This window comes from Apteryx mantelli, chromosome 22, assembly GCF_036417845.1.
Source record: "Apteryx mantelli isolate bAptMan1 chromosome 22, bAptMan1.hap1, whole genome shotgun sequence".
In the NCBI taxonomy this organism is placed as follows: Eukaryota; Metazoa; Chordata; class Aves; order Apterygiformes; family Apterygidae; genus Apteryx; species Apteryx mantelli.
The window spans coordinates 8,598,179-9,064,248 of record NC_089999.1 but is presented as its reverse complement, the minus strand read 5'-3'; the positions used below and the strand labels follow the sequence as shown (position 1 = coordinate 9,064,248).

The window sequence follows — 466,070 nt, the reverse complement described above, 5'->3', positions numbered from 1 at the left end:
TGGGGCGGCGGGACCCGCGGTGGGACCCCGGCTCCCCGGCGGAGCGGCCGGCGGAGCGGAGCGGAGGGGCCCCGGGGGGGCGGCGCGCGGCACCGGAGCAGCGGCACTTTCACGAAGTGTCCACGGGAGGCGGGAGAGGCGGCGGCGGCGGCGGCGGAGGAGGGGGGGGCCCGGCCGGGCTCGCCCAGCCCAGCCCAGCCCAGCCCAGCCCGCCCCGTCGCTGCCCCGCCCCGCCCTGCCCAGCCCTGCCCGCCGCTGCAGGCTCCGCCGCACCGGCACCGGGCGCCCCTTTCTTTATAGGCTCGGCCCGAGGGGGTGGGGGGCGGCGGCGGCCCCAGCCCCGAGGGGGCGGCTCCCCCCCTAAAAGCCGGCGGCGGGACGCGCGGCGGGCAGAGGCGCGGCCGCCGCTCCCGGTGCTCCGGGGCCGGCGCTCCCGGTGCCGCTGCGGCTCGGCCCGCCATGCCCCCGCGGGGGCCGCTCGCCCGGGCCCCGGCTCCGCGCTCCCGGTGCAGCCGCCGCCGCCGCCACCGCTCGCTGCCGCCGCCGCCGCCGCCGCCGCCGCGCCCGCGGCTCTGAGCGCCGCCGCCGCCGCCGCGCCGGGAGACCGCGCCCCGCACCGGCTCCAAGATGCTCCGCCAAGGTGAGCGCCGCACCGGGAGGGCACCGGGCACCGGGGGCGCCGGCGCCGGCCCCGAAGTTTGCCTCGCCGCCCAAGTTGGGGCCGCGCCGCCGGGCGCCCCCCGCCGCCGCGCTACCGGGCGCCGCCGAGGCGCGGCCGCCGCCGGGCGGTCCCCGGGGACGGCGGCAGCGGGGCGCACGGCGGCAGCGCAGCGCGCCCGGAGGCGCCGGGGGGGCCCGAGGCGCCGGGGGACGGGGGGGCTGGGGGGGGGGACACAGCAGGCGCCGGGAGCGCGGTGCGTCCCGGCGGCACCGGCACTACGGCGGGCACCGGCGGGCACGGCGGGGCCGCGGCACGGCGAGTACGGGAGCGCGGCGGGTCCCGGCGGCGCCGGCGCTACGGCGGGCACCGGGGGGGGCACCGGGGCGCGGCGGGGCCGGGGATGCCCGGTGCAGCCCCGCCGGCCGCGGCGGTGCCCGGTGTCCCCTTAACGGGGGTCCCCCCGGAGCAAGGCGGGGACACGGGGAAGTTGGGGCGAGCTGTCCTGGCCCCCACCCCCCCACGCCGAGGAGAACCGCTCCGGTGTGACATCACGCTATTTCCATGGCAACCGCCTGGGACATCATAGGGGAGCTTTTTGACAGCACTGCAAGGGGAGAAGCTGGTCCTCCCCGGCACCCGGGGGGGGGGGGGGCTGGCAGGGCCCCCCCGGCACCGCTGCGCCCAGGGCCGGGCCCCTGGCAGGCTGCGAGGGGAGATGCCGGGGGGCTCGGCTGCCCCGGGGGGTCCCCGTCCCGGCCTGGACCAGCCCCCCGCTCCGCCCTGAGCCACCGTCCCAGGCCCCGGCAGCGCCAACTTCTCCCGGTGGCTTCCCCAGAGCGGCTGGGGGCTGCACCGGCAGCTGGGCTCGGTGGCCCCGCGGTGAGTCCGGGGCAGGGGGCCGCTGCACAGTGCCCCGGCTGCGGTGGCCAGGCCGCAGTGCCCACCGCGTGCCGCTCTCCGGTGGCTGAGCAGAGCCGCCTGCGAGGCTCCGGCGTGAGAAGCCGAGGAGGGAAGGATGCCAGCGCCGTGCCCGCGGCTCCCCACAGCCTGCCGGACCGGGGTGAGGATTGCCGGGATGGGGAGCGCTTGTGCTCCCAGCCTGGGGAGGTGGCTTTCGGCTGGGGGGGTAATGTCAGCTTGCGGCTGCGGGGTCCGGGGCTCGGAGGCCCGTCTCCCTGCTCCCATTGCGCTGGGGGCTCGGGGTCTTGCAAGCACTGGCGCTGCAAAAAGCTGCCTGGAAAAAAGCAGCTCCGACTGCCGGGCGCTCCCACTGGGAGCCGAGCACCGCAGCGCTGCCCCGCTTCCCAGCCCCGGCTGGAGGAAAAGCAGCGCCCAGGCTGGGGAAGAGGCGAGGGAGCGGAGGCGGAGGCGAGGTGGAGCTGATGCCGGCATGCCGGGAGGCGGCAGGGCTGGCGCGAGGGTCTCATCCCGCCAGGGGTAGCCTGTTAAGGTCAAGATCTACAGCCTTCATTTCTGGAGCTAGAAAAACAAAATGCAAATGAACAGCCTCTGGGCTAACACAAACCTATTCTTAAAGTTTTTGTCTTGTTAAGCAAGGAAATAGAGTGCCAAATAGGCTTTGTTAAGTGGCAGTCTAATTAATAATTTAAAATCTTGTAGCTGTCTTTCATTAGAATTTATCTGTACATCAACCACAAAATCAGTCAAACACACTCATTTATAAGTTAATGCCATTCCTGAATAATTCAACAGGCAGTTAGATTAAGGCCTGCATTCCTGCGAGAGCCTCTCCCTTCCCTGCGTTTCAGGCGCCCGACGGGCCTGGCGCGGCCGGCTCCGGGGTCTGGTTGCTGGCGGAGCTGCGGGACGCTGCCGGCCGGAGCGCGGCGCCTCCCCGGCGATCCCTCGCGGGAGGGATGCCAACTGGAGACCCTCTCGGGGGGAAAGCAGTGCCGCTGGGGCTCGGAAGGAGGGGAGCGCAGGCGTGCCAGGGGGAGCCGGGAGCTCTCCGCGCTGTGCCAGATCCAAGCCACTTATCCCGGGGCTTAGAGGCAGCTGTGATTTTGTTGTGCTCCACTTCAGAGGGACGTGGTGGCTTGAAGCTTAGGGATGTTTTCTGGTTTGATCCAGCCCAGGCTGTGGCAGCAGCGCTGCCACCGCCCTCCCCATCCCGCTTGCCGGGTTGTCCCTGGGGGGGCGCTTGTGCCGGGGACAGGGATGTGTCTCGGGGAGCAGGAGGTGGCTGCGACGAGCCCCCCGGGCGGTGGGAGCCCCTCTGGCGAGACGACGTCCCCAGGCGGCGCGGGGACCTCGTGTCTGCCTTCCCGGGTGACAAAAAAAAGCGCTTTCCGCTCTCATCCTTCCGGGGAGGTGACGATGCCTCTGGGAAGGGGTCCCCCCCGGCGCGGCCCGGAAGGATGCTTTGGTGCCCGAGCTGGTGAGCGAAACCGGCCCCGGCTGGAGGGGACGCACTTTCCCCCACCAGCTTCGCCCTAGGGCGGAGAGCGGCTGAAGCCGGGGGGCTTTTCGCGGGGGCGGGCGGGATGCGGGCTGCCGTGGGGAGGGGGGCATGGGGACGCCGGGAAAGGGCTGCGCTCACCCAGGGGCGTTTTCGGCCGGTCCCCGGCTGCGCCGCGCCAGCCTGCCGCGGGGCCACTCACTTTCCGGGCGCGGGGAGCGCGGCGGCGCAGGTCGGCGGGTGCGAGCGCTGGGCACGGCTTCGGCAGCGAGCCGTCGTACGGCGGCAGCGCGAGGCTGAGCGAGGCTGGTGGCAGCGACGAAGCTGCACCCGTGCGTCCTGCCAGAGGTGGCAACAGACAGAAGTGCAGTCTCGGAGACGCAGGGGAAGGAGATTTCCAGGTCAAGGATGACACCAAGGTCACGGGCAGCCCAATCGGCGGCTTGGTTCAGCCCGTCGACGGGGCTTTTGAGCTCCCGTCCTGCTCGGCTGCAAAGCTCTTGTGCCGGAGGAGCAGCGAAGGGAAAAACACCTCCCTCCTGCCGCGCGGCTCCCGGGAGGCACCGGCCGCCAGCGCAGGGCAGCGCCGGCTCCCCCCTTCTGCAGAGGGCTCGGAGATTGCTGAAAGCGCCCCGGGCGCTCGCCGGGCTGCGGAGGGAAGCGCCGAGGCCGGGAGGGGGAGGAAAACGCCCCCCCCCCCCCGCCGGCCCCGTTCCCCCCGGGGAGGGTGCACGCCGCCTGTGACAGCTGCGGGAGCAATAGCGTTTGGCATGGGAGCAGCATCCGCAGGCGCTGCCGGGGGGGGCACGGCACAGCCGCCGCCGCCCCGGCGGTTCCCGCGCCGAGGAGCCGACAGCCTGGAACCCTTTGTGCTTATAAAAGTTTAATTTCCTAAAGAGCCGAGAGGAAGCGATGGTTCTCTCCGCCCCACGGCGGGCGGGTGGGTGGGCGGGTGGCCCGCGGCAGGCGTTGGGGACGAAGTGCTGCCCGGCCCCGTGCTCACGTGGCCGGCGTTTGGGGCGAGTGGGGCGAGGGGGGCTCCGGGTTCGGCTAAAGGCCGTTCGCGTGATCAGCTGGGGCTGGGGCGGGCACCACTGGGTGCTTCCCATCCGGCAGGTGCCGGGGCCCTCGCGCCCGCTCTGCCGCTGGCACGGTGGAGGCCGCGTATCGCGCTCCAGGTGGCTTCGGAAGAGCTGCCCTAAAAACACCAGCCAAACCTGCCGGGGAAGCAGAGAAGTGCGGTTTCCATCCCGCGTGATTTGGCACCCGCCTTTCCCCGGCAGCGTGGGGCGGACCCCGTGGTGCCGCACGCAAGCTGGAGGGCAGCACCGAGCCCCAAAACACCTCCCTTCCCGGGAAATTAAATAAGGAGGCGCCTGCTTTCACGCCGTGTTGGGAAGAGCTGCAGCCGGTCCTTGGCGCGGGTGCCGGCCGCGCGTCCCGCTCCGTCCCCACTCCAGGGCACCCTGGGGCGCTCCGGCATCCCGCCGCACCGCCGCTCCGTGTTTGCAGAGTGCAAGCCGAGGGCTCAGCGCCGTGAGCTAGACACCGGCGCCGTGAACTGCGGATTAGGTCCCTAAAATCGCTGCGGCGCGCTGGGCGCCCCATGCCTGCCGCCACCGAGCAGCCGGGGCAGCCCTGCCGCTCTGCCCTCTCCCAAAGCGCGGGAACCGAGCCGTCCCTGCGCCCCAGCATCGCCATGGAAACACGCAGCCCTGCGATCGGAGGGGATACTTCCAGGAATAGGATTTTTCCCGCTGGTTGCGGCGCTGACGGAGCGGCCGGCACTGCTCGTGGCGGCACGGCACGGCGCGTGGGCGGCAGATGCAGGACAGGCAGATCCGGGGGCGAATCTTCTTTGCGCAGATTAGGATCGCGGGGTTATTAAGAGGAAAAGACTCCATTTGGTGCGGAAAGCTCCTTTTTCCCGGGGTTTTAACAGGGTGTGCACCCGCGGACTGGCTGCGCCCCCGTCGTGCCGAGCGGGCGGGAGGCGCCGGGGCGGCCTTCGGCGTTGCCTTCGCCCTTCCCGCGGCCGGCAGCGGCCCCGCTGCCCATACGGCCGCCGAGCGGGGCGCGGAGCCGGCCGGGCACCCCGGAGAGGCTATTCCCATCCGCCTTGCCGGGACCTCGTGCGAACGATGCTGCAAGGGGCCGTGGGAAGAGCAGGTCCCTGGTGCAAGGAGCCCCGGAGAGGAGCCGTTCCTGCGCTCCGGCCGCAGGAAAAGTCCCGGCGCTTCGTGCCCCGGTGCCGTGTGCCGTCCGTGTGATGCATGAGCCGTCACCGGGCGGGCGGGAAGGAGCCGTGAAAAGCGAGACCTTCCCCCAGCCGGCTGTGAATCCGCGTTTCCAGGCGGGCAGAGCCTGCCGCGCTCCCTCGGGGTGAATCCAGAGAAAAGCGAAGGCCGCCGCCGGCTGCAAACGCCCGCCGGTCCCTGAGGCCGTCGCTGCCTTTTCCCTGCCGGCTCCTGTCCCTGTTTCCCGGCCCGCGGGGGGTTATCCCACTCCTCGGCCTTGCCGCACGGAGGGGTCCGGGCTAACGCGCCGCCTCCTGCCGCGGTGCCTCCTTCGGCGGGGCCGCGCCGGGGTGGTTTTGCTAACAAGCCCGACGTATTACAATTTCAATGGAACTCAAAAAAACCAAAATCGTCCTCGCACAAATGGCTCCACGGTGCCTCTGCCAGGGCCTAAGATCTGCTGCTATCTATTTTTTAATAATTGAGGGTAATAAATATGTATTTCTTTCTCCTTTTTCCTCCCTGCTCCGCAGCTTGTCAGCTCCCCGTGTCTCTCCTCTGATCAGACCGCATCTTTGCCGAGCGGGAAGGAGAGAGAGGGAAAAAAAAAAAGGGGAAAGGAAAAAAGAAAAAAAAAATCCTTTAAGCAAAAAAGGATTAAAGCCTTGAAAGTAGGTCTGCCCAAGCCTGCTCCGCTCTCCCTGCTTCCAGGGAGCCTCCGCCAGGGCGAAGGAGGGCTCCTGGGGACCCGCGCCAGGATGGGCCGGGACGGGACAGGGGGAGGCGAGGGCTGCCCGGCCATGCTGCTGGCTCCTCCAGGGAAACTTGGGCAAACGCTTGGTTTAGAGCCGACTCCGCTTCAGCAGCAGATCTTCCCATGCGCGTGCGTCCGGGGGCATCCGCCTGGATCCGCCTCGCTCCCGGGAGCATCCCCCCCCCCCGCCGGCTCCTGCGGCCTCAGCCCGGGGCGAGCGGTGGCGGCGGCGGCGGTGCGCACGGGGCCACGGAGGCGAGCTGGTGTGAAGGAGGCGGCTATTTATAGCCTCCGCGAGCTTTTGTTCCTTTTCCAGCCGAGCTCCTCTGGAAATAGAAACGGGGCCGGCGGCACGGCGCGGCGCGGTGCAGCGCGGCGCCCACCCCGGGCCCGGCGGCCGCGGGGGGTCCCAGCCTCGCCGCCGCGAGCCTCGCGCGGGGACCCCGGCGGCGCCCGCGCCCGCCCTGCCGCTCTGCCCTCGGCGCGTCCGCCCCCTCCCGCCGATCGATACAGCTGGGGAAAACAAAACACAACACGGTAAATATTTAATACGAGCCGGGGAGCCGCGGAGAACGCTCCCTCCCCCCCCAGCCCCGGTCTGGCTCCTGCGCCGGCCCCGCGCCGCAGCGCCCCGGCCGTAAGGAGCCCCGGCGCGGTGGGGATCGATAGCCGGGGCGACCCAGCCCCCTCCCTGCCCGCAGCACCCACCGGCCCCGGTTCCCCTCGCCAGCTCCCGCGCGCGTCCCAGCAGGGACCAGGGCGCGTCGGCTCGAGCGGCACCATCCCCGGTCCCTCCGGCGCTGTATACGGGACCGGGAGCTTTTGCGGGTGCGGGTGCTGCGTGCATGCCGGCTGCGGAAAGCGGGTGCAGTTTCCCCCCGGATGAGGGTCCCAGAGCCTGGCACCACTCTGGCATGTGCCACGGACACCCCGGGAGCCGGCGGCGGATTCCCCAGCAGGAGGGTGCCCAAACGCTGCCCCGCTTGCAGTGTAAAGAAACCTGCCTCCTCCTCCTCCTCCTCCTCCTCGCCGAGGAAGGCACCCGTTTTGCACTGCGGCTTGGCGCCGGCGGACGAGGCCCACAGAGGTGCGATGGACCCGTCATCAGCCCACGGCCTCCGGGACGTGTGTGCAGCGCCGGCCCGTGCGCAGCCGGAAAGTGGGTCAGAGACAATTGCTAAAAAACAGCTAAAACAGCTACAAGTGACGGTGCAGCACAGCGCTGTGGCTGAGTGCGTTGCGGTCAGCACGCTTCTTTGCAGCAGGCTATGCCGGGAAAACCCCTGCCTGCGGCGGCCCTCGGGAGCAGATTCCCGGGCTCGGCGAGTGAAACGGGTCCCGGTGCCCGGAGGGGGCTAATCCGGGGCCCCAGAGGTGCCGAGTCGTCGGCTTCGTGCTGCCACCCGTTCCCCAAGCTCTGCGCGGCATGCTCTAAATAGCCGCGAAAATCGCCCCCCCGGAGAGGCACCAAACGCCGCTGCCGCGGCTGCTCGGATGCGGGATCTGCCTCGTCCTGCCGGGCCGCATGCGCCCTTCGGCTCTGTTTCCACTTATGTTTTCCGAGCCGAAGTAGCAGCGTGCTTCATGCTGGCGACGAAGCCCGAACGGCGCGCCGCTCGCGCACGCCACGACGCCGAGCCCGGATCACGTCGCCTCGCTCCCCTGCTGAATCCTTAAGCGGTTTTGAATTCCGGCTGTGAGCGCGGCTGAGCGTGGACCTGCTTGGATTGCTAACACCGGGCAGTTCGCAGGGATTTCTGCATGCCCGGTGTGGGCTCCGTGCGCACCGGGATGGCGCAGCCACACCGGGAAGATCCGGGTGGTCTGGGAGCCGCGATGGGCCGAGCGTTGCCCTGAGCATGGTGATACCGCAGCGCAGGCGCGATGGACCCCGCGGCACCGGCAGCCTCATCCCGGCCAGGCTCTTCTGTCGTGGGATCGCAGCTCTTTTCCTGGAGGGATCCAACCATGAGGCGCTGGAGGAGAAACTCTCAAGAGGAGCATTTATCTGTGTGCGTTAGCAAACGCTTTGCACATCGCTTTCCCCCTGGAAAAGTCAATCATCCGTCGCGGAGTCGGCGATGAACCCAGGGCCAAATGCAATCACGAGACGGGCGGGAGAGGGACGGCGCTCCCGCTCGAAGCCCGTCGGTCAGGGCAGCCCTACCTCGAACGCCGCGAGGAGCCCGGCGCAGCCGCGGTGCAGAGCAGAGCGTGCAAGGACGGGAGCGAGCGGAGACGCTGCAAAACGCCTCGTTTGGGGGGAATTATTGAACAGAAAAGATGGCCAAGCTTGGAACGCAGCCTGGCGCACGGCTTGGAGAAGGTCCTTCCCGGTGGCTTGGCGACTGCTTCAGGTCTCCAAGGTGTTTTTTGGCATCAGCTCACACCTGGGGAGCTCCGCGCGCAGCCGGAGAGGAGCAGAGGGCTCCAGGGGCAGCATTTCCCGGTGGGAATCAGGCCCGGCGCCGGCTGGGGGGTGGCGCGAGGACGGCGCTCGGGGCCCCGCGTCACAGATGCAGGCTGGTGGCAAGGTGCCGAGGAAGTTTTGCAGCAGCATTAGAAAATGTTGACATGTTTTTTGAAACAATTTCAGATCTGATATCTGCGCCAGATTGAGTTTGTAACCAGCTTTATTGTTTAAGCCTGCTGGGATTTCATCAAAGGCGTCTGCTGTTTACCCAGAACCATTTCATTGGAGAAAACAGCAAACAGACCTGCATTTCTATCTGATTTCACTTTTTCCTTTTCCTCCTGAATTTAAGTGCTTGTGAAAAGCATGGCTGATAAGGCCGAGCAATGTGGATAAATCCCGAGGACGGGCTCGGCAGAGGCTCCGCCAGCTGCTCCGGGTTTATTAATAGCCTGAAGGCAGTTGGGGGAACGGCTGTCGGGCTCCGGGCGCGGGGCCTCGGCGGGACCCCGGCGTCCCCGGCGGGTTGGGCTGCAGGTCCCTGCTTTCCCACGATCCCGAAGGCCAGGCAGAGAAGCCGCCTGGCCCTTTTTTTCTTTTTTTTTAACCAGTTTCGATGCAACTTTAGATTTAAGCGACGAAATGCTCAACATCCGTCCCCGCGCCAGGAACAGCAGCGCCTGGGTCTGCAGATGTGCTCGGCGATACAGGGACGAGGCTCACCAAAGCCGGCGCGGCCAAGGGAAGTGGATAAAGATGATGGAGGAAAGCAACTGAAAAGGGTGCAAATCGCATTAATCCTCCTCACGCCTTAGCCCCGGGGGCTGCCCTGCTCCGCACCGCGCTGCCGCCCCGGCACGACTCCACCGTTTCACTGATCTCCGAAAAGACGAGTGAGAGCTGAGCTGGGGATGCTGAAAGAGCCCGGAAATAGGTTTTTATGAGGAGCTGCCCCTGCCGGCTGCGGGGTCCTGTCCACCCCCCCCCTCGCAGCAGCTCTGGACCCCGGCGAGAGGTTTGGGGTCTTTTTCCCGCGCCCGTTCCTGGGATCTCCTTGCAGCCGTCGCTCCCTGGGCACCGTTTTTCCCAGGGGTTTGGCAGCGCTGCGGCTCAGGGGCACAAAGCGGAGCTGGCTGCGCTTCCCGGCTGGCAGCGCCCCGGGGCGACCCGGCTCCCTTCGCACCGCCCGGCGCATCGAGGGCTTGGCTCTGGCATCCATCACACCTGCACAGTGACAATGTAATTTTTATCTCCGGCTGTTTATTTCTCCGACAGAACTACTTGTAAATTCCAGGAAGAAAATACATCCCGGCGGGTGACAGAACCAGCACAAGGCGATTAATCTGGCCGCTTCCGCCTAGAATGCAAAAACGCCCAAAGCCACCGCGGCGGCGGGCGCCGCTCCCGGGAACGGCGCTGCTCCGGCTTCGCGAGCGGCCTCGTGCTTTTGGGAGCCGGCGCCGCCTCCGCGTGGGAGAGCCGGACCGCTGGGGCAGGGGGACGCTGGTGCCGCCGGAGCTGCGGGTGGTGCTGGGCACCGCGCACGGCGGGGATGGATGCCGCTCACCGCCTGCCCTGGGAGAAACGGGGTATTTTATGTAGGAATGGGACAACATGCAGAAATTACAGGCCGGGGGTCACGAGCTGGGTAGCAGTTGGTGCCCATCCGCTAGTCCGAGTCGGGGCCGGAGCCAGGGGCTGCGCGGGAGACCCAGGGCTGCGGCTCCTGCCGGGGGCCGGCGCCGCTTTCGCCGGGTTTATGCAAATCCGGATTTTTTTCCTTCCGCTTCCTCGCCGCTCCGGCTCTGGCGTGCCCCAGATACCAAAAGCGCTGAAGAGTGGCGTTTGCGTCGGGGCTCGCAGTGCTTGAGCAAGGCGCCCGCGCGGTCCCGACGGCACCGGGAGGGCGAGCGGGGGCCTCGAGCAGCCCGCGGGGGCCGAGAGCGGCGAAGGCGCAACCGTCCGACGCAACCGCTGCCTTTACCCCCGTGGCGCGAGGCGGTGGCGGATGCCGGGGCGCCGGTGCCGGGCAGTGGCAGGGCTCTGCCCGCGGTGGGACGAGCGCCGCGGTCGCGGGGCAGCGCGGCAGGACGGGCAGCGCGCAGCGACCTGCGGCCCCCCCGTGCCGTGCCGCACCATGCTGCACCGCGCCGCCGCTTATTTACGACCTGCGCCGCCGGAGCAGCTGGGAAGCGAAGCGCGCCGCTCTCCAGCGAGAGCAGAAACGCTGCATATTTCAGCGTCTCCTGAATTTTTTAGGTTTCCCTGAACTGTGCTAATGGGTTGGCGGTGGAAGGGGGGGCGGCGAGGGCCCGGCCCCGGCTCCCGGCCTGCTTTGCTGCTCGCGGCAGCCGCCCCGGCGCGCAGCCGCCACTGCATTGCTGCTCTTAAAATATTCAGCGCGGCTGGCCGCAATTTCACAGTGGGTCAACGCGCGCCGGGGCAGCGCGAGGAGGGAAAGCGCGGCTGTGGGATTAACCCCGGGTGGCTGAGCGGGAGGCGGGAGGGCGTTTTAAAGGGTTTTTTTTTGGGGGGGGTTAAAGTTCTTTTCCTTGCTCGCCCGCCCTGCGCGCGCCCGGAGCTCGCGGCCGAGCGGTTCCCGCGCTCCGGGGCGGCTCCGGCACGCCACGCTGGCGCCCGCCCCGGTATGGGAGGGCTCTTATCCCTAATTCTGCTTTATCCCAGCTAATGTAACGGCAGATGTTCTCATTATCCATTTAAACATATAATCCTCCGCCGAATCCCGCTAAGCCCCTGGCCGCGCTGCTACCTAGCAGCGGTGCGTTCCACAGGTTAATTAGGCGGTTTTAATTAAGCGCCGAACGACCCACGGATAAGGGACGCGGCGCCGCTGCGGCTGGGAATAGCAGTGCCCCGGCAGAGCCGCCTCGGCACGAGCCTCTCCCCGAATTACAATTTTACACCCGTAAAAGCCTGTTCGTGGATAATTCCCAGCCGGCAGCCGGGTCCGTGTTAGCCGGGGCAGCTCTTTGCCGCGAGCCCTTCCCGCGGGCCCCCTGCTCCAGCGTCGCTGGTCCTTCCCCGGGAAGCGCCGTCCGTCGTCTCCTGCCGAAACGCGGGAAAACGTTTTTCCCTCGTGCTGGAGCTGCCTCGCTCTCACCTGGAAGAGCGGGAGCGAGCAAAGGCGGGGGGAGGAGGAGCGAGGGAAGATCACATGTTGTTTTTAAAAGGCATTTTGGAGTGAACGCCGCATAGGGTTCGGGGAAATTGCCTTAAAGGCCTGCTCTCTGCGGGGACGGCGCTTTTCATGGCGCACGAGTATTTTGAAACTTAATTGCACATTTGCACGGGCTAGTGTTCTTATTTCTCTCGGGTCTCCGAGGTGGTCTTTGAAGATTGCTGTCGCTCTGTAATGGTTTTCTTTATCTCGAATAAATTCCGCACACCTGCGAGGTGGAGCTGCTTGCAAGAAATGATGTCGAAATTGGCTCCCAAGTTAATAAAGCTGCAAATGGAGCTGGAACGCAGGGAGAGACGATGTGATGGCCGGGGCTGGCTGCTCGTCCGCTCCGCTCCCCGCCTTTCCTGCCCCTTTCCCTCTTCCCTCAGTTTGATCCTCCCAGGGGGCGAGTGGATCCGCTGGGAGCAAGGCTTTGGGTCCGGCTATGGGAACAACCGGCTCGGGCCGTTCCTTGAGGTCCCGAGCTAGAAAAGCAGCCCGAGCAGCTCAGGTTGGACCAGCCCCGGCCACTGCACTCCCCCTTTTCCCCGGGTTTCAGCTGCCCAGTATTATCTTTTTCCCTGCTTTTAGTGGTTTTTCCGGGAAAGACGCCCCGCGAGCCGAGACGCCCGGGCCGGCGGCAGGGCGGACTTTGCTGCGGTGGCTTGTGGAGCAGCTCGCAGCCCGTGGCACCGCACCGCTCTCCGGCAGCGGCGGTTTATCCTGCTCGGCCGAGCCGCACCGCGGCGAGCCAGGTCACCGGGGGGTGCTTTTAGGGAGCTCTCCGGTTTGGAAGCAGGGCGAAGCGTCAGCGAAACGCCTGCAGCGCGCCCGCCGCTGCGGCCAGGCTGCGCTCCGGGCAGCGCCGGCCGTCGGGGCGGGGGAGCGGGCAGCCGCCGCCGGACACGGGCAGGTTAACGGCAGCCGCGGATGCGCGCGGTTGGATTTCGCCGCCGCGTTTCTTAAGGGATGTTAAGGGCCAGGGCGTTTCGAGGCCGGGCTCATCACGCGGAGCAAGACCTGCCTCCTGCGAGAGGTTTCGGCTGGCATCCCCCGCGGAGGGCCAGGAGAGCCTGGGAAAGCGGCAGCCAGCGAGCCCGGCCAAGGCGGCTCGTCCGCCGGGGCCGCTTGCCGAAACGGGGGGCAAAGGCCTCCCTTTCCCGCGCTCCTCGTCCCCCGGGAGCCTCGTGCGACCTTTTAGCCAAGGGCGATGCTTTAAAGATCGGCATCTCCCAGTGTGTGGCTCCTCCGAGGGGCTGTGCCGTGTCCTGCGGAAACCCCGGACATTTTGACTCTTTCCGCTTCCCGTCCAGAAGGTGCCCGACATTTTTATTGCGTTGCGGGGTTTTGTTCCACCGTTGTTTGCAGCCCCCCAGTCGCTGAGGCATGAACCAGCCCGGCCAGAGCTTCTCCAGCCCCGGCTGTCGGCATCACGGTGTCTTCGTACCTAATTTTGTCCCCGGCTGGGGAGCCCAGCGCCGGCTCCGGGAGGCTTCGCTGACTCCCTTCTCCCGCTGGGAGCCTGTAGCCATCCGCTTCCGCGCTGCCTTGTGTTTCCCCGCCGCCGCCTTAGCCAAAGCCTCTCAGAACGGCGCTTTTAATCGTTGACCTTGTAAACGCTTTCAGATAGAGCGGCCGCCTTCCCCGGTTTCTTCTGCCTCCTTCTGATTTGATTGTATCCGTCCCCGCTCATCTCCCTAAGTACCTGTCAAAGTTTCCACGCCGCGCTCATCACCATGGCACCTGGGCTCTGCGGCAGAGCGGGGGCGAGTCCCCGTCACAGCGACCCTCCCCGCTTTTAGCCGCGTTCCTGGTCCGCGACGTCCCTTCGGGAATGGCGCTTCCTCCCTTCTGCGCCCTTCTTGGACTTGGGGAAAACCACCTTGGCCTGCGCTTTCCCGGCCCGCGCTCCTCCTCGCGAGCGCGCCGGGCTGCGCTAAAGCAGGGGCTCGCTCCGGCCCCGAGCTCCCTTAAATCGTCCCTGGTTCTCGCCGGCGCGAGCGGCCAGGAGGGCGGCGGGGATTGGGATGGCTGCCGTCGGCCCCGCACGTCGCCCGCCGCGCCGCCCGCGTCCCTTGATCGAATTACGGGGCGGCAACCGGCCGGGGGACTCGAGCGCCGTAATTCGATAAGGCTTGGGCAGCCGGCGCGCTCAGGCGGCCGCGGGGCTCGCTGCCGCCCGGCCTCCGAGCAACGTGCGGCTTTGTGCTCGGATAACCGGGATCCCGCCGGCGCTTTGCCTGCAGCGTTTCCCTACAGCGAAAATTCGGTGTTTTAACCTAAAGCGCCGAGGCCACGAGCCGCGGGGTCTGTAACGGCCTGCGAGAGCTTTTGCTAGCCCGGCTCTCCGTTTCGGCGAGGCAGAGGAGCGGAGCGCAGGGACCCGTGTCCTTGTGCAGCTCGCGCTGCTGCCGCCGCCACCAGGACATGCGAAATGGCCGCGGCGGCGTTTGATCTTGCGCCTCCTCGGCAGAACGAGTTAAAAGTTGCAATTAGTAAAGGGCTCACGGTGAGGCCGTTTGGCGCTAAATGAAACCTGAAAGGTTATTGCAATAAGAGGCAGCGCGCCTGCAGCTGAGGTCGCGTTCCCGGGAGCGGGGCGGACGAGGGTGCGGAGCACGCGGTCTGGCGCCTGAGAAAAGGGAAGGAATCAAAGGGAAAACGAGAGATAGCGGGCAAGACAAGGGGGGGTTAAAGGCACCTCGGATGGCAGCAGCACACCCGGCCCGGCGGCTCTGTGAGCCAAAATGCATTTGCTCCATGGCTGCCGGTGCCGGGAGCAGCCCTGTGCCGCAGGCTGCCGACCCGATGCTCCGGTGCCGGCAGAAAGCAGGGGCGGAAGGGGTCTGCACGCGGCCGCACGCAGCAAACGCAGCCGTGTTTTCGTAGCATTGCTCTGGAATACAAAATCCGGCGCCCAACTGGTGCCGCCCTCGGTGGGAAGGGGGAGGGTGCCGTCCCTCGCGTCCCCCGGCGCCGGCTGGAGAACCGCGCCGGCGCCCTGCTCCCGGCCTCTCCCCGAGTCCGCATTACGAGCAGCCGCGTTTAAATGCCTTTTATGTTGTGACTCAAATGATGAAAGGCCCGAAAATGGGTCCAACAAAGACGACTCGTGCTTCAGAATAAAACCCCACGGAAGCAGCGGATGCCGTCATGAGAATAAATTGTATCAACAGTGATCAGATGGAAAGCGAAAAGTCAGATTGGAGTTGCTCCCTCTTTCCTGTTTCCAGCAAAAATGTTTGGGGCCACGAATTTGGCCAGAAACAGGTAGGATGAAAGGCTGCTCTGACGGGGCATTTCAAAGCTGCTGGGAGCCTCCGGAGCGGACGTGACCGCTTGGACAGGGAAACAGAGCCCCTCCATTTTAACGAGCATTTCGGGTGCGTTTCTTTTTCCTTATGCCAAGGTCCTGCCTTTCTTAGAAAAAAAACAAACAAAAAACGAAACAAACAACTTCTGCTGTTTGCGATGGCGTTTTAACTTTGTAAAATGTGCACTTAAGCAACACGGCGCGAGGAGCTTGAGGGTAAAACGTCCCTGTCACTGGGCAGAGCCGGGCACGTTGCTCGTTGCCATAAATACAGCGCGGCTGCGGTGGGTGCGAGGACGGGACGGCCGGGCCGTTGGGGCCGCCACGCACTTGGCACCGCAAGCCTGTAGCCAGCCGCAGGCCGGCCGGGACCGCGGCACCGGCGTGGTGGAGCCTTTCCGTCAGCCTCGCCCCGGCCGTTTCGGCGGCTCCGGGGGGCTGAGCTGTCCGGCGCGTTGCTCCAGCCCGGGGAGGACGGTGTGTTTTAGGAGCAGAGCTGCTGGGTGTGAGTGAGAAGCACTGATTTCCTTAGGGAGCAGCACTGACTTCCCGAGGCCGAGCCGCTCCGCGCACCCAGTTTGCCTGGCCGCCCCGTCCCGGGAGGATGCCGGCGGGGGGAGCCGACAGCGTTTGCTCATTGCGCTGGGCACCAGAGTGCTTTCGCAGCTGGAGAGTCAGCGGCGCCCCAAGCAAACCCGGTGGGTGTTGCGTTCTCGCCCAAGAAATGGTGTCGCGGCCCCTGCGGCAGGTGCCCACCCGTGGGAAAGCTCCTTCCCCCCGCGGACCCACGTGCAGGGCGGCTGTAGCCCCTCGGCTCTAGACAGCGGTATTTCCACCGCGCAATATCACTAGTGCAAAGCGTTCGGCCGCGTGCTGCAGCCCGACCGGCTCCAGCGGGGACGTCAGTCCCCGGAGCGGGACCTGTTACCCCTGGGTGGGGGACACGCCATCCCCGTGTCTTTCTTCTCCGGGTGCAGCCACACATTTTTTCATTGCATTTCAAATGTCAGCCCCGTATTTGGACAGTCTCGGGCAAATTGATTGGAGAGGGTCTGATGTCTGCCTGCTGCAGCGCGCTGCGATCACGGGCGAGCGCCGGCGTGCGCGGATTTGCACCAATCCAAGTCGCCGTATGTCTCGCACTAACTGTTATTACCTAGCAAAGAAGGGATCGTAACAGGGTTTATAACGGCTTACTGAGAAACAGGCGCTGATTAGCTTGAAGGAAAGTGATTGGAGTCACGTGCGCCGCGCTTGCAGCCCGGGAAGCGCTGCGGCAGCCGCCCCGAGCATCCGCAGACGGCAGGGCAGGAGTCCAAGGAACGGAGGGCAAAAGAGCGCAGCAGCGCTGCGGTCCCCAGCCACCGCTGCCAGGCCATTAAGCTGCTCAGATGCATTAAATGGGAGCCTGGCCAGTTACAGGAAAGGCTAGAACATTGTTTTGGGTTTTTTTAATAATTATTATTTTTAAATCTGATCCTAACGCAGGATGAAATTGCCGAGCCCGGCGGCAGGACGGGGCGGGGAGGGACAGCGCTGTCTCCTCCTCGCCTCCCTCCACCCCGGTGCTACGGGCTCTCGGGTGCATCACTGCTTTCCCTAACCTCCCGCTCCTGGTTCACAGCGAGCATCTCTGTGCCGGCCGGTGCATGCTTTCCCCCGCGAACCGCCCGAGTAATCCCCCCACTTTGCACCCGGGGCCGGGTCCCCCTCGCCGCAGCACCATCCCGCAGCCTCGTGCACGGGGCGGCATCACCGCTTCTCCCCGGCTTTCGGCCGAGCCGCGGCTCCCTTTCCCTTCCCGCGCCCTGAAATGCTCCCTGATTGCAGCCAGTCTCCCTTTCCTGGGGTGACCGTATCCTGCATGGGCTGTAATTAATGGAAATTATCCCCGGGAGACCTCGCAGACCCCGTGCCGTAATTGCTTGGCCTTCCCGCGGCGGCGGCGCAGGGAGCGGCAGCAGACGGCTCCCCGCCGCCGGCGATGGCGCTGCATCCTGGAGCCTGCGAGCAGCGGTTTTTATTGAGCTGCTAAAACGCCCCGTACCGCAGCGCCGGCGGGCGGGAGGGCAGGCGGGTGCTCGCGGGGGGCCGCGCGCTCGCCCGAGGAGTCCTCTCGCGGGGGAGCGGCGCGGCGGGACTCGCGCCGGGGAGCCGGCGAGGACGAGCCCGGAGCAGCGGGCAGACCTCCAAGGAGCGCGGCTGAGCCGAGGAGGCAGTTCTGTTTTGACAAGCGCCGTCTCGCACCCGCTCGAGAGCCTCTTTGCGCCGCCGGCGCCGCGGGAAAAGCCCGCGGGCTGCTCCGAAGGGTTTTTTTTTCTCCCGCTGCTGCCCAGTTCCCGCCCGGCTCCTGCGGCGTCGACGCAGCGAGGCGAGGCGGGACGTCCCCAAAGCGCCTCGTCCCGAGCGTGTCGGCCATCTTCGCTCCCCGTTTCGGGCCCGGCCGAGGGCGTCGAGGCTCGAGGCCGGGCTGCAGCCTGCCGGGCACCGGATGATGCAATTGCTTTTTTCGTGGGAAGAAAATGTGCCGGGGCTGGCGGCTTTGATGCCCGCCCGTCGCTCTCTTTCCCCCCTGCTGCAGGCAGAATTATACGCTGCGGAACGGCAAAGGCGGCACATTGCAGGCTCCAATTTGCCCTCTCATCCACAAAACACAAGGACATCCAGCAAATCTGAAACGCGGAAAGGCTGCAAAGGGATGAAAGGGAGCGTACGCGACACGGCGCGTCGTTAGCTCGCGGGCCACGGGACGCCGCCGAGGTCAGGGCCGCCGCGGGCTCCCGCCTTTGTCGCGGCAACGCTCTCCCAACGAGACACGTGGGCCAAAAAGCCTTGCACAAGGGCTGGACACCCCCCAGCCTGTCCCATCCCGGGCCACCGGCCGCTCCCGGCCACGTCGGGGGGAGATGCACCAGGGAGATGCTCCGAGGCATCACCGCCGCTGCGGATGCGGCCCGGATGCCGGGCAGGCGCCGGGAGCGCCGGCGGCTGTCGCTTCGCTCCGAGATCTCACGCTTGCGCCGTTCTGGCTCTGTTTCTAATCGCAAAGAAACCTTTTGTAGGTGCTAGCCAGCAGCTGGCGAGGGAAATGAGCTGGTGAATCTGCTTTCTCTACACATTAGCTTGCTCAGCATGTGACACGGACCTGGCTCGCGCTAATCTTGGGTGTTTTTTGTCATTTCGCCGGCAATTGTCTTACTGGAAGGCAGCTCCGAGATTTCGGTAGCCGTCTGCTTCCGTGAAGAACGCCGTCCTGAACGAGCTGCTTCGCATTTCTGTGAATGGGAGGCCAAACCCGTCCCCTCAGGGCGGGAGGGGAGCGGAAGTACCCGCTGCTCCCCTGGGACGCAGCCACCACGCTTCGGTCGTCCTCCGGTATTTCTCTCTCCTTGGGGGCACTGAAATCATTAGCACCTTCCCAAGGACCTCAAGAGCTCCCTGGCCTCTGCCAATTCCCTCCTTCCCAATTCCCAGCTCGGCTGCCGGCGCTTTTCCCGCGGGACCCGTGCCCTGTGCTGCCCGCCATGCCCTTGCCTCCAATGCGCTTTTGCTTCGGGAAGGTCCGAGCGGCTTTTGGAAAGTAGGGGCCGATTCGCGGGACCGCAATGAGCTCTCCTGCAGCAGGGAGAGGAAGATTCGGGAGAGGAAGATTTGCCCCCGACCCCATGCACGTGCAAGCAGCAGTTCGGCCTCCGATTTAGATGGTTTTCTCCGAAACGCTGGCTTTTCGCCTGCCCGCGAGGTGCTCGGGTGTTTGCCCCGTGCCCAGAGGCAGCGGTGGGACGGTCAGGATCGGCTCTGAGCAGGAGCCGAAGCCGTTTCCCCCCGTGCTCCAAGGGTATCGTTACAGCAAGAGGTTTATTCCAAACTGGGGTTAAGTAGAGCGGATTACATGGGGGAAACGCACTCCGTATTCCCTCTGTTTCCTGCATATATTAGGCCTGAAACAAGCATTTAAATTAAACGAGTTTCCGTATCTGAGTTTCCAATCCCACAGCCACTTCCACCATTGGCCTTATTCTTTTCTTTTCTATTTACTTTAGCACGAACAGGGAGCGGAGGAGATGCAGGCGCCGGGAGAGCCGAGTGCTAATTAAACAGGGACTTCCACATTAGGGTACAAATCCTTTGGACCGGTACCTGCCCCGCCAATTTCTCTCTTTATTTATTATTTTTCGGTACAATTGTAATTTCCAGTGGTGCCTGCAGCAGGGGGAGCGAGTTCAGGGGCTGCTCGCGGAGAGGATTAGCGTGCTGGAAGCATTATTGCTTTCCTTCGCTGTGAATTCAGGAGCGATTCCCTGATGGCTGCGCTCTATATAGAAGTGAATCGGTGCTAATTTGTTTTTGAGGATCACACATCCACCAACACGCGCAAGACAACCCTGCCTCTCAACGTATACTTGGAGCCGGTGCTATAGCAAACCACGGAAAACCAGCAGGCGAGCAGAGCCAGACCTCCCGTGCCCGCAAAGCCAGGCCTGGAAAAGAGCGGACTTGCCCTTTTTTTTCCCCCCGCGGGTCATCCCTCGCCGTTAAAAGCCTTTCTGCCGGCACGGAAAGCCTAAGGGACCCTGCGCCGGACGGGATGTGGAAGAGACGGAGCGTAAAAGGCTCCCTTCTCGGCATCCTTTCTTATTCTATTTTTTAAATCATCCTCAGGTTGAACTGCAGGAGAGGAATAAATTAGCTAATTCGAGCCGGGGGGACGGAGGGGCAGCGGTCCCGCCGCCCCTCGCTCCGCTCCGCTGGGGTGGCGCGGGGGGACGCGGCCCGTGGGGAGACATCGGACCTGGCTGAAATGGAAGACAAAGCTATTGTTTCAAGCAGAGCTATTGATTTTTGCGTTATTACACTAAGAAATTTATGGTCTGGTTTCCGACTGCAATCGGAGTTAATGACCGAGCTCCAGAAACTTCCAGGTGACCTTGGCCGTGACTTTGGGGGGAAGGTGAACAGCTCCAGCTATGGGGTCAGCAAACGGAAAATGAACCCGCAGCTTGCTGCAGGACTTGATTTTGGGGTGGACTGGGGATTTTGCAGACCCTGGGTCTCCGTCCTGAGCTTTATCTCACAGCAAAATCCAGGCAACGATTTGGCTGGAGAAAGCTGGACCTTCTCAGCTCCGGCCAAAAGCCACTGCTGCTGCTGGTGGGCAACGCTGTTCTCCCCTGGAAGTCGCCTGTCGGAATAATTAATAAATGCACAATCGTCACTAATCATTAGCCAGCTGACACAGGGGGAAACGCGAACACGGGGCTCGGAGAGCGCCCGGGACGGAGGCAGCGCGGCTCCGAGCGTGAGAAACCCCGCGAGAGGGAGCGCGGCACCGGCGGCTCCGACTGGCGGACGTCGCCTGCAAGGGGCACGGCCGAGTCCCGGCACCGGCGTCTCCCCTCGCGAGCAGGATTTGCCTTTTAGCCGTTCTCAGGGCTGGGGCGAGGAGGAGGAGGAGGAGGAGGAGGAGGAGGAGGAAGGTTCTGCCAGCTATGGGTGTTGCACGAGGGCTCGGGAAGCTCGCAGGGGCTGCAGCACGTCCCCACCTCAAGCCTTTTCCTGGCTTCTCTCTGGGAGGTGTTTCCCCAGGCATCTTTTGGCACCAGCCTCTTCCCCAAGTCTGTCTTCGCTAGCAACACGCTGAATTTCCTTGTATCCTCCTTGCTCTGGGAAGAGGCTTTCCGCCTGCCGGCGAAGGGCCGCGATTTCCAGCTGCAGGTGGAGGGTTTGTTTCTCGCCGTTCCTTCTCCCCGGAAGCTCCCCGGCATCGCGCCCCCAGCCAAAGGCGGGCGAAGCCCCGAGCCGCCGCGCTCAGCTTCTGCCTCGGAGGTCATAATTGCCATTAAATCACAGCTTGCCTAACCAAATTATGCAAAACCGAAATTATCTCCAATGATTTTTATGTCGCTGAAATGTTCCAGAACTGCCGGGGTGATGACTGGGGGATTGGGAGCAGCTGTCACTCCATCGGAAACCGTAACTCCCAACAGCTGGGAGCTGTCAGTTATTTATGATGCTGCTTGCAAAAAAAAAAATATATATATATATATATGTATATGTATATATGTATATGATGAAGGTGGATGGGGGGTTGCCGGGCTCGGGCTGCAAGGCAGCTCACAGGGCAAGCGAAGCCAGGCCTGATGCCGGGAGGCTGCCGGCACCGGCTCCGGCTCCGGCGCCGCGAGCGGGCGCGGGAAGGGCTCTGCGCAGAGTGAGAGCAAGCTGCCGCTCGCTGGGGACTCAGTCTTTACGACAGTCAGGGCAGGCTTGTTTATTTTATCCTCTGTGTTGCAAAAATATATATATATATACACACACACACACACATATATATATATATATGGAGCTACTAACCACAGGTCTGACACTGCTTTGTCAAAACGTCCCAGATCTGAAGTTTTTGCTCTTGGCTTGCGCCCAGTTGGTGTCTCCGCTCCGGCCCCTTTTCAACCTTCCGCGGGCGTATGAAATCGTGACCGTCTGAGGCCGCTGCTTCTCCCGGAGCCGCGGTTCCTCTGGCGCCCGGGGCGAACAGCCCGTCCTGAGTTCGCTCCCGAGTTTCAACGGGAATTTTCCCCTTGGGGTCGCAGCCGCGTCTCGGTGCCCCAGTTCGCTCGGGGTTGATTTAGGAGGCGTCGCTTGGTAGACGCAGGGTGCGAAGGGGGCAGGAAAATCTCCCTGCGCGGCTCGCTGACAGCTACGGTGGTGCCACGCCAGGTGCGAACGTGGCCTCGGAAGAGTGTGAGTGATGAGTAAGCTGCTGCCTCTCGGAAAATACCGACTGCGAGCACAAGCCAGATGCTTCATCCCCACTTGTAGCCTGCTCCGGTTAAGTATTATTATTTATATTATGTAGTGGCTATACATAGTGTTTTATGGCAGCAAAAATACATAAATCAGCAACCAGAAGATGAGGGCTTTGCTCTAAAGAGCTTATAAATCTAGCAGCCCGAGCAGGACTGGCGCGGGGCCTGGCAAGCAGGCAGGCGAGCTGCACGGGGCCGCGAGCCCGGCTCTCCCCAAGCAGACGGCGTTTTCGGAGAGACGTGGAAGAGCAGCAACCCGCTCGGTCCCGGCGACGACATGCGGCTGCAGCGTTGCACGGGCCGTGACCCACGCAGCTCCTCTGGGTGGAGAGGAGAAGATGTCAGTCCAAGGAGAGGCACGCGGTGCGGTCCCAGCCGTCCCAACCCGCCCCGTGATCCTGGGTGGAAAAAACAGCTTTTTCTCTGCCTTCCTGTGCTGGCACCGGCGCGGGGAGGAACATGGTCTGGAAGAGGCAGAATGGGCAGATTTGCTGTGTCTGGACAAGGATGCTGTCTCCGGGTGTCTGCATTCTCCCGGCCGTTTCAGCTCTTGCACAAATTGAGGCTTAACGCTAAATGCATTACATCGTATAACAATTAATCCCGTGCTACATATAGAAAGTCCTTACTCATCAATAATGCATTCAGGAGGAGTGATTTTCACTCTCAATAATAGGGCTAATACAATGGAAACAAGCAGGTAATGAAGAACATTTATAATGATGTTAATCTAATAATGAGGATAATGCTGTTAAAAGTAAGACTGCAAACTGGACACATCCAAAGATAAATTATTTCAAGCTTTCATTAACTAATGCCTAATTAATGCCCAATTAGAGAGATGCTGCATGGGAAATGGTTTGGACAGTCCAACGAATTCATCCCAATCACCGAGACCTCGGTCGCAAGCAAGGGGATGCAGAAGGACACCGTGAGCAGGGCCGGGCTGACGCGGTGCCGTAGCCGTGCGGCAGCGGGAGAAAGCCAGGAGATAAACAGCTCCTTGCTGGTTTTATCGGTGTCAGCAGTGCTTTGGTTTTATTCACTTTGCTGGCGGGTTCCTGTAGTATTTTCCCGTCCGGCTTTTGAAGCTCTCCCTCCCCGGTGAGCCCTGACACGCGTGCCGGTGACCCTCCATCTGCCTCGCAACCTCTACAAGAGGAAGTCAAAAGGTTTGCATCAGGAATAACGCGGCCGACGAGCCGGGCAGGAGCCGCGTCTCGCGGGAGCAAACCCGGCTGGGCACGTCGCCCCGGGCCGGCACCTCTCGGGGCACCGGGGCAGCTCCCACCGGTGCTTTTCCGGCTGGTGGAGCTGGGCGGAGGAGGCTCAAGCGCCGTCTCTTCCCGGCGGAGCTCAGCTGCGGCCAGCGCGACGCTGGGGTTAACGCAGGAGTTTCAGAGGCGCCGCGAGCGGGACCTGGTTGTTTCTAGAGGGGGTCTCGTATCCGGATCTAAAAATCCCACCTGTCCCAGCTTCTCACCGCGTTAGGCAACCAGCAGATTTTATGGGCTTGGAGGGAAAGCATCCTTGATAAGACCGCGTGCCCTGAGCACATCTACGGGTTTCCTCTTCTCAACCCGTTTCCTCTTTTCAAGTCCTGCCCACATATATTTTTTTTTCCTAAGCACTCAACTGTGCTCTTTTTCCAAATTCTCCTTATCCCTGAGCTGCAGGACGTGGGTGGACAGACAGTCCTGGCTTTTCTTCCTGCCCTCTTACTCCTGGAGAGATGTGAGCCAGTACCGCACCCAAAACAACCATCGCAACCGCCATCGGCTACGGCAAGAGCTGCTTCTTTTCCATAGGAACTTTGGGCACGAGCTCATGAATATCCGTTAATTAACGGACTAACAGGACTCGGTTCCCTCTGAACTGCACTGCTGGAGCGGTGCCCACACTCACGGAGACGTTAAACACCGCCGCTCCGTTTCGGGAGTGTTTTATACCCTGGTTTCGTGCCAGGGAGACCCTGGCCACCTTCATCCATCCCCGCGCGTCTCTAAGAGCAGCCTGTCGTCGCCGCGCCATACGTGAAATTCGGTAATCCCGTTAGCTCGGCAGCTCTCGTGTTGGGGAACAACGCATAAAACCATCGTCTGGAAGCAAGATGTAATCTGCCGACCTGCTGCTCATAGCCGGGAGATGGTTTATTGATTCAGGCCCTCGTGATTTGGTATTTGCAATAACAGGCTCTGCATGTGGCAGATCATCTCCGTGCTTGTGCCTGGCAGGATTTTACTAATAAACATAAGACCTGCACAAGTCTTCGCGCTTTGGCGGCAGCCAGGTAAAACGAGGAGCACGCAGCCGTCCCGCTCGGCAAAGCAAATCAGCGGGCGAAAAGCAGAATCCGTGCTTGCAAACGTAGCTTTGTCCCCCTCACGTGGGAACCGCTCCCGACTGCGGCCAGTGTTTCATCTCGGAAGGGCAGAGCCTGGAAAACATTCCCATCCTCCTCGCACAGGAGGCTGGAGCAAACGCTTTGGCGGCTTTATCACTAGCCGTACTATTTTTTAATGCTAGTACAGTCAGAGATGACTGCCCCTTACTGGTAATCTATGAGGAGCCTGAGAAAGGCAGTTTCTCCTAACAACTTTGCATCCAAATGGAGACGGGCAGGTCGCCTGCTATTAACTATACGGTAATAGATCTCCATACAATGCGCAAGGCAGCGCTAACCAGAGAGTTATATTTTAAACAGAATGAATAAGAAACCAGCGGATTTTTTGCCTCCCACTTGTATTCAGCTCTAGGCGCTTAGAAGGGGGATTATGAAAGCCCCAGGGGTCCCGCGTCAGAGCATCTCGTGATAACGGCCCAGGATAATTAGAGGTGAACTCCCCTTCCACTCCTGTTTTTCGCATTCCCGCAAGTAAACCGCAATGCAAGGGCTCCCAGGTAGGATGGTCCCGGCGGCTGTACGCTGCTCGGATTTTACTCCCTTCCGCTCTCAGCTCCGGAGGCAGAATTTGTAAGACGCGCAAATTTTTTTGTGCAAGAGGGAAAGCAAATCTAAGCGGGAATGGGAATGGGAAATGACAGCCCGGCACAACGCGTCGGCGAAGCCGCTTGGCGCGGCCGGCGCAGCCTGCAAGCGAGCCCGGCGCGAGGGGCGGGAGCAAGAGGCGGCCGGTGCCGGAGCTGCGCGTGGTGTGTCCAGGGTTGCTGCCGCCCTTGGTTCCCATCCTCCGCAGTTTACAAATATGCACCTGAGCGCTTCCTAACCGAGTTTTTGGCTCGGCCTTTTCTGCCAACCGCTGGCGAGGTTTCCTGTAGCCCGCTTGTCTAGCAGGCGTCGAGGGTCGCAGCGGTAGCGAAAGGGGGGCAGAGACAGGAGCCCGCTGCTGCGAGAGCGCCAGGGCGCTGCGCAGCTGCACGGAGCAAGCGCGCTCCGGATGGATCCCTGGGAAGTGCAAAATTGCTCTGTACCTCGACCCGTCCCATAGGCGAGCAAGGGCTATTAAAGAAACACATTGCCGGAGGTGCTGAGGCTTTGCGTCTCCTGGGCATCTCTGGTTTTGCTCCTTGGCACTTTGCGCGGCTGCGTTTCTGCTGACTGCTCTAGCTACCTGCAAACGGAGGCATTTGTTGTTTGCGTCGCCGGTGCCAATTCCTGGGAAAAGTTTCCTTTACCCAGCTAGGGCTCGGAGCACGAGCGTGCGACCAGCGGGCGCAGCGTGAGCAGGTTGGAAGTGCTCCGTGGACCACGTCCGAACCTATTGCGTGCGATGGACCCGCTCGTCACGGTCGCGGCCGTTTCTGCGGATGATTCGGGAGCCCCAAAGAGGGCCGAGTTAATCGGGGGCGTTTTTCACTGGGAATAATCCTCGCCGCCGCAGTCGCCAGGCGGGTGGGTTGGAGCAAGCCGCGCGGCATCCTATCCCGGCCTGACCCCGCTCTCGCCTTTCTCCGAACAGGGGGTTTCGTGGAGCTGCTCCTGGTGCTGCTGGGGCTGAAGGTCCAGGTGGCCGGGGGCTGCCCCAGCGACTGCGTGTGCTACCCGTCCCCGATGACCGTCAGCTGCCAAGCCCACAACTTCGTCACCATTCCCGAGGGGATCCCCGAGGACAGCGAGAGGATCTTCCTCCAGAACAACCAGATCACCTTGCTGCTGCGGGGGCACTTCAGCCCCTCCATGGTCACCCTCTGGATCTACTCCAACAACATCACCTTCATCGACCCCAACACCTTCGAGGGGTTCGTAAACCTGGAAGAGCTGGATTTGGGGGACAACCGCTACTTAAGGGCTTTGGCGGCGGACACCTTCCAAGGGCTGGTGAAACTCCACGCCTTGTACCTGTACAAGTGCGGGCTGAGCTCCCTGCCCAGCGGGATTTTCGGTGGCCTCCACAACCTGCAATACCTTTACCTGCAAGACAACCACATCGAGTTCCTCCAGGACGATATTTTTGTTGACTTGGTTAACCTCAGCCATCTTTTCCTCCACGGAAACAAGCTCTGGAGCCTCCATCAGAACACGTTCAGGGGACTAATAAACCTGGACCGGCTGCTCATGCACCAGAACCAGCTGCAGTGGGTTCACAGGCGGGCTTTCCACGACCTCCGGCGACTGACCACCCTCTTCCTGTTCAACAACAGCCTCGCGGAGCTGCAGGGGGACTGCCTGGCCCCGCTGGGAGCCCTGGAGTTCCTGCGGCTCAACGGCAACCCCTGGGGCTGCGACTGCAAAGCCCGCTCGCTCTGGGAGTGGCTGCGCAGGTTCAGGGGCTCCAGCTCCAGCGTCCTCTGCGAGGCGCCCGAGCGGATGCGCGGCAAGGACCTCAAGGAGCTAAGAGCAGAAGACTTTAGGAACTGTTCGGGCGCCGAGTCCCTCCACCAGATTAAGACCCACACGTTCTCCACCGCGGACCGAGGAGCCTCCAAGAGCCACCGCCACCCGCACCACCCCTCCAAGGAGAAGGGCAAGGAGAACGGGGCCGAGAACGGCTTGCACAGCAGCCAGCCCGCGGCCTCCCCGGGCTCCCGCAAGTCCGGCAAGAACTGCACCAGCCCCAAGAGCCGCCACCGAGCCGCCAAGCCGGGCTCGCCGGGGCCGCGCAAGAGCGTGCACGAGCTCCAGGACTACGTGCCCGACTATCAGCACAAGTTCAGCTTCGGCACGATGCCGACGGCGCCGCCGAGGCGCAAGGGTAAGTGCACCCGGCGGCCACCCGTGCGGCCGCCCAGCGGCGTCCAGCAGGCAGCCGGCTGCGCGGGGGCCAGGGCATCATCGCTGCTCGCCTTCGTCGTGGCCTTGGCGGCCATCATCCGCTGAGCCCCGCCGCGGCCGCCCCGTCTCCACTGCCGCCCAGCCACGACGGACCAGAGTTTCTTTTCTTCTTCCTTTTTTGCGCGCGCGGAGGATTTGGCCCGGGGAGAGGGCAGAGCGCTGCCGCGGCTCTCGAAGGTCCGGGCGGCTCACGAGGAAGGCGAGCTGCGCTGCGGGAGCCCGCGCCGGCCGGACCCGGCGCCCGCGGGAAAGCCAGGCGGCAGGGACGGCGGCCGGCTCTTCGGCGACAGCGGCCGGACGAACGGACTGGGGCCGCGCTCTTGCGAAACCCTGCTAATTTGAGAGCGCTCTGAACGACCCCTCCAGTGACCGAAAGGGACACGATTGCTGTAAAAACGATCACCGATTAAGCCTACGCCGTTTATCCGAGAGCGAGTGCAAGGACACCTATAATTATGTCGTAAGGACATTGGTTCTCCCCCTTTTTAAGCCCTTTTTGGCTCCCAACCCACAGGCCAAAGGCGGCTGGAAATCTCTTTCGAAGACAATCTCAAACCCTGACTATCTCAGGCATCGTCGCGGAACAGGGCTCGCCTGCTGGGCTTGCAGTAGCCGACTACCAAAGGAAAGACTGATTAGAGGTGGAATTTAAAAAAAAAAAACAACCTTAAGAAATGAGGTACCTGCAGAAGGTGCGTTTTTTTGTAACCACGTTCACACATTAAAAAAAAAAAAAAGCAAACAAAAAAAAATGCACAAGTCCCCCCTTCCCCTCGATTATCCATATGTATGTCTTATAATGTTTATAAACTATACGGAAACTATATCTCCAGAACTAAGGATTGTACGGTTGAGTTTATAGCGGGACAGCCTACGGTTTTTGCTCAAGGGAACAAGCGGCAGCAGTGCCTACAGGTGCCGAAAGCCTTGGCGCGGGCTCGGCGCGGGGGCCGCACGCGACGCCGAGAGCCAAACCGCCCCCGGGCGCCCCGGTTCTGCAGCGCGCGGGGGGGACAAGGAGGCGGGTTGGAGACGGCCGGTGCCAGGGGCGCAGCCGCGGAGCCCCGCGCCGGGGAAAAGGGGGGTCCCGGCGGCGGCAGGAGCAGGTCGCGGCGCGGGAAGAGGCAGAGAGGGGGGAACCGCACGGCGCGAGGGGCCGGCGAGGACGGCGGCGCTCCGGTCTGCAGCGGGGAGGGGGGGGGAACGCGGTGCAAACAGCCATACGGAGGGGTCGGGGCCACGCCGAGGGGAGGGAGCGGATCCGCTTGTCGGCCCGGTGCCGATTCCCACGCCGCGGAAGGGGTTGCCCCAATCCCGCGGTCGCTGCCCATTCCCTGCCGGAGCGGAGGCGTGAGACAAAGCAGATGCTGAGGTTAATGGAACGAGGGAAATAAAAACGATCTTGGACAAGAGCAAAGGCTGGTTCTCATTTCATAACGCTATTCCGATGGGAGCAGGGGGTTGCTAGCCCAGAGCTATTCCCCGCAGGGCTGGAGGCTCTGGAAAAGGGACGCTTCCCGGCACGCGGAGCAATTATGCCGACGGCTCCAGGAGCAGCTCCAGGCTGGGAGCAGGCAGCTGGGGTAGCAGAGCATCGTCCGTCCGTCCGTCCATCCGTGCATCTCCCCCACACACAACCCTCCAAGCAAGGCAGGTTAGGAGCCTCGGATGCTCCATTTTTAAATCCCGTTTTTGGGGAAGCGCAGCAGTGACTCTGGGAGGAGAGAGGGGGAGGTTACTTCATCAAGCCTTCCCCCCTCCTATCCAAACTTTTCTGTCTACAGGGCTCGAAACCTCCACTAAAGGGATGTCCAATGCAGCCAGAACAAATAATCCGTGCTCTGAAATAGCTCCCTCTCGTCCTACTCTCTATAACCAACAGCAACGGAATGAGTCTGGCACTGTCCCTTAGAAGTGGGGAATGTTGTTATGTTGGTTATTTCGTTTCCTACCCTGGAAATCAAAGCTCTCAGTGGGAGAATGAAGAAGAGAAGCACTTTATTAATTTTTTTTAAGCCTCTGTGTAGCTCCTGTAATATAGGAGTGAAATGTCAGTGCAGGAGATGCTAATGTTTTATAAATGACGTGGGTGCAGCCGGCACTACGGATAGTCTTTGAGACGAATTATATTAGAAGAGACTACACCTGACTCAAAACCGTAATTGTGTTTTTAGTATCTTTTCCTTTCACACGTAGGGAAAGTAAAGGCAGCTCCGTGCTTTATTACAAGCCTTGTCAATCAAGCGCTCTAGCTCCTAGCAGTGAAGGCTACTGCTTAAAAACCAGAAGGGAGACACGATATACTGCTGAACAGGAGATGTCGCTTGGCATGGACTATAGGTTTCTGATGTTCCTCCCGCCTTCCCCCGTGTTGCCGTCACCCTCCACGGCCGCGGCTCTTTGAGGATAAACTAAGTTTTTATGGCATGCTCCGACACTCCAGCTCCCCGTCCGCAGGGCTCAGCTCCCCCAGGGCCCCGGGTCACTCCCGTGGTGCTCGCGCTCCCGTCCCAGCACGGCTTCGTGCGCGCTGGATGCAGCTCCGAGGCTGGCGCAAACCCCCTCGTCAAAACGTGGGGTTCGGGGAGTCGATATGAGGCCCAAACCGCTCTCTTCCAAAGAGTCTCTCCCAGGCGGATGCCTGCGGTTTGCTGGGGATGAAGGCTGAGCCCCTGCACGGAGCGGGTCCCCAGGGGACCCCGGCACCGCTCGGGGACGCGCCACCGGCAGCTACGCCCCAGCCGAGGAGCGGGCTGCATTTTTCCCAGTGCGTTAGCTTAAACCTTCCCTGCTGTGCCGCTCCGTCCGTCCTTCCGTCCTGGGTGCGCCACGACGCCCTTCACGGCGAGGAGGGGAGCGACCGCTGCATCGCCGCTCCCCAGCACCCGGGGCAAGTCCCCGCCACGCACCCGCCTTCCCTCCTTCCTTCGATCGCATCGGCGAGCTTTAATGCTCCAACTTGGGGCTTCTCGTGCAAATCCTTTCCATAAAAAATAGTAAATAAATAGACAAAGGAAGGCAGAGCAGACCCCAGACTGCGCCTCTGGAAATCCACCCACGGCAGCCGAATCCCCTTTCCTGAGCCTGAGCCAATTTTCTCTCCATTGTGCCTCTTTTCCACAGTTTCATCCTGTAATTGTTAATGCAGAGCTTTCCATACCTGCTTTGAAAACACAAAACATGCGATGCTGCATCTCGCTTATCCTCCCGGACAGGATGAAAGCCGAATACCTCCACGAAGTTAAGAATAATTTTATTTTTTTTTCCCACTTTATCAGTCTAAACTGACATTGAAATTCAGCAGTTTCAAGTCTGTTCTCTGCTGCTTCCTGGGCACCACTGGCTTTCTGTGCCCCCGCATTACCACTTCCAAAGGACTTCCTTTTCCTCGGAAAGCTGCTCCAAGACGTGCTCCCAAGCCTTGCCTTCGGCGGGAGGGCGCAGCACAGAAGCGCCGTTCCGCTGAAGCCAAAATAACGATTTCTGCAGCCCGGCAAGCTCAACCTTCCCCGCGCTCCCGGGCCGAGGACGCTTTCCATCATCATTTGCCTGTCTCGCAGTTGCAACCACAGCCCCGGGAAGGCTTCCCAAGGCTGCATTTTCCACCGCGCTACTGGGAATATTGCCTTTCCCATAGCTCACTGTCTCTGGAGAAAGGCCTTCGACGGGGAGAGGGACCCTTCGTCCCGCTGATCACCTCCGTGCCCTGCTCGAGAGCGGCCAGGCAGCGCCGGGGGACAGGAGGGAGCTTCCCGCTGCCAGCCCCGCGCTGCCGGGCTCGTCGCTTTGCGGAGTCACTCGGCAAATCCCAGTTTTTCACCTCGCGAAGGCGGGTGAAACGCTACCTGCAGCCGCTCGCTCCGCGAGCTGCTCCGCGCTTCCCTGCCGGCTCCTCGGCTCATCCCTGAGCCCTTTCCGGAGCTGCCCGCCATCCTCTTCCTCCTTTGCGAGAGCCGAATCAAAATAAGCGTTTAACAAATCAGCCATTACCTTCTCCCATGTCACCAATTCCCCGCTATCATTTCCTAATTGACCAATTTTCGCTGTTACCTTCTCTCTGCTCTGAACGCGGCTCGGGAAGCTCTGGTTGTGTGTTAAAATATCCTCTCTAATTCACTGCTCAATACCTCTTTCTGCTCTTCTAATTGCCCTTTTAACTCACTTCTAATTTTTTCTTTTTTTTCCCTAAATCTAATCCTCTTCCTGCACAGGTTGTTTACGCGCAACGGAGAATGTATATGTATTAGCAGCTGTTCTGGGGGAAATAACGCACAAAAGGATATCAGTGCTTCCCACCAGCTGCAATTACCGCTTTCCTCTAAGAATAAGCCCTGGTTAACCCTCCTATATAGGGCACAGGCCCCCGCTCTCACGGCACATCTCCGGGATATTTCATCCCTGCTGCAGAGCATTAACGCCACCAGCTCGAGCAGGGCTCGCTCTGTAGCTACGGGAAAAAGAAAAAAAAAATAAAGAGAGGAAGAAGGAAAAAAAAAAAGGAGAAAGGCAACTGCGCAGTTATGTTCCAACAAATCTTCTTTTCGGGGAAACGCAGCTAGAAGAAATGAAACAAAATAGCTGCGCAACTGGAACACGGAGGCGCGACCCCGAGCGACAAGCGAATGCGATAGTCTCCCTGCTCCGGATTTACGGAGAGCCGGCGGCGCTCGCCACCCGCAGCCGGGCGGCTGCCAAAGCCCTCCGACGGCAGACGGCGCCGCGCTTTGCGACGGGCCTCCTCAAATTACTCCGCTCCCATCCGCAGCACGGACCGAAGTGGCGGGTCAGAGCCGGCGCCCGGCGGGGGCGAGAGGCTCTCGCGGGCCCCGGCCGCTGCCCGAACGCGGAACCGCGGTTAACGGCGATACAGCAACCGGGCGAGACCGCGGGTGCCCCCGGGTCCCGCGGCACCGCAGCGCCCGGCCCGAGCATCGCGCCAGGGTCACTGCAGAAGGTGAAAACCAAGAGAAGGAGGGAGAACAACAACAAAAATCACGCAGAAAGAGTGAAGGCTCCCTCCTGCTTTTCAGATGCTGCTCTGCCATGCTGGGTCCAAAGAAAACCACTATTCTTAAAAACCCCAAACCGTTCGCATGGCGGACGAGGGATTTCCGTGGCCACCGCTGAGGAACGAAACTCCCTCCCGTATTTGCTGCCTTGCCCGGAAGGATTTCCATTTCCTCCCCAGCTTTGCGCTTTTTACTTGCCAGAGCAGCAGAGCCCCCGTGCAGCCCCCAGCAGGGGTTTCCCTGCCCGGAGACGCGTCTCCCTCTCCAGCCTCCAGCCCCACGAGCTCCGTCTGATCCCCCCAACCTCTCCGTTTCTGCGGGCGGCTCTCGAAGCCCGGGACTTGGTGCTACACCACCGCCGCCTCTCTGAGAAGGTCCAACGCCTGCACCTTGAGCCTGCCAGCCTGACTTTCTTGTTTTTCCCCTACAGGATCATGTTCAGGGGAACTTCTCCCAGACCCAGTTGCTCACTAGTGTATACAAGCTGCTCTCCCTAAGAAAAATAAAGTTTTCGTAGTTATTCCCTCATTGCTGCAGTTAGAACACCCAGGAGCCAAAAGTTCTTGGCTTCTTAGGGGTCTTCTCTAAAGCGACACTTGCAGACCTGCTGTCTCACGGACTGGCCTCACCTCTGAACCCCTAGGAGTTCGCAGAGCATCTTCACCGTTTTCAACTCACACATGAGCCTCAGAAAAAGAACAAAAAAGGCGCAGAGTGACACGACGCAGTTACGCCCTTGGCACGCGAGTTGCCAAACTGAAAGACTGAGAAGGCTCCGCGCCCCCCGAAGCCCACGCCACCGCCACGCGCGGCTTGTCCCCCGGGGGCTACGTGTCACCACCGCGCAGTCCTGCATCCCCCACCCCGGGAGGCTCCTCCTGCTCGAGCTACGTCGTCGCGTGTCCGCGAAACCGCGCCGCGAAGGAGGGACGCGTCCGAGCGGCGCAAACCGCGCGAGGGGCTCCGCCGCCCCGGCGCCTTTGCGACAGCGCGACGGCCGCTCGGCTCCGTCCTGCATCTGCTTAGCACGTACAGAGCGAAGGCAACAGGAAAACGCGCGGAGCCCCCGTTAAAACCGCGCTAAAAACAACGGGGCCGGCAGCTCGACTCGGCGGGCTGCGACGTCCACCGGCTCAGCGGGACCCGGATGCCCGGGTTCACCGAGCGGCCAAACGGAGGAAGCATCCGAAATCCCTCCCACGCTCGGCGCTGCCCCGAGGATGTCAGAGGCGCGAGCCGGCCCTGCCTCGCTCCGCACCCCGCGGCGGAGGCGCCCGCCCGGCTCGGCGGCAGGAGATATAGAGGAGCGGTAGGAGAGACAGTGTTCGTGCAGGCCGGAGTAGATTTGTGCAACCTCGAAAAGAATTAAAAAGAAAGAAAAAAAAGAAAAAAAGTGGTCACATTTGAGTTAAGAATGAAGGAAAACCAGCTGAGAAGTTATTAGAGGCAATTATAACGTGAACATTGTACGTGAAAAGTAATCCCAGCTGCCGCGAGGCGGGGGAAGGAGGGAGAAGCGAGGATGCAATTCCAGGGGCCCGGGAGGAAGCGCGCGAGGGTAGCGCTGACCTCGTTTGCAGATGGAGCCGTTGCTATTTCTGCTCAGATGCCGAAGTGGAGCATCGCTCAGCCCGGCCGGCGTATCGGGCTCTCCGATGGCTTGCGTGACTTGTTCTCCCACCGGTGCAAGCGTGGCATGCACGTGCACGTGCTGCACGGCATCTGGGAATCACCTTTGCCTTAACAGCCTGCACAAATACAAGTGCAAACATGAATACGATTATTAATGTGAAATGTTCTCTTTTCAGTGTTCCAGTGGAACAGCGTTTTCTAGTCTGCTGTAATACCCGGTCCCCTGGTATCAATATTTGTGACATGTACTAATCTATTTATTTCTGTTTGTTTGCTTTCTTGTTTTTCAAGGCTTTGGAAATAAAAGTTAATTTATTCTCCGTGCTGATTCTCATCATTTCAAGTCATGTACTAAACACAGGAATTCTTGAATAGATTTTTTTTTTTTGCCAGATACATAACTTCCCTCGAGTTAAACCGTACACAGAAAACCAAAGGCAGCTCTAAATAGCAGAAGAAGAAGACAAAAGCAGCTCCTACATCAAGTCGGCGCCCGGCTCCTCAGGCTGCCCGCACATCTCGGCGCAGAACTAGAGCAAAAGGGCAGATTATTTAAAGCCATTGCATGTAGGCCAATTTTCACTGCAGTTCCTTTTGGCTCTGATTTTGCAGGCCCCAGTGGAGCGCTGAAGTCATGAATAAATGCAAGTAAACTGAGCTTATCCACTCTTATTCTGAGCAGTGGAGTTTACTCACTTCACGCTGCTTCAGCTGGAACACCAGAAGGTAAGTTTAAAAGAAGGGGGGGGAAAAAGGAGGGGTTGGGGATAAATCTACCACTGCTGTAACCTACTGATTCAGCAGATCCAACGCCAAGTAAAGGCAGGACCAGGAGCCTGTAGACCAGCAGGATTTCATGGTCTGGATATTGGATGTCCACCGTTACTTCCTAGCGCTGTGGAAGGACTGAGGTTGTTCCCCTTGGGCGCACGGAGCACGGTGAAGATGCACGCGAGGAGGAGACGTCCGTGGGAGATGTTCGGATGAGAGCCTCCATCAGCACGCAGCGTGCCGTGGAAGAGGGTCAGATTTTGACCGAAAAGCCACACGGCAGTCTTGCAAATTAGAAACACACTGAGCAAACATTCGAAAGTTTAAGAGATCAGTCCATCTCCAAACACTTCACCCCATAATCAGGATCGTCCCCGTCGAGACAGCGATTGAGGACCGAGTGCTAAGCATCGTTCACACGGGGGTTTTCCCCGGGGACAAGCTAAGAGCTGCTTGCAGGGCTGGCCTGCTACTGCCCTGCAAGGCTTGTGCAGCAAATAAAGATGCTAAACGCACTATTGCACTCATCAGAGCTGCGACAATAATTGCCCGTTTGCCGGGTTTGGTAGCCTGCAAGTTTGGGCGAGTTCTGCCCGAGAACGGTGCAGCCTGCAGACAACCATGTGGACAGGATCTGGGGTCTACAGAGATAAATCCGCTACGATTAGCACATTAAGGAGAAAAAGAAGGAAGAACACCCTGCGGTTTTATCTCCCTGTGAGCATCCCTTCCACTTGGCTTTGACCATGGCAAAGCGACTGCCGCGCTCGGCTCCTCGTGGTCAAAACAGCGGCGAGAGCCAGTTTCTTCAAAGTTAAGAAAAAAAATAATGGAGTCCCCACATTCCTGCTGCGTCTATAAAGAGATGTTTTCCTCCCGAGCCGTATGGCACGGCAGGCTTAATCTGAAATTTCTTTTTAATCATAGCAGGAGTCCCAATTAACGTGTTGGGTAACGGTGCAAGCAGAATGGGAGCCTCACGGATGCAGCGCGCGGGGGAAACGGGCCGGGGCGGCCAGTCGGGGCCGGGAGCCGCCGCCACCACCACGCACCCTCCCCGAAACGCCGGCCCCAAGGGCAGCTTCCCCAGCGATGCTCGCGCTCGGGCCGCTCGCCCGGTGCAAAGCCCCGGGTGACTTCTGCACGCGCCTTCCCGGAGGAAGCGCGCCCGGGCCCCCGGCTCCACGCTGCAGGAGCGCAAGCTGGCACAGCGCGGCGCGGCGAGCGCGGGGAGGCCCCGGCACTGACCTACTTTCTTTTGTTGTGGAAGTGCTGATCTCGCTGCAGAGCCGCAGCGGTGAGCGGGGCCGCGCGGCGCCTCTGCCTCGCACTGCCGCTGCAGCTCCCAGCTCCAGCAGCTCCCAGCTCCAGCCCTATTCCTCTCGGTTTATGGCAATCCCGACATAAGGATGCTCCGGCTGAGCCCGTCCAACCAGCAAAGCAAACTGCAGTCTGCCCCACAGCCGATTTTGGCCTCGTGGTGCCGGGAAGGGGGGCAGCCAGCTTTGCTATGAACTAAATGCTATTCTTATCCCAAGGAGCCGCCGATGCTGCTGCGGTCTTAAAACATTGTGCCTTAAAGTGAGGAAGCACTTAACAAGGCCTTAGGCTGCGTTTTTATTTTGCATTCACAGGGAAGTTGGAGGGGTCCCCGTTAGGCACGGCGCTGACCCGGAAAGCCAGGCTCCCCGAAACGCCAGCGCAGGCGGTGGGCTTCATCAGCGAGCGGCACCGCGGCGCGGCCGCGGCGGCTCTCCGGCACGCAGGCTCCCGCGCCGGGCTGGCGGGTGGAGCGGCCGCGGCAGCATCACCCGCTCGGATGCCGAGCTGCAGCGCTGAGGTTTGGGAGTTGGAGGCTCGCTGCAGCCGCTGGGGCTTGTATAAATTGGTCTTCAGAGAGCAAGAGAGCTCTGCTGCCTTATGCAAAAACACTCCTTGGTAACCTGCTAAAGAGCCGCGCCAGCAGCTCGCTCTCGTCCCCTCTTCCCGGGTACCTGGCTAAAACACATCGTCTGGGCTTGCAGATCCGAAGATTAAACCACGTCGTCTTTGACTCCCGTTCTTCGTACCTGATCACGCAGTTATTCTAAACAAGACTCCCTTTTTGCAGTGGCTTTAAGAAGGGACCGTTTTAATTGATTAGTTTTCCCATTATGGATAAGCAGAATAACATTGTTGGAATTGAACTTAGGTCCTTGAAATGCAGAGAGACATCAGCCTGCAGCGCGTTTGCAAGCCTCGCAGGCTAATTTCTGCCCTTTCTGCTGTTCCACACTCTCGGGCTGGGATTTGCTTAAGCGCACAGGATGCGTCTGTACACGAATCGGGGTGGGCAGGGGGGAATTGCTTTGCATTGACATTCAGTCAACAGATTCTAACGCTAAAACAATTTAAAAATCCACACTTTGATTAAAATCAAAGCCATGGAAAAAATCATGCTAAGGTTCATCTAATGAATTTTCCCTTCCCAGACTTTAGCAGAAGCCTGCCGAGGACTAAATCCAAGGGGGTAAAGCTAAATTTGATAGTCTGATAGTCTTCTTCACCCAATTCCTCGAGCAGGCTTAGCAGTATAAGTACATCTGGCATGGCCACCAAGAAAATAATCCTTTCTATTTAGCAGCAGCAGTCTACTAGGGAGAGGATAAGAGGCATTTGAAGACAAAAAACTACAAACTGTATATCTATATACGACATGAAAGGGTCCAGATAATTAATTGTTTGATAAGATCATAAAATCTGCACTAAGCTGGGGCCATATATGAGTCAGAGAAATAAGAGACAGAAAATATGTTCCTCACTCAGTCCACCCCTTTACCACCACACATTTTCTAGCATTTGTCCAGTGTAGGTTTTGTTTTGTTTTTCAGTCAATGAATCAACTTTTTTGATATTCAGCCCAACGCCAGACAGGAGCTATTGGCATTTGCTGAAGATGAATAAACAACTGGCAACGTTGCAGTCTCGTGAGACCTTCCAGGAAAAAAAACACAAAACAAAACAAGAAAAAAAACACAGAGAAAGGCTTCCCCAGGACACAGCTGGCATGGTCACACGCTCCATCTGTTTTGTATAAGAACATATATATTCTATAGATACCTATAGACATAGAGTTGCACCTACCACCGGAGCCGGCTGCCCATCCCGCACCTCCCCACCGATGTTATCTCAGCCCTCGCTCCCACCTCTCCCAAACACCAAGCAGCTTGTTTTGGGAAGGCTCATTTCTCCCGACACCCTTACCTCACCCTTAGCAACCTTCTATTTAAAGTCACAATCTGTCACCGCAAACCGGCTTAGTGGTGTCTAAACAAGCTGTTATGACCCCGCCGCAGGAAGAGGAGGAACTGGCCTGTGCTTTAAAGTCAGCTGCCTCCAATAATTAGAAGCAAGCAGACAAACATGAAAGCAATGACGTTTAAGTGTTCTGTTATTTAAAGGGTATGCCGGCACCCGAGCCCCTCGTTACCACCTGGGTACCTTGACCCAGTGCAATTAATCAAGCAAACAGCATCACCTGCCGTGGGATGGGGTCACCTGCTTCTTCATTGCGAGTGTTACTGGAAGAAACACTTGGTGGGGTGTTTTTTTGGAAACCTGGCTGGGGGTTTTGAAGCTTTTGTTTTCTTAGCATGCAACCTCAGCAGCTTTCCGCACCAAAACCCCTGAAAGGTTCTTCTTCGTCCTGATGCTGCCTGGAAGAGTTAAGAGCTAGCAGCACACGTGCTCCGCTCTGCCCCGAAGAGCGCACGACGGCGGAGCGCCGGCGGCTCGGCAGCAGCCCCGCTGAGCCCGCGTGCCTCGCTCGGGCTGTCGTCGGCTATCGATAAACTGGACGCATCTATCCGCAAAGCGCTCTCTTGGCAAAGGAACAGCTTCCGCGTTACCGGCTGGGAGGGAGAAGTCCGAGGCCCCGCGAAGAGTAACGCGCTGCCGTCGGAGCTGCTGGCTCGGAGGAGCCCGTCTCCTCGCGCGAGGCAGAGCGGGAGCCTGCTTCACGCCGTCTCCCAGGCAGAGAGCGGAGAAAAGGCAAAATCAGCACGAGCAGCGCACCTGGGGACTCCCGGGGCTGCCCGCCTGCAAGGACACCGGGCGAACGCGTCCCGGCGGGCTGCCGTGGCGCTGCCCTTGCAATGACCCTCACGGGCTTTTCGGGTGGAAGCCTGAAACTGTTTTGCTGCCGGGCTCGTTCGCATCGGCACACGGAGTCAGCTTTTTCGGAGTATTTTTCTTTTGGGGAAACACAATGCTGAGGAGAGCAGGCATTTAGCTGCTCCAGGAGAAATTAAAGACGAAAATCAGTGGCGTTATGGCTTATGCACGCACCAATAAGAGCAGCCATTTACCACCGCTTAAATAATTAAAAAGATTTTTCACTAGTGACCCGGTTGACACGCATTAATCTCGCAGCTGCCCACAGTAGCAAACAGCAGTCCGATGGCCGGGGCCCGAGCAATAAGGGCGCTTCCACAGCCCCAATAAGCTGAATATATTGAATTTATGGGAAGAGAGCAAGGGTCGCTTCACCCCTTCGGCTGGAGGAAAAGCATCCTGCTTTTCCAGGGAAGCTCGGGCATGATTTCTGCTGGGACAGGACTCAGGCTGGGTTTGTTTTGAGCAATTTCTAGCTAGGCTCTGTAATACTGACTACATTAAAATGCTGAGACTTTGGGAGCAATTATCCCCCAAAGCAGCATCTCGGGCAGCGCAGTGCAAGTCGCCAATTAGCTGGGCTGCATGTTAAGAGGAAGAATGGAGGCACGAGCACAGCAGCCAGCCAGCGCGAGATGTGCGCCGCATTTAGTGCGTTTGCAGCACATGGCCTCGTAGTAAAAGCAATAATTAGCTCCTATTAATGCCAGCGAAGAAAATAGAAGGAAAGGGAAGCTGCAGAGCTCACGCGGGTTGTTTTGACGGTGGTGCTGGGTGCAAGCACGCTTTTCCCGAGCCGCTGCAGCAGGGAGCTGCTCCGCGCCAGCCTTCGGAAACCAGCCGGAGCGGGCAGAGCCCGCGGCACCCACCGAGGTTGCACCCGGCAGGTCCTTTCGCTCGCCAAGGCTTTCCCAGCTGGACGAAGGCGCACGCGCGCCGCGGAAGGACATGACCGAAGGGCTCCATCCCCCCTTACTTCTCCGAGATATTTGCAGGCGTTTGGGGAACGCAAGGAGCGCTACAAGGCGGAGCGGCACCAGCCGGTCTCCTGGAGAAAGGGCCGGGAACGCCGGAGCCTTTTGTTACGGAGAAGAGGGAGCTCTCCTAGCACGGGCCTTTGTTCTGCTGCAGGAATTCGACTGCTATAAATTCATTCCCTGGGTAAATGCTGCAGTTATCAAGCATTTTACCACGGGATTCCTGGTCTCCTAGTGAAGTTAAATGCAGTGCCATTACAGCAGCACTTTAAGGCGTAAATATTACCTCCTCGGTTCTTTAGAAGACGTTCATTTACTGAAATAAAATCCTGCTAGTAAAACACCTGATCAAACCCTTCAGCTGAACTGGCCCAGTAATTGCTCCAGGACTGGAGGGAGTCCAGTGACTGGCTGCAATTTATGACCACTTCAGAAAAAAATCTACCTTGGAGCATCCGCTAAGGACCGCGTTGTAGATGAGATCATAGAGTCCATTTACATCGCAGCGTTCGGTAACGTTAAGTGGCCACTAATTCCGGCTGAATTCCATTGTAATTCTGATGGAATCGCATCTGACAATCACACAAATAGCACAATTCCTCAGGAATAATGTTACTACAACACGGAGTAAGAGGCAAAAGAATGATTCATCTTTCGTGGCGAGACGTGCCCTTTTCTATCATCTCTGCTCACCCACAATGATTTGCCCAGCCCAGATTTCGCAGCCGGGGCTGACAGACCCGGCGTTGCAAGGGGGTCACTTTCCCGAGCCGCCACCGAAGCACGGGAGCAGCGTGAGGGAAATGCAGTTAAGATATGAAGCTGTGAGAAAGCATAAAGACAATTAAGCAACAAGATAAGCTGCCTGAGGGAGGCTCCGGGAAAACCTTGATGAAGATTTTGCTGCAGGCAGGGGGCTGGATTAAATGACCATCATCTCCGCTGCTACTAAAAACCCAAGGGTCATGGTCGGAAGGGGTCGGAGAGAGCAGACGCAAAATGAGACCGCTTTAACCCTTTCGATTCTGCGTGAAGAACCAGGATTGGAGAAGAAAAACTAAAAAACACGCGGGCAAAAAGACCACGAGGCAGGAAATAGCAGGGAGTCATAAACCACGCTGCGCTCCGACTGGAGATCTTTATTCCGCAACGTGACAGACCAGAGCTCAGAACAGTTTCGGAGGTGACCGAGCGGCGAGATCAGTGTGGATTTTGGGAGGTTTGGTGTCTTTTCCTTCCTGCAGCGAGGGTGTTTCCTCGCCGTGCTCCGGAGCCCAGGAGCGGAGGTCGCCTGGGCTCTCCGTGTCCCCTTGGCTCGGGAAAGCAGAGGCTCCTTCTGTGCCACCAGGAAAGCAGTTTCCTCACCCCTAACAGGGAGCATGACACTGCTCCGAAGGGGTTTTGCAAGACAGGTCAAGATCCTTTGGCACTTGGGTAGCGTCAAAATTAAAACGCCAGGTCAGACCCCCGAGTCGAGCCCCAAAAGAGACAACTTTGAGGCTGCAGGTTCCCCTCCTTCCTCTGCAAGGTGCCCGGGAGAAGAAACGTCTGGGCGAGCAGCGGCGGCTGGTCTCCTCGTCTTGCTCTGTGGGCCTGAGGAGCCCAGAGACGATGGAAAAGAAGCCATATTTTGACTGCCTCAATTAACCAAATAGATAAAAACTTTGCTATTCGCCTGGCACCAGTAGAAACAGGGTCCATATGCTGAACTAGAACAAGAACTTGTTTGAGGAGCTGCTGCCTCAACTGCGAGATGCCAAAAGCCAGATGGGGGATTTATAATAGTGCAAGGACGGCTTAATGGGCAGGGGCATCCGCAGCACAGCCTGTTCCGAAGGAAAGCAACGGTCCAGGAAGCTGCGGGAAAGGGTTAAAAGCAAAACCAAGCAACTTTCCTATCCTGCGCTCCTCGCCTTCAACTAGATTAACGCCAGAATCAGAAGTCAGACTCTACTCCAGGCTGCCTGAAAATTGTTTTTACGCTCCTAGTACGCCCCTGGCCAAAACCTAGACACCATACGCTCGGCGTGAGGCGATTATCGAATGAATTAAAGCAACAGATACATTAGGAGGAGCAGCAGCTCTCCTCTGCTGCCTTTCTCCCGAGCATACGCTTCGGGAACAGCTACGCTCGTTAGTCAAAGAGCGATAGTATCCCTGGAAAGGCAACTGGCTGCCGCCCCAACTCTTTGGGAGAACAGATCCGTCCTTCGTCTTTCGCTGGAGCTGCTGGCACCGGTCTGATGCGAGGCGGTGGGATATACCATCTCGAGCCGCGGGTTTTAGATTCCCATTGGGTGCAGTAATTATGGGCACCGAGTAGCAGCAGCATCTCTCCTGAAGGCCGTTAATAAAGTTCACCTTCACCGGCTGAGCCCATTCCTCTTTCCTAAAGACTGGAAGAGATTTTATAGCAGATTCATCACCTCCACCCTTTAATTCTATTTTTGGAGTCTATTGAACTTTTGCATATGTTGAAATGAAAAGAGCCTATATTAACACAGCCACTTTTTTGTTACTGTAATGAGAGCCTTGAAACCACCACAAAGAGAAACATGCCTTTTAGCAGCTGAAACAAATTATTACAGCAACTGAGTCTTAAAAGGAATTTCAAGTAAAAATATAGTATTGCATGAAGTTGTTATGGCAACTGATGTTGTAGAGTAACTGCACTGGGGCAAGTTTTCCTCCTTCATCCTGCTCAGCAAAGTCTGGGAAAAACTTTATGATAAAATTACGCCTTAATTAGTCAAATAAGTCATAAATATAGCTTATCCCCAAATCCTTAACATTCCAGCCTCATGCTGTCTGTGCACAGTTAGTCTACTAATGAGAAAATATATCTACTAAAGCCCCACTTACCATTAAAAATCCTATCCAATAATTTTCTAATACAATTTATCAATTTAAACACATTGCACAATGTAATATTCTGCAACATTCCATTAAAATGATAAATAGCTGTAGAAAAAAACAAGGGATTAAGCATACTGTAATGTAATATAACAGTATTTAAACATAAATAAAAACTTAAAGATGGCAGGGGAAGCACACCATATTTGAGAGCAAAGAGAGCGCAAGGTTCGGCTGCGGAGCCCTGACCTGGAGCGCTAATAGGACGGAGGAAGCAGGGCAATGAGAAATGACAGTCAACTTCAGAGCACATAAAATTTCCATTAGGCTTTGTTATAAGATTACATCAAAGCCGTTCATAGGTTTTAACCTGGGGGGAGAGAAAGGAGCGACTTGGGGTCCGTGCCTGGGGGCCGCCTCTGCGCACCGAACCAGACGGTTTGCATAATGAACACTTTTTATTCAACCAGGATTTCGGCGCAGGTAGCTCCCACTCAATGGTCTCTAGCACGAATGGGGCTGGAAGTTGATGCTATTCTTCAAGCTCCACCTGCTGGCTCTGGAAGAAGTGCCAGGGGCTCAGGGAAGGTGCTTTGGGGGGTTATTTTTTTTTTGGAAGGACGCTTCGTTTAAATTCTTGCTCTAAGTTACCAGGATTAAAAAAAACAAGCCTCGTTGCTGGACTTCTTGCTTGTTCCAAGTTAAAACCTAAACCCATGTTTTCACTGAGTCACACCGATAACGCAGGTTTGCTGAACGGCTCGGGCAGCTCTTGCACAGCAAGAGTGCTCAAAGAGCAAAGGTGCGGGAGCTGCCCGAATTAGTCTGTGTGAACCCGCGCGATCGCAGGGAGGCTGCGGGGAGGCGTCTTGCGCCCCGAGCGCAGCCGCCAGGGCACGGCGGGCAGGGGAAGCGCTCCATTTAGCCGGTGCCTCCTGCACGATAATTACTTATTTAAATTTTACCCTGCCGCTTGAGCCATCAGAAAATGCACTGTAAACAAAGGCAATTTCATGCAGACAATAGCTGAGCCAATCATTTTTTCAAGACGGGTACAAAACGACTCGTCTCCCAGGATGAACAGCCCTTACGAGCTAGCTGGAACGAGGTTTATAGCCTAAACCCAATTTGCAGAGGTTATTCCGGTGGTGGCTCTGCGGGATCACCTTCGGCTCCTGCAGCAGAGCAGAGCTAACTGGTCCTGCTCGTGCAAACTGCAGTCGCTAACAGCTACACGGACGTGAGGAGCACGGGGAACTAACGCTTCCGCTGCGTGAAACTTTGCTGAATCCTGGGATGGTCATTTAAGCGTTCAAAATATGCACGTGGTAATTCCGAGTTAATCACCCTGGGCATATTTGAGACATTTCTGCCACCACTGCTGGATTTTGTCTATTGATTAGATACTGCGGCTGCACTCCGGCTCTTAGCAGAGCTGCAGCAGGGAACTGAGCTTCCTGCCCGAATCAGGTCGGCTTTGCTTCTGCCTGGCACCAAATCCCTTCTTCCTATTTCCAGAAGAAAAATAGCTACATTTTAATCTAGACCTTCCAACCCACTGCCATGCCTGTGAAGTCCTGAATGCAGAAATATTGCTCTCCCTGGGTTTTGCCCATTTGTCTGGAAACCTCCAGATCATTGCCTCTCGCTGCCAGTACTTTTTTGCTCAATCCAGAAATATTCTTTTATCAAGTCCTCTGACAGCAATCCAGCAGTAAGGGTGTGTTGGAAGATGATGCTAATCCAGAGAGACTGTTCTCCAGTTTGAGCATTCACGGAGCCTAATGAACTATTGGCAGAAAGAGACTTCTGTAGTGCAATTAAAGCTCGCGTGTGAGCGCTTGCCGACGATACAAAACATCGCAGCTCGACGTGAACCGTGCCAAGCCGGGGAGGTGGATTAGCTCAAGGAACACAAATTGGTGAGAGGAGCCACTTGCTCCCCCCCTTCCAAGCCGTGTGCGTTAAGCAAAGCTGAAATAATGAATATGCATCGCAAGGTGCTCGCTGCCAGCCGGCTTAGAAGGTGCGCAGCGAGGGAGGCCTGCAAGGGGGATTTATGGGCGCAGCGGCGCACAGCTGGCACGCAGCGAGCTCGGCGAGATTCAATTAGGATGAATGTCCCCCCCCCGTAAGGCCTTAATACCCACCGCCATAAACGAAGGAATAGAAGTCGGTTTGTAAGAGGGGGCTGCGGTCGTCCCCCCTCAGCTCCGGGGAATTCATGGAGAAACCCCCCGGCGAGGGAAAGGCGGAGGGCGGGAGGCGCTCCGCTCGGATGCAAAACGCCCTCCGACCGCCCGCGGGAGCGGGGATAGGTTGTGCTTGGGGACCGGGCCCGTCATTAACACCGGGTGACACCTCATTAATCACGGGAAGGGACACCAACAGGGATCATTAAAACACGGTGATCTTTCATCAGTTCTGTTAGCTGGGAACAGTCGGAAACAAAGTATCAAAGTTTCAGAAAGGAAGGGACGTTGTTCTGTGGTTTTGTCATTGTTTCCAAACACCGTAATTAAGTGACAGAATTCTAAACGAACTCTAGATTCTTCTTCTTCTTAAATCTCGCTTAGCAAAGAGCACGCTCTCTGCACAACGCAATCCCGGGCTAAAGCATAACGAGAGCAAATCGAGCAAAGCTTCGTACAAGGTGACGTCAGCTCCCGGAGCTCTATCACCCAGCGAGAGCCGCGGACTTCAAGAGCTCGGGGACAGGCTTTTTACTGCACAGGTTGGCTTGAGGACTCACATTAAAGGCCACGTCCGTTGACAGGTGATATACTAATGCCATTCCTTTCCCCACAAGTTTGTATTGCTTCATGGGAGCAACTTGAAAATTAAGTTTGTTTTTTTTTTTTGGATCTTATTAATCTCTTTACAGAAGCTGTACACTTGGAGACAGCACAGAAAATAGGTTAAGGCTCGCAATAAGCGGAATGAGTTAAATGAGAATCAGGCAAGTATGCTGACAGCCAGTTATCGAGACTCCTGGCTTACAGGCCAAGGCATGAGAAGGAAGGAAACTGCAGTATCAAGTCAGATGAAATGAATGTGTTGGCTTTGACTGGGTCTATAAAGAAGGGTCAAGCGTTGGCTTGCTGGTGGGACCTATTGCCAACATGAAACTACTGGGTGAAGCAAAGAAGGACTGACATTATTTCTCCAAATTATAAATTCTACTTCCCAATCTATCTGAATGGATTAACCTCAAAACATGAGATCCAGAATTTAAAGATTCAGAATTCAGAAGCTATTATGAGTCAAGAGGAGGAATTAGCATTTGAGTTATAAATATGCTCTAACAAACTGACAGGAGTCGGCTTGCTGTTCCTTCCCTTTTTGAAGATGGTGGCATCAGGCTTGCGATATTTAGGGATACAAACCTCAAAGTGATTTCCACATCCCAGCTGGATGTTAACAGCGCTATTTGGGGGAAGAACGCTGCTCGTCGCCTTCTCGCCAACGCTGCCGCGCAACAAGCCCTTGTGGCAAGGGAGGGTGTTCGTTCTCGGTACGAAAAGTGGGTTTGGTTCAAAGAAGAGGCCAACTAAGACCCTCCGAGGAAATGAGCGGACGGTGTGCCATCACGAGCCCCTGCAGGCTCTCACGCGCCCGGAGGACGGGCAGAAGCAGCACGGCCAGAGCAGCTCCCCGAGCAGGCCCTGCATAAACAGAAGCCACTAATAGCAGATAGTCTCAAGGCAGTAAGTAATGAAGGCACTAAATAACAGTACCAGCGATTTGGGGTTTCTGCCAAACATTAGCCGATTTAACAGGTAGCAAGAGGCCTTTTACGGAGAGAGAATTTCTTTGAGTGCTGACTTAAAAGCTCAAGTTTGGCAGGAAACCGTCTGAGAAGGATGGGGAAGAGGTAAAAGCCAATTTTACCTGGTAATCTGCTGCGCTATTTGTATCCCACCCAGACCACACTGCCTGCATTAAGGATCCCCTGCATCCTCCCTCCTCGCTGCAGCGCTCGGGTAGCAGAGACGCCGATGGCTCCTCTCGCCGGCGTGCGCAGGGGCAGCTGTGGCACGCACATCTGCCCGCAGAACAGATGTTAGCTTTGGGGACTGCCCGGACGCCTGCGTTCCCGAGCAAGCGGGGCCGGCGCCAGCGCTCGTCGGGCTCCCTCCCGGCACGGCCGCCACGTGAGCGCGGGGCTCCGCGCTCTGAGCCCGCACGTGCTGCCCCTGTAAATAGTAATGCGTGAAAGCAGCAGCCCCCAGCAGCCTATTGCACAGGCTCGAGCTCGGTTACTCTAATGAGGGTTTCCACATACACACACAAAGTCTACAGATTCTCCATGCAGGGGGAAAATAAACGGCAAAATAAACAGCTGGCGGAGTGAAATACGAGGTTAGAATCCTCTCCGATTCAAGAGAAGATTATTAAAACAGCTATAAAGATGGCGTTGGCATCTCTTGAAATGAGTTTGTTGCATTCAGGAGAGGCAGTTGCACATGACAAACCCTTTTCTGTTTAATTAGAGGGTTCTGCGTGGCACGCTTCCAGGCGGAGGAGGGGAGCAGATTGCTATCCAGCATCTCAATTATGGGACAGCGCCTTAACGATTCAGCATGCAAATGTTTCGAACTGACCGCGAAGGAAAAAAAAAAAAGGGGGGGATTATTTGTTCAGCAGGGTTAAGGAATAGGAGCTTTCGTTAAACCTTTAGCAGGGAAAAAAAAAAGAAAAAAGAAAAAAGGAAAGTTAGGCTTTCTTGCAACGCATGTTACTCCTTAAGGCTTATTTCTGCAAAAAGAATGGCTTCTACTTCACGCCTGGCTGAAAAAAACTTCTACAGGGGGAAAATCATGACAGAGATCCCAGACTGTCCAGTCCCGGCTAAAAGCTTTCCACTCTTCCAACCAGGTAAAATAATATATGGTTCATGAACAGAAAAGGACCTTGGTATTCGCACCAAAGCTCTGAAAGTAAGCAACCATGGCAAGGAAATTCTAGCTAATACAAGTTAAATATAGGTTATGTTAGCTGCATTTTACAAGCACTATGAATGTTATTGGAGAAAACTGTCATTTTTAATGACAGCACCAGCTCCAATTACCACATAGCTGATACACTTGGGATTTGGAAGTTTTTTTTTAAATCACTTGAAATCTAAAAAAACCTTCATTATCAGCTTCTGAGCTGGATGTAAATAACTTCACCTGGTGTTAAGAAGTTTAACATTTCACAGGGCACACGAACAACTTAAAGCCATTTATAAATGTAGCTTCAGTTTCCTGGCAAATTATACAATGACTTAAACAGCGAAGAACACGGGACAACCGACCCAGGAGCGAAACCGGACGGGGAAGATGAGCGAGGCTAAAGGAGGCGTTGGGGGCGAGTTGCCATCGGGGTCAGCCCAGATGCCCGGCACGCAGCTCCCCCAAGGCTCGGGATAAAGCAGGGACGCGCACAGGTCTTGCCGGTCCTTCCCGCGCTCTGAACTCGGCGAGAAGCCTAAGTCTGGCTGCTGGCAAGACCAACGGCCGCCTTAGCCGGGGCTCAAGGGGACGCGGGTTTTGCCAAAGCGGAACGCGCGCTCCGTGCGTGCGGCTTTCTCGCGCGGGGGCCGCGTGGGAGCCGCGAGCGCCGTTACGCCCACGCAAAGTCCCCCGCGCGGCGGCAGCCTCCGAGGGCTCCCGAGACGTCCCCTGGGCTTCCCTCGTCTCCTTCGCGCGCCAGCGTCGCCAAAAATAAGAGCGAGCCGGGGCTCCTTCTGCAAACTCACTTCCGAAAAGTCGGAAGTTGCCCGGAGAAGCCTGGTTTCCCGGCTGCGGGAAGCGGAGCTGCCCGCGCTCGCGCCCCGGCTTGCGCCGCCGCTCCGACGCGGCAGGTGGAAAAGCGAAACGCTGAAAACGTTGGCTCCCCCCAGGTGAACGAAAGCCTTGCAGTCAGCAAGAAGAACAGCAGCTTTCTAGTTTGTGGCAAGTAGAAAGTGGGATTGAATCATTACTTGAAGAAGAACATGTTTCAATTTCTATAAATAAAGCCCTGCGAGGCACATAGCCAAAGCAGCGCAAGTCAATATAGCTTTTCTATATGCGCTGTCAAACTTTACTTTTAGGCAGCATATTAATTACATAGTCAATAATTGTGGGTTTCATTAGTGTATTAAATACCTCAATCAATAATATTTATACTTCTCCGAGACAGTCCTCACCGAAAAAAGGGAGGAGTAATTTTTGAGCCTGCAGTTCAAAAAGTCAGTGCAGCACACCAGCAAGGCTTTAATGGAAAACATAAAACACCAGAAACAGACAAAAATTGGATTATTACTCTTATTTTTCAGCCTTTTGTACAATAAGCCACGAGGGAATTCCAAGAGCTAAACTGATGGCAAAAAAATTAGATTTCCCCCTCTTAATTGCACAACAGCGATGTCAGGCTGGACATGACAAACGGTCACATCTTTCATTTCTAAACCTGATGGATCCGAGCAGCAGGACGAGAGCCGGCGGCCGCAGTCTGCCCAGCAAACTTCCTGACGACAAACTCCCCGCGCAAAGAGCCTATTTCTGGCGCATCCCCGCAGGGAAGCCGAGCGGAGGACGGCTTTAAAGGTGCCTTTATCATAACCAGGACCATCCCAGCAGAACGTAGCTGTATGAGAAACTGCAGACCTCGTGTCGTTACAGACCTCATCAAATTCATCCAAGATAAGTCCAAACACTGAATATATCAAGCACGAGAAAAGGAGATCAGGAGATTTTTATTTTTTCTTTCCCAAAGCCGTGTTGAAACGCTGCTCACACCTCCTTTAGAAGGACAAGAGGCTTGGGGCAGGGCGAAGGGGGAGGAAAAATTGCCTTTGGAAATATCCAGGTTGCTTTATGTAACCTAGATGAGCAGCCATAGACAAGGAAGGAGAAAGCAAAGTACTACAAGCAGCCTGCAAACCCTCCCCAAGGCATGCTTTCGGCATGGCAGGAAGGCTGCATTTAACAACAAATCAATGCACTCTAAACAGGAAAAATAAAAACAAACACCTTCCCCCCCCACCCCAAACACAGACACCTAAGTACTCAAACAAAACACACAGAAAAATACATAACAGTCCTCGCCAAAAAACCATCTGGTGATTCAAACCACTTTGTGTATATATATACATACAAATATGTGCGTGTGTGTGAGAAATAAGAACATAAGCATGAAAAACAGACTAAAAAGCTGAGACAAGGTCTCCGGGCCTCTTGCACCTTCACAGATGATATATTAAATAGAATTTCCACTCCCTGTAATAAGACTGGTGATATTTACTGCACCACTATAATATTTATAATGCATAATGCACTGCAAAGCACTCCCTTTCGCAAATGCAGCTTTCAAAGTAGACGGACAACTTGCTCTGCTAGAACCGGGGGCAAGCTCCTGAAGTCCGATCCACGTTGTGTTTTCATGACCCTCTTATACAAAAATGATATCAAGCCCCTATCTGAATCACTTTGGCAGCCGAACGGTTGTCCTGGGCAGGGCGTCTCCGAAAGGTGCCCTCCTCCACCAGCCAGGCACCGACGGCGGCGAGGAAGCAACAGCCGATTTTCCTCAAAAGCTGCTAGTTCAGGGGCCAGAAAACAAGAAAGCAAAGGGAAAGGAGAGATGACCAAACAGCACATGGAAGGCAAGTGCATCTTCCTCCCCCCCTCAAGATGTTATGCGGTATCTCGGGCAGCCAATGCAAATACCACAGAGTATTAAGAATCAAAACATCAGACTCATCAACTTACACTCTCACACCCATTGCACTAAAAGGACAATCCGATCATGCGGGAACACGGGAGCCCACACACACACGCTCATCCAAGCTGCCAGGCAGAGCGCGCACAGGGCGACGCACACAGCCACCAAAAACAGGCGCAGCAGTCGCTTCTCATCACTGCAAGCAGACCACAATTTTTTATTTTTTTTATAAGAGCTCTTAGACTATATTACTGCTCAACGCTTTATTTTGGGGAGAAGAAAAACCCAAAACACTGATGCATCTTATAAATGAGATCTGACTCAAGTTCAGTCTCCCCTCCAGAGACTGGTAAAGGTCACTAACAATTAATTTAAGATTGATGTACAGCTAAAACATAGTTAAACCGTAACTCTGGAAATGAACACAAACGGCAAACTACCTGAACATGGCACAATGTCAGACCATGCTCCAAATCCGTTCTCAACCACCCAGAACTTGATGTTCTCCTGTAATTGCCCTTGTACCTGACTGTTCAGAATCAGCAGCCTCCCTGTGCTGCCTTCGCTTTGTGAATTTTATTTAAAGCTAAACATCAGCAGCCACAGGACTCTTCACCTCACAAAGATCTAGTTAGGAGGTATTCCAGCAGTCTCTCAATTTAGAAAATACATATCAGTCATCCTGCGCAGATAATAGCTGAAACCATTCAGCAGTAACCTGGACAGTAGCAAGGGGAGATTTATGATGAAGAGAAGGAAAAGATAGGCTCGTTTGCCCATAATCCCAATTAGCGTTATGAGCCCGCTTATTTGACTCTGCCAAGAGGAAAAAAGCTCAGAGCTTTCTGAAGAGTCCTGTTTTCCATTGCCCCATGTTAGCATCTGCAGTGATCCAGCAGGGTTTGTATAACCGTGGCTACTTGGCAGTGAAACGGAGAGGACAGAATGAAGATGTCTCCGCAGCTTTTCTGCCCTCATGATCTAGCGAGAAGGCTGCGCAGAACCTCACCGACATGAAGGATCAGATGCTTTCTTTCACCTGTCAAATTATTATTAACAGATTATCTTCAACAGTTTGTTCTATGATCAAGAGAAGGAAGTGAGATATTCATATATATTATATATATATATATGAATATGAATGAGGGAAATCATATCCCCCTCTCAGGTTTCATTTTGCTAAATTAGCTCTTCTAGGCCCCTCCTAAAAAAGATCTTCAATCTCCTACTCAGCTTTGAGTCCTCCTCTATACTTACCCCAGCTGAGATTTTTTGCCTCTATATGGAGCAGACCAGAATTGTACATAGCATTTGAGATGAGATCTCACCAGAGTCTTATATAATGCTATCATACTTGTATAGCTATACTAGAAATACCTTGCCTTACATAGCTTGATGTCTTATCACATACTGACTGATTAAAGCATGCTTAAAACCCCTCTATTTTTCCAATCACTAATGAGAACTAATAAAAAAAAAAACTGCTGTAAAGTGGATGCTCAAGTAAAGGACTTTTCACATCAACTATTTACGTTCTTTTTTTTGCTCCAGTCTTCAAGGTCATTCAGCTCTTCCCGTAGAATACCTTAATCCTCTCGAGTATTGATACCTTCCATCTCTAGTGCTCTGGATGATGGCAGAGTAAACCCAGTGATACGCATGCACAGCAGTTCCCTCTGGGAGAATGAGCTGCCCCAATAGAGAGCATAAAGCTGCACTGCCAGCAAATGCATGCTAGCACGAATGCCCATAAAACTTTCTAGTGTAGACGTGGCCTGAGACTTAAGAAATAGCCTCCAGGAACATGTTGCATTACCACTTGCTATCAGCCCCCTCAAACTGGGAAGGAGGGACAGAAGGGAGGAGCAGAGCTTAAAAAACTGGTTAGCAGAGTGGAAAGATGGATTATCACTGCTAACCTACCATTTGTCAATCCAGAACCATGCTGAAGACTGTAATTTTCTAGTCAATGCTTTATAAGCAAGGTCAGAGGAAACAAATACTTCAATAAAAAATTCCAGGCATCAGCAGAAGAACCCAGTCATGATCCTCAGAATCCAAAAGGAGGAAGGGGTTGTTTGTGCGACTAATGGGCCCAGGATAACGTCTTTCATGTCCGTCAATGGAAACGGCGTTTGCAGTTCTTCAACATAAAGCCTTAAGACGACAAACAGGAAACCACAGGAAGAAGGGCAGCAAACAAATACATGAAGGAACACAGCTCTACAGTGCAAAACAAACAAACAAACTTCAGTTTTGCTACCAAAGACCAACTGCAGTACTGCCCGGATGCTTGGAGCTGTGCAGCAAATGCCAAGCTGTGAGCTGCAGCCAGGGAACACATAATTAATGTGATTAGGAGCACACAGAGCTAGCATGCTCTGCTGACTGAAAAGCCCAGTAGCATAATTACCGTTTTCTGTACTAGCTCTATGTCTGAACAAATCTCAAAGCCTGGTTAGTTTTAGACTGCTGTGTAAACGTCAATAAAAATCCCAGAAGTGCCAGCTCATCAGCATTCTCAGGCACAGAAATGGTGAAAATATCACTGCATTTCCATGCTGTTAACATCAGGCAAAGAAGTCTCCATTCTTTGGTCTAACCTTAGAGTTTGTAATAAGGTACCATCTCCCCCAAGTGAATGCTTATTATGAAAGCTAATTAATTGCTTTCCAGTAATGAGAAGTCTTTGGTGTTCAAAGAAAGCAAAATTCACTACATAGGTATTAAACACTGTTTATTGAAACAAAGCTCCCCCCACTTAAAGACCTGTTTCTGATTAACATCATTACAAATAAAACCAAAGAAACTGAACATACAAACATACAAAGTATGTATAGGCAGGAAATGTGCACTAGAAATCAGTCAAAAACATAGCATTAATTGAACTGAAAACTAAAGCAATGCTTTGTAGTTGCCTAGATTTCCCTGGGGGATGGAGAGTCAATGCTTATCTGCCTTCCTCAGAAGAGACAATTTTGATTAATATCAGACCCATCTGACTCAGTCTATTAAACCCTGAAGGAAGGCTATTCTTCAGATATAAGAGATATGTCTTTGATTAATAATTCTACCATATTGCCATTCCAAGCATTAACAACTGCATGGCACCTATGGAAAGAGAAAGCCTTTGAATTCTAGGGAAGAGAACTAACTTGCGCTAATAGACCTGTTCTCTTTAGTCCATATCCAAAAGCTGTATGACAGTCTTCCTCCTACCCTTTGCTGAACAAGTCAAAGTGCCAAGGTTGTCACTACTTTCTTGCAATGGTTATAGAATTTAGCTTTACATATACCAAGAAAGCAAAGTTACTTCAGACATTCTGAATGCTCTGTCTAAAGATACTGGCAATTTGTCTAGAAGAGTCCTCTTTAGCACTATCACAGTTTAATTGACCACAATAGTCTACAACATCATGGCCATTTGAGTGCAATCTTACCTACCAGTGGCATATGTTCAGAGAAATGCATTAAATCACTCAGCCCACTACACTGGACTACCATGCACGGCGTAACTAATGCCAAATCGTCTCACACAGGGTGGGGAGAAATCAATTTAACATTATCTCGATTTTTTCCTGGAACTGGAAGCTTTGGCTTCAGATCAATCAGCACCAGCCCTCTCATCCGAGCTGAGCATTTTTCCTGATGCTTGTGATCAACCTCTTGCTGTATTCTCTGTAGTTCACAGGTTTGACATCCAGTGCTGTAGCCTTAATGCGAGATTCATCCTTTGAAAGAGAAAAATGGCATGTAAAAAGAAGAAAGCTCTGTGCTCCAGGCATTTGGTTCTAACCTTCTTTTGCCCCAGTATCTCATTGCTCTCGGTATCAGAGTTACTGAAGAATGCAAGTTTTGACTCCTAGAGCAGCTATACTGTTTTCAGTTGAACCACACCAGGTCTGATGAACCTGAGAGGGGGCAGTATTATGGAAGGACAGTGGATCCCTCCTTCAATGCTCCAGTGCTAAAGACAGATAGTACTTGCTGTGAGCACGTATCTTTGGAAACTTCTCCCCACACACGAGAGGAAGAAGCTATTTCTTATGGAAACAAGTCCAACCATGCAAGCCACAGGCCACACTATTTGCTTTTTGGGGGATACTTACATTGTAAGTCTCCAGTTTGACTCGGATCCTGAACTCATATGTGTTGAAGTTTGCATTTTGGAACACTTCCTCAAATGCCTGCTCGTTCTGCAAGAAGGACAGAGACAGACATTAGCTGCTGACACTCCAAGCTTCTGGTAGCACCACAAACTTTCAGAAAGTTCACCTTTTGTAGACGTTGACAAAACATGTGACTAACTGGATCACACTGGCAGAGCTGAATCTTCTATCAAGTTTTAGATGCCAAAACCGTAACTTACAATTTAAGAGAAAGTTTAATTCAAGTTAAAAACAAAACAAAACAACCCACACACCACTGGTTTAGCTGGCTAAAAGAAATAGCCCACAGTTGCGCCGACTCTGCAACCAAATAAACAGATTGAAAATAGTACAAGTCTGCATGAAATTCTTTCATACTGCTTAACTGGTTATTTCTGATGTTCTGTTATGACCACGAACACTAACAGAGTTAACCATTTCCCTATTAATGGTCTGTTAGACATTCAGCCTCTATGCCTGTCCATCAAGACTGTATGTATCCTTCACATCCCAATACAGACCTATTTATGAGGATGCTTTGTCAGAAAGCAGCTGTATGTTTTGAACATGCTTTTATACCCATTAGAAGAGACCATATTAAATTGATAAGGTAAACTACTTCTAATTAGCATATGAATAGGCATACTTTACCACATGCCATTTCTCAAGAACAGCATAAAAAAAAACAGACAAGTTGTGGAGACTGGGAAAGCCTTGTCTATTGCTGTATAAATTAGTTGTAAAAAGATTTGCTGACATTGCACAAAAATTCCACAGCCCCATGATGATATAAACAAATAAGTATTAATGCATATATCTACCAAATGCACTTGACTTTGGATCAGTCAGCCCAGAAGCAAACAGAGTATCTGATCTGGAGTTGAACCCATCTCAGTTTCCCTTATATTCCAAGTGTTACATCTGTCATTTTTAATGTACGCAGCACTATTTTACACTATATAGCAATTCTTCTAAGATCTAGAAAGGCACAACAAATGAAGGTGAACAGGAGTAGCTAGTTTTCACAGACTGCAAAATTCAGGCATAGCCTTTCTGAATGCTAAAAACCCTTTCTTCTGACCATCACATGGATTAGAGGATAAGAAACTTACTTTGCAAAGTATTTGGCTTCTCTTCCCAGCTCTGTCACAAACTATGCTAACCTTCAGTGAGTGGAAAATGCTGTTAGTATACCAGCCACTGCTACCCTGCGTTTCCTCCAAGTTTTGGTAATAGGTATGATAGAAAAGTAGATGAAAAGCCTTGCATATGCATCTACGTTTAGTAAGGTCTTTGTACATGGATTCAATACCCACTGCAAGCAGTGGAAAGATTTCTGTCAACTTCACAGGACACTGCATCAGGTCTTTAGAGAAAAAAGACTAAGACAAGTTTACTAAAAATGTATCAAGTACTATTTTTAGAGGCTCATAAAAGTATCAAATCAAAAACAATCTTTTCTGGAACACAAAGCATTCCTGCTCAAGGGCTCATTCCACGCTGCGTTTCATTTTCTACCCCTAGCCGCTTCCACTACCCAGCTCTTCAAAAGACACTGCAAGTCTGTATTCTTACATAGGAACTGCCGTCTATCCTTCCCCATCCAGTTCCCTTCAGCTTTAAAAATGACTAAGAAATTTTGTTTGAACTCTAGCAGAGATTAAGCGTTTCTGAAGAAAGAAAATATTGACAAATTAGGAATGTCTGAAAATGGAAATTTAATTTAAAAGTGCAAGCACATCTAATTAGAACGCCTTAGCAATACATCCTCCAACAGAGCAGAGGTGTCCAGCCTTCATGACATCACACAAACTTTTAGCAGCCAGGAACCACAAGCTTGATATCATTTACCTCCGAATGCCAAAGTAGAGGAAATTTCCAAAGTCATTCTTGCCTGTAAATTATCGAAAAACTAACCCTGCTTTGCAGGAGTCTACAACCGTGCCTCAGGGCAGGCAGGATTACAGACTCAGCAATCCCTCCTGGTTCATTTGCTCCCACAGCCAAGGAACAGGATTACCAACAACAGGTATATCCAGAGCCCTGCTATCAGCCACACTACAGCCTTAGCCTGGAAACACAGCAAGCGCTCTAGACCGATGATCATTCACCATTCAAGAACTTATTATGCTTTCCATATAATTAAAAAACACATATTTTATGTAGCTGCCAACTAAAAAGAGGAAAAGACTATTTTGGTGGAAGGAAAGGAAAATGCAGTAGAGAAGCCTATAGACACAGAGGGAAGAAAATACTGTCAGTTACTGTTTAATGACTTACAACTACCTTAAAAACTGTTCTAATCTGTGAGAAGAAAAGATTAGTTAAGTAACTCCACAAATGACCTATTTTAAAAGTCAATTTTTGGCCCACAAAGTTTCTGATATTTAGCGAAATAAAAAAAAAAAAAGGAGCCTGAGAAGTGGGCTAATGCACATTAGTTCAAAAAGCTTCCTGCCTGCTTAAAAAGATACATACAAATGTTCTGGAACTTTGGGGTTTTGTAAACAATTTTTGGAACATATTAGAAATAATATTGTTAGCATTCATGGGTAAAGCATTTTTTGTAGATTCTTTCAGTCTAGGTACAGTGATTAAACAGCCTGTCCTTTCTATTGTACTCAGCATGTATTAAAGCTGTCAGCCCTCTAAGGGCTGTAGCACTAGCCCCAAGTAATCAGCTGTCTCTCAAGGTCCAGGTGATAAGGACAGGCTGATCCTCAGCTTTTAACAGCCAAAAGAGCTCAGAGGTAGACAGACTGACTGTGGGAGCAAACTACGGGGGAAATCTCTCTGTTCTCCAGGCAGATGGCCTGTGGAAAATAATCCCGAGGAGAGTAAACAAGTCCCTGCCAAGAACTTCAGAGTAGGGAGAAGCAATGATTTGTGATCTTGCAAGAGATACTGAAGTCCAACATCTGGAGGACAATCTTTGACTGAAAGGCCTGAGTTAGCCCATCAGCTCAGAGCACAGGCAAGATCAAATTCTTGCCAAATGCAGCAGAACATCCCTTTCACGTGCCCTCTTTGTGTTTGTTTTAACAAAGCTGTTAACTTCCACAACAGCTACATGGACATAACCCAATGCCTTTGCCACCTCTGTTGACTTAAGAGTGCTACATGCGCACACAGAGACAAGACCATGCTCCCTGCAGTATCAGCACTAACGTACCACACACCTTAGATCTTTCTCCAAGTTGCCTTCGAAATTAACACTACAAGAACACCTTCTTAAGAGGGTGATCAGAAAAAGCAAGAAGTTTGAGGGTAGCCATACAACAAGATGGGTGAAGTATAGTTCAAATTCTAAACATTTGCTAAAAAAAGTAATAAGCTGATGGACTACCTTTTCCTTCAGCTCTCCAAGGAAAGCAGCACTTTGCCCAAGAATGAATTCTGCTGACTCTTGGAAGCAAGTCACCCACTGATACTCCAAACAGTCTGCAATAGTCACCTAAAACAAAAAAAAAAAAGGAAAAAACAAGACAAGTGATTTCATCCAGTTGTGTATTACTCAAGGAAGGCAGTACAAAAGAGCAATGCATTTTACAGCTGAAGAGCATTTTAAATTTCAAGTAACTATCAGAGCCCAGTGCTCCGTAGCTACTTTCTTCACCGAGGGTGGAAGGCAACAGCTCTTTTTATAGCTGCATAGAATGTCATCGTAATTTAAAGCAAGTTAATATTGACAGTACATTATAAATTGAGTCACAGAGAAAGGCCAACAAGATGATATTGGTACACACTGTGATGGAGGTTCAGCTCTGTTCTGCTGTCACTGATGAGCTGTGAGCAAGAACAGGCAACCCAGAATGGCAATAACCAAGGGTAACACCAGCAAAACTGCAACCTGCGTGTACTTAGTACGTACATGAGAACTTGAACATAATACTACATGCTTTTTATGCTACGAGGAGACTATCAAAACATTCAAGGGCACGAAAGAGCAGTAAAAAGATCAAGTACTAGCCTCATGCATTCTCTGTCTGCTTTGACAATTAGGACTGGGAAAATAGGAGAAAAGCTGTTCCTATGATTGCACCCTCAGTAGCCCTTTACATTCTACGAGAATGATTCTGCTATGTAAAGTAGTTCATGTATTCCTAGAAGTTATCTGCTAGAAATTATTCAGAAGCATTGTGCGTTTTAGTGAGACTGCAGGGATAGCTCCCTTCTCTCTGCATGCCCACCTGGCACAGCATTTTTAAGAAGCAGATACAACTCTAATTCATAATGTAAAACAGAGGAAGGTTCAATGCTCGTGGTGTAAGCAAGCATCACAATAACAATCCTCAGACAGTTTTCTGAAGCAGCTCCATTAATGCATGAGACAGAACAATACCTACAAAAGAATGTACTAAATATAGGTAGCAGCTGTAAAAGTGCAATTACTGCTCTCCAGAAATGCCATTTTACTTCAGTTTATCTTCACTATTGAAGAGGCGTAGGCCATCTGTACTCTGCACTGCATAGTACACTTGGAAACCAGAATCAACTGAGCTAGCATCAACTTTTTGGCAGAGAGCAAAGCTTTTAATTGGAGCACTAGGAAAACAAACTGCTAATCAGCTCAATGAAACATTCCTCACTCAGGTACAGCATACAAGCCATTTAAATATCCTCTAATCCACAGGCACCATAGATGGATGAAAAGCACCAGCACCCCACTCTCTCAAAAGGTGTTTTTTTTGAACTGAACAAGGAAATCAGTCAGTGAGAAACACTCTCTCCTCTAATCCATTTACTTACCAGAAGCATCATGCGGTACTTGAAGTCAGGGAATTCACGATCACACTTTTCACAACGGTACAGTCCATTTTGTTGGTCTATCACTTTCTTATTGCAATCCTGAGAGGGACATGCCTGGTACATGCAGTTCTCTTTGCGCAGATGTACCACTGTGCCCACACAGCTAAAATAATCCGCCTAGGAGGGTGAGTGTGCAACATTAGCCTCAAAATACTCAATGTTTTCTAATTCTGAATTAACTACAAAGCATGGTATCCATATTTGGATGTTTAGGATTAAAAGGCTTAACAGATATGGATTATTGGGAAACTGTAAATCAACCCTTCTGTTACAATCATTTCCAAGCTTCCATTATGTTAAATAAAGCCCTTACAGCAAGGTTATTTTGTGTTTCCACTGAGGGAAATTCCAATTGCTAGGTTTTCTTCAGATAAAGCATATTTGCTTCTCCATTGTGTCTGTTCAAATCTCCACTGTTTCCACAGGATTAAGATTCTGCACTTTCCTGTGCTTCTTTTGGTAGTCAGTACAAAAAAAACCCTTACTATGTAACATTACAGATAAGCATTTGGTTAATCTATATCCACAGAACAAAATACACATTCACCATACAAAAGTAATCATCCTAATGGTTTAAGACCACAATCAAGTCTTTCAACAGATAAACAGAGGTTGCTTAAGAAGCATATGCAAGAAACATCATGTAAAATAGCTGAATTACAGGTGAGGTTTCTTCCTTAAATAGAAGTTCTTAAGTATCCTGAATGGCTTAGCACTTAAGTTTGAAATAAATAAATCAAGAAGCAGTATAAGCCTAGACAGGACACTGGACTGGAATGCCAGAGACCTGGGTCTTATTCCTAGCTTTTCTATTGACCAGCTGTGTACCCCTGAAAACCACTTCCTCTTAATGCACCTGTTTCTCCTATAATACTTTATGCTATTTATATAAACAGCTTTAGGATGGACTATTTACACAAGGCTCAGAACTCTCCTGTGAACTTAGTATCATGTTGTGACATCTGCAATGAGCCTGAACTTAATTTTTGTAATTGCATAAATTCTGAAAGATTAAGCATGTATTGCTCAACAACTGGACTACTCCAATGAGCAGAACACCTGCATGAAATCTAGCTCCCTCCTGCCCCCCAACTATACAGAACACGGGCTCAGATTCAGTTGCCCTGCTTTACCTTATCTCCTTGTCCCAAGTTCTCAGATTTGGCTTCAAACAGAGTTTTCCAGTTGGTATTTCCCCCAGTTGCAGGTCCACCCCTCACATCAGAGATTGAGGCACATTCCAAAAGCTGCCCCTCAGAGTCAAACCTGGAAGCATAAAGATGCACTTCTGTTTTCGGATAGCAGACCACACAGACTTATCAAAAGCTTACATTTAGTTTCATGTACTTAATACAAGAGGGATTTTTTTTTAAATCAATGATTTCAAAGGAAACAGTTACAGTACAAACAAAAATAGCATTTCAGAATAAGTTAATACTCTGGCTTAATTAGCATAGTATATTACAAACTCACAAAAGGAGGACAGCTTTGTTCTATATAACTGCAATTTGTTTGCCAGCTAGTGGTCAAACCATGCACTGCATGCTTCTTAAAGGCAGTCAGATAACAAGATTTAAGGGCATCAAGATATTTCCATAATTAAAATTAAATTACATGGTACCATTATCTTTGCAGCAGCTTTGAAAGAAAAGCAAATAGCATTGAACAGATTATGTTTCCCATGTTAAATTAAGAAAGCACTGCTTTTCAGCAAAGGTTGTAGTAGCAACCCATCCAGGTGGCTTTGTGATTTTAGAAAATAGGGCTTTTCATTGAAACTTTAGATGCAACTGCCTTTAAAAGAATTGTTTCCACCTGTGTATAGTAACATGACCAGTAGTTGAATCACATCTTGCCCGATTTTGAGCAGCTCAGCAGAAAGACTGCTAGTTTTAACCTACACCATATTATTACATATTTTATATATAGCATTACATTGTTTTCCAGTAAAACTCAGTTTCAGCCTTCATGGCTCAAATATACATCTTCTCATGTCAGTCCTACCTCACACAAAGATCTCTAGGAGTATTACAATAAAGTAGAAGAACCAGAGGCTGAATTATCATGTTCTTTATCCTGCTTACAAGTCAGATTACGTTAAGAGAAGGATGATGAAAACCTCGGTTCACTGACATGTCAAGACTGCTGAAGAAATGGCACCGACAGGCTTGAGAAGCAGCTATGCTCAGCCATCTTCTGGTGGAGAATTATCAGGTATTTGTTCAGATTTGATGCCCCTTTCAGAACAGGGCCAGAAAGCCAGAATCTTAGATTACAGATATTTTCCCCGCAGCCTTACAGAAAACCACAGGGCACTTGAACTTTTTTCCTCTCTTCCCTTTTGCTTCTCAAGTAGCTTTTCAGTTCTTTGGGAGGACATGCTGTTTTGTCCTCACGCACCCATATTGCTAACCCACAGACTGCACGCACCAACAGGACTCAAAACCTGAACTTAATGAAAATGTCACAGTAATATCCGAGACCCACAATCAATTTTTATCTTCAACAACCCTCTTTAGCACGGAAGAGCCAACTATCTGACAAACGGAGAATGCCAACACAAGTATTTTATCCATGTTTGGGGGATTTAGGTGGAACCTAAATGCAGGATTCATGAAACCTAATGCTTTAGGCACTGCACCCACTTAGTACATACACCACATTCCACCATATTAGTACTTAGAGTAGACAATTCAGCAGCTTCCTACACTAGGATCAACAACAAACCACTATGAAGTCACTTTGCTTTGCTGACATAGATGAAAGTGTTATTCGCTATCTGAAGAACATCAGATAAGGAACAGAGACTGTAAGAAGTCAACGTAGTCCTCCAGTCCATACCAACAGAGTACATACCAGATCCTCAGATTCCACATAACAGAAAAAGCCTATGAAAAAACATTGCTCTCTCAGCTAACACCTCAGAAAGCAGAGTTAGTCAAAAGCCTGATTTCATGCTGCCTTCCAAGGCTCTGGGTCAGCATACGCTACTCCTACTCCAATTCTTCAAGATCTGTCACGGAATTACAAGTTTGTGAGTCGAACAGCTTTTTAAAAAAAAAAAAAAAAAAAAAAAAAAAAAAAGACAGCCTTTCAGTCCCTAGTGATTTTGAAAAAGAAAAGTTTCTAGCTCAAGTACAGAAAAATAGAGTGCAGAGTAGATAACAGTAAAGAAACAGAGATTCCACAGCAGGTTGAAGTGAATCAACACAAACAGTCATACCATCCTCGGAGCTTAAAAGCCTCTGGGCTATCGGGGTTGATGACAACTGTGCTCGAGGACAGGACAGACAGGCTTCTACCACCGAAATCGGAGACTCTGGCTCCTTTGATGGCTATCACAGGTTGTCTAGAACCATCAAATTTTTCAGCCTGCATGTGTGAAAAGACAGAAAACAATAGTGACACACCACAGTTAAAGGTATTGAACTTGTGGTCATAATTCACAGGTCATGACAAGAGAACAAATCTAAACCAAACTATCTTTCTTTACTTTATTTGGGAGGTATGATTTTAAACTATATCACTAAGAGTTTAAGAGGAGACTGTGGAAAAAACAGAATCCTTAAATCTTGATACAGAGAAGCTGCAGACCACTGGTTTGGAAAGAAAGGATTGGTCCCCTCCATCAGGAGTTTTACACTAGTATTTTAGAAAGAGGGCTGGGTCTAGATAATGGAGATTTCTCCAAACAAGAGAATTTTAGCTAGAGAAGACTTTTCAGAAGATGAAACTACTCACTTGGCTTGACGGAGCCAAGCATGTCTCTTCCACTACTGTTTACTAAGTAAGAAGTCTAGATATGCTGACAAAACTTTGTTGTCATTCCATTTCTGTTTCTAATCTTATAAAGGTGCTTTAAAGCTGTTCAGTTGCCATCAGTTTATTATCTGAGTAAAGTCACACAGACGCTGCCAAACAAAGAACCTCTTGGTACTGCAGAGGTTTTGAAAGGTATAGTTTTTCTGAATTCCACACCACTTCGGAAGCAAGGAGAGGATTATGCACTTAATCACAAGTGAGTGGGGGTTAGCAGTACTGTTTGCTGCACCCATGAGATGTATAAAGAACACACAACATATCTGGGCAATTAAGGCAATGACTGCTATTAGGGAGATATGGATTCTAACCTCAGCTGTGCCAGTTGCAAGTCACACAGCCCTAAATAAGTCACTTCCCCTCAATGCTTGTAATTACCTCTATTCTACAAGTAAGGAAACGTATTTAACCTTGTAAAATGCAGATCCCTGATCTCTCCTTGGAGAATTACACCAGAAATCAACTGCCCAGTAACCTCTCCTATAAGAGGGTGCATCGGCCTCAGAACTTCATAATACTCAAATTTAGTTTACTCCATTTATATCAGCAGATAGTTAACAGTGTTTAGCTACCTCCAATATCTGTGTACTTGATGATCACTTAGTCATAAAGCATCACTGTCAAACTGGTAGGGTCACTCCCATTTCATAGAGTGGAACATAAATACCTAAGCATCTACAATATAGTTAAAAAACAAAGTAGTTTGTTAAAAGGATAAAGGAGCAGTTTACTGCAACTACTCAGCCTCTCAACTCCAAGTCTCCGATGTTTACACTTCTTTTAGTTTGAGATACGGCCTTTCAGCCACCTAGGTAAGCAGAGTTTATGCATGGTAACAAATACCCCATGCTATGAATAAAATTAATCTAAATTGAGACAACTGTAGCCATCGGGCTTTTCCATAATCAAACTACAAGTCATATCCTTTTCTAAATCAGAAGCCTGTTATCTCTGGTCTTTGGGCTTGAGACAACGTCTGCAGTTGTTCAGAACATATTAGTCAGATCTTGTCAGCAGTTTGTCAGAGAAAGGTTAAGAATATCACACCTGAATGAAACCAGACAGTCTTTCACCTTCTCTTCTCTGTCCCTGATTCCTCAAACACCTAGGACTCTGTCTCAGTGCTATGCCCATCTCAGATCATACAGCACATTTGTTTCTCCACCCTACATAACGGAACCTTTGTTTAAAAACAGGTAAGAGTACGTACCTCAACTCCCCATAACGTAGCTGTCACCAGCTTCCCAGATGTATCCATCAGGTGCACATTCCTCTTCGACACCTCCCTATTGTTAGATTTCACTGTAATTTTAGTGACATCTTCATAGCTCTTACAAATTCCAATTACATCTGAAAAAAGTTACAATTTAGTTAGACTTGCTCAAGGGTCACAATAGGGGAATATGAGCTGAGACCAAAGAGTAGAACCCATTCAGTGTCACATTTTTACCTTGTAAGATCCTATCTCCCTATTCGTATCAAAACTGATGTGGAAAATGAATATATTACAGTAGGAATGTTTTTGGTGGAAGAAAGCTCTACTAGAGAATTCATTCTTGCTTTAATTTTGTTGACGAATTCATGAAGATGTTCATGAACGCAAGACTCACCACATTAGAAAAATCAAGGCATTATACTACCTTTTTCCATCCCACTCTGCCAAAGGGCTCCAGCCCTGATCCTGCAAGACCCCCTTGCTGTTCAAGCACAAGTCTCAGGCGAGGGGTTTCAAAGCGACTATAACACCAAGAAGCAACTAATGCCCTTACCAGTCCACATGTTTGGGATGCAAGAAGTAATGCAGTTCACCTTGCACTCCCTAACAATAAACCACTTTCAACAATATAGATCTACCTTTAAAATTCCTAGCTGAATGCCTCTGAATCACATGCATCTTGTGCCTGTGAAACCTGAGAACTCCCGCCCCCACTCAAGCCTCTGATTTTTCCGGAATACTCTGTCCAACAAATTACAGAAAAACAAACCCCCAATACTTCACAAAGCAAGCCAAAACAGTCATGCAACTTGGACTTGGATGTAATGAATTATGCCAAAATTGCTACAGAGATAATTAGATAGTACAAGAAAGCAAGACCACGGAAGGTATGAAATGCACACGTGCTGAGCAAGGACATTTTTTCCTTCAGCCCTTTTCTGTGGAAAACAATGAACACAGCACAATAAACAAGCATCATTTGCTGTCTTTAGCTTGAAGCACAAGTTTGCAAATAAATCAGTATATATTGTTAGCAGAAAAGGACAAAAGACATCTTAACAGTAAAGTTACCCAAGGCATTTTTAATGGCAACCAGCACTGGATAACTTCATTCAAGAGACCATAAAGCATTGTACACTCACTACCTCCCCAGTGTTCACAACACAAAATAGAATTTCAAGCCTTACAGTTTCCCATTTTGATACTTATACTGACCAACAATTGAGTCTTTGGGTGTGTTCTCCAAGTCAGAGATGGATACGAACTCAAACTGAACAGATGGAAGATGCCGGGCATCATCACAGGGCACAACTGAAGTTTCATTAGTGAATGTAATTTCATAGTCATTCTTAACAGCTGTGTATTGCTTGTTAGCAGTCTTCAAATTGCCTTTGGTAAAATAATATACCTACAGGAGAAAACAGTGAAACAGAGGATATTATCAGAAGTCAGAGAGAGAAAATAGATTGTGTTCACCTTTAGAAAATCCTTGCTATGCTTAAGCTCCTCTTTTTAGCTCATGTCAGTCTATGAGAGTACGATGCTACCGTACCTTGTTCAATTCAATGAGTGGAAAGAACTTGTCTGCTTGATCATTGAATGCAGTAGCTCTAATCTCACCCTGCAGGAAAACAGGAGAGCTGGTCAGAACTGAAATTCAGCAGGCAAAAAAAAAAAATCTTTGCAATGTTAAAGTGGTACCATTTCTACAGACAGAGTGGTCTGTCTGACTAGCTCCAGGCATGTGAGAAACAAAAATATCCCCCTTGCATTTGTAGTTATAGCTAGAATGACATATTCTATACCTGACCATCAATTCTCACATTTAATCTTCATTAATACATCTAGAGCTCCAAAATGAAATGCAAGAGAATTATGTATCATACATACACCTCTGACAGATACACTTAAAGCTGGCATTAACAGTATTCCATTATAAGCAAAAAAAAGTTTCAGATAGATCACTCGGCTCTACAAGTGAGTACACAGATGTATTGTGATATCTCCTGCTTACACAAAATGTCAAGTCCTTAAGTAACAAATAATAACAATTATAAATTCACTAGATAGAAATACTACTTTTAAAAAAGTGAATACTGACAGTATGCAGAGAAAATATATGGCTGATGATAACATGTTGTATTATTAACCTCACATTTTATACTAAATATAATCTTGCAGAATTTTGTTTGTTTTTGTGACTGAAGGCTGTAATTTGATAAGAGGTTTGGGTGACAAACTGCAAGTTTAGTCAGATTAACCAGATACCATTCCCCAAACAAACCACAGGTGAAATTTCCTAGTATTACAATAATTCATACCCCGATTTCCTCATAAAAAGTGAAAGCTTATATTTGGGAGGTGATGCTCCTCTTGCACCTTGTTTTATAAGGTGATATTTAAGCAAAAATGAGACCACTTTCTCAATCTAAAGGGAACTACAAACCTAATTAGGTTGTCAATTTCCATAAACAACTATATTTTGAAGCTGCGAAAGTTTAGTCACACACTTTGACGAAAAGTAACCAGTAATGCCATATATTTAAGACTTCTTTCTTTCTGAATAAGAGCTGCTGATGCTCAAGTTAATGAATACGAAAGTACAAGTTTCAGCTGTAATATAATACCATTTTTTAAAATACGCTTTATTTCCTCTGTTCTGTCTTTATGAAGGGTTCATCAGTATCTGGCAAACATTATATTTTTCTCAATGCAACACTTACACTTTCATCAACTAGCTCTATAGAGAAGAGCTTTCCTTCACCACGGGAGTTGCTCCACGTGCGGATCTGGCCCTTTTGGGTAACACGGGCACAAATGGTCCACCTGCAAATGTGCAAGAAATCACTGTTCTATGTCCCCTTTTTAGAAGGGATTAAATTTACAAACCTTTGGAACTTGAGTGTTACAATTTAAAAGCCGGAATTTTTCCACTGCACCTTAGCAAGGCTACCTGCCTTTCTGCAGCTTTCTATTTTAATGGCCTAGACCATTAAAAATGAGAAGGTTATACAGAAAGCAGCAACAAAGCCAGTCATAAAATATCCGATAGATATAATAGTGAGCAATCCTTCTGCATAGGAGCAGGCCTCAAATATTTTACTCTTCTCAGGTACATTTCCCTATATAGCAGTTTGCCTGTTCTGAAAAGCCATATTAGAACTCAAGAGCCCAATTACAGGTTTTATATTTAACATGCGTAAGCAAATCAGCTTGCATAACTTAAAGATGTTATTCACAAAAAAATTACATCCTCAGGCTTTTAAACAGAACAGTAGCTGAAGTCAATAGCTTGCTTAATTATTTTATCATTAAATTGCCAAAAAAGTTTGCTTTAGGGAAAAAAGAAAAAAAACCCAGCCAATTGATTTTCAAGTAAAAAATTAAAAACCCATCAAGTTCAACAGGGTAACTTTACCAAAACAATACAAAGGCCAATCTCAGATTGTCAGTGTTGAAAACAAACAAACAAACCCCAAAAACAACAACAAACCCTGTACAGCTGTTTTGTTTAGAAGTTAACTGATGAAGTCAAAAAAACTTAATAAAAAATGATTTGCCAGAGGTTCATACATGAGAAAGCAAAAATAAGAGATTGTTCCTTCATGCTTGTGACACTTTAAATATCTGTAAAAAAATTATAACTCACTTAGATTGGTAAGGGTTCAAGCTGGCAATTGGCACTACTTTGGACTGTGATCCACCTGGTGTCTTCACTGAGCTGGGACCACTTGCTTTACCAAATTGCTTTGAGGGAGCATGGTACTTCGGAGCAGCAGAACCTTTCAAAAAGGCAGCAAAGCACACAGAATTTCAGGGGGGAGGGGGGAAAAAAAAAAAAAAAAAGAAAACCACACACACACAGACAAAAGCCAGGTTAAAACCTGGTACCAGGTTGGGCACCGCAATTCATCTGTAGAAGTTTTCCTGCTATGCAATGGGAAGCTGCACAGAAGCTAAGGTTATACTTAAACGTGGGCAAGCACTTAAAGCTCCATGCACTGTGCTACCTGGGCACCACATCAAGTTTCTGTAAACTATTTGTTGAAGCACTTCTACTCTGGGTCACAAGTATTTTCCAGGCTGCAAACTCTTGCAGAAGAGAAAATACTCAGATTTTTAGAGCACTTGCACTGGAAATGAAGACATCTCCAGGATCAAGCAGTTAAACACAATCGGCCAACTGTTGGTTAGCTGCAAACTGATCTAAAACACTGTACATCGAGCTTTGGATCTACACCATTTGGGGAAATGATTAAGAAATGATACCCCAAAATCAAACCATTTCTTCACATACGACACTACTGCTAGCTCTAAACATTAATCTTATTCACATATAAATGTAGAACTTTGTAGAACTTTATAATCAAATTTAAGAAAAGCTGGTTTTCTGTTGTAGTAAACTTTTATAAGAGTTTTGCTATTTCAAAATCTTTCTTAAATGGTTTGGGACAGAATACAGACAGGTTAAAGCCTCATTGACAGTTAGGACTTGGATAGCTTTTTTGCTTTAAAAATAAGTCTATACATTGACATTCAAATTGACTGCCTTTTTCAGTAACTCGCCATTGAAAAAACTTCATCAAAAATTGTATTTATAGATGTACTCTCAGATTAATTTGTCCTGTAGCACCTAAACTGTTTGGCCTCAATATCTCAACATTGATAACGCACCTTTTGGTCAGCTCCAAATTGTAGCCTACTTGGGTGTCTAAAGAGTAGTGTTTCAAGAATGCAAAATTGCATCGGACTAGATGTTCGGCTTACATAGCTTTGTGAATGAGTTTCTACCAAAGTCCCTTCCTATTTCCCTCCCACTTGGCAGGGGAACAGTTTTTTTTTTTTTTTTTTTTTTTTTTTTTTTAATCCTAAAATAACCTCTTAAAACAATTCATCTTTCAAGCTATGGGTTAGTCTTTAATATATTGCTTCTCTTCCAGCAACATTATAGAAAGGAACTATTTTAAATTGAAACTGCAGGTTTTTCACTGCACAAAGCAGATTCCAGGAGTCCTGCCCAGAATTACTCTTACCTGCTACTGACAAATTACCATTTTGCTGCTGGGGTTTGCTGGGTGCAGGGTTTGCTGCTGGAGCTGAAGAACGTTGCTGCCCTTGCCCTGATAATCAAATGGAAAGACATCATTTAGGACAGTAGAGAGCACAGTAATTAAAACTACATTTAAGTCTTTTATAGTACGTAGGGCTACTGTGAAAACAAAATTTTAACCCTGGGGACACATACTAAAATTGAGGTGTTATAAGACACAGCAGTAGTAAGTTATCCAGTGAACAATATTAACATGGAGGAATTTCAGTCAGATCCTTCCTCAAGCAACTGCTTTCTACCTTGGAAAGATTCAGGTTTGACAGTTATTTAGAAGGACAGTACTGAAGTAATCTTGACAGCTTCTCAGTTTTTACAGGCTTCTGCTGCTCTGACAGGTAGTTTTGACTACTACTACCACCACCACCACCTAAAAGCTAAGATAAAAACTGTAGCAGAAGTACCTCTTAAAATTCAGAGAGGACCAAAAAAGCGCTGGATGAAGTCAAATATGAAGTTAACACAGGACAAAACGTTTGTAATGTTTTATTTCCAATATACGAAGATAGTTAATGTGGGGATGATGGGTTCATCTCAGCATTCACCACATCCCTCTCGGGACACGGCAGTAAGTTGCACCGGGAGTGAGATGACACCACAGTGGGTGCACACCTGCATGTTTTTGTAGATTCCAAGACTTTTAGGCACCTTATATTGATGATGAGTTACGTGAGAAAGAGCAGCGTGACATCTTTAGAGAAATACTACATTGAAAGATTAATCTACAGCCCAAATACCTGGATTATTTTACAGAAATAATTATTTTCCTTTCATATTTTGCCTTGAGCTCAGTAGGCGCCCAACATTTTTGTCTTTCTGGACACAGCTAATTCTTAAGCTAAGAATTTACAGGAAATCCTAGGCCCAAGCAGGCAAAGCCCCACTGATTTGGCATGAGGGAAGCAAGATAGTCACAGGGAGGGGAAGAAAAGAAGATCAGACCAAACCCCTAAACATCACAGAGAACAAAAGCATCGAACCCCAGAACAGAATGGCAAGAGAGGATGGCACAGAAGTATGTTAAGGAAACTTAGGCAATGCAAGGTGTCCCTGCTGCATGCATGTTACCTCAGTAGACCGAGGAAGTAACAGTGACCCTCTAGTTATTTTTAATCCAGAACAAGGTCTTCACACAAAACCAATACGCTCCTCTAACTTGCCGCAGTAAAGTCACAACGGTGAACTGATGACAGCAGTCTCCCTGGCAACAGTGTGACGTCAAACAATAATGTGTATTTACTGAAGAACCCACTAGATGGAGAAGTCAGATTTCACCCTTGCTCATCTGCCTCGGGTGCTCAGAAGACCCAGTCAGGGTCACTCTTCAACACCCCAAATTCATTTTGTATAAGAGGAGGGTGTAGGGGGGGGAAAAAAAAAAAAAAAAAGAGAAAGAGAAAGAGAAAGAAAATGTCTGGAAAGGGAATAAAGAATAAAAGAACAGGAATGAGCGTATGAAACAGTAATAGATTTCCTCACTACTTTTGTCCCAAATATTTTTTCACTAGGATTTTTAAATAGCATAACACGCACTTGTGTATTATGAAACACAAAATCGTGTTTTAATGGTTGTCTACCTACAGTCTGGCATTTCTGAACATATTAAGAATATATTAACACATCTGTGCATGTGTTTGAGTACAGAAGCAGCAGAAACTCCTTCCAGTTTTATTGCTTGAAGAGTTCAGATGCTCCTAAATTATGGGGTTTGGTGGCTGGTGGCCCACAGATCACTTATAGTCCTCAGAAAGCTGACTCCTCTGCCTGGTTTTTAGCTGTTAATTATTCATTAAGCTGAAAAAGCATTTGAAATACCTAATAATATTTCTGTTTTATGTGTGCTGAGTTACTCAGTTCCAAACCTTTGGTCAAAGCCAGTCACATAGCCCACTCCAACCTAATAGCAGTATAAACTGTTGGAACCATGAGACTATGGTTATTACCAACAGGTCCTGCTTCAGTGCTATGGTGACAGAAGATCTGTCCCAGCTTTGAGTGGCAGCATGTGAGGAAGAAGAGGAGGAGAGAAAATGCACTTCGAAAGAATGGACACCAAAAGGTGACAGCAGGAAGAGCAGAAAGGAAAAGTTCAAGTGAAAGTAAAAGTATACCAAACATTTCAACACTGAAAGATTAATGACAAATTAAACATAAATAACAAATAATTGTTACAGTAAGAATAAATTCCAACATCAGAGTAATTTGAATGAGATTAATGACAGTAATAACATTATCATCTTATTTTCTACTAAGAACTGAACTGCTCAATCTTAATTTTCAATACTATTGTGAAACACTGCCTGAAAAGTTTTTATGATGTGTATTAAGAAGATTGTGTCTCTAGCTTCCTTGTTAGGCAGATTAACCACCTACTGCTCAACTGTAAAGTGGCCAAAAGCTAACTTCTCACTCCTTGGGTCCTACTGTGGTATTGCAGTCTAGAAAAAAAATATTCTATATTACTAGGTTTAGCAATTTGAGATCTGAACTTAAAATAAGACTAAAAGTAGGACTAATCATTTTAAAAAATATCTGAAGTTCATTCAAGAAAACAGCAAAATGATCTTATGATATTCATTCAGCATTAGCTAAGTTTTCCTCAAAATATCACCTGTCAATATATAGAAGAACTTAGAGAATCTGCAACTTTAAATAACCCTTTGCCATTATATAAAGGCCTTTATGACAAATGAGGCAGCCCTGCAGAGCAGAAAGGCTGGTTTGGGCATACCTAATCTAAACTATTACCGTCTTTTGTAACTGGGACCTTACTTAATACCAAATCAAAGGGTATGAAATCTACAGAATAATGTCAGTGTTAAAATGCAGTATACAGCACATCAAATTCAAAACCTCTTACTCATCTAATTTAAGAGTGCACTTATTGTGATCATGCACCCTGTAACAATGCTATCCCCAAATAACATGTGAATTTAAAAACTTCAGTGCTGCGAACTTTTGTGAGTGTAAATGAAGAACTCTGGCAAACAATTCTGGTAAAATTTTGTAAAGATTATAGCCATTTAAGACTTGCATAGTTTCTTTATCATCTATCAAAGCTATAGGCTGAAAAAGTAAAATCTATCCAGAGAATAACACCAATAATTTACAAAGACATTTTTACCAAAGTCATAGTCATTTTTACCAAAATTTATACTCTTTAAGATTTATTTTCAAATCAGTTTTGTAAGATCCAAGATTCTCAGTTGTTTCTAAGCAACAATATGACAACTGAAAGACACTATAGGTCATGAGAAACTTGCTGTTGTATCATGTAAGCAAAGGAAATGGGAGAAAGACACAGAACTGTCTGCTCAATAGCTTTTCTGAAAATCTTGGTCTCTACAGCAACGGTGAGATTAAACCATAAAATCAGAGATGTCAACACATTTTTTAAACAGCAATTAGCTAAGTAACTATCACAGGAACAATGGATTCTTTAGGCTCATTTAACAAACGCCCCTCTAATCCCCCAGGAAAAAGAAAATTTAATGAAGAAAGATGTCTTTGCCTTTGCAACAGTGAAATTTCTACTTCAATTAGTAAAGTAGATTTCTAACCAGAACAGCAGTGTATCTATTATCATTGTTTGTCCAAAATATCCTACAGAAAACTGTTGACAGTGTATGGTCCCTTAGTAATGAAAATATATTTACTCACTTTGACCAGAAACAGCCATTTCTCCATAAAGAGCTATTTTGCTAATTAGTTTCAGCTATTACTTGTATATAGGTCAATAATGAAGCTGTTCAAATATCTTTAAGTGCTACTTATCCTCTCTCCTTTTTTAGGAGTAGAATTAGAAGAACAGAACATATTCCACAATTTTGGTTCAACTTTTGAACATATCTCTGAGGTAGAAAAATATACACTCATCTGGAAAGTGACTGGCCTGGGAATAAGTTCAGCAAATTAAAATAAAGAACATAAATAGTTATGCAACATAATATAAACAAAAAACTCGTGGTAGGTTTAGTTAGTGCCAACCCAGCTCTGCATCTTTTTTCAGATGGCAGAGTAGTAACAGGTGCTTAGGAAAGTCTGTATACTGGTCATGTTTTCATACTGGTATCTCATCCACATACTTTGAGCAATCTAGTTTTAGTGCTTCCTGAACCCAACGTTCACACAAAGGACGTACTGTTATGTTTAACAGCCTTTAATGGATTTTTCCTTCATGTCTAATTGCTTTTTGAACCTGTGCCAATTTTTGGCACCCACATCATGTAGCGTCAAGTTCCATAATTTAACTATGCACTCTTTGGGGGCATGGTACAGCCTTTGTTTTAAAACCACTGCCTGATAATGTAAGAACTAAAGAGCATCAAATGAACACAGAAGAGCGGGAGAGATTCATCATTCTTTACTCATCCCCTCCATGCCATCTTACAGTTTCATAGATTGTTATTACATCCTCCTCCTGCTGTTTTCTTTCCAGACCAAAAATCTTAGTCTCTTTGGTTACTCATTACAAGCAGCTTCTACATACTTACTGGAAGACTAGGTAGAGACCACTAATGTATGATAAAAAGCTCTCAATGTTATCACAAAGTATAGATACTTCCCAATATCACAGAGACTGAAATTTCAACTATAGTGAAGATTTTACACAAATACAAAGTCTATTTTGCGTTAAACAAATAGAAAGGATGTTCAAGATCTGGACATCATTGTTGCAAGCATAAGAAAGCTGAACACGTCTGCCTGCTTGTTGTTAAATGAAAAGAAACAGGCAGCTGAAAGATCATCATAACAGTCTCTTCAAACAAGTTATTTTTCTACTGTAATTACTTACCTTCATTGTATGGCACCGGATTGCCAATATTCCCACCAACCATATCAGCAGTTTTCAGAACATCCAAATCCATCAGAATAACGACTCTCCTACAAACACAGAGCAGACAGTGATAAAGACTTTCATTCTGTCTGCATGCCTAACAGACTTTGAATATCCTCTGCTGCAGATAAGAGAAACAGCCAGTAGGGGCAGATTCTTTGGACAAGAGATCTGGAAATAAAAGCTCTCCACTGTCAGCTTAACTCACTCACAAGGTACAGCTAGGCTTAAAACAATATCACATTTCAAAGAGAGCAGATGACAGGCAGAATGGGCACACAGAAATGACTTGAAAGAACATAGACAGATTTTACAGGAGAGAATACATTCCCTGACTCAGGAGAAGTTATATTCCCCCCACAGAAACATTGAATAAAAAAAGATGCAGAACCTCAGTTACCATCCTCCAAGACACTTGCAGTTTTTAGATTGTCACTTTACCCAAATCACTTGTTAGTTTACAGTATCCTACCCCTTTCTTCTCTCAAAGTTTCATAAAAGAAAGACCAAAGACTTCTAAGTAACAGGAAAATGTCATCACTTCTTTTCTACAACAGGTGATTTTAAGTGAATTTTAACAAACCTCAGTATAATTCTGTGTATTGCAGCTCATTGCCTACAATTAAACTACTATATTAGATACATCTGCACTCACTGCAATCACATTCAGTAATTTTTACTTCTGCTATTGCTTGTGTTGGGTATTCTCCCTCCTGCATACTCAAGACCAATTATTTATGGATAACCCCAATCAAAAGCACTTAGCCTCTGCTTAGTCACACAGGATGGAGTACCCATTAGCATTACTGCAATTAAAACAACATGAATACCTTCCATCTTTCAGACTGTTGACAATGAATCTGTTAACCTGGCAGATACAGTGAGCTGCTAAGCGCTCCTCTTCCACAAGAGAGTTCAGCTGTGTTGCCAACATGAATGCTGCAAAAAGTAGAAGAAAAACATTGAAACAATTACCATATGCCATCCTTAAGAGGGGCTACCATGGTTGGCCACAACTTTTTCAGTCAGTCTGCTGGTGTTACATTAGATCTACAGCTTGCTCCATTAATTATGGCACAGGAAACAGTGTAACAGCTAACAATTCACCAGCACTCTGAACATAAAATAAGGATTTGTCCCCCAAACTTAGGAGACTTGATCAAGCAATGATAGCTAGAATACATTAAAGAAATTAGAGAATGATTAAGCTAAACTACTTCAAAGCCACGAAAACATCAGCTACAGATTCCTATGTCTTCATTATACCCTGTAGTGAATTACTTGCTTACAGTTCACAAGGGAGTATTGAAATGCAGTCGCACAGCTCAGAATACAAGCAGTCACTATATATGTCACTTGCTCCTTCTATACTCATTTCATCACTACAAACCTAGACATTAGACCAGAAACTATGGCAACGTTAGCATCTCCACATTTGTGAAAATCTCACTGCAGCTTGTCATACTTACAGGAGAGTGTGTTAACACCATCACTCATCAACACTCGGTAACGCGGTGGCCCATTTCCTGTAGCAATAGCCCGTGTATTCTGAAGGAAAACACCAGACTGTTAGTCCTCACTGGCTCATTCAGAAACACTTCAGAAGCAAAGTCGCATCTTCAGTGAATGACTCAGTCTATTTAGCTTTCTTCCTGAGCACTGCTACCAACAGCAGAGCTCCAGTCATACAAAACCTACTTTTCTCAGTCACATTAAGGCTACATCAGCCATGCTCTGCTCCTCTGCAGAGCAATTTCAGCTGCAGTCTGGTCCTGCTCACAACCCTGCAAGGAAGAGCACGCAGTCACAGCTGACAGGACAAAGTAATGAGGAGTACTCACTATGACTTGCAGCACAGGCTTGGAGATGTTCTCCCCCTGCATTATGGCCTAGAGAGGAGGGGAAATCAAAAAAAAAAAAAAAAAAAAAGAGAGAGAGACCCTCAGAGAGGTGCCACCTTCTCACTCAGGAGACCCACAGCAGAGGGGGAACTGTCAGGAAACTGCCATGGTAATGTGAATGGCCAACATCGCTGAGCCCAGCTGGGGCCCTCCCTTCAGGACCAGCCCGTCTCAGCACACCATGCCCAGACTCTCCCCTTTCCCTCAGGGCTAGGCCCAACCCTGGGCCTTGTTCCCCACCACCACCCCCAGACCCCTCCCAACCAGGCCTGGCCCAACATCCGGTGCCCCCCTCAGGGCCAGGCCCAACCCTGGGCCTTTCCACCCCCCCAGTCCCCTCCCGACCAGGCCTAGCCCAACATCCAGTGCCGACCCCCCCCCCCAATCCCAGACCATGCCTGACCCTGGGCCTTGTTCCCCCCCTCCAGCCCCCTCCTGACCAGGCCTGGCCCAACACCCGGTGCCCCATCCCACCCCAGACCATGCCTAACCCTAGGCCTTGTTCCCCCCCTCCAGCCCCCTCCTGACCAGGTCTGGACCAACACCCGGTGCCCCCCTCAGGACCAGGCCCAACCCTGGGCCCTTTCACCCCCCCCGGGCCCTCTCAAATAGGCCTGGCCCAACACCCGGCGCCCCCCCCACACCCCAGGACTAGGCCAGACCCTGGACCTTGTCTCCCTCCCAGCCCCCTCCGACCAGGCCTGGCCCAACACCCGGTGGCCTCACCGCGATAGCGCCCTCGCTCAGCCGCACGCTCATGTTGCTGCGTCTTCTGCCGCGCTCCGCTACTGCCGCCAAATCCTCCCGCCGCCCCGCGCCTGGCCCCGCTCCTTCCGGCGCGCTCTCCTTGCGTCACCGCGGCGCGCGAGCGGCCTAACGGCAGCCGGAGCGCGCCTATTGGCTGGGCGGCGCCGTACGGCGGAAGCGCTCGCGGGAGCGCCGTGCCGGTGCTGTCGGGCGGCGCCATTGGTGGCGGCGCGGCGGGCCCATGGCGCTGCCGGCGGAGGAGTGGCGGGCGGTCGCCGCCGGGCGCTGGGCCGCGCTGCAGCCGGCGCTGCGGGAGAGGCTGGCGGCGGCGCCGCTGCGCGACGCGGTGCTCCTGGGCTGCGGCCTCCTCAGGTGAGCGCCGGGGGCGGCGGCGCGGCGGCGGCGGCGGCGGCGCGGCGCCGAGCTGACACCCGTGTCCCGCAGGCCTGAGGCGGAGGAGGCGGCGGCCCTGCGGCGGCTGTGCCGGCGGGCGCGCGCGGGCAAGGAGCCGGCGGCCGCGCGCTGCTACCGGGAGGAGGGCAACCGGCGCTTCGGGCGCCGCCAGTACGCCGCCGCCGCGCGCCTCTACTCGCAGGTAAGTGGGCGCCGGACACCCCCCCCCCCGCTGAGGGGGGCCCCGGGTCGAACCCCCGGTTGTGGGGGGCCCAGGGTCTTTCCCCCGTGAGGCCCCCAGTGAGGGGAGTCTGGGGTCGCCCCCCTATGAGGGGGGTCCTGGGTCAGGCCTTGGTGAGGGGGGCGTCGGTTATGGGAGGCCCCCGGTGAGGGGCGGGCCCCGGCTCTTTCCCCCACGAGGCCCCCAGTGAGGGGGGTCCGGGGTCGCCCCCCTGTGAGGGGGGGCCCTGGTGAGGGAGGCCTCAGGTCAGCCCCCAGAACAGGGGTCCCGGTGAGGGGGGGTCCCCGGTGAGGCAGCGTCTCTCTGGTCTGTGCAGGCAGCGTCCCACGAGCGTCCCGGCAGCCCCGAGCTATCCGTGTGCTTCGCCAACCGCTCCGCGGCCCTCTTCCACCTCGGACACTTTAAGGTAAGTGGCTGCAGGCGGGCACAGGTGCTGAGCCCCGTGGCAGCCGGGCTCCTCGGCTCCGGGGTGCCTGGGAGCAAGCCTGTGCTCCCAGCCTGTGACCTGGGGCCTTCTGCCTAGCTGGAGGGGGGAGATAGGCCAAAGGAGAGCCCAAGCGGCACCTAGAGCATTACCGTGCAATGTTTGCACATAGGGCTTGAGGCGAGTGCTTCTGGGAACCCCACAGTAATGGCTATTTGGATATTACCACAGCAGAGTATAGATCAGATGTGTTTCTGAAGCTATGCCTAAAGCTTCCATCGTTATGGAGCTATTTCTGAAGAATTCCTACTTTCTTTCTCTTTGTTCTGCATTGTGAATCTTTATTTGGCCAACAGATTGGCTATGGATAGGGAATCTACTGATCAACGTGATCTTAGATAAAACACGTCGAATCTTTGATGCGATAAAAGAGCACAAGTCTTAACTGGTTTTCAAGTACATTTAAAAGGCCTTATCTTTGTTTCTAGGTTTGTTTGGAAGATATTGCAAGGGCTCAAGGTCATGGCTATCCAGATAGGCTGCTGCCCAAGGTCTTGCTGCGGAAAGCTGAATGTCTGCTGCGTTTGGGGAGGTTACAGGATGCAGCAGAGGCCCTCAGTGCGGTGGAGAATAAAATTACTGTGGATCAGACTATGACTAGTGCTACGCACCAGGCACTGCTAAAAAAGATAAGTCAACTGAGGAATAAAGTACATGAGAAAGAGAGCTGTCCAGAGCCTGCACCAGAAGCACATGGTGCCATTCAAAGAGAGTTGGAGATCTGGGAAGAGAATGACAGTATTTCAGGTGCATCTTCATCTCTGAGCTTGAATTTTGATTTGGACAGAGGGCGTCATTTGGTGGCCTCTCAGGACATTTTGCCAGGACAGAATCTGTTGAAAGAGGAGGCCTTTGTAAGTGTTCTCTGCCCAGGGGAGAGTCTTCTGTTGCCTGACAGCAGTGAAACCGTGTGGGACACTCGGGTCACTAATGCAGATCTTTATTGTCACCGTTGTCTGAAGCAGCTCTTAGCCTCTGTGCCCTGCAGTGGGTGTAGTTATGCCAAGTACTGCAGCCAAAACTGTGCAGATCTGGCATGGGAACAATACCACAGGACAGAGTGCTCCTTGGGAGCACTGCTTCTCACGTTAGGGGTCTTCTGCCACGTTGCTTTAAGGACCGTTCTGCTGGCAGGATTTGCAGAGGTTAGCAGGCTGGTGGAGCAGTCCCACGATGATGACAAGGACCTTCATAACCCTGAGGCAAAGTGTAAGCATTGCAATGGAGCACCAAATACGAGAGCTGGTATCCCTGGGAAGGCAGAGCCTCTGATTCCTGGCTGTAATGACAGTGGTCAGTACCAGAGTTCTTACCAAGCTGTGTTCAACCTTTTGCCACATACTGAGAAGCATAACCCTGAACATAAGTTCCTTTGCACGCTGAGCGTAGTAGCTATATGCAAAAAACTACAAGAAGCTGGTCTAGAGGCTGCTGTCTTGAATCAGGAATCATCTGAGGAGTGGTCCAAACCAAAGGCATGTGAAAATAGGTCTGAAGAACTGTCTCCAGAGTTGAAGATTATGGCAGAAGCAATGCTGAGGCATGTGTTGCAGCTGCAATGTAATGCACAGGCGATCACTGTAATGCAAGAGTTGGGTAAGATCAACACTTTAAGCCCTTTCCTCTTATCCTTGCTCATCTAGCTTGTGTGAAGTAGAGAGACTGAACTAGCAATTGTAGAAAGCTCCTATTGCAGATGGGAACAACTACTTGTTTTTCTTAAAATTTGATGGCTTGTTCTCGCCTGCCTGTCCTTATCTTTGGGGCATATTTAGATGGTATTCAGCTGTTTTTCATTGCAGCAATATGCCAGGAACTTTCCTGCTGATATCTGTGATTTAATGCAATGGACACTGTATCCAGTTTGGTGGGTCACTGAGCCTTACTTCCCAACATATTTGTTTTTCCTCTGTCTTTAGAGTCCGGAGATGGTGCTGTCGTAAATAAGAAGCCTGTGCGCCTGGCGACAGCCTTCTTTCCTGTTCTCAGCCTTTTGAACCATTCATGCAGTCCCAATATCAGCGTGTCATTTAGTGGGACAGCTGCCACTGTCAGGGCATCACAGCCAATCCCAAAAGGCCAAGAGGTTTTTCATTGCTATGGTGAGTTTTAACTCTGTATTTGTCTCAAGATGCAGGCATCCTTTCACTTCTACTTGTCATGCAGACTGATTAGATTAGACTTGCTAATAGGATAGTAATTTCAAGTGTAATGTTGCTGGAGTCTGTGCGTATGTATAAGTCTTCATCGAAGATACCAGAACAAGTCCTTATCTCCAGAGCCCACTGTTCTGCTTTCACAGTCTCCAGTTTCATCTTCTTCAAAAGATGGTATATTTAGTCTCAGTCATAGCAAGGATAGATTTTAGTCTGTTGTTAGGAACTGTACCTGCTCAGTGCTTTATATCCTTGTCCTCCCTTTGCAGGGCCTCATCGATGTAGAATGAGGGTTGCTGAGAGACAACAGCTTCTTAAGCAGTATTTCTTCGAGTGTCACTGCCAGGCATGCCTTGAAGAGATAGAGTCTGATGTCAAGAGCGTGGTGTCCGTGAGAAACTCATTCTGCTGCCCTAGCTGCCAGGCTTCAATGCAGGTAATTATTCTGTAATTATAACTGTATAACCATATCGGGGTGTGTAACATTTGGGTCTCTGTGAAAGTCACAGTTAAAGATCTGAGTCCCTGACCTCTGCTCTGAAGGCAAAAGCCCCTGCAGAATCAAGGCGGTATCTCATTGCTCTCTAGCAGCTTCCTTGGAATGTTCTTGTATGTCAGTCTTCCAGTGTTATGGGGAAAACACTGCCTTTAACAAGGAGTTAAAATTTCTTTGAACTTGATGAAAGAAACCCTGAGTATCAGGGCCGTGAATTGGGGTAGTGGGGGTGTTTAGGAAACAAAAACAGAGGCCCAGAGTCTAGAACACAGGATGTACCTATGGGGGGCTGTATGTAGTGGGAGCTGCATTATCTGCAGTTCACATGATGTAAATGAAAACAGCATCTAGCATGAGTTAAATGGGGAAAGTCATTTTTTGAAGAAAGAAAGCAAAAGTGTGGTTTTTTTATGAACGTTAGATGTGTACCTCTTGACCCTTTTTTTGGCCTAATCTTAAGCAGGCTCAGACTGGCACATGTTATCATAACTATTCCTGGAAGTTTCTCCTAAAACCTGAACAATCTAATAGCAGTTTAAGAACAAGTCCCTTTATTTAACAAATATATCTAAGGAACTGTGTAGTATCTTTGTAACACAATACAGTTATGGAGGTGGAAAATAAGCTTTGAGTTGAACTTGAGCATGAATGATGGCATGGATGACTTCCACAGGGGGAAGACACACTTTGTTGTTCAAATGGAGCTTGTGCACTCTCAGTCAGCAGAGAGAGCCTGTCACAGCGCTTATGGGACCTTCAGCAACAAATCAAGAAAGCGTTAAAACTGCTAAGCAACAACAAGAGTGGTAAGGCTCAATTTTCTGCTTTAAGGTCAGTAGCTAATGAGGACGCATTGGGAGACCTGGTCCCAGCCATGAGATGGCACTATTGTCTATGAAATTGGGGTCTTCTGGCATGAAGCCTGCAGTCCCTTGGGAGCTGAGCTTTAGGTTTTTTATACCAATGATCTGGGTGTTAATCTAGGTCACACACTGTTCCATAGTGACTAAAAGAACTCAGGGTAATGTTGGAATAATATGTTCCCAGACTTTGTTTTTCTGGATCATATCCGGCTGACACTGTGTTAGAATAAGCAGGGCTGCAGAGGAAGTAGATGTGAAATCTTAACCAAGTCCAAATCTAATTGTGTAAGATGCAATGATGAGATTGGATCATGGCAAGCTGGAGAATGGCCAGTAAGATGAATTTTATACCTTGTTTTGTAGATCAGGCTATCAAAATGCTCCTGAAGTGTCAGGTAGATGCTGGAAACTTCCTGTCTCCAGAGCATTTGCTGATGGGAGAGATGGAGGATCATCTGGCACAGGTCTATGCTACTCTTGGTATGGTATTATCTTCTCCCTTAAGATTGTCTTTAGTTTTCTGGCCTGTGAATTTAACATGAGAGTTGGAGGGCAATGATTCCCTGGCTAGCTTTTTCACTTCTCCTACTGCATTTCTCCAGTTCTGACAGCAGGTCCCTCAGGAAGACTGCTTTAGCCAAAACTGCCTTCCCAGCAGCCGAGGAACAACAGTGTGATCTCATGTCCTTCTAGTTTCTCTGTCCTTGGTCTGAGGACAGCAGCCTCCCAGGAAGGCTGTGGACATAGTTCATCATGTTTTGAATAATGCTGTCAAATTCTTTGGGTGGCAGTAGTTCTAGAAAGTATATATATATTTATTGCTTGCTTTTTGTGTATTGTTTTTTTTTGTTGTTGTTGTTCCATAAGGGAAGTGGCAGGAAGCAGCCAGGCACCTGCAGAGCAGTATTCAGATAGTAGAAATGCATCATGGGCCATCAAGCGTAGAAATGGGTCACGAACTCTTCAAGCTGGCACAAATTCTCTTCAATGGGTAAATTTGCCTTCATTCTCCATCTCTTCCCTGCACCCCTCCTGTGTGTCTGACGCAGTATCAGAGCAGATGGTCCTTGACACTTTCCAGGGTGTGTCCCAAGCCTCCTAGGCAGTCTGGCACAGGTACAAAAGTTGTCCCTTTCTCAAGTGCAAGTTCATTAAGTGGGCCAGTGAGGTTCACTTCTATCTTATGATCTCTCTCTTTGGACTCATTTCCCTGCTTTGTGCCTGTCTGTCCCTTTTACTCTCTGGCTCTGTTTATTCCCTGTCCTATTGTTTTATTCTGGCAGTGAGTCACCCTTGGGCATTTATACCTCCGTTGTACAATATTGCTGACATCTTTTTAAAAGAAGAATTACAAACACCTTGCTCTTCTTTGGCCCCTTTCTGGGCAAGAGAATCTTCCAAGTATTTCTGCAAATCTTCTAACAACATCTCTGTTTTAACTGTCTAAATTTTCAGTGAGAGCTGCAGAGAGGCAGTAGTGACTACTTATACTCAAAGAGTGTCTTAAGTTTGTCCATTTGCTTACCTTTTTTCCCATCCCCTCTTTGCAACTAAAGTGCATGGTATTTGCCTGGTGCTGAAAGGCAGTGGAAGGTAGGATCTGTAACCATGAACAGGTTTAGTATTTTGTTGGGGAGAGGTTGCAGGTTGGGGAAGTTAAGGGAGCTGAATTCAGTATCTCATATATTCTGTTCTTACTCCTTTCCTATTTCAGATTTGCTGTTTCTGAAGCTCTGAGCACAATTCAAAGAGCAGAGGAGATTTTGTCAGTGCACTGTGGTCCTCAGAGTACTCAGATCCAGGAATTAAAAGAGATGAAGACCTGTCTGTTAGAGCTTCCCAGAAGCATCCTTCAGAGGACTTAAATTTCCCTATCAAAGGAAACTGCAATGCTGATCTTTCATCAGAGCTAAGCTTCATGTGGTAAGGCAGTCATGTAGTACAAGCTGGAAAACTGTGCATAGAACAACTTGAGTGAACTCTGAAATGCTCTTTAGTGAGGCTGTTGTAAATAAAAATGACCAGTTCTAATATGAGGGGTCTGTGTGTGGTATAGTGGAAATGGATGCTGTTGTAGAATTTCTGTGTGTGCGTTAAAAGGAAACATTTGAGATGCCTATGTGTGTGTTTCTAGAGATGTGAATCTTCCGTGTGTGGTAGCCTGCTGGTCTTGAACAAGAAGTTATCCAGGCCACGCTGCCTTTTGTTTCTAACACTATGAAGCATTTGCCTACCGCTCAGCACTTTCATTCTTGCCAGCCCGAAGGCTGGAATGGACGAGGGTGCAGGCTGGGAAGTACAAACTTACAAGCTGTACGAAGGAGATGCTTCAGAACTTGGAGGGCTTCCAGAGCAGACCTGTGAGTGATGGGGAATTCAGTATGAACAGAACTGGCTTCAGCTTGGAAGACAGGAGAGGGGAAAATGCAGTATACACCAGACTGAGGTTTGCATATAGGACATCAAACTGTGCTATGGCTCAGTCTGGGGAAAATGGGGGTGTGAAGGCACATGACATAGACAGGACAATGTTTCAAGGGAGAATACTGGGGCTCACTGAGATTTATGGCAAAAGCTCTTTTATTGCAGCATGAAGGCATAAGATTTGCAAGTTGTGTCTTTGTGCAGCAGAGCAGGGAGCCAATATCCCTCCCAATACCACCCTTTCCATTTGGGCCCCACCATTGCAGACCACTGTGAAGGGATCTAAGTGCTCCTGGGGTCCAGAATCTTGCCAATAAAGAGCAGGGTTCCAGTGGTATCGTCTCGCAGCACAAGAAGAAAAGGTCTGTCCACGTGATACTCTATGGGGAAGGTCAGACGAGCAGCATTCACCCCAGGGTTTGGTGTGGATCTTTCCCCATCTTCATTAAGCTCCAGAATTGCCTTGTGTTGCACATGAGATAGCTTAATCGGCTTGACAGAAATCTTGGTAAAATCAGGTGATGTGAAAAGTGACTGGAGCCCTGGAGGGAAGAAAGAGAATTCCATTAGCTAAAAACATAGATGTGGGTTGAGGGAGTGGTACTGCCAATGCTGTGATCCAGGAAGGCGCACAGCTGCTCAGGCAGAGCTTATTGCTGGTAATGGGGAGAAGAAGCTTACATGTTTGTACTGAGCTTCTCTCTTAATCTCAGAAAGATTGTATAAACTCTGTGGAAAGATCTGATAAAAAGTTAAGGGGTCTTGGATGAAGGAGGTTTAGTTGCCAGTGAAGTCTGTACATACTGACAGCAGAACCTAATAACCCACCAACTTCATGTTTTTCTGAGAGCAGGAAACAACTTGCTTACTGCTTTGAGCCCTGGCAGTCTGTAGAGGGAGTTGATGTACGTACTTGTCTCCTTTAGAGTGTTGCCAAGTGCCTCTTCATAGTTGAGCCTTAGTTTGGGCAAGCTTAGCACAGCGTGGACTGTCTTCAGCTCCTTGTCTACATCGTGGACAAACTCAGAAGTGAGACTCTCCTCAATCAGAGTCATATTCTGAGTCACCTTCGTAGGCAGGAAGAACATGGCACTGACTCCCCCCATCAGTGGCAGCTGGGCAATCTGGAAGGCCAGTCATGAATAAGAAAGGATCATATCCAGTTTTTCCCTCCCAGTACCAGGCACAGGCCTGAATTTTGACTGCCTGGTCAGCCATTGCAGCTGTATATTTTGTCTTCTCCCCTGTTTGTTTTTATTATACATTATGTTTCCTGACCACTCTGGTGGCCAGGCTTTCATCAACCAATGCTGCACCCTCTCTGCTATTACATGGCAAAAGCTATCTCTCACCTGTTGAATCCTGTAGTGAGCTGCAGTATTGCTTTGGGGGATTCTCAGCTGGAACACCTTCTTCTGAGCTCATGCTACAGTGAAAGATTTGTTGAAAGAGGTAGAGATTGAAAAGTTTTGGGGAGAGTGCCCTGCCCTTCTTGCCCACCTTTAGTGCAGGTGAGTAGGACTCTGCTTGTCAAATGGTCATTGAAAAAGTAGAATATTCTAAGAAGAATCAGACACTGCCTTTCAAAGTCAGGGTTCACAAAGCTAGTCTGATGGGAAGAGCAGGGCTTTCTTCTGGAATGGGTTAACAGGTAAGTGTAGCTAAGCCTGTTCCCCAGTAGGGTTAGGAGATCTTGTGCAATATTTGCTCTCTGACCTTGCAGTTGAGTTCTGAGTCAAAACCATATCGCAGTATGGCTTTGGGGTCTGACATCATGGACACCTTCACAATTCTGTCCTCATCCAGATGGAAGTCCTTCAGCGAAGTCTTCTTGGTGTCAAACTTGGTTACCCATGTCCCTATTTTTTAAAAAATAAAACAGAGGATCTTCTGGAATAATAGCATATGAAACCAGGGATGTGTCTGTGGTTGAGCAATATTGTGCTTTATGTATGCAGTATTTGTGCTTTAAGAGCTGAGGCATAACTGAATGATGATAGAGGTGGAAATAGACTGATTGGACCTATTGATCTCTTGCCACTCTTAGGCCCCTCCTTTCCATCTGAGAATTGGCTAAATGAGAAATAAAAAATCAAGGCAGTGTATGGGTGGAGCAGCAGTTGGGAAGCTGATGTCTACTTATGTAATTACAAAACTATTTTAAAGGGTAACAATTGTGTCAATGCACACCAAGTGCTTCTCTCCCCACCCTTTGTGTTTTGCTTGCTGTCTCTAAGTGATAATTCTCCAGGACACCCACTTGTGTAGATACTAGATTACAGCATGTTCTAGAACAGCTCTCTACTATCTCGCTTCATTCCCTCTGCAGTGGTACTAAGGCTCAGTACAGTCTTTACAGCTGTGCCTTCCCTAAGTGGTAGTATTCTCTCTCTTGCCGTTGAGTTTTACAAGCTTGAACTTTCTTCTCTCGTCTTTTACTGCAAACAGCTCAAGGCTCAGCTTTCTAACAGTAATAATTCCTTCTTCAAGAACTATTTTGTGTTCAGGTAGCATGCATTTTCTGTAGTTTATTGAACAAATATTTCATACCACGTATTCAAAGACATTCTTCTGATACTTTGTCTCTTGGCACTGTTTGCTCTGTTGGCAGTGAAATCTCATCTCTTCTAACACATGCTTGATAGACCCTGCTGTAACAAAGTATGCAAGGTTCTTACCCTTGAAGTAAGCAGCCCCAGCAAGGAGAATACTGACATCTGTGGGCATGTCTTTCATAAACCGCAGAATCCTTCCCTTGGTCTGCTGCCGTACCCAGTTGTTGATCTCTTGGAGGTCTAACTGGGAATTGCCACTGAGTGCTCTCAGCCGCATTTTGTAGGACTTCTCCAGCTGGCTGTGAAAACCAGACTTCACCCTCAGTCCTGGGGAACAAAAAGATCAATATTGCAGCCAGCTCTCATATCAAAATGATCCGAAGGCTTGCAATCACAGGCCTAGCAGCAGTTCTCTCATAAAACAGGTCTGTGGCTGTGTGTATAGACACTTGCTTTGAAGAAAAATGACTGAAAGTGCATGGAGGAAATGGATCCAAATCCTATACCCAGTGATGTTGGAGTATGGGGAAACCCTCTCCTGAAAAGTAAAGACAGGAGATAAGAGCAGAAGGCTTGGGCACAGCTATTTTTACATTGGTCTTTCCTCCTCCTTCGGCTCTCTGGGTGCAGCTTACTCAACCTCTTGGATTCTTGGAACCAGCAAGTTAACTAGCCAAAATACAGCTCTTAGCTTTCTCAGAAAACAGACATTTTGAATAGCTCTGCAAGAATTTAAACAAAGGGATACAGCTGAACACTATCACAAGTAGAAAATGCAGTTTCTGATTCCTGGGATTTGGCAACACCTGCCAGGAAACCTAGAGCACAAGTAAAATCCTCACAGCAAGCTTTTTCGAGGCCTTCTGCATGCTAGTTGCTCTGTCTCCAGTGTCTTTTGGCACATAAGTCTGATCATTTCATTTATTTATATGCACACAAACTTTCCAGGTTTTATCTGGAGCAGCAACAGCATTCCATGTGCTGCCTGGTTCCAGGCTTAGCAGGATGTCAGAGCCCAAGCTGTTACTGTGGTGTTATCTGTTGACTCTGTTCTACCTGCTGCTAGTTATTTAGGTAGATTTTGATAGAGGGGAGGAATGACTTTTACTTTTTTCCAAGATGATACGAGAGGCGCTTTTCAGGCTCTTCTCTGGTGCAATGACACTGGTCAGTAGGTCCTTGTAGGTGTTGTGGACTTCAGCTTTGTTAAGGAGATCATAGAAGAGAGCACGGGAAATCACATCTTCTGTTCGCTCTCCGGCACCTGCCAAGAACCAGGACAACAGTATGAGGGAAGGCCTTTCAGGCCAAACGGCACGTGAGGAGAAGGGGCAGGAACTCACCAAGTGAGAGACCAGAAAGTGCAGTAGCCAGGCTGAATGGAGACAGTAGCACATTGGCAGTGGCTGTTTTGCTAGATTGCTGCCGGTACAGGTCGTAGCCAAAGTTGGAGACTGCAGCTGCCAGCTTGTTCACAGGGCTCTTATAGAAGGGATCTTCCTCTTCGACCTCGCCTGCGTTGCCTTCATCAGTAGTGGCAGAGTTCTGGCAGGTACAGGGAAGCGCTTTGTTTAGACTGGCTATTTACAAAGGCAGACACAGATGTGATAAACATCTCAAAGGCAAGCAATCTACAGATGTTCTCTTACGATCCACAGAAATATTCCCTTAATCTTACTGACAGGGAGACAGAGTAGGAACAGTGACTTCACTTTAAAGTGTCCCAGTAAAGTTGAAGGCAGTGCTTGGATTGGAATCCACTGTTTCTGCCTCACGGTCATCCCCTCATGTAACTAGTGTGGTTTTATCTAGGTGAAGCAGGAGTTACTCTTGTTATGTTGCTAAATAAAAGCCTGGTAACTTAGGAGGGCAGTGCTTAATGTTTTCATAAAACTTATAAAATTAATTTACCTGCTCCAAGGATCTCTCCCTCGCTCTCTGCTGTTATATCCTACTCACCTGCCCAGCAGCTGAATTCTGGGATCTACTTGGGACAATTAAGAGACCCAGGAAGAGGAGAACCACTGGAATCGGCATGCCTGAACCTAGAGAGCAACGTGACGGAGTGAGTTTGAATGACTGAAACAAATATATCTCTGCCCCTACTGCTCGCTGTAACTAGTTTTGACAGGAACTGCAATGACACATGCTGCTTTTTGCCCTTCCTGACTGTGGCAATGATCTGAAACGTGCACCTGATCTGAGCTGGGTTTTCTTCTTCTACAGCTTGATGTATTCAGCCAGCCTGGCCCTAATGACTTTGAGAATGGGGCAAGCACACATGCCTGGGTGTGCCTGAGCACAAAAGCAGATGTGTGGCCCAATCCACACTGTTGCTGGCAGGTACTGAGTGCCGAGGTCCAGAAAAGCCCTAAATCATATCTTTTGAGTTTTACACCTTAAAATTCAAAACTTCAGCGTTTATAGAAGGTAGCAAATCCATAGTGTTGAATGGGGCAGAAGACAAAGCTAACTGGCTACTGCTCTACTATATGAGTTACCTGCTTCAGGCTGTATTTTGCCACGTTTCTTGTGTCTGCACGTATATGGAAGGCCATACAATCTGTATGACTCTTTTGCTTCTTATTTAACAAACAATTGGATAAAGTAACAGTAGAAAAGCTCTCTTAAAAGAGAGTGAGGAAAGGGGCTGAAGGTAAATACCTAACATTGGGTCAGATCTAGAGAAGAGGTGAAAGGTAGAGCTTGGTTCATTCAACATTTCTAAGGGGGGCAAGGAAGAAAAGCACCAAGCTCCCCAAAGCTGTGAAATTCAGTTTTAATCACTCCTGTATTGGCATATGTGGCCCTTCCAGACAGATCTGTCTGGTGCAAAGGGCAGTGCATAACCCAGAGTTTCACCCTGGGTAAATGAGAGCTACTGCAGAAGTGTCATGCCCCTGAGAACAGACGCCACTGAGGCTGGGCTGAAGCAATGTTTGCATAGATTCCCAGAAATTAAAGGAAGAGGTTTGTATTTAACTAACCCCTGTGATTCAGGCATCCAGTGAAGCTGGAGAAAGAACATGTGTTTCAGATTAACTGCAGCTATAAAGAAAACATGCCTGTTGGTAGAAATACAACTTAAAGCCACGTGGCTACAACAGCCACAGCTCTGGAACCAGCCTGTTCAGGCAGAGGTTTTACTTCAGTGAAAGGGAGTTCACTGTTCGCTTTTCTGCTGAGACCCTTTTCTTCTGGAGGCAGTCACGCTTTAGAGAAAAAGGTGTCACAGTGGAGATTTTAGCAACCTCCTGCTACCCTAGCTTCTGAGTAGATGAGGTATTCTGGTAGAGAAGATGCATACCAAGAGGTTTTACTATACTGGAACAAACCGACATGTTTGATGGTATGGTAGCGGATGTGATGTAGAGACTGATCGTATCTCATTGCATAGTTTTAAAATGAATAGCCAGCATGCTGAAACAGAGATGACAGAAGCCCTGCAAGAGCCTAAGTTAAGCAGATCTTTGACAGGGCTTTGTGAGGATGCCTGCACCAAGCAGTATTCTTGCATGATGAGTGAAAGAAGTTTGGCCCGGTCTAGTTTAGAGATGAAAGTTTTCCATGGAGTGTAGCCTTTTCTCTGCAAAAAAGGCTGAACACAACCTTTGCTTCCAACTACACTGAGCTCCTGGGAGTATCTGAGCAGAGATTGGATTTACAGATTTGTATTGTTTTTGCCAGTACTGTCACCAGCTTCATATTTCTCAGACTTTGCCAAAAAGCAATTTTCATTTTAGAAAGACAAAGCCTTTTGCATTTGAATGGACCTGAACATCTGGGTTCTATTTGTGCGTCTGTGAGCACACAGCCAAAACTGCAGAGAGAAAAGAATTTGGTTGGAGTAGAGGTGGGATGGTTTCAGGCATGATATTAAAATCTGTAGCTGCCTTTAAAAAGAAGGGAAGGAGCAGTAGCATGCAGCGTGTGATGTTACAGTCAGGAAGATAGTAAGAGAAATGAGCTGAGAAGAAACTTTCTGCCTGGGAGTTGTCTATTTGTAAAGCCCTGCAGGTACAAGGTGAAATATTTTGCTTTCCATCTGTAGTGGTAAAAATCTCAAATCACTTATAAATGCTTCTTATTCTAGAGGTCCTATAAAACATCACCCACGAGTTCAGACTTGCTCTCTGATCGCTCCATCCCATAGTGCTAACTACTTCTGAAGCATCTTGCAGCCACTAGATCTAGGGGATTCAACTCAGTCTTGACCAAAATTGTTACCATTGCAAAGAAAAAGCCTCCTCCCAACTGCGGCACAGCTGCTAGGAGGGCAAAACATTGCCGCAGCTCCCAAGCATGCTTCTGCCCTGCGGGCAACGAGGGGCCCTCGGATGCTGGTGGCTCCCAGCCCTTGGGCAAGATCCTTCATTTGGTTCCGGTCTCTCCCCTTGACACCTGCAGAAGACCCGTTCTTCCCCTTTCCCAGGTCCTCCGCCAGGTCCCCAATCCCATCCCTGCGCCCTCCTGGTGCTCCCCTTGCCGCGAGCTCCGAGAAAGGTCGGTGGCAGCAGCCCGGGCTGCCCCTTACCTCGGGCTCCTCTTGGCCGCTGGCGCGCAGGTTCCCACCGGGGCGAGTCGGGGACAGTGCGGCTTTGGTGCAGCCACATCTGCTTTTTGCTGCCTGCCCCAGCCCAGCCTTCGGCAGGCTTCAGGTTACAGCTTCCCAGGGCTCTCTTAAAGTGCTCTGCTCCCATTTTCGGGACTGCAATCCTGTCACTGAACTGGTACTAACTTTTTAACCCTTGTTTCCAAAACAAAGGCGCCTGGTGTGATCAGGGCAGTCTAGCAGTTAAAACACAGGACTGAGAGCCAAACGGTCGGTCTGCTGTTCCCTGCCGTGCTTGAGCAAGCCTCTTATCCCCTCAGTTTTGCCGTATGTCCCAGGAGGGAATGTCTTCTGTCCCAGAGGTGTTGTTAACAGCACTATTTATACAGCGGCATTTTAAGATTTAACTGAGAGACTTCTAAAGTGGAAGCGGGATTCAGTTGTAGTTAAGGGAAAGCTATTCAGAAGCGGTTCTAGCCAGTGACAAAGAAGTGCTTAACATAAGTGGCCTAAACTTCTCAGTGAACAAAAAAAGACTAAAAAGACTAGGACTCTTAGTAAAAGAGACAAAGGAAGGGAATGGTATAGGAGTTTATAGTTCTATAAGTCATCTGGAGAAGGGAAAGGGGCTGTGCTTATTTACTGTTTCTCACAGCAGAAAAGTCTAGGGGAGCACCCATCAGTATCAACAAATTTAAAACAAAAGTGTGTATTTTTCACAAGTATTCATTTATAAAACTCATTGCAACAAGATACTGCAGTCTTCTAAAGGATAAATGGATTAGAAAAAAAAAATAGTGGAAGACAGGTCCACTGAAGGCTAACGTGATGGTCGGATGCCACCTCTGACTCAGGAGCTGGGAGACGCGACCAGAGAACAGTTGCTTCTCCCTGTCCATTCCTTGTATTCTTTGCCTAGTTGTTTGTTACTGGCTCCTGGTGGAGACAGGATACTGGGCTAAAGGGACCCATAGCTGGCCCGATCCAGGGCAGCTGTCTAAGTCTGTCTGCTTGGAAATGCTGAAAGTAAACTGTAGCCAGTACTGTCGGTGCCCCCAGTCTGGGCTTCTCTTGGGACATCTCCTTTTTGGGCTGCCAGCCTTGCTGCCAGCAGGTTAGGAGGAGTAACTCATGCATACTTTCACTTAGCTTATACAGTCCCTCAGCTAAGAGGAAGAGATGGCTTTGGGGAATCATAAGCTGCTGCTTTTGCAAGCAGGAGGAGCAGATCAGCGAGTCTGCTCTCTGATCAGTCAGTGCTTCAAAGGTGACGCTTTCTGAACAAGAAGAGTAACAGCTCTACTCTCAACTGTTTCTCAGCTTGTTTCGTGAGAAGTCGTCTGCAGAAAGATGTTTGCACTTGTTAGTCTTCCACCATGTGCCCGAGAGTGGGGGTGTTAGCTGTGGCGATATGTTCTTCTGATGTTTTTCTTCTCTTTTTGATACGTTATTTTTGGAACTAATGTGCCCTTACAGAAGGGCCATTGGAGGGGATTTTACATCTTGTCTATATCTTCAAATGAAACCTGAAACCTGATCAGTTTAAATAAAGGTTTGGTTTTAAGCCATTTAAGTCTTAGTGAAAGTTGTATAGAACATCATTATAGTGTAAAGCAAGCTTTATTCCTGTAGGTAGAGCACATCCCTCAAACAGCGTGATATATATTCTAAATAGATGTAAGGGTTTAAATTACTTCTTTTAAATCAATACCAACATTTTATGGATACTGTTGTTTTGGTTTAGGTTCAAGATAGTAGGCCATATGCTATCTGAACAGTGCTTGGCCTTTTGCTATGGAAGTTCTGTATGACATTCATATGAATTTACTTTAGTAAGAAAAAAAAGTACTTCTAATACTAAAGATATTGAGAAATATTTGATATGTTCACCCAGTGATGCAGATTAAGTTACAGAGCAAAAGGCCCTGTCATGTCTTTTCAGAATAGAGCTGAATCAGAATGAAGGCTTAGCAAGGCAAAGTGAAAATGCCCAAGCAGAGATATTCATATTACTTTCTATTTTACAAACTGCCTCTTTCGGAGAGTCAGTGGAGTGAAAAGAGTCTTAAGGTTGGTGTAACTGATAATATGTTGAGCAAAGCACAGTCACGGAGGGCTGCTGTACTGTCAAATAAGATGAAATTAATAGTTTGACGAGAATAACTTGGAGGAGGAGAGGAGGAGGGATGGCAGAAAAAAAGGAAAATAGGAAATATGAACCAAGCTGTTCAGGGAATTGAAAATGAGGGGGGAAAAAAAACTTCAAAGAAGAGGGGGAGCTGGAGGGCAGAGGCAGAAAAGGAAAATTTGTGTTTCAAGTTTGGGACAGGATGCAGTGCAACAAAGTGGAATTCAGGAAGATTAGAGCTGAGGTTGCAGTAGCCAAAGCAGGATTTACCTAAAGCATGGGATGGTATTTCTGAATGTTAGGAATGAATCCATATAAATAAATGAACAAAAATGTTCCCTGTGGGCTAGAGCTATGCCCTTGTAGTAGGGTTGCATTCTTGTGGGTTTACTTGTTAAATTGCATGGCCCTATAATTACACCCTCTTTTTGAAGGGTACGTGTCATTGCATTGGTCACTGGGGTAGGTATTATCTTTAGCCATTTTCCCCTTTTAGCCTGCAAGTCGTGTAATTGCAGGTTTGAGCCAGGACTTTTTCTTCTCCAAAGTCTCCTTTGCCCCCGAAATTCGTGGTTAGTGAGTCAGTCCTCCTCTTATTCCAGCAGATGGTGCAGACTATTCAGGGACGGAGGCTCCCAGAAGCCTTCTGCGCCTTCCTTTGAGGGAAGGCAGACTTCCCGAGTGAGGAAAACACTGCCAGAAGGACAGCCCTGGGGCTCTGAAAATGTTATTTCACAAAAACAGAGCACCATGTTTTTTTCCCCAGAAGCTGAGCGAGTTCTGAAGCAGAATCTACTATGGACAGCAATTGTTTTATACAGAAATAGCTACAGCATGGCAGCTAATGGTGAGTTAGACTAACGTTTTTAAGTGTGTGGATCACTTGGTGGGATGGAGGGTTCCCCAGAGTCATTCACAGTAGCTTATTCCAGATGTGCACATCAGAACAAGGATCCAAAGAGTTGTGCCCATCTCATACAAAACTGAAGCTGTTACCAGACATTGCCGTTTGCCAGAACAGGGCAAAAGCAGTGACTTCCAGCTACAGGCAGCACAATCTGCCCGTACCTCCCCTGGAGGTTATCACAACTGTCCGTAGCATTGTGCTGCACACCCAGAGTATCCCAGTAGGAGGACAGGCCACAGATAGCAGATGCCAGATTAGCACCTTTGCATCACCTAGTGCATGTCAGCAAGGGTCAGTTTTTGCCCCACAGAAAGATTAAGGCCTGTCACATCCCTATATACCAATGCACTGATGTTCAAAGGCTAAATACCCCCCTAATCCCTATGCCATGGAGCTCGTGTCCTAATTCAAAGAATTCTGCCCTTTTCCCAAAGCCAGCTCTGAAGGGTTTCCTGCCCATTCTTCAGCCAAGATGGCCAAAGCTGACTGGACTCAGTCTTTAGAGAGTCTTTACTGATTAGCCTTCTCACCCCACATCCCCTGTTGTCCTCTGTGATCATCAAAGAGCTGATCCTTTTAAGAGCCCCTCCTATCTTTACATCTTTCAGGTCCAGACTTTTTTTTTCCCCCCTAATCTTTGTAACCAGTCAAGCTGGTTGCCTATTTCCTTTCTCTGCTGGGTCTTTCAATGCAACGCCTAGAACAAATGTGTTCTGCTTCACTCTTTATTATTCAGCCAACATAAAAATTACTAAAAAATACTTTATAAAATATGCCTTGAAAAATCTAACATTTCCCAAGACCCTAGAGTTTCCCAGGAAAAGGGCTGGAGATAAGGATCCAAAGGGGTTCCCCTTACTGCAGACTTTCCCACAACAGATCCCAATAGCCAAGCAGTGGGAGAAAGGAATATTTGGAAAGAGCCTGTGCCTGGAAGTGGCTGTGACTCATCCAGGGAAGACAATTGGTTACTAGTCCAGTTCATTCTGAGATCATTTTCTATGTAGGTACAAAGAGACACAGTTTTCAGAGGAACACTTTGAGGAAGGCATGTTCACAGAAACCACGAAGGGAAGGGCAATATTAATATCTCTGGCTGTTGTCCAAGCTGCCAGATGCTAATGAAGATTCCAGGCTATGGGGGACTCTTATTGGAGTCTAATAAAGGCTCTAAGAAGAGTCTGGGGACAAGGAAGCCTCCCTTCAGGACTGAGAGCCCTGAAAGGGAAATCCAGGCATGCTTTTCAGGGTCAGCAGAGGGAACCCAGCCAGGAGAAGTTTTTCAAGGCTGGAATGGGATATCCCAGGATTGGTCTTTAGGGATCTGTAAAGGAAACAGCAAGGGATTGCCTCCTACGGTCTTAGAGGGAGGTCTCCAGCAACAGGACACCTTTCTTAGCTGGTCCAAAGGGTCAGGTGGGTAGCAGTCCCAGAACTCCTAGGTTCTGCTCCTCTCTTATTTGGGCATAGGATACTCATTGGCATCTGTTGCATTAGGTGAGTCCTGTTGCTCTTTTTTCTGGGGAGCAGCACTGGGATTAGGGTTCTGGATGCTGCCTATAAAAAGTGGGATGCCTGTTTCTTCATCAAAGATAATGAAGAGAAAGGGTCGGTCAAGGCTGAAGGCAGAGAGTGACCGTGACAGCATGACACTGGTAGTAGCAGATGCTTCCACCCCATCTTCTTTAAGCTCCAATGTAGACTGGTGCTGTATACTGGATACAAAGAGAGGTTCATCTGTGATCTTCTGGAGATCTGGGTTTGTGAACAACTCCTGGAGGCCTACGGAGAAATCAGGCAAAGTTAACCATTCCCATTTGGTGCCACAGTGTGCCACCAGCTCTGATTTTCCTCAAAGCTATCTGGAGGAAGCAATTCCCTAACCTGTTGCTACACGTGTTGTCCAACATGAAGGACTAGAGAACATGCAGGCAACAGAAACAAAAGTTGCAGTCTAGCCAGATTCTCCAGCCCTTCACTGCATGAAAAGCTCAGAGTGCCATAAACAGAACAGTTTTTACATGCTTTGTCCACCTACTTTAGAGCAGTAGTGTAAGTACTCGAGCCCTTCCTTAAAAAAGTGACGACAAGTGTGAAGTCCCTTTCTCGCTAGGCTGGAAACACTTTTAGAAGGGAGATGATTGTTTTTCAGGATTTCTTTAAAACAAGTATACTGTTAATTTATTTTCATCTGGAAATGCAGAGCACGGTCAGATCTCAGCAGAGTGTTTTTTCAGTAAGCTCTCTCTTGATTCCAGGTTTTGTGATCTGCATTCTCTCTTTTGACAATTTATACATCCCAGACACTAAGTTAAATGACAAAGAAAGAGATTAAAGGTTGACACACAGGAGGAAGTTGGTCTTGGCTAGAAATAAAATGGAGAGCCAAGGAAATAGGACAATAGAAAGAACTCAAAGATCACGAGGAACTGTGAATGCTGCCTTCAATGTGCCGTCATCTTGTTGGAGCAAGACATTTGGTGCTAGGCAAGCAAAGAGTAAGAAGGAGGAGGAGAGGAATAAAAGAAGAAAGGTTCTGGATGTGATCTGGAACAAGCTGTGAGGCACAGCTCTAAAAACAAGGATGGCAGTTTCGAGCGTTAGTGAACAGATGATCAGATAGATTGATCAGATTCACTTATTCTGCACAAGTCCAGTGAGAGGTCTTACCTATTTGACTGAGAACCTTGTTGAGTTCCAGCTGATAGTCCACCTTTAATTTGGGTATCTTCACTGTGGTGGGTACCTCTTTGGGGAAAAGGCTGCGTAGTTGTTCATAAGGGAAGTTCTCCAGCACATGAGAGACATTCCAACTAAACTGGTTTGGTACAATGGCCAGGAAACTCATATTACCCTTAAAGGCAAACTTGGCCACCTGGAAATAAAACCAATCAGAATAATTTATAGAAGAGGAAGGATGGAGTCCAGAAAGTGATGCTTTTAATTTTTTTTTTCTAATTTGATTACAGAGCCAGGCTAGCCATAGGAAGAAAACAATCTGGTGGGAAGGATGTGTCTGATTTCTCCAGGGAAAGAAAGTTTTGTTGGAATAGCAGCATCCAATTTTGGTATTTAATATCATAAAGATGAAACACAGGAAAAAAAATGTGTACAAATATTGTACCCACTCTTTCAGTAGCTATATTCTGAAGGAATTCAACTGTACATTGTTTGGGGGAATTAATTTTCCATAGTCCTCATTTCTCTTTAAATTGGAGCTTAAAAACTCCATTATTTCCCCATTTAGTTCATATCCCTTCATGGTTTTCCCAAAACTGAGAGCAAAGATTCAACATTCTTGCTAGAAATAAGGACAAAGGATGCTTATTAACTTTTTATGTTAACTATCCCTGTGAAAAGTCATTTGGTTTTTGGAGAGAATAGTTTTACTCAGTGAAATGCAATAGCAAGAGGAGCACTCCTAATAGAGCCTTACCTGAACGTCCTGGGACTCCAGTGTAAACCAGCTCAGGGAGTACTTCTGGGCTTTCATCATCTCAACTGGGACCATGAAATCATTGTCAAGGTGGAATATGTCTGGCCCAGTGAGGCTAGCATCAAACTTGTTCCTCCAAAACCCTATCAACATAAAAGTTGAAAATTCAACAAAGTTAAATTCGGGCAGGAAAACAGAAACTGCCTAGACAACACTCCTCCTATCATGAGTTCTCAGAGAAGGCAGATAGTGATGAGACAAGTAGAAATTACAGCAAAGAGAAGTTAGTACCACGGCTGGAAAAACCCTAACAGCAGGAAGCTCTTATCTTCCAGAGAGGGACTATGGAATAGCAAAGCGAACCAGGGTTAATCCTCATGCCTTAGCGTGGGAGATTACTGAAGGCTATGAAGATAAAGTAATGGATGTTTGTGAAGTGCTTTGAAAAATGAAGAGTGTTGCCTTTGTTCTGAGTACTGTGAAACAGTGCTCCAAGAGCAAGCAAAACATTTGCAGATTTACCCAGGAAGTAAGTCTCTGAGTGTTGGTCTATGTTTCTGTGCATGACCCTCAGGGAATTAAAAGAGGAAAATGTTCTAGAGCACTGGGCTCTAGTCAGAAAGAAACCCACAGAAGCTGCCTCTGGGCTCTGTGGTTGGCGTGCAGTGAGTTGCGTGTGACCTGGTTAAGATGAGCAGTGATGTGCTGCTGTCTGGGAGCCTGAACCAGGAGGCAAAAATACTTCCGGATCCACCTGCTACATTCTGGCTCTGCTGTCAAGTAACATTTTTAGCACATGTGAAACAGTTGGGAATCGTTACTATAAAGAAATCTAAGCAAGAGGAACAGCAGATGTGGAAGAAAAGAACAAGCAGATTGACTAGCAGGAAGCAATGAAAGAAGACACCATTCAACTCTGGTGTCTGTGCAAAGCTAGTAGATTCCTAACTATTCCTCGGGATGGTCAGGCTTGAAAAGTAAGACCTGCGGAGCTCACCATGGAAATGGATAACACTGAGCAAAAGCATCACTGTGTTTTCTGGGAGCTGATGTAGAAAGGTGGGTATTTGCCCATTAGTTGCCTCCTCTACCCACTTGTTTATGGCCATGAGGTCATCCTCACTGTTCCCAGAAAGGGTCACAGTCTTTGCCCCGTAGAATTTCTCTGAATCCTCCAGGAACTCCTCTTTAACCTCAAATCCTGGTAAAGGGGAAGAATTTCACATGAAGTTAGCAGTCCTTGAAAAAAATTGCTCAGTCAGCCAGTGCATGGCAGACGCTGCCCCAGGAGAAGCACTTGGGGAAAACCACGTCTCCCTGGCGAGAGTTTGATTCTGCTGCGGGGAGGCTGCCCCTTTGCCAGCTCTCACCTTTCTGCAGGTACACACGCGAAACGGCTCTGAGCAAGGATTCTGTGAGCCTTCTGCGCGCATTGCTTAATGCGTGATGGAGACAGGGCACTGACGCTAGATGCATCACCTCCAGCAAACGCTTCTCTGTCTGATTTGCTGCTCCTAAAAAGTGAAGTCAGATTCCTGTTAGTTCATACCTATGTACTAGAAAGCAGGGATATTATTCTGGCTGCCTCCCCTAAGAAACACACTGTGCCTTACAAAAGAGACTGTAGAAATCTGAGAACAGGAGCCTCAACACAGGACGCTGAGGGCAGCTTCAATTGTAATAGAACCTAATTAAAGCTACAGGAGTAAAATTAAGGGAAAGGTGCTACATTTAATCTCTGCATTTTGCACATTAGCTCCTAGTACCTCTAAGAGGGGGTGCTGGGAAGGGGAGGAGCTGGTGCTTTGTAGCTAATAAGTTACCTAGTGCCAGGTGAGACAAGGCAAGGGTGATGCTGAGGGGAGACAGGATCACATTGGCTCTGTTGGACTCCAGCTGGACCTCTCTGAAGAGATCAATGCTGAATTTCATCAACCCTTTTGCTAGTCTCTGGCTTTTCTTCCAAGTCATGTCACAGTTTTTATCTTCCCCTTCATCTTCCTCTTCAGAAGAGTGAACTTCCCCTGGGCTCCAGTCATTCCTACTGCCTGTGGTGGTTGTGGTGGTTGTGGTGGCTGTGGTGAATGGTAGTGTGGGTCCATAGATCTCCTCCCAGGTGTCAGAGGTAGAATCCAACACCTCAGCGTTCGGCAGGGTTGGAGCAGCTTCTGGCAGAGCACAGGGCGTATCTGCAGTGTGTGCATCCAGTTGCACAGTGCCAGCCCCTTCCAGGTCCTGGGAAGAAACAAGAAGGATAGCACGGAGAAAGCAGGAGTATGGCACTGCCTTCCCTAATGCTTTTACTGAAGTTGCAGGCAGCTTGCCCAGGGAAGAGGGCAACCGGGCCTCATTCATGCTGCTGCAAAGGCAGCAGCCCAACTCCCTGGCTCTGTCTTTAAATGCTGGGGATTGCTGGGAGGAACCTGGGTCAGCAACCAGAAACAACCCTCCCTCCTGGGCACAAGCTGTGGCTGCTCTATGGGCTGCAGAGGGAAGCATTCATGTCCTGTTCTTTGATAGCAATGACTCCTACATAAGATTTGTGCTTCAGAGGAGGCTGTTAAGCAGCCTGTAGCATCCAGTCTGCCTCCAAACTTTGTACACGTGTGGATGTGCCTGAATACATCTGCAAAGCATTAGTGCAGAGAGGGCATCCAGGCTTGCATCGTATGCCAGGGCGCGTTATGCTGAACCAGTAACTGTATTGGGATTTTCTCAGCTGACATCTCCTTCCTTTCTGTCATGTAATAGAAATTAGCCTACTCCAAACTGACTTGACAAAACTCTCTAGCTTCTACACTCCGGTGGTGTATTTGCCTGTTTGCCTTTTAACCCAGAGGTTAAAATCACCTAGGCAAGTTTGGAAAACAGAAGGTCTTTTATCCCAAGAAAATGGACTGAGTCAGGATCTTGCAGTGGTTCCTCCTCTGCTTGCCCTCAGGGCCTGCCCTAGGCAAGTGAACCCAACAAGTGTGCTTTGGGGGCGAGAACCACCTCCTGGACCCAAAATCCCTTCTTAGCACATGTCCCGTCCCTTTGCTGCTTATGGATCCATGACCCTCAGCCTTGATTTCACTTCCTTCTCTCACATATTTTAAGACTGTAGATCTACCTCAAGCATTGGTCTCTCTAGTGCTGTCACAGCCTTGATCTGTTTCTGCTCAAATCCTCCTTCAGGCAGCTGTCTCCTCTTTCCATGTCTGTTTTATTCTGTCCCTTTTCTCTCCATATTCCAGTTTTCTAAGCTGCAGCCTATAACACTGCTGCAATTGTCCTCACACATGCATGGTCTCAAACACATCCATTTTTCCTCAGACCTCTCTGTTCCCACCAGCATCTGGATGCCATTCCTCTGAGTGCTGCATGGTCAGAGCCAGGCTCTATGGGTAGCCTCAGACACAAGTCTTTCTTCCTCTTTCTCTCATAGCTTGTTGTTTTCCTCATCTTCCCTTATCCATCAGGAATGAAATCATTCACCTGCCAGGCCCTGTACACATCTGCTACTGACATTTACTCCACGATGTGCTGCCCAGTTACTGCAGGCTGAGCAAGGAGCCCAGTGTCAGCAGCAGCGGAGGATGAGGCAGGGACCGACGGCTGTACAAGGATGGATTTTCTCATTCCCCTGGCACTGCTAGATTGCACTGCCTGAGCTCGTCCTAGCTCAGGATGAACTGGAAAACCATTGCCAATCCCACAGCATAACTTCAGTCCCCTTGGAGGGGAACCAGTCATCACTTACCTCCAACTCTAAGGAGAGATGCTTCTGCTCAAGGGCATGTGTCAAAGGAAACTGGAAGGAAAAGAAAAAGTCCCAGATAGTTTCCTCTGAATTTCCGTAAGTCAGTCTGCTTTCCCCCACTGCTAACACATTTCTGTGGGGCTGGGTCAGAGATTGGCACCACCCCAGCTGTAGTAGTCTCAAGGTGCTCGCATAGCAATAGCGTGGGCAGGGCTTTAGGACACAGGAACAGGCAGTGGGGTCCACTGAGGGGAGGCAGAAATGAATAGCAGCCTGGAGAGACTGTATATGCTGTATTTGTTTAAAAAGGGGCCAGGTCAGAAGTGTACAAAATAATGTATCCTCTAGAGAGTAAGCAGTGCAGTTTTGCAGTGTCAGAGCTGAAGGGGATCCAGATTTAAATGGAAAAAAGGATGTTATTAAACAATGTCCTATTAACCCCTGAAGGTCAACAATTGAAGCTAAGTTTCCAGAGGTTTGCTGCAGAAATCCACTTGAATAATGGGAATACCCACAGTTATTTTTAGATGGGAAGTGGAAGGCTAGAAACCTTGCTGCACTGGGGCACAGGCTAACCCCGTAGCAGAGAAGCAACGTCAGCCACCGCGCTGCCTTCCAGGGCTTCTCCTGCAGAAGTCGCTCACAGAGGCTGACCGTGGCCCGGCACAGCATTGCCACCTCGCTCTCCTTGCCCTTTGCTGGCCAGGGCGAAGGCTGTGCTCACACCAGAGATGCCCCCAAGATAGGCGCAGAGGAACGTGACTTACCCTTAGATGGCTGTGCAGAGCAGACAGGCAGAGCAGCGACAGACCCCAGAGCAACACCATGTTTCTGGAGCACACGGACCAGCCAAGAGAGAAGTGACTCCCAGCTGTCTGGCAGCAGCAAGCTGAGCCTATTCAGGGCTACAGGGAGAAAATGATCAGCCTGGCCAAACAGGTTGGCGCAGGAGCTTGCAGAAAGCAGGAGGGAGATGAATAATGATGCAAAGAAACAACACAAGATGCCTGGGTCCAACGCCAAGGCAGCGAAATCAGAGAGGAACAGGGACCAGTGCCGAGAGCTGTGTCCACAGCCTGGCTCCTACAAGAAGGATTTACTCTGCTTGGAAACCCATGCCGCTGACCCCATCATCCTCATTCATCTGGATTGCAAACGGTATTTCCCTAATCAATCCTAAACACATTATAATCTCTGGGAGAAGGTGAGAGCCTCTGCTCCTTTCCCATGCAAACCCCCGAGGTATGGGCAGAGTCCTGCTAGAGGCGGAAGAAGCAGCACCCAGTCTCAGCTGTGCCCCTGCCCTGCGGGAGAAGGGATACAAACCTGCCTCCGAGGGGCTGGGAGGGACTTTGCAGGTGGGAAATGCAATACCAGAGCAGAGTTCCTCAGCAATTAGTCCAGGAATAGAGAGAGTCCTCCCATTCCCAGCATTCCCCTTCCCCCTTTGCTGGGAAACCCAGCATCTCCCACCCCCGGGCTCTGGTCACGGTAGTGGAAGGTGGGAGCAGGGTTTCCAGATGAAACCCCATCCATTTCCTGGCCACTGCTTCACCCGGCTACTTTTCCTGTTTAAGCAGAAATAACCTATCTTCTTCTTAATATAAACCCTCCGTGCCAAATCCAAAACCTAGGCCTCAGGATGGCTTCCATAATGCTTAATTCCTGGGGCCGCTTTCTGCTCTCCGAGCAGTCCCTGCTTTGACCTAGAGCAGCTGGGCTGCAGCCCCTTGCGTTCCCGTTGACAGCAGCAAAACTTGAAGCCACTTCATTCCCTCTCCTCCCTCACCCTAAATCCTGCAGCTACATATAACCCTGAATGCCCCTTTCCTCCCTGATCATCCCCAGCCTTTAACTCTCTGCCAGATTCACCCTCCTCCCATAGGCTCATTGGAGGAGCCCCCATTTACTGCCAAATCCCGGTTCATTTGCCCCTTACCTAAGCTTGTTAGCGTCCGTGTTGGAGCTGGTACTTGCTTTAGCCCGGCCGATAGCTCTGCACGGGCAGTCTCTTGTCCAGCCCACCCCTCCTACCCGCCAGCGACGACCTTCAGCACCACCCCTTATTTGAGAATTTGCAAGCAAATATTGACTCGGAGCATCCGGTTAAACATTTGTTGGGGGGGTAAGAGTGAATTTGTGGTGTATTTGGAGATGGGGAGACAGTTTAGGCAGCTGCACCCCGAGGACAAGGGTGACACTGAAATGACAAGCTCTGAAACTCCCAAGAGCAGAAATAACCTGGGAAGTCTGTTGTCCCTAAGCAGTGGCTCTGCTTTCCTTATGCTCCCTGTGCTAGGAATGTCTTCTTTTATTCGTAGCCTCCAATGAAAACATATGGGTTGGCATTTATTGCCACAGGGCTGTTTTTGGAATTTTCTTTGAAGAGAACTCCAGATACTTACTGTTTATCTCCCAGCTGCTTCTGCTGCAGCGAACGCAAGGCACTGTTTTTTAACAGATGGCAGATGCCCAAGGCCCCGTTGCTGTGTACGCAGGCAGGAAGCCGCAACATTCGGGCTGGGCTGAGCCAAGAGCGGCTGGTACCTCCCCCGGGACACCGCGAGCACCAGAGCCTTGCTGGGGGGGTTGGTCCTGTTACCGGCCCCATGAAACACCCACACCATTCCGGTATAAAAGAAAAGTCTCAGGGAGGCACAGCCCCGGCAGGCAGACCTCCAGCAGCTCTGTCCGGGCTCCACGCAGTTTTGTGCCTCGTGCAGAGGCAATAGTGATGCTTCCCAGCGTGGGATATGGCTTTGCCCACATCCTCAGTATGACAGGAGCCACTAAGGAGCAGCGGAGAATGCTAAAGGGATTGCAAGCTTGCAGTCATCCAGGCTTCCTTGCAATAGCTCTTAGTTCCCAAACTCACTGCAAGCACTGGGAAGGATTGGAGAAGAGACAGGGCTGAGGTCTGCAGCCATAAACTACTTAGGGACATGCCACTACCACATGGGGAAGCTACTGTGAGTGGAAAAGAAAGCAGATCCATGTCCCCATTTAGGAGAGTCCTACCTTCTTACATGCAGAGCATCTTCACAGCATCCCTCCTCCAGCTTTCCTGGGAACACAAGAGGCGGCTGAACACAGAGCCAGGAAAGCCACAGCAAACACCCCCAACCTGCTGTGTTGCACTGCACCGCACTTGGGCACTTCCAGCATGTCCAGCCCGGCACAGAGCTTCCCCACACACTTCTCTGCATCTCTTTCAAAGAGTTTATTAGAAGTAAATATTTACATCTATTGCAAATGGTTAATAGGCAACACGGGACTGAGAGCTCCCTTGGAAGGGAAAGATAGCAAGGGCCAACTGCTCACCTCCCCACCCTCCCTGGAAGCAGAGGGCAGCCTTCCCCTCTGCAGGTGGCTCAGATGAACTAACAGCTCCATGAAAGCCCTTTCCCCTCCCAGGACAACCCACAGCAGGCTCCTCCTCTGCCAGAGATACAAGCTTCCCAGTCCCCTGACGCTAGCTCCAACTAGGCTGAAGGATGGATGGGAAGAAGGCTGCAACAGAATTGAGGCAACTGCTCCTATTGCTGGACCGAAGACAAGAGCAGGGAACAGACAGGCGCATCCCAGTAGGGAAGGTCATGCTGGATTGTGCCCCCTCGGTTTTCACTCTACAGGCAGGTGGGAGCAAAATTGAGCACCTTTTTGCTGTCCTATCCTCCTAATTCGCTACAAGCCTGATCAGCACAAAGGGGAGCGGGGAGGATTAGAAAGAGGATTTATTAAGAGACGCTGTCAGCGCAGCCTTGTTCCACTGCACAAAGAGCACTCCTCACCCCACTGATAAGCATGGGATGCAGTGCTTCTGGGGCAAGAACCAGCAAGAACAGTTCATCCTTATCTCACTACTCCAGGAGCCAAAATCCTCATGGAAGCATCTAGTTCTGTCATCCCTAGAGAGTCATATTCCCATTCCAAACTATCCCTCTGCAGCAGTTCATCCCTAAATGAACCAGTGCAGCAGATGGGTTCATGCCTTGGCTGGCTTCCATTCCTGTCTTTGCCCTGGAACCAGTAAGGTGACAAAAGTGCTCTAGTTAACCTCTCCTCCTCCCATACAGGATCTAACTGGGACTGCAGAACCTAAAGTTAATACAGTGCATCTTCCTGGGCCTTGAACCTACAGACCACACAAGGAGGATATGCCCAGCACCATGCAGCTCCAAAGGTGGCTCCCAGGCCCACATTATGCTATTCTAATAAGACTGTTCAGTGGTTCAGGAGTGGAGAGTGAAGGGTAAGTGCAGATGGTACTAGCTATACTGTTGTATTCTTGTCAAGGGCTACCTCTTACCCCTTGCTGATGGAAGAGGAAGGATAGCCATGGTCCATATTTCTCTGGAGAGCAGCTCACAGTCCCCTGAGGAGTCAGGCACACATGGTATGGAAAGCTCCAGGCCTTTCTGCAGGGGTCACAGTGACCTACAACACCCAACATTTTTCCTAGCAGCAGTAGAGGTTCCTTAATTATGGCTTTTTTTTGTTTTTTAGGATACAGAAAGAGGTTAGAGATGCTTTACTGAGCGCTCACTAACAAGTACACCTCCCTCCTGCATCCTGTGTTCAGAAATGTCTAACTCTGCCTCCTCTGTAAGCAAAGCTGCCAGCTTTCAACTCTACTGCCAGAGCTGTGGAACAGTCACAAGCTCCTGGGCCGGGAGTCGCTATGCCAGGAGGCGTATCACGCCGTTGTCAGAACCCAGCAGGAGATGGCATTTCGTGGGCAGCACAGCCAGGCTGGTCAGAGTACCCCGGAAGTTCTCTGAGCTCAGCTTAGTCGTGCTGATGGGCAGGGCTGACAACTCCAGCATGGAGTAGACACCAATCTTGTTGGCCACGGTGCCAGTCACCACTTCATTGCCGTAGAGGTCAAATGCATGGATGGGTTCAGAGGCAGATTTGTAATGGTGCAAAGGCTTCTGCTCCAGTTCTTTCCAGACAGTCAGGGAATGATCCGAAGAGGAGCTGATTAGCACATTGCCCTCTGCAGCCTGCAGGAGAGGAAGTGCCAGTGAATCAACATTGCTGCAGTAAAAACTGCAAATGAGATTAGCAAGTAGCTGCCAACAGTCCAGTAGTCCCAGTGCAATCACTGCGGACAGTGCCAGCCATTTCCAAGCAGCTGGTGATACTGGGCAGGATTAACAAGGCATCCAGGTGAACACTGCAAGCTGTGGGGCTCTCTGGTAGCTCGCATCCTCCTCTACCACTGTCCAAGTGTCCAAGAGAAGGGCTGTGTCTCTTCTCAACAGCATCCTGATTCGCAACACTAATTCATCAGCTGCTACTACTGCAGTGGGGAAAGAGATTGTCACATGGCCTCCCTCTTCATTAAACCACTTGCCAAATTATCTTCCTTCTCACGGACATGGAATTGGGGGCCCCTTTCACAGTAGTAGACACTCTGCTGAGGGCAGCAGAAGGCTGGAGCTGCCAATTAGTAGAGCTAGTGAGAGGGTAAACAACCCACAGCAGTGAACTTTGTTTAACCCACATTGGGTCAAGGACACTGCAGTCCCAACGCTGCTCCCTGAGGGTGGGTAAATATGGACAAGAGTTATTCATTAGAGCAAGGCTCTCCAAGGGCGGCTGGCAGCCATGAGGAGAAAGCAACACGTTCTCCTCTTCACAGGACACTGGGCTACTCCCTTGCCCCTGCTGCAGAGCACCCAAACCTGCTCAGCAGGGCCTGACACTTGAGAGGGCTGCTCAAGTTGTACCAAGAACACCCATGCACAGCAGTAACCAAAGGGCTGGAGGGCCTAGGCAGCCTCTTAGGGACACAGTGAGGGATGGAGAAAAGCCCAGAGGATGGAGCAGATAAGCCCTGCCAAGCACCAGGTTTCAGAAGGATGCATCACACCTCAGTGGCCTGGTGAGTCTCATGAAGCAGCCCCCAACCTTGATGCCTTGCACTCAATCTTTAACTGCTGTATCTTCAGTGGGGCAACCCTGATCCCAGCTGAACCTCTTACCTTGATCTGCAGGATGTCTCCCTCATGGGCAGGCCACCCCCGCATGATGAGTCCCGTCCTGGTGTCTAGCAGCACAATGAACCCAGAGGAGAAGCCAGCCATAACGCTGCGCCCGTTAGGACTGACAGCCAAGCAGCGGATGAGCCCAGCACTCACACCACTGGCCAGGCGAAATTCATGCTGCAAGAGAGAGAGTCCAGCTACTGGGGGACAAAAGAACTAAGGGGTCCAGCACTGAGGGGACAAGAAACCATGAAGCCCAGCTGGCATTCATGGAGCCATCGCACCTGCCTTCGGACCAGCAGTGATTATGTCACTAAGCACACAGATGCCATGGGGCAGCCTGAAGTGGTGGTTCACAGAGCGACAGACTCCTTACCTGTAGTCCTGGCTTCCTGTGATCAATGAAACGCAGCACAGAGTCTGCGCTGGCCACAGAGATGCTGTGATAGGGAGGAGGCATAGTGGTCACAGCTGTGATGGGGACTTTGCTGTCTAACTCATCAAAAGTCCGGAGAAGTTTGCCTGTGAAAAATGGCAGAGAAGTTACAGCAGTAGATGTATGGAGAAGGCACCCAGCAAATCTCTAGTCTCTATTCTGCTTTTTAGCAGGAGCCACCAGGACTCACTATGGACCTTCTGCCTCTAAAGAGGACTGGGCTAGTACTCCAGCCAGCCATCACCCTTTCCCTTATTACCTGTGAACTGGTCCCAGATGTGCACAGTCCCATCACAGCTCACCACATGCTGCGATGCCTCCAGCTGGCTCACATAGAAAACAGACTTCTTGTGCTCAGTGTACGTGAACCGTGGCGGCACTTCACTGGTACCATCCCCGTAATTGTACAAGGGCCAGAGGCGGACAGTTTTGTCCTTGCTGCCACTAAGAAAGAAGTCCTCACTGCTGAGCGGTGCCACACACTTGATGGCCCCTGAATGCCCTGAGAAACTCTGTAGCTTGATCTGGTGGAAGTGGAAGCGGGGGTCATGTTGGCTCACCCCAATCTCATACTGCCAGTAGGCCAGCCAGTTCCCACACAACATGTGGGTGCTGCGAGGAAGGTCATGCTTCAGGGTATTTTCCTCGTTGGATGAGCTAGGAATAAAGCCATCAGTGACAGCACTGAGGCGAAGTAAGCCAAGACCCTCGCGCTGCGTGTCCACAGGAACCTGGATGCGATTCCCTACCAGCACGCTCCCAAAGGTACCAGAGTGACTGTCCTCATGGTGGCTAGAGAACGGTTCGGCCCCTCGCATATCTTGCTCTGAGCATGCCACGCTCTGTGTTTGTTCTAGGCTAACCACCTGCAAGTTCTTCGGGTTCACGTTCTCCAGGTAGAGGCTGGCCAGCTTCTCAACCAGCGAGTGGTTGGGCACAACCATCCTGATAACATCGCCTGAAAAGAGACAACATGACTCCAAGGGAAGGAATTTCCCCACCTTCATCCTCTACCATCAGCCACAGACCAAGGGCCATCAGAGGGCTGTGAACACAACACCCCCCAAGCCAGCCACATGCGGTTCACAGCCAAACCAGCCTCAAGTCCCAGTGGGCTCCCTGACCCAGCAAGCAGGACGAGCCACAGTGTGAAAGCTGCAGACTTCTCCTAGCAGCCCTACGCCCTCTGACTTCTCCCAGCAGGCCTCCAACTCCCAGAAAGAGTGGTGCTGCCTGTGAGTTCATATCAAGCACATGTGCACAGAGCACACAGCAAGGAGCTCTCAGAAAGCTCAGGAAAAGGAAGTAGCCAAGCCGTACCTAGCAAGCAAGAGAAGGGGATGTAGGTGATGTAGGCCATCTCAGGATTGAACACCTTCTGTAGTTCCATCAGCACTGCTGGATCCAGGGCCAGCAGCTTCCCGTTCAAGAGAGGCACCTCCATCATAGGCACCTCACAGCTGCTCAGTGACTCTGCTGTCAATCCCTAGACAAGAGAAAACAGGGAGACTCCCAAGATCAGACACTCTCACCATATCATGAATTACACAAGCACAGCCTGGGCTGGACATTGCCAACACCCGTACTTGCAGGTATGCCCACCACCTTCCTGCGGCTGTGTACTGCAGGATGGCGGGAGCATCTCTCACACGTCACTGACCTGGTCTTGCAGCTCCTGCAGCAGTGAGAATGCCCCAAAGAAGTTTCTCACAGTGTCACTCAAATGCTGCTGCACCATCTCCTGCCCAATCCGCAGGCAGATCAAGGCAATTAGACTGATTGTCTTAACACACAGGACAATACGGGCCTGGGCACCACTGGGGAAACTGAAGAGGACATCCGTTATCAGTTTGCCCCACAAATAGCCCTTTTTCCCTCCTCTGTTTGATGCTTCCTGCCCTCTCTGTGTTTTCAGACAAGCCAGGGAGACAGTGTTTTCAGCAGGTCTCGGGCGATACAAGCTCTACGTACGTGCTATGTACCAGTGCAAGGAGGTACCCATGGGGTAGGCACAGCTCCACAGTCCCAGAATTCCTAAGGCCCTCACAGAACTATTCCCAAATCCCAGATTTTGAGTTGTGCCAATTCTGGCACAATTCTTCTGAAGGCACAGAGCACAGCAAACTGCAGCACTTACCCAACAGTGGGTGAAGTGAGGGAGCCCAGCACCGGGAGCAGCACCTCCTGGCTGATCTTGGGGAGAATGTCCATGAGTGTGGTGTCCGAGAGACACACCACGATCTTCTGAGTCAGCGTCACAGCAGCCAGCAGCCCTGCCTCCTTCCGACTGTTCAGCCGGCCACCACCAGACCCGCCGCTGGGAGCAACCTGCAAAAGGAGAAGTCCTCCAGTGCCAGCGCTCTCTCTGTGCTCAGGCCACTGTCTCCCCAGCAGGACACAGCAAGGGTGATCCCAGGATCACCGGAGCTCAGCCTCAAAACCAGGCACAGCTGTGCTGGCCACAGCCTGCAGGAGGGAGTCTCAACAGCAACTCCATCTTGCACTCAAGGGGTGAGCCCAAAGATGAGGTATGCTGGGCAGATGTGGATACAAGGGAGAAGCTTGGAGAGAATGGGGCACAACATCCCCAAACTCACACACATCCTCCAGAGAGCATCTCCCTGCAGGATGCTCCCACAGTTGGGAATCTCAGAGGGGAGGCAGATAATCCTGAACCAACCCAAAGGATCACTTGCTTGTACTACAACACCGCAGAACATCATTTGCCAGCACAGGAAGAGGGGAAAGCTGTTACATCCAAGCAACTTATACCAAAAATCAGTGTTTTCATCCCATGCCCTGTTAAGCCTGGATGCACAGACTGTGGAAGAACCATCCCTGCACAGAATATCCAAGGCACAAAATATGGGCAAACTTGCTGCTGACTTCTAGAAATCCAACTGCTGATAACATCACAAGGGAGAAGAGCGCATCGTTTTTTGCTGACAGCGTACCAATGCTGGTTACAGCAACGCCAAACAGCTAACAATGCCAGCAGCAACACTAAAAGATATCTTTCTAGATTGTCCTCTTTCCTAACTAATGCTCCTAGGCAAGTCAAACACCAAAGAAAAGAGAGCCAATAACAAAAACAGCAAACAATCCCCAGTTTCCGCTATATTTCTTGTACACCTGCCATCTTCCAGCTCATCGCAGAGGCTCACAAAATATCCACCCTGCCAAATCCTGCAAGAATAATTGACTTTTTGTCATCCTATTTGTGATCCCCAAGTTTCATTGCTTTAATATCAGGTTGCCAAATGCTGTTCACAGGAATATTAATCCCCCCATCACCCCCGTGCAATAATTTGAGTTAAAAAAAAAAAAAGCAAAGCAGAACAGCTGCAGCTATGATTGCAACTGGGTGGAGAATTATTTTGCTGAAAAATGGGATTTTTTCCCCTGAAAAATCTCCCCTTCACCACTGGAAAAACTGACAATGTTTTTTTTTCTTTAAATGAACAGCTGTGACCCCTTTTCCCTCTAAGTTTAAATTATCAAAAAGCTATTGAAGTTTTCCATTTAAACAAGAATCAGTAACCAAAAGGTTAATAACCACTGAAAAAAGTAATATGAAAAATGAGCCTGTTTAAAACATTCAAAAAAATTTTTGATGAAAAATAGATTTGTTTTTCAACCAGCTGTATTACACATTTTCTTCTTGCTATTCAGCTAAGAATTTCAAGACGAAAAGTCTGCAAGTCTTGCCAGTATGTTTTTTTAATTCAGTTGAAAAACCTCCTTTAACCTCTCCCCAACCTATCCCCTATCTACCCATACAGACCTCTAAAAACACCGGCTCCAGCAATCCCACAGCAGCCTTAGCCGCTCTAACTGCTGATTATCCCAGTCCCACGCTTGTGCCAGCTCTGTTTTGGCACACTCACCCAGCAAAGCAAAAGAGGAGAATATTCAGCCCGTTGCTGAAAGAGGGAAGGAGGGCTTGTGGCAACCAGTGATCAGATGCAGATCCACAGCGGCCTAGGTTTGCTACACAGCAGAGCCCACGTATACAGCCACGCGCTTTGCTGGAAGCAGCCGGGAGCTTGTGGCTGGAGGTGAAAATGCCTCTTCTGGCTGCATCAGCACAGTTCTCAGCCAATGCTCCAGCATGCTCCAACTCAGCCCACACTGGCCCAGAGAGAGTTCAACCGAGCACGAACTTTTATGAAGGAGGCTCCTGATGAGGCTGGACCGTATTTTCTGTGCATCCTCTTGCCTCCTTGTGTTCCCGCAGCTCTGTCCTGGATACAGCTCTCACACCAACATGCACAAGAAGAGGAGAAAAAGTAATACTAACCAGGTAGCTGATGTAGGGCAGGTACTGGTAGGTGAGGACAGGCTCTCCATACAGGTAAGCCACATGCACAAGACAGGCCAGCACTGGCTTGGACACCTGATCTCCCAGCACTGGCCGTTTTTGGTAGATATTTCCTGCACTCAGGGGCCCATTCTCATCATTGCTTGGTACAAACTGCTGCCTGGTGGGGCCTGCCAAGAGACAACATCATGAGTTGAAGCAGCAGACTACACCCAAGCCACAAGACACTCAGCCTGGGTGCTGCGTGCTCTCCACAGCTGCAGGCAGAGAGCAGGGCACACAGCAGATGACTTTGGGGCACAGCCCACCCCAGGACCCTGGGGTCAGAGGAGCAGACATTACCGATGTAGCAGGATGTGAGCAGACGGAGCAGGTTCCTGGCGATGAACCGTGACGTTACAGTAGGGCCCAGCTTGGCTGAGAGCCACCTCACCATCTTACAGGTTGTGTCTGCAAAACAAAAACAGTCACAAGCACAGAGCCTGGCACGCTGCAGATTAGCTATCACCCGGCTGCTTCCCAGCCCCTGCCTGCCCAGCAGTTAGCTCCCTGGGCTGGTTTATCGGCAAACCGTGCAGAGCTGTGCTTTCACCCAACACCTCCTACTGCAACAGCCTTGCAGCCATGTCAGGGTGCCCCCACACTTCAGTGTGGATCTGACCTTTTACACTGCTTTTATTACTGTTCCCAAGCTGGGACTACAGACACCCCCAAATCTGGATCCTCTTTTACTGGACAGGACTGTCTCTCCCTTTATCCCACACACTGCTTTGCTAGGTACAACAGAAAGGCTACACGCAAGCAGGGCCTTACCCAGGAGTATTGTCTGCTCTTTGTCATCAGAGTGGTCTGGCAGCTCCTCTCCCTCTCCATCCTCTGGCTCACTGTTGTCATTAGCCAGAGTGACATCCACAGAGGCACCAGCATCCACGGGCAGAGTCAGCTCTATATCAACTGCAGTGTCATCATGCTCCTCTTCTTCATGCTCATCCCCCTCCTCCTCCTCTGAGTCCTCACTCTGTTTCAGATCCTGGCTGCTGTCCATTGACTTCAAGCTGCTCTTGTCCTTCTGGGAATCCCCATCCGCAGGTCTGTCCTCCCCCAGTGACACTTCACTGGCACTGCTCTTGTCACTCAGCCGCCCAAGACTGAGCGATTCCTGCTCCTGGGGCTGCAGGGACTCCCCAACATAAAGGCCGCTCTGGAAGTCCTCGCTCTCAGGCAGGTAGGCTTGGTCGTGGAAGCTGACACCAGAGGTGTAGTCGAGGAGGTCAAGTGCAGCAGAGCTGTGATCCACGTCCATTTTGATCTCCTCCCCAAACACACATGACACCGGGCTGTCCCCTCCACTTTCATCATCTTCAGCTGTGCCAAGAAGGGATTTGCTCTCCTCGCGCGAGCTCTCAATGCCAACGAGAATCTGCAGGATGTGTGGCAGCAGGTTCAAGAGGAAGGACTGCAGCCCCAGGCGCACTATTAACTGAGCGACAAAGCAGTCTGTATAGAGGTAGAACCTGCCATGGCGATAGCAGGGGGTTTCATATGCTCCGATCAACGGCTTGAGCAGGTATTTATTGGCATTCTTAGGACCCAGGGATTTAGCTATAGGTTCAAAGAGATACCATGCTGCGTAGACAGCGGTATTCTCCTCGGACATCAGAGATAATATGAAAGGCAGAAGAATCTCCAAGCCCTCAGGAGTGATTTCAGAAAGGATACCCTCTAGCTGCTGCCACAGCTGGAAAACGAGTTCCCGGCCCTGACCTTCATCCTCTACTTTCTTTGCCTGGTAGGTGAAAATGAATTTGTGCAGAGTTGGGAAGTATGTGGGGAAGGGAACAATGGAGCTGAAGGGGCTGAGGAGCTGTGTGGGACAAGGTGGGGGGAGACCCTCGGAAATGGGTTTGTATTCAAACAACCACACTGTGCCCTTTCCCCTCCTGGTTTTTAGAAGCTTCTCCACAGGCACACTCAGCTGCAGCAGGACATGCAGCACATGCTGGAGTGGGGCTGGGATCTCCTTGGGATGGTAGCGGCACAGATTACGCACCATCAGGAACCGCTCCAACAGGGATGCATCGGGCTTCGAAGGGCGAATCCTTGGTGCAAATATTATCTCAGCTACCAGGATGCCCAAAGCTTGCATATCCCTTTGGAAGAAGTCTGAGAGACCCAAAGGTTGCTCTTTGCACGGCTGCTCCATCAACTGCATTTCGCTGCTTAAGCCTTTAACCAAGAAATTGTCCAGTTTCTCCAGTTCTTCCAGGGCCTGGAGTGGATTGAAGCCTTCAGGAAGTGTGATCTTCATGCCATCTCTGTCAGCCTGATCCACAGCACCTGCCTTGCTCCGACGGAGAGGTCGGACACCTGAGGTTTTGCCTTCTGTGGCATACGCAGGGAGGTTGGAGGGCTGTGCTGAAGGCATAGTGGTACCAGGCTGTTCAGCAGCTCTACCAGGAGCAGAAATTGAATCCAGGGCTTCCGTGCCTTGCTCTAAATCATCCTCTCCAGTGATGGGTTTCTCCCCAGACCAGCTGGTTTCACTAGGAATAGCCTCCAGGACCAGCCCATTAACTGCATCAGTCACCTGGCCCTGGAGGTCCTCCAAAAACACAGTCTCCCTGATATTCTGGAGAAGAGGCCGAGCAATGGTTGGAGCTTCAGCAGGTGTGTAGGCAGGTCCCACCATGCGCCTGGGATGCGGCTGGTCGAAGAGCTGCACAACCCCATAGGTTGTCAGATGTGTGTGGTTGTCTACTAGATGGAGGCAAACATTCTTCTCCTTGACAGCATCCTTCCCCAGCAGCTTGTATCCAAAAGTGAGATCAATCCAGTGGTGGAGATCCTGAGAGACTTCCCGACTCTCAAGCAGCATGCGGTGGACTTCAATGAACTCCTCATAGGAGCTGCACCAGGATGGCACATCCAGGTCAGGCATGTCGGGATGGATGGATCGGAAGATTGAGGGGTCTGTATAAAACTCAGGGATGCACTCATCCGGAGTCCAGCTCTGCATGCGCTCCATGCTGGCTGGATACTCATTGGGTTCCCACTGGGACCTCACATGGCAGCACAGGACTGCCTTGGGTGTTCTCCGAGCCGTGTACACATAGTAGGTGATATCTGAAAGGACATCAGAGATGTGATGGGGGACATGAAGCTGCTCCCCACTTGTTCCACCAGCAACAAACGCCTGCTTGGTCATCTCATAGGTGAAGTCCAGTTGCTTGTCTCCCTTGTTGAGACGGAACTTGGATTTCCTTAGGTCCCTGAACTTGCCATTTTTGGTGGTGAAGTCCACCACCCACGGAAGAACCGGGTGGTAATTGGGGTCTCCCATTCTCCTCCCTGCCAAACTGTTTAAACGCATAAGGTAGTCAAAGTTGCTGACTCGCCCATGTACCCACTGTAATACCAGGTCCCGGAGGTCCTTCTGGCAGGCTGTGCAGCCAGCCTCCTTCACTTGTGCACCAGTGCTGCTTTCCTCACTCGTTTGTTTCAAACCAGTTTCCAGATGCTCTTTTTCCTTCTTTGGTCTCTCATACTCACTGAAGTTCACTCTGAGCTGGCTGCACAGCTTCTCATCCACAACCACGTCGCGAAGGGAGAAGGCACCACAAGCCAGACCTGCCTGGTGACAGGCCCTCATGGCCTGCAGCACATGGAAGAGGAGGAAGAGGATTTTGGCATGGCTATTGGTGAGCTTGGCCGGGCTGAAAGTCACGATGTCATGCAAACAGTGCTGCACATAAGGGAAGATGACGTACAGCATGTCAGCTGACTCCAGGAGGGCTTCTGCTTGAAGCACGTTGGGGCAGGAGGGCATTCCCTTCACGGCTGCAACACCGTCTTTGGCAGGGGACGCGCTGAGCGCGCTCTTGCCCACCTGAAGGACAGGGCAGCCGTAAGCTTTCTGGAGGGCGGCCCTGAGCGCATCCAGGGCCTGCACGGTGGGCGGCTCGTGAGCGTGGCAGTAGGGCCGCACGTACAGGCAGTGAGCTCGGCCCCACAGGTTCCGGTAGTTCTGGGAGGCGACGTTCTGCATGAACCCGTGCAGCGTCTCCCAGCCGCCGTCACGCTGGTCCGAGGGGCCGTGCTGCACGCGGAGGGGGTAGCTCAGCCTGTCCTTCCGCAGCCCGTGGATCTCCACCCGGGTCCAGCCAGCGGGCAGCTTCTGCACGGAGTGCTGGAGGAAGGTCCTCACCTCCACGTCGCTCAGCCCCTCGGGCCGCGGGCAGAGGCTGGGCAGCGCGCGGCGCTCTTTGAGGCTCGCCAGCCATTTCACGGGGACGAAGGCGGTGACGCGAGTCCCCTCCGCGGCGGCAGCCAGCTGCCGGCGGTCGATGTTCAGGTCCTTCTCCACGCTCTGAAGGAAGCCCTCCATCCTGGCTCGGCCCCCGGCCTCCCTGCAGGAGAAACGCAGCCCGGAGAAGCCGCGGGTGAGCCGGCAAGCGGGGCGCCCCCCTGCCCTCCTCGCCGACCCCGCTCCTGCGCGGAAGCCCGAATTCCCCTGCCCGGCAGGCACCACGCAGCAAAGCCTCGCTCCCCCCTTACAACCCAGGGGGGAAAAAAAGAAAAAAAAAAGGAAAAAAAAAAAGAAAAAAGAAGGGAAAGGCTGTTGTTAGGAGCCTGCTCCAAAGAGGTTATATCCAGCTGGGGCTGACTGGGGGGACGTGGTGCAGCCCCAGGGCGGGGGACGGGACGGGTGGCAGCCCCGGGGGGGGTGGAAGGGGGCAGGGACCCCGGCGCAGCCCCACCGCGCTGCCCCACACCCGGGGACCCCCGCAGAGCCCGGCCGGGGGGACCCCGCCACCACCCCCCGGGGCCTCCCGCCGAGCCCGGGCCGGGCCGGGCGTTACCTGGCGGCGGCGGCGGCGGCGGGCCGGGCCCGGCGGGCCCTCAGCCGCGGCGGGCGGCGGCGGCGGCGGCGGCAGCGCGGGCCCCGGCCATGTTGATCAGGTGACGGCGGTCACATGCGGCGGCGCCATGTGGCCGCGCCGGGGCCGGGGCCGGGGCCGCCGCGCCGACCCCCCGGCGGAGCCGCCCCGAGGCCCCCGGCCCGGCTCGGCTCGGCTTGGCTCAGCTCGGCCCCGGTGGGCGCGGGGCGACCCCCACCGGCGCCTCGAGGCCTCCCCAGGGCTGCACCCCCCGGCCCCGGCCCCGGCCCCCCTCCCGGCGGCTGCGCCCAGGCCGCGGCGGGCGGCTGCGGTCGTGGCTGTGCCGGGGGGCTGGCGCGGAAACGGCAGTTCCTCCCTCCGGCTGCGCTGAGGCAAGCCGGCATCGCCCTCCGGCATCGCCTGCTGCCCCCCAGCATCGCCCTCCGGCATCGCCCGCCGCCCCCCGGCATCGCCCTCTGGCATCACCCGCCACCCTCCCGCATCGCCCTCCAGCGTCGCCCCAGGCCGCCGCTCGGTCCCTGCCCCACGGGTCCCTCTGGCTCGCAGGACGGCCGAGGCCCGGCCCCGGCCATGCCGCTGTGGGCCCTGGCTCTGGGCGCCCTCCTGGGGCTGCTGGCGACCCTGTGGGGCGGGCGGCGGAAAGCCCCCCGCGGCCCCCGGCTGCTCTGCCGGCCCTCGGCGCTGGCCCTCCACCTGGAGCGGCGCTGCCCGGCGCTGCGGCGGGCCCCGGCGGGCTGGGCGGCTCTGCCCGCCCTGCAGACGCTGCTGGGGGTGGCGGGGCCGGCGCCGGGCGGGCTGCGCTTCCTCCGCACCCACCTGCAGATGAGCGACGGGGGGCTGGTGGCGCTGGACTGGGCCGCGGGGCCGGCGCCGGCGAAGCCAGGGCAGCAGCCGCCCCCTGTGCTGCTGCTCATCCCCAACTCCTTCGGGAAGGTGACGCGCAACCTGAGCCAGGTAACGCGGGCAGGGGAGCGGGGGGCATGGCCGCCGCGCCGCCCGCTGCTGCTCGGTGGCCTGGCCTTGCTCAGGGGTGTCGGACTGTGCAGGAACCGCTTGGCACCAGGTTGTCCCCAGCCTCGCTGTTGGGCAGGAGAGGCCGAGCTGTGTTTTAGGGGAGCCAGGGGGGTGCAAAATGCTGGCTGCGGCAGCGTGGGGAGCCTGCCCCGCTGCAGCAGCAGCAGCAGCAGCGGTGGCGGCTTCCTCTGAAGCTCGGCACCAGCAGGCCAGGCTTGCGGGCGGCACTTCCTTCCCCCCCGGCACGCTCATGGCCTTGCCGCTGTCCCCAGCTCTGCCGCCTGGCCCTGCTCCATGGCTACTGTCCGGTGGTCTTCAATCGCCGTGGCCACAACGGCTGCCCCCTGAGCACCCCCAAGCTGCAGCCCTACGGGGACCCCGCCGACCTGCAGGAGGCTATCCGCTACCTCCGCTGCCGCTGCCCTGGAGCCCAGCTTTTTGCCGCCGCGGAGAGCACCGGTGCCGGGCTGCTGCTGTCGCACCTGGGGGAATGCGGCTCCTCCAGCCAGCTGGCCGCCGCCGGCTGCATCTCCCCCATCTTCAGCCCTCGCAAGTGGTTCGAAGGCGGCTGCCCCTGGCACTGGCAGCAGCCCCTGCTCCTGTACCAGAAGGCTTGGCTTAGCCGGTGAGTGACCGGCCAACGCGCGGCTTCCCCAGGGATGGACGGATGGACGGACGGACGGGGGACCCTGGGGGATTGCCCCTCGTTTCCGGGCCCCACAGCTGGTGGGGACCGGCAGAGCCTGGGCAAGGGAAAAGGCTTGGCTCACGAAGCCGTCGCATCCTCCGGCTCCTGCCCGGCTCTCACCGCCATCTGTCCTCGCCCTCCCCAGCTTTGCCACCGCCTTGGGGGAAGTGCTGCCCCTGGAGAGTTTCTTCGGAGGCCGGTCGCTGAGGGAGCTGGAGGAGGCCCTGTTCTGCCAGGCGCAGGGCTGGGACGCCTACTGGGAGAGCAATGACCCCTTGCGGGACGTGGACGAGGTGGCGGTGCCCGTTCTCTGCATCTGCAGCCAGGACGACCCCGTGTGCCGGGGCCCGGGCAACGGCCCGCCCCGGGAGCTCTTCGAGACGAACCCCTACTTGTTCCTCGCGCTCGCCCGGCACGGCGGCCACTGCGGCTTCCTCCAGCACGGCCTGCGCGGCTCCTGCTGGAGCCACGAGCTGCTCCTGGAGTTCTTCCAGGCCGCCGCCGACTTCCTCGGTGACGAGGGGAAGGCCAAAGGGGCTGGGGCGCCGGCAGCGCGAGCCACCGGTGCCGGCGAGGCCTGCGGCGACGTCCACGGCTGGCGGCGCTCCTACACCCGCTGACGGCTTGGGGGGCCCGGAGGGTGGGGGGGTCCGGGGGGGCGCCATGGCCGGCCGCGCTGTAACGACTGGCCGCCAACAGGACGGCGGGGCCGGCGCCCCGCTGCTGCAGCCCGTGTCCCAGCCCTTCCTGGGTCTCGCCGTCCATCCCGGGGTGGGGGGCTGATCCCAGGGTGGGGGCGGGGGGCGGCAACGGCCCCCCGGCACTGGGGGGGGGGCTTCCCGGGGGGGGGGGGGCAGCACCCGGGCACCGGGCTCCCTCCAGCGGCCGCAGCCCGCGCGGCGGGGGAGGGGGATGCACGGGGGACCCAGGCGTCCGGGGGACCCGGGCGGAGGTGGGGGGGGGGCGCGTTACGCAACGCCGGGGCGCGGTGCCTATACATGGGCAGGCGGCGGCGCCGGGGGCCCCCGCGCGGGCATGACGCGGCGCCGCAACCAGCTGGCTGAGGTCACAGTGACGTCAAAGGCGCTCCGGGCTGTCAGCTGGAATCCGGCGAGCCGCGCTGACGAGGCAGCCGGCCTTAAAGGGGTCCCCGCGGCGGGCGCAGGGGAGGTGGACCCCACCGGGGACAGGTGAGTGCCTGGACCCCCCAGCGGGGGCTGCGAGGCTGGGGAGGGCGCCGGGGCTGCTGGCCCAGAGGGGGTTTCCGGAGCCCCAGCCCCGTGGGGAGAAGCGGGGCCGAGACCCCACCGCCACCCCAGGCAGCCCCCAGCCCCGAACCACCAGGGAGGCCGTTCCCTCGGGTGGGCCTGGGCTCACTGGTGGCTGGGATGCCGTCCCCGATCCTGGTCCTGGCAGCCACAGGAGGGGCCTTGCCGCCCCCCGGCTGTGGGTGTCGGAGCCCCAAGGGCCTCCCAGCGCTGAGCCCAGCGGCTGGAGCCGGGGCAGAGGCCTGGGCCTTGGATCACCTCTCCCCACAGCCCACAGAGGGGAGAAGGGCGCCATGCTCTCTGCGGGGCGCCCACCCACCGAGGGGGCCAGCCCCAACCAGGAGGGTCTCAAACTGCTTTCCAAGCTTCCCTGTTCGGAGGCGGGCGAGTCCTTCGCCTGCCCGACCAGGAGTCCTTCCTGGAGCTTGTCCAGGAGCGGAGCCGGGAGCCAGGCTCGGATCGGGCCTTGAGAGCAGGCCGGAAGGAGAGGCCATGGGCAGGCTGCCCCGCCACGGCCAGGGTGGCTCCCGCTCACCAGGCCCCGGCCCAGGCGAGCATGGCGGCTCCCACCTCGGTGCAGTGAAGGCCTCTGGGCCCAGCCAGGCCACAAAGAGGGCGATCCCCAGAGCCAAGGTCCCTGCTGTGGGGGAGGCTGCAGCCGTGCTGGGGAGCAGGACCCGGGGCCTGTGGCCTGGAGGTCTCCGCAGCGATTGCGGGGGACGGCGGCCCCACGACCCGCATCCAGTGTCCCCAAAGGCCAGGCCAGCCCTGGCCCTCGATGCTCCCGCCAGGCCCATGGGGCACCCGGGCCTCCCCCTGGGGAAGGGTCCCCGGGGCCGCCGAGCGGGGCCTGGCGTGTCGGGGCGCGTCCCCGGGGCCGGGCTCGGTGGTGCCGCCACCCCTGCTCCCCGGGCGCGGCGCCGCGGCCCCCTTAAGAAGGGCGCCTGGGGCTCCAGGCGGGCAGCGCCGCATGCGGCGGCGGCGGCGGCGCGTGGGAGTCACGTGGGCGGGATGTGGAGCCAGCCCATTGGCCCCCCCGCCCCCCTGTCCGCTGCAATCAGCTGTTACTGGGGCGAAGGGCAGGAAACGTCCTTAAAGGGGCACCGCCGCCCGCTCCCCCTCTCCCCTCCTCCCTTCCCCCCGAGACTCGCCCCGGCCGGAGCTGCAGACCCCGAGCTGCCCCCGGGGCAGGGCATCCGTCGCGGCTCCGCTCGCCGTCCCGCGCCGCCCCCCCGACAGTCGGCGCGGGCCGGGCGCGGCCCCTTTAAAGAAGTTGTCCAGTCATCGCGCGGCCGGCCGGCACTGCCAAGTCATTGGGTTCAGCTGAGTTCCTCCGGCCCCGCCCCCCGCGCGCGCCGATTGGCGCCCGGTGAGGAACCTCACTTCTGATTGGCCGCCAACTTGGAGTAACTTCTCGGAATCGGTCTGTGTCACTAGCATAAGCTCTTAAAGGCGCAGGCGGCGCCAGCCGGAGGTCAAGAGGTGGCGGCCAACGCGGCCCGGCGTCAGCGCCGCGCCCAGCGCGTGGCCTGCCGGGCTCGGGGCAGTGGGGGCGGCCGCAGGCAGGTGCTGGGGGGCCGTACCCGGCCTCGGGCGGCAGGCGGCGAGCGGGCCGCGGCCGGGTCTGCGGGGACTGGCCCTTTAAGAGCCGCCCCCACACACACCCGCTCCCTCATTTCACCCTCTTGAAAATGCCAACTCACAGCACGCGGGGCATGCCGGGAGCGCTCGCGCGGCGCCGAACTACAGCTCCCGGCATGCCCCGCGGCGGGGCACCGCCCAGCCGTTTCCTAGGCAACCGCCGGCCGCTGGTTGGACAGGGCCACTGCCAGTGCCCTCCCGCGGGGATGGGCGGGGCGGGGCGCGAGCTCTCCCCTCCCATTGGCTAGGCGGCGGGCGGTGCTGGGCCGCCACTGGCGGCGCTGAGCGGCAATCAAGGCGGGGGCGGGCGAGGCGCGGGGACGCCGCGCCGCGGGGGGGGCGGGGCGCGCGCCGTCCGTGCCGGGAGGCGATTGGCCGAGGGCGGAGCCGGTGGGTGGCTGCGTCATGACTCCGCCAGCTGATCCGAGACGGGAGCCGGCGAGTGCGGGGCGCAGGGGGAGGCGGCGGCGGCGGCGGCGGGGCCGTAGCGGGGCGGCGGCAGCGGCGGGCGCCCAGGTGGGTCCGGCGGGGCCGCGCCGCGCCGCGGTGGGGCTGGGGCAGGGAGGGGCGCCGGCGGACGGGCCCCGCGCAGCGCCGCCGCCGGTGCCCCGGGAGCCCCAGGCCGGGCGGGGGGCCGAGCCCCGCCGCGCCCGGGGGCCCCGCCGGGGAAGGTCACCTTCCCCCGGGCCGCGCGGCGGCGGCGGGCCGGGCTCGCCCCGGCGCCGCGCTCCCAGGGGCTCCGCGGGCGCCGCCCTGGCCGGGCGGCCTCGCCCCCGGTGGCGGCGGGGGGGCTGGGGCCGGGGCGCGGCCCCGCTCCGGGGGGTCCCCTTGGGGCGGGCGGCGCCGCAGCCGGGGCCGCCTCGCGGCGGGCGGCGGCCGCCCCGGGGGTGACCTTCACTCCGGGGCCGGGCGGGGCAGACTTTGCCCCGCGGCCGCTCCCCGCCGTGGGCACGGACCGGAGCATCCCGGGGGGGCGACGGGCCGGGGGGGCGTCTGGGTGTCCCGCGAGGGCGGGCGGACCGGCTTTACGGCAGCGGGGGGCAGAGCTGGCTTTACGCTGGGGGGAGCCGGCTTTACCGGCTGGGGGGACACTGGACGAGGGGGGAGGTGGCCGGTTTAACCGGGAGAGGGACCCCTGGGTTGGGGAAGCCTCGGTTTTACTGGGAAGGGAGGGGGGACCGCAGTTGTGCCCCCATCGCTGCCCTCCCCACACCCCAATGCTGGCGGGGTCCCTCGGTGCTGGGGGGCTTCCCGGTACTGGCCAGGCCCCCCCCGCAAGCCCCAGTGCCAGCAGGGCCCTGCGGCTCGGCGGCGGCGGCGGGTGCTGATTCATGGGCCGGCGGGGGTGGAGCAGCGGCGGGACCCCAGCGGAGCCGCGCGCTGGAATCCGGACCAGATGTACCCGGCACGCCAGGAATGCACGGCATCCCCGCCAGGCCCGGCGCCGACCCAGCCGCCCGCCGCCGCGCTGCGCCCCGACCCACCGCTGCCCGCCCACCGCTGGTGCCACCCGCAGACCCCCGCCGTGATGCCCAGCCTGGCCCTCGTGGGGTCCGGGCTTCCCCCGCCACCCCCGGAGGCACGAGGCCAAGCGGGAGCCTGGGGCCCGGTGGCATCCCGAATACCTTGGGGTGACGCCAAGGGGAGGATGCTCCAGGGGAGCCGCGTTAGCCTCTGTGCGGCCCCCTGGGTGAGAGGGGGCCAGCTCTCCCCACGGCGGGGATGGCTGCTTGGGAGGTCTGAGCCGACTGTAACTGCCTGGGAGTTTCCCAGAAATCGGTCCCCGCAGCTGAAGTGCTGACAGGGCCTAAGCTGAGCAGAAAAGGGGTTTTCCTGGAAGGAGGGGGAAGAAGTGGGGTCCCAGGCTGGCCCGTGGGCCGTGTTGCTCACGCTCTTGCAAAATGACACGAAAAAGCTCTGCTCCCTGAATTCCCCTGGTGGTCACTTGGCAGTGGCGGCCTGATGAAGTGTCTTCCTTGGCAGGCGGTGGCTGGCCCCCGGCCAGGTGGGACCCTGCCAGCCGAGATGCCTGAGGTGAGCAGCTGGGGAATGCCTTAACCTGTACCCGGGGCCACCGTCCTGCCGCTGCAGCAGGCCCAAAGCGCTGGCTGCCTCCAGCGGCTCCGATCCGTGCCTTAGCCTTCCTGCTAAGGCCGCTCGTTCCTGCAGGAACAAGTTGTCTTATCTCTGTTTTCCAGCAGAAATGGCCTTGATTTTTCTGCGTGTTGCTGGCATTTGGCAGGTTTTAGGGCTTGCTGTGGGTGTCAGAGCAAAAGCACCACCTGCTTTGGGAAAGGGGAGGGATGGCTGATGTCGAGCCTGGGGAAGAGTCGAGGACGTAGCTGTCTCGAGCTCTCCTGTAACAGTTCTGGGGTAGCTTGCTGCCGTGGCCCACTTTGCAGCCGCTCTCCTGCGAGCGCCCAGCACCGAGGAGCTTCCGCGAGCGAAGAAGGGGGCAGCAGATCGGTGCTTGGTGCTGGGGAGGGGGTGAGGAGCAGGGTCGGCTCTCCCTCCATGGGGCAAGTGGTCCGGGTGCCATTTCAGGCTAGCAGTGTTCAATCCTGGCTCTGATGTGTTTGTTTCTTTCCCAGCTGCTGCCCCGGCTGCCGTGCTCCTGGCTAACCAGCACCAGTTCTTCAGTGGCAAGCTTTATGTCCTTCTCTAGTAGCTAAAGCTGCCAGTTGAAGAACTGTTGAATGTAGCCACTCTCTTCTTGTTGGACGTCCATTAGATCCGTGTCCTGAACAAGCGGGATGAGCAAGCCTGCAGCATCCGGTGGATTAACCCCTCTGCGGGCTGAGGATGGGCCCTCCTGGGATGAAGAACTTGCCTTGTGGCCTCCAAACAGAGCCTCAGCTGTGGGATTGCCAGAAAGTCATACCAGCAGGGTTGTGAAATGGGGAGCGGGGTCACCACCGTGGGGTGACGCTTAACCAAGAGAACTAGAGAAGACCGTGAAAGGGGTATTAAACTTGGTTTTGCTGCACAGTACCTTTTAGGAAGTTTGTTACCCATGGGATCTCTGGGCTCAGGACCTGCCTGAAGGGAAGATGTGGTGGAGATGGTGGCTGTGGACTGAGCTCTCCTGGTGGGGCAGGGGGGAGGGGGTTGTAATGTCAGAGTGCTTGAGCCCCTGCCAGCGCTGCCTCGGGGCAGTGCCTCGAAGGTCAGAGGAAGAGGGTTGGCTTTTTGGGACCCCTTGGTTTGTCACGAGCCAAAGGGCTGACCGTGGGCGTTGCGCTGAGCAGCCCAGGGTGCAGCTTGCAGGACCGACCTGCTGCTGCGCCCAAGAGCAGGGGTGGTCCCGCAAATAGCCCTATGAATAGCGAACGGGAGCAGACGGAAGCGCAGGTGGAATCGCTGTGGGTTTGGCTTGAGTGCTGATGGGTGGGAGCGAACGCCCCTTCCCAGGCGAGCAGGGACCCGCTGGCCTGCGGCAGCCCCTCGAGAGCCTCCAGCAGCACGGCGGGATGGAGCCGGAGGGGAGGAAACCGAGCTGCCCTTGTGCGGGTCGGGGCTGGGTGTGGCGGAGCCGGGCTGCAGCGCGCGGCGCCTGACTCAGGGCCGAGTCACGCACAGCCCCAGACATCGCTTCCGGGAACCGGCACCCCGCGAGGGCTGGGCAGCCCTGGCTGCAGCCCGTGCTGGGGCAGCGCCAGGTCCGCAGGTATTTGGATGCAGCGGGCTGGGCATCGCCGCGTCAGCTGTGCTGGTTTGCCCTCCCCGCCTGAGCTGTGGGTGAGCCCTGGCCAGCGGCGCTGAGAGGGGGCTGGGTGAAGCTTTCTGGGTGCATCTGTGTTTTTAGGCTCCACTCCTCTGTTGGATGGAAGCAGAAAAGGGCCCGTTGAGGGGACTCGGAAGCTGTTCTCTGGGAATGGAGATTCCCCTCTTGGCCTTGCACTGGGGAAAGGATGGATTGGGAGCTGTATAACTCTGTGCAGCTTGGTACCGGGCAAAATGTCAGTATGGAAGTGCTGCAAGGACAGGCGAGAAGGGCGCCTCGAGGCCCTTCCCTGGGCTGTGTTCCTTGCTGCATCCTAGCCCTCTTCCCAGGGATGTCTCCCAGGTCAGGCCACTGGGTGGTGCAGCAAAGCCCCCCATTGCTGGAGCGGTTCCCAGCCCCGTGCTGCCAGGAAGGACTCCCCCGGAGCCTCTGCGCTCCCAGAGGGGGACGCCCGCCGTAGGGGCGGAACGCGGCACTGCCTGTGCCACCAGCTCCCAGGCTGGTTTGGTGCCCAGGAAGCACGGGAGCATCTGGATGCTGCTGTTGGGCATAGCCTGCCAGACAGATCGCTGCCTGTCCTGGATCAGAGGGCGGGCAGGGAGAAATGGTCCTGTGCTGAAATGAGTCTACGCAGTCTCAACTAAACTTGTCTGTCCAGGCTCCAGATGCCCAGGGCAGGATTGCTACCGAATTTTGGCACACAGCAGTGTGCAGAAAGCAGCCTGGTGTCCGTTAGCTGTCTGTAGTGTTGGGCGGGTAGAGAGGGAGCACATCTTAACCGTTCCTCGTCTTGGAGCCCTTCATTCCAGCCTGTTCTGATATAAAACTGCTCTGTTTGGCATGTTGATGGCTACCAGAAGCTGAGTTCCTTCATGGTTGCTGCCACCCAGAGAGAGCACAGTTGCTGAGCCCACTCGGATCGATCTCTGTTCAGAAAGGATCATGGAAAAACACCTCCGGTTTGATCCAGAGCCAGTCTCTTCTATGGCAGCTGCCTTGTTGCTGTACTGCAAGTTCATACAGAGTAACTGGCACCTGCTCAGCACTCGGCATGCCCTGGAGTGCACTGAGGGGCAAAAAATAGCTGGTGTGCATGCAGGATGGCCCCAGGGCAAGGAGGAGCAGCTCCGGGCTGCGCTTCCCAGCCCCCGCCGGTGCACTGCAGCAAGGTGCTGGTGAGGCTTGATAGGGAGGGGAGCTGCCTGCTCCTTCCACCAGTGTCCCTACTCTTGCAACGCTCAGATCTGCTCCTTCCTCCTGTCACCATGCAGGGCCGACGTGCTCTGCCAAAAACATAGCCACATCTCACCAGGGAAAGAACTATCTCAGGGCAGAGAATTGCCCTGAGCAATTCAACAGCACGAAGTCTGCTGAGGTCAGGAAATGTAAAATGCGGTATTTCAGGTGAACTTCATGTATTAGGTACCAGAGCGCAGATGCGTGCGTTTAAAACAAAAACAGCATCACCCTATCTCATTTGCTGAGCCGAGAGGCTCTGCTATGTTTAGCCCATGTCCATTGTAAAAGCAGAGGGATTTTAGGCTGACAAAGTAGTTGTTCCTCTGGGAACTTGCCCTGCTTTCGGGGCTTACCCTTCCTCTTGCGAAGGGCCATGTGACCAGTGAGTAAGTGCAGCGTTTGCAGTGTTTCCTGTAGAAAGCACAGATTGCTTACCGTTGCTTTGCAAAAATCTAGTAACTCCTTCCTCTAGCACTGAGCCTGTGCTTCCTGCAGCATCCAGCTGCCTCCTCAAAGCGTTCCCCCCATGCACAGACACCGCAGGAGAAGGGATGCCACCGGGGTTGGTGTCTATGCTAGCAAGGCTTGGATCTCTCTGGCTGCTATGAGGTGGTGGGAAGTGCTCTCTGTGGAAACTAATGCAATATTCAAGACTGCTGTAGCGATGCCAGCAGGTGCTGTTCACTCAAAGGTCGTATCGCAGCCCTCTGTCCTTAGGGGTAAGGTATTCGGTGTGAGTTCTTGCACACAGGCTATGTAGTTCCCAGCTGTGAGAGCACAGCTCGCCTTGGCCACAGCTCCCCTTGCTGGGAAAACATGCTTTTGGAAAGCAGAAGGTCAGTGTGACCGGCGTGCTGAATGAAAGCTCCTGCCAACAGCAAGCTGGGGGCAGGGGGGGTAGAGCTGGTGCATTTACGGGCTTACGGCCTTCTCTCTGCTCAGATCCTCAGCAGAGCTGAGCTCCAGGACTTGGGCATCCTCCCCTTGTCCAGTGCAGCAGATCCCACTCCAGGAGACAGGGGAAAGTGCTGCTTTGCTTTGTCCCAGCTTTCTTTGGCTGTGGCGTGCAAGTGAGCAGCCCAGAGCCAAGGGTTGACTGCAAACAGAAAACGCAGGAACTCGGATCAGCTTCTCTTGTGCCTTTATTTCTGCTGTGCCAGGATGGGAGGATGTTGAGCTGAGAAGCGGTAACACCTGGGTGGCTCTGTGCCCTTTGCGGCAGTGCGCGTACTAGCTTAGGTGTGTGTCAGCCAGGGTATACTGGTGATATCGCAGGCCCTGAAAACAAGAGGTACATTGGGGAGTTGCAGTAAGTCATCTTGACTTCGCGTCTCTCGGGGGGCTCTCTGCTTGTGTGGGGAATGCAGTGCAGAGTGGCCCAACAGCTCGGGGTGTCACTTACTCTGCTTCTTCTTTAGAGATTTGTTTTCCTGAGCATAAAACTTCTGCAATCAGAGACACCATGGGGTCACAGTTTAGGCTGGCAGCCGCAACCACATAGCCATCCCTGAAAGAGAAAGCAGAAGTATGTGGATCTCCCCAGAGCAAATAACTCGGCGTGGCAGCATCCCAATGCTGCTGTGGCTGTAGGCCAGCAGTATATTGGAGCAATCAGGGCAAGGCTGATCCTGCAGCATGCATGGCAACTTGCAGCAGACCGCCTGGTGCTGCTGGAGGCTGGGCACCGAGTCTGAGAGCAGGGGGAGAGGGAGATGTGTCCCCGGCTCCCTGCCTAGTGGGTATCTCTGTCCCAGTGAGTGCTAGCCTTTCCCATTTTGGTTTTGGGGCCACGTGGCCTCTCTATCTGATCTCCCGTGGAAGCTGCTCGAAGCTCGGTCTCTCCTCCTTGCCTGTCCTGCTTCATTTTTCTCTCCATGCTCTGAAATCATTTCACTGCTGGTCCAATGGCCTCCTGTGGTGTGCAGCCACAGGAGGGTGACATGGAGCTGCATCCCCACCAAAGGCGGCTCTGCAGGTTGTTACGGAGAGGTCTGGGCCCTGTTCCCCGAGTGCTGCTGTGTCAGGGTGCAGACTGGCTGCAGATTCACTCACCTGATGTAAAAGATCAGGAACTCCAGTTGCTCCAGGCTGCCCTTCACGACGGTGTCCGTGTATCCCTCCCCGCAGCCTGTGAGAGATCATTACAGCCTGCTCAGGGAGCTCCAGCACAGCAGCTGCCACCAGTCCCACCACAGTGCCACAGCAAGTGCAGGCAGGGGAGAAGGGACGTGACTCTGGCTGGTGGAGGGCCTGGGCTGGGGCTGGGCCAGGGATGGGGAGTGGGTTTAGAGGCCCCAGGCAAGCAGAATGGACCAGGAGGTGGAGGACTGTGCCATGACCCCAAGCCTCTACTCGGCTTGGAGAGAGAAGTTCTTCCTGCTTTGTAATTTCTAAGCCACTAGAGATCAGCAAAGAACAAGGGCTCTGTGTATCTTGTGGGCCCAGATCTCAGAAACAGGGCTCACAAACCCGCTGTGGCAGCCAGTCCAAAGCTTGAACTGCTTCGGGTAACCTCTGTAACTGCTTCTGCCCACAGCCTGGACAAGGTCTGCGTGTTTGCAAACCCCAGACCCAGTAATATCCAAGCAGCTCAGCTAGGAGCCAGTTGAGCTGTTCTCATCTCTCTGCTCCCTCCTACCTGCATAGCGGATGCTTTTCCCAAGCATTGTAGTCCAGAAGAAGGGGACAGTGTGCAGTTCCTTCTGTTTCTTCAGCATGTTTAAGGCAGCAATGTGACCTGTGATGACCCAGCAGAGGAAATATTTTTGTTTCTTGTAGATCTTCAAAGAAATTGCTGAATCTTAAGCCTGCTCATCCCAACCCCACCTTCTGGCTTCTTGGTGCCCCAAATCACTCGAGCTAAGAGCTGATGTGGACGGAGCAGTTATATGCCTTGGTCCAGACTCACTGAAGATTGGGCCAGAGGGTGCCTGGAGAGGTATCTCTCCCCTTCTCCCTCGCACCAGGGCTGGCTCCGGGTAAGCTGTTTGTGAGGAGCCAGGCTCCTGCTCTCTGATCAGTTTACCTACAAGGGCGCATGGCTAACTCATGATGCTTGTGTGTGCGCCACGGACCCTTTCTGCCCAGCTTTGGCCTGGGTAGCCAGCAGGCAGGGCTCCCCGCATCCTGTTGTTGTGCTGTCCCTTCGGCCCCCCTTCCTCGATACCTCTCTCCACGGGGAGCTAGAAGCAAGGCAGCTCCCTGTCTCACCGTGGGCCTCAGCCACCTGTTGGTGATGGATGCTTGATTGCTTCCCATTGAGCAGCGCTACAGGAAAGGAAACCACATCCCCCGCAGCAAAGACATTTGGGATGTTGGTTTGCATGAGCTGAGGGGACAGAAGGCAGTTAGTGCAATGATGGGGGGAATGGGACCGGGTGAGGACCCTGGACACCCAGCTGGCACTTACCAGATCCACCAGGATGGCACCGCTGCTGTCCCTGGCAATGGAGGTGCCCTTCAGAAATGCTGAACTGGGAGATGCCCCTGTGGGGAAAGGAGCAAGGACACATGCAGCAAAGCTCTGCAAAGGCAGGGAGGAAATTTGGCCTAGGCCCCTACAGCAGGCACATGCCTTTGGTGTCTGTTCGGTCCGCCTGGACCAGAGCAGCTAGCAGCAGTGACCAGTGCTTGGGCTGGTGCTTAGCTGATCCAGGGGCAATAAAACCAGGCCACAGAACAAAGTGCGCTCTGATAACACAGGAGCGACCTACAGAGCTCAGCAAGCATGCCAAAGTCATACAGAAAGTGCTGCTTCCCTCCTGCCAAGTGATTGCTCACGGGCAAGGGACTTTCTCAGGTGTTTGGGGCCAGGAGGAAGGGCTGGATAATACAGTAAGGAAGAGATGCAAGGAATGGTGTGCCCTGGGAATGGACTAGAGTTCTCTGGGATTGCTGGTTGCTTTCCCCATCCCCCAAACTGCCTCTTTCTCCCAACTGGAGTCTCTTACCTATTCCAGCCAGCACCACATCTGCAGGTATTTTCTTTCCACTGTCCAGAACAGCTTCTGTGACCTAGGAAAGAAGCAGAATTATTAACAAAGGGCTAAAAACTCTGTGCTAATTCCCACAGCCTCCCAGCTGCCTGGTTCTTTGCTTCCCTAGGTTCAGATCTTGACTTTAAACCACTTTGTCCAACTAACATGTTGCTAGGTACATAGGAGAAAATGAAGATGTTGCCCCTAAGATATAAACACATGCTGGTACCCTTTGAGCCCAGAGTTGTGTGCAGTGAGGGTCTGTACATGGCAAGAGAGAGTCTAGGCACAGGCATATACCTCAGTTTGGGGGTTTTCCCCCTAAAGCTATCGGTTCAGGAATCACAAGGGCATGACTGACCTTTCCATCTTTTCCTTTCAGCTCAGAGAGTTTTGTTTTCATGTAAAACTTCACCCCCTTGTTTTGCAGCATCTGTAAAGGAAGAGGAAGCTGGTACAAGTGCTCACTAGGAAAATCTAGGCTGATAAAAACAGCAGTACCCAGTCAAAACCCAGGCAGGGAGCTGAACTGCTGCTCCAGGCTGCAGAGAGGTTTCATTTGTTTCCCCACCTCCCAGCTGGTGCGGGGCACACTGGAAGCCCGGCTTGGCTTTCCTCAGCTATCCTGGTCAGGACCAGCGTGTGAGTGGGCTTGGTGATGTAGTTGATCTGGGGGAGATGTGACACTTGCGTGAGGGAGCTTGGGGCCAACCTTGTACGCACAGCTCGCTTCGGTGAGCCCTATGTGAGAAAGGTGGCTAGACATGTAAGGTTATGACTCAGAGCAAGGGCTGGATTGTCTGGGTTGGTGCAGATCACAAGGCTGTTTGGATGGTGTGTGTTCTCTGTCCTGGAAATTAACACCAGATTTCCTAACCTTCATGGCAACACCTCCAACCTGAGAACCCAGCACATTCTGGAAAGGGAACTCCTTTTTCTCCACCACCGAGATGGCAGCAGCCTTATCTGAGAGGAAGGCAGCTATCTCCATTCCTGCAAGCAAAGGACATGCCCAACGTAAGTCTGCTGCAAGCATGAACCTGCACCCTCCTCCTTGGAAATCTTTTCCCCTTCTAGATGAAGAGAACAACTCTGATGTATTGCCAGCACTTAACTGCTCTTCTATGCATTTCTGGGCTGATATATTTAGCCTCCCCCACCCCCAATTCTCTGTTCTCATGCACTGTTGACCCAGATATTAGGAACTACAAAGAAAAGCTCCTGGCTGTGTGCAAAACAGCCCCCTTTCCTTGCCTTGCCCCCTTCCTTTTCCAGTGCTTCTGGGGAGTCCAGCTCCTCCAAAGGACAGTAGCCTTTTCATAAGCTCCCTTTTGTAAGGACTTTTTCACATTTCCCTCCGTCCAGGTCCAAGAACTGTTTACAGCTCTCAAAGTTTCTGGCTATCACAAGAAAGAGTTACTGCACGCTGGGTAACACATGCCCCACTAGTTACAGGACTCCAGGGAGGGACCAAGCCAGGTAGCAAATGAACATCCCTTCCCTGAGGGCCCCTAGTTAATCTGCACACACAGCAGAAGTGAGTTTCAAGGCTATCATTAACGATTTGATATCCACCCCAGCCTGGTACCTACGAATGAAGCTCCTATGATCACCAGATTCTTGCCAGTCGCTAGCTCTAAGATCTTGCTAGAGTCTTCTGGGGTTTGGAGAAGACATATGTTCTGCAGGTCTGCACCTGGGACTTCCAGGGGGTTGGGGCTGAAAGAGAGATAATCCAGACATGTGTCATGATCATAAATGAAACAGGGAGGAAGGGAGGCCACACAAACCCACGCAATCCCTTGGCCTTCTCATCCCACCCTATCCTTTCATCTCATCCCCTATTCCCCTCCCTCTCATGCGCCTCTAGAGTGCCTGATGCTACTGAAGACCTCCAAGCCCCAGTATCGAGCCATCTTGTCCTGTCAGAAATCTTGCACATGACAAGTATTTTGTACACTCACTGGCTGCCTGTGGCAATGAGCAGGTGATTGTACTTCTGGGAGGACCCATTCTTGAAGCGGACCTTCTGCCTCTGGAAATCCACTGACACTGCCTGCAGGAGAAGATAGGAGGTGAAGATCAAACAAGCATCTCTGGTCGACACCAGCACTGGTGTCCTGCCACATCAATCTGTTCTGCTTGTCTGTGACTGAATCTCCTATATTTGAACACCAAGGTACAACAAGGAAATGCTGGGGTCCTGTCTCTCACTTCCCACAGGTGTTAGGCTTTGGGAACACTGAACATCACAGCACTAAATCTGGGTTCTTCTAAGGGGTGCACAGAAAGCTAGTTTCAAAGGTCACCCTTTTTGCATGTGATGGGCACAACTGTCCATGTGTAGTGTAGATAGATGTTACACCCAAAACACGCACACAGGCCCTAGCACTGGCCTTGGAGTGCTCTCCCAGGAGATAATGTGTACTGAAGCAGAGCCCTGCTTTCTGGAAATATAACATTATGCCTGCAGGTGTGGGCATCACCTCCACACAGCAGGGACAGGACCATGCATTGAGAACCCATCTGAGCTGCTCTCACACCTCTCTCTCTGTCCAGAGCTCTATGCCACGAGCATGAAGGAATTCAGGTGTCCTCAGGTAGATGTCCTCAGCCTTCAAGTTCATTTCCTGCAAATAAAGCAGAAATGTAAAGTGAAGCACTTCTTCCTACTGCCAGTGACACTCTTGCAGTGTTTACAGGGAAGTACATTTGCATAAGAGGCAAATTCTGCACTAGTGACTCACAGCTGCTCACACTGCCCCATCCCCATCATCTTCCTGTCGCCCCCTCAAAAAGCCATCAGCTCAGCTCTAGCAGGGAGAACTCAGTTGAAGGGGATAAAACCTCTAACTTATGGTGGACTTTGATCAAAGACTTTCTGGGAGGAAGCAGTGAGACATTAGCCGGGAAGTATACCCCCTTTCCTCGCGGGTATCTCAGAGCTCTGACTGGCTTGCCAGAATGGATCATTTTGTCACTCAGCCTGGTCCTGAATGTGGGCCATGCCCCTGAATCATACATGAAAGCTGGCACAGTGCTTCCCTTCCCACACACAAACCTTGCTCAGTTTAGACCTGTCATATGGGCTGTGTTTCTCTTTGGTGGCCATGATGATCCTGCCAGTGAAGCCCTCCTGGCGAAGTGTTTCTGCACAGACCAGGGCAGCGACACCTACAAGAGATGCTCAGCTCAGCCCCCCTACACATCACCCTGGGGAAGGAGGGAGGAGGAAAGCCCTCCCTGGAGAAGAGATTGGCAGCTCCCAGCATCTGTGGGGAGGGCAGAGTACAGACCACATCACTGACCTCCCCCCAGGAGCAGCACCGTGTCCTGGTTGAGAAGGCATCGCTTACTTGTGTCCTTCACCCTCCGGCTGCTTTCAAGATCCTGGAAGAAAGTGAGAAATACTGAAGTCACGTCTAGCCCAAGGTGCTGGCTGTGCTTAGTGACAGCAGGTAAGGTCAGTACCTTCATTTTTGCTGTAACAAACACCTTTCCATCTACCACTGTCACCTGCAGGGATGAAAGCAGAGTGCGTTTCAGTGCCGCGCTCAAGGGGTGGTGGCAGGAGCGCTCCTGAGCGGCGCCGCTCGAGCAGGCATGCTGCTCCATGCTTTCTGGCCCCGCAGTGACTGAGAGCACGGGCAGGCGTCTGGCTTGGCTGCTAGTGGGGATAACGGTGAGCTGCCACGCAGTTTAGAGCCTGGAGGGAAAGGTGTCTGGGACACAAAGCTAGAGACCCCCCCGGGAAGAAGCAGGGTGATGGAGTCTGGCCCTAAGGAGCAAGGATCAGGTGCCGCTGGGTGTTCGTGGTGGCCCCGCTCTGCTCAGCTGAACACCGCAGGACAAGGGTCTCGGTCACGCCGCGGCGAGCTGTGGCAGCTCCTGTTGGTGCTGACGAGCTCGCTAGCTTTTCTCCTCATCCCAGGGGCACTCAGGAAAAGGTACCAATCCTTTTTTCTTTTCTTTTTTCCTCCAAGAAGAGCTGGGCTGGCTGTGCGGGATGCAGTGCTGCCGGGGGTATCGCATCCCCCTTGACAGCCAGGAGCTTTGGGACAGGGGGCTACGCAACCCCAAGAAACGATCCCGTGTGCAGCAACATGTAACGGGAGCACGGCACCGGGGCAGGATCCTCCCGGTCGGCGCTGGGAATGGCACCCCGAGCGCTCACGGGAACGAGTGCAGGAAAGCGTGGAGGTTTGGGAGCGAGCCGGGAGGGGGACGTGCGAGCACGAATTCACCTTGAAGCAGGGAAGACAGTCCAGGGCAGGATACTCCTCGATGTCTCCGGTTTTGATGTTAAAGCAGGCGCCGTGCCAGGGACAGCGCAGCCTTTTGCCTTTCAAGATGCCTGTGATTAAAAGCAATAAACCCCCGAACCGTGCGATCAGCGTGGACGTTCCCGCCGGGGCCCTCGGGGCGGGGGGCTACCTCTGCTGAGCGGGGCGCCATGGTGGGGGCACCTGCTGCCCAGGGCGCTGAACTCCGTCCCGTTCCTCACCAGCAGCACGGTGTGGCCGGCCACCGTGGCCTCCCGGAGCCTGCGGGAGAGGCGGATGGGGAGGTGGGGGGCGGCTGGGGGGGGGACGCAGCGCCCCGGGGTGGGGAGCCGGGCTGGGCCAACATGGTGGCACGGTCGCCATGGCGACGCCGTCCCGGCCTCCACCACCATCACCACCAGCCCAGGCCTCATGGCGCCGCGCTGGGCCTTCCCCCCCGGGCCCGGGCACTCACTCGCCGTCCCGCATGTCGGCCTCCTCGCAGACCTCGGCGGTGACGGTGTCTCCGCAGTCCATGCCGGCGGCGCCTGCGGGTGAGCGGAGGGATGGGGGTGATGGCAGCGCCCCGGGCATGGCCTCCCCCTGGGCACTCACCAGCTCCTCGCCCCAAAAACCGGGGTGATGTCACCCCCCATCCGGGCTGGGGACAAAAAGCCGAGGCTCCCCCCCAGGGTGTCTGGCCACAGCAGGGATGACGGATAACAGCAAACACCTGGGAACGACCCGCACAGAAAATGCACGTTTCTCCACTTTTTCTCCCTTTATCCCCAAATTTGAAGCCCGTTCTGCAGCGCCGGGCTTGTTATGGGCACTAGCTGACAAAAATGCAGGTAACCCCCGTCTCAGTCGGCTTCCCGCCCAAAAAGGAGGCAAAAACCCCATCATTAGTGCTCTCCCGGCCTTAGCAAGCACTTTGTTAGGCTTGGCTGAGGGGCGAGGTTGCTTTCGTCTCTGTTTTGCAGGAAAAAAATGAAAAACCGAGCACAAAAGGTTCCGTCGGGGGGGTGCGTCGGTGTGGCAGGCAGAACAAGCAAAAAGAAACGCCGCGAGACACAGAAGCGACGACTCGCTGCCGCGCCGCCAGCATCCCCGAGGGAAGCACCGCGGCATACTCACGCGGTCCCGCCGCCGTCCGGGCGCTCCCGGCGAAAGCGATCCTGGCCGCCCTGGCCACCCGCCGCCAGCCCGCATCGGGGTCGACGCTCCCGGAAAGTTAGGCAACGCCTCGGCACCGGGCGGGAGCCAGAGGTGGGCGCCCCGGGAAGGAGCGCGGCAGTGTGGGAAGGAGCCGGCCCGCAACGCTTATCTGCTTTCTGCAATTGGTCGGCGCGTTGTTATTTGCGCTCGCCCGCGTTTAGAAACTGCTTGCAAAAGTGCTGGGGACGCTTAGGAACTGCGACGCAGGCGTGGTCTGAAGACTTGGCTGCATCGTGCGCAATACAGCTGGGGCAACAAAAATCGGGTAAACAGTTTTACCCCGGTGCGTGCCTGGTACCCCCTTTTCTTTCTTGACATGCGCTGCAGCTCAGCGCACTGTGTCTTTGCAGCACTTTGGGATGGTTTCACTCCTTTTTATGCATTTCTATAACATTCAAAATGATTTAGCTCAATTTTTTGGCCTGGAGTCCTTCCAGCTCCCGCTGATTTTAACGAGTATGAAGCATTCAGCATCTCTGCAAGTGACTTAAATACAAATTCTGCTTGTGCACATACAAATTTTGATTAGCCGACGGCCAGGCACCGGGGTCCCGGTGCTGTTTGTTCAGCGAAGGCGTTAGCTAAGCCTTACAGAAAGCAGTACGCTACTTACCCTTGGCCACCGTGCTATTTTTGCAACGGAGTGGGATTTGCAAAAATGGGAGTAATGCCTACGCTGTTTGTGTCTACTCCAGTTTTTGTCTCTATTTCACAGTCAATATGTCTGAAAACCTTAAAATATGCCTCAAAAGTTAGGGGGAAAAAGTTTCTCGGCGTGTTTTCACCATCTCCCTTGCGGTGGCAGAGCTTTGCAGGGACCAGCTTTCTGGAGCACAGCCCGGTCGTAAACCCAGCGTGTGGGGAGCGGGCAAACAAAAATCCTCCGCCGCGTCTTGCGGTGGGCTCGGCCCGGAGGAAAGGACGTGCACGTGGATGCTCTGCAAGCGCGAGGTGGAGCCGGCTGGTCCCGGGGACCCGATCCCACGCTGGCTATTTGCGACGCCGCTCGCTGCATCACGCGGTGGGCAAGCTGTTGGTGCCCGTTCCTCCGGGGCCGGTGCCAGGGCCGGGCAATATAACGAGCGAGCGTAGCCCCGGTGCGGTGCGTGCCCACGATGGGCACAGGTGTGAAGCTTTTTTCTCTCTCGGTGCCAACAAGCAGCTTTTGGGCTCTGCCTCCTGGCCAGGAGCCTGAGCGTGAAGCAGTTTGGCTGCTGAAGGGCTCTGTTTAAACTCTGTAATTATTCTCCAGAAGCAAGTTCCCACGTGGAGACGCAGCAGCCCTCGCGGAGGCTTTCTCTGACTCAGCAGAACTTGCCGAAAAATGCTGCTTGCCGAAAAACGCTTACGGACAAAAGCTGCAGCGCTCCAGCAAAGCGGCAGGTACAAAGGCTGGTGCCCGGCTTTGGGACGAGCCAGGTGGCACTTGCTTCGGTGCCACGCGGTGACTTTTGCAACGCAGCTAATCTGGATGCTGGCTGCGGCCAAGCCTCGGCGGCGGGGGAATGGCTTCTGAACGGTGCAAAGGGAGGAAGAAGAAACAAAATCCTCCCCTCTGACAGGGATAAAGACAACAGCGGCAAAGGACTCCTACTCTGTCAGGAAAGTTAAAAAAGGCATTGGCTGTAAGAGTAGAGGCTTGAGCCTAGCCACCGCCTCTGTGGCAGCTAACACCCGGGAGAACGCACAGATGCAAGGGATTCATGGAATGGGATGGTGTTGGAGGCAGATTCTCTGGAATATACTTTGTAAGCGTCTTTGGCCCTTTATTAGGTAACCCAGAGCCAGCTATTCAGAGTGGTTCAGACCTTTGTTTGTAAAACAGAGCAGGATTAAAATGAGAAAGGAAGGAAGGAAGAGAAAGGAAGCGGTGCCCTAAGCCCCCGCAGCGCACAGGTAAGCCGAGCAGTCTCTTAAAGGACCTGCCAGCTGCCTTCGGGCTGACTCACCCTAGCTGAGGAGCTGGCCTCGTATTTTACTAGATATCTTCATTTTTTCTGCATCTCTCCAGCATGACACAGCCTTGCCTGCGCTCCAGAAAATTTGAGTTTATAGGCAAAGATTTAATGGGAGTATCCCTCCTCCCTTCAAGTCCCTATTCCCATCAGCCAGCACAGCACATTTTTCTACGCCATAACGGAGCCGTGGCTTTGCAGACATATAGTTGTCCCTTCTCTGCTTTGCCCCCAGCTTGAGCAGGTCACTGTCTTTTCCTGCCTTAGAAGAGCTGCTGATTTTAACCGAACATTACATACAGAGTCAAATGTTAGGGAAGAACGTTTAGGCACAGGAAGAGGAAGCAAGGTAAAACTGTAGCAGAGCTAAAATGATTAATGGGACATTGCTCTCAGAGCAGCTCGGTTTGTGATATTAATACCGAGAGAATTCAGAAGGGAATACAGCAGGAGAAGCAGCTCTGAAGCTCCTGCACTTATATTCCTGATGCAGGAGTCACTGAGGGGGCTCGGTGACATGCAGAGCTGCACGCCGGGGTTTGGGTGCCCGAGGCATGTGTCCGCCTTGCCGGGTTCGCTCTGAACCTCTCTGAACTGCAAAAACTGGTGGTGTCAGAAATACCCCATGACTGTGCGCGTAACCAGAAAGCACACAGATATCTATCAGGAATTACTCAAGCTTCAGAGTGGTAAACTGAGCAGGAAAATATGTTTATCCCACAGGAGAAGAAGATGGCGAAGGAAAGTGGATTTGCTTATAGGGTAAGAATAATCATATGTGGGGTTTCACATATTCTTCCTAAGCGTTCATGTCTGGCCATAATAACAGATGGGATACTAGGCTGGATGGACACCTGACCCCACGTTTCCCTGTTCTTCTGTCGCATCAGGAAAGGAGGAACCTTACTAATAGCAGCAGGTAAAAAAATCCATACAGTGGACAAATTTGGGGCATGTCAGTTACTAAGACTGTGGGAGAAACATAAGGAATCGAGCATGCTGCCATGCTCGCAGGACTTGTGCCTGTATCACTGCCGTGTGGGACGGCAGTCATGGGAAAGGTCCCACCTGTGGCCACAGGTAGAAGTCATGCTGTGTGCTTGTCAGCAGCGGAGAAGATGCTCGCAAGACTGAAAGCAGCAGGAAAGCAGAAGCAGTCATGCGTCTGTTGGTGGAAATGTTTTTTATCCCATGGTATAGCTGTGCAGCTGGGGAGAAAAGGAGAGGGCACGTGCTTTGTCCAACTAGTTCATAATAGATGGTCCAGCCCAAGGCCTTGAGAGACAGCTGAGCCACTGGCATCCTTAGCTATGCTACACTGTTATCACAGGTTTCTCCTATAGGTCCTGTGCACCAAATCCTGAGCAAAGAGCCTTCCAGTCCTGAGGAAAGAGAAGAAAGACTCCTGACAGACAGAAAAACAAGAATCTCCAGAATGCCTCCGACAACCTCGTTCGCTTTGACCCAGCAAAGACTTAATCCTGCCACGGGCTGGTTTAACGTGTGGGCGAAGCAGGCTCTGCATGGGTGGTTCCGGGTCTCGGCTGAGCGGGTTATTCCTGCACTCCGGGCTGTGAAAGGGACGGTGCCAGCACGCTGCACGCGGCCGGGCAGGGGCAGGCAGCTGGCTGCTGGGAGCACAACACCCTGCTTCTGCGAAGCTCGCGGGAGATACTGTGTTATTCAAGGAACGGTGTCCCTAAGGGTTAGTAAAGGCATCCCTGTCTGCACAGCAGGACACATGCAGGGCCGGTCAAAACGCTGCGGGAAGGAACGGAAGAGTTTTCCCCTTGCAGGGACGAGCTCGCAGGCCTGAGCAGAGGGACTGAACAGACCGCAGAGCAGAGCTAAACTATTTCTCCAGCCAGACAAGATCAAGGCCTCAGATCAGCGGTTACGTGATGCACACTTTGGTATTTCTTGCATTAAATCCTTCGCCTGGGGCTGCGTGGGGGAAAATGGAGCTACAGACCAGGAACAAAAGTAAAAAAGACTCAGCACTGCCAGTTCTATCAGAAACCCTTCAGCTGCTCACCACGCTCAGGAACTCGTGCGCCTTTCTCCTGTGGCTAAGGCAGGTACATCCACACTTCCATCCGGAGTATATCCAGGCCCCCACATGAGCAAGGTGCTCCTGGTTGTGAGCGGTGAGCGCTTGGGCGTGCAATGATTTCAGCAGTCTTCGCAGCTACCTCCGAAACGCTTTGGCATGCTCTGCCGTGTGCAGAGTGCATTTTACACAGTCGATTTTTTCATAAGCGTGGGGTTTACAGACTTCTGAATAAAAATGTGTATACGGAGAGTAGAACTGCCCTGAATCATCTGCCTTCCTACGGCCTGGCAGACAGAGCAGTGACACAGAGGGATGAAGAAGACAGCTAATCAATGTTGGAAGCAAAGCTGCTTGTTTTGCTTCGAAATCTTGGACTCCTCAAATTATGTTAGGTGTGAGCCCGGTCCTGCTTTAGATAAGCAGCTGGCCTTTGTACTTTCCCAGCTGGAGAGAGGTGGATTAAGGGAGCGAGCCTTTCCAAAAACAGGCTCGTGACTTTTGCCAGAAGGACTTTGCCATGTCAGAAGTTCCCACGTCTGTTGGCCAAGGCAAACCCCAGCCAGAGTTCGGGAGCAGAGCGGGCTCCTGTTGGCGTAAGGGACGGTGGAGCTGTGAGAGCACGTCTCATCATGAGGCGACCTGCAAGCGCCCAAACTCCCGTCCACAAATGGCGGGGAGCATCTGGGAGAGGGCACAGTTTACCTGGGAGAATTCAAATTGGGGATGATCAGTGAACTGCTGAGCCTGTACTGTGGAAAATGGAGCATCGGTCCCAGATGTAGCGTAACCTGCTGCAGAGAAACCCCGACCTGCGAGACAAAAAAGCTGGTGTCTGGCGATTTAAAATACTGCCGCATCCTCGATTTACACCTTGGCTGCCACACTGTACAGTCTCCGCTATGGGATTAGGTGTGTTCCCCGTGGTATTATGGGATGGACCCAGGCATGTCCTTGTTTGACATCTGGAAGGAGCCCCCTGCCCTGCTGGGAGCACAGGTACCAGCAGACACGTCCCCAGGCTGGTTGCTCTGCGGGGCTGAGCTGCCTCCCTACAAAAAGGGAGGCAACGGCCTTTGGGGGCTGTTGGAAAACTTCTGGAAATTGGGGTGAAAAGGGGGAGCATCTCCAAATAAGGTGTGAATGCTGAATGCCTTCGGAGCAGGGCCCTGGTCTGCCCGGCTCTGCAGCGAGGGTGCAGGGACCTCTTGTGGCAGCGGTGCCAGAGAGCTCCTCTTCCCCGCTTTGCCGGAAGGTTTCCTGCGGGTCGTGAGGGCTGTGGCTCGCACCTGAATGCTTGGCCTGGTCTGATGGCAAGGGATCCGTTTGTAAGTGGGCTTGGGAGTCTCCGTCTCCGAGAGCAGCCCCGGTTCATTCATCGCTGCAGAGGAGGAAAGCAGAGAAGGCGGAAAACAAGGCTCGTAAGACAGCACTGCCCTATGGCGTGCCCCGGTAAAGTTAAATGAGCTCTGGGCCAAACGGATCCAAAGGTAGTAAAGTTTTTAGTGTTGCCAGAATTGCTGCCTATGCTAGTGCTGCAGTAGGTGGGATCAAAGCCCCCGAACCACAGGCTCAGTTAATCACAGCTTAAATTCCTTCCATTGGGAAGCAGCAGGTAAAAAAATCTCCTCTACCCAGAAATGTTTTAACTGTTGCTGTCCCCAGCCCAAGCTCGGCCAGATGTTAATAATAGAAGAATATTGTTGCTGGTGGAGAAGCGACAGGGCACCCTCACAATTAGGAAAAACAGCATAACCCCAACTTCACTGTCCTCCTAACACCAAGGAAAGGGTCTGTAAAGCTTGCTGAGCTAAAAAAACTGCGCAAGTCTTTCCATTAAGAACCAACTCCTTGCAATTTTATACTGCAATTAATTGTTTAGTGATTTTTCATATAGGTGCCTTGGGCAGCCTGGCTCATCTCTGGCCCCAGCCGGACGCAGACAGCCCACCCTTTCCGACAGACGTCTCATGCTAAGCAGAACTGGTTCTGCATTTGGCCTTCTCAGTATCAAATTAGCCTATGTGATCCTTCAAGTCCAAATACATTAGATTATTTATAATCCTTGAAGCAGTCAGGTCCGCCAAATACTTCAACCAGTGTCTCCCTGTCACTTCCCACTGCAAAATTACGTTGTCTCTTCCGGCTTTTAAGCAAATTTCTGAAGCATGAACAGACACTTTGCTATCTGTTGGGAATATCTCGCCCCCCCCGCTCCCCCTTGTTAGGATCTGATTTGAGCACGCGCCTCCTCAGTAAATCTGAGCTGCTGTCTCTTCCCCCAGTACATCACTTGCTGATGTTCCAGAGTCAGTTACCCCAGCCAGGGCAGCAACTGCGATTTCCAGCTCCACATGCTTCTTTTTAAGCAAAGAGTAACTAGAAGATTTCATCCCAAATTTATACCTCAAAGGAGACGCAGACTTTGACATTAATCAGGGTGTACATGATGACTCACTCTGTCTGCAAAAGAGACGTAGGGACTGCGCAGCATCCATGCTTCTGGTGGCGACATCAAAAAGCAACAAGAGAATCATCAAATTATGGGAAGCAGAAAAAAACATGTAAGAGCAGTATTAAAGGATGGAACAAAAGAAGCTGTGGGTACATGATGCTGAATTCCCACAAGTCCTTGGCAGCAGAGCTGGACTATCCCAGACACTGGAGAGTTTCCTCTCGAGCCCGCATGCAGGACAGGGGGACGGAGGACACTAGTGCTGCAGGCACAGAACCAAACTGCTTTTCTCAGCAAGGTGCTGGGGCATAAAAAGGAGGTGGCTGCCAGTAAGGGCCTTCTTGCTTGCTGAAATCGCAATCGGATCCACCAGTGAGCAAACGAGGGGTCCTCTGGGTCCGTACCCAGGGTCAGGCACGGCTCCCCGGCACCATGCAGCCCTGACGGTGTGCGAGCCACCCTGGGGATGCTTTGGGGCGAAGGACCGCTGCCGCTCCGCACAGGAAGGGTCTTCAGCCTGTCACTGCCGATGTGGAGGAGGGACATCAGCGGGACAAGGAACACGTCCCCGGCTCCAGGTGGGAGCATGCAGGGTGCAGCTCCGCAGTGGTGCTTGCAGCTGGTTTTTAGCCTAGTCTTCGTGTCTGATGTGCAAGTGCCAAGGGAAGAATGACATAAACCCAACTAACACCTATTTCTCCCTCTTCCTGTGTGTGAGTTCTTTCTGCAGGTACAGCTTTGCATGGCGATGATGTGCCAGGAGGGAAAGCAAATCCCGGGATGTCACATAGTCACGCCCCTGGGTTTTAGTGTTTATGTGACTGAGTGGGTAAGGAAGTAAAACTAAAGCGCTTAATGGGGTAATTAACGCCAAAACACTCTCACCTTGCAATTAGCTACCTTCGTTAGGATGAAGGTGAGGGAAAGGAGCATCTGCCAGGGATGAAGGAAGGGGCGACGGAGGCGTGCTGATGCACGGCAGCATCCCATGCAGGTTTAAGCAACTCGCGATGCAGAACAGTGTCCCCGGCAGCGGCAGCTTCCCCGGAGCCACCTCCCCGGCCGCTCCTCGGCCCCCCCCGGGGCCCTCGGGCATCGCTCGGGCACCGGGAGTGCTCGGGGCAGTGCCGGTGCCCGGGACGGTGCCCGGTGGCCGGGGCGGTGCCGGTGGCCGGGGCGGTGCCGGTGCCCGGTGCCGCCGGGGCAGGCGCTCGGGGACGAGGCGGAGCCGGTGCCCACGGGAGCGCGGCGAGGCGGCGGCGCGGTGCCCCCCGGCGGCGCCCATGGCTCTCGGCCCGGGGCTGCTGCTCGTCGCCGGCTCCTTCGCCGCCTTCCGCCTGCTGAACCGCGGGCTGGAGCGGCTGGTGCCGCCGCCGCCGTCGGCGCGGCGCAACCGCTGGAAGTGGCGCAACATCTGGACGTCGCTGGCGCACAGCCTGCTCAGCGGCGGCGGCGCGCTGGCCGGGTGAGCGGCCCCGGGGGACCGGGGGGCACCGAGGAGCACCGAGGAGCACCGGGGGCGCTGGCAGGGACCGGGGACACCGGGGAGGACCTGGAGACGGGAATGCACCTGGGGGTACTGCGATACGGGGGGGGGGGGACCAAAGGGACCAGGGGTCTCCCGGCGCCACCGAGGGGCACGAGGGCACTGATGGAGGATGGAGGCACCGGGGGGAGCAGGGAGGCACCAGGGGCAAGGAGGTGCCGGGTGGGAGGGAGATCAGGGCCACCAGGAGTAGTGGGGGACAGGGAGGCACTGGGGGGATCAGGGGCATCAGGGGGCACGGGAGGCACCGAGGGGACTGGAGGGGGATACCGGGGGGACCGGGGCACTGCCCGGTGCTCACGACGCCTCTCCCACAGGTGCTGCCTCCACCCCGGGCTGCCCGAGGACCTGGCCGGCACGCATCCCCCCGGGGCGCACAGCCTGGTCGCCATGTCCATAGGTGAGGGGGAGCGGGCTGCTCCGCACCCGGGGGCTTCCCTAGGGACTGTCGGTGCCCGGCACCAGCCCCCCGTGCCACGTCCCGGGTGGCGACGTCTCGGGCGCCCCAAACAATCGCCCTATTCTTGGCAAGGACAGTGGCTCCCTTCTGTCCCACGGCGCCCACGGCCAGGAGGTACCGGGCACCAGGCTGCCCACTGCCCGCCACAGTCCTCCTGGGGCAGCCGGGGCTTGGGGGCATCCCAACGGTGCCTATGATATTGGATTCATGCAGGTCCTGCCAAAGCCTCCCCCAAAGCGGGCAGTTCGGACCTCCTGCCTATCCCTGCACTCGCCCCAACCCACCGACGTGGAGGCTGGGAGACCCGAGCTCGTTCCCCCTTTGGCACCTTGCAGAGCTGTTGCCAGCGCCGTGGGCAGTGCTAACGGGCTTCCCAGTGTCGCTACGGCTCAGCAGGGAAGGTTGGATGTCTAAAATGCCTCCATGGGGTTTGCTGCTGGCAGCAAATCCTGCTGCTACCAAGGGCTCCAAGCTCAGAAGAGCTCAACAGCGATCAGTCCCAGGACAAGACCCTCCCAAGGGTGAGGGTCCAAGTGCTGGGTGCACTCACATCTCGCCCTCCACTGGGCACAGCACCCAAGGGATCAGCTAGTTCCTCTCTCCAGCAGTGCATCCTGCAGCGCAATTGCAGGAGGGATGCAAAACTCACAGCAGTTTCCTCCTCCCAGTGTGTGTGGTCCCACGTGTGACCCCCCACCTGCACAGCAGAGCCATAGCCATCACTGCCCTGGAGGGTCCTGCATGGCCCCACCGGCTGCAGAGGCTGCTGCTCCCGGGCTGAGCCCCCAGCCCATCCTGGCCCCCCTGCTCACGGCATCTCTGTTCCCAGGTTATTTCCTCGAAGACTTCGTGGACATGTTGTGCAATCAGAAACTTCAGCAGTCCTGGGAGCTGCTTTTCCATCACTCCGTGGTGAGTCCAGCGGACGCTCTGGGGGGTGCAGCACTGAGGGGGAGTGGGTCTGAGGACTGCACCTCTCATCACAGGGGTAGTCGGCGAGGTGGGGACGGACCCCCAGCACTTGCTCCACCAGGCTGGGGCTGGCAGGACCTGAGAGGGGCTCCTGGTTCTGCTGGGTCTGCCATCACTGCAGAGTCCAGCTCTGCTGGCTGCTGCTGGCTGCTGCTGGCGAGTCAGAAGGTCATTTCCACAACAGATCTAATTCAGGCCAAGACAGTGACTTAGCTAGCGGGGAGCGGATAATCTCATTAAAGAGCCCGTACAGAGAGCAGCATTGCTGGAATAAACTGAAGAAAGGTCCAAGTATGCAGCAAAGCAGCCACAGGGCGCTCTAGTGCACCAAAGCCGCTTAATCCCCTCCACGTGTCTGTCCTGGGGAGAGTCCCGGAGCCAGCAGCAGCCGTAGCCCCAGGCTGTACGTCTCCCCTCTTGCTGCATCATCCTGCTGTTTTTCCACATTCACTGTGGGAGGAAAAACCTGCTGGACCACAAGCAACAGCATTCCCCAGGCCAAAAGAGCAGGGTTAGATCTGGCTGTTCCCCTCTCCTTTTCCAGCCCGGAGTTTGTAGAAGTGTCTCCATCTCCTCTGTCTGCCCCTTCCTCCCACCAGAAGAAAACGCTCAGGCCTCGTGCAAAGGTGGCGAGACTTGATCTCATGCTGGAGGCAGCAGCACCAGCTGGAGACTGAGATGCTGACCAGTGGTTTGGCACTGACGTGACAACGGTTTGCACCTCTGCTCCACATTGCATCCAAGCATGAAGGGCTCCAGCTTGCGGCGACTGAGAGCTGCTGTTCCTGCAACCACCTACACCCTCCTGAGGAGACATCAGCTCCCCGGTTCAGCCTCTCCTCTTTTCTCTTTCTCAGGTGATCATCTGCTTTGGTATTGCAGTGGTGCTCCATCAGTACGTCGGGTTTGCCCTCGTGGCCTTGCTGGTGGAGATTAACTCCATCTTCCTCCACCTGCGGCAGATTCTGCTCATGGCCAACCTAGTGCACACCACCTGCTACCGCCTCAACAGCATCATCAACCTGGGCACCTACGTGGTGTTTCGCATTGCCACACTGGCCTGGATGACGCGGTGGCTCTTTCTCAATCGGGAGAACGTGCCCCTGGTGACGTACGCAGTGGGCACGGTGGGCATGGCAATCATGACACCCATGAACATCATCCTCTTCTACCGCCTGCTGCGTAGTGACTTCTTCAAGTCCAGCCGGGAGGTGCAACAGGACAAGGAGAAATAGCCCCTTTCCCTGCAGGGTCCAGGGGATGAGCAGCCCCGAGGCCTGTGGAGAAGGACAGTGAGGAAGAAGAGCAGTGGAGAATGAGCATGGGTATTTCAGTATCTTGCTTGGAGGATCCACACTAACCAGAGCACCTGGGCTGCTCCAGCAGCTGCAGTTCCTGGGCCCCACGCTGCAGAGAAGGTGCTCCCGGACCAGGTGTTGGGGCCCTGCTTCCCCTGCACCTTTGGATGATGTGGTCGGATACCTGGGAGCTGCTCAAGAAAGCCCCGACAGGTCTCGCAGCTCTGTAAGGCCACCACTAAGATGAAAAGGGAGCAGGGAGAAGAGCGTTGTTTCCCTGCTGCTGTTCCGGACAGCCGAAAGCTGCCATGTGTATCTGACCCCTTTGGTGCTGCACCCTGTGGCATGCCACTGGCTGAGCACCAGCACTGCCCATGGGCCAGCATCATGGGGACCTTGCTGCCAGCCCTGTGCTGTCCATGGCACGTCCCACCAGGCAGGAGAGGCTCCAAGGCTTCACCCTCGAGGCCAAGTCCAGCAAAAGCCAAACCCTGCACGTGTGAGTCCTCCCCGAGGAGATAGTCCCAGGTGGGTGATGGAAGGAGAGGCTGACATCAGCCCGCGGTGAGTCCGGCCCAGGCAGCAGAGCGCCGGGCAGCGGGTGCATCGTCCCTGCACTAGGGGACCGGCTGCCAAATCCTCCTGGCACCTGGACGTGTTTCCAGTGTCGCTTCATTCCCAGGTGCAACAAGTCCCCCTGCACAAGCGTGGGAGAGAGCGAATTGCTGGCCAGGATGGGGCTACGCGGTGGTCACTTCCCACGGAGGAGGGGTTGTCAGATGGGCCAGATTTGGGCATCTTTTAGGAATGAAGAGTCCTGCTCCAGAGCCCCCGTAACGCTCCTGCGTGGCAGCAAGCGCTCATACTAACACGAGCTTTTAATAAACAGTTGCAAACGAAACAGCTTGAGGGGAAGGGGCTCAGAGGGGAAAAGGGACTGTGCATCCCGGGCTGCCCCAGCGGGGCCAGAGCTCAGCACAGGCCCACGTCTCCCCCTCCGGAGTAAAAACACACCGTACACATCACAGTCTACCTCTGTTAGGGGTTTTTTCCCTCTCCTTTCTACGGAAGCGTAAGGGGCAGCAGGACTGCCCACAGCTCTCCTCACGTTGCCTTTTCCCTCCCGACTCCCATGCGCTGCGCTGCTCGCAGGGGCCCAGCGCCTTGCAGAAATGCAGGGTCATCCCGCTCAGGGTTACGTGTGCCCGTTTTGAGAAATCCGCTGGGGCTCTCTGTCACGCTCTCTGTCTGGCAAATAACCCTTAACGTGCAATTTCTCCGCTGGTTTGAACCGGCAGGGGAACAGTCTGAAACGACCAGCCGTGCACTGCTCGGGGTGGGTGGCTTTTGTCTCGAGGAGGAAAATAAGGGCTCAGACACATTTCTGTTTGGACAGAGAAAGACGAGCGACGCATGTGGGTAGTGGGAGGCTGGAGACGACTCGTGGCCAAAGCTGCTTATGCTTCTATTTGGGGACAGCGCAAGGAAGCTTGCAGGTGCAGGGTTTGGGTTTGTCACCCTGGGGCCCGCGGCGGTTATTGAGCGCCCGTGTGTCTCGCGCAGCTCCCAGCCGGGGCAGAGCGGGCAGCCAGCGCTGTCGTTTGGATTTGGCCCATTTCTGCGCAGCTTTTCAGGAGCTGCCCCTTCCGCAGCGCGGCCGCTCTGCCTCCGCGCCCATGCAGCAAGGCTCGCTCTGTCCTCCTGCTTCTGCCCACGCCGGGCACGTTCCTCAAGGCCCGGATTGTGTTGCCGCATTCCTGCCGTCACGTGGATATCATGCAGCCCCGGCACGCGAGGACAGCCGGGGTCATGTTATGAAGGGCACCCCCCCCCCCTCACCGAGACCCCCACCTGACTGAGCACACGCCGTTTTTCTAGATATCGCACCTGCAGAGCAGGTGCGTGCGGAGGATATCGCAGCGGGGGGTTGAGCCGGGGAAGCCCTGTTCTGGCGGACTCCCTGAGCAGACGTGATTTTCCTGCAGTGCTGATGGGGGCTTCGCAGCTCACGGCGGCCGGACGCTTGGGTACCGGCTGCTTGTCTGTCCTGATGATAAATGCTGCGGCCTTGATTTTGGGAAGGGAGCCTGACCCTCCGTACAGGGCCGGGTTAATGGGGCACGGACGCCCCCTCCTGTTGCCCGAAACAGCAGGGCGTCCCTGCCGTGCCCAAGCCCTGACGCGAGCGACCGCCCGTCTGGTGGCTGCGGTGCGTTAACCCCGCTCGTCTTTCCGCGACGTGTTGTACCTCACGTTTTCACAATATACTGAGCCAGCCCAGAGGCTGAGTGACGGCTGCGCTCCCGGGGGGAACAAGGCAGCAGGCCCGAGGATGGCGGCTAATCGCCGACGTGCTGACGGCCCCGGTGCCGGGCGCTGGTGGGAAGGAGGCCCCGTGCTCCGGCCGTGGGGTGGGTTGGCCCTGGGCCTGGGGGGGGGACACGTGAGCACTGTGGGGCCACGTGGGCTGGCCTGCGTGGGCACTGCCACTGCCCCTGTGGGGCCCGCGTGCTCTAGCCCTGCCCCACAGGTGTCTGTGGGGGGGGCCTCACCCCACAGCACCCCAAAAGCACCCTACGGAAGCTCCCCCTTGGCCCACGAGGCCCCATGGGGAGGCAGAGGCACCCCACAGAGGGTCCCCCTCAATGCCCATAAGGCCTTTTGGGGGAGGCTCTTGCTCCCCAGCACCGCATGGAGGGTCCCCCTTGACCCACAGCACCCCATGGGGGGGCCCTGCTCCCCAGCACCCTATGGAAGGTGCCTCTTGCCCCCCAGCACCCCATGGGGGTGTCCCCCTCAATCCTCGTGAAGCCCAATGGGGGGGGCTCACCCCACAGCACCCAACGGAGAGTGCCCGAGACCCCATGGGGGGCCCCTCGCCCCCAAAGCACCCCACGGGGGGTCCCCGTCACCCTAGGAGACCCCATTGAGGGCTCCCTTGCCCACCAGCACCCCCCAGGACCCCATGGGGGCCCCCCTCAGTCCCCAGAAGGCCCCATTGCACGGGGCCTCACCCCGCAGCACCCCACGGAGGGTCCCCTTCGCCCCACAGGGCCCCGAAGGGCCCCTCGCCCCCCCCCCCCAAGCACCCCATAGGGCCCCCCCAGCAAGGCCGGTGACGTAAGTGAAATGGGCCAGGCGTTGTCCAATCAGAGCCGTCGCCGCGCTGTCGCCGCCGTTCCCCCCTCCACCAATCGAAACTCCGGGAGGGCGGGACCGGGGGGGAAGGTCTCCCTATCGGAAGTGTACTCCAGGCACGGCTTCCTTTCCTCTTCCGCCTCTTGTCCCGCCCCCTACCGCGTCTCCGCGTTCTGACGGGATGCGAGAACTGCCCGTGAGGCATCTCGGAAGCTGATTGGACGCGCCTCCTGAGTGCGCCCCGCCCACATCCGGGGCTCCCAGGCGCGGTGGCGACGGGCCTGGGCCGCCATTGTAGTGGGGAGGCGCGGGGCGTCGCGGGAGCCGGTGAGGGCGGGCGGGGGCGCCGGGGCGGGTGTGGGGAGGGGGGGCGGTCATGGCGGCGGGGGGAGAGGGTTAACGGCAGCCCCCTCCCCGCCCTGAGCCCGGCTCCGTGCCCGCAGGTGCGTCGCCATGGCCGCCGTGTTCCCGTACCGCGGCGGCTGCGCCCCGGTGCCCAGCCCGCTGGCGCCGCTGCCCGACTACATGTCTGAGGAGAAGCTGCAGGAGAAAGGTGGGTAGAGCCGGTCCCCCCTCTCCGGGCCCTCTGTGACCCCCCCCGGGGCGGCCCCGCAGCCCGGGCCGCGCCTGACCCCGCTGTGCCTCTGCCCCCGCAGCCCGCAAGTGGCAGCAGCTGCAGGCCAAGCGCTATGCGGAGAAGAGGAAGTTCGGCTTCGTGGACGCGCAGAAGGAGGACATGCCCCCCGAGCACGTCCGCAAGATCATCCGCGATCACGGCGACATGACCAACAGGAAGTTCCGCCACGACAAGCGCGTCTACCTGGGGTAACGCAGCCCCCCGCTCTGTCGTGGCGGGTCTGGGTGGCACAGGGCGGCCGGGTCCGCCTCTATTGCATCTTGGTCGCGGAAGAGAGAGGCTTTTCTCCAAATGGCTTTTAGTGTAAATTGTTTATAGAAAACTGCATAGTAGCCTGAGGAAGACATGATAATCAGTTGTGCTGGGTTAGCAATACAAAAGAGTATAAGCAAAGGAAGCAGTTGCTTTAAATCTTTGAGAAAAAACATTACCTTGAATAGCGGATATCTCTTAAAAGCAGTTTGAGGGGAATGTATAAGGTGGTCAACACATGTTCTTTGGACAATTAATATGCACTATCTGTGCTTCTTTGTTATTTGGGCTCAGAGAGCCATCTCGTGCAAATTGTGATCCTTTGTGTTAACTTACAATCACCTGTAGAAATTCATTTCAAATTAGTTTTTCTGGATGGTAGTGTTCTTCACATGTAACACCCCCTCCGCAGCCAAATCAGCAGAAAACTTTTTGGTAGTGAGAGCTGTGAAGCACAAGAATAAACTGGTTAGGAAGTTTATGGATTTGTCACTGGAGACCCTTATGAACAGATCAGCTCAACAGTTTTCAGGAGTAAAATACGTATATTTAGTTAGGCTTAGAGCAGATGGATGGCTAATCTCTTGACATCCCTTCCAACCCTGTTTTTCTTTGATTTCTGTTTGTAGTGCTCTGAAGTACATGCCTCATGCGGTTCTAAAGCTCTTGGAGAACATGCCCATGCCTTGGGAACAAATCAGAGATGTTCCAGTTCTGTACCATATCACAGGCGCCATCTCTTTTGTGAACGAGATTCCTTGGGTCATAGAGCCAGTGTACATTGCACAGTGGGGGTAAGCACCTTCTTCCTTAACCCCCGTGGGGAACTCGTGCATAAACACTCATGCGTCCACACTGATGTAGCACAGTGCGTAATGGTCCCTGTTTCTGCCAGGTCAATGTGGATTATGATGAGGCGAGAGAAGAGGGATAGGCGTCACTTCAAGAGGATGAGATTCCCTCCATTTGATGATGAAGAACCCCCTCTGGATTATGCTGATAACATCCTGGATGTAGAGCCCCTGGAAGCAATCCAGCTTGAGCTGGATCCAGAGGAAGATGCTCCTGTGTTAGACTGGTTCTACGACCACCAGCCACTGAAGGACAACAGGAAGTATGTACCTCTCTCTGATGACACAGTTCAAAACAAAACAAACAAACCTCCCTGAAACATTACATATTACATAAACTGTCTGCATATAGCAGAAGGCTTATATAAGCTTTGGTCTTATTGTACTGGGCTATGTGTGATGTTAGTGGGGAGAGGAAGCCTTCGCTTAAGGATGGGAGGGGGAGAATCTGACTGCTTTGAAACTAGCCCTCTATCTTCAGTGTCCACGGAGAGCCAGCAAGGCCTCTCTGTTCAGGAAGGCTGCTACACAGTTAACTGGCTAAAACTCAGATTTTTCTTTTCATGCCATAAATGTGAAAACCTCAATTTTCAAATTGGAATTTAAATTGATATTTGTTAGGAGCACACTTATGCATCAAAGACTGTTGAATATGACTTCAGATGTTGGTGTGTCAGTCTGGATTTGGAGGAGAAGAACTGGACCAGTCAGTAACTGCTGGGTGGTTGTGGTCCACAGTGGTCTTAAGCAATCCTTCCACCTTCTCTTTTGCCTGGAGGGGCCCATGCATTAGCTGTCTTTAACTGTTTTCTGTAAACGACAGGCAGTGAAAGGTGTTTGGATGGTTTTGGTTCTTTGGTAAAGGCCCAGTTGTCTTCTGGCTGTGCAGTGAGTGTCCTGTGCTTTGTTCCTTCACAGGTACGTAAATGGTTCTACGTACCAGCGTTGGCAGTTTACTCTCCCTATGATGTCCACGTTGTACCGGCTGGCTAATCAGCTGCTCACTGACCTTGTGGATGACAACTATTTCTATTTGTTTGACCTGAAAGCATTCTTCACCTCCAAGGCACTGAACATGGCTATTCCTGGAGGTCCCAAGTTCGAGCCTCTTGTCAGAGACATCAATCTTCAGTAAGTGTTGAGTTTAGGAGGAAAAATAAGTGGTTATCTGGGTAAGAGTTGGGAGGGTTCACCTGTTACCATGTGATTTGCCCTGGATGAGCTATTCCTGGGTGTTCTCTCTGTGTAGCATAAAGTCTGTGATGTGCTTGCTGCTTAAAAGATGGAATGATTGTTAGTGTCAAGAGGAGGCTTAGGGAAAAGGGCTGGTATCACACCTTTGGTCAAAGATGTTTGCATTTCTGTCCTGCCTGAATGCTTGTATGACAACTTCTTTTTGTCTCATTTGAGGGATGAAGACTGGAATGAATTTAATGACATCAACAAAATTATCATCAGACAGCCAATCAGGACGGAGTACAAAATTGCTTTCCCATACCTGTACAATAACCTGCCACACCATGTCCACCTGACCTGGTAAGTGCAGCAGCCTCAAGAGCAGGGAGAGAAGGGGAAAGCTGTCAGGATGCTCTAATACTTGTTGTGTATTGTAGGTACCATACTCCAAATGTCGTTTTCATTAAAACAGAAGATCCTGATCTCCCAGCTTTTTACTTCGATCCGCTGATCAATCCCATTTCACACAGGCATTCTGTCAAGGTGAGTACCATCCAAGAGAGCTAATGAGCATAGGAAGTGCACCTATAGGTGCTGGGGGGAGAGCTCCTTTTGGCCTTGATAAACCCTCCGTGTTGAGGGGATAGGACCTTAGCAGCCTGTGATAACATTGCTTCTGACAGTGGTGGACATACATGGATATTTCAGGAGAAAGTCTAAGCCCTTTCACAAAAGGCCCATCCTCCCTTGTAGTCCTTGTCTTCTGGAGTTACACAGTGTCCTTTGGTCTTTGTACAATAAGCCCAGTGCCTGATTAACAGGATTGTTTTAGTGTCATCGGTCAGATTATTTATGTTTTCAAGTGGTCTTGGAGCATTCATGGAGCTGGCATCCCCCCTGAATTACCTCTGCAACACCTAGATCAGGGCGCAGTAGCCAGACACAGTTCTCAGGGCCCACTGGTGCCTTGTAGAGTTTTTATTGCCCTCTCCAATAATCAGGACTGTTAGTGTTTCTCCATGTCAGCACAGATAGGTCAGGTTTGTTTTACTTAATTAACTCAAATAACTGAGCTGAAGCAATCAGGGAACATATGCTACTTGGTGTGTCTGCATTTCAGAGTCAGGAACCGTTGCCTGATGATGATGAAGAGTTTGAGTTACCAGAGTTTGTGGAACCTTTCCTGAAGGATACTCCGCTCTACACAGACAATACAGCCAATGGCATTGCCCTGCTATGGGCCCCACGGCCCTTCAACTTGAGGTCTGGCAGGACTCGGAGAGCTCTTGACATCCCACTGGTCAAGAACTGGTGAGTTCTTCTCTGGAGGTGGGGGTGATCTAGTGATTGTAACATAATAGAGTTGTTAACAATGAAAATAGAATAAAGAGATCCTGTGGTGGGTGAGTGTCTGGTTTCTAGAGACTTTAGGAGGTTTTCTGGAGTCGTCTTGTCCTTTTTTAAGGAATGCAGGTTACCTGAAAATCTGAAATATGGCTTATCCACAGGTATCGTGAGCATTGCCCAGCAGGCCAGCCAGTGAAAGTGCGAGTCTCCTATCAGAAGTTACTGAAATACTATGTTCTGAATGCACTCAAGCACAGGCCCCCCAAGGCCCAGAAGAAGAGGTAAGTGAGGGCCTGCTTGGTGGTGAACTTCTGGTCTGTGTAGGGGATACAGCTGATTATATTTTCTTCTCTCTTCAGGTACCTGTTCCGCTCTTTCAAGGCTACGAAATTTTTCCAGTCAACAAAGCTAGACTGGGTGGAAGTAGGCCTGCAAGTGTGTCGCCAGGGCTACAATATGCTGAACTTGCTGATCCACAGAAAGAACCTGAACTACCTTCACTTGGATTACAACTTCAACCTGAAGCCAGTGAAGACCCTCACCACCAAGGTATCAGTCCATGTGCTATTGCACTCGAGTAGAGTTTACCTGAAGATTTGAACATTCGCATAGTAATATTGGCCCCACTGCCTCAGTTCTCACTTGTCCTTTACACAAGGTTTTTGCCTTGGGAATTCCTGAAGCAGAGTTCCAGTTCTGTAACATATGTGTATGGTTTCTTTCTTATGGATTGATAAAATGGTATAAAAGGAATTCTGAGAACTGTTCTTACAGAAAACTGCCAGCTGTCTGTTTTACACAGTGACTAACTGGGAGCTGTTTGGCTCTTATATAACATACTTACATAAATCCTGGATCTTTGTCTCTGCTTTTCCAGGAAAGAAAAAAATCCCGATTTGGTAATGCTTTCCATCTGTGCCGAGAGGTTCTGCGGCTAACTAAGTTGGTAGTGGACAGCCATGTCCAATACAGGCTTGGAAACGTGGATGCATTTCAGGTAGGCTTTTTTTTTTTTTTCTTCTTTTTGGTTACCATTTTCTTTTAAAGTTGGGGAGGGGAAGCGGAGAGAAGGACTGAAGTATCTGGACAGATAGGGGATGCACACAAGTGACTGACTGTTGTGGTGTCCTGGAGAACAAGGGCGACAATGAAAGCATGCAATGTTTTGGGAAATTCTGCCATTTATACCAGTTTATAACATTTGGCATTTACATGAAACAGAAACTGCTCAAAATATTGAGTAGTTCAGGTGTACTGTTGTCACTACCTGTGCTTTACAGACTTAGCTTCCTGAATTGATCGTTGTGTGGATGACTGGTAGGAGCTTTGCATGGCATAATATGCTCTGCTCCTGGCTGTAAAATAAGCCTGGCTTCTTGAGGCAATGTGTAGCATTTAGTGTCATCTCTGACTGTGCTCCCTATGTTTCAGTTGGCAGATGGCTTGCAGTACATCTTTGCCCATGTAGGTCAGCTGACAGGAATGTACAGATACAAGTACAAACTGATGAGGCAGATTCGTATGTGCAAGGACCTGAAACATCTCATCTACTACAGGTTTAACACAGTAAGTTTCACTTTTCCTTGTAAACTGAGCAACAAGAGAGGGATTCTGGAGTGTTGCTAAATAACCTAGTGTTACTCTGTCCCTCTTCTTTAAGGGGCCTGTGGGCAAAGGTCCTGGCTGTGGCTTCTGGGCTCCAGGCTGGAGAGTGTGGCTGTTCTTCATGAGGGGCATCACACCGCTTCTGGAACGCTGGCTGGGGAATCTGCTGGCCAGGCAGTTTGAAGGTCAGTGCACTGTGTAAATCTTGAATGCGAGAGGAGTGTGTGGTAAAGATTAATGCTGTTTACTTCTCAGCTTGAACTCCAGTTCTCTTTTCCAAGTGTGGTCTGTGCCCACGCTCCACGTCAACACCAAGAGCTATCGACTGGTTTACAGCTCTTACAAGACCGGTGCCCCCAGAACAGATTCCATATGGAAATGGGATTCCCTGATCCATAGCCCTCTGGGGTCCACAGCTTTCTAATCATCTATTCCAAACTCAGCAGTGCTCTTGTGACAGTTCGGTTTCCTCAGACATATTAGGAAGAAGAGGAGCATTGCCCCAGTACTGTCTGGATTCCTGAAGTACTTGTTTTTTTCCAGGCCGTCACTCAAAGGGTGTAGCAAAGACCGTCACAAAGCAGCGTGTGGAGTCTCACTTTGACCTGGAGCTGAGGGCAGCCGTTATGCATGACATTCTGGATATGATGCCAGAAGGGATCAAACAGAACAAAGCCAGAACCATCCTGCAGCATTTGAGTGAGGCTTGGCGGTGCTGGAAGGCCAATATCCCCTGGAAAGTAAGTCCTTTGCTTGGCCTTTCTTTTCAGTTCAATTTTAACATCTCACAGGAAGAACTGCTCTCATGAAGTCTCCCGCTCCTGCTTCCCTAACGTTACTGTCCCTCCCCAGGTGCCTGGGCTGCCAACTCCTATTGAGAACATGATCTTGAGGTACGTGAAGGCAAAAGCTGACTGGTGGACAAATACAGCTCACTACAACAGGGAACGGATCCGTCGGGGTGCCACAGTGGACAAGACTGTCTGCAAGAAGAATCTGGGCCGGCTGACCAGACTCTATTTGAAAGCTGAGCAGGAACGGCAACATAATTACTTGAAGGTATTTCTGTCCTGTCAAAGTTGCTCAAATTGGTGCTGTTTTCCTAGGGAGGTTTTCACATACTAACAGTGTTGTTGTGGTTGTGCAGGACGGGCCTTACATCACTGCAGAAGAGGCTGTTGCTGTGTACACAACCACAGTGCACTGGCTGGAAAGCAGGAGATTCTCACCCATTCCCTTCCCCCCACTTTCCTACAAGCATGACACCAAATTGCTCATATTAGCCCTGGAAAGGCTGAAGGAAGCTTACAGGTAAGTAGTGGAAAGTGATTGTGTTCTGCTGGCGGAGCGAACATCTGCATTGGGAACGGCTTCTGAAGCTGTTTTGTTAGCAGTTATTCCTGAAATAGAGTATGTCCTAAAACTTACCCTGATGGACTGCTAAAGGCTGTAGGCTGTGACACTGCCAAGGCTGCCTGGAGGGTTCTTCATGGACTCTGCCACCTGGGGTGAAGACACAATACCAGGCCTCTAAGGATCATTGGGCAGCTTAGGGGTGTAGACTGTAAAGAGTTACAGATCTTGTCTTGATCTGCTTGGTTAGAGAGTATCCTTTAATGCAGTGGCCAATCATTTGTTCATACTTGGGTGTGTGAGCTGTTCTTTTTCATTTTCAGTGTGAAATCTCGCCTGAATCAGTCACAGAGAGAGGAGTTGGGCTTGATTGAACAGGCTTACGATAATCCTCATGAAGCTCTGTCTAGAATCAAACGACACCTTCTAACTCAGAGAGCCTTCAAGGAGGTAAGTGCCCTGGTGAAAGCCAGGGAATACTAAAACTTACTCTGCATTCGGGAACTAAATGGCACCAAGGCTATCAAAGGAACCTTACCTTCTCTGTCAAGTACAAGACTCAACTTTGCCTCCTCTTCACTAGGTGGGTATTGAGTTCATGGATCTCTACAGCCACTTAGTTCCTGTTTATGATGTTGAGCCCTTGGAGAAAATCACAGATGCTTATCTGGATCAGTACTTGTGGTATGAGGCTGATAAGCGAAGACTCTTCCCTCCTTGGATCAAACCTGCTGACACTGAGCCTCCTCCACTGTTAGTGTACAAGTGGTGCCAAGGTTAGTGGGGGTCTTGTTTTCTGTGCAGAAAAGGGGGGAGGTTGTTTTTTTTGTTTGTTTGTTTATTTTAATCAGGAACTTTCTTCTAGAGTTCTCTTGAGAGTTGAGTTTTCACATTTGTAGCTTGCAGTCAGTAATATGGCCATCACACTTAGAGGCTTTATTTGGTAGGTTAACGTATATCATATATATGAATGTACTGGAGAAGATCTTCCATAGCATTTGTGATTGATTGCATATTTTTGTTCCCATCTCTGGATAGACTGGAAGGACCAGAGGCTGAAAAAGCAGAAAATCAGAGCAAATATGTTGACTCCCATGCCCAGAAAGGTGCTGCTACACTCTGAGAATTGCTTTGTTTCAGATAACATGACAGGCTTGTTTGTCTCTTCAGGCATTAATAATCTGCAAGATGTTTGGGAAACGAGTGAAGGTGAATGCAATGTGATGCTGGAATCTCGATTTGAGAAGATGTATGAGAAGATTGATCTGACACTGCTCAACAGGCTCTTGCGTCTCATTGTTGATCATAACATTGCTGACTACATGACAGCCAAGAACAACGTGGTGATCAACTACAAGGTGATGTTTCCTGTCTGGAAAGGGGGTGTGGTGGACTGTAAAATGGAGAGATTTGGGACCCGTGGGGTAGGAGGGGACCTAAGACTTGCCAGAGAAAGAAGTGGTTAGGGAATAAGAAAAACCTACTGGGTCATGCTGAAGAGCAACTGCTCAGATAAAAGGTATCCAGTGGGATTTTGGCAGTCAGGTTCTCACATTTCCCCTTCGCTTCCTCAGGACATGAATCACACCAACTCCTATGGGATTATTCGTGGGCTGCAGTTTGCTTCTTTCATCGTCCAGTATTATGGGCTGGTGATGGACCTGTTGGTGCTGGGTCTGCACCGTGCCAGTGAAATGGCAGGGCCTCCCCAGATGCCAAATGACTTCCTGAGCTTCCAGGATATTGCTACTGAGGTGGCCCATCCCATTCGCCTCTTCTGCAGATATATCGACCGTATTCACATCTTCTTCAGGTGAGAGCTCTCTGGCATCCTTTCTTCCTCTGCTGAACTCTTGCTCTGACATCTTGCAGCAAATGCTGTGAAAATGGTACCTACTTCAGGGGCGTGAATATGCTTCTGCTCCATGCTTTTTTTCCCCTCTGCTAAGAAAGACCAGGAATATCTGAAGTGACAGACTTTCCAGAGCAATTTGGTGTCCAGATGCTGCCTTTTGCTTTCCTAGTTCACTGTATTAAGAGAGGAGAGCTTTTCTCCAGGCACTGGAGCAGCAGAAAAGCAGTAACATCAACATTCAGATTGTTACAGATTTTTCCACTGGTAAATAAGCCTTTTCTTGCTTCCTAGCAAGCGGACACAGAATTCTATGTCTCCTCATGATAAGATACCCCGTACAGTCATGGTGTAGTCTGTGCTAATGAAGCTGAAGTCTCCTTTGGGAAGATTCAGGAATTGGATAGTTCTCTTCAAATGTTCTATGGCTAACAGCTATCCATAGGCAGGCTCCTTATCTGTCTGGGCTGGTTGGTGTTCTGGGAAATTGGTCATGTAACTCCAGATCCTGTTCTATGAATTTCCAGGTTTACAGCAGATGAGGCAAGAGACTTGATTCAGCGCTACCTGACAGAGCATCCAGATCCCAACAATGAGAACATTGTAGGCTACAATAACAAGAAATGCTGGCCCCGGGATGCTCGGATGCGCCTCATGAAACATGATGTGAACCTGTAAGTGCTACGCTCTGAGAAACAAATGGTGGGATGGTAAGAAGATTAGTTGTGATAAATAAGTGCTAGGGACTATGACAGGCAGGTGCTCAGGGAACAGCAATGAGATGAGGTAAGGGGTCTCTGCTGTAATTCTGACAGTGGGTGATGGGTGTGGGAGACTATATTGCTAGGAAAGCATTGAAAAACTTGCCCGTTTTGTGTTTCACTTCAGTAAGAGACATCCTCGCCTCACTGTATGTGTGTGTCTTTCTTTTCAGTGGTCGTGCTGTGTTCTGGGATATCAAGAACCGCTTGCCTCGATCAGTCACCACAGTGCAGTGGGAGAACAGCTTCGTATCTGTTTACAGCAAAGATAACCCCAATTTGCTGTTTAACATGTGTGGGTTTGAATGCCGCATCTTGCCCAAATGCCGCACCAGCTATGAGGAGTTCACTCACAAGGATGGGGTCTGGAACCTGCAGAATGAGGTAGCGTGAGGCTGGCAGGATGGGAGTACAGTCCCTGCTCTGGCCTGTACCTGGCTTTAAAGCAGGACTTATAACTGCTTTTGAGGGGGGTATAACAGCATGCATTTGCCAGCTGTGTAACTTGGACTATTGGCAGGTAGAGTGGACGTGAACTTGGTTGCTTTTCCCTTCCTGAGAGGGATGGAAACTGCTTGGCTAGGGGTGAGGGGTGACCTGAAACTGTAGCGGTGCTGTTCAGCCCTGCACTCCCCACATTTCCTAAATGCCTGACGGTGAGAGCTCACCTTCATGCCTCTGTTAGAGAGAGGGCTTCCAAGAAAGAACCGATTGCCCTGTGCTCTTGCAGGTCACCAAGGAGCGCACAGCTCAGTGCTTCCTGCGTGTGGATGATGAGTCTATGCAGAGATTTCACAACAGAGTGAGGCAGATCCTCATGGCGTCTGGCTCCACAACCTTCACTAAGGTAAGGTGGGAGGAAGATGTGTGACAGAGCTTTTTCCACAGGCGCTTGGAGGACAGGCTGAGGACTGATCCTTTGCTTTCCTTTCTAGATTGTCAATAAATGGAATACAGCCCTGATTGGCTTGATGACATATTTCCGGGAAGCTGTTGTAAATACTCAGGAGTTGCTTGATTTACTGGTGAAGTGTGAGAATAAAATCCAGACTCGAATTAAAATTGGTCTGAATTCCAAAATGCCCAGCCGTTTCCCACCTGTGGTGTTTTACACCCCTAAAGAGCTAGGCGGCCTGGGCATGCTGTCCATGGGCCACGTTCTCATCCCACAGTCTGACCTGAGGTGAGTTGTGCTGTTCTGTGCTGGGTATTCTCTTTTATATTCTTCCCCATAAAAATATCTGAGAATGCTAAACATCATGCCTTGTTATAGAGATGTGTTGCCTTTACAGTAGGTCATGGCAGTGTGACTTGTGAAGTCCCATCACTCCTACTCATTCTTCTGCCTCTCTGCTCCAGGTGGTCCAAGCAGACAGACGTTGGCATCACTCACTTCCGCTCAGGAATGAGTCATGAGGAGGACCAGCTGATCCCAAATTTGTATCGTTACATTCAGCCATGGGAGAGTGAATTCATTGACTCTCAGAGAGTGTGGGCAGAATATGCCCTCAAGCGACAAGAGGCTATAGCCCAGAACAGGTACGTTTCCATGTGCAACTAGATCTGTGGTATGATCTGACACACAGGCAGGGACAGGCAGTGGTGTGAAGACTTGCAATTGGAGGGTCTCAGGGTTCTGGAGATCCTGTCGGGCCTATGATATGAAGTATTACAGGCTGCCTGCAAAGCTGCTCTCTTAACTTTGGAGGAGGTGTGGGCACTGCAAGCAGATATTCCACTCAGTACAAAGTCTGAGGGGAAAACGTTATGCCAGGTGGTGCCAGAAAGAGGTAACATCAAACCCATTTGCAGTTAGTTCTGTGGGCTTACAAGGCCAAGCTTTTTCTCTTATCTCTGGGTGCTTGGCATTTTAGAACCTCTCCTGCTAGAGCCCCAAGGGCCATATTATTTCTGTGGTCTCATCACCTGAAGTATTCATTCATGAATGCATTGGTAGGAAATTGAGACGTAACAAAGTGCATGTGGGAATTTTTTCTTCAGGCGTCTGACGCTGGAGGACCTGGAGGACTCGTGGGACAGGGGAATTCCTCGTATTAACACCCTTTTCCAGAAAGACCGGCACACCCTGGCTTATGATAAAGGATGGAGAGTCAGGACTGACTTCAAACAGTACCAGGTATTGAATGGGAATTTCTCTGGCTGAGTGCAAGGTTCAAACGCCCATTCCAGACAGTGTCCTTTCACCTTGCATTATTGCAGGTACACTTTCCTTGCCTGTCTGCTGCAGGAAGAATTTGGAGCCACGTGTTGGGAATAATAGAGGCTGCTGAGAACCAAATGTCCCGGGATGTGTAGCTGGCTACTTTCAAAGTGTTTGTGTAGATTGCAGTGTCTCAGGGAACACCATACTTAGCCCAGTTGAATGTTAAGAAGTCAGTTCTGGAGAGGAAAAAAAGACCCCAGAACAAACACTATAAAGTCTTGGATTTTAATAACAGTGGAAGCTTTTACTTAAGGCCTTTAATGGTGGTTCTGTAGATGGCCAGTGCCTGAAAGATAAAACCTTCATCTTAGACTTACTTTGTCTAAATTGCCTAGCAGCACTGACTGAACTCATTTTGTGGATCAGCTGTGTGCTGTGTCTTCCAGGGCAGTGGGCATGAGGCATTTTACTTACTAGCTGACATCATCTTGTTTCCTAAAATTAGTGATTTTTCTTGCCAGTGCAGCCAGGTTAAATGGTCTGAATACAAAGCTAGTTCGGTCTCTAGTAGGCTGTCGTTTGCAGGTCCTGAAACAGAACCCGTTCTGGTGGACGCACCAGCGCCATGATGGGAAGCTCTGGAACCTGAACAACTACCGCACAGATATGATCCAGGCACTTGGTGGAGTGGAGGGGATCCTGGAGCACACGCTCTTCAAGGGCACTTACTTCCCCACATGGGAGGGTCTCTTCTGGTAAGAGAAACCTTCATCTGGCCTTGTTGTGTGAACTGGAGCTTGGGGTGCACCAGGAGGAGTCCTAGGCTAAAGCTGTACTGCTTCTGTTTAGCCAGTCTGTTTTCTGTGTTGCTCAGTTTTGAGGGCACATGGGATTGGACTGTATTTGAACTTCTGCGTGCAAATCCTTGGGAATTTCCTTGCCTGAAACAGTCTTTCCTGCTCTTCCACTCTTGCTTCGTGTGCTCCCTGCCTCTCTTATGTATGGCACGTGGCATTCAGCTGTGACAGGGGACATCTTGTGCATATGATTGTGTCTCTCCTTTCCAGGGAAAAGGCCAGTGGCTTTGAGGAATCCATGAAGTGGAAGAAGCTGACGAATGCCCAAAGATCGGGTTTGAACCAAATTCCAAACAGAAGATTCACACTGTGGTGGTCTCCTACCATTAACAGAGCCAATGTAAGTATCTGGAGTTTGTGCCTGTATGAACTTCCTCTGAATTGTGAGCAGTAAACTATTTAAGTCTGCAGCAGAACTCTTCACACAGATGAACTATAGTTCTAAACCTCCTTAACAGTGGTGGTTCTGTTTTCTAAAGTTGACCAATTGTGCTGTCACATATTCTCATAGCTGCTTTTCCTTTGCAGGTATACGTTGGGTTTCAGGTGCAACTGGATTTGACAGGCATCTTCATGCATGGCAAGATCCCCACGCTGAAGATTTCCCTCATTCAGATTTTCCGAGCTCACTTGTGGCAAAAGATCCATGAGAGCATTGTGATGGACTTGTGTCAGGTGAGCAGCACGTTAACTAGGTTTGGTTCTGTGGTGATGGAGGCACGCTCCTTGTGTAACAGTAGCCTTCTGCTAGCAACAGAGATTGTCCCAGAGACTGTAGCAAGGCAACAACTTCTCCAGTGATTTGCTAGGGAAGGGGATGAAACTGGATTTCCCTGGGTCCCTGCTTTAGCTCTTTGAGGATAGATTTCTTTAGCTAGGCTACTTGAACACAGCTCATCTTTGCATTCTCCCCAGGTGTTTGACCAAGAGCTAGATGCTCTGGAGATTGAGACAGTGCAGAAGGAGACCATCCATCCCAGGAAGTCATACAAGATGAATTCCTCATGTGCAGATATCCTTCTCTTTGCTTCCTATAAATGGAATGTGTCTCGTCCCTCACTGCTCGCAGATTCCAAGTGAGTGTTTTCCTTTTCTCTGTCCTTGATCTTGCTGCTGCAAAGCTACTGAGCCTGTCATCCTGAGCCAAAGCCCTTGTCTCTTGGGCACCTGGGATTTGAGGACACAGAAGGACACAATCATGCCTGGTAGACTGCAGAGCTGGTTCAGGTGGATGTTTGTAGCACCACCTAGCACTGCCTTTTGCAAAACATGAAGAGAATATTTCCTGCTGTTGCCTCCTCCAGTTGGCCTTTCTCCTGAGCCACACACAGCTCAGGAGCTCTAAATGCTTCTTCAGGAAGCCCTACTGAGTATCTCTGCTGTCCCAAGGCCACTGTGGAGTGGCACAGTGTGCACCCATGCTGTATTCAGTTCAGCTGAATTCTCAGCAGACATTCCCCAAGGGGCACAACCATCATAGCAGAGAAGAAGCTAGCTTCATTGTTTAAACCTGCAGCTAAACCCCATGGGCTGAGGGTTTCTCTTCAACAGCTTCTGCATTCAGTTGCTATATGAAGAGGGCAGTGTAGTCCCTCTTCAGGAAGGCATGCAGATGGCAGCTGGCTTCAGTGTTCAGGCTTGGCTTTCTGTCGTTCACTTGTTACTTTCTGTTGAAGTGCAGCAAGTGCAGGATGGTTTTGGGCAAGATGGAATTGTTGTGGCTTGCTTTTTCCTTAGAGATGTGATGGACAGCACCACCACTCAGAAGTACTGGATAGATATACAGCTGCGCTGGGGAGATTACGATTCTCATGACATCGAGCGCTATGCAAGAGCCAAGTTCCTGGACTACACTACAGACAACATGAGTATCTATCCGTCTCCCACTGGTGTGCTCATTGCCATTGATCTGGCCTATAACTTGCACAGGTGAGATCTGCACCATTTGCATTTTAACCGTAATTGGCAGTTCATGGCTGTGTCTTGAGTACATTTCTGAACAGGCAGTTTCTGATGGGGCTTGTATTCCAGGCAGGAGCATGAGGTGAGATGGTAGAAGCTAGAATGGAATACAGCATCTAGGCAGCTCTTTCAGGTTCCCCAATGTCTGCTCATTCAATAATAATGGTTCAGTTCTCCCAGCTCATTTGTTTTCTTAGGACATCCGCCAGACTATTCCTGGAGTTGAAGAACAGGCCTTGCTTGAAGGTCTGCTGCACTAAGGGACAACTGTTCTTCACTGGGGGATTAAGGGAGATGTCCCAGAAAGCAGGCCTCTCCTCTAAAGTGCTTAGAGAAGATGCAGCTTTTCCAGGACTGTAGCATGTGTATGCTGTGGCCTCCCACTGAAAGGAAGCACAGGGAAAAGCAGTAGGTGAACAGCTCCCGAGGATGCCACAAGAGAAATCATAGAGTTGTAGTATATTCAGTAGGCAGAAAGATACCTGGCTGCTGCATGAAAATGCTTGTGTATAGCCGTTGTCTCTTCATCTTGGAGCTGATGGCAACAACTAGATCTTCTGTTTCTTTTCCTCTTCAGTGCTTATGGGAACTGGTTCCCTGGGAGCAAACCTCTGATCCAGCAAGCCATGGCCAAAATTATGAAAGCGAACCCTGCACTGTATGTATTGAGAGAACGAATCCGCAAGGGCTTGCAGCTGTACTCATCTGAGCCCACAGAACCCTACCTTTCCTCCCAGAACTATGGGGAGCTCTTTTCCAACCAGATCATCTGGTTTGTGGATGACACCAATGTGTACAGAGTGACCATTCACAAGGTGAGTCCAGAGGTGTATCTGTGTCTTGGTGGGGAAGGACAAGGACCGTAAACGTCCTGTGTTCAGGGTGATTCTGGAGACATGAGTGACAGAAAATGAGGAATCAGCGGGGACCAAAATTTGTGCAGTGTACACAGAACAGTTTTTTGCATTTCAAGCACAGGTCCTGCTAAAAGTGCAGGGTGAGTTTGCTGTTGTGCAAGTGTATGGATGGGATACATTCATCTCATTGTAATTTTCACTTTGGCTTATTTTCTCAGACTTTTGAAGGGAATTTGACCACAAAACCCATCAACGGGGCCATTTTCATCTTCAATCCCAGGACTGGACAGCTCTTCCTGAAGATCATCCATACATCTGTGTGGGCAGGACAAAAGCGTCTAGGGCAGGTGAGAGCTGGCTGCTTGTTCTGCTTTGGGTGGTGAGCTAGGAATGGTCTCTGACTGCTTGGGATGCTTACTAGAGCAGAAGGCATCGTGAGGGTCTTTAACACCCTGCCTCTCAAGAAGTTTGGAGCTCACATATCTAACATGGAACCTGTGCTCAGGCAAGCATTAGCATGAGATACAAAAGTGAATGAATCCAGGCATTGATGTTGCAAGGTTTTTGAGGCTCTGACATGTAATGAGACTACATTTTCTAGCATGGCTTGAAAGGCTTGAAAAGAATCACTGTTGCAGCAAATCTCACTGCACTTGGATTTGCATCCAGTGCAATGAGAAGTCTCTGAGGTAGCAAAGCCAGGGAGGTTCATAACCCGCCACCTTCCTCACCCCAGCCCTGAGCCAGGCAGACATAACTGAACTCCAGGAAGGGATGCTGCTCTCTGTGATCAGTAACGGGAGCACTGGGCCTTATCAGTAATCTGACACAAGCCATAAATTCTTGTTGTGTTTTTAGAATTTGATTTGAGGCTTTCTGATTCCCAGAGGCATGGACACTCTGCTGTCAAGGTGGAGATATTCTTCTAACCCTGCTGTCTTTTTTTTTTTTTTTTAGCTGGCCAAGTGGAAGACTGCTGAAGAAGTGGCTGCTTTGATTCGTTCACTTCCTGTGGAGGAGCAGCCTAAGCAGATCATAGTGACTCGGAAGGGCATGTTGGACCCACTTGAGGTAACAATGCAGATACTGTTGTGTCAGGACACTATAAAATCTTCAGGAGATTGCAGAACAGTTCTGTGTTCCTGTGAAGCAACAGTGTTCTGCAATAGGTGTGCATTAATTCTTCTTCTCAAACTCCAGGTGCACTTGCTGGATTTCCCCAATATTGTGATCAAAGGCTCAGAGTTGCAGCTGCCCTTCCAGGCCTGTCTGAAAGTGGAAAAGTTTGGTGATCTCATCCTGAAGGCTACTGAACCACAGATGGTTCTCTTCAATCTCTATGATGACTGGCTGAAAACCATCTCTTCCTATACGGTGAGGACAGCACGTCTAGTCTGCATTTTACTTTGCCACTGATGCATGAAGTAAGAGCCAAGGCTTCAGTGATCGCTCCCCATTCTTTGCTCAGGAAGCCCTGCTCCTAGCACTTGCTTTGGGTCTGTCTGGGCTTTCCTTCAGATTGATTCCTCTTGCACTTCTCATGCAATGTTGGTGTGCCCAAACAGAGGAGTACTAGGACATATGTATGGTACGTTTAGTTTTCCTTTTTCTGACTAGCTGCATCTTTCTTCCTCTCCAAGGCATTCTCACGTCTGATTCTGATTCTCCGGGCACTACATGTGAATAATGATCGAGCCAAAGTTATTTTGAAACCAGACAAGACGACCATAACAGAGCCTCACCATATCTGGCCAACGCTGACAGATGAGGAATGGATCAAGGTGGAGGTGCAGCTGAAGGATCTGATCCTTGCTGACTATGGCAAGAAGAACAAGTAAGTCACTGACCTGCTGCAAAAATCCTGCCAGCCTTTTGTTCCTGCTCTGAAGACTGTTTGGTCAGAGTGCTCCTCATAGAGAGTGGAAGGCTTTCAGGGGCCTTCAGCAACGAACTGTCAGCTATGTATGGAAACTGGTTATTATGTTAATCACTTTCTAGCAAGGCAGATAAAAATATCTGCACTGTACCCTTTCTAATCTGTGCATCATGTGATTTGGTCCTTCCTCTGCCTAAAATGCTGTGGTTTCATTTCCTACTGCCCTGAGTGTGTTTCTGAGCTTGTGCCTTGGTGGGAAGGGTCCAGAATGTATGTTGAAATGGCTGATTTGGGTGAATTTTCTCTTTCAGTGTGAATGTTGCATCCCTGACGCAGTCAGAGATCCGAGATATTATCCTGGGCATGGAGATCTCTGCCCCATCCCAGCAGAGACAGCAGATTGCAGAGATTGAGAAGCAAACCAAGGAGCAGTCACAACTGACAGCCACACAGACCCGTACTGTTAACAAACACGGGGACGAAATAATCACCTCTACAACCAGCAACTATGAAACCCAGACTTTCTCCTCCAAGACTGAGTGGCGAGTCAGGTAGGAAGGCAGGCAGGGCTGTTACACAGTGGAAAAGATCAGAGTGCTCAGGAAGGAAGGAGGAGTGCACCCTCTAATAACTGTCTCCTCCTCACAGAGCAATTTCTGCTGCCAACCTCCACTTGAGAACAAACCACATCTATGTTTCATCAGATGATATAAAGGAAACGGGCTATACATACATTCTTCCCAAGAATGTTTTGAAGAAATTCATCTGCATCTCAGATCTGCGGGCCCAGGTGAGTCTGTGCAATGAGTCTAGTCCAGTTGTACTCCACACTGCTGGGGCACATACCAGTCCTGGACAGTCAGCTCCCCAGGGCCTACAGGTGAAAGGCTGAGAGCTTGCTGCTGTCTGCCTGGAGCTTTGTGCTGGAGACAGGCACCGGTGATAGGGCTGAGCACACTTAAATTCTTGCCAGGCCCATGAAGGCTCCCTGTGGCCTGACTTGGGTGGAAATTGCCAGCATTAAGTAAAACTAGGATGTTGTCCTCTAATGAGGACCTTCTGGCTAACACATAAATTGCTTTAGGATCTAAAAGCAAGGTGGGTGCCCACTCCTCACGGTCTTACATAGAGGTCTGTTATGGGCTTGTAAAGTGTGAGCTTGTGTCCCTAGATTGCAGGTTACCTATATGGAGTGAGCCCTCCTGATAATCCCCAAGTGAAGGAGATCCGGTGCATTGTGATGGTACCTCAGTGGGGAACACACCAGACCGTGCATCTCCCAGGACAGCTGCCGCAGCATGAGTATCTCAAGGTGAGTCCAGCTTCTGCTCCAGTGAGGGCGGAAGATCACTGTCTCCAGTAACAGAGACACAGGGCGATGGTGGGGCCTTGCCACCACACTCGCAGCTCTAATGTGCTTGCCTTGGTAACCGGCCTCTTTCTGCTATAGATGTTGGGCTTCAAGGGCTTTGCCTGAAGTCTGCCTGATCTGGAATGACATCAGAAAGAAGCCTTTAGTCCCTGTGCCCTTTGTGCCATGCTTAAGCAGTCCTGTATTAAATGTCTTTTATTTCTCTCTAATACACTTTTTATCAGGAAATGGAACCTCTGGGATGGATTCACACCCAACCAAATGAGTCCCCTCAGCTCTCGCCACAGGATGTCACCACCCATGCCAAGGTCATGGCTGACAACCCGTCCTGGGATGGGGAGAAGACTATCATCATCACCTGCAGGTAAGAGGTGGCAAGGCTCCTGTGTGCCCCCTCTGCCAGTGCAGGGAGAAGCCAAGCTGTCAAGGGGGCTTGTGGGAGCTGCTCCAGAGAACACATTGAGGTCTCAACTAAAAATCTGTGAGAAAGGGAGTGTTTGCTCATTTCTGACTTCCCTCCTCTGTCCTGGCTTAACCTGATGTACTCTATCTCTGTTCTCCTTTCCTTCAGTTTTACACCAGGCTCCTGCACGCTGACAGCCTACAAACTGACTCCGAGCGGCTACGAGTGGGGCAGGCAGAACACGGACAAAGGGAACAACCCCAAGGGCTACCTGCCCTCCCATTATGAGAGGGTGCAGATGCTCCTGTCAGATCGCTTCCTCGGCTTCTTTATGGTTCCAGCGCAAGGGTCCTGGAACTACAACTTCATGGGTGAGCTGGCTGCCCTGGGAGAGGGTCAGAGAGGGAGGCAACAGACCTGTTCTGACCATTGCTTGGGGAGGAGAAAGAAATAGCTGTTGAGGGCAGCATTCCTTACCAAGTTCTGAGGCTTGGCCTACCTCTGAGTGACGAGGTAGGGCTAGTAACATTGCAATCATGACCCTTCCTTAATATCAGCACTGGGATATTGCAATGGGAGGTCAACTCTGATTGTTTTAGGCATCACAGAGCAAACTCTTATACAGGGGAGACAAAACACTTGACTTGCTGTACCAGAACAAAGCTCTGGAGATGCTGCCCTGTAAATAGCTAGGGAGAGAAAGCCCTGGAACCCAAAGCATGATGATTTTGTGGATGTAAAATTGTTTCTTTGGGCCTGCTGTCTTTAAAAATTCTCTTGTGAGGGGGGCAGGTTTCGTTGAGCACCTGCTAGACAACGAAGGCAGAAGGGGCTTTCAGGTAGTCTTCCTCAGCTCTGGGCTGAGGCTGGAGTGACGGTGGCGGTGCTGGGTGCTCACCACGACTCTGCCTTCCAGGTGTGCGCCACGACCCCAACATGAAGTACGAGCTGCAGCTCGCCAACCCCAAGGAGTTCTACCACGAGGTCCATCGCCCCTCGCACTTCCTCAACTTCGCCCTGCTGCAGGAGGGGGAGGTCTACTCCGCCGACAGGGAGGACCTCTACGCCTAGCCCTGCGCCGCCCCTCTCTAGTACTGTTGATATTCAACAGCGTCGCGTCGCGCCCCCCCCCCCCCCCCCCGGTGTGTGTGCCCCGTGTAGCCTCCCGGTTCGCTGTACCTCCTCGCGTGGCTTTAATAAAGGAGTTTTTTACAACCGCCCAGGCGCCGAGCCGTCGGGGGGGGCGGGGCTGCGGCGCGGCGCGGGAGGCGCTGGAGGGGCCGGGCCGGGGCGGAGCGGCGCGGCGGCGGCGGCGGCGGCGGCGGCCCATGGCGGAGCGGGCGCGGGGCGCGGAGGCGGCGCGGGGCGCGGAGCCGCTGTGGCGGACGCCGCCGGGCCGCCTGGCGCCGCCGCACGTGTACCGCATGGCCGGCGCGCTGGGCTCCGAGCTGCGCCGCCTCTCGGGCCGCTTCGGGCCCGACGCCGTGGCCGGGCTGGTGCCGCCCGTCGTGCGGCTCCTGGAGCTGCTGGAGGCGCTGGTGGCCCCGGCGGGCGCCGAGGCCGAGGCGCCGCCGCCCGGGCGGCAGGACGCGGAGGTGAGCGGGGAGCCGGGGGGGAGGCGCCGGGGACCGGCCGGGGCCGGGGCTGGGCTCGGCCTCTCGCAGGTTCTGCGGTCCCCTCGGGGGAGGCCCCTGACCCGTCCTTGTCCCCTACGGGGGAGGCACTGACCTGTCCTTGTCCCTTCGGGGGAGACACTGACCCCTTCTTGTCCCCTTCGAGGGAGGCACTGACCCGTCCTTGTCCCTACGGGGGAGGCGCTGGCCCCTTCTTGTCCCCTTCGAGGGAGGCACCGACCCATCCTTGTCCCCTTGGGGGAGGTGCTGGCCTGTCCTTGTCCCTTCGGAGGAGGCGCTGGCCCCTTCTTGTCCCCTTCGGAGGAGGCACTGACCCCTTCTTGTCTCCTTCGAGGGAGGCACCGACCCGTCCTTGTCCCCTTTGGGGGAGGTGCTGGCCTGCCCTCGTCCCCTCGGGGGGAGGCACTGGCTCATCCTTGTCCCCTCGGGGGAGGTGCTGGCCTGCCCTTGTCCCCTCGGGGGGAGGCACTGGCTCATCCTTGTCCCCTCGGAGGAGGCGGTGGCCTGTCCTTGTCCCCTTTGGGGTCCCCTCGGGGATGGTGCTGGCCCGTCCTTAGCCCCTTTGGGGGAGGCGCCGACTCGTCCTTGCACCCTCAGCGGTGGCGCTGACCCCAGTGGCCCTTTCCCCCTCGGAGGAGGCACTGACCCGGCTGCCTTTGTCCCCTCGGGGGTGGCGGATGACTCAGTCGTCCCTTTTCCCCCCTGGGATCCCCTAAAGGCAGCAGTGACCCCCCTGCCCCGCCAGGGATCCCCTCAGGGCTGTCCCCGTGCCCGCGGGGGTTCCCCGGGGCCGCGCCGACCCGGCTGTCCTCGTCCCGCAGGGGCTGGAGCAGAGGCTGTGGGCGGCCGAGCGCCGGGAGTGGGCCCAGGCCGAGCGCCTGGCCCGCCTGGAGGAGCAGAACCGGCAGCTCCTGGGGCAGCTGGCGGAGAGCCAGTCCCACGGAGGTGAGCGCCCGGGGCGTCCCCGAGCTGCCTGGGGTCCGCGCGTGGGTGAAGGGTTTGGGGCAGGATATCCCTCGTGCCAGCTGGAGCGAGGGGAGCTGCCGGGGAGACGGAGGGAGGTGGGATCCCAGCCTGCGCCCAGCACCGGGGCGCGGAGGGACGGCGTGTGCGACCGGCTGGCGGCCGCGGGGTGCAGGCTGCTGTTGCAAGCGTCAGGATGCAGCAGGCAGAGCCCGAAACTCTCAGCTCGCCTCGTTCCTCCGTTCCCGCTCTGCTTTCTAGCAGCAGCGTTGCAGCTCGCCTTTGCAGAAGTCCCGAAAAGCTCGGCAGTTCCAGCAGCGACAACAAACAGGAAGGGGTGGGGGGGTTGGCTTGGCCGAAACCGGGACCCGAGGCCGTACAGAAATTGGAGTCCTAGGGTGGCTGTTACTAAAGAAGCTCGCGGGGGCCAAGTGGTTACGGCCTTATTGTGTCTAAACACGTACGGAGTCGTCCCTGGACCCCCGGGGAGAAGCGGAAGGGCTTTGAGGCGGTGGTGGAGGAAGGTGGCTCCAGCAAGGGGAGGTGGAGGAGCAGGTGTAGCTGGTTGCGCCTGTCTGCCCCTGTGCTGTGCCAGGGTCTGCGGGGCGCCTGACGCGGGAGCAGGGTGGGCTTGGTGCTGCGGTGGGTTAGGAAGCAGCCAGGAACCCTTTCTGGTCCAGGGGTTTAGTCCGTGGATGGGGCACAGCGTGGGTCCCTGCGGTCGCTCTCCCCGCTACGGGTAGGTGCAAGGACAGACGGAAATCCCAGCGGGCCAGGCCAGTGCCGCGGGCAGGGGCAGGCGAGCCTGGCGGCGGGCAGGAGCAGGGAGGGCGCCCGGCACTGTGCCCGCACCAACGCTGGAGGTCGGATCGGGCCGGGCTGTGCGGGCCGGAAGGTGCTGCCAGCTCCCTGCGCGAGGCTGCCTGGCCGCAAGCTGCTCTAGCTGCTGATCTTGGCTACAGCCAAGCACAAGTCCCACCTCCCTCTTTGGTGTCGCTCCCTACCGTCCCCGGCAGCGTGCGCAGCTTCCACCAGAGCTGCCCTCCGCCGTGCTGCCGCCTTGCGGGGTCAGGGGAAGCCCCTGGGTCCTGGGGGACGGCTGCCCACGCCCGTTCCCCTCGTGTTTGGGCTTAGATAGCACGGCGCGGAAGGAGCGAGAAGTGATGCTGCGGCTGAAAGAGGTGGTGGACAAGCAGAGGGACGAGATTCGCGCCCAGGCCCACGAGATCGTCTGCAAGAGCCGAGACACGGAGGCGGTGAGCGCGTGGGAGGGAGCCTCGGCACGTCTGCTCGAGGGTGCGGTGCGTGGAGGGCCTGGGGACCATGTCACCTCCCTCCGGGGCCATGGCCACAGCTTGTGGGCCCTGCCTGGGCGGGTGTTTGGGCCTCTCTGCCTTTCCCGTGGCCGTGGGCACGCCAAGGTCCCTGGGTGGGAGCCAAGTCTGGAGAGATGCTGCTGTTCCTCACTCTTGGCTGTCGTGGGTTCTCCAGCTGCAGGAGCAACTGAATCGCTTCATGTCCATGAACGAGGACCTGCGACACAAGGTGGCCGTGGTGCAGGCTCAGCTCAAGAGCGCGCTGGAGAAGAAGTCGGACCTGGAGGCTGTTGTGCTGCAAACCCAGAGGGAAACGAGCAGCAGGAGGACCAGAACTGCCTCTGAAACCCAGCTGCCCAAGCCCAGCCTGGTGAGTAAGCCTGATCCCTCGGCCCGCCTGCCGCAGGGCATTGCTGATGCAGAATAAACCTGCCGGCAGCTGCGTTGGGCTCCTGTAGCTCCCAGATCAGGCAGGGTGTTGCAGACTGCCAGCAGGGATACAGGAGTTTAAGTCTGGCTGTTTTATCGCTGAAGACTGAAAAGCAGCGAGTGTGTCCAGCGATGCCAGCAGTGCCTAGTCCATAAGGATTGGCAGGGTCGGAGGCAGGAGTTAGCAAGGTGAGGTGGTGGGGTCTCTATTTGCCGTTAGCGTTTCTGGGCCTGCTCACTTCCTTTCCACCTCGAACCCGCCAGGAAGGAGCGCGGTTGCCTGCAGAGGAGGACCCGCTGCGCCAGGGCCCGGGCAAGAGCCCTGCTCACTGCTGCTTCTCGAAGGAAGAGCTGCAGCAAATCCTGCAAGAGCGGAACGAGCTCAAGACCAACCTGTTCCTGGTGCAGGAGGAGCTGGCTTATTACCAGCGGTGAGTCCTTCCACGGCAGCCGGGGGAAGCGAGCCCAGGTCCTCCCCGTCCTTGTCGCAGCCTGTGGCCCTTCAAAGGCTGCTCCTGCCGCAACCGCTGTATGCTCCTGGGAGGTTTTCTCTGCCAGGCCCTCCGTTAACCAGCTGGTTTCTTTTTGCCAGGGAGCTGCTGAACGAAGAGAGAATTCCCAGCTTCTTCCTGGATGCAATGAAATCGACTATCAAAAAACAGAGGAGAAAAATCAGAGCCAAAATGCTGGGAACGGCGGAGGAGCCGGCAAGCAGGTGAGTCCAGCTGGCCACGGAGGCGGCGCACGGGGAGGCTCTGTGCAGGGCAGATGCTGGCTGGCTCCGGCACTTCCGCGTGGCGTGACACCTTGGAAGGGACCTCCCCCAGACCAAGAGCTGCTCCGTCCTGTCCTGTCCTGTCCTCGTTCCAGAGATCAAAGGTTTATTGTCTGCGCTTGATGTCTTGCTTTGGCTGAGTCCTGGGAGCGCTGCGGGGCCTGCGCGCTCCTCTGCTGGCACTCACATGTCCCTGTCACCAGTCACACGTGGCTGCTCCCCGGCCAAATGCTGCTTGGCCCCGCGTGAAGCATGGCAAAGGGGAGGCGAGGTGGTGGTACTGGGGCCACCGCACAAGGCGGGCCGGTCCCTGCACGGTTTGGTTGGAGGCTGTCCCAGCAGAGAGCCCTTGAAGATGGCAGTGCAGATGGTCCCTGGAGGCTCCGCAAGACATTTGGGGGCAATGTTGGCTCCAACGGACGTCTCACGATCGGGAGGGGAAGACCATGCTAAGCGCCAGCCTGGGCACTGCTTATCCGCTTGAGGCAGCAGGGGCTAAGGCTGCGCAAAAGCTGCTGTGTGGCATGGGGGGACATGCGTGGAGCTGTATCTCACTGGCTTTTAGGGTCCTTAATAAAGGTCTGAAGGGGGCTGAGCTCTTCTGTGCTGCGAAAACCTGCTGTTGCTGCTCGCTTGCGTTGGGGGGTGTCCGGCCAGAAGCGGTGGGGAGAAGCTGTGCTAGCGGTGGGGTTGTGGGTGCTGCGTCAGCCGGAGCATCCCGGGCGAGGGGAGGTTTTGCCGTGCCCGGAGCGTGCCGAGCCGTGTCTGCAGCCTCCGCGCGGCCGCGCGCTGCGGGCGCCAGCGAGGGGCTCTCGCGCGGCGCGAGTGAGCCGCTGCCGCTTCGACGCCGTGCAGGGGCCTCGCCGCGATGAGGCCGGGGCTCTCGCTGCAGCGGGGCTCCCCGCCGGCTCCCGCCTCCGCGCGTTTGGCCGCCTGGTAGAGCTGCGTCTCGCAGGCTCCTGCGGCGCGGGGCCGTTTCCCTTCTGCCCCGGCGGCTCGGAGGTGACAGGACGGGCCGGTCTGCAGCCACCGGCACGGCGAGTGCAGCTCGGGAGGCAGGGCTGGGACCTGGGCAGGGCTGGGAATATCCTCTCCGGGCTCCTGGGAGCCAGGCGAAGCGATGACGGCGGCCGTGGGCCTGCAGCCGGCCGGCTCCCCGGGGGAACGTGCTCGCCTCGCTGGGTTAGACGCCTGGAGGCTTTAAAGCGGGTTGCGGTTGCCGCTGCCGCGGCGATCCGGGACAAGCCGCGTGCCGACCAGGCGGCGCGGGTTTGAAGCTGATCGCTGCGAAGAGCCTTGGGGGTTGCGATCACAGAGCAGGGGCGGCACTTGCCGTAACACGGGGCCGTATCTGGGGCAGGAGCTTCGCTGCCGCGGAGCTCAGGGAGAAAAAACACGGCTGAGCTGCCCCGAGGAGGGGGCTGCTGCTCCGTGGCCACCGGCTTTGGGATGCATAGGGTGAAGAGAGAGGAACCAGGGAGGTAAGAAAGAGACGGGGGTGGAGGAGCAAGAAGAAGCTTCCCGGCGGGAAGCGATGGAAACAGTTGGCTGCACGGGAAAGGACGGGGAGGGATCCCCGTGTATCCCGAGCGCTCCTGGCTGGTCCTGCCGGCCCGGACGCGCCACGTGACTCAGCGCGGGTTTTCTGTGCCGCAGCGACGAAGACGAGGCCTCCTGGCTCCCGGCTGCCGGCGCTGACTGCGTGGACGCTCCGCATCCCGAGTCCAAAATCAGGAGCTTGTAAGTCGGCTCGGGCGCCAGCGGGGCCGGGCGGCCGCGGCGGCGGAGCGGGGAGAGGCGAGCCTCGCCGGCGCGGCGCTCGCGGGGGAGCGGGCTCGGAGGGAGGCTGGGCTCCGGCCGCTTCCCTGGGAAGGCTCCTCTCCCCCACGGCCCTTATCTGCTCTCCCCGCAGCTTCGGGCTGTGGTATCAGGGCGGCAGCAAGGACCCCCCCGCGCCCAGCTGCTCCGGAGCCTGGGAAATCATCGACTCGCTGGAGCCGCACCCGGAGCAGGAGGGCGAGAGCAAGGAGCCGGCGGCCGGCTCCGCGGACAGAGCGACGCCGCCTCTCTGACCCGACCCGACCCGACCCGACCCGACCGGAGCGGGACGCCAGCTCCGGCCTCGCCGCGGCGCTTCCCTCCTCCGGCTCCTCCTGCTTCCCAGCGCCGCTGGCGGCCGAGCGGTGCGTGCAGCCAGGGGGGCTCGGCCGCCGGCGCCCCGAATCGCCGCTCCTCCGGGCTCGCAGCTCGGCTGCCGCGTCCCCCTCCGCTGCCACCGCGCGCCGGCACCCCGTGGGGCTCTTCCCGTGCGCCGGCGGCTCGCGGCCTCGCTGCATCCTGCCCTGCGCAGGCCTGCCGAGACCGTGGCGGTTTCGCTTCCTCCCTTTCCCACCCCGCCTCCCCCTCGTCCCTGCAATGTGAAGCTCAAGGAAGAGCGTCCGGGCGCTGTGCTGCGGAAAGCACCGTGTCTGGTTCGCCGCCCGCCCGCGCCGAGGCTGAGCACGTCGCACCCGCGCACCCACGCTGGGCACCTGGGTGTTTGCGTCGGGAGCGGCCGAAAGCAGCCGGCATGCAGCACGGCGACGGCCACGCTTGCACTTTTCAGACCGGGGGTGAATCGGTTTTGTGCCGGGACTTCTTCCTTCTGCTCTGGGAAACTGGAAGACTGTAACGTCACCCCCCCTTAGTCCTCATCCTCCTGGGGACAGCTGGGTCCTCACGGGTCAGGTATTTTCTAGCTCCAGAACTGGAGCCAGAAATAAATCAATCTCTTGCTTGTCCCACGAAGCATCTGCTGCAGCCTCGCTCCATCCTTGCTCCTGGGAGGCCGAGGGAGCGTTCGGGCGGCTTCGCGGCGCTGCCGGCGTTTGGCCTCGCTGGCCGCTCTCCCCCGGGGCGGCCATCGCGTCTCACGTGCCGCCGCCGCGAAGGCCGGCAGCTGCGCCAGGCCCCGCAGCCCCTTCCCCGGAGCCGGGTTCGGGGATGGCGGCGCAGGGTGGCCAGCGGCCCCCGGCCCTCCCGGAGCGGCTCCGCGGCGCCCGGCCGTCCCCAGGCGCAGAGGAGTTAAAGGCCGGCGCGGCGGGGAGCAATGCGCTTCCCCCCCCCCCAAGACCCTCCCGCCTGAGCCGGGCTCTCGGGTAGGAAAAAGGTGTTTCCTGTGCATCTGCTGACACGGAGCTCCTGGGGAGCCGGCGAGGTGGGACGGCGGCCAGCAAAGGCGGCGGGTCCTGGCGTCCGGCCGGCTCAGAGCCGGGCCCGGGGCGCACCGCGCTCGTGCGGGGGGCGAGGGGGCGGCTGCCTCGCCGGCCCCGGGACGGAGCAGAGGGACGGCAGCGCCCGCGGGGTGCAAGTGGCAGAGCTTCCCGGGGGCTGGGGAGGCGCTGGCCAAAACGGCTTTGCGGGAGGACGGAGCAGGTCCGGATGGCGGCGGGGAGCGGGAAACCGTAGGGCGAGATGTGCGGGTGCGCGCCCAGGTCCACAACCGCCCGTTTCGGCTGCCACGGGCTCAGCCAGGCTCGGCCAAAAATAGCCGGCGCGGCGGCATTCCCTGCCTGCTCCTTCCCTCCGCGCCCCTTGACGCACGGACCTGGGCGCCTCCTCCGGCGTTTCCTCAGGAAGAAGCCCGAGGCCGGAGGGAGGAAGAGGCCGAACGTGCGGGAGGGAAGCAGCGGCCGGGTCGGGACGGGACGGACGCAGGCGGCCCCACCGCGGGGCTCCTCGCGCCCGGCCGGGATGGCGCCCGCCCGGCCCATCCTCTGCCTCCAGCTGTGGCTGTGGGTGCAGGGCTCGGCCCAGGAGCTGGACCCGGACGGCAGGAATGTGTGCCGCACGGACAGGTAGGCGCCGGGCGCTCTGCAGCGGGCAGCAGCAGGCAGCCTCTGTCCTGGGATGGACGGATGCAGGAGGGGAGCCCGGCACGGGGGCTCCATGCCGGTGCCCGGAGCGGGGCGGCGTTGGGGAGCCCCTGGGTGAGCGTTCCCGCTCCTGCCGGAGCCCTGCGGAGCAGGGAGACGGGTGCCCGGCCACGGCGCCGTGTGCCTGGGCTTATTTTGGCCCAGGGGCAGCCGCGTGGGCAGAGCCCCCGGATCCCTTCCCCAGGCACCGCGGGGGCAGGCGGGGGATGCGGGAGGCGCCGTCTCATTGGCAAAACCGTCAGGTTTCTCCCCCGGGTCGGGAGCTTAGCGGGAGCTAATCCTTAGCAGCAGCGTCCCTCCCGCCTTGCCGCTGCGCCGCCTCTCCCGCGTGGCGACTCGACACCGGGCGCCGCTCCCGGGCAGCCCACGCCGTGCCACTGCGTCCGCGTCCGCCCCGGCGGGCTCGACCGCCACCGAGCCTGAACCGCGGCGCCGGCGGCGCCAGGCGTCCGGCCCCGCGGCCGACTTCGGGCTGCAGCGCCTGGCGCTTCCTCCCATTTTGCTGGCTTCCTTCCGGAGCAATGCCCGCGGGGGCCGCGGCTTCCCCAGCGCCCGGCTCGCGCTTTGCCTCCCTTCGAGGTCGAAGCCGTGAACGTTAGCTGGGGCGAGGGGCGTTGCGTTGACGGCCCCGGTCTCTCTGCAGCCTCCCCGCCGGCCTGGCGTGCTGCCCCGGCTGGAAGCAGCAAGGGCGGGAGTGCACGGCGGGTAAGTGCCGCGTCCCCGCACTCGGCCGGGGCGTCCCCTCCGCCGGGCGCTGACCGAACGGCAGCGCCGGCCCTCGGTTCAAAGCCCCTCTGGGCGGCTTGGGGCGGCGGGCGCTCCCCGCGGCCGGGCACCGACGGCCCTGCCCTGCCGTCGGCAGCTCTGTGCGAAGGGGAGGACGCCTGCGGGGCGGATGAGGTGTGCGTGAGACCCGGCGTTTGCCTCTGCAAGCCGGGCTTCTTCGGAGCCGACTGCAGCTCCCGTGAGTACCCCCGAGGCGGCGGGCGGACGGACGGACGGACGGACAGGTCCGGACTCAGCCCTCGGCTGCGCCCCGGCCGCGGGCGGGCTCGGGGGCCGCGCCGTGACCGCCCGCCGTCTCCTTCCCTCCGCAGCCTGCCCCGAGCAGTACTGGGGCCCCGACTGCAAGCGGCGCTGCCTCTGCCACCCCCGCGGCACCTGCGAGGCGGCGAGCGGGCGCTGCGCCTGCCTGCCGGGCCACTGGGGCGCCCGCTGCCAGTTCGCCTGCCCGTGCGGCCCCCGCGGCCGCTGCGACGCCCTCACCGGCGCCTGCCGCTGCGAGCCGGGCTGGTGGGGCCCCACGTGCGCCAAGCAGTGCCAGTGCAACCCGGCCGGCTCCCGCTGCGACCCGCTCACCGGCCGCTGCCGCTGCCTGCCCGGCTGGTGGGGCAGGAGGTGCAGCTTCAGATGCTCCTGCAACCTCTCGCCCTGCACCCAGGAGACGGGCAAGTGCGAGTGCAAGGCCGGGTTTTGGGGGCCGGCGTGCCAGCGGCGCTGCGACTGCCTGCACGGCGCCTGCGACCCGCTCAGCGGCCACTGCAGCTGCAGCCCCGGCTACCACGGCAGGAGCTGCCGCGAGCCCTGCCCGGCCGGGAGCTACGGCCCGCAGTGCGCGCACAGGTGAGCCGGCCGCGACGGGGGCGTCCGGCGGGTGGCGGATCCGCCTGCGGCCGCCGGCTGCTCCATCCGCCCCCTCGGCCAGGGAGACCCGTCCCCGGGGAGGGCTTGAGCACCGCTCCGATTCAGCACCAGCGTTGCCCCGAAAGAAACGTCCTGCTAAATCTAGCAGAAAGCTCGGGCGCGATCCAGAAATCTCCGACCCTCATCGCCGGTGCCGTTCTGCAGGGCTTTAAAGCAGCAGCATTTATCCCTGCTCCGCTCTTGCCCTGCTGCCGTCACGGAGCATTACGTGCTGTAGGGTGCTTCGTTGCAGCGTGGACCCCTGGGGACACCTAACACCGGTGCCGGGGGGGTTTGGGGGGTGCCCTGACCTCCCCCTCGCGCCTCTGCCCCGCAGCTGCGGCAGCTGCGAGGGGAGCCAGCCCTGCGCGGCGGCGGACGGGGCCTGCGCCGGCTGCCGGCCCGGCTGGAACGGGACCCTGTGCCAGGAGCGCTGCGCTGCCGGCTACCACGGCACGGGCTGCCACCAGCGCTGCCCCCGCTGCCGCGCCGGGGAGGCCTGTGACTCGGAGAGCGGCGCCTGCGCCGGCTGCGAGCCCGGCTGGACGGGACCCAGGTACTGGCTCTGGGCGCCCGCGTGCGCGGGTGGCGGAGACGGGCTGCCCCTGGGTGCCACCCGTCCTGACGTCCCCCCCTCGTCTCCATCTCCCTCTCGCTCGGCAGCTGCAACAGCTCCTGCCCCGCAGGCACCTTCGGGGATGGATGCCGGCAGCCATGTCCGGACTGCGTGTCGGGGAGCTGCGACCCGGTGTCGGGAGCGTGCGTCTGCTGGGCCGGCTACTGGGGAGGCAGGTAACGCCGGGCACGGCGCGCGGCCGGGGCTCCGGCGGCTCCGGGGCGCATCCCCCCCCCCCCCGTCCTCCCCTCCTTCCCTCTCTCTTGCAGCTGCAACGAGACCTGCCCCGAGGGATACTTCGGCGTGAACTGCTCCTCCGCCTGCCAGTGCTCCCGCGGGACCTGCCACCCCGTGCGGGGCCGCTGCGTCTGGAGTAAGAGCAGCCCCGGCATCGCTCCGGGTCCCCGGCTCCGTGGCGCGGCGATGCTGGCGTCGGTGGTGTCCCCGCGGCGCCCCGACGCGTGCCCCGTCTCCCCGCAGGCGTTAAGGACCACGCGGCCCTGGCGGCCGCCGTCCTCGTGCCCCTGCTGCTGCTGCTGCTCTGCGGCGCCTGCTGCTGCTGCGGCGCCGGCCAGGCGGACGCCAGGGACAGGTAGTTTTGCTAGAAACCGGCCCTGCTCCGGCAGGGGATCCCGAGGGAAAGCAGCTCTGGCTGGAGCTGCCCGGGGCTGGCCCGTCCCTGCCCCTCTCCCGGGAGCGGGGTGGGAAAAACCTCTGCTGATCCCGGCGCCCGCTCGCAGGGCGGCGGCGGCGGACGACGACGTGGTGTCCCGGATGAAGCACCACGTGCGGCGGGTGCTGGCCAACCTCAGCGCCATGATGCCCTGCTTCTCCCTGAGCGGCTCCAAGCTTCCCAAAGTCACAGGTGAAAGCCGGGATGTCACCCCGCGCCCCGCGCCGTTTCGGGGGGAAACCCTGTGTTTCCCGGCAGGGCTGAGCCCGCCGAGCCTGGGAGCGCGGTTTCCGCCGGGAACGGGGCGCCAGCCCGCGGTGGTTCTTCTTCTTCTCCCCCGCAGTTTCCCACCACGACGCAGAAATCCCCTTCAATCCCAGCTTCATTGAGCCGCCATCTGCCACGTGGGTTTCGGACAGCTCCTTCTCCTCCTTCGACACGGACAACGAGGGCCCGGAGTACTCGGTGCCCCCCCGAGAAGGTGACGTAGCTGGTTTCGCTCCCCTTCCCGGAGCGCATCCCGCTCCCAAGCCCGGACCCGTGCGCTGGCCTGGAGGGGAAAGGCCGCCGGCTCCGGTCCCTGACGCCGGCCCGTCTCCCGCAGGCGTCCCCGTGCTGGCGGGGGCCGAGCTCCAGGATGGGGCATCCCCCGCCGGCGAGGCACTGCCGGACCCGTCGGCCTTCAGCTCCGAGGACGTGTCACAGCCCTTCGCCATCCCCCGCACCTCCAGCCTCGCCAAGGCCAAGCGGCCCTCGGTGTCCTTCGCGGAAGGGACCAAATTCGGCCCCCAGTGCCGGGGCGCCGCGGCCGAGCCCCTGCTGGACCGGCCGGACAACGACGGCGGCGGCGACAGCCCCGAGCCCCTGGCCCAGGCGGAGGAAAGCCGCCGGGCCGCCGGCGCGGGGGGCCGCCGGCGCGGGGCCTCCAGCACCAGGCAGGTGGCCCAGAGGGTGGAGGCGCTGGAGGCGGCCGCGAAAGCCGGCGGCCGGGAGGCGAGGGGGAAGGAGCCCGGCGTCACCACCATTTACGTGACGGTGGGCACGGCGGGGCGGGAGGCCGAGGCCGGCGGCAAGGGGCCGGTCCAGGCCGTGCTCAAGCGGCTGGGCAGCGCGCAGTGGGCCCGGAGGGCCGCCAAGGAGGAGCCCCCCGCCCGGAGAAGCGCCGAGGGCATCCAGAAGCCGCCCCGGCGCGCCCTGGCCCAGCGGAGAGACTCGGCCCCGGGCTCCAAGCAGAGGGAGAGCAGCGCCGGTGCCGGCACTGAGCCACCCACCAGCAAACGCCTCCCGGGGACGAGGCAGCCAAAAAGCCCGGGGGCGCAGGAGGGGGCCGGCGCCGAGCCAGCCCCAAGCCTGGAAGCGACGGGCCAGGCCGCCCCGGGGGAGGAAGAGCCGAAATACGAGAACGTGAGGACCAGCCCGGAGCAGCCGCTGGCCGCCCCTGGGAGCGCGGCCGGCACCTGAGCCCGCTGCAAGCCGGAGGCTGGCTGAGCCTCCCCGGTGCCTCCCGTCCCGCTGCCGAGGGGGCAGCGCCAGCCAGAGCCGGGGTTCAATCCGAGCCGGGGCTCTGCTTGGAGACACACGGGCAAAAAGACATTTCCACCCGCTTTCTGGGGTCTTGTGTCCCCCTCTTCCCATCCCAGCCCTTTCTCCCTTGCCAAGGCATGGGGTAAAGCTGCCGCGAAGGTGCTCCTTGCCGGCGGGGATTATCCGTGGCGCGCAGCCGGGGAGGGGTGATGGGCTGTCAGAAGCAGCTTCGGCCAAAATTAATTTCAGCAGCTTATCTAGGGGGCTAGCTGGGGCCGCACGGGCTTATCGGTGCAGCTCTGCTTTCGCGGCAGGCTCTGGCTGCCTCCGTTCCTGCGTACCCGCATCCCGCCGAACGGTTTGCAGCGTGACACAGGGTTTACGTTCAGCTTTGAGCTCCGTGCGGCCGCTGAGCTGCAGCCGCGTAGGAGCAAACGCGGCAGCCGAGCTGCGGACATGAGCCTGTGCACCCAGCACCCGCGCTGGTCCCGACCAGGATGAAGCCGGAGCAGAAAACAGCATTTCGACGGGTCCCCTAAATTCTCGCCATCTCCCTGCATCTCAGAAGTGCTGTTCCCGCGGTTGCAACGTGCGGCCGTGGATGACCGAGAGAGGCGGCGAACGTGATGCAGCTCGTCGGGGTTGTCGGACGGGCCTGGCACCACGTGCCGGACGGAGACGCCGTGCCTGGGATGGGGAGACGGAGAAACGCATGGAGCGGCGTGCGCCTCGCTGGTGCGCACACAGCCAGGCACCCACCGAGCCGGAGAGGATTCGCAGCGTGAACTGTTTTTAGACATATATAAATAAGCTCTGTGTATGTTTTCTGTTATTTTGATTTGAAAGCCCCCAAATGAAAATAAAATTTCTACTGAAGCCCACCAGGAGTTCAGTTTCCGAGCGCCGCTCTGAATCGAAGATGTGCGAGTCAAGGACCAGAAATATTCTCAGAAGTGTGGAAACTATCTGCAGCCTTAGGCTTTTTTTTATTATCATTATTTCCTGGTTCAGTCGAGGTTAATTCCTCACTCTCGCTTACGTGCGTGAGCATGCCGTGGCCATCGGGACGCCAGAGTGAGGTCCGCGAGCCCGGAGGAGGCGCCGGTGCGGCACGTGCAGAGTTGCGTGTTCATCCTGCTTCTGCTCTGACACTGCTGAGTTGTGACTAAGGTTCAGGGTGTTTCATGAAATAGCCACTGTGCAGGATGGATCTTACTTTTTCTCTTTTGCTTTTTCAGGGCTTCGCCACAAGGCGACACGCCGAACCCGTGCGCTCCCCTGGGGGCGAGACCTCCGGCTTTGCAACCGGTCATGCAGCACTCCGGCTTTCGGCTGCTGTGATTATAACACCAAATATTCTGTTGCAGAAATAAAACGCTAATTCTGGCAGGACTCGCGTGGTGGCGAGGACAGACCTCTTTTCTGCACAGGCTAGTTTTTGTTTGGAAGCTATTTTATCGCAGTGGCAGGAACATATCCACGTGTTATTTGCAAGCAGCCATGTGTTTTTTTTTTCTTTTTCCTAATCAGCTGGATATTTTCAGCCTGCGAGCAGAGCTGCGTTTTGCCAGAAGCGGCTGTCACGTGAGCTGGTTCGCCCTGGGTGCAGCGTGCAGAGCGCTGACAGCACTCAGCCTGCCCTTCCCGACACCGAAACACACGTCTCGCTTTGAGGCCGTCACTGTCACGTGAGCCCTCGGCACTCGCAGGCTGATCCGCTAAGTGGGACATGTCCCCAGCCCAGCACGGGGCCTGGGGCAGCGGCTTCACCCGGCCTCGGGGCAGGGAAACCAGCAGCACCTTCCCGGACGCCTCCCGTAGCACAGTCACGCCGGTATCTCCTTGCAGAGGATGCTTTGTCAGGGCTTTGCTTGGGTTTAATTCTGGACGCAGGAGGTCCATGAGCCGGAGTTGATGGGTCAGGGTGGCATGTGCGTTTTGGTGCCATGTCTCCGACTTTCCGGAACCCCCAGCAGTTTGAAGCAAGCGGTTCCTGCGGGCAAGTCCTGCACCAGGTGTCTGCACCGGGGCAGCCGGAGCCTCCGAGGATATTCCCAGCTGTGGGAACAGGGGACGGGGCCGTGCACTGCAGGAGCCCAGGGTCCGTCCCCATCATCGCAGCCGTGTCATCCTCCCCCTTTCGCGACCTGCTCAAGCCCTGCCTGGAGCCCAGCAGCTCCCGCAGGAGTCTGCTGCGACCTTCCCTGCCAGCCAGCCGGGAGCTTTAACCTCCCACCTCGGCTCCTTCTGGCCCGTTTATATAAATGTGGTTTTGTGCCAGTGCTGTTCTTCAGCTTCGCTCTGTTTTTTTTCTCTCCATGATGTTTACTCATTCCCTGGGTGTATTTATAGACGGCAGTAATCACCTGATAGCTTCCTTTTTTTTTCCTTCTAGGATAGGAAAACCAAGTCCCTCCCGTACTCTCCCTATGCAATGGGCTTTGCGTTTCCTCAAGTAACCTCAGAGCCCTCCTCGTGCCCATGCCAGTCCGAGTTCATGTTTCTTCAGCACAGCCACCGGGATTACTGTGGACACGGCTCCAGCCGAGGTCTCCCAGGGCCCTTGGGCAACGCGAGGCTCCCTTGCCTCTGCTAACAACGCTGCACCAATATAGGCTGGGGGGCGTTTTCCTGGCGATATTTTTTTGCTTGTTTTGGCTTAAATCCACGTTACTGCTGTTGCAATGTTTGACCCTTCTCCCACATCGGAGGCCGAAGAGTTTCCTCTTCCCACCCGTCCGAGCCTGCCCCTTTCTCGGTGATGCAAGGGTAGACGTGCATCCAGGCCCTCGGCTTTCCCCGAGCGAGTCAGTGACGCCTGCCTGTCGCAAGGATCTTCCTGACCCTTTCAGCTAGCAAAAAAATCAGCCGTCATGATTTTATGCAGCCACCTTCCTTCTACCGCGCCAGAGGGCCTGGGAGCGATATCGACCCCAACGTCGGCACGTGCCGCCTCGTGTGGCACCAGCTCGCGGAGGTGCCTCTCCGGCAGCAGCAGGTCCACGCACCGGTGGGGAAGAGCCTGGTTTATAATGGAATCACGTGCAAATTTCTAGCAGCACAATTCCTTCCCCCCCCACCCCCGCCAAGCCCTTCTCCGAACCAGGACCTGGCTAGAAGTCCTGCAAAGAAAAGCTTCAAGGAGATACTTAACATGAAAAGAGCGCAGAGCTCTGGTGACCTCAGATCCAATGCCACACTCCTGCCTTAATGATTTTATTTTATGAAACAGTCTGCTGACGGTATTATTGGTCCTGGGGGTCTCTAGGGATGGTTGTTCTCTGTCCAGCCTTGGAGTGGCTGCTGTTAGCCCTGGGCACGCAGCAGCCCGGCCGTGCCGGGGCGACAGCGCAGCGGGGCCAGGCGCTCGCCTGCGGGTGCCGGCTGCCAAAGCAGCCCCTTACCAGGGGCTGCTCTCCGTCCCCCCACGGCAGGGGAGCCGGGGGGGGGGGCAATCTTCCTTAGGGATCTAGGGAACAGATTTGGTGCCTGTTAACTGAAATTACTCTGCTCTTGGCTGTACACATACGAGCAGAACGACAGTCCTTAAATCGCTGTGATGAACACGGCACGGCTCCGGCCTGGAGGCCCCGGGGGAGCCCCGCCGGGCTGCCGCGTGGACCTGGAGGTCGTTGGCCGGGCTCCGGGCGTCCTCCGGCAAGGAGTGCGGGGACGCTCGGGGCTCCGCGTGCCTCCCGCGGGAGGCCCTGTTTTGGGCCTCCTCAGGCCGGAGCGGCGTCGAGGCAGGGACGCGTGCGCCCCCCGCCGCGGCCTCGTTTCCGCGTTTGAAACGCCTTGGCGGATGGTTTTTTTCCGTCCCCTCCACGGATTTGCCAGGCGGCCTTTTCCGCAGCGGACATTTTGCGTGTCCGTCCCTCTCGTCATCGCTCTGCCCAGAAACCTTTAATTAACACCGGGCACGTAAGAGCAGGAGGGGGCGCGGGCAGCGTGGCGGGCAGCGAGGCGCTGTGGCTGGAAGGCTAACGGGTACGGAGACGCTTTTGGGGCCGTTGCTCGAAACCCCTCCGCGGCGCTGCGCAGGGGCCAGGGCAGAAACGCAAGTTTCTGTTAAGGGTAAAAAAAAAAAGGGGGGGGAGGGGGGAGAGGGCGCTTCCGGGGGGCGGGGCCGGGGGCGCGAGGGGCGGGGCCGGGGGCGCGAGGCCCGGCACGTGCCCCCCGGCGGCGGCGCGCGGCGGCGGGCGCGCCCATTGGTCGGCGCGGCGGCCAATCAGCGGCGGCCCCTGTTTTCTCCGGAGGGGCGGATAAAAACACCGGGTGGGAGCGCGGCGCGGAGCGGCGGCGGCGGCGAGCGCGGGCCGGGGCGGGGTGAGTCGGCAGGACGGGGCGCTTGGGGGGGTGTCTGCTGGGTGCATTGGGGGGAGAGCAGGGTGCATTGGGGGGGAGCTGCTGGAGAGAGAGCAGGGTGCATTGGGAGATTGGTTGTGGGGAGAGGCGGGGGCATTGGGGGAGAGCCAGGGCATTGGGGGGGGGGTCTGTAAGGGGGAAGAGCCGGGTGCACTGGGGGAGAGCCGGGTGCATTGGGGGGGTCTGTAAGGGGGAGAGCCGGGGGCATTGGGGGATTGATTGGGGAGGGAGCAGGGTGCATTGGGAGAGAGCAGGTTGCATGGGGGGGGCTGGTTGGGGGAGAGCCGGGTGCATTGGTGGGGTCCATAGGGGAGAGAGTGGGGTGCTTTGGGGCAGGGGTTAGGGGGAGAGCAGGGTGTGTTGGGGGGAGAGCAGGGCACACTGGGCTTTTTTGTAGGGGGGAGAGCAGGGTGCAGGGGGGATTGGTTGGAGGAGAGTGGGGTGCATGTGGGAGAGCAGGATGTGTTGGGGGGTGGGTAAGGGTGAAGAACAGGGTGCACTGGGGAGAGTGGGGTGCGTGGGGAGGTTGTAGCTGGGAAGAGCAGGGTGCATTGAGGAATTGGCTGTGGGGAGAGCAGGGTGCACTGTGGGGGCTTTGTGGGGGAAGAGTGGGGTGTGGGGGGATTTGTGGAGAGAGAATGGGCTGCATTTAAGGGAGAGTGGGGTGCGTTGGAGGATTGGTTGGGGGAGAGTGGGGTGCATTGGGGTTGATTGGGGGAGAGCAGGGTGTATGATGGAGAGCAGGGTGCATCGGGGGATTGCTTATGGGAAAGTGGGGTGCATTGGGGGATTGATGGGGGACAGCAGGGTGCATGGGGAGGATTTGTGGATAGGGAGCAGGATGCATTGGGGGATTAGTCGGGGAGAGGTAGTGGGGTGCCGGGGGGGGCTATTTGGGGAGAGCAGGGTGCCTTGAGGGATTGATGGGGAAGAGCAGCCTGCGTGGGGGGGATTTGTGGATGGGGAACGGGGCATATCGGAGAAGAGCGGTGTGCATGGGGGGTTGGAGAGGGGGGAGAGCAGGTTGCACAGCGCAGAGAAGCCGTGGGGAGGAAGGACACGTGGGACTGGGGAGGGGGCCGGGAGGTGGGCGTGCGGGTGCACAGGATGGGGAAGAGGAGGTGGCGGAGGAAATGCGTCGCGGGCTGCGCTGGGGGCAGCAGGCCTGCGCCGTGGGTGGTGGTGGGGGGGGGCCCGCCTCCCGCCTCGCTTCCCGGGGCCAGTGTCCCTGTGCTGGCTGCTGTCACCCGTGGGCTGGCCCCTTTCCCAGGGGGGCTGAGCCAGGCCACCCCCAGAGCAGGCCAATGCCAGGGCTCCTGCCACTCGGGGGCCCTGGTGTCCTGCCAGCCGATTTCCCCATAGCGCCCGATCCGGGCATGCTCTGTGCTGGGGGGGGGACACAAAAATCCCAGCTTGTCTGAAATGGCTACCTGCCTCCTGACCCTTCTGCGCATCACGGCGCTCCCCGGAGCAGCCCCTTGGCAAGCCGGGCCTGCGGCAGAGGCTGCCCGGCTGCTCCCGGCCGCCGGCCCCGAGGACAGGTGGAGCTGGAGACAGTTAATCCAGCTGCAGGGACGGAGCAGCACGTGTCACCGCACGGGCTGTCCCAGGCTTGCGCAGCCGGCGTGGTGCAGGAGGGGAGGGCGCCCACCTGGCCCCCCGGCCGGGTGATCCGGTGGTTAGCGAAAGGGCTCCTTTTTGGACCATTTGTGGGGAAAAAAAGATGTGCGCAGGGCCATGCCGCCGTCCTTGCAGGCGCTTTCCAGAGCGGGTCGGGACGGCTCGATGCGGTGGGTCGCTGAGCTGCTGGGTTGGGGGCACGTCTGGGTGCAGGCGGACCCCGGGGCTGCCTCTCCCGTCCCAGCCTCTCCTGCCCCTCGCGGCGCTGGCGGGTGGGCTTGCTGGCTGGAGCTGCCCGCTGTGCCGCGTGTTGCCCGGCTGCCTTGCCGCACAGCCCCCTGCCTCGTACGGGTGGCGGGGAGCAGGCTCCGGGCAGCTGCGTTCCCATGCCTGTTGCTCGGGAGGTGGAACGGAGTCCTTGAAGGCTCCTCTGCTGCCCGGTGCGGGAGGGAGCTCCAAGGGTGCTCTGCTCCCCTGTCCCACCAGGTTACGTGGCACCCTGGGTCGACTGCAGAAATAAGCTTTACACCCAAGTGCACTTTATTCAGCAGACAGCCTTGCTCACTTTCTGATGGGGAGATCCTTTTAAACCATGTTTTTTGTGCTCTCTGAGTAGCACGTGCTCTATCTGAGAACTCACCGGGCGTTATTGCCATCCCTGCAGGTTGAGGCTCTCGACGAGGCAGTCTTCCCCTGCAGCCATGGCGCCCACACTTGCCACCGCTCATCGCCGGCGCTGGTGGATGGCGTTCACGGCCATCATCGAGAACCTGCTCTTCTCTGCCGTCCTGCTGGGCTGGGGGTCACTGCTCATCATGCTGAAAGCAGAAGGGTTTTACTCCTACCTGTGCTACGCGTCGGGTGAGGATGCTCAGAAGGACTGGCTGGCTGAAGGTGCGTGTGAATAGGTTGCTGCTAAGGTTTGCCTGGGTGGTTCCCTGCCTTAGGGTGGTCTGAAGGTGGCTGGAGCAAGGCTGAGCTCCTGGTCACTTCTGGGGTAGAGGGAAGGGATGTGTGCTCCTTTCCAAAACTGATGGCATCCTTGAGATGAAGTAACACACCCACGGTTGCTGCTGCTTTGCAGAGTGAATGGAAAAGAGACCTTAAAGGTTAGGCAAAGCCTTCCTGGACAGCCTTTTCTGCTCAGCAATGGGTTCTTCCTCTGCATGGAGGCCTGGTTGGTCTCTGCAAGGGAAGGCAGGTGCAGCCTGATGTTTTTTGGAAGATGGTGAGTTGGAGGAGGGATGACGTAGCAGGGAGGGTGTCCTAATCATGTGGGAGAAAATATGGGGACCCTTTCTGTAGTAGGAAAGAAAAGTGTGGATGAAAACAGGATTGGTGGAGTCCACCAGTGCTGTTTGGGAGAGGTTGGAGAAGTTAAAATACTGCTGTGGTTTTGTTCCTCTCACTCTTCAAACACCCAGGATGTGCCCAAACCAGGCTGCTGCTTCATCAGGGTTTCTGAAATCTGCCTTTTTTCCCAGCAAGAGGAAATGGTCATCCATAGTGTCTCCTTCCCTTCACTGCTGTGTGTGCAATCCTGTAGTGTGGGGAGGATAACGCTGGGAATAATGCTGTGTAGGTGGACGTAGATCCCCAGCCTGAGCATGGGGAGAAATGTGGGCAGGGATGCCCCAGTGCAATATGATGGGCAGTGAGGTTAAAAGGGAACTTGGATTAAAGGTGCAGCATGGACTTGGAAAGCTGCTTTGGTGATGGGAAGGTTTGCGTGTGCTGCCTGTTGAAGAGCTGTGATCTGGCAGAGGAGGGGATAGCTGAGCACAGGGAGGCAAGAGCTGCGTGTTTGGGCTCTGTCCAGAGATGTGTGATAGCAGATGAGATGGGAAGGTGGATCAGCCCAGCTGGGGCTGGTGAGTGCGGATGTGGAAGGTAGAGGAAGCAGTGAAGGACAAAAAAGAAGGCTGGAGTAAGTACATGGACCCCAGAGCAGTCAGTGGATCATGGCTGAGAATGGTCGGGAAGTCTGAGATGTGGGAAGACGAAGTCCAGGCAATAGCTGACTGTGAATAGTTGTGAGGGTACTTTACTCTGCTTTTTCTGCTAAGCCAGCAGCAGTTTCTCATTTATGTGCTGCTTGTTACAGTCCTTTCTTCTCTAGATGCCTGTGGGTGGCTGCCTCAGCCTCGTAGAGCCAGGGCTGCTGCACCCGGCAAACATGCTTTTTCTTTTTTTGGTTTTTTTCTATTGCTATAGCCTGGCTGCTTAATCACCTTCCTGTCTTTGCTCATAGTGTGATTCTTCCAATTGTTCACATCATGTATGTCTCCAATGGTGCTCCAGACAGAGTTGTCTTCAGCTGGAGACCATTTAGGACTTCTGGTCAAGGCTGCTTGGCTCTTGTCAAGCCATAGCAACTTTGTCAAGGCCTGTGTGAGAGATCTCATTAAACATACCAGGTGGAAGCTTTCTGCCCCCAAGATAAAACATGTCAGACTTGATAAGCAAATGCTGACTGTCTCTGAAAAGTGAATGCTTTCCTACCTGCTTCCTGAGCTGGACCCTGTGGCTGAGAGCCCTGCTGCACTTTGGCCCACCCCATACTGCTTGCTCTGATTCCTTTCAGTCCATGAAGCCTTTACCCAAAACCAGTGCGATTTGTCTCTGCTTCCCGCTTGTGTTTGCCAATCTGTGGTCTGTCTGGATCTCCCTATGGGAGTGCCACATACCGCAGAGGAAGATGTAAATGTTTGTATTGGGATGGAATTACCACCCTGAGGGCAGTTTCTTCCTACAGTGACCAACCTGCATGCTGAGGCAGAAGACCTTAAGCACTGAAAATAAATTTATCTTGTTAAATGTTCTTATTGTCCTCAAATATCTGGCCATCAGTGTTGAACTTAGTGATGGCTTGTGATGAGCAGCAGGGACCAGTTATGCCTGTTCCCTCATTCACCATGCTTGCTTGCTCTTTCTCTGTTTTTGTCCTTGCAGTAGCAATCCTGGTGACTTGATAGGGAAGAACCATGGCTCAGTGCAAGGACAGCAGGCTCCATTGCAACCGCCTTGCTGTGGTGGCAGGAACCCCGAATGGCTTGGGTGGCTCTTGGTGCAGAGCTGAGTTAGCCTTTCCCTGGGATTAGGGTGGCCTGGGACTGTCTTTCCCAACATAACCTACTGAGTCTCACAACTGTGAGTGGTACTTGGTTGAGGTGAAGGTTGGTGGGAACAAAGAAATTATAACTGGTCGCCTTTGGGCACTTGTTGTTCCTGATGCTGCTGTTTGCATGCAAGTATTGCAAAAAAGACTTTTCCTAATGAGCCAAAGGTTCTTGGCAGGGCTTTCCCTTTGTCAGCAAAAGCTCTGCACTTTGTGATGCCTTCTGACAAAAGAGAGAGCTAGACCTTGTCCCTTCTGTGGGCTCTTCTCTGAAAGCATCAGTAGCTGTCCTGAAAGCAGCTGCAATTCATGGAGGGCTCGTCTGCCTATTGACCCCCCCCCCCCTTTTCCTGCCTGCCCTTGGCTGTGATGTTGGATCTTACTCAGCCACCCTGCAAAAACGTAGGATTTGCTTGACTCTAATTCGGTTACATAAGAGTGGAGATGGACACCTAGAAAAATCCATGTCAAAGTTGCATTTTTTTTTTTTTTTTTTTTTTTTTTTTTTGGAGCAATTGTGCCACAAGGTTTGAATGGAGGGCTACGCTTGTCCCAGCCTGGACGGCACGTTTGGCTGCGCTCTGGGAGGTACATTTGCAATTTGCTGACAAGGAATCTAGTGGTGGCACTTTGTTCCTGTTTTAATTTTACTGCACGTTGCCCTTTAACCAGTTTGAAACAGCATCTTCTGCTTGGTGCAACTGCTGATTCCACAGTCTTTATCAGGATCGCAGCCTTATCAGCTCCTGGGGAGCTCAATCTGCTCAGGGCCTTGCGCTGATGCAATGTTGCATGTGTTGGAAAGGCCCAAGCCTTGAGCTTCCTGAGATATGTTAAAAAGTTCTCGAACTTGATAATACACTCACAAAGAACAGAGATAAGGATCCAGTCAGAGGGCCTTCCTCTAAGACAGAGCTGCAAAAAAACCCAAAAGATAAGTTTACTCGGTTACCACGGGCTAATGCGCCTTAATGACAGGCATAGGAAGAAGGTGCTGCCTCACGGCCCTTCTCCCGTGTTTGTTACTACATTCAAGATAAAGCCATGGGGTCTGTGGTGGGGGGGAGCTTGCAGCCTGAAGGTCCCTTACAAGCTGGTGAGATGTGATGACAGCTTGTGGGAAGGCTGCACATGTGACCCTGTAAACAGGAAAAGTGTAAACCTGGTAAATGTTCAATGTCTACAGGAAATACACTGCGCTGGCTTGCAGCTGTCACTGGTGTCGGAGCACCGTGCCGCGTGAGAACCGCTGCAAAGTGAACCTTTAGTTGGGGAGCAAAGGGGAGTTTAAACTAATGTGAGATTGCACCTCACTTGGGAGGCTTACAGCTGGGACTGCCTTTCTCAGGGCCATTCAAGGAGGTTGTCCTAGAGGCGCATGCAAGTGGTGAGACAGGCAGAGAGAGAAACCAGAATTAATTGCACTTGCAATGGTATAAAGCAAGAAGGCCTGCACATCTCCTCCCAGTTCCCTAAAGTATGACACCATCCTGAAAAGAGAAATCATTCTTACATGGCCAGTGCATGCCCTTCACTCCGTTTTTTTTTTTTTTTTTTTTCCACCAACACTTTCAGGCTTTTTTTAGGAGAGGAAGGTGAGGCCACGCAGGTTGTGCTCCCCTGGAGAGCTATTGCCAGGGTGGCTGGGGGCGTCTTGCCTGCCTTGCTTAGTCTTATCTAAGAAACAAGATGAAAGAGAAACTTCTCTCTGCTGTCTGAGATGGCAGTCACTGTTGCAAAAAGCCAAACTCATTCCTGTAGTACCATGGTGTGTGCCTGGGACTGCTGTAGGTCAGCAAAGAGTAGTTAATGATTGACCCTCTTGCGAAACCTACAGCACCTAATTTGGGAGAAAGAATGGCTTTAAATGCTCCAGTAACAGCCGGAACAAATCCCAGTGATGAGTGTGACATAAATGATTAGTGAGGCAGCCTGCCTCTCACCTAGGCTCTGTCATTCTTTAAATAGTAACTTGAACTACTAATTGGGCAGCAGAAATCCTGCTGCTTGTAGTGGGAGCACGGGAAAAATAAGCAGGATGTTCTTGTAATTGCCGATGAAGGCTCGCAGCTTCCTCTAGCTTGATGGCGAGATGGCAGCGAATGCCACCCGAATGGGCGAGCAGCTCAATTTCTTGCATGTTGGATGGGGCAGGCTGGCACATGGGTGGACTTGGCAGGAGAATTTGGGGAGGGCACCGGCGTGGGCACGGAGCCGGCCCTTCCCCAGGGCGCTGTTGCTGGTGGAGCTGGGGGCATAGGAGACCTCGAGCTGCAGCGGCGCGTGCTGACCTGGCACGGGCTCTGAGCTGGGCTGGAGGGAAACCGCTGTTTGCCATAACCAGGTGCATTAGGTAGGTGAGCAGTTAGGCAGGTTCTCTCCCCGTTAATCACCGTCTCGCTGCGAGCCACCGGCATGCATGTTCCAGCTGCCTGGAGCGGCTGCTCTCTGAGGGACCCTGTGCACTTGCCTGCAGCCCCTCCGGACCCTGCCATGTACGGAGGTGGCTCTGCAAGGATCAGGGGGCGACGCGGTGCCAAGGCCTGCTTGAATCGCTTCCATCACGCCTCAGCGAATCTCCTCTTGTTGCTCGGGGGCAGCTGCTATTTTCACAAACAATATTTATTTCCACGTAGCGCCGTTGCCCGGCCCCTCCTCGGAGCTGGCAACGAGCAGATGTAAACAAGGTGGTTGGTAGAGGCAGGGACTGAAGTTTGGCACCTCGTCCCCAGCTTTCCTGGCTGCCGGGTGCAATCTTCGGGGGGGGCTGAGCTTCTGCACTGCTTCCAAGGTCGGGTCCTCTTGGCCTGGCTGTGCTCCTGCCCTTCACGTTGGCTGACAGAGGCTCTGCGCTTAGCAGGCATCTGCTAGCCGAGCTCCTTGGGGCTGTGTTGCAACTGTACATGCCCAATACATTAAAAATAATTTATCTGCTCTGGTTTTCGGTGTTGAATGTCTCTGTCTTGAGATCTGCTCTCGAGGAGGGCTGGCGGGCTGTTTAACACGCGCAGGCAGGAGTTGTAAGGTCGCTGCCCCATCCGTGTCCCTCCACCCCGCTGCCGCGGCTGAGTTGTCTCCGCAGAGTGCTGATGCAGGGAATTCACTACTGTTTTGTCACTTTTTTTTTTTCCCCTTGTTTTTCTGAGTTTAACCTCTCACCCACATCTGTTTCCTATGAACTTATCTGTGTGGAGAGCCCAGAAAGCCTTGATGCTATGGGGAAAGCCACGTGGCTGCTGCCTGCCCCGCGGAGATGCTGAGCAAACTCGGCGTGAGACACCCTGGGCCAAGGCAGGAGGAGATGACGACAAAGACTGAGAAAAGGAGTCGAATCTAGTGTGAAAAGGGCAGGGAGACTCCCATGTGCACCCAGGACTGCCTTCTGGCTTGGAGCTCGGGCTGGCGCGCTCCCCTCTGCAGAAGGGCTGCTGGTGGGACCTGGCCTTTTGGGGGATAATGTTGTCATTTACTGTCTCTACCTAGACCTAGCAGAGAAGAGAAGGCTGAGGGGGCAAATTAAGTTATCAATCAGGTATGAACAGCGAAGGGAAGGAACAAATAGTCATTGCTGACCACAGAAAGTTTGGGACCCTGTTAGTCAGGGTGTTGGGGAGAGCAGTGCAAGTGGAAGCAGAAACACCCCGCTCCTTCCCCAGGATATCGGGAGGGGAGAAAAGGGATGCGTTGCCAGCAGCTTTTAAGCCTCAGATATCGGTGTCTGAATTTCTGCCGATAGCCGACGTCTGGATGGTGGAGCGTGGCTTGTTTGTGATCGATGCACAGCTGGCAGGGTTATTTTGGCAAGTGGAACAAAATTGCCAGCTAGGAAGACTTGGGTGAAACCAGTAACTGTAGTGGTGCAGAGGCTTGGCTGGAAGGGGAGCAATTGTGAGATGGGGCAGTGTGATCCCTGCTGAGATGGGGCAGGCAAGAGGGGATCCTGTCCACAAGTTGCACCAACAGCAAATGTCAAGCCACCGGTACGTGAGGGATTCCTGCTAAATAGGTCTTGCTGAGAGGGAGCCCTGCTCTGGTCTCGCTTCATGCAAACATGTATGTAGATGTAGATGACTTATCTCCCTTTAATACTGAACTTTGCCAGATCAGTTATTAAATATGGAGGAGAGTGCTTTGTCACTGGCTTGCTGCAGCAGTAAAAAAACAAGTGCTTTGTCATACTGACGAAGGTTACTTAAACCTCCGATAAGTGCTGGGAGAAGGAGGGGTGGAGTGCGGTAGTACTCCAGGTTAATGGAAGTCTGATGGCACACACTTTAGGAGTTATGAGCTTGCTTGGGATAGGTTTGTAATAGCAGTTTCACTGCCTGATGTCAACTCTCTGCTGCAAAGAAAAGGGAACTTCTTCTTTCTGTTTTGTTTTTTTTTGAACTGTCCTGTTTCTGTGTCTGTTACACAACCCGAGCTCTGTTCTGCGTGGGAGTTTGCATGCAGCCTTCCTCATGTAAAGGCAAGAACAGAAAGCTGGAGATACCATTGATCTGCATGGCCTAAACCAACCTGGAAAGAATAGAAAATGTTAATTATGGGGCAGAAGTTAAAAAAGATGCATGCATCCATAAACAAGCAGAGAAGGCAGGTAACTGCCCTCCTGGGAGCAGGGTAGTTAAATTTAGGAGGGATCTTCTGAGCTGGTGCAGTCAGGGAGCCGGGGCGGCTGCTGCGAGCCCGTCCCTCGCTGCGGTGCCCGGAGCGAGGGTAGGAGGCTTGTCATTTGAGAAAGCTGTCACTCTGCGCCAGGCCCCGTCAGCCTCATGTCTGGATCCGAAACAAATGCTTTGGCTGTAGTTAACACTTCTAGTTTACTTTGGGGGTGGATCTGTGAGAACATGCTGGTCTTGGATTAGGAGTACCTTGTTTTTGTATTAGTCCCTTCTAGTCCCACTGGGTTTAGTCCCCTGTAATTGCAGAGCCCTTGTTGTATAGTTGCTTTTATAAATTAATGAATCTCCGTCCTTAATGTGAGACTGTTGCCCGGCTGCTGCTTCATGGAAGATTTGTCCCCTGGTGCCTGGAACCCTTTTCCTGTTCCCAGCTGAACTGACCATGTTTCCCTGGTCCTTCTGCTCTTCTTGTCCTCTGCTTCCTCCAGTTCTCACTGACTGTAATCAAAAGTGGGGTGCGATGGGTGTGTGCTTGGTGTGTTGTGGCAGCTTTCCTCTTCCCTCCTTACCGTGTAGCCGCAGCCTCCATCCCGACACGCTGCAATGACGATCCTCTGTTACCCCGTGTAGGAAACTCCACCGGCCGCCACGAACAAGAGAACAGCACGGATTCAGAGAACAAATGGCCTTCCTGCAACGCCCAAGACGAAATGCTGAACTTGGCCTTCACCATCGGGTCCTTCCTGCTCAGTGCCATCACCCTGCCCCTGGGGATTGTCATGGACAAATACGGTCCTCGCAAGCTGCGGCTGCTTGGCAGGTTGGTGTCTCGGGCACCCAGGTGGATTTGGGGGGTGAGAGCTGGACTTGGGATCGGCCAAGAGCCGCCAACCACACGTGGGACCCTGGAGCAGCTCTTGGATGACTTCAGTCAGCATCAGGCTGCACAATAAGTCGCTCCCCAAGGGACAGGCCTGGGACTCAAAGTCCAAATTTCAGCTCTCCAGCATCGCTCTGTGCTCCCTGGCCAGATGGAGCCTGGAGGAAGAGCAGAGTCATTTGTGAATCACGGAGGGTAGCTTTTTCCCTTGATCTTGGAGCTGTGTCCTAAGGGATATAAAACCAAGATGTTACATCACAGTTTGCCAGAGCCGGGGAGTTAACCCTGGGAGAGACGCAGCCTGCCTGCCTTCTCTAGGTTCCTCCTTTGCCACACAAGTGCTGAGAGTTGCTTTCTGCCCCAAATAGCAAAGTTGTCAGCAGCTTCTGTCATAGCACACAGGGATTAGTGACTTTGGGGATGCACTAGGCCCCAGCTCTGCTAAGTTTTTAATGCCTTGAACAGTACCAGAAACCATACTGGCCTGTAGGCAGAGCAGGGAGAACAGGGCAAGTCCCTGTGACTCAGACCATTTCTGAGAGAGGACTGGGAACGACTGTCAGTGCTATGGCCCCAGCTGTGCCTCACGGCGAAGGCTGCTGCTGTCTCTGGTCACCTCCTGGTGAGGGTTGGTGAAGCTCTGTGTGCCAAAACCAGTAGGGAATTTGGGTCCAGCAAGAGCCGTGTCAGAGTGCTGGAAGGAAGGGTCGGCTCTTCAGCCCTTGTGCAAGGTTTGTCTGTAACACCTGGCTATTTCCCTAGATTTTTCTTCCCAGATTGCCAGTGTTCCCGCCTTTTATACAAATTATACAGTGGTTGCCTAACCCAGTGCTGGGAAGGTAGAGGCATGCGTGATTTTGTGCACGTAAGGCTGTCAGTAAAAGACTCATGGCTTCAATTCTGTTTCAGTGCCTGCTTTGCTGTGTCCTGTGTGCTGATTGCATACGGCGCCAGTAACCCAGACTGTAAGTATGCCTTTCTGTGCTGAACTGGAAAGGTTTTGGGACTGCAGTGCTTCTGAGGGGCTCGGTTCTGGGATGCGGATAAATGTGCATGAAGCCGTGGGCTCTGACTATAACCTTTCCTGTGCAGTACCAGGGTCTTGCTGGGGACACAAGTCAAGCATGTCGTGGCCTATGTGAGCTCAGTGGCTCTGGGGAAGGCTGTTTTTTGCAGTTGTAAATGGAGAGCACAGCAAGAGCCAAGCATCTGAGATAGCCAGGTCTCAACTTTGCTTTTGGGCAGGTCCAGGTGCTGTACATGAGCAACTTCCTAACTCTGAGAAAGCCATGAACTTGTTTGAAATAGCACATTGTGTGCAATTACCTTTCTCAGGTCCAGGAATGGATGGAGCTTGCTCCTCAAGATCAGATAGCGAGGTGGCAATTTTAAACCAGTTCTCTAAAGTAAATCTGCCTTTAAGACCCATTCAGACAAGCCGCCTCAGCAAGACTGTTCATTAGAGAAGAGACCCATCCGTCCTGGAGCAAGAAGATCCCATCCTGGCTGCTGCGGCGGGGCAGAGCCCGTGCCCTTCCTCGCTGTGTGGCTGGGGCAGTTGGAGTGTGTGGTCGGATGAGCTGGGTGGGTCAGGTGCAGCGTGGCACTTTCTGAGGGTGTTGTTTCACTGAGGCTTCACACGTCAGGATCAAAACCCTGAGGGCTCTGTGGTCTCTTCTCCCTCCCCACCCCAGTAAATGTTTTTGGTCTTTTTTTGTTGTTGCAGCTCTGTCTGTGCTGATATTCATTGCGCTGGCTCTGAATGGCTTTGGTGGGATGTGCATGACCTTCACATCGCTTACGGTAAGTGAAGAATTATTACATGACTCTGTTTTATCCCTCACTATGGCTGTGAGCTGGGCTAGCAGGAAAGACTGAAGTGGATCTTTTACCTGTGGCTTAAGTAGCACGTGTTTTTATTTGGGTGCAAATAAAAAAAATCAGGTGCACTCCTATATCTGAAAGACTGAGTATTAGCTTGTTATTCTAAGTTGTGGGTTTTTGTCTGTGCCTTGCTGCCTGCATCTCAGGTGAAGGTGAAAAGAAGTTTGTTTTTGTGTTGGACTCAAATTGCTGTGTGCCTGTACACAAAGTGCTCAGCTATCTGGGACAGGATGGGGGCGGGTTGCACATGTGTTTGCATTGGATTTAGCTTTTACATCCTGAAGGAAGAACCAGCAGGGCACGAACCCCTTGCAGCCGGGTAGGACTGGCTTTCTGTAAGTGCCAACTAACTGCTGGGCTGCTGATGAGAACAATAACAGCCCCAGGATTGTTTGGGGCAGGGGAGAACTAATACAGCCTGCATCTCTCTGCACGTGGCTGTATTGTGTCCCTCCCCAGGAGAGTGGTTGTGCTTGAGCACAAAAACTTCTGCTCTTGTAAGGGTGTGAGTCCCTTCCAGGTTTTCTTGGAAATGCTGAGTTGTTGAATGCACCCAGCTCCATCTGCACAGACCGCTTAGATCTGTTGAGTTAGTCCATTGATTGCAAGCATCAGTCAGCAGCTGTCAGCTGGCCCTGTGCATTTTGGGGTTCTTGTTGCCTGGAGATAGAAGCAATATCATTCTCAAAGTAGCCGCTTTGTTTTCTGCCTCGTTATCCTGATCCTTGTCAATGCAGCTGAAACGGGGCTGAGTGGAAAATCTCCCAGAAAACAGCCTAGGAAGCACTGACATTTCTTGGGCTGGAGCTGAAAACTTTCTGCATCACCTTGAACTTGCTGCTAAAGTTGAACTTGCTGTTAAAGTTAAACTTTCTGTTAAGGTTGCTTCTTATTTAATGTGAGTTAGGCACTGGCTGAACCCCTGAGACCTAAATTTGACAGAGGCTGGATTTACAGATCACTGTTTTTACTGTGATGTTACTGCAGCTGTTGCTTTTATACATTCAAAACTTTCAAAACTCTATGCAGATGTTGATCTCTCGTTCATATGTAATGTCCCTTTCTGGAAGCCTTGGCCATAGCCCCAAAGAACTGTGGGGTAAATGTCATCCTTCCATGCTTCAAATAAAAGCAAGGAAGAGAGGAGCACGTAAGAGCTGCTGTGGGGAGAGAAGCGGGCTCCCATCCTGCTGCTACCAGCATTGGTTATTTTGTGTCTGGGTGATTATTAAGGGGAAACAGATTATTTCAAAGCCACCAGAGATAATGGGAGGGAGGGCAAGGAAATACTGGACGTGCAGTATTGTGGCTTCTAGCAGACAAAGAAATAAGCAGAGCCACCTATTAGTGCCCTCATTAGTGAGCCAGTTCCACAGCACTGCGGAAATACGGCCGCTGCAGGAAGGTCAAATCTTCCAGGAAAAGATCTAAGCTTTGAGGAGGTCTGAAGCAAGTAGCGATGCTGTGAGTTTGCACAGGGAGGCCTCAGGTAGAGCCCATCTCCTCCAGGCAGTAGTGTGTTTCATGAAGAGCTGAGATGGCTTCAGGCCTGGCTTCTCGAATCTGGGTACAGATGTTGCTTGTTGTGCCTCTGAGCAAAGCCACGCAGAGGCGTTTCAGTACCTGAGGCGTGCGAATGTGATTAAAAATAGCCTGAAGTGGGAGGGAAATGCGTCACCTGAATCACTGCGTAGCTGTGACCAATGACTGTTAAAAGCGCGTGTATTTTACCCATTGGCACCTTATGAGCTTGTCCTTGCGTGGTTCTGCCTGCAAGCCGGGGAGCCCACAGTTGGTGACTCAAGAACCATCTTCCATGATGATGTGGTCCCTTGCGGACTCGGGTCTCCAAGTGCTGTGGGTCCCTCCCGGCTGTCTCCGTGGGCCACGGGGAGGGAGATGGGGATGGCAGGTCTGTGGCTTGCAGGCCTGGGGCAGTGTGGTTTGCACACGTGCTGCGCCCTGTACTGTGCCTGGAAGGTGAGGCTGAAATGTGTGCTGGAAGGGGAGACTCGAAGACCTCTTTAAGGACGCTCATTGCACACAGCCTGTGAATGCTAATCAACTTCTTGGGCCAAGCAAGTTTGTTCTGGCTGACACAGGCACCGACTGCCAAGGGTGCACGTGTGCCTGCAAGTCAAAGCAAGGTGACCTCCTTCCCTGCCAGCTGCAAGCGACCTGCAGCACTCCAGGAAACGGATCAAACCCACTGGTGCGTGAGCTGGTCCCGTGCCACCCCAGGCTGGTTAGAGTGGCTGCTTCCTAGCAGGTTGACCATGAAGGGAGCCTCCGTAACGCGTGGGTTTAGGCTGCTGTCCTGATGCTGTGGCTCAGGGATCAAAACCTCCTGGGACACCCGTGTCCGGTGAGCAAAGCCTGTTGCAGGGACCTGCAGGCCCTGTGCAAGGGCCAGGGAAGGAGATGAACGGGATCTCCGAGAGAAACAGCCTGGGAGACTGCTCTCCATGAAGCTTTGCCTCTGGGGTTTGGAGCCTTTTTCAGTAACGAGCCCCAGGATTTAATGAAAGCCAAAGGCTAGCTGCAGAGCAAGCTGCCTTTGCTGGGTGCCTCGCGTTGCTGCTCAGGGAGGAGCGAGCGAGCAAGTGGTGGTGTTCCCGGTTCTGGGAACAAGGTCAGGCTGTGCCTGTTGTGGAAATGCAGAGGGGAGATTTCTGCCGCGTGACTTGGTCTTAGCCAATATAAGTGAAGACTGGAAATGGAAACAGATCTGTGTTGGTGGCTCTGACAGCAACAGAAGAATCTGGCGCTGGTTCTGCTCCTAAATTATTTCATGCAAAGAAATAAACATGTGTGATAAATTACCACAAAGAGCCTTTTATAGATTGTTTTCCTGTCCTGTTCTCCTTTCAAAGAATTACAGCTGCTTTGCTCTTATTCTCCGCTACAAACAGCGCCCTTTAATTTGCCAGGGAGAGGGGGAAGCATCTTTGCGTTGGGAATCTTTTCTGCTCGGAAATCTTAGGAGTATTTAGGGCTCTGTGATCTTTTGTTTGTTGGAGAAAGGGAACAGGATTTTCCGTATGCCTTGGACAAATGGGGCAGTTTGAGGTTTTCCTGAAGAACATATTTTTAGTGCCTGTATAATGTCCAAATATACCTCCTGATAGGGAAAACAAAGTTTAGCTTGAATAAAAATACCATTCTCCAGTTGTCTAGTTCTCAGTCCCTTGATTTTTTTCCAAGCAGTCCTTGCAAGAAGAGGGAAACTGGATTTGATTATATTACTGTGCTATCGTTTGTTGGTTTAAGCAGTTATTTCCTACTAAGTGTCATAAAGATGTAAAAGCAAACAAATACAAAAGACAAAGATAGCTAGTTCACGCGTGGGTTTTCCTTTTCTCATTTGGCAGAGTGGGGACCGTCTCCAGGGAAAGACTGAAAAATTATAAGAATAATCAAAGGTCTTAAACTCACTATGGGGCAGAGGAGGAGATAATCATCTGCAAGAGAAAACTAGGAGATGATTTTATCGGAGTTTAGAATGGCACGCCTGCAAAAAAGGACTGCAGGAAGAAACAGTTACAGTACAGAAAAGTTACGTTAGTCCCTATCTTTCAAACAAGGTGTGAAGTTAATTATATGTTGTGTATTATTGACCTTTAAACAGCTAGAAGCTCTAGGAGTTTCTCTCATTTTAAGTCTTCTGGAATTGGGAATATCATACTAGTATAGGCAGAAATTACTGGGGGTCCTTTCTGGCCTGTAGAGATAAGACCAGACTGAGGATCAGACCTTTTCGGTGGTATAAAAACAAAGAGCCTGCTTGTTCTGCTTGTTTGTCTCTGTGGTTCTTATTTTTCCAATGCTCACTGCTGTGAAGACAGCTTGAAAAATAGGTTAGTAAATATTGTGCATGATTTTAGTAGCTGGACTTTAGTAGAGACCTACCCAGGCATCACCAGTGCTGGCACTTGCAGTCTGAGAGGTTTTCTGTCTAGGTCTGGACTACTTTTCCCTTTGCCTCCCCTCTGCTCCTTCGGGTGGTCTCAGGCTTTTCCTCCCCAAGTGCTCAGTGGTTGCAGTTGCCTCTTAAGATCTTATCCAGTCCAGTGCATCTCCTCTGTTCAACTTTCTTTTTTAATCTGGCCACTTGCTTGGTGCCAAATAGGATTTTAGGAAATCTCGAGCCTTTCTAGGACTTCTGTCCCAATGCCGGCAGAAGCAGATCTGGGTTTTCTCTGAACGTGGCTGCTCGGTTTCAGGCCTGCTCTAAGTCTCCGATAGCCCCTGGTGCAAGAGGATCCACCTGGGAGTTGCTTGTCTGCTGTATGAAAAAGGCTTTTTGTGATCTGACTCTGGGGAAAAACAGCCTGAGCCAAGAAGCAGCTGTGTTTGTGGAGGTGTTGCCCTGCGCTGAGCTCCCCAGCAGCAGCTGTTTGTTGTCATTTCTGGGGATAAGTTTAGGGTTTGGGGTATTTGAGGTTAAACAAATGCCCTGCCTGGTAACAGCGACCGGCCTCTTTGCAACCTGCAGGTATTTTATTCTGCAGATACTGTTTTCTGGGATGCGTGTTTAGGCCGCTGCCTCCAAGGAGAGATTTTGTGCCTGGTAACAGACCTTTGGATCCTTTGCCGTTTCCTGTCTGCAGCTCCTGAAAGCAGCCCGTTGGCAGCTCTCCCAGATGCAGGGATCTGGGGATGGGTGTGGGGATCCTTGTTGCAGACAAGCGCAGCGTTTTCTGCCTCGGCCCAGTGTCCGCTCGGGGATCTCCGGCAGCAGCAGGCTCTGCACATCGTTGCTGCTGTTCCCCGGCTGGGGTTATCTGAGGACCTGGAGGCTGCACTGCACAGAAAGCTCCGCAGTGAGACGGAGGGATGATAAACAGCCAGATGGATCCTACAGTGTTCCTGCACAGGAATACTTGTATTGTAAACACGCTGATCCTGCCATGACAAAAGCCAGATTTGCTTGCCTTAAATGCCACTCCTGGCAAAGATGGATTTGTTTTCCAGTAGCAAAAGGGGAATCTGAAGAGAGCATTTGCTTGCTTCGATTCCATCTAATATTCTCCAGATCATTTTGTTCAGTGTCTTTAAGCAGATGAAATGGTGGTTATGCTTTCAGTCTTTCTAGGCACCTGCAGTGTCCTGCTTTGAGGCCCTCTGAGGCTGACATGCTACTGATGGCAAGTGAATTTGGGGAGGGAATGACCTGAAAAAGGAGATGGGAGGGAAATCTGTCCGCCTGAAGCTGTGTCTCTGCCTGTTGACCTGCTTCAGGAGTATGGGCTGAGCTCTCTGTAGCCTATGACTTAATGCTCTCCCTGTAATTTCCAGCTTGCAGACCCTTAGGCAGTGATGGAAACTTGTTCTCTTCTGGTTATTTAAAAAGCTGCAGACTTGGGGAAAGGAACTAGCAAAGAAGGAACAGGGGCAGGTGCAATGCAGGACAAACACGGCTGTGCTAAAGGTAATGAATGCGGAGTATGTGGTCAGTCTGGAAAGAAGCAGTACTTTTACACACGTTAATCTTGGATCGTAGACGCTGCCTGGCAGTGGAGACGCCAACGCAGCCTGCAGCTCTTGTGTCCCAGAGCACTATCGTGAAGAGCTACATCATTCTTGAATAAAATTGTTTTCTTCAGGCTCTGGTATCCAGAGGTCTCAATCCTAAATGCCAGGGTCTTCTCAAGAGAGCTTCCTTCCCTTTTCCCTTCCCTCCCCTTCCCTTCCCTTGGCCACAGTGTGTTTCAACCAATTTTTCTTTCTCCAGTTGCCCAACATGTTTGGTGACCTTCGTTCCACGTTCATTGCTCTGATGATTGGCTCCTATGCTTCTTCTGCTGTTACTTTTCCAGGAATCAAGGTGAGGCTGTGAGATTGTTACTCATGGCTGGTACTGGTGTACTGGGGTTTTGCACTGTTTGGCAATAATGTGGAAAGAAAGAGGGACTATTTGTTAAAGTACTCATTAGAGAAGTGTATTTGCAAGATTCAGTTCCTGTCTGTGTTGCAGACTTCCCACATGACTGTCCCAAGAACTCAGTAAATACTGTAAAGATAATGGTCTGTTTGTTAATAGCCCTTAATTTTGAAGGCGTTAAGAAGAGGGGGGAAAAAAACAAAAAACAAAAAAACCCCCCAAAACTAAAGATTGCCATTAGTTTTATGAAAGGCTGCTTTTTTAAAACTCTATCAAGACTGTAAATATAAATGTGAAGTCTTAATCTGTGTGATCACCACAGGCGTTTGGCTTTGATTGCTGTTCAGAGTTAGGAAACAGAGTTGCAGGGACAGAAGACAGCCACTAGGGCTGCTTCTGTAGATCTCTAGCGGTTCTGGACAAGCGATGTTTCATCACAGAGTGAGCGTAAGTGGCATATGGTTATGGTAGACCTTTCTCAAGTGTGCAGGGCAGTCCCTGTTGGCTTTCCAAAGAGTAGGTTCTAGATGAAAACTCTTTGATGGCATTGGTTAGTGCCATAGCTGCATGCCATCCCTGCTGGAGGTCCTGGTGTTGTTGCTATTGCTATTATTAAAGATGTGCAAACATGTCTCTTATCGAGCCTGCATGCCACAAAACTGTTACTGCTTTTGTTATAATCCATTCTAATGTCGCACACTGCTCTGCCCCACAACTTCACTCCAAACCTCATCCAAAGAATATCGTAACATCTTTCTGCTCTGCTAGCAAATAACCATATTGTGTTGTGATTTCCAGGTTATCTATGACTTTGGGGTCTCCTTCATCCTTATTCTGCTTGTCTGGGCAAGCTGTGCAGGATTAGTTTTCCTCAACTGTTTCTTCAACTGGCCGCTGGAGCCTTTCCCAGGTCCAGAGGACATGGACTATACGTAAGTGTCATCTAGACTGGCCCCAAAGGTTTATCCCATCCTTAATCCTCTAGAAAGTGCCAGCACAGATAGTTTGGAGGAATGGGCAAGGAACTCCCTTGCCTGTTGTTAATTGTTGACTTTTCTTCTTGGGTTGGGGATTGATGTACACCACTAGCTTTATATCTTGACTGGTGAATATCTGGAAGGCTGAGCCATCCAGTGCATAGGACTTGTGAAGGAAAATGATCTGCCAGTAGCAATAAGCATTTCTGTATTGACCTGTGCCAAACTGGCCCAAGGGAAGTGTCTGTCTGCGCTGTGGGATCCCAGACTACTTGTGGGTTTGTAGATGAAAATCAGTGCTTGAATCAATCTGTTGCCTTTCTGACTCCTGCAACTCTGCTACCTCTGATTCACCACCCTGTGTTGCAGCTCTCATTCTCTTTACTGCCCAACAGGGTGAAAATAAAGTTCAGCTGGCTGGGATTTGACCACAAAATCACTGGGAAGCAGTTTTACAAGCAAGTGACGACCGTGGGGCGCCGTCTCAGTGTGGGAAGCTCCATGAAGGGCCCCAAAGAGCTGACAGCCTTGCAAGAGAATAACAAGCTCTGCCTGTCCACAGTGGACCTGGAAGTGAAGTGCCAGCCTGACAACACAGGTGTGGTTCCCTGGGTGCCTGAGGGATGCTTGCACTGGCAGAAGACCAGTGGCATCTTTGCCATGCTCCAGACCTGTTTATACGAGATACTATGTGATAAGTGATCCATATATTGCCAAGGCCATGTGCCAGCTGCCATTCTTTAAAAACAGGTTCAGTTATATAAAGAATCTTGCCCTTGTACGCTTGCCTAAATACACCATGTGTTGCTGCCCACAGTGGGGAGTACAGCATGGGTAACTGGTACTGCTGTGGGAGGACAGTGAGGTTGGTCATTGCTGTCTCTTAGATAGACTGCTGCCATCGTGAGCAAGTTTTCCTTAGACAGGAGTATGGCAGAAGCAAATGGCTTGAGATTTCATTTTGCTTTAATCCACAGAATTAAGCGAGACTTCCTTCCTTCTCCCCTCTCCCCAGTTACTAGTAGCCAAACTTTAAGTAGTTATAGCCATCCATGAAGGAAGTTTGTAGTGCACCAGATGGCTGCTAACTGTGAACTCCTTGGAGCTGTCATCTGTGTGCAGTGTTGGTATGACTAGCTAGGAGAAAGCCAGCTAACCCAGGGGCCAAAGCTTGTTCTGAAATCATGTACATTTATGATGAGATGTTGCCTTCTTCAGAGACATTATTACTCCTTCTGCAGCTTCTCCCTCCTTCATGAAGAGCGTCTTCAGCCCCATCTTGTTGCTCAGCCTTATCACCATGTGTGTCACTCAGCTGAGGCTCATCTTCTACATGGGGGCCATGAATACCATTCTTGGGTTTCTGTCTGGAGATGAAGATCAAGGTAGGGTAACCTGAAGACTTTTGTCTGTTTCCTTGGAACTGGGACCTGACCCAGCCTTAGTCCTTGCAAGAAGCCAGCATGCCCGATTACTCAGCAGATACACCGTGTTTGGCAATTGCTTGTGCCAAAGTGCAGCTGACAGCTGCTGGTGGGGTCTAGCGGAGCTGGAGCTGGCCCAGGGCAGAGGGGCGGCGAGGTAGACACTTGAATGTCAAGCTAATTTTAGCACAGTGTCTGTTAAATACTATTCCATGTTATTTCCCCAGATGGGTTGTTGTGAGTAGCCTCTCAGGACAGACTGTGATGATTTTTTTTTTTTCATTGGAAGACCTATCCCATCAGGTATTTGCTTTGCTTATCCCAAGCAAGCACAAAGTACAGAGCAGCTGACTCTCATGACTAATGGTTGGACTAGGTGTCTCGGCCCAGCAGCGGGGGTGGGAAGGGTGAAGTCATTGCTGTTTTGCGCAGCTTGGTGTGTGCCGGGGAGGCTCGGGGCAGCCGCTGCGCTGGACTCATCTGTATTTAGCTCTGATTCAGTACATGGAGCAAACAGGAAAGAGTACATTCGTTTACTGTTGTTGAAAATACCCGGGATTGCAAAACAATACTTAGCCCATTTTTTTGTCCTTTGTAGTAAGATCCAGTCTGAACTTGTTGAATCTGGATTGCGTGAAGCTGATAAATCAAGAGGCACTCCTCTGAAAACAGGAGTGAGCCCTGGGGGAGGGAAGGAAGCTCGGGAAACTCCAAGTGCCCTGGCATTCCCTGAATTGCTTTGTTTCTTGAGCCTTTGACAGCCTGCAGCACTCAGCTCTTCATCTCCTGGCTCAAGAGCCAATTTAGACATGAAGCAGTAAACAGGACAAACTTCACACTGCCTACCTTTCCCAGCACAGCTCAGTTTTCTGCTTACCTTGTAACTCTTTCACCCTGATTTTTTTTTTCCTTTTTTTGCCCTGGCTTGCTCTTGTTATTTTTCTCTTTTTCTTCCTTTTTTCCTCCCCTTCTTGGTATTTTAGGCTTAATGTTAAACATATATGCTGCTTATCTTGTTTAGATCAAACTCTGTGTTAAGAAAGGGGTTATGGCCCTTGGGTATATCATTTTTCTGTGCCACATTTGAGACTTTTTTTTCTTTTCTCCCCCCTCCCCCTTAATGCAGCCTGGGCTTGCAGTGCAGCCCGCTGCCTTGGTGTTTCCATGGCATCAGCAAAACAGTAGTATTGTCTAGTGGCAGCAGTGTCAGGCTGCACAAAGGGTTCCAAGAAGTGCACAGATCTCTAGAAATCTAATCTAGGGGGATCGGGAGAGGATGGGACACTGTACTCCCTTGGGTGCCATAGTTCTTGCTGTTTTTCACATGTACATGATTTCAGGGAGCTCCACCTGCAACTGCGCTCAGGAGCACTGGGCAAGGGAAGAAGAGAACGGAGTCATTCTTGCAAGTAACGTTAGTGACAAAGAAAATTTAAAGATATCTAGGAGCAGAACAGGAGAGAAAGATGTGGGGAAAATAATGGAGAGAGTAAAATCTTTACGTTTTTGTCAGACACTGTGTCCTTCTCGATAGTCCTGCTTCCTGTGCCTACTACAGTGACTTAGACTGCCATGAAACCTAGAGGCAGAAAAAGCATTCAGCCCATGGCTGCTTATCTTCCGAAAACCCTCACGAGATGGAAGACAAGTTAAGGATTTCCATAACCCTCTAAATCACTGTGTAATCATGTTGTCAGCTTCTCTCCTCTGTCTTCCTATTTGTTGTGTTTGGGATTTGAAATTTGGCCAGGTCGCTCATAAATTGACACCTTGCTACTAAATCTGGCAATACTTGGAGACCTGCGTGGAATCAGAGTGTGCTGGAAACCTCAGCTGCCCGCGGTCCTTGTTCGGGGCAGTTCCAGGTCTGAGATGACATGTGGCCAGGGAGTGTGCAGGGCTGTGCCCGTGCATGCAGCCCTTTGCTGTTTGTTCTCTCCAGGCCTCTACTGAACCTGCTGGTATTTACTCGATATTGTTGTTCTTCATCCTGAGGAGGAAAGGAAAAAAAAAAGGCTTCTAAAATGATAGACAAGCCAAGAAACTCTGTTCCTGCGGCAGCTACGATCTCTCCTTCCCTTCCCGCACTCTCCCCATAAACTTTATTCCTCACTTCAAGTTGGCTTCTGCTCTCAGTGTTTAGAGCTCAAGACTTAAGTGTTCAGAGTAGCATGAAAAAGCAAAACTTGACAATGTGGCTAGCTTCTTACCCTCTATTAAAAAATAACCAGACAACAGCAGACCAGCTCCAGGAGTGTTTGCAGAGGGTGATACCACCTGTCTCTCTTGGCTACAGCAGCTGCTGTAATGAGATGAGATGTGGGGCCGCTTCAGGGCTTGCCTGTGTGGCAGTGATGGGGGCAGGAATGGGCGTTCAGAGACTGGAGCTGCAAGTTCCTTTTAGCTTTCTAGCCAGTGGCTGGAGCCAGAAATGTATCATCCGGTGCCATGCCTGGCACAGCAAGGGAGCCCTGCTGGGTTTTTTGCTGCAACCATCTAGGGGGAGAAAGTTTGTTGGAAACTTTTTGCAGTTACCAGATTAATTTTGGTATAGCTCATGTCTGTATTGCTTTGGGATAGCTCTAGAGATGTGTAGGGAGGGACAAACTAAATTCCTTTTGGTTATGTTTTGCTTACGGTGCTGTAACTTGCGAGCACTCTGTGCTGAGATGGGCAGTTTCAGAATTGCATCTTTTTCTCAGAGCTGTGGTACACTGACTCACCAGCCCTTCCGTGTGATGCCTGCAAATCCATCACGTGGGCTGTAGTGAGGAAGTGGAAAAAGCACTGCGGGGTGGGGTGAACTCTCTAGTAACAGGAGGGGAGAGTTTCTTCCAAGTCTGCGTGCATCAGCTGTCCCATAGTGATTCACATAGAGACTTCTTCCATCTTTAATATGCGGGGAATTTTCATCAGTTTGAAGTCCTGACAGTTGATCTCAGATGCTAGGTTTCTTGCTACTAATCCTTCCTTCTCTCCACTCAACCTCCAAATTGGTCTTTTCTGCACAAAACAGGTTAGCCCTCACCTTCCCAGTCTGGGTTGTCCCTGCTGGGCTAGGGCAGGAGCTTCCCAACTGGAGCTCCCAGCAAGGGAGGAGAGGAGGTGATTAAGGCAGGGGTGACTGTTCAAGGTTTATTGCTTTATAAGAATTTTCCTTGTTGCTCCTAGACATAAGAAACCTTTTGGCACTGAGCATTTCCTGGGGTGCCATTCCTGGAGACCTAGCTACTGTTGGGCTGATGCTTGCTTCACCTGTCCTGATGCTGCACTAGCATTTTCAAAGCAGCAAGCCCAGTATGTCCACTGTAATGGTCTGCCTCTGAGAAGCTAACTGATGAAATGGGTTTTTGGTGTCTCAGCTCCTTCAGCCCTTCCGGTTAGCCTGTGAATACAGGGGGTCTGGGCTCTTAATTAGAGAAACGATCAGCGGGGAAGAACCATCTCTTTGCTGTCCTTTGTTCTATAGCTGCTAGCATACCCCTTGGACTGATGCACTTTTTTCTCTCTCCCCCTGCAGTGAGTCTTTACACTTCCATTTTTGGTGTGTTGCAACTGCTGTGCTTGCTGACAGCGCCTGTGATCGGGTACATCATGGACTGGCGACTGAAAGAGTGTGATGATGCCTCAGAAGAGAACGAGGAGAGCAACGCTGAGCAGTGCGTAGTATGCGCCACATGGGACATGCAGCCACGTAGCAGGCCCCCTCTGCTCTGCATAATATCAAATGTTGTAAAGTGATTTAGGGCAATCTTGATGGGGCAAAAAGCAAACGAATACAGCATCTTTATTTCTGTATCCCAGTATATGACTTGTGACCTAATCCACGCCTCTCTGTGACATTGAGGGCTGAATTTGTATTTTGTTTCCAGCTTTGATACCACCATTTCAGAAAGATGTTGACTAACTAGAAGTCCAGAGGAAGGCAGTGAACAGAGGTCTAGAAAACATGATTTGGGAGGAAAGACTGAAACAAATATGGGTTCTTTAGTATAGAAAAGAAAGCCTGAAGTCTTCACTTTGTAATTGCAAAGAGGAAAGAACCAAACTCTCTTCCGTGTCCACTAAGATCAGTCAAGAAGAGCGAATTTAAATTGTAGTGGGGGGATGCACACTGTTAGGCTAGAAGGACAGGCTGAGTAACCGCACTGAAATAACTGCCCAGCCTTTCCTTTGTCACCTCTCTAGACAGATCTCTAACCTAACCGGTTTAGATAGGGCTGATGTGGGATGTGGAAAATCCTGCTGTGAGTTCTGGTAGCTGCTGGAAGTGTTTTTTGTAACACAGTTTTTGCTATCTTTCCAGAAGTGACAAGAAAAAGAAAAAACGTGATCGTCAGATTCAGAAAATCACCAATGCCACCAATGCCTTTGCGTTCACAAACCTTCTGCTGGTTGGATTTGGAGTCACCTGTCTTATTCCTAACCTACCGTTGCAGGTGAATAGGTCAAATGGATGGATGTGCTGGAGGGGCTGGCAGCGAGGGTCCTGGTGAAATGGCCGGGTGGTGCAGGGAGGTCCTGCAAACCAGCAGAGCCAGCTGATGGCAGGAGGGCTTTTTGGCACTGCTAGGAGAGAGTTTGCTGCTGCTTTGGGAACCCCAGCTGCCTTAGAGTTGAAACAAATAATACAGTGCAGTTTACATCTCTTGAGAGAACCTAAAGAAGTAGCTATAGTTAAAATGTCAGAATTGACTTGCAATTTTTTTGGCACTTCTGAGTTTCTGCAGCTGAGCTCTGTAGTCAAAAATACTTTCCTACTGAGGTCCTCTCAGTAGTGCCTCTGTGTTTAACCTGGGCCTAATTTAAGCTGCTGACTGTCAGAAAATTTGCAGTAAGATGCATGACACTAATATAAACAGTAAGTTATTTTTGCACCAAATGCTACCCTGAACTATGCCCAATGATACCCATGGGATTATAAATCTGTTAAAATATTTGTTCTGTGGCACCACCTGTCTTTGGCAGAGAAATTTAGTGATTTTATTCTATAGTTGAACATACCTTGATGACGTAGGAGAACAGCTGTAGTTTGGTCATACTTGCATATTGTCTGCAATAACTTGTGGAAAATTAACTGAATTGGCAAATTGCTCAATAAAAAAGCATTATGACCCTGGCCGTGGTTGCTGGGGGGCATGTCTTTGCAACAGTGCCAGCTACAAATCAGATAGGTCTTGTGTGTGGTTAACCTCGGGGGCACTACATGCTAGTCTCCTCAAAGTAAGGAAATGCACTGCTTTTAGAAATGAGAACAGTTTGTCTTTCCTTGTGCTGATCTTTAGGTTTTGGTTCTGAGCTCTTCAAGCCTGCCTTGGTGCTAAAAAGGAGAACAGCTTTTAGGAATGGTCGTGTGTTGGGGTCTGGGCACATCTAGATGGTATCTGGCACCTGACATTTTCTGTTTCTCTTTCCAGATTCTTTCCTTCATTTTGCATACAATTGTGAGAGGATTCATCCACTCAGCTGTGGGAGGCCTCTACGCAGCTGTGTAAGTCTCTATTTATAGTGAGTGACTGGCCAGGTGATTCTGTTTGGGTTGGTAATTTCTTCAGCTGAGAGGGAGCTCAGGAAGTTAAGTCTTCATGGTCAGAGGGGAAAACTGATGTGACTTGCTTCCTTGGTCAGTGCTGGATGTGACAGTAGCTGGACTGAAGTCCTTTTTTTGTTGTTGTTTTGTTGTTTGGGCCTACAGCTAACTCCTTTGGCATAGCTACTGCAGTAAGATGGGCACAGCTATATGAGCCTCAGGGGACAACTAGATTATCAACACTGAAGTTATATAGTAGGAACTCAAGGCACTTTTTTTTTTTTGGTCCTACAGTAAGTAGCTATGTGCATAAAACATTAACGTTAATTGAATACATTGCTACTAGTCTGCTCTGAAATTACATTGGTAAAGCATTGCTCAAGATACCATTAATGAAGCCTACTCCCTTTCCCAGGATGGATCATCTATCCTGTTTCCAACTTATCAATAGATTAGTCTAAATACTCTTTCTTATTAAGCAATGTTTTGGTTTTGAAAACAGATCTGCCCCTCTGTCCTGACCTGTTGGACAGGGGAACAGAAAGAAGCTGTTGACCTTTCTGTTAAAGGTTTTGGTCTTAGTATACAGAGAGTCCAAGGTAGAAAGCCTGTCTAAGACTCGATTCAAAAATGCATGAACTTTTGCTAGAAGGAAAAACTTTTGTCCTAGGCAAGGTAAATGGCTGTTGCTGTACTTTTCAGCTTGCTTGTAAATTAATCCTGTCTGGAACTTTCTGGATTGAGGTATTTTTGGTTTGAATGTGACTTTTCTTTGAATATTCAAACTTTTTGGTCCAATTCTCCTTTTCTAAGCTTAGTTTAACCTGATCCTTTTCAAACACTGCTCAGTCATGAAGAGAAAGATGTTGGACTGTTACTGAGACTTATTTTTCTATCAGTAGTATCTGGTATTCAGCACTTTCCAATCAACAGTATTGTTTAATTTGACATAGGATCAGACTTGTCCTCTAAAAAGGAAAACATGCTAACCTGTTGTGCAGGTTTCACTCTCTTCTAAAGGGAGCAAATTGTTATGGCCAGATGAAAATGATTGCTCAGCCGCAAGTGCTGTCATGTGGATAAAGAGGCCTTGCTTTTAACTAGTAAATATCAATGTCCTTCTCCCTTTGCATTAGGAGCAATAGTTGTATAAGCACTTCAACCTGTTGCATGGTACAGCTGCAAAACAAAACTCTGCAATAACAAGTGCTAGATCTGACACTTAAGTTTTAAAGCTCATCATGAGAATAGTCTAGAGATGAAGCCTCTGGCCCCATCACCAGTTTCATTCTGTTCTAGAGAGCACTGTGCTAAAAATGGGTATAACTAAAAACTGCAGAGTAAGAGGGAGTTGCACAGAAGGCTGGGAGAGAAGTTCTTCCTACTGTGCCTCTCTTGGGACTGTGCTCTGTGTTAGTCTGTTGGGAATGTAATCTGATCTGGGGTGATGTGAACAGTCAAGGTGACACGTAATAATTCTGCTGCTTTCTCTGATGGCAGATACCCCTCTACTCAGTTTGGCAGCTTGACAGGGTTGCAGTCTTTGGTCAGTGCCCTTTTTGCCCTTCTGCAGCAGCCTCTGTTTATGGCATTGACAGGACCTTTGGAAGGAGACCCTCTCTGGGTAAGTCTTTCTAAAACTTAATGTGTAAGCTTGGTGGTGAAGATGGTTTTGACTGATTTCTTTGAAAACAACGGGCCTCCTTTGCATGACCTGGTTACAAACAGCAAATTTTACATGCTCCTCAGTCTGCTCTTACCTTGGTGCTGTCAAGAACCTTTTCTGTGTAAGTACTGAGGCCCTAGGAGGGAATGCCATTAACCCCTATGTATATGGAAAGGGAGGAAGGGAGAAGGCTGCTGGAGTGCCTCCTGCGAACAGGTTCTGTGTGGTAGGCATTGTAAAATCTCCTTTGAGCTACTAGTTCTACATATCAGTAAATTCTGGTTTGCTGATGTTGTCAGGAAAGCCAAGTGGCTATTGAGGGTTACTGTGTGGTGTGCAGTGTTTGGCTGAGAATCTGTCCGGGCAGCTCACTACAATCATGACACAGGTGGTCTTGGAGAGGAAGAATAGGCTACATGTGCTCACGCCTGCATTCCAGCAACCTTAGGCTCTTCCCACAATTGGCAGTGGTTGTGAAAAGAACCACAGCTTAAACTCTACTCCATCTTCTGCTTCTGAGATTGAGAAATGTCAGTCCTGTAGACTAGCTATAGCCTGTCATAGCGAGGGCTGTAACAGCTCTGCTTGTTTTGTGGAACAAGAGATTCCTTCAGCTGTGATCCAGAACAACAAACTCTTGCAGCATTTATTTTATACGCATGGTGCTCTGGTCACAGGAATATAAATAAAAGTACAGTGGAGGCTGTTGCCAATACACTGAACAGGGCGCCTCCTGGATAGCCTGTAGCTGAGTGATATGGGCAGGGTTCTGACGCTTCGGCATGCATAACTAGGTTGTCTTCTTCCTAGCCTTCCTAATTTCATTTTGTCTTTGTTCCTGCAGGTGAATGTTGGCTTGCTTGGTCTGAGCTTCCTGGGCTTCTGCCTTCCCATCTACCTGGTCTGCTACAGACGCAGGCTAGAGAGAGAAAGAAAACAGAAGAATGATGATTCCAAACTCTTCCTCAAAATCAATGGCACTCCTAATGAGGAAGCCTTTGTGTAAACTGGTGCTTTGAATGCAACTTCCCCTGTACAGGTTCCTGCCACATCCGTGGGCTCTACCTGTGGTGTAAGCCAGGCTTTTTCTTTCCTGGCTCTGCCAGTCTTTGCTCATCACTGGAGTGAGGGCCATACAGCATGACTGAGCTTTCCTCAGATATACGGCAGGAAGAGACTTCCCACTCCTTACTCCAGAACATGGGACATTTTTTTTCCTTTTTATTAAGGCTACACAGTTATTGTGTCTTAAATTATTCCCTGATCACTCTCTCCAGCAGCAGGGTCTCTGCACTGGGGAGAGTGGGGGAGAGAAGGAATTGGAGGGCTGGGGAAAGAGGTAAGAAAGACCATAATTAGAGCTTGCAAATGTAACACACTGAAGTCTGGGGTTTTCCCCCCTCCTTCTTCCCCCAACCCTGGCTGACATTGTCTCGGATGCAAGCTGCACTCTCCTCCCTTCCCTTAGGTTTGGCAGTGGCCTTTCTGCTTGATGGGTAGCTGGATTCAGTGGTTTTACTGTCTATCTAGACATATCCCAGACTGTTCCTGAGGCAGGGAAGGGAATTTCTTCCTATGGGTATGAGCAGAACTTCAGTATACTGCTAAACGCTGGCTGCTGGTGTTGACAGCTCCCAAATCCTTTATTACTACATATGGCACAGACTGTGAGCAATGGATCTGCCTTCCACACTGAAATGAAGAGCTTAGTGGACTGCTTGGTCCTATCCCAAGCCTTCAAAGGCCTGGATTCCTCTTCCTCCTGGCCTGTAAACCATCTGTACGTGTTGTAAACTGTCTGCAGTCCTGAACCTTTCAGATAGGAATTGGATCTTGTTTACCGATGAAGTGCTTTGAGACTTGTTGCCTTTTGCCGTCTCCTCCCTCTGAAATGACCCTGGGAGAGGAGCAGCAGCTTGTACTTAGTAAAGTGGAGAAGCTTCTTGAAGGTGGGTTCTGGGGCTCCACACACTTTGGTATTCATGTCTCATGAGCTGACTTGCTGTTAAATCAAGAGTGCAGAACACTCCTTGCATCTGGTAACTGGATCCTGTGAACACATGTCAGGGCGATGTGGCAACATAATTTTTCCTTTAGCCATAGCCTATTTACATTGTTCTGATAATAGCCCCCAAGCTGCTGAACACCAGGTTACTGTGACTGACCAAAAAGCTGCTGGTTTGGCTGTATTACGAGCCTTCTACGATATCTATGCTCTGTCTGGACAGAGTACATGGCGATTGATTGTATGGTGAAGCTGACTTATAGAGCAATACGTGTGGGTAAAGGTGCCCCAGGGTCTGTTTGCCATGGAGGGAATACAAAGGGAATTCTTGACCTGCTTATTTTTATATTGTTTTTCCTAGGTCTTGTCTAAGTAGACATTTCTCCCCTTAACCTTCTCGATGAGGTCAGTAGCTCAGCCTCTGTACCCTTGTGATGAGCATTAAGCACTGCACCATTTGGACCTGCTCTGAGCAGGACTGTGCTGCATTGAGGATGAACATCACCAGCAGGTGTGCAGCAGCATGCATGCTGGGCTGGGCTGAGCTAGTGGCTGCAAAAAGGCTGGGGGGCGGGGGGGGGGGAAAGCAGTTATGAAGATGTGGTGGTATTTTCTGAACTGCCAACTCCTGCATTTACTGCAAAGCCTGGCAGCGGGTAAGTCATTAAACTTCATGTCTGGTTGGAAAAGTATAAGACTCAATCGCTGTCCTATGAACAAGTTGGGCATCGGAAACATCAGTGCGCCTGGACCTGCTGGTGAGAAATTACCTGGAAACTGGGTGTTAACTCCTATACTGATGGTTTGGAACATGCAGATGCTCAGCCCAGCCAGGTTTTCACCATCCTAAATAGCAGGCTTGGCAACCTCTTGCCCAGAGCCTCGGGAGGAATCGCTGAGTGTCAGAAACCCTGAGGAGCTGCTTGCTGGTGCCCTTGTCAGGACGCAGTGACTAGGCAGCTTTGTAGGACAGCAGCGCCATCTCGAGTCACTGCCTTCAGATAGCTCCTGTGGGCAGTTCAGATGCTACTACACTCCACGGTACCTTTTAGTCTTCAGTCACTTGTTTTAAAAATGACTTGCCACTGAGTATTTTACACACTTGTGGATTATATTTTTTTTACGTGTTGCCTTTATTAAATGTGTTTGTTCCAAGACAGCCTTATCGCCTGCTGTCAACATGATGTTGTTCTTAAACTTGCATTTTCTTGTTTGCCTTTATAGCTTTGGTGATGATTTACTGACCTTCCCAGCTTTTTTTTCCTTGTGTCAAGCAATAATTAGGGAGGCACAGTTATGATTTGGTTTCCTGCTCACTTGCAATTGTCTCAAGTATGTGTCTAGAAATCCACCAGCAGTAGTTCAGCTTTCCTGTATTTCCAGAGGGCTTTTTGCAGATTTCTGCATTCTGTATTGCTATACTTGCCACTTCTAAATGTTTCTAAAAGAAGGTTCCTACTCTTGCTGCAAGGTATTTGTGATGTGAAAATGACATTTTTAGTAAGATTTCAGACAGGTGAGTGTCTGAGCCACAGTCCTCAGATCACAATATCTGAAAATAGACAGCTGTTTGAGGACTTCAGTGTGCTAACTTCACCTTAATTTCAAAATATTGAGCATGGTATCTTCCACTCTGCCACCTGAATCCCTGATACGAATGTCCCTGCAAAATGGTGGAATACAGTCTGAATGGCATGTTTTCCTGGAGTCACAGTGGAGATGCTGCTGCCTTTGAAGTGTGTGCAGCTAAATTAAATGGAGAACACCCTTTTATTCCTGCCATCTACCTCCCTACTGCAGTTCCCAAGTCCTGCCCTGTATTAGGAGTATTCTCCAATCCAGTTTCATGTGCTAAAATACTGGATAAATGTGATTAGTGTCTCTGATGTGGCACAGTGTTTAGAAACTGCTAGTCAGCTGTAAGGAGGAGAAGAACATATGTCTTTGAGTCAAGGTTTCAGGCTCCCTTTGCAGATTCAGAGTAAAACATGCCTTTGGCTTGCAGTCACAAGGACTGATGGATACACAATGAAGCTTCAGTTGTCCGGGTTTAAATGGACAAATGGGAGTGCTTTCTCGTGCAGTGCAAAGTCAAGCTGTGGAATTCATTGCTGCAGGATGTTGTGGGGAACAAAGTATAAATGGATTTTTAAAAGGGGCTAGTTAAATGATGGTTTAATACATCCACTAATTCAGGGAGATTTAAAGTTACTGTAAATAGGAAAAGTATGCCAAGGAATTACTACTTTTCCATGTGCTACTTTTCCATTACTACTTTTCCATGTCTTTAAGAATATGCTACTATACGATGGAGGAAATACGCTGGGCCAGGTGGAATGCTGGTCTGATCTTATAGGGTTCATTTTCCTCCACCAGTTGTGGACTAGACTAATTTTAAAGGCAATCTCAAATTTATCTATCAACAAAGCTATATCTGCATGTACAATGTGCATATGCTCTACTGACTGTGGCGTAATTACTTAAATGCTGCATCTCCTGCAGAGGTGGGCCCCTAAAAGGACAGCTATAGTATTTTGGCTTCAACTTCCTCTACGTGTTGTCTTGCATGGTGCAGAAAAAACATTGTCAAGACAGTTCTGTTAAGGCAAACTGCCCATGGGCAATCGCGTTTGTTCTCTGATGCTTATGGAGACACAATCATAGATTACTTAAATCTGGAATGGAATACAGCATTTCTGCTTTCCAGCCAAATGATGCAGGACAAAGAAAATTCCTGATGTACTCTTCCACATGCGTGAGCCACCCAGTGAAAAAAATAAATGGGCTACCAAAGGCTAGAGAGCTACATCAGTTAAATCAATAATGCATTTACCTGTATAATATAGGTTAATGTGTTTAACTGGTTTCATAATTTCTAAATTCTAGAACTTAAACTTTTTTAATGCCCCTTCTCTCTCCCCCTTCTTCCCCCACCCATGTTAGAAGTGCTAGGAGGCAGTTGTGGAAAAGACATCATTTCTTTGGTAGAAGCATCCTTAACTGAATGTAATTAAACAGAAACCTGATCTGTGAGTCCTTGCCATTTGCAGAAGCACTCAAATTCAGTGATGCGACTGTATAAAGGTGACTGCACCTTCTGGAGTAACTGCTCCTGGTTTCTACAGAGAACTCTCACATGCATTTAATAAGTGTTTTTATTTAGGGAAAAGGGAGTGGGGAAAGGACAGAGAGCTCTTTTGTTTTACTGAGGTGTCAGTACCTAAAACCCATGGATGCAATCTTTATAGCACTAATGTAATGATGCTACCAAGAGTAGCAGAGAAAATCTGTGCTATTTTGCTTAATAGTCTTATAACTTTATTCAGTAAGCAAATCTTGCTGAGAGTCCAGCTTAACTGCAGTGCTGTTAAGTGATTGAAATGTTTAACTCCCCACAGCAATGCCTGGCCTCTTCATGCTCTGTCTATAAAGGAAAATTGTAGGATAATGAGATTTTAACTAAAACAGTAAATCACTAAAATGTTTTAAAGTAGGAGGTTTCTCTCTTGACAAGCTGATGAATTTGGAAAATACACTACAAAATATAAAGCAGATACTCCAAGGGAAAAGAATGGAATCTTAAAACTACAAATTTTCTGTTACTTTTTTTCCTTGGAGTGTTTTCTTTATCTGCAAGGCTTTTGGTATTCCCTACTTCCCAGTTTAGAAGTGCAAAGTATTCATAATGCAAGCTAATATTACACTGGTATTCCTGATGGGAAGGGCCTGTAAAAACAGACACTTCTGATTACATTTCACAACACTTATCTTCTCTGGAAATAGCTGAAGCAATGATGTATTATGTAGATGCATTCTCATGTGTTAATTATAAACTCTAGAGGCCCTTGCTTTTTTTTTTTTTCCTTCCCCCTTCTACCTGGGTTGCTCTGCCTGTCTTTGCGCGATCTGCTTTTCTCAGTGTACTGTGCTCCGCACCATCGTCCTTCCTACTGCTGCTCATTACTCCCGTGTGCCCAACTCCTCTATTGCTTGCTCTTTATTCTTGGAACAATTCCCGTTTTCAGAATGCCCCCCTCCTTTCACCCTCCTGGGATTAGCCTCCCCTACCTCCTCTCGTTCCTGATTTTGTTGTTTGTTTTTTATTGTATCTGTCAAAGTTCAATTGTAAACTCCTTGTGGCAGGGCTCTGTCATGTGTTTGTAAGGTGATGTGCGCTCTTACAGGACTATCTAAAAATAAATGTGGTATTAAGTTAATCATTGGTTTTCCTTTTGAGGCTGAACATAATAAAGTTATTGCTTGGTTCGTAATGAGGCTGTGTAAGCATGGACATTTTATATGGTATTGTCAGCCAAATTGCTTGGCTGCACTTTGAACAGTTCCTTGCCTTTTTTCTTCTCCAGGCAGGACTTAATGGCCAGATTTCAATTAATCTCTGAGAAAAAGCTTAACTTAATTTTTTTTTATTTAGATAGCAGCTTGAGAAAGAGATGAAGCTTAGTTAATACAGGGCAAGCTGGTATCAAACAATCACAGCTTTAGGCTGAGATGCTACAGAAGAGGTGCTGGGATGTCCATAGGAAGGCTGCATGTAGCAGTTAAACATGCTAAATGTTATGGGGGTTTATTTTTTTATTTTTCCAATCAGAGATAGTCTTTACTACTCTTATCTCTGGAATCACAAAGCAATCTAGCCCTGTTTAGCCATTTTCCTGGCTGTGGCCCTAGGTACTTAAATATGGTACGTATAGGTCATGTAGAAGGATTTTTGTAATCGTCTTCCAATAAATATTTGGCGTTTTCCTTACTACTAAGTGTAGCCCAGACTGATGCAGCTCTTAAGTAGTGTTGAAACTGAAGGAGTGCAAATGCAATAAATCACTGCACGCCCGCAAAACAGAGCGACGTTCTCAGAAAACCGCCTGTCCTCACAAACCGGTCAGTTGGAGACGTCTCCATTATCTGACTGCAGGCTCCAGCCATCCACCAGCTCCTTGCGTTCGCACCCACCGTCGTTTGACATCCCCCCCCCCAAAAAAAAAAAAAAAAAAAACGGCAGAGGAGAGGCATTTGGAGAAGTTGGTGACCAAACAGCTGGAGCTGCACATCCGCTCGAGGCGCACCCGGCGGTGGCGGCGGGCACCGAGGAATGGCGCGGCGGGGCCGCGTCGCCCTCAGGGCGGGCTGAGGGGGCGCGCGGCGCCGTGAGGGGCGAGGAGAGCGCGCGCGGAGGGCGGGAAAGGCGCCCGCTCCCCCCCCCCCAGCCCCGCAACGGCCGCCCGCGAGGCGCGCGCGCGCCGCTGCTGAGGTAAGGACGCCTGCGTGGCGCCGTGACGCAGCGGTTGCCGCAGAAACGCCCCGCCCCGCCCCCGCCGCCCCCTGCCCCCCCCCGTGCCGGCGCGGTGCGGGTCCAGCGGAGCGGCCCGGAGGCGCCTGTCACCTTCAGCGGGGCCGGCCCGGGCGGGAGGCGCGCGGCGGCCGCGGCGGCGCCGCCATGGTGCTCATCAAGGAATAGTGAGTGCGGCGAGACCTTCCCTCCCTTTCCCCAGCGCTGCCCGCCGTGCCCCGGTCACCCCCCGTCCTCCTCCTGGGCCTGGCGCGGGGGCGGCCCGGCCGTGCCCGGCCCGCGGCGGAGAGAGGGGGGGGCTGCGGGAGGCCCGCGGCGGCGGCGGTGAAGGTCACGGCGGCGGCGGGGCGCCCCGCGGCGAGCCCCGGCCTCCCGGCTGCCCCCCGGGGCCCGGCGGAGCGGCTTGCGGAGCTGCCCCCCCCCCCCGGCCCCGGGTGGCCGCCGGCGACTCCGCACCGCGGGGTGCGGGTGCTCCCGGGGGTGGCCGCTGCCGCCGAGGGCCTTGCCTAGGTCCGCGCGTCGAGGGCCGGCTTCCCGGCGCAGGACGCCGGCGGAGAGCCGCTGGCTTTTACCGTGGTTGGGTTTTTTGTTTTGTTTTGTTTCGTTTTTCCTTTTTTTGTACTGGTTTCCACAGGGTCGGGAGGCAGCAGCGTTGGGGGTCTTGCCTCCCCTCCCGTTGTAAAGGGGCCTAATGAGGAGCCTGCTTTTTATTCCCCCTCCTTCCCCCCCCCCCCCACTATGTAATTTCTACCTAGAAAATCAAGGAGGAACAAATGTGACAGAAGTAAAATAGCTCCACGATTTTTCCTTGTGAGGAAGCCTCACCTTTTAGTTCTTTGCTGTCTCCGAGTCTCCTGTGGTTGGTGTCCCATGATGGGGAAGAAGAGGAAGAAGGCAGGGGCTGGACAAACTGTCCCAAGCGTGTGTGTAAACTATTAGTCACATCGCTTTATGCGGTCTTTCTTTCGGTTCCTTCATCCACCTCAGTGTTGTATGCTCTTTTGGACCAGTGCACCTTGGCTAGATGTCTTTGAGCTGTACATATTACTGCTCATATTTGCTTCTTGAATCCTTAAGCTTAACTTAAAGATTCAGTTTACATTTTATTTTATTAAGCGCATTCTGTCCTTTTAAACTTCTTTTGATTGACAGAAGAGGTGGTTTTTTTTTTCCCCTTCTCCCTTTTCCTGGTGGAAGATAGCTGTGATCTCAGTGATAAAGTAGGTTTTCAGATCTTTGCTTCAGGCACATTTACCTAAGTGACAGTGTCGTCCTGTTGGCAATTACTTTGCCAGATCATGGAGCATGGCATGGATCTAAAGATTAGAACTCTGCTGAGGGTTGCACTGGTCCTTGTAGTTACCTTTCATCATGATTCCCCCCCCCCCCCAAATCCTTAAACTCTTGCTATTTTTATCCAGCAGTGGGGGTATAGAATTTAACAGCAGCAGCAGAGCTGGTCTCTGTAACATAGAGACACCATTACCTTTTGGACCGCTAAGCTGTGTAACAAACAGAAACACAGGATAAATGCTCAGTTTTAGATGCGTGAAAAGCTACTAAACTTGTTCTTCTATAACCTCTATTTTGTTGATATTTTTCTGTGATTATAGTTGGTAGATGTGCTTTTTCTCTTATGGCAACTGTTTTATTTCTGTTCAAGTTCAGCTATATGTTTCATGATTCTAATTACAGTTTCAATCTTGCCTAGTGCTGCAGTAAAGCTCGCTTGCCAGTGAGCTCTACTACCTACAGCGCATCTCATAAAGGTGGGAGCATCATTTACTTTGCATACTTTCTGAAGTCTGAAAATTCAAAGTTCCTTCTTATGAGGATGATTTCCAAAAATCATTTTACTTGGTATTCTCATCACAGCAGCATATCTAACTGATCTTTCACACTGCCTGTTCCAGAAATAAAATATAAAGAATAAACATGAAGACCAATGGGCAAAAGACAAGAATTATTACATTTGTTTCTTTTTACTGACTTTGATTTCTATTTTCAGAAGGCCCAACAAACCTCTTGTGCCTTGTCATTAGCTCTATTGTACTATTTTCCCCCCCCCCTTCCCCTTCTTTGTGTCTGTTAAAGGATATGCGGCTCTAAGGGCAGTCAAAGTTGCAAAATCAGTCAAAGAATTTACTTTTATTTTTGATTTCTTGGGATTTCCAGCTAGTTCTAGCAGTTGCATATTCTGAGTTGTGTCATCGTCTTGGTTCTTGTATAAATCTTCTTCAATGTTGTATGTAAAAGTTGCCGGTTTTACATGCTACTTGAGACTGTTTTTGACTAAATCTCATGTTCCAGTAAGCAGTTGTTAAGGCATTTAGGAACTACTTGTTTTGGTGTGACTTGGATAGTAAGACATTCATTATTATTGTTTCATTGGTTCTGGGTGCCTCAACAGTACATGCAGGTACCTTGCTGCCTACCTAATGTAAGTGGTAAAAATATAAATAACTGTATGGCATATGAGGAGATTATTCTTCCATCTCTGTGACCCCTTGTTACATCCTCCCTAGTAAACCAAACAGGTATTATCTCTTCCATAGGTGTTTTAGGAGACATTACAGAAGCAGAGCAATATAACAAAAGTCCTGTGTCAAATCTTTCATTGTCTGTCAATCTGTACAATCCGTCTTTTCTCTGAAGCTTCTCCTACTGATGGTTACGCAGCAATAGCTTTTGTTTAATGCTTTCATTTGATGCCCTATCAGTCTTTCAGAATTATCTTTCATTTCTACCTATCCTTGCTACAGATAAGCTGCAGTTTGTCCCTTTTTGTTTCGTTTTGTTTTGATTGCAGGGTTTCTAAATGCTGGTTGAGATCTTGCATTGTCTCCCTATTTTGATTTAAACTGCATTGGGAGACCTTGAGGAGAATCTGAGTGTAGAGACTCACTTCCCTTTCCTGTGAAGTGACGATAATGACACTGACCTTCTCTGCAGCTCTACTTCCCTTTGCTGTCATTTGAGGCAGATTTTAATCTAGGAGACATCTTAAGCATTCTTCAGTATTTTTGGGCCTTTGATTTGACAGGCAACCACATCATATAATTTCTTATCATCTAATCAAGTTCTGTCCCAAAGTTGCGAGTCTTTGTTCCCATTACTAGTTCTGAGAGGCTTTTCCTCTCTACCCTCTTGAGTTGTTTTCTCTCCTCCTTCCTTATCACTTGACTACCTATAAATACTAGTCAACCCCCACATTCTTTGTTTGCTAGGCTAAATGGATTGTAAACTATTTCACTTCTTTCTGTTTCTGTGAAAACCCAACCACATGATAACATTTAGATCTATTGCCTTCTACCTTCTTAATCAGAATTTCATTAGCTTAAATCAATCTTTGTATGCCAAGTCTTCTAAAGGAAATACTTGAACTCAATTCCAAACCCACTGTTTCTTCCCTGATACTGTCTTTCATCTTTACTTGTCATTCTATCCCTCTTTGGTTCTTACTGCAGTTTTATCCTGGACCAGTTAACTAACCTGATGTCATGTTTGATGGCATAGTCTGCCTGTGGTAAACCATTTTTCCATTTTTGTTCTCCCCTATATAAGGAATACTACACTGAATTGGACCAAAGGTCCTTTTCCACCTTGCCTTCTAGCAGATTTTTTAGGAAACAATATATAAATACTGAATAGAATGATCTTCAGCGTATCTTTCCAGTAAGTGGCATATAGACTTCCATGAATTGATCGTATCCCTTTTTAAAATTGCTTATGCTTCTCATGTTTGGCAAGGAATCCCATAACTTAATTATGCGTGATGTAAAGAAGTACTCTTGACTTGTTTTTTGTCTGCTGCCTAATGATTTTTATTATGCCCCAACAGTTGTTCTGTTGTAAGAAATAATCATTGTTCTTTTCCCCATTCACTCATTTACACCATTCATGACTCTGTAAAGTGCTGCTGTATCTTAACCCTTTAGCTGTCTTTTGTTCCAAGCTGAAGAGCCCAGTCTAACTATTTTCTTCTCACAAAGAAGCTTTTTCTTACCTCTGATCATATTTGTTACCCTTTTCTAACTGTTCTGTATCCTCTTTGAGACAGTGACCAGAACTATATAAGGTATTCAAGACATTGATGCATAAGAGATTCTACAATGGCGTAACTAATATATATGTTTTTTGTTTATATTCAGTGGCAGTTCAAAAATAAATACAACATCAGAACACAGAACTGATGTTTCTAGATGCTTTTCCATACAGATACCAAGATATTTGCTCGTGACAGCTAATTTAGGACTCGTTACCCCATGTGTTTGGGGAAACTGAGTGCCTGTAATGCATTATTCTGCTTTACTGACACCAAACTTCATCTGCAGTTCTCAGTAGTTCTTCCTGCAGTATTTTGCAGCCAACATAAAGCTTTGCTGTCATAAGTAATCTTGCATAATCTGTAAACTTTTGCCTCTCTTACAGTTTGTCCTTGTGGTGTCTTGCTGGTAACATTCCTCTAGTGTAGGGAAAAAAATTTCACCATTATTGCTTTTTCTTTTCTTTTTTTTAACTGATTGTTAATCCTTAATAAAGGTGACTTTCCTCTTATCCCGTAATATCTTCATTTCTTTGAGACTTATTAGTGAAATTCTTCAAAGTCTAAGTACACTGTATAAACCAATCATCCTTTTCTGTGTTAGATCTGAGGTGTGAGTTTGTTTTTCGGAGAGCCACCTTGACTGTAAATGTGACTGTATCACATTTATTCATGTGTCTAGCAGTTTGTTGTACTTTCTTGCTATAGAAGTTATACTGACTTGTCTGTAGTTTCTTGGTCACCAAAAAACTTTTTGAACACAGTTTTGTTGGTTTTGGGTTTTTTTCCCCCCATTTTGATGGGACTGTTTTGGGAGTATTTCTGTAAAGCTTTGTACATCTTTAAAAAAACTCTTACAAACTTCCCTTAATAGAACAAATTGCTTTTCATTGTATTTGCTATGTGTCATTGTATTTGCTATGTGTCAGCTCTAAGTACTGTCTCTCACTTCACAGGATTATTGAAGTTCTTAGTGTTTTTAATATGGTTCTTCATGCCAGTCTAGGTAATTACTACTGCTGAACTATGAAAGGTCTTTTCTCCCCGCAAAAAGCATAAGCACACTGAGCTTTTGGGGGCTTGCATCCACAGTAGCTGTATCCATTTCGTATCTGTATCTTGCTTTGGTTCCCTGATTTAACATCATCCTTGCTGAAAGCAGAGGTAGAATACATATTTAGTTTTGGGAACATAGGTAATATTTTTAAAAGCCTTAACAAGCCTGCATCTTTATCACTTCTTAAATTTTTGAAAGGACAAGAATAAAACTAAATCTCAGTGTGGCTTCTGGCAGTTTTTGCTCTATAGTCCAGTCAGTTGAATCTAGAAGGCAATAAGGAAACCACAGCATGAAACCAGTGACTCATTTATAGAAATGGCAACTCCTTCTTTCTCAGTCAGCTGCATATAGCTCCTCTATTTAGAGTTGCTTCCGACCGGATAGGACACAGAGCCACACATCATAGCAATATGTATTTATCTCAGATTACTACAAAATTGCTGAAGTACATAGCAACGCTCTACAACAACTTGTCAAGAAATAAGATGAGATTATTGAGGATAATATATTGAGAAAGAACGTACAACTATCTGGATACTGTGTATGTTCCTAGCCTGGGAAGATATTACCAATAAGGCTCTATGATAATATTATAGTTTTAGTTTAAGATTGCAATTAAGCTATATCACGCATAGATTCTCTTTGAGGCTATTATACAAATAGTTTTGGGACTAAAGAGCAAGTGCTAGGGATGCTTGCACTAGATGGAAAGGAGATTGAGGGGAAAGGAAAGCTGTGTAGCTGTTGCTGTGAGGAATGTGTCATCTAAGTTTTGCAACCGCAGGGGCGTTTGTTAACTTTCTGTTCTGTTTCTGTATTCTCTTTCAGTCGTGTTATCCTGCCTGTGTCTGTGGAGGAGGTAAGTCCTTTTCCTGTTGCTTCCTTCCTTTCGGACTGTAAATGATCAAAACGGTTTGTTTGAACAAAAACTGGAAAATGCAAAGGAAGGATACAGCTGTCTTCAGGAACCCTGTGTGCTCTCACTCAGTCACTGTCAGTTTGGCCAAATAATCTAATTTCTGTAAGCCTCAGGATACTGATACCCTCCTGTAAAGTGCTTTCAGATGTGTTAATGACAAATCTCGGCTTGTCAGGCTGTTCTAAAATTCAATTTCCTTCTGGTTAACACTATTGTTCTTTTTTCTTTTTTTTTTTTTCTTTTCGATCATAAGGAGGAAGCTTTAATACAAATTTAAGTTATCCTTAATCTGTATTTTCTTAGAATTCTTTTGTTACTGTTTGTCTAAGAGTTTAAAACAATTTCTTTTGATTTATGAGGCTGGTATAGCAAAGCAAAGATTATATAGGTGCTTCCTAGGAATTTTTAAGACCTGTCTTCTCTAGATCTTGCCAAAAGAAAACTTTCTTGTCATTTAGGTGAAGGAGTTTGTAATGGAGATAGTGATTTTGATTGCTCGGCTGGCCATGGAGTAGCTGTGCGGAGTCTGTAGCTGATTCCTTGCTGTCTTCCCTGGGGGTTGCATCTTACCTTTCTTTCCTCCCTTTTTCTTAACAGCCTTCCCTTCTGCACTGACCACCTTCTGCAGAGAATCTGACCATGTAAATGTTTTTCTAATTGCCTATGTTCCTACTAGGAAGGTAGCTGAGAAACTGGAACGACTGAGTCTATGTCACTGCTGTGGTAGCTTGCCTCTTCTGGATGTATTTTTGGTTGTGGTCCTTGACTGTAAGTCTTCAGTTTGAGAGCTCTGGTCAAGGGTTTGTTCTAACTCTTAGGGGGAGCTGTGAGGATAGGACTCTTGTTCATTTTTCTTTCCCCTGAATATAGCAGCTACTGTGGCATAGACAATGGTGAGATGGATCATGGCAGCACTGTTTTAAGCATATCATTTTGTTAACTTTGTACTTTTTTGAGAGAAGACACTTTGGAACTTGGTGTGGTATATGCCTGTAGCCATGGGTCTGGCTAATAAAAGAAGAGCAATGCCTAAGCATTGAGTTCCTTGTTCCTGTGGATCAGCCAGTTGTGACGTGCATCACGTGCTGACGGCAGGCCTAGGCCTCTGTTCAGATGGTGATTTTAGGCCTCTGTACTATATTGGTGCAGGAAGGAGAGTTGTTAATGCCAAAAGGCTGTTGCTTGCTCCTTACCTGTAGCTTATATGCTTTCTGCATGAAACTGTTTCAAGCAGTTTTAACCAAAATCTGACTAAAGTATTAGAGTAGGTATGCTTAGATCTTTTATTCTGCCTGAGTGCTGCCTGTGTGAGGAAGTTCTTGACAAAGAAAGAACTAACAGGATAAGCCTTAGCAAGTAAGTAAAAGATGCAAACTTGCAAGTAGCAGGGGAAGTGTTTGCAAAAGCTATGACTACATGTTAGGGTGCTCCAGAACTCAGTAAAGGGAAGACCTTAGCCTGAATAGCAGAAGCCCTACCTTATAATGAGATGCCTCAAGGTATCAAGCTGTGTTAAGGGAAAGTCAAAGCATCAGTATACGGATTGTTTCTTTGAGGCAGTTAGACTGGATGAAACCCAGCACAGGGGTTTTCTAAGTTCTCTGATACTAGGATTAACCTTCATCCACTCAAAGTGAGTCCCTTGCTATGCTCTTTTCCCTCCCTGACTGGCTGTTCAGTGCCAGGCATGTTTTGAGCCTTGTGTATAGGCTGCCTGTGTGGAAAATTGAGGTTTTGGGCAATACATAAATCTGTCACACTCTAGCCACTTCCTTGTTGGAGGATGCCCTGCAGTCATCTGTTCAAGAAGGTGTATTTCTTTACTCTGGATCCAGGGAGTTCCAAAGAGTAGAGTAACTTACTGAAAAGTCTATAAAGTGAAGAGCAAATAAACATAACTAGAAGAGAAGAAAATACTAGAGAAAACACCTTAAGAATGCACTTAGATATGGGAAGACCACCAACCTGACCAAACTTAATTCCTCCCCAAACCTGCGTATCATCACAGCGTCTCTTGAATTATGTCCCTTGTCAAGGGTAGTACATTTCAAGATACACTTCCCTAAGCAGGAGGGGTTCTTGCCTTCACTTAGCTTTGCATACGTACTTATGTGATTTGGTAGCTTTAAAGGTACGCTAAGAGGAGGGGTTATCGTGGCTTAGTATTGAGTGGAAGAGTGACTACTGCCTTGGGTTTATGCATTGCTTCATCCTCCTTCCTGCGTGGAGGAATGCTGACCCATCTGAGCATCACTTTGCCACTAGTCTGTGCTTGTCTGTACTACAAAACAGCTGTTAAAACTTGGTTGCTTTCAGTGATTCCTTCATACACAAAACTCTGAATAGGGCTGTGGAGGGCTGGTAGTAGCTCTTGACCATGTAGCTGCTTATTAATCATCTGGGACACAATAGGGGGTGGGGGGAGGGCAGCTTCTAATTTAACTTTACATGAGGAAATTTTGCTTGAAAGACCTGAGAGTTTGCATCTTAAGCAGGCAATTTGTTGCCACAAGTCTGGTGCCAATGCATAACGTATAGAATGAAATTAAATTGTGTCTTTGAAGCATTGTAGTAGGGCTGAGGGAAGTCTTCTGTGTCATTATGTGATATGCCAGGGATTCTGTGTTCAGTTTCTTCACCCCTAACAAATGGAGCTTAATCAGTAGTAAGAAATTCAAGAGGAAACAAATGATCAGGAAGATAGTGGGGAGATGTGACTTAATGCGTAAAGAGCTCAACACTGAATAGCTTAGCCAAGTAACTGCTGAGATGAGAACAAAACAGTGGAGGAGAAGCCGTAGTGATGACTAAAATTTGAAGGCTGGGATGTAGGAGTTAGACTGTAGCAGACTGCCTTCTACAAAGAAACTCTACCAAAATGCGTTCCTGCTTAGGGCATACTGCAGGCTGCACTCCTGCACTGTTTTATCCATCCTTGCACTGCAAGAAACAACAAAAAGAACCAACTTGGTGTATCTTAGGTGTACTAACCTTTGCTCTTGTAGTCTCTGACTGCATTGCGTTGCACAGTGTCACCTTTGAGAGCATGGACTTGAGCTGCTGTGTGGGTGTCTCACCAGCTGCCGCTTTGAAATGCTGGTATGGATTAGAGCTGTGTGTACACATTCTGTGCTGCCTCTTTGTTCCTCTCACATGGGAAGGAGCTTGCCAAACACAAAGGACTCTTATTTATTAATTGTGTTCAAAGCTGCTTTCAGGAAAATAACTGTTCTTGAAGGAGATGGCTACATTGAAATGAGGCCTTCTGAATTAAATTTGGTGTAATAAAGGTAGGCTGTCTGCTTTATAAAAGATGTTGTGACAGATCGAGAGGGGTAGCTGCCTGCAGAAGAGAAGAAGTTTTCAGGAGCTCTCAGGACTGCAAGGATAGATCTGTCTGCTCTAGACTTCATGGGCACAGAATCTATTTTTCTGTTAGCATCTGCCTGCGAAAGTTATGGGATCTGTTCATTGGGGCAGTTTTATTTGGGCCTTTTCCTCTTTTATCAATGCGATTAAAGGATCAGAAATAACAGGAAAGATTAAATGGTGAAGATGCCAAACCAAAGGGCTTATCCTCTTAGTGTCCGAACTTTGACCCACATATTTAAAAGGGGAAATGGAATGAATGAGAGGCTGCTACTAGAGGAATTAGTTTGTACCTCTGGAGGCCTGTCCTGCAACTTGCTGCACAGCCATCAAAGGCATTCAGTCCTCCCCTCTAATGATGTGGTTGCCAAACTCATGATGTGTTCTCTTCTGTATGAGTGCATGTGCGTGGCTTTTACTCTATTAAATCAGCTTGCTCCAAAAATTTCGCAACTCCATGTTTTGCTCTTCTGGAGGGAGGCAAGTATTCTGTTTTGTATGGGTCATCTGTAGGTAGTCATGAGGAAAGCAATATAGTGTATGAAATGTCAGGAGGCAGAGAGTTGTATTGCAGCCTAAAATCCAGTCTGAAACCCAATCTGCTGGTGACAGTGCAGGAACTGTCCAGCTACGCGAATGGTGCTTGTATAACCTGGGCCAGTACCTTCTGGAGTGATCCAGCAGAGCTGTTGCTCTTCACTAGGAGGTCGTCTGTAGATTACTTTTACTGTAGATTGCTTTTACTGGGTGGGTGCTTTTCTGCAGGGGTGGTCTAACAGGTAGTCAGACTTACTTAATATGGCTCTGTGGTGAACCTGTGACTGTACAGAGCACTCGTTTAAGTCCCTCTGGTATGCTCTTAGCCCTGCCCCAGAATGAGACCAGGACATCTAGCCTTGCACCTTTGCCGCAGCATCTGTGCTCCCAATGTCAATACATGTTTTCTTGAAAATATGGCCATTGTTAGCACCAGATGGTATAAAAAACCATAGGACTTGGGTTCTGTTTTTATTTTGGATGCTCTGACAACAAAATTTAACTACTCTAGAAATCTTCCTTCATTGCTGGAGATGTGCCAGCAGAGTCTTGTATTTCTGGGTTGCCAGCTCTGAGCAGTACTCCACTTTTCCAGCCTGGATTTCAGTGTAGGGAGTGCTGAGTTCTCCCTATTCCTGATTTTGATGCACAGTCCTGTGCTGGTGAAAAGGAAGAAGGCCTAAGCAATATTCCATTGCTTTGTAGTTTGAGTTCTGCTTATGGGGTTTCTTTGTATTTATTTATTTGTTTATTTAGTCATTGCCCTTCTGATGCCTGACACTTTCCGAATTACCTTGTCAGGCTTTCCAAGCAGCCTTTCTCTGCATTGCCTTCAGCAGCAGTTTTTGTTTTTGTCGCTTTCACTTCAGAAAACTATTGTACTCTGCCACACTTTGGACACTTCCTCTTGACCGAGTGCTTTAACTTTGTCCTCAAACCTCTTCTGATCTCTAACTTTGCTTCAAAGAGGCCTGCGTTAATTTTCTTCATTTGATCATGTTTCTGTCAAGCTCTGCATCCACTTTTTCACTTCCAGAGGCAAGAGTATATTGGTCTTTACATCTCCTGCAGAGAAGATTGTTCTCTTTTGCCCATATACTTGATTTTGCTCTGCTTTTACTTGTGAAATATTTGGGAGAAACTTCTTATGAAAGAGATTGTATGGAATGAAATAATGTGGGTGATTCCTGGGGGCTAATGCTGCTAAGTGAGTCTCTGCAAGAGACTGAAAAATGATCTTAAAAGTAAGAATTTTACTGTATGCTGAAATGCTGTGCTTTCCCTGTTAGTGGTTTAATGCTTGTGGCTAAGAGGAGGTATGGTATGGCAGTCTGCCCAAAGTCAAAAAAAAAAAAAAAAGGGTTAGTTGGATAAGCTTAGGTTTGGACTATGAATAATTCTTTTCAGGCAGAGGATAGGAAAAATAGTAGGAATAGGGGGGACAACATGGGCCAGCTGGCCCTCTGGGATGATAGTTTATTCGGTTATTTCATTTAAGTAAAGTTTTAAGAATGGATTTAGATGTGGGGAAGTAAAACATGATTTGGAATTGGATAAAGACAGTTGAAGGAAGAAGGGCTTGGTTGGGAAGGACCTGAGAGAGCAGAGTTTGAACTAGATTCAGAAGGAAAATGGAAGTTCAGTGAAGAAAATGGCCTAATGTGACTGTAGTGTTAATTTTGGCAAGAGAGGTTTAACCATGTTAGCATATGTTGTAAAGACTAAGACGGGTAGTTTCACTACATTCAGCCTCTAGAGGTAACAGCATTTAATTGAAAAGCCTACTAGTGCAAATACTCTTATCTACAAGGTTCTACGTTAGTTATTTTGAACTGCATTGTGGGGATGCTCATCTTTGACTGTAATGGGCTTCTAAGCTTTGCCCATCCAACAGATGTTTCTCAGACCACTTAAATTAGGTGGTGTAAGTATCCTCTATCTCCTGCCTCCCTCTTCTGTTTCTTCCTGCGTGCCCCTCTCCCCCCAGTTTATCAAAAACTTCTTGTGAAAGTCTTTGGGATTCTTCCGCATAAAGTACTGTATGCTTATTAATTTAGAACTGGCAGTGTGTTTGACCTGAACAACTGGGCCATCTGTGTGCCAAAAAGAGTGAATAACAATGAATTTTGCTACTGCGCAGCTGATGTCTCCTGGATACGCTCTAAATGTCGTCCTAACAATCCTTTCATCTTTTTACTTTCTCCTGAATTTGTCTTGGTTTTGAGCTTGAGATCTAAGGGTTAAAGATAGCTATGCTGTTGGCCATGCTTTCCTCCTACCACTCAAGCTTTCTATATCAAAATGAAATTAAATGAGCTGCTTATCTGGACACAGAAGTGGATATTGTTTTCCCATCTTCTCCCCAGATAATAAATTTACCCTTGGCTTCTTTTGGTAAAATTATTATAACTTTTGCTAAATTACAGCTATCACAGTAATACATCTTTAACTTCTTTAGTATCAAGTGGGACAGCTGTATTCTGTGGCAGAAGCTAGTAAAAACGAAACTGGTGGAGGTGAAGGAGTGGAGGTCCTGGTGAATGAACCCTACGAAAGAGATGGAGAGCGTGGGCAGTACACACACAAGATCTACCACTTACAGAGGTATGTGAAGCATCCCATTTCCAGAGGCAGACAGTGTTAAAAGGCAAGCAGAGCCGGAGAAAGATGGAATGGGATTGCAGCAACTGTGTAAATCACAGATTATGAAAAGTCTGAAAGACACGGAGTTAAGACAAGAACTACAGCAGCTGGTGCACAGAACAGCTTGAAGTGAGCATCACTGGAATGCCCATCTGCCCCCCTCAGTGTGGCTGTTGCCCCAAGAAAATCTGGCTCTGAGCTCTTTTCAAAGCAAATATAATACTGTTACCCAGTATTTTGATACTTGAATTTCACTATAAAGCGAAATGCCTCCTAGATTTCAACCTGTGTTCATCCTGTATTTTTTTCTTCTTTTTTTTTTTTTCTTTTCCCATTTATAATTACGTAAAGAAGGCTTAGCTGAGCCTGTCCACATTCAACAGTCTCTGGAAATGGTAGTTTTGGTGGGGGTGGGGGGTACCCCACCAATACCACCAACACGTGTGTATCACTAAGGTCTGCATTTCAGGTGCTGGTCTGTCTTTCTCGGAGTGCCTAGGCCATAGCCCTTGCTACATGCACTTCTCGTTGATACTTATGCCTTTCTTCCTGTTCCCAAATTCTGCAGCAAAGTGCCAACATTTGTGAGAATGCTGGCCCCAGAAGGAGCTCTGAATATACACGAAAAAGCATGGAATGCCTATCCCTACTGCAGAACTGGTGAGTGTGTGGGAAAGGGCTGTGGATCGCTGGCTTTTTGGTCTCTCTTTCGGGGAGTAGGAGGGGAGAAGGAAGGAGGCAAGCAGAAGGGAAGATGTTTCAACTCTTATCTTAGATTTCTGTTCTCGAAGCCCTTCCTGTGGCTCAGAAAAAGCAAAATCTAGTGCTGTGGAGTTAAAAGAAATTTCCTTGTCTGATGCGCTGCTAATGAGTAATAGCTTATGCGCAGTCAATGGGGATTGGAGAAGAGGATGGCAATCCTACTGAAGAAAGATATGTGCAGTGCTAGTGAAATTAATAGGTGAGGGATGCCCTTATGTACTCAAGTGCGGCATAATTTGAAGGAATTTTGAAGAAGCGAGGGGGAAATAGGGAAGATACTGGTTGCCTCTTACTTCATGCAGTTTGAAGGGAGTAGCAGTGTTGTGATTGATATTTACTCAGTTGTGGGATCCAAAGTTAGTGAAGCTTGAACAGATAATGCTGCTGTGGCTTCTGGGGTGGTGGGAAATGGTGGCTTGACACAAATATCAAAATCACAGCCAACAAGTGTGAAGTGAATCTGTTTGTAAACTCTGGACTGAGGCTCTGAAGGCTGTGCAAAGTGATGAAATAACATCAAACTCATTTTCTGCTGCTGTGAGGAATGTTTAATATCTATTTATTCACTGAGGTTATCGGCCACAATGTTTCATCACCACTGTTTTTCTGGTCTTTGTTGCTGTAGGAACTGCAGCTTTGACTTTGCCTCCAAATTTGTGCAGTATTTTTGGCTGCCTTTTATGCTGTTTGTATCTTTGAAAGATACATTTTTTGCTATTTGGCAGAAGTACAATTGCTATGGGAACTATAAACTTAAATTCCAACTGTTCTTGAAACTCAATATAGAAAAACTAAATTTTCAACAGAATTTACTTAAGATAACTTTAAGTGGAGTATTTTAAAAGGAGGGAAAAGCTTTGCAGTGAGGGAGGATAATATTACTTCAGTATGTGAAACTGCATGTGTTAATGGTAGTGGCATGGATATTTCAAATGTACAGAGTTCAGATACTGCCATCATCAACTAAAGAATAAGTTTTTAATGTGTCATTAATCACTCAAGATGCTGAAACCAGAACTTATTTACAGCCTAGCTTTCTCATTTTTATGTAGTTTTCTTTTTGAGTATCAGTTGCATATCAATTGGGCAGTAATATCTAGTTTGTTTCATGCTAGGAACACTGAACTGGTTTAGACACAAATGATTCTTTTTCTCATTCCTTAAATTGTGGAAACAGATCTAAGTTGACTCCATTAGATTTTGTTAGACAATGCCTAGGAATATCTTCCTCCTCCTTTTTTCCTCTCTGCCAATGTCTGGAACAAAGGCATGGAGTTTTCTCGCTTTTAGTGGCTTACTCTTCAATTACACACTGCTAAAATTCCACTTAAGTGGGAAAAAATGCAATAACAAAATCAAGTATAAGACTTTCTGGCACAATCAATAAAACTTCAGATTTTGGTATGCTAGAAATGGCATATTGAAAAAAAAAAATCCTCAACTGTAATAAACCTAACATAATTTGAGATAGAAACTGTATTGTTGTGGGGGTTGGAGCAGAAGGCAGTTTCTGTGCGGAGGCTGACAAATCTGTTTACAGAATCTGCCAGCCTGACATGAATCAAGAAATGCTCAGAAATGTTGCTGAAACCTTCACTTGCTAGTACTGGGCAGGAGGGAAGAACTCATGTGTCTGGTAGGCTGCCTTGCTGGATTATCATTTTACACTGAGACGAGTTCAGGTGTTTAGGTCGTCAGTGAAAGACTTGGGTGGCCTCAAGTGAATCTTTCTGTGCAACACAAAACACCGCAGTGGCTTGCAGTGGCTGGCATGGCTTTCAGCCCTCTTACTAGCGCTGAAACTTAGGAGCAGGGGATGCAGTAAGAACTAAACCTGGTTCGACTGTGCAGGAGTTAGTGGTACTCCTGCCAGTGTCTTCCTATATTTAGGTGATATTAGTATACTTTCTTACACAACAGCTATTACACAGAGCCTTTTAAGTTTGGATAAAACAGTCTGTTTAGTTGTGCAGCACAGCATTTCTTTAATATACAAGATATAGTGATCATCCTTACATTTTCATGTCTCCTGAAAAGCTAAATTATTACTTTAATATACATATTATATACACCATTATCAAAGAAGTACTGCAGATAGAGGAACTGAAATGCCTAGCTTGAAACTGCCTGCAATTATGCACACTTACGCTATAGTATGTTGTTTTATGTACTTTAAGTGGAAGCCTTGCTTTGTTCATTAGAGGGTATGAATCGTAAATGAGGTTGTTGCTTGTGTGCATTTACAACTTCTACAGTAAAAATGAAGTGAGGATTGCCTGATGGTTATAACCATGGGCTGGTGCCAAGGAGAACAGCATTCTTAGCTCTTTGCTTTTGCAGTCTGACTTGGATATTAATGTCATTTAAATGCTTTCAAAAAAGCAATTTGTTGTGTGTTCCACTCTTCTGGGTGTCAGCATGAGATGCCTGTGGCCAAATGTCAAGAAACTGAGAAGTTAAAACTGTAGCTGAAATGTGTAGGAGTTGCTGCTGTAACACCTCAAGTTCAGGCCCCAATTTATAACAAGCTGAGCATCTAACTTTTAATAGGCTTTTCTAAAGAGATTAGTTTGTTTCTTTTACAATTGAAGAATCTTCTCCATAGGAAGGTGAACGAACCTGTTTTAAGGCAGCTGCTATTATGGTGCATAGTCATGGAAAAGCACTTTGTCATGGGAAGGTGGGAAGGCTCTAGTTTATAATTATTGCTGGCTTACCCAGTATTTCATGTGGACTAGTAGGAAAGAAACTCCTTGCAGAAAAGAATGAAATGTTCTTTGAGATGGAATTCAGCCTTTTAAAAAACAGCCTAGGCTCTGCTTGCTTCCACTCTCCCCCCTTCCCCCACAAACCCATGTCAGTCTAAATAATTAGCCCTCTGTAAAAAGTAATTTTCAAGCTGTTAGGGGTTTAGACACTAGTCTACTAGACTACTTAGACTACTAAGGCCCTGCAGCAGGCAATTAAAGCAGTTGGTTTTGCATGATAGGTGTTAAGGGATGGTTCTGTCCACAGGATGTTGGGTTGGAATTTCACAAATGTTGATAATACCTTTAAAATAAAATTGCTTCTTCGTGAAGCCCTCCTGTTAAATTTTAGAGTTAAACTTTGCTGGTTTGTTCTAGCTCCACAAACATCCTTATTCTTCATCTAGAATCGCTAACGTACTCTGAAGGCTCAGGTAGAACTGATGCCGACTGTTATAGGATCTTTAATTGCTTTTCTGTGTTGAATAATTGAGCCTTACTATCCAGGGAGTTTAGTTACCAGGAGCAGTAGAGATGCAGAGGGTCTGGTTACTGCATGCAGGAGTGATGAGGTCTGCACTGGCCTGAAATCCAGCATGTGTTTGCTTCAGAACTATGGAGAGGTTCTTATCTGCAAGCTGAGAAAGGATTGGTAAAATGCCGCCAGCTGAACAAACTTATTCCATCTTCTCATCCAGCTGGCTGGAGTCCAGAGAGCAGAAGTGGCAGTACATAATTAATTGCTGCTCCTCTGGGTTTCTCCAGTTCTGAGAATTTCCAGAGGAGAATGGGGTGAAGTTAGCTATTTTTAACAGACTTCTAGGGTTTCTTTCTTCAGTAATATCAGCAGCTCCCTGGGAAGCTGAAATTGTCCCTGTTCTGCTGATAGTGGGAGGAGGTTGATGGTTGCTATACCTTCTTTTTTCACTAAAGTACTGTATCTCTTTCTTTTCATGTGTCGATTTCTTGGACCAGTTATTACAGTAAGTATTGTTTTTACTGATGATCTGTGGAAGCATGTGTGATGTCTGAAATAAAGCATTCTGGGTATAGAGACTAGCATGAGCTAAAGGCATTGTAGCTTTTGCTGTTGTAAGATCATGTAGATTAAACTTCAAGTCCCTTATCACCTGCACCACCTCCGCAAACACCTTATAACGAGGGACAGAGATCTTTTACTGCAGCAGTGCTCAGCTTTACACATGTTGGAATGTACCATTGCCCAGCTAAACAGATTAAAAGAAAGTTCATTTCATTATGTCCCTCTGAGTAATTTGCCTTCTGAATTTGATATTTCCTTTTTACATGCCGAGTGTTTCACTGGCTTGTGCTTTTGTTTCTACTACCTTGAGGGAGGATAGGGTTACCTTTGGAAGTCCTCTTCTACCTACAGTAATAACTGGAAATGGAAAGGTTTTTTGCTTACTTGGCAGAACTATGCTCCTTTTCCCTTCCCAGTGCAAAAGATATCAACACACCAATTTGCTACTGTTTTTCATTTGAAGAGTTGCATCCAAACATGTATGCAGTGCTAGATGAATATTCTCCTTGAAAAGCCAATTTCTGCATATTTACCATATGTTACCCCTTCTAAATTCTAAATAGTGGCAGACTTTCTTCTTTAGGCTCTCCTCCTCACGCATTTCACTAAAACAATGGAACTTAACTTTTTTCAGTGAACAGCTCATGGTTTATTTGATCTTGTGTACTTAATGATCAAATAACTTTTCTAAAAGCAACCCCGTGTTTACAGATAAATCTGAAGTTCCCTCAAAACCCAATCAAGTTATAATGGTCAGCTTTGAGCTGACTTTCCTACTGCTTATCTAGCTAATAAGAAGATAAATTCTATTTCCAAAGAATAACAAGAAGCTTTATTTCGATAACAGAATGAGTATATGAAGGATGATTTCCTGATCAAAATTGAAACCTGGCATAAATCAGATCTTGGAATGCAAGAGAATGTAAGTACTTCTGTCACATATTTTATCCATCTCTTTAATGCCACAAAACTGCTTTCCTTGCTAGTTTAGAGAACTGCTGTGCAAAACTCTTTCTTTATTCTCAGTGTTCCAGGATTCAAAATGTTTATTTCACTAGCAAGGCAGAGACTCTGCCTGGTAAAAATTCCTCCCATTGGCTCCTCATATATGCTAAATAGAATTGTCCCCAAAACGCTCATGCTGCTTGAGCACCTTTGTTTCTTTAGAAAATCTCATATTGTGCTTTACTATGGTATGTCCTGTGTGTATGTGGAAGGGGAGTAGTGGGTGTCTGCATCTCCATCTGTTTTTTACTATCGCAGAATAGGAGTGTTCTGTAGCTGAATCAATTACATTCGTCTTGCGTGTTCACTGCAGGTTCATAAACTGGAGCCAGATGTATGGAAGAATGTAGAAGCTATTTATATAGACATTGCTGATCGGAGTCAAGTACTTCCCAAGGTATGGTAGGTGGGTAAGAGCTCCCTGGTGTAGGAAGCCTTGTGCTAAAAAAGGGTAATGCACAAACTGCATTCTTGGCAATGGTCACAGATAAGAGGACAGTAAGGAATGCCTTTCTCCCACTTCCCTTGCTCCTTAAAATGGTTGAAGCCAGAGGGAGGGAAAGCTGTTTTAAAAGCTATATCAAGATTGTAAAATGTGTTGCTTAGCCTTAGAGTGCGTGTAGACAGTGTATATATGTAGCTTTATAGCACTGCAGCTGCTTATAACACTTGAATGAGAAGTAATGGCACTGCCCTTTCCATACAGAATTTTAAACAGCATCTCTTTTGAAGCTGACCTGTGGCTACGCTCTTGTGTCTGGTAGTTGTGTAGCTAATATTTTGTTCTAAGAAGCACTGCAGTTACTGTAAGAAACTAAGGGATGTTTCTATACTGAAAAAGAAAAACCCTACCTAAAAATGGCATGTTTGAGTTCACCCACTTGGTATTTCTGATATAGTTCGAACTTGTCTAATTTACCTGTTCTCAAATTCAGCCTTGGCATTAAAACAGAAGTAGTACTTACTTTGGCTTTTCTTTCTAATAAAGATGAATTTGTAAAATGTGAATAGCATCTAATTTCTGATAGGTTAGGCAGGTAGTAAAGTCTGCAAATACAAGTAGTATAGTCTGCAAATACAGACTATTGTGAATCAAATGCTCTGAGAGAGCAAGCTGAACTTGCCTGGAGATGCTGCTGATTGATCACTTCTGACACTAATCTGATGTTGATTTGAGTCCGTTTTCATGTTAACTGAAGTGGGGGTAGGACTAGACTACACACCCTGGTCTTAATCTAACATGGAGAAAGAAGATGCTACAAATCATATTTGCCCTGCAGTAACTAATAACTAACGTAACTAATAACTAACGTAACTAATAACTAACGTAACTAATAACTAACGTAACTAATGCCTCTTTATTTTTGGTCGTATTGTGAGTTTGACTATACTTGTCTTGCTGCATGCAATATATGAGCATCATACTGATACAGAGCTATGAAAAATACCTGATGCCACTGCTCCAGAGAGAATAGATATTTTCAGCAGCAGCTGTGTTTAGCCCCTGAAGACTAGGTGGTTACAGAAAACCTATTCTGGGAGTTTACAGATCGTCTGATAGTGTTATCCCAAAGGATTCCTTACAAAAGTCGCATCAGTTTATTACTACTTCTCCACATAGGTCTAGGACACAGCACAGGGGGGTGAAATATGTTCTTTTGAATAATGCCTGAACTAATGCTGAAGTCTGAGTGAAAACAGTAGCTCTTCAGAAGGGAATTAGAGGTTTCTGCCCACCAGAAAAATACCTCCGGTGTGACAATGGGCAGCTGGGTAACACTAGGATAACTTGTGTTTAATCTTGTGTGTCCATCCAACAGGATTACAAGGCAGAAGAAGATCCAGCAAAATTTAAATCTGTCAAGACTGGACGTGGACCTCTGGGTCCCAACTGGAAGGTATGCATTGCATGACTTTAGGAACCGTATCAGTTTGCATGACTGAAGTATGGCTAATGGTCTTGGGACCACAGACATAGATGCATGTAAGACATTGAATTCACTTCTGTAGAAGGAAGCGTAGAACTCAGCAGGTGATCTGTTCTGATATTAAAGAAACTGGAAGAGTTTGATACGAATAGATAGAAGGAGTTCTAAGAAATTGCCAGAACTGTCTGGTGTTCAGCCCAAGAGCTCACCCAAGAGAATTCAAGGATGAAATAGCCGAATTACAAGCAGCAGTGTTTAACCTTTCACTTAAACCCTTGGTATCTGAAGACTCTAGATGGGCAATTGTGACACTTGTCTTTAAAAGGGGCTCTGGGTGGGATCTATGGAGCTACAGGTATGCAAGTCTGATTTCTAGAAGGCAAACCTAGTTGGAGCTGTAATAAGGGATGGAATTAATGAACATCTGGGATTAATGTGATCTGCTTGGGAAAAGTGGCATATGGCTTCTCTAAAAGGTTGTAGGAAGTTCTGCCTTTCAAACCTTGTGGAGTTCTTGAAAGGCTTGATGATCATATGGATGACTCAGCTGATAAAATCTGTATGGATTTCCAAAATCTTTTGGTTAGGGACTTTGTCAAAAGACTTTTAAGGAAGTTAAGTATCCATGGCATAAGGTTGAAGATCCTGAAAGAGATAGATTTAACGGAGGAAAAATGGAGAACAGAAGAAGAAGAAATGGTCCATTCTCAAAATGCAGGGAAGGCCACCAGTGGAGGTGACCACAAACTGTTTGCATCATGCTTATAAATTCCCTGGAAAAGGGGGTGAGCAAAAGGGTGACAAAACTTGCTGATGACAGATATTCAAGGTGTAAGGATGAACGATGATTGTGAGGAACAGTAGAAAGACCTCATGATACTGACAGAAGGAGCTACTTTCCTAGGAAACTTTGACCTGAGTCCTGATGTGAATATCTTCATATCATTGCAGAAGGAGCTGGGGAAGCAGACAGATTGTCCATACATGTGTGCTTACAAACTGGTAACAGTCAAGTTCAAGTGGTGGGGTCTGCAAAACAAAGTTGAGAACTTTATACAGAAGGTAAGTGAGCTCTTTGGGCAAAGATGAGGAAATAGGGCATGTTTCACCTCCCATCTGCTTTAGCACCTCAGCTTGTTCTAATGTTGTGTCCTGCTTGGAGATGCTAACTTGAAAGCCAGTCATATCATTTCAGGCAGTATAGTCAAGGCCTTTGCCTTACATACAGCAGCTGATTAAAGTTGCATTCAGTTTGCTGCTAATCTCAAGGTAGGACCGGCTGATGTTTCTGTGAGTTGGCTATCGAATTTTTGCAGTTTTCTGTCTAATGCATTAAGGTAGAACATCTTTGTTTTATTTTGTTTAATTGATCAGCCTGAGAATCATGGTCATTCAGCAGTTGATTTCTGAGTGATGAGATGATGCCTATGTACTAGAGATATTTTGACTAGAGGCAAGACATTTTTGTGGGGAGGTAGCAACAGCTTCCATTATCTGATCCTAATCAGCTGAGGATCTTTCTGGCCAGTCTTACAGCTGTAATCATGTTTTCTTTTCCCAGTCAGCTGCTGGAAAAAACTGTGTTTAAAAAAGGAGGAAAAAAAAAAAGATTGAGGGAAAATTCATTAAATTAAAAGGTGAATAATTGGTATCCTGGAAAGAGCTTTTTTTCTGTGGATGAGTTCATAACCCATGAACTGCAGCAGGATACTAGACTTGGGAATCAGAACATGCGATATTCTAGGCAATGTCACGTTCATAATTTGCCTGTAACTTCAGATTCTAAAGATTCCTCAGTAGTTGATATTGATAAACTACAGTGCTGCTTCTGCAAAAGCATGGGTTTGGTGATATAATTCTCAAAAGAGAACTCTAAGGAGGAATGGCCGTGCTGCAAGATTTCAAGTAACTATAACAAAAGCCCTGAATAAAGCAGTGTCTTGAATCCCTTTCTATTTGGGTGTCTCTTCAGCTGCACATTTGCTTCAAAGCAATCAAGTGTTTTTTGATGAGACCAAGTTATCAGATGCAAAATCATAATTGGTAGAACTGAAGTGCCCTTCCCTGATGAGAACTTGCCAAGACCAATTGCATACCTTTGTCTAATAATGATCTGGCCTAACTTATCTCCTATAAAATGGAAATAGATTGCCTCTAACTTGGAATAGCTTGTGCACATTAGTTACCTCTGCTGAAAGATTTTCAGCTCTGGAAAACAAGTTTAGACTTGTTTCAAATCACTGCAAAAGAGAAAAGCAAGGTAGGTGCATTTCAGTCCTTTACATTTGCTGGCCTCCAGCGTCAAGGACTATTTTAAAAATACTTTTATTCTGATTCTCCTTTTCTGTGCTCCTTCAGTCCAACTATCATGCTTTAAGTAAACCAAACCTGGAACACTTTATTCAATCAGAACAGTACTGTCAAGTCAAAGGAAATTACTAAAGCATTCACCAGTTCTTTCAATATGCAGGCTGCTGTCTTGGCTTGAAAAAAAAGTGTTTCTTTAGGGATTCAAGGCTCTAGATGTTCTTTTAAAAGAATAAAAATGAGTTAGTTTCAGTTTCCAGTTGTAGCAGTTCTATGAAAAAGTAGGTCAGGGAGCTGGTTCTTCAGTGTACTGATCTCTGAGAATTGTTATGATCTAGTTAGATTCATATTACTTGCTTTCTCAGCAAGTTTACTGTTTCCTCTTCCTTTTCTCAGCAAGAAAAGCGTCTCTTCACAAACTTCCATCGGCAGCTCTTTTGCTGGCTTGATAAGTGGGTTGATCTGACTATGGAGGACATTCGTAGGATGGAGGAGGAAACCAAGAGACAGCTGGATGAGGTCAGTGAAAAAGCAGGGCAGGTGTGGGTTGTGTAAGAAAATGTTTCTATCCAATACATTGAAGAGAGGAAAGACTGCTCCATTGTCACAGCATATTGTGTATTGTCCTCCTGCTATTTAGGTCATGCTGCTTGTGGTTGGAATGATTGGCTCTGACTTAGTTGCTCTGGTATCTCCTTCTAATCATTATGGACTTCTCCTTGCATTTGTTTTTGAGTCAGTAAATATATTGACCCATAGGTAATGCAGGGTATGAGTGTCGATGATTCATTTATCACTTAATATCTTCTTTTAACTTTTACCCAAAGCTGGATAGTCATTATTGTCCTAGTTAGTTTCCAAAAATCAATTTACTATGACCATTTTTAGCTTTAAGTATTATAAACACGTAGCAAGGGTGTGTGACAGACTTCTTACTATGAGAAACTTGAATTCGCTGTTAAGGAGTTAATTGTTCTGTGATTTGGGGGTGTTTTGCCCCCACCCGGTGCTTCAAGACGTTTGATTACAGTTTCATGTGTGTTCTGCTCTTTGGCTAATGGTTCCAGATCACCAAAAGACCTGCAGCTTAACTAAAAATGGTGTCTGGATACGCATATTCACAAAAACTGATTTGCAATGCTCAGATATAAACAAGGCCTTACATAAAGAAGGGTTGTTTAACATGTTCCACACCAGTAGAGTTTGAAATAACTTCATATGAGAATCGGTACATGACATGTGTTTCCTCTTTCAGATGAGAGAAAAAGATCCAGTGAAAGGAATGACGGCTGCAGATGACTAACGTGACTTCTTCCTTGTGCACTGTAGGTACTGAGAGTTTGACAAAACTCATTGCTCTGTTTAAGACAAGTACATTTGGGACAAAGGATCCTGTTTGTAGCTTCTGGCAGTCTAACTGTGGTATTAATTGATAATAAACCTGTTTCACCGGTAGGTTGAGGAGTAAATTTACTGTCTTGTTTCAGAATTCTAAAGCAATGTTTGAGTGAAAAGTTGAAGTAAAATGTGTTAGAACATTTTGCACACTTTGCTTCTATTCTTATTTCACTATATTGCATGTGTCGCTTTCCATGACTTGCGGAGAAACTTTTGTCAATCCAGAAGGAATAAGTTGGACCTGCAAATACTATCATTTGGGATGTATTTCTGGCATTTTGTTTGTTAACAGTATTTATTAATGGACCAAAGCCTGGGTCAACGCTTACACATCAGAGGGGAAAAAGAGGGAGAGGACAATTTTAAAGCTTTTAATTTATTTCCTGTATTTCATTATGAGCATGCTAGCTTGGGGGAGGAGGGACCGTCATACTGGAGAGCATATATGAATTTGCCCTTGCTGACTAACCCTCCAGGCTGCATTCTAGACAGCATGCTTGATGATGACATAAGCAGCGCTGAGAATGTTAAACCATGTTCTGTTAAATCATATAATCAGTTTTGGGTTTGGTGGGAGGGGAAGGGAGCGGGCAGGATTTGGGTATGTGGGTTTTTTTGTTTGTTTTTTTTCTTCTTTTTAAATGTGGTATAGTACTGAGGAAGTAAGTAGGGGGCGAGAAAGAAAAGATTGCCCATTTACACAGAGATGAGAAGTCCAAGCTGCTACCCACAACATTTCTAGGGTAGTAAACCAGTCCTGGCTATCCTTGGAAAGAATGGGGTAGGGCCTAGCCACAGCTTTATCAAGGACTGACTGTTTGCCTCTGTATGTGCTCTATTATTTACTGGTTATTTGGTGGTAAGGGAGGAAAACGGAGGGGGAGTCTTATCACCTTCTGAAATCAACTAGATACACTTTAATCTTTTAATGAAACTTAAACCTATTTAGTTTCCTCTTCGTCTACTCTAGTTCTCAGAGAAGCGAGTTGGTGGTCTTCTCATAATTGTACCGTGGCCTCTGGAATTGTTAGGTTGTTTAAGTTGTGATTCATGTTTGTCAGTCTTAGGCTCTGTTGGAAATTTTGCCCTGGATTAGGGCTGAAGTGTGGTGATGCGGTGGTGTATTGCCACTGCACTGGAGGCAAGGTGTCTAAACATTTGCTTTATGAGGGTTCAATCTGACACTTCTGGCACACTTCCAAAGTGGTTCTGAAATGTTTTCCTGTTGTCTCTCTATTTTAGTTTGCAAGACAGTCATCAGGAAGGCCTGGGGAATCCACACTCTTGACTGATGGACCATCTCTGGATCAAGCCTTTCTATATCCAATCGGCAGGCAATTTTAAATCTCCCTTAGCTAATTCTAGATGCCCTTTAATATTGTGAGCAAATAGACAGTCTGGTACTAAGCACTCCAATGTTAGCACGTATATGAAGGAGGTAGCTCCTTGGAGACGTGTGACTTAGAGATCGCTGTATTTACGACTCCTCCCTCCTTTTTTTTTTTCCATTGTGTTCAGACCAATTTCCATGTGGCCCCGTTTGATTTCCAAGTGTCATTTTTAGCTAAAATAGTCTTGTGATGTGGTGACTTAGATTTCTTTTTTTTTTCAACTGGGATAAACTGCCACCTTTGTTCCTGCTCAGCCCTTCACCATTCTTTGAAAGTCTATTTGGAGAGGGAAACTGTCAATATTTTAGAGTGCAAAACTATTCCACAAAATTCTATGCTCTGACCTTGCTCCCAAGGTAACAAATTTAATGGCATATAATTTGAATACATAATCAGGAGTAGCCAGATATAGTTCTTGGTCTGCAATGAATATATGCTGATACGTGGCTTCTGCACGGCATTACTTTATTCTGTTTTAGCACACGTGAGTCAAAGACTGAGCAGAAGCTGTGTTTGGCATCCCCATGCTAGGTGCTTCAGCCCATAACTGTTGAGTTTCAATTTAGTGATACACGGTCCCTTTGGCCCATGTAGCCCTGTTGTCCTTTAGCTTCGTGTGTCAGTCTTGTAGAATCATTGCGAAAACTTGCTTGACAAATGTTGCAACTTCCTGGTTCTTTCTTTAGTAAGACTTAGCATAACTTACAAAACTAAAATTATTTTGACTAATAATAATGTGATTCTCCCTGGACAAATTAGAATGTAGCAAAGCAAGTGTGAAAGTAAAGTCTTGGTATCTGACAACATTCAGGTGCCTGGGTCGGTGGTTCTGCTCAGCAATAATATTCTTCCCATTGCAAGACTGACTTGAAACATGTTGTTTCCTTCTATAGAACAGTAACTTACAAAGACCTGCAGTTGATTGTAGGATACCTGTCCGTTCTTATAAGTTGCAAAGGATACTGTTGAATGATGAAAACAGCTCTGAACTGTAATATTTTCTGTAACTATCCTTATGCTGATATCAGCTTTAGACAATCAAATAAGCAGAACAGAATCAAAAAAACAGTGCTTTATTAAATACGTATGAGAAAACCCTTATTTCTTTGCTTATGCATCAGGCCCAACGTTTGACACCACCCCCCAACCTCCCCCAATAGGCATTACTTTATTTTCCACTTCTGTATTTGGCGGCACTAACAGGAAATACTGAATGCCAAACACAGACATGGGTGTATCCGCACTTTCAAGGAGTCTTTGGGGCACTTATTAATACATCTGACTCCTTCAGCCCTTTCCTGCAAGCAGGAAATCCTGAAATGATCCCGTGCCATGCTGAACAAGTATGTGCTGGGGTCTGAACTGTTTTCAGTGTGAGGGAAGATGATTCATGGTCTGGAGGGAGAGGATGGCTTTTGGTTACTGGGGAGGGGGCAGTTTATCCCTTTTTTTAGTTTGTTATTTTGCCTTACTCATGTCTAAGTGCAATAAGCTCTGAATTGTACCAGTAACTCTGGCAGGCTCTTCTCAGTGACCTCAGACGGTTTTGCGGGGTGGGGGGGATGAGGGATTTTTAGCAAACTCACCAGGCAGAAGTAAAACAAACTTACTGTAAAATAGGTGAAGATACTAAATCTTAATCTGCAAGGCTATTTGGGACCAGGATGTTGTTTCATGGCATCTTCTGTAGGTGTTCAAGAAGTATTTTAGGAGTGTAGGCCCCACTTAATAGTTCCTTCAGTTTAAAATATTTTTAACTGAGAATTTATGCACTGACTTCTGTTCGTGTTTGTCGGTTATGTTTTGAGGGATTCTTACACTTGAGGACAACTTGAGAATACATAGCACATTTGTTCTTTAAATTTGTGTTATCCAAGAGGCTTTCTATCTGATGACACTAATCGCTGTGGAAGCAGATTGTAACATTCCACCGTGCAATCCTTTGCTGATCCTGTTTTCAGAGTAAGAGCTTTTACGTAAAGCTTTCCTGATTAGTGGAAAAAACGGGGAAAAAATGCAGGAACTCCATCCTGAACTCTTTTTTTTTTTCTTTTTTTTTTTCTCCTCCTTGCTTTCTTTCCTCCTGATTCAATCCAAAGTGAAAGCATCCCTCAGCCTTGGGATAGACGAATCCTGTAATGACCTTTCAGTCTCAATGTTTGGTTCCTGCTAGTGAGCGTAGCGAAGATTGTGCAGCGCCACGGTGCTGCAGCTCTTCCATTGGCTTTGGCAAGAGTCCCAAACCCTGCTGGTTATGGAGGGGTTATCGCTGGGCTGTTGGTCTGTTCTAGGGCGATGGTTGTGCCGTGACCCTCTCTCTGATCGGCGCCAGGCGGCTCCGAGCGCTGCGGTACCACTGGGACACGCGTACCGCGCCGCGGGGGCCCACAGCCCGTGTCAGGCCGGTTTGCTGGCGGGGCCGCTTGCCCCCCGCCCGCTGCACGTCTCTGGGTTCATCCCCGCTGGGCCTCCCCGCCACGTTCTGATCGGTTCATCGTGCTCTTTCCTTTGGCAACACACACTTCGTAGAATGGGTTAGATTATCTCGTTGTTTCTTTAATGTGAGTTTGTGCCTTTTTTGTCTCCTAATCTTCCAATACAGGCATATTGGAAATGAAATCTAATAAAATACTAGACCGAGCTTTACGCTTCCGCCTCCTTTGTTTCGGGTGCAGCAGTGTGGGGCCTGCAAAGGGGGAGCCCTTTGGCCTGCGAAGGTGATGCAAAGCGGGGCCCCGAGTGTTGCAAAGGTGGTGCAAAAGGGGAGTGGGGGGCAGGGGGCTTGCAGAGGTGGTGCAAAGAGGGGGGGGCCCTGGGTGGTGCAAAGGGGAACCCTGGGGGCTGCAAAGAGGCCGCCGTTTGCTGCGAGGCGGTGCAAAAAGGGTCTCTGGGGGCTGCAATGGGGCTGCACAAGGGGCCCCGGCGCTGCCCGCGGTCCTCCCGCGCGCTTGGCGGCGCCTCCGCGCCCCGCCCCGGCGCCACGTGACCGTCACGCGGACCAATGAGCGCGGAGCGCTGCCGCGCCGCCGCTGAGGGGAGCGAGGCGCCGGGGGAGGCTGCGCCGGGTCGGACCGGGCCGGGCGGGGCGGCGAGGCGAGGCGAGGCGAGGCCGGGGGCTCCCTGCCCCGCTCGCGGCGCTTCTCGGCCGCAGCCCCGGCCCTGGGCGGCGGGATGGAGCCGGCGCGGCGCGGCGGCGCGAAGGAGCTGAGGTGAGCGGCGGGGGCCGACGCCCGCGGGTCTGGGCGCTGCCGTTTCCCGGGATGCGGGAGAAGAGCGGTGGCGGCTTTACGTAACGGCCGGGAATTAGCGAAGCCCGGGTTTCTGCTCGTTAGCGGGGAGTTACGCTAATCAGCGGCGTTACGCGGTCACACGGAACGGAGAAGAAAAGCTGCTTTTCCGCTTGGGAAGCGCTGGCAGCGCGGCCGCTGCGGGGGGCGCGGGCAGCGCGGAGACCTGTTTCTGGGGCTTGACGAGGGCTGAGTCAGCCGAGCTCGCCGTTAACGTGCTCCCGCTTGCAGCGAGGAGGGAAAAGTCTGAACACACCTTTGACTTCTGCTTTTACAGCTTGGTTTTGGTTTTGGTTTTTTTTTTACACTGTTTCTTTCACGCTGATAAATTGCGGTGTCACGTATTGCGGGCTCGCTTTGGCTTGAGGAGGCCTTTACCTACAGAAAAATATGAAATAAACCTCGTGTTTACTTAGAGATATCTTTATGGTTATGACATTGTGTTAAGATGACTCTACAACCCTAAAAAGTTCTCTGCTGTTGAATAATTAGAGGAATCAGTGACACTAAATGCTGTCTTTAAAAAATTATTTGAATTTAGGAGCTTATATGTAGAAAGCACACCTGGTACTGCTCTAGTGGTGTTGAAGGTTTCTACTAGTTGGGAAGGATTCACACGTGTTTTAAGACACCATGGTAGTGAGGATGGAAAGCGAGAATAGCTTGAACAGCCACAGATCCTTTAGTAAAGGATGTAGCATCAAATGAGAATGGTATTGCTGTAGACTTCTCTCCTTGCTGCAGTTAGCACTTGTACGGCCTTGTAAGGTACTAGAGAGCATCAGTAGGCCTTTGGGACTGCATAATACCATAGGATGTTATCTACTTTGCAGGTACATATACATCCCTAATGGTTAATTCTTTCTTGCAGACATAGATGATAACCTGCAATGAAACTGAATCGTTCAGGATGTTCTTGAAACTTTTACAAGTATTTTTTCTTCTGGTGCAAATTCTAGCACTGTAGTCTTTCCTGTATTCATATTAGTAGTGTAGGTATTGGGGGAAATTAATTTCTATCAGTAATGACTGACAACTTCAATATTATTTGACTTTTGCCTTCTCAGGTAATTGTCTTCAAAAATTACTAATTGGAGAGAATCCCCAAGTGATACAGCTCTTCAATGATAGAATGAGATCTGCAGCCTACATCCTTTTTTCCTCTAGAAATTTATTTTAGGATCAGTTTACTGTACTATAGCTTTTGGCTAACTCCACTGTAGTCTTATAAAGAGAAACTATTGGTGAGAGAAACTGTGAATCACTGAACTAGTCTGGGATGCAAGGTCACTTTCCAGTTCTTCTGTGTACTTTATGTGTCACCTTGAGCAGACCCTTGATTGTAAGGGGGGATAAAGGTGCTGCCTTACATAACGGGCATATTGTAGGTATTAATTTTTTAACCATGTAGCAATGCTTATAGGGCCTTTACACAAGAAGTATAAAGTGAATCCCTTTTTAGAAGCTGTGATATAGAAAATACTGTCTTAAAATAAAACAGTAGATAAGTTCTGTGGCAAGGATGTGTTTCTGGAAGCACTCGAGAGGAGCAGTGGCTTCATTTGGTTTTGGCCAGAACTGAATGTTTGTATGCTTGGAAGCTGGAGATTATATTTCTGCTAACCTACGGATGGAAGCACATGATTGATTCAAATCAACAGTAAATTCTTTTAAATCTTAAGCTTATAGAATTAACCTCATTAAATCTATTAGAAAAAATGATTTAGTGCAGCTTTTGTAACAAGCCATTGAGTGTGGTAGCAGTGCTACAGTTTTTTTCAGCACTGCTGCATCTACATTTGTCCTTTTGGGTTAGAAGCAATACTGAATTTCATATGAGTGAAAACTTGATCTTCAAGACCCTCAGACATCTCACTGTTTGTTTTATACTTGGGATTTTAATGTGTCAGTCCTTTGGAATATAGTTGTTCTTTTCTTCTGAGCAAATGGCATCCTTCAGTAGTGAAGATGCGTCTCAAGATTCATCAGCCTTCTCCCTACATGATTTAGAAAGCCTGCACAACTTCCGCAGCCGTTCTGCAAGTTTCAGCAGCACGGGGTCCAGTGGCCGCTTGCACCTCCGTCAGCAAGTAGCCCAGCTTGTGGCTTGTGTAGAGGACATCAGCTCAGATGATGAAATTCATGAAGAAGTATCTCGCACTCTAGATGAAGCTTTCCTTATCTGTGGGAAAAAGCTGAAGGACAAGTGGCAAGAATTCAGGTTTTGTTCCCTCGCTAGCTGACTGTTATTTTTTATACTAGCTAATAAATAGACTTCTGATTGACAAATAATGACAGAAAATCTTTGTTTTCTGTAGACACAAATTCAGTCAGGGAAGTTAGATGCTTTTCAGGTTACTTGTTCCCATTGAAATTCTAGCATTGGTTTTGTGTGACTTTTTTTTCTTCTTCATTTGTAGACTGCACATAGTTACCTGGAATGTGGGCACAGCTTCTCCACCTCCTGATGTCACTGGTTTACTTCAGCTCAATTCACTGGGCCCAGCTATGGATATGTACGTTATTGGGTAAGTATGTTAAAGAACTTGCTTTGTAAGTTTATTGCAAAACCTGTAAGTTTCAACAGCTTACTGTCAACCTGAGGAGAACTGTGCCATGTAAATCATCTGCCAGGAGGTGGTTTAATACTGTCACTAACAGAAGATGAAGACTAGAGTGAATGACAAAGAACAGAGATGATTTATAGCAAGAGACTCTTCTCCCCTTTCTGATGTTGTTTCCTATGACAAAACACAAAATATCTTTTCTTTATCTAAGCACACAGAATTAAAAAATATTTTGGCTACTGTTTGTTGGCAAGTAGGGAACATACTCATTTTGGGAAAGTTGTCTGAAAATCAGTATGTTTTAAAGAAAGTGGTGCAAACTAATTAGGTAGAATTTGTGCCCTTTTGGGTTTGCATCACCTTTTAGTGAAACTGTCACCTTTTCCAAATTTGGTTGAGTATTTCAAGACGTGTTTGTCATAATTTATCTGGAATTTAGCATTGTCTTGAACTTTGACTTTGGGTGTATATAAGCTCCTTTAACTTAGCTTTTCTTAGTGTTAGACCTGTGGATGGGTTAAACTGCTTGTAACTGAGAAACTGAACAGCATTAAAAAATTTCTCACTTATGTGCAGAGAGGTCTATCGGGATGTTGTCGTTTGTGTTGTGATAAGGTTGTACGAATTCTGTCAAAACCCGATAATCCAGTGTGAGTAATTTTCATGTGTTCAGCTTACAGGAGGTGAACTCAAGGATCACGAATTTTCTCTCTGACTTGGCATTTGATGATCCTTGGAGCATTTTTTTCATGACTGTACTGTCACCATTGGGATACATCAAGGTAACTGTTTATATCTCTGAATGTCACAACAGTGAAGGAAAATTTCTTCCGCAGCTCCATTCAGACTTTTTTTTCTTCAGACTGATCTCTCTACATAAAAAATATATGTGTTGATAGTGTTTTTTGCAGGTATCAATCATTTCTATAGGTGCATGTATGTTAGAAATGACAGACTGGTGCTCTCTTGGTTTGTTGGTAAAGGTATTTTTAGGTTTTCTTTTTCTATTAATAGTAATGTCCTTAATTTTAGCAGTAAAAATTGGACGCACAGAATTTTATTTCTTGTTTGTTGGGTAGTTTTGAAGCTTTTGCAGATTGGATGATGAACAGAAAGGAGATGTTTGTTCTGATATGCTGGCAGTGGCTAATGTGAGTGGTGCAGAACCATGTGATGAATATGATGAATACAAGAATACTGCTGTTTTAACAAGAATACGTTCTCAAGGAACAGAGTTTACTTAACAAGATTACTTAAAGTGAAATGTGATGTAAACTTGCACTCTAACAGCATATTTCTTGTGGCCACAATATCTCTATCTTTCTCTTGTTTGTAGAAATTTTTTTTGCTCTGTGCAATATTTGGGAACTGTAATGTGATGCTTCTAATGTAGTCTGCTTAAGTACCTGCTTTCACTATAAGTATCCCAAGCAATGGCAGTGATTTTCATTAATATTGGTAAGGTTTCTTCTTCTTTTTTATTTTTTTATTAATTTGTTTACAGGTGAAAGTAAATTGCTTAAATACAGAACAGGAGTATAGCAGGTATATAGATTTTTGAGGACTTTATTGAGGGCCTATAACATTGTATGAAAAGTTTAAACAACAAGATTTTTGATAATACATGGGACACAAGATCAATGAAAATACTAGGTATTTTAGTAATGTAAACAGTAAATGTAGATGGATATCCTGAATTTCTCAAATAAATATTAAAAGCCTTTCGAATGTTGTAGCAGTTTTCTAAATCATTCTTATTTCAGGGTGATTTTGCTGAAAGTAGTATATTATCTGCATGCTAATACGACTCAGTAGTTGTGCCATTCTTTTAACTGTAATTAAAAAAAAAAGTAATTAAAATAAAGGACCCATTGGAAATTAAAAAAAAAAGAAAGAAAACATAGTCCATTTTAGTGTAAGTCCTTGCTGATAAACACTTAAAATATGGCCACAGGATGACATTCAGGCCCTGTATACAGTTAAAATGAATTCCCTATGGTATGCATGGCTGACTGAATTCCTAATTTATAAATGCAGAGCTTAGGATGCAGTAATGAATGGATGCTGCCACCTAATGGTTTTCAGCAGGATTTAATTAGCTCTAATAAGAGAACCAGGTCATTGACATGCCTTCCCTTACTGGCAGGCCAGGTCAAAATCAAAATGGGCAACCAGGAGAGCCAGCTTTCCAGATGAGTCCTAGCATAAGCTTGTTTAGACAGAGGAACAGTTACCTGTTCTATGCTGACCTTGGACGAGGTTGGGTGTAGAGCGGTAGTAGTCCTCCTTGGGATGTTCTGTCGCTTCACTGATGGGGTCTGTTCTTAGAGCATTAGGTTATTGGAATCAGTCAGTTTTTTTCACCGTAAGTGGAGTCATGCCTTTTCTGTGAAGGGTCTTTGCTTGATTTGGCACTATGTATTGGTGGGACTAGTACAAGTCCCAGGAGGGAGGGATCCGTTGTGTTTTGATATTCAAGGCCTGCAGAGGGAAGTTTTATAGTGGACTGTGGATCTTGAGTTAGGTTTAGGGGCTGGCCCACAGCAGAAAAAGTGGAATGTAACAAATAGCCTTTGAGCTTTGGAAAACAGGAAGACTTGAGCTGCAGACTGGATCTTCTCTTTACCTGTCATGGTCTGTAATGGGACTGAAAGATCTTGGTATCTCCCAAACTTAATTATGGAGAGTACAGGTTATGCCAAAAGCCTGATCAGATACAAATATTTATGCATTATAAAGTAAATTGTGATCCATCATTTAAATACACTGTATGGTATGCATTTTCTTGGGACAATGAAAACAGTAACATGTATCAGGCAATCATTTAATTGTTTTGATGTAGATGCTAAGAATGAAGGAATTTTGTAGTAAATTTTCAGGTGAGATAAGACTTGTGCATACTGTTCTTGCAGTTATATAGTCAGTGTTATTTTTAATATCAGTTTTTATGCTAATGTAGTCTTGCTTAGGTTCATCAAATATAAAATTGAACTATAATGTCTGTGTTTTAAATAGAATCATTATCATTAAAACAAATACTTAAACTGAATCTTGTGTCTCATGCTAGCAACATCCTAATAATGATTTTTTTTAACAAAGATCATCTTCATTAGGCTAATTCCACAAAAAAAATTTAACATACCAGTATCTTAAAGCAGAAACAGTGTCCTACATGTTTCTTAAGCATCTTTGTTTTGGAAGCTTTCAGTAAATCAGCTTTTACAGGCATTGCAGCAAGAGTTGCTGCTGTTTACAGCTAGTTATTTCTGCAGATGTCTGGAAGCAGCTGTTGTGCCTTTTAGACATTTTTACTGGTTTTCAGAACAATCAGTTATGTGCTGAAGGATGTTTCAGCTGGAAAAGCTTTTTTGTTGGAGGACTTGTTTTGATGGACCTTGTTCATAGGTTTGCGCTATTAAGATTATGGGTGAAAAATCAAGGATTTGTCTCTTTATGAACAGGATGCTTAAAGATAGAAACAATGGGCTGGTGAGGCAGAAAAAAAGGTCTTTAAAGACCTACTGTATGAACAAATACTCATGTGTTGAGGTCAACTTCAGTTTTGTAATATAATACAATAATGTTAATTAGTTGAGAGATTTATCAGAAATTGTTTGTAAGCAAGTCTATCATGAGAACTTATGCTTTATAATGTGTCTGCATGTATCGTATCACAGTCTTGATGTCAGTCTTGCCAAGGGAGTTGCATGACTTCTGGTATGGCATTCTTTGCCTGAAAGCTCCTATGGAGTAGATCCAAGGGATTCCAAATACATCCCTGGAAGTGACCCTGTCTTCTGTTTCTGTTCCAGCTCTCCTCCGTTCGCATGCAGGGATTGCTGCTTCTGATCTTTGTGAAGCATGTCCACCTTCCTTTCATACGGGACATTCATACCCAATACACACGCACAGGCCTCTATGGATACTGGGTAAAGAACGATCTGAGACTTGATTGCTTTGGTTACTTAATGCTTATGTTGGTGTGTGCCTCTAAATGGTTTTGTGATGGGAGAGAGAATGTATGGTTTATTTAATAATGAATAAACTGACAAGCCATATGAGTCTCACTTAGTTGAACCTTGTGTGCAAGTGCAGTACAGACCATAATATCTCACCAGTTTATTAGCTGAAATAAACTGTTACTTTCCTGCTGCTTATTTAGATTTAAATGAACACAATTGCTTCCTAAATAGCAAGATTAAAAATTTTATAGGTGATGTTAATAGTTGCATTTGCAAGTGCTGATCGTAGTTTCAGAGAGTGTTGTTAACCTTCTGTTCCAGGGGAACAAAGGAGGAGTTACCGTTCGCATGTCCCTCTATGGCCATACGGTTTGTTTCATAAACTGCCACTTGCCAGCTCACATGGAGAACACAGAGCAGCGACTGGATGACTTTGAGAAAATTCTGGAAATGCAGTTTGAAGAAGAGAATATTCCAAGTACCCTGGCTCATGAGTGAGTTGTTCTGTCCCTGTTCTATCTGTGCTGTTTTTATCTGTTTTTCGCTCTAAATTTGTGAATTTCTGCGCTGAAAAGCTTCGGCCTTGGACTCTTCTCACATCACTTATGTGCCTGTTCAGTGTGGTCCCTGAATGCTGGGGGACCAGGCTGGAAACGATAACCTGAAAGATTGAGGTCTATTTTGCAGAACTGGTCTCTTTCCATCTCAAATTATACTGAATTTGTTAGCACATAAATTGCAGATGTCATGGAGACATGAAGAATGTTAGAAGCTAAAGCCCATTTATATCAAAAATCTTTCAAATCGCTGGGAGATGTTTATCTTCCTCCCTGTTTTTGTGTGAAGATTTGTGTTGTGTTTTGACCCATTTTTATTCCTGTTGAAATTTTAGTATCTGGCTGAGGGCTTCTCGGCCTTTAAATACTTAATTGATAATTTCTATAACTGTATAAATTATACCTACCTCAGATGCCTAACCTAAAAAACTATGATACCTCATTTGGGGCTTCTAGTTGAGCTCTTGTTCTTTAATTGTGCAGGAATTATTTTTATGTTCTGTTGCTGCATGTGAGAATTCCCTACATCATGCTGGAGTCTAAAAGTGATAATATAAACATTTTAAAAAGGGTTAAAATAAAACTTTTAAGTTTGGATTTAAAAAAAAATTTTTTTTATACGAATAAAGCTGTCAGGACAGATAAATCCAGAATAAATATGTAATATTACTTTCATTGTTAATGGGCTCACTAAAATTAGGTAAATATATATGAAACTTGGATTTAAAAATAATTTCTTTTCCTATCTTAGCACAGGTATGTGATATTTCAATTTAATCCTTTTCATTTTCTTGGTAATGTCCATGCTGAATGTGCCAAATCACATACAATCATCTTATAAGACGAAATTATAAACAGCATTGAAATAAAAGTTTTCTTTTCAAAAGGTCAAGTTTGGGGCATGTACCCTTGAACAGTATTTCAAAAGTATGGAAGTTAAAAGAGAGATTCCTTTTCTTTGAAAAGGCAACTTTCCTATTGCCTAAAACTTTGCTCCAGTGCTTCATAATAACAACTTCAGTTTCTGAGAATTACGGAACATGCAGTATGTATCCCTGCTTTCTCAAAGCACTAAACCAATGCTCTAAACTAGTTGATTAACATATCTAACTGGTGTATAGGTCATGAATCTTGTGAATTATTTTACTGACTGTTACTGGGACTGCTGTTTAATACTAAATCTTTCTCTATTAGAGATATAAGTCATTAGGGGACTTGGGGAAGAGATAATACCCAGTAACGTGCAAGTGGCAAGAGTGCAAGAGACTTCACTTACTACTTCAGTTCCTTTAAAAAAATTTGGTTTAGTAGGTTATTCATCTGTAATCTTATCTATAACTGCTTAGTGTTTTTATTTGTGCTGTTTGGATTAGGTAATATAAGTGATTAGAGCACCTAGTTAGTGTGATGGCTTACGTTCTGTTGAATTCTTCCAGTTCTTCACTCATATGTTTATGTATTCCTGTAAAGCTTTCTTTTTTTCTTCCCTCTCTCCCCTTAAGCATTCTCTTCTGGTTTGGAGATCTAAACTTCCGGATAGCAGATTTTGGCATACATTTTGTCCGAGAATCGATAAATAACAGACGTTACAATCTACTGTGGGAAAAGGACCAGGTATGTTCGTTTTTTTTTTTTTTTTTACACATACAAACTCATTAGTTAACATTGTTGCTTGTATTTCTTATTTCTGTTTAAGAAACACAAATTCAGAGTAGTGTTGAGCTGGAACCGATCTAGCTGTTTGCTCTCTTATGTCTCAGTCATAAGCAATACCATAATTAATTGCAAACTTGTTCTGCTTTTTTTAGTTTTCTATTCATTTCAAGTGCTCATGTATGACTGAAGCTTTCAGTGAACTTCATGGCTTGTGAATGGTTCCATGCCTTGATTTCACCTCCTTTTTCCTTCATCTAATAATTATTTTTTAAGAGAAGCTGATTCTGGAATTTGTTTTGCATAGAACTGCTACAAAACTTCTAAACTGGTCATGTCAACTGTCTGGCAGTAACAAGGGGACCTTCTGAATTTTTTTGATATGTTGTACTTATTGAGATGTTGAATTCTATTTGGAATATGCTCTCTCAGGTCCTTTCCCAATTATCCTTTAACCTTTGATTTTTAAATGATATGTTTAAAAGTTGTTATATATATATATATATATATTCATAATTATAATTATGAATTCATGAATTATAAACATAATTCATATAAACATTATATGTTTATATATATAATATATACACACACACAAACATATATATTTTATATATATATATATATAAACCCTCATTATTTCTGCAGTTAAATATGGCGAAGAAGAAGGAAGCATTTCTTCAGGAATTCATAGAGGGTCCTCTGCAGTTTAAACCCACCTACAAGTTTGACCTTTATTCAGATGTATATGATACAAGGTAAAAGCACAGTAAGATATGTTAAGACATGGAATATTAGAGTGAACCTGGTGTTTGAGTAAATATCACTTTGCAAAAGTAAACCTAAACTTTTCTTAATTTACAAGTTAACTGAGGTTGCTGAACTCTTATTCAGTGCTCATATCTGAATAAATGAATGTTTCTGGCTGAAGAAGCCTGGGTCTGCTGATTGTGTGAGGGAAGTGGGAGCTGCTTTTTATTTATTTATTTGGAAGGACTAGATTAACAGAATAAGCTAGCACCTGTTTAAACACAGTAGTTCATTTTTCCAAAGTTTTTTTAAATATCCGAGTTATGTTTTTCTCTGATCGTAAAGTTTATTGTTAAGTATAAATCATGTTTCAAATGAAGAATAAGCTCCTGGCCAAACAGGGGTTTTGTACTGATCTTTTTCTTTATTTCCAGAGAGCAGAAGTCCCTGTTTTGGTTTAAGTAAGAAGAAAACTTTCTGGATTTCATAGATTTGTAAATATTTCAGAATCAAAACAATGCTCCTTCTGAGCTTTGGATTTGATTTTTGTGAAATATTTGAAAATCAGATAATAGCTGATTTTCTTCAGGGATTTTCTGAACCTGTCTGAAAGCTGCAGTCTTATCTACTCTGCTGTTGCACTTAATCTTAGAAATTTACTTACTTGTATCCAAAGACTTTTTGCTGTCTGAGCGTGAACAGATATGAAGGGACCAGCAGTAAATCCAGTTGACAAACAAACAAAAAGTATGGTTATGCATGCTGTACGCATTCTGCTGTTAAAGCTAGCAGAGGTATTTTGGTTGGTTGGAGGGTGATAAACAGACTTCAAGGCACTTGGGCCTTCTAAGCATCCTTGCAAAGTTTGCTTTATATGAAGCAGACAGTAATTTGTTATCTTTGATACTTTTTTCAATGTGGCTTTGAGTTTTTTTCTTTCTCATCTTATATACACCATTTTCTCTGAAGTAGCAAGTGTATTAACTTAAGCTGTTCTTTTGATATTTTCTTGCACAGCAGAGCAGACATATGGCAGCTCATAAAGATATCTGTCGGTTTATATAATTACTGAAGTAAGTGGGATATGGCCCCTTAGTCATTTAAAATCTTTCCACCTTATTATAGGTGAGTCAGACCTATATATGGGAAGGGGTAAAAGAAAAAGCATGTTGAGTATTAAACTAAATGGCATTTCCAGTTTATGATGATTTTAATATTCAAAGTTATTAAACTGACAGTTTTCCTTACACATCCTGCTCATTAACTTTTATAATTCAATGCAGTCCATTCTAATTCCTCTTCCATAGGGTATGATCTTTTCTCCATTTCAATTTGAAGTGATACATCCATACAGAGGGTTGCTGTTAAGTCTTCCTCCCACTACAGAGAGAACCACGAAAGGCTCATGTCTTCTGTTGTTATTGATATGGTATAAAAGGAAACTCTGAATTATGATTGCAGTTTGATGTATAGCACAGTTGCAGGCTACAGGCACGCTTTTCTTCATTATGGGATTTAAAGCCTTTTCTTATGAGGCAACAATAGTTTCTAGACTTGAAATACAGGCTAGTACAGATTAGAGGAACTCTAAATAAAGCATTGCTGTCATCTATGATTAGTATAAGCTACGTAAGTTTGCCCAGATTTAGTTATTAAAAGCAACTTGTTCCAAAAAAGTTTTGAATAAGGAAGTAAATATCATTCAGACTCTTTCTACATCCTCCTCAAAGTTATGTCCCTTTCCTGAGAATGACTATGCATTTGAAGTTTGGGACAGTTGCTGTATTATCTCAAAGTCCTTGCATGTTTTTATAGTGCATTTTAGGAGAAAGTATCATTTCCTGTACAAAACTTGACTAACCCATGGGAATGCCCCTTCTTCCCTTCATTTTACTTCTCTCTCAGAAATCTGTGAAATTTATCTCCTGTAAATGGAGCTGAGTTCAAATTAAGGAAACATTGGTTGTAAAGCATGGTAAAGAGCTGTAAAATGAAGTTTGGATGTGATTGCTTTCTTATATTAATACATGAACTTGACAATCTTTCAACTTTGAGTAGATTTTGCACAGTATTCTTAGCTTTTGGCACCTGTTTTTCTGCTCATTTCACTTTTATGTTGCACTCTTACAGTGAGAAGAAAAGAAAGCCAGCTTGGACTGATAGAATTCTTTGGAGAGTGAAGAATCTCTGCCAGCATACATCAAAAGAAAGCAATTTATCTGGAGAAGAACAGACAATATCTGTTACTTTGAATAACTATATCAGCCACATGAACTACGGCATCAGCGATCACAAACCTGTTACAGGAACTTTTGGGCTTGAGGTGCTGTCCCACCTTAACTCTTTAAAGCTAGTTTGTTTTACTAAGCTGGTTTTCTAAACTTTGTAAGTCATGGTCTCAGTGTTTTGTTCTGATAAAAATGAAGACAAAAAATTGCTTTCGGCTATTTCCATTCTGTTAGGAGTCCCACAGCAGGTGTGGCAGAGAATGAAATTGTAAGAATAACTGAAAGAATAACAGAGTTGGTTTACTGTAAATTTTGTTTTCTCTTCTAGATGAAGCCTCTTTTATCAATTCCTTCTGTCACATTGAGTCCTGAGGGCGAATGGAGCGCTGAACACGATGTTCTAATCAGCTATTCTGCAGTGCATGAGTTCCCAAGCAGTGCTTGGGACTGGATTGGACTTTTCAAGGTGATGTTACCAGCACATCGTGGTTCTTTACTGTAATGAAGATGGTGAATGTGACTGGAAGAAGTAGTTTTCTGTCATAGGACATTGTGATTTTTGCAAACGTCTTGTATCCTTGATAGCTGATACTTTTGTATGCTGAGAGTTTAGCTCCATACGAAGATGGATGCAGGCTTTTTCACTCTGTGTAAGATGCTCTGCTAAGTATAAGTGGTGATTTATTTAAGCAAAATGATAGGTAGAAGCTGTGGAAGGGAATAGTCCTTCCCAAATGCCTGCAGTTCAGAGTTCTCAAAAAGAGAACAAAAGTGGAAGGATGAAAGAACAGAGCATTCACATCCTCTCAGCTACTAAAGGTGCATACTTGCCCCCCAAATGTTTTGATTTTAAAAATGAAGTGTTTTAATTAGACCTTCAGTGGAGTAGTAAGCATGCCTCTCACAGCTTTGAGTTTTCCCTGTAGCAAGTGTTTGTCCTTCAGAAGGCTGACAGTTTGCATCTTTCTTTGCAGGTGACATTCAAGCATGTGAATGACTATGTTACTTATGCGTGGGTAAAAGATGATGAAATTTCTTCTAACAGTGACAGTAAACAAGTAAGCCAGTTATATATTTCTTTCTAGTAGTTTCTTATACAGTAGCATTCAAGGATCTATTTGTTCCATTTCCACTTCCTCCTCTGGGTTCTGTATCCCCCTTTTTTCCACCCAAAGTTAACTAGGAATGATATTGCTGTTTATAATCCCCCTTGCTATTTCTCCTTTATTTTCAGGTAGTACAGCATACTTTCTAAGGTCTGAATGTATTGCTTGAGGGAATTGAAGAAGTAACACTTTATTCCTTTAGTGACTCTTCACTGTATAAAGAACTATTGTAGTTTTAATCCATTTTGTATTTCGGTCTAATTTTATCACCCAGATGAGCAACTGGCCTTTTTCCATCTGATTGTCAAAGTTGTTCAATGTATCTTAAATATTTATTGTATGATTTCCATTACAGTTGTAAATACCTAAAGTAACTAATACAATTAGTTACAGATACCTGATACAGCTAATGATACAGGTTCCTTAGACTTTTCTTTATTTTGGCTGTTGAGTCTTGACTCCTTTTTAAAGACTGCTGGCTTCCTAGTAGTGATTAACTAAAGTGATTAAAAAACCTCAAACAACTTATATCCTTATTTTGAATACAAATGAAATATTTCCAGAGGTATTTATCTGAACAAACAAAAGTTGAAATTAATTAACAGAAGTTAATTTTGGAAGCAAAGTCAGCGGAGGAACAGATGAGATTTTTCCAGACAATCCTTTAAAAGAAAACAATTTTCTCTTGTTAGGGATTGTGTAAGTTAAGAAGTTTATAGCAAGGGATAGCATAGAATCAGCAAAGAATACTGATACTTTTATCAGTATTCTTAACCTCAAAATATCTCTGAACTTTAAATTTAAACAGTATGAACGTTGTTTTAGCAGGGTACTGTGGACAGCAGTTTAGGAACTGTGGATCTTTAGGGTAGTACAAAATTGAGGTTGCAGTTTTGCTCCACTCTTCGATCTAACAGCTTATTGCCACCAGGAGGCGGTTCATCTCCCTCTGTCTTGCTTGTGTGGTCTTGCTGTTTCCCTTGAACAACTGTGGCTTTTTTCTCACTTCTTGCTGAACAAATTCAGCTTGCTAACATGGTGAAAAATATTCACTCTTCCATCCCTGGCTTAGTTTTCAGATGGTTTAATGGGTTGTCTCAGTTGCCCTCCTCTCTCTACAGGTCCATCTGTCTCTTTGTGTCAACTTCTTCATTAAACAGGAAAAAATAGTACACACACAAAAAAAGTGGCCAGTATTCTAGAATAATTCTGCCAGGGTAGTTTTCTGTGGAGTCAGATGATCTCCAGTGTGGATGGAGGGGGAACAGAAGAAATACCTCACCCCCTTTCTAAAATAGCAAGCTGGTAGATTGCCTCAGGCATACTATGTTATCCTAAAGTGTTTAAGGACATTCCCTAGGGATGGGTAATACCCTAAGACGTGAATGAAGTAATAACATTACTTCTGTCCTCTTCCTTTTAAAATTATGTTTAAAAACTGGCTTATTTGTAAATACTGCATTTTATGATGTCCTGAATGAATGTTTTTTGTAAGTTGCTTTCTCTGTGCAAATAGTCCCTTGCCTATGCTTTTTCTTGTTGACAGGTTTACATGAGTGCTGAAGAAATACCTGATATGGGAGGAGAATTTGTGCTCTGTTATTATAGCAATAATATGCAGTCAATAGTTGGTATCAGCCAGCCTTTTCAGGTAATATATTTGGAAGCTTTGATTAATGATGATATTTTTATTTCTTTTGCTTTCATATGCATCTGAACATAGGTGTGTGCAACTGTGTTATTACTGGGGGACGTTGCAGCAGTAATTGCAAGAAAGATATGTGCTGACTAACACCCAGGAAAAAAAAATTGCTGTTATGCTGAAAGACATGCTAAAAAGTAGCTGTTATAGCAACACATTGTTGTAATGAAATAAGGCAGGTTTATCTCTCTCAGCTTTCATTTTTGGAACTTCAGTCTCTGTCAGTTAGGTCCCTAGTTTCTGTAATTCAGCTTAATTTAAAAAGCTGCCAACTTTTGACAGATCATAAGTGAACCCTTTGTGCTCCCTTCTGTGGTGGATTCACACAGAAGTGCTTCCTGTATGTTCAGATGCTTAAATTTGAGAAAGAGGGGACAGCTGAAACTCAAGTTATTTGTTTAACTGGCATTTCTGTTTAATTTTTAAAAGGGTAACTTAACCTGGATGAACTAGATGAAGCAACCAGTCATTGCTTCTTCTACCCAAGCACTTTTTGCCAAAATCATTTTGTTTGCGCGTAATTTTCCATGCTGCCATGACTGCTCTAATGTGTTCTAGAATGACTGAAATATAAGTTCTTTGCTGTTCTTGGGTGAAGGGGTTTTAGGAGACTCTCAAACTCCATTACCTTAGGGAGTACAATACTGAAGATTACTGGGCTGGTAAAACTCAGTGATACTGTTCATACTTTTCTTTATGTATTAGCGAAAAAAATGGCAGAGTCCAGTGTTTCAGCTGTCTCTAAGCATAAGATGACCAACAAACTCTGCAGCATAGTTGTCAGTGGTATGTGGATACAATGCACTATATGAATATAAGAAATCATGTTAGTCATTTGGAATGCCTTTCTTTTTCCGTGACAGTTAGTGTTTTGATATCAGAGTTTAATGTTTTGTTACATTAATTTTTTTAAGCGTCTTAATTGCTGCATAGACATATCACTTAATTTCTCAGCAAATATGTAGGACATCTTTATATAATGGTATACTGACAGTATAGAGCAACACAGAGTTTCTGAATGTTTGTGCTATATTTAACTCTTTTCGACTTTTCTTCTAGATTCAGCCAAACAGAACATTAATAGAAAAGGATCTGGCACAGGAAGAGATCAGTTGGATGCAAAAAACTGACAATCTGGAATCACATAATGAATTCTGAAGTCAGAAAAGGCATTTAGTGGTCCTGATTCAGGAATCAGAGATGATTACCTTCTTTGTCTTAGTAATTATAGGCATTTCCTCTTAGAAGATGGAGTGAGGTAGTGCAAGGGTCCCACAGGTAGGGCTGTTCAGAAACTTTATAAGCTCATAGAAGATAATTTATTGTAGAAACAGATATTTTTATTGTTACAATGAGAGTAACACTAATGTTGCACTGGATGGGAACTGTAAAAATAGTACCTAATGAACGCTGTTTGGTTTAAGATGACAGACGTTTCTAATCCAATGACTTAACCTAAGTAAGTTGCATTCCATAACAGATTTTGGACCTGCTCCTTTTCTTTTTTCTAGAGGATGTTTTATTAGCGATACAATTCACAGAGCTGTAACCGCTTAATCACTGGTTTCCAATGTTTGAGTTTAACTGAAGTTATTTTAAAAATTATTTATTAGATACAGTTATCTAGCTTATTTTAAATTTTTGTTTGACTTTTAAATGTAAGCTAATTACCTTTTGGGAAACACATGTGACAACAGGTCACATGAAAACAAAATGTTTAGAACGTGTAAATTCTCCTTTGGTGGCAGAATCCCTTTTCTTCTGCCTTACTTCCCACTTACAATTCTTGCAGGATATTCCATCTTTAATTCTTCCAGATTGTGATATATCAATCAAAATACACTTTTTCTGATTTTTGGATTCTTTTATAAAACAATTTATATAGCAATTTGTCTATTCCCTTTCTCCCTCTGATTAAAAAAGTAAAATAAACACACTTACACTAGTCACTGACTTAGAGTTAAACCAAGATCGTATCTTTCAGAAAGAAATGTCTCCTGTAAAGAAATGATTTAGTATAGGTTAGCGAAGTAGTTTAAGAAGCACTTGATGAAGAGCTAAGTGATGATGATACTGTGCTTGTTTTCTGCTGTCACATTGTATTTAGAAAGCTAAAGCCATATTTAAGTACTTCTGCGATACCATTCTGCCACATAAGTAATTGCTACACTTACTACAGAGATGACATGAATTATAAATGGAGAATTTAAACGGAACAAGCTCTTTCTTAAGGCATGATCCATGCTACCAAAAATTGTAAAGCTCTTCCGTTTATAGCAATCAGTCTGCAAAATTTTTGTTTTTCAGAGGTGCTTATACTTAAATGTCTTGTACATTTGAGAGTGGAGGTAGAATGAGAAAGATCAAGTAATAAAAATAAATTTAAAAAAATAAGGTAGTTAGCTTTAGAAATGGTTTTGTTTGATGAGGAAATAGAGATCTTTAAAAAGGATTGGAAGTGGCTCTGAACGTTCCACAGAATCTTGGACTGCAGTGCTGAGAAAGAGCACTGGTTGGTCTCCCATGTTCTGGATATATAGCTTTCAGCTGCCTACCATGTGTGGTAAGTAGGGGTAGTTACTAATCACTGTCTTGTCAGTTATGAATGGAAAAGAGAAAATTCAGTTCAAGTGGGAGAGAGAAGCAAAGAATGTTGGTGTGTATATTTTGGAGTGTTGCTTGAGAACTGAATGGATTCCTTTTTGCTCACATTCTCAAAGCTTTGGTTCTTTTAGCTAGGATTCTTTTGAAAGAGAAAGTGAGCTCTCTGTGATACCTGTTTTGCATAGATTTCTGGGGTCTGAGAGTCTTTATCTGTGTTAGGGTTTCCACAGTGTACAAACTGGTTAGTTTTGTTGCAATTTGGAGTTTAAGAGCACCTAGCCTCTGTAAATTTTAGTTGTATCTTAGCCTAATGCTTGGTATTGAGAATTGTGTCCAGTTGTCTATAGTGAGGGCAGGTTTAGAGGGTACTGTGTTCAGTGTATGGATTAAAACTATCTTGAGGCTTACACCTTGTACAGTTTTATTACACTTTGGAGCAATATTAGAAACCATTTTCATATTTGTACCAATCTTGCAAGATTTTGTTTTGCACTAAAGCTTTCAGATACTTTACATTTCATGGTAATTACATCTTCAGACAAAGCCTTCCTGAATTGCAAATAACCTGCAGTTTTTGAGTTCTTGCTCTGTTTCTGATATTACTTGTATGATTGTATTACCATGTTCCATGCAAGGAGAATCCAGCGGAGAGCTCAAAGATGAAAGAATTGTGGTCTTTGAATTCCATACTGCAGCTGGTGACTTACTGTGGACCAAGATCCAGTTTCTTCTAATCAGGGTGCATCTGCCGTTCATGAACAGCTCAGAGGGGGAGCCCTACCGCCATGCAGGGGCACTTTACATGGGCAAGAAACCCAAGCTCCTTAATGTTGCATGGGAACCGATAACCTTCTTGGTCACTGGAGATAGAAGCTGCATTTTGTAAACTAATCCTTTGCACCACAGGACTTCACTGAAAATGCCCACAGCAGCTGTGATTAAATCTGCCTGTGTGTAAGTAAGACACTGCACAAAACTGTATACTCCCTTCTTTAGTATTGTGCACACAGTAGCAGTCTTAAATATTGTTTACTACTGTTACCTATGGTAGCTTTTCAAAGTATTCCGTGACCTATACAATGTAATTTCTGATGAAATTTATCTTTCTTGAAACACCTTTAATTAGATGTTATAACCACTGGAAATGTTTTTATTCCCATGTTTTTTCTTTTTGTGTACCACTGAAATAAATCCTGAACTGTTCTACATGTTTCTATTAATCTGAGAAAAATGTACTGGGGAGAAGAGGGGGGAATTCAGTCAGTGCGTGGTAGCAGTTCTCCATGTAATTTTGGTATTTTTAAAATGCAAATATATTTGCATTCTAAAATACTGTTGTATCAGTAGTAACATATTTGGTAGGGCTTTGGACTGCAAAGGAAGGGCCAAAGACAAAATAGATTTTCTTTTGGGCAAATAAAAATCTTTCATTTAAATGAGTTTAGGATTTAATGAACCTAAATGATGTCATAAACTTCTGTTTTGGATCTTTTTTTTCCCCCTGAATAGATGTCTGAATACACTGAAATAATAGCATGTTTAGACTGTTGGGCATAAATAGCGCCTCCTGCCCCCCCCCCTCCCCCCCCCCCGCAAGAGTTACTTTCAATAATACTGAATTCTGGAGTGCATGTTACTAACAGAGGAAAAATAGCATATTTAGTAACTTTTTTTTCTGTAGGAAATTTAGATTTTTGAACTAAACAAGTGCTTTATTGCAGGAGATTGAGCCTGATACCATGTAAGTTAAATTTGAACTGTATTTCATGTCCTTCTCAGTCCAAGTACAAATCTGTTTATACCAATGGTCTTGCTCATGCTCACACAGGGACGAATCTGATTGAATGTGGTGGCTCTCTGTGCCTTTTCTTCCCCTGAGAAACTACAGCAGTGTTTGGAAACTCTTGCCTATATGAAATTCTATACAGACTCACATTTACTACTTAAGTTAATGCTCTTCACAGTGCTTCCCATCAATGATAGAAGAATCTCTTCTGTTATCAGTATTTCTATTTTGAATAAGATGTTGGGAACTTCTCTGATGAATTTGGGACCTATTTATTTAGTAAGACAAATTTTCTGTGTCTTAGACTTCTTCAGTTCTAATCATTAATTTGGGAAACTAATTTTACTCTGTCAGTAACACCTAAAAAGATGGAATGAAAAAAGACCCTTTAATGGGAGGCAGTGAATACAGGTGATCTTTAATCCTATATTAGACTCAGTCTCATGCTGATACAGCTATTGTTTGTGATTCTTCAGAGAAACAGAATTCTGAGCAAAATATTCTATCTGTTGATGAGAGTAAGTTGAACCTAACTCATGTTTGTTTCCTCATTTCGTTTAGTATACTGTCAAGTCTCTTCAAAATTAGCTTCAGTATCTACTTCAACTGGTTTCTAGCTGGAGGTGAGATCAGCGAAAGAGGCTGACGGAGAGGAGCTGAATGATTGATAGCTGACAGTAACACAGTAAAAGAAAATTGAAGTGTTGTTCTTAGCCAGGGGAAACAATAAGAAGGAGGTGCTCACTAACATTTGCTTTTCCCAAAGCATTCTCTCTTCTCTATTGCACTTCTAATTTCCTTCTCATTTACTGAGGTTTTCACTCCATTGAGGAGGTTTTGGTATTTTCATTGTAAAAATGCTTAAACCATCTGAATTACATTCTTTATTTTTAAAAGCAGGTTCTTCCAAATTCACTTTTTCATAGGTTGCATGACTTGAAATTTTCTTGTCTTTTTGAAAGAGCTGTTACACTATATTTCATAGTTTTAATATTTTTGTTTCATTATAAATTTCATATCAGTTCACTTCCATCTAAGTGTAACTCGTCATAATTCCCTGCTGTTGCATGATTCTTTTTAAAATAGGAAAGATGTCTACCAAGGAATGTTAGCCAATATAGCCTTATTTAACTTCCATATAGGATATTTCTGATTCCTAGCTAACTGCAGGATATGCAGTGTATCATTACACAGAGCTGTACTATCTATGTGCAAACAGGAAATATTTCTAAGATGTCTTGCGTGTTTGCTAGACCCTAAAAATACACTTTGATAAAGACTATTGTTTCTATTACCACTACTTCCTTCTCTGCTCTTGGACACTAAGTGACACTCGGATGAACTTGCCTTAATTAATATACTGCAGTGGAAAGGCCAGTCCAACAAAGCTTGAATTAGGTTTTCCTTGAGGGAGGAAACGATGTCTTTTTTGAGAAGTCTGCATTACTACCAGGAATATTTCCGATGGTCCTTTCTATCCTTGGATATAGGGAATTCACTATTGGAATGTGATCACTGAGGGTTCTTTGTACTTACCACTATGTAAATACCAGCATTATTAACAACTTTATAACTCATGCTCTAAACATGTAATATTCTTGTTTTCTTGTATCTACTTTTTTTTCCCTTATACCAGTCTTGAAAGAGAATGAAAGAAATATTTTGTGGAAAGATGGAAGTTTTTGCGGCCAGTTGTCTACATGTATAGCTTTCTTGATTTCATCCTCTTATTCTTTAACTCTGTTGCTTCAGAGACAAGCTCAAACATTAGTTTTGTAGTATACAGTCCTGCAGAGTAAGTTACACTTTGTGTGGCTGCTTTGTTCAGCCATGGTGAAGGCACGCTCCACCTGCTGAATCTGTGCAGTGTATATTGTGTATAGGTACTCTGGAAATTGAGCTACTCGGGGGGACTATACTGAACCTGTTCAGTAGCTTCAGCTTAAGAAAAATCATATACACGTGTGTGTCCATCTCCATCCCACCTCCCTGTATTGTAGTAGAACTGTCGTCTTTCTGTCACAGGGTCTTTGTGGTTAATAAAAAGAGCATCTCATATATGCAGTCTAGAAAGTAGCAAGCAAACCTGTTTTAGGGGGTATTTGGCGCACAGGTTGGAAGAATCACTGGAGGAAAACAATGAAGGCAGAAGAAGTTTGAGATCTAGGAGTGTAAACTGACAAGAGGAAATGCAGGGATGCAGGAAGAATCAAAAAAATAAGAATTTACTAAAACCATAAGAAAAATGTAGTAGCTTTTTTTTGTCATGTTCATGGTAGGAAATCTTGTACAGTGCAAGTTAATTTCCTTTTTCTTAACTGGTTAGTTACTCAAGCATTTTATCTCTACAGTACTTTGAAGAACTTCCTGTAGTTACCATGTGAGCAATTGGTATTTTTTTATTGCTCTGCCTCTTTAAACCCAGTATATTGGAGTCCAAGATGAAGAACCTTTTCTACGTAAAATTCTGGGTAGATTTGTAGTCTACCATATGGTTCTGTAGTGCTAATACCTATGAAACGGCATCCGCAGCGGCTTGATTTTTCTAAGTCTGCTGGGACTAAAATGGAACATCAGCAGAAGTCTGCAGCAATAAACACAAACATAAATTTAGGTTTCTTGGACCTGTCTTGGCACATTGTAACTAGTGGAAACTAGTTCTTGAACTTAATTGTTGTTCCAGCTCACACTTGCACTTAGTATAAATACAGGGGTTCATCTCTTCCTCTCGCAGCAGGGCTCTGAACCAAAGATTGCACGTAGTCGGAGGGTTCTCCCAGACTATTCTGTGAATTCTGCTGCTGTGCTTTGAAATTGGAACTATCTGTAAAAAACAGAGAGATTTACTAGCTTAAGTCTTGTAAAGATGGAATTGCAGATTGAACGTATTCCTACAGGAGAAATCATCCGTGTGGTCAGTCGCAATGGAGAGCGCAAGACTGTAAGCCTGTTTTTTATTGGTCTCTCTTTCTCTCTTGCTGTAGTCTTATTTACAAGATAACTAACTTAGTAACCGTTGTTCTGAGTCGAGAAATTTGGGGAGGGGGAGGCTTCTGTAAGACTAGTCAGTGACGTGATTGTAGTCATGTTTTAAACAATTTTCTTTCACTATAATGCAATTAGTAGCAATGAATTTTAATTTTAAGTGATTGGGAGCTTAGGGAATGATTAAAGTGTATTTCATGTAAGTTATTTCATTGTACTACAGTCGCCGTGATCAGCAGTTGGTGCCATGGCCCAGTAGTATTGGCTGTATCAGAATTTTGGAAGAACCTTCGAAGTAAAAAGGCAGGGAAGCAGCTTTGAAAAAGAGTGCCTTGATCCTCTTTAATCGTGATTGTCTGTGTTGTCATTGGATTCATGCTTTAGATGTTATGCAGAAGTTCTTGCATCAAAAGTTTTGGGATAGAACATATCAAAGGAACTATTGCCATCTTGATGAACTGCATGTACTGTTGCGACTGTTTTACCGACTTAGGGTCAGGATTTTGTATGTAAACATATAAATGGAAAATCTGGGTGAACTGTTTATTTCCAGTTTGACGTGGCAGAGTTAAATAGTTCAGAAAGACATAGTGCTTTTCTAAGAATAATTTCAGTTTTCAAGACTTGGAATGAATGGTGGTTCTGTGTGTTTTGCTTTAGAATATTTTCTAATGGGATTTGTATATTTTTAATTAAAAGGGTCTAAAGAGAAGGAACAGTTTAAAAACCTCTTTAAATCCCTCTTATGTTTAAAAGTCACAGGTGGTGTTCCTTCCCTTGTTGTCAAGGCTTCATTTTCTGGATATGAAAATGTGATTGTTGATTATGGCTAATAATGCAGCTTATTACACTGAGAGGTGAATAACTCACATTAAAGAAAACTGACAGCTCATCCCATTCCATAATTGCTCATCTAACATGTATAGACTAGTACTTAATACACAGCTGAAAAAGATGCAGTGGGTTTTAAAGCTGCTTAAGCAATCATTTTATACCTAAATGCGACTGTGTATTTATGTCTATATCTCTTTGTCATAGGTACTTGAAAAGTGTTTAATATACCTCCTTCTGGTAAGAGAATTGCTCTGGGCAGAGCCGTCATGTGCTAAAGTACACATCTGTGCATGCTGCTCCAGTTTCCTAGCATTGTCTTTCTAGTAAGTAATCTGAAACTTGATCTGAAAATTCGCTAAGACATTTACTGTGTGGATTACACAATTGTTAGGTAGAGCCCCTTTATTTCCAAAAATCCAAGACAATCCTTGTCAGAAGATGCGATAGTAGCAACTCTGCTATTCTTTGGTTTCCAGTAAGTGGTCGGGGAATGTTATTGACTGACTTGTAGTGACAGTAGGGGACACTGGCTGGACTGAATTGTCTTTCCCCCAGGGAACTTCTTTCAGACCTTACCCTGCATAGCATGTGCCAGGATCCTGGGGGAGACAGCAGAGAGAAAAGCTCTCTGATTAAAAAGTTTTAAATAACAGCACATAAAACTGTAATTTGCTACTTTGAGAATAGCACAGGGTATTTGTCAAGAGCTGTGGGTGCTGCGGGAATGCCTGGAGAGTAGTTTGTGATGTACTGTGCTTTACTACAAACAGACACTTATAGCTGAAAATACTTTGAAGTGCTGCAGGAATGGGAAGCACACAGCTTTACTGTTTCAGCTCCATCGGGTTTGGTCTGTTAGAATCAAATGAGAAGCAGAATTTCCCGTGGATCTTGGTGAGACTGCCACCAATACTTAACGTGCCTCGGAGATGAACCAAGATGCTTATTGCTGCACAGAGTTGAGGGGTGGCAGAGTTCGCTCTGGCTTTGGGGAATCACACCAGAGTTGAACTTGACCCTGTGGCCTCGTCAGAAAGATGCGCCCGTGGTGGCTCCCACAAAGGAACATCAGTGGGGAGGGGACGGTAAAATCATCGTCTCTGTTCACGCTTTATCTGTTGCGTGGCTGGAGGAGACAGGTGCCTCCCTAGTTTTAAGTAACGAGCGTGCGAGGCGAGGCGGGGGCCGAGCAATGAACTCCGCGCGTGGGGCTTCGTGCCTGCCGCGCCGGAGGCGGCCGGGAGGCAGCGGGGCAGGTGCGGGGGCGGGTGCGGCGAGGCCGGGCGGGGGCAGCGGGGCCGGGGCCGGGGCCGGGCCCGCCCCGCGGCGCTGACGGCAGGTGAGGGCGGAGGCAGGGCCGCGGCCTCGGCGCCCGCACTCCGCATGCCCGGCGCTCGGACATGCTCACTAGCGGCGCGGCGCGGGCTCCCGCGGGCACTCGGCGCCGAGGCGCTCGTGGAGCCGCCGCAGGGCCCCGAGCGGCGCGGAGCGGCGGCGCGGAGCGCGCAGGTGAGCGGGGGGCGCCGCCGGGCCGGGCCGCCCCCGGCCGCGGAGGGGACGGGACAGGACGGGACAGGACGGGGGCCGCGATCCGCCGCCCCGTGCGCGCCCGGCGGCGCCCGCTCGGCCGCATGGCCGCGGGGGGCTGCAGCGGGGAGCCCCGGCGAGCTCGGGCAGCAGCAGCGGCGCCGCCGCCGGCCCCCGAAGCCAGCGGCGATCCCGGAAACTCTTAGATTTCCCCCATAGAAGCAAACGACCCTTCCAGAGCAGCAGGCATCGTGGCGGCGGCGCGGCACGTCTCCGGCAGCCCGCAGCAATGTGCCGTCCCCCCCTCCCCGCTTCCGTAACGCTGCAGAACACGCTCCGGGAACTCTTCCCTCTTCCCTGCCTCGATCCCGAAGGCAGCGAGCCGCCGCCGGGCCGCGCTGCCGCCCGCCGCGCCTGGCAGCGGCCGGGCCCGGGCGCGGCTGGGAGCGGGGCGAGCGCGGGCTGCTCCGGCCGAAACGCGGCCCGCGGCGGCGTGTGCGTGTGTGTGTGTGTCCTGCCTTGGCCGCTTAAATGTCCGTTTTCTGTGCGCGTCCCGCTTGGTTTACGCGTTTGGTGCCGTCGCGCGCCCGCTGGGGATACGCTCTGCCGTGGGAAGGGCGCCTGCGGGAGTAACTCTCTCCTCTTGTTCGCTGTCGGTTGTACAGGTGCCTTGAAAGCGCTCTCCTCATAAGGCCGGTATTACTAGTCTTCTCTTGTAGGTGGCTACGTTGACTAACACCATAACTTCTCCAGCTTAGACCACAGGGTGGGTATCCACCCGAGGGTCCCCATGCGTCGTGCTAGTTTTGTGCCAGTCTTCCCCCTTCCTAATGTACCTGGAATTAACTGCGGCAAGTGACAGTGATTTAGGGAAGGAATCCAACTCTGTGCTGAATGGATGTCTTATTCTAGTAACTTGGATCTTCAAAGTCTTAACCCAGTTTTAGCTTCTTCTTTGTATTTTTTTGGGGGGGGGGAGGGGGTGGACTACAGAAGGAAAATAACTCCGAGGTACAACACAGAGAGCGCTGTGGTATTGAGCCTTCACGAGACTGTTGCCAGAGTCAGAAGGCTTCTCCAGAACTTCTCGTAGGTGACGGCTGTCTAGTTTTAGCAAGTGGCAAATGAGAAAATTTGCTTGGTTGGTGGGACAAGCTGTGAAAGCAAGAACCACATCTGAGAGTAGCTTGGAAGGGAAGCATGTTTCTTTCATCTCCTTTTGGAGCAATAGATAATTACCAGCTGTCAACACCTTTTGAAAACTGTTTTAGAAACTGCCTAAGGCACACAGAACTGATGAGTTCTTAGTTTTTACTGTAGGCCCCAGTATGGCAACTACTGTTCCAACATTTGATGATTTTCAGTTTTGATACTGGGTTATAAGCATGTGTTTTTGTGAGGGCCTGTGTAAATATAAATCTTGTCTTCTACTCTGTGGCCAATGGGGTGCCAGACTATAGGTGTCCTATCCTTTTTTTTGGTTTTTTTTTGTTTGTTTGTTTTTTAATATCTGGATCATAATACACTAAGGAGGTGAGAGATCCTGTGTGACTCAGGACTCCAGAGTGTGCAATTTCTGTTCTTCGTTGTATTTTGCATAGCAAATAGTGAAGAAACTTTCGTGGCTTCAGACTCTTGTGATTTAGGATGTATTTTTTGAAGAATTAATAAAATATATGTGAGAAATTATGTAGATCCTAACAAAATTGTTCAAGCTGGGTAGACTTTTTTTTTTTTAATGTGATCCAAGTCCGGTGGAGGATGGGCGTGCAAAAACTGAGGGCCTAGGAAGCTAATAACAGATCAAATATGGCATGTGTTTCTAAGAATAAGCTCAAACTATATGGAGGCCTTTACGCAAAGGTAAAATAATTTCAGTCTTATTCTAGTGGTATTCAAACATCAAGAATTGCTTATTATTTGTATTGTGGTATTGCCTTTTTGTGCTGGGAACCGTACGCTTTCTAGGACAAATTCCTCTTCCGCTGTCAAAATGGACAGCCTGCACCAAAACGCAGAAGAAAACTGTGGTAGCTGGCCACTGTCACAGAGCAAAGTACAAGCTATAGCTGCTGCGTGCTTTCACTCACCCATGTGCTCTCACCTGGCAGTTTTGAATAATTCCAGTATGCAAGATGCGGAGGATGATTGGGCGAGAGCACTTTGCCCCCAAGTTTGAAAGAATAACGAGTGAGTACTGTTCGCAGCGTGCTCTCAGACACCTGACATCGTCTGTAGGACGAGTTCCTGTTTGGGAAAACCCAGCGTGTTACTGGTGCTGCAGAAAAGGAGGTGGAGAGAATTTCAAACAAAGCGCAGCAGAACTTCCTGAAGGTAGTGTGTCCTGCTGCCTTTTGTTAGCAACAAAACCGTAACTGTAACTAACTGTAACTTTCGTATAAACTGAAGAACCATATGTAGAGCTGTATCCGCGTGTTGCTGAAGTGCAGCTGTCATGAAACCAGGTGGTGACATGCTTTGGCGTACCTGTATGGATGACAGTCAGATGTGGTTAATTTTTCAGAACTGATCCAAGTTAAAACTGACCAAACAAAAGGAGTAGTTAATTTTAGTCTGGAGCAGTTTCCCAGTTCAGTTCACTGTGTGAGCACCTGAACGTCTGTGCCAGCACGACGCACATTATGGCACAGGAAGAAGTGGCTGGGATCAAGTGGAACTGCTCTTTTGGTAGCGGCAGTGGCTTATGCTGGCATGAAGTGAACATGCAATTATAGCGTGTGTTTGTCTTCTCTTAAGGCTTTTACTGTGTTACAGCTCTCATGCCTTTATAATCAACTTGTGAGTGGTGTGGTTGGCTTTGACTAGGATTACTGTCCCTGACTTTGATAGAAACCATACATCTAACCTCCTATCATCCTTTCTAGTGGATGAGGTTGGTATGGGTTGTCTTTATGTGAAGTTGTTAACACTTGTTATTTTTCTGCCCGGGGGAGCCACTTTTATTGTGCTTATTCCTTATAGATGCATTAGTGAGGCAGGCGGCCAGCTCTTCTCGGAAAGCATTAATACAGATGGAAGCAAGTGCTATAGGTAAATGTGAAATGCTAAGAAAATCTATTGTGACAGAAACTTCTGAGGGGACAAATCTCAAGTAATTCATTACAACTGAGTCATGTTCTGCTGGGAAAAGAAAGCTCTTGTAGCCTTTAGAGCCCTGCCCTGCATTATTTAGCTATTCTGCAATACCTAGAACAGTAGGGTCAATACCTTTTCTGTTTAATGTATATCTTCAGCATAGTCTGGCCTATATTAAGTTCCTGTACTGGAAGATGATAATGATTAGTATCTAGAACTTCTGTGTCACTCATGCTTACATGGACAGCTTTCCCTGGCAGCTTTTCTCTTTGGGAAAGAGCTTGATCACATGTGAATGACCAGCGAGCTGTTCTTCACTGGGACACTTGCAGCTCTCTAACTGGTGCGTTGACCTTGGTCCAACTCGGTCACCACCCTTCCTGTAGTTCAGTTCATCAGCTGATAATAAATGAACGCAGAGTTTTAGCACTTGGCAGTGCCTTTGGAGTGCTGTAATATTTGCCTTCTAGACAGTGAAGTCCTGGAGCTGGGAGACGCAGCAGCCTGCAGTTACTGGAAAGTTTTGTTACCAAATGGGCAGTGTAATTGCTGGTGGCGAAGCATGTGGATGTTATGTCAAAATGCGTTCTTATTTTAGCTAGGAAGTGGATGGTCTGTGAATCTCTCTAGCTAGGAAGTAAATGGTCTATGAATCTCTCTCACTCACACTCCACCCCAGACCTCCCCTTTGCCACAGATTTTTTTTTTTTTCTCCATAAAAGAGCTTTCTGAAATCATTGTTAGGCAAAAAGATGCATGCAGACAAAAACACAGTTATGATAGCATTCAGCCTGCTATTTAGATGCAAACTGCACCTTGGAAGCTATAGCTACTTTAAAAGGCTGTGCCTTTAAAATTATGATTTCGGTATTTTTTTTGGAGGCACCTTTCTGGCAAAAATTTACCATGGGTGTTTGACATTCGGGGTTTAGTTGTAGTATTCTTGCCTCTGACCAGAGGTTTCCTTCCTCCTCAGGATGGTATAGAGACATTGTCCTGTTCTTTGCAATAGTGCATACTCGTAACTGGAAGACAGCCTTTAGTGAGATTTTGAGACTTTGGGAAGCCTTTGCATCTTAGAAGGTGAAATTACATTTCATTAGTAGAGTGATCCGTGGTGCCTTATGCCAGCTGACAATCACCAAGTGTATTTGGCCATTTTGCTAATGAAGAGCAGCATTACTGAAGCAGCTCTAGTTCAGCTGGAGGGCGACGTTTGTCAAAGGGCTTTTGTGAGTTTATGATTGCGTTTTTTCTTCATTACCACATACCCAATATTTCATGTTTGTCTTTACCTCTGTTTTCATTACCACCTGCTCTCTAGTCTAACTTGGATATTTGAGTCCAAGAATGTATCGTCTTTACTTCAGAATTTTAACAACAAATTGAGAACAGAAAAGAGCAAAAATTCAGCTCTTTTACTTTGATTATCATACATGGCTGAGGTGTCCAGAAAAGTCCATGTCCATTTGTATAATAAGGAGATAGTGATCTGTTTAACTTTTTAAAAAATTAAATTCCACTGAAATAGAACAACTGGAACTGCAGAAGTAGGAGGAAAACTATTTTCCATTCTGAAATATGTCTTTGTTTAGTGCTGCCTGTTGGGTTCTTAAAACTTGCTAAGAGTAACTAATAACTTCTACATTATACAGTCCACACTGAGTCATTGTTTACTCAGGGAAATGGCTTTCAACAGCCAGACTTGTTTGCTAACTTTAATAACTTAAACATGCAGTTCCACACATTACAAGACAGCACGCTATAATCAACATTCTTAAAGAACAAAAACCGATATGTATTTGCAACACTACACAATGTTGCATTATAAGTAGTATTTCTGCAGTTCCTGTTTTTATCAGGAGCTTTTTAGCAAAGCCAGGTATGTCCAATGGGGTAGCTTTAACAAAAGAGAAGATTTATTGTACAAAGTTATTGTAATATTTTTAAAAGAAATTTCATTCATCCTTCCAAATTGGAGACCAGAAAGCTTTGTTCTCTGTCCACACATCTTGTTGTTTGCAGCAGCAGGTTGTTTTATACTCCCAGGATTTTGGAGTTCAGAGTTGCTGCTTCTGCACCTTGCGAGGGAAAGTCGCACCTTTGCATTGGGAAGCCAGGAACTCTGCCTCCGACTTGGCGCTCGTGATTCTTTTGCCTTAGCGAGCACTGAAGTTCAGTTGGGAGAGGTTTCTTGCCTTTTTTGACTGCCTACTATTTTGTGTTAGCATGTTATTTTCTCACAGATTTTACAAGTAGCTTTCCTATCCACCCATTACGTCTATGAACATTATTATTATAACCTGGGTTTGTGTACCTGATGTTTTTCAGTGTACTGAACAAACAAAGCCAAGTATATCCAATGCTATATAATAGGCTTGTGCATGTGGGAACAGAAGTGGGGGCAGCTAAGCGTGCCTGACTTGCATGTGAAGGAGCAGTGTGGGAAGAGTTCTTGGACTGTTAAGATGTAACGTTCTTTTGAAGGTATTTCAGATCTTCCTTTTGACTTTATACATTTCTGAAGTTGACAGTCAGTTCTTTTTCCTTCAGATCTACTAAGTACCACATAATTAAAATATATTGCAACTTGGGATAGGAGATTCAGAGCTATATGATGGCTGGAAAAGTATAATAATGTATAATGAAGAACTTTTGTGATCCATTGCACCTTTCAAACAAGAGGGAAAGATAGCTATCAGATTTTTCAAGCAAACCAAACACTTAATTCTGAATAGTGTATTAAAAATATATATTTCTAATTTCTCCTAATGCCACAGCTTTCTTGGCCACAGATTTATTTGAACACAGAAAGGAGAAATTAAGGGCTCCTCTGAAAATGAGGGCAAGTGTGAAATATGTAACTTCCAAAGTACCCCATTTTATTTGTGCTTGGATTTGTTGCTTTTAAAGTTGGGGGAGAAAATCAAAAGCGAATTTTGCAGAGAAGCACAGAGTGTGTTTTTGTGAGCCTGATAGTATTGCCCTGTGGGAACACAGATGATTTCTAACTTTAATCCTGCTGCTCTTCTGTCCGGAAAGCTGGTGGATAGGAACTGGACACAGCAGCTTATGGAGCCTTTAGCAAAGCTGGAACATACGTAGCTGATTAAACAAGCATGGTGGGGTTTTACATCACCCCTAAAATCTATGAAAACATTGCTCTGAGACGCTCTTCTACAGGAATGCCTTTAGGTGACCCCACTGATTTGACCACGTCAGAATTTCTCCCTTGTTACCCAGTTAACACAACTAACCGCGCAGTGCTGTGAGAGTCCTAGCTGGGTTTGGGGTTGCTGACAGCGCCGGTGTGTTTCCTTGGGCTTAAAGCTGTGCTGTCACCAGTGTAGGATGTCCGGGTGGAAGCTGGCTTGTGTCCGCTCAGCTAGAGCGGAGGCAGAGAAGTCAAAGTATGTCTGCGCATATCCAGGTTAGGCCCTGCTCCTTGGATAGGGATCTTCATATATTCATAACCCTTGGTGGATTTGCCTATTTTGTGCTGGCTGCAGCCTGTAACATAGATCAGATCAATCTCATTTTGCCCTCACGTATGTCTCTGCAACCTCCTGAAGAAGTGGATCCACAGACCATTTAGCAGAGCTGAAGAAAATTAAAGCTCTGCTTTATGAAATAGTTTAGGGACCTGTGCATATACCTTGGCTGTCTTATTATTTCAGATAGTGCTTGGTTTCAGCAGTTATGATTCCGGTTTCCAGCAGGAAATGTGTCTTTAAATTACTTGAAATCTTTTTCTGTACAGAGATGCAGTAGCACTGTCTTTGTCATTTAGATGTTGGCTATCTTAAAAAAGATATTTTTTAAGATTATCCAAGATTCTCCTTTAACATCACCAAGATGACTCCTGAATTCACTGGAGAAATAGTGCTCTCAAGATTGCTTATGCAGGGAGTGGAGAAACCAAGCTAGGAACAGTTTGGGATAATGAAGAAGGGATAATTTAGGCACTTTTATGAGGTGTTTCTTAAAACAGATGAGTTAGTCCCTAGAACGTTTAAAAACCACATGACTGCATGAGTGATGCAGGCACAATATCTTTTTACATGATTAAAGAATACATGGTTTGGTTATAGGCCATCTGTATATTTGGGCAAAACTTTAGGCATTACTCATCTTAAATGCAAACTAATCTGATCTGAGAGAATTGTGTCTGATACAATGAGGAAGTATTAAGGAAAGGAGAGCAAAACAAAGAAGGAAAAGAACTCGGAGATGGGTTGCCCTTCCTGGAGATTGTTGTAGAGAGTGGTCACCTTGGGACCTCTTTGCTGCATTGGTGAGAGTTACTGGAACAGTGAGTATATGGTGCTGGGAGTGAAGGCTGGTGTGCTGTTCTGGCGGCTTGGTCATGAGGGCACCATGTGAAGAGGAAATATTGCAAAAGATGCAAAGTTCTATGTGTAAAAAAAACTTGTGGAGAGAAAGGGTGTTTGGTCTTTCTCCCTTAAACCGAAACCTGATTAGCTGCCAAGAGTCTGTGCCTGCTGTAATGGTTCTGTGTCTAAGGGGGGATATAGGGGAGCTCCTTCCAATCTCAGGTCTGGAATATGTTTACCTGGAAACTACTATTATCCAAACAACTTTCTTAGCTCAGCTTGCACTGAAAGGAAAGTTCCTGAAAGTGGCTCGGTGTAGGATGGGAATGTGAACTATGTCCAGGCTGAAGTCCATGGAACTCAAAAGCCGCACTCATGTGACCGTTTACTTTTTTTTCCTAGAGTCTTCAGTTAAGTTGGCTGTTTGTCATCAAATGCATTTTTGCCTGAAATACTAATTGTCTGCCATCAGAAATAGGCAGCTTCTGTGAAAGGGTCACATTGCCCCATCAGTTGAAAATGGTGAGTGGAAGAAGATGGATGTTGCTGCAGGTTGAGTGCACATGTTCATAAAGAAATCTCTCAACATTGTACAAGCAGGGCATTACTGTCAGAGGAAACATTGTGTTGTGACAAATCTTGCATTTTGTTTTAGATAGGTTGTAAAGGCAAATTCTAGTATAATGGTCTAGAAATGGCTGTCAGCTTGGTACCCGGCCTTCTGTTTTGAACAGTGAGTTTCACTGGTTAGCTTTGCTAGCACCGTGTTGAACTTCTGGAGGTGCCCGTTAGGCTGTGCTTTCCCTGGCCCAAACTAAATGATCTTAATTGCAAACCACTTATCTGAACTGAATGGTTAATCAACACAAATGTGACACAGGGCTTGTCAGAGTGAAAAATCAATCAGTCGGTGCTTAGTGTGGGCTGGACTGAGATTTGCAGATTGATAGGGAATTGGAAAGTCCATTTGGGTCAGTAACTGGCAGTGACAAGCATGTGAAGTGAGCTCCCCCCTCCCTGCCCTCCTCTGTGGTTGCAAACAGAGTCCAGCATCATCAGCCCTCATTTCTGAGGCATGTTCCAAAAAGTACAAGTTCTTCACGGTCCTGTTGTGTAACAGGCCCACGTATTGGCCAGGTGTGTTTCTGTTGGCAAGTCTGGTGTAACATATATACCCACATGCTTGGGGGTAGGTAACTTGTACTGCTGATTTCCTGATTGTGGAACGCTATGACTGACAGTCCTATAACCTCTAACATCATTCCTGGGCTCAACCTGGAGGCTGCTGGTGGTGATAATATATGTGCATTAGCTCTCAGAGTTTTACTCATTTGGAAGCATGTGTATATGTAAAGGGTAGGGAACTAAGCAAGCAGCCAGAGGATCTTTGAGCTTCCTCCGCTTCATTCTCAACTAAATGACCTTTTTGCACTTGTCTGCCCAGAGGATGTATTCCCCCAATATTTAAGGTGCAATTTCATGTCAGTATAAGCTTATTTAAATTGGTGTTGCTGTAGTTCAGCATTCCCTGCCTTGTACCAGCACTAGCATCCATTTGAACCTTTGGTGAGCCAGCTGAAAGAAAGCTTGGAGAACACTGATCAAGCCAGGAGAAAAAAAAAAAAAAAAAAAAAAAAGCACCCGTTTTCTGCTTCTTTAGTTCCCTGAACTGTCTTACCACAGAGCTGGACAAATGTCAGTCACGGTACAGAGGAGGGAGCAGGCCAGGACAAGCCCGGCTGGGGCTGGGGCTGAGGCTGAGCTGCAATGCAGCAAGGTCAGCTTAGGTGAGCTCGGAGCAGCCTGGGACTGCACTCTGACACCTCAAAGGACACTTTCTGTGCTCTCTCTTCACCCTGGAGAAGTGTCCATAATTCCACCCCGTGGGGGTGACGGCTTGTGCAGCCACTCTCTTGTTATGCTACTGGTTTTGGATCCCTGAAATCCATGGTAGGGAGGAAAAGTTTGAGGTTGCTAGAAGCTTCTGCAGTGGTGCTGAGGGACTTCTGTGCCCTGGTGTGTGGGCTGGCTGGCATTAAAATTTCCCAGTCTGTGGATATGGAGCCAGGCCAGCTGTTTGGAACAGAAATGATAATTAGTTGTCTTCTAAATGTTGGCTTTATTAAGATTCACAAATAGACTATCCCAGCTCTGTTTCCTGTAATGGGGATTCCCAAGCTATACTACTACTTAGAGCAGTGCTGTAACCCTGCCCATGGAGTGCCTGCCTTGTGGTTGCCCATTAACATGGTATCAGGCCAGGAAGAGAGACGCTGATAAACCCTGGTGCAGGCAGCCAGGAGTGATCATGCTTGGACACTGAGCCAGGAGAAAATCGTGTCGGTGCTGCCTCTCGCCCAAGCAGCACCCAGAGTGGCCGGGTTCCCAGTGGGGAGCATGGCCCAAGCAGAGGACACCAGCTGGGCACGGACGGCTCTTTGCCCTCTCTGGAGCAGAGAGATCTCTGCTGCTTCCTGGAACACTGCAGTTCCTGCAAGGAGGTAAATGCCCACCAACTGGGGGGTCAGTGTAATGGGGATCTTGCATGGAGGGAAGATGGGGACACAGTGACACCCACTTCTGCCTGGCTGTTCAACAGGTTTAAAGGTTCATGCAGCTTTTGGGCCCTGTGGGACTCTAGCAGGGTATATGTGCGGGGCAGTGGCACAAGGTTACTGTGTTGTGCTATCTGAGCATGACGTTATGATCGACGCAGGCAGCAAGGGTAAGGGAGAAGGAATGCGTTTTCCTGCCAAAACCTTTCGTGCGAGAGGTTGGATGTGGACGTGTGCCCGTTCTGGGCATACGTGCAGGTCTGTGCAGTTTGTGGCTGCTGTTGCTCTTGCCACCAGTAGTGGGACTCAAGTAAACAAAATTGGGAACACCATCCCACAACAGAAACTTTCAAGAAGCTATTTCTAGATGGAATTGAAGCTCCGCGTGATTTAGTGGACTACAGCCTCATTATAAGGGTAGGAGGCACCCAAAAGTGATTTTAACTGGAATTCTTTAAAGTCCTGTTAACACAGTAGCAGGCAGGTACCATACTAGCACTCTGGTTAAAGAGGCTTCATAACAAGCTAAGGAAGCTTGGCAGTTGCTAGTGCAAGGCCATATTTTTATAGATGCTCTATTGTGGGTTTGGGGTTTTTTTTGTTGTTGTTTTTTTCCCCTTCCACTCAGAAAAGAGAGATTCTGGCCAAAGGGAATAAAAGAAACAACTTGAAAATGTGTATACTACACACACAGGTTACTGCCCAGCAGACAAGTGGGAGCAGCCGAGGCAGCAGTAGGTTGGCTTTTGGAGGAGTGGGGCTCAGCTTCGTAGGGAAGGGTAATACCTGCATATAGCTGCTCCTGTGACCCATCAGCTGTCCCAGTAGTTCTCCAGAACATGGAATTTGTAGGCTCATTGGACAAGTGTGTGCTGCCTTTGTGCTGCCTATCACAGACACCAGGAATCCGGAGAATGTAAAGGACTGTCTCAAATTCCAGTGCTGTGTGCCCCCCTTCCACTCCCCCTCTAGGGGCTATAGGAAGCAGGAAAGGAGGTCAGGCTTGAAATACAAAGTCAAATCAGAGGAATTTGTGAATATACAGAAGATAACGCCCATCGCTCACTGTATTTTGCCACTCCCACTCCCCTCCCATTGTGGAAAGTGTGATTAAAGTCAGCCCCGACTCTGAACCATACATACATGCAAGAATGCCAGATTCCCTTCATTCCAGCCTGCTGACTTCAAGCAGGACTTGTTCTGACAAGCTGGAAATGAGGACTGGCAGCTTCGTCTGCAACTCAAAGGCTTTATCTCCCTTAGACGCTCTTCCTAACATTTCCCACAAATACTGTCCTGCTGGTAGGAGCTGTTGCATACACAGGATGCCATCAAGCATTTATGCATAAAGCCCTGCATTGTGTAACTCTCCTTAGAAGAGGCAAGGAAAAGTTAATAGAGCAATTGGCCCCAGGCCCGTAAGAGAGCTTGCTCTCCCTGCGTTTCAGCCTCATTAGCTGGGGAGCGGTAGGGAGAGTCAGCTCTGTCTCTTGAGTCTCTTCTCCCCCTACCAAGAGCTGTTGTTGTTTCCTGCAGTCCAGCCTTCATCTCCCACTAATAACATGTTCTTCCGCAGCCTCCAACTTCCACAGCGTATCCCTGCGGTCCATCATCTCGGCATCTCTCTTTACCCTCTGAACTGAACTCCCACCTGGGTATCCCTTCGCTTCTTCCCCATTTCACCATGGCAAGCGCAAGTTCTTTGACTTCTGGGATCGTTCTGACTCCACCAGCAGCTTCTGCTTTCCTGTCCTTGCCTCCTAGCACTATTGCTTCACTGCTGCTCCTGCTCAGTGAGGGATGCCAGCTGTGCACACCTGCTGGGTTTGGGCAGTTTTTTGCATACACACCCCCCCCCCCCTTGTGTCTTTTAAGCTGTTTGCTTATGCTGCATATGCAGTCCTTCAGTTGGAGCACTTATACTCTCTGACCTATCTCAACTGATGATCTCAGCCTTCAGTAAATGCTTTTCTGGAGTGAAATCTATTTGTGAGATATAATAGCGGTTCTAGAGTATCTCTGTGTCACTAAATGCAAGAAGGCCAAGCTCTTTTTTGAATGCTATTTTAGTTTCAAAATGAGTATGAAAGAGAGTGACTATATTTTTACATGTATATAATATTAGCACATGAATTTGGGATAATTTTAAGCTTAACACCATAAGTCATGCACCCTGATATAAAAAATTACCGTAAGTTAATCACATTTGGGTAGTCATGGTGGTTGTGCTATGACTTCTACTAAAATGGTATCTCTGATGTCATCCTATTTCTCCAGAAGCAGCTTGCTAGTGTTATTTTTGGTTGTGGAGGGTGTGTACATGCATATATTTGCTGAAAAACATAAGAAAGACTTACCAGTATCAAATATCTGCCCAGTATTTAACAGATATTTGAATTTCACAATTGCCTGTGAGTCAACAAACTTTTTTTTTTGGTCTGTTTTTTTGAGGGAGGGCAGTTTCCACAGAGGCTGTGGCCTTGACTTATGGCCATATAACTAATCCTGTTAAGCAGAGAGGGGATCCCACTAGTCCCAACTCCAAATGCTCTCATGATCATGGGAATGTGCTTTCTGGACATTATGTGAAAAAGATTGGTGAAACAAAGACTCTCACTTTCCTCTTACCGGGCTTAATAACGTGCAAAGAGCATGCGGTTCAGAAGCAGCGATAAGAGAGAATTGGAACCAGTGTTGTGGCTGAGGATTTTGAAAGAGAAGCTGGTATGAAGAAGCAGCCATAGCATTTAACCTCTGTGTTTTATTCATCCTGAAGTAAGTGTAATTTAAAGTGGCACCTCTATAATTGATGAAGTGTCTTTTTAACATTTGTTTAATTACCAGCTTCAATGCCTAGAAAGCAGTGGATCAATAATTTACAGTGATGAACTTCCCTGAGTCCCTTTATTTTTCTAGTTCAGCCATACAAATGATTGTTCCTTTTGAAACGAACCCGCAAGTTTTCATGCTTCTCTTTCTCTTCAGTTGCATTTAAAAGTTTAACCCTTTTTTTTCCATCACAGGGATAGTCTACACAACTGAAGCTGATGGCAGAGCTCCAACTGACCTCAGTGAAGCAGGATTAATCTAGGGCTTGCCATGCACACTGCATCAACTCTGTTTTTTGCAGTCTCCTGTCATTACTGCAGAGTGGCTAAGGCTGGGTTCGTGTTGTTGCTGCAATAGCAAATGATGTTGTCCTGGCAGTATCTGGGAGCGGTTGGAATAGAGAATTTGAGCAACAGGACTAAAGCTGCTGCCTGCATTTTGCATACCCAGCTTCCATGAAATTTCTGAATCCCTGTCATTCCACTGGTGAAGTCTGCAATTCTAGCGGACTGTGGCCTTATGTGGAAGGGACTTCCATCTACGCACTGGTGTCCTCAAAGCAGAAAGTTACCTTTCACTTTTCTGCCTTGCCTTTCCTAATGTTCTCATTATCTGCATCCGCACAACTGGACATTTCTCCTTTCCCATCTCTGATTCTTAGAGGTGCTGGTCCTCGCCTTCTGATGGAGGCCAGGATGCTGCAAAACGGTTGGTATTTTTGATATTGGTGTGACCTCCACAACTGTCACAACAGCTGTTTATACCTGAGTATAGGAGCTATGGGAATTCCTTCACAATCTCTCGTTTGAGTTGAAGATCACAGCCCAGAAGAAAAAGTTTTCTTTGACGTGATAGTTGTAAAGAGGAAGACTGCTCTGCTTGCCTGTGGCTGCCTATTTTGTCTGCCTCGGCAAGATTTTTGCAGTTTCTCAGCCACCCAATGAAGGACCATAGGTAAATCAGACATAGAGAAAGAAAGAAAGAAAGAAAGGATTTGGACCTGACCACAGCTGGGGAATGAATGTTTCCACTCGCTGCATAGGCCCATGTTTACCCAGATGTGGAATATGCATTCCTGGGAACCACAACGGAACAGGCCACTTGGTTATTCTTTAGTGTGTATTTTGTCTTTGTTTTTGATTAAATCTATGTCCCCGATAATGCAGAAAGTCTTGAAAGTGCTGTGAGCAGGAAGACATAGTCTTGAGTGTGCAGAGAGCTGAAACCATGTCTTGGAGATGTTATTTCTTGTACTTCAAAGGATACTGCCTTGCAAGCCAATGACTTTTTTTTTTTTAATGTCAATGTGATTACCTCTTCTATAAAAGTGTTCATTTAATGGAGTTTTGATTCAATAGGAGAATTCATTCCTTAAAATGTTGGAAAACATTAATTTAGATCATTTGGTGAGTGCAAGCTGATGCTAAAGGGCGCTAGGGTGCCAGTGGATGTGGGACGTCGTTCTGAAATGATGTCTGTATTTTCCGGGTATCCTGGCATGCTTTTGCCAAGACAATGGCAGCTCCTTATTCCCCATTTGCTGTTAACTGAGGATATACCTATTTAAGGGTAAAAATGGTTGCAATTCACGCAAAATTAAGGATTTTGGATTTACTGTGGGATCTCTGGGGTACTTTTGAACTGGTCAGAAGGGGATTACCTCAGAGAATACCCTTCATCTGGTGGCTTTTACTCTCCTTTCCAGAAGCAAGAGAACAGACAGGGTAAAGGGAAGCAGTTCAGACACAAGCCAGCTGCAATATCATCTGCCCACGTGCTCCCCTTGGCTGCCAGGCCTCAAAGCTGACATGCTGCCAGATAGCCAGTCTGTACTGTGTCTACTTTTCTTTCCTCTGCTTTTGGAAACTGCTTAGGCCATTCCTTTTAGCGTGATTTGGAATTTCTGCAGATCATTGGATATTCTTATTTTGGGTTTATGATCTAGTTTGGGGTTTATGACTCCAGTTTTACTTCAGACTAGTGTTGACTCTTTTTTCTTAAACTTTTCCTAGAGAGCTTTATGCCATCACAATAATGAAGAATGCTTTTTGTGGCCTTACAGAGAAGGGTTTGAAAGAAACTCAGTACCATATGTGTTCCTGATAGCTTTAATGGAACTTATTTATAACTTTTCACCATGGCAAAATAGCTGCCTTTCTTAGGCCAGCAATGTTAGTTTAGGACATGGAGGGGAAAAAAAGTGGTGGAAGTACAAATTGTGCCTGTAAACTCTGTGCTCATAAGTCATCAAATGAAAAACTACTCAGTTTGTTAGAGTATCTAAAGCATTGAATGTGCCCTTTTTCTGGGCTCCCGGAACTTGGCTCTGCTTGATAGTTTGTAGTTTGCTTATGGCATTGCTAAGTTTGCATCAAAAGAGAGTCACACCCAGAAGGAAAATAAGAATGTCGTTTCTCCCAGATATCACCCACTTCTGATATCAGACCAAAGTGTCCCAAGAATACTTGCAGATTGGTGACCTTTTTGTTTTCCTTAAGGAATCCATAGACTTTATGTGGAACAAATCTATGCCTCTATACCAACGTAAAAGTGCTTATACCACTGTTTCCCTAAGCTTGGATACAAATTATACTTATATATACATCTTTATACTATTTTAAACATTCCATACTAAAGAATTTGGTGCTATGCTAACAGGAATGGGGAGCGGGAATAATGGTTGGGGCATCATTCATCTACAAGCTATTTTATAAAAAAAACAATTTCCGGAAATGTATTCCATATGGGATTCCCTCACCCACGCTTTTCGGGAAAGTTTTATCTATTTGGCCTTTACTTTTCGTGCTTCCTGTGAGCTTGAATGTGCTTAATATCATCTAGGTGTGCTCAAGTCACTGGGTAGCAGAGAAGTTCATGGATTTGATCGCAAACTAGAAATTCCATAATAGCTTTATTCAGACTTTACTAAAAGGAAAAGCTTCAGATTAAGTAAAAGAAACAAGCTAGCTTGGATATTTTGGAGGGAGGGATTTCCTTTCCTTTCCTTCCCCCCCCCCTTTTTTTTTTAAGCTATTTTTCAGTGTCAGGTGGTTGGGTTTGGGTGTGGTCTGTTTTAATGCACAACAGCATTAATGAAAGCTGTCAATTAAAAAAAAAGGGGGAGACTGGGGATGTGACAATTAGGTAGAGTTTAGTTGTTTTCTGTAAAGCAATCTGAGATTGTAGCTAAATCTGTTATTTGAATGTCTCTAAAATGATATGCAGTGACATAGTTAACAATACTGTTATTCAAATAATCTTCCCTAGGTTTCAGATTTTACTTGCTAAAGTAAATGAGGCAGCTTAAACTTATTGTTCCGATATCAGCAGTTTTAGTCAGACAATTCCTGTATTTGGAGAAGAATCTTGCAACTGTATCAGTGGCCATTTCCCCAAGAAACTGGGGCAAGACTTTGCATCCTATATAACACTGGTAGGGACTGTTGATCTCTGCTTCCAGACTCCTGGTTTTGTACCTATGATTCTTCTCACTGTGGGGCCAGGACAAATACCTTATTTCTCTTGGAGCAGACTTTCTGAAACTGAGCAAGCAACTTACTGATTGCCTCCTAAGACATAAATAGAGAAGACAGCAGCATTAGGGTCAGGACTTAGAACTGAGACTTTGTACTGACATGTCATTAGATGCACAAGGAGCTATGTTCCCAAATTGTTGTTTTTCTGAAATTAATTAGCTTTGAGATACTACTGACCATGAGCAATTCCAGCGCATGCCATCTTTCTGAGCTGCTTTATAATTGTTATGCAGTGGTTGTTAAATAAGGCAAAGGGCATAAAGGTGTTTAATCTAAAATAGCTAGTTGTAGTAGGTTTTATCTAAGAATCATAACAACTTTTGTTTTCTGGTTCTGAAAAAAAACAAACCTGCTTTTGCCTCCTCTTGTCTTCCCCTTCTCTATGCGTGCAAGAATGTGAAATATTTAATTGGACAAAAACTGAAAGCTAGTTTAAAAGTCTTGAGAAATTAAGACATCCCTAAAGATAAGTCAAATGCCTGACATCCTCTTGGGACAGAATTGCTAGGCGCACTGAAAAGCTGAACACACCCTTGGGTGCACACTCTTTTCTAGCCACGTAGCACAGGGACAAAGCCAAGGTATGAGCAACTGGAGGTGAGTGTACCTGAGAGCCTGGCTGCATGGACCAGCGTAGCGAACTGTAAATCTCCGCCACCTTCCCGTCGGGCTGCAGAGCTCCTGTCGCCGTGATGCAGGATTGCACTTCTGCTGTCAAAACTGTCTTTGCATCTCATCGACAAGCCTTCCATAAGGGAAGCTTCGCTTCCTTTTTTTAAGGCTCTTGGCCTAACTTTGCTGTGGCAAACTGAGCACTTCAGATCAAGGAGGCCTTGCCAGCTAATACTTTGAAAGTCTTGGGTGGGATTTGGCCTCAAAGCCCCTTAGAAGCTGTGCAACTCTACAGGAGCTGCAGTTGTAGACAGAAGACAAGTAGGAAGTTGCAGGGATGCAGATACAAAATTATTTGTATGTTCTGTCTCAAAGACCTATTCCTGTCACGAAAAGAAGTCTGGGTGATAAACCTGCCTAGGAACACATAGTGAACTCATTTCCGTGGGACTGTATCAGTTTGGGCTTGTTCAGCTGCACTGAGAGCTGAGAGCTTCTGCCCTTATCCAAAGACAAGGGAGAGCTGGAAAGATGCCCCTCCCTGGGAAGCACGGAGACGTTCCCTTGCGTTATTGCTGCCTCCAAACCAGGTCTTGGTGAGGCTTGCTGTGGGAACTCCCTTTCATTTGTATGCAGTGAAGGAAAATCTGTCTTTAACTGGACTTGTGGGTTTTGTGTCTGTTCAACTGATAGTAAAAAGTGTACGTAAGAGCTAACGTTACAGCTCTAAACAGGAGCAAGTGTGACAGCTTTGGTGAAACTTAGCTTGTTGCAGTTACATGCAACTGTTTGCCACTGAAACTGTTGACCTGTAAGTCACTAATATATAAAATTATTTGGGAACGCTTTGAAAATTACCTGGCACCCTTCACATGTGCCCAACATCTTTAGAGCATAAAACAAAGTGAAGAAGAGAGTGCTGTCCAGTTCACAAAATGCAGCAGTAAACCGTCGTGCCCTGCGGACCTACAGCGCAGGGAAGGCGGGCAGGGGAGCTGCGGGCCTTCTCTTCGGCATTAGCGCCCGGCACATCGCGCCTTAGGGCACGGTGGTCTCGTGCTGCCCTCGCTGCATCAGAGGCGTGCTCAGCCCTGCTTCGCAGGCAATATTTTGTAGCTTTAAGAGTCTATTCTGTCTTTTTCCTCTCTTGAAGAAAAGCGGGGGTGTGATAGAAAGAGGACATAGCAGCTCTAATTTGTACATTTAGTTTTCTATTTTGGGCTGCGGGAGAGGCCCCTCTGTGCTCGGGAGGGAAGAGTCACGGGTTAAATACTGCCCAGCTCTGCGCAGGGGCGCGTGGGGTTACTGCACGCCACCTTCCTGGAGAAAACCGATGGGTCGAGAGCCCTGTCCTGCCCGTTGTGTCCCTCCTCGGCACTCTTGTATATTCTTCTTTTCCAGACTGCAAACAGTTTAGTGCCGATCTGGCCTTATATAGTAATTTCCTATTATTAGAAACATTTCCTTGGGATCTTGTTCAGGGAGTAGCAGAGGGAAATCCTGTTTCCTTCATCTAGCATGCAGGGAAAGCAGCACTGCTCACTCCTTCTTATCTAGCATCCGTGGAACAAGAAGTTTTTGTTATAATACGCTTTCCAATCTCAATCCCTTTCTAACATTAAGCCTCTTTTCAGAAGTGCAGAGAGAAATTTGAAGGAATAGGAGCTGCCAGTCGCCAGCGCAAGCTGTAAAGCGCTGTCTGCAGCCTGTGAGTTTTGCTTGCTCTTTTTCAGCCATGTTCCCCTCTGAAAATTATTCTTCCTGATGCTTTGGAAAACTGATTCTCCTTTTCATGTTGTCCTGTGTGGGAAAATACTACAACAGTACATTTCACCTGGTTCTGCCAGTATTTGATTATCGGTAGAAAGCTAACGACTGTGTTAAGAGAAACAATTTTATATTAAGGAGGGAGAAGTTTTGGTTTTGTGCACAGCAAGAGCATGTTTTTAGAGGAGAAATCGGTCACTGAAAGCACTGAGATATGCACAGGCTTTGGACACTTAATTTTTCCTGTGAAAACATTTTTTCCCCTTAAAAGGAAGATGTAGGTCCTGCCACTGGGAGGGACTGTTTAGAAAGTCAGTTGGGAGGAATGCGCATCAGCTGGGCTGAGTCAGGCCGCCCGTATTAACAGCGCTGCTTGTTCTTGCCACGGCCTCGGCGGGGGAGCTGCTTAAAATGATTGTATCAAAGGCAGGGCGAACCAATCGAGCCGAATCGGCTGTTGTTTTTCAGCCCGTGGGTGCTGAAGTGAGCTCGGCAGTTAGTGCTGGATTCAGAGCGGGCCGGGTGCGTTTGTACGGCCCTCTCGAGTGCCGACCGCCTTGCAGTCCCGTCAGACGACCAGCGGAGCCACAGCCGTGGCAGCGGCGAGCGGGGCTCCGTGAGACCGGCCGCCGCCAGCCCTCGGGTCAAGGGCAGCTGGAAACTGCAAAGTGGGACTTTGTTCTGGTGGTCCCTGTCAGAGCCAGTCATCCGTTTCTGTTTCACTGATGCAGCAGGGAGCAACAACAAGGAAAAATTATTTTAATTTGTTAGATTAACCCAGTTTCTGTTTTCACTCACGTCACAGACGCAGGATTATTGTGTTTGTGCGGGAGCCATGACTAAATACAAGTGCTGCATATGTGGTTTTTAATCGGCAGTCTTTCAAACGCATCTGTCGGAAATATCAAAATAGTGAATGGCACTTACAAGGATCGTGTAGGAAGTCCAAGGAGAGGTGTGCATCCCCCTGAATTTTTTGTAGTATTACATTTTTTTGGTAATATTCTCATTTACTTGTGAAATACTGAGCTTGAGAAGAAGAGAGGTTTAGTGTTCTCACTGGTAAAGACTTTCTTGAAGCAAACAAAACTAGTATTGACAGCTTTAGGCATTACAAAGTATAAACTGGAATCTGAAATAATAATTTAAATATTTCTTGTGTGTTTTCTGGTTTTTTGAATCCTTTTGGCCACACTTGCCATATTTCAAACTTTTCTCCATAATCATGAAAACACTTTCACACGGAATCAGAGGTTTCCGAGAACTAGTGACGTCATGAAGTTTGCAGTAAAATTAAGGAATTTTACAACCTTGAAAAGCACCTTTTTGGTGAATATAATGGGCTTTTGATTTAATCCTTTCAGGTCTGCAGTTTCATAACTGACCAGGAATGCCGTGTCCTCTGGGACTGATGCCCTAAGCCCAGGCTCCTCTTGCTAGCTACTTGTTGGGGGGCAGCTGGCCGCTCTCTGCATGGGGGAATGGGAGATGTATCAATAAAAACAAAAAGGCGGTAGAAACCAGACAATTGTTAACAAAGATGGTGGCACGGGGAAGAGATTTGGCCTGTTTTTTGAGCCTGTTCCAATATTTAATGTTGCTTCTTTGGCAAGGCATTGGTTTATTCAGTTATCAAGCAGTCAAATGTTTGCTGGAACGTTGTTCTGCTCAGTATAATATGGATAGCAGGATGCATTTGGTAGGATGAAGAAATTTGTATTTTTTGGTTAAGACTTTCCTCTGACCTGCAAGAGGGAGTCTCAAATTCCTGGCCTGTTTAGGGTGGTTTGTTTCCCATGGTATCTTTGCCAAGTACTTTCTAATTATGGAAAGTATGTTATTTTGCAGTTCTTTTGCAAGGCAGACATAATGAATATTTTAAAAATCCAGAAAAAATATATGCATTGATAGAAGAACTTAACATCTTTTGCTTTTGGAATAACGTAGCTGCGAACCACGGTGGCTTTGGCATATGCTATTCACAAAGCAGCATCTTTTACCTCCAGATTTATATTGTGCAGCGCAGCACAGGAGAAGACGATGGTTTGCAGATGCCGTTTTCACGGGGCTGGGCTCTTTTTTCAGCAGAGCCAGTGCTTGCGGGTGTAGCTTGGCAAGTCTCAGGCGGCTCTGCGAGCCTGTCGGAGCAGGGCGGACAGGAAAGGTTTCCAGTCCTTTTGCTTTGAATGCGAAATTGTATGCAGGGAATCAGCTGCTTATCAGCAATGAGCAGAGCAGTCCCAGTGCTCTAATCCAAGGCTTATATGAGTCACTTCTAACTGGTGAGGCCTGGAAAACTTGATTCATACCTCTGCCTGGAGTTGCCGGTAGTAGCGATACAGACCTAGCCTGCCACCCTTAGCACTGGACTCTGTATTACTGGAAAGGAAGAACAGGGGTTTATCACCTTAACAGTGAAGGATCGAGATTTTTTTAAATCAAAATGCTGTCATCTATCTCTGCTTTCTGATTCTTCTTCCCTGCCAGATAGTCTCCTAATTTAGGCTAACCCACAGGCAGGAATGTTTTCCTCGCCAGCAAGAGTTGGGCAGTAGTTTGGCTACATAAAAAATGTTTTTGAGTAAAGGTTCTGATTAAATAAATAAATGAAAGGTTTCTCCTGCCTGAAGGAGCCACAGGAAATGTGTAAAAATACACTCCTGAAAATTGGACTCTTGTATGTTCTCCTAGTGCAGCTTTTTCAGCAGTGAGATGTGTTCTGAGGCTGTCAGGAAGCAGAGACTATGGGAAAGGTGAAGTTGCTAATGTGAAAATAAACTCTATGCTGATACATAATTTTAAAATGTAACCTGAATTACTGTGTTGACCTCTGTGGTGTTTGGCTGCAACTGGAGTGATCTGAGGAATGATAATGGAGAACTGAAGATTTCCTCCTGAGGAACTGGAGCAGACAGGCTGCTGTTCTCATCGCTCCTGGAAAGTCCTGGCTCAGGGCTTGCTGCTGAGGTTCAGTAACGGCTGGCATGGCTCTGTTTTGGAAATACAACTTGGATTACCTATGATCTTACCTGTGCTCCTGAACTGAGCAGGGCCTTGGAGTATCGTTTATTTGTTTCAATGCTGTAGAACAGACCTGTGTTAAACCCACCTCTGAAATGTGTCCTCAGGCTGCTTCCATTAATAATTCACATAACTCTTCAGTCGGCTGATGATAAGAAGCGAATAAAAATGTTGCCCATTGAAGTTGTACAGGAACTGAGAGGTACTATGAATAATTTCTCCAACTGGAATCTAATTAGGGCAGAGGAGCGAGTGGCACCATGGCTCTTCAAAAGTGTTATACAAGCTTCAGCACAAATCCTTGTAACCATTGGCACCTTCTTCCTGTGACAAATGACATCTTCCACAGCGCAGTATGTCTAAGATCAATGCTGGGGCCTTGGGTCAGAACTAATTAGAGAAGAGTGCTACACTGAGCCACTGATGACATCTGCTATGTTTCTTGGGTTTTAAATAGTCTCCTATCGGAGTAGTGGCCATGCATAGTCTTGTTTTACTTTACTTGCTTTACTTTAAAGCTTTTTGCTTTAAATCTTTTGGCTTTAAAGCTCGACTTTAGCCTTACTGTAATAGAATTTTAAAAGTGTGTGTATTGATGAGGGGGAAAAACAAGCCCGCTTCAAGCAGAGCTGACTCCAGATGGTGCCAGTCGTCGTGAAAGACTTGGGAATGCTTTCATGGCCTGGCTCGTTCAATGGTTAGAGGACTCATCTGTTGGTGCTGGAAAATTTGGGTGATGACTGCCACATGTGACCACTTTAAATGGATTCCAACAACTGAGATGGTTGTAATGTTGGTTTGGGGCAGATATGTGTAAAGCAGGGCTTATCCAGTAGGGCTAGAGTGCTGCCTGGGGTCCTACAGGGATATCTGAGACTACTACATCTAAGGGCCAAAGAGCCTTTTAGAGAAAGGGAGCTGCTCTGTTTCTGCTTTCTTCATCTATCCTATGATCATGATAGAAGTCTTTAGGGGGAGAAAAAAAAAAGAGAGAGAGAGAAAAGAAAAAGGAAGCAGCAGCCTCCAGAAAGTCTTATGCTAATTGGGGAGGTTATTCAGTTTGCCACCTCTGTTCACCTGCATGTGGCAATAAACCAATGATGTTAGTTAACATTCAGTGTGATCGTGGCTTGCGTGTGATACCTAAATTTCAGAAGTGTCTGAGCAGATACAAAAGTCTGCAGTAGTCTCTTTTCAGAAGATGATGCACCAAAGGAAAGATTATATTCCCATTAATTTTGGTAAAGCTCCCATGGAAAATTAGGGATTGAGGCTGGATCAGGTTCCAGTTTACTCGGCGCAATCTGCAGCTGCAGGCATTTAGAGCAGATGGACTCTAAAAATTCAGCTAATGAGCTTACACTTGGTGTTACACTACATTTGTGACCTCCTAACTGCAGGTGCAAGTTAGGTGTTTTGTCTTGTGGCAGGCAGTGCCTTGTGCGTGGAGGATTAACCTCCATCTAGTTGTAGCCAACTGCTGTGTAGAATCCCACATTACAAGTCATTTGAAGAAAGGGGTCTGTTCAGAGGGTGGTATAAAGGAGAAATGGGTGGCAGTATGCTTTGTGCAGATTGTGTTTATCTACCTGAGACTTGCAGAGAGAAACCCATCTTCTTCATTAGCTGCTACGTGTCGTTTCAAATGGATGACTAACTTTTTAGTCACCGATGCTTGGAAATGGAAGGTCACGTGGTTCAGGACAGAGCTCATCTCCTTCAAGGGTCTGTTCGACTGCCAGTGCCCTTGACCGTGCTTTGCATGCTGGTTTGTGAACTGCTCGTGACCCGAAATACCTGAAAGGTGGTGAACATTGACTAGGCACTGGGCCAGGATAATGCGCTATCTGTAACATGTCCATGACTTCATTGGCTATGCCTGCAAGTCCTCTTAGGCTACATATATAGCTTAGAGCACTGAGAGCAAAATTAAGGGAATCATAGAATAATTTAGGTTGGAAGGGACCTCTGGAGGTCTGCAGTTCAACCCCACTTCAAAGCAGGGCCAACTTAGATCAGGTAGCTCAGGCCCTGTCTGGTCCACTTTTGAATATCTCCAAGGGTGAAGTTTCACAACGTCTGGGGCCCATGTTCCAGTATTTGACTGCCCTCATTGTGAAAAAAACCATTTCCTAATATCTCATTGGAATTTCCCTGGTTTCAGCTTGCGTCCGTTACCACTCGTCCTTTCACTTTCCCCCTAATGCTAACAAAAGCTACTCACGCATTTTGATTTTTTTCAAAATGCCCCCATCTCTGGGGGCTGATGGCTTTTCACATTCTTAATGTAGCTATGGCCATTAAATTTTTTTAAGTGAGACCAAACCCCTGCTTGCCTCGGAGAGAGCTAAATTTTCTGGGGCCTGGAGGCTAAAACAACAGTTTCTTGACTGTGTCCTGTAAGGAAGGGTCTTGCATGCCCAGCATTGGAGTGCAGGTTATTTTGTGATAATGACCTCAGGGACCGCTGTATAAAGTGGATGTTTTGAGAGTGGACATCTCAAAATGTTTCCGGCATGCAATATTGCTGAGCACATATGCTAACTCCTTGCAAAGACAGACAAGACAAACTACTTCCTCCCCCCTGGAGACTCTTTGTGGTCCTTGGATTTGCCGAGAGAATGATTACAAGCGTAATTGTAGGCATGGGAGATTTTGCTGTGGTTGGGGTGAGTTTGGAGTGGCTTAGGGGAGCCCGCTTGATACCGCTGCTCACAGTGAACTGTGTCAGTGCAAAAAATTGCCATAATGGAGCATATGGCTTCCTGTCCTTTTTGCTGTGGTTTTGCGCATTAGGCTCTGCACCAGGCTTTCCAGCGTCTTTGATTACTTTTCTTTCCGTTTTCCCTGCCGTTGGGCAGCAGAGACTCCGCATGCAGGCTGCCGGCAAAGCACAGCTGACGACTTTTCTCTGGGACTGCCTCTGGTGCGCTGTGCGTGTCCGGCTCTCCTCTGGAAGGGGAGGAGAGCTCCTCTCCCTCCCTTGTAAACCGCCCTCCCCGGGATGCTCCAGTAGGAGCTGGGTAGGAGGGAGGGAGTTCTGACTGCACTGAAAATGTCATAAAAAAAAAAAAAAAAAAGAAGAAGGAAAAAAAAGGCAACTGACAGAAGAGAGAAGTTGTCCTCAGATTCCTGCTTTATGCAGCAGCCTAAACTGAGTCTCTGAAAGTGCTGGGGGAGCTGGAAGGAGGCAGAAATGAAGTTCAGAGCCGCGGTAAGACTTATTTAACGCTTTTGGTATTTTTGCAATTTTCAGATGTGTAGCGTAAGAGGAAGGAGAGAAATTTTCACGGTTTCAGCAGGAAGTTGAGATGTTTGAGCTTGTTCTGTGAAAGACCCCTTAGTTGGAAAGTTACGTGAAAGTGGTTGAAATAGGGGGGAAAAACTCCCAGGGGAGGGAGGAGTATGTTTTGAGGAGGAAGCCAAGGTGGGAGTTCAGAAAGTGGGAAGAGAAGGGGGGTAGCCGTGCGCTGCATTGGGGTAGAAGAAAGGGTGGAGCTTTTGCTTGGGCATGAGCATGTGAATGTGTCATACTGGTGTGGGTACTGGTTGTGCTTCCCAGGGACACGGGGCCGCTTTCCCTGTGACTACCACCCTGGGGAATGGCAGGAAATACCTGCTTAAGGACTCACTGCCACTCTGTTCCCTCAGGGTGTATTTACTTTAGCAAAACTTTGTCCGCTTTATAGCAGCAGCCAGAAAGCCTGGGTCTATGTCCAGCATTGCAGGAGAACGACTGTGAGCTTAGAAAAATGAGTATGTGGTGAAAGATTGAGAAGACTAGGATTGTTATCTGAGAAAAAGAGCTGAATAAGAGAGGAGACAAAAGAATATATACAGTAGTGCTACAGAGAAAGCGGACCGTGAGCTCCTGTTTTCGTGTTGTAACATAAGAGGAGGGATATTCAATTAAGTTAAAAGTTGTCTAATAGATGCAAAGATTCTTTTTGTACAATGCGTAATTGGGCCACAGGATTCACTGACACTGGAAGTTGTTGAGGTCAGGATGAAGGAACTTTGTAAGAAAGGTTGTGTGTGGACCTCGATCTGGATAAGAATGTCCAAGGCTTTACCTAGTAAAGTTACCAAATTTAGGAAGAGAAAGATTGAAAACTTCATGTCCCTAGGCTTCAGCAATTCTCCAACTGTTGAAGAAGAGTCAGCCTGGGGCCAGAGCATCCCATACCTGCTTAATCTGGAGTTTCTTACACTTTTTTTCTGACCTGTCTAGTGCTGGCCACTGTCTGAGACACAGTCTTGGTCAAGATGGGCCCAAGTGAAGGGGGGAAGCACAGAGCTTTTGGAGGATCTGCCTAATTCCTCTTTACAGCTGGCCATTTGAAGGTGGAGCACATGTGCTCCAGAGGGTTGTGTTTGAATTTTTCTTGGCTTGGAGAGCTGTGGGAGCCAGCAAACCTATGTCCAGCAGGAGATGTGGGGAAAGGTACTTTTAGGTGTGATACGTGTGAGTGTGATAAGCAGTGATGCTGGCCAGGGCGGCGTTTGATATTCTCCGAGAGAAAACGTGGGCGTGGAAGTGCCCTTCACATGCACCGTGAACGCACTGTAACGCGTGCTCTGTTTGGAAAGTTTTGCTATCTTGGAAAGACCTGCTGAGCTGAAATGGTTGTGTGGGGCGTGTGGCATCCAGTGCAGAAGGTGGGAACGTCTGGGACGGGGAAGGGCAGAGCGCAGCAGGAATAACAGCATGAGGCACGTGGTGTTTGCAGTGAGAGATGAAAGGACGTGTGCGTTAAGAGGGGGTTATAAGAGAGCAGTTATCAAAGGTAGCTGGGGCAGTTACCAAAGGACGTTAGATAAGGCTGTGGGGTCAGCGCCCCGTGGCTGCAGGCTGGGAGGCCGCCGGGGATGCAAGTGGGTGCCGTGATGTTTATCTGTAGGTCCGTGTTTGACTTTCTGCTCCCATCTCACCTGCTCTGTCCGACCTGGAGAACGATGGCAAAACGTACTGGAAAGTGGTTTCGGGGCAGTGAGCTGAGCTTTTGATGTTTATGCTGTTTGTCTTCTGAAGCTACTGTGGGATGCGCAGGCCCGTGACCGCCGGTCGCAGGTGATGCTGCTGTGCACACTGTAATCAGCAGCATCTTTTAACTAGCAACACAGCTTGTGCCACCTGGTCAGGAACCAAATCACCAGCTCCCTAAATATAGAAATTTAGTGTGTTCGCTGTTTCAGTCTTGTTGATCTTTCTGGTTTGCCCAGTTCATTTTTCTTACTGCTATTTTATATTTAGCTTGTTGGTTGAAATATCAACATCCCCTCTTAGCAGTAAACAGTTTTGCTGTCCTTCAAGTCACTTCTTAAAACTGTTTTTCTTTTTGCTACTAATTGCTTCTTTTGTTTTCCTAACTTAAAAAGCATACACTAAAGTTAAGAAAATAAAATCAGTGCTAAATATTGAACAAATAGTGTTATCTGCTTCCCATGTAAATCACTATGGCCTTCCCTTGGTTTCTGATCTGTCATTATTTGCATTTCTAACTTACATTTGACCCCCTTAGATAGGATTCTTATTATTCTAAAAATTGTGTCAAAAGCCATTGATTAATATACGAAGAGTAATAATTAACTGCAGCATCATCCATATCCTGCATTATTATTTTTCTAAAGATGAAATTTTTGTTTCCACAGCTCTAACTCCTTATGACCTACATACATTTAATAGATACTTAAAATATATGCACAGTGTGATTACATTGCTCACATTTCCCAGTCTACTTTGCATTTTTGGGAGGGAGATTAAAGGATTCTGTAGCTTGGAAAGTAAGGGAGGCAGAATTTCAACTTAGAGGCAATTTGCTATTAGGGACATAACAAACCTTTGTGAGGGCAAAATAAGATGGTTTCCCCTAGATATTCAGTTATTTTATGTTTTAATGTATTCCAGTTTGTCCGTACTTAAAATATGGAAGCCTTCAAAATAAATAGTTTAAAGGAATTAGTCAAGGGGAGTGGCATTTCTTCTTCTTATACTTTTTTGGAATAGTGTTTTCTACAGTTAAATCCCTTCAACATGTGTTTTAGGAGCAGGAGGGAAGTATCAGAGAGGGAGAACCAAGCTCTGAGCATGGGCAGGCGCTCCCTGGCTCCAGACATTCCTTTGCTGGCGATGTATTGCTCTAAAAGAAGCAAGAATAAAAAATGATTCTGCTATAAATGGTCCTTGAGTGGCAGCTGCTGACATGGTAACTTTTTTGTAAGTTAAAGTTATTCCCTTTAACTCTGTTAGTCTGCATCCTCTGGTTTTGATCTCCTTCATTCTGAAAATCAGTCTGAAAGTCTCTAGATAGCTGCTCGGAACATCTTACCCACCATATGAGAAATGTTGTGCTAACTGCTCATTGGGCTTACATAATTCAAAGCAAAACCAAACATTTCATTTTGTTATTCATTTTTCATTAAACAAGCCCAATGAATGGTACATGTGTCATATAAATAATTCTCTGAGCTCAGCTGGCTTCAGAAAAGGGCAGTTAAATCCTCATGGTTGATGGAAGAGGGATTTTATATGAGACTTCAGGCTTCAGTATGGCAGAAGGTAGGGCCTCGAGTGACTGCACTCCACTCTGTCAGGGAGTCACTGGTAGGCAGCAAGCGCTTGACCAAGATCCCTTGATTCAGGTCCATCTCGGTTGTTTTCATTGTTGCTTTCTTAATGTAAAAGGAAAAGAGTTATTCCATTCTGCACCTCGGGAACTGAGGCTCCGGGCAAAATAGTTGATTTCATCTCCTCTACTGTCTAGCCCATGCCATGTGCAAGCCCTTTCCCAGGCTGTAGAGTGGAGTAGACCTTTCTTTTTTTTCTTTTTTTCTTTTTTCCTTTCCTGCCATTTTAAAATGACCAGATATCCTGAAAAATGTCATACTCAGAAGACAAACGCATGTTAACTGCCACCTCCCCACAAGAAGTTTGTTCTTGGTTTGGGCTTGTTATTGTCTTCCAGAATCTAATCTGAATTTCCCTTCCCATTCAAATTTGGTTCTTGCCTGTTCTTCTGTTCCGGGCTTTGTAACTATTTCTGAAACCCTCAGATCAATCATCTTTCATTTGATACCAAGATAAAGATGCCCGACTTCTCATACAGCATCAGCTTCCTGCGGTGATTCTAGTGCAAGTTTCCTGGTCTTCTGAAGGGATACTAGCTAATTTGTAATAATGCATTGTGGAGGAAAATATTAAAGCATACATTTTAGATGTAGAAGCAGAAATCTTGTTTATGTTGTGGACTTTTCTTTCTAAATCAGATGATTAGAAAGCTTCCCTGCTCCACATGAGACGGTTCACTTTGAGGGCTGTAGGTGTTTCACATGCATCGTGCATGGATGCTCCAGGAGAAGCAAGGGTTGCCTGAACCGCTGGGTGTTACCTGTGCTCTCAGCTGACAGCAGCACTTGTGCATCTGCAGTTGTGGTGCTAATACTAACCACTCGGTGACACCCTCCAGGAAAACCAAGCCTGGGAAGTTTTGCTACATGAGTACTGGGTTACTAGGGCATTGCATGGCCTTTGACCAGCTTGTGGACAAAGCAGTGGTGGGAGGTTCTTCCTCTGTTCACAACAGCCCTGAACTTCTCTGCTTGTGGCCAAGAATTGCCCTCCCTCTTCTTCCCTCACAAAAGGAGATTTCCCCAGTGTGTTCAGACTGACTGAGTTGCTGAAGTGCTTTGGAGCTTGTTGTGCAGAGGTCAGAAGGCCTTGGTTTTCCTTTCAGAGGCGTGTTAGATCTCAAAGACCCAAGCAGAGGAAAGTCTTTAACATGCTTTGGTAGAGTTTAAAAGTAAGAGGTTTGCTTCCATCCTCGCACCACTGTCAGAGATTTATTAATTCAGTTTAGGACGCTCAGAGGTATGGTTTCAAGTGCTTTTGTGTTCCTAGGAGCTGTCTCGACAGGGCGTTTTCTGCTCCTGCTGATTCTGTCATACAAGCATGAAGAAAGGCTGGAGTCTCGGCCAGCGTAAATGTGCCCGGCTCTGCAGGCTGCGCTGGGCAGCACCAATTTACACCCACTGCAAGTCTCCCCCAAAATGTGATCTCACAGAAGAAAAAGGCGTGTGGAAGTAGTGCCGCTGTGGTGATTGCACTGGCTCGGTCCCACCATTCAGGGTTTCCTTTCCTGGCAGGGAGCCACTGTTGTGCTGACAGCTCTGCAGAAGAGATTAGAAGCAAACGGTGGGTTAAAATAGTGTGGGAATGGGTCCCTGGGAGCTGCTTGTGGCTGAGCTGACCTATGTGCTGGTTACTGCTGGAAGGATTTAACTCACCTGCGGTCCCTTCCTCCTTGCCCTGGGTCTGGCCCTCACCTGATCCCTTGGTAGGGTGATTCAGCTTGACAGAAAACTACCTGCTTCTCTTCACCTGCTTATTATTTTGCTGGTGCAGTGAGTTGCCTTGGCTCTGCTCAGAGGCAGGTAGGCGCCTGCATTCACGCGGGCCAGGGAGTAGCCGTGCACGGGAGGGGTGGCCGTCGTCCTCGGTGGGGACGAGCCGCTGGACTGCACGCCCCTGGGGTGCTAGTGAGCATGTATGAAACTAGAGTGGGGAAATCGCCTGGATTAAAATTACTTTTCACAAAAAATCGGAGTTAGTTTTAAGCCTAGTGTATTGCACAAGGGCTAGAGGCAGCGCGAGCCAAAGGGCCCAGCTGTGCGGAGGCAGGTGGGACCGGCCCTTTCGCCTGCCTTCCCATGGTGAGAAGGACCCGTCATCTACTGCACTTTTTTAGCAGTTTTACAGACAACTGTTTTTGTTTTGTTTTTTTGTTTTGTTTTGTTTTTTTCCAAGGAAGGGTCTAATCAGACCCTCCCAGCCTATATTCTCCTAATTATTCGGGATATGTATTCCCTGCCTCGGGACTTTCAGAATTGTCCAGGCTGTCCCTTGCATAGCACAGGGCAGAGAAAGATATAAATGAATTGCCGACGGAGACCTTTTTGGCCCAGATAAGTGTATCTACAAAAAAAAAGGGTCTTGCTGCGAAGGCGCTATAGGGAACTGCTCCTCTCCATAGCTGAGCTGCTTTAATGATTAGTTGGCTTCACTGTAACAATTTTTAACCCCCTAGAAGGGGGTTTCTAGCCTCAACTTAGAGCCACTACATTTTATGTCTGCCTGCTAACATAAAATAACTAACACTTTAGTTATTTTAATTTATTCACTTCCTTACTGTTGCACTCATCATTCAGTAGGAACATATTGTCATCTCTGTGAGTACTTTTTCCTGAATGTTATCTTCTTTCCCCACTTTCTTCTCTCTGCATTACTGTTCTAGTGCCATTAAAAAAATGTATTTTCACCTCCTTCTGCACTGCATCTGTTGAAATTATTGGCAGTGAAATAGTTAATGTAGACATTTTAAATTGGTGGCAAACTTGGGCATAAGCAGTAAAGCAGATGAGCAAATGGTGGCACAGGAGCGCATGTTGCTCAGCTGTGGGTTAAGACTGTCACATATTACATTTGCATTGAATTTAGGCTTGGGGAGGTACAACGCTGCAGTTGAAGTTTATATTCTGGAGAATCTGACAGCGGCCTGTCGACTAGGTAACCTGGTCATCTTTAATTATTGCAGAAAAGTTCTGTTTGTTTATTTATTTTTAAGGGACTGAAAATTTCAGGCAGTTATTTCGCTCTCATTGGTTGAGAGATTGGCGTTGAGTGAGAGGAAGAACACATGGAGGAAACCGAAAGCTACTTAGCCTTAAATGCCTGTTCTGAAGAAGTAGTGTGTTTTGTGTAGGAAATTGTGTTCGAAGTAGGAGAGAGAGCTTCTTCCTTAGGCTGGATGTGTGCAGCAGGGCTCCGTTTGTCCTAGCTCCGAGGAGTGGCTTGTGAAAGAGCTGCTGAAACTGCAAAGTGACGTTTTCTGTGAAAGTCTTCGGAATTATATAAACTTGGATTAACTGTGCGAGGGTTGAAGTTTCTCCTCAGCAATTTTTCAGGCAGCTGTGTTTTGAAACTGTATTCATAAACTTACCCACTTGAGAACTAGTTATTTTCTTTTGGTTGTGCTTCCGTTCCCATTACCTTGTCCAAAGGCTGCTCCAGAATTGCACTGCTCTGCTAGAAGCCTTCTAATTTCCAGCCTGAATTATTTGTATGTGATTTATCCCTATTTCTTTCACCAGTGTGAAATGCTTGATAAAACAAACCTTAAGCTAAAATTTCTTCTGACCGAGGTTGTTTTTATTTTATATTTTTTCCCCTGCATGCCATCAGTCCCTGTGCTCTGACCACTCTTATATCTTGAGAAGGAGCAAAAAGGCACTACCTGATAATGCAAGTCTGCAAAAATCATCTACATCGTTGTGCAGGGGTTTGGGGCTGGAAGATAGCGTTTGAGCAGGGGTCCTGCGTTCCTGCTTCGTTATGCTGCTACAATACAGTGTGACTTAGGGCTCCTGCACTAGCAATACCCTTAGGAGCAAGCTCCAGTGGTGTTCCTGCCAGTGATGAAAATAGCCCAGAAATAACCACAGATGCTCCAAAAGGTATTAGTGCTCTGGGGAAAGGTGCTTGCTGTGAAAGGTTTTCAAAATAAGAATGATTTAAAAATACTGTGAGGAAACAGGAGAGCATGCAGGCAGATATGAGGCAAATTGTTTAATATATCATATCTCTTGTCTCTGACTTTTGCGGAGTCTCTCATCTTCTTTGCCTTTTATATCATCTGTCACAGGTCCAGTGGGTCTAATCGCCTTTAGTAGAAATTTTCCCTGCAAATAGTGATTGAGTCTCGTGGTGCACATTTCCTCTCCCTATTTTAACATGTGAGGCTGAATGAAGTAAGAAGTCAGCAGACCTGTTTTCCAAAGATGCTTCTCTCTGAACCACATCACATTGAGAAATGTGGCTTTTAAGAGGAAAGTCAAGGAACAGAAGTTGCTTGATGTGTGGGATGGATATTAGTGTCCCAAGTTAAATTCATAACAGTGGTTTGGGATACAGTAATGGTCCTTTCTCATTAGTTCTCAATTTTCCCAGGATTTTCCCATTGGGTATTTTGCTAAAGCGTTTAGATTGGTCAGCAATGTGAAGCTGTTTGCTCATAAGATGAATCATCATTGTTAGTCATAAAAGATTCCTTACCTAAAAATGACTTCCCATTATGAAATGAGAGAGAAAAAGAAGAGATGAGACATTTCAGTCTCACTCCTGATGAAGGATGCCTGGGAAAGGAAATCTTAGTATTATTCTCTCTGTGAAATGTTTGGGGGCTTTTTTTGTTTGTTTCTGGGGGTTTCTTAATTAGTGATTAGAAATCTAGCAATACCTTTTCCCTAATGCTGGCTCGTCTTCCATCAAAGCAATTAGTATAAACTAATTGATAAAAATGTTTATATACATTGAGTGGCATTTTCAATAGCAGTGAGGTTATTCTAGTATCCTCTCCTACTTATCGGCTGTCCATGGGAAATTGTGGTTAACAGTCCTCGTGGGCTGGGTGAGCTGCACAGAGAATCACAAATGTCTCAACCTTCCTCTGCTTTTGGTTGCAGGGAGCAGGGAGTGACGGTATTCGAATAACCATGGAGAGCGCTCTGACAGCCCGCGACCGTGTGGGAGTGCAGGATTTTGTCCTGCTTGAGAACTTCACCAGCGAAGCAGCTTTTATTGAAAACCTACGTAAGCGATTCAAGGAGAATCTGATCTATGTGAGTAGCAGAGTGGCAAAAGCCAAAATGCTCGTCAGCGACCTGAATTTGGATGTTTGCTATGGAAGGCAGACCGTAGCTTTGCTCTGCAGGTGGAGGATTTTAGAGATGCTGGTATCAGTTTTATAGCCCATGACTGCTTGCCTCAGAACTAGTCTGGGCCAGTGGCGTGTTTACACATGTAGGGCCTCATTTGCAGCGCTCCAGTTGAGACCCGCTGGTGTTTGGCGGTTTTGCCAACACCAAAAATCCAACTTGCACCAGATTCTTCCACTGCATGAATCCACTGTGGTGAGCGCTCAACGACCCCAGGCTAGAACTTGATCCCAAACAATAGATGAGAAGTAATCCAGTGTCCTTGCTGATTAGAAGGACTAAAACAGTCTGTAGGAACTGTGTTTCCAGCCAGGATGACACATCTAGCATACCTCCTCTGATGTCGTGCTCTCTGTGCTAAGAGGTGGCTTCTTCAGCACCCTTGGCCTCTTTGGAAGTTGCTAGCAGTGTCCCCAATGGACCTGCTGCGAGGAGTCCTTGTCAACAAGCTGGACCTCAGAGCAACTGTGGGCTCTGAGACAAGCCGCTGTTAGTCCTCACGTAATCTCTTCCCTTTGTGCTCTCTTTTTCAGACATACATTGGCTCAGTTCTGGTGTCTGTCAATCCATACAAGGAATTGGAAATCTACAGTAAACAGCACATGGAGCGATACCGCGGTGTCAGCTTCTATGAAGTTTCTCCTCACCTGTGAGTGGCCTGTGGGTAAACAGTGCAGCTTGTGCCATTCCCGCCGGGGCTCGCATAATACTGACGTGTGAAAGCAAGCAAATAAGACTTCTCCTTGTCCCAGATACAGCACTAAAAAACACGGGGATATAAAGGCTCCTTTAGAGGGTGTGGTGTACGGCTCTTTCTATTCCTGTTTCTCTCTCCAAAGAGGATGAGTTGCCTTTGCAAGAGCGGTATTTGGAAAGGGAGTTGGTTCCTTCCTGGCTGGAGGAACGGAGCTGCTTACCCAGCCCTGGCAGGACAGGAGTTCATTGTTGCAGGGTTACTTGGGGTCTGCCTGTCCCAGCTGCGCGATTCCCCTGCTGCTGCATCGCTCATCCAGCACAGGCCTAACGAGGGGAAAGAGTGCGTCTATATGTGCGGGGGGGGCTGCTTTGTTGTTTTTTTTTTTCCTACCTCTTCTGTTGCTGCCTGACCAATATTTATCTGGTATTTCCCTCGTTGCTAAGATACCATGAGCCTGTTGGAACAAGGAATGTATTTATTTACATGGCCTGGCCTGGTGAGCATTCCCAATTTCCCATTAAAAAAAAAAAAAAAGAAGTTTGAGGTTTGAAAGTTATTTTTGAAAGCATTTGAATTTTTTTTGTCAGACTGAAGAGAAAGATGACTGAGAGCTGAGGACATTTGGCTCCAAAATGCTTTCTTTCAGGGCCAAGGGCCAAATTCTGAGCGCCTCTTGGAGGTTTTTTATGGTTTTTCTTTTTCTTTTTTTTTTTTTTTAAGAGGTCTTGGAAGACTAAATGATATTATTTTTAAGTGAACTATTTGGACTGTTTCTTATTGCTGGCACATAACACAGGAGAGTAAGCAAAACACAGAATGCACTATAAGCACAAAGAAGAGAGGGAGAGAAGCCGTTACTTGGGAAAGTCTGGACACTTGAAGTTGTATTTCCTATGATAAAAATGCAATTTTCTAGTGTTTCAGGCTTCTTGCCTGGACCTACAGGGTGGTGATTAAACCTGAAAAACCCTGAAGTCAAACCTGCTAAGACCTACCCTTGATCTGGGTTTGTCAGTACATCATGTCTTTGCGCGCATGCCCCAAATAACAGAGATCTGCTGCAGGAAAGGAATTGCAGTGACTTAAATCGGCGTCGGGCTGTTCCTAGAGAAGCAACCGAGACCCTGCGGAGGTAGCGGCTCGGGCCGCAGGCTGGCCAGCCTCACCCCGGCTTTAGCTGCTGTGAGCTCCTGCTTGCAAACTGCCGTTGGCACGTGGGCTTCTTTCAGTCCTGCCTCCCAAGCCGAGATCTGGCCGAGGTGCACCCGCTTCTGCCTGGGATCCGAGCGCTTTTAGGGGCCTCTTTGCCCTTAGGTGAGAGTTTCGTGACTCTCTGGAAAATCTTTGAGACTGTGGCTTCCTCGTTATTCATGAGCAGTAAGTACAGGACTGAGATTGGTGGCAATGCTAAAGCGTCACCTGGGCCGCTGAGCAGCTCCGCTGCAGCTCTGACCTGTGTTATACGAAGAGATGCATACCCCAAAGTGATCGGTCATGTTCTCTTCCTTGTTGTAACTAGTCCCATGAAAAATTTTAAAATGTACGGCTCATAAGAAAACCCTTGAGAGCTGGGGTACCAAATACAAGTGCTGCTCCAACTGGGAAATCCGTATTTTTGTTAACTGTTGCTATTGTTCCATTTTTTTAAAGTTACATTACTTGATTATTTATGCACTTCAAAATACTCTCGAAAGCGGTGAAATACTCTATAGTGTTAAACTCTGTGTTTCTCTCTCTTTACAACATTTCAGGTAGATTTTCCCTCTTTCTCTTTTCAAAACTGATTCTAGAAAGCCAAAATGCTTCAGTATTGCTATTCCGGTGTCAAAAAAGTTCAAGTCTAGGCCTGGGTGCTGGGTTTTCTGGAAAGTGCGTCACATGTAGTCATTCAAAGGAAAAAAGTTATCCCAATGGGCTTGAAACATAGCATACTTCCCAGAGTGATCTGTCACATCCTGCCCTATTTATAGCCTGCCATGGGGTTCAGAGGTGGTGACTACAAATGGGACAGAAAACGTCTTTAAATAAATGGTATTCTGTACAAAGTATGCGGTTTGCATGGCTGCCAGTTTTCTCCTTAAAGTATTACGAAACCCCTCCGTAAAGGCATGCAGTCTAGAGGCAGGTCTTAAAATTTAAATGAAATTTACATTTATCAGCTGATTTGCTCTCAAAATAATTCAGAGGCAGAATCTGGATGGGAAGAGAAGGACTCAGCAAATTTATTGGGGCAAATATGCAGTTGTGTTGCTAGGTAGCTCAGTGGTGTTGCCTTAGCACCAAGTATTAATAGACTTGAGAAGGCCACGGCTGTTATTTTGACATGATCATTTTTAATTAATTTCACAGCATGAGAGTAAAAAAACAAGAAAAAGCCCAATAATTATTAAAAGGTTGCCAAGTGCATGAGGACAGGATATGTGCTTGATAACCACATGCAGGACTGCTAAAAATATTGTTATTGAGGTCATCTTACGTGATTGCACTTTGAAAGCTAATGCTCTTCTTTTCCCTTATCCACTTTTCTTATATCTGGTCCTTCTCTTCCTCTGTCCCTCCGTTAAGCAGTTGCCACCGTTGTCAAACTCGCCCTCCTGTTCTCTGGTGTTGTAAAAGTGTGTGTGTGTGTGCGCGTGTGTGTGTGTGATTCCCGCTACAAGACCCTGCCTGGTCTTGAAGGGGTCTTGTAGTAGAGAAGGGGGGGAAAAATGGGCAAAGTCTAGGGCCTAGGTCGAGGGATAGCAGCGATAGTGCTGGCTGCTTGCAGGCAGGGGGAAGCATCTGGTGGTTTGGGTAGCATTTGATCCAGGTTGGATAGCAGCTTATGGAGCCTGCAGGCTGCTTATTAGTCTGTGCTGTCTTAATCCAATTCTTCCTACAATCCCAGAGGAGCTGCAAGAGGTTGGGCTATTCGGGAGCCACGTTGTAGTAGCCACCCACGTAGTGCAGCACAGCAAAGACTTTCTGAGAGTGTCATCGCTTAAAGGACAAGCTAGAATAAAGATCAATGGAAAACAAGCTGCCTGAATGTAAAACTTTTTCATCCTGTGGGGAACAATACTGAGAGATCATGTTTATTTAGAAAAGTAAGTTTATCTGCACCATTTAGGCTTTTTCTACAGAAACTCTCCTCATCTGAGTATGTGAAAATGGTCAGAGAGAGCAAATGGCTCTGCTCTTTCCCTTTTATAGCCTTGCATATCCACTGCCAAATGATTTTAATAGCAGGAAGGCCTTTTCCAAAAAGGGCAGGTAATTAATTTGATAGATCTATGCTATCATCCTACAGAAACTTGGCCCAGGGGTAAAGATGTGTATGGAGATCTCGGTGTCCGCAGTAATCTCCCATGTCATCACCTGTGTGTAGAAGCAATAAGGAGCTCTGACCCAACCCATGGATACATAGCTCTCTTTGAGATATCTCTGCTAGGAGTTTGCAGTATGGGATAGTCTTAGCTGAGGAGTCTCTGCCCTTCAGTTGTGGAAACGAGCTAATGCCTGGTTATCTTTGTTCCTTAGTTATGCTATTGCAGACAATTCATATCGCTCCCTGCGTATGGAGAGGAAGGATCAGTGTATTCTGATATCTGGGGAGAGCGGAGCTGGCAAAACTGAGGCCACCAAGAAGATCCTGCAGTATTACGCTGTGACCTGCCCAGCCAGTCAGCAGGTTGAAACCGTGAAAGACCGCCTGTTACAATCCAATCCGGTCCTGGAGGTAAGTCAGAGTCCGCAGTATTGAAACTTGGCATTGAGTCACACCAGTGGTGCTCACATTTTCCGGCCGAGGGCGGAGGCAACCGGACGCCCCTAGGCATGTCCAGCATGACTGAGCTGCGCGTGCACGGGGGATAGCGTATCCTGGGAGCGCTGGTTCACTGCACATGGGCAGACCGTTTGTGCCTGGGAATCCCAGGCTGCTTCTAAGCCAAAGCTCCAAATGTCCAGCTGCTGCCAAATTCCCATAGCCCGTTCCTGTCTGCCAGGAGCGGATCAGGAGTGGCCAGGCTGCAGGGAAGAGAGAGTCACGTGGAATGGGCAGAGTCCTGGTGGGCTGCATAAGCTTGCAAAGCCAGACCTTGACACGTCTGCTGCGGGCAGCTTTGCCCTTTGATAAATGCATTTATGGCCACATTTTCTAGTGCTGTGGTGTCCTCTAGTGTCCAGTCCCGAGCTGTCTTTGTAGTTCCCTTTAATATTTCCGCTCTTTATTCAAATCGGTGTTGTGTGCATGGGGAAGTTGTGCTCCCAACGAGAGGAGAAAGCCTGGCAGGCCTAGGCCTGTTAGGATGCTGCCTTCTGTGAGCAGAGCTGTGGGTTTCTGTGCGCCAGCAGTTGTGATGAAAGAGGAAGCTTTGAGAAGACTGTCAGACACGACATGTGCTGTCAGCAGTGAAATGGCATTAAAGTAAACTTGCTAGGGGGGATGGAATTGTTTTCGGAAGCACGCTCCTTCTGCAGCGCTTGCACTGTGTATAAAGATCAACATTAATATTTGGGAAGTTACCTGTTTTCTTCTTGGTTTCCCTTGCAAAAGGAATAAACCTGGGCTTTAATGGCCATACATAAACAACTGGCAGCTTCACCAAAGCGTTTATAAATCTCATTTGATTTTTTTTGTTTTTCTCTCTCTAATACATCCTCATTTCAGGCCTTTGGAAATGCAAAAACCCTTCGGAATGATAACTCCAGCCGATTTGGAAAATACATGGATGTGCAGTTTGATTACAGGGTAACTTGAAATCTGTTTTATACTTCAGAATTCGTCCCAGTCATAGGAGGGAGGACTTTGTTGCCTCTGCTTGCTTGTACTGATGTCTGCATGGAGCTATTGGTTTGCATTTCTCTGCAGACCACGTGAATAGCATCTATGTCTGGCAAAGTTTGGTTCCAGAGGATTTTATAGAACACGCTTCCCTTTTTAAAACTCAATATATAATCCTTCCACACTCAGTTTTATTGCTTTTTTCTTTTATGTCAATTTCCTTATGAAAAGGGGAATGTAAAAGTGAAGATAGTATTCAGTATGTGCTGTAGCAATGATCTATATAATGGTGTTGTATTTTCATATATATATAATAGTGTTATATTTTCATTTTATATCTCATTTTGCATACACTTCAAAACTCAAATTACCATCGTGTATTTGCTGAATGAGAGACTGTGATACAAAATGACAGATATTTCTCTTGCTTTTGTAGGCTGTCATTTTGTATCCTTTTTGTCTTTGAACAGACCACCATAAAAGCAGAAAGATTTTCCTCTATGTTGATGAACTATTTCAATTTATCTGGTTTGATTTAGGGGGCACCTGTTGGGGGCCACATCTTGAACTACCTCCTGGAAAAGTCTCGAGTTGTGCACCAGAATCATGGAGAGAGGAACTTCCACATTTTCTACCAGCTGCTAGAAGGAGGGGAAGAGGACTTGCTGCGAAGGCTAGGCCTTGAAAAGAGTCCACAGCAGTACCATTACCTAGTAAAGGTGTGCATTAACTAATAACTGTTATTGACTTTATATTATAGGACAAATATTCTCAGTTGACTTTGTAGCTTCCTTCGCTCACTTCAGAAATGACTGAGATGACTCTGCTCTGAAAAGAAATGTATGGCAGAAATGCATTCGGCCCAAGTAATACATCTTTGACAACAATATATTTCTTTCTATCACTGTGTGTTTTTTAGGGTCAGTGTGCAAGGGTCAGTTCCATAAATGATAAAAATGATTGGAAGATTGTGCGAAGGGCCTTGACCATTATAAGCTTCAATGACAGCGAGGTGGAGGTAAGACATGTCTGACGGCAAAGCTGTTCTTCCTGCTCCTAAGGAATTTTTCTGCTTTGATTTGTTATTTCTGATCAAGGGCAGCCTTTGGAATGAATGTATTCTCTGCAAAAATCCTGAAACAAGATGTATGGCCTGGTAATTAGGATAATTAACACAAAAATCTCACTGCCTTCTCTAGGTGTGCTTTCCTTCTGTACTTGTTTCTAACTCATAATGCTGATTTCCCCCTGTTGGTTTCATCCTAGGATTTGCTGAGCATTGTGGCTAGTGTTCTGCATCTGGGGAATGTGCAGTTTGCTGCTGATGAGCAAGGAAATGCTCAGGTGACTACAGAGAATCAGATTAAATATCTGGCTAGGGTAAGTATCATCTGTTAAAGATACATTACATTAAAAATGCATTAGAGAGGTTTCCATATTTTGAACTTGGTACCTTTTTTTTGTTTTGGAATATGATTTAGGACTTCTGTCATAAAGTTACTCTTACTTGACCTAAATACAATGCAAACGTTAACATTAAAACACTTCTTAATTAACAACTCCTCTATTTACCACTCAATCCACCACTGACTGAGTTTTTGCCTTCAAGCACTGGGGCAGGAATAGACCTACTCTGGAGAAGACTTGAAGAAAGAAGAGCCCTTGTGGTTCTGCTCAGTCAGTTCTTTGGGCAAGAATAGTCAAGCCTGTTTAGTGGTATTATTGTTAGATCGTATCACTGGCAGAAAGGAGTTGGTGTGCGGGAGGAAAAGGAAGGATTGACATGCAAAGTCTTGCCGGTTTAAATGGGAAATAGAAGATTGTTTCACCGAATTGTACTTTTGTGGACTAGACTTTCTGATCTTTTAAAAGTAAATACTGATAAATTGAATGTACTGCTTCATAAGTTAATATTCTACTGCTTTGCAGCTTCTAGCAGTTGAGGGCTCCGTACTTCGAGATTCATTGATCCACAAGAAGATCATAGCAAAAGGGGAAGAGGTAAGAAAATGAGCTGGGGACCTGGGAGGCATATGGAATTAAAGCAAGCTAGCTGCCATCAGCTCTCTTACCAAAGTTGAGCAGTTCACTTCTCACGCTTCTCAAAGGAGGTTTGTCAGTGCAAGTCTCGTATAACCTGATGGTGATTCACGGCCAGGGCGGCTGGGAGACAGTGGTGTGAGCCGAGCCCAGACAGGATGCTGTTAAGTGGCTGTTTATTAACAATGAACTAGGGAAACTTGATCTCTCAGTGGAATGGCTGTTGAAGGGCTTTTTTTCTCCTTCTGCATACAGTTAATCAGTCCTCTGAACCTGGAGCAGGCAGCCTATGCAAGGGATGCTCTCGCTAAGGCAATATATGGACGCACTTTCTCCTGGCTGGTGAACAAGGTTAACAAGTCTCTTGCTTACAAGGTAAATGAACCTTTTGGTTTTTTGACATACAGCCAAGTGTGAAGGGGGCTTTCAAACCTCGTAGCTGCAAAGCAGAGACATGCTCAGTTCCGTGCCACAGTACCATACGTACAGTGACTTCCAAATGAATTTGTATTCCACTAAGAAGAGGGTAAAGGAGTAAATACCGTAATTAAATGGGGCAGATCAGTGATGTATCATAGCCATGTATGAATGTTTATTTTTTGCCCTGTTGCAGGAGGGAGAGTTTCCAGGCTGGAGAAGTACAACAGTTCTAGGGTTGCTTGATATCTATGGATTTGAAGTTTTCCAGCACAACAGGTTTGTTTCCATCAGTGTCTTTGAGTTTTGAGTAAGTTATGCATGACTTAGTGCTCAGTGTTTTTTCTCCATTGTGAAGTAAGACATTTTCCATGTCTGGTACTTCTTAGTAAGAGAGAAAGAGATGGTGTTTCGGATTTTTGGAAGTCAGCTGAATAACTGATCATCACAGGGCAGCTGAAAGGTCTAAGTTCCACATTTCTAAATAGGAGCTTCTAATACTTGGGACATCCAGCTGATATTTAGCATTTACAGCTATTTATTGTCCCAGTATTTTAAAGAGACTGTTCTCTTTTTGGGGCATATTCATATGATATCTTAAACATTTGTATAGGTCTCTAGTACAGTTATGACTGTTCTGCTGTCTTTCTGTGGGAGTGTGAATGGGAAAACACAGTTACTGAACAATTTAAGAGATTATGTCAGTGTGGAACCTAACTCTGGACAGATAGCAATGAGCCCAGACTCTCAAATTTATGATATTTGTGGGCCCTTCTTAAAAGTTTGTGATACAGAGGAAAACATGCTGCTGTCCACTGATTATAGCTTATTTTACATGCGGTGCAGTATTAGTGATTATTTCTCTCTGGTTTTTGTCTGCAGCTTTGAGCAATTTTGTATTAATTACTGTAATGAAAAATTGCAGCAGCTCTTCATAGAGCTCACATTAAAGTCAGAACAAGAGGAATACGAGTCGGAAGGCATAGCGGTAAGAGCCAGCGTCACCACGCTTCCATTATCTTCTTTGTATCACCTCCTTCGGACCAGAAGACAGATGATTAGAAATGGAGCTGCTAATAACAATGGCCTCCAAAGTAAATGCTTGAAAGAGCTTTTCCTTCTCCTTTCTTTTTAAACTGTATTGGTATCAGTGTGTGATACACCTGGAAGTGAGTCATGCCATTTTAATCTTTTACTCTGATAAAAAGGTTTCTTCTTGAAGGGAACGTTAGGAAAACAAAGTTTCAAATTTGACAGAAAGACTACTTAAATAATGTGTTGTCTGAAATGTACTGAATTTTGCATGTTTTTTTTGCAGTTTAGGATAGCTGTCATTCAAGTGTGCTTTCTTGTCTTTGCAGTGGGAGCCCGTTCAGTATTTCAATAACAAAATCATTTGTGATTTGGTGGAAGAGAAATTCAAAGGCATCATTTCTATTTTGGTGAGTTGACAACACCTTTTTAAATGAAAAGCTTGGGGCAGCATGGTGGAAAACAAGGAGAAATAACATAGGAAAAAAAGGTTAAAGCTTATATAAGGATTGTTCGCGCTGGAGGGCAGAGCGCTAGTACACAGAACAGTGACACCATCAAAAGTCAATTTGTATCATCTTCATCTGCTCTCAGGGAAGAAGCTTCCAATTCAGGCAGTCTAGAAGAAGAAGCGTTCTCCTTTTCAGCTCAACAGTTCTCATTTGTTGAACTAAGTGAAGTGAAGGTGTGAGGTGGCCTCGCTATGAAAAGGCCAGAGTCAAATCAGGACGGTGTTTCAGTGAGATAGAATTAGAGCTGGCCTGTATGCTGAGAAGCATGCGAAGAAGTCAGTGCTAGAGTGCATGTGTTTGGTGGCTCCTTTTTAGGATGAAGAGTGTCTGAGACCTGGGGATGCCACAGATACAACATTCTTGGAGAAGCTTGAAGAAACTGTGAAGAATCACCCTCATTTTCTCACGTGAGTGTTCCCATAGCTGAGGATAGTTATACAGTAGGATCCAAGTGTGTGACAGAGCTATTGATACTAACTGCCGTGCTCTTTTGAAGACTAACCTTCAAAATACAATAGGAGCAACAAAACATTCCATTACTTTCTTGCCTCTTCACTTATCTCTTCCTGGCATCCCTCTGCTAATGTGTCCAAGGAATTTGCAGGCTTGCAGTTTCTTGGCTGCTCTAAGATCTGGCCTAATACTCCAAGTGCGATGAACTCTGCTTTTCCTCTTCTGTCTCGGAGTATTAGGCCAGATCATTCCCCAGCATTTGATGGCTTCCTGGGGGAAGATGACTGAAGTCTAGCCGAGGAATAACTAGAGCATGGAGCAGAATTCTGCTCGTAAAAGCGTTCAGAGGTGTATACACATTAGAGTGATTTAAGCAGTGCCAGTGCTTTTGAAATTGATGTGCCTGAGAGTTTAATACCGCACTAATTCACCAGTGTGCATGTCTGCTTCCCAGGTGGTTTTGATCATCTCCTTTGACTTTGGTAAACTATCCATATTGCTGCCACTCCAGTTTAATGGGTGTGAATTCCGCGTTTGTAGCTTTCAGGACTGTTCGCTTCAGTTTTGGAGTGACTATTTAACATACTGCAGCTCCAAATGTCCTGTCTCTTCCTGTCGAACACTCTGCTTTGCTCAGATCAGTCTGTATGGCATCCCATGAGCATGCCAGCTGGCTGCCAGCATCTTCATTGCCCTCTCACCTGCTGCCTCCGGTCTAATTTCATACATGTGTAGACCCACCCTGCAGCCTCGCCAGGAAGCTGAAAGTTCCTTCATTGGAAATAAATGTAAATAGATTTTATGACTGGGAGCCGACTGGCTGGTTGGTGACTCTCACTTTTTTTACTTTGTCTTGAAGATTAGCAAGTGTGTGTGTTCCCCCCCACCCCTGAGTTCATATAGTCCCACTCAGGGGTGAAATGCCCCAGTGGGTTTTGAGATGAATACCCGCAATGAGCAACTGTTCGTTCCTCATGAAGCTTCTTTGCTTCCTCGCCAGGCACAAGCTCGCTGACCAAAAGACTCGCAAGTCACTGGGGCGGGAAGAGTTTCGCCTTTTGCACTATGCTGGAGAGGTCACCTACAGTGTTGCAGGCAAGTGTGTGCACCATCTTGGCTTCTCTTACTCCCTTCTCCTCCCATCTCTTGTCCTTTTAATTAAAACAGCTTCACTAGATAGTAAAGATCAATGTGGGCATAGAATACCTCCACATATCATTTGATTAACTGCGTGAATCTCTCATCTTAAATTCCTGCCTTGTTGTGAAGTTCCTGTGGAACAGTGGTGGCAGCCTGAGTGGTTTTTTTTTTCTTCCAGGTTTTCTAGATAAAAACAATGACCTTCTCTTTCGGAACCTGAAAGAGGTGAGTGTGGATAGAGAATGCTTGTTTCGCCGAGTATCGGAAACAATCAGGTGCAAAATGGGTATTAAAACAACAACAAACAAACAAAAGACACCCAATTTTGTCCCATGTTCCTCTGATAGTCTGAGATGCACTCTGTACTTCATTGCTGAAAATGTCTTTCTCTGCAGACCATGTGCAACTCTGAGAATCCTATCATAAATCAGTGTTTTGACAGGACAGAGCTGACGGACAAAAAGAGACCTGAAACGGTAAGAACACAGATGTTCTTAAAGACGTGTCCTGCCTAATGTGGTAACCAGAATGCAAGCCTCTCGTCTTTAAGGCTGGGAGACTGTGAAGTTTGTTCCTCGGGCACAAGTACTAGCTGTACTAGTACTAGCTGCCTATGAAGTCGTCACTTCATACATAGCTTGCTTTCTTTTTTCCTAGGCAGCAACTCAGTTTAAAAACAGCCTCTCCAAACTCATGGAAATTCTGATGTCCAAAGAACCCTCGTACATTCGTTGCATTAAACCAAACGACGCTAAACAGGCTGGTATGGCTCTGGTGACTCTTCCTCTCTACGTTTTTGTACAACAGCTGCATAGACTACTAGATCCCAGCCAGTGAGGCAGAGAGAGGCGCTCAAATGACTAAGTCCTGCGAGACTTTTCATTCTGCGCCAGTGCCAGAGCTTGTGGGGAGGCAGTGGCAGTACCAGCAACCAGGAATCAGAACGGGGGCAGTGGTCTTGCGGAAAGTGATGGAGTAGGGTCATGTTTAAGGTGAAGAATGTGAAGTTACATCACTTCCTTTTAATAATCTCCTTTATTCTCCCTCATTTCCTCTTCCTGTTTGCATAGAGCATAAAGGAGAATGTCTTTTTTGGAACTAAAGTGTATATTAAAAATGTATATCAAATGTATATTAAAGGCTACATTAAATAATGTATATTAAAAGGGGGGGGCATGGGACACGAAGTTGTGTGGGATTTGCACAGTGAGGATGGGGTAGAGGTGAAAGATAATCTGTTAACATAAAACGAAGAGCTGAAAGCGCCTTCCCCATATTAAGGGGCAGCTATACACTAGTAATGTTCCTCCATTTTCCTGCTCTCTCAAGATCGATTTGATGAAGTTTTAATCCGACATCAGGTGAAATACCTGGGCTTGATGGAGAACCTGCGAGTGCGCAGAGCTGGGTTTGCGTACCGAAGGAAATATGAAGTTTTCTTGCAGAGGTACGATGACCTTGGATTTACCTCTCCTCCCTTGTCCTACAGATGTTGTGGCTGGGGAGGTGAACAGCAAACAGGCAGCCCTTGTACCTGCAAGACTTTTCTTGAGGGAGAGGGAAGGATGGCTTCTCTCCCTTTCCGTTGCACTGTACAGGTTGGACTTTCTCTTGCTAAGGTTTCTCCTGCTGTCGATTTACAGGTACAAATCACTCTGTCCAGAAACATGGCCTACATGGGATGGACGGCCCCATGATGGAGTGGCTGTGCTGGTGAAACATCTTGGCTACAAACCAGAAGAATACAAAATGGGACGGTTAGTTCCTATATTTTCTTAATTTGGGATTATGAATTATTGGAAGTCAGTGTCAAGGCTTCTCTGTCTAACGGGTGGAGAAAAGATTAGAGATCCCCAAAGGGATGCTAAGGACAGGAAGCAAACTTCTCTGGCATGTTAAACATAATTCTGCATTTCTATTTCTAGAACAAAGATTTTCATCCGCTTTCCCAAGACTTTGTTTGCAACGGAAGATGCTCTGGAAGTAAGAAAGCAAAGTCTTGGTGAGTCACACACAGCACAGTAGCTTTGTGGACAGTGAGCTGTTTTGTGCTTGTTGTTTAAAAAAATTGACTTTCTCTAACAAAAAATCTCATGTTTGGTCACAATTTCAAATTGCTCTTTCTCTTGCAATTTCAGCAACAAAAATGCAGGCCACATGGAGAGGTTTCTACCGCCGGAAGAAATTCTTGCACATGAAACACTCAGGTATGAGAGAACTGAAACTGCAATAGTGTCATCTGCATGGTTTGAAATGGCCACTGTGGTTTTAGAGAAGAGGTCAGAGATGACTTGAGTTTGCTGTGCAAGAATTAAAATCCCCAAGCCTTGCTGCAGCAAGCAGAGTGGAGGGCGTTAGGTGTGGTGCCAAGTCCTTCCACCTTTAGTCTTTGAGACTCTGAGTAAGAGAAGATTTAACTTATGTTCACAGAGCAGCCGCCCACCTCGCCCCATACAGCGGTTCCCATCTGCAGATGCTTTTATTGACATTGGTTATTTATTCATTGTATCATATGGTTAAGAAATTATGTTCTTTCTGATATGCCACTGTGAAGGCTTGGTTTTTTTTTGGAGAGGGCTTTCTTGAGCACTCTTCGTTTCCAGCTCATGTACAGAGTCAATATTTGTATTAAGGAGCTTGCTTAAAGATTTTTACACTGTTTTTATTATTTTTAGCAATAACTATCCAGTCATGGTGGCGGGGAACCTTGGGACGCCGAAAAGCTGCCAAAAAGAAGCGGGCAGTAGAGACTATTAGAAGGTGTGTTTAAAAAAAGAAAAAAAAAGGTCCATCCAATGAGTATTTATTTTCTAACAAAAGGCTGATTAAGAATACAGTGTCTGTGATCTTTTAATAGCTGTGATTTTTTTTTTTTTTTGAACCAAATAAAGCTCAGGAAATGTGGGAGTCTCTTATCTGAATGTAGGTTATTTTGTGACATTTGAGTATGCTTGTCTGCAAACAGGGAAAGCTGTTTGGCTAGCCTGATTGCAGATACAACAGAGAAAATTTAGAAACTAGCTTTCCATATTTTATTATCATCGAAACTTCCCTTTTGGCAGTCAGTGCCTCTGTTATCCACTTGGTACTTGCCAGTTCTCAGATTCCCTAGTGGAACTCGAGTTCCTAGCTCTTTCAAATTTCAGTTCCTTTTTCTTCTCAGTGTTGATGCTTATTTTGCAGACTTGTCCCAGTGCATTTAATGCCCCCAACTGTCCACTCATCTTTTATGTTAACTCACCTTTTACCCTCGCTGTATCTGGAAGCTCACGGGGGCCCAGGGATGACTCGGTTGGAAGAGACCTCTATCGGTGGTGTTGGCTAACCTCCATTTTCTTTTTTCCTCCCCCCCATCAGGTTCATTAAAGGTTTTATTTACCGGAACTACCCTCGCTGCCCGGAGAACGAGTATTTCCTTGATTATATCCGCTTTTCCTTCCTGATGAACCTTAAGCGTAATTTGCCAAAGAATGTTTTGGACAAATCGTGGCCAACTCCTCCTCCGTCGCTCTGCGAGGTAGGCAGAACCACACACGAATGGTTTTTTTACTTGATCAAAAATAAGATTGCAGAAAGTTCGTTATCTTATCCAAAGTTCCTTGTTTGCTTGGATCATAGGTACAGCAGAAGTGAGGAAGGGAATAACCGGGTAAAGAGGAATATTCCCCAGTATTTATTCTGCATTCTAAATCAGTTGAGAAATGTTGCAGGGCAAGCTCTCTTAGAAAAGGGTAGGAAATGAACTTCCTACTATTTAATTCTAAAACTCACTCTATTAATAAAACACTATTTTAATTCAACCTTGTATTTTCTGCAGTTACTTCTTTCTTCATTGTTTGGATTTTTATTTTTATTTTTTTGGGGTAACTTGGAGCTATTTTCACTTACTCTATGAAATCTCCTTCAGGCATCCCAGCTGCTGAGGCAGCTATGCATGCAGAACATGGTCTGGAGCTACTGCAAGAGAATCAGCCCAGAGTGGAAGCAGCAGGTACGTGACAAATTTGCATTACTTGCCCGATTACTCTGATAGTCTTGAGAACAAAAGCAGGTTCTCAGCAGTTGAATGAGAGGAATAAGGGTACTACTGGAGAGGGAGAGGAATTCCTGAAGCACAGAATTCTTCTCTGGTTGGCTAATGGTTTCACAGGAACATTTTCAATTTTTACATTATAGACAAAAGACCAGAGAAGGAAAGATGGAGCTGTATAGAATGTGTGGAAAATAAAATATCATATACATATTTTAATATATAAACATTTGTATATTTGTGCCCCTATATAATTTCTATACTGAAATGCCATGTTATTCTTCCTGTGAAAGATAAAAAAGTAAGAAGCAGGGTCTTTCCGCTTGCATCATATAAAGCAGAGAGCAAGAATCCAGCAGGTGCAAAACTAGTCATTTTACAAACAGGCAAGTTATATGAATAATATTCTGTTCCAGTGTTGTTCCAGCTAAAATAAATAAAAATTATATTGAAATTTGATTCATCTTAGTCAGGGGGGTGAGATTTTTTCATAGTGGAAAGCTCAGTAAAGAGAGAGAATGGGAAATGTATACATTGAACAGTTTAGGCATAACTGTTCAGGAGATATCAATATTTGCCTTTAAACTTTTTTTTAATATTGCATAGATAAATTAAATTGCTTCCAAATTGCACCTGTAATGAAATACTGTAGAGTAGTTAGTGGATTAGCCTGTGATTAAGGACACAGGATTAACACCAGCCATTACTGAAACTGAGCAGAACACTTCCCCCCGCAGCAAACCAGCCTTGCTGATAATGAATTTCAGATTTCTTAGCTCATGTACTTTATACTCTGTAATAGTGTCTATTTGCCCTTTATAAAGCAAAGGGTATTTCTCATTTCCGTTGTTCAGTGGTTTTGTTCTTCTGAAGAAATACACGTTAGGAGCTCAGAGCACAGGTTGTATTTACAGAGTGGGCGAGTATTCCCTCTCCCAGGGATGGTCTTCCAGGATGCAAGTTTGATGGTGACTAATCATCCAAACAGGAACTCCCAGTACAATAGGGAAACTCACGGAATCGTACTGTGTGTCAGAGGCTAAGGCAGAGACCGCTGAGTAGGTTGGGGAGCTCTCATGACTATGTGACATGGTGCTGGTAAGGCCGTAACTTTTTTGCCAGTATTTTAGTAAAGACATTGACTAGCTTAAAAGGCTTCAGGGGAAAAAAAATAAAAATCTGAAACATGAAAAAAAAAGAGGCTTACAGTGGCAGAGAACCCCAGCTTGGTTAGCTTGAGGAGGAAGAGGTTGAGAGAGTCTCTGCACGGGGAGAGTTTTGAGAATCTTTAATCTAAGGAAGGCATTAACAAAATGCAGAGATTGGATACCTAGGTCTGTAAATTCAAACCAGAAATATGATGCGTACTTTTGAAAGAGGAGAGGAAAAAAAAAAAAGCAGAAAACGAGGAAGCTGAGAGAATTCTTTTCCACCAGACCACTCTGTAAAGGTAGGGTAGCTGTTGAAAGGATAGGGGATGTATGGAATATTTTGTGTAATTTTGTAACTAACTAGTATGATTCACAGGGTCAGAACTAGGTGATGATTGTTAGAAGTATCTTTAAGAGAGTTTTTATACTAAACAAAAAAACCTCTTGTCCTTGCAGTTGGAACAAAAAGTGATTGCCAGTGAGATTTTTAAGGGCAAAAAAGACAATTATCCTCAGAGCGTTCCTAGACTCTTCATCAACACTCGACTTGGTGAGTAGGCGTTGCAAATTTGAACAGGAAGAAAGGGATTCATCTGCTCTTTTCTTCCCATACATTTCTCTTTGACACCTCCTCTTTGTTTTTCACTTAGGTAATGAGGAGATAAATGCTAAAGTCCTTCAGGCTTTAGAAAATGAAGCAATTAAGGTGAGATGTGTCCTAATGCTTTTGTCAAGCTTCTAGAATTATTCAGCAGAATTGGAAGTCTTTATTGGAAGATTACACTTCCAAAGAAAATGTACTAAGAATTTTATATTAGATTAAGGTCATAATACCTTAGATGATAGCATATGGGAAGGGAGGTTTGGATGAGTTTATGGCAATAAGAATTGAAGGGGTTGTCACTGGCATGGCTGGTGTTCATGATGCTTTGAGATGCTTAAGGGGGAGAGGAAGAAGGTGATGAAGAAGCCTACACAGACTGAAGTTTAATCTGGATTTTTCAAACCCATGGTCAGACAGGTATAGTCCAGATTTGGCAGGAGTGGCCAAGTTATTTTTCAGAACTCCTCTAGGTCAGCAAAGACTATGGCAGAACTGAGAGTAGGGCTCAAAAGGATCGTCTCCACTCCCAGTTTACAAATCACTGGTCAGTACCTTTGCGAGCTCTCTAGACTAGAGGGAAGGTAGCTGCCATCTAAACAAGCTCCATTTTTTAGCACTGATAACACTTATTTCAGTATGCAGTCCCTGTAATCAAGTATGACCGGAAAGGATACAAAGCAAGAGCACGGCAGCTGCTTCTTACCCAGAATGCAGTCGTCATAGTTGAAGAATCCAAAATCAAACAACGGATTGATTATGCCAATCTGACAGGTGAGAATGACAAGATAAAGGGGTTTTGACTGACCTGATTATAGCCGAGGTGAAGACTGCATTCAGCTAAAAATAATAAGAAAAATAATTTGTGTTTGTCCTGGACAAGACTTGAGCTGATATCAATAAGCATTTGAAGTCTTGAAATTCCTAAAACTCCAGAAAGTGAGCATCACAAAAATCACTCAGTCTCCCAGAAACCATCTCCCTTGTACCAAAGTCACTTCTCAATTGCACATCTCCGCTGCAAGGGAGCTGCACTATTACATAGCAGCTGCTTAGGACACTGCTATGGCATTTAGCCCTCTAAATATTTGACACTGACTTCATAATTGGGGGGGGGGACTTTGTTGGATGGAGTAAACATTCAGTCTTTGATTGATGCATTGTAGTCATTACTTGGCTTTTCTCATCTGAAACTTCTCATTTCACAGCCTCAGCTTCAGCTCTCAGCATTGCTACAATTCCTCTTTCTAGCCAGTTTTGGTGTTAATAATTGCATTAGGGCAATGTTGAAATGATCAGCTCCATTTGTAGCTGTCACCATTTAAAACAATTTCCAAGAGCAACACCAATTTGGGGTTCTGGGACTCCCATAAGACACTTATTGCAGGGATATATATCCATCTCCATTAGAGTTGGGCTATCTTAAGTTGAATAGCTAACCCAGTTTGTAGCTCTTGTCAAGATATTAAGCAAAATCCAAAAATAAACTGTGAAGAAACAGACCCTACTGAAACACAGCACAATGTTCCATAACTAATCCACCTACCCTAGGGAGGGTTGTGGTTTGTTTTTTTTTTTTTTAAGCAAACATGATCAACACATTACAGAGGGTAATCCTGTTGCTTACGTACAGTTGGAAGGCACTGCCAGCTGGCTCAGTACAAACGCTTGAATCCAAAGCCTTGGATCCATGGCCTAGCTCCCAGCTTAGCAGAATGAAAACTTGCAGCAAGCAGCGCGGGATGGGACTTCCCAGCAGCTCTGCAAAGACCAATATGCCGGACAACTGTCCCCACTGCCACAAGAATTTGCAGCAACGATAAACTTTTTGGAGTTACCCTCCTACAGCAGCCCCAGCCTTTTTTACCCCATGCTGGCAGTGGGCAGAAGACAACAGTGATCATGTTGCTGCAATTGTCCCTTTCCTACTTAGTACCCCAGTAATTAGACCATTGATCCAGGTACAAGGCTAGAATTAAGCATCCGTCCAGGAGGGACAGGGGAAGTAAGGTTTTGGTTTCTTACTTGGTACAGAGTAGCTGACTCTTTGGCAAGTCCATGTTGATGAGGGTCACAAAAGCTTGTAAATGAGCATTGTTCCTCTTTCTGATGGACAGAGGCAGAGAAGGAAAACTTAGCTGTGTTCAGAGGTACAGCTAAGCTGATTTTCTGTCACCTTGCAGCCACTTCATCCTCTCTGCTGACATCTTAGTGCAGTGCTTCTGTGCAGTTTCTCAGCTGTCGGGTTTCTTGGTGTGGGTATAACAGTTGCTGCGTTCCTGGGAGAGGTTCTGAAATGCTTGCAAGAAGCCTGGTATTATTGTGGCGGGTGTCAAATGGCTATTCTCTATTACAGGCATCTCCGTCAGCAGCCTGAGCGATAACTTGTTTGTGCTACATGTGCACTGCGAGGATAACAAACAGAAGGTAGCAGGACTTGTCTGTCATTTCCCATCCACCTCTAGTAAAAGTTTAACAGGGGAAAGAGCAGAAGATCCAGCAGGGGAAGGGGTGGGGGGGCAGGAAGCACACATGGTGATTTATATGGGTGAGCAGCCCTGCTGCATAAAACTTTGTGCCTGCTCTAACTTGAATTTTAGTTTTGCTCATTTTTCTTCTTGTATTTATGCTCAATTCATGGGTCTTATCCATGGCTGGTTCAGCTGTTCCTTGCCCTGATTACTGATACTGTGTAAACAACAGGTTAATGGCTGTAGATACAGAGAGGCCCTAGAGAACTTCAGCAAACCTAGGCCACAGGGAAAGGTTTTTTTCTCATTCATGCTATCCTACAGAAATAGTTTTCTCTGTTAATTTATATTATAATTACTATAAATGATCTTGTCATATAGTCTCTGAAAAGCCGTAACTGCAAACAGTCATTGTGGGTTTTCCCTCACAGGGAGATGTTGTGCTTCAGAGTGACCATGTGATTGAGACACTAACGAAAACAGCGATGCGGGCAGACAAAGTCAATAATGTCAACATCAATCAGGGAAGGTGAGCGAAGCTCTTGGTTTTCTTGTGTGTGTTCTGAAAAGCAGCTCTGCTTTAGCATTACAAGGCCATAGCAAGGTCATCAAAACATATCTAGCAAACCTTAACTAGGGCTCTGTTTCCTCAAACAAGCAGATTCATCGCAGCTAAGCATCAATACAAAGCATCCACTTCTACAGAAAGGGATAAAAGAGTTTGAAGTTCACACATGTTCAGTAAATCTATTCTTATCTGTTTCTCTTTGCAGCATAAAATTTACAGTTGGGCAAGGCAAAGAAGGCATAATTGACTTTATATCAGGATCAGAACTGCTTATAGCCAAAGCCAAGAATGGCCATCTAACTGTGGTGAGTACAGGCTCATCTTGCCAAGAAATGATAGTTTTCTTACAGTGCATCCAAAAGGGGTTTTGTCATTTAACCCAGCACACAGACACACATTGTAAATTTTGTTGCCGAATGCGGAGATTACTACTTCATCCTAGTCTACCAACCTGTTCCCCAGGTGGAGCCAAGTGTTGCACTTTTTCCTGCAAGACTGCCAGACTTGCTCAAAGTGATGAAGCGATTGATTTGTCACTTTTGTTTTTTGCAGGATTTAATGCTATACTCTGTTGCAAATCAAATTTAAAAAGAAGATTTTAAAAACACAGGAAGCAAGTGCAAAAAATTCACTTTCCTTCTTAAATTGTTTGTAGATACTATGTGCTGCCCTACTGTGACAACATTGCATGTTTTTTCTGCAAATATTGGCTCCCCTCACCTGTCATGGAAGAGCAGGCCAAATGAAATCTTGTTGATCCATAAGGAAACAGACTCTCTCAGGAACCAAAAGCTAGGCAATCCCTACAGTTTGATTCAAAGTCAAATTCCAGAAGAGAACTTCACATTTGTCCGTCAACATGGGGGCTCTCGGAGTCTCCCTGCTAGTCAGACGCACATGCAGCAATTCAAGCATTGCCAGATTAAAGGTTGTTCAGAAATATTAAGATCAATAATGGCAAACCAGTTCACTACTTAACCCTCTGAAGAAACACTGTCCCCAGGAACTTGCTTCCAGTTTGGCCCTCCTTCCTAGCCAAAGCAAGGTTTTTCTGTACCACTAATCTAGGTAAAAGCTTTGAGTATAATCACAGAACAGTGGCATGAGCAAGTTTGCCATGGACTCCTCTTAACTGAATTACCAATACCTGCTTTTGCTTCCTGCCAAGAACAGCCACCTTCAGTACTTCAGACTAGAACAAGCTTTACATACTGTAGCATAACAAGCAACTTATTTCTATTCCAAGCCAGTCCGGTGTGCCTTAATAACATTTAAGGGCTAAAACTGTTGCAGAGTCATCTTCAGTACAGTTTCTAGCTTGTCTTTCTTCTTCTGCAGGTTGCTCCTCGTTTGAATTCTCGATGATAAAACATGCCACTAGTACACAACCTTTTCCTCCATCAGTCTGACTGCACCCTATACAATTGGCTGGACAACGTTCCCAGCAAAATCCCCCTTCCTTCCTCGCTTTGCTCATTTTGTTTATCGTTACCAAAGACCTGCACTTTCAGAAGAAAACATAAAATACATTTTGCTTTCTTGTCTTAATATGAAAGTTCCAAAAGAAAGGCCTTCTCTTCCTTACCTTAGTGGCAAAGGCACAGGTCCAAGGCAATGTCTGTGAAACCGTGGCTCGTGAAACTCGTGTATTCAGCTGGGCTTTGAAGGAGGTAGTTCTGACTCCAGTAGAGTTTAAGCTCTGATGGAAATGACCAAAATTTGTGCTTCTATCATCAATCAAAAAAAATCACAATCACAGAAAACAAATACTGCTGCCGATCTGTCAGCCAAATCAATGAAATGCCAAACTTTATATTTAGAAAGAATGTTTTATGAAGAATTTTGCTCTGAGACTTTTTGATGCTTTGTGTTACAATATTAAAGCCATATTGTGTAAATGAGTAAAACCCTGTAAATACTTTATAGCTGAGTATGAGATGCACTACAAGAAATGGAGTTGATGTGGAAACTTTGTTTTGGATTTGAAATTTGTGTTGTTTTTAGTTTATGATTAGAAGGTGTTAAACTGAGAAAACTCATTATGTAACTTCTTCACTAAGCTTGATCCAGGGATGCTTACTTTTTTTGAAGGCACCTCTCCCATTTCTTGCTCTATGATATTTTTATACTGCAGTAACTTTTTCATATCCACACATCCAAACAACAACAACTACAAACTGCAGAGGTCACCACTTCTCTATGCCCCTCTAGGCTGGAACTGAAATCTGTAGTCCTTGGTCACAGCATGTGCACATTAGCTTTCTCTCCCACCTTTTACCTGTTTGGGAGTCGCACTGCCCCTTCCCCTACTCAGCTCATCAGACTCAGAGCAGCACCTTCAAGAAAATTGCTTTTCCCCCTCTTATGTTTTCAGGGATAACTGGAAGTTCGAGCTCTCACAATAAACCTCCACAGTGTTTATATAACCTCTCCATACTGCCTTAAAGGGGACAAGATAGCTAGTTCAGCACTGCTGGCATTACCGACCAAATGGCTGATGGCTCCTCTGCATGGAAGCATCTTCCTAGAAAGCTGTGTCACTTCACTAATTATAACTAAAAGCTAGAAGGAATACAGGCTGTGAACACTAACTGGTCTCAGGCCGCAGCATAAGAAGTTAAGTATTAAGCACTTTCATTTACGAAAGAACCCAAACAGCTACAGGGCAGACAGCCAAGTGTCAAATACCTGCTGACTGCAAATCACAGCTCCAGCTTCCGTTTCTGAGTTCTAGACCTCAAGCAGTGCATTCTGCACTCTACTTGCCTTAGAAATCCTTCATGTTCCACCTCTGTCCTGATGCAGTAGCAACACCACGGTTACACTAAGCCCCGAACAAAACATAGCCAAACATGTTGCCAGTGATATACAATGGACGCAGTCTCCTACTTTTTGGTTTCTGACATTACGCAGTATCAAACACTGCACCAGGCCTGGAATGCTGTATACACTGTAGTATATACACACACACCATACTACTGTATATGCTATAGTGTATATACTGTACAATGCTGTGTACGCTATTATAACCTCTTCAAGACTACGCTAAATAAATTTTTACAATAAAACCACACCTTGTCTTTATTGTAGAAACTGTTTCATCACATTTCTTAATTTCTGAAGGGGAGGGGGAGGCAAGTTTTCCTCGCTTGATTTTTCCTCACCACTCCTTTGACAACACATCCGCTTATGGCTGAAACCTGAAAATTGCACGACAGCACTGTGACTGCACTGAAACCAGCTACAGACAGTACACACACTGCTGCTGGGCACTGTCAGCAAAGAGACATATTCAGCCAGCCCATTTGTCTCTCATTAGTACTTGGGCCCAGACGCTCAGCATGAATATTCCCACATGCTCACATGACATGAAGTAGCCAGTAATCTTCTAGGAGATTTACAGAAAGGAAAGGATCAAAAAACCCAGAAGGGATTCATTCAGCCTCCTCCCCTAGGAGGACCTGTTTGTTAACTGACTTTTGGAGAGCAGGGCAGACAAACTGGCCTGATTTGCTTATCGCATACATTAAGCCACCATCTGACAGCACAGTTCAACACTGCTACATTCACTTGATAAGGCTACACTCTATTACAAAGAGCAGATTATTCCTAGAAAGAGATTTATAGGAAAAATAGCTAAGTAAGTGGACCAAACATTAAGATGCTTCTCTCCTCTCCACCCAAGTACCTGGACTGGATGAGGAGTCCTGTAGGGGCAAGTGGGAGGAATGCACCAGCCAGATCACAGCTTTTTGTGCACACAGATAGGGGAAAGACTGAATAAGCTGTGTGGAAGAACTTGCTCCTCTTCTTGATGGAAAGTAAGCTGCCTTCCAGGAAGCTGTTTTCATGTCTACCCTACTCACGGACAAGACCTGAATCTTACTTTATCTCATGTTTGAAGAACAATGCTGTTATTCTCTCTCTCCCCCTAAATATTCCTATTACAAGCAATAGAGGAAAATTATTCCTGCTGAAATAATTAAAATATAAAAGAGTCATAGTAATATTTGGCATTTTTAATTTAGGTTTGTTTTATTTAAGTTTAATGTTAATTCCATGCTGTGTTTCAGTAAGAACAATACAGATTCTGTATCTGTGGCTCCAGTCAGATATCCAGTAGTACAAATTAGCTTCAAGTTACACATACTGAACAAAAGAGGTTGAGCGAGCGAAGGGAGATGGGGAAGGGGGAGGGAAAAAGAAAAAAATATTGAACACGCATGCAGGCTTATCAATGCCACCTTCAATGCTAACCTGCTTTGAGGAAAAGTAAAGAGTAGGCAAGAATGAGCAGCCACGGATTGTTGAACTGTTACCAGCACCATGTTTTTCAGCAACACTTCAGCAGTTTGGAAACTTTACAGTAAAACCACTACAATATGTGTCCCAATGCAACCTGTAACTTCAAGCTAAACACCCAATTAAGTTTAAACATTGGTATAAAATTCAGTTTAAACAGTTATAAAAAAAGAAAAATGCCACCACATGCGCGCTACCGTGCGATAACAGATCTCCCCTACAAGTCTACCGGCCTTCAGATGTAACATTCACTTCTAATGGTAATCTCGCCACATCTGGCAAAGACAATACAGTAATGCTGAAAGAGCCTTTACAAAGTCCTGTTAGTGTCTTAACCTAAAAGCTGGCACCAGTAAAATCCACAGAAATTCACTCTTGCCTTTAAGAACTTTTAAACTGTGTAAAAAAAAAAAATAAAAATAAAGAAACCCAACAGGGCAGGAACCTAAATTCTGAGACCCAATGTAAAAGTCAGATTTGGTGGTTCTCAGAGTGACACTGAGGGTTTTTGTGGGGAAGGGGAAGGGTGGTCAGAGATGGGTTCTCTTGTTGGCCTTTGTGTCTCACTGGTTTTCATCTTCCACATCCTGCAGCGCTTCTTTATTCTGTTCTTCACCTATGAGAGTTTTTAAAAGTAAGGAAGAAATTAATTTTAAAATGAGATCTGCAGAATGGCTTAACAAGCATCTGAAGATTAATAGCTTCATGCAATTGTACACACGCTCACTTACACACTTGCATGAACAGCACACACACACACACCCATGACATAGCCAGTCCTGAACTGAAGCCTTTCCATGGAAATTTAGCCTTGTAATCAACCCATCACATTTCATACAAAACACAATTACAGCACAGGCTATTAGAACATGTACTCTGTTGTAAGGACAAACAACAAACCAACACTGCTGAAAGTGATCAAATCAAAGATGAACAGCCAAGACAGAATTATCAGAACAGCTGTATATCAACATCCTTAAATCAGAACATACCTTTCCAATAACTTAATTTCTACTACACAGAGACAGCTAAGAACATCTGTGCACTAACTATAGCAGGAAAACCAAAACAGATTTTCAGAACTAAGCATTTTTTTCTGCCCAAGTCAACTTAGTCTCAGCAACAGTAAAATACTACAGTCAATTTTAGAAAATGACACTGACGGTGTGTATTATTTAAGTTACCAAAACAAGTATGAATAAGCTTCCATACTTCACGAGTTCAACATGACAAGAAGTCCTAGACTTGAGGTTACTACAGAAGAATATTTTGTGGAAATTTATTTCTCGAAAGATGGCCAGCCAATCAGTTTGGAGCTATTCCACCAGGCCGCAACATGCAGTGAAAAAGTCTATTCATTAAGACTCTCGTAATAAATACTCAGTTTTACTTCAGTTACCCCTAGACAGACACATGCAATGCCTTCTGCACACGTCTTCGCCAGATTTCTACCACAACAGGAAAAAGTTTAACATACTTCAGCTAGTGCCATAACACATGCAAGACTGAGTTAATTGATAAAAGAAACTGAAGAATGTTTTCTTTACAATTATCCTGAACCATGTGAGATGGTACTGCCTTAAGGGCAATAAACAAAACAAACTATCCATTCAAACAAATTAGTTTGCAATAAAATCCAATCAAATGAGACTAATGACTTTCAGCATATCATCAGAATGCCTGCTGAGAGCATGTCCAGATTCAGCATTATCACCAGGTACAATGCAAGGTAGATTTTGGAAGAGGTGGCCTAGGAACACAAGACATCTGACATTCAACAACAACAAAATTAATGTTTAGAATTACATAACAAATTATTTAAGTTTAAGAGAAGAAAGCAGAGGCCCTAACCCAGGAAGATGATTAAAAGAAGATCTGAGCATGCTCTAGCCAACGCACTTAAGCAAATACTCCTATAACAGGCCACAGTGAAAGTATTTTTCATGCCCAAATATTCTTAATATCCATCCAGGTACGCAGCTCAATTGTCAAATGTTTAAGTTATTTTGGATCTCAGTTATGCTTATGTCGACCTGGGTAGGAGTAACAGGTCACAGACTGGTAGAATATTGCTTAGCCCTGGAATGGAGTCAAAGATACAAGCAATTTATCAGCAGCACGATAGTGAGAGAGGCAAGCATGATTAGTGATCAGAAGAAAATTGACGTTGAAAAGTTCATTGAGCCATGACAAGGACTTACAAAGTAGAGTTTTTAGGAAATGAACAGTTGGACTTTCCTTTAGGAATCTATATAGCAGGAAAGAAGGGGAAAACAGGAATCATATGAAGACGACATTACAAGCGTGAAAATTAACTAAACAGCTTGTCTATGATATGGTTAAAAGATACAATAAATGAAATGGAGAAACGTAGCAGCTCGGTAACACTCGATTTAGGAAAGTCATTCGCTATAACCTACACAAGTGAATTTGACAGACAAAAGCTTTATGCAAAAGAATGAGCTGGTTCTGAATCTTTTTCCTCTCAAGAAACTAGTCATTGTGACCATGTTTCTGAATGTCACTACTAACATTAACTTTCATAGATCTTCAGAGGCTCTACCTCACTTTAGAAATACTGAGGAGTTCTGAAAGCAGAAATTTTAACTATACTAAGTCAACATATTAGCAAGTTACAAGTAAAAGGAAGGAAACAGATCTTTACACTTGTGTGTAAAGATTAAGCATAAACACCACATTCTTTGTGGAAAAACACTGCAACATGATTTTAAGTAGTTCTGTGGTAATTTTTTAGCTTTGTAACAGTTATTTTCATGGCAAGTGTCCTAAACAGAGAGTAGAATAATCTGAACTATTTCAGGCAGAACAAAAGTGTCCATCTACTATGCTATGGAACCAGTGATGAAACAACAAATTTGAATCTAGGTTATACAAAAAGGCAAATATAAAGCTTCTGTAAAGAGCTGGACTTGAACTTCTACAGGATATACAAGACATGTTAGCTTACATTCAAATAAAAATAGTTTTTGGAAGATGTTCTAATGCACTGATATCTCACAATAGCAAGCCAGCCTTGTTATTTCACTGAAACGGATAACCTTATGTTCCCACAGGGCACCAGGATATTTGCCTCTATTAAAAAAAAACAAAGTAGTCATATACTTCAACTGCAGGAATTAGACAAAGTTTTTTCCAGTGCCCAACTGCAGCGAGAAATGCATCTAACAATACCTGCAGTATTTAGAACAGTGTCTGTATTAATCCAAATACATAGGCTATATGGATAACTATATGGGCTTGTGTACCATTTGTAAAATTATATCTACGAAAGCAGCATGCAGTCTCCTGCAAGAAACTCTGCATTTGGATGTAGGGTAGATCAGGAGCCAAGGCCCAGCATGTGTATAGTTTCTTCCAGTTCATAGGAGTGTCAAAACCCAAGGAAACAGGGATAAAATGTAAACTGCAACACTCAATACCGATCTCCTCCAAGAGCTAGAAGGCAGGCAAGTAAAAATATTACAAACCCATTGATCCTCACTAACAACGTAACAGAGGCAGTATGAAAAAAAGTAACAGATTCTACAATTGCTTTCAAATGGGAGACTACACCAATAAAGTACTCCAGAGCAATGTCACATAACTACGCGACCATGCTTCAAGTAACAGCTTATACTACAAAAATATCTAGAGACACTCATTTCTTTAGAAATGATTTATGTGAAATCAAGTTGGAATGTTGTTTAGAACCTTTGTGAATAGATATACTCTGAACAGGATTGAAGGGTTTTCTTCAAGTTACAAGCAAAGTAAGCCAGCTCTTTCCACTTGTCTCTCCATGGTTTAACTTCTGCAGAACTAAGAGCAAGTTTAATCTTCCTAGACAGAGAATGTTTAATTCACTGATATTAGTAGCAAGTAAAACACATCAAGGCATAAATGTGGAAAACTAAATGCCAGAGAAAATTTATACTCATTATTGTCCCTGAAAGGGTAAGAAAAAATAAAGTCCACCTAGAATGCCAAAAATAAGCCTTTTAAGTAACTATCAGATGTTAGTAAACAGAAGCAATCAATGTCCTACCCACAGATATAGTGCCAGAGGACACATTCAGCATTTGCTCAGGCATTACTCCACTTCAAGAGTCATTCATTGGGAGCATAAGAATAAATAAAACACACCACAAAAGGTACTTCTAATGTCCTAAAGAGCAAATTAGATTTCCACAAGCAGTAACAAAGTATTTCACAAGACCCCTTTCCTTTTTCCTCTTCTCTTCACATTCAATGCTTCCCAAGAGCACTAGAAGTTACGTAAAGTGCAATAAAGTGAAGTAATTAGCATGACAGAAGAAAGTCATCTGCCACTGAAATGCCAACAGAAATATTAAGAGTGACCTGAAAAAAAGGGAAATAGAGCACTTGCAATCACTTCCTCCTGCATTGGAAGTTCGCATCAGGTTGTAATGACAACTGTAAGGCAAGTATCACAAACCTCGAGAAAGAAAAACTGAATTAAATGAAGAGTCACTCCTTTTAAAACAGTCACTGATGAAATCAAATATTCTTTCTAAAAAAAAAAAAAAAAAGGGAGGGGGGTATTTTTACTAATTCCACATCTTCTCCCTTCAAGTTAAGAGCTGAAGAGGCCTCTCAAAAGAAACTGGTACCACTGCTATCAACTTATCCAGTGTTAAGAAAGGACAGAAATTCTGGAGGGCCAATTGTTAGGAAAAACAGACAGAAGCAGTAAAACACCAAGCCAGTCTACATTTTCATGCTTTGGGTTTTTTCTTTATTTCAGGGGTGTGGGACCAGGGTACAGTAGCATTTCAGAGTAGTTTACTTACCATCACCCTGCATGTCTGAAGTCCATAGTGTCAGATTATCACGTAACAACTGCATGATAAGTGTAGAGTCCTTATAGCTTTCTTCACTCAGTGTATCCAGTTCTGCAATAGCATCATCAAAAGCTGCTTTTGCCAACCTGCAAGCACAGAATAAATGAGATCTAGAAGTATACTGCTAAGCAGAATCCTGAGGCATACAAATTAAACCCGTATTACAGAACACCCATCTTCTAATTTGGTTATGTGACAGCCATAGTTTCTAAGCACTTTTTTTTTTAAAGAGGTTGCTGGATGTTTATCTAAACCTCTCCAATTATCAAAACTGGCCACATTAGGTGCTTATGAAAAACAGTATATTTGCACTTTAGAATTTTGTCTGTCAAACATTTCAACATCTTGTGGTACAACTGACCAAGGTCTGTTAAGAGCTTGAAAAAGTATGCAAGTCACCTGCAGTGACAGGAATAATAATTAAAGTGTATTTGCTTCAATCCTCATTTTTATGCTCATACAAGCAAGCTTTATTCCTAGAGAGAGATGAGCTATTGCGATCTACACATGCTCACAGGTCATAGAAATGCACAGTAACGTGACCTTGCATCTTAGCCAACAGCAAAAGAGTTAATTATCTCGCCCTTTTTGCAGAATAAGGGCACATACAGTTAGCATGGCAAGCTGTTAAGCTACCATTAGTTGATCAATCCAAGATTATCACTATTCTGCTTCTCATACACCATCTACTTCCAGATCAACAAATGCATCCGGACTCAAAGATAATGCAAAAGTTCAAAAGCTTTCTGAAGAATTAGCCTCAAACAGAGTAAAGACATCAACTAGTAGCAGGAAAAAAAGGCAGCCCAGTGTTCTTGTTAAGGAAAAGCAACTACCCAAGTAACAATCACTTTTGGCTTGTTTGGTTTTCACGTAAGATTTCCCTATCTTCCCAGTCGCTACCTACCTGCAGGCACGATCAGGAGAATTAAGAATTTCGTAGTAGAATACAGAGAAGTTGAGAGCAAGTCCTAAGCGGATAGGATGTGTTGGTGGGAGTTCTGTCATTGCAATATCACTAGCAGCTTTGTAAGCCACCAAGCTATTCTCTGCAGCCTCCTTCCTGTCATTTCCTGTGGCAAATTCAGCCAAATACCTATGGTAGTCCCCCTTCCTGAAAACAGGAACAGAACAAGCAGTAAGAAGTCAGTAGTCCTTATTTCCACACCACCACTAAACAAACTGCTTAGTCCTGAAATCAATGTTTATACATTCACATACTTAAAGGACATTACAGCTGAATTACTATCAAGAAAATAGTACCTTAGTATTTAAGTGAACTTTAAAAATTATTAGGTAGGAAAAAAGAGTTTAGTTTCAGTTATTTCACTGCATTAGTGCAGGATTTCAGGGTATTAGGTTCCCCATTACAGTTGTGCAGAGAGACAGGTGGGTATCTCATCTAAAACTAGGTAAATTTTTGATCTTAAGAATAGAGAGAATCTAACCAGAGGGGAATAGGCTCTGATAATTACAATTTAAAACGTGCTTCAGACAGTGCAAAAATGTATCACAAGCTAATGGCTACAGCGATATACTCCAAGGCAGCAGAGTTTGATTTGAAATGCAATTTGGAAGCTAACACGACAGCCATCTACCCAATTTTCTTTTCTTTATAAAATGTGTACAGTTCACACTAGAAAACACTAAAGCAGGGAAGTGATCTCTACCTTATTAGTTCAACTGAAAAAATAGTTTATCGTATCTAAGAGCTGTGCAACAGCTTCTGTGAAGTTCTGATAACCTTACTCCAAACTGGTCTCTCAAGCCCCTCTATCTGAACCCACACTGTCAAACAGGATGCTAAACCCATCAACTGTATTCAAAAAAAGACAATGGTGAGACATGACTGAATTACTCTTTCCAAAATAAATTACTGTGATTGAGTGAGCAGAAATATAGACATATATACATATTGCTACTTTGTTATCTAGTTCAGATACAAACAAGATGTCCTCGTCTCACAGGATGACACTTACATTTTGTAATAGAAAACCTTGGACTCGCCAGTGTTCGCTGCTGGAATGAGGTGTTTGTCCAGTACATCCAGAATGTCACAACAAATTAATTTCAGTTCAGTCTCAACCTAAAAAAAAAAAGGGGGGGGAGGGATTAGCACATAATATTAAAAGCCTACTTCATAAATACTCAATATCCAACAGGAGAAATCATAACAATGCAGGGAGGGGAAAGACAGAAGAAAAAACAGAACACAAATTCAGCTGCTCCACAGGTACATTAAGCAAAACAGTACTGGGTAATTAGCTGCCGCACAAGAAAAAAGCAAGCACTGACATATGATGAAATGCAGATCTGAATAAAGGAATTATAAATTCCCTGGAAGACATCTTACTAGAAAATTGCATTAGGTCTGTCTCAGGATGCAGCTCCTGTATGACTTGCAGTTACTGCAAGACTTGCACAACTCCTAACGCAGATTTTTGATCCTGGAAAGTAGCCCTAAAAGTGGCAATGGTGAAGGGGACACTGAAGATAATTAACATAAGTCAGCTAGAGTTCATTCCATCCCAGCATTAAATGGCATCTTCAGAACAAAGTTTCCACTGATTACTTGGGGAGCAAAGCTCTAATAGAGAAGCTCCCAAGAGAGAAAATATGGAAAATTAGAACAGAATAAAGACATACACCACAACCAGAAAGGTCAGATATAACACGAAAACTAACTCAAGAAAATACAAACTTCAGAAACGGGCAAAAAAAAAAAAAAAAAAAAGCAGCAGCTCACAAGAGAGAAAAGGTAGAAATTGCCAGCACTAACAGTGAGGTCAGTGGCCAGAGAAAAACAAAATATAAACCTTCTTTAAAAACAGCTATTGGATTTTAATAGCCAAAGTTGAAAACTTCATCACATTACCTTCACTTTTTCCTAACATAAAGGAACATAAAAGAAGTCTATGAGGTTAGGTGCTAACAAAGAAAAGTTTCAGGCCTGAAAGCAAAGAAACTAAGCATCTCCAGAAAGTTAAAAACTGTCTTCCAACAAACATCAGCAAAGCCAGACTTGCTGCAGTTTGTGGAAGAACGCTCTCTACTGAGCATCCCAAGTCACTCACAAAAAGAGGGATTGGTTAGGTGCAGATAGCAATCTCTTGCTGCTTCTCATGATTTGGCAGCGATTTTCACAACTACAGCTGAAGGCTATTCTGGCTCAAGCTACTTTTATGTACTATAAAAAAGAGGTTTTCAAGAAAAGGCAATGTCAACTACAAGAAACCATAAGGTAATTGTACGTCTCTGACCACAAGAACAGCCCTGATCAGTCCATTATCCCTTCCCTTTCCTCCCCTCAATGCAGGTTTTTTTCCCCCCTCCTTACAGCATTTTTCTTGCCATGTAATATCTTTATCATTATATAGCTCCCAAACTAATATGGTTTGTAAACACAACATCTAGCCTCAAAAGCTAGCAATTTAAAGTTACAGATCCAAAATTTAATATTAAACTGGCAGGTACATACGCATACCTGTTTGTACGAAGTATCTTAAGAGATTTGCAGTAGTTGCTTTAGAGAGCTTAACCTACAGCAAAATTCGTACACAAGGAATGTCAGAATGCCCTAATATTCAGAGGAAGGTTTAGAGTCTATACTTAAGTTACATAACAAATGCTTAAGGAAACTGTTGAAATATGGTCATTTGAGAAAAGTCTACTTCATAAATTCTTGGGCTACAAAAGCTATGAAACCTTTGCCAGCAGTCAGTTCCTGCAAACTTCTTTCCTCTTGATCCTCTTTTTCAATGACTTCTTTTGCAGAGAGATCTTCAGCAAAACTGCAAAGAATTAAATCAGTTTCTAATCTTCTTTAACCATACATGTACAAACTTCCATTTCATCTAAGACAGTCCTTTTTTTCAGCTTTGCTTAAAGGATCAACCACACAGACAAGTTATCACAGATCATCCGCTGCCCAAGGCAATTTATACATCCTGATCTAGCCTAATTTGAAAAGAGTTAATATAGATTGAGTTGATAAAACACACACATATACACACACTAAGAGCTCTCATACAGAAAAGATCTATTCTAGACAGTGATTCATTAAGCTCCTGCAAAGCAGCACAAGAGCCCAGAGTAAGCTTGTTCAGAACATCTGGAACAAGCAGTTTTAGGCCATACTGCTGTTTCCACTCTGCATATGACACAGGGAACTACAGGCTCTGACTGGCAAGGAGAGACAGGTCACCCTGAAGTGTATGTTGTGGCTTCCACAATCCAGCCTGCCTCTCTATTTTAGGGGTAGCCCTGACTTAAGATTCCAGACTGTGTTCTTAGCTCTGCAGGTACAGAAGCTTTGTAGAACCACCTGGTGACCTAAATAAGGAAGAGTAAAAGTAACCAAGAGAAAAAAGTTAACATATACTTTTTCTTTGACCAGTTTACGTGTAGCCCCCCAAAACAGTTGCCCTGCAGCTGCCCAGAATATACCACTCGGGTTATAAATCAGAGCACTAGAAAGAAACGTTCTCAGCCTATGCCACAAGTACAGGCCAGTAAGAAGACAATGAATATTTGTCCTGAGCAATTAAAGAATGGATTTGGTCTTACTGCAAGGGAGTGAATCGCATTATGTGCTGGGACATACACCACCTCATTTTCTCAAGGACAAGCAAAGAAAGCCTCGCTGCCTGTTCTCACTCGCAGAGATGCAGTCAGATGAGAGTGGGAAAGCCAGAAGCTCCACTTACGCGCATCCAAATGACCACAGGACTCAGAAAAGCAGCCTGTCTGCAAAGGAAGCAAGCAAGTGGCATTTTTCCCCCACAGCTATGTTTTTATTTTAAGTGGCCTGGGAAATGGTACAGCCTAGCTTCTTCCATCACTGCTCAGTATTGCTCTATGCATGTCCCATACACAGAACCAGCCTGGCCCTACACTGACACCACCATCACTCCTCAAGTTCTGCCTCAAGTCATACTAGCTAGTAGCCCAAACATTTTAAATAAAAAGGCATGTATAAAATCATAACAAATACTGATGTGGACCAAAACCTCAAGTATTTACTTTCAAACAAGCTACACCTTCCATTTCAACTCAAGCAGCAATTTATAGCTGTGCAAACCCACACTGATTTGGGGGGTAGGTGAGAGAAGTGTCTTTTCCAAAGATTCCTCTCCCATTCCTCCAGCACTTCAAGCTCGGCCTGTAAGACCCCAGACAGAGATGTATTTTTCTTCAGTGCTTCTCAAACCCAGGAAGACTCTCCAAACAGCACTGAACTATATTCCAAGAAACGCCACACCAATGGATATTTGTTGACATGGAAGGTAAGCAAAATAATCAGGACTCTGCTGTGGCTGCACCAAAACTTCCATGTGAAACAGAAGCACTCAGCACGACAAGAGCATAGCTCTGCTGTGTGTCTTGCTTTAGCATTTACAGTAAGTGAGAAGCATCATCCAAACCTTTGCACAAGTTCTTCAGGCCCTTACCTCTCCAAATCTGTCTTGACAAGTCTCTCCTCAGAGTGGATGCTAGCTCATAGTAAGTCTCCTAGCAGCTGCTGACAGGAGATGGTCTTCAGCTATAGCTGATAAATATAAGCCTCTTGGGAAACTCAGCCTAGAGTTAAGTAGTCTTTCTCCAATATGGAAACACATTACAGTTCTCCACAGCATTCTCCCACCAAAAGCCTACATGCACCCCAAAGTAACTGTGATGGCTACTTCCTTTGAGGGTTTAGCAGCTGAAGATACTGCTGGCATGGCACAGCACTCCATGTCTCCATGTGACCTATACATAGTCTTTGAAATAGTATATGTAGATCTTGCACACCAGCCTGTTCTGCACTATACTTTCTTCTTTGCTCGGACAGAGGTAGAACAAAGCCTTATTTTTACAGTCCTTTCAAAAAAAAAAAAAAAACAAAAGAAACCCTTTTCAATATTAAAAGGACCTTTGTCAGAAGATACTAACTGCACAAAACATCAAGCAAAAAAATGGTATTAAGCAAGAAGAACTGGAAGCATGCAGTGCAAGACAAAATTAAGCAATATTAGATACCTATTATTTATGTGCTCTGTTAAAGAGTTTAGACATCCATCAAGAAACAGTATTTGGAACTAAGCAAGATGGTATGCAACTGGCAGAGCTTCATCTCATAAGCATGCCAGCATAACTGGAAATTCGTAACTATCCCATGAAGCAAAAGAAACACTGAGTCAAAAAAAACAAGTCCAGTGCCACTCCTGAGAACCAAGATTTCCAAGCCAGTATCATTGCCATTGGTGGTGTACGAATCAGTGCCAGGTGGTATAAAAGACTTCACTGTTTCTCTGAAAGTGAAGATCTGAACCATATGGAGGCATTTATCCCCAAATGACAGATTAAGTCTCACTGCAGAAGTGTGTAGCAGGATTTAAAGAGCACAGGAGTATTCCTCCTCCATATTGGGGGGGGAGGGGGGGGGAGAAGAGAATGACAATGAGTCACTTCTAAGAGGTGAGGATTTCATTAGCCCTTACCAATAAAAGTCAAAGCTTTCTTCAAGTTCCCTGTTTTAGGTGAATTACAGAGACTGATTAGGCCTGCCACAAAGTTATTTGAATCAATTTTTCCCCTTCTTTAAAGCCAGAGAAAATAGCAAGACCCTAGAGGTTATGACACATGCAAGTTTCACAACTGGGATGACCATGACATCTTAACTTTCCCCTCAGGAACATGGAGTGCATTACCTTAAATTGATTGCCTTGAGTGCTATTAGTTTAAGTGACCAGCCTAGAGACAAAAAAAAAAAAATCTATGTTTTCAGAACTAGATGCTGTCAGAGAAGCCATACTATTTCAACATTTATTTCAACATAGGCATAGCTGCCTGAGCTAATAATAGGTCTGCCAATTCAATTATACCAGAGTCCTAACTAGGTAACTCTTCTCCATTATCACCCAACTGCAGAGTACTTCGTTTGTAGTAACTCCTGCTAAGTTTTCATCTGGGAGACAAAGTAGCAGAACAGGATCAACATATATGAAATCCAACTATCACAATGATAAAAGAACATGGGAAAAGATGCAGAGAAAGCAGCTGATTTGACTACAGTGCCCATCTTTATGCCAAGAGAAAATCCCTCTCCTTTTGGTATTTCAAAATGTTAACAGCATTACGTGAACTCCATAGTACAGAGTCTGGCAACAGTGCCAAGCGTCTAAGCTGGTATGCTCTAAAGCAACTTTTACCAGAAGTAGACAGCGAACAGCTTAATAGCCAAACACTTTCTCTGACATGGTTACTTTTCCGAACAAAGCTGCTCGGTGTAAGTGAAATCAGAGGAAAAAGATTAAGGCTTCCTAACACATGCAGTCTGACACTTGAGCAAATAGGGAGGACAGAACAGTTCAAATGCTGAGCAGATACGCACACAGAGAAGCCCTCCCCTTCTTCTTCCAGGCTGCTACCCCTTTGAGCATTTACAGGACATCCACTCTCCCCCTATCACCAAATACATTTTTCTCCAGACAGGGAAGAAACCTCTTCCTTTCAAGATTATCATTCTATTAAAGACCATTATGCTGCAGGCAATCTATAATACCATGGCAGTTTGTGGTAAGGGTAACAAAATTGGGATCCAGCCCTTTTTAACCACGTCATTATGCTGTAACATCAACTAAACCTTACCATTTGCCGATATTCCCGAATCATTTTTAATTTATCTTCTCCACCTTTGTTTTCTTCTTTCTGTTCAATGCTGCTGATTATTCTCCAGGAAGCTCTTCTGGCTCCAATCACGTTTTTATATGCAACAGAAAGCAGGTTTCTTTCTTCCACTGTCAACTCCACATCCATTCCAGCTACTTTCTTCATTGATTCAACCATTTCTAGGAAGGAAAACAGTCAATTATTCTCACAGCCAAACCATCTTTTGAACCGTTCAATAGAAGCTGCACATTATTATTAATTTCTCAAAACAGGCTCCCTCCTCCTTTCATACAGTTATCCCTTACTTCTTTTGTGTATATGCTCATTGATTTGTTCAGAACACTAAGTATCTGACATTCTTTCAAAGAAAATGAAAACATTCCTCAAAATTCTTTAAGACAGTTTAAGAGACAGAAAAAAAGGGGCGAGCAATAAGTGCTCAGTTTTCAGAGCAGATAATGGTTAACTACCATCCTACAGGAACACGTGTTCTTCAAGGCACTCCAGAAAAGGCAGTGAATAGCAAGAAAAGCCCAGGCAAGTATACGTTGGCATTCAGCACAATAAGGACAAACTGAAGAATTACAGAATGCACCACTGAGTTGTCAGCTGGAATACAACACATTATGATAATTAACAAAAAAAAAAAAAAAAAGAACAGATTTGAATGGCTGTAGATAACTACTAGTAGTGTGATTAGGGAAGCAAGTCCAAGTTCCAAGAGGAAACCACCAAAAGAAAAATGAACTGCTTGGAGAAGCAACAGAAGAATCATCCTAAGAGTAACTAGAGTAATCAGAGCTACCCCTGCCAAGCAGCTATTTGCACCGAAAAAAACAACAGACAAAATACAAGTTAATGCATATTTATAGTCCAAACCATTTGAAAAGACTTCTATAGCTGGGGGGGGGGGGGGTGTTAAAAAAAAAAAAAAAAAAGATTCCTAAATACAGCATTCCAATACTCAAGTGGAAGCAAAAGCCTTAACTACTTAAGGAAGGCTATAATCCCTTCATTACCTAATCACATCATGATTGTCTGTTACATATCAGAAAAATGAAAGCCAAAATGATGACATATATCCTAAGCAAGAGCCCAGTATGAGACATACAGGAACCGTGGGTTTTCTCCAGCCCCGTAGTATTTTGGTTCCTTCACCATTTGCCTTCCAACTTCTAGAGCAGATGAGGATCCCACAGTCAGTCTCCTTCATTAATAGCCTTTATTTCCTAAGCCCCAACTCCCCTATCCACTCCCCAGGACAAGTGTTTCGCAGCCATCTGGCAGGTGGAGGGACTCTAGAAAACTGTATTTAGTTTCTGTCAAGAGTGTGGTAATGTGATCAGGCCACGTCTCCCCTAATGTGACCCTTTAATAGGAGAATAAAGGAAATGAACCACAGAAGAGTAAAGTTTAGCTTGTCCGCTTGTTATCCCTTCCCAACCATTTGATCTCCTTGCGTTACTATCATGGCAGCACAAGCAATAGGAAACAAATGAAGCTTAGCAGTCTATTTTATCCTCAGGTGCCAAAACTTACAGCCATAGCAGGCATGAGCTGTCTCAGCAATGGGAACTGTAGGCTCAATCTTTTTCCCTGAAAGGAAGAACGTTATCGGTTTCCAGCAGGTCTCCACACATGTAAGCCAAAATTTTATAACGGCTTGATTCCCTATCAGAAAGGGGGAATGATATAATATGCAACTTAAATAATGACTGCTATGAGTTATTTCCTAAAGGACAACCCTATCATCTATTTAAAGAATATATTTCCAAGCTGTAATTTTAAAAAATTGTGCGAATTTAGTCATCCCGTATTCTGAAGTTTTTTAAACGGAAGAGCTACATCCAAGATACACTGCTTCCCAGTGTTCAGTCCTGCAAACAAAAGCGACAAGTAGGAATTGAGACTTAGTCTATGCTACTAAGGTATCTTTGCCAAGCTCCAGCAAGAAACATATGGCTTGTCTTTAAGCTTAATGTTTAACTGCCATCAGATAAGAATAATTGAAACTGTACTACAACTTCCATTTAAGAAATTAACCTGTACTCGGGGACGCACAGCCCTCCCTCCAACATTTAGTTGGAGTGAATCAAGAACTTATCCTCTAGGGAAATACAGACAGGTTAAAGTGCAGAAAAAGGAAGGGGGGGTAATCACACCATCCTGTTCATCTGTGATACTCATTCCTAAGCATCCATCAATCTCAAAATCTTTGGTCTGACCCAGTATGACCACTATGCTTTAAATAAGCAGGCATGGTTTTAGTTACATGGCAAGCCTAACTAACCAAGGCCACATAAGCTTTGTCCCATCAGACTTTTTTTGAAGTTGTGAAAAATCAGAGGAAACCAAGTAACACAAGAAAACTGTCAGTTCCAGAGAGAGGTATTAAAGTACACTGTGTCTTACCTGATTACACTAGCAACCTTCTGCCCTACTGGTAGTGTTTGACAGTCATACAGCAAAACACAAAAGATCTAGGTTTTCTTAAAAACAGAATTCATGCTCTTTTGTGCTTTACCAATTGGGATTAACTACAGAGCTTTTCAATCATACAGAGTAGGGTACTAAAACACTTCCATACAAAATCTGCCTCTTGATGAAGTAAAAGACTATTTCTTAACCAGCTGAATGGGAACAATCAATCTACTCCAGAATCCTGGAGATATGAAACATGTAACTGTTTCCAAGATTTGCTCAACTGTATCAGAGAATTGCAACAACTGGGAGAGGAGAAGAAAAAAAAAAAGCAACATCTACCAACTGTATTGCAGAGCTTTCAGTCTTTTCCCTGGAAGCAGGCTCACTTAACACAAGGATTAAAAAAAAAGCCACACAAAAACAGGTCTGCTGTTCCCTGTAAACAAGTATCTGACCCTCAGAGCACACTCAAGCACAACACTACAACTTTAATCAATTGCCTAGCTTCTGCAGGATTTTACCCATCATTGCCTAAACACCTATAAGCCCTTGAAACAGATGTCCAATATCTTTTTGTGCTGGAGGATAAATCCAATTTAAGACTACCAATAGCTTTTACAAAGGCATGCCTACAATCGAGATTTACCAAGAGCCAGAGCCTCTGTCAGGTATGTATTAGGCTTCTTGCCTCTCTTAGATCTTCTGCAAAGGTCATCAGCTATCATATTCTAGAACCATCACAGGAACAGCTTTCCCAAAAGAAACTAGAGTCAACTGCTGAGAACTAGCACCAGGAAAAAATAGGTTTTGTCACCCCCAGTCTCTTATCCCATGAGTTGATAGTAAGCCAAACACACTTTATGCCAAGTAGAAGCCATTGAATTTAAGATGCTGGCCAAAAAGGGGGAAAAAAAAAAAAAAAAAAAAAAGATCTTTATTTGTGCTGGGGCGCAAACCCCTCGATTCTCACCAACTCTTCCTACTAGGCACATCATTTCTCTAAAACAGACTGATGGAAGGGACTGAAAGGTCTCTCTTCAGAAAAATATTAATCTTGTTACTAGTTAAATACATAAACACATACTGGAATCCCCACCCCCACCCCGAACAAGCATCTTGCCTAAACAGAAAAGATTTATCAGCCTATCCATGGACCTGTCAGATAAAGAGGTTTCTGGTTTGGTAAAGAGCTCAATTCTATTGAAGATACAAACAATGTGGGCTGGTATTCCAACGGGGCTAGATGATATTATGCATATAGCTTGGTATTCTACAGCAAAGCCACAATCTTGCCTTGAAAGTTTAAGCCTGATGAATAGTATTAAGAACTCAGGCAATGCAATAGAAAGAGGAAGACATACCTATATCTTCCTCAATTAAAAAAAAAAAAGTTACAGCCAAAAAAAAAGCCATACAGGCAAACAGAGCAAGTATTTAATATTCTGAGTGTAGGTTTACCTCTCTGGAAGATTCCAGAGGACAAAGCTTGGAGACCACTCACAACAAAAGCCAAGTCTGAGATTCCTTTCAGTAAGAAGGATTACTGCAGTAATGACAACTCATTGCATACACAACCCATAGACACTTACACGGCATTATGGAAAAGCAGTGTTATGCAGATTCAAAAATACAGACGGTAATTTAAGTGGTTGCATTCCAGCTTTTCAGTTGATTACAGCTGTCACCATATTATGGTGCTGTCAGATCATGCCACCATCAGAGCAGGAAATCCCCAAAGTTTAAATTGTGGAAGGATTGGAGAATGTTCTTGAGAACTATATGCCTACCCTAGATTTATACTCTTCTCTAGAAATTTGCTGTTGGCTGTTTTAAGACATAACATGCTAAATGGATGTTTGGTCTGACTGGGTACTGTAGTTTCTATATTCTTACGGGGAGGGAGGGGGCATGGCAGCAGCGTTTAACAGACCAAAACAACTGCCGTAAGATAAGACAACACTCTCTTGATCCACAAAGGGCACACGCATTAGTTCCTGCATTCTACTACTCCAATTAAGATGCCCATCTCCTCTCACTACAGACCAACACTGCTGACTGACCTCCAGCCAGTGCGGAGGAACAGCAGGAACACACATGCACAGCTTGTCAAGCACAAAGCACTTGGGCAGTGGGTGCCATTGCACTGAGTGCTACCTACAAAGGATTTTTAGCACACAAGCTGGTACACATTATTTAATATGAAAGACAAAGACTATGTCTTTAAGTCCTAGAGACACCAAGCCTGATATCCCTGTAAATTGTAAAGTAACTGTGTAATCCCTGAAGCATACCGGTTAGTTTTCTATTTTAAAAGGAGTGAAATACACAGGTATAGGAGTTGGCCAATTGATGAAGCTTTCAAAAGAACAAAGGTGTATCCATTAAAAAAAAAAAAAGCAGTCCCTTGAATGTATGGTTGAGGAATAAGGCACCATTTAAGATAAAAATATCATTTAAGTTGTAATGGACTTGCACCAATGACAAAGGTCACCAAAATTAGTTTACTTTAAGCTGAAGAGTGATGGGGAAGTTTACAAGGTTGAGAAAGACATAGTTGATAACCATCTAAGGACCAACTCACAGAATTTGTGCAAAGAGTAGGGCAACAGTTGATTACGAAACTGGTAAGGTCACAACATAACACCACTTTACCACATAAAGACAAGAAACTCAAGGAGTGATACATTTGCTGCTCCCCAAACTCTAGAAATCCAAACAATGCAGAGGAACTGGGATGTCCCTGTATAAGCAAATATGAAAACAGTCAACATATAGGAAATTTGGTGAACAGATGACAGGCCTTCCCAACAGAGGGTAAAGAAAGAAACAGTAGACCACACCAAGGGAGCAGCATTGTATATCAAACAACATTAGTATCAAAGCTGACTGTTTTGTCAAAGTTTTTGCTACTCATTATAGACTAGAGTTGCAGGTCTAGATTAGTATTAAAGTTGTAACAGAAAACACCTGGCCAAAAGAATGGCCAATTACACTAACAGACACCATTGGGGCAGAACAGTATTTGGAAACTCTAGTTACAATAACATACAGTGATTAAATCTCATGGTAGGCATGATGCTACAGTGTCTGGGGGGGGGGGGTTGTTTTTAGACTCTCAATGGCTTTTTATGAAGCATCTAGTTACACAGCCTATGGAAGGGAATTCCTAATCTTATTTTCAACACTACACCAGACCTGCTTCAACCTCACCACTGAAGAAACCCTAGCCACAGTACACCCTGGTTCAACATAACTGCAGGAAAAGCAAGAGCTAGAATATCTACTACTAGTGTGCTTAGTGTCTGAAAGAGGAACTACATGAGAAAGCTTGTTACAGAACAAAAAAGGAGCTAGATGAGTAAAGGTGGAATGGGGATGATTTGATGGTACCATACTGATGGCTCAAACCAAAACAGCCTTAGGAAAACCCAGAAGGTAGCATGATTAAATACTATTAATTTAAATAATAGCAGAAGCACATCCTTTCAGAAAGCTGAAGTCGTGTTTGAAGTTTAATCCTTTCATTACCCTTATCTAAGGGGAATACAGCAGGCCAAGATCTTCCCCCTTCTTCTAGGCTAGTGCTCAGCACCTATGTCATCTCTAGGGTAAAAAGCTGCAAAAGAGTATGCAGTACAATCTAGGTATAAAAAGGACAGAGCAGAAAAAAAAGTTTTCCGCACCCGTGTTCACCATGGAAGATCCTACACTGTAACCATTATTCACAGAGGACATAGAAGCAGTCCTAGTCATGGATTTAACAAAAAAAGATCAGTAACAAGTCACAAGAACTCAAAATATCCGATCCTGAACTCTTGTGTACACCCTCTCATCTAAGACTTTAATAGCAGAGGTGACCACAAAGCAACTAACACTACTGCAGTTTTAAGAAGAGTTCCAACAGACATCCAAAGGGAACTACAGACCCATAAACTTAACACTTGCAAGTGGTCAAGTTAACAGGAATTATTTTAAAGAACAGAATGAGGGGGCATATGCATAAATACTATGTTGTGGAACATGGCTTTCTTTAAAGGCAAATAATGTCTTGAAAATCTATTGAGATGCTTTGAGTGAGTCAAGCATATGGACAAGGAAGACATGATTGATATAGTCTACCCGGATTTCCCAAAGGCATTTGACAAGGTTTTATCAAAGGTTCTTTAAAGAACTCAACTGCCATGGGATACGAAGGAAAAGTCCTCACATGGATAAACACTTGGCTGAAAGACGGGAAACAGCGTATGAATACAGGCTCAACTTTCAGAACGGAGGGAGATCACCAGTGGAATTCCACAGGCTGTGGAATCTGTGCTGGGAAGCATGCTAATGTTCACAAGTGATCCAGAAAAAATAATCAAATAGTAACTCAGTAGTAACAGCAAACTGCTAAAAGCAATAAAAACAAGGACCAAAAGAGCTGAAGAACCTCAAAAAAAAAAAGGCTGCTTCCCCATACTTCATGAAGTGATGAGTATGGACATAGTCTAATGTAAATCTTTATGTTCTCCCCAGATCTGCAGGGGGAGTGCCTTTCCCTTCTGTCCCTATCAATTCCCTCATGCCACCTCAGCATTTCTTCTCCTCTTCAATTGGCTGATTCAGGGCATATGCCTAGAAAACAACTAAATCAGAAAAAAACACTACTCGGAAACAAAAAAAGTAAGTTTTGTTTACAGTTTAGAGAACTGGACTCATTCCAAGGGTTGGACTAGAACTCAAGTAAGTATAAGAGGCAGCAAGGCAAGAGGGGCCATCAACAGCAGTGAGCTGTTGGATTAGGTCACTCTGCCTTGCAGCACTGCACCTCTACTTCTTAAAAGCTAAAATGAACTCAACATTTATTCATGCACATTACACAGCTTTTGTGTTTTTCCTCAGGTCTTCATATGCTTTCAGCACCCCAAGCAAACTATTAGACATTTGAGACTTGGGTGCAACTACTAAGGTACTAGATATTGATAATCCCCTGTCTTGATCTGCCCATGGTGCTCCCTTATCATAATACATAAGTTTCATTCAAAAGAGCACAGAACCAGACAACTGTATTTCCAGAAGTTAAGGCAACCAAACAGGTAAGCAGAAAAACTACTTAAGAGCATCCCATTCTGTGTGGTAGCTTAGACTGATTTTGTGGAGAAGCAGCAGGCCATACTGCTGTTCCCTGTACAAGGTTTAGAACTGCTAATGCAGCCCTGACACTTCCAACACTTGATGGTACAACTCTGCAACACACAGTCCTATAAAGCATACTTGTAGTTTGCATGTTCAGAGAAATGGACAGATTAAGGCCATATCTATGCAACAATGCTATTTTCTGCACAATCAATCCTACAGAGCATCACAAGTATTTCTTGCAACACGACTGTCATTTCTAGGTCATCTCTACCATCTCTTCAAGCTGTGAAGATGTCTTCCCAAGTAAAAAAGGATTTCTCCAGTATTTATAACAAAAATTTCAGCTTGAAAGCAGATGTAGGCAAAGCTAAGGACCAAGTCTCATCATACATTTCTCTGCTTGATTGAGTCCTGCTATTAAATGAGTTTCAAATACAAGTACTCAAACAACACAGTGGACATCAACTCCATTTTTGGACTCCTTGCAGGGCACCAAACCATGTAAGGTTAGAGGTTCATCTCCTTTGCCTAATCTGGTATTCAAGAAGATTCAAGAAATCAGTTATGGAACAAGGTCCTTTCTCAAACAACCCCTCATGATCAGGAGATGATTTTTATGTTCCAAAACATGAACAGCTATAACCCTATTCCTCAAACACTGCCTTGGCCATGCCTTTTTTTTTTTTTTTGGGGGGGGGGGGGAATATGATAAGATTTTTTGCCTTTTAGCACTTTCATAGGTACCCAATTCAGAGACAAAGACAGTAGTCATACTTAGTATAACCAGAGCAGTAAGACCTTTGACTGATACGTACCACTATTAAACATTAATGTAGAAAAAAGCCTCAAGATTGCTTAATGCATTTGCTGAAAGAGACAGGTCCTCTGCAAACTGAAATCAATATACAGCTTAAATTCTCATTTGTGATGTAGAATAACTGTAGATCAGTAATTGAGCTGTAATTTCTAGACCTGTTACTATCTTCTAAACACATCCAAATCTTGGATTCAGTCAACTACTACGCACTTCACTGCCTCTGTAGTAAAGATGTATTTCCCTGATAGACAGCTTGTAAGAACATAGGAGGCAGCAGTTAACAACTATTTGACAGGTCTCCTGACTTGGAACTCTCAATACAGCACGTTTGCTTCCCAGCTGGAACTTGACCTTTTGTCTGATTTTGGGGGTGGGGTGGGGGGGAAGTATCACCTCACCAAAATACCTTATGTAAACTTTAAGTTATAGATTTTAAGACCTATCATACAAAAATGCTGCCTAAAGTTTGAGTATCCACTTACAGACTACCTTGTATCATAACATATTTCTCACCTGATTGGAAGAGAGATGTTACCTAGCTTCCACAAGGGAAAATAAATGAAAACCAAAAACACCCCTTTCCCCCACACCCCAGAACACTTTCAACATTCAACAGTACAGGAATGCATATACGTACACACCCTTGACAGACAAGAAGTCAAATAAGTTACTTTATTTCACATACCAACGCAAATTTTACTTACTCCAAATGTTTTCCAAAATAACAGATTTTCAATATAGATTATCAAAGACAATTTATATTTACATATTAGGCTATTAAGAATACTCTTTGCAGGAACAGCAGGTAAGACATCTCATGAGATTTGTCACAAAGCTTTCTGTATTATAAGCAGGTTTCCTGGCATTTTGTGATTTGTCACGACATGCCTAAGCAGATCTGTAAAGACAGTCAGACACCCAAATCTCTTAATATCTCTACTGATCAGGCCTCAAGCGTTATTTACACTGCAGAAGTACCCAGAAAGGCACGTCCTAAGTGCAGGGCAATATGCTAGGGACAGTACAAATACAGGACTAGATTTCTACCAGTTCTCAGGCACATCTTTCAAGACTTCACAAGTTAAGTGCATCGAGCAAGCACCTCCAGAAGAACTACAGAGAGCTGGATGCCTACCGTTAGTGCTGTTGTAAATGCCATGAAGCATATGTTTAAAGTCTCCGGGAGAGAGAAGACAGGGAAAGAACTTAATGTGCTCCTAGGATTAATGCAAAAAAATTTGTCATTCCACAAGCACATCCAAGTTACATGACAGATTTGTATTCCTATATATATTTGTAGACAGTACTTACCATCACAGGATTTTACACATTCCAATTAGTAAGTGTGACCTTATGCTCACATATCTCATAGATCGCCAAAATAAAGAACAAAATTAAGATTAACCTACACTTTCAACATACCTTCCCCAAACAATTTTGCTCACACAATTATTTTGCAGTCTCAACTACCATCTTTGCAGAACTGCAGCATTTCAGCTATATATATACACACACGAACAAACTAGACCAGTATTTTTAATTGTTTCAACTGAAAAGGAACACAGAACTAGGTGCTAAACAGTATTTACAATATATATTCTTCCAGGCCAGGGCCAAGGTGGACATGAAGATGTGTTTAAAACAGCTAACAGAACTGGAGTGTGCACCTTAAATTTGTTTACCCAACACAATTCCAACAAACTTTATGAAATTAAAGGGAGAAAAAAGACATCATTTTAAACATGACAACTGGAAGGCATACAGCTTCTTCCTTAATGACAGCAGTCTCATTACCATTCAGAAGTAATATATCATGAGGCATCTTCTACATTTTGATCTAGCCAGCTTGTTTAGCAAACATCCATGATAGTGGTGTAAGAGAAAACCTACAGAGAGAAATGCTGCACAAATTCAATCCCTACCAACTTATTTTTCCTAGCTGATATGAAGTCTGATTGTTTGGCATTGCAGATCTCTACAACAGTGTAGGGTCTGGTTACTTTATGAAGAATAGGAATAATTTACCACTGATCTAGGAAAATACCAAAGAGAGAGTTGTGCCTCAAAAGTTCCCAAAGACAATGAATCCTTTAGGATGTTAGCCAAGCATCCTACTTTGGGTTTCCACTCAAACCAAAGCCAACACTTCCAGTTGCACTGATTCATCTATGCCAGGTGGAGAAACCTTTCCCCCCACAAACGAAAAACACACAACAAAACACTAACAACAACAAAAAACAATCTAGGAGTGCTGCTGCGGTGGTGTGCTTTTTGGGTTGTTTTGTTTTGCTTGAATGGATTATCCCACCCCACACTGTTTAGGGTAGCAATAACAGACTGACAAACAAAACACCAAGGAATCTGTTACCATTAGAAGTTACATACCTACTGTGCAATACTGGAATTGATCTCCTCCCTCCCTGTAACCCCCATTCCACTCCCACTCCCTACCTCCATCAATTCAGTCTCACCCTGAGATCTTGTTTTGGGGGCATTTTTTCCATAAGTCCTTACAGTTATTGTGAGAAGACTATTTAACCACTGTTATTTAGTGGAATTCTTATTTCTACCCCATTTCCCTACTTGAACAGTCACAAAAGTAAGTCTCATTTAGGCCTTACTTTTTTTGTTGCAGTTTCTATTTTCCTCCCCAGAATGTGCATTTCTCTGATGCCTGAAAATAGTGCTATCAGAAGTTTTCCAAGCAGCAACTCAGACAACATGACCTAGTTCTTGCCAATTGACATCCTTTTACTATGAAAACGACAAACAAAGTATCTGAGGTGTCTTCCCATCTCTAAGCGAAGCATAAGTATGTTCACAGTTTTTACTCACAAAGGTATTTATTTCACTTTAAATGCATAAACATAAGGTCTTAAGTCAAAAGTAACAGTCCCAGGAGAATAACATCATCAAGAAAATTAAAGGCCTTTTCTACTATATGTGATAGAAACGTGTTCAAGAAACAGTCGCAAGGCAGACATATTTTGGACAAGAGACACCGTCCAAGGTTGCCAGCTCCTCCCCACCACCCCTTCCCCCCAACAGATATGAAACCATCAGACATAGTGCAAGAACTTTACAGGCAAAAAGGGAAAAGATAATGCTGGAAAAGGTGATCTCTAATAAATTCTATTACATAATGAAAGCATGTGTATTTCCTTCAGACAACGAAGGATGTACTTCATCGCTCCAGGGCGAGAGCTCGCTCTCTCTGCGTTTGCCAGGGGCAGCAGTATCCCCAACCGCAAGCAAAGGAGGAGAAAGAGAAGCGCCAGCCCCCTTCCCCGCGGCCCGCCAGGGCGAGCAGGTCGCTCCCCAGCGTCGCCTCCCAAGGGGCTGGGAGAGCCGGGCACCCACCTTCCGGAGAGCAGGGCACTGGGCGTTGTCTGCGGCGCACCGAGCTCGGCCCCACGCCGCCGGGCTCCGCGAGGCCCGGGCCGAAGGCACGCAAGATCTGGGCCGAGCGGAACCGCCTAAAGCCGCGCCAGGTGGCGGCACGACGAGGGCCAGCGGGGTCTCTTTGTCAGGCCCCCTGCGGCGGGGGCGGCTCCCCTTCCCCCCTGGGACTCGCCCTTCGCGGCCGCCATTTTATTCCCGGTTTCTGCCGCCACCGCCCCCGAACCGGCCCCGCCCCGGCCCAGGCCACCCGCTCGTTCAGGTCCCCCATCCCCAGCTCCACCAGCCCCTTGGGGCGCTCCCAGTCGCCATTTTGTCCGTGCCCCCCTCCTCCACCCCTGCCCCCCCTCCCCCGCCCAGCCGCCATTTTGTGGCCGCTCCCTCCCTCCCTCTCCCCTTGGCCTTGCACGGCCTTCCCAGCCAGCGCTCACCATCGTAGCGCTCAGCCTGCTCAGCCAACTTGGCCTGATAGACGAGATCCTCCCGATCGTCCATGTCCTGCAGGCGGGGCGGCGTCGGGGACTGCACGGGGCGGATGGAAGCCGATGGGTCTGGGGGGCTCAGCAGCTACCAGCTCGCTGCTCTCCGGGCAAATATGGCGGCAGCACCTCCTCCCGCTGCATCCGGGCACTTCCGCCAGTGTGCGCATGCGCCCTGGGCCCTCCCATGGCAACGGCGGCTCCTTGGCAACGGGCGGGAGGCGGGGGCCGGAGCGGCGCCGGCGGGAGGCGGCGGGGCGGGGGGCGGGGGGCGGCGGGGCCCTCGCCGCGCCGTGTTTACCGGCGGCCGCGGGGCCCCGGCCCAGAGGGGGCTCGTTATCTTGGGGACACGGAGGAGCGACGTGCGACGTGGCCGGGGGTGGGGGCGAAGGTGGAGAGCGCGGGTCGCCGCCGGGCTGCTGGCAGGGGGAGCCCCTTCCCCGCGCGAGGGAGGGCCGCGGGGGGCTTAGGAAAATGGCATTTTTTTCACACATCCGGTATCCTCCTCACAGGCAACGCGTTTCTGCCGCCCTCAAACGCTGACAGTATTATCTGAATACCTCTCAGTGTGTGGTTTTTTTGTGTTTTTTGTTTTTTTTACAAACAGCTCCATATGCTCTTTGCATCATGGTGTACCTAGAAATGAATGTAAAGCAGAAGGTCAGATTTAGCAGGTTTCTGCTGTCTCTCCGGAGTGTTTACTCAAGAAAAATATCACTTCCAAAGCTGCATCTGAGGCAGGGTGCGATAATTTCAGTTTTAAGAAGCCAGGAGAGCCAGAATCTAGGTTGAATGATTCAGAAGTTACTCACGGAGCATTTCTGAAATATTCAGAGTGACGGTTTAAAGACTTGAGATAAGGCCTCGATTTCCCAAACCGACCTGGCTTGGGAAGACGAAAGGGGCTTGTGCTTAGCTAGTGTAAATTCAGCCTCCAGAAGATCACTTGGGGCAGATGTGAAACAACCTCTCGCAGCTCTCGGTGGTCCCCAAGGCTCCTGGGATGGAGGGGCGAAAGTCTGAGCCTTGCCAAGGTGCGGAAGTGCCCAAGAGCCTTTGCAGCCTTCGAGATACAGCAGGGGCTGCGCAGGACCTGGCCCCCCTGGGGCACTGTCTTGGGCATCCTTCTCTTTTGCTGTTTTGTCTTGTGCCCGCTGAAATGGGCTCCCAATGTGTGACTGCGAGCACATGGCTAAATCCCAATTTAAAACATGCTTTTTAAAATGGGTTTATCTTTTTCCTGATTGATTTTAATTCATATTATTTTAATGAGCAAACAAGAGCTTCAGAGTATGTATAATTAACATATCCTTAAGGTCTTCTTACAAATATACTTCAAAATGTAACAGACTGATTTTTATATCACTGTTTGCCTAACTTTCCTTGTGACATTCTGGGCCACAGTTCTATTCAAATCTCAGCATTATCCAGTCAGAAATCCACACCAAAAAAAACAAAGATACTAGCATGTTCTGTGCTAAGGTGAAAATTAGGTGTCAAGACCAGACAAAAAAAGTACTATTTTCCACGTCAGAAGACACATTTTTTGCTGAAATTGAGAACCATTATATATCTTTACCTCTGGATTGTTTGTAACTACAAGGTACAATTCCCAAGGTTTCTGGCAGACACACACAAGAGCCCAGCAGCAGAGTGATGGTCTATTTGTGAGAATATACAACAACTCATTGAGTGTCTGACTTGCTAATCACCTCTGCACTTCAGGAATCCTGACCATAAAAGCTTATTTTTCAGCAGCTGAGACTTTGTGTGGGAGCTGTGCACAAGAAATTAGATTTGGATCATATTTAGTGTCTTTTCTGTGATCCTTATATTGAGCAGAGTTGTGCAGAGCTTAATGGTGCAAGTAAACCGGGTCACATTAAGAATACTCATTTGCTGAAAGTAAGTGGCACACTTGATAATCTTGCTGAATTGTAGCATATTACTTGAATACTTGAAATATTTTTGAATGCACTGGTTACAGAGGGCACGCAAATGTTTGGAAATCGGTCAGGGATTTGCAGTCTACTGCAGGGAAACAATCAAAGCAGAATTTCCTGCTGCAATCTTTGTCTCGTCCCTTGCAGCAGCAACCTTTACCCGAGTTGATTCAATCATTACTGCAGTGGAAAATCATCGCCAGGAGGAGGCGGACAGGGAAGGAGAGGCAACAGTTTTCTGTGTGAGTCCTGAGTGACATCAGCTTACAGAGAAAATTGGCAAAGTATTGGTCCACATTAAGAATCAGAAGGGCATGACTGTAGGGATGTGTGGAGAAGGGCACAGGACCTCTGCCGTTTTGCTGTGGTGAGCTGATAGATTATCTCAGGTCATCTCATTAAAAGGCAGTCTTTGGTTGCAGTTCCACTGCAGTTGAGTTGGAAGAACACTGGAGCAAAGCTGGGGGAGAACTGTGACCTATGAAAATTTACTTTCTCCTTCTGAAGCTGACAGAATAGCCTGAACTGTGTAGGAGCATCACAGGAAAACTTAGTTGGCACCTCCAAACAGTTAAATACAAAGTCACTCACTTAAATTCCCACTTGAAGACTATGCCAGACAGTATTGACTGAGAAAATTATCTGTAGTATCCAGCCAACTGAATATGAATTGACTTAAATATAAGAAGTTATCATTGTGATGGTGTGACTAAGAAAACAAACGCTGTCCTTTCACTTATAAGCGAGGAAAACTATTACTGCAGTGCTAACATTATGAAGGCTACTCCTTGTAAACTTTTGGAAAAAATGGACAGTGAAGTAAAGCTTTAACTGGGATTATACAGTATGGGTTCTTACAAACGCTTTAAAATAAAACACTGAACAAAGAAGCTTCCATGCAACAAGGGGCTGTTGAGCACCTCCAGAAGGCCAAGTGCTTGGAGGGATTTTGAATGCCTCAAATGTAATTTCTTTTGGTCCATTATTAACCATGGCACAAAGTGCAGAGCTAAGGAACTGGCGGAGTGAAGCTAGGACCGTTCTTTGGTGTACACCACAAGGTAAACTGTTTTTTATATATTGTGGAGTAGTAGTACCATTACAGACATCTTTCCCTTCCCCTATTTCAGCATATGTCTCAATAACTTTTTTTTTTTTTTTTAATGGATGGTTTTACAACTAAATTGATTCTCATCCCTGGGGGCCTAAAGGCCTCTTCCCCTTGCAGCATTTAAGGACTGTGATGGGAAAAATAGGTCTAATGCAGGGGCATGTTTGAAATGTCCTCCCACACAGGAGATCAGACCTTCCAGTCCTCATTTTCTGTGTATTTCATCCTTTGACACTACACTGCAGATCTTAGTCTTTCATTGAAACATTGCTCTCCCACTACCACACTTGCAAAGAAATCCTGTTAAACCATTAGTAGACTCTTGCATGAGAATCTTGCTGCTATTATTTATATACTTAAATGCTCATTTCTGCTGATGACTCTAGGACTGAATAGGAAGCTTTTGATCTTTCCAAACTGATGCTCCTCATCCAAAGAAGCCCCACACTACCTTCTGATACCCCTGTGCAGTTCTGTGTGAGACTAATAGTTACAAAGTCCCATTTGCACTTTCCTCCTGAGTCGTCCTTTGCAGTGGGAATATCCTTTTCTCCCTCCCCCTTGAAGAACTCGTTTTATTAAAGAAAGTCATATTGTTTCAAAGAGGCCATAATATTTTACTAGTTAATAAATTGTTAGTTATCTTGGTTTATCTTATTTCTGCCAGTATTATGCTTAATTGTTTTTGCATGAGTATGGCCAATTAAAAGCTACTGCCAGCAGTTGTATTTCTATATTATTAAATGCAAATACTCTAATGAGAGCTGATTGACAATGACACCAAGCCAATGTTTTGGCTATACTTTTATTTACTTCACGTACTATGAACATATACATTACATGCTACAAAAAAAATAAAAAAAGACTTTAACTGTCAAGAAAGTGGATAGTGTTATAATACAATGGCACATGTTCATATTTTTCTTCAAAGTGGTTTGGTTAGAATCCTTCCCCAAAACCATTAACAAAAAATGAAGTGTTTTACTCTTAAGATGATTAGAAATATTTGCATTATTAACAAATACAATTCAAACAGATTAACAAGATTTAACCAGGTCAAATATTAGTAAAAAGGCTGGGGTTTACCAAAATGAAATATATATTAATAAAAACCATAGCAGCCAGTTGTACTTTTAGTGTGATATAATGTGTAAATGCACCAGAAGAACACAGTGTAATTGAGCATTCTGCTTTCACGGTGTATTTCTAGAAATGATTATTCTAGTTCTAACACCTGCCTATGCACAACAGACCAAAAAAACACAGCCAAGTAGAGACAAAAGATTGTGACCAACATTATTAGCAATGATTTTTTGCACGCATTGGGAAAAAAGGAAGGAACAAATAGAAGAGGATAAACAAAGGCCACAAGAGGATTTCATCTACATGTTTATGAACATATGTTCTACCTATTTTCCTTTAAGAGTTCAATAAGTTGAAATGTCTATTTTGTACAAATGCAAACATAGTAACTTCTATCACCTATGAAACAAAATCACATTTCAGCTTAAAACAGAATAGTGGAAAACAGTTGCATAATGTACCAGTTGACTAAGAAAAACTGCTTGACAAGAACTTAGGATTCTAGTGCAACAGCAGCTATTAAGACTCCTCTAGTTACTTTTTTGCTCTTTCAAAGTGTACAAATATTTGCAATTTATACAGTCTTCACAAAAAACACATCTACAAAGTTTGCAGGGTATTTGCTAGTTAACAATTCAATTTGTTTTTCATATTAAAAAGGCGAGATTTGCATAATAAAATTCCTTTCAGAAAAAATGTGTTTTGGTATCTTAAAATAATTGCTGATCGGAAAGTTACAGATGTGTGGGCTTTCATTAATTGTGATTGGAAACAATTCCTTCAGAACAAACGGTGTTACTTGAAGAATATTCAGTTCATTATGCTTCTTTTGAAATACCTGAAGAAAAATATAAGCATATATGGGCAACTGATAAGCTTAGTATGCAAGTCCGTATTTAACGACTATTGAAAATTCAGTTGCATTAAATATCAAGGTCAGAGGAAAAATACAAATTAGACTTACAGAAACCAATGTGTTACTGAACCTATAGTTCCTCAAATTTTCTCCAAAGTAGATTTTGTACTAAGCTAAAAGTGATCCCAAAATCAAAGACTAGCACATCATCTGAACCAGAACAGCAATCCAAACTAGAATAGTACTGCAATTACTCTGTTACCATTCTTCTTAGATCACTGCCACAAAAACAGACCCACTGTCAGTTTTCTAATAATCTTTTGTAGTGCTTAGGAGATTGGTGATGGAAAAATATGATTTGTGTACACTGGCATTAGTCTACAGTATTATTGGGTGCCCATTACCTGAAAATTGGTCAGACTTGCTGATGAGTTAGTTCTGAAGTAAAGCAACTAGTACTTAAATATAACAAGTGTTATCATTTCCAGCATGTTACACAGTTCTGAGGTAAAGTGTTACCAGTATTCTGTTTTATGGGTTCATGCCTTGCAGCAATAGCCTTTGCAGTGAGAACTAGTCCTTGCAGCATTTACAGCCAATGAGACATTCTAGTCACATGGTTTCTATTGATCAAAATAATGTTTTCAGTTTAATACTATTTACAAAAACTGCTTTGTATGGATTACACCACAGTCAAAGTTACAAAATTGGTTTGCTTAAGTTTGGTCACTAGAGTGCCGTATTTGGGTACAGGCAAGGGATAGTTCAGTGTTTAATTTAAGTTTACAAAACTTACTGAATCCATTCTGATTTATATTAGAGAAAACCAGATAATTAGAAGAACAGGCTGAGAAAGAAAATCAAGCAGTGCATAATATCACTATTCAATGCACTGATTTTCATTTATGAGCTATGAAGCTGTATTTACTCTATTATGCCTTTTGAGAATCAATCCAGAAGCACACAGGTATTTTTCATTAGTTTATTAAAAATAAAATCCTCATGAATTAACTATCAGATATTTTTACAAATGGGAATTAAACCAGAAGAGTCCCCAGAATAACTTTAAAATAAAAGTAATATTTGGTTTGTCAGTTCACCATGTTTGACACTGATTTGTACTGTAATGTATAGGAATATTGAAGAATTCTAAAAATATTAAACTGGCCCTACATAATTTTATCTGAAAGCAGTGCCAATATTTTAGTATATTTAGTGAATCAAACACTGCTTTAAAGCTATGCATTAAAGTGCTATGCACATATTTTTCAGCACTGATATGGATGTTTACACTTCCATAAGCCTTATGTTTGTGGATAAGAAGAGATACTGGTGTGTTAACAAAAACTTTAATTTAAATCAGCTGCTATGTTTGAAGCATCAACAGTACTGAAAAAAAAAAAACCAACAAATCTAGTGTCCACAAACTTCTAGAATTCTGAGCTGATTTGATCTGTCACTTACCAATAAAATGGTAAGCATCTCTAAATCATACAGCTGTCCCCAATGGGCTCTACAAAAATCCGTATTGTGCACAGTTAACTCACTGTGCAGAGTACTATATAGCCTTTCTAGGACAGAGAATTCAGAATGGGGAAAAAAAAAAAAAAGGAGAAAGCTCCAAGGATAAATTTGTGAAATTTCTACCTATACATTGAATTGTCTAAGGTTGATGTTTATTGCCTGAGGAAGAAGCAACATAAGAAACAGGACCGGAGAGAGCTATAAATGCTATAATAACATCTACATTACTGCTTTCTCCAACTGCTGCTGCTGGCAAGGTCCAGTCTGCTGTGCACGTGGACATAAGCAGGCATTACAACCTATAATCATGTACTAGTTCTGCCACTTGACACACAAGTTATCTACTGTCGTACCCTGAATTACATGACCCTTGATTAAGGAATGGTGGTGTTCAGTCCCAGGGGTTTGCAGGTTATCAGAATGCTTATACAAGCAATACCGCTTTCAACATCTGTTGGAACATAGTCTTGATGGCATCTGCAATAAAACAAGTTGAGATTGTTCCCGTCTGTAAGCGAAACTGTTGAGCCACACTCAGCTGAAGTCCTCATCAGGATTCTGTTGATCCAGCAGGCGGACATGTGTGAATGGAAAGTGACCACGTTTACCATTACATTCTCCTTCCCACTGACCACTCACATTAATCTTTGTGACCTTTACAAGCTCACCGACCTGCAGGATAAGAAATAAGTAAGTGTTAGAGCATAAAAACACATACGATGATCTGCTGCCCTTCCCTTTGGAGTCTTATCATCCAAGTGCACCAGATATACTTCTATAAAAAAGTAATTTTAGTCTTAACCATTTTTGATACACCAGTCTACCCTATGTTATTCACTCCTGAAGAGAGTATGAAGAGAAAGTAGCACACCTAGTTTAGGTGTGAACTACCTAAATTGAAAGCCTGCAATCCAACACCAATCTTTCAGAGCACCCCTGGGACTTGACTGATCAGTCTCCATCACAATAAATGGATTTGGCTGAAGAGGCTTGCATTCTGCTTGTACTGGATCAGCAACCTCATTAAAAGAGGGTGGGTTTGCAGGTATACAAAGTAAATGCTAATCTGGAAGCTAAACAGCTCCTCAATTTTAATTTTGAAAGTCCTCTTAGGTACTTTTCACCTAGTACTGAAAGAGTTCTGGATGACAGTGGTAAAAATCTTTTACCAAACCAATGGTAGAACTTTGAGCTGAGGTAGCATCTAAGCCACAGATTACAAAACACTAGGAGAATATTCAGGGGGAGATATTGCCTTAAGGCTGCTCTGCTCTTAATCTTTGAGCATTCACAACGAGCCATTATTTGAGAAAGAACACAAGGCCAGATGGTCTTTCAGTCTCGTTCATGATGGCTTTCTTATATAAAGAAATTCCACAGGTATAGCACAAACAATTGATACCCTCCCTATTATACCCAAATTGTTTGGTTATAAAAATAAAACAATAGTTACTATGGACTGATTCAGCAATATGCTTTAGTTTAAAAGTATCCTGCTCTCAGGTATTCCACTAAATAAAAGCACTGGTAATATAGCTCATATTCTAATCTCCAAACTAATACCCACACAACCAATTCTAAGAGTATTGTGTAAAACTGCACAGCAGTTACTTTCCCAAGACTGTGCAGTCATGCAATTCAAGTCAGGACCATAAGTCTAGGTCTAATCAGTCCCCATGTTGAAGGATACTTTAAATAAGCAACACTTATACAACCTAGGAAAGCATAATTTACATTGCAAAGGCATTCACTGAAAAGTTAATAAATGCAACAATTAAAAGTTGCCCGAGCAACTGTATTTCTTCTGTGCAGAACTTTATCAATACTCTTATTTATAAGATAACACACAATGGTTTTCAGAACACTTCCCAGGCCGCAGGATGCAGAATGCTATGGGAGAGACAGACACTCTATTTTCATTTATTAATACTGTAAATAAACTCTCAAGGCATGGCCTCAAGTCTTTACTGCATTTCATCCAAAGATTCACTGAATATACAGTTGTTAGTTTACACAGATGCTCAACACCGTGTTCCAAACTCATCCAAGACAGAATCTCATTATTCTCACTTTCCAGGCAGTGAGTGAAGAACAAGGAAAACAAATTAAGATGTTAGTCTCCATTAACTTTACAGGTTTTAATCATTTGCAATCTTTTGTCAGAACAGCTTTTAACAGTTCATAAATTCAAAACACTACATGGACATTTAATTAAACCTCTTATGCCTCTGAGGGTTACTTATCTAGTAATAAGAGGTACACTGGAGACTCTTGCTGTAGCTTTATTTTTTCTTTTTGTAATCATTAGTATAGACATTTTCATGAATCAGATTTTGAAAAAAAAATCCTCTTATGTGTTTGCTACAGGCAAAAAGGAAGCTTTCCTTGACTACTGAATGGTAGTTCAGCTCTTCAGGAACTTGAGCATGCAGTATGTATAATTTTGCTACTGCTACTAATCACTAGGGTTTTTGCACCAAGAAAAAAGTCTGTTGACCAAAACAATACATCAGCTATATTTCCTAATCACAACTATAACAAGAATACTGCCCTAGATAACTTTAAAATGTTTCAGACCTGGATATAATCTTTGCATGAGCTTTCAACAGAAAAATATGCAAGTTCCAACCCACCAGAAAAATCAAAGCCTGTCCTCCTGTCCAGCTGACCAACAGCTCAAGATATCCTTGTAACATCAGTGATTAAAGTGACACTTGTCAATATCTGTGTGCCAGAACAGTGATCCTCTATTGTATTATTTTTCAAACTAGAAGAAAAGTTACCCTTTTTCAAAATAGATCTTTTATAACACTACCTCAATGATTTTTATTTACAACAAAACTTAAACACCTAAACATCTAACATCTAAACATATTCATTGCTTTCATTTTGGCACAGCGTCTTTCCTCCTACTGTTTTTCATTCCCATCCTTACTGAAGTTGAACTTTTTTTTATTTTCGGAGTCATTTTCCTATTTTTATGGACAACAGATCAGTAAGTATTTTATCTAGTAAGGTTCACATCCAACCAAAATAATCTATACACTGCTTACCTTTAGATTATTTTTGGAATCTACAGTAGTGATATGTCAATTATGTTTTGCAGAACTATCTGTGCAGTATGACACTGGCAATTCTGCCTACACTAAGTTACAAATATGCAGAAGTTGACCGTAAGAACTTACTATCTGTAAAGCTTCATCTACTCTATTTTGTTACGGACTCATCCACACCATGACATAACACTGATAACAAAGAAAAACAAGTAAGTGTTTTTCTACTCCAGATATTTTTCTTTGGAAAGACAGACTGCTGGTCTCTGTGCTCTCACTGAATATCACAAGCATTACTTTCTATAGAATCATAGAGAGTTTATTTTGGATACTTCATGACAAAGTCACCTGCAAAAAGTGAGTTCAACACTGAAATGATAATGAGTTAGAATATGGGATGCAGTGCTCTCACTCCCAGAAGCATCCTGGGGTTGGTCAGTCGGTTGTTTTTTTAAGGGATGTTTCAGGATGATTGCAACCAAGGGACACTAATTTATAAGTAGTTATTACTATGAAAACCTACACCTGAAACTTGCATATTTACTAATTTGTAAAAGTAGAAAGACTTCTGAGCTCAAATATTCCTTTTTATCAGTAATTTCATTTAGCACCAAGTCTCTGATATGATCCTTCAGTCACATTCTATTTATATACATATATACCCCTGTATCAATCAAAGCAGGACTGATTTTAAGGAAGTATGGGTCATGTGAACATTTCACAAATGTTAAGTTCCTTAATAACTTATAGGTCTTTCTAGATCTGCTTTGAAACACTGCATGTTAATCTGTATTTCAAATTCTCTCCCAAAGATTAGATAGAGAAGTTTTCTACAAAACTACTTCTTATTGCAATTGCCAGAATTTTTCAGCTTTTAGACCAAAGACAGTTGTTCCTGCTGAATTCTCCTTACTTTTAATGTTGACTTATGGTATCATTAGCCTATTGTGCATCATCCCACCAAGCACAGAATCTCAGGGAGAGCACTTGCACCCTGCTATATGGCCAGATTTGTCCCAGTCTTCATCAGAAATTTTAAAACTAAATATATCCCATATGTTCCAAAGCAAAACAAAGCTTCATGTGAAGCCTTCCATATGCAGTTTTATTGCAGGTACTCCTCTTTGGTAAGGTCAAAATGCCAGAGTTCTACTACTGTTACAAAGAAAACACACTCTTTTAAATACAGTAGTGAAAAAGGCAGGATATTTTTCCAGTCATTTACCACATTGATCTTCCCTCCCTTTTTTTTTTCCCCCTCTCCCCTCTTTTAAGTAAAAACAGACTCTGGCAACTCCTTGAATAGGTCTAGTTACAAGCAAAAAGTCAAATAAAAGATAAAAATTTTTTTTATGCTAAATGCTTTTTCCCCATAATGCAGCACAGCCTTGATTAGAACATCATTTGCTCTGATCCCCCATCCTTAGCTCTTTGAAACCATGTCAGCTTTAACTTAATGGAACAGTACAGATATGCTGTTTGTAGTTTGGCCCAAAAATGTTTGACGTGAAGAATCTATCTGCCTAAAACAAACAGTGGGCTCCACTTCCACCCATGGATATTGCCAGGTTTAAGATTAAGAGTTCTCATTTTGAAAAAAAGTTCTAAATTTATAGTTATTAAGAGGCCTTGGCACAAATGGACTGACAAGATTTACATAACGCTTTCTACTAAGTCATCTAAGAAAGATCTCTAAATAAATAGAACAGGAATGCTATGAAGTGAAAGGGAATGTGAAAAAGAAGGAGACAACATAGAACAGTAGTTTGACAGACAGGATGAAGAAATATTTGGAGGAGAAGTGCACGTTGCTTTTTTTTTTCCTGTACAGACCTTGAAAGCAACTCACTAACATTGTGATTTTAAATGATAAAGGGTACAGCAAAGCTAGGAAGGTCTATTAGAAACAGTGATAATCACGTCAAGTTTTAAGATTTGTAATAAAATACAAGCCTTAAAGTCTGTAAATAAGTATTTAAGTCTGCAAGCTCTACAAAGGCCATTGTTCTAATACAAAGGTAGAAAGACAATATAAATCTTACCTATATCCTGACATAGATGGGCAGAGCCCACACACTTGAATTCCTCTCTCCCAAACACTTCAGCTATCAAGCCTATTAGCACCAGTTAGTAAAAGACACTAGTGGTGCAAGTTAGTGTAGAACAGAGAGAAGATGCTCTCCATGAAACTAGACTTTCTAAGGCACAACATACTTGACAGAACATGCGAGTTTCTAGTACAGAGGATTGGACTAACAGAAGATCAGCTGTGGCAATAAGAAGCTGCTCTTCAATCTATAAAGGCTTTCACTTTCACTCAAAGTTGTTTAAGACAACCTACATTTCCAATATTTTCTGACTCTCCCTGTTTCACTCCATACTACCAACCTGCTGCACAGCTGGGGAGTGTGCTGAGGTTCTGCTTTACGTGAAATAAAAGGCAAAGTTAAGCTTAAGAGAACACTGATGGCAGCTCACTAGAGTCAATAAAAGCTTAAAAACAAAACCCAGAAAATAAACCAAAAGGTTTTGACAAATATGCCAAAACATGATCTCCAACATCTCAAGCAAAACCTAACAGCTGGTAATTGTAACAGTCCACAACAATGTTCAGGGATATTTCCAAGCTCCAGGAGGTGGCTGGGTGGGGAGGGTGAGAAAAAGAGGGAAAAAGAGGGGAAAAGAGGACATTTTAGGCTGCGTGGAAGTCTGAGGGTTAAAATCTTTGCATGTTCCCACAAAATCTGGTGAGTTGGCATAAATTCCCATGCACACTTCTTAACCCCAAAATTTAAGTACTGAATCCTTTTGATTCAGAAATGTAACAGAACCTATAGTAACTCAGACTGTATTTACACTGCTGCCTGGATAAATTACAATTTAAAATGGAAAACAACTTTACATCTCATGAGTTATAAATCAATTATCACATCTGTAGAATGTGCTATTTTTGCCAATTCTGTACTTAAGAGATGTACCTATACTTACCACAGCTCTGAAGTACCAAAGTGCACTTTATACTATGGAAGATTAAACTAAGTATTTTGAGACTGGAGAGGAGATACTCTGACTCAGCACAGAAACTGTTTTTTCCCCCAAGTACTTAAAATGTTATATAAACAGGAAGTCAATTAGGTATCAGGAAATTCCAGAGCCTTTAGCTCAAAGAAAGCCTAGATTAAAGGATACAATTTACATATCATCCTAAGGGAAAGGTCTGCCACTGAGAATACCTTAGACTCAATTTCCTCAAATGTGACTTGGGGGATAACTATCTGATGTGTAGAGATAGAGCACTCTATCCTCCTTTTAAGAGGAAATATCAAAAAGGGCATGTAAAAGTATTTAATCGTATCAGGAAGTGAATCAACCTTAGGGGAACTCACGGTTCTATTACAAATCGTACTCCATCAGTCACTGCTTTACATGAGACCTCCCTAATGAGTTGTAATGTATGTTCCTGCTCAACAAACTAAAAACAATGTAACATTCTGCTTGAGGTCAAGGTGTTACTATAAAACACAGTGTGATCCTCGTCATCCTTGCGTAATTTTAGAGAGACTATCAATGCTTCCACTGATTGCTTTTAAACTGCTCTTATCTGAGATTGGAGAAAAAACTGAGCACACCTTCTAGAGACTGGGGTGAGGCAATCAACAGTAAACATAAGCCCAGACATACCACACCTCTCCCTCCCCCCTAAAACACAAAGACTTCAGAAGTGAAAACATGGATGGAAACACTTATGTTAGTGATGCTTGACAAAAGACAGGATATTGATTCAGTAAGCTAAACATGCTATAATAATCAAAGTCTTTCCTAGTCACTTATTAATTTAAAAAACAAAATCCTTTATCCGTAACTTATTAATCATGATGTAAAATCAGTATTACAATACTTTTCTCTTTCTCATTCCTACAAAACTATAATGTGCTTGAAAGGGAAAGCCCTTGAACAGATCTCTTCTTTCTAAGTTTTGCCCATTATGTACCTCCAAAGCCAAGGCTGTCTTGTCGTAGGCATTAGGGACTCGCTTCTGGATAACCCGGGCATAAATAGGGCCATTCTGAAGGTTAGGGAGCGGAGTGTTGATGCTGGGCTGGGCATAGGGCCCTGGCTCCGGCCCACCCAGTGGTTGTGGGTGGGAACTATCCTGGTTACCTCCAATCAGAGTAGATACTGAAGCAGAGGAAGGTCTATACTTCTCGACGTAAGGAACAGGTATCATTCCCCTCTTTCCTTCGCTGTCTTCTGCATTCCACCATTGCTCTTCAGGTTTATCCCGGATTCTCAGTATGTCTCCTTTCTTAAATGGAAGATCTTCTTCATCATTTCCATTAAAGTCAAAGAGAGCTCGCACATATTCAGCCTCCTCCTGTCTGAGGATAACGCCACTATTCTGCCTGGATCTGGAAACCGGTTCTATCAAGGTTGTAGTGTCCAAATAGTGTATTTTGTAGAATTCCAGTAAAGATGGCAAAGACTCAAACTCCTGGTCACCTATTCGAAATTTGGGGGGATTCAACCCTGAAAAAAGAAGGCAATGTATCAACAGAGTATACAACAGTGACAACTGTAAATTAAACATTTAAGAAAACTAGTATATTTACAGATAGGTAATTTGATGCAGAATTGGGTCACCTTTGGATCATCAACATTCATCATGTCTAACCTATGTGACGTGAAAATGAAACGAGAACTCTTAATAATCAGAACTGCTTGCATATATTCATAGTTTGGGACTTACTCCCTTATATTAACAGAAGAAAGCTGAAATTACCAGTTTGACTTATCAGGGCAGCAAATTAATGCTCTTCTGCATACTTTAATCATAGACAGCACTATTCTGATCCTGAAGATAGAGCTTTATTGTAAAGGTTTTGTCAAAGAAGGGAAAAGGTATATAACAAACAAATGATTCGGCACTGCCAAACTTCATGAAATAGGAAAAAAGTACTTTGTTTCCTTGGACGTTATACAGAGCCAACAGATTAAAAAAAAAGTCAGTACATCTGAGTTTCCCAGGAGCATATGCAATTTTCACTACGAGACATTTCCTTTTTTTATTGTTGTTTTATACTCTAAATCTAGAAAGCAAATGAAATCTTTGGTATAATTCCAAGAAAGTGATTTTTTTTTTTTTTTAAACTTTTCCCTTCACAGTTTAAAGTTGTTTCAGAAGGACAACATTGCAATACTAGTCATTTACCTGTTATAACGAATCTTGAGTTACAGACACTGACACTAAGAAAACGGCTTAGCACAGCAAACGACTTGTGTGAATGAGCAAATTGAATTACTTTTCCTTTTGATAAAAGCTACCATTTAAATAAAATTATATACGTATATGTATGTGAAAAGGCAATATATGTTTTCATAACAGGTATAATTTAATCTTTTAATCTCAAGTCTTCTAGTTTCTCTGCACAGTTGTCAGATAGAGTCTAAATTATACATCATCTGAACTGCAAATACATTGAAACTGATCCTGTTCATATCGGAGACATTAAAAGTATCAAAGTGCAGATACCCATTTCAGTTTTCAACCTGTCCTTTACACCTTTTTTTCCATTTTATGTTCTTCAAGCTTAGCTGGGGAAAAACATACACATGATGTTCTATTTCCACCATGCCATACGCTGTGTAATCAGTTATGGGAAGAACTGTGGAAGAGTGGGGGAGGGCAATGGAGAGGAAAAGATTTACGCTTTAATGAGTAACTCTTCTAGCAAGAAAGAGAGGCTTACTTTGCAAGTCTGTTTCTCTGCAGGGAATATCTAACAGTTCCGAGACTTAGCTCAAGTACAAAGCTAGCAGAATTCTTTAAGCTGTCACTGATCCAAAACCCCCTTCAAAGTAGCACTGTCAGCACGGAAAGCTAACATTACAAGAAATTCTTTCAAGTGAGCAAAAAGGGGTTCCAATAGAGAAAACAGATTCAATACGATAAACATTGACAAACACCCAATAAATAAGTTTTAAAGTATCCTGAAGGAACTCAAACATCAGTGAAGCTGGTTACTGGAAATTCAAAGAAGCAGAACTATGTAATGGGAAAATGCACTTTTGCACGCATCAACAGGCCTGAAAGACTTTCAAAAGAAATTGGTGCAACTGCAATGAGCCAAGAAACAAAACAATATCCTCAAAAATTACAAAAAAAACCCAAGAGATAAGGAAGTTAATGTAAATATCAGTAAGAAGTGTGAACATGGCATAAAAAGAGGAGTAAGATTCCTTGTTATTCTCCCAAGGCACCATATACTACCATGAAGAAAATCTGCTCTCTGAAAATAGGTAAAAAACCAAAACAAAACAAAAAAAAAACACTCACTTTTTTTGATGAAATGTAACTCATAGCTCTAGAACTAGCAAGAACTCTGGAATTTCATCTTAGCTCTTAGCTATGCGCTCTCACAGTAGATGGCTTCTGGCTGCACAGGCAGCATCTCTACACCACTTCAAAATAGCTTGAGTTCACTATATAAGCATATAACGCATAAATATTTGGCAATATTGGACTTCTGTTACACTGCGAGCAGTGGGGCACAGCGGGAAAACGTGCTTCACAACAAGTGGTATAGATATCAAGCTTCAGACAAACCTGGTGACAGAAACACGTGTGTACCTGCTACTATTTTATATGAGAGCCTTTAAGGATCAAGCTTATATGGACACATATCAAAAGAAAAAGTCACAGAAACTACAAGAGTGTCAGAACATCAAGATCTTCAAAGAAGTCCCACGGAGAAGAGTGATCCTCTAATGACCAAAGATATTTTAGCAGCGTATTTGTTGATCGCTAAATTAATTGACACGGAACTGATTTCACATGACAATTCTAGAGTCTGAAGCACTGATTTACCTTTGCAAAACCTGCTACGAACTGAGTCAGTCAGTAGGCTAAGATTTCTGCCTCCAGCAAAATAACTGCATGCAGAAAAAGCTTAAACTCATAGGAAACAAGCAGTTCAACAGGAACATTCATCAGCTTTGTCAGCACCACAACCATCAGCAGGAGGAATAAGGATTTTTTTTTTTTTTAATGGGACTGGAAATGTTTAAGAGCCTCAAAAGAACCTTACAGCAAGGAGCTGAGAACAGCCCTCTTGAATTAATGCATAACAGTCTGAAATAGCTGCCAAATGTAGCTGGATAAAACCTAAGTTGGACTCTAAGAGGAAAAGCCTACTTGAGCCCTCTGTGGGGAAGGAGCGACTGAAATGAGTGTACTGTATCCTGGAAAATAGTATTCTAGAAGACATTTGGCACAATTGCAGAAGAGTGAGAGAACACAGCCTCTAGAAACACATGCTAAGGTCAGAAAGATCAACATTATCCCTGAAGAGACAAACAGGTAAGCAGTAGAAAGGAGTGACATTACCTTCCCAAAAGCCACTGGTGAGAACACTTGCAGAATACCACATGCACTTCTGATGCTTTTGTTTAAAAACAGAAGGCAGCTACACAAACCCAAAGTCTGAAAAACCTCTTTTCAACAAGAATTCTACAAGCTTAAACCAAATTATCAAAGAATATAGCAACGACAACCTGGTCAATACCTGGGGAACTTAAATTAGGAGATTTCTGAATTTAGCTCAAATAGGTATAAAAAGACTAAACAGTTAAAAGTTAGAAAAATGCAGGTTGGAAATAAAATACAGCTACAGCTTACTGAGCAGGTGGTAAACTCTCCATTGATTTAAGTCTTTTGTGTATACTCTTGTTCAGCTACAAGTTAATGAGCTGAATGATGGTCACTCAACATAGCAGGGAAATAATTCCATTCACTATGGGCCCTAATTTCTTTCATTCCCTGGTATAATGAAATTCAAAGATTAACAGAATTCAGGCTCAGTGGAATCTTTTAGTTTCTCGTTTGAACTACATCACTTTTTGTACCTGCAGGCCAACGCAAAATTAAGGCAAGATCTACCATGAGAAAAAGTTACAGCAACAAGACAAACTTTTTGGGAGAGGTAGAACTGGTTTTCTTCATGATCCTGGGACACTTTTCTTGAAGGCATAATTTCTAGCAGCACATTGTCTGCATCTTCTGAGGGCTTTCAGGAAGAGGAGAACATGTGTAAAGGTAAGTCTAACTAGTGGAGAAACTTGAGTCATTTCCTATTAAAGCTGGACAACCAAGAAGTACTAGAAATTCTCTTCCCTCCCTCCCCAGCTCTGCACAGCCAAAGAAAGAGTAGCTGCTCAGCTTGCCCCTGTAGCAGCAGAACTACTCATCTCTGTAAGCTGACTCCTTTGAATCAGAAACACAGAGGACTGAGTATCATCTTTCTTCCTTATTCTGCCCTAGCTCGATCTCTACAAGGACTTAACCTGATTCCATTCAATTCAGCATGTCAGTACAGCAAGCAAAACCTATGCTCTCAGGAAGATGAGGGAAGTGCTAAAATCCAAAGTGGACTGGAATTAAAGAAAATTTCAACTCTAAACCCTGTCAGTTCTCTATACAGCTGTGACATATGTGCCCTTCTGACAATACACTTTAGCCCTGAGTTGGTTTTACGTCAGCATGGAAAAAGATTGCTTATGTAAGCTTTAAATATTGTGAAGATACTGGGGGAGTGGAGGTACAAAATACTTAATATTCTACTTCTTTTTGAGAGTGTGGCCTAGTGGCACAACCATAAAGTAAGCTTCTTCTCACTTTTGAGTTTTTACATTTTCCTCTCCACCCCAATTGTGTTAGTGCAACTAGGCAGTTTTCCCTTGATTCCAAAGCCTCATTCCTTACATTGAGAAGCTTCCCCTTTTAGGCATGGAAGGCCTCACAGAAATACAAGTTTTCATTTTCATTTCTAGACCTACTGTAAGCTTCCTACATCTTCAAAAGCATATTTTGGGCAAGAAAGGCTGTTCTCAGCTCACAGGGTACTGAGACACAAGGAGGCTCTCAGTCTGAAGAAAGATGTCAGAGTGATGTAAGCCAGTTTCCTCCCAGAACATCTGTGAACTCTACCGTGAAGGCATCTCATTCCAGTCCCTGCGCTTCCCTGCCCACGTAGGGACACCTTGTTTCCTTGCTCTAAAGTACCTTCCTGTTCATGCCCGAGAAGAGCAAATAAGTGCCCGTGAACCCTCTGTAAAAACAGTAAAACCCCATTCACTGACTCCTGAACAGAGTTCTAAGCATGCCAGGACAATATTCTTACAGAAGTTGTATACTGTCTTTTCTGCAGATAATCAGAGGAAGAGAGAAAAATAAATGCCTGAGGCATGCACTTTCCAAGCTTCCAGTAACTTGCATTTTGAGATCTTAATATCAAAAACTAACAAGAAATGTCTGCGTTAAACATTGCTCACCCATATCTCAAGTAATTTCATTATATAAAGAGCTAAGTATGGATATCATTAAGTAAAGATTACACGATTCCAGGAAGTACCGTCTGAATTTTCATAAAATCACAGTGGAAGTGATTTGGAAGCATAAGTTAAGAAGCATGTTCTTAAAATGCATACTTACTGAAAACATCACCTTTTACACTGTATCGGTCATACTTTCCTACTTTAGAGAGAAAAATTTTACGACTCTATAAGGTTTCTGACTTTGTCACATTGTGCTTTCAATAGGAAGCATGTTTTACTTTAGATATTTTAGGCATTTTGTTTTAGTGCATATCATACATTTTTACCCTGGATCCATCAGTCAAATTGCAAACATATGATGCATTAAAGTATTTCCTTTATTGTCCACTACCAGGCTAATGCCTGCATTTAGTACTTTCTTTAGTTTTGGATTTCTTTATCTTATGACTGATATTTGATCACAAAAGATACTCTAATTCTGATTCAGCTGTTAATCTCCACCTCCACTGGAAGCAGGATAAATCACTGAATTATGGGAAAGAAAAACACTGTTTCTTTTAAAGGCCTTAAGACATTTCAAGAGGATATAACTATTTGGAAAATTCTTTTAAATTCTCATTTTCCTCATGCTGAAAAATTGACTGCAAGAAGTTAGAAACTGCAGTATATCAGGCAAAAGGTAAATTTAACAAAAAGTAATTTTTTTATAATTCAGAAGTGGAAGACGATATTTCACTTTTGTGACACTCTAAGGCTTTTTATATTAGGGAAGACAGAGCTCCTCATCTCATTCATTCTGTATTGAAGCTGGGTTCCTAGTATCATCTGCACACAGCAAACTTCAGGCACTCATGAATCACACACATGCTTAACTGAGACTAACAGAAATCACTGTAAGAACCTGATCTGGCATATTTAGATTTCTCAGTGGGAGGTGTGCATTTTCCAAATACAATCAGTTGCTAAGAAAGTTATACCATAGTGACAATTATGACAATAATGACAATAACTTGATCACAATAAATAAGCATGGCAATTTACCTTGTTTTATTGCATTACCTTCCCTATCCAAGTATGAAATCCTCTTGAATCTTCTACCAATGGTTCCATCTCCCTCCCATTCCAGAACATCCCCCCTCCACCTACATTTTTCTGAAAGAAAATCTTTTTTTTTTTTTTTAATTTTGCTAGCACCATTTCATTGGTTTGAGAGTGAAAAGACAGCAACTTCAGCACAGAGGCATAATTTAAAATCACTAAAACTTCATCATAGAAATATCTGTGATGCAGGAGTGGTGCCTCACCTATACTCATAACATCCAGGGGAAAAAAAAAAAAAAAGTCAACCAAAATGTAATTATTTTTGCTATAGATTAACTCTACTATGCCAACAGCCTACACAGCTACAATAGCACCTACCTTTCTAACACAGACAAACACTTTAAGACAAAAAATAACTACCTATGGGACATTTAGCAAATCAAAAGAAAACAAAACAAAATCCAATGAAGTTAAAGTACTCATAACACGAACCAGTCCAACGAATACCACAAAATATTACTGAGATTAGGAATGTTGCATAAAATAAAGTTAGAACAGCTATTTACTAAAGCAGTATCACAGTAGCTGGAACATGCATTCAATGATATGAAAAATACTGTTTTTCCAGAGAAGAGTTGCTCTGTAGAAGACAACAGCCCAGCAAAGTGACTGGCACTCATAGTCCTGTGTCCTTCTTCACTACTATCTTTAAAATCCTATCAGACTGGATTCCACAGGGGACTATCCTGGTAACTTCCTCTGTTCTGCCTAACACCAGCCCTGCATTTTGCACAGTAATTCCTGCATCAAGCCTCCATAAGCCTATGACAACAATAAATCTCTGTCTTGACAGACATCAAGCAACAAGGAATTCACCATGTCTTCTGGCAAAACATTTAACTTCCCATAGAGGCAATGACTTCCACTTTACTTCCAGCTGAATTCAGCCACCTTTAACTTCCACCTTGTGGAGCTTTTGATGTTTTGGGTGCACTTTGCAGCCATGGCAGGTTCCTAGGATAAACACAGTGCCTTCAGGCTTTTCCAAATCTGCCAATTTTAAGTTTTCTTCCCCAAGAGCAGGGGAAATCACTGTATAACAGTGCAAACCTACTGGCAACAGGCTTGCTTTTTCTTAGGTTGACTCCTTCATAGTCACCTGAAGTCCATGCAGAGACTGAAAAAAACTCCTATAGCAGATATATTGCTGCATCTTCCCAATATAAGTCTGTTATTCCAAACACAAATATCTATTTCAGGAAGTGTCTGTCTCTGTAGCAATTCATATGCTAAGCTTACTTTTCTGTAAATAAGTTAGCCAGATCTCTTATCGTATAGCAGGTCTTCCAGACTTCAAAATTTTGTAGTAGCTCCTTTCTGAGATGCTAGCAATATGCCCACATCACTTTGTGAGCATTAGTATCAGAACTTGAGTAGTTTTAGTAATGCACTCAGTAATGCCACCAACAGGGACACTGCTACCTTTTTAACTCAATCTTCTCACTTACTCATCTAAGAATCAAGCACCACTGGGGACTCTCATTCGGTTAGTTACATCTGTACTTTCAGAAATGCTGTTTCGCATGATACGTTTTTCCCTCTGACACAAATAGTATCTTCTGTTCCATACGTGTTGCATTTAAGCACTTTTTTTCATATTAGATCTTAGGGTGATGAGGAATACTACCAACCCTCCTTTTTCAAAGTATGCAAGGGGAGAAAAAAAAACAAACTTCACATCTGATTTAAAAGAAAAATCACCTTTACGTTCCTCAGGAGTTCCCACTACTTGAATTACCCAACAAACACTTTGATTTGTGACTTGAAAGTAAGCCTCAAAGTCTGTCTTCTAACGCAGAACTACCTCGTCAGAATTCAGCTCTTTCAGACGACATTTCCACAGAAGGGTCCCCAGGCCCCCGGCGATGGCACGCACCATCTACTAATTACCGCTAGCGGTTTATGAAAACAAAAGCACGGGTGAGCACTAAAGCCGCCGGATCTTTCGGGAGGGCTGCAATGAGCGCGCAGTTCCTGCACAACCTTAACTATGTTATTAAGTCCTTTAAGGCTAGTGCGGACAAACGTCTCAGCTCGGCCACCAGCCGCAGCGGCAAAACGCGGCTTAACTTCTCCACAAAGAGCTTCGCGGCTGGAAGCACCGCCCGGGAGGAGCGCGGGGCCCCCGGGGGGAGGCGCAGCCCGGAGCGGGAGGCCGCCCCGGCCGCCCTCCCCGGCACGGCGGGGGCTGGGGGGCTCTGCCAGCCCTGGGGGTCACTCACCCGGGGCCCCAGGGCCCTCGCCGCCGGCCCGCCGGCCGCCCGTCGGCCCCAGGCTGTTCACGATGTAGTGCGAGACGCGGGAGCTCTCGGACACCGAGAGCACGAAGTCGCCGGGGATGGTGCCCGAGTCGCGCACCAGGAAGGTCCCGTGGCGCTGCCCCTGCAGCAGCGACACCGCCTCGGCCCGGCTCAGCCGCCCCCAGTACCAGCTCGCCCGGTCCTCGGAGTCGAACTGCCCGGCCATGGGGGCCGCCCGCCCGCAGGCCGCGCTCGCTCCCCCCCCGCCCCGCGGGCCGCCGCCACCCGCGGTACCCCGCTCCGCGCCCAGCCCTGCCACCCAAAATGGCGGCCCCTGCCCTGACCTCACCTACCGGATGTGACCGCACGCGGGAGACGCGGGCGGGACGTGGCGTCATCTTCCCGCGCGGCTCGAGAGGCGGGGGGAGAGGAAGTGACGCATACACTGTGGGGGCGGGCGGGCGCTGAGGCGAGCTGCAGGCATGGCGGCGGCTGGGGTGGACGCGGCGGCCCTGGCTTGCCGGAGTCGGTGCACGGACACCGGCGAGGACTGCCCGCGACCGGGATGGCCCCCTCCAGGGCCGCCCTCTCCTCGCGGCCCGGCCGGCGCTCCCCCACCCGCTTGGCGCCTCCTCTGTCAGGGCCGGCGGGAGCAGGGCCCCGGGCGGCTGGTGCAGCCCGGCCCCTGCCCCGGGAGGGCAGCCGGGACTTGCCTCTGCAGCTGGTGCATCCCGTTACGGGCTGCAGGATAACCCCTGCGTGTCCAGTTCCCTGATGGCTTCCCAGCTGCGTGGGCCCGCAGCTCCCTTTGGTAACTCCTGTGAGGCCAGGCTTGTCTGCGCCGAGGCAGCTAAGAGCATGGTTCCGTGTGCCGTTTCCTCCAGGGCTGTACCAGCAGCAGGAGCTCCTGCCCTCAGCTTCCCACCAGCCACACATTCCTTTGCCAGCACAAGCTGTTTTCATGAGGCTACATGCTGAACCGGGCCAGTGAACTGTTAAAAAATAGACCTGCAAAAAGAAAAGGTTATATTTATCCAGATCAGTTCACTGACTCTCTTACTGCAGGGGCCTGCAAACAGGGAAGAGCATAAGTTCCAGTGGTGCCACTGGGAAATGGGGGGGGGGGGGGGAATGCACAATTTTAGAATGGTATCTGTAAAGATGGAGCAATATTTACCACTTCTAGATTATTCTCCAAGATCTCTCTTAAGTTCCAGACAAATGTCTCTAGAGCCTGGATAAATGTCTATTGAATTCTTTTCCAGCTCTGCTCAGTCCTGTGAGCTTTTCCCAGAAAGGAATGTGCTTTTTCAACTGCATGGTCTCCATGTGGCAGTACTTGCATAAACATAATGTTGGAGTACAGCTGTCCTTAACTGTGATGGTGCTGTCCTCATGTCTGGCTGACTCTTCTTTCTTGTAGGGCACTTCGAAATCCTGTAACTATCTTATAGATGGGATTTTGGCATAATATCAGGTAATTAGGATCATATTAACCCTCAAAATATCCTAGTGAGAAAATATATCCTGTCTTACAGGTGGGAAACTGCTGTTCACCAAGTCTATGAGAAAACATGAGGTGCTGGATATCAGTTTTCCCAGTGTTTTAACAAGGGAACATCCTGCCCCTGCTGATCCTGTTCTCTCTCCAGATTGACAGTAGGTAGGAGACAGTCATAATCCATTTGGAACCCAGAGCTCCATTCTACCTGCTGACATGCGGAGTTCGCCAGCCAGCTGCAGAAATACATCTCTTTGGCACAGTTCCATTCCCAAGTTATTCACAAATTTGAAAAGCTGCAGCTGCAGATTCTTGCTGAGAGCCCAAGAATCTAGGAGAGTTAAATCACTGTGGCAAGAAAATGTGTCCATTCTGTTTAGTGGTTCACAGCTTAAAAAAAAACCACAACAAAACCCGCATACAATGGCAAACTTCGTCATTTTCCTGACTCCTGCCAGACCACTGTAAAAAAGACTGCTTTTGACTGAGGGCCCACAAACTGCTTCTTTTTCTCCCTTCCCAGTCCCACCCTTGTATCCCATCTCCTTCTGTTTTGAGCTGAACCACAAAACTACAGGAGATGATGGAGGTTTGCATCAGGTTTGGCTTTCCCTGCTGCAAGCAGTTGGGAATCTTATTGCAAGAGTTCCCTCTGGTGGTCAGCGATGGGGAGATGAATAAAACTTTCCCGGTGCAAGAAGCTCCTTTTGCTGTTTTTAGGCTGAAATGATTTCTAGTTCTAAGTCACTTTCTGACCCTCGTTATTTGTAACATTGCCTTTGCTTGCTTAGGGCTTCTCCAGGTAATGATTGGTAACCTTTCCCAAATTCCTCTTCCCTCATGTTTTTAGTGCTTAGGCAACACCTCCACTGTGCAGTAGTTTGCTACTATTCTTTCTGCACAAAAGCTACAATGAAGGTGGAGCCCTTCCGCCCAAACCTGCATTCCTGTGCTGGCCTTTCAAAGGCAGAGGATTGCAGCCTGAGGTGAACGGGAAGGAACAACAGAATTCTTGGCCACAGTTTCAGAAGAATAAAACTAGATCAGTTTGTAATCCTGAAGAATTTACTGTTAAAAATTTAAACATGATTCTGAAAGAAGTTGTAAGATACCAAGAAAAGATTCCATTGACCTGCCTCAGAGTAAAAGCCCCACGAGCGCAAGCTCTTCTTCACAGCCTGGTTTTCCTCTCTCAGTGCAGCTAAACTTGATTTGATTGTCCCTGCCAGTTGGCCTAGAGATGATTTTTCCTAAGGAGCACTAAAACTTTGACAACTGATCTAAAACCATAGTTAATCAGTAGAAAGCTTCTTGCTGAGTTCAGTGAGCAAGTCAAAATCCTGCTGAGCAGAGAGGGATGTAATATGGTTCTGTAACATTGCTTTGTCCTAGGCAACATTCAAGGATGTTAAATTAAAATTAAGGAAATAATCTGGATTAACTGAAGTCTTCATCTGCTCTCTAAAAACTGCACTGCTAAAGAACCTGGTGTCACATAACCCCATCCTAACCATTACTTTGAAGGGGTTGTTTTCTTAAATCTGCTCTAGATCACATATGACAATACTATTTCTATTTACAGAATGAAAACTAAAAAGAGGAAGAGGTTCGCCTTTTGGGTTCTCTTCTCCATGATCTTGAGAAATATCATTTCTGCCACAGAGATGTGTTTCTTCTTGCAGTCATTTCAGAATCTCAGCAGCTGTCTATATCCCATTACTACTCACATATTCATGTTATGTGTATTCGTGTGTGTTTGACCTCTGCCATAACTGTTCACATCTGGCTTGGAAGTATCCCATGTGTCTGCGGTTCCTGCCAGATAGTGGCTACATGATGTCAGCACCAAATATAGCACACTGGGGAGTGCAGCTGACATTAGCTGTTACACAGAGACTGTTAAAATAATAAACCTGGAAAGTGTGACTGGTAGCAAGAAAATATATTGGTCCCGCTGGATTAGGTATAAGGGGAGGAGCCTTTATGTTGCCAGCTACAAAATTTCTCCATGCCATGCTGGAAAAGTCAAAATTTGTTACTGAAATTTGCTGGGAAGTACTATCAATTCAAAGGAGAGGTGACATATCACAGGGGATAGTTTAGAGGGGTTTGGTCTGAAATTGTACAAAATTGAGGAATGGAGCAGTCTGAAACCAAGCGGGACAGAAGGGTCATGCAGCCTGAGAAATATTAGGAATTTCTACTGAAATCTGCTGGATGTGACAACCAAGGGGGATGGATGACCCGAACAGGTTAGTTTAAGGTGACCATGAGCTGCAGATGTGATGCAGCTGACAAAATGCAGCTGCAACTGTAGAATTTATCAAGTGCGCTCTCTTGCCGTGGAGGGGAAGTGCTGATGCCATAGACCAAGTCCGTAGTGAGCCCTCAGCTAAAACACAGCTCTGGTCTTCTGTGTCCAGGGGAGATACAGCTGAAGTATAGAGATTAGGATAATTAGGAGAATGAAGAATTTGTTTCATGGGAATGGATCCAAACAGTATGACTTAGCCCAGGGAAAGGAAGGCCAAGATAAGATAGGGCTTCGCTGTTAAAATAGCCTAAACTCAGCCCATGAACAATAGGATACAGATTTGCCATGAATAACTTTAAGCTGGAAATTAGATTTCTTTTATCAGACATGTAAAAGTCTAGAAGGACCTTCCTATAGCACAGAGAGGAGGGGGAAAAAGCTAACATTTTAAGGAGTCAGATCACTATAAAAGTCATTGTAGGAAGCAGAGCCTGCGCTAACAAGGCCCGGACCTTACAACCCCCCACCTCCAGCTCATTGTGTATTTCTGTGCACACACGTATTTTTTCCCTACGACTTTTCTGCTTTGCTGTAACTAATTTTCCAGGCATAGGAGAGCACATGGGGGCGCAGCGGCTCCTGTGAAAGGATCCCGCGGATCCAAGGCCTGCTCCTCATGCCTGGAAGCTCAGGGCCACCCAAGGGCGACAGGCATTCAAAATCTCAGCAAATTCACAACAGAAAAGTCCCCCGAGGGATACCAGCGGCAAGCGCCGCCGCTGCGGGGCTGCAGGAGGGCGACGCGCCTGCCCCTTTCGCCCTTCCCTGAGCGCCGCGGGGGCAGCGCCGCCGTGGGGGGGAGGGGGAAATGGCCGCTTTAACCCTCTGCCGATCCGTAGCCTTGGAAGAGCGCCGGAGCCGCGCTCTCCCCCTGTCTCTATGGCCCTGACGTGCGCCGTAGCGAGCCGTCGGCGCCGCTCCTGCTGGTAGCCTTGGGTGGCGCTCTATCCGCCATCGTGTCTCAGTGGTGGTTGTGGGCGGCGGCGCTCTGCGCCGCGGCGGGCCGTCTCGTTGGCCGGGCCGAGGGCGGGCCTGGCGGAGCCATGGCGGCCGTGCGGGGCCTGCGGATCTCGGTGAAGGCGGAGGCAACGGCGACAACGGCGGAGCCCCGCGGCCCGGAGCCGGAACCTATGGAGGTGGAAGAGGGCGAGCTGGAGACCATCCCCGTGAGGCGCTCGCTCCGGGAGCTCATCCCGGTGAGGGGCGGGCGGCGCGGTCAGGGGCTGGGGGGGGGGGGGCGAAGGAGGGAGCAGCCCCGGAGGGGGGCTGTGAGGGGGTTTAGGGGCGCCCGTGGGGGGAAGGGGCGCCGCGGGGTGCCCGCGAGGGGGCTCTGAGGGGATTTGGGGGAGGGTGCCGGGGAGGGGGGCTGTGGGGGCGGGGGGTGTCTGAGGGGACTGTAGGAGGAAGCAGCCGGGACGTGCTTGGGGGCGCAGGGGGTCAGGGAGGTGGTGGGGAAGGTTTTGGGGGGACTGATGTGGGGCTGGGGGCGGCTGTGTGAGAGGAGCGCTTGATAGCGGGGACGTGGGGGTGACCCCTGGGGAAGTGGTTTGGAGGCACTGGGGGTCCGGGGCTTTGAAGAGCAGGGCTTGAAGGATTTTTTTTTCGTTTATGCTAATTGCCCCGGGATAAAATCTAGCGAGGACAGCTTTAATACCTAAAAAATAGGTCAGAGTAGAGCTAAACTCCTAAGTAGTTTTTTTTTTTTTTTTACTCTGAAAACTTTTGTGGAAATTATTGTAGAAATGAATCTCTAATCAGCTGATTTGTCAACATGCTTTAACTCCTACCAGCTATGTGGTCCAAGGGACAGCACGTTACTCCACTCTGTGCTCCATGATTCAAACCCAGGCAATGCTTTTTCCACTTTCAAATAACAGGTTTATTATTTTTTTCCCTGCTGTAATAACTCTTCGCATTTTGCTGCTTCAGAGGAAGTTTGACACCGTTACTAAGAAAAGGAGTTAGACTCTGTTTGCTTTGCTATTTCTAAATTGAAACTGGATTACTTCCTGTAAAAAGTGCTTTAGCCAAAATAATCATTGCAACATAAGTGTAAACAGCACATTTACACCTACCTGGTGATGGTCCTGAGGCTGCCAGTGCCAGAATGAAAAGGTGCCATTATTACATAAAACAAACAATGGAAGAGATTGAGTTCAGTGACTGGTGCAGTGCATGTGGGGTTTTAGTGCAGTCTTGCAAATTCAGCAGGCCTGACTGATAGAAATGAAACTTGTGAGTTTTTTTCCTACATTGTTCTTAATATTTACTCTATCAATAAGTTTGTATCAAAAAAAAGTTTGTTTTATTGCTGTTTTTTGGAAATAGATTATGAAATAATGAATGGAGGAGGGATAAAAGTTGCTTGTTTAACTGTGAAAAAGGCTTGGTGTTCTGAATTTAGTTGTGACTTAAAGTTGTAAATTGGAACTCTGGGAGTCTGATATCTTTATGATTTGACTGTTAAATCTGTTCATGTTTTCCAAGGAGATTATAGCTGAAATTAAAATTGTGGAAATTTTAATTAGAAAAGGTGTTTGTTCACTTCCACTGCATTGCTGGGACAGACTAAGTAAAAACCTTAGTGGTTGCAGATACAGAAACTAAATATTGCCAAAGAAAAGAGTCCTCATCCTAAAGGAAGTTTGGTTCATTTGATGTGCTTTTAACTTCACTCGTGTCAGTGAGAGTTATGTTTATATACCTATTTAGGGATGTAGCTTGGAGTATGGATCAAGGAGAATATGATGGATTTCTTGTAGAACTAGCCTTTTTTTTTTTTCAGAATAGCAAGTTTGTTGATTTCAGTGTTCATCAAGATATCATCACCATTTTGCTTTATTTCAGGACACTAGTAGAAGATATGAAAACAAAGCTGGAAGTTTCATCACTGGAATAGATGTAACCTCCAAGGTAATTTTTGCATTATGGTTCTTCAAAGTGTTCTAATTGTTGCTGCTGTGTAGGAGGAAGCATTTTATTTCTTCCTAAGATGCACAGAAGTTTAGCCTTATGTTCAGATAGCTGGTATTTTTCAACAACTAGAGAATTCTTTTTTTTGGTTATGCTTTGTTTCAGGATGTGATGTTGCCTGTAAGCTATAAAAAATTAGCATTTTTAAGTCGCAAAATTTGTGAAGTTGTAGTTTTATGAATCTGCGTCTTTGATTTTTGTAATTATTCATATGCAGAAAAAGCTTTTATACTTCCCCAAGAATTTATAGTCTTGTTTTGGGGCTTTGCCCCACAACTTTAAAAAATGTTTATATTGAAATTGCATTGGTGCCACTCAATATTGCAAAACAAAGCCCTTTGAGTCATGTCAGCTGAGTTTTTTCTTCTCTTATGTGAGTGTCAGGAGGAAGAACAAGTGCTTAGCAGGAAAATCTAGTTTCATTGCCTTGTGTTGTTTAAGGGCATCATATTATTTAAGCCTTAGTTTGAAGAATGTGAACAGCTGTTGCATTTAAATAATTTAAAATTACATAATTCTGGGGAACTTCAGAAACTTAATCTCGCAGCTCATTTCTATACATGTAGTATTGAATTGGCATTTTTTTTCATGTTGTATAGTTGACCACTGTACATAGCATCTGGTAATGGAGAAAAAAGTGTTTAGTCTTCTATATGCTTTGTAGTACTGATAACATTTTACATGTCCAAACAAATATGAATCCCCACAGCAGATGTGTATTGATAAAAGAAATATATTCCCATTTTGCATTAGTGAAACTCATCAAAAACTTACCAAAGAGTGTACGAAAAGGATTCCTGATGAAGGTTGAAAATCAACTGTTTTGGCTTCAATATCTAGCTTCTGTATATTGTAATTCAGTAAAGAATTTGAAGTTATATTAGTCAGGAGAAAATTGTCATCTTTGGTCATATTCCTAAATCACGCAACTTTTTTAAAATTTGTATAACTTTTGTAATCATCATGTAATAATGTAACTTTTATTTAAAAAGTCTTAATAAATGTGGTTAAGGATTTTTGACAATTTTTAAAAATAGTAAAAAGCACATGTTTATTTTGAAATATATAATTGGTGGCAATTTTTGTTCAATTATGGTTTATGTTTCAATTTTGACTTAGGTTAGTAAGATCTAAAAGTCTATAATGCTTCTTATTAATTCTGTAGAATAAGAAGCTTAGCAGTCAGTTCCAATAATTGCACAAGATCCACACAAGATGTTGCTTACAAGCTACTTTAGAAGTAGCTTGAATTGCCAAACTAAATAAGATCTTTGCAGTCAGCACTCCAGCTGGTGCTCTCTGAGCATGGCAGCTCATGCTCAGAGAGATACTTCTAAAGACAACAAAATTCATGGTTTTATATATGTTTAAAAACAGGTGAAAAGTCTCAGTAATCTTACAACAAAAGATGAATTTTCCAGGTGGAGGAAATGTTTGTTTCAAGAGAGAATTTATTGAGCACAGCCTTTGTACATCCTTTAGGAAGGAAAAGATAATCTCACCGTTCCATCATAGAGGCTAAGCTGTGGTCCAAGATAGTTTGTTTCCTTTGTATCTTAATTGCCACTGTGTTGCTGGACCTATGTTAAAACTAGTGTGTGGCGCAAAAAAGTTTTAATGAATCATTTTCACACTCTGAATCATACAGAACTCTTCAAAATTAACAGAATTATTAATACAGACTATTGCTGTCTGGTAAATTGTGTTTTAAGTATCTGGTCCTTCAATGCCACTTGTTTGGAACGCTGCTCTGATTTTTGTTTTGACTACATCGTTTTACACTTTGCAGGAAGCAATTGAGAAAAAGGAGCAAAGAGCAAAACGTTTTCATTTTCGAGCTGAAGTGAACCTTGCCCAAAGGAATGTGGCACTGGATCGGGACATGATGAAGAAAGGTATAAATTTATCAAACGGTCAAGAAGAAAAGATGCCCTTGTTTACTTACTCACAGTTTCTTTGCTCAATTTGTACTATAACACTTCCTACATTCCCAGAGGTTTTCCCAGATCATTGTCAAAATAAATCACTTCTGTTTTTTTCACTTTTTTGTCACTGCTTTTTAAACTGCTTTATAAGAATTATCATTTCACTCTTTGTTTTACCAGTGCCAGATAGAAGAAGACATTTTTTGTGTACCTTGTCTACTGTTGGCAACAGTACTTAGTGCTGTGTGTCCAAGATTCACCTTTGAGATCAGCCCTGCTTTAAGAAACTTTGAATTCTTTAAAAAGGCCCAGGGTACTGCTTGTGTGCTAGTAGAGGACTCTGTCCCATGCGCAGTGAGATCAGATACAGTGCTGCACGCGCAGAGAATCTGAACTCATTGCACATGTGCTCTAAGACGGCATGCTGGAATGCAAGCAAATCGACTGGGAGGTGTGCACTCAGCAGGTTGGCACTTCTGGTATCCTGTTAGTTCTTAAGGCTTTTTTTGGAACTGGCAGCTTGGCCCCATTAAGCTGTGCCCCATAACAGCTCTCCGTCAAACGATGGTGGAAGTGCTTTGTACGTGTCTGGGTCACAGGCCTCTAGCATTCTGCCTCTTCAGTATTGAATAAATGTACTTTGGTAGTGTTTTCAAAATAAATGTTTTTAAGGCGGTTTGATCTCCATTCAGTACCTGCGTCTACCAATGCTCATAATGTTGCAGCCACCTTTTCCTCTTTTTAATTCTCAGCTTATTAAGTTTTGCACTGTATAGTAATAATTCAAGTTCTAGTCTTTTAGATCAGTGTACATCATACTTGCTTATTTAAAATGTTTGTTTTATAAACATGCATGTTACTAATATAAAAGCTTGTTCTATAGAAATGAGTACTACTTTTATATTTCTTTCTCTTCATAGCAATTCCTAAAGTGAGACTGGATACAATTTACATTTGTGGGGTGGATGAGATGAGTACACAGGACATCTTTGCCTATTTCAAAGAGTATCCTCCTGCTCATATTGAGTGGTTAGATGATACATCATGTAAGTAAACAGAGTCTTTTTTTCTGTAACTCTTAATCTTTTTTATATTAGTCTTAGCTCTGCCTCACATTTTTTAGTGGCTTTTTAAATCACTGATATTTATCTGTCTCAGTTTCCCAATAATTAGCCTTAGTCAAAAGAGATTTGGAAGGAACTAATTAATAACACATGGTGAAAATCAAGCACGCTGTCTAGCTGAGTAGAAGAAAAATGTCTCGCTTGTAAATGACGGAACATCTTATCATTACCCAAATTACTGGCTGATGAGGCCAAAAAAATGCAGCAGTAGCCAAAAGTGTGGCCAGTGACCAAACTGTCAAAGCAGGAGAGCCACTGGTGTGGGATGTGAATGAGTTCATTACAAGTTAAAGTGATATTGTTCAAAAATTGTAGTCCAATTAACAGAATTTGAAGTAATGAATGAAGATAACTGGTGCCTAGAGAAGAAAAACTATGTAGTGCTTAGGAAAATGGAAAAGAGAAAACATCTAACCGGAAAGTGGTAGTTGACTAACTGAAGTTATTGGAAAGGGAGAGCATAGAATAACTTGCAAGTCTCTAAGTGAGAGGAAAAAAAAAGGTCTAAAAACTTTGCGTTGCTTACATTTTGACATAGGTAGTATACCCACTTGTAAGTGTCACGAAAGATGACATTCTGAGAGAAGATCATTGAAAATATCTTTGTGCAACTAGGCAGGTTGGTATGGTTTTGTGCTTGGAAGGAGCAGACTTGTTGCTGTATTCATTTAGTGCATTCTTAAGGAGAAATTAAAGTGGGTGGAAGAAGGTGGCAGCTGGATGTGGTCTACATAGACTGGGAAAGGAATGTAAATTCACATTGCAAGGGCTGTTTTGCGGTGTACGCATGCAGTGAGATTGTCAGAATGATATGAAGTTGTTGACAGTTGTGCTTTCCTCCATGATATTGAAGACTGTACAAGAGCTGTTTGCCCAGCCCAAAAATGGCACTGGATCATGGAACTGGAAGGCTTTGAGATTGTCATGTGGCTAGAAATCCCGTAACTGGAAATTTCATACGAAAAAGAAATAGGAGCCAGTGCAGATTTCCCCATTGAATTGGGATTGCTGGAGGCTAGTTTATTGGCAAGCATGGCAAAGACCTGAGAATTAGTAGTGCAGTTCTTGGAATGACTGTGTAGGAATTAAGTCCGAGTGCAACACTAAAGATACAGTATGCTACAAAAATATTAGTAACCTCGAAGTCAGTGTATGTGATGGTTTGATATATAGCCACAAATTGACAGAAGATGTGAAAAACAATGAGCCCTGGTAGAAAATTGCAGTAAAGAATTGCTAGGTGAACCTGTGGTGATGCTTAAGCTAGCAAGTGCACAGCTTAACTTCTGTATCTGAGGTACTTTTTCTGAAATGTTACGTGAGTGAATTTAGTGTAGAATAAGAGTGAACTTGGAATGCAAAAATACCGGAGTTTAACCATACTTCCACCATTTATAGTTAAAACTCTCATGGTTATTTGGTAATTAGTTTCTGTGCTGTATTTAAGTTAGCATGCTGTTAGATTAGTAATATAAGGTATTGTTATGCTCAGCTACAATACACATTGATATGAAACCTACACTTGGTGAAAACATTAGGAGGAAGCATTGTCTTTTCAGCATAGATTTGTGTCACAGCATGGCAAAAATATGGAAGTTCCCAATTGAATTACATCTCAAGGTGTCTTAGTACAAAGGTTAATTGAGACAGTGTTCCGTACTTCAAACTGAGGAACATAAAATTGTAAGGGCTTTGAAAATTTGGCGTGTCAAGGGCAGGCATACATACATGAAAAAGTTATTAGTCAGTCTTTGAACTTAGCATCTGAGTGCTCTTCACCTTGTAAATCTGGTGGGTTCAAGTAATATAAGAGATTTTTTTTAATTTTGAGATGCTAGGTAGTTTTTAGGATATCCGAATACATTCATTGCTCTCATTTCCTGAGTTGCTTAATGGCAGAGCAGCAAATGACATTTGTAGCTGTATTTATATTGAATGCATCCCTGGAGAAAGCTTTTGTTCAAAATCAGTTTTTAAGGGTTTTTTTAGCTCTTTTAATTTCAGTGTCTATAAAATGCTTTTATTGGCCTAATAAATTATCATTTTTATTTATACTTAAGATTTTTGTACCATCTCTTGATACTTAAGGTGTGTACGTGAGGCAGATATTGAATCTCACTGTACCTTTCTAAGTGCTCTAGAAACTTAGTGTACACAGTTTAACAATATGATGACTATAACCTCTGCAAAACGTTTGAACAGTCTCTCCTATTTTTCTGCTTTTCGAAAGAGATAAGACTTCTGCAGTAAGGTCAAAGGTGCTGTTAATTTACCAAACAAAAAAAAAATTTTGAGGCTTATTTCATAGCATCTTTGTTTTAATCACATTTGTGTGCTAACGCATTCACAACATACGTTAGCTCTGATTCAATATCCTAATTCGCTGTGCTCAGGAAGTAGTCTCTAATATATATGGTTGTGCATTTCAGTGGCTTTGGTTTTGATCAATTGTTGTGTGTTTTTTGTAAAATGTTGAAAGCTGTGTGTCCCCCAGCTTATCAAGTGTGCTAAATAATGTCTTTCCCTGCAAGAAATATATCTGATTACTTTTTGTCATGTTGTTTCATAAGAATGTTTCTGAACTTTCGTTAGTATATTCTCTCCAGTAAGGAAGTGTATGTAACTGCTTGTTTTACAAACTTTTTTTTTTTTTTGTGTGTGTGTGTTTCTGTGTGTATGTTGTAGGTAATGTGGTCTGGCTTGATGAAGTAACAGCATCACGGGCCCTAATAAATATGAGTTCCCTGCCTGATCAAGAGAAACCAAAAAGCAGGGAAAACAATGAAGAGAAGACAGCTGAAAAAAACAAGAAAGGTAGATGAGATGTGCATATATAGAGATGATCTAGTAAAATCAATGAAACTTTAAACTTGTGCTTGGGTACTGCATAATCTAAGTTACTGAAGGAGCTTCTATCATATAGTTTCAGGTAAATGTATTCTGCCACTTTAAAAAAGGCTTTCATCTTGGAAACCTTTTGAAGAAGCTGCTTCTTAAAAGGTGGGTTGGAGCTAGACCAAAAGCAGTAATTTGGTCCATACTGAGCATGTTAGGTGCAGGGTCATATTCAGATATGATGTTTATAGCGTTACAGGTCACACAGAAATAAGTCTGTGTAACGTGCATGCAAAGGAGGTAGAAGGATTGTAAGTGTGTGGAAAAATAGGTGTAAGAAATTGCCATATTTTCTGAAATACAGCAGTTGATTTCTTTGTTTGATACAATGCCATCCTTTACCATGTGTATTGTTAACACTGACATGCCGATGTATCACTTCACCACTGTGCATATCATCTCTAAATATGGCCCTTATACTTTTAGAGAAGAAGCACACTGAAAGGTTGGTTATAATGGAGCAAAGCAGCAAAACACTTTGATGTTGTGATGAATCTGATACCTGCATGCCCTAATTTAAAATCCATTTTACTTCTATGGATATAAATTGAGAATCAGGCTTTTACGGTCTTATGACTGTATAGAACTGTTTTGCTGTTAGGCTGATGTGATTAATTGCTGTGGTTCAAAGTACTGTACCACACAGTACTAACAAAGAGCGATGTTGTGTTAACCCTGTTATATAGCATATTTAAATAAAATCTATCAACAAAATGCAAGTGATCAATCTCCACACTTTATATTTGCAGCACTACTCAAAGCCTTTCTGTGAACTCTGTTTTTTAGGGCTTTGTTGATCTTGTGGAGCCTTCTTATTCATATCCTTTTCTGGTTGTTTTTCTGCACAAGGCAGTGGCTGCTCAACAATCCACATAACTTCAAATGTTGGGCAAATGTTGATAATGCTTTAAGTAAGCTTGCTATGAAGTTTTTGGACATTAGGGAATGTCTTATTTAAATAGGTATTAATATTTGTATATTAATCTTGTTAGCCACAAAATACATATTACACCATCATTACACCACATCGCATACGTAATAAAAAGTGTTGTCATCTAAATTCCTCCTGCATACACTTATTCACCTGTTCATCTGGAAAGGTGGGATATTAAGTAAAGTTCAGACTCTTCAATTACATCTTAAGGTGTGATATACTTCAGATATACTGAAGTATTTTGGCTTAGTTATATTTCTTTTTTAGATGAGAATTTGGGGGTTATTTAGATACCTAAGGAAGGAAGAGATATTACCATAGGAAGTTTATGATTTAAAAAAAAAGTGGTTGAATGCTCTCCCTGATAGAATTTAATTATTTAGATTTGAATTTGGGTAATTTATCTTCCTTAATTCTCTCTTTGGTGTCAATTTGGTTAATTGTGCTTTACTTTCTTCTTTGAAATTGGGTATAGCTGTCAAGATCTGTTGAACAGCTCCTGCTCTCCATTATGAGTTGTCAAGTCCACTGTTGGAGATTATATTTCAGAGTTCTTTATCTTAACAGTTTCCTTAGTCTTGTGTAGCATCTATAAAGTACTCTGAGATCTTTGCATGAGAAATGACACTGGTATGTGTTGACAGTTGTCAATATGGACCAATTTTTTTGAGGAATATTTGAAAAAAAAATCCAATCACAGTTTTCCCATTGAAAATACTATGCTAGCATTTCACAATTTAAATAGTTCTAGAAGTGTCTACTCTTCTGTTAATTATTTAACTTGGAAATTAAGTCATGAAGTTGGGGGGTTATTTTTTTGAGCTGTCTCAGAAACTTTTAAACTTCTGAATATTAACCTATTTAACATCTTTAGTATTGGATACTTGTAGATATTTACAGCATTTTAAAGGGAGGGAGGAGGAATTAGGCTTTTGAGTGCCTTTTAAAATCTTGCCCTTGCTGATCTCTGTCATAACTTGAAATGCAGCGCAGTTTCATTTGTTTTCAAAGAATTAAATTTATAATCTGTGTGTGCTGCCTTATGCACTTATCTGCACAGGGGCTGTCTGGTTAATGTTATTCTGTGCTCATTATGTTTCAGATTTCTGTAGACATTTACTGTTTTGATTATTCACTAGGTTGCACAGAAGAATGGATAACATCTTCAGTTTGATTCCGGAGAATGTAGCTAATGTTAACGAAATGCTACCGACACACTAAAGTAGAGACTTTTTTCCATTTTTTTTTCTTTTTAGAAAAAACAGAGGAAAGCTCTGATGATGAGACAGAAGAAGGCGAGGTTGAAGATGACAATCCAAGTGATGTTGAGGTCAGTATAGAAAGAAAGAGAAAGCACTAATATAAAAGTTTTGCTCTGACTGGTGCAAAGTCCTCAAAACGTAGTTTTAACTATATGCATTCTAATTAATAATTTGATTATCAAAGTAAATTGGATGGAGAAATGACAGGAAGAGCAGATATGTTGTTGGAGGGATTATCCACATAAAAATGCTTTGTGAAAGTAGATTTTGAGGAATGAAAGGGCATTCAGCAGCTAAGAGCTTGAGTGGCTGCTCTCTTCTGGTGAGAGAGGACACAAAAGAGAAATAAAAGAAGAGACTGAATAATGATCTAAAGGCAGTGCTTAAAGGGACAAAAAGGATTTAGGCTGTCCATGAATTTATGTGGGAATGGGCATACATATTGATGTTTTTCAAGTAAATCTTTGGTGGCTGAATACGTAACAGGTGTAATTAGATTTTCTTGAGGGATCACTCAGTAAACACTCATACAGGTCATGGAAATCTGAATTTTAGTCTGTATAACACAGATACTGATTTAAAAAATGCCTTTTACTCATTGTGTGAGGGCATGAGAACCTGTTAATGAAACCAGTTAGAAATTAAACAAAAAATAAAATCAAGTATTTGTTTTTCATTGTCCGACTTAAGTGCTATTTATTTTCTGAATTTCAATCAGTACTGTAGTTTCATTTGGAAAAATATTGGATTTAATAATCTGAGATAATATTATGAAGGAAGAGAAGGAATATTTTAAATCTTTAAGACAAGTTACTTAAATTCATATGAGTTTGTCAGGAAAAAGAGAAGTTCTTTTGAACAGGATTTGAAAAGTGACTTTCTTAATAATCAATTGATTGCTTCTCTTTAAGCAATCCATTTTCATTCAACAGTAATTTTATTTTTGAGTCCAAAATACCTTTTTTGCCCCCCAAAGTTGGATGCCCTCTCCCAGGTAGAAGAGGATTCTCTCCTGCGTAATGATCTTCGCCCTGCCAATAAACTGGCTAAAGGAAACAAGCTATTCATGAGATTTGCTACTAAAGGTAAATGAACAGCTTAACAAGCATAATGAACTGATTGCTTGTTGCAGTTTTATTTGTTGACTAATTAATAACTCGAATGACCTAATTTTTGTTTGAAAAATTGTTAGTTTTTGCTAAGCATTAGGTGTTAAGATTTTACAATAAATATATATTTAGTTTGTGAATTAAATCCGGTTCAAGTTGTATAAAGATTATTGTTTATAAAATTTTATTTTGGGCTCAATAGGAGGCATTCTTCCTGATACTCTAGAATAGATTTTATGATACCCTTCTCCACAAAGGTTAACCTCACATTTTATAAATATGAAAATCATTTGAGATGTTTACGAGGTATTAGTGGAAATTGTTGCTGAATACAGTTGAGATAGTAAATCATGTTTATGAGCAAAATGAACGTACATATTATTTCTGGGCAGTGTGAAAAGTGACATATCCATAGAGAATAAAAAGGTCAGGAGTAAGGTAAGTATAACCTCCAGCAGTTACAGTGGGATGTAACGCACTATAAATCTGATGCACAGAAAGTCGGAGTGTCCACTGAATTAAGCACTGAATTAAGTTTCTGAACACAAATAAAACTCAGTGGGAGGAGAAATTTCAGAGGTGATGTCAGCAAAACTGCATCCTCCATAAGGGAGATTGAAGTAATATTGATCTGTAAGACACAGTCTTCCTTTCATTCTCTGTGCCTTTGGCTGGAGGGTTATTTATTTTTACATTAGCATAGTAAGATATATTCTACAGGGGAAAGATTCCTTTAATTTATGTTTTTTCAGATGACAAGAAAGAGTTGGGAGCTGCAAGGCGAAGCCAATATTACATGAAATATGGCAATCCCAATTATGGAGGCATGAAGGGGATTCTTAGCAATTCTTGGTAAGTATTTTTAGCAATACTTTGAGTACAGGATAGAAGAATCGGAACATTGTAAGTACTCAGGATAGTCTAAAACTGTTTAATCTGTAGATTTTTTTTTTTTTCTTTCAGATGTAGATGTTTAAGTGTGAATCATGTTTTAGCAAAGTGACTATGAATTTGCAAGGCGAGTGTTTTCTCTTGAAATTAATGAACATTTATATTCAAAACATTCTGACAGAACAGACTTCTGGCATAGATGTATTTGTCTGCTATTAAAGGGAGTGATAATTGCATTTGCTTAATCTAGGACTGGATATGGCTCATTCATTATGCCTTTTCTGTGACAGAATTATTCATCTTTTTATGGTGTTTCAGGAAACGAAGATACCATTCACGTCGAATCCATCGGGATGTGATAAAGAAAAGGACACTCATTGGGGATGATGTTGGCTTGACTCCTCCTTATAAACATCGTCATTCAGGTAATTGATGCCAATACATAGAACCTGTAGGGACAAAAGTTGGAAAATGGAAGGCTGGAAAGGACCTTAAACAATGTCTTGTCTAATCCTTTGCAGTGCGTGAAAGTTAGGTATACTTCTTAAAAACAAACAAAACAGCAAAAAACATAATTAAGGTACATTTTAAGGTTTTACAAGGAACAGCTGAGGTATAAACTTCATGCTGCTCATTGGCTTACCAAATAGCTGCTACTTTTTTTTGATGTTTTTCTTTTACAAATTTAGGACATGGGGCTGTAGCATCAAGGGCAAAAAAAAAAACAAAAAAGAAAAAAGAAAAATCTCTTTAAAATTTGTGGCAATTTGTCATATTTGCTATTTCAATTCTTCTGTTGTTGAAATAGCAAGCACTAGACATGGAACGACATAGCTAAGAAAATTCTATTCATTAGGCTTGAATATCTGCAGATAGCACCTGGGGTAGTAGGTGTGCATTAGAAAAATAATTGGTATAAAAATCTTTGGCTTGAGAAAAATGTAATGTCTATAAGTTTCGTAATATCTGAGTAGCCTGTTAAAAATACAGCCGTGGACATATCAAATCACACTAAATATTTTACATGTTGATAATGTACTGTCTTCTGGAATGATGTCTGCGCACTGCTGATAACCAAATGTAAGAGGCTGATTTATATCTAAATCAGTATATATAATAAATTCAGAGTAATGATGTGTGTGCTCTTTTTGGCATTACTGCCAACACGACTTGGAGGAATTGTACAGCTTGCACAGCCAGCAGTTGTCACATTAAGCCCTGCAAGATCGTAAGAGTTATGTTTTAGTTCAGGAGGTATGACCTGCACCTACAACAAGAAGCAGTTAGACCCTGTATATTCAGTTCAGTTTTGTACTTCAGCAGTCTTCTGAGACCATGAACAACATGGACTTGTTTTCTGTCATGGTGATTTACTTCCACTTAGACTATTCCATAATGCAGATTCCACTTAGAGTATTTTGCAAATCTCCCTCTTTAGTCTTGAAGAACTACATAGACTCCTTATGAAAAGAAGGATCACTTATTTTACAGCCTCAGTTTCAAGGTACTTTATACGAACACTAGACTTCAGTTTATCAGAATATGTTTTGCTACAGGCCTCGTAAATGTTCCTGAGGAGCCTATTGAGGAGGAGGAAGAGGAGGAAGAAGATCAGGATATGGATGAAGATGACAGAGTTGTGGTTGAGTACCGTGATGAACTGCAAGCTTTCAAACAGTCTCGAGACCGCAGTGCAGCCAGACGATCAAGTGCTAGTGCATCTGATTCTGATGAAATGGACTATGATCTTGAACTGAAAATGATATCAACCCCCTCTCCCAAAAAAAGCATGAAAATGACAATGTATGCAGACGAGGTGGAATCACAACTGAAAAATATTAGGTAAAAGGTTTTTTTTTTTTTTAAAGTATCAATGAAAAGGCGATCTAAATTTAAAAAATATTAATCTAACTAAATAAGGCATAAAGTTGGTTCTGTTCAGGTAATTATGTCCATATTTGAGAAGGTGGTTTTGAACTCTGAAGAAGTGAGATGGAACAAATTATCAGTGTGACTGAAGATATCTAGGGTCCACAGTGCCAGGAGCTGATAGTGCTTTAGGGAAGATGACAATATGTCAATCACAGCTGTGTACATGAGAAGTTCTTGGTGGTGGATGATAACTCTCCTTGAAATATTTCCTTGGATGACTCTTCCCTTAAGGTTGATTACAGTGGATCTTAGTGACAAAACTGTAACAGCTTAAATATAAATGGTTGAAACTACGATTTTAATTCTTAGCGTAGTTTTGTAGTAGATATTTTAATGAAGAAGTACAAAATATTGAAAATGTTGATACAGGCTTTTAATTTCAATTAATTTTTTAAAAATATTGCTTCCTTTACAGATTTCTGTAACCCAGCATTATGATAATAATGAAGCTGAAAGTGGAATCAATAGAAATTGATGAAAACAAGCATAATTAACTTGTTGGTATCATAGCTGGACCAGGGAGAAATAACTGCTCTTTCTCTTTTCCCTTTGCTCTTCCCTCTTTTCTCAGAAATAAAAACAACCCATAAGTATTGATGTCATTATGGACATATTAATAACCTTCAGTATATGTAATTTTAACTAAAATAACTTTAAAATATGTTCCTTTGGTAGTACAATTATACCATAGTTCATTATAATGTGCACTAACTCTTATGAATTCTTAAGCTGTTCATTTGCTCTGAATTTTGACCCAGGGGCATTGTTTCTCTAAAGCAAACTTGATGTTTGCCTTGAAATGGATACTGAAGTAGTCACGTGATTGTTGTTAGACTCAGAATTCTGACTAGAACACGTGCTCTCTTAAATAATGTTTTTACCCCTATTTCTCAGTAGAGAAATCTTGATTTTACTGTTTTTAGTAGTGTAATTTTATATACAAGTAGTCTTAAGAACTATACTAGATTTAATGTAAGGGACTTTTGAATCTATTGTTATTTTATTTAGGAACTCTATGCGAGCAGATAGTATAGCAACCAGTAATGTCAAAAATCGGATTGGCAGTAAAGGATCGTCAGAGAAAGTTGCAGATGTAAGACTTCTATTAGAAGAAAAACGTCAGAATAATACTGGGCCACGTCAGCCAAACAGCATTGTAAAATCAGGTAATTTGAAATTCCTACATTATGCAGAGTTATGACTGGCTCATAAAAATGGATATATTCATTTCACATCAGTCCTCCACTGTAACTTACAGACCTGAGGGAATTCTGTTCAGCAGCACTTTCTGCATTCATACAGTTAATTTTCCTTACCGAGAGCCAGAGCTGGGGATTGCTTTGGGGGGAAAATGAAGTACATACAAGTCAGAGAGTGACATTTATTTTTATCCAATTTCTTTGCCTGTGTGTCTATTTCCCCTGCTTTGTCCTTTTGGATTTAGTTACTCCTTGAGGCAGAGAAATCTGTACCTTTCTATGGGAACATACATAGTGCTTTCGGGGGCTCATGTACAAAATCAAACTTGAGACTCTAGCTACTTATGTGAAAGTATTTGTATAATGTGAATATGAAACTGTTTTTTATTTGGCAATTATTATATTTTACACTTAATTGACTGTTTCTTTTTTGGACGGAAAAAGTATGCGTATATGCAATTTCAGCTACCTCTGGCATATGTAGTATCCAAAGGTTGTCTGATCGAAAGTGTAAGATACTCTTTTACATCAGTGCAATGTAGAAGTTGCGTTAGTATATTTTGCCGCTTTTGTGCATTTTGAGGCTCTGATAACTTGCCACATAAATCCTTTGGGTTCCTTTGCCCTCTTATTTCTGTTTGAACCTTCAAGACCAGGAACATCAAGCCAAACCAGACAAATGTCAGAATGTATGATTCGCATTATGGATTAATTATCAATACATTTTAGGATTCTTATGTTCTGGTTTTCATTTTATTCTGCAAGATATTAAGCAGTATTAGAATTCTAAAGCAAGTTATTTATTGTCTGAAAAGAATCATTGAAGGCATACCAATTTTCCTGTAATCATACCTCATGCTGGATACATACCAGTCTTTTTGCTGTTGTGCTGCTAAACCAGAAGTGCAGCAAGCCATGGAGTAATTATTACTTTTTTTTGTCCTTTGGACAGAACACAGCCTGAAGACATTTAATGTCAAATTTATTGGAGGAGGAAAAAAAGGGATGGGGGAAGGAAATCTAGACAAATTGTATTGCATATATTTCCAGGACTGAATACTGAGCATGAAAGACTTAATGAAAAGAATTCAGAAAAGATTAAAAATAAAGGTCACCTCTCTGGTTGGAAGTTCTGCAAAGTGATTGAAGAACATAAAATTAGCTGGCAGAACTAACTAAATGGAATGTGTGATTTTTGTCATTTTAATCACTGAAAATATCCATAGATGTGCGGCAGAGACTGGGAAAAAGACCACATTCTCCAGAAATTAAGCCTCCAAGTAATACCTCTGTTCCTCGTCGAGAACCAATATCAGATGTACACAGCCGATTAGGAATCCCCAAACAAGATGTAAAAGGCCTTTACTCTGATACTAGAGAGAAGAAATCAGGTTAGTTTTGTAGAGAAAATGTAATAATGCAATCCCTTTGATTATAGAGTATAAGAGGAATTTCAACAGAAAATCATGCAGGATGTTTTGTTGAGTGAAATTGAAGGTGAATTAATAAATGTGTGTTCAGACCTTTGAAGTCTACAAAAACTTAAGCATTTATTGCAAATCAAAAGGTTCAGACTCTACCCCAACAGATGCTGAAGCAGCTCACATAAAGCATGATGGACTATATACATATTTCTCATGGCAGGAGAAAGTCACCAGTAGAAAGGGTTCTTTCGGGGGAGAACTGTGGCAATAGAAGTATAACTACACAAAGAAGAAGGGAAAACAGTGTCTAAACCACACCTGAACTCTGCTCTTTTTCCGAATTTGAATATTATACTATATTATATTATTTTTCAACTGTGTTGTTTAGAGAGTTATGAATTATTAGACTGACACAATGGTGATTAGTTTTCCATTGGATATGGAAAGTAACTTTCTACTAACACATCTGTGTCCATACTAGAATACTTCATGTGGACTCAACTCAGATAAATTTTACTTATGCTAATTTTACTAATGCCTTTTGCCTGCGCAGTTCAGCTCATTACTGTTTACAGGGTCACCCATGTAATAGCTATATTGGTAAAGCATATAAAAGTCTGAATTTCTTTGATCTTTCATTGCAATAAGCAGGGATTTCTCTAAATATATGCAGGTAATTTGAGCTGAATAAGACAGCAATATGTTTATATAGGTATGTTTAAAAGTAAAAGCGTACTTTAAAACTGTGGTCAAAAGAAGACAATAAAATAAGTGTGATACTGGCGCTTCAGATATGTGTGTGGCATTCTCTGCAAATGGTGTGAATGAGGCTTTACTGAGCCTCCTGTATTTTAATTTTGACTGCTGCTTCAAATCATAGTTCCATTCCAAACATTACGGTGGGAGAAACTGAAGTACCAGGAATTTAAGGAGATGCAGCAAATTTAGGACTGGGTTCTTCAGACTTCTTCCAGAAGTCTTAGTCCTATCATTTTATGCTGTTTCTTTTTTTATTATTTTTTCCCCCATCTAATTAGGTAATTTATGGACCCGCTTAGGATCTGCTCCGAAGACACAAGAAAAGACTTCAGATAAACCTGAAAACTCTGTGGCATCTCCAGAGGAAGATGATTCAGAGCTCCAGCGGGTTTGGGGTGCTCTCATTAAGGAAAAAGAACAGTCTCGGCAAAAAAAGAGTCGATTGGATAATTTACCATCTCTACAAATTGAAATCAGCCGGGAAAGCAGTTCTGGATCAGACACTGAATCATGATGGTTTTTACATTCTGATCCTCAAGATTATGACTGCAATATGGCAAGATTTCCTTTGCCCAAAAGCTGGACACTGGCGAAGACTCTGCAGTAAAGGTTCCAGAAGTGTCTCCATTCCTTTTATATGAAAATAGAGATGCGTATACCACTTGAAACCTAAAGCAATCGCATTTGTCTGCAGTCTGTGGTTGGCCCTGTGTTACGCAGGGCATTGTCATACATGTTTATTACAGCAAACTTGTAGTTAATTCTAGTAAAACACATTTCCCCAAGCTTTGAACTTAGAAGAGGCAGAAATACTCTGTATTTTTAAGAAGACCTTTTTGTTCTTAATATTTGTAACATGGAGTCTTTTAACAAAATATTTTACACAGTTCATCCAAAGAACAGGGCATTTCATAATCAACAACATTGCCTTGCCCTTCTGGCTGTTACCAGCACCTTTCCTTTCCTCCTAAAGTAATAACAATAATGCTTCCTGGGTGGGCAGCCAGCAAGGATAAAGCATAAAGGGACTGTCACATCCCCTTCCTCCAAAATATTGAATGTAAATCTAAGTTAATTTTTTTTTTAATACAGTAAAGTTTCAAATAGTATCCAAGTAGCATCATTGCTCTCAAAGAGTTCCACTCGTTTGTTTTGGTGATACTATGTTCTGCTGTAGTAGAGATTGAGGTTCAAGACTGCAAAGCTCGATGTTTGAGAATTGTGCAAATTCCTGAGATTTTTTTTTTTGGTTATATGCTGAAAAATTGTATTTCTTTCAATTTAGCTGTATTATGTTTTGAAGAAATCTAACAATTTAAAAACTTACTTTTTTATATTTGTGAGAATTTTCCTGTTGGCCACAGCGAAAGCTATAGTGGTGTTTCCCTATGTGCTGTTTAACTATATATGTATATATATATAATTGAAAGAGAAAAGGAAGACTATAGGATCACTGTCTCATGTCAATATTTTTCAGTGTTCTTATTGTATAGTACATGTGGATGTGCACATGGTTGACTTGTTACATTCAGCTTTTTTTACCCACATACCCTCCCTAGGTAGGTAAAGGGTTGATCAGTGTGCAGCTGCATTTTTTTTCTTCCTGTTGCCTATGGCATTTATTTTGATTGCTAATAATTCTCAATAAGGAATAATGATAGCATATCACATTCTGGTGAATTGAACATGTAGCAAGAGCATTGCCTGCTACGTTTTGACCGTCTGAAAAATTGTCTGCATTGTTCCGATTTCCTAAGTTCTGTGAGCCCCAAATGTCTGTGAATATCTCTTCCCCTTTCTGCTTTTTTAACTGTTTTCTTCTTTTTCTTCTATTTTTATACTAAGTTGAAGTTGGTTTGAGGCCTCGCAAAAGCAAGGAATCTGCGATTAACTTTCTTTATTGCTTCATTATGTGTGAGAGTAGCAGCATGTAAAATGAAAGGTGCAGTGACTAGAAGGGCAATCTGAGGACTGACTGGGCTTCAAGCCTTATTATTTTCTTGTGACACTCACCCTTGATTTTTGTATTTAATTATTGGATCTATAAATATGGCTCATAAAAATGCTGTTAAGAGTAAATGACTGCAATGTCTGATCACTGTAATAATTCATTTCAATGTGTGCTTTCATTAATATCCCTTCTAAAGCTTTAAAATAGAACCATACTTATACTGAACCTGTTTTTCAAGATCCTGATAAATTTATTTAACCTTTTTTTTTCCAGTAAACTTTTGTGTTGTATTACTGCCTTGAATCCAATATGACCTTCTTTTTCCTCAAAGGAGAAGGTAGATATGAATCATGGATCTGCTCTACGGAAACAGGCTTCTGCGTTGTTGTGAACCCTTGCATGTTTCTGAGCTCAGCAGCTGGCTGTGGTCTGCTGTTAATGTTGCTGATAACCACTGTGTTTCCATGTAAATACTCATAATTTGAGTCTGGTGAAGGACAGAGACTAAGTGGTGTGAAAGGTAAAATGTGAGCAGAAAATCTCTTCAACTGATATAAAAAGATCTGAACTAAAGGATGTATGAAATCAAGAAAACTAGTGTAGACGACATCTTGCATTCAAGGAAGAGGAGCCATTAACACTGGATCTGCCTTTCACTTAGTCATAAATATGCCTTACAAATGCTCCCATATTAGTAGGGTCCATTGTGTTTATGGCTTGAGGGGAGAGTTTTGTGTGTTAATGAGAACACAGTAGCTTAATTGCAAGAAAATAGCAGTTTACTGTTGAAGGGACCTACAGAGAATTTTTTTTGTAATTGAGTGCTTGCCTGTTTTTGCTTTTTGATGATGTATAGAGAAGCCTTGAAAAGCGTTTGCTGGTGTCAGGAATTTGTAGCCTTAGTTACTTGAATATGAATTGCTGGGTTCTGATCATTAAAAATGAGCACTAGATCTTTAGCAAATGCTTTTTCCTGAGCATACTTACCTGAAATCCGTGTAACTTAGAGAAAGATTGCATAGAGCGTTTTCTCCCATTCCTTCTCCTTGTGGTCAACTTTTTTGCTCTTTACTAATGTGGTTTTGGTCTTTCACTAAATTCTCCGTTGTTAGTGTATTCCGGGCTAGACAAATTACTCTTTTAATGTAAGGAGCAAAAGGAAGTAATTGAATTCTTTTGCATAGTAAAAAGGATGCAAGTCCTAAAAAGGTCACCTTCAAGTAATTTGATGTAGAAATAAATATTCTGATACTGAGAAGTGCAACCTATCTATTTTACTAAAATGAACTCGTCGAAAATTGGAAATCTGAGTTTGGTCTTGGCTTTTGGTGGAGCATATGCTACGGAAGAAGTGTTGTGAATTTTAGGTGACTTATAAGACCACACATCCTTTTTCTAGAATGTTTTTGTTTTAAAAATGTATTTTTTTTTTTTTTTGAACGTGGTTCAGGTGACTTATCACATAAAAGCGCTTTGTGGGGGTTGCAGGCCCCCTCTGGCAGCTGTCCTCCCAGGCAGGCCGACTGGGCCACGTCCTCTGCAGGGCTTGAAAGCCAAGGTTTTTCTTTGAAGAGAAATACAGCAGCTAAGTTACTAAAGGGGGGGAGGGAAGGAAAGCAGAATAAAAATTATTTTCAGTTCCAGATGAAGTTATAATGTGAAGAATACTGTGTCTTTTATTTAAACAGCTGATATATTCCCAATAAAAGCAGCCTGAACTTACAGTGGCATATCCAGTTTTACTGAAACGCGTGCTGCGTGAGGAGGAGGAGGACGGTGCTGGCCCTCCTCTTGCCCCAGGGCCTGCGGAGGCGCCTTGCCCCGCCGGCCGGGGCTCGGGGAGCAGCCTCGGGCTTTAAACTTGAGCCCCGCACTGTGTTTTGGCCCTGGAGACAAGAGAGCGGCCCCTTGTGAGGCCTAGGCTGAATGTCCGTGCCTTCGGCAAGCACGGGGCTACTTTGAGCCCTTCTCAACCAGCCCCCCGGGCCCGGCCTTGCCCCCGGGAGCCCCCCGGGCCGAGGCGGCACCGGAGGCGGAGGGGAAATGGACGGCTCTCTCCCCCCCCCCCCCCCGCCCTTCACAGGCAATGGTACTTTCCGCCCCGCGCACGGGCAATGGTACGCTCCTCCCCCCCCCGCCACAGGGGTGGTACAGCCCAAGGGTTTATAAGCGGCCGCCAGACCCAGACGCGCTCTTTTCGCGCCCCGGCTGAGGCGGCGAGTGCGGCGCAGGTAGGCGGCGGGGGGCGAAGGAGGCCGGCGAGGCCGCGGCCTCGGGGGTGCTCGGGGCGGTGCTGCCCTGGCGCTGCCGGGGCGTCTCGGTGCCCTGCGGGAGGTTGCTGGGCCTCGCTTGGGGGAGGCCCGGCAGGTTTCGTGCCGCGCGGCCTGCAGGCCCCGCCGCCTGCGTGCGCGAGCGCTCGGCGTTCGTACGCTTGGAGGGATTTTTTTTCTCAGTTTAGAAACTGCCCTTAGGGTAAATGCAGTATGGCGAGCTTCTGAAGGGAGATTGCTAAGTTTCTTGACTGAAAACTGTTTATAGGGGATTGTTGACTGCTAAAAGCTTTTCGGTGATTCATGATGATGAAACACTCCCAAATAGAGGCGCCGTTACAGGCAGAGTGTTGGTGCTGGGGTTCCCCACCCGGGTAAACGTACTTTATCATGTTGTAGAATTACCGCTGAAGAGTATTACAGTAACGCTTTTTTTTTTTCATTCCCAGCAAAATGGTGTCTTGAAGTAAAGAGTAAGTTAAACTTTCTTTTGTACTAAGCTGCACAAAGTTAAGAAAGTTCCAGGCCTTTACTTACTCACGTTATAAAGTAGTTAAAAACAGGGCTTTAAATAGAAGAAAAGAATCCTGTGATAATTACATCAGCTTAAAACTAATTTTACGTACCATTAACTTACAGAGCTAAGGCCTTGTATAAACAAAGGGGAAAATCTACTGTTGAGACACATTCATTGTTTAGTCTTGAACCAAGTAATCAAATACAAGAGCTGTTGGCTGTTGATGATGATACCCCTGAATAGGAAGTGCCGTCAGATGCGAGAACTGACGATAACCTTCTTTCTTGTCTGAAATACAGCTACTTGCATGCGGAGTTTTAGTTGTCTGGAAATTTGCATGCTAGAACGAATCAGGCAACTTTTATCTGTGCTTGCTTTCTGCAAAAAGTGATCTTGTAGTATCCATTGTGGCTTAATATCCATCTCTTTCACTTATGCTGCAGAGCTTGGTATTTCCAGAGAAATGTGACACCTTTAGCATGGGGAGCAGGCAGCTCTCTGAAAATGGTGCTAATGTGAAGGTAAGTGATGAATTTCTCTGGGCGATGTAACCTTTATACAAGAGGTATTAAAGCTGAGAATAAATGAGGTTTATGGGCTGCCAAGAACTTCAGAAGAGTATTTTATAGGTTCAGTGTTCATAGCTTGAAACAGTCTGGTTTCCCTCTTCTGTTCCTCGCAGTTCAAAGCCCCATGGTATTTAATTCCAGGTTTGTAGGCATCTGCTGTCACATACTAATTGCTATTAATATCTGTTAATAGATGTAACAGCTCTTTACAAGTCATGTGGAAGGAAGTGAAACTACAAGAGCAGGAGATTCTTCTGGGTGAGTTTAGTAGTCTTTGTGCTCTTAGTTCATCTTGATGGTTTTTGGCCATGGTCTCAAAACATTACGTTTCATCGGCCATGTTTCTGTATATTCTTGACTTTAACGGTATGGTAAGTGAAGTCCTAGGCCAAAAATATTTTATTAGGCTAACACAGAGTAAGTGTGTAAGCATGGCTGTCCTCCGCACTACAGTTTTGCTGACGGTACTGTAGAATTGAAAAAGGGGATAAGATATTGTTTCCAATAAAAATGTATCCGTTTATCTAAAGATATCATATGATGAAATTAACCAAAAATTGCTGGAATTACCGGCAGATTGACTGGTGGTGAGCCAAGGTTTTTCTGATGATATCTCTTATATTAACAAATAGCTTAATATTTAGTGTTGCACCAGTAATTTATCCATGCTGTTGTATTACAGGTGTTCATGCTGTGAAAACTTGCCTGTCTGGGGAAGAAGAAATCCACTAAAATATGCAAGTGAGCAGGGGAGTATTCATCATAAACTCACGTATTTTCCTGTCCTAAGACTTTAAGAAATATTAAAAATTATGCTGTTGTGCAAATAAAATTATCAAAACAAGTTATGTTTGGGTCTGTGTTTGTCATTTTTACTGCATAAAGGAATGTCTTATTAAAACAGTATTGTGTGATGGGAAAAAAAACATACTCAACACTCATAATTTGCTATAACATGATAAAGTAAATGTATACACAGTGCAGTATAATTACTGCAGATAATGTAAATAGATTTTAGTTGTATAAGCATTCCATCTGGTGTTTGATAATTTCTTGCTTTAAACAATTTAAACAAGTGATACTAATGCTGCTGCTGTAATTACTGTAGGGATTAGGCCTTAAGTACCTCTACAAGAAGAGCAAACATTCCATATAGGACAAATGCAACTATTACTTTAGCTTGTTGGAGAGTTGAAATTTCTTTTTCATTATTTTGGCCTCAACATTTTTGTAAGTCTTCTGCTGAGGTAGTAGAATCTGACCTGCAGGAATAGCATTCGGTATTCTCTAAAGAATTGTCATACGTGGAAAGCTAAAAGTATTTGCCAAATATGAAGAAAGGGAAAGGAGAGATTCATGCTCTGCAACTTGTCAGCTTGTTTTGGTGTAGTTGGAAGAGTAGAAAATTGCTTTTGTGATAATTGCCTGTTTTAATACTTGTCTACAACTACAAGGCTGATGAATATAAGGTATCAATTTTCCTGGGAGAGAGACTTAAAATGGAGGTGCTTGAATGAGGAAAAGCAAATGGTATCTTGAGGCTGAAACTCTTCCAATTAGATTAATTATGCCAATATAACTGGTGAGCTCTAAAGCTTCAGTGTCCTGTTTAGATTTGTAGGAGGTGTGGCATACCGCAAAGTCCCGTCAAACCTAAAGGAATTGAGCATGTCCACTGAGACAGCCTAACAGTGCAGAAGTAACGTTTTGTCCACTTGGTGGCATCATGTTAAAGATTTTAGTTTAGTCTTTGGAGTATGCTTTTTCAAAAAGATAAAGATGATTAATCAACTACCCTGTGAGTATGGGTTCATGCTGTGCTAACGAGTCTATATAATGTTATCTGTACAGCTCCAAGTACAAGGTATCTCAGTATCAATTTTAAAAGTGATGAAAGTTTCATGCAATCTGAAATACCTCTGTTTAGCTGTAAAAGTGTAGTAATTCACATCTACACATACACGTAAATACATGTTCTGCCTTCCTAAACTTGATGCCATGCAAATAAAGTTCATGATAAAAGAGCTCTCATCAAAGCAGAATGGGAGGAGGGCCATGAATTTTCTCAAAGTTGTAAGCTTTTAAAGAATCATATGCATGTGCTTTTCTTGTCCTTCTCCTCACCCTTGGTAGAAGTGTTTTTGCCTGGAGCGTGTGTGGACAGGTAGCAACCATTCAGGACAGCTAACAAAACAGTTTCCAGTCAAAAATGATAGTTAATGTGATTAGCAATATTTTTACTGTAGTAATTTAGGTGAATGGTTCTTGATTGTCATGAAGAGCTGGATCTGTTTTCTTGACTGTTTGCCTGCTGAGTGGTGGTTACTCAAGAGGAAGACAACGCTATGGTTTGCTGCTCTCCACCTTGCATTACAGGCTGGCTTCTCTGACCCTCTCTAGCACAGGTGAGCCATGCTCTTTCATGGTTTTTAAAAATAGCTGTGAGCTCTGTTAACGCCACTTCTTAGCAAGGGACAAGGCACTCGACAGTATCAGCGTACTCTATCATACATATTCTGCCCATGGAGCAGGATAAACTGGAACGTCATACCTGGTATGCTTTGGGTGTCCAACCCGCCTGATTTGCCAAAGTTACAGATGTGTGTAGTTGCCAGCCTAGGCTATAGGTGGTGGAGGTCAAAAGCTAAGCGCTACGGTTACTAGAACAGGATGTTTTTGCTGGAGGGGAGGAGTGAGATTTAATTCAGCCTTAGCTGAATTGTGTTTCTCCCTGCCCATCGCTCCAGCCATTAATTTTAACTGGTTTAGCAAGAAGTTAGGAATGACCCTAAAACAATTCTGGGCAGCTCAGTTGTGCTTTGTTAAATAGCTGGTCAAATACCAAACTCCAAAGAAATCAACTTTCTGTAGTCTTATAAATTAACAAAATCTATTCAAGGGTGAGTATGCTAAATGTTTGAGATCAGTGGAACTACTTGCACATAAATCTTTGCTTGGGGCATAAATTCAATGAAATTTCAGAGGTTCTGACATTGAAAAGTCAGAGTTACATATTTTAATCATGGAAGAACAGGTTAAACATTTTTCAGGGAAGACATCTAAAAGCAGTAGAGTGCCTAGTACTATAATATGGTGCAGGTAAATTAATTATCCTTCCAAAGAACACTGCTGTGATACATACAGTTTATAGAAATATTAACATTCAACCTGGGCAATGGGGTGTGCAGAACTTGTTTGGAATTAATTAGCTGCTCCTTCATACTATTCAAATATGCATTCAGATAAGAATGGGTTGCTCCAAGGTTGTTTATTTTAATTAAAGTTTTAAATAGAGTTACATTCTGTTCCAATGTTTCCCGAAACAAAACTATTTTTGTCCAGTTTTAAGAGCTTGTGTATTGAATTTGTTGACAGAAGACATTTTTTAGCTGATGTGATATGCATAAGAAGGAAAAATGGTTTTAAAGGATTCAGAAAGAGCACAAGGAATCTGACTTCTTTTTAAATGAGATTCTCTGCGCTGTTAGCGATAATGGAGCTAAGTATGATCACAAGCCCCCAGTAAATAGAAGAAACTCAGCAGATTTTTGCTCGGCTGTTTAATGTGCTGTTTAATTTGCTCAGGATGGCTTTGCTGCAGCTTGTTTTTGTAATTGTTTCTTCCTAGGATGTATTGGAATTATCTCATTACAACAGGGAATAGTTGATTTGGGAATACTTAGGTAAACAGGAAACAGTTTATAGGAGTTTATTGAGGTTACAAGTTGGGGTTATCTATTATGGTTAACTATTCATGAGTTTCATTTTAATGTTACTTGTTTATTGTTTTCATCAAAAATGGAGTTCCTCAGCAGGGATCTTCTAAAAGGCTGTTTTTTGCCGAGATGAATGGAAAAGTTTTATTCCTGTCAGAACATGGTGCCTTCTGAACAAAATAGGTGCCCTGAACATAAAATATTACAATGTATCTTAAATGGGAACATTATCTTACTGTATTTTTTACAGCCTTTGCGGGGAGAGGAAATAAAATTGTTCTGTTTTTTATTACATTTGAACCACATTGGCTTTCCAGCATTTGGAAATAAGCAACGGAAAAATGCTGATTTAAAGTACAGTTATTTGGGATTTTCTAAAGATTTGAGGGAACAATTGGCGGGAGTCCCCAGCACTTAACAACAGCCAAAGTTAGGACAAACCTAAAATAGATGAAAGGATTAAAGCTGCAAGAAAAAAAAAATACAAAAATCTTAAGCAGTGAAGCTAAGAATGGCCGAGTGCCAGTTTAGCAACATGAGAAATGGGAATGTCGTGTAGTAATTCCTTTGTGAGAAAAAAACAGTGGTTATGTGTGGTGCTATTATCCACTAAATATGTGCAGTACCTGCTGACCCGACGGAGAGTGGCTTCTCTGCGGGGGGAAGATGATAGATTTTGTTTTCCCATTTGCGCTTTGCTGCGTATACTGAGAGCGGCCCAGCTGCAGAAGTCACTTCTCTGCGAATACTCATTTAACAGTCACCAGTCTCAAATCCTCAGGCTCCTCTTTATGCAGGGCACTAAACAGGATCAGATAGCACTGACCTGTGATCTCAGCTCGGGGAATTTGTCTGTGGCTATGGTAAAAGGCAGGAACTATGGGCAGGTCATCGCAAATCACGTCTGAAGTGGGAGGAATTAGAGAAAAAAAAAGAAGAGCCCTGAGGAGGTACAGTGCCTGCTCAAGACAGGAGAAGGAGTTTAATCAAAACTTCTATAAAACGTGCTTTGTGCGTATGGTTTGCTTGCATGCGTTGGTGAAGGTGCATTTGTTTCATCCCTTGCGCTTTCCAACGCTGCATGTAGAAGATGGGGGACAGGAACAAAAGCGTGGTACGGCCGGTGTCACCTGGCGGGGGGGAGTTGGTAACGTGGGGAAGTGGCTGCACTTTGAGTACTCGTTTCCTTTTTGTAGACCGCAAGCATCACAGTTGATATAAATGCTAGTTATCATTATCTCTTGATTACTTTACAATAACTAATCACACGTACAGCAGCATTAAAATAATCACTGTTGCAAAAATATGAGTTACTATAACTACTATACCGCAGCTATTAAACAAATCTAAAAATGTGCTGGGTTTTCTGGCTTGGGGGCTGCTATTTCAATTAAATCAATTTTAGCTGGCTGCATCCACTTAATGAAAGAGGAGGGAGGATTATTCTGAACATGTCACCACTGCAGAATGAAGCACGACCTGGAATGTGAAACTTGAGTTCTTTTCTCTTGAAGGTACGTGGAAGAGCGGTTAATTTTTCAACTCCTCTCCCTCAGCATTTCAAATTAATGGAGGCGAAAGTGCTGTCTCACTTTGCTAGCCCGGAATGACTAAGATGATAGTGTCATGCAAAGAAAATTTAGGGGGTGGTTTTCTTCCAGCTGCCACGTTAGCAAATGCTTTGTCTGCGATAATCTCTGCGATGCTGCAGGCAGGGCCTGAATCGCTCCGCATGAAGCCAAGCGAGCTGCCGGCAGAGTGAGGGCCCAAAATAGCTGTGGCCGGTTTCACGCTCGCCCCAGGCTTGTGCTCAGCAACGCTCCTAGCACTTGATTGACTTCGTTCTGCCAAAGCTTTATCAGATTTCACGGGCTCCTATAAAGAAGGACAAGGTTGACGTGCCATTTGAGCGGTCTGGTAGGACCAACGTGCCCCTTATTTCGACAGTTCGTGTATCCTAGTGTCTTGGCTTTCACGCTTACAATTTTTTGGGACAAATATAATGAATTGATCTTAACCCCGCTCAAGACTGCAAGAAATTAGCAGGTGGAATTTGACTTGCATTTGATTTGCCCATTGATCTGGGCACGCAAGAAAAGATTTTTTTAAAAGAATATGCACTTTATGCTCCTGCATTTTAATTCACCGAGAGGGAGAGTAACATCTGCCCTGTTTTACCACCCGCCGCTTGAGACCACAAGATGGTGCAGTGATCAAGTTCAGAGCGTTTATTGCAGAGAACGAGATTTTGAAACCGTGGGAGATGCTTGTGTGGGGAAACACCGCTTCACCGCTCGTTCACGTTGGGCTGTCTGCTAAGATTTGCAGCTTTCATTAATAAGCGGGAATCCCCCACGCAGTGCAAACGTCACCCTTTAATTGGCTATTAATGAAGTTTCTTACTGCAGGACTAGCGAAGGCTGGGGCTCCGTTTTCTTTGGCAAGAAATACTAATGCTGCAGTGACGGTCCCAGCCCCAAAGCGTTTGAGAGGAGGACAGGAGAGACACAGGGTGCATAACAGGGGAATAAACGGTGTTTATGGGAACAAACGTTCTCCTTCTTGGGGGGACAGAAACGCCTAGCGTGAGGGGAAGCCAAAGGAATTGCAACCCAGTTTTGGTGCAGGCGCGAGGGTGCCCGGCTGCGTGGTGAAGCCCCGGCTCGTTGGGCAAAGCCCACCCGCGGCTCCCGCGCGGTGGGAGTCGAGCAGCTTCGCAGCCCAGCGCCTCAACGTCTAACTGTCAAACCTGAGCGAAATGCAGAAAAGTAAATTATTCATGCTATGGAGACTGAATCTGAAATCCCTGCTGTTTTAATCAGCTTGAAATGTTAATGCTTTGTCTCCAGGACTGTAGCACCTTTCCGGTATGTGCTTTTTTGGTTGGACTGGCTGTTTTGATTTTTGCAATTCATTAGTTAGATTTTTCATAATGCTATTTTTATTTGTAATAGTTGGTGGTAAAATATTCGTACACGAGAGCTGCAACACAAACTCTCTACATGAACCAAATAGCTCCTAATGCCGCCTGTGGCTCTCTGGTGGGATGTCACCGTTTCTTTTATCACCTTGATTTATCATCTAGCTTTTTGAATAACCTTCTTGTGTTGCCCGTACTTTTGCAGATCACTTAGGAGGATGGTTTCTTCAGGTTGGGTTTTGGTTTTCTCATATTCTACATGAGCACTAGCTACGTTTGACAATTTGTGTTGGCTGCGAGTTTGTATTGGGTCTTACTATTAATTTGAGCCGTGGAACAGGCTGGAGATTAGAAAGCATCTTCAGAGGCAAACTTCCCAGCTAAGAGACAAAATCTAAGTGTTGGAGGATTTAATGCTTTTCTCTGTTGTGCCTCCATCAGATGACCTCGAAATGGTCTCCGAGCATCCTGCGAGGCAGGGAAGCCGCATTATCTCCGTATTACAGAGGAAAAAGCTGGAGATCAGACGCTGACCCAGGTGAGCGAGGAAAAACAAGGCTAGCTGGTCAGCTCTTGAAGTGCTTTTACTTAACTGTGTCAAACCAGATATTTATTACCTTCAACCGTAGCAGTAAATAAGTAAAATCTCTGTGCCAAGCGCTCCTCGGGGTGTGAAATGCATGGGGAACCTGCTGTGAAGAAGATGAAAGTTGTTCCCAAGCAAGGTAGGAGCTGGGAGCTTTTGAAATGCACGGTGATTTGGGGGGAAAAAAACGGGAGGAAGCTGCACCGAGGTATGTGCACTTCGAGCTGGGTTTAATACTTAGAGTCACCTTTCTAAGCCAGGCTGCGTGCTTCTGCGGCAGCATCTGGTCGGGGGGGGGGGCAGAAGCTGCTCTGCGTTTGCAGGAAAGCAGCAGAAAGCTTTTGTGTCGGTGCCAGGCCGTTTGGTAACCCAAAAGGGGAGACCACATCAAGGAGGAAAGCATTGCAAAGCTGCTGCTTTTAAGCTTCAAACGAGCCTTTGGAGATGACGGCAGCGTGTCTGCGAGGCGGAGGCGAAGCGGGGCTGAGCGTCAGCGGCGGCGCTGGAGCCGGTTGACAACCTGGTGCGATGTCCCGACCTGGGGCAACATCTGCCCTGGGCGTTCGAGAGCCCGGTCGCTTTGGGCCAGCACCTCTGCTTCGCCCAGAAAGCACGTTCGTAGTAGTTGTGCTGAGCCACAAATGCAAAATAAGCGGCCATAGGTTCGTCCTGCACAGTCAGGGCTTGTTTCCCGATCGAAGGGATTAAAATTGCTTTTAATCGGTCTGGCAATTTCTCTAATCTCTTCTATAGCCTCTGATAAGCTGATCACGTGTGAAAAAGCAAGGGCTTCAGGTAGCTGCAAGCCGGGGCGGCACAATCTGCGTTAAACAACGTTAGAACCCGAATAATCTCGTTAAAACCCTGCGTCTGCTCGCAGACCAAAGCAGCGCCCGGCTGGGACGAGGGCAGATCCTTCTCCCACCCTCCGTGATTAAATAGTGGGGGACTGCTGTGGCCCCTGTAGGGCCGCTCGCCTCCCTTTAAACATCCAGCTCCTGCTGAAAATGATAGCTCATGCGCAGGGCAAGGTTTTATTTTATTTTATTTTTTTCTTTCTTCCCCCAAAAGAATGATGTCATAGGAAAATAGTGGTCCTCGTGTGCAGAGTGATTTTGAGAGGCGGTTGCTCGTATCAGTCTGGCTGAGCCCTCTCCTGGGGAGCTGCACCGAGAGCCAGCGCAAGCGTTTCTGTAGAAAGAGCATCTGTTATTTGGGAAGAAGTTTTGGCGGCCCAAGAGGGACAATAATGATCTTTATTCCCGTGAAAGAAAGGGAAAGGGGCTAATGATTTGAAAGCACATGCAGGGATTAAATAAGGACGAGGAAATGGAGACCTCTGGGCACCTAAATAGGTAAGAGTTGTACAGCACCAACAAAATTCTGTACTGCCATGGCATTGCTTCAGAGAATGTAGTTTTAATCCTTTTCATGCAAACTGCACTGAATCTGTCAGGAATAACTTCCAGATCAAGCTTGTGCGGTGCGGGTGGATGTGAGCCGATGTCAAGCGCAGGGTGCCGATTCCCACGCCGGCGTTACCCAGACGGGTAATTTTGCTGGCATTGCAGACGTGAGCTGTTACCGCCCGCCTGCAAGGTGTAGTTCCTCTGAAAAGCACCGCATACATTAGCGTTGCGCTTGCATTATGGATGTGCACTGCGTAGGTGGAGGAAAAGCAGCTCGCGCGTTTTACCGCTGCCCAATTAGTCTGTGGTGTCGCTTGCAGCGGCGGCAGCCGCCACTCGGGTTGTCCACCCGCTTCGTGAGCTGCGTCCCCAAGCGCCGCGCTGGCTCCGAGCCCCGGGCGGGCGCCTCGTGTCCCCGGCGAGCCCAGCGCCGCGGGGTGGCCCGACTGCCCCGGGGCCCTGCGCCCATGGGGCCGTTTCTGATCCCATTTTTCATCCCCCCTTTCTCCTTGCTGAACCGGTGGCTTGGGCTTGCTGCCCGCATCCCCTTCGGGGCAGCTGGGGTCACTGGTGACGTTTCGGTAGAAATGGGAGTGGGATCAAGGTCTAGGTGGGGAGCAGGACAGAGCAGCTCCCGGTGACATCTCCCCCTTGTAATTTGGCCAAATGTCTTTTTCTTTGCGCTTCTTTCAAAGACCCCGGACGTAATCTCCGTGTTTCGCGTTTGCGCCCTGTGCGTTCCTCTGTGAGCCTCGAAAACCCGCCGGGAAGTTCTGCGTTTCAGCCTGCAGCTCCGTGGGAAGCCGCTTGCCGAGCGCTTGGCGGAGGGGCGCTCCAAGCGGGAGAACGTCGCTTGGAAAAACGCTCTGGCTTGAAATTTAACAAGCCAGTGCGTGCGGAGAAGGAGATGAAACTAAAAAGTGATGGCTGCAGGTCTCCTGCTGTTGGAAAGCAGTGTGTGAAGGCAGCTCTGGTGCAGATGCCTTTTATTTTCTGTGCTTGAAGATCCGGCCGCCATTGAGACTCTCCTGGGCAAAGCCAGCGGAGCTGGACCTTTTTACGGACCCTTTACCCCTTTTATGGACCCTTTACTGCCTTCTCCCATTTCATACGCAAAATGCAAGCTGAGGTTGCCGGTTTTACCTGCCCGGAGGTGGCAGCAGGGCAAGAGGCAGTTGCAAAAGAGGAAAAAGGATGCTCATTCCCATATTGGTTCCCTTGGATCCATTTTCCGGATTAGGGCCAATGTCCCTTCCTTTATCTTCGACTGTTGCGATGACCAGCGCTGGGTCTCCGTATATCTATTCCAGGAGTTTATACCCGTCGGACAGACGTGCCCGTAGTAAGGTGCTTCGGGCTATAACCATTCCGCTATGACTTTTACATCGCAGTAACTACACCTATCATTGCCGAGCCAACGTTGCCCTTACCGCGTCTCCCTCGTCGGGCGGATGCTGGCGGAGGCCTCAGGCCACCGCTTACACCGAACGCTAACCCCACGCCACCGCCGCGACGGGGGCTCGGGTTCCCGGAGGGGGAAACTGCTGCCGGTAACACGATAACCAGCGGGAGAGGCAGAAACGGGGCAGCCTCGCACAGCAGCCCGGGAATAAGAGCGATAGGCGCACGGGCCACATCTGCAGCAGCTGAGCTGGCAGCGGCAGATGGATTTTTCTACCCTTGTACAAGCACAAAGCCCGAATCCTCTCTGTGCTTCCATTAACCGATGCCCCGCGCAGCAGGGTCACGGAAGAGCCGTGCCCATGGCCCGTCCTTCACCCAGATCCTCCAGCTCCAGCACGAGCAGCCAAGCAAACCCTTCCCGCGCGCTGCTGTATGGCCTCTGCGGGTTTATTTGCTTCTCAGAGTGAATTAATAAAATGGAAAATGAGGACGAGTGGTTGCACAGAGGCTACTGAATCAATAAGCTCTTAGCGGGCAGAAAACCTGGGGAATGAATAAAGAATATTGCACAGGTAATTAAAGGGCGGTGGGGAGCAGATTGCATCTTTTCTGACTGTATTAAATTTGGTTTCCAGTTTTATGTAAAACCATAAGCTAAGCCACAGGTAAAACAGCCATCTTTTCTGCAGCGTTACAGAACAGGGGATAGAAAACGCAGAGCCCAGAACTGCCAAAAGGGGCTGTAAACACAGCGTCTCAAATCCCACAGTGGGCAGAAGAACTGAGACACAGGCTTAGCCAGTGTTAAAGCAAAAAAACCAGCACTTTATTCTTGAATACCTGCCCTGCAGTGCCAGCTTGGGAGCCTGGGTCCCCAAAGTCACTGCTAGCCAGAAAAGCTCCTGCAGTTTGTCCTCTTGAACAAGTTCTGCACTAACATTCGTTAATGATAATTAATGGGGGAAACAGCCTGCATGGGGAAATCCGTAAGATGTTTCCAAAAAGGAAATCAATCCTGGCAATTTAGGGAAACTTCTTCAAAGGCATCTTACGCAAAGAAGCCTTGGGAGCCGCTTTTGGCGGCCCTAAGCTCTGACCGCCTGGTAACGGGATGCTGAACTTCTCGCGCGTTTTAGCCGCTAGCTAGCAGGAGCAATGTCAGGCTGTGGATTAAATTCACTCCCCTGTTCTTAATCCTTTGCCTTTATATAACTCTGTATTTGGAAGCATCTTCCAGCCCTCTGCAAATGCTACTGGCTCTGAGTAGTTTTCCCATTTTACCTGTGGGAAAACTGAAGAATGATTTAAGTGACGTAGGAGGGATTTATGTCTCATAGTCACTGCTCTGGCACTGATCTCCGGGACCTGGCAGACCAAGAAGAAGGGGCATCTCAGGATGAGATATTCTGAAATCCTCTTACCATGATAAATGCTTAAAAGTGTAGTTCTAGGCTGTATGCTAGGTGGTTAATGCAATATTTTCTGTAAGAAAATTATCCAGACACCTTTCATGAAACGGAGAAGCCTCCCTGCCTCCAAATCTGATACTCACTTAAACAGTTTCTGCCTTTTTTCTTTTTTCTGTTGTAGCGTTGTCAGGGAAGATCCCTGATTAGCAGTCCTTCAGCTGGTACTAGAAGAGATTTTTTTTTTTTTTTTTCACTGTATTTTAATCATAGAGCTACTTGATTCCGTCTGCAGGGTAAAATAGCAGCCAGTGTCTCTAAATTGCAGCAGAAGCAGCTGGCGCCGGGCTCTCTGCTCGCACAGGGTCGGCCGGGTCCCGTTGTGCGGAGACTCCCGGCGTCAGCAGGCATTTGGGGAAAACATTGGCGATTCCAAAGCTCACTGCCGATCTTGACGCACGTGTGCCCCTGGGAGCCTGAAGCGCTGCCGGTGCCAACGTTTCGGTCGTCTCAACAGCCGGGAGCAGCAGTGTCTGCCCTGGAGGGGGGTCTCTCCCCGGTGAGCACGGGGAGCCCTCGGGCACCTGCTTGCACCCCACGTTTGCACATCGCTGTGTGCACCGACCCTGCAAGCCAGCGCCGACGCGGGAGCCTTCGGCACGGTCCCGGGCGCCCTCCGCGCCTCAGCTCGCCCTGCTGGATCCAAGCTTTTATTCTTAAAAATTGTATTCTTTTCTAGTTATTCCCCATAAAGCATGGAAGGGAGAGGCTGACTTTCCAAATATGCTGGTCGTGTTGGGGCCTCAGTTCTTCTGCTGAGCATTTGGGGCTATTTCCCTCCGCGGGGAAATATCGGGCCTGTTTTTAGGAAGCAGTGAGGCTCGCATCGCCCAGGGCTGTGCGAGGACCGAGTGACAGAGCCCTTTTCCCACTTGTCCTTTAGAATTTAACGCTAAAGTCATTTAAAGATCGCCTCCTTTCGCTATGTCTAACCTGCTGGTGGAAAACCCCCCCATGCAGACACCGACTCCAACACCCCGGGCGTTGAGGGGCGTTTGCAGCCGTGCAACGTTCCCAGGCCGCCCGCTGCGCCGAGGGGGGTTCGCGGCCGTTGTGCGCCTGATGCATCGCGCTGCGGAGGTTAGTTTTGTCACTTTTCCCTTCCTAATAAGCACCGGCAGGTGACCGGCCCTAATGAGCACAGCCGGTTTCCTTGGCAATAGCGGCTGTCGCTGATGCGTTTCCAGTTCATGGGAACCGGGGGCTTTCGCTGCGCTAAGCGGTCCAAGCACGAAAGGACGAGCGTCTTCCCGGGCCAGGCCTGGAACGGGGAGCCCTGAACCAGTGGAATCACCAAAATGGGAGCACCTGGATGCAAAATCAATCGCAGTGTTACCCCTGCAGCGCGGGTGGCATCAGCCCCGGGGCGCGCTGACGCCTCGCCTCCCGCTGCGATTCCCCTCCGCTCGGTTTTCCCAAGGGACCGATTTCCAATTATGGGGGGTTTTTTTTTGGTGGCTGAAGGCATAAATCCCTGCCTATGGAATAGTTTCTTTCATGTGCAGGCGGAGCTGTGCTGGTGGAGATAACGACCCAAACCGGGCTGGGATTTTTTTTTTTTTTTAATGGGCTTTTTATCTTATGCTGGACATTTCCTGCTTGTCCCTCCTCCCCCTCGCACAACGAATGACCTCAATCAACTTTAATATTCCAGCAGCACCGATTTTTTCCGTACTCGAATCCTTCTTCCAGGGCAATTTAAAAGCTTCTGACCCTGCTGTAGCTCATATCTACGGCGGGAGCGCCAGGCTTGTTTCGATGCTGATGGGCTGGAAAGAGAAACAGGCTCCTGCTGCTTTTTTTTTTTTTTTTAAAAAAAAAAGCTTTTTACTGAACCCACAGGATCATCGTTGTTCCGAAGTGCAATAACTGGCTAATTGACCTAAACCGCACCGTAAGGAAAAGAGCCTGATTAGCTAAAGCCCTGGTGTTTTCCTAACTGCGTCTACTGGAGCCGTATTGGGGTTTTTCCTATGGACATCATTTATTTGGTGCATGCTCCAGCGTGCATGAAGATATTGCTACGAGGCCCTGGCTAGTCATTTCCCTCTCTGAGCCGGGCTAACTCAGCCCCGCAGCCGCGATGCCGGGGCAGACGCGGCACGGAGGGATGCGGCTCCCGCCGCGGGTGGGCGGCCGCGTCTCGCAGCGTGCAGAGGGCAAACGCGGCCGGAGCAGCCGAGCGGTGGCTTTGCGTCCGTCGGGGAATTCGGAGCGTGACGTGCTGCCAGCTGGGCATTTAGCCTGAGATGCAAATTCAGCACCAGGTCGTTATTAAACATCATCATTTATTTCGATTATGGATAACTCTTTCAAACAGAATCGTTTATTCACTGCAAAGCTTTTTTTTTCATGCCTGTTGGAAAGACCTAGCATTAAAAAAAAAAAAAAAAAAAAAAAAAAGGCTCGGATACATGCAAATCATACTGAACTTTGCCAAATGTATTAAAACGAGTAGCAGAGTTTTTTTCTAAGTTACCTACTTGCATACGGAGGAGAAACACCCCCCCCCCCCCCCCCAGCAGCGTGACGCCCCGCTGGGAAAGGCATGTGGCTTCGCGTGCGGTGATGGGAACCGGAGAGAGGCAACGGGAGGACCAAAAAGTCTGTGTTTACACCCAGAAAAAGCAAAGCCCGCGGTTCACCGCTCATGCCTGAGCCAGGAAAATGAGGCTGTGAAACTAGCCAAGAGGGAGATTCGAACGGAAACGAAGGGGCTCCCTTTGAGCAAAGGCAGCCGAGTTTGGTCCGTGGATACGAGGGAGTGTTTCCCATGGGTTTAGGAATGAATGACACTCTGGTTCAAAAGCCAAAGGGCACGTTCCAGCACCGGGGCGATCCGTTTGCCATCAAAAAAAACCCAAATCCATGTTCCTACCCACCCCCCCCCCCAAAAAAAAAGTTTTAGGAACAAAGCACTTCTGGTCCTGGGGGATGGACACAGCCAAGCGACCTCGAGGCTTTCAACCTCCAGCTGACTTGTGCCCACCCAGCCCAGAGCGGCAGTGAGAGAGGGGAAACCCCAGGATTTTCTTTTTTCCCCCCATTTATAAACTCGCAGCACTGGGGGCTCTCGCCAGCAGCAGCAGCGAACCCGAGCCGAGCGCCGGCTCCCGACCAGGCTCCCCAAAGCGGCTCGAGTCGGCGCGTTCCCCTTTGCTGCAGGAGCTGCCAGAGCAGCACAACCGACGGCAACCGGACTTGAGCATCCAAAGCACCAGGGGCCGGTGCGGAGCGGCCACCCGGCGTGGGAAGGCTGGAGGGCGAGGGCCGGATCTCCTCCTTCGCGCCGCTGGCGAGCGCCTGCCGGGGGCAAATCTGCCTTAGCCGACCCGGCACGCCAGCCCTCGGCAGGTCCTGGCGTCGGCACGGAGAAGCCGTATGTGTCGTCCCAGCGGCGTCCTCCTTGGAGGATGTCCCGTCTGTCTGTCCGTCACACCTGAGAGGGGATGGCCGAGGTTTCGGTAGCGCCTGCACGAAGGAGTCGGAGCCCTTCCCTGCCGCTGCTCCTCGCCTTCCTTCTCCGCGTCTGTGCTCCTGAAAGGACGGGCATTACACCACCTTGGTGAGGCAGGTATTTCCGAGTGGTTAAAAAGCATAGCATGTCACTAATGTTTAAAAAAGGTTGGTCCGGCTTTTATAAAATATAAAGTATTCAACACGATCCCATCTACGTGTCCTTTGACATGAAAAAGGTTGACATTCACCGTCCGGAGGCAGTCGGCAAGGCCGGGGCTCAACGCATCCCACCGCGCCGATGGACCCTCCGTCACGGCCCCCATCGCCGAGGCACCGGCTCTCACTCGTCTCTGCGTCATGCGCCCCACCGAGCGCCCGGGGCCGACCATCACGTCTGCGTGGCCGCGGCGTCTCCTCCGGAGCCACGTTTACTCGGGAGCGTCCCACCCCGGCCCATTCGGTCCGTCAGCTGCAAGCCCAGGCAGTCAAGGCGGTCCGGCTCGTCCGCGCCTTGGCCGGCGGCTCGCAGGTCCTCCTGGCTCTCGGCCAGGCCGTCTTGGCCCTCCAGGTCGCTCAGCTGGCCCTCGCCGAACTCCAGGATGGTCGGCAAGTTGCCTTGCTTGGGGCAGCGCTTCTTCAGGCTGACCAAGAAGGGCTGCGGCAAGGAGAAGATGTCCACGTTGTTGCCGAGGTCGATCCAAGTGACGCTGGGGAACTTCCTGGGGTCCTTGAGGGCTTCGGTGAGGTCCCGCAGGACGGCCTTGGTGAGCCGGTTGCCGTTGAGGGAGAGGGTGGTGAGGTGGGGCAGGGCGCCCAGCGCCGGCAGCAGCTGCAGCAGCATCTCGTCCGTCAGCTCGGTGAAGCACAGCTCCACCGTGTCCACGTGCGCCGCGCTGTGCTGCAGGTACGCCGCGACGCGCTCCAGGTCCTTCGGCGTCAGCGGGATGCCCGACAGGTCCACCGTGTTGTCCGGCGGCTTCCCCATCAGCACGGCTTTCAGGCTGCGGAGAAAGGAAACGGCAGACACGAGGGACCGTCAGCGAGGAGGGACGTCTCGGGGAGCCAAGAGCAGCCGGCACGGGAAGGGGCTGGCGACTACAGTCCTTCGAGGGCTGCTAGAAACGTTGAGACCGCTAGATGTTGGAAGCTGAGAATAAAGCCATCAGCATCCATAAAGGAACCAGACGTGTTTAACAAGTTGCTCAATTAAATTTAAGAGAAAAGAGGAAAAAAAACGCACAGTGTTTTTGTCTTGCAAGCCAAACCACCCGCTACCTTGGCTAAGCAGAAGTCCAGAGCCATCACCCGGGGCCTCCAGGAAAGCTGGGATGAGTCCAGCTCCTGGGGCTTATGCTCAGCTGGCTTTGGGAGCTAATTTCCAGATGTTCAACCGGAGACAGGCAGTGACCTGTAACCACCCCTGGGGCTCGGGGACATGAACCCCCAGAGAAGGTCCAGCGGCCAGGCTAAACCAAACAGAAAGTCTGGGAGAGCCCAAAATAGCAGCCGTCCCCAGGGCTAAGCTTTTGCCAGAAAACCGGTGTTCCCTTCAGCTTCGACAAGCCTACAAGCGCGAGGTTACTGCTGCAGCATCATTTCACTGCATCGCTGTGCATTTAGGAAAAGAACCCAATTAAACCATAAAGTAACGAGATTTTGGGAAAATGAAATCGAGTTAGCCAAAGAAGCAGCTTGATAAATATCTCCAGTAGGGATAACGAAGGAGAGGAGATGCTTTCATTTGCATGCCCTACCACAGCTCCTCTGCATGGTCCAGAGCCGAAGACGCTGGATTCAAACCTTTTGTAAAAGCAGGGTCTTACTCTAGGTGAGAATCACCGCTTACGTGTTATGTGAAAGTCTCTTCTCTCAGAACTTCTTCCCCCTGACTTGTTTTTAATTTCCTGCTACACAAAATTCAAAAAATAAGCATTTGGGATCCATCAAAATGCTTTGCCATAATTATAATTCTTGGACTGATTATAAAAATGTAAATATCCTGTTGCTGGAGTACTCCATCTTCTCCCCTCAGGTCCCGCTCCCAAATAAAATGTATTTATATACTTCTCCTTATGAAACATTTTCCTCTCAAGGAACCTGCAGCATCCTATAGAGAAACTGTGCTGGAACATTTCCAACAAACTCCACTCCGGCGTAATAAGAACCTGCGGCCGAGGCCCCATTAATAACATGCATTTGCAGGAAAGGCAATTTGCACGAGTGCCAACAGAAAACCAATCAAGAATTTAAAAGAAAACAACACTTTGGGATTGTCGCTGCTGTAAATGACTTCCTGGAAGCCAATTTGACCAGAATAAGAATTTGTTCAAGTTTTCATGAAAACAAACAATAGGAACATTTTCTTTAAACCCTAGTGCAGAAAGGAAAAAAAAAGGCTGCAAATGCTCTTGGAAATGGACTTTTATGATTGAGTATATTAAAAATATCCAAATAACTATTGGCTCTACATGAGCAACTGCCCACAATGGAGAAAGGAAACAACTGCACTTTGCCATCGGGCATCCTGTGGCATTTTATTCTGCCCATCAGCCACCTCTCGCTGACCACAGCAGGCTGCAGATCTGCCCCTGGCGTTGCCAAAAGCCAGAAAAGCCCAGGAAAAGCTCACCGAGGACGGCAAGCATGAAACCGGGCGGCATTTCACTGAGCTCCACACGCTGGGGAGTCTATCTGCATTTCCTTGTTACTTTAAATAGATTAAATTCCATTAATGCAAAGGGAAAGAAAACAGCATTTTTGGTTTTAGGGGGAAGGGAGAGAAACTTCAACTCTGATCCTCCAGTCTAGTTTTCTCATCAGAAACCAGACCAAGGAAGGAAAAAAAAAAAAGACGAAAAATGGCTCCCCACTGTTTTTCCCGTTTCGGTATCCGCCTGCCGGCGGACCCGGCTTCCCAAGCCTCCCACCGGGGATGGGAACATCCCCATCCCGCTTCTCATAGCCCATCCCAAGGAGAAGGCTCAAGAGCATCCCCAGCACCCTCTGGTTTTGGAGCTGTTCATCGGAGCCATGAGCTGAACCTGCCTCCCTGGTGTCCCGTAGGTTCCTCCTCCTGCTGGGCAGCTTCGCATGGAGCCGCATGCGGCTTCACCGCAAGCTCACGGAGTTATTTCGCTTTAGTAGACCCTTTCCAGGGGTGCAGGGATTTTGCCCTTTTTTTGGAACCAGCAGTGGTGATACCTTGCGTAGCTGCGGCGCGAGTTGGCCATCGCGGGAGCCCGAGCGACGCTGCGGAGACCAGCGCAAGCGGAGCCACCAACCCATCGCCTCCAACGTGAACCGCTCCGACCCGCTGGATTGGCGGGTCCCGGGAGCGCGGCCCAGCTCCGAGGCGGCACCTGCAGGCCAAGCACCGGGCAGAGGCAGCACCTGGGACCACCCGAAGCTTTTAAGATGCCAGTTCGGCTTGAACAGCGCGAGCGAGCTTGGAAAAAAGTGCAAGGGGAAAGAAAGAGAGGTGCCGTTACTCCGAAGCAGATTATTCCACCCTCCCTGCCAGGGCAGGGCTTTTTCCTTTAGGATATTTTCTAGTGCTTCTGGCTCTCGGTTCATTTGTTCAACTGGGGAACAGCAAAACCAACCGTTCGGGCATTTGCCAGAATTACTATTCATCGGCGGGGGAAAAAACGCTCCTCTGCCTCCGGGGTTAATTGTCGGAAAATCTGGAGCCTTCTCCAAAACTACGTTTCGCCCTTCCGTGTGCGCGCGGATGGGACCTAAATACACGCGCGCGGTTTACGGTTGAGCTCCAGCAGCCGGCAAAAGAGGCGTTTGCTAACCGCAACGCCTGGCGACCGCGCGCGGTTCAACAGCGGCGCCGCGAGCGGCTCCGGGTGACCCCGCGCCTCCGTTGGCGACAACCTCCCCGCCAGCGCGACCGACAGGCCAGAAATACCGACCGTAAACGGAAATCCCTATTTGCTACGTGTCACTTGAATGCGGCGCAGGGTGGTAACAGCGGCACATCTGCATTGCCCCCACTCCGCCGAGGCGGCGAACGTGAGGAAAGACTATGGACCGTGTTTGCCGTTACTCTTCCCTGGCAAATCCTCCCAGCTCCCGGCGCTTCGGGGATTTCTTGAGCCAGAGGTTGCACCTGCACCACGGTGCTTCCTGGCCCCTGACGAAGCTCTTCGCCACCAATTTAATTCCTTTCTCAACTCTCCGTGCTTTCGGGCCCTTCCGCATCCTTCGACGGGGAGTTCTGCACGTGCTGGGTGAAAAAGCAATTTCTTTCGTTGGCTTCAAGCCTGCTGCTTGCTAACGACGTGACGCTTCGATGCAACGCGAGCGCGGTTTGAGCCTCCTGATTTAGTCTTGCATCTGGCTGTAACGTACAGCAGAGGAGGCGGGAGGGAGGCAGGTCTGTCTGCACCCGGCAAAATCCATGTCTGCAGGTAAATCCATGGCTTGTAACTTTTGTAATTTTGGAAAAGCTCTTCGGTTCGAAGAAGCCATTGAAAAGCCCCAAAAGTATTCCCGAGCAGAGCTGCCTGCTGCAGGTGTCTGCCCATCAGACCCCAAAACACACAGACCTCCTGGATCAGCGGCGTTCTTCCACGGTGTAACTTCGCATGAAATGGGAGCAGAAGGGGAAGGCTGGGAAAGGCGAGACGCCCACCCGGCAGAGCCCTCCGCGGAGCACGGAGCCGGGAGCCTGCCACCTCAGGAGCATCCTGGAGCCTTGGGAGCGTCCTGGTCCTTGGGAGCATCCTGGCACCTTGGGAACATCCTGGCCCCTTGGGAGCATCGTCGCCGGCAGCCAGGTCTCTGCTCATCCCACCGGTTTGACGCGCACGGGCTGATTCAGGGATAAAGCGTACGCCAGGGACAACGCTGGTATTTACACCCCCCTGGCCTTAAAAGAACACTATTTAAGACAAAAGCCATGCGCAGTGCCGCACACTACTGGTTTTTGAAGGCTGGCCCTTCATTCTGCTTCTCCACCGTTGAGCGGACGTCCCCAGGAGGTGTCCTCCCAGCGTACAACTTTCCACGGATAAACTCCTTCCCGACAGTCAGGCCAGGAGCCAGTGGGGACGTCCCCGTCCCCCAGTGCTGGACGCGGTGGCCGTGCAGGGCCGGCGGCTCGGCCCGCAAGTGGCAGGGGCAGAAAACCAGCTCAGAGGAATGAGGTGGAGGAGCGTCACCAAGAAGTCCTGGCCGGCCACCTCGGGGCGGACAAAGGAACAGCTCGGGCCGGGCTGGTCGCTGCGGTTCGGCTGTCTCGGAAGATGGATTCTCCCCAAACAAAGCAGCAGTTTTGCAGCCACATAGAACAGCAGAGAGCAAAAATGCAGAACAAACTGTACTTCCAGGGATCACCTGGAGGCGTCTCAGTCGCGGATGCGCCAAGGGGGACAAGCTCAGGAGGCAGGAGCCCGGGATAAGCGTCGCCTGGAGAGGGGCTGGGGGAGAACAGCTGACAGGGCGAATCGCAGTCGCTCCGGTCCCAGCTGTACAAGACACTTACGTCACCTCTTGAGTAATTTAAGCAAAGTCCAAAGAGTCCCCGAACGACCGACGTAGGAAATGCCTAGTGACCACGAAGGGGACCGAGGCGAGGAGGACAAAGGCGATGAGAAGTGCACCGTCTGGTGACACGCACTGCAAAATCACCCACATCCAGATATTTCTCCCGAATCCTTATTGTTTTCTGGTGTCTCAAGGATTTCTTTGTTTTGCTTTTTTTGGCTGTAGCGAATACCTTGAACCGCAGCGCCTAAGCGCACGCCTGGCACGGTGCCGTGCTGCGCGTGGCTATGTGCCAGATCAAACAGCAGATCGCAGCTCTGCTGGAAGACAGCTCCCTCCCATGTGGTCCTCCTTAGCGTTGCAACAGAGTTTCCAAACATTTCTGCCAAAATATCAACAATATCCTGGTTTTATGTGTGTTGGCTGAGTGCTGTGCGTAGCAGACCAAACCCAAGGCAAGCACCTTCCATAGGAGCTGCTCTAAGTAGTATCTGCGTGCCAGGCGTCTTCGGCATGGCATGCATACGGGGCTTGTCCGTGGGTGTAGCCGGGAATTGCCCTGGAGGAGCCCAGCCAGCTCTGTCTGCAAAAACCAGGGATGAGCCGGGCACAGCAGCCTCTGGACGGTCCAGCGCCCCAGGCAGCGGTGGAGGACAGGGACGATGAGATCCACCTTCCTCCGGGCGCTTCCCCTCCTTCACCCGTGGCTGCCGAGAAGCAGCTGCCCTTACATTCATGGAGCTGGAGACGGGCAGATACGGTCACGGAGGTGGAAAAGCTCAAAAAGAAAACAGCAAAGTGCTATTTTCTATATGCTGGCTTACAAAGAAAACAGCAAGACTTCCCGGCTCCCTCTCACCGTGCTCCCGACGGAGGAGCTTCGCCGGCCGAGCTGCCCGGCTCGGGGGCTGCCTGCTTCGCACTGCAGAGGAGCAGCGACTTGCAACCCCCCCGCGCAGCCCAGCGCCAGCCAACGTCCCCGCCTGCTTTTACAGCATTTACTGCACACCCCGGGAAGCATGTTGCAAGGCCTCTCTATCCCCGCCGATGCCCAGGACGTGCCCAGGACACCGCCAAGGGCTGCCGGTCACAGCTTTTCCCGTCTCCTGCAGCGGCTCCGCACACGCACACACCGTCTATCTACAGGGCGAGGAGACGGCATAATTCCTGCTCCGGCCTCCTCCCACCGACGGCGGATTTGCACCGGCAGCTCTGAAGGGCCCATTTGTTGCAGGAGCCACAACTCCCGCGTATCGCTCGCCCACCGGCTCTGGGCGGCCGCGGAGGATTTTCTCGCACAAATGTTCATTCTCTTTTCGCTTTCACAGCGAAGGGTGCATTATCCAGGCACTGGGCTCCCCCCGCCCCGTGAAAATCCCCCTTTTTTGCTTCACAAGGGCTTTGTAGAGAAAAAAAGTGGCACACCGCATTCCTGCAGAACAGAAACGCATTGTGGCCCTGGCGAAACCAGGAGCGGGATGCTAAGAGATCATTCCCACCACCGACGACGAAGCTGCCTAACCTAAGTTCACCGCAAGATCAAAACACCCTTCTCTCCTATTTTAACAAAACCAACCTTTATAGACTGGCTTCCACTTCTCTCCCCTTGCTTTCGTATGAATTTAGTGGGTTTGGCCCAAGCAGACGAGCTGGGTCGAGTTCCCAAGGTTCACAAGCCCAACTGAGGACGGTTAGACGTCTACGCAACCGGCTTCCAAGCACAGGGGAGAACCTCTAACCCACGAGCGACCACAGGTTAAAACCTGCCTCAGCTCGCTGGATCCTCCTGATCGCACGTGAAGCTGGCCCAAGCTACTCGTTTCCGCCCTTAACAGGGTATTTTGTACGGGACTTCGCATCAGAAGATCTTACGGGAGCAAAAGGCAGTTCAGGCTGACGCCCAGTAAAATCGGACCCTGCAGTGCCCATTCCAGGCTAACGTTAACTTTCACGTAAAAACCCACGCGTGACGCATTTACCTTTTGGGCACAATCTGGAAAGGGAGTGAAATCACTGCAAAGGATCCGTTTCTGCACAAGCTAAAATACTTAGGGCTCTTGTCACCGGTGTGAAGGGTCCCCCGGTGCTGAGCAATCCTAGGGAACAAGATGACGGCTGCTCCAGCAAAATACGGCATCTTCTGGCCCTAAAGAAAAAATCCCAAGCAGGCTTGACCCCGGAGCTGAGCCGGAAGCACGCTTCCCAGTGAAATGCATTTTACCGGCACGTTGCCACATCTCCTTTAATACCATCCCAGGGGCGTTGCTAAAATATAATGTGGGAAAGCAGTGGGAAATCCTTGGTGTTGGGATGCCTGGGGAGGTGAGGGGTGTCGAGGCAGGGAAGGAGGCGGCAGCGAGGTGTTTGCAGCAGTGCTTGCTCTCCCCGGCAGGGTTAAAAAGCAACAAGCTCCTTTTGTGATTAACTCCAGCCTGGTGCAGCAGATCGGGAAAAAGCAGCCTGTCACCCTGGTGCGCTCCGAGGAAAATGAATTTTAACTTTGCAGACGGCCAGGGAGGCCGCTCCAGGCACTCGGCATGCTTTTGCGAGGAAAAAAGAAAAAAAAAATCTGTCGGAGGAAAAGCGATTCTGGGCGTTTCCTCTGTTTTTGCTGCCGCCGCAAAGCAGTAAAGATGGCTCCGGCGTGGTGTCCAGCTTCCCAGAAACAGGCTGGGCGGCTGAAACCCCCAGGGACAAGGGCGACGGGATTTGGCCCGCGGAGTCCAAGTGATCGAGGCAATACCAGCAAACGTGCACGTCTTCAGAGAATGTTTTCCCTTGTTTAAGACCCGGATTTGACCAACTGTAGTAGGGCTTTGTCCGATCTCCTTTCCATAACCGCGTTGCAAACGACATTTCCGAAATCGCAGAAATCTGATGATACCTGGGGAAGAGGCACCAGGGCAGCGAAGAGCAGAGCCGCGGCGGGCGAGGGCGCGAGGAGAAGGGCAGCGTTCGCAGAGCTCGTGGAGGGCTCCGAAGCTCCGAAGGGTTTCCGAAAGCGAAGGAAGCGCCAACCCGCCTCCCGCCAAGGCAGACCCGCAGCCTGCGCGCGTCTGGGTGCTCCGACGCCGGGCGGCACCGCAGACCCCCCCCAGCTCGGCTCTCTGCGGGCAGACACCGCCCGGGCATCGACGCCGGGCCACTAGCCGTGAGCCAGGCGAGAGGAACATCCGTCCCCGTAGGCGCTGCGAACCTCTCAACCCCGCGACTGGGGAAACATTTTAATTAAAGCGAGAGATGAGGCTTGCGCTAAGGCAGCTGACTCGATTGCACAGCGGCCTCCGCTCCCCCGAACACGCTCCCCGCCGCTCCGGGTCGCAGGGATAATTAAACTCTAATTCCTTCCCCGAACCCTTCGCACATGCCTAAAGCAGCTGCAGGGGAAAGAGAAGTGCTGCGTGTCGGGAGACGGGCAGAGCCACGGGCCCAGAGAAATTATGCTGCTTAATGAAGCCATGCCACAGATTGCAATGTGTGTGTTACCTGGCTCGTTAGCAGCCGGCGCGCTAATGAGTGCGGCTCCGGCAGATGGGACTCGGGAGCACACGGCATCGCAAAGCTCCAGATTTCAAATTAAGAAAGTATTTTCAAGCAACTTTCCAGCTCCAGCCCAGGAGTTCTCCATCAAGGCCTCCGCTGCCCGTGCAGCTGGGTTGCAATCCGTAATTATTAGCAGGGAACCAAGGACAAAGCCAAAACACTCATTAAAACGTCAAGAAGCAGAAGACTGTGCAGAAGACCGGAGACAAGGCTGGTGTGTCTGAAGCACGTGGCTACGTGCTTCCCACTCCCAAGGCGAGATGCCTCCTCCAGGGAACCCGCTAAGGGATCCTCCAGGCAGGGCACGGGCGCCGGCTCCAAACCTTCCCTTTCTGACCCCAAAGTTTTCTTGCAAGACTGTCAGGAGAATTCCTCTCCCATGAGAAAGAAAACGAAAAGGAAAAGCAGCCAAAGGAAGAGAGTGAAGAAAAAGGAAAAGAGACAACACAAGAAAGCGCTATCGGCACGGCTGCAGCCTGCAACCCACCTTTCCCGAGGGCGACTTCTCCCACCTCGCCTTCCCCGGGAGGCGGCCGTGCTGGCACGGGGCTGCGGAGGGAAACCCCGGCTCCCGGCACCGCGCCGATCCCGTCCGTGGCCCGAGGAGCAGGCGCCGCTTCCTATTTCTACCTCCTTTTGGGGGCCGTCACTGCAGACGCCGCAGCGAGTGGGAACCCCGGCACGCGGTGCTGCGAGCACCCTTACGGGCTGTGACGGGCGCCTACGGGACGGCGGCGGAGCACGAAGCCCCCCGACGGTGCAATCCAGCAGACGTGGTGCCCGGACTGGTGTCTGTCCCTGCCGCCAAGGCTCCTTGTGCAAATCCTGCCCAAAGCATCAAATAAGAGTTTATCGATGCCCTGAAGCAATAGTGACTGCGGCTCCTTCTGCTCCGCGGGAGCCGTTTCCAGCGCGGGCAGCAAACCCAGAACGCCGCCCCCGCGCCGGGCCAGTCGCCCCTTTCCTGCTTCCCTCCCGTATTCCAGCCAGGTTGGGCTTTTCCTGGAAACAGCTCCTCCGCAAAGCAGGCAGCGGGGCCCAGAAAGAGGGCACAGGACCCCTCGCAGCATCTGTGCCGCGCCGCGGGGGTGTTTCCCGCTCCGGGGGCTCATCGCTGCCGCTGCCGCCGCTCCGCTTTCCGTGAATAACTCATACCGGATTGGATTGCTCTTGCAACCCAACCCAACACGCAGCATCTTCCCTCACTTCTCCTGCAATAACCCACAAAATCAAGTACTGGCAGAGCCCTCCGGCCGTATTAGAACCAAAGCCTTGTTGTCGCATTTGTGAACTGAAGCCGGTTTCCCTGAAAAATCAGGAAAGGGCCTTTCCTTCCTCAACGCCAGCTGCTGGCGCCGGGTCCCCACCGCAGAGCGTGGCGGGTGCCCCGGGGAGCATCGCTGGGCGTCGAGCGGGGGCAGCGAGCGAGCCCCGGGCTCGCGCCGAGAGCGGCCGAGCCGCCGCAGACCCGGTCCACGACGCAGGACTCGGTTCTCCCAGGCTTCACCGGTGCTGGGGCTGCTGCGGGAGACTCAAAATCCGGACGGATTCCCCAAAGGTTGGAATTTGCAAAGCTGCAGCTCGTCCCCCCCAGTACAAATGTCCGGGCTGACGGCGCCGTCTCGGTGGCTGCGTAAACAGGGTTTGTACAAGAGCAGCCTCTAATAAACCCGAATAAAACCTACCTTAATTACGAGGGTTGTCTGTATCTCCTCACCAAACAGCTTCTCCCAGGGACAGTCAGTCTCCCAGAAAAGCAGCGCACGAGAAGAGAGAGCAGGGGAGCGGGGTCTTCCCCAAAATGTCCATGGGAGCTTTGAAGAAAGGCCGGGAATCCCCTGATTCATTGGCTCTACTTAGCTCAGTAAATGCGAGAGCAGCCTGCAGCGGGATGCAAACGGCTACAGACAGGCCCGGAAAACTGTTCCTGCAGGCTTAATTTTTATTCCTGATAAAACAGACCTGTCCTCTGCCACTCCACCGCCGGGGACCGAACCGTCCCTGCTCATTAGTGCACCGAGCTGAAGCTCGTTATCTCGCAAAGAGATGGACGTGGAAAACCACAGGCTCCTGCTGCCTGGAGCCGGCTCCCAACTGTGGGAGGCTCCAGAGAAGCCGCCGGCATCCGGCTGCACACGGCACCGAAAGGTGAATTAAATAACCGAGGTGACGGGCATCTGCTCCCCCATCCGGGAGACCTCCCGGCAGTGTGACGGGACGGCGGAGCAGCACCCGGTGGCTTAGGACGCGGAGAGAGGGGACGATTCTGGGCCTGTTTGGAGGGTTTCGGCATGGCCGGGGGGGGGGGGGTGCCCCCGGTCTGGGCAAACGAGGATCTAGAGGAGGAGGACGAGCTTGCGGCGCGCTCGCGCAAGCGCTCCACGCTGGTAATTAGGGACAGGGCTCCGTAATTAAAGACGGAGCGGCAGAAAACGCTGCCTTAATTTTTTTCCTCTTCGAGAGCTCCGTGTCTTCGGGGCTCCAACGAACCCCCCGCTGCCGCAGCGGCGCTACTTTAATTGCGCCCCAACGGCATGACGAGGGGTGCTCGTTTCCGATGCTCATTAAGACCAAAAATAAAAAAAGAAATAAAAAAAGAGGGTAAAGCAGCACCCGAGCTCGGGGCTCTTCCCGGGCTCCTCGTGCTCAGCTCACGCCGGGCTGCAACCCCCAAACTGGCCGCACCTCGGCGGTCTCCTCGCTGCTGCTTTCCCGGAAAACAGAGCAATTCCGAGCTGGCAAAAGGCCTTGGAAATGCTCAGAATCAGTCACACAAAAGCGCAGTCACGACTGTCGAGAGAACAGAGGCGTTTCCCCGCTTTCGGTGCGCTCAGATCGACGGGGGCCAGGGGCTGCGGGGACGGGGCCCCCCGGCTTGTGCGGCCACCTAAGCTCTTCACTCCTCCGGGTCTGTTTTCCCCTCCTCTTCCATCATCTCCCTTCGGACCAAGTTTTTGCCTGCTAGGGGTTAGGCTACGAACAGCACCGGCAAAAATAGGAACCAAAAATCCCCCGGGAGCGCTGGCAAACGCCTGGATCCAAAGCACAGCTCCGCCGCACGGCGACTTTGCATGCTTCTCGCTCTCTTAAAAAGACCAAGTTAAGAACATACAGGGCGTCACGTCACGGAAACCGAGGAGCCGCATCCCCGGCGGAGATGGAGGGCCCCGGGGAAGCCCCCGGGACGGCCGCGACGCGCACACCGGGCTTTTCCGCGCCCGGCTTTGGAGGACGCGGAGCTTCCCGGAATCCCATCGCCGCCCGGCAGGAATTAAAAGGCCGCCGGCGCCCGCCGGCACCCGCCGGCACCCGCTCGCGCCGCCGCCGCCCCCCGGAGAAGGGACTCACCAGGCCTGGGGCTTCCTCCTGGCGAGGCCGTGGCGGCGCCACTGCGAGTGGGGGCTCAGGTGGTAGGTGAGCTGCCGGCAGAGCTTCTCCATGGCCCCCAGCGCCTCCCCCTCCTGCGGAGACAAGGGGGAGCCCGGTGAGGGGGCGGTGGCCACGCCAAAAACCGCCTCCTTATCGGGGGGGGGGGGGAAAAGCATTTTTTTTGGGGGGGGGGGGAATCCCTCAAGGACGTGGTGGTGTCTCAGTTTTGATCCAAATTCCCGCGCGGAAGGGCCGGCCGGGCAAAGTGCCAACTCGGATGCTTTCCGAATTGTGCTCGTGAGACCCCTGGCAGCGAGCAGCCCCCCCGGCTGCGGGGGGGGGGGGGGCGGCTTCGCACCCCGCGGCGGCTCCTCCGGCAGGGCGGGAGCTCGGAAAAGCAGGATGATCCCGATGGAGCCTCCCGGCTCGCTTCCGCCTCCAGCTGGGCACCGCTGGCCCTCGAAACCGCAGGGCTTTTTTAAGGGAAAAAACCCGCAAGATGGATGGGGAAGCCTGGAATAAGCTTTTCCAGCTGCTTCTCCAGCTGCGGCGGTCAGTCCCCTCTGCAAGACACTAAGCCTCGACTGAAACGGGGGCAGTTTATTCCCAGACATGTCCGGGCGCCAACACCACCTTCCAGAGGAGGAAAGCCGGGCTTAAGTGCATATTTAAATCCCTGCTTTTCAACACATCGCCTATTGGCCTGCTTAGCTTGAAACAGGAGCTTGAACCCCACAGACCGCGATGGGACCTGCAGCCTGTGCTCAGCCTCGGAGCCGCGGGAACCTCCCAGCGCTGGTGCCCCGGCGGCTGCTCCGGGCGCAGGAACCTGGGAAAGCTTGAAAAGCATGTTTTATTTCATGTTTCCTACTGGAAGACCTGAAAACACGCTGCAGTCCTGCTTTAATTAAAGGCTCAGTACGTCTTGGGAAGACGATGGCACACGCTGCTCCCTCCGCGTAACGGCCGTTTGCTCGCTGCCTGCAACGTCTCCCTCTCCCGCGAGGGGAAACCGCCACGAATTTCTACACCCACCCTAAGTTTTAGCTCCTGCAATTTATCTTTGCATCTGCAAGCTGTTTGATCCCTTTCAAATAAAGAGAACCAAAATAATTTGCCATAAAGCAAAGAGAGGGGAGAGAAGCCAGTGAAGAACACTTTGGGGAGAGTCTCAATCACTGCACAGCTGGCGGCGACGCTCTCCCGAGCGCCGAAACGCGGGGCGAATCGCCTAATCGATGCTTTGCGTAGCCGCAATTCTGCTGCAAAATAAAAGCTACATCCTGAGATTAGTGTTTGGAACCTCAGGGCTAATATTTACAGCTAACTATTATCTTGCATTTCCTCCCCAAATCAGTATTTGGTCTCAGGACCCCGTACGCTTTGGTTGCTGCAAGTCCCGCAGAAACCGGACAGGACCGTAGGACCCACCACCGCAAGCTGCTTGTTGCCACCAGCTTTCATTTAACCTATTTTATTCGGACGCTTCCTTAGCGCTGCCGGCCCTGGAGGAAAGCGCTGTGCCACCTCGACCTTGCCTGTAATTACCCGATGCCCAGCTGGTCCGCGGTGACTGACGGCTCCTCGGTTGGGCTGTGCGAAACCACTGCTCCGACCCGTCACAGCCACAGAGCTGATCCTCTGCTGGGAACGGCGACGGCAGAGCTCAGGCAGCAGGAGTAAAGGCCAAAACTTCTGCTCGGTGCAAGCAACAGCTCGGAGCATGCAACACGACAGACGCGATGCTGCAGAAAGGCTAAATGCGAGCAACTCTTCCAGCTCCAGGCTGAGCGCTGCGAACATGAGCGCTTCCAAAACCCAGAGGTATTTTGGTCCAGACCTGGAAGAGTGGAGCATTGGGCACCACACTTCCCAACCCTGTGCCTCAGTTTCCCTAACTGTAAAATGACGATAACGCTCCTTCCCTTCTTCACACAAGGTTTGAAGAACTAGGAAGGAAGAGACACTCTGAAAGCTGGCTGGCAGTAACAGGATTTAACCTCAAATGTTTTTAGTTCACCCTGAGCCTGAAGAAAGTGCACAAAAAAGCAACCGTCTCACCAGGATGCAACAGGACAAACGGAAACGTGTCCTGGGCACTGACAGCCTTCGGCAGTCGGGCTGGAAAAAAGGGTGACTGGTTGCCTGCAGCTCCAGGAACAGCTAGGACCAGCTCAGCAATATCCATCGGAGCTTCTCTGATCCATGCTGACGAACAGTGCGTGGGGCTTTGCAGCCCGGCACGCAGCAGCCCGGCCAGACATGCCCATGCTCAGGTCCGCAGCCGCCGGCAGTGCTCGGTCCATAGAGGTCTGCGGCGAGTCCTGCTTATTAAACCATCCATTTCTGCACAGCCAGGTTGCCAGCAGACCATTTGCTCGCTGAAAATTCACACTCAGGCGAGCGAGGCTGGAAACAGGTGTTAAAACAGCCATCCAAGCGCGCGAGCCACTCAGGAAAACCTGCGAGACGCCAGCTCCTCCTTGCACCCATTTCGCAGGTGCTCTTCAACGCCAAAAGTAAATAAATAGCGGTCCCGAGAGCAGGCAGGGAATCAATACGCTTCCTTCCCAGGCAGTAAATTATGTTCTGATTAAAAGCTAAATGAGCTGAACTCAAATGTCAATTACCCTCAGAAAACATCAATAAAACATGTTGGTGCTGTTTAATGAGGGACCTGCTTCTCGATCCGTCATTTCCCTATAGGACACTTCCTTGACTTTATCGGAGAGGCTGCAGGTGCCGGCCCGGCAGCGGGACCCACCACGTCACCCCAGATGGGGCAATGAAACCTGCCTCCACCACCCCTCGCTGTCGACTGCTTGGCCCACGGCCGCCCTGGGGGGACATCTGTGTCCCCAGCTGCTCTGTGTCCCCACCAGCCTCCTGCCACCGGCAGCATTCGGACACGGGAGGAGCTTTTCCGCTGGCAACAAGAGCGGAGTGAGGTCGAGCCTGGAAAGCGGTGAAAAGCCTGCATTCCTGCAAGGCCCGTTAGGGCTGCAGGAACTAGGAATTATGTTCAAATTATGAAGCAGCACACAGTGATGTTCCCAACACGGTCTGCGGCTGGCCAGCTCTGGGGAAACACGCTCGGCAAACGCCTCCTCAAGTAGCTCCTCCTTCCTTGTCACATTTCTTTTTCCTAGCAATCCTTCTCGTCTTGCGGTTCTCCGGGAGCGAGGGACAGGAGCAAAGTCCGCCTGACCCAAGTTGGCTTTGTGGAGTAGATGGCACACGAGTGACTGCTGAAGCACGTGCAAACACCAGGAAATGCCGCCTCTCACAACCACCCTGGAAGGCCAGAAGGACTTCCATGGGGAAGCAGAGGCACACGGGGCGGTAACTATTTCTTAGCTTGACCTGAATCACAGGAATACCACGGGAACGGCCAAGCAAGGGCTGGCTGCACCATTGGAGATGCTGCAGGTGGACATGGGTGATCTCCAGAAGACAAGTCTGAAAGCCCAAAGCATCTCACGCAAAGATGTAGCTGCTTCTTTACAGTCAAGGCAGGCAGACGTAGAGTTGCTGGGATTTTTCCTTCTCTTTGAGGCACTGAGACCCTTGTGCTCCCTGCCCTCCTCTCCCGCTCTGGATTTGGCTCCGAAGTTCACGTCGGACGCTTGGTACCAGCTGCCTTTTGAGAAAAGGTGGGACATTTTCTAGAGGCTGCCATGAAATCTCTTCTCCTGCTCCAGGTACTTTTTCCATCTTCCGCCCCAGCTCCGACCTCTTTGATTAAGCTCCTCACTGAGAGCCGGTGTCACCCAAGAGGCGCTGGGGACCTTGGCAGAAGAGGGCGGTGGTGGACGTGGTGCTTTGTGCATCGCTCACCACCTCATGGGGCGGTCGACATTTCAGCGGCGTAGCAAAGTCCTCCAAGCTGTCAAAACCCATCCTGTGGCATTTAGGGAGGTTTGCATATGATCGTGCCCTGATTAGAAAAGGTCTTTTTCTTATTACGGGAACTGAGCTCTGCCAGTCTGCGTTGAGATTTGAGGCTTAAACAGCTACTCATCAACTCACGAAATCCCAAAATATTTCAACACCCTCCAGTTTTCAGCAAAACACCCCACATTTGGCGGGGGGGAACAGAAAAGCCATTTTCTGATGAAGAATCTCAGTCAGCTCTTCCACGGACAGTCTGCGTTTATACAGCCTCTTTCGCGCAGCTAACAGAGGCAGCGAACAGACGCAGCAGTTTGAACAGAGGCAGCGAACAGACGCAGCAGTTTGCGCAACAGAGGCAGCGAACAGACGCAGCAGTTTGAACAGAGGCAGCGAACAGACGCAGCAGTTTGCGCAGCAGTTCGCGCAGAAGGGCGCGCGAAGGGACGTGCGAAGGGACCTTCATTTCTGTTCCCTGCGGTGTACACTTCCCCAATATGGTCGTGACACGCCGCACAGCACGTTCCCCAGCGGCTGCTGGAGTTGCTGTGTCAGAGGCTTGGACCCAGACTGGCCCTCTGACAGTAGATGCAGCTCTACAGGTCTCAGGCTGCAGGGAGTGCTTGGGGCCTCTCCGGGAGGCCTGGGCTGGCAGCCAGCTCTCCTGCAGGAGGTGTGCTGCTGTTGACGAGTTGTGTCGTCAGGTAAGGGAGTTACGGGAGGAGGTCAGTAGGCTGCGCAGCATCCGAGAAGCAGAGCAAGAGATAGACAGGGTATTCTCGGAGACTGTGCAGCTTCGGGAGTCCCAACCCCCTGCAGCAGTGGAGTTGCCAGAGGGCTCTGTGCCGTGTGAAACGGTACATCATAACATCACAGAAGAAGGCTGGAAACTGGTCACTGCTCGTGGGAGGAGAAAGGCTCCTACTCCTCCTGAAGACCTGAAGCTGAAGAACAGGTTTAGTGCCCTCCAGGATGAGGAGGAGATGGGCATGGCTGCCAGGGAAGTAACCGGGACAACAGACCCTGTGCCCTACCGGAACACCCGGAAAAAGCAGCGGGTGATTGTTGTGGGGGACTCCCTGCTACAGGGGACGGAGGCATCTATCTGCCGACCTGACCTCTTGTCTAGAGAGGTTTGTGGCCTGCCGGGGGCTCGTGTGAGAGATGTCATGCAAAGACTGCCAAGGCTCGTCCATTCTTCGGACTATTACCCACTGCTGCTCTTCCATGTGGGCGCCAATGACACCAAGGGCAAACTGGAGACCATCAAGCAGGATTTCAGAGCTCTGGGGATGGTGGTCAAGGGTCTGGGAGCCCAGGTCATCTTCTCCTCAATCCTGCCAGTGAGGGGGATGGATGAGAGGAGGAGGAGACGGACTTTCCAGGTTAACGACTGGCTGCGCCGCTGGTGTTGGCAACAGGGTTTTGGTTTCTACGACCATGGGACCCTGTTTGAAGATCGACAACTGATGGCGAGAGATGGGATCCACCTCACGAGGCGGGGCACGCGGGTCTTTGCCAACAGGTTGGCCAACCTGGTAAGGAGGGCTTTAAACTAGGAAAGATGGGGGAAGGGGAGAGTTATAGTGACAGGGTAGTTGGCAAAAGACTGCTCAAGTCAGGATGCCTCCAGCAGGTGAATGCAGCCAGGGAAGTGCGCATGGGATGTGGCTGTGGAGGACCCTCTTGTATCCCTCCTGGGAAACCTGCATGCTCAATCACCTCCCTGAAATGCCTGTACACCAATGCACGCAGCTTGGGGAACAAACAGGAAGAACTAGAGATGTGTGTGCGGTCGCAGGGCCATGATCTCATTGCCATTACAGAGACATGGTGGGATAGCTCGCATGACTGGAGTGCTGTCATGGATGGCTATGTACTTTTTAGGAAAGACAGGCCAGGAAAGCGAGGTGGTGGAGTTGCTCTTTATGTGAGAGAGCAACTGGAATGTATTGAGCTGTGCCTAGGGGTGGATGAAGAGCGAGTCGAGAGCTTATGGGTAAGGATCAAAGGGCAGGCTAATAGAGGTGACACTGTTGTGGGTGTTTACTACAGGCCACCTGATCAGGATGAGGAAGTGGATGAGGCCTTCTACAGACAGCTGGAAGTAGCCTCACAATCCCAGGCCCTGGTTCTCATGGGGGACTTCAACCACCCCGATATCTGCTGGAAAGACAACACAGCTAGGCACAAACAGTCCTGGAGATTCCTGCAGAGCATTGGTGACAACTTCTTGACCCAGGTGGTGGAGGAGCCAACAAGGAGAGGTGTGCTGCTGGACCTCGTACTAACAAACAAAGAAGGACTGGTGGAAGATGTGAAGGTTGGGGGCTGCCTTGGCTGCAGTGACCATGAGATGGTGGAGTTCAGGATCCTGCGAGGAGGCAGCAGGGCACCAAGTAGGATCGCAACCCTGGACTTCAGGAGAGCAAACTTTGTCCTCTTCAGGGACCTACTTGGAGGAATCCCATGGGTGAGGGCCCTGGAAGGAAGGAGTGTTCAAGAGAGTTGGTTAATATTCAAACATCACTTCCTCCAGGCTCAAGAGCGGTGCATCCCTATGAGTAAGAAGTCAAGCAAAGGAGGCAGGAGACCTGCATGGATGAGCAAGGAGCTCCTGGCAAAACTCAACCAGAAGAAGGAAGTCTACAGAAAGTGGAAAGGGGGACAGGCCACTTGGGAGGAATATAGGAATGTTGTCAGAGTATGCAGGGATGCGACGAGGAAGGCTAAGGCCCGTTTGGAATTAAATCTGGCTAGAGATGTCAAGGACAACAAGAAGGGCTTCTTCAAATACATCAGCAGCAAGAGGAAGACTAGGGAAAATGTGGGCCCTTTGCTGAATGGGGTGGGTGCCCTGGTGACGAAGGATGCAGAGAAGGCAGAGTTACTGAATGCCTTCTTTGCTTCAGTCTTTACTGCTCAGGCCAGCCCTCAGGAGCCCCAGACCCTGGAGGCAAGAGAGAAAGTCTGGAGAGAGGAAGACTTTCCCTTGGTGGAGGAGGAGTGGGTTAGAGATCATTTAAGCAAACTTGACACCCACAAATCCATGGGCCCTGATGGGATGCACCCACGAGTGCTGAGGGAGCTGGCGGATGTTATTGCTAAGCCACTCTCCATCATCTTTGAAAGGTCATGGAGAACAGGAGAGGTGCCTGAGGACTGGAAGAAAGCCAATGTCACCCCAGTCTTCAAAAAGGGCAAGAAGGAGGACCCAGGGAACTACAGGCCAGTCAGCCTCACCTCCATCCCTGGAAAGGTGATGGAGCAGCTCATCCTGGAAGCCATCTCCACGCATGTGGAGGAAAAGAAGGTGATCAGGAGTAGTCAGCATGGCTTCACCAAGGGGAAATCATGCCTAACCAATCTGATAGCCTTCTATGATGGAATGACTGGCTGGGTAGATGAGGGGAGAGCAGTGGATGTTGTCTACCTAGACTTCAGCAAGGCTTTTGACACTGTCTCCCATAGCATCCTCATAGACAAGCTCAGGAAGTGTGGGTTAGATGAGTGGACAGTGAGGTGGATTGAGAACTGGCTGAATGGCAGAGCTCAGAGAGTTGTGATCAGCGGCACAGAGTCTAGTTGGAGGCCTGTAGCTAGCGGTGTCCCCCAGGGGTCAGTACTGGGTCCAGTCTTGTTCAACTTCTTCATCAATGACCTGGATGAAGGCACAGAGTGCACACTCAGCAAGTTTGCTGATGATACAAAACTGGGAGGAGTGGCCGATACGCCAGAGGGCTGTGCTGCCATTCAAAGAGACTTGGACAGGCTGGAGAGGTGGGCAGAGAGGAACCTCATGAAATTCAACAAAGGGAAGTGCAGGGTCCTGCACCTGGGGAGGAATAACCCCATGCACCAGTACAGGCTGGGGGTTGACCTGCTGGAAAGCAGCTCTGCGGAGAAGGACCTGGGAGTGCTGGTGGACACCAAGTTAAGTATGAGGCAGCAATGTGCCCTTGTGGCCAAGAAGGCCAATGGTATCCTGGGGTGCATCAGAAAGAGTGTTGCCAGCAGGTCGAGGGAAGTGATTCTCCCCCTCTACTCAGCCCTGGTGAGGCCACATCTGGAGTACTGCGTCCAGTTCTGGGCTCCCCAGTACAAGAGGGATGTGGCACTACTGGAGCAAGTCCAGCGAAGGGCCACAAAGATGATTAGGGGACTGGAGCATCTCTCTTATGAGGAAAGGCTGAGAGAGCTGGGCCTGTTTAGCTTGGAGAAGAGAAGGCTGAGAGGAGATCTTATCAATGTGTACAAGTATGTGAAGGGAGGGTGTCGAGAGGATGGGGCCAGACTCTTTTCAGTGGTGCCGAGCGACAGGACGCGAGGCAATGGGCACAAACTGAAACACAGACACTTCCATCTTAACATGAGGAAAAACTTTTTCACTGTGAGGGTGACAGAGCACTGGAACAGGTTGCCCCGAGAGGTGGTGGAGTCTCCTTCTCTGGAGATATTCAAAAGCCGCCTGGATGCAATCCTGTGCAATGTGCTCTAGGTGACCCTGGTGGAGCAGGGGGGTTGGACTAGATGATCTCCAGAGGTCCCTTCCAACCTCAGTGATTCTGTGATTCTGTGATTCTGTGATTCACCCAGAATTGGGCTGCAACGTTTCGCAAACCTTTAAATTACAGACTCTCCAGTCATTGACCCCACCTGGCATCATTTGGGCAACCGAGAATGCGAAAAAGACTTCTCATCCCTCCACATGCTGCAGCGACGGTTGCGAATGTCTGGCCTTAGACATAAGCAATTCTGTAGTTTTTCACCCATCTGGGGGAATTTCGATGTCACTGATTAGGGATGTGCTGGAGGGGCTTCCCCAGGCAGGGCTGGTCCTCCACATTTGACTCGTCTGCACCCAACAAAAAGTCTGAAATCAGGAATCTAATTCCACCATCCAGGGAAAGCCCAGATTTTCAAGGGGGATAGCAGATAGCCAGAAAGGTGGTTACTCCAACACCACCTCCGAGGAGGGAAAATGAAGCCACAAAGGGGTTAAGAGCAGACCAACCCCATGCACAAACCACCCCAAAAAATCAGTGTCCTGCACAAGTAGGGTCCAGGCACTTCATCCCACCGCTGTGGCACCGGTACTGGGGATGAACGCAGACTTAGTCGTCTTTTATAAGCTGTTGTGCTTCAAATATAGTTGATCTTCCTGACATTTTAATGGATTTTTTTTTTTAAATGAAAGGACCTTCCCCATGTTTCTGTATCACAAAGTGTGGTTAAATAAGGGCTGCGTCCTGCCGCTTCCCCGCTGAAGCCAGTGAGGTGTATTTTTTTCATTTTCTTTTTTAAAAAGGAAAATAAACGACAGCAGAACAGCGCTGCAGACGAGACTCTGATTAATCGGCAGCCACACACACGCCAGACGGGCCGATGGCCTGGGAGCAAACCCCTCTGGCCCCAGGGGCGCGAGCGCCCGCGCCGGTGGCAGCGACCGGACGCCCCGGCTGCCCCTCGCCCGCGGGAAAGGCGGGCAGCCCCATCCTCCTCTTGCCAGCTTTTTTCCCCCTCCTCCCTAAGGTTCTCCAGCCTTGAATTTGCCAGTAGTGATATCATCACAGCTCCTCTAGACCTCGCCATTATTCAATTTTAACCTTAATTTTTAAAAGAACTGCAAAGAAGAAACCCTCAGTGCAATTTCCCCCTGTTTCCAAGGCACTCCGTTCAGCTTCAGCGCGCCCACAAGAGCTTGAAAGAGAACGTCTCTCTTTCTGTAAAGAAAACACGAGCAGAGGGCACGACATATTAAGCTAGGAAAGAGCGAGAGTCGTCATTAGCGGAGCCTGAGCTTCACAGTCCGCTTCAAACTGCAGGATGCGTTAATGTGTTGCAGATGTCTTAAATACCCATAAAGAGCGATCTTCACACTTGGAGCAAGACTGGCAAAAAAAAGGAGCATTAATGCAGAATATAACTGATTTAGACGGTTGAATCACCATTATCCCCTTTGCTTTCATATTAGGTGTTGGGTGTTTAGAGGTTTTGGCATTCATAAATCAGCTTCCTTTTATGATGTTTCTTACAGCGAAGAACAAATAACACTTAGCGCTCCCACAGCACTCTGCATCCGAAATCGGCTGAGTGTTTTGCAAAAAGAGGCACAAGGGCCACTTTCCTAGCGCAACTAATAGCAAAAGAGGGAGCTACGAAGCTCGGCGAGGCGACGCGCTCGCCCGGCAGACCGGTACCCGCGTGGCCCTGCCGTCATTGCACATCTGAAACATCAGCTTCTGCTGCTCCATAATTTAACGTGATGTCAGCAACTTGGAATGATAATTCAAATCCCAGAGCAAGCAGTAACACACATGGTGGGAGAGGAGGATTATGCGCTTGGCTGGGGGATAACGGCGCAGGGCTGGCGGTCACGGTATCCTGACTCTATTCACCCTGTATAAGTCTAGTTTATTCACACCGTGTCTTAGCCACAGGTCACAGCTCAGGAGATAAGAGGAAAAATGTTCATTTTAGTTTCAATGCAGCTTCATCAGAAACAACGGGTTTTCAAAAACGCAGGACGTAAAAACCCAACAGCAGCTGCAAGTTAAATCCTTCTGCCACAGAGCCGAGAAAGGCTTAGAAATACATTATTCCACCCAGGTCACAATAGCTAGTTTTTCTTTACACACTTTCTCTTGCCTTTGCGGGTGACAATTTATCCACCCGAAACCACACTGCAAACCTGGTCAATGTGGAGCTCAGGCGGGAAAAAAGGCACCTGAGCCAGGGACGCAGCTAAGCAGGTATTTCTCAAATGACACAAAAGCGAACGAGAAAATAGATCTTCGCTCTACCCAGAGCTACGCGGCAAAACCGACTCTGCTCCCTGCACCAGCACATCACCTTTCCAGCTACGCCAACCGCTCGGATCGGAGACACGCAGATGAACAAAGCCCAAACCCCCCTTTGAAAGGTTTCTCCTTAGCGGCTGGAAGGGCCATCCCAGCCTCAGGCTGGTCCGGAGACCGGGGCACGTGCCGCGGGATGGCACGAGCTGGTGCCGCAGGGGAAGCGAGCAGCCTTTGCCCAGGGCTTCCCTCTCTCTGCTCCCTCTCGCTCGGCTCAACGCTTATCCCGCCTTCAGCGGGTCCCCAGACAGGGGGAAAACCTGACTCACTCGCTATCGCGGTCATCAGGCATCCACACACGTGGCTTCGGTCTGCGGAAAAAGAAACTGTTTTAGCTTTCCAATAATTTACGGCCAGAGATTCCTGCTGGCAAAAAGAGCCGAGCACCCTTTGCAGGGGCCCTGCGCTCCTCGGGCGGTTGTGTTTTCGGCTCCTCCTTGCCTCCCCGTCTCTCCGGGAACGGGGGGAAAACGCGGCTCAGCGCCGGGAGGATCCCGCACAGGCAATGCCGGACGTCCGGGGGTACCACTCAACACCATGCTCCCGTGCAACAGCAGCTTTTATTTGACCCGAAACCGTCCCTGGCAGGGAAGGATGCTGCGAGCCGCAGCCAGAGGCCGTGGCTGCTCCAGCGCAACGTCCCTGCTGCTTTCGGAGCTGCTGTGCTTGTGCTGCCGGCGCGTCCTGGCCTTTCGGGGGACGGGGTGGTCGCGAGACCACGGCTCAGCTGAACTGCGTTCCACGTTTGTAACTAGGGATGGGACCAAATCCAAACCCTGGCTTCCAGATGAGCTGGAAAAAGTTTCGCACTTGGCTCCTGGAGCGAAAGTCACCCAAACGCGAGCGCCGCGGGAAAGGTGGGGATCTGGCCGGGGATCGGAGCGACACGGCTCCAGCCGTGACACTAAATACTCCGACGTCCAAGTGAAAACTCACCCAAGCGGTTTCCAGACTCGGGCTCATTCGAGGCGCTCCGGGCTCGGCCAGCGCAAGTTAAATTTCTTGCCCCGCTGCTGGTTTGAATTTGCTCCCTGGAAGAAGCCTCCACCGAGCGGCGCTGAGCTGCAGACGCGCTCGCGGAGCCCGGCCAACGTTTCCTGGCCACGCGCAGCAGTACGTGTTCACCCAGAGTTTGGAAAAACTATTCAAATTTTATTTTAGCTCGGAGGAGAGGCCGAGAGGTCACCTTTAAGCGAAGGGTGGTATAAATAGAGGCTGAATGGAAAGAGCAACGTAAAGAAAGCCAGAGGAATGCTCTCTCTGGGGGAGGAGGAGAGCGAGAGACCCCAGCGCTTTCCTGCCGAGGCACAAAATGGGCATTGAAAAATTGCAGCTCGCCCCTTAGAACTGGGTTCCTGCAAAATTTCCTAAAGCCAGGCTTTGCACCCTGGAAAAGCAGCGAAACACGCTGCTCCTGGGGCCCGCGGCAGCGGGATTGATGCAGCGGCCACCACTCGCAGGGGGATTAACGCAGCAGCGGCAGCCGCGAGGGACCGCGGGTCCGGGGAAGCCCTTCTGCCGCGCGGCACCGACACGGCTGCTCCGACCGCTGCAAGCCCAGAGCCAGGCGCCAAAGGCGTTCAACCCGCAGCACCCAACACGGGGTGCAGAAGAGGAGCCGCGCTGCTGCGCGGGCTGCGCTGCCGGTGTTCGGGTTTGCTGTCGCGTGTTTCGATTGCGTGCAACCTCCGTGGTTTGCAAGAAGCCCGTAATTCAGCACTGCGCCTACGTACTGACGCTGGCGCTAGCTTTTTTACAGCACTTCGTGCCAGACGAAATGCGAAAGCAGGTCTTGGGCCGCGGAGCGCTTCCACGTTGCATCAGTGGCCCCCGGTTATTTTTACGGCAGCAGCCTTGGCCGCGGCTCCCTGCTCGTCTCCCAGGGCGAAACGTGGAGGAGAAACCAGCTTAGTCACACCGGCTGGGAGAAGGGCAGCTTCGGCAGGGGAGCGGGGCCTCTCGCTCTGGAAACACGCCTGTCAAAATAGGTTTCTCTAGTTTCCCATCCCATCGCCCAGTGGGGGAGGAGAGAGGAAAGCGTTTCTTCTCCGTAAGAAAAGAAAAAGAAATACACTGATATCGTTGGCACCAAATCGGCGCCAAGCCCGGCACACCGACGGCGCTGGAGCAGCGGCTCCCGGCAAACCGCGGAGCCCAGCCCGCGCCGGTGCCAACACGGCCGCCGGCAGCCCTCGGCTCGCCAGCTCTCTCCGCTCCCGCGCAGGGTTTCGGCTCGGCGCGGGCTGGAGGAAAGCCTCCTCCGCGGGCAGCCCTCGGGGCTCGCGCACTCGCCCAGGGCACAGGCGGACAGAAACGTCCTACGAGTGTGGCCGGTGAACAAGTCGGGGTTGGTAGGGATCCTCCTCGCCTAACACGTGGCCCAGAAAGTTGTTCCTGGTGGCCTTCAAACAGAGGTCCACCAAATCTGCAAGCGGGACGGGAGGCCGGCGCAGGTTAGGGGAGCGGAAGGACGCCCGCTTTGCTCACAGCTAGCTTTCCGGCAGCTTATGGGACCCAGACAGCAAATTCAAGGGGTGCCATGGAGCTCCCACGCTCCCGGGGGAGCTGCTGCAACGGAGACGTCCCACCAGGGAGCTCTTAAACCTTCCTCCGGGCTTTCCGGAAAACATCATCCAGCTTCTCCCTAAAATTCACGCCATTTGTTTTAGATGCAGCTTTGATTCCTGACAAGCAACGTGCAGAGGAGAAGAACACAGCCGTGACGTGCAAACCCTCAGCTCCTCCGCGCTCTGATCTGGGCCCAGGCCAGATGAAACACGGACAGAAACGTCCCTCGAGGAGGAAGGGCACCGACGGCCGTCAGAGGGGAGCGGAGGGAGCACTGGGGCCGCACGGTACCCGGGCAAGGAGGCAGCCTCCTCTGAAAGGGGATGCTGCGGATGTAAGCAACCCGCTCGGCTCCAACACGCACCGGCTCGCTGGGACCGCCGCGCCGGAGCACCTCGCACCCGCGGAGCGGAGCTCTGCTCTCCTCCCGAAATTACAGGCAGGGAACGGCAGCACGGGATGACCGAGAGGTCAAAACTACCCGGAGAAACGGTGCCGCCTCTGCGTCCTGCGGACACCCTTTGGCGGCTATCAGTCTCCTGTTTCACTCCCTCTTCCTCCTCACCCAGCGCATTTTGAGAGGTCGGACATCTCCTACCTTCCTGAGCCTACGTCACCCACTGAGTCGGACATCAGTGACTCACTTAAAACGAAACCCCGGGGAAAGAAAATACCCTAATTATCCAAGCAGCCAGCGGCCACAACACAAAGTCACATTTACCACGGAAGAGAGCCAGCGTGGGACTTTGGAATGCCCTTATCCTGCCACAGCCGCCGGTGAGCACGTGGGGCCGAGGGGTAAAAGACCCACACGTGTGCGGGGCTGCGGCTACGGAGAAACCTGCTCCCGCCAGAGCCCAAGCAGCACCCCGAGGAGGCGGAGCGCTTTCGGAAATCTGGCCTTGGAGGTGCTGCCAAGGACTCTCTCATGGTTTGGGGTCACGATAAATGTTGCACAAGGGAGAGGAACAGGCTGTTATCCTTGCAAGGTAGGAACTGTTCCTGACGGTGCGAGTTCTTTAACACAGCAAATGGGAGAGGAAACAAAAAGTGGCCAAAAGCAGAAATAAATTGCAAAACAAAGTACTGAGACCCAAAGTACTAACATTAAGTGAATGTCACTAGGGCAGCTGGAAACCCTGATATGGTGCAATTGAACCACCACCTCCAAGCAGGACCTCTCTGCTCAAAGGACGTACAACCACCGCACTAACCTGGACGCGTTTTCTCTGGCGCTCGAAGGGAAGCTCCCCATCCCAGCGGAGCTCTTTTTCCTAAACCAGGCCAGTTATGGAGGTGTAGCGGGGCCACGGTACCTACCGGTTTGGGGCAGTGGATGTACCGAGCAAGGCTGATGATCAAGTCATGGGTGATTGGATCCACCAGGTTTCGAAAGCTGGCGTACCGATAGAGGACATCATCCAGAGAGGTCGATTCCATTCCTAAATCCTGCAGAAAACAGGGTAGAGGGGCAACATTAGTTGTGCTGCAAAACCCAGTGGCTAGTGTGGTTCTTAGAACTACCCTGCATTGGTGGTCTCTACCAAGAAGCCAAGAAGAAAGTGATCCTCCCTCCACCCAACATAAGGAAGGGGCACACGTGCAGGTCACCCTGGAGAAACTTGCTTTCCTTTGCTTTATCTGCTCTGCAAAGAGGTGTTGGGGCTGCAAGGCAAACACCCAAACGCCTTCACAAGCCATAAATCCACTGAGCCAACGGTATGCAATACCGGTTCTCCTGCTTGCAATAAGGTAAAAATCAAAGATGACTCTAGCAAATGTGACAACCCAACCAGCGTGAAGCTGGGCCTGCAGAACCCAGCGCAGTAACGGTAGGGCTCTGTGGCTGCTCTACGTGGGGAAGAAGGAAGGAGCCTAAAATTGCAGCTCGGGAACCAGGAGGGTAAACCGGGGGGTTGTGGGGATAGCGAAGCGTTGGAGTTGACTGGCTGGGGACGGGGTGGAGGCTCTGCCGTTGGAGACTGGACAAGGATGTGTCAGGAACAGCTTAGACCGAGCTGATCCTGCCTTGGGGAGGGACTAGACCTCCTAAGCTCCCTTCCGAGACTATTTTCTAAGATTTTCAATCCTTAGACATAATAATTTGAGGAATTTTGGCACCAGACTCATTCTGTGAAACACATGAGCGCACAAGGAGGAGGAGGGGAAGGGTTATGCACAGTGTACGCCGTTCGCTTCAAGCAATTTATCTCTACTGTTTCTCGTTCCTCAGCAGCAACCGATTAGGGGATACGAGCGTGCTCCTCCCAACTCGAATGCACGTTGCAAGCAAGTCCAGCAGCCGCCCTGCTGAGATAACCCTCGCGAGAGCCCGCTCCCACCAGGAGACGTGCCTTGCGGTCCCCGTCCTACCCCCGCGCTCCAAGAGCTCTGGGTTAACTCTCCAGCCCTGCCGTACCGCGTCAGCTTGAGCACGCCACTTCATCCCCCTTTTTCTTTTAACGTTTGATAGGAATATTTCAACTATCCAACTAAAAATCAGCCAGTGGTGAAAATCTTGTCGGAGAAGCTCCACCAGGCGTGAGGGAAACGGCTGCTGGTCTCCTGCAAACAGCCACACCAGAGACACAGGCTCGTCCGCAACCGCACGAAATGTCCAGTCCTCCTCCTGCAGAGCTGGTGGCATCTGGCATCATGATGTTTGAAAAAATACACGTCTCTGCGCATGAAGATGTTTGCAGGCTACGGCCAGGAAACTTCCCCGGAAACCTGCTTGCATCCATACTTTCCACCTTCAACAAAACGATGCATTTGGCTGCAATTTCGTCTTGGTGGAAATGCTCTGACCATCTCGCAGGGGCGCACAAGTGAGGAGCCCTCCGGGGCAGCAAGAGGGCTGAACGCGAGGCAGAAACCCTTGCGGGTCCGGGATGCTCATATTCCCCTCTGGTGCTGCTCCTGCCCCCACAACCTGCCCTGCGTCCTCCAAAAGCATCAGCTCCTTGAGATGGCTCCGTTTCCAATCTGACCTCTACAGATCCCATTCCTGCTGCTCCCAAAATAGATGCACTTATCAAAGAACCATTTCAAAGCCTTCAAACACTTCCCAGCTCCCAAAAGGCATTTCCGGAGCACAAGCGGACAGCTGGAGAGGGGACATCCCGCGGGAGGGCACAAACGTCAGAAACAGCCTCAGCATCCACCTCACTACCAGCACCGGGGAATATTGGGAGAAAGGAAGTGGGGAACCTGCCCCAGGGCCAAGGAAGGGTCACTGAACCTCTGCGGCTTTCATGTCAGAGCATCCGTGCACTTAAGAGCCCCAGGAAATGAAGCCAGAGCAGCTCATCTGGAAGAGCTCAAGGCTCAAAGCAGCTGAATTTTGTCAGAACCAGAGCAAAGAGACCAGCCGTTAACACACAGCCCAGTAAAAAAGGTGTTTGCTGTCTTGCAAGAGATGCCAATGGGCTTATGTTAAAGCTTAAACTCCAGAAACCCTCCGTGCAAGACTGGACATAATGAATTATCCCGGGTCACAGGGCAATTTAGCCGGGTAACGGCGGCGCCACGGCGCTTCGTGATCGCTTGACCCCAAAGGCAAAGCGCCGCTTGCGCCGACCGGCCGGGCTACGAAACGCGGCCACGCGCTGCTCCCGCGAGCGAGACCTGCACGGCCGACGGCTCCCGGCGTCAACGGCGGGGTCGGAAAACCAAGCTGGGGCCCATCCTGCAACGAATTAAAGGCTGGAAAGGACCGAGCCGCAAAAATAAGACGGAAGCTGCAGGCGAGGAGGCAACGAGCAATGCCAGGAACACGCACCAAGGCGGAAGCGGGCAGCGCTCCGGTCCTCCTCTTGGTGAAAACCAGCGGTCTGCAGAGGGAAAACCACAGAGTTCCAACCACCAAAAAGGAACAATTTATGACCCCTGAGACCCAGCTAACCACTGACAGCCGCACATGCAATTTGCTGATAATTAACACTAAAAGTTCCCTTTCTCCTGCCCCCAGTGCTTTAATTCAGCAAGTGCAAGCAAATAACACCTCGGGGCTCTGCAGCAAACCGGAGCCGGTCCTGCGCTCAGAGATGCTCCAGTGCTAATAAACTGCTCGCGGGAAGGCAAATCCTTTGTAAGTACCAACGCTCCAGGACCTTGGAAAGGCGGAAAATGATCATCTTCTCTTAAAAAAAATAAAATAAAAATAAAAATTTGTTCCTCCTTGAGAAGAGGTCTCATGGCTGGGGAATTACAGGCTTGCGCCCGAAACCAGGCAGACGCTTTGAGTGCAAAACCTGCCGAGAAAGGGCCGCTCCAGCCTGGGACTTGGCAGAAATCACCCCCGCTCAAAGCAGGGACGAGGCAGTTAAAAAAATAAAAATAAAATAAAAAAACGTGTGGGGCTGTTTTCCCTTGATGGGAGCACCAAAAAAAAGCCCTATAACAACAAAGCCAAACAGACACAGAAACCAATCAGCCAGTGCTCCAACTGATTGCAAACATACCTAGTTTAAAAAATAAAGCAGCTCTACCGATTTACGATCTATCCCACGGCATTTGCCAAGTTGGCATTAAAAAAAAACCCAAAACCAACAACAACAAAAGACTTATAATCTCAGCGCAGAGATCTAGAAATAAGCTGCCGCGGGCGCCGCAGTCCCTGGGAGCGGTGCGGTAACGGCGAGGCAAGCCCACCAGGGCTGCTCGGCCGTGGGCGTTTTTAATTAGCCGGGAAGAACCGGCTCGTTTGCTAAAGGCCGCCCCGCTGCTCAAGGATGTTGGCACTGCAAAGATTCCGGGCTCTCTGCGGCTTAGGCTCTTTTGCAAGAGGGAAAAAACAAAGCAAAAAAACCCAGAGGAATGGGAAGAACTGGGAGCCCGTTGCAGCCTGGGAGACAGTCGTCGCTGCCCTGGGAGCCCCGTCCCGGAGCTTCCCGCAGCAGGAGCCGTGGGACGCGCCGGCTCCCGCGGGAACCACTTGGGCTGGGGAGAAACTCCTCATTGGGGGCAGCGGGAGCTGGGTTGGAGCAAGGAACGACCATGCAAAAAACCCTCCTGTCCAGATACCTGGGGCTTGGAAATCCCCAACATCCCCCCTTTCAGGGAGAGCAGTAATTCCCCTAACAGCGGGCTGGATTTGGCCCCTGGCATTGGTGTCACTGGCAAACGCCACACGCTATCGCAGGAGCCAATTTCGGGGCGAGAGGGGAGTAATCCTGCACACGCAGCTTTGGACCCTCTGGGATCCTTCAGGATCAAGCCAGGCTTAATATCTTGCCTCTCCCCTTTAAGCACATCAAAAATTTGACCATTTTCTCTTAAGCTAAAACTAAAACGTAGAACCAATAAATCCGAAGCTTTCTCTCCCTCTCCTTCCCCTCCCGGGACAGTTTACATTTTTCGCAGGAACCGTTCCCGCCTCCCTCCCGCTGCACATTTTTTTATGCCCAAACGTCTTTCCCAGCTGCTCCCTCAGTCTCTGCCGCACCAGCGCTGCCTCTTCCCACCGCATGCAATATTTTAAAGCCGCTCAAGGCTGAAACTTGTTCGAGGCCAAGCGATGAGCTCATGCACAATTTAATAACTTAGCACCAGTCCACGCTGTCAGCAGCAAATCGCAAATCTCTGACTTTGGAGGAGACGCCCAGCGCCTGGCTCGAATCCCCGGGTTTCTCCGCGGCGCGTTCCCTCGCCCCAGGGGACCTTCGGCCAGGCAGCAAGAGCAACTTTCGGACAGTCCCGCGCGATTCCCTTTGCCGCTCACCCCTCTCCCGTCGCCCGCGTCCTTCCTGCAATTCATCCACCTTGTTTCGAGGCCAAGAGAAAGCCAAAGCGCCCGTCGGTCCTTCTGGCCGGCTTACCAACCAGATGACAAGGGCAGAGGACTCGCAGCCCCCGGCCACCAACTCCTTGCCTTCGACCTCCACAGGAGGAGTCTTCTGCAAAGGCAGCAATGTAAAGGTATGGGACTTCAAAAAAAGCCCAGAAAACAAAAAAACCCATGAGGAATGAGAAATTTAGATCCAGCAGCAGCAGAAGCAATGCCTCCTCCGTAGAGCCCGCAGAGGAAACTTCCCAGACACGGCAATTAAAGGCCTAAGAGAATACAATTATTTTGGAAAAAGCATTAGCAGCAACGATGGGGCTCACGAAGCATCTATCGACAGAGGACCGGACAGGAGTCTGAGGAGGCTTTGAAGCTCTGCAGAGCGGCTGGTCGGACGACACAGACCTGAGGCCGTTAGAGAACCTGCAGATATTCACGCCAGACATGTCTTTCCTTGATTCGCTCTTGGAGAACAGGAGAGGAATCGGAAAACTGGAGGACGCCTTTATGATGCTTGGAAACCAAACCCAGGCATTGACAACCCCAAAATTTGCATGTCCGCTGACAGCACAACAACAGAGCTAACGCAGAGAGTGAAGAAAGGCTTCCAGGCAAGAAGAACAGATGATAAAAATCCATGTTGTTTGCTGTACGAGGCCCTCGACTGAAAGCATCCATTAAACTACTCTGAACTGGACCAGGATAGTTTCCCTCAATTATAAAAATAAAACTGGACCCCAAAAAACTGGAGCAGCAGAGACGTTATAAGGGTCAATACCCCCCTGCACAGGCCTATTTACAGCTAGGAGAGCTTTTAAGTCATTTCTAACCTTTTACTTTGCCCAGCCAAGCTCCAAAGTGATGCTCAGGTGCCCTAAAGCAGCGTTTCTCACCAGCCCGGCTCTCTGCGGAAGTGGGTGAACCACGGGTCTGTCCATCTGCCTGTCCACGTTGTCCGTCTGTCCCTACTAACGTTAAGGCAGTCACCCAACGCTGCCCCGATCCGTGGGAGGAGAAACGCTGCGGTCCTGCAGGTTTCGGGAAAGCTGAGCTGGGGCGCGGGGAGCTGCCCGGGTTGCTGCCTCCGCCGCGGGAAAGCAGCCGCGGGAATGCAGCCCTCCTGGCAGGACGCGGTGGGAATATCGCGAATATCCCTGGAAAGGCTCCCATCAGCATCCAGGATACACTGGAGAGCAGGGAGAAGAGCCGCTCGCCCTGCCGCCCCCGGACGCTCGGTGCTGGGGTCGCTCTGGGCTTCAACCTCGATCCCTTTTGCCAGCAGCCGCCGCAGAGGGAGCCCCTCTACCCAAAACCCGGCGCCGCGCAGAGCTCGGTGTCCCCAGGCAAACACAACCAAGCAAGGCCATTTTCCCAGGGAAAAAGAAAGAAAAATAATAATAAGCGAAGGAGTTTGGTGCCCTTTTGCTTCCCCGCGAGATCGGAGGGCCAACGGGGAGGTTCACAGCTGCAAAGGGCCGTCAGGCGGGCGGTTCGGGACGGGCAGCCGCGGAGGGCAAGCCTCCGGGCAGGGTGCGCTTGGAGGAGGGAGGCAACGTTGCAGCGGAGAAGCCAACGTTTCCCTGGCAGATCGACCCAAATAATAACCGGCGGCGGGTCGGACCCCCTCCAGGCAGCTCGAGCTGCGGAAGCTCAGCGAGATGGGCAGAGCTGCGCCGCCGCCATCCAGACACCAGCCGAGCGCGAAGAAGGGATTTGCAGACGGACGCGCCGCGTCTGTTTGAGCTGCGAGGAAATGCAATTACCCCAGCTGGAACGTGGCCAGAGCGCGGCTCACGGGCTCCGCCAGGAAAGCGCCTGGGGGCAGGCAACGGGAACGGAGAGCCCCGGCCACCCACCCCGTCTGCGATCCTTGCGCCCTGCGAGCCAAACTGCGATCCTTGCAGGAAGGGGGGAGATGTTTCCAAACAGAAGAGACGGGCAGGAAGCGCTCACCACCGAGATTTTCCATGCCTGCGGAAGGCAGCCTGGTGCCGGGGCGTGCGGTCGGCGAGCCGCCGCCGATGCTGCGAGAGCGGCACCCGCGAGCGCGCACCCCTTGCTGCTCGAAGCCAGGGTGCCTCTGCCCGGCGGCACGGCACGGCACAGCCGGCTCTGCTGGGAGAGGAGAGCCCGCGCGGCTGAGACCTTAGTAAGGAACCAAGCCGGGCTGTCCGTCCGTCCATCCATCCCTCCACCTCGCCGTCCCTCTCCAAACGCCAGCCAGGCTCGTTCAGCTACGGGAAAGGGGCAAAAGTCTCCAAGGTCCCCTGAGTTTGGGGGAAGCGGTGTCAGGGGGAGGAGAGGACCCCAAAACGGGGAGGACGAGAGCTCAGCTGCGGCACACGGACGCTCTGCAGCTCTTCCAGATGTTCCACAGCTGCGCATCACCCAGCTGGGACCTCGACGAGGACCCTGGGAGAAGCTGGGTTTGCCAGAGCCGAGGTTTGGCTTCTGCTGGACAACCAACACCCACAGGCAAGAAAACAAGGCTCATTTCTTCCTGCCCCGGCGACAACCCTCCTCTTTTTTTTTTCTTAAGCAAGGTTGAGCTGAGCACATGCAGAAAAACTCGATTTTCCTAAGCAGAAGAGAGGAGCAGCCGGAGCCCTGACCGCTCGCTCTTCCCAGCCCTAACGCAGCCGCTTTCTCCGAGCTGCCTTCGCCTCGCAGATTAGCACGGCGGGGTGCGAGCTGCCTTGCTCCGGCCTTAATTCCCTTGGGGCCGCTCCTGGGGAGCGGGAAAGCGGGAGCTATTGCCTCAGCCCGCTTGGGCCCCCTATCCTGTTTCCAGCAGCAGCCAACAGGCAGGATTTCAGGAAAAGGCCGGAGCGGGCATCCCGCGAGCCCTGGGCAGCCGGCTCCTGCACGGCGCTCGCAGCTCGCCCAGGCGTGGGAGGAAGTGCAAGTCGCGCGGCCGCGGTTTAAAGGTCACATCTGCTTTCCTACACGTGCAAAGCTGCTTTCAGCCTGGCACTGGCTCATTCCTTGGTCCTCTCTCCCGCCTCTTCTCTCTTGCCATCGAAATGCCACCCGGCGCTGCCTGGCTCCTGGCAGCAGCTGCACCGCCACCCTCCAAATTTCGTTGCAATCCGATGCATGAAAAGAAAGGTGAGACTTTCAGCCAGACCGGCGTTCCCGGTGCCGCTAGAAACGGGGCTCGACCCTGCCTCTCCGATAAGGCGCGAGGCGGCGTCATTTCGGCGGACGGATGACCGCTCCCGCGTCACCCCCACGCTGCGCCCGAAGCGCCGAAACCCCCAGGCGCCCCGGAGGCGCTGCAGCCCCGGGCGGCCTCCCGAGCCCCCCCGGCGCCCGGGAGAAATCAATCCGCTCCGGCGCGTACGACCCGAGCTCGCAACCCGATAGCCGCTTCCCGACGCGCCGGCTGGCTGCCGAGCGGCGCTGAGCAGCGCTGCGCTAGCTGCGGGGGCCGCGTCGCGGGCGCTCGGGAACCGCTCGGCTCCGCTTCAAAGGGGCCGAGCAGCGGCGGCGGATTATACAAATGCTCTGACAATTCCTTCGGGATCCTCCAAAGCGGGTAGGTGCTAGAAGGAAACCGGAGATCACACTGATACGGGCTTTAGCAAAAGTGAGTGCCGACGAATCCTCGGCGCAGCTCTCTGCCGAGGAGGCTTATTCAAGGGAGGTAATTCAAGACGTTGCTGAGAGAGAGAAACATTCAATTAACTCTTTACACTGGCTGCCACAAAACCATGTGAACATTACGGAAAGATCACCGAAATGAACAAATTCCAGCAAACTCCAATAAAAACGTGTCATTTTTTTCCCCCCCCAGTTATATCAGAGCAGGAGACTGGATAGGGGTGAAGGAGAAATGGAGAAGGCTTCACACAGATTATGGGGAAGGGAAGAGCCGCAGACAGCAACATGCACTCCTGGTGCTGTTCAAGGTGTACCAAATTCATCACATATATATATATACTGAATATATCATATATATATATATATATACATACACTGAATAGCCGCCCTCCCTGCCAGCGCCTGCGAGAGCATCCCGCAGGAGGAGCAAGGGGAAGGAGTGCACACGCGTCCCAGACGGTTCCTTCAAAACAGAGCTCTTGCTGCTTCTCCTCTGCTCCCACCCGAACGTGCCCAGACCGAAGTGCCGCCCACCCAAGGGAGGCCGAAGGGACCATCCTGACTCCTTGGTCCAGCTACTGTTCTGGCTCCTCGCTGACACGTGCCATGAGGTCCCTGCGCTCGGTCTCGCTTCACGGACACACGGTCACCCAAAGCCTGGGTGTGCAAGTCTGCGTCTAAGCCTGACCCGTGCCGCGGTGGCCAGTGAGCTAACGTGACCTCTCATGGGTTTTCTGGTGGCAAGCGGAGTGGATTTACTGCTTAAAACTACTTTGTTGTGCTTCACACCAGCATCTGGCTACCTCCCTCTGCCAGAAGACGTTTATTAGAGCTTTTGCAGCGCAAAACCTCGGTGGGAACAAGATACAGGCACATTTTAGCTCAAAGCCGTCGCTTGAGGTGCTCCTGAGATGGGCAGGTAAGGCGGAACCCGACACTGAAATCAAACCTCCCCGTCCCTGCGCGCACTAAGATTTATCCTGAGCTAACAGCAGCAGCTGCCTATTCTGCCCTGGGGACAAAGTCTCCGGCTGCGCTTGGTACCGACCCATGAGCTAAGAGAGGCTTCCAGCAAAAGAGCAAAACCAACAAAATCCCCGACACCAAACTCATTTTCCTACTCGAGACAGAGCAGGAGGAAAGGAATGGAAAAAAGGTTTCCCCGGCCCCAGACGGCTTGCAAAGGAGGCCGGCAGAGCACAAGTAATTAGCATGGACAACATGAATTTCAATTCTTTCATTTGCAAATCCCGCATCCCAGTTAATCTCAAGCACGGACAAAGGTCCATTAATGCAGCAGATCCTCGTAATGGGATTCGGAGCGACAGCAAATCAATATATAACACTCTTGCGTGCTAGAATAGTCTACGCTTTGCATAATAATCACGGCGGCTGGAATGACGTGTGTTTATACGGAGACGCGCTCGAGATGATCGCCGGCCACCCAGCAGGCTCGGCAGGGACGTTTCTCCCCGCGCGGGAGCACGAAAACCTGGCAAATCCCGGCAGCAAGCGGGCAGCCGCAGGGAGAGGACAGTCAGCGAGGCGGGTATTTAACACGGGGGCGGCATCCCTAGCCTCATCCAGAAGGAAAATAAGAAGGATATCTCACGGGCCAGCGTGTCCTCACGACGATGATGGAAGGAGGCTTCCCCGAGCGCCGGCTGGGACCTGTGCGAGGGGAGCGCGCGGTGGTGGGCAGCGGCGGCACGAGCAGCGCTACGCGGGGCCTCGCTCCTCGGCGCTCCCGCCGCGGCAATCCCATCCCGCGGCTCTCCAGATCCCGGCAGCGGATGGCTGAGGAGCAATCTCAAAGACCACCACGCGCCCCTTCACCGAGGCGCCCACGGAGCCAAGCCGCAGCTCACTCCTCCTCCTCCTCCTCCGGGATATCTTCTCTTACGCTTGCCAAGGCACAAAACCGCAGCCCAGCTCCTCGGCCGCCCGCATCCCGCTCCCTCCGGCACGGCGGCTCACGGGACGCCCCCCGGCCACCCAAGGCCACCGCGAGGCAGGGCACCCAAGCGGAGCGCGCTGCAGCGCCGGCACCGACCGGACCTGCTAACGCACCCTCCCGCCCCACGGCTGGCTGAGCCCTCCCGGGAAAACTAAGCTGGATCCCATGGAACGCCGCGGCCGGAGAATATCTCCACAGGTGCTCGGACAAAGTCTTCGGCCCAAACCCTCCCCGCGACGCAGACGGAGCCTTGGGACCCTTTTTGTCCCCCGAGAAGCGCCAGGGAATCCCACTCGGAGGGAGGCTCCTTTTGCAAGGTGCAAAACACGGAGGAGAAACCTGGTTTATTCCCGAGGATGCCACCAGCTGGTCCCAGCTGGCTGCGCGTCTGCTACCGCAAACGCTGGTGCAATATAAACGGCACTTTAACCCTCACGCCTAGTTACACTGAAATTGCTGCAGCATCTTTTAGGACGCCGTAAATATGATTTAGAAGGAAGAGGTCAAGAGGCGTCAAGTTGTCTTCCTGACAACCTGCTGGGGATGGAAAAACCTCTTAGGGTCCCCAAGCCCCATTGCGGCAACCTGCTTGCACATATCCGCTCTGTATACGCATAACATACACGAATGCAATCTATAGGGACTTTCTTTTAAAGCTATGACCGCCGACGGCACGTATGACGAACGAGGTTTGGAGGCACGCCGACGGCGCTAACCTGGAGCGGCGACGCACGCGGAACGGGCGCGCGCTCGCCCGCAGGCTGGGCTGCAGCTGCGCAACGCGGCGCGGCCGCTCCCCCACCGCCCGCACGGCTCCGGAAGGCGCCCTGCGCGTTTTGGGTTTCCGAAAATAAGTAGATAAATAAATAAATAAAAATAAAAAAGGCGGTCGGCCGGGAAACGTCGTTACCGTCCTTCGGAAATCAGCGGTGGCAGCTCCGCGCGGTGACTTCACTCCGCAGAAATGGCATTTTATCTCTGCCCTTTGCATTCCGTCAGGCTCTGCATTCGGGCTCCGGCCTCCTCCGACGCGAGGGCTCGGGAGCCGCCACCGCTCCTTCTAGAAGATGCATTCGATTTACACGTTGAAAGAGGATTAAAAAAAAGCCTTGCAGGAGAGGAGCTTAGCTTATTCATTTCCTTGGCGTTTGCAGGGAAAAGCAGCTGATGGCAAGAGATGAAAGCGCCACGAAGCAGCGTTTTCCGATTCACCGCCTTCCCGCGAGTTAACCTTATCGGAGAACGGCTCCACACCTGTTTGCACAGCGGAGGAAACGGTGCCGCGGCGCCGGCACAGCCAGGTGTCCGGCGTCACCGCCGCTGCGCCCGCTTCCCTGCCCCTCCGCCCCGGCACCGGGCTGGGGACCAGCCCGCAAAGCGAAGGGTCCCCCGGGGGACCCGCGTCCCACAGGAGCGGGGCAGGCGAGGCGCGGGAAAAATGCCTTGGCTGCAGTTCTCCAACCCCCGTTGGGTTTTTTTACCCCGAGAAAAGGCGCTGGAAAGCTGGATGCTTAGCGCGCTTTAAAGATGCCTTTTTCCCCTGCTTGAGCCACATTACTCGACAGCAGTGAAATAACTGCGGAGCAGCTACAGAGCGCTCGGCGAGAGGAGCTTCCCGCCGGCGAGCCCCAGCGCCTCTTCTCGGGGTGTTCCTAAAGCCTCCCGGTTTCCCACGCAGCGACCGGCCCTGCGCTTTGCACCGCCGAGAAGGAGCCCAGCACCCTCGCCGCTCCGCGGAAGAGCCCGCGTCGCCCGGCACTCGATTCCCTGACATTAAAAAAATCAATTAACACGGTTATTTAGAAGAGCTGTATGCTTTAAGTGTATTTACTTTAACAGGCTCCTTTCCATCATCTAGTTTTAAATGTAAAACGTTTTGAGACGTTCACTTCGCCTCTCCCATGCATCCAGCGTACCTCGAGTTTTTATTTAACTAATAAAGTCACTTTTCAAACACCGGCCTTCCACATTTTGCACTTGAGTTTTCATCTCCATGTAACTCGACAGAAGGCAGAAGCACAAAAAATTAAACCAACTGAGTAAATTCACCATTTCCCACCAGAACGAGAACATCCCGCACCGACGGCGCAGCCGTACCGCTGGCTAAACAAGCGCCGACGGACGCGCCGCGGTCCCTGCTCAGAAAGGAAGTTTCCGACTACCCCAAACGGCATCGACCTTTCCAGACAAACCAGGAAAATACCCCCTTTCTCCGGAAAGCCCCTCTTGCCCGTGCTCGGACGGGGCGAGCGGTTTCCGCCAGGCTGCCAGGCGGTGGGGCGCCCGCTCCGCTCCCCCACGATCCCGGGCCTCCGAAGCACGATGCCGTTTCCTGCACCGGCTCTCGTCCCTCTTCTCGGTTTTGCATTTTGCAGCGCCAAGCGCCTGGTGGCTGCTCCCAGCTCCCGTGGGCTTTCACATCCCTGCGTCTCCTCTCGGGAGCAAAACGCGGCGGCTCAAGCCGCACAAGCCCCCGTTTTGCTCCCTTCGCTGCAGCAAGGGAATTATTTCCTTCGCACCTTCCCGTTGGGTTGGATGCCCCGGACCAGGCGGCAGATGCGTTAGCGGGATGCGGAGCCCCGGCGCATCCCTGCGGGAGAAGGGGAAGGAAGGCGCCGAGCGGGCCGGGATGCAAGGACGCGGCAGAGGCACCGCAGGAGAGCGGCTCGCCATGGAGCCGGGCAGGGACGGCGGAGCCCCCGTGTCCAGCGGCTTAAGGGTTAAAAAAATTCGGGGGACGCCGGCGGTTTCGTCAGAGGAAGCCAGCGGCTCGTCCCAGAGCCGTGGAGGCAGGCGCGGGGCTAACGGCAAGCGGCGGCTCCCAATCGCCGCTTCCCCTCCGCAGGGACGACGGGGCTCGATCGCGGCCCAGCGCCTGCTTCAGCCGCCGTCTCCCGCGCTCGCCCACGCTAATTAAGCGGAGGAATTACCCCCGCGAACCGCTTTTCAATCTCATCCCGCAGCCCCCTGCTCCGGTGCAGCGGGAGAAGGTCACGGCGGGACCGCGGGAACGCTTTGCCTTTCCTCCCTTTTTTTTTTTGTTTTTTAATTTATTATTATTTTTTTACTTATCGGCACTGCCGTAGACGTCGCGTGGCCGCGGGGACACGTGCCCTGGCGCAGGCTCCGCCGCCGGCCGGAACCGCCAGCAAATTCTCGGAGGGCAACGTAAGGCGTTGCGGAGCGCGGTGCCGTGCCATGCCGCTCCGCCGGGGCAGCGAGCCCTGGGGCAGCAGGGAGCAGGAAAACACGCTTTGCTTTACGGGTCCTCGCCCTGGCAGGGGAGACACTCCCAGGATTTAATATAGCGACAGCGCCGGGCTGGTTTAACCACTGAAACTCAAGAGTGCTTCAAAAAAAAAAAAAAGTAAAGAAAAAAGTACAAAAAGTACCAAAAAAAAGGTAAAAAAGTTTTAAAAAAATAAAAAAAATAAGCGTGACACTAGGAAATACTAAAGTCTCCCTATTCTGCAGCTGGTGGAAACGGCTGCTGCACCTCGCCCGCGCAGAGGAGCAGCAACTCTCCCATGTCAGCGCTGGGTCCCGAAGCGCCGGCTGCGACACCCTCCTTTAATCCAGTTTCCACCCGCCTCGGCGCGAGGCCCCGCGGCAGCTCCGTACGGAAAGCAGGGAAAACGCCGCCAGGGAAACCGCGGAAGTTTGCAGTGCAGGAGAGAAGCCGGACTCCTAGCGATGCAGCGCAAGAATCGGTGCCGTGAAAGGAAGCCGGCCCCACGCCGGGGACCGGGCAGCTCATCGCACCTCTTGGAACAGCAAACTCGGTAAAACACCGGCTTTTTCAGTGTATTTCCACTTATTCTCCCGTTCATCCGCGCGGCCGCCAAAAGCGTGCGGGGGGCAGCAGCGGCCAGGATGGCTCCCGGGAAAGCACAAGAGGGCAGGGGGCAGCGCTTTCCCTTTTTCTTACTTCTATTTTTTTTTTTAAGGATTTTAACTTCTGCACTATGTGCTTTGGGCTGCCTCAGGCTCCAAGCAGTTGACGGCATTTCCAGAGCAGAAGGAAAGAGCAACCGTGATCTCCGGCGAAAGCGGCCGTCAGGCGGCTGCGCAGAAAGGCCCTTGCAGCGGCCGCCGCCGCGTTTTGCAGGCAGCGAGAGCACGAGCGCTATTCTGCGGGAAGGCAGCAGGATCCAGCTGCCTCCGTGCTGGAGGCCGCGTCGGACATCTCCGAGGAGCAGCCTCAAGGCACGTCGCTCCAGCTGCCGTCCACGGTTTTCTCCCTTTTTAAGCCAAAAGCAGCCTGCTTCGTACCTCGGCGCTCGCAGGGCTGCTCGCCGCCTCCGAGCGTTTTGCAAAGGCGAATTAATCCTCACTGCAGCCCGCAAAGGCAACGGCGTCGCTCCCGTTTCCCAGGGGAGACCCGGGATGGACTCCGCAAGAGGCCGTTTCGGTGCTGGGCGAAGGCGGGAAGTGCGGGAAATGCCTGTGCTCCCACGCTGCGGCTGCGCGTCCTGGTTATCGCACGCAGCTTTTGGGGGGGACGAGAGGTTCCTCCGGCCCGGTCTTCTGCCAGGCAGGGAGTTACGGCCAGGAACGCCGCAAATCCGGCCAGCCCGCGTCTGCCATCCAGAGAAAAAGGAGGGAGCATCTCCCGGATGGGGGGATGCTGCCACCGGCCCTCCTGCCTCGAAGCTCGACGCGGTACCCCAGCCTCGCCTCCCCCAGTATTTTTAAATGAATTTTGGGCTTAAGTGGAAACCTTTCCCCCCCCGTCCATCCGCCGCAGTGGGGTGAGAGGACGCCCCCGTCGCACCGCCACGGCCGCCCCCGGGCTTCCCCCTGGCTCCCGCCGGCTTCCCCGGGCGCCTCTCCGCAAAGCTCCCAAGCGCCACGGCCTGCCCCAGCGGCTGCACCGCCGCCTTTTAGGAAAAGGGCGCACGCGTTTCAGGGAAAAAAACGCCTTATTTCCCCGATCCGAGTCGGCCGCAGGAGAGCTTTCTATAGGAGGAGGCAAACACGGAGGAAACCGTTCCGATTCCTCCATTAAACCGCTCCAAAGACAGCAACAAGTCACATAAACTCGGCGAAAAGGGGACCAGGGACACGCCACGAACAAAACGCCTGCTTGCCCAGAAGCGAACGGGACCAGAAAACGGGGGGAAAAATGCAAAAAGCGAAACCCAAACACAAGAAGAACAGCAACAGCCGTGTTTTTACGTGGACGGACTGGCACACGGCTGATCCGCAGTGCAAAAAAGCGACCTCCCGACGCACGGGGAGGAGGCGAGCAACTTCTCCCCGGGTGGTGGAAGGGGTTATGCCGAACCCACGGCTGCCTCCTGCCTGCGCGGCTCCCGGCTGAAAAATCGAGCTTGGCGACGCTGGGTCTGCTCTCGTTTTGCACGGGAAACAGGCTGTTTTTCAGAGCCCAGCATAGCCAAGAGCCTTGGGAATTCCCAGCGCTTTAGTCTTTTTATCACCTTCTACGCGTACAAAAGGCGAAGCGATAATTTGCCGGATGCAGAACGCGGCTCTTCAGCCGCCGTTTTGTTTGCTCAGATCAGCTTGCGGCTGCGCTGCTTCCCGGCTAATGCCCAGCTCAAACAGCCTCGCACAGGGAAAGGTCTCGGGCTCTGTATATTAATTCCCAGCTTTTGCATGGGCTCCCGCACAGTAATTTCCGCAAGCCCAAGTCAACACGAGCAAAGCTCCGTCAAGCAACGCGTGCCGAAAGAGCAAGGCGAGAAGCAAAGCTGCCAACCGTTGGTATGCTGGAAAGTGTCAGAAAAGAGCCGATTCCCACCAAGTGCTGCCCTCGACCGCCCCGAGCGTTACAGCTCCGCTTCGACCACCCAACTTCCCGCAAGCCGAGCGGGAACCTCCTCGAGGGGCTGCGCGCGCCGCAAAGCCCAGCGCCGGCAGCGGGGCCGAGGAGCAGAACGCCCGCGGCGGGCTTCCTCCGATGTAACCACCCCTGCGCGGCCCCTTCACCGTTTCCCCCCAAAAGGCAGACCCACGCGGGAGAAAAATCGGGATTTTTCCCGCTCCCGGCCTCCCGGGGGACGAGCCCGCGCAGCCTCACCTGGCGCAGGTGCCGCAGCAGCTCGGTGGCCTCCTCCTGCTTGCCCTGCTTGGCCAGCAGCAGCATGTCCTGGATGAGGCAGACGCGCCGGTGGTAGGGGGGCAGGCTGCCGCCCCCCCGGCCGAACTTCTCGCCGGACTTGGCCACCAGGGAGGCGAGGAAGTCGCCCCGGTCGCGGGGGGGCAGCCGCTTGCGGGGCGGCGGCGGGGGGCTCTCCCCGGTGCCGCCCGGCGAGCAGCCCTTGGTCTGCCGCGTGCCCATGGCGGGCGGCCCGGCCGCAGGGGGTCCGGGGGGGGGGGGTGCAGGAGAGGGTGCCCGAGGGGGTGCGCTGAGGGGATTAGGGGGATGCACAGGGGATTGGGGGGTGCACAAGGGGGTCGAGGGGGGATGCAAAAGGGGGGATTGGGAGGATGCAGAGAGGGGTCAGAGGCATGCACGAGGGGGGAGTGGGGGGATGCACGAGGGGATTTAGGAGGAGACAGAGGGGGGTCGGGGGGAGGCACGAGGGGATTCGGAGGGTGCGCAGGGGGTGGAAGGAGGGTGCACGAGGGGGACAGGCGCCCGGGGCTCCCCGGGGCCGCGGCGCGGGCGGGCAGCCTAGCAGCGGGGGCGGCTGCGCTCCCGGCAGAGGCGCCGGCTCCGGCTCCGGCGGCGGCTCCGGGCGGCGGCGGCGGCAGCGGTGCCGGGCGCCGAGTCGCGGCCGCCCCCCTCCATGGCAGCGGGCGGGGGCCGCAGCCGGCCCGCGCTCCCGGTCGCTCCTTCTCACGGCAGCCGGCGGGCAGCGGCGGCGGGCGGCATCGGAGCGATGAGCGCGGCCGTGCTCAGCGCCGCAGAGCGGCCGCGGCGCGCCGCCCTCCAGAAAAGCGCCCCCGAAGCAGCCCCGAAGCAGCCCTCGCCTCTCGGCCGCCTCCTCCTCCTCCTCCTCCTGCGAGGGGGCTCCGGCCCGCGGGGCCCCGGCGTCCGAGGCCCGGCCCCGGGGGTGCGGCCGCCACTCGGGGGCAACTGTTGCGCGGCGCGGGCGGGCGGGCGGGCAGCGGGGGAGGGCCGGGGGCGGCACCGTGCACCGAGGCAGGGCTTGCGGAGGAAGCTGCCGCCGGACGGGGCTCTTCCTTCCTCCCTCCGCTCGCCCCGCCGCGCCGGGGCTTGCGCCGCGGGGTAGGGCTGCCCCGGGGGGGGGGGGGGAGGTGGTGCCCCGGGGGGGTTGCAATGGGGGGCTGCACCGGGGGGGAGGTGGTGCCCCGGGGGGGTTGCAGTGGGGGGCTGCACCGGGGGGGAGGTGGTGCCCCGGGGGGGTTGCAATGGGGG

The 466,070-nt window shown here is 48.5% G+C and overlaps 20 protein-coding genes, 2 long non-coding RNA genes and 2 other non-coding genes across 37 annotated transcripts; 16 read left to right on the top strand and 8 right to left on the bottom strand.

The window, feature by feature from the left end:
* The first annotated feature begins 602 nt into the window (after nt 1-602).
* Nucleotides 603-27,240, top strand: RTN4RL1 (reticulon 4 receptor like 1). The gene is made up of 2 exons (XM_067309581.1): nt 603-640; nt 25,705-27,240. Exons 1-2 carry the CDS (start codon nt 628-630, stop codon nt 27,060-27,062), a joined length of 1,371 nt encoding a protein of 456 aa, XP_067165682.1. The 5' UTR covers nt 603-627; the 3' UTR covers nt 27,063-27,240.
* A 25,583-nt stretch (nt 27,241-52,823) lies between these two features.
* RPA1 (replication protein A1) lies at nt 52,824-76,760 on the bottom strand. 2 transcript variants are annotated; one of them, XM_067309595.1, is made up of 17 exons: nt 76,667-76,760; nt 75,881-75,928; nt 75,509-75,587; nt 74,870-74,978; nt 73,998-74,086; nt 69,129-69,215; nt 67,745-67,877; nt 66,819-66,921; nt 65,648-65,716; nt 65,311-65,503; nt 64,090-64,229; nt 62,284-62,432; nt 60,194-60,326; nt 59,001-59,177; nt 57,598-57,705; nt 54,213-54,299; nt 52,824-53,834 (listed from the first exon to the last, which is right to left on the bottom strand). In XM_067309595.1, exons 1-17 carry the CDS (start codon nt 76,697-76,699, stop codon nt 53,727-53,729), a joined length of 1,845 nt encoding a protein of 614 aa, XP_067165696.1. In that variant the 5' UTR covers nt 76,700-76,760; the 3' UTR covers nt 52,824-53,726. The 2 variants fall into 2 exon arrangements, with proteins under 2 accessions (XP_067165696.1, XP_067165697.1); XM_067309596.1 differs by lacking the exon at nt 59,001-59,177.
* A 168-nt stretch (nt 76,761-76,928) lies between these two features.
* SMYD4 (SET and MYND domain containing 4) lies at nt 76,929-83,351 on the top strand. Its single transcript, XM_067309685.1, has 10 exons — nt 76,929-77,059; nt 77,132-77,282; nt 77,638-77,727; nt 78,234-79,401; nt 79,725-79,907; nt 80,231-80,397; nt 81,131-81,263; nt 81,684-81,800; nt 82,188-82,311; nt 83,035-83,351. Exons 1-10 carry the CDS (start codon nt 76,929-76,931, stop codon nt 83,183-83,185), a joined length of 2,415 nt encoding a protein of 804 aa, XP_067165786.1. The 3' UTR covers nt 83,186-83,351.
* A 531-nt stretch (nt 83,352-83,882) lies between these two features.
* On the bottom strand, nt 83,883-91,014 carry SERPINF1 (serpin family F member 1). Its single transcript, XM_013946500.2, has 8 exons — nt 90,834-91,014; nt 88,259-88,344; nt 87,643-87,844; nt 87,408-87,563; nt 86,423-86,626; nt 85,461-85,603; nt 84,658-84,868; nt 83,883-84,286 (listed from the first exon to the last, which is right to left on the bottom strand). Exons 1-8 carry the CDS (start codon nt 90,997-90,999, stop codon nt 84,027-84,029), a joined length of 1,428 nt encoding a protein of 475 aa, XP_013801954.2. The 5' UTR covers nt 91,000-91,014; the 3' UTR covers nt 83,883-84,026.
* Nucleotides 91,015-94,610: 3,596 nt separating this feature from the next.
* SERPINF2 (serpin family F member 2) lies at nt 94,611-101,954 on the bottom strand. The gene is made up of 8 exons (XM_067309526.1): nt 101,832-101,954; nt 101,065-101,115; nt 99,146-99,557; nt 98,693-98,836; nt 98,320-98,523; nt 97,323-97,465; nt 96,557-96,761; nt 94,611-95,668 (listed from the first exon to the last, which is right to left on the bottom strand). Exons 1-8 carry the CDS (start codon nt 101,889-101,891, stop codon nt 95,343-95,345), a joined length of 1,545 nt encoding a protein of 514 aa, XP_067165627.1. The 5' UTR covers nt 101,892-101,954; the 3' UTR covers nt 94,611-95,342.
* A 2,315-nt stretch (nt 101,955-104,269) lies between these two features.
* WDR81 (WD repeat domain 81) lies at nt 104,270-116,383 on the bottom strand. The gene is made up of 10 exons (XM_067309902.1): nt 112,628-116,383; nt 112,157-112,264; nt 111,794-111,984; nt 109,631-109,821; nt 109,154-109,319; nt 108,814-108,979; nt 107,753-108,451; nt 107,434-107,579; nt 107,055-107,234; nt 104,270-106,070 (listed from the first exon to the last, which is right to left on the bottom strand). The coding sequence occupies exons 1-10, from the start codon at nt 116,196-116,198 to the stop codon at nt 105,744-105,746; spliced, it is 5,745 nt and encodes a 1,914-aa protein (XP_067166003.1). The 5' UTR covers nt 116,199-116,383; the 3' UTR covers nt 104,270-105,743.
* Nucleotides 116,384-117,282: 899 nt separating this feature from the next.
* On the top strand, nt 117,283-119,038 carry LOC106487695 (protein ABHD15). Its single transcript, XM_067309934.1, has 3 exons — nt 117,283-117,666; nt 117,825-118,351; nt 118,560-119,038. Exons 1-3 carry the CDS (start codon nt 117,283-117,285, stop codon nt 119,032-119,034), a joined length of 1,386 nt encoding a protein of 461 aa, XP_067166035.1. The 3' UTR covers nt 119,035-119,038.
* A 3,416-nt stretch (nt 119,039-122,454) lies between these two features.
* Nucleotides 122,455-124,311, top strand: LOC106487701 (uncharacterized). Its single transcript, XR_001293107.2, has 2 exons — nt 122,455-123,357; nt 123,915-124,311. It is a non-coding gene; the product is annotated as an uncharacterized lncRNA (long non-coding RNA).
* A 3,136-nt stretch (nt 124,312-127,447) lies between these two features.
* LOC106487696 (apoptosis-inducing factor 3-like) lies at nt 127,448-135,062 on the bottom strand. Its single transcript, XM_067309561.1, has 18 exons — nt 135,001-135,062; nt 134,698-134,807; nt 134,508-134,617; nt 133,735-133,779; nt 133,572-133,653; nt 133,325-133,437; nt 132,807-132,893; nt 132,228-132,319; nt 131,852-131,982; nt 131,141-131,256; nt 130,625-130,696; nt 130,237-130,300; nt 129,696-129,772; nt 129,497-129,614; nt 128,925-129,023; nt 128,339-128,414; nt 127,689-127,793; nt 127,448-127,564 (listed from the first exon to the last, which is right to left on the bottom strand). The coding sequence occupies exons 1-18, from the start codon at nt 135,060-135,062 to the stop codon at nt 127,522-127,524; spliced, it is 1,602 nt and encodes a 533-aa protein (XP_067165662.1). The 3' UTR covers nt 127,448-127,521.
* An 8,424-nt stretch (nt 135,063-143,486) lies between these two features.
* On the top strand, nt 143,487-146,416 carry TLCD2 (TLC domain containing 2). Its single transcript, XM_067309766.1, has 4 exons — nt 143,487-143,668; nt 144,067-144,149; nt 145,039-145,121; nt 146,039-146,416. The coding sequence occupies exons 1-4, from the start codon at nt 143,487-143,489 to the stop codon at nt 146,414-146,416; spliced, it is 726 nt and encodes a 241-aa protein (XP_067165867.1).
* Nucleotides 146,417-150,060: 3,644 nt separating this feature from the next.
* On the top strand, nt 150,061-170,160 carry PRPF8 (pre-mRNA processing factor 8). The gene is made up of 42 exons (XM_067309917.1): nt 150,061-150,170; nt 150,274-150,442; nt 151,136-151,300; nt 151,402-151,620; nt 152,276-152,488; nt 152,768-152,893; nt 152,971-153,076; nt 153,654-153,844; nt 154,042-154,161; nt 154,240-154,429; nt 154,758-154,877; nt 155,312-155,446; nt 155,541-155,670; nt 156,029-156,225; nt 156,338-156,544; nt 156,633-156,796; nt 157,162-157,288; nt 157,422-157,614; nt 158,009-158,196; nt 158,413-158,651; nt 159,218-159,364; nt 159,625-159,835; nt 160,182-160,298; nt 160,387-160,634; nt 160,811-160,990; nt 161,453-161,588; nt 162,201-162,370; nt 162,683-162,812; nt 163,001-163,147; nt 163,388-163,548; nt 164,210-164,401; nt 165,012-165,249; nt 165,510-165,638; nt 166,249-166,362; nt 166,492-166,665; nt 166,932-167,125; nt 167,479-167,718; nt 167,816-167,957; nt 168,339-168,479; nt 168,764-168,903; nt 169,111-169,313; nt 169,859-170,160. Exons 1-42 carry the CDS (start codon nt 150,071-150,073, stop codon nt 170,011-170,013), a joined length of 7,008 nt encoding a protein of 2,335 aa, XP_067166018.1. The 5' UTR covers nt 150,061-150,070; the 3' UTR covers nt 170,014-170,160.
* A 143-nt stretch (nt 170,161-170,303) lies between these two features.
* Nucleotides 170,304-176,846, top strand: RILP (Rab interacting lysosomal protein). Its single transcript, XM_067309696.1, has 8 exons — nt 170,304-170,537; nt 171,398-171,521; nt 172,674-172,795; nt 173,031-173,225; nt 173,549-173,715; nt 173,877-173,999; nt 175,716-175,799; nt 175,972-176,846. Exons 1-8 carry the CDS (start codon nt 170,367-170,369, stop codon nt 176,129-176,131), a joined length of 1,146 nt encoding a protein of 381 aa, XP_067165797.1. The 5' UTR covers nt 170,304-170,366; the 3' UTR covers nt 176,132-176,846.
* A 671-nt stretch (nt 176,847-177,517) lies between these two features.
* Nucleotides 177,518-183,049, top strand: SCARF1 (scavenger receptor class F member 1). The gene is made up of 11 exons (XM_067309479.1): nt 177,518-177,895; nt 178,617-178,678; nt 178,836-178,937; nt 179,071-179,596; nt 179,994-180,212; nt 180,320-180,448; nt 180,542-180,645; nt 180,753-180,864; nt 181,013-181,137; nt 181,289-181,426; nt 181,550-183,049. Exons 1-11 carry the CDS (start codon nt 177,792-177,794, stop codon nt 182,404-182,406), a joined length of 2,478 nt encoding a protein of 825 aa, XP_067165580.1. The 5' UTR covers nt 177,518-177,791; the 3' UTR covers nt 182,407-183,049.
* A 3,719-nt stretch (nt 183,050-186,768) lies between these two features.
* SLC43A2 (solute carrier family 43 member 2) lies at nt 186,769-217,020 on the top strand. The gene is made up of 14 exons (XM_067309554.1): nt 186,769-186,795; nt 189,119-189,348; nt 196,825-197,014; nt 197,984-198,039; nt 198,801-198,877; nt 204,693-204,785; nt 205,641-205,774; nt 206,215-206,417; nt 207,061-207,204; nt 210,764-210,902; nt 211,550-211,682; nt 212,661-212,734; nt 214,274-214,397; nt 215,284-217,020. The coding sequence occupies exons 2-14, from the start codon at nt 189,156-189,158 to the stop codon at nt 215,443-215,445; spliced, it is 1,722 nt and encodes a 573-aa protein (XP_067165655.1). The 5' UTR covers nt 186,769-186,795; nt 189,119-189,155; the 3' UTR covers nt 215,446-217,020.
* A 4,779-nt stretch (nt 217,021-221,799) lies between these two features.
* Nucleotides 221,800-249,546, top strand: PITPNA (phosphatidylinositol transfer protein alpha). Its single transcript, XM_067309649.1, has 12 exons — nt 221,800-221,919; nt 227,686-227,716; nt 234,141-234,286; nt 234,894-234,985; nt 238,810-238,817; nt 239,724-239,798; nt 240,195-240,278; nt 241,702-241,779; nt 242,761-242,871; nt 244,513-244,635; nt 245,372-245,441; nt 246,757-249,546. Exons 1-11 carry the CDS (start codon nt 221,900-221,902, stop codon nt 245,417-245,419), a joined length of 816 nt encoding a protein of 271 aa, XP_067165750.1. The 5' UTR covers nt 221,800-221,899; the 3' UTR covers nt 245,420-245,441; nt 246,757-249,546.
* Nucleotides 249,547-250,005: 459 nt separating this feature from the next.
* INPP5K (inositol polyphosphate-5-phosphatase K) lies at nt 250,006-268,527 on the top strand. Of its 3 annotated transcripts, none has more exons than XM_067309741.1 (14): nt 250,006-250,114; nt 252,613-252,720; nt 253,433-253,541; nt 256,572-256,688; nt 257,043-257,215; nt 258,781-258,892; nt 259,580-259,689; nt 260,116-260,142; nt 261,812-262,004; nt 262,238-262,375; nt 262,884-262,967; nt 264,562-264,666; nt 265,777-265,995; nt 267,957-268,527. In XM_067309741.1, the coding sequence occupies exons 1-13, from the start codon at nt 250,077-250,079 to the stop codon at nt 265,873-265,875; spliced, it is 1,413 nt and encodes a 470-aa protein (XP_067165842.1). In that variant the 5' UTR covers nt 250,006-250,076; the 3' UTR covers nt 265,876-265,995; nt 267,957-268,527. The 3 variants fall into 3 exon arrangements, with proteins under 3 accessions (XP_067165842.1, XP_067165843.1, XP_067165841.1); XM_067309740.1 differs by lacking the exon at nt 250,006-250,114 and adding an exon at nt 252,139-252,413; XM_067309742.1 differs by lacking the exon at nt 260,116-260,142.
* Nucleotides 268,528-274,309: 5,782 nt separating this feature from the next.
* Nucleotides 274,310-330,920, top strand: MYO1C (myosin IC). 5 transcript variants are annotated; one of them, XM_067309738.1, is made up of 32 exons: nt 274,310-274,435; nt 307,721-307,876; nt 308,506-308,621; nt 312,189-312,387; nt 313,321-313,401; nt 313,974-314,153; nt 314,354-314,452; nt 314,701-314,814; nt 315,364-315,435; nt 315,730-315,849; nt 316,088-316,170; nt 316,774-316,879; nt 317,253-317,333; nt 317,751-317,842; nt 318,889-318,983; nt 319,207-319,253; nt 319,424-319,504; nt 319,686-319,791; nt 320,358-320,475; nt 320,672-320,785; nt 320,954-321,030; nt 321,167-321,235; nt 321,704-321,788; nt 322,386-322,545; nt 322,936-323,019; nt 324,666-324,759; nt 324,860-324,915; nt 325,449-325,584; nt 327,167-327,237; nt 327,713-327,810; nt 328,055-328,154; nt 329,188-330,920. In XM_067309738.1, exons 1-32 carry the CDS (start codon nt 274,310-274,312, stop codon nt 329,212-329,214), a joined length of 3,243 nt encoding a protein of 1,080 aa, XP_067165839.1. In that variant the 3' UTR covers nt 329,215-330,920. The 5 variants fall into 5 exon arrangements, with proteins under 5 accessions (XP_067165839.1, XP_013801946.2, XP_013801947.2 ...); XM_013946492.2 differs by lacking the exon at nt 274,310-274,435 and adding an exon at nt 299,333-299,417; XM_013946493.2 differs by lacking the exons at nt 274,310-274,435; nt 325,449-325,584; nt 327,167-327,237 and adding an exon at nt 299,333-299,417.
* Nucleotides 330,921-331,858: 938 nt separating this feature from the next.
* YWHAE (tyrosine 3-monooxygenase/tryptophan 5-monooxygenase activation protein epsilon) lies at nt 331,859-357,046 on the bottom strand. Its single transcript, XM_013946503.2, has 6 exons — nt 356,856-357,046; nt 344,646-344,845; nt 338,993-339,099; nt 337,921-338,127; nt 336,963-337,099; nt 331,859-332,767 (listed from the first exon to the last, which is right to left on the bottom strand). Exons 1-6 carry the CDS (start codon nt 356,917-356,919, stop codon nt 332,715-332,717), a joined length of 768 nt encoding a protein of 255 aa, XP_013801957.1. The 5' UTR covers nt 356,920-357,046; the 3' UTR covers nt 331,859-332,714.
* A 3,700-nt stretch (nt 357,047-360,746) lies between these two features.
* CRK (CRK proto-oncogene, adaptor protein) lies at nt 360,747-379,394 on the bottom strand. Of its 6 annotated transcripts, none has more exons than XM_067309828.1 (4): nt 376,845-376,918; nt 371,084-371,145; nt 370,465-371,000; nt 360,747-361,878 (listed from the first exon to the last, which is right to left on the bottom strand). In XM_067309828.1, the coding sequence occupies exons 2-4, from the start codon at nt 371,136-371,138 to the stop codon at nt 361,693-361,695; spliced, it is 777 nt and encodes a 258-aa protein (XP_067165929.1). In that variant the 5' UTR covers nt 371,139-371,145; nt 376,845-376,918; the 3' UTR covers nt 360,747-361,692. The 6 variants fall into 6 exon arrangements, 5 of the variants coding, with proteins under 5 accessions (XP_067165929.1, XP_067165925.1, XP_067165928.1 ...); XR_010886226.1 differs by lacking the exons at nt 371,084-371,145; nt 376,845-376,918 and adding exons at nt 363,774-364,092; nt 379,127-379,394 and having other exon boundaries at nt 361,819-361,878; XM_067309824.1 differs by lacking the exons at nt 371,084-371,145; nt 376,845-376,918 and adding an exon at nt 379,127-379,394.
* A 4,597-nt stretch (nt 379,395-383,991) lies between these two features.
* On the top strand, nt 383,992-402,836 carry NCBP3 (nuclear cap binding subunit 3). Its single transcript, XM_067309514.1, has 13 exons — nt 383,992-384,155; nt 385,807-385,872; nt 387,722-387,827; nt 388,778-388,903; nt 391,667-391,795; nt 394,067-394,140; nt 395,049-395,157; nt 395,934-396,033; nt 396,391-396,497; nt 397,629-397,914; nt 399,013-399,170; nt 400,430-400,594; nt 401,665-402,836. The coding sequence occupies exons 1-13, from the start codon at nt 384,003-384,005 to the stop codon at nt 401,898-401,900; spliced, it is 1,815 nt and encodes a 604-aa protein (XP_067165615.1). The 5' UTR covers nt 383,992-384,002; the 3' UTR covers nt 401,901-402,836.
* Nucleotides 402,837-405,539: 2,703 nt separating this feature from the next.
* Nucleotides 405,540-407,541, top strand: LOC106487705 (uncharacterized). Its single transcript, XR_010886192.1, has 5 exons — nt 405,540-405,568; nt 406,057-406,080; nt 406,568-406,645; nt 406,887-406,951; nt 407,376-407,541. It is a non-coding gene; the product is annotated as an uncharacterized lncRNA (long non-coding RNA).
* On the top strand, nt 406,344-406,418 carry LOC136993964 (small nucleolar RNA SNORD49). Its single transcript, XR_010886242.1, has one exon. It is a non-coding gene; the product is annotated as a small nucleolar RNA SNORD49 (small nucleolar RNA).
* Nucleotides 407,229-407,302, top strand: LOC136993968 (small nucleolar RNA SNORD65). Its single transcript, XR_010886246.1, has one exon. It is a non-coding gene; the product is annotated as a small nucleolar RNA SNORD65 (small nucleolar RNA).
* Nucleotides 407,542-420,502: 12,961 nt separating the features above from the next.
* LRRC75A (leucine rich repeat containing 75A) lies at nt 420,503-465,211 on the bottom strand. Of its 2 annotated transcripts, XM_067309697.1 has the most exons (4): nt 464,766-465,209; nt 448,698-448,826; nt 434,041-434,153; nt 420,503-422,654 (listed from the first exon to the last, which is right to left on the bottom strand). In XM_067309697.1, the coding sequence occupies exons 1-4, from the start codon at nt 465,024-465,026 to the stop codon at nt 422,042-422,044; spliced, it is 1,116 nt and encodes a 371-aa protein (XP_067165798.1). In that variant the 5' UTR covers nt 465,027-465,209; the 3' UTR covers nt 420,503-422,041. The 2 variants fall into 2 exon arrangements, with proteins under 2 accessions (XP_067165798.1, XP_067165799.1); XM_067309698.1 differs by lacking the exon at nt 434,041-434,153 and having other exon boundaries at nt 422,074-422,654; nt 464,766-465,211.
* Between the last annotated feature and the right edge of the window lie 859 nt (nt 465,212-466,070).

Bases quoted from the DNA above. Each gene is read 5' to 3' on its own strand.
- RPA1 (XM_067309595.1), bottom strand. From the start codon at position 76,699: ATGAGCGTGCGGCTGAGCGAGGGCGCTATCGCG. The intron at 59,178-60,193 runs GTAAAGCAGGGC...TCACCCTCCTAG, and splicing joins ACTTGGGACAAGGAGATAAG to GCGGATTATTTTAGCTGTGT. The intron at 57,706-59,000 runs GTAAGTAAATGG...TTTTTGTTTTAG, and splicing joins AGTACCGCATGATGCTTCTG to GTGACTATTGCAGACTGTTT.
- SMYD4 (XM_067309685.1), top strand. From the start codon at position 76,929: ATGGCGCTGCCGGCGGAGGAGTGGCGGGCGGTCGCCGCCGGGCGCTGG. The intron at 77,060-77,131 runs GTGAGCGCCGGG...CGTGTCCCGCAG, and splicing joins CTGGGCTGCGGCCTCCTCAG to GCCTGAGGCGGAGGAGGCGG. The intron at 77,283-77,637 runs GTAAGTGGGCGC...TGGTCTGTGCAG, and splicing joins CCGCGCGCCTCTACTCGCAG to GCAGCGTCCCACGAGCGTCC.
- SERPINF1 (XM_013946500.2), bottom strand. From the start codon at position 90,999: ATGGGAGCAGAGCACTTTAAGAGAGCCCTGGGAAGCTGTAACCTGAAG. The intron at 86,627-87,407 runs GTAAAAGTCATT...TTTGTTCCCCAG, and splicing joins TCGTATCATCTTGGAAAAAA to GACTGAGGGTGAAGTCTGGT. The intron at 84,869-85,460 runs GTCAGAGAGCAA...CTGGCCTTCCAG, and splicing joins ACTCAGAACTCAACTGCAAG to ATTGCCCAGCTGCCACTGAT.
- SERPINF2 (XM_067309526.1), bottom strand. From the start codon at position 101,891: ATGGTGTTGCTCTGGGGTCTGTCGCTGCTCTGCCTGTCTGCTCTGCAC. The intron at 98,837-99,145 runs GTAACTTATTAG...TTCACTTTTTAG, and splicing joins CTTGTCTCACCTGGCACTAG to GAGCAGCAAATCAGACAGAG. The intron at 95,669-96,556 runs GTAAGACCTCTC...ATTTCTCCGTAG, and splicing joins CAAGGTTCTCAGTCAAATAG to GCCTCCAGGAGTTGTTCACA.
- WDR81 (XM_067309902.1), bottom strand. From the start codon at position 116,198: ATGGAGGGCTTCCTTCAGAGCGTGGAGAAGGACCTGAACATCGACCGC. The intron at 107,580-107,752 runs GTAATAAGGGAA...CATTTTTCACAG, and splicing joins CATCTGGGACCAGTTCACAG to GCAAACTTCTCCGGACTTTT. The intron at 107,235-107,433 runs GTAAGGAGTCTG...TCTCTCTTGCAG, and splicing joins ACAGGAAGCCAGGACTACAG to CATGAATTTCGCCTGGCCAG.
- LOC106487695 (XM_067309934.1), top strand. From the start codon at position 117,283: ATGCCGCTGTGGGCCCTGGCTCTGGGCGCCCTCCTGGGGCTGCTGGCG. The intron at 117,667-117,824 runs GTAACGCGGGCA...GCTGTGTTTTAG, and splicing joins TGACGCGCAACCTGAGCCAG to GGGAGCCAGGGGGGTGCAAA. The intron at 118,352-118,559 runs GTGAGTGACCGG...CGCCCTCCCCAG, and splicing joins CAGAAGGCTTGGCTTAGCCG to CTTTGCCACCGCCTTGGGGG.
- LOC106487696 (XM_067309561.1), bottom strand. From the start codon at position 135,062: ATGGACTGCGGAGACACCGTCACCGCCGAGGTCTGCGAGGAGGCCGAC. The intron at 134,618-134,697 runs GTAGCCCCCCGC...TTTTAATCACAG, and splicing joins TGGCGCCCCGCTCAGCAGAG to GCATCTTGAAAGGCAAAAGG. The intron at 131,257-131,851 runs GTACCAGGCTGG...CTTTGCTTGCAG, and splicing joins CATAGGAGCTTCATTCGTAG to GAATGGAGATAGCTGCCTTC.
- TLCD2 (XM_067309766.1), top strand. From the start codon at position 143,487: ATGGCTCTCGGCCCGGGGCTGCTGCTCGTCGCCGGCTCCTTCGCCGCC. The intron at 143,669-144,066 runs GTGAGCGGCCCC...CCTCTCCCACAG, and splicing joins GGCGGCGGCGCGCTGGCCGG to GTGCTGCCTCCACCCCGGGC. The intron at 144,150-145,038 runs GTGAGGGGGAGC...CTCTGTTCCCAG, and splicing joins CCTGGTCGCCATGTCCATAG to GTTATTTCCTCGAAGACTTC.
- PRPF8 (XM_067309917.1), top strand. From the start codon at position 150,071: ATGGCCGCCGTGTTCCCGTACCGCGGCGGCTGCGCCCCGGTGCCCAGC. The intron at 153,077-153,653 runs GTGAGTACCATC...TCTGCATTTCAG, and splicing joins CACACAGGCATTCTGTCAAG to AGTCAGGAACCGTTGCCTGA. The intron at 155,447-155,540 runs GTAAGTTTCACT...CTCTTCTTTAAG, and splicing joins TCTACTACAGGTTTAACACA to GGGCCTGTGGGCAAAGGTCC.
- RILP (XM_067309696.1), top strand. From the start codon at position 170,367: ATGGCCGGCGCGCTGGGCTCCGAGCTGCGCCGCCTCTCGGGCCGCTTC. The intron at 172,796-173,030 runs GTGAGCGCGTGG...TGGGTTCTCCAG, and splicing joins AGAGCCGAGACACGGAGGCG to CTGCAGGAGCAACTGAATCG. The intron at 175,800-175,971 runs GTAAGTCGGCTC...CTCTCCCCGCAG, and splicing joins GAGTCCAAAATCAGGAGCTT to CTTCGGGCTGTGGTATCAGG.
- SCARF1 (XM_067309479.1), top strand. From the start codon at position 177,792: ATGGCGCCCGCCCGGCCCATCCTCTGCCTCCAGCTGTGGCTGTGGGTG. The intron at 177,896-178,616 runs GTAGGCGCCGGG...GTCTCTCTGCAG, and splicing joins AATGTGTGCCGCACGGACAG to CCTCCCCGCCGGCCTGGCGT. The intron at 180,213-180,319 runs GTACTGGCTCTG...CTCGCTCGGCAG, and splicing joins CCCGGCTGGACGGGACCCAG to CTGCAACAGCTCCTGCCCCG.
- SLC43A2 (XM_067309554.1), top strand. From the start codon at position 189,156: ATGGCGCCCACACTTGCCACCGCTCATCGCCGGCGCTGGTGGATGGCG. The intron at 204,786-205,640 runs GTGAGGCTGTGA...TGTGATTTCCAG, and splicing joins TTACTTTTCCAGGAATCAAG to GTTATCTATGACTTTGGGGT. The intron at 210,903-211,549 runs GTGCGTAGTATG...CTATCTTTCCAG, and splicing joins GAGGAGAGCAACGCTGAGCA to AAGTGACAAGAAAAAGAAAA.
- PITPNA (XM_067309649.1), top strand. From the start codon at position 221,900: ATGGTGCTCATCAAGGAATA. The intron at 241,780-242,760 runs GTATGCATTGCA...ATATCATTGCAG, and splicing joins CTCTGGGTCCCAACTGGAAG to AAGGAGCTGGGGAAGCAGAC. The intron at 244,636-245,371 runs GTCAGTGAAAAA...TTCCTCTTTCAG, and splicing joins CCAAGAGACAGCTGGATGAG to ATGAGAGAAAAAGATCCAGT.
- INPP5K (XM_067309740.1), top strand. From the start codon at position 252,139: ATGGCATCCTTCAGTAGTGAAGATGCGTCTCAAGATTCATCAGCCTTC. The intron at 252,721-253,432 runs GTAAGTATGTTA...TCATGTGTTCAG, and splicing joins ATGGATATGTACGTTATTGG to CTTACAGGAGGTGAACTCAA. The intron at 262,005-262,237 runs GTGCTGTCCCAC...TTTCTCTTCTAG, and splicing joins CAGGAACTTTTGGGCTTGAG to ATGAAGCCTCTTTTATCAAT.
- MYO1C (XM_067309738.1), top strand. From the start codon at position 274,310: ATGCCCGGCGCTCGGACATGCTCACTAGCGGCGCGGCGCGGGCTCCCG. The intron at 274,436-307,720 runs GTGAGCGGGGGG...TTTTGGTTGCAG, and splicing joins CGGCGGCGCGGAGCGCGCAG to GGAGCAGGGAGTGACGGTAT. The intron at 317,843-318,888 runs GTGAGTGTTCCC...CTTCCTCGCCAG, and splicing joins AATCACCCTCATTTTCTCAC to GCACAAGCTCGCTGACCAAA.
- YWHAE (XM_013946503.2), bottom strand. From the start codon at position 356,919: ATGGACGATCGGGAGGATCTCGTCTATCAGGCCAAGTTGGCTGAGCAG. The intron at 344,846-356,855 runs GTGAGCGCTGGC...TTTCCTTCCTAG, and splicing joins GCAGGCTGAGCGCTACGATG to AAATGGTTGAATCAATGAAG. The intron at 338,128-338,992 runs GTAAGTGTCATC...TCCTGTTTTCAG, and splicing joins AAGGTTTTCTATTACAAAAT to GAAGGGGGACTACCATAGGT.
- CRK (XM_067309824.1), bottom strand. From the start codon at position 379,370: ATGGCCGGGCAGTTCGACTCCGAGGACCGGGCGAGCTGGTACTGGGGG. The intron at 371,001-379,126 runs GTGAGTGACCCC...TTCTTTTTTCAG, and splicing joins CGAGGGCCCTGGGGCCCCGG to GGTTGAATCCCCCCAAATTT. The intron at 361,879-370,464 runs GTACATAATGGG...ATTTTTCTTCAG, and splicing joins AGACAGCCTTGGCTTTGGAG to GTATTTCAAAAGAAGCATAA.
- NCBP3 (XM_067309514.1), top strand. From the start codon at position 384,003: ATGGCGGCCGTGCGGGGCCTGCGGATCTCGGTGAAGGCGGAGGCAACG. The intron at 388,904-391,666 runs GTAAGTAAACAG...TGTATGTTGTAG, and splicing joins GTGGTTAGATGATACATCAT to GTAATGTGGTCTGGCTTGAT. The intron at 395,158-395,933 runs GTAAATGAACAG...ATGTTTTTTCAG, and splicing joins CATGAGATTTGCTACTAAAG to ATGACAAGAAAGAGTTGGGA.
- LRRC75A (XM_067309697.1), bottom strand. From the start codon at position 465,026: ATGGGCACGCGGCAGACCAAGGGCTGCTCGCCGGGCGGCACCGGGGAG. The intron at 434,154-448,697 runs GTAGGTACCGTG...TTGTCTCCGCAG, and splicing joins ACATCCACTGCCCCAAACCG to GAGGGGGAGGCGCTGGGGGC. The intron at 422,655-434,040 runs GTGAGTCCCTTC...CTTTCTCCGCAG, and splicing joins AGGAGGAAGCCCCAGGCCTG to CCTGAAAGCCGTGCTGATGG.